This window comes from Schistocerca nitens, chromosome 4 (assembly GCF_023898315.1).
Source record: "Schistocerca nitens isolate TAMUIC-IGC-003100 chromosome 4, iqSchNite1.1, whole genome shotgun sequence".
Taxonomy (NCBI): domain Eukaryota; kingdom Metazoa; phylum Arthropoda; class Insecta; order Orthoptera; family Acrididae; genus Schistocerca; species Schistocerca nitens.
In genome coordinates this window covers 688,462,591-689,039,306 of record NC_064617.1, presented here as the reverse complement: position 1 = coordinate 689,039,306, position 576,716 = coordinate 688,462,591, and the positions used below count along the sequence as shown (strand labels likewise).

At 41.9% G+C, this 576,716-nt stretch overlaps 3 protein-coding genes across 3 annotated transcripts; 2 read left to right on the top strand and 1 right to left on the bottom strand.

Annotated features, from left to right (window-relative positions):
• The first annotated feature begins 179,638 nt into the window (after positions 1 to 179,638).
• On the top strand, positions 179,639 to 362,044 carry LOC126252503 (multidrug resistance protein homolog 49-like). Its single transcript, XM_049953398.1, has 12 exons — positions 179,639 to 179,644; positions 183,537 to 183,701; positions 191,745 to 191,945; positions 208,719 to 208,880; positions 232,075 to 232,294; positions 235,974 to 236,110; positions 267,813 to 267,959; positions 288,136 to 288,240; positions 293,990 to 294,151; positions 304,457 to 304,660; positions 354,731 to 354,972; positions 361,969 to 362,044. The coding sequence occupies exons 1-12, from the start codon at positions 179,639 to 179,641 to the stop codon at positions 362,042 to 362,044; spliced, it is 1,827 nt and encodes a 608-aa protein (XP_049809355.1).
• Positions 362,045 to 371,495: 9,451 nt separating this feature from the next.
• LOC126252502 (ATP-dependent lipid A-core flippase-like) lies at positions 371,496 to 486,745 on the top strand. The gene is made up of 4 exons (XM_049953397.1): positions 371,496 to 371,641; positions 428,229 to 428,429; positions 444,457 to 444,600; positions 486,542 to 486,745. The coding sequence occupies exons 1-4, from the start codon at positions 371,510 to 371,512 to the stop codon at positions 486,743 to 486,745; spliced, it is 681 nt and encodes a 226-aa protein (XP_049809354.1). The 5' UTR covers positions 371,496 to 371,509.
• Positions 486,746 to 515,479: 28,734 nt separating this feature from the next.
• Positions 515,480 to 560,188, bottom strand: LOC126251891 (BTB/POZ domain-containing protein KCTD9). The gene is made up of 8 exons (XM_049952602.1): positions 559,996 to 560,188; positions 559,800 to 559,921; positions 559,348 to 559,569; positions 552,227 to 552,384; positions 551,802 to 552,025; positions 533,758 to 533,953; positions 533,479 to 533,612; positions 515,480 to 517,753 (listed from the first exon to the last, which is right to left on the bottom strand). Exons 1-8 carry the CDS (start codon positions 560,041 to 560,043, stop codon positions 517,637 to 517,639), a joined length of 1,221 nt encoding a protein of 406 aa, XP_049808559.1. The 5' UTR covers positions 560,044 to 560,188; the 3' UTR covers positions 515,480 to 517,636.
• Between the last annotated feature and the right edge of the window lie 16,528 nt (positions 560,189 to 576,716).

Below are 576,716 nucleotides of genomic sequence, written 5' to 3'. Positions count from 1 at the left end.
TCACTTCCATACATGGCTACACTCCATACAAATACTTTCAGAAAAGACTTCCTGACACTTAAATCTATACTCGATGTTAACAAATTTCTCTTCTTCAGAAACGCTTTCCTTGCCATTGCCAGTCTACATTTTATATCCTCTCTACTTCTACCATCATCAGTTATTTTGCTCCCCAAATAGCAAAACTCCTGTACTACTTTAAGTGTCTCATTTCCTAATCTAATACCCTCAACATCACCCGACTTAATTCGACTACATTCCATTATCCTCGTTTTGCTTTTGTTGATGTTCATCTTACATCCTCCCTTCAAGACACCATCCATTCCGTTCAACTGCTCTTCCAAGTCCTTTGCTGTCTCTGACAGAATTACAATGTCATCGGCGAACCTCAAGGTTTTTATTTCTTCTCCATGGATTTTAATACCTATTCCGAATTTTTCTTTTGTTTCCTTTACTGCTTGCTCAATATACAGATTGTATAACATCGGGGAGAGGCTACAACCCTGTCTTACTCCCTTCCCAACCACTGCTTCCCTTTCATGTCCCTCGACTCTTATAACTGCCATCTGGTTTCTGTACAAATTGTAAATAGCCTTTCGCTCCCTGTATTTTACCCCTGCCACCTTTAGAATTTGAAAGAGAGTATTCCAGTCAACATTGTCAAAAGCTTTCTCTAAATCTACAAATGCTAGAAAAGTAGGTTTGCCTTTCCTTAATCTTTCTTCTAAGATACGTCGTAAGGTCAGTATTGGCCCACGTGTTCCAGTATTTCTACGGAATCCAAACTGACCTTCCCCGAGGTCGGCTTCTACTAGTTTTTCCATTCGTCTGTAAAGAATTCATGTTAGTATTTTGCAGCTGTGGCTTATTAAACTGATTGTTCGGTAATTCTCACATCTGTCAACACCTGCTTTCTTTGGGATTGGAATTATTATATTCTTCTTGAAGTCTGAGGGTATTTCGCCTGTTTCATACATCTTGCTCACCAGATGGTAGAGTTTTGTCAGGACTGTTGAAATATGTCTGCTTGTGTCTGTATATGTGTGGATGGATATGTGTGTGTGTGCGAGTGTATACCCGTCCTTTTTTCCCCCTAAGGTAAGTCTTTCCGCTCCCGGGATTGGAATGACTCCTTACCCTCTCCCTTAAAACCCACATCCTTTCGTCTTTCCCTCTCCTTCCCTCTTTCCTGATGAGGCAACAGTTTGTTGCGAAAGCTTGAATTTTGTGTGTATGTTTGTGTTTGTTTGTGTGTCTGTCGACCTGCCAGCACTTTCATTTGGTAAGTCACAACATCTTTGTTTTTAGATATATTTTTCCTACGTGGAATGTTTGGTTTCTACGAATATCATTACAGATTTTCAGTATTTCAGCTTCATCTTTTACACCCTTTAAGTACATAAGTTTGAACTCTTTCTCCTCTTTTCCATAAGTATTTTCAACATTTGCACCTACTGGAGTCTGGAAAGGGCATCTGCAATGACATTATGTTTACCCTGAATAAATTTGATCTCATAGTCAAACTGTTGAAGGAATAAAACCCACCTTGTTATATGGTCATGATAGAGTCTGCATTCCTGAATGTAAGATAGAGCTTTATGGTCAGAGAAAACAATTACCTTGTGCCTTAACAGATAACTTTTAAACTTATTAAATGCCCAGTGGATGGCAAGTAGTTCCTTCTCTGTGACTGTATATGATTTTTCATACTTTTGTAAATCTCGGCTAGCAAAAGCAATAGAATGGTGTTCTAATTTTCCTTCTACTTCTATGTTTTGAAACAAGTGTGCCCCTAAACCTGTCTCACTACTATCTGTCATTATACAGAATGGTAACGACATAACAGGTCTATACAACATCTACTTTGGGACAGTTGTTGTTTTATTTCCACGAATGCATCCTGACATTCTTGTGTCCAATCCCAAACAGTATTCTTTTTTAGTAAGTTACATAAGCAGTTTGCTTTTAAAGCTTGGGTACTAAGAAATTTTCTATAGAATCCAGTGAGACCAAAAAAGGACTTGAGTTGTTTTTTGTTCTTGGGAGTAGGGAAGTTTACAATGGCCTCAAGTTTATCCTTATCAGGTAAGATTCCCTTTCCTGAAATATTATGCCCCAAAAATTTCAGTTCATTAACTCCAAAACAACATTTTTCCAATTTTACAGTCATTCCCCCTTCCCTCAATTTTGAACAGACTTGTCTCAGAAGGTTTAGATTATCTTCCCAGGTTTTTCCAGTTACAAGAATGTCATCTACATATACTATTAATTTTGAAGGCAATTCATCACCTAATACAAAATCCAGTGCTCTGATAAATTCAGCCACAGATACATTAAATTCAAAAGAGACAACACAATATTGGTAAATTTTGCCACCATACAAAAAGGCAGTATACTTCCTAGAATAAAGTTCAAGTGGTATTTGGTGAAAACCAGATGTCAAGTCTAGGCCACTCATAAATTTTACATCCATATTGTCAGGATGGTCATTTTCTCTAATCAAAACTTATTAAGGTGCCTAGAGTCAAGTACAAGTCTAAACCCACCATTTCTCTTAGACACAACTACTAATGGGTTGTTGTAAGCACTTCTACTTCTTTCTATAATCCCCCAAGTTTCCATTTTTTGGATTTGCCTTTCTACATCTTTTTTCCTGGAGAATGGAATGCCATGTGGTTTTAGGAAGAAAGGATGATGATCTCTGAGTTGAAGTCTGCACTGATAGTCTTTTACCTTCCCTGGTCTCTCACTAAATGTATTCTGAAATTCCCATAACACTTCTCTTAACTGATTTTTCTGACTTCCACTTAGATTTACAGCTTCCTTCAATTTGACTTCGTCTAATTCTTTGAAATTTTGTTCATTTATAAGGTCAAAGGATGTGTTATCACTTATGGCTTGATTATCTGCCTCGCTTACAACAGCTTTGATTTGGTTGCAAGAATTACTACAGTTAAGGATGAACATTTCTGTTTTCAGAATACTATTTTTCTCAGGTTCAGTAATTATAACACTCTTATCTTCCCAAGAGAAGCTTACACCCACTTTTAAGACCCAATCAATGCCAAAAATGATATTTTCTTCTAACCTTGGGACCACAAGGCAACCCTGCTCAAATTCCACATTTTCAATTTCAAACTTTAACAATACTTGACTCTTAACTACCTTACTTTGCCTACCAGTGGCACCTCTGATTTTTACCCCTACAACCGGCAGTTCTACAAAGTTCTTACCATCTCTAATTTTATCTCTAAATTTTTCTGATATTGCACATATGGGGCTTCCTGTATCAATAAGACAGTGCCCTTCCCACTGATTTACTCTTATTTTAATGTATGGACAGCATAATTCCTTTTCATCTGCCTTCCCCTCAGGGACTTCATATAATAAATCTTTTTCAATTTCTTTATAATTTCCATCAACTTCTTCCCTTTCAGTCTTCATCAGGCTTACCTGAGTTTCAGATTCTAAGTTACTAGTATCAAGTTTACACTTAGGCTGCATACAAAATATCTCCCTACTGTTTATGTACCTTTTACTCAGACTCTTTCTTTTACTCTCCCACCAGCATGGGCATAAAACTCTACTAATTATACTTAGATGATACCAAAACACTTTGCTACTACAACTCTCATTATACTGGTTCCACAGGATTTCTAAAAATTGGCTTCCTTTACTTTCAATAATATCACGCAAATCTAATTCTTTCACAATATTTTCACTTTTGTTATCACCACTTTGATTAACCATGAAATCATCAGGACAGACATGTAGCAATTGATTTTCAGCTATCACTTAATTATTCTTATCATATGCCTTTGCTTTGTCACCACAACTATCATCAAGTTTCAACACTTCATTATTTATTTCAATAAAAACATTGTACTCACCTTCTGGTTTGCTTACCATACTTTTCACATCAATAATACTAACATCATCACTACTATGTTATACTTTACTGCCAGTTTCATCTATTTCTCTCTGTTTCTCACTTTCTATGGTTGATTCTTTTTCCTGTTGCTTAGGTTTATCATCAGCTGATTCACTATTACCTTCTTGTGTGAACAACCCCCCTCCCCTCCCCTCCCCTCCCCTCCCCTCCCCCAATTCTGAACTAAAACATTTATTACTCTCTTCATTATTAGCTTGCTCTCCCCTTTTTGCCCAGCTGTAAAAATTATTTAACATCTCCTCATCCAGAATTGAGTCAGAACTTTGATCTCTCCTATGTTTATTTTGTGGTGGTCTACTGTGCCACATAGCATCCCAAAATTCTTTATCAAAATTTATATAATTCACTAGGTATTCCTGGTTTTTAACCTGTTTGTTAATGGTACAGTTATTTACACTATTGGGTTTTGTGTGAAAGTTAGTGGTCCTATTATGTTTAAATCTGTTCGCCCCAAAGCTGTGGACCCTCATGGAGGCGGTCCGGAGTTTTCCGGATGTCTACCTCTATTGTCACTCGTCCAATTTGTATTAGATTAGATTAGATTAGATTAGATTAGATTTACTTTCATTCCAATTGATCCGTAGTGAGGAGGTCCTCCAGGATGTGGAACATGTCAGAAAAACAACAATACATGACAAATATTTACAACTAAAACAAATAAGCTAATGTACCATTCCACAGGTCCCAAGTGGAATGATCGTCATTTTTAATGAACACTAAGAGTCATTTACAAATACTAATGCACTGAATTTAAAATAAAAAAGTTTTTAGAATGAGATTTTCACTCTGCAGCGGAGTGTGCGCTGATATGAAACTTCCTGGCAGATTAAAACTGTCTCTCACAGCTTTACTTCTGCCAGTATCTCCTCTCCTACCTTCCAAACTTTACAGAAGCTCTCCTGCGAAACTTGCAGAACTAGCACTCCTGAAAGAAAGGATAATGCGGAGACATGGCTTAGCCGCAGCCTGGGGGATGTTTCCAGAATGAGATTTTCACTCTGCAGCAGGAGAGCTTCTGTAAAGTTTGGAAGGTAGGAGAGGAGATACTGGCAGAAGTAAAGCTGTGAGGACCGCGCGTGAGTCGTGCTTCGGTAGCTCAGTTGGTAGAGCACTTGCCCGCGAAAGGCAAAGGTCCCGAGTTCGAGTCTCGGTCGGGCACACAGTTTTAATCTGCCAGGAAGTTTCAAAAAAGTTTTTATTTATAAGGTAATACAACTACTGTAATACTTATTTACAATGAACACATTACTGCACTGAAATGGTGCAGAAGTTAGATTATACTAGCACACACACACACACACACACACACACACACACACACACACACACACACACACACACACACAAATTTTCAATGAACACATTACTGCACTGAAATTGTGCAGAAGTTATGTTGTACTTATATACAAATCAGTTGGTTTTACTAAGAAATTCATCAATGGAGTAGAAGGAGTTGGCCACCAATAAATCCTTTAGGCTTCTCTTAAACTGAATTTCATTGGTTGTTAAGCTTTTTATGGCTGCTGGCAAGTTATTGAAAATGTGTGTTCCTGAATAATGCACACCTTTTTGTACAAGACTAAGTGACTTTAAATCCTTGTGAAGATTATTCTTATTTCTAGTATTGATTCCATGAATTGAGCTGTTGGTTTGAAAAAGTGATATATTTTTAATGACAAATTTCATTAAGGAATAAATATATTGGGAAGCAGTAGTTAGTATCCCTAGTTCCCTAAACAGGCTTCTGCAGGATGTTCTTGAGTTCACACCACATATAACTCTCACTGCACGTTTTTGTGCCCGGAAAACTTTAGCTTGGCTTGATGAATTACCCCAAAAATAATCCCATATGACATTATGGAATGAAAGTAAGCATAGTATGCCAGCTTTTTCATTTTTATATCCCCTATGTCTGACAAAATTCGCATTGCAAACAGAGATTTGTTAAGACGCTTCAGCAGTTCTGTGGTGTGCTCCTCCCAGTTGAATTTACTATCAAGCTGTAATCCCAAGAATTTAACACTGTCCACTTCTTCTATCTTCTTGTCATCGTATGTTAGACATATACTCTTGGGACACCCCTTACAAGTTCTGAACTGCATGTAGTGTGTTTTTTCAAAGTTTAGTGACAAAGAATTGGCTAGGAACCAGTGATTAATGTCCACAAATATTTTATTGGCTGATCTTTCTAAGACTACATTTGACTTGCTATTTATTGCAATGTTTGTATCATCGGCAAACAAAACAAACTTGGCATCTGGTAATGTTACTGATGAAAGGTCATTGATATACACAAGAAAAAGTAAGGGCCCCAAAATGGAACCTTGTGGGACCCCACATGTAATTAGTTCCCAGTTGGATGATGCCTGATAGCTTGATACGTGTCTCTTTCCTAATAACACCCTTTGTTTCCTGCCAGAGATATAAGATTTGAACCATTTTGCAGCATTTACTGTTATACTATAATATTCTATACTATAATATTCATTCTGTTGTTACCTTCCCATCTGTTGTTCCTAGTTACACCATTGTTTTCCCAGTTACTCCCTCTCCCATTAGCATTGTACTCTCTTGTTCTATCATATTGGTGTTCATTCCGAAAATCTCTATCGTCCCTTCTAGGGTTCTCCCCATGGTAATCAGAATTCCACCTCCCACTGTAATGGTTTCCATTACTAAACTGTTGCACATTTCTCTCCATTGCCCTGTCTAATTTGTCTATATATTTTAGAAATTGGTCTAAACAGTCGTCAGGTCCATGCACTAATTCCCACTGTATTCTTTCAGGTAACCTTCTTTTAAGGGCATCAATTTGCGTCATTTCGTTGAAGGGTTTATCTAGATGCACCAATTTCCTAAGTTGATCCCTGCAAAAGTCTTTCATTGAGTGGTGTCTGTTCCTGAAACTAGGTCCATTTAAAAATTCACTTTTTATTCTACCCTGTTCAGTCTCAGACCAAAACTTATTTAAGAAACTCTTCTTAAAATCATCAAATGTTTTCCACTCATCAAAATGTTGGTTTGCCCAAGACAAAGCTTCTCCCCCAAAAAATTTTTTGACAAATTTAATCTTTAGATTATCAGACATACCAGGAACAAGGTTGTCAGAGCAGTATTGTAAAAAGTCTACGGGGTGTAAATTATCACAAGGAAAACTTTTTACAGGTGAATTACTCCAAACACTTCCACCATTCATACATAAATTTCTAGACACAAAATTATCTTGCATTTCAGTGAATCTCTTGTCTATTACACTTAAATTACATGTTACAGACTCTTGTATCTTATTTAATTCAGCATCTAAGGAATTAACTTTTGATTCTGTATCTAGACTTAATTTGTCTACCCTCTCCCCCACAGTTCTTTGAGCTGCAGTTAACCTTTCAATCTCTTTCCCTTGACTTGAGCTAACTGTGGCCAATTTATTTTCTAAGGTCACAAACTTATTTTCTATAGCCTCAATTTTGGAGTTCTCGCCCTTCAAACTTTCTCCTAATTGAAGTTTTAAATTTGAGATCTCTTCTTTCAGTACATCACCGTTGCTTTTCATTTTTGCTTCCAGCGATTCACTAGTTAAGTTTAATTTCACTTCTAGTGATTCACTGGATGCATTTATTTTCAATTCTAGGAATTCACTATTTGAATTCATTGCCATTGTTAATTCGGACTGCATTTGTCCCATTCTGCCAAAGAGTAAACTTACCCAATCCTGTTGATCCGGTTTTCTTTTGGTTTGTGAGTCATCTGAATTGTCACTTACACTACACACGTTCGAGTCTAACATTTCTTCCACTTCCTTTTTAATTTCTTCTGATAGCGTTATTATGACACCACTTGTTTGGACACAGTTTTGACGAAAAGTTTAAAACAAAGCAGAATTGTACTTACCTTTTCACACCATGACGTCGATCACAGGTCCACCTCTCCAATAAGCCAGCACTTTGTTGGTTTTCACACTACTTTTTCTGGTCCATGAAATGTGTACAATGTTATTCATGTTTTATGAATTATAAAGTTTATAATGTTCTGCAAACGAAGCACAAATAGACTCATCGCATTTAACTGTAATATCCCGGATGAGCCCCCAAATTTAACAGACCTCTTCCTAAGATTTCCACAGTCTATAAGTTATCTTACTCCTTTGTCCACATGATGACTTCAGGCACTAGAGGAGATTCAAATTTATAGTCCGAGGTTGTTAACAAGTACGAACAGTTTGGTACTTAACTCATATCTATGGCTGCATTGTTGTCTTCGTGAAGTCTAGAGGTGATTCCACTGCGATGTTCCCACAGTTTTCTTTGTGTTTGGATGAGATTAACTGGTTTGTAGGGCGACGTGAAATTTTGATTTTTAGAGAGCAAACGTTACATTAGTTTTGCACATCACTATTTAATTCACTTATTCACATTTAACACTTTATCAGGAGAAAGAAAACTGGCATTCTACGGATCGGAGCGTGGAATGTCAGATCCCTTAAAATTCTTAGGTTAGAAAATTTAAAAAGGGAAAAGGATAGGTTAAAGTTAGATATAGTGGGAATTAGTGAAGTTCGGTGGCAGGAGGAACAAGACTTTTGGTCAGGTGATTACAGATTTATAAATACAAAATCAAATAGTGGTAATGCAGGAGTAGGTTTAATAATGAATAAAAAAATAGGAGTGCGGGTTAGCTACTACAAACAGCATAGTGAACGCATTATTGTTGCCAAGATAGACACAAAGCCCATGCCTACTACAGTAGTACAAGTTTATATGCCAACTAGCTCTGCAGATGATGAAGAAATTGATGAAATGTATGACGAGATAAAAGAAATTATTCAGGTAGTGAAGGCAGACGAAAATTTAATAGTCATGGGTGACTGGAATTCGTCAGTAGGAAAAGGGAGAGAAGGAAACATAGTAGGTGAATATGGATTGGGGGGAAGAAATAAAAGAGGAAGCCGCCTTGTAGAATTTTGCACAGAGCATAACTTAATCATAGCTAACACTTGGTTCAAGAATCATAAAAGAAGGTTGTATACCTGGAAGAATCCTGGAGATACTAAAAGGTATCAGATAGATTATATAATGGTAAGACAGAGATTTAGGAACCAGGTTTTAAATTGTAACACATTTCCAGGGGCAGATGTGGATTCTGACCACAATCTATTGGTTACGAACTGCAGATTGAAACTGAAGAAACTGCAAAAAGGTGGGAATTTAAGGAGATGGGACCTGGATAAACTGAAAGAACCAGAGGTTGTAGAGAGTTTCAGGGAGAGCATAAGGGAACAATTGACAGGAATGGGGGAAAGAAATACAGTTGAAGAAGAATGGGTAGCTTTGAGGGATGAAGTAGTGAAGGCAGCAGAAGATCAAGTAGGTAAAAAGACGAGGGCTAATAGAAATCCTTGGGTAACAGAAGAAATATTGAATTTAATTGATGAAAGGAGAAAATATAAAAATGCAGTAAATGAAGCAGGCAAAAAGGAATACAAACGTCTCAAAAATGAGATCGACAGGAAGTGCAAAATGGCTAAGCAGGGATGGCTAGAGGACAAATGTAAGGATGTAGAGGCTTATCTCACTAGGGGTAAGATAGATACTGCCTACAGGAAAATTAAAGAGACCTTTGGAGAGAAGAGAACCACTTGTATGAATATCAAGAGCTCAGATGGCAACCCAGTTCTAAGCAAAGAAGGGAAGGCAGAAAGGTGGAAGGAGTATATAGAGGGTTTATACAAGGGCGATGTACTTGAGGACAATATTATGGAAATGGAAGAGGATGTAGATGAAGATGAAATGGGAGATAAGATACTGCGTGAAGAGTTTGACAGAGCACTGAAAGACCTGAGTCGAAACAAGGCCCCGGGAGTAGACAACATTCCATTAGAACTACTGATGGCCTTGGGAGAACCAGTCCTGACAAAACCCTACCATCTGGTGAGCAAGATGTATGAGACAGGCGAAATACCCACAGACTTCAAGAAGAATATAATAATTCCAATCCCAAAGAAAGCAGGTGTTGACAGATGTGAAAATTAGCGAACTATCAGTTTAATAAGTCACAGCTGCAAAATGCTAACGCAAATTCTTTACAGACGAATAGAAAAACTGGTAGAAGCGGACCTCGGGGAAGATCAGTTTGGATTCCGTAGAAATGTTGGAACACGTGAGGCAATACTAACCTTACGACTTATCTTAGAAGAAAGATTAAGAAAAGGCAAACCTACGTTTCTAGCATTTGTAGACTTAGAGAAAGCTTTTGACAATGTTAACTGGAATACTCTCTTTCAAATTCTGAAGGTGGCAGGGGAAAATACAAGGAGCGAAAGGCTATTTACAATTTGTACAGAAACCAGATGGCAGTTATAAGAGTCGAGGAGCATGAAAGGGAAGCAGTGGTTGGGAAAGGAGTGAGACAGGGTTGTAGCCTCTCCCCGATGTTATTCAATCTGTATATTGAGTAAGCAGTAAAGGAAACAAAAGAAAAATTCGGAGTAGGTATTAAAATTCATGGAGAAAAAGTAAAAACTTTGAGGTTCGCCGATGACATTGTAATTCTGTCAGAGACAGCAAAGGACTTGGAAGAGCAGTTGAACGGAATGGACAGTGTCTTGAAAGGAGGATATAAGATGAACATCAACAAAAGCAAAACGAGGATAATGGAATGTAGTCAAATTAAATCGGGTGATGCTGAGGGGATTAGATTAGGAAATGAGACACTTAAAGTAGTAAAGGAGTTTTGCTATTTAGGGAGTAAAATAACTGATGATGGTCAAAGTAGAGAGGATATAAAATGTAGACTGGCAATGGCAAGGAAAGCGTTTCTGAAGAAGAGAAATTTGTTAACATCGAGTATTGATTTAAGTGTCAGGAAGTCGTTTCTGAAAGTATTTGTATGGAGTGTAGCCATGTATGGAAGTGAAACATGGACGATAAATAGTTTGGACAAGAAGAGAATAGAAGCTTTTGAAATGTGGTGCTACAGAAGGATGCTGAAGATAAGGTGGGTAGATCACGTAACTAATGAGGAGGTATTGAATAGGATTGGGGAGAAGAGAAGTTTGTGGCACAACTTGACTAGAAGAAGGGATCGGTTGGTAGGACATGTTTTGAGGCATCGAGGGATCACAAATTTAGCATTGGAGGGCAGCATGTAGGGTAAAAATCGTAGAGGGAGACCAAGAGATGAATACACTAAGCAGATTCGGAAGGATGTAGGTTGCAGTAGGTACTGGGAGATGAAGAAGCTTGCACAGGATAGAGTAGCATGGAGAGCTGCATCAAACCAGTCTCAGGACTGAAGACCACAACAACAACAACAACAACACTTCTACAATAATATGAAATAAGACATTGTTTTACACTACATCTGTATCACCACCTCCTCCAACCCACACTCCTGATCCAAAGACTATCAACCTCCTCTTCCAAAGATCCACCTCCTTCCCGCATGATCTCTTAGTTGTTAAACTCGCAGTCAAAGGCTATATTTACATAAAACATTACACGTAAAGAAATTACTGACATACATGATTTTACGTTCTATTATAGTATGTATCTCAATGTATTATTATTATTATTATTATATCTAAAAACAAAGATGATGTGACTTACCAAATGAAAGTGCTGGCAGGTCGACAGACACACAAACAAACACAAACATACACACAAAATTCAAGCTTTCGCAACAAACTGTTGCCTCATCAGGAAAGAGGGAAGGAGAGGGAAAGACGAAAGGATGTGGGTTTTAAGGGAGAGGGTAAGGAGTCATTCCAATCCCGGGAGCGGAAAGACTTATCTTAGGGGGAAAAAGGAGTATACAGAGGGTCTATACAAGGGCGATGTACTTGAGGACAATATTATGGAAATGGAAGAGGATGTAGATGAAGATGAAATGGGAGATACGATACTGTGTGAAGAGTTTGACAGAGCACTGAAAGAACTGAGTTGAAACAAGGCCCCCGGAGTAGACAACATTTCATTGGAACTACTGACGGCCTTGGGAGAGCCAGTCCATTTTCGTGTATCTTCTGTATACATTTTGTTGCTCCGCAGTGTACGAAGCTTTCATGTATGTAACTGATTAACGTGTCAATACATTGCTCAGGCCAGCATAGTTTCCAATTGTCTAAGTCAGGTCTAGGTCTCCTAAACAAAATCCCTTTTTGTACTTTATAATACTGATCTACCTTTTCTCCTCCCTTTCTCCCTATATAACTTTTAACCAACTTCCAATTTTCATCATGGTTTGGAATGTTTCCCTCTATTATAACCATATTATTATTATTATTATTATTATTATTATTATTATTCTATCAATGGGATTGTGGAAAAATCATGTCTATCACCATTAAGGAAACAGTGCCAGGATGAATCATGCAGAGCAATATTTGTCAAAGGTGTAATGCATGTTAGGTCGAACAGCACGCAGGACTGACGGAGTGTTTATATTGTATGTGCTGTCAGTCAGACAGGGACTAGTTGCAAGCGAAGTAATGTGCCTGTGACAGACTCCAATGTACATGTATAGACATATAGAACACCATAATATGGTTGGATGAAGTGGCATTCACTCGGAGGGTGTCATCAATCTGCATAATGCCCACCATTGGTGTGAGGTTAACCCGTAAGTCACCTGCGATCATGGATATCTCATGAATCCCTGTCTCTGGGAATTTCCCAGTCTATACATGGAAAGTTGGAGTCATTCCCCGTTATGACAGCATAGCCAGGAAAATTATTAATGATATTCTGTAAATTCTCTCTGAGGCACTCTACCACTACAGCTCCTGACCCAGGTGGTGTATAAAAGGATCTGATTACCATTTTTGACTGACCTTTGATACTTAACTCCCACACCAATCTTGCAATGTGACATCCCAGAGGCCACTACATATCATGCTGCTGCCTCTCCATCACCAGCAGACACGGCCCCATTGACAATGCATTACCACTGACAGTAGTGATATGTGATAAGTGATTTATTCATCTCATCATGTACAATTTTCAAATCATTTGATTTGATGTACAGGAGATATGTCAAGGTTAACAAAAAGAAACTTTTTTTCTCTTCTTTAATAGAAATACAAAATTTTACATTATATTTTACATTTCTAAGTTACAGCTACACAAGTACATAAAATAATATATGTAATACAATCCCTGTGTTCATACTGTGAAGCTGTTCTCAATGAATTCTTCAACAGAATAATAACACTTTCCCACCACAAGAGTAAAGAGCAATCTTTTCAGTGAACAAAGCTCCATCTTAAATATATTACTGCCTTTTATTTTATTGAAAATTTTTAACCTCATATACTCTGGCATTTTGGCATAAAGCTTTAAACGATGTGTTGGAAGTTTGAAATTATCCCTGTGGTGAGTGCTGTAGTTGTGGTCAAAATGGAAAGTGTCTAGTGTATGTTGATTTTTATATAAGAACACCACCACCTCATATATGTAAAGTGAGGGAATAGATAGTATTTTAAAAATTTTTAACACTGGTCGACAAGATTCTCTTTTTTTTTGCAACACACATGTGTCTAGTTACTTTCTTTTGTAATACTAGGAGCCTAGTGACATTTGCTGAATTTCCCCAGAAGATTATACCATAATGAATAACTGACTCAAAGTAGCAGTGATAAACTATCTTTCTGGTATCAATGTTTGTGGCACCTGACAAAATACCCATTGCAAATGCCAAACTGTGCAGTTTATTTACCAAGTATCCTAGGTGTACCTTGCAATTTAAATTTTTATCAAGATTTAGGCCTAAGAACTTCATGTGGTTTGCTTATGTGATATCCTGGTCATTGCAAGTTATCTTTATTTCAGTCCTTTCTACTGATTTAGCTTCAAATTGCATCATTTTGGTTTTAGTTACATTTAGTTTTAGTCCATTTTGAGGGAACTAAGATTCAAGTTTTTCTAAAGTATTTTTGGCTTTTTCTGGAATACTTTTAGATACCTCATTTTCAATTGGAACTGATGTATCATCAGCAAATAAGACTGAATGAACATCAATAGCAAGTGGTAGGTCATTTACGTAAAAAGAAACAGATAGGGACCCAATATCAAACCTTGTGGGACTCCTTGGGGAACTGCTTTCCAGTCTGAGCAATAATTGGTTCCATTTGAAGTTAAAATTACTCTTTGTTTCCCATCTGACATGTAAGAGCTAAACCATTTTAAAGCAGTGTCCTGGTTCCATAAATCTGCTGACTGATGCCAGGAGTGACCACTGCATCCTGGAACATGCTCTCTCCTTCTTGCAAAGTGCATGTGTGTGTGTGTGTGGGGGGGGGGGGGGCTGTATGATGATGAAGTACTATGTGTTCAAGCCCACCACCACTCTGCTCTAGCAGGTGATATTGCACTGTAGCAGACAACATGTCACCTGGAAAAAAACCGGAACATGAACTGTATGCGTTTGAGAACAATAGTTTTCAATAGTTAAGCCAACTGCCTCTTTGCCTCAGCACATGGGGCTTTCCTCTAAAGCATGCTATGGGAAGTGTCCCCAACTCCTGGCACTTCCTGCGCCAATGCCAAACTGTCCACAGACAAGTTCATCAATTTTATGTTCCTTTGGTGTTAATTTTATTTTCAAGTTATTTCATTATCAGAACTTTATAGCTTGCTGTAGTGCTAATAGATAAGTGTGCAGGCCATGAAGACATCACTGATGAGTCAGTTTTGTGTGCCTATAAAGCAAACAGCATTGCTGGCTTCTGAAATGTCTATGGAGAACTACCCTTGCAGTCTCATATCCTGAGCATGGAATATCTGCTTAATAGAACCTGTTAAATTATAGTGCATGAAGCAGTCTCCCACCTCGTTTCGTGAACTATATGCAAACTACTGTGGTGTAAAGCATGTAGCTGTTGGAAACTGAAATCCTCAACTGTGTTCATCTACAGTACTTCAAGTTAGTATATTTCTATTTTGCATTGGCCTTAGTCATTGTGTTAGTGTAGCTTCACTCATTGTACCTCAAGTTCATTTATTTGTATACTGTATTTTGCTTTGATCACTGTGTTAGATTATCTTCACCCATGAACTTTAAATTCTTTTATTTATATTCTGTATTTTGCTAGATACACTCACAGTACCTGCAAGTTCTTTTGTTTGTGTTTGCACATTTACTTGATCACTGTGTTAGGGAGCTGTGTTTACCGTCCCTCAAGAACATTAATGATGTTTCTCATGTTGTCTTAAAAGGTGTGTAAACTGATTCCACAACACACAGATGGTGGGTGGCCCTTGTGTGTAGTTGTTATGCCTTCATGAGGGTGGGGATTACCAGACCAACTCGACCAAGAATTTTTGTTGATAGATATTTTTGTGGTGACTTACCCTTGTAAATGCATTCTGCAATTAATTGCACCTGTTAATATTCCAATAATAGAATGGTTTTGTATTTGGATGTATTTTTGTTACATTGCTGTCATGATTTACACATCTGCTTTATCCCTCCATGCCTAGCAAGTGCATGGTATCTGCATGTGATATTCAGTGAGGAACCCAATCCCCACAATATCAGTATGATTATGTAGATATTAAATAAGCAGTAATAGGTAAACAACCTATAGTTAATATCACTGAGGAGACAGCTGCAATTTTCAAAGCAGTGACTGCTAATTTTACTATGTTAAATTTAGTATGAGTAACCATTATTTGTTTACAGTTGTTTAATGATAGTTAACTGTAAATACTGCTCCTGATAACTGCTTCTTTTTGTTAGTAGCTATGGTGGCTTGTTCCACATCCATAAAGGTCCTCCTCACAGATGGAATTTGTGAAACACACTGAATGAATATATGGATTAATTAATTAATTTCTTCCAAGGAATCAATTTGCAGCATTTCCTATGACATTGTAATGTTGTACTTCACTTAACTGACGATGTGGTACACACAATCAAGCATCTTTGAAAATAACAGAAAATGCCCATAACCTGCAATTCACAAAACTAAGGAAAGGTAGGAAAAGGGGATAATGGAGAGAAAGGTGGAGACAGAGAGGGAGAAATGGAGGGCAAGACAAGGGAGACAGGTTGAAAAGGGGGGAGAGGAGAGGTGGGAGGGAGAGAGCAGAGGAAGAGTTCCCACATGCGGGGAGACTAAGGGGAAGAGTGGTGGGAGAAGGCAGTGCATGACTTGGACAGAGAAGGAGTCATGTGGACAGAAGAAAGGAGGGAAAAGGCAAGGTGGGAACAGATTGGTGGAGGTTTTAAGTCAGGGGTTTAGTGAGAGGACAGGATGTGTTGAAGAGACAAATCCCATCTGCATAGTTCAGAGAAACTTGTGCTTGAAAGAGGTATCAAAATGGCCTGTGTTGCACAGTGAAGCAGCTGTTGAAGTCTTTTGTGATGTGGTGTGCAGCACGTTCAGAAACTGGATGTTCAAGTTGTGGTTTACCACAGTTTGGCGGGGACATTCGTGTGAGTAGACAATTGGTCATTTGTCATTCCTACATAGAATGCTGTACAGTAATTTCAGCATAGCTGATGTATAACATGGCTGCTCTCACACATGGTCCTATCTTTCACTGGGTGGGAAATGCCTGTGACTGGTCTGTGGTAGGATGAGGTCGGTGGATGTGCAGACAGGTCTTGCCCTGGGCTAACCACAAGGGAACAACCCATGGAGTGCAAGATCCTACTCCAAGGTGGAAAAGTCTAAGAAAATGTCTTAATACAGCCTCTTTATCAAGAAAATCAAGTGTCACTTTTGTGAGCTCTGTAATGGCTTATAATGTCCTTCTTCCACTTCAGAAACCAAACTCTGCTTTGTGGGAAAGTTTGTATTTACTCATGTAATTTAATAGTCTCTCTTTTGTGATTGATTCAGCTATTTTTGAGAATGATGACATTAGTGAAACTGGCCCCTGGTTTTCAGTTATTTCTGTATTATCTTTCTGTAGTAAGGACACCACTTGTGCATGCCTTAGGCACTCTGGGAAAATAACTGAACTAAAGGACACTTTCACACAAGTACAATTCGCACACACATGGCCACTGTCGCAGGCTGTAGCACCCTGAGACATCTTAGAGCTCTCACCGTTTACCTCTAGCTCTGTTGTAGGAAACAACATCTATGTGCTTGCTGTGTAAGTCATTGTGGGTGCGGAAGATTTTGCTGAAGCTTCTCCACAATACCAGAGAAATAATCATTTACAAAATTGCTAATTCCTGAGGACATGTTATTTTCTATCCCCATTTTTGATTTCTATATTGTAATAGCTGTGGCTGTCTTTCCCAGTTTCTTGTTTTATAATGTCCCCAATTACTTTGCTTTCATTTTCTGTGTTATATATTATTTTTGTCAGCGATTTTTTATTTTTTCTTCTCCCTGTACCCTGCTGCCTATTTTTATGCTTGTGATAGTACACTGGGAGTCAGGGATTACTGAGTGCTTTTGCAAAGAACTGAGAAATTTAACTGTCTGTTAAGATAATAAGTGAAAAACAACCAGTTTGCTTTTGTTCTACAATATTACTTTTATTGTATAATTGTGCTGTTGTGGCACATTTTATCATGTTAACAGAATCTTCCATAGGTTCTTGGTAGAACAACATTATAACAAATGAAAAGCACCAGTTTGCTTATTGTATAACAAAAGCAAACTGGTGCTTTTCATTTATTATAATGTTCATCTACCAAGAACCAATGGAAGATTCTGTTAACAAGTCTGTTAAGACTTACCCACAGTTATCCACCTATCTTCCTCGAAATGGGTACTTTTGGAAATGTTACCTCAAAATTAATTTCAACAATGTGCAGAATTTAGGATCTGCATTGTTTTTCAGGTACACTTCATCCTGTATTTGATTTACCAGTACCCTTGCAAAAGTGCAGTATGTGTCTTATGTTCCGAGTAAATTCTTTTGTAAGCATGAAGTTTTACAGGTTTTACCAAGCATGTCTTCAGCTTTGTTATCTGAAAGGCTCAGATCTCTTATAAATATTTTACAATTTCCCCTGTCAATATCTGTAATACATGATCTAAAACTGAAGTTGAAATTTTTGAAACCCTCACAGCAATGTTTAGCATTTGTGCTACACCAAAAATGTTTAAAATGTTTAGGAAGTTGTGACTAATTTTACCCTCAACACCTGTGTTAATAATCATGTCTCCACATATTATTATGTTACTTTAGGGATCTGAGACTCTTCCCAGGACTTCAGTTAATATGTTGAAGGAAGTTCCGCATTACCACTAGGTGAGCAGTAAAGAATGATTAACTTCTTATAAATATCTGCAAATTCAAATTGTTTATGTGCATTAATTGTGATCAGATAGTAAAATGGTTTCCACCCCTAATATAAATACATGATCCCCACCCTTTAAGGTAATTACACAGTAGGAACTTCCACTTTCATATAATGATAGCACTATATGCTGCAATTCATCTTCTCCACATTAGCACCCTGTAATGAATACTGAGGTACTGTTCAAAGACTATAATTCAACTTCAAGCTAGTGCACTTTATTTTTCATGGTTTGCACATTTTGATGAATAATAGACAAGTCTGAGAAAGTTTCCATGGTGCTTGTGCACTCCAGTGTGGTACATGCTACTTTCCACATTTATGTTGCCAGCTCAAAGCTGGTTGAGCAACTTTTAAGAGGGGAGCCTGTTGTCAGGGTTTATTCTAAAAAAAGGCCTAGTTCTTCTACCCACAACAACAGTTATTTGACCATGTGTGGTCCAGTACCCACCTGCTATACTCTCGCTAATGAACTCCACCAGACCTCCCTTTCTCAAACCTGTTGAGGTGCAGACCACACCTAGCCCCATCTTCCAGTAGTCCCCACTGGCACCAGCACAGTGTGTGCCTGATCAACAGTCATCAGCACCATGTCTAGCTCCACATTGACTCACCATACAGCATTCCCAACATGAGGCCGATCATGTCACCAGCACCACTCTACCATGCTTACATTCATGTCACCAGTTCGGGAAGTTATTTTATTCAGGTCACCACCTATGTTGTATACTCTGCCCCTATCCAAGCTGTGCCCTACCTCTACCTGATCATCTTTTGTGAAACCCTAAACCCTCAATCACTTTATGCAGCCCACCAATCGGTTTGAAAATGTGGGTGACCTGATACTTCTCCCCTTGCTTCTCCTGTAATAAAAGGTCTACACCTCTGCCATGACCACTACTAGCATATGTACATTTCCTGTCCTTCCTGTTTACCAGGCAGAATCTGCAGCACATTTCCTACTCTTACACCCTCTTGAGGCACTTCTTCTATCAACTATGGCAGCGTCCGCAGCTCGTGGTCGTACAGTAGCGTTCTCGCTTCCCACGCCAGGGTTCCCGGGTTCGATTCCCAGCGGGACAGGGATTTTCTCTGCCTCATGATGACTGGGTGTTGTGTGATGTCCTTAGATTAGTTAGGTTTAAGTAGTTCTAAGTTCTAGGGGACTGATGACCATAGATGTTAAGTCCCATAGTGCTCAGAGCCATTTGAACCATTTTTGAACTATGGAAGCTGGAACCTGTTTTTAGTAGACTCAACGAATCTGTCTGGCCATGTCCTCCCTCTTCTAGCTCTTCTACCAACAGCCACTATCCCCTCCCCTCACCATCACCATCCCTAGCCCTCATTGGCTCTCTTCCAACTTGATACATCTGTGCCTGAAGGGCACAGATCTTCCCTTCATGCTCCTCTGTTATCCTACTGCTATAGCTTCAGGAGAGGACCTCAGTGAGCTCCCAAGAGTCCTTCTCATAGCTCCCAAAATGCATCCCACTACTTTAGTTTTCATGTTACTGAAATTATTTGTATAAAATTGTTTAACAATGTATCATTTACTCATGAAGCACCATTGACCATACCAATGATCTCAGTCACTATATTAAAAAAAATTCTACTTTTGCTTACATATCTGGATTTCTTTCTTCCATGTTTTTTTTTTAAATATGCCTTGTGAAGAGCTGTTGTTGTAGTGATCTTCAGTCTGAAGACTGGTTTGGTGCAGCTCTCCATGTTAATCTATATTGTGTGAGCCTGTTCATCTCTGGATAACTGCAACCTATATCCTTTTTAATCTGCTTACTGTATTCATCCCTTGGTCTCCCTCTATGAGTTTTACCCCCACACTTCCCTCCAATACTAAATTGGTGATCCCTTGTTATCACAGAATGTGTCCTGTCAATTGATCCCTTCTTTTGCCCAAGTTGTGCCACACGTTTCTTGTCTCTCCAATTCTTTTCAGTAATCCTCATTAGTTACCTGATCTACCCACCTAATCTTAAACATTCTTCTGTAGCACCACATTAATGAAAGCTTCTGTTTTCTTTTTGTCTAAACTTTTTATCATCCATGTTTCATTTTCATAGATGACTACACTCCAGACAAATACTTTCAGAAAAGGCCTCCTAACACTTAACTCCATATTCGATGTTAACACATTTCTCTTCTTCCGAAACTCTTTCCTTGCAATTGCCTGTCTACATTTTATATCCTCCATACTTCAGCTATCATCATTATTTTGCTGCCCAAATAGCAAAAATCATCTACTACTTTAAGTGCCTCATTTCATAATGTAATTCCCTGAGCATCACCTGATTTAATTTGACTACATTCCATTACCCTTGTTTTGCTTTTGTTAGCATTCATCTTATATCCTCCTTTCAAGACAATGTCCATTCTGTTAACTGCTCTTCCATATCTTTTCCTGTCCTTGACAGAATTCCAATGTCACTGGCAGACCTCAAAGTTTTCATTTATTTCCCTTGAACTTTAATTCCTACCACAAATTTTTATTTCTTATTCAGTGTACAGATTGATTAACATCATGGGTAGGCTACAACCCTATCTCACTCCCTCCTCAGCCACTGCTTCCCTTTCCTGCCCTTCATCTCTCATTACTGCTGTCTAGTTTCTGTACAAGTTGTAAATAGCCTTTTGCTCCCTGTATTTTACTCCTGCTACCTTTAGAATTTCAAAGAGAGAATTCCAGTTAACAAAAGCTTGCTCTAAGTCTACAGGTGCTATAAACATAGGTTTGTCTTTCCTTAACCTATCTTCTAACAAGGGAACCTCCCCATCGCACCCCCCTCAGATTTAGTTATAAGTTGGCACAGTGGATAGGCCTTGAAAAACTGAACACAGATCAATCGAGAAAACAGGAAGAAGTTGTGTGGAACTATGAAAAAAATAAGCAAAATATACAAACTGAGTTGTCCATGCGCAAGATAGGCAACATCAAGGGCAGTGTGAGCTCCCGAGTGCCGTGGTCCCGTGGTTAGCGTGAGTAGCTGTGGCACGAGAGGTCCTTGGTTCAAGTCTTCCCTCGAGTGAAAAGTTTAATTTCTTTATTTTTGCAAAGTTATGATCTGTCCGTTCATTCATTGATGTCTCTGTTCACTGTAATAAATTTAGTGTCTGTGTTTTGCGAGCGCACCGCAAAACCATGCGATTAGTAGACGAAAGGACGTTCCTCTCCAACGGGAACTGAAAACATTTGATCGCAAGGTCATAGGTCAACCGATTGCTCCACAGGAAAACATGTCTGATATATTCTATATGACACTGGTGACGGCATGTGCGTCACATGACAGGAATATGTTGTCGACCCTCCTAACTTGTACACCAAGCAAATGGGTAAAAAGATTCTTGTACATTGCCTGATTTAGGTTTTCTTGTGGATGTGATAATCACTCCCAAAAAAGTGATGAAAACATAAGAGTTTGTCACATAAACTGCAACAAATGAATGCAACAGTTTCACAGCTGCACAGTTTTCCCTGTGCTCTGTCAAAACATATGTTTTTAACGTTTTCAAATTTTTCCGTGTGTAGACCGTCAAATCCTGCATATTTCCAAGCAAATCTGAACATGTCCTGGAATTTTGCAAAGCGAAGTTGATTGTGTGTGAGTGCCTGAACTTTGATAATTGTCTGAAAATACAAAATTAAACTTTTCACTCCAGGGAAGACTTGAACCAAGGACTTCTCGTTCCGCAGCTGCTCACACAAACCACGGGACCACGGCACTCCGGAGCTCACACTGCCCTTGATGTTGCCTATCTTGCGCATGGACTACTCAGTTTGTATATTTTGCTTATTTTTTTCATAGTTCCACAAAACTTCTTCCTGTTTTCTTGATTGATCTGTGTTCAGTTTTTCAAGGCCTATCCATTGTGCCAACTTATAACTAAATCTGAGGGGGGTGCGATGGGGAGGTTCCCTTGTAAGATAAGATGGAGAGTCAGTACTGCCTCACATGTTTCCACATTTCTCTGGAATCAAAATTGATCTTTCCTGAGGTTGGCTTCTACCAGTTTTTTCGTTCTTCTGTAAAGAATTCATGTTAGCATTTTGCAACTGTGACTTATTAAACTGATAGTTTGGTAATTTTCACAACTTTCAGCAACTGCTTTCTTTAGAATTGTAATTATTCCATTCTTCTTGAAGACTGAGAGTATTTTGCCTGTCTCATACATCTTGAGTACCAGGTGGAAGAGTTTTGTCGTAGCTGGCACTCCCAAGGCTATCAGTAGTTCTGACAGAATATCATCTACTCCCAGGGCCTTGTTTTGACTTGGTTCTTTCAGAGTTCTGTTAAATTCTTTTGCCCATCTCTTGTTCATTTACATCCACTTTCCTAGCTGTAATAATGCCTTTGAGTTTATCTCTCTGGTACAGACACTCTAATACTCCTTCCACCTTTCCACTTTCCCTTCTTTGCTTAGGACAGGTTTCCCATCTGAGGCCTTGATATTTGTACAGCTGCTTCTCTTTTCTCTGAAGGCCTCTTTAATTTTTGTGTAGCTGGCATCTATCTTTCTGTCTTTCCCCTAATGAAATGTGCTTCTAAGTCCTTGAATTTGATCTGCATCCATTCTTGCTTAGCCATTTTGCACTTTCTGTCAGCCTAATTTTTTAGATGTTTGTATTGCCTTTTACCTGCTTCATTTACTACATTTTTATATTCTCTCCTTTCATTAGTTAAAATCAATATATCTTGTGTTATCCAAGGATTTCTGCTAGCCCTAATCTTTTTACTTACTTGATCATCTGCTGCCTTCACTATTCCATCTCTCAAAAAAAGCTACCCATTCTTCTTCTACTATATTCCTTTCCCCTGTTCTTGTCAATCATTCTCCATTAGCGGCTCTCAAACGCAATACAACCTCTGGTTATTTCAGTTTATCCAGGTCCCATTTTCTTTAAATTCCCACATTTTTGCAGTTTCTTCAGTTTTAATCTACATTTCATAAGCAATAAATGGTGGTCAGAGTCCGCATCTGCCCCTGGAAATGTCTTACAATTCAAAATCTGGTTCCTCTTTCATTCCTTTTATATTCATCTAATATTTTTTCTTTTCTCTATCAAATTCCAGTACCCCATGAGTACTAAATTTTTGTCTCCCTTAACTATCTGAATAAGATCTTTTATCTCTGATACATTTATTCAATCTCTTCATCACCTGCAGAGCTAGTTGGCCTATGAACTTGTACTACTGTTGTGGGTGTCAGCTTCATATCTATTTTGGCTACAATGCTGTTCATAGTAACTTACCCACATTCCTATTTTCTTATTCATTATGAAACCTGGTCCTGCATTACCCGTATTTGATTTTGTCTGACCAGAAGTCATGTTCCTCCTGCCACAGATCTTCACTAATTCCCACTAAATGTAACTTAAACCTATCCATTTACCTTTTAAAATTTTCTAATCTATCTGTTCTATTAAGGGATCTAACATTCCACACTCTGCTCTCTAGAATGCCAGTTTTATTTCTCCTGATGATGATGTCCTCCTGAGTAGCCCCACCCAGAAATCCTATTGGGGGACTATTTTACCTCTGGAATATTTTACCCAAAAGGATGCAATCATGTCAACCATACAGTACAGCTGCATTCCCTCAGGAATAATTGTGGCTGTAGTTTCCCCTTTGTTTCAGTCATTCGCAATACCAGCACAGCAAGGCTGTTTTGGAATTGTTACAAAGCCAGATCAGTCTATCATCCAGACTGTTGCCTCTGCAACAGGAACCACACATTTGTGTGATCTCTCAAGAGATGTGCCTCCATTGTGGTTGCACCTACGGTACAGCTGTCCATATCGCTGAAGAATACAGGTCACCCCACTGATGGCAAAGTCCTTTTTTTTTTTTTTTGTGGTTAGGGAGGGGTGGACGGGGACGGGGACGGGGGGGGGGGGGGGGGGTAAGTTTTCAGAGAATTGCAAACTTCAGTAATGAATGTACTGTGTTTTACATTAATGTCAATACTATTTTTAACATCTTCCCTGTTCACATATGTGACAGATATCCTAAAATACCCATTGATTGGTACATTATAACTGTACTGCATGCTGATTTTATGGTTTTAAGACTTAACATAATAAACTGCATGTCACGATCTGGAAAACCATTACTTCACTTTGCGATCTGACTGCATTACCAAGCACAATGGTTCACTGTTAAGACAAGGGGATGGCATTTCATACCACAGCCCAGCCACACAGATCTAGGTTTGCTGCGGTTCCCTGGTCACTTTAGGTAAATGCTGGGATGGTTCCTCGGAAAAGGACATGCCCAAATTCCTTCCCCATTCTAACATGTACTCTGCTTTACCTTATCAACAAAGAGACTTTAACACCTAATCTCTCTTACTGATGATATCAAAAGGAAAACTCACTTGAGAAAACAAGGAGACGGAGTGGATGGCCATGAATTACTTCCAGGAAACAGAAGTCCTGTACTGTTGAAGTCACTCACTCACTCACTCACTCACTCACACACACACACACACACACACACACACACACACACACACACACAACCACAACCACAACCACAACTAAACAGCTTTCAGAAATATTTCTTCTTTGGGGAACGAAGAGCAATAGGCCAGGAATGGGAGAAAGAAGGGGAAGGTCACTCAGATCTCAAGATGAGAATGAACCAGCTGTTGCAAGGAGAAGGGAAAACAAAGATGAAGGGGAAGCAAGTTTTGCCCATACAGTATTTGAATGTCACCAAATCACAATACAAGGTCTAAGAACTTCCTATGTGTATGGCAGGCCAAACTACTGCTTTCAGCATGGCAACAGGAGCTATTCTCCTCCTTCCCCCCTCCCCTCCCTTTTCTCTCACTCTCTGTCCAATACAGGAGCTATCTCTATTTACTTATGAGTGAACTTCTATGTTTTAACTCCAGGTTAATGCACTAATCCTTCAGAATACAGGTCTTATGAATTTTGTTTATTGGAAATAGCTAACTAAAACTATTGGAGAGTATACTCAGATTTGTAGCTTGCAATCATGTTTTATTTTTCACTTCAGCTTCAGCTGTTCTTTTAAATAAAGAAATTGATGTTTTAAAAGTTATTATTGTAAGTTAGTTTCTCCATCCCTTTTAATGAACTAAAAAGAAAATACTGCATTTAGCTATTGTTAAATAATATTTATGAATGTGTTTGTATGAATTTATAATGTTTCTAACTGTTTTCACATGCTAATGCTAATCTCTTGTTTTTAGATTCACAAATGACATCTATGAGGGCTTGGCAGAAAAACTTGGAATGATGGTTTACACTTCTGTATCAGCTTTGGCAGGATTTGTTGTTGCTTTTATGCATGGCTGGTTCTTATCTCTCCTTCTGGTTGCAGTCGTGCCTATCATATTATTCATTGCTATAGCAGGTGCAAAGGTAAAAAATAAAATAAAAAATATACAAGGAATAGTTTCTAAGAGGAAAGGAATACAGTGAGCATAAAAATGCAAGTGACAACCCACTGGACACATTAAAATACCTTCTTTCATTTACAGTGGGCAATGTCAGAGTATCTCTTTATGTTAAATTATGACTTGAGGATGACCAGACAGAAAGGGTAAATTGAAGCTACAGATCAAGCTACTCTGAATCCAAAGACTGGCATCAATATTATAGTGCTTTACTTACTTGGTGCTACTGGAGACATTATGCTTTTGCCTTCCTCCAGCTTTTGAACTGATTTATCAAATAAATTTTATTGTTGTTGTTTATTTTCTGCTAATTTATTTCTATATTATTGAAGGTAATTCACATATTTGAGCAGCCTAGTTCAGTTACAGCTTCATGTAATGAAATCGTAGATGAAAACTTCAAGCATTATGGGGTTTCTACCATTATTAAAAGTAATGTTCCTTCATTGTCCACTGTTCCACTTAACCTCAAGGTCATACATTGATGACTTCTTTGTACATATATAGTTATCATAGGCCAGTAACAAGCAGGACAAGCAGAATAAAGTTGTAAAATCCTATGGCTGTTTTCTTGTGACTAGGATGTAAGAAGATGAATCAATGAGCAGTTTATAAGAGAAGCATATTTACACAAATATGAAGCTCTGAAATCAACCTAGATGGTTCAGTGGTGAGACAATGGAGGAAACAGTTCAGATCACCATCCACCCACCGTGTTTTATGTTTTTTGCGATTTCCCTACATCACTTAAGACAAATTCTGGGATGATTCCTATGAAAGGGCATGGCTGATTTCCTTTTCCAACCTGAGCTTGTGCTCTTTCTTGAATTACTTCATCATCGATGTGTTGCCAAACTGTAATCTTCCTTCTTCCTTACTTGTAGCACTGAAGGTTCCAAAGGCTTTGGACAACAATTTAAGTGCGAAGTAAATATACTAACTTCCACTTCTTTTACGAAGTGAATTACTTGACATGCTTGGCCAACTTTCCTCATTGGTTAGCCTGTTGCTGCAAACTCTCTTTCACTTTCTTCTATGAAGTATGCTGCTAGGTACAGGAATTTCTTAAGACTCTCTCTACTTATAAAAATAAGTAGACATACCAATTTCATCTGCTTCAACTAATGACGTATATTTGAGCTTCAGACATATTACAAGTCTCACTCTTCATATCAATATATACTACTTTATAAGCCTTCCATGTCTCCAAACATTAGGAACAAACTAATTTACATATAATAGAAAGTTGACGTAAACACCATGTCCAGTCTCAACATGAACCATAATACACATCTTCCCTTCACAAGGCTAAGACAAAAGCATTTTTTATTTTTTTTTCAAGAGTATCTTCTCAATTTGTTCTTTTTTCACTAACAATAGTCACTGACACTATTATCACAAAGTTACATAAATACTCCATGGTCCTCTCGTACGCACTTTCACTAAAACTTCCACGGATCGCCTGACAGGTACTTGTTGGTGCCGTTCGGTTGCGGCATCTACATTCTTCCTGCAACTGAATTTAAAACTGCACACACAGACATGTGACACGCAGTAGGTAGGATTCTATCATCCCGCACTCACATCTAAAATATCGTGTGTTCAAGACAGAAGAAGGCGGAGTGGTTCTAGAATTTACACCGAAATTCTCAAATCACTACATATCCCCCCCTCAGATCAGACACACGATATTTTATACATAATCATTATGTTAATAACATCACTAATAGCAATATACTTTTCTTATACATGTTTGTACATACATCTTTCATTCAACAACAATCTTTTTTTTCTTTTTAGAACAATTTTTAGCTGAGCGTTTCTTTATTCTGTTCTTACTTTACTTTGATATTAAGATATGAGCAGTCACTTGAGTTTATAATCAGCTCTTCTAATGTTTAAGAATTGTGTAGGCTCTTTTTTTTTTCTATACTTCAATTCGTAAACTCCAGGTGTTCATGACACACGAGTAATTTACTTTCTGTTCCCATTTTTTGTACTACTTTTCCTTAGTATATACTATTTTTACTGCTTTAACAGTTTGGAGGAACTCTGGGCAAAATGAACGTGTTCTTTTTGACACTCATAAACTTACATGAAACATAATAATGCTAGTTGTGCATGGAATTCAAACTTTCCAGAATAATCCCTATAAAATTTGTGACTTTTGTCACAATACTGTCCCCTTCTCCTAGTATCAGTACCTATATCTTGCTTGAGGGTTGACCTTATGAGAGCACTTCCTCTTTCCATTGTGGTAGGTATGCCTCTTTATAAAACATTCCTATGATTTAGGCCACAGGTTGCCCTATTTCCATGTAGGTACCCCTGCCCTATATTCTTAGCAAATGCCGGGTATGCCCCCCTTATCCTTTCTGAATAGGCCTCATGGTTCATTACCCTAGTATGCATTCCTACATATACTGTAATTAAGTATTCTCTGTTAAAAATAAAAATCTATTCCACACTTTGCATTCCATTTTTACTACATCATTTACTCTCAACTTCCATACTCTTAGTAGATACTATGTCTATATACTATCCTACAATTCGTCAGAGTATTTATTAAACTGACATTTCCTAATGATCAGCATGGCTAATGCCACTCCTGCTTTCTTTTTCTTTCTTTGCTCACATCTCTTCCTTGTCTATCTCCTGCTCATTACTGCTTTGTAGTTATCTCACAACTCACATGCTTTTGTCTCCCTCTTTGGACATGAGTACCTTTCCACTATTCTTTCTTTATTTACATCTCTTGATATATATATATATATATATATATATATATATATATATATATATATATATATATATATATATATATATATATATATATATATATATATATATATAAACAGAGGGAAACATTCCACGTGGAAAAATATATCTAAAAAGAAAGATGATGAGACTCACCAAACAAAAGCGCTGGCAGGTCGATAGACACACAAACAAACACAAATATACACACAAAATTCAAGCTTTCGCAACAAACTGTTGCCTCATCAGGAAAGAGGGAAGGAGAGGGAAAGACGAAAGGATATGGGTTTTAAGGGAGAGGGTAAGGAGTCATTCCAATCCCAGGAGCGGAAAGACTTACCTTAGGGGGAAAAAAGGAAAAAAGGACAGGTATACACTCGCACACACACACATATCCATCCACACATACAGACACAAGCAGACAACTCCCCAAGACACTATCCAAATTGAACCCTGCCTGGAACAGTTCCGTCCTCCGTCACAGCGGGACCCACCTCCTCTTCCTCAAAATCACCCTCTCCAAACTTTCCAGGAATTTCTGACTTCCAGCCTTGCCTCTCAATCCTTCTCAAAAAATCTTAATCCTACTCCCAACATCGCCACTGCTGAAGCCCAGGCTATCCGTGATCTGAAGGCTGACTGACCCATCGTCATTCTTCCGGCGGACAAGGGTTCCACGACCGTGGTACTTGATCGTCGGGAGTATGTGGCTGAGGGACTGCGTCAGCTTTCAGACAACACTACATACAAAGTTTGCCAAGGTAATCCCATTCCTGATGTCCAGGTGGAGCTTCAAGGAATCCTCAGAATCTTAGGCCCCCTACAAAACCTTTCACCTGACTCCATCAACCTCCTGACCTCACCAACACCCCGCAGCCCTACCTTCTACCTAAAATTCACAAACCCAATCATCCCATTGTAGCTGGCTACCAAGCCCCCACAGAACGTATCTCTGCCTACGTAGATCAACACCTTCAACCCATTACGAGCAGTCTCCCATCCTTCATCAAAGACACCAACTACTTTCTCGAACGCCTGGAATCCCTACCCAGTCTGTTACCCCCGGAAACCATCCTTGTAACCATTGATGCCACTTCCTTATACACAAATATTCCGCACATCCAGGGCCTCGCTGCGATGGAGCACTTCCTTTCATGTTGATCACCTGCCACCCTACCGAAAACCTCTTTCCTCATTACTTTAGCCAGCTTCATCCTGACCCACAACTTCATCACTTTTGAAGGCCAGACATACCAACAATTAAAGGGAACAGCCATGGGTACCAGGATGGCCCCCTCGTACGCCAACCTATTCATGGGTCACTTAGAGGAAGCCTTCTTGGTTACCCAGGCCTGCCAACCCAAAGTTTGGTACAGATTTATTGATGACATCTTCATGATCTGGACTGACAGTGAAGAAGAACTCCAGAATTTCCTCTCCAACCTCAACTCCTTTGGTTCCATCAGATTCACCTGGTCCTACTCCAAATCCCATGCCACTTTCCTTGACGTTGACCTCCACCTGTCCAATGGCCAGCTTCACACGTCCGTCCACATCAAACCCACCAACAAGCAACAGTACCTCCATTATGACAGCTGCCACCCATTCCACATCAAACGGTCCCTTCACTACAGCCTAGGTCTTCGTGGCAAACGAATCTGCTCCAGTCCGGAATCCCTGAACCATTACACCAACAACCTGAAAACAGCTTTCGCATCTCGCAACTACCCTCCCGACCTGGTACAGAAGCAAATAACCAGAGCCACTTCCTCATCTCCTCAAACCCAGAACCTCCCACAGTAGAACCCCAAAAGTGCCCCACTTGTGACAGAATACTTTCCGGGACTGGATCAGACTCTGAATGTGGCTCTCCAGCAGGGATATGACTTCCTCAAATCCTGCCCTGAAATGAGATCCATCCTTCATGAAATCCTCCCCACTCCACCAAGAGTGTCTTTGCGCCGTCCACCTAACCTTCGTAACCTCTTAGTTCATCCCTATGAAATCCCCAAATCACCTTCCCTACCCTCTGGCTCCTACCCTTGTAACCGCCCCCGGTGTAAAACCTGTCCCATGCATCCTCCCACCACCACCTACTCCAGTCCTGTAACCCGGAAGGTGTACACGATCAAAGGCAGAGCAAGCCACGTGTGAAAGCACCCACGTGATTTACCAACTGACCTGCCTACACTGTGAAGCTTTCTATGTGGGAATGACCAGCAACAAACTGTCCATTCGCGTGAATGGACACAGGCAGACAGTGTTTGTTGGTAATGAGGATCACCCTGTGGCTAAACATGCCTTGGTGCACGGCCAGCACATCTTGGCACAGTGTTACACCGTCCGGGTTATCTGGATACTTCCCACTAACACCAACCTGTCAGAACTCCAGAGATGGGAACTTGCCCTTCAGTATATCCTCTCTTCTCGTTATCCACCAGGCCTCAATCTCCGCTAATTTCAATTTGCCGCCGCTCATACCTCACCTGTCTTTCAACAACATCTTTGCCTCTGTACTTCCGCCTCGACTGACATCTCTGCCCAAACTCTTTGCCTTTACAAATGTCTGCTTGTGTCTGTGTATGTGCGGATGGATATGTGTGTGTATGTGCAAGTGTGTACCCGTCCTTTTTTCCCCCTAAGGTAAGTCTTTCCACTCCCAGGATTGGAATGACTCCTTACCCTCTCCCTTAAAACCCACATTCTTTCGTCTTTCCCTCTCCTTCCCTCTTTCCTGACGAAGCAACCGCTGGTTGCGAAAGCTAGAATTTCATGTGTATGTTTGTGTTTGTTTGTGTTTCTATCAACCTGCCAGCACTTTCGTCCGGTAAGCCACATCATATTTGTTTTTAGATACATTTTTCCCATGTGGAATGTTTCCCTCTATTATATTCATATCATTAGTCAGCATAGACAGTGAGATGGGATCCACATAATGCATATTGTCTACAGATGTATAAATAAAGAAATTTTGTACATTCTCAATCAGTAATAAGAAGTGTGTGTCCCTTAGAAAGCTTCAACTGGTTAAGAGACAATGAAAAGCTTTGCCTCTAATTTTTATTTTTTTTTATTTTATTTTTTTATTTTTATATTAGTTGGAAATTATAGAAACTGTTCATTGCTTTAGTAGTGCTGAGCAGTTACAGAAGAACATATTCCACTTAAATAATTTTTGTTTAAGTGTTGTGTGGTTAAAGCTAGATAAATACCTGTAAAAAAATAGAACCTTATTAATAAGGGTGATGAAATCGATAGAGAGAAATTAGTTTTACCTATATGGAATGAAGGCACTTTAGAAGATGAATTCTCTCTCTCTCTCTCTCTCTCTGTCTTTCACATTCAAATTGAACTGCATAACAGAATAGCCATCCCATTAGCTTATATGTAAATCACTGTTCACAGATGAGATGCACAAGATGCATGATAAGGCCCATGCATCACAAATGAAGTGTCCAAAATGGAAGTACATGCATGCAGTAACTCATTCCCAGGTAGTAGAAATAAAAAATACTTTATTCCAAACACAGAAAATGGTAGTAATCCACAATCAAATGCCCACAGGGAGACAGTTCCAAGAAAGTCTGGATATACAAATACATATCCTTCCTGGATAGGATTCACAAGAGAACTTACGTTAGTTTTATGTGGAGATTGACCACTCTTGGATTATTCTAAGTCCCATCAGACATCCAGCACTGATGATAATTACCTGACACAGTCACAAAGTATAATTTCAACCAGATTATACCATCTGAGTACACAGTGTCTGCCTCCGCTGAGGTTGTTGGAGGCAATGGATGTGGTAGTCATGTCTGGCTGATAACGGTAGTGCCACTTTGGTGATTCTCCATGGTTGATGCTGCAGTTGGAACTGTTGAGAAAGCTATGAGGATTAGATTCAGTTGTGGCTCAGGAAACTGAACTCATCTTTATGACAGGGCAGCTGTTAAGTATGGTCTCAGCAGACTGATACTTGTGCTGTATTCCAGTGGAATTTGATTGGCAGAGGCAAGTAATTTTGTGAAAGTAGCACCGATTGTGGTGACTGGGGATCTAAGAGATGACAACCAACCAGTTGCATTGTAGTGCAGATAGTTGTAGTCACATGTGATGGCCTGGGGGCCACTGCAGTTTGATATACATTAGTAGCAGGGTACACTAAGAAAAAGCTCACTGTCAAGAGTCACCTTGAATTGCAAAGACCACAAAGTGCTGTACCAGCCTTGTTATGATGACTAAAACCATGAATCTAAGACTTCATTTAGTTCTTGAAATTGCAGAGGTGGTTTCATCCATTTCTGCAACAGTGGCCAAAACTTTCAGAAGATGCTCTTGTTCATGCTGAAGTTGCTGGAAGGAAAGCAGTAGCTGTATCAATATGTTCACTTCCTGCATTGCTGTACTGGAACAAGAAAATCTGATAGTATAATTGGAAAATTCTGTGGGAAAACTGCACAAAAGTTTTGAAAATGTCTTTGTATGAACTAACTATGTTAGGAATATATGTACATACTAAGAGTAGTAACAAATTTGTCACCATAATTGAAGTGTCAAAGAGGAAGTACAGACACGTAATAAGTGATTCCAAGGTAGTAAAAATAAAAAACACAAAACTTTTCTGAAGTGAAGAGTATTCCATGAAGTTTCAGGACTGCAGCCAGATGATGGTGACTCCTTGCCACAATATTTTGGCTGACAACCATTCAGCAATTTTCCGGTGTGTGTTTTGCATTGGAGATTGATAGTTCAATCATTAATTTTGTACCAAAAAATGGCACAGAGATGCATGTGCATAGGCAGCCACTACATGACTACCCTCTGTTTAGTTTAGCACAATATTAGAATATTGCTCTATCTGTGGTTTGCAGGGGGTTGGGTTTTTTGGGGAAGGAGACGAGACAGTGAGGTCATCGGTCTCATTGGATTAGGGAAGGACGGGGAAGGAAGTCGGCTGTGTCCTTTCAAAGGTACCAGCCTGGCATTTGCCTGGAGCGATTTAGGTAAATCATGGAAAACCTAAATCAGGATGGCCGGATGCAGGATTGAACCATCGTCCTCCTGAATGTGAGTCCAGTGTACTACCCAATGCGCTACCTTGCTCGGTCTGGTTTGCAGGCATATGGATAATGGTGATACTACATGCATGCTCCCTGTTGGAATGCTGGATCACTGAGTTAATATTCAAAATCAGATTAATAAAAATTACTTGTCTCTAGGTGTGTCATGAGTCATAAAATGTTTCCTTTCTGAAAATATTAAAGAAAACACCAAGTCCCATGCCTCATCCATTTGAAAGCCTCCACCATAATTAATGAGATCTTCCACCAAACATATTTCAACTGACTTCTTAATGACTGAATCTCAGAATGATCTCCCTGAGTCCAAGATTTCTGTGGCAGAATCATCCATAGAAGTATTAAAATGGAATCTGTTCCCGATAGAACAGATACCATTGACAACCGTGCAGCTTCTCTAGAATTAAATGATAACTAAACTGAAACCCTTAGCTGCCAACAGGTGTTGTTGAAATACATCAATGGAGACAGCTGAAATTGTGTTCCCTGACCTGGATTCGAACCCGGGATCTCCTGCTTACATGGCAGATGCTCTATCCATTTGAGCCACTGAGGGCACAGAGGACAGTGCGACTGCAGGGACTTATCCCCTTCATGCTTTCCGTGCGATCCACATTCCCAACTGTCCACAACCTACAGTCATAGTGTTTCTAACAGATATTTGCCCATTCACTCATTACTCGCACCAGACTAAGCTGACGAGTCCCGTAAGAGTTCAGGCAAAGTGTGCGCATTCGCACAGAAGAAGGTCAGTGGCCAGGTAGCCTTTAACTATATGAAGATGGTATCTGTTCCTGAGAGAACAGATACCATTGAAGACCATTCAGCTTCTCTAGAATGAAATGATAATTAAATCGAAACCCTTGGTTTCACCACACTGGCAAAGTATTGTATAGAATTCTGCCCTCCACAATCTCACATTTTCCCTTACTGAACTGAGAAGAGCACAAATTTTTGCAGGTGGCTGGAAGATTACTTTCATATAATGCTTCCTTAGAATTTTCCCTAATTTAAATGAAATATTGCTGACATATGAGAGAAATGTCCTGGATTTGAACTACTCCTTCTTCTTTTGATCTTGTGGGTAGTCATGTTTCTCTCTCCTTAAAGTTGTGCTGATATGATATATAGAATATCCATTATCTTTGAACATAGTTTGTAGGTGTTCCAGCTCCTTTGCAAGGCTGTCTGTATCAGACACTTTACTGTTGCCACTGGAGACTTATTACCAGTAGATTTATAGCTTGTTGAGTGAAACAACATGCCAAAAGACTGGTAAGGACCCCACACAAAGAGGTAAAAGCAAAACATCAAAATTATTGAATACTTCTTCTCTTTGTTAAGAAGTTGCATAAAGATTAAGACTCACAGCTCTGTTCTGCCAATGCTATATGGTCTTCCAAAGATTCACAGAGGAGGCCTTCCATTACAACCTATTGCACACAATATTGATTCTTCATGAATGACATAGCTAGACATCTTGCTGCTTTAATGAGACATTTTGTGGGAAAGTGGTTGCATCATATTTGGCACTCCATTGATATTATTTAATACACTGAAGTCACTTTGACTCAATGAATTAGACTTATTAGTACACTTCAATGACATCTCTGTCTGTACTAGGGTCCCTCTCATAGTTTCATTGTCACTTATCAGCAGTAAGTTCAAAGCCAATATAACAGTGCTATTTCATCACGCCATTTTCTCAACGTAGTTTTTGTTTAACAGTAAATGTTTTGAGCAAATTGGCAATGTTGCCTAGGGTAGTCTTATCTCCCCTCTGTTAGCAAACTTTTGTGTGGAAGACTTTGATGAGAGCACAATTGATTCAGCAGAACTTAAACCAAAAGTCTTCAGTCAATATATAGATGGTACTTTTGTAGTGTGACTCCATGATGAAGAACTGTCATGCTTTTTGCTACATCTGAATTTAATCCTTGAGAATTTCCAGTTTATGACAGAAATGGAGAACAGTGACTGTCAGCTGTTTCTGGACAGCTTGGTCAGTTAGAATGTGGATTGTTTTTTGGGGCTTTCCACTCACCATATGTTCACATATACTGACTTTTATTTGCAGCCATCTAGCTGCCACCACCCTCCAAAACTTTGGGCATCCTTCAAATGCTGGCGCAGGGGGCATGTGTTGTGTTTAATAAAGACAGTCTCGCAAAGGAGCTTGAACACCTACAACCTATGTTCAAAGGTAATTGATATTTCCAGAATGAGATTTTCACTCTGCAGTGGAGAGTGCGCTGCTATGAAACTTCCTGGCAGATTAAAACTGTGTGCCAGACCGAGACTCGAACGCGGGACCTTTGCCTTTCGAGGGCAAATGCTGTACCAACTGGGCTACCCAAGCACAGGTCCCGAGTTCGAGTCTCGGTCCGGCACACAGTTTTAATCTGCCAGGAAGTTTCGTAATGGATATTCTTCATATCAGATCAGCACAGATTTAAGGAGGAAGAAACATGACTATCCACAAGACTAAGAGAAGGAGTGGTTCAAATCCAAGGTGTTCCTTCCATATATCAGCAATATTCACCAAAATTTGGCAGAATCCTAAGGAAACATTGTGTCTAAGTAATCTACCGGCCACCTGCAAAGACTTGTATTCTTCTTGGTATGGGACTGTTGAGGGCTAGAATCTACAGAATATCTTTCCAGTATTGCAAAGACTACATTGGTCAGACAACATGCTCAGTACATGAAAGGTGGACTGAACAAGGTCGTCACACTCGCCTTTCAAATTGCAGAAAGTCAGCCATAGCCTAGCACTGGCTCTCCACAGAACATTCTGTGGCTTATTCTGCCGCAAAAATCTTGGCCTCAGTGACATTGTTCTGGGATTCAGTTATTAAGGAATTGGTGAAAATATGTTTGGTGGAAGATCTTACTAAGCGTGATGGCGGCTTTCAAGTGGATAAGGCATGGGATCTAGTATTTTCCTTAATTCCTTCAAAAAGAAAACATTTTATGACTAATGACATGTCTAGAGACAGTTAATTTTTATTAATTTAACATCTAAATTTTAACTCCATGATCCCAGATTCCAACAGAGAGCTTGCTTGTAGTATAACCATTACACATGTGCCGGAGTGTCATAGATGGAGCAATATTCAAAGAGGGCACTAGACTCAACAGAGGGCAGTCGTGTTGTGGCTGCCTTTGTGTATGAGTTTCTGCATTGTTTTTGATATCAAGTTAGCAATTTGAACTAGGAATCTCCAGTGTAAAACAAAGACGTGAAGTTGGCTGAATGGTTGTCATGTGAAATAACATGGCAAGAAGTCAAGTCATCCATCTGCACTCACAAAACTTCATGGAACAAATGCTTTACTTCAAACACAGACAATGGAATTAATCCACAATAAAATTTTGACATCACATGCAAACCGAGAAAGTCTGAAGGACACATAAATATACAATCTTCCTGGGTAGGATTCAAAAGAGAACTTTTAAGTCACTGGATCTACAATAGTTTGTATGGGGAGTTTGACCACACTTGGATTATTATAAGTCCTGTCCAATGTCCAGCACTGATGATAATTACTTGACATGGTCACAAATTATAAATTCAAACAGCATATACTATCTTAGCAGTACAGTATCTGCTTAGGGTGAGGTTGGCAGAGGCAATGTATTCAGTAGTGATGGCTGACTGCTTGTTGTGGTGCTGCTATGGTGACTGTCCATGGTTGGTGCAACTGATGGAACTGTTGGGGCACTTCAAGAATTAAATCTAGTTGTGGCTCAGCAAACTGAAGTCATCTTTCAGTGACTGTGAGACGCATAAGTACAGGCTCAGCAGATTGATAGTTGTGCTGTGTTCCAGTGGACATGTGATTAACAGAGGCAAATACTGTTGTGAATGTGGTACCATCAGCAGTGATGCAAGTGCACTGGTTGGTGGAGCTGGCAGTGCATGTTTCTGTAGAGTCTGCTGGAACTGAAATACAGACAAACATGTTTTGGTCAGCCACTGTGTTGGTATATAGCTCATTGTGTCTCGTGAAGCTGACAGAGGGCCTAAGAGATGGCAGCCTGCCAGTTGCATCTATAGTGCAGCCACAGGCAATATGCTGGAGGATACAGCAGCAAACAATTCCCAAACAGAATATTGTTGCCTCAGGTTTTGTTTTCAGTTACCTCATTAGATGAGACATATTGAGGATTATGATGAAAACCTGATCACACTCACTTTGTGTTGACATACTGTTTTTGGTTCCTGCAGACACTTCTGGCATGACCAAATGTTTCACCATATGTACAACCACTCAGAAACTTACACATAAAGTAGTAACATGCTCATTCCAGTTTCAGTAATTGTCACGTCAATCTAATGACAATTACTCCCATCACTTTTAATCTGTTCAATGTTTCCTGCAGTAAACATTATCTATTCTATGTGCCATGGTTTGATTGTTTTGCTGTAATGTGTGTCCAGAGAGGAATAAGAGAAAGGGTAGAACTATTGAAATGCAAGAAATCTAAATCTGGGTGAACACAGGTGAATGATTGAAAGAAAATGTATTATCAATGAAATTCCTTACAGGTGTGCATATCCACTGCTTTATGTTACTAGTAGTGAGAAGAGTATGTGAACTTGTTATACATAGAGCAGAATCCTGTGACAATGATTTTTAAATGAAAATTGCTTGGTTGTCTCCCTACTGCTCAGAGTTGCACACATACAAGCAACACATGTAATGGGCATTTTATACTGGTGCTCTCTCTCTCTCTGTCTGTGTCTCTCTACACAAGCATAATGTGGTACATGTAAACTTTTTTTACACCAGTTGATTATTAGTAACATAGCACTCACTTTTTGAAAGAAGCCACCACGATCATAAGTTGTGTACAATGATGCAGATCAGTCTGAGCAATTGTTTTCCATTTGTGTGGCAATCATTGTCTGATTTAACTGCTCTTTACTTATTTTTAGGTCACCAAATACTTAAGGAATGCACAGATAAAATCATATAGTAAATCCGAGTCGTTTGCCTTGGACAGTTTGATGAATATAAGATCAGTAGCTGCTTATGAGGGCTACAGTGAGGAAAGTAAAATGTATGTAATAATTGTATGTTTACAATACACATTTTTCATTTTCTAACCACCTGTTCAAATTGCTACAATAAAATATATATTAGGGTGCAGTTGATTATAGTTTTGAAGTAAATTTCCATAAATCTTGAGGAATACATTTTATTGTCACTGGTATACAGAATGATTGTAGTGTATTAGATTAATTAATTTTTCACAGTACTGAATATATAAATATATGATGTTACTACACTCTCAGAGAGAGAAGTTTGAAGTTTTAACAACAGTTTCAGAGACACTAGATGAGAACCACATGTATAATATAACAGGAATTTAGTTTGTACATCTTTCATCATAAAGCTCTCTCACACAGATCTTCTATGATGTTCTGTTAAGGCATGATCTATATAGTGACTTACCAAAGGTCACCACCCCTTTAAGATATAATTTTGGTAACTGTATGGGCAAAAATGCTGTTCCTTGCATGAGCCAAAGATATTTGTTGTAGTATCTACAGTTCTGTATTGACAACAAACAACACACAAAAATACAATGGTGGTAAACAGGCCACCAAAATTGCATGGCACATGAGAGCATTAACGCAAGTATTGCAGTCCAAACTGAGTCCAGTAATGTGCAATGTTCATCATACAGTATCACAGAACTTGTCCTAGTCAGTAAGTTGAACCTCCACTGAGCATGGCTAATTTGAGAGAGAGTGTGGACACTCTGATGGCCTGCAGCCAGGACCACTGGTGGTGGTGTACATGGGCATACTGCCAATCCCACTGCTCCTCTGGCGAGCTGGAACCACAAGCATCTGTGGACGAAGGCAGAGTGTCAACTGCTTGGGACCACTGGGGATGGGCCAGTGCAGCAAAGGAAGTCATGGGGTCCACCTGGTGGCAGCGGCAAAGGCAGAAGCATGATGGCAGCTGTTGGATGGTGATGTTGCCTCCATTGGCAGCAGCCATGCAGAAGCCACCTTGTCAGCAGAGAAGGATGGTGGCAGTGTTGACAGAAAAGGGGCTGCCCAGTGCTGCTGCAGAAAGGTGATGTCCAGGCAGCCACTGTCAGACATCATCAAGGGTCTCATATGGCCAGAAGCTGCCTCTTGACATCAGCATTGCTTAACAGCACATCAAACTGAGGTGCCCCTGTGGTGCTCCACCCCTGGAGTGGAGTGGCACTTGCAAGACAGCTCCCTAGCAGAGGCTGCTGCGGCTGCAATCAGAGTGAGTAGATGTCCCACTAAGAGTGCAGATACTTCAAAGGCAGGAAAGCAGCACCTGACCAGTACCCATGGTGAACATTCACCAAATGTGCATCACCTGCACCATCACCAACACCCATGCCAGCTGCCAACCGAAGGTGTGCACCCATACAGGGTCACCCGGTGTATATTGTGAAAGATGCGAGTACACGTCATGCCACAGTGCAGTACAAAGCAGCTGCGGCAGCTTCTGAGCTGTTAGCAATGGAAAATCTCTGTCGGGCTCTGACCATTCAGTGGGGTGGTTCTGTAGGTGCTGAGAAACAGAGGCAGCACTGATTCTGCAGACAAATATGCCAAACAGTATATTGCCTGTGTCTTAAAAGGTACAGACGTATGCTCCACCTCCTCATTCATTTGTGAGTGAAATGGGCAGGTATGTGGTGGGTGATAACATTGTGGCTGCAGAAATCATGAAACAATGCCGAAGTGAATTATGGGCCATATCAGGGACAATTGTCCACACCAAGCCTTCAATCACAGGGGGGGGGGGGGGGGGGGGGGGGAGTCCACACAGTAGATTCTAGCCAGTTATCGATAGGTCATGGTCATGACATATGAATAGCTGGACAATGCATCAACCAACCACCAACCACATAGAATTACAGAAGGCATCTGCAAAATTGATGTGGACATTGTCCCATAAGCAAATGCAATCCATGTCTTGTATGATTGATCATTCTTAAAACAAATTACATGACAGCAATGGGTGGCACTTTCCATCAAGTTTGTTTATTTTGTACATCCTGTTATCCAGTCTGTCCTTTCAAATCTGTGGGATGCTGTGACAGAAAAACTATGGTGTTAGTTGTTTTCAAAAATAGCTCTGCAATCTGCAATCTGTTGCTATGCCATTTGCTCAGCCACAACAATCAAAAATTCACATTTACTAAAGTCTGTTACCTTTTCTTCAGTGTAGCTAACAACACATTTCAATCAAAAACAATATTCATAATAACTGCATGAATAACTGTAACCGTGGAACAAAGAAAGAATGAACACAACACTCAAAACAGCTTTTTCTACGTATAAATAATATTGCACAATATATTGTGTAAGAGGCTTAAAGGGATTAGTAGAGAACATGCAGTTAAAAAAGGCCTGTAAAATATCTGTTAAGCAATACATTCTATACAATCAAGGATTAGTTTAATAACATGGTGCAGGGGTTTGGTAAAAATGTAATGGAAGTAAATAATAATAAAACACCTCTGTCATTTCACAACACTCTTTCAGACAACTTTTTATTTTTCTGGCAAACATTAACCAAAACTCTGCACTGGTTGACACTGACATCTTATCCTTTTTCTGAAGTCAATGTCTCATTCATTTTGGAGGGATGATGACTTAATTTTTTAGGTAAACAAATGGGAAGTTATTGTACACAAAATGTAAACTAAACATTTTCATCATAGTCTTGATGTCGGATGATAATGTGTGTAGTGCTATATTATGAAATAATTTTATATTATGAAATAATGTGCATGTAGTATGTGTGATAATTGCTGTGGAGAGATGAATGAACAATGTAGCACTAGCTTTTTAAATTATTAACTAAAAGCATGCAGCTTTACTGCATGATGATGGCGTCCTCTTGGGTAAAATATTCTGGAGGTAAAATAGTCCCCCATTCAGATCTCTGGGCGGGGACTACTCAGGAGGACGTTGTTATCAGGAGAAAGAAAACTGGCATTCTACGGATCAGAGCATGGCATGTCAAATCCCTAAATCGGGCTGGTAGGCTAGAATATTTAATAAGGGAAATGGATAGGTTAAAGTTACATATACTGGGAATTAGTGCTATTCGGTGGCAGGAGGAACAAGACTTTTGGTCAGGTGAATACAGGGTTATAAATACAAAATCAAATAGGGGTAATGCAGGAGTAGGTTTAATAATGAATAAAAAATAGGAATGTGGGTAAGCTACTACAAACAGCATAGTGAACGCATTATTGTGGCCAAGATAGACACGAAGCCTACGCCTATTACAGTAGTACAAGTTTATATGCCAACTAGCTCTGCAGATGATGAAGAAATTGATGAAATGTATGACGAGATAAAAGAAATTATTCATATAGTGAAAGGAGACGAAAATTTAATAGTCATGGGTTACTGGAATTCGATAGTAGGAAAAGGAAGAGAGGGAAACGTAGTAAGTGAATATGGATTGGGGGTAATAAATGAAAGAGGAAGCCGCCTGGTAGCATTTTGCACAGAGCATAAGTTAATCATAGCTAACACTTGGTTCAAGAATCATGAAAGAAGGCTGTATACATGGATGAAGCCTGGAGATACCAGAAGGTATCAGATAGATTATATAATGGTAAGACAGAGATTTAGAAACCAGGTTTTAAATTGTAAGACATTTCCAGGGGCAGATGTGGACTCTGACCACAATCTATTGGTTATGAAATATAGATTAAAACTGAAGAAACTGCAAAAAGGTGGGAATTTAAGGAGATGGGACCTGGATAAACTGACTAAACCAGAGGTTGTAGAGAGTTTCAGGGAGAGCATAAGGGAACAATTGAAAGGAATGGGGGAAAGAAATGCAGTAGAAGAAGAATGGGTATCTTTTGTGGGATGAAGTAGTGAAGGCAGCAGAGGATCAACTAGGTAAAAAGACAAGGGCTAGTAGAAATCCTTGGGTAACAGAAGAAGTACTGAATTTAATTGATGAAAGGGGAAAATATAAAAATGCAGTAAATGAAGCAGGCAAAAAGGAATACAAACGTCTCAAAAATGAGATCGACAGGAAGTGCAAAATGGCTAAGCAGGGATGGCTAGAGGATAAATGTAAGGATGTAGGGGCTTATCTCACTAGGCTTAAGATAGGTACTGCCCACAGGAAAATTAAAGAGACCTTTGAGAAAAGAGAACCACTTGTATGAATATCAAGAGCTCAGATGGAAACCCAGTTCTAAGCAAAGAAGGGAAAGCAGAAAGGTGGAAGGAGTATATAGAGGGTATATACAAGGGCGATGTACTTGAGGACAATATTATGGAAATGGAATAGGATGTAGATGAAGATGAAATGGGAGATACGATACTGTGTGAAGAGTTTGACAGAGCACTGAAAGACCTAAGTCAAAACAAGGCCCCGGGAGTAGACAACATTCCATTAGAACTACTGATAGCCTTGGGAGAACCAGTCCTGACAAAACTCTACCATCTGTTGAGCAAGATGTATGAGACAGGTGAAATACCCTCAAACTTCAAGAAGAATATAATTATTCTAATCCCAAAGAAAGCAGGTGTTGACAGATGTGAAAATTACCAAACTATCAGTTTAATAAGTCAGAGCTGCAAAATACTAACGTGAATTCTTTACAGATGAATGGAGAAACTGGTAGAAGCTGACCTCGGGGAAGATCAATTTGAATTCAGTAGAAATATTGGAACACGTTAGGCAATACTGACCCTACGACTTATCTTAGAAGCTAGATTAAGGAAAGGTAAACCTACATTTCTAGCATTTGTAGACTTAGAGAAAGCTTTTGAAAATGTTGACTGGAATACTCTCTTTCAAATTCTGAAGGTGGTAGGGGTCAAATACAGGGAGCGAAAGACTATTTACAATTTGTACAGAAACCAGATGGCAGTTATAAGATTCGAGGGACTTGAAAGGGAAGCAGTGGTTGGGAAGGGAGTGAGACAGGGTTGTAGACTCTCCCTGATGTTATTCAATCTGTATATTGAGCAAGTAGTAAAGGAAACAAAAGAAAAATTTGGAGTAGGTGTTAAAATCCATGGAGAAGAAATAAAAACTTTGAGGTTCACCGATGACATTGTAATTCTGTCAGAGACACCAAAGGACTTGGAAGAGCAGTTGAACAGAATGGACAGTGTCTTGAAAGGAGGATATAAGGTGAACATCAACAAAAGCAAAATGAGGATAATGGAATGTAGTCGAATTAAGTTGGGTGATGTTGAGGGAACCAGATTAGGAAATGAGACACTTAAAGTAGTAAAGGAGTTTTGGTATTTGGGGAGCAAAACAACTGATGATGGTCAAAGTAGAGAGGATATAAAATGTAGACTGGAAATGGCAAGGAAAGTGTTTCTGAAGAAGAGAAATTTGTTAACATCGAGTATAAATTTAAGTGTCAGGAAGTCGTTTCTGAAAGTATTTGTATGGAGTGTAGCCATGTATGGAAGTGAAACATGGATGATAAATAGTTTGGACAAGAAGAGAATAGAAGCTTTCGAAATGTGGTGCTACAGAAGAATGCTGAAGATTAGATGGGTAGATCACATAACTAATGAGGAAGTATTGAACAGAATTGGGAAGAAGAGGAGTTTGTGGCACAACTTGACTAGAAGAAGGGATCGGTTGGTAGGACATGTTTTGAGGCATCGAGGGATCACAAATTTAGTATTGGAGGGCAGCGTGGAGGGTAAAAATTGTAGAGGGAGACCAAGAGATGAATACACTAAGCAGATTCAGAAGTATGTAGGTTGCAGTAGGTGCTGGGAAATGAAGAAGCTTGCACAGGATAGATTAGCATGGAGAGCTACATCAGACCAGTCTCAGGACTGAAAACCACAACAACAACAACAACAACAACAAGAACAAAAATGATTATAATTGTGTATAAACACAACAGTATTATGCATTATGTACAGACTCACAAGGGGAGGCCACAACGTTGGGACCACAGATTTACTTGAAATTTTGTACACCTTTAATAGTCCATTGAAACAACATATCATGCAAATAGTAAGGTGCACTACTCGGGCAATATTGAGAAAATTGCAAGAGAAGTTTTACGTGTGTATTATGTAATGGATGTGTCTGAGCATAGATGCTGGATGTTAGAGTTCATGGTGGTTAGATGGTTATCTTTTGTGCTTTATAATCTATATTTTTTCATCATTGGTCAGATTATTTAATTTATATGACATTTGTGAGATAATAATTTTAGTGAAGTTCATGTTGTTTGACTAATTACTATTTTTAATTAAATTTAATTGTTAGAACAAACATATTTATAACTATCGACACATAAATGAAGAAACGCATAAAGTTTTCCTGAAAATGTATGCTTGTCATGATTTGCGAAATCCCTTATACATGCAGTCTGGTAAGGTACCCGGAATTACTTTGCATCTTGACACTTCGAGCAACAGACACAGAGGCAGGCCCCATTTGGCAGTTAACCTGCGTAGCTGTGAGATGTTGCTAATGCAAGAACGAATAGTGTAGGTACAAATTTTTTGAGTATCACAGAATTTACATTTATACTACAAAAATGAAGGTTTGAGCAGGAGTCGAACTGTTGTCTCATACACATTTGTCCTATGGAGCTTGAACACTAACCACTTGACGACAATGAACTCTAACATCTGGCACCTTTGCACATGTACATCAGTTACATAACAGACTTCTCTTGTGATTTTGTCAGAATTTTCAGAGTAGTGCACCTTACTACTTGCACATTATGTTATTTTAATGGCCTACTAAAGGTATTCAAAGTTTGAAGTAAATCCATGATCCCAACATCTTGGCCTCCCCTTGTCAGTGAAGTCATGCCGCTTCCAACAAACTGGCCTCCAGTCTGGTTTTTCCATTATTTGTTTTTACTGCTACTTTCATTCACTCATTCAAGCCACTTCCAACAAAATGGCCTTGTATTCAGGACAATGGAGGCTCTATCTCCATACAGCCATCCTGATTTAGGTCTTTCATGATTTACCTAAACTATTTTAGGCAAATTCCAAGATGGTTCCTGCTGCAAGATCATGGCCAACCACTTGTCCCATCCTCATCAAACTAGATCTGACAGTGTGTGAGTGAGTGTCCAAATGTTTTTTAACTGTAGCACAATGACATATCATTTTATTTGTCTTAAACTATAATACTAGACTTGCTCAGTACCCTAGTATATGTGTTACATGGATGGATAAAACTACTATTGCATTCAGTATCATGAAAAGGATAGACTGCTACTCACCTATATTCACTCAAAGACAGCCAGAGACAGTTGTCATGTGTATGTGAGCTGTGTTTGTGTGAATGTGTGTGTGAGTATGTGTGTGTGTTTTGCCTATTTTGGTACAAGGCCTTCTGATTGAAAGCTTACATATTTAGTAGTCTTTTTTGTTGCGCATGTCTGCGACTCAGTATCTCCACTATATGGTGAGTAGCAATCTGTCCTTTTCATAATATTGTCATTATTCCAGTCTGGTTTTTCCATTATTTGTTTTTACCGCTACTTTCATTCACTCATTCATTCATTCATTCATTCAATCATTGTTGTGTTCCATAGATCCCACTAAAAAGAAGAACTTTGAGGGATGTAGAAAGAGTCAAAAGTATACATTAGCAAAAGATCAGAAAAACATAGAAACATATTATGTATACTGTATCAACAATAAACTATCACTTTATTACTCAGTACTTTTCATGCTTATGCCATCAAAATTGCAAAGAACATATTACTTTGAAAAAGTCTGCTGCCTCCTAATTTTTACTATATTGCTTTATTTATTTGTTGTTAGTTACTTAATACACTGAAGAGCCAAAGAAACTGGTACACCTGCCTAATATAATGTAGGGTTCCTGTGGGCATGCAGAAGTCCCACAACATGATGCTGGATGGGCTTGATAATGTCTGGAGGGAACTGGCACCATAAACCCTGCAGGGATGTCCATGCATCTGTAAGAATACAAGGGGATGGAAATATCTTCTGAACAGCATGTTGAAAGGCAGATATGCTCAATAATGTTCATATCTGGGGAGTTTGGTGGCCAGCAGAGGTGTTTAAACTCATTCTGTAGCAATTCTGGATGTGTGGGGTTGTGGGGTGTCACATTGTCCTGCTGGAATTGCCCAAGTCCATTGGAATGCACAATGGACATGAACGGACGCAGGTGACCAGGCAGGTTGCTTACGTATCTCTCACCTGTCAGAGATATATCTAGACATATGCAGACATATCAGGGATCCCACATCACTCCAACTGTACATGCCCCAATCCATTACAGAGCCTCTACCAGTTTGAACAGTCCCCTGCTGACATGCAAGGTCCATGGATTCATAAGGTGTCTCCATACCTGTACAAATCCATCCGCTCGATACAATTTGAAAAGAGACTCATCCAACCAGGCAATATGTTTCCAGTCATCAACAGTCCAATGTCAGTGCTGATGGGCCCAGGCGAGGTGTAAAGCTTTGTGCCATGCAGTCATCAAGGGTAAACGAGTGGGTCTTTGGCTCCGAAAGCCCATATCAATGATGTTTCATTGAATGGTTCGCACACTGACACTTGTTGATGGCCCAACACTGAAATCTCAGCAACCTGCAAAAGGGTTGCACTTCTGTCACATTGAATGATTCTCTTTAGTTGTCATTGGGCCCATTCTTGGAGCATCATTTTCTGGCCATAGTGATGTTGGAGATTTGATGTTTTACTGGATTCCTGATATTCACAGTACATTCATGAAATGGTCATACAGGAAAATCCTCACTTCATCGCTACCTCGGAGATGCTGTTCCCATCGCTCGTGCTCCGACTATAACACCACATTAAAAACTCACTTAAATCTTGATAACCCGCCATTTTAGCAGCAGTAGCCAATCTAACAACGGCACCAGACACTTGTTGTTTTGTACAGACATTGCTGACAGCAGCACCGTATTCTGCCTGTTTACATATCTCTGAATTTAAATACGTATGCCTATACCAGTTTTTTTGGTGCTTCAGCGTGTTTATGTGATTAGAATTGTATTTTTCAAAGATAGTATTTAACTACATCTGTAAATACAGTACATCATTACTTTTCATGTAACTTTATAATGAACACTGCTCCTTGTCACATGGCTAACAGAACATTTCAGCCCCTGATATTCAAATAATTTGTAAAAAAAAAAAAAAAAAAAAAAGTGGCCAATGAGGTACATTTTTAATTTTCTTTTGACGTGGAAGGGATTCCTGATTTCTTGCTTTATGTGAGGTGAGAGCTTGTTTGTACTTTCCACCAGAGTTCATAAAACTGTTCTGAACCATAGATGAGGGAACAAGATCTACATGAATATCATTTTTGTGTCTTGTATTGTGACTATGTAAACCATAGTTCAGCTGAAACTGATTTTTAATATCCCCACAGTAAAAACCATGAAGAAGTAAATGTGTTGAAACTTGAGTGTTCCTATTCAACTTTTGGTTTATCTGTTCATCAAACTGTTAATAGTACTCAGCCCCCAGGGCTGTATGAAGAACTTTACAGTTTACATTCCAAATTTACTCCACATTATTCTGAAGCCTTTGGCACTGCTGTGTTCTTTTTTAAAACCCACTAGATTCTGCTGGTATTGTGGGATGAATGGAATTTGAATTAGACTGGTTGGAACAATAGCAAGTTCTTAATTATTTCACAGAAGCTCAAAATTTAGCATGATCCTCGGTGCAGGATGCTTTTAAGTTTCCGCAGAAAAACTGTATCTCGAATTCTGGTATAAAACACAAAGACATTCTGCTCATATCTGAAGTACACTAGTGGCAAGCTCAAGCAATACCTTTCCTGTGCAATAGGAATGGAATGTTATTCATGACAATGCCACTAAAGCAGAATTACTATCATCGTTTTCCAAAATTCCTTCAGCAAAGAAGGCAAAGTAAATATTTCAGAATCTGAATCAAGAACAACTGTCAACGTGAGTAACTTAGAAGTAGATATTCTTGGCGTAGTGAAGCAGCTTTTAAATCACTTAATAAAGGCAAGGCCTACAGTCCAGATTGAATACCAATAAGGTTCCTTTCAGAGTATGTTGATACAATAGCTCCATATTGAGCAATCATATAGAACCACTGACTTGTTGAATTATCTATACCTAAAGACTTGAAAGTTGCACATGTCACACCAGTACTCAAGAAAGGAAATAGGAGTAATCTACTGAATTACAAACCCATATCACTAATGCTGATTTTCAGTAGTGTTTTGAACATATACTTCATTCTAACACTATGAATTACCTTGAAGAACATAGATTATTAACAAATACCCAACACGGATTTAGAAAATATCATGAAAAGTGTGAAGTCATCCACAAGAACACTAGAAAGAATCCGTTAACTTTCAGTACATGATAAATCATACAAATCTAAAAAGTGCAAACTCAAATAAATACTTAGGGATTACAGCTATGAATAAGTTAAATTGGAATGATCACATAGATAACGTTGTGGGGAAAGCAAACCAAAGACTGTGATTTATTGGCAGAATACTTAGAAAATGCAGCAGGTGTACTGAAGAGACTGCTTATACTATGCTTGTTGGCACTCTTCTGGAGTATTGCTGTGCAGCATGAGATCTGCATCACATAGGATTGACGGAGGACATTAAAATTTCTCCTCAGAAAAATATTTTGCTGGTGCCCTCCTACATGGCAAGAAATGATCATTGTACACTGATGAAACAGCTTGAAGAGGGTTCAGTGAATCCTCTGTCAGGCACTTAATTGTGAATTGCAGGCTAAGCAAGTAGATGTAGATGTAAATGTAGATGTAGATGTAGCTGCTCTTCTCTTTCCTCTAGTCAGTGGGCCCTCTCACTTAATGGTTTTCTTTAAACCTGGTGGGACTTTACCCCTGTGTGGCAACTTTAACTGACTAGCAGTGCCAAAGTGAAAGCAGTTCCTACCCCTTATGCCATCTCAACAGTCTCTTTTCCAAAGTAGATGGAGACCAGTTCTTTTCAAAAATGGATCTGGCAGTGACTTATTTCCAGCTCCCATTGGCTGAGGAAAAAGAAAATCTTGGCATTAAATTGTCTTTCAATCTTTACCAGTATAATTGGTGCCATTTTGAGTCACAAGTGTACCTGCTACTTTCCAAAGGTTTTTCCCCAAACTGTCAACTATCTTGTGGATATCCTGGTTACAAGTCATATGAACAAGGAACATCTTTGCATTTGTAGTAGGTTTGTCACTGCTCGGTCCAAGAAAGGTGTTAACTGCAATTTTATTGTCCACACTAGACTGTGTCATGGCATGCAAAAATATGTCAGTTCCCGAATTTGTGAAGGATCTCTAGATGTTCACAGGTGAGATTATCTATTACACCTGGTTTATTCCTCAGGCAGCTTCCTTGTCTTGTCCTTGGAACCAGACATGGCACAAGGGTGTTCCTTACAATGGTGCACAGTTTGTCAGCAGCCATTTCAAACTTGGAAAATTTGCATGCAGTCAGCTCCTTGTTTAATAATATGTTGCCATTGGTTTTGGCAATGGATGCCTTTCCTCATGGCCTCTGGGCTGTGTTCCTTAAGTTTTTGAATGGTTCTGAACCTGAAACCCTATAGTGTCCAGTTCCCAACATTTAAATCAGGTTCTGGGCATTATATGCAGGTACAGAAGGAAGTGCTGTCTATAATTTTTGGAGTGCATAAATTATGCATTTTCCTTTATGCAAGTAAGTTCCATTTAGTTACCAGCCACATGCATTTGTTGTTTGGGACCAAGGCTGAACTGTCAGAATGAAAGGATCACCGTTCTCATCATGGGGGCTTTTACTTATCCTATTACCAGTTCTCCATGCATTATCACTCACCCTATCAAAGTTCTAATGAAAATTTCCTATGAGCCTGGATTTAGAATCTGACAAATAGGAAACTGTCTACAAGCCTAAAGTTGGAAATGCTCCACCGTTTTGTCTGGAAGATGAGAACATGGCCCAAAAGGAGAGCTGAGGGGTCTTGGTGTGTAAATTGTAACTTATTCCAGGTAAGGAAAACGTGGAATTTCTTAACTCCACAGACAATGGACAGTGCCTCCTTCTTAGTTTGTGAATAACATTGCTGATCCTGTGAGAACATCTTAGAAGCAAAAGCAACTGGTTGCTCCATACCATTGTCATTCTTATTTGAGAGAATAGCCCCAGTTTCATATAGTGATGTGACGTTTGCAAGCTGGCCGCTGTGGCCGAGCAGTTCTAGGCACTTCAGTCTGGAAACGTGCTGCTGCTACGGTCACAGTGGATGTGTGTGATGTCTTTAGGTTAGTTAGGTTTAAGTAGTTTTAAGTTGAGGGGACTGATGACCTCAGATGTCAAGTCCCATAGTGCTTAGAGCCATTTGAACCATTTGACGTTTGCAAGGATCAGGAGCTTGCCCAGAGTGAACATTGCCAAGAATGGTGTGTCTTCAACTACATTATGCTTCTCCTCCTCAAATGGTTTGATGGATGTGTAAGGTGAGATGCCTGGGAAATCAATTTTGTGTGATAAATCAGTTTCTCCAGAAAAGACTGTGATTCCTTTAAATTTTTCAGGAACCCAGTCGTTCTTGATTGCATGATTTCTTTGTTGCTTAATGTATGCCCCTGTGGCAGTTTGACACTTCAATCCGTGGGATCTCTCTTTATGATGATCTTTGAACTCACTTGATGTCGACTTTTGTTCGGTGCTCTCACATTTTGTGATCACGAAGTGAACAAAGTATATCATTATGATAAATAGGTGTTAATAGTTATTATTTCACTCTAATATCATTACATGCCACAATGGTGACCCTGTGTTTCACATTTTCTGTGAATCCAGTGATCTGGACAATTTCTGTGATCAAAATACCACAGGACAATGTGGCCTACAATAGCAACGACTCTTATAATCCAGCAAGTGACTCTGTCCACCAGTTCTATGCCTACACATATGTCTTCTGCTTCAATTTGCCACCATTGTTTTCCAAATCATATGAAAATAGAAAACTGTGACCAATTTTCGTCAGTATCATCACAGCTTGCTCAACAAAGTGCACAGACAATTGACATCATTAGAGATGTGCCTATGGCTAGCAGATGACATCTATAAAATCATTGGATGTCAACAAATCACCACAATGCAGAGTTCTTTGCCAACAGTTGGCAATACTGCACACATCCCAGCATGTACTTTCGCGCGAGGCCGTGCGAAGTCACTCCAGTCAACAACCTTGTTCGAGGTGCTACCTGGGGCTGTGGCAGTAAACCGGCCACCTCCTCCATGCCTCCTAACACAGGCACCCTCTCCGCCTTACCTGATTCTGGTGCTGCAACTACATATGTTGCTCACAATCTGCATTCTATTATGCCCTGTGAACATTTTACATGGCGATTTACTCATTACACCACTCCGACAACATGTTTCTTTGTGTACGATAATGGAGCTGTGTCACAAACTCCATTTGTTACCCTTTCTAATTCTAACCTACAAACGATGCTGTCAGCTCTGCTTGATGGTGCCATATTGCCTGCACAGTCACATAATCTTGTTGAATTTGACAATGAACCACAAGTTTTCAGTTCAGTGCAACAGCAACAGTGACCTTTTATTAATGAACAAGGTGACATTTGCTGCTGCCCCATCCAGTGTTCCTAGACTGAGTGTTCCCAGTGACCAGAACTAGTAAACAAACCTCCACAGTGTACTGTGTCATGCGTACCGAAACTCTTGGCAGCTATGGCCATTTCTTCTGTGCTGGCCACTCCCAGCAACTGCATCTGCTGCATTGGGTTGTATGTACAAACATCAAGAGCAGTGTAAAGTTGAGCATCCAGATAATCTGCAGGCTGCAGCAACATCGTCTGTGTTCACCACTTCACTCCTGCCTGTTCTTTCAGGACACCTACCACAGCTGCCTCCAGTTAACAAGGATGGCCTGAAGACATGGTTTGCTCTTGTGGACAGCATCCTCAAAATCCACGGTGTCTTATCCGATGAAGTGCGGTTCGTACCTTTGATTGCAGCTCTGCACGAGCACATGGATTTGATGTCTGATCTCATCCTTGCGGCACCAACGAGGGACCGTTATGAACATGCAAAATCTATTATTCTCTAGTGCTTGTTGAGAATTTCACAAGAAGCAGTTACTCACATAGTGCACGACATATTGCTTGCTGGTTTGTGGTTGGTACGGATAGTGAAAGTAACAGAAGCTCTCCAGCTGCAACTTTTATCAAACACCACCGACCCGTTAGAGATGTGCCTATGGCTAGCAGATGACATCTATAAAATCATTGGATGTCAACAAATCACCACAATGCAGAGTTCTTTGCCGACAGTTGGCAATACTACACACATCCCATCCCAGACTACACTCGCTCTACAGTTATCAAACCAACAAGCTACGCAGCCACTACAATCAATGCCGTCCTGCATGTTCACATTGAGCCAGCACACCCTCATACCACCTACCCACCACTGACGCAGACCGTGTCTCTCTCGCCACACTGACACTGCATACAACACCTGGCCCAGACTCCATAGCTGCAGCTGCTGACACAGTACCTCATGGCAGAGAATCTACATCACCTTCACCACCTATCCTACACTGGTTCATCTCGTACCCATAAAGGACTCAACCTTTGCACTTTGTGGAGACTTCCATAGTCTCAATACTATTTTAGACAACTACCCCATCCCCCACACTCAAGATTTTTCGTTGCAGTTACATGGTGCTCGGCATTTTAATGTTATTGACTATCATAAGGCATATCATCAGATTCCAATGCACAAAGAAGACATTCCTAAGACAGCTGTTTAACCCTCTTTGGCTTGTTTGAATATTCCTATATGCCTTATAGACTTAAAAATGCAGCTCAGACATGGCAATGTTTTGTAGACTCATTATTTCTCCAGTTCCCATTTTATTATGCTTATCTTAATAGCATTTTCATTTTCTCTACCTCTCTTAATGAACACGAGCAACATCTTTCTCAAATACTCCATGATAACAAAGACAAATCTCAGCTGCACAAGCTAGAATTTACGTTTCTGGGCCACACAGTGAACTCTGAAGGCATATGCCCCACGTCTGAATGTGATCTCAATCATTACAGATGCTAGTGACTCTGCAATCAGTGCCGTGCTGTAGCAACACATTCAAAATGACTCTCCATCACTATGTTTCTTTTCAAGAAACTATCCACCTTCAACGTAAGTGGTCAGTGTTTGACCGGAAGCTGTTGGTCATATATGATGCCATACGCTATTTCTGAGAGGATATTGAGGCACGTGACGCCATTGTTTACAAGGATCACCAACCCCTGGTTGAAGCACTGCATAACCTTGCTAGTGATCTCCCTCCACATCACTCCAGGCTTATTGATTTCATTAGTCAATATACAATGGACATAAGTTTTATCAGAGGTGCAGATAACATCATAGCAGTCTACGTGTCATGCATTAATACTATTATGAGCCTTTTTGATCCCACAGAGCTCACGCCACTACAAACTACTGATCCAGAGGTACAGTTGCTAGCTACTGACAACTCCACCTCTCTCCATATTCGACCACACCCTTCACCTGGTGTCACACAACTAATTCTTTGTGATAATTCGACTAACATACCACAATCACTCGTACCCTGGCCCCTTCAACAGGCCATTTCTCTTCACTGCCTGGTCTAGATCATCCAAGCATCAGAGCGACAGTACACCTAGTAACTGAATATTTCATTTGGCCGCATATCAAGAAAGACTGTCGTGAGTGGGCACAATCTTGCTTGTCCTGTCAAAGTGCCAAAGTTGGTTGACATGCACACCCCCTTCTGGGACACTTGGAAATACCAAAGGGATGCTTCAAACACGTTCATATGGACCTTGTCAGCCCCTTACCCCCTTCTAACAGCCTCCTTTACATTTTGTCAGTCATTGACTGCATAACACAGTGGGTAGAGGCAGTTTTTTTTTTAACAATATCTCAGCAGATACCATGGCTCAAGCATTCTTTACTTGCTAGCTCTCCCTTTTTTCCTGCCCTGCACCCAGCACCACAGATCAGGGTAGGCAATCCAAATCTCTACTCTTCAAATGACTGTGTGTCCTGCGCAGTGCCAAGCATTTCCAAACAACAGCCTACCACATCCAAAGTAACAGGTTAATGGAGCGCTGGCATTACACACTAATGGCAGCATTAATGTGCCACTCTGACTCTTGGTCAGATGCACTTCCGTGGGTACTGCTAAGCATTAGCATGGTTTATAAAGACGATTTAAAGGCCTCTCTGGCAGAGATCCTTTATGGCAAACCCCTGGTACTCCCAGCAGATGAGCACATACTCGCCCACCAGTCATTCTACACAAGGAACTTCCAGACTGTGACTTTGATATGTTGCAAGATGACACCATTTGTCCAGCTCTTACTCCACCCTATTCAGAACCTCACCTGATTCTCAACCATGCTGCAAACACTATGACCATCCTGGCAAATGGCGTACCACAAACAATCTCTCTACATAGAGTTAAACTGGCATGGGTCCTCACTGAATATGTCTCGAATGATGAGGCCTCAGAGCTGCCTGCAACTGTCAACGCAGCAAGTGAACTGGTTTCCAGTGAGAGCTAAGCAGGCACTTCCCTCCCACCCTCCTTAACATCTTGTGAAGCCAATGTTAGTGATTGTGCCTTCCCCCTGTGACAGTGATGTGTGTAACGAACTCCCCATATGCTTCTTCTCACTGCCAACACCACACTTACCTATGATCACGTTTACTGTCGACGTCTCAGTTTTCCCAGCAGATGACGTCTGTGTGCAACATCATAATGACTATCTGTTTATTTCTTTTGCACCTTCTCATATATTAAATCTAAGGATGTTAACCTCACACTCATCCCAAAGATTTTGTCAATGGCTCCCTTCAAGCTTTTTTCAATGAGGATGGGGATGGCATACTGTCAATTGTCATTCTACGCAAACGTCCACAGTCCCTCCCTTCCCCTCCTATTCAGATCCTGCTGTCCCACACCATTTGCCCCTATGCCAACCAACATGGAGGAAAGATTATGTTATGTCTTCCCTGATCACCTCCCCAATACAATTCCCTTCTCCTTTTGCTCCTACACCATGCTCCACACTCCCCAAGGGGAGGAACTCTGTGACGGTTCAATACATTGATTGTTATCTCTGTTTGTGATGATCTTTGAACTCACTTGATGTCGAGTTTTGTTCAGTGTTGTTACATTACAAACCACACCCCAAATATGATGCAAAAAACTTGCACCTGTCTAGGTTACAATGGAACCCCTTTTCCAGCAGCCACTGAAATAATGTTTGGAAGTTTTTCATGTGCTCTTCCCTAATAGTACCCATCATCCAGATACACTCCTGGAAATTGAAATAAGAACACCGTGAATTCATTGTCCCAGGAAGGGGAAACTTTATTGACACATTCCTGGGGTCAGATACATCACATGATCACACTGACAGAACCACAGGCACATAGACACAGGCAACAGAGCATGCACAATGTCGGCACTAGTACAGTGTATATCCACCTTTCGCAGCAATGCAGGCTGCTATTCTCCCATGGAGACGATCGTAGAGATGCTGGATGTAGTCCTGTGGAACGGCTTGCCATGCCATTTCCACCTGGCGCCTCAGTTGGACCAGCGTTCGTGCTGGACGTGCAGACCGCGTGAGACGACGCTTCATCCAGTCCCAAACATGCTCAATGGGGGACAGATCCGGAGATCTTGCTGGCCAGGGTAGTTGACTTACACCTTCTAGAGCACGTTGGGTGGCACGGGATACATGCGGACGTGCATTTTCCTGTTGGAACAGCAAGTTCCCTTGCCGGTCTAGGAATGGTAGAACGATGGGTTCGATGACGGTTTGGATGTACCGTGCACTATTCAGTGTCCCCTCGACGATCACCAGTGGTGTACGGCCAGTGTAGGAGATCGCTCCCCACACCATGATGCCGTGTGTTGGCCCTGTGTGCCTCGGTCGTATGCAGTCCTGATTGTGGCGCTCACCTGCACGGCGCCAAACACGCATACGACCATCATTGGCACCAAGGCAGAAGCGACTCTCATCGCTGAAGACGACACGTCTCCATTCGTCCCTCCATTCACGCCTGTCGCGACACCACTGGAGGCGGGCTGCACGATGTTGGGGCGTGAGCGGAAGACGGCTTAACGGTGTGCGGGACCGTAGCCCAGCTTCATGGAGACGGTTGCGAATGGTCCTCGCCAATACCCCAGGAGCAACAGTGTCCCTAATTTGCTGGGAAGTGGCGGTGCGGTCCCCTACGGCACTGCGTAGGATCCTACGGTCTTGGCGTGCATCCGTGCGTCGCTGCGGTCCGGTCCCAGGTCGACGGGCACGTGCACCTTCCGCCGACCACTGGCGACAACATCGATGTACTGTGGAGACCTCACGCCCCACGTGTTGAGCAATTCGGCGGTACGTCCACCCGGCCTCCCGCATGCCCACTATACGCCCTCGCTCAAAGTCCGTCAACTGCACATACGGTTCACGTCCACGCTGTCGCGGCATGCTACCAGTGTTAAAGACTGCGATGGACTCTGTATGCCACGGCAAACTGGCTGACACTGATGGCGGCGGTGCACAAATGCTGCGCAGCTAGCGCCATTCGACGGCCAACACCGCGGTTCCTGGTGTGTCCGCTGTGCCGTGCGTGTGATCATTGCTTGTACAGCCCTCTCGCAGTGTCCGGAGCAAGTATGGTGGGTCTGACACATCGGTGTCAATGTGTTCTTTTTTCCATTTCCAGGAGTGTAGTTTATGCATTTCAAAATACCATGAGTTAGCTGCTCTACTTACCTATGGAAATTTCTTGGTGCTGAGGCCAATAAGAGTCAACCCCTTGTATTTATACATTCCAAAAGGTGACTTTAGTACCAGGATTTTCCATGTGTCTGCGTCTAGAGGTAACTACAAGTATGCATCTTTCAAATCAATCTTTGAAAAACACTGTCACCTCCAAACTTTGCTAAAAGCTCCTATGGCCAAGGGATTGGGTAAATGTCAAATACAATCTGCGCATTAATTGTGGACTCAACATCATCACAAATTCTGATGGATTTGTTTACTTTCTTCACGACAACCCTGAGAGTTGTTACTGTGTAGCTGAGATCAGTGCAATGACTCCCAATTTCTGTAACCTGTTCTTGTAGGAATTGGACTGGGATGAGTGGGGAGGGGGGGGGAGGGGGGATGGGGGGAGGGGAGTATGGCATGCATGTACACTGCTGCTATGTTTAAACTGATCTGAGAATTGGTGCCAGAACCCGTGCACCAGGGAATCTGTAATTCAATAAGAGCTGTATGAGGAAGTGACAAAGAAAAGATTCAGGGCACTATTGCGCCATGATTCTGTAAAGTTTTGCATACATTTTGGCTGCAGAACAGAGCCAAAATTGCCACCACATCTAAGAATAGGCACAATTTCCCACGAACAGCATGACAACCAAAATAATCCAAGATACACAGTGAATGCTAAAGTCATTTTCCCATTGAACATCCTGTAGTTCAGTAGAGCTGCTGATTATCATTGCTAGAAATCAGAGAGGATTCTGTAATTAATAAAAAGCCTGTACTCAGATTCTAGGAGGGAACAAGTGTCCCTCTTGCTCCCCTTGCAGCTGCCTATGAGCAGACTGTGTGAGTGAAATATGCACTTCAAACTCTTTGGCCCATCCCAGTACTGTTTGGAACAACTGCTTATATAAGGGCGAGCTGAAAAGTAATGCCTCTGAATTCTTTATGTGAAAACTCTCAAGGCTTTTTAAATAAAACAGACTTTATTTACATTCTATATCTTATTCTTCATGTCTACATATTTATTACCCAACATAGTCACCCTGGCAGTGAACACATTTCTCCCACCAAAAGATCAGTTTGTTGAAACCATGAATGTGCAGTCCTCTAGCGGCAGAGGGCTGCAAATACAAGTACACAGAAATGAAGAATAAGATGTATAATATTAAAAAGCTTTAAGAATTTTCACATAAAAACTTCAAAGGCATTACTTGTCAGGACACCCTCATAATTCTCTAATAACAATTCTAAATACTGGAATGGTACTGGACTGGTTTCCAAGTTCACATCATCCAATATTTAGTAATTAAATATAGTGGACACATTTAAACCAAAAATATTTAGAGTCAACTGGGAACTTGTGAATAACAAAGTGATCCACTCTTCCATGTTCTTGCATTTAGCCCGTACACTTATAAGCCCTCACACAGGGATTTTCTGCCAGCTATTTTAAATTATTTGCCACTGGAGCAACTGCAGACAGTGAACACCCAACCTCTGACAGGTTTCCTGGTTAATCATGGAAACTACAGATGCTGTATCCACATGGAATTGATATCAAATCCAATCAGGAGTTTATTAGGCACTTGGCCAGTTTCTGTTGAGACTGGACTCCATGAAAACACTAATACTTGGTCTGGTTCTGCTGCTCACAGTATATTGGCAAAAACCTATGCGTCAGCCTGCAGCACCATTTTCCTGCCGAGGCACAATGCTGCTAAGTGCCCTCACTTGCGATAGGCATAACATGTGTCGAAAAAATATGGACACTGGTGACACTCACAGTGCATCGTCCAGCAACCCGGACAAGACTTAAGGTAGAATGGAGACAAATCCGATACTGGGGGAGAACTTTTCTTATTACCTAAGGAAAGTGATCCATAGTGAGATGCCTGTCTAGACTGCATCTGTTTCCTATGTCTATTGAAATGTACTTGGCAATGAGAAATATTTCCTTGTGCAAGACTCACACCCTGGGTGTCATCCAAGGGACTAGCTTGTCAGTGTGCTACAGAGAGCTGAACTACTTTCCAGCTATCTGAAAATGCATTTTGAGCTGCTACCAGAATCTCAGACATTTTGCCAATATTTTCAGTTGTGCTTAATTTGCGGTCTGACAGTTCCAAAGCTCTTAACTGGAACTCCAAGTCCAATGCTAATTTGACAACTGCATCTCTGATTAAAGAATCAGCATATGTACCTTCAGACTTGCTTCTATGAGTGAGGCCTCGCAAATCCACTATCCGGGATGCAGAAGACACATCACTACGTTTCCCATATTGGTTAAACTGCAGTCATGCTGCTACAATATGCATTTGATGGCAGAAATGCTCGCTCAACAGACTGCACACTTCAGTAAATTCTAATGTGTCAGGGTGCATGTGCAGGGACAGCTTTTGCACAATTTCGTAAGGACTACTGCTACTGTTAAGTAACAGAGCACTCTGGACTACAGCATTTCATATGCCTCTTACCTTGCAATATAGCCTAAATCTGCACAGGTAGTTCTCCCAACTCTTTACTGTGCCATCACAAACAGGAAATTGTGAGAGCAGGCTCAAAAGTTGCCCCACAGGAGCTCAACCAGCAGGCTGCATGCCCACCATTTGGGTGAGCTCTTCCTGAACTCGCATCTGTTTCTGCTGTTGTACCTGCAACATCATTTGACACTGCCAGAGCGCCAGAAACTTTTGATCCATCTTAATGAGCTACTTAGCAAGATTTAGCCTCATTTACACTTTAGCAATGCACTACCCAAGTGGGGAGTGCCACTAGATGATTTCAGAGAAAACAGTAATTGGCTGAAAAGAACCGGATGGATGATGGCAAGCTGTACGCCAATCCAAGAAGGTGAACTGGGAGGAAAAGCAAATGCAAAGCCAAAAGAAATCTCAATAACATGCAAAAGAAAACTGAATTGCAGACCGAGATGGTAACCTAGAATGAGCATGTCACTCTGTGTGCAATAGTAACATCAGTGAGTGGAAAGCTTATGATACATAAATGCAACTGGCTGAGAAACAGGCATTCACTTTCATCCTAGTCTGCACTGCCAGAGGTCGTTTCCAATCCACATGGCATCTGTGGTGTGGCCCTGAAACCAAACAACTCTGGGAGGCCAATGCCAATACGTTTATCTCAGATTCATTGAATGCAGTGATGATACTAAAAACATCCTTGCACCAAGTTAATAACATTCCTGGCAGTACTGGGAATTGAATCCAGGTCCCCTGCATGGCAGTCAGCTGTGCTGACCTCTCAGCTGTGGAAGTGGACATGTTTATTAAGTACTTCAACCATTTTTACTTCTATTTCATATTTGTATGGCAATATATTCACCTAACTTAATAACTTGTATTGTTTTGGGTTTTCTGATATTTTTCTTATGGTCAGAGGTACTGTCATTATTAACAGAAATAATTGCACCATTTGTTTTTCATTTATAGAGTTAATTTAAATAATCTTTTAACCTGTATGCAGTTCATGACCTAACTTCTTTATCTACAATTTCATATTTATATTCAATGTGTCAAATGGCACATTGACTGCATTCATCAGCTTAGTTACCAGTGTTACTACTAACTCATAGTATCTCTTCACATGCTTTTGGAATCAATTAAACTCTAGAATTAATTTTCTGTGTATGGGCATTGATGTTTTGCTTTTACTAATTAAGTTTGGAGTTTCTAAAATTGCTTAATCATTCACATGATGTAACTGACTGAAGATTACAGCTGTAGCAACCTCTCATATGGGACACCGTATTCCTGTTTATTTTGAGAAATTAAAATGCATCTGCACGCCATACATAGACACTCATTTGAGCTCCTGACACAGCTGCACTATAGTACTATAGTTTAATAAAAATCAAGACCTGTTGTTCTTGGGGTAAGAGTGGTACAGCTGTGTCAATAGCAAATCATTCCTGTCCTCAGTTATGACTTGCACGTTATAGTAATAGAATGTATTCAGAGAGATGAGAATATAGATATGAAAATTCTTTAAGATACTTTTATTATGTAGGTAAAGGTAAAGTTCTGCATTATGAGACGAGACAGGCCAAGCAGGCCTGACCAACCTGATGTGCCATCCTCTGCCAGTGGTGTCTTTGGATGCAGGATGGGCATGTGGTTAGCACACTGCTCTCCTGGTTGTTGTCGGGTTTCTTGACCTTGGAACCACTACTAATCTGTCCTGTAACATCTGTCCTGTATCTCCTTAGTTGATGTCATGAGAGTGAGTGCACCCTGTTCCAGTCATCCCACCAAGTAAATATTCCTGGAAGTACTGGGAATTGAACCCGGGTCCCCTGCATGGCAGCCAGCTGCACTAACCACACAGCTATGGAAGTGGACATGTTTATTAAGTACCTCAACCACTTTTACTTCTATTTTAATACTTGCATGACAATCTGTTCACTTAACTCGATCACTTAAATCATACAATCAAAACAACATTCTCTCAGTAATGGTTTTATAACACATTTTATTAATGGTCCTTTGGTTATTTTTCATCACTGTTTGCCATTCCTGTTTGCTATCTCTGTAAATGCTGTTCAATTGGAAGCTGATAATAATCTGCTCTTGAGGACTTTATCTGAGGCAGCACAATACAGAAAATTATTCCTTTCAGGTAATAGTTTTTTGTCTGAATCCATTTGTCCAATAAGTGAGCATTGAGAAGTACATGAGTCTGTGGAGTTCGACCTCATGTCATTGCTGCCAACTGTCTGTGAAATTGAACTCCTTTAGTAGTCTGTGAGCAATGAAAACATTAATAATACACACACAGCACACAACACAGTGGAAACAAATATTGCACAATTCATACTTTATGGGTTAAGGAAAAACTGTTGTTCAGACTTGTTTAGAGCAATTCCAACATATGTGAAGGGCGATGAACATATTGACTGAACAGGCATACTTCACATTTGTGCATGATGTCTTAGAGTCCCTGAACTAGAACCATTCACCTGTGGATATCTTCTGTGATTTGAATAAAGTTTTTGACTGTGTTGATCACAAACCATGATTGAGAGAGTCTTGCAGTGTGGCATGAGGATCCCATTAGGTAACTGGACAATGATCTATTTACATATACAGTTACACCCCACAAACCACCTTACAGTGCATGGGCATGCACCACTGTCATTTCTCTCCTTTTGTGTTTCTGTTAGGGATGGTACTTAAGTAGAATGGCAGCTGGGAAGCCACCATATAGGAATGCGCATTCCCAGAATTTTGAAAGCAAACCACACTCTAGTGCAAACTCCTCTCTTGTAGCACCTGGCACAAGAGTTGGAGTTGGATGAATATTTCCATGAAGTTTTCACACTCACTAAATAAACTCACAATGAAACACACCACTCTTTTTTTTAAATTTTCACTATTTTATCTATCAGTCCTACCTGGAATGGATAACTGACTGAGGAGAAATTCTCAAATATCGCATCAACAGGAAGCAGAAAACAGTTTTCATGGAGCTCAGAAGCAGCTGTTGCATCAAATTGTGGAATTATTCACCACAAGGTCTATCAGGGTTTTTTATCATATTTTATTATTTATAATTTATGCTAATGATATGCTTACATCTGGGAATAATGAATACAGTTACTACGCTTACATATAACTTCAGCATTGTAAATGAAAAGTTTGTCAGCCCTGGGCACCAACAATATCCTATCCAAAGCCTTCACCTAGTTGCTATTATGTACTTTTCAGTCATTCTAGACGAGGCAAATTTGGTGCACTTTCTCACAAATTTAAAAAATCTAGAGGATTGTTCAGTGTCATTTGACAACCACTGTTTGTGGAGAGTTGATAGTGCCTGTGTCTTCATTTATATTGAAAAATAAACAGGGAACATTACATACTTCAAACTATGAGACTGAACAAAACAGGTTCAATGTTATAAAACATTCTTGTATCTGAGACTAGCCAGCCTTAAGGCAGTTTATTTAGCTTATGTACTCTCTGTTATATCATACTGAATTATTTAATGGGATGACTCTTCGCTTACATAAAAAAAATCTTCATTTCTCATGAATGAATGATCAGCATCATTTGCAGATATAATCCCAGAACCTCCTACTGCAAATTATTTAGGCTGCCAGGAATACTTACTACTGTTACCTGTGAAAGAAACTCAATATTCTACAGGCATGTCAGCAGACATGAGAATGGTACACAAACTATGAATAAAAACATTGTATTCATGTACAGTGGTGCAAGTAGGCTGATGCTTAAAGTTTCACTTTCCTCAGCCAGCCGGGGTGGCCGAGCGATTCTAGGCGCGTCAGTCTGGAACTGCGCGACCGCTACAATCGTAGGTTTGAATCCTGCTTTGGGCATGGATGTGTGTGATGTCCTTAGGTTAGTTAGGTTTAAGTAGTTCTGAGTTCTAGGGGACTGATGACCTCAGAAGTTGAGTCCCATAGTGCTCAGAGCCATTTGAACCATTTGAACTTTCCCCAGAGCTTAAAAACTGAAGGTGCAAAGAATTTCTTTTGAAAGCTACAATATGTCCATTTCTGTTGGATCACTCTTTCTACTCTGTTGAGGTATTTGTGCATGAGATTGTACTAACTAGGTCACTTCATAAACAGTTTCATGACTGTCAAATGTTATTCAAGTGTTATTTGGATAAGGTTACTTTTATTTGCATGATGTATTGCTGGCATATTGCAGGACTGTTGTCTCTTCTTGCCACAATATTTTGACAATGTAACTCATTCTCAACATCAGGTGCTCCCTGATGTCTTGAAATGTTGGAGGGATGCCTCTTCCTTTAATACATGTTTCTTATGCCCTCCTTTCTCATTTCCATGGTACTGGTGTTCTGTATTCTGTTTGCACCAAAGTGCTCCTTGCTTGTCCATGTTCCAGATGTGACTGACAATTAAGTAGTGTGTCTGTGTTTGATTTCCCTGTTTTTGTCCTGAAATGGGCTTTGTGGTGCTGTTTTATTGATTTTAAGGGGGGATCCTGTGCCTTACTCAAATTGTAGCAAGCATCTATGTTGATAAGATTTTCTTCCAACTTTATCTCAGTTGCTTCTCTAATAATACTGCTGTAGAATCTCACTGTCTATGCCAGAATTTTTGTAGTACTGTATTGCGTAGAGAAGTTAAGTTCTAGGTAGTGTCCAATGACAGTTGACTCACTTAATTCCATCAGACATGTATGGCAGTAGCACTCCCAGTATTGCATCCACACTTTTCTAGTTGTTTGGCTGGTATATGACATACCACACTGCGATGGTATGCTGTAAAATTCCTGGCTTGCATACACCTAAATCATCTTTAGTGCCACTGAGTTGGTTACTTGTCTTATACTGTTGGTCCTCCCCACACTTGATGCCAAATTTATTAATGATCCTGATGTTTTGGAAAAGATCACTCTGACTTATTATTTTCAAAAAGGAAAGTTTTCTCTATTTTGTATGGCAATCTTTAGTGGTAATTGAAAAATAAATTTTGTTAAGAGGAAATTAACTGGAGTGCTGTTAATTAGAAGAAGCAGCCAAATAAAAATAAATGGTAAGTTTAAACTATTACATGGCACATATAAGTTTACCACTAAGAGAGACAGAAAATTAATAGTTAAAGATTTGGTTTAACCAGCTTCGATACCGTGGAGTGGACTGACCACACACATTTTTTGTTGCTGTATACCGATCATTAATATTACGTGTTATGCACAGAAGTGCTGCTAGGAAACTGTGTTTACAGATTGGCTTGACAGATCTCAGGGATGCACGAGTGGCTGCTATAAATTTGAACATCAATTATGTTCGGCAGTAGCCAGTAAACGATATGTTGGCAGTCTTGCAATTCTTCTAGCTGAAACATAGAAAAGTTGGCAGGCAAGGTTAATGTTGCTGAAATGAAACATTGGTAAACAATAACAATTATTCATATACTGATGATACTGTTATATAGATAAATACTTTCCATATCTTGAAAATATCTTTCAAGTACAGCTGCCTGTTACAATATGATTTGAGAGAGTGATCATTAAGAGAGAGAGATCAATAAGAGCGGAGACATAAATAGAGAACAGGCCTCTGGAGAGAGTGAGCCAGACCCTGCTCATGTTTATATACAAGTAGACAACTGAAGGCAACTTTACTGTCACTTTTCCTCAGTCTCTCCCTGTTCTGGAACTCTCTTGGATGGAAAAATGTTTGAGAGACTTCACTGTGCTCCTTTCCAGTGCAGCTGACATCACAAAATTTGATTGTTGATGCCGCTTGTACTGTGTCTGAGGCATTATTTGCCAATCAAAAAATACAACTGCTCTCTCACATTTAAGAATTAATTATGATTTTACATTATAAAACAATTTAAAGGCAATACATTGAATTAATATAGAAATACAGCATTTCATACATAGGTTTACATAAATCATTTTAGTTTTGGGGCTCAAATTTATTTACACATAAAAAGAAACATTTCATTGTCCCACTGAATGATAGTTTTATAACATAGAAAATAAAAAGTAGAATTCAATTGAATGTAGAAGTCAGGTAGCAGGGAAACTTTTACATAGAAACTTCACTTTTTAATTACAGTTTTGTTAATGTTCATGTTTATGAAAATTGTCTTTAATTTTTAAGTCCAACTGATCAATCATCTCATTAAAAGTTCCACATGTTATTGTACAAGTCATAAAAGTTACATAAGTGTCATTTTGTCTGTAAACATCTTTTACAAATGAGAAGACATACAGAATGTATTCTTTACTATGCTCTTGGCATGTATTTGTCCATGTTTAAACAAAAAATTCAGTCTGTTAGTTCAAAGGCTGCTGGTCAAACATATTGGCTCAGCGTACAGTGGCAATGTGGTGAGGCTACCAGCCTCCTGAGGTGATGAAGGCAGGTACCCTCCACACATGTGATTTGAGCTAGGTTGCTGCATGGATGCATGTGGTGCCAATCCACACAATGCTTATTTCATTCATGAAATACATAACACATGGCAGAATCAGTCCTTTATATATCACTACACACTGTAGCGTCCAAGGAAAAAGGTTCTGATTAGCATATGTGTTGTGATGTGTGGTAAGTGTCCCTCTAGCATGAATGTAAATTGTCACTGTTTATTCACTAGAGCATTAACAATTCACACAACTGAAGTTTGTCACACTGTTTTAAAATGGTTCCTGGTTTGAATAAAATGTTTCAACAATTTCATATGGTTATAAGCATGTTTATAAGCAGACATTTATTGAATACCTCTGCTAACACAGCTTATTCGTCACACTGTAGAGTCACATCATGTGTAATTGCACTGTTTATGTGTTGTCAATAATACATCGTCCCAACACTGTGTCTTTAGCAAAATTAGTAATAGTTTGTGCCTTAAAAGTTGTGTGTCACTATGCTGCACTTCACTATAATGCTTTGTGTGTATGTAGAAGTATATCACTCATTGGATTAGGCAACAAGAAGATGCAGAAGACATCAGTTCATCTCCATTCAGCTGCTACACACAGTCCACAAATGGTGAGTTTGAACCTGGCCATTGTTCATCATCTCTTTCGTGTGATTATAAGTTTTATAAACACTTCAAAGTCCACATTTTGCACTAGCTTGCATGTCCCATGTTCGCTTAATAGTGCACTTTATTGTCCACCTATCCTTGTGGCACTATTTGCATCACATGTAAACAGTCACATTTACAAGTTTACATCTTATTTACAAGTGAGTCCCTGCTACCTGAATACCAGAAAACAATATTCAAAATACCTAACTGTTTATGAACTATATGCATACAAAACTTGTTTATATTGAAACCCTGCCTGTATAGAAATATCGTGCTACCATAGAATTTACTCCAGTGGTCTGGTTTAACATTCCTATTGAGTGGCTCATATATGCAAAACCCAAAATTCACTTTTTCAAAATTAAACATGCCTCAAAAACCACATGTATCAAGTCTGTGCCTCGCTTAGCACAATCGATTCATCTCATGGTCTTACAAAATTACACTTACAGCAAGCCACATAAATGGCTCTTAATACTGCTTTACTACAGTGTTATCTGCGCCATGAATGGTGTTCACAGAAAAATGCATATAGATATATACAATAAACAAACATTAGTAAAAACAAAAGTCCATCAAAGTTAACTAAATGCTTGCTAACTCCCCACCATTCATGTCAAATATACTGTCACCTGGTGAAAGTGGTAGTTAAAATTTTAAAAGGGTGCAAAAGAAGATGGAAGAGTCCATTGTGCTAACTGCACAATGGACTCTTCCATCTTATTTTGTGAAGAATTACAATTTTACATTATAAGACAATTTAAAGACAATGCATGGAATTAATACAAAAGTACAGAATTTCTTATGTAGGCTTACATAAATTATTTTAGTTTTGGGCCTTAAATTTATTTATGCATAAAAAGAAACATCCAGCTCCTGCATAGAGGAGGTCTGCCACTGCCTTTGGCTTTTCCCCTTCAGCTTCCTTTTTGGTGACTTCATGCTGCAGCACTTATTCTGTCTGACAAGTAGAGTATCTATTCATATAGAAAACAGTTTGTAGATATTTTAATTCAGAATTGAGGCTCTTATTGTCTTTGTTCTTTACAGACAAATGTCATTGTGTGACAGCATCCTTCTGTGCTAATTGATGACAGCTCTGTGCCAGGATGTATGTGCAGGCTTCTGTTATACACTGTGGCTAACTGAACCATTTGACTTCAGATTCACAATAAGACATCTAGGATTGGCAGGTATCCATACTTCTCCAGCCCCACTGTAAACCTGATCTGGTGGTGGTGCAAGTTTGAGGTGTTGTAGGAAGTCATTAGGCTTTTCTATAAGTGCCCACATAACAAATGTGTCCACCTCTTTTGCTGAGTGGTCAGTGTGGCTGACTGCCTTATCGAGGACCCAGGTTCAATTCCCAATATTGCTGGGAATTTTTCCTTGGTAGAAGACTGGAACTGGGTGCTCTTGGCCTTGTGTTGTCAATTAATGAGCTACTTGATCAAATATTAGGTGGTCTAGGTCACAAAAACTGATAACAGCTGGGAGAGAGCAGTGTGTTGCCCCTGAACTCCTCCATGCCACATCCAATGGCATCATTGGCAGAGTATGATATGGTGGTCAGTCAGTACTGCATGGTCTGCAATGGCCTGTTGACGTTTATGACAAATGTTGTACCCACATACCAGAAGAAACAGGTGGATTTATCTGTGGGTAATGAACAAGTTAGCCACTGCTGGGGAAAGTTAACTACTCATGGCTTCACCTTCAGTTCATTCATAATAATGGTCTCTGTACATAAATTCATTGAGGTTAATACGTGCTTGAACATGTCTGTCATGACAGAATTAGACCTTTTACCAATAATTTATAATGAATCATTTAATTGAATTCTAATTAATAATGGTTCTACATCAAAACTGACTGTAATGTCAGTGTCTGTGGTCCATAGTTATTTGAGACATTTGGTGAAATCCTGTAAGATGGTTATGTAGTGACCATTTCTTTCCCATTACTAGGCTTAGCAATTGAAGAATTCAGTAAGTTGAGGTCTGTACTGTGCTCAATGTGGGGTGTCTTGGGGTCTCTTCATTAGGCATGTTCGGTAATGCATAGAGCCTTGGTGGAGCTAGCATCTGAACAAGGCACTAAGTTGTGCTACTGTCTTTTTGTCACTGTTCATAGGGTTACTGCTGAGATTCTGTATGCAGAATTGTCCATACCTCCTCTACACATAAGCATTTCTTTAAAAATCAGAGGGAACCTTAATAACTATTGCATAAGGTGTGATCGCATGGCCACAGAACAAGACAGACAATTAATTCTGAAGCATTAAAGATTATTTAGGCTTAAGGAAGTGAGAAATTTACAGTATTTTGTATCAGTGTGGTGTGCCATATATCAACCAAAAACCTAAAAGAATGAATATCAGATGCCAGAAGTACAAATGTCACACATCTGGTACAACTGAGCAAGTCACAGTAGCTGAATACAGTTTAGAACTTGACCATTCCATGGATAGTGATGATACAAAAATTGTGGCACAGAACTGAGGTTCTAAGGCGGTATTGTTAGAAAGACAATTGAAATTAGGTAGGAAGAAAATAGCAACAACAAAGACCAGAATGAGATTTTCACTCTGCAGCGGAGTGTGCGCTGATATGAAACTTCCTGGCAGATTAAAACTGTGTGCCCAACCGAGACTCGAACTCAGGACCTTTGCCTTTCGCGGGCAAGTGCTCTACCAGGTAGAGCACTTGCCCGCGAAAGGCAAAGGTCCCGAGTTTGAGTCTCGGTCGGGCACACAGTTTTAATCTGCCAGGAAGTTTTTAACAACAAAGACGATCGCTATAATTTAACCAAGTCGTGGGATACTGCTTTAAAGTCAATGAAAGAGCACCATGAAGCTAAATTCAGGCCAGAAGGAATCAGCTGCTGACACACCCTGTGGATTCCAGACATCGCTGATAGGATTGGATCGTGTATAAAATGCCTTGGACAGGCTTGGAGGAGTCTGGCACATTCAGAACATGGAACACTGAAACAACGATTACAGAAAAATAAAGGAATAGAGTAATAGGTATGTATAAATGGAAGCACCATCCTCCTGATGTGTCAGTACATCAGGGAATACCTTACAATGTAAATGTAACAACAAAATAAATCAATTATTGATAATATAATGTAAATGGACAGACAAAAATCCTACTCATTAAGCAATGGCAGGCGAACTTACACTCAAAGGAGTTTAACATTTACAAGCTTTTGGAGCCAGTGGTTCCTTCTTATGGAAGAAGAGTTGAAGGGAAAGGGGTACAGTCCAGAAAAGACAGAATCTTTCCTTCTCACCCTGTCTGGTAAGTCTCCCCTGACCCTGGGTTCTGAGTGACTTTTCCAAAATGTATGCCTTTCCCTAAACCTCTCCAGTCCTTTTCCTTCACCCCTCTTCTTTCCCCTTCAACTCCTCTGCCAGAAGAAGGAACCACTGGTTCCAAAAGCTTATAAAAGTTAATCCCCTTTGTGTGTGTATTTCCCTGCTGCTGCTTGGTGAGTAGATTTTTTATCTAGCCATTTACATTATATTGTCAATAATTGACTATTTTCATTGTTACATTGGGGAATACCTTATGTTCACTATGGGCTACAATGTCAACACAGTGTGCCAAAACTGACTGCCAAGTAGATTTTCAACAACTGAGCCTGTCAAACTTTTTCTGAAATGACACCATATAAATGTGAATGTAATAGTCATTTATTGTTTGTAAAATTCTTGTAACCTTGATGCACACAAATGGTATCATGACTGATTTACTTTTAGAAAATCATCATTTGAATTTTATTTTGTCACATAGTAACTCATCAAAGTATAAATTAACAAGCTAAAAGAGTAACCTACATTGTGAGCATAACTTTCTAAAGATGATGATCCCATTTATGTGAGCCAAGACTGGAAAAATACAATAAACAAATTTTGTTTACAAGATGATCTATGTGTTTCCCTTTTGCAATATGGCTAGTCAGTCCATATTTAAAAATTGTATTTATAATATTATATTTGTTGTATGTGTGTTTATACTTAGTTGTTATATAATGTACATATAACTGTATATAAACATAATATGAATATAACAGAGGGAAACATTCAAAGCGTTGGTATGTTGATAGAGACACAAACACACACACACACAAAATTCTAGCTTTCGCAACCCATGGTTGCTTCATCAGGAAAGAGGGAAGCTTCCTGATGAAGCAACCATGGGTTGCGAAAGCTTGAATTTTGTGTGTGTGTTTGTGTTTGTTTGTGTCTCTATCAACATACCAATGCTTTTGTTTGGTAAGTTACATCATCTTTGTTTTTAGATGTATATAATCATAAATTTGATATGCTTGATATCCAGGATGAGCTTATTGAAGTATGGCTCCAAGGAATATTACATTCCATAAATAAATAAAAAAACATAATCTGTTACATTCATACTAAAAGTGGCTAAGAAAATTATTGAATTGCAGAAAATCTGAACCAATTCTATGCTAGATGAAACTCTTTAGTCCCCTTCTCAGAATACAGATGTGGCTTGTGGCAATGTTTATGACAGACTTGAGATCTCAACAAAGCATCAAGCAAGATGGTGCCATGCTTGAAGTACCATACAAGACTTATATGCAAGAAAAATATGGTACAAAGTTCTTTCTGTCTGTCTTAATTTACGTTAAGCATGATTTGCCTAATTCACTTAAGACAAATGAGAGGATATTTCTTTTGAGAAGGCTATAGGTGATTTTGTACACCATATTCCAAAAGCTCAGTCTCTAATGACATATATGTCAATAAAGCATTAGATTCTTAGCTTTATTTCATCTCCAGAGTGACAAATTACATGTTTAGCCTGTCCTGTGTTTTACAAGTAGCACATTTCTTAGATTATAGAAGGGTAGCAAGTTGTGTATCTATGTTTCTGTCTAATTTTATAATTTACTTCTTCAGTTAGTCTTCCTAGGGTGGTTGGGTTGTGATCATGCTGTGTGCAGACACATGCGGAGCTGGTTGCAGTTTGTGAACATCTGAATGCACTTTTGGCTATGATCAGTTGCCTTGGGGTGTAGTGGTGGCAGAGAATCTGGCGTGCTGCATGGGACACCCCAGGTGTTGCTGTTTTGCCCATGGGCTCTGTTGCCAAGGCACCTCCGAGTGTAGTGGATCTGCCCTCACGCCAGGGTGAGTGGACAGGTGACCATTCCTACAGCAGGGTCTGAGCAGGTGCACATGGGCAGTATTTGCTAGTTATGGGGAGGTCATACATTAGGCCCCTTAGGTAGATAGCACTCAGGACTGGTAAGAAAGCTGATGTGCACTTGGTATATCTGCCAAGGGGCCTATCTGAGATGTGGAAGCAGCCTTGCCTGCAGCTATCAAGCCTGTGGGTTGCAGCCATCTGCAAGTTGTGGTTCATGTTGGCACCAACAATGGCTATTGCATGAGTTCTGAGGCAATCCTTAGCTCATATAGGCAGCTGACAGAGGTGGTGAGGGCTGCACACATGGAGTGAAGCAGAGCTCACAATTTGTAGCACTGTTACTAAGATTGATTGGGGTCCATTAGTTTGGAACTTAGTGGAGGGTCTCAACCAAAGGCCTTATTGACTATGTGACAGTCTTGGCTCCAGATTTCTAGACCTGTGTTATCTGGTGGGAATTTGCAAGACTCTCCTTGCTAGATCAGGAGTGCGCTACACAAAGGAAGCAGCTACTCAGGTAGCAGAGAATTTGTGGAGTGCACATGGTTTTCTTTTAGGCTAGGCGGTAGTTTGAGGTACACTGATGAACACTTGCCAGCCAATAAAAAGAAAGGGATGTCAGACCATATTCAGAGTAATGACACTTCAACTGTAAAAATTATCTCAGTAAAATGACAAAGTATTTGAAAAAGTTTCCAGCTTTGCAGCCCTCCAGGAGAGTTCTCAGGCTCACATTATTCTTGGAACTGAGAGCTGGCTAAAAACTGAATTACAGAGCTCTGAGTTATTAAGCGAGTCATGGAATGTATATTGGAAATACAGGTTAGATGCCACAGGAGGAGTGTTCATTGCATTTGACAAAAATATTGTCTTTATTGAGGCTGGACTTGACTGTGACAGTGAAGTTATCTGGTCACGTATAACAGGTCCAGAGAAAGAGCAGATAGGTGTTATTAACATTTCACCTAGACACTGAGTTTAACAATGAAATTCGGAAAATGCTGAGGAAGCGAGTAATGACAGGCAAAGGTTAGGAGATTCATGTATCTGTGAAAAAAATCTATGACTGAAGCATACAACAAGATCAGTCCGAGAACCTGAGAAAATTTTGGTCCTATGTAAAATTGTGAAGCTGTCTAAAGCTTCCGTCCAGTCACTTGTTGACCAGTCTGTTGTGGCAGTTGGAGATAGTGAAATGAAATTCAAATTTTTAAATGTTGTGTTTAAGAAATCATCCATGCAGGAGAATTGTACAAACATACCATCACTTGACCGACATGGAAGACATAATAATAAGCATCCCTGGCAACAAAAAGAGTTGTAAACAGATAAGTCACCAGGTCTGGATTGAATCCTACTTCAGTTTCACAAAAAGTGCTCTGTGGCACTAGTTTGCATTTATCACAAAACTCTCATCAAGAACAAAGTCCCAAATGACTGGAAAAAACTGCAGGTGACAGCTGTATATAAGAAGGATAAAAGAATGGACCCACAAAATTACAGACCAATATCCCATATGTTGGTATGCTGTACAATCCTTCAACACATTTTCAGTTCAAATATGATAAATTTTCTTGAGACTGAGAAGCTTATGTTCATGAAAGTACTGTTCATGAAAAAACAGCTTGCCCTTTTCTCACATGGTATACTGTGGACTATGGATGAGGAGCAACAGGCATATTCTACATTTCTGGAAAGCATTTGACATGGTGCCCCACTGCAGATTTTTAAGTAAGGTATTAGCATATGGAACAGTTTCTCAGGTATGTGAGGGGCTTGAAGACTTCTTAAGTTATAGAATGCAGAAGCTGTCCTTGATGGTGAGTGTTCACCAGGGACAATAGTGTTGACAGGAGTGCACAAGTGAAGTGTGATAGGACCACTTTTATCTTGTATATACATAAATGATGTGGTGGACAGGGTGAGCAGCAATCTACAGTTGTTTGCAGATGATGCTGTCCTGTGCGGGAAGGTGCCGAAGTTGAGTGGCTGCAGGAGGATACAAGATGACTTAGATAAAATTTCTAGTTGCTGTGATGAATGGCAGCTAGGTCTAAATGTAGAAAAATAAAAGTGAATGCAGATGATTAGGAAAAACAAACCCATAGTGTTCAGATATAACATTTTTAGTAGTGTCCTAATTGACACAGTCACATTGTTTAAATATCTGGGCACAACATGGCCAAGTCATATTGGAATGAGCATATGAGGATTGTGGTAGGGAATGGTCATCTTTGCTTTGTTGCAAAAATTTTGGGAAAGTGTGGTCCAACTGTAAAGGAGACCATATATGGTACACTAGTGTGACCTATTTTTGAGTACTGCTCAAGTGTTTTTTAAAGAAATACACTGAAGCAATTCAGAGGTGGGCTGCTAGATTTGTTACTGGTAGGTTCAAACAACATGCAGGTTTTACAAAGATGCTTTGGGAACTCAAATGAGAATTGCTGAAGGGAAGGCAACTTTTTTTTTTTTTTTTTGAGGAACACTACTGAAAAAATTTAGAGAACTGGCATTTGAAGATGGCTGCAGAATGATTCTACTGCCACAGACATACATTTAGCATAAGGACCATGAAGATAATATAAGAGAAAGTAAGGCTCATATGGAGCACATAGACAGTAGTGTTTCCTCACTCTACTTGTGAGTGGAACAGGAAAGGAAACGACTAGTAGTGGTAAAGGGTACCCTCCTCCATGCACCATATAGTGGCTTGCAGAATATATATGTAGATGTAGAACAACCACCATGAATGCAGTTTGGTCTATGGCTTTAATTGTATATATCTCTGGGGAAACAGACACAAATGGCTAGATGTTTACAGAAGGCAATTGATAAATTATTTACAAATTTAGAAAAAGTAAATCAGGTTGTCTCTGTGACTACCCAAGGGGAGATTATATTTTCCCACAGCACTGGGAGAATATTCCATTCCATTTACCTGCATAAAAGTATATTTTAAGTTGATATAACTAACAGCACAAAATAAAATTAAGTTAGAGGTATCAAAAGAAAATCTGCTGTTATTGGATATGCATGAGTATGGCAACAATTTTAACGAAAAAGGAAGACAATCTGAAAATAAATACTACTTTTATGATTTCATTGCATTGAACCTTTGTAATAGGGTTACAGTAAATTCAAACAGAGCAAAAATGAACAACACACATCTACATTTGTATAATGCCCATATGTTGCCACAGCATTAACACTGTAACATAAGCTACTGGCTACCAAAGCCTACCAGAATGTGAACATAATACAGAGAGAGGTATTTGAAATTGATTACCAACTAGCCCCACTAGAATTTTTTCCATGTTGTTTCTACGTCAACTTAGTATCCTCTGAAGCAGGTTTTGAAAAACTTCAAACTCTCTCCACATTTCCTTAAAATGCTTAAAGAATATCAGATACTTCATTTATGTACCAATACACTGCAGTAGGTAATAAGAGGCATGTTTTTTAAGTAAGTACAATTTTGAAATTAAAAAAATGATGTACTAAGATATCTCTATAATTTTATTTTTACATGAAAGCCTGTACCTTAATCTACGCACTGATGCCATTACAGTCTGATTCTTCCTTGTCTACATTGTGTACTTAGTGTTTAAGATGCCTCTGATAATTGTGAGTCCCGCTGACTGTGAAGTATGGGCTGTTATAAGATTTCTTAGAGCTAAAGGCCTAAAAGCGATCGATATTCATCGTGAGATCTGTACAGTTTACGGAGAAAACATTATGAGTGATGGAATGGTAAGAAAGTGGGTGAGAGCATTTAAAGATGGCCGCACAAATGTGCATGATGAACAACGGAGTGGGTGTCCTTCAGTCGTTAATGAAAGTTTGGTGCAGGAAGTGGACAATAAGGTGAGAGAAAACAGACGCTTTATGATTTCCTCCTTGCGGGATGACTTTCCTAATGTTTCTCATAGTGTTTTGTATGGCATTGTGACTGAGCAATTGAATTACCGAAAATTGTGCGCACATTGGGTACCGAAAATGTCGACGGATGTGCACAAAACCAAACATTTAGACAGTGCATTGACTTTCCTTGAGCGGTACCACAACAACGGTGATGATTTTTTAAGCCAAATTGTTACGGGTGATGAAATATGGGTGGCCTTCGTCACACCAGAATCAAAGCAACAGTCCATGGAATGGTGGCATTCAGATTCACCCAGAAAAGTGAAGTTTAAGCAAACAATTTCTGCCCGGAAAATCGTGCACAGTTTTTTGGGACAGAAAAGGAGTATTGCTTGTGGAATTTCTGCCTTGTAATGAGGCAATCAATGCAGCAGCTTACTGTAAGACATTGCACAATCTGCACTGTTCAATTCAGAACAAAAGATGTGGCAAGCCGAGCAAGGGCATCGTTTTGCTGCAAGACAATGCCCGTCTGCATGTGGCACATCAGACCAAAGATCTCATCACATCTTTTCGATGGGAAACTCTAGATCATCCTCCATACAGCCCCGATCTTGTGCCCAGTGACTACCATCTGTTCCTGCACTTGAAGAAACACTTGGGCGGTCAGCATCTTCAAGACGATGATGAAGTCAAAACAGTGGTGATGCAGTGGTTAACAAGTCAGGTGGCGGACTTCTATGAGGAGGGTATTCAAAAACTGGTACAACGTTATGACAAGTGCCTCAATATTGACAGAAATTATGTAGAAAAGTAGATTAAGGTACAGAATTTCATGTAAAAATAAAATTATTGAGATATATTAGCACGCCTTGTATCATGTTTGTTGCAATATATTTCTATAAAACAAAATGGTAATGAATCTTAGCTGGCTAAACAATGCCTTGTTTCACCGTTTGAGATCTCATCATGAGACATATTTTAATTATTTCTGCATGTTTGATCAATTTTTGGATACTCTTTCTTTCATTCCCTTTCTTATCTCACAATGCCACTGTATCAACTTTCTTTTAATGCCAAAATTATCTCATGATATCTGTTTGACATCACCAAAAATTTTAAATGTGTAAATTATTCATTCATTCATCCATTCTGTTCAACCATTCATTTCCCAAATTCCATATATCCCATCATTAAGGGGATACTCCAGGGATGTTGAATGAAAAATAGCTCTTATAAATAATATCAATAATGAACTTTTGAGCCTTGTGGTCTAGTGGTATAGTGCTTACCCAGAAACCAAGAGGTTGCAGGATCCAAGCCTGGTCAAACCATGGAAATATTTCACTCTCTCTTTAATCTAGCCTTCACCTCTCAATGATGTGCATATACACCAACAACAATATATGGTTCAGATTTCATATTGAAGTGCAGGGCCACTTTTCCCAGTACGATTACTGTGATAGGTTATGTAACAATAGTCCCTGAACTGGTGCCCAATTGAAAGACTTGCACTAGGCCATTGAGCCATGAGAAATTATTATTACTATTGTAATTAGCTCGTATTTAACTGATACAAACTTCTTATTGTTACTCAGTCTAGTTTCTCTTTGTCTCTTGTTGCTAGCTTAGCATCTTCACGATTATACTGATATTTATTACAGAACAAAAGTTAATTACATTCTGTTGCTAGATTACTATCTGTATGATCATATTGACATTTATTAAAGGAGAAAAGTTATTTACATTCTGTAAGAAATATATTATTCACAGTGAACATTGATACGTGTCATACAACTGACAGGGATCTTGAATTCCTTATTCCAGTAGTCAGAAAACTTATCCAAGGAGTGACTAGGTATGTTTTTGATTTTATTTTGAGTTTATAACAATGTGAATTAATAGAATGAATGAATGAGAGCTTATTGAAAACTTTTAGAACAGATTACAGAAGACTTTTAGATCAGATCACAGAACTCCAATTTGAAACTTAGACTAGGAAGCAAAATCTACCCTTTTTTTGTCAGTCACTACTGTTCTTAGGTTAAAATGTTTTTTTGCGAACAGGTATGGCTGCAGTCTGAATGTGAACCAGACTTTAACTACTGGTCTACATAGCTTCAAGGGTCTGGTGGCTGGTGTATTATGGTTTTTTGTCTACTGCACCTATGCAGTAGGTCTTTACTATGGAATGAAACTGGCAATGAACAATGTTCATTCATATTCTCCTCCAACACTAATAATAGTAAGAGAGGAAAACCTATATTTCTGTAATTAAAAGAATATATTAAGTAATGGGTGGGTAAGAACTGTGTGTTGGTCCTTATGTTAGTAGTTGTACAGTATCATTATAGCATATGATCTTCCTTTGGCAATTTAAAACATAATTTAACTGGTCACATCACTGAGACTATTGGGCTTCAGAATGGTGGTGAAGCCAGTGGTGGTTGTGGTGGTGTTGGTAGTGAATGTTTGAGTTAGTTAAGTAGACAAGAGTTTGCTGTTTCACTGTTTTCACTGCATCAGTATATAAACATCTTCATGTGGCAACAAATATAACTCCAGGTCTCTTTCAGCAAATTGAATGTTACACTTTTATGAATAATACTGTTTACATAACATAATTAATTCTTAATTACTAAATTAATGCATAACATGTTTTAGGTACTGCCAACATCAGATTTTGCAGTTAAATACAAAAGTAATATCTTTAAGTCTTATGTGACTATATGGGTTGAAAAATCTTTGACTCATTTGAAATTATGTACTGAATGGAATTGTAATGTTTATATTGCTGTACTATGTACTCACAACAGATTGACTGGAACACATATAATAAGCAAGTATTCATAAAATTATGTTAATTTATAAAATATATGTCCACTTCTCATAGCCTTGGTCAAAATGTAAATGAATGTATGTCTTTAAGGACTGATGAACAAATTAATAATCACAACAAACCATTTCAAAATAGAACGTATAAGGTAAAATGGTTGTTTGCACAATTAGTACATATGCAGAGATCTTAAGATAAAGCCTAATTATTGAAAATTTGTTTTTGACTTATATGTAATGCATTGGTATAATTTTATGTTTTTTCACTTGTATCTCTGGAAGTGTTTTGAGTTAATAAAATGTCTGTGACTCTTCTTATGTCGTGAAGATCTGCAATCTTACTGAAACTACAGACTCAGTTATGAGCCATCAATACAGCTTTGACTATTGTGGTGTTGTGTAGATGTGCAGTCTTGTTGAACCTTACAATTCACCAAAATTATCTACATTGTTGGCTGTTTAACATTTCTTCAAACAATGACCCATCTAAAAGCAATTTTATGGTGACTTTCCTCCACACATTATTCACTTTTGAATTCCTCAATACTTACAATACCTTTGAGTTGCAAACTTGTAAACAAATGAGAAATGTAGCTATAGCAACCAGCATGATTGATTTTTGCTCCAGCCTTTCCATCAAAATTGTCAGAAATGGCCTACACAAATTTTCAGGTTTTCAGTCTCTCATCTGGTTCTGACACTTTGATAGTATTTCACCATCTGGATTCTATTAAAGCTGAAATGTTGTACTTCTTGAAAAATATTCACATAATGATTCACCTGATTATTTTCTTAATCTTTTGTCACCTATTCCATTATCACATCAGCCTCACCAGCTGTCAACTCTGTTTATCTGTAAATGTCAAACTAATTATCAAACAGCTGTAGCTCTACCATAAAACTCTCCTTCCTGTGCAGTTATTGCAAAAATCTGTTCAGATCCCAATTCACTAAATGACTATCATACACCATTAGTCTCACCACTGTCTTCACTTCTCAAGTTAATCCACCTGTCAGTTCACAACCAGATTTCCCATGCCACCTCAACTAGCCTCAAGCTACTGACTCATCTACACAACAAACCAGTATAACCTTCTGACAAGCTGCACTACTTTGGCTTAGGTCTACTCACTTAGGTCTACAATTTTACAATTTCTTTTCTCATGGTCTGAAACGACACACACACACACACACACACACACACACACACACACACGCACACACACACGCACACACACGCACACACATGCACACATCATAGTGGAACACAGACTAGTCTATTGCAGAGTAGCTCTGCAATCAATTACCAAGTGGCAGCAGAACACACACATAAAAGAATATTATAATTAGGCAAGCTTTTGGAGCGAGTGGCTCCTTCTTTCAGCAGAAGGGTTGAAGGGAAAGGAAGAGGAGCAAAGGAAAAGCAGTGGAGAGGTCTAGGAAAAGTGATAGATTTCGGAAAAGTCGCCCTGAACCAAGGGTCAGGGGAGACTTACTAGGTAGGGTAAGAAGGACAGCACTTGCTAGGTAGGGTAAGAAGGACAGCATGGAAAAAATAAAAAAATAAAAAGGTAGTTTTACCAATAGTTAGCACTGGAAATGACTTAACCTAAATGATGTCAGCTACAAATTACTATTAAATGATGTCAGCTACAAATTACAGATGAATTGCAATAAGATGACCATGATTCGAATTGCACATTACACCATCCTACTGTTCAGTGTGCATGACAGCATAAGTTTGGCAGTCAACAGTTGTGATACTATTAGTCAGTTAAACCCATCCACTGTGGTGAGGTTGAGCCATATTGGATGGGAAAAATTGATGTTTAGTTATCCTGGGACCAAAAACTGCATAAAAAGCGAGATGACATTGATTTTTAACTTTCCTGAGTCCAAGAACCACATAGAAAACGAAATGACATTGTTTTCTAATTGTTGTAAGACTGGTGCAAGATGTGTTCAATATGCTGCTGTCGACCATTTCTTTTCACAAGTTGAAATCAAGAAACAGCATGTTCCAAAGTAGATCGGATTGTCTTGGGGCTATGTTCAGAATGTGTTGTGCAATATATGCCTTCAGTTCAGCTACTTTTGTAATTGGAGCACTGAACACAACATCTTTCAGGTAACCCCATGGCCAGAAGTGATACGGATTAAGATTAGATGATCTGGACAGCCAGGCTGTAGGGAAATGATTGCTCATAACTCTAGCATTTCTGAAATGCCTCTGCAGCAGGTGCTTCACTAGCTGTGCAATGTTCAGAGGAATGCCATCTTGCATAAAAATGATCCTACCCACACATCTATGCTGTTGAAGGGTTGGAATGATGTTGGTATGCAAAAGACTGTAATAATATTTACTAGTGACAGTACGGGCCATGGGACCCACAGGCCTCACCTCCTCAGAAAAATACTGTCCTACAATAAATGATGCTGTCAACCTCCACTACACGGTCACCCTTTCAGAAGGAAAGGGGAAGTGATTGATGCACGTATGGATTTTCTGTTGCCTAAGATTTGCAGTTCTTGTCCTTGGAGAAGGAAATGGGCTTTGTCTGTCCATATAATGCTCCATGACCACTCATTGTCCACTTCCAAGTGAGCAAGAAATTCAAGAATAAATGTTTGTGCTGCTGGCAGATCAGCAGGAAGCAGCTCCTGAACATGGATAGCAATGCAGAGTGTTTCATAGGATTTTATGCACCATGCTAGCAGGGACGTCCAATGTTCGGGCAATTCCACATGCACTGCATGTTTTCATACCACTGCACTTCAAAAGAACCTGACTTTTAGAATTCTGTAATCATTTTCTCGATACCCTTAGCAGACATTGGACCAATATCTTTTTTCATACACTTGAGCTTTCAGAACTTCTGAAGGGCTACTTGTGCACAGTCACCATTTTTGTAAAAGAGCTTTACCTGTGGCATAAGATCCTTCATGGAGACAGTCATGTTGGGCATCTCGAGTGCAAATTGAAGAACAGCCAAATGCCATGTCTCTGGTGTACATATTCTTACACTTATAGCACCATATGTTTTTTTTTTCTTTGTGACATATCTCCCTACATCAATAGTATGCAGTTCAAATTTGATGTCATCCTGAGCAATGGTTCTCTTTCTACAGAGTTTTGAAACTTTCATTATGGGCACCCTGTGTATATACACTGTACAGAATGGAACATAGTTCCTCTCACCCATCTTAACTCAGTTTACACTATATCATTATGAACTGTTAGTATTAGTAGAAGGAACAGCAACCTGTTAATCCTTTGATAAAACTTGACAAGAGGATGCAGTTATTCCTCCTTGAGTGTTAACATATCACCCAGACCTAAATCTTAGAGAAATGCCTGGGAATATCGCAAAGAATAATACCCAGTGTCAAAATATGTCAAGCACCTCACTCTCACAGCTGAAAAAATAAAGTTTGTTGCATCTGTTGCCACAAATCTAAAAGATAGGAGTGAAGCTGTATGTCACATTCAAATGTGTGATAACTCTAGGAAGAGAAATGGTTCAAATGGCTCTGAGCACTATGGGACTCAACTTCGGAGGTCATTAGTCCCCTAGGACTTAGAACTAGTTAAACCTAACTAACCTAAGGACATCACAAACATCCAAGCCCGAGGCAGGATTCGAACCTGCGACCATAGCGGTCTTGCAGTTCAGGAAGAGAAATGCTTTGCTGGATGAGGAAATTGGAAATCTAGTAATTGCATGAATTCAAATGAAGAATTAGTATTGATATACGCTCTAAACAGGGATGCAAGGGAACACACAGTCTTAAATAACTACGTTTTATTGAGTCACAGAGTGACAATGAGAATATGAGTGCACAGTGAGTAATCACAAGATTAGAATGAATTTGACAGCTGAGAGCTTGGAGGCCTGAATATGCACATATAAAGATGCAATCTCCAGCAGTTGCTGCTGGTGTCATGCTGCATGCACATATCAGATCAGGTGACTACTGTTGGTGATCAGGCTGCTCCTGGTGGCCACATCAGTCATTGTGCAGTGTGTTGTTCAAATTCTGGCACACACTACACATACCGTAGGTATAGTAACTGGCAGGTTTCTGCTCTCCTCCTCCCTTGCAGGAGGCATAACCAGGTGTCACCATCCCCAATGCTGCGACTGCCTTGATGCCTTGAGACATCCATGGTGTCTGTGGTGGTGTCTGTGTAGGCAGCCAAAGACATGAGGAGTTTCCAATCCTCTGTGACTGGTGTGTATGGACAAAAGTGATTGGGGTGAGGGCACCCTTGCCATGCTGTATGCCCAGTAGACAGGACCAGTGACGGAAGGGAGGCAGTCTTGACATCAGGTTCCACAATGAAGGGTGCAAGCTCAGACAGTGGCAATGGCACTACCAAGGAGAGGCAATAGAGACAGCAACCCGCCTGCAGTCATTACTACTGGCAGTGCAGGCTCAGTGCAGAGGGAGGGCTGGCCACCAGCTGTAGGAAGCAGTGGCAGATAATGGGAAACCAGCTGCGCCAGATGAGAATGTGGGGCCAGATTAACAGGTGACGCTGGATGAACAGGTGAAGCTGAGCAAGCAGCCCCAGATGAACAGTCACCGTCAGGTCCCCAGATGGTGAAGGAGTCCTGGCGCCCCTCCTGGTATGCAGCAAGTTCTGGTCATATACCATGATCTGATTGTTGGTGCAAACCATGAAGATGTAGTGGCCATGGTGGTTGTGGATGACAGCTGGGATCCAGCCCACACCCCTGCCCAAACAGGTGTGCCAGATGGGAACCCAGAGCCACTGGGGTACCTGCTTGGTGGCAAGAGTATCCGTGCATCGTCCATGGTTGACAGTCATGCAGGAACACAGTGGGACTCTTGGCCCCAATTGGTATCATTCTGTATAGGCTTAAGAAAATTATAAGAGCCTTCTCACTGGGAAAAATCTGCCATGTGCATTCCGTGACATGGCATTTTGGGTACAAAAGTCATTTAAATATTGAACCACAAACTAAAGACCCTTGCCAAAAGCCAAAGTGCAAGGTAAGCTTTCAGTGGAGAATATCTTTGACCGGGCCTTGACTGCTGCGTCTGCTGTCACACATGGACAGCAAATGACAAAAGAAAAATTAGAAAAAAGCATCAGTCGCCAACAACCAGAATGTGTCTAAAAAGGTCCAGCAAAATAAATGTAGACCCTTTCCCAAGGATGTGTAGGTACCTGCCAGAACAAGAAAACAGTACATGCCACCATCTGCTGACCTGAACACTTGTGGCAACATATGCCAAAAGGATTCCCCCTCATGACTGAAGCCTGGTCAAAACACTTGGTGATGTGCCAACAGTTTCATGAGAGATCCTCCAGTGATCCTGATGTAACAAATGGAGGATCTGGAATCAAGACGCAGAGAGCAAATTTGTCTGTTGACAAGAGAAGAATGCCATACAAGAGGGAGAGACAATGGCGCAATGCATAACAAATCCAAAACGGGTTTGACACCTGGCTCGTCAGATGGTCGGGCCACCCTTGTTGTACCTTGCATGCTGCCAGAACACTGGCTCTTCTACCTCAGCAGAGACAATATGGGAACTGGTGATGGGAAAATCATTCAAGGTGTGCCTCACCTCCATATCCAATTAAAAACAAAGCAGTACCTCTTGGTTGAATGAGGGGTCGGGGCTGATAAGGGACAGCATAGAGAATCTTTTTATTTATTTACATTTTCTTTGCATGGAGCCATCGTAATGATGGCTTTTGCAAACGTCAGACTTAATACTATGGTTATATTTACACTTATAAAATACACTATATTATGTAGCTATTGCTTCTTATGTCTATTATTTACATTTATCACATTACAATTGATATGCTAATGCCTCATGTTACAGTCACTATCTTAAAATTCGTTGAAAGAATGTAAACATTTTTCTATTAGAAAAGATTTTAATTTTATTTTAAAAACATTTCCAGTGTATATTCTTAGAGCATTTGGTAGCTTGTTATACCAAATAAAACCACCGATATATGGACTTCTATCAGTCATTTTTAATGCTGTTCTGTTACAGAAATAGTTACACTTTGTTCTAGTGTTGTGATAATGTACATCACTGCCCTTGTAAAAAATACAACTATTTTGAAGATCTACAGAGAATATATTGTCAGATATTTGTGCTGCACAAACACTCCATGACATGAATCTCTATGTTCCATCCCATGTATATGTCTTACCACTCTTTTCTGTAGAAGTAGTATTCTTTTTAAATGTACATCAGCTGCCCCATAGTTCAATTCCGTAATTGAGAAAGGGGTAAAGTGTTCCATAATATACTAATTTCAGTGCTTGGCTAGGAACTATCTTTGCAAGCTGGCTGAGGAGATGTATGGCACTACTGACTTTTCCGCATACGAAATTAATGTGGTATGTCCACCGCAAATTCTCATCAACATACACACCCAGCAATTTACAGTTACCATTTTCTGTTGTAGAGATATTACACTATTCATATTGTTGTGGTGAGAACTGCCTGTTTTAAATGTCAGTAGTTGAGATTTGGTGACATTCACCTTGCGTCCCTGATCATTGAAGTATTTTGTTACTTCTGTTACACCACTAGTAGCAAGAGATTCTAGCTCATTAGATTCACTCCAATAGAATAAGATTGACGTGTCTCTGCATAGTTTCAATATGGGGGTTAATGGGTTGTGCAATGTCGTTAATATATATATAAGGAAGAGAAAGGGTCAAAGGATTGAGCCCTGTCGTACACCTTGTAATACAGGTTCACTGGTGGACTGGGAGTTCATGATTTTATTATCTAGTTTGTATGACAATTTAGTGCTTTGCTTGCAATTCAGCAGGTATGTGGTTAGAAGATTCATGGCTTGATCCCCAATACTATAAGATTTTGGCTTTTTAAGAAGTACCCTATGGTTTACCATATCAAATGCTCTTGTCAGGTCCAAAAATATACCTGCAGTCTGCATCTTCTGGTCCAACAGACAGTAAACTTCATGGATGAACTGTGTAAGTGCTGTGGTTGTACTTAGCTCTTTTCTGAAGCCATACTGTGAATCTACAAGCAGTTTATGTTTTGTGAAAAAGGCACTTAGCTGAGAAAGGATAATGCTTTCGAATATCTTGCTAAAAGTGGGAATTAATGGTATTGGTCTATAGTTGAGACAACTTACTTCCCTTTTTATACACTGGTTTCACTACACTCATTTTTAGAACTGTTGGATATATGTTTTCTCTAATGCTGCAATTAATAAGGTGAGTAAGAGGTTTAGAGATTTCTTTTAAGCACACTTTAGTAATAGCACTGTATACGCCATCCCATCCAGATGAAAATTTTTTCTTCTGCTCATTCACTTCCACAAATTCAAATTCGGTACACTGGGTGAGATGGCATCGGGTCTCTACCTGTGAATCTATAATATGGGTTGATTGTTCACCAGGAATGTAGTACTTATTAAACATATCTGGGTTTTTTATAATGTTACCATGATGTCTTATGCTGAGTGGTTCCATGTTCATCTTGTTGAGATCTTTTCGGTATTTGTCAATCAGCTTCCAAGATGCTTTGCTTATGTTGTCAGACTGTTCTATTGTATTGCTGTTAATCTGCTTCCTTAGGTTAACAGTTTCAGTTTTAAAAGTTCGCTAGGCCCTATTATATTTTTCCTTGAAAACCTGCATAGTAGTAGCTTTATAAAGCTGGTTTAGATCATGTACTTGCTGCCTGAGCCTAATCAGGTTTGGTGGGAGTTTTAGTCTAGAATTACTTCCATTTTGACAGTGTTTAACTACCTTCTGGATTTCTCTGACTGGGCAACTATATTCATAATGATGCAGTAGGGTGGAGTAGAATTCATTCCATTTCTCATCCGACCCTTTTCTTTAAGAGCATTAATATTTGAGGCATTCAGCATTCATTTCTGTAGCACAATTTTTGTTATTTTTGGCACAACTGAATTTATGTATACATCTTTGTTTCCAGAATGAGATTTTCACTCTGCAATGGAGTGTGCACTGATATGAAACTTCCTGTTAGATTAAAGCTGTGTGCCAGACCGAGACTCGAACTCGGGACCTTTGCCTTTCGCGGGCAAGTGCTCTACCAACTGAGCTACCCAAGCACAACTCGCGCCCCATCCTCACAGCTTTACTTCTGCCAGTAGAAGCACTTGCCCGCAAAAGGCAAAGGTCCCGAGTTCGAGTCTCGGTCCGGCACACAGTTTTAATCTGCCAGGAAGTTTAACATCTTTGTTGATTATAGCATAACCTATTCTAGTGGAACATGTGTCCATTACTCTGGTGTCAGAGTCCACTACATTTACAAGATTGTATGAGGTCAGTACATCACTGAGTTTCAAGTTTACTGTACTATTTGAGTTTGCATCTATATTAAAGTCACCTAATATAGTAAGGTCATTGAACCAGCCTGACCAACAACACTACTAAGTTTATCCAAAAACAGCATTACATCAGCATTTGGTGGCCTATATACTCCAGTCACTTTATGCTTTAGTGACTTAAGATCATTACTGTGGAGTACAGTACCTGTAATTTCAATTGATACTTCGCATGTTGCGATGTGGGATGAAAATGGACCTCATAATTGTCCTGAGACGAGAATAGAGCCCAGTGCTGAAGACAATGATTGCCTTTGTCCAATAAGGATGCGGACGGGCTAAACAGGGAAACCAAGGGCTTATGGATGGTAATTAAAAATAAGGGAAACTGATGTTGTCTGTAGGGGTTGACAAATCAAAATTCTCTTCTCTATATAAAAATCGTGAAAGTAATCGAAATGTAGAAGCTTCTCAAGGATTTTTGGAGCCTCATCTGGACACGGAACAGGACATGACACAGAATATGACTAAAAAACTTTCTCATATTAACAAAACATTAACTGTGATGCAAGTGAATTTATGTAGCATTAGGAATAAATTGTTGGAACTGGAGCATTTCTGCATTGATAAGAAAGTAGATGATGTTTGTGTATCAGAGCACTGGCTGAGGAGTAATGAAGTAGATTGCTTTATTCCTCAAGGATATGTTGCTGCAGATGTAATGTGTCGGGAAGTAAAAAAAAAAAATGGGGGGGGGGGGGGAGGGGCAGGCATTTTTGTTAAAGAGGGGACATTATTCAGAAAAATTGATATTAGCTCATACTGTTCCGAAATGGATGGGGAATTCACCTGTGTAAATCTTGTGGATCATAACCTAATTATTGTAAGTCTCTACAGATCACCAAGTAGTGACATGTGTGTTTTCTTTGAGAAATTTGAATTAATAATGGAAAAGTTGTTAAAATCTAAATCAAAAATTGCTATCTGTGGGGACTTCAATATAGAAATGGGAAATGATTGTGAGCAAGACACAAAGGATTTTTTCAACCTCCTCAGAATGTTCAATCTATATTGTAGAATGGAAATGCCACACGTGATGGAACATGTATAGATAACATCATTATTAACTTTGATAGGGATTTGTACAATGTCAGTATTGTAGGTGGGGGATTTGCAGACCATGACCCAGTACTCCTCACTCTCAACCAAAACAAAACTGAAGGACTCCCCTCAACACAGGTGCCAATCCTAAGGAAAAGGTAATGTGAGTTAGAGGGCAGAAGGAAGAAGTAGTAAACCAGTTCATTCAGAAACTCAGAGATATTAAGTGGGACTGTATATATAACTGTCAAGTGAGAATAAATAAAACTGAAACTGCTTTTGAGAACTTCATTAAAATTTATTTAGTTTTGTGGTATTCTTGTTCTCCTCTTATAAAAATCAATCATAAAAGCCAACCTATAAAGAAAAACATTAACTGGTGCACAGATGAACTTACCAATATGAGGGAAAATATGTTATCGTTGACCCACATGTATAAAAATTCTCTTAAAGATGGAACGGAGCAGAAAGATGAATTGTACAAAGCATATCTTGAATGTAAGAGAACCTACAGAACTAAGCTTAGAATTGCAAAAATAACAGCATACGAAAGATACATTGAAGGGGCTGCTAATAAGTGCAAAGCTGCATGGAATGTTGTTGCACAAGAGCATTGCAGGAATGATGAACATAGCATAGCTCTTGACCCAGATAAAGTTAATCATTTTTTCATGGACTCTGTAAGCGATATTAGGAACAAAATTGAAACAACAACCACTAATGCAAGTGATCTACTTACGCAACAACAACATGTAAACAATACCTTTAAATGGAGGACAATCGCACCCACTGAGATTACAAAGGTAGTGGCAAAATTCTCAAACTCCAAGAGCATGGACTACTCTTGGTTGTCCAATTACATAATTAAAAAAACAGTGCATACAATTAGTGAACCATTGGCCTTTCTGTTTAATAGGTGTCTAGAGTTTGGAGTCTATCCTACAACTCTAAAAATATCAAAAGTTATCCCAGTGTATAAAAAAGGGGACAAACATGATCTCAAAAATTACTGACCAGTTTCAATAGTTCCCATTTTCTCGAAAATATTTGAATCTCTTATTTATAACCAACTAAACTACTACTTTGAGTCGCATAACTTACTCTCTAATAGTCAATTTGGCTTCCGCAAGTGAAGAAATACCACTGCTGCTGTTCTTTCAATTGTGAATGAAGAATAACAGCCTTCGAGAATAAAAATAAAGCCTCACTTCTTTTATGTGATTTAAGTAAGGCATTTGACTGCAACCGAGCGAGGTGGCGCAGTGGTTAGACACTGGACTCGCATTCGGGAGGACGACGGTTCAATCCTGCGTCCGGCCATCCTGATTTAGGTTTTCCGTGATTTCCCTAAATCACTCCAGGCAAATGCCGGGATGGTTCCTCTGAAAGGGCACGGCCGACTTCCTTCCCCATCCTTCCCTAATCCGATGAGACCAATGACCACGCTGTCTGGTCTCCTTCCCCAAAACCAACGAACATTTGACTGCATTTCTCATGATATCTTACTTGCTAAACTCAAATTCTATGGTGTACAAGACTCTGCATTGGCAGTAATTGAATCATACCTAAACAACAGGAAGCAGTTTGCCTCTGTCAGAAACAGAGACTCACAATTGCTAGAAGTTAAGACAGGAGTCCCACAAGGTTCTGTCCTTGGGCCTCCTTTTTTATAATTTGCAGTCAATGATTTACCCCATTGTATCCCCAATACTGTTATTTGTTATGCTGATGACAAAACTTTGCTTGCTCAGCACGAGAACATATCAGTTCTTCAAGATATGATGCAAGATGGCCTCGAAGCAGCACTAAATCGGTTCTCATCAAATACACTGCTTTGCAATCGTGATAAAAACCAACAGATTATACTAGGATTGTCAAAAGAGGTAGAGGTGAAAGCAGTTAAAATTCTAGGAATTCATGTAAACTCTAAGTTAACATGGGAAGCACACATCAACCATACCTGCACAAAATTGTCACGAGTTACGTATTTAATGTGGAAACTGAGGAGCCTGGTGACAAAAGAATATTTAAGAGTTATTTATTTTGGACTGTTTCAGTCACATATAGAGTATGGACTGCTGATATGGGCACACTCTCTTCACATCACTGAAGTTTTTTAATAAAAAAAAAAAAGTGACATGTTCCACATCCATGAGGATCTCCTCAACACAGATCTATGGAACGAAAAACTAATCTAATCTAATCTAAAAATTCAGAAGAAAGTGATAAGGGCAATGACCAATTCTGGTAGATCAGAGCACTGCCGGCCACTGTTCATTCAGCTGAAAATATTAACAGTTATTAATCTTTATATGTACGCCTCAGCATTGTATGCAAAAAACAATATAGCAGATTTTGAAATGAGGGAAAACATACACCACACCACCATAATACCAGAGGCAAAACAAAATTAGACATACCTAGGCACAGCCTGACAAGAACAGGGAATTCCCATCTAATCAATAGTCTAAAAATATTTAATAAACTTCCATCTTCCTCTCGGTCGGCTCACATAAGTAGCTTCAGGAGCAAGCTACTAAATTGGTTACTAATCAATCCTTTTTACAATATAGCAGAATTTATGAATATAAAATCAATCAACATTAATTTTTAAGGATTTCATTATGTGATGTCACTGAATGTATTTAGCTTATGTTATGGTGTATGTTATCATCTATGGGCACTATTTGCAATGCTCATTTAGCTTTAAGGTACTATTCAAGGAAAATGTTATATGATATCCATGTAAATTGCCTATTCCACCTCAGGTGGTCAATGGTGAATAAAGAATCTGAATCTGAAAAAGAATTAAAAATTTTGCATCACTTGAGAACTCATGAAATTTTTTTACAGCATAGGTTATACCAAGGGCTCCCTTTCCCTCCTGAGAATAATGTTGAGCCAAGTTGAGTGTTTACATTGCAAAGGCAATAGGCCATTCAGAGCCATTAGAAAGGCAATGGACCAAGACCACCACCACCCCATGCTCAGAAATGTCTGCATTGAGGACCAGATGCTTGCAGGGTTGAAACGTTGTAAGCCCAGCTGGAGTGAAGACTATGTTTGAGCTGCACAAAAGCATGATTACATGCTTTGCACCAAACAAAAGTAGTATTTTTCTGAGGTAAAAGGTGCAAGGGCTGGGCAACAGTAGCCACTCTGGAAACAAACTCATGATAGTATGCTACTTTGCTGAGAAATGCCCAAAGTTCTCATAGATCAGATGGACAGAGCAAAGCCGTAATGATGGCAACATCATGCTCCATGGGGTGCAGGCCCTGCCAGGAAATTTTGTCACCCAAGTAAACAATGGAAGGCTGGAAATATGAGACTTGGTGAGGTCACATTTGAGGCACACGGCCTGTAGAACAATAAACAAAGAATGAATGTTCTTCATTTGATCCTCTGTGGTAGTGCCTGTCATGGTGATATTATCAAGCTAATGCTCTGGGGAACACCCATAGTGACCGGTTCTATAATAATAATAAAAAAACTGAAAGGCTGAAAAGCAAATTGACCACAAGCAGCTCTTTTGATGGCTCATCCAATCATCCAATGGAATCTTTAGGTAGGCTTCAGCCAAGTATATTTTCAAAAAGAAACTTACTGAGAAACTCTTTTGGATCAGGTAGGGAGTAAGTGTCTATGACTGCCTGCACATTTATAGTGACTTTGAAGTTGCCACAGAGCCAAAGTTGACTGGACAGTGTCCTTACAATCACTAGTGGCATAGTCCATTCCCTTCAGAAAATTTGTCAGCTCATTCCCAATGATGTTAAGTGATCCAGCTATGCCTTGACCTAGTCATATAAAGCAAATGGCACCGGCTGTGCTAAAAAAAACTGGGGTTGGTGGAGGGCATGAAGGTGATGTGTGCTGTGAAATTGTTTGTGTGCTTTGAAACTGTTTGCACAACCTTACCCTGGAACAAACAAATCTGAAAGATCAGAACACAAGGAATCCAATTCATGATAAAGCACTTCATCTGACATAAGATGCGCTGCGTCCATGACAGAAAAAGCAAAAATAGCAAAGGCATGCTACCCAAAAAAAAAATTTCAGTACTTGCATCATTGACCACCAAGTGTGTAACAGAACGGACAACTGACTTGTAAACTGTGTCAGGTGTGAAGTGGCCAAGAATACAAATCTGCTGTTTGTTATAGCTTACCAGCCAATGCTCAATGCATGCCAACTAGAGATGGGAAAAACCACTGATTAAAACTGATACCGGAATTTTAGTTCTGAATAACCAGTATTTTTCAGTATTTGTTTGGCCCAGGTTATAACAAGCATTTTTTTATTTTTTCTGATAGCTGGATAAAAAACCAGAATATCAGTTAGCCATAGTAGCAGTGCTTAAATTTGGTTTTTAAATAAACCTTTTTTAAAAATTGAGTAATTTTTATACATAAAATTTCCATTGCTTTGGAATATTGCATTATAATAGAAATGGAAAAAGCAATCAGTGCTACTTTAGTAACAATGCCAATAGAAACCAGAAACAAAAAATGGGAAGAGTCACAACAAACTTGCAATGTCATAAGAGGAAAACACTTAACAATTCATTCATGGTTTAAAATAAAAATATAGTAGGTGATCTGCTGCCTGTGTCTACATAATGTGCCTTTATCTGCTTGCAGCCCTTGAAAACAGACAAATGAACATGAAAAACAGAGCTTGCCCTTTAGCGCTGACAATTTGTAATGCCCAAATAGTGCTATGATCCTTGATTACAACGTGGTTTTTGAGCAGAGATTCAAAAAAATTTGAATAAATGTGAAAATACTTGAGGTTTTTTGCAGTATTCAGCTCCTTATCACCCATTGAGAAAAGCAGCAAATAATAAGTTTCTTTTATTTGTCAATTTAATTTAATATTTTGATTCTACATACCTTGAAACTGAGAGGGACAAAATTTTTCAACCTATGTTTGATTTCTATATTTATTACAGGTAGTTTTGTCTGTCGTTCTGTTTCACTGTGATGTGGGGCAGGAATTCTTCATTCGGTCTGCCGCCAGTTGTGTTAGTTCATTTAGCGTTACCCAGGGTGCACCACGTGGAGGCGAACTAACTTTACACCCCTTTATTACAGGAAATAATAGGAATTAAAAAAATGAAAATTAGCTATATGAGAAACCAGTTGTTTTGAATGATTTTAATAGTCAGTTTAAACTGCCATTTTAAAAACCTGATATACCCAAAAACCAGTTGTTTCAGCTGTAACAGACATCCCTAATGCCAACAGGTCAAGGTGGCAAGGTGGCTCCCGTGTTGACCTGTAGGCATAGTAGTTGGTTCATCACCCACACTTCAATGAAAACTTTGTTCTGACCTTCCAACAAGGGTGAACAGAATGATAAAACGGCATGAATATCCACCTTCACTAGTACCTGCAAGGACTCCTGAGGGATTAGAACTTGACATTCGACTGCTATGTCACCTTTATTCTTTCATTTACGGCAAGTGGCCCACATCACCCATATGTGCTGTATGAAACAGGAGTGGCATGAAGGAAGGAAGTTCCTGCTGCTGACAGTGTCCAGCCCAGAGAGTATGTTCGCACTGTGGCTATCTTCTCCTCCTCTTCTAGTATGCTAGGCTCCATGCACCAGTTTTGTACATGGTCAACAATCATGATATCACTCCAAGCCTCTGTCAACCCATGGCATGGGAAACCTCTTCAAACTGAATGGCATGTTCACACACTTCCTTATCAGGGGCAAAATGAATGACTGTGACTCAGACCATAGATCCAACGTATTATTCCTGAGACTTAGCCATGACAAAGCAACAAGCTGTGAAACTCAGCCAGCTCAATATGATTGCTGCAGCTGTTTGAAACATTGGTAGAATTCAACACATGCAGTTCCCATGCGCATATGCCTTTGGTGACAGGATGATAGCAAATGATACATAATGTCAAAGGAAAATGATGCTGGTTCCTATGGAAGAGCTAACTGGAACAGTAAGTGGTATATGTGAAGGAGTATCCAGGATAAGGAAAAGGTTTATAGACCTCCTTGCACAAATCCACATGGAATGCCATGAAATGTTGGTGAAACCACATCTCGTAAGCATCCCAGTCTTCTGGGGATTCATCAAAAAGAGAGGATGGAGGGGGGGGGGGGGGCAGTGTTGGGCGAGCAAACAAATGAGAACCAGTGTTAGAGCCTGGTTCAGTGTATTCAACAACTGTTCCAACATGGGCACAATACATTTCTGTTGCTGGGTGAGTAAGTGAAGTAGAGCCTCCATGGTAGATCCAAATGGCAATAATCCTCAGGATCCAGAATACACAAAAATCCTACCATCACTTTTCATTATTTGTGTTCTAATTAGGAATACAAGAAAACACAGTCATAAATAACTAAGCTTTATTGGGTCACAGAATGATAATGAGACTATGAATACACAGAGAGTAATCACATGACTGGAATACATTTGATAATTGAGAGTTTGAAGGCCCGAGTATGCACAAATAAAGATAAAATTCCTGGCAGGTCCTACTGATGTTATGCTGCGTGCTCACATCGGATCAGGTGACTGCCGTTAGCATTCAGGCTGCCCCTGGTGGCCACCTTGGTCATTGTGCAATGCATTGCTTGAATGCTGGCACGCACAATGCTTACCATTGTGGTCTGACTTACAATTGCTTTAGGTGTGGTAACTGGTGGGTTACTACAATACCCACGAGTTGAATAGCAGATCAGTAGATATAGTTGACAAAGATAGTAACAACACTGTGTAATGTAGATATGTAGATACTGTCAAGGAAGTGTCACAAGGAGCTAAGGTAAAATTATATGTGCATCCTGTTTCTATTCTCATAGGAAATGTGTGTTTAATTCAGGGAGCATCTAGACTCATAGCATGTAACAGCACACCACTTGCAAGAATACTGACAGGTATGCTGTTGCTGTTTGTGTCTCTCCCTCATTCTCCATTGTAAATATGGCAAAGCTGCCACCCTGGTGGGGTCCCCACTTTGCTTTTCCAGATAATAAATTTATTTCATGCCTGTTTTCATAAAATATTGTGATATTTTTTCTAGTATGACACGAACATATACTGAAACACGGTTGCATGTATCGTATAAAATATAATGGTGATGCATCCACTAATGGTGCACTATTAATTTTTCCACTGACTAATTTTTGTAATTGTAACATTATTCTGTGTCTCTATACTCATTATGCATTAAACAATTATATCAATGCTTTTCAGATATTCTTCAGTGTGCAGGTAGGACTAATGAATCTCCTGCAAATTCCTTCATATGCGAAAATAATGCGCAGAGCAAAGAGGTCAGCAGATAAAGTAAGTTTACAGAGCTTTCTCCTAAGTGATCTTGATACTGTGGTCTGCTGTTGTTAATGCTTCAAAAGGAAATATCAGATATCTAGATAAATTTTTAAGTAGTGCAGATGTATCAGACACTAAGAGGAAAACAGCATCCATTGTGGTTCATTAACTAATACTCCATATTTTCTAGGGTAGTAACAAAGAACTGTTTCAGATCTAATGTGGATAACTACATTAAAGTAAAACAAATATAATTTGTTACTGACACTGAAACAAATATTGATAGGAGACTGATAGTTTATTAGTAAGTTTCAGGTTCCATGGATCATTTGAATGATACTGGTATGGGACAAATCACTTTGTATTCACATCACAATTATTTTCTCAATACACCTACACTCCGGTAATTTACAAGTTTTTTGTGTTAAATAAACAAATGTGAATTAGTAATTCCTACCCACCACCTTTTACACATTACAGTAATAGAAATTCTTCCATGGATAACAAAAGGCTGCCAAGGAGAAACTCTTTTAATTTATTTTCAAGCATTACTTTGCTGACTGTCAGACATTTTATATCACTAGGTAAGTGATCAAAAATTTTGATTGCAGGCTTTGTGCACCCCTTTCCTTAATGTGGTGTGACAAACATCATTTTTTCTTCTGGTATTGTAATTATATACATCATTGTTTCTTTCAACAGCAGTGGATTATTTACAACAAACTTCATAAGGGAATAAATATACTTTGAAGCTGTAGTCAAAATGTCTAACTCCTCAATCAGATGTCTACGATGGCTGTGGGTGAGCACTACATTCTTACACAATTTTTTGAGCAATGAAGACTTCCAGAATGAGATTTTCACTCTGCAGCGGAGTGTGCGCTGATATGAAACTTCCTGGCATATTAAAACTGTGTGCCCGACCGAGACTCGAACTCGGGACCCTTGCCTTTCGTGGGCAAGTGCTCTACCAACTGAGCTACCGAAGCACGACTCACGCCTGGTACTCACAGCTTTACTTCTGCCAGTACCTCGTCTCCTACCTTCCAAACTTTACAGAAGCTCTCCTGCCAACCTTGCAGAACTAGCACTCCTGAAAGAAAGGATATTGTGGAGACATGCCTTAGCCACAGCCTGGGGGATGTTTCCAGAATGAGATTTTCACTCTGCAGTGGAGTGTGCGCTGATATGAAACTTCCTGGCAGATTAAAACTGCGTGCCCGACCGAGACTCGAACTCGGGACCCTTGCCTTTCGCGGGCAAGTGCTCTACCAACTGAGCTACCGAAGCACGACTCACGCCCGGTACTCACAGCTTTACTTCTGCCAGTACCTCGTCTCCTACCTTCCAAACTTTACAGAAGCTCTCCTGCGAACCTTGCAGAACTAGCACTCCTGAAAGAAAGGATATTGTGGAGACATGGCTTAGCCACAGCCTGGGGGATGTTTCCAGAACACATCCCCCAGGCTGTGGCTAAGCCATGTCTCCACAATATCCTTTCTTTCAGGAGTGCTAGTTCTGCAAGGTTCGCAGGAGAGCTTCTGTAAAGTTTGGAAGGTAGGAGACGAGGTACTGGCAGAAGTAAAGCTGTGAGTACCGGGCGTGAGTCATGCTTCGGTAGCTCAGTTGGTAGAGCACTTGCCCGCGAAAGGCAAGGGTCCCGAGTTCGAGTCTCGGTCGGGCACACAGTTTTAATCTGCCAGGAAGTTTCAATGAAGACTTCCTTTCTCAAAGATGTGTTACTGCATAACATGATTCCATATGACATTACTGAATGAAAATATCTCAACTTATTGACTTGTCTTTCCCCAATATTTGCAACGATTCTAAGTGCAAATGTTGTAAACTAAGTTGTTTTAAGCATTCCGAAATGTGCTTTTTCCAGTTTTCATGTTTCTGCCCTAGTTATTATTTCCTCATCTTGTGTTACACGTACCATTGGTGTAGAATACCTAGATGTGCAGAACTGGATATGTTGTCTTTTTAAAACTGAGAGTGAGAACATTTGCAAAGAACAGTCAATGATGCTTTTAAGAACATTGTTTAACATTTCTTCTGTTTCTGTAAGTATCTTTGTCTACTTCTTCTCATGGCATTACAACCCTGTGTGGGTTTTAGCCCCATCAACAAGTTTCCACCATTCTGCCCTATCCAGTGTGGTTCTCTGCCTCCCTCGGACTCTGAGAGATTTTATAAGTTCTTCCACATCATCTATCCACCATTTTCATGGTTACCCTCTCTGTCTTCTTCCAGTTGGCCTCCATTCAAACATTTTTTTAGTTGTTTTTCCACTATCCATCCCTAGGACATGTCCAACCCAGGCTATTCTTCTCCTTTTTATAATTCTTACAATGTCAGCTCATTGTATGAGTTGGTCCAGCTCAGTATTTGTCCTAGATCTTCAGAAAACATTATCATCCTGAACTGCCCCATAGATCTTGTGCAGCACTCTATGTTCAAATATCTTGAGCTGCTGCTCATCAACACTCGTTAGCGTGCATGTTTCGCATCCGTAGGTTACAAGTGGCCTGATCATAGTTGCAGCTTCAGCTGCCTTTTTAATAACCTAAAGGCCAACAATTTCTTAAATATATGGAAGCATCTATCACCACTTAGGATGCATAGTTTTATTTCAGTTGATGTGGAATTTGTGCTATTAATATTAGAGCCCAAATAGTTAATGTTCTGCACATGTTCAAAATTGAAACCATCTGCTGATAGTGTATCCAAGTCATTATTTTCCTTCCTAGTGAAATTATGTATTTAGTCTTTGTTTCATTTATAGAAAGGCCTCTAGGTTCTGTGGCTTCTTTCATCTTGCATATTGTCCTCTCTAGTGATACTCTTCTTCTACTAATAACTGCTACATCATGAGTGTATGTGCATATCTGAGTCAACTTTGTGCCTATGTAACCAGATATCTGAAGCATCGATGTGGCTGCTTAGAGAGTCAGATTGAAAAGCATTGTAGAGAGGGCATCCCCTTGTCTGACTCCTTTACTAATGCTAAACCAATTGCCCAGTTCTCCATCCACTTGCACTGCAGCCTTGGAACCAGCCAATTATGCTTGAATAAGTAAGCAAATCATGTAGCATTTATGCTATCAAAGGCCAGCTTGAAGTCTACGTAGAGGTTATGAAGCTCAATGTTATACTCCTATGCCTTTTTGTGTATTTGTCTCAACACGAATATCTAGTTTGCTGTTGAACTATTAGGCTGAAATCCACACTGATACTTCTCCAGAAGATCTTCTGCATATGGTGCTAACTGGCTGTAGATAATACTAGAGAAGATCTTATAGGTTACATTCAGCAGGGTAATTCCTCAGTAATTTGAACAGCAGGTCTTGTCTCCTTTCATGTATATTGGTTGAATTACACCTAAGGTCCATTCTTCTCGGATTCTTTCCTGATTCCATATCAACTAAATAAGTTTGTGGATCTGCTTATGAAGATCAGCAGTTTTGAGTTATTTCATCAGTTCCTGGTGCTTTGTAATTTTTTAGACAATACACTGCCTTCCGTACTTCCTCTAATGTTGGTTCCTCTATTTCTTTATCTATGGTATAGTACAGTGGCTGCTCATTCCTGGTATGATTGCCCTCCAAAATTCTCTTGAATTATTCCTGCCATCTATCTAGAACATCTTGTTTATCAGTCATCAAATTTTCCTCTTTGTCCTTACAAGCTGTTATTTTCAGTTTATATTCTTGGGTTCATCTTTTAATTTTCTTGTGGAATTTTCTGCTTTCATTCCTTTGTTAGTGCTCTTCCATCTCCTCTATCTTTCTCTAGATGGCTTCCCCTTTTTTCCTCTTACATACCATTGCTGCCTCTATTCTCTTTTCATTACATAATGCCTGATTTGATCCAGTATTCCGCTGCAAGCACTTCAGCCTTGCTTCCTTTTTCTGTTCCACTGCCTGTCTACATTCATCATCATAGCAGTCTTCATTCCTAAGTCTCCTTCTTTCCCCCAGTATTTCATGTGACGTTGTCCTAATGGCATCTTTATTAGAGTTCCATTCTTTGTCTACATCTTCTCCATCATCTTTTGTTTGTATCTCCTGTCTCAATATGTTCTGATACTCAGGAACTGTTGTACACCTATCTTTTAGTAATTGTATATTCCATTTCTTTACTCTGATGTTAGCAAAAAAGACAAAATAAATAGTACCAGACAAGATATCACGCACAGCAAAGTTAGGCAAAAAATTGGTATGCTCCGAACAGCAAGTACATGTAAAATTGAACTATATGCAGAAAGCCAAGATCAAAATATAGCCACTGAATTTTGGCAGACAATCAGTCAGAATTTCAATTGCATAATAAAGCCAGTAGTGAAATTCAATGCCACTACATCAGTGAGTAAGGAAAAAGTTTCCTCATTGAGAAAAAGGACTTTTCTGTCTTCCTGGTGGGATCTAACGATGTCACAAGGAATGAAAAGATGTATCTCTTAATCTCATTAAAAAGAATATTGTATGAGCTGAGAGGAACAACTGTTATTGTTTTTTCAGTGCCACATCATTACGACTTGAGAGGACGATCCTGTGTAAACAAAGAAATTGAAAGTACAAATACAGAGATGCAAAATATTTGTAGGTGGTTTGAAAATGTAACATTTCTGAAGATAAGCAATCTGGGGAAAAGATTCCACACAACACATGGTTTTCATCTAAATAAACATGGGAAAAATGCTATAGTAACAAAAATTTGGATGCAGTAAATAAAATCTCAAATGTGCAGTGTGATGATACAGGAGTCATACCTCTCATGGACAAGAAGTGTGTGTTACCTGGAGACTCAAATTGGAAATCTGCTGTCAGCAAAGCTACAACCCTCCAAGACAACTGTGAGATTCTGTTAACACAAGTGAACACACCAAATGCAAGCAGCTCATAGAACAACCCAGTAGTTGTGGAAGAGCAAACAACAGCAATAAGTGAAACATCAGCAACACCATCATCAGAAGCAGTAGCAGAAACAGCAGCAGTAGCACCAGCAACAACAACAACAACAACAACTGTAGCAGTAGCAGAACCAAAAACAACTGGAACAACAGTACAGCACAACTTGAGGAGGAGCCAGTTATTAAATCTGTTGAGACTGCTGTTTTTGCATTCCTAAATGAATCTTAAATGCGATAGACAGCGAAGTGCGTATCTCAGCCATATATCTAGACCTCTCTAAAGCACCTGATGTCATCAATCACATCTTCCTTAAGTAACTTGAATATGTAAGTATTAGGGGCCCAGTCTATGACTGGATCAAATAATATCTCCAAAACAGAGAGCAAGTAATTGAGCCTGCTATACAAGAAGGGAAAAAGATAAAGTCCTACTGCTCAGAAAAGCAGATCTTAAGTAAGGTGTATCACAAGGCTTCATTCTAGGACCAATTCTGTTTCTACTCTTTGTAAATGACTTGGAACTGACCAGTCCACAACATAATTACATAAAATTTGCAGATGGCACAAATGTGATAATAAACCAGAGAACAATAACTGCATGAGATTAAAAACTGTACCACCCACATTACAGACTGGTTTTCTGGAAACAATTTAATAATGAACACAGAAAAAACAGTTACAATACACTTACACTCAGTGCAAAATAAATGCCCACTAACAACAGACATAGAGTTGTTTACCAGAACCCTTTGAAAAGTAAGCTCTACAAAAGTTCTTGGAATATAGATCCAAGAAGGTCTAAGATGGATCCAACATGCAAAATACATTACAAATAAATTGAATACCATTTGTTATACTATGAAAAGTCTTTCTGATTTCATATCAAAAGAGACACTAAAACATGTATACTTCGCCCAGGCAGAATCTCTACTGTGATATGGCATAATCTTTTGGGGAAATGCACCTGCCAGCAAAAATTGTTTTATATGCCAAAAGAGAACTGTAAGAGCCATAGAAAATGCTGCTGCAAGAAGCTCATGGAAGACCTTATTTGAGAAATTTCATATCCTTCCACTACGATGTCTATATATATTACAGGTAATAATATTTGTTAGGAAAAGTTAGAAAATAGCAACAGTTTTGTATTGACTAACCAGAATATCCATTTGTATAACACAAGGAGAAAGCAGGATATACATGTTCAGCATGCATACATGACACTAAAACAGAATGGGCCACTGCAAACAGGAAACAGACAGTACAATAAGCTATCTAATAAAATTAAAGCAATAAAAGACACTTCAAAATTTAAAACTGCTGTCTGTAAATATTTATTGCAGAAGTGTTGTTATTGTCTAGATGATATCTTGAAACATAAAAAATTCTTCTGTCCATGTTCTGTACTTTGTATGTGAGCCCAAACACCCTAATACATGAACATGTCACCTTTACTATTTTACATTAGTAATGGATTTTTAAATGTACACTCCTGGAAATGGAAAAAAGAACACATTGACACCGGTGTGTCAGACCCACCATACTTGCTCCGGACACTGCGAGAGGGCTGTACAAGCAATGATCACACGCACGGCACAGCGGACACACCAGGAACCGCGGTGTTGGCCGTCGAATGGTGCTAGCTGCGCAGCATTTGTGCACCGCCGCCGTCAGTGTCAGCCAGTTTGCCGTGGCATACGGAGCTCCATCGCAGTCTTTAATACTGGTAGCATGCCGCGACAGCGTGGACGTGAACCGTATGTGCAGTTGATGGACTTTGAGCGAGGGCGTATAGTGGGCATGCAGGAGGCCGGGTGGACGTACCGCCGAATTGCTCAACACGTGGGGCGTGAGGTCTCCACAGTACATCGATGTTGTTGCCAGTGGTCGGCGGAAGGTGCACGTGCCCGTCGACCTGGGACCAGACCGCAGTGACGCACGGATGCACGCCAAGACCGTAGGATCCTACGCAGTGCCGTAGGGGACCGCACCGTCACTTCCCAGCAAATTAGGGACACTGTTGCTCCTGGGGTATCGGCGAGGACCATTCGCAACCGTCTCCATGAAGCTGGGCTACGGTCCCGCACACCGTTAAGCCGTCTTCCGCTCACGCCCCAACATCGTGCAGCCCGCCTCCAGTAGTGTCGCGACAGGCGTGAATGGAGGGACGAATGGAGACGTGTCGTCTTCAGCGATGAGAGTCGCTTCTGCCTTGGTGCCAATGATGGTCGTATGCGTGTTTGGCGCCGTGCAGGTGAGCGCCACAATCAGGACTGCATACGACCGAGGCACACAGGGCCAACACCCGGCATCATGGTGTGGGGAGCGATCTCCTACACTGGCCGTACACCACTGGTGATCATCGAGGGGACACTGAATAGTGCACGGTACATCCAAACCGTCATCGAACCCATCGTTCTACCATTCCTAGACCGGCAAGGGAACTTGCTGTTCCAACAGGACAATGCACGTCCGCATGTATCCCGTGCCACCCAACGTGCTCTAGAAGGTGTAAGTCAACTACCCTGGCCAGCAAGATCTCCGGATCTGTCCCCCATTGAGCATGTTTGGGACTGGATGAAGCGTCGTCTCACGCGGTCTGCACGTCCAGCACGAACGCTGGTCCAACTGAGGCACCAGGTGGAAATGGCATGGCAAGCCGTTCCACAGGACTACATCCAGCATCTCTGCGATCGTCTCCATGGGAGAATAGCAGCCTGCATTGCTGCGAAAGGTGGATATTCACTGTACTAGTGCCGACATTGTGCATGCTCTGTTGCCTGTGTCTATGTGCCTGTGGTTCTGTCAGTGTGATCATGTGATGTATCTAACCCCAGGAATGTGTCAATAAAGTTTCCCCTTCCTGGGACAATGAATTCACGGTGTTCTTATTTCAATTTCCAGGAGTGTATATGGTACTTTTGAATTTACATGTTATTTGCTTATATGTTTCTTTCCCTTAATAATGTGAACTTATCTAGAAGTAGTGTGCAATTCTGATTTTTTCACAACATATCCACCTATACACTTTTCTGTTTCTTGGCATTACACATGTATTATTTGGACATTTGTATCATTATAAGATCACAGTTCAAAATGGCTCTAAGCACTATGGGACTTAACAGCTGAGGTTACCAGTCCCCCCAGACTTAGAACTACTTAAACCTAACTAACCTAAGGACATCACACACAGTCATGCCCGAGGCAGGATTCGAACCTGCGACCGTAGCAGCGGCGCGGTTCCATACTGAAGCGTCTAGAACCGCTTGGCCACAGCGGCCGGCAAGATCACTGTCGTAGTCATTTTAGCTATGTATCATCTCATCTCCATTTTTGACTTATCCTATATCGTAATGTGCTTCTCTGCACACAATGTAGGATCTGCAGAATAAATAAAATTAAAATTACGATTACATATTCCTATTTCCTAACACAGTTTGTCTTCATAGTGACAGTCCGGCATTCCTTGTTGAATTATTTGCAGTAATATACTTTTTAAAAGGCGGGGGTATCAACCCTGCATTCAGCCTCCAACCTGGAGGACCAAGCTTTCATTTCAGGGTTAGCTCCCTCTAGAGAGGTTGATGACCTAGCCTATAGAATCCCCAATGCCCTATGGTGTGGGATAAAGGCAGTGTTCCCTGAGAGGGTTTCTGTATGTATGCTTGGATTGATTGCAATACTAATGTCATCTGCATAAAGAACTTGTTCTTCTTGTTGTGTACTAGACAGAAGAATGTATACATATGAGGAACAGCAGGGACATAAGACTGAGCCTTGGGGAGTCTCATATGTGTTTTCTCCCCAGTCAGAATTACATCTCCGCACTGTATTGGTTGAATTAGCAAATACAACTTTCTGCATTCTTTTGCTTTAGTAAGACATTATCCACTGGTTGGCTGTACCAAGGATCCCATAAAACCTCAATTTATTTAAGAAAATACTGTGAGCCATAGGGTGACCTTAGATAGGTCATAGAAAATACCAGCTACTGCTATTTTATTATGTAATACTTGTAAAATTTGGTGAATGAAAATGTAAATGGCCTTCTCAGTGAAATAAACTGAAATCTGGTGAGGGTATTATTGTTGCTCAAGTGAGATACTATTCTAGAATCATCTCCAAAACGCCAGAAAATGATGTCAGTAGTGAAACAGGTCGGCAGCTCTTGACATCTCTCTTATCATCTCTCTTAAAGAGGGGTTTAACAATGGCATATTCCTGTCTCTCTGGCAAAATACCTTGAGTTAATAATGCATTACATATTTAAGATAAAACAGGACTTATTACATAGGAATAAATCTTTAGTACTGTATTAGAAGCACAATCAACTTCAGATGAGCTTTTATTTTTGAGAGAATCTACATAGTTCCAGATGGAAAAGTTGGTGATACATTTGTGGGTGTTTGGGTCCTGTTAAAACAATGAACTCATTTATTGTCACACTTCAGATATACATCATTACACATCTAAAAACCGCCGAGCAGGGTGTAAGTGAATTCGACAGAAATAAAGTGTACACAGTGACCGAAGATTCCGTCGCCATTTCTAGTTTTCCAACACATTCTGGGTGTACCGGTAACGCTAACCATAGCACAATCATTTCGTCATCTTTAGTAATAAATTCTCCTGCTGTGCTCCAAAAAGCAGTAGGCCTATCTACAAAAGATCAAATTGTGCACCATCTGAAAGAAAAGCCTGTTATTAAGCAAAATGTGGAACCTCGCCAGCCAAAACAGTCACTCGTAAACAGAAGCAAGGTAAATTCGACATTCAAGATGACAGTTAATTTAACTAACACCACAAATGCAGCAAGAAGAATAAACGTATGTTTAATGGGTGATAGTCATCTTAGAGGCCTTGCACATGAAATAAAAAGCGTAAACAGTGAAGTAAATGCTTCAGGTTTTATTAAACCTGGCGCTCGTCTTGACCAAGTGCTTTCAACTGTAAACGATATCTCTCGAAAGAAAATGAAGGAAGACTTCATTGTAATATGTGGTGGTGCAAATGACGTCACACACAATGATGGTTTGCATGCTGTTAATGCCCTAAAATCTGCTCTAAACCATCTAAATGACTCAAACGTCATTGTTCTCGATATTCCACACAGGTATGACTTGCCTCAATTCTCGTGTGTAAACAGGGCAGTGGCATATACAAACAGTCAATATGCAGAAATTTCCAACCGTTACGCAAATGTACAAATGGTTAACGAGCAACATTTTAGTAGGGATCTTTACACCACTCACGGCCTTCACCTAAATTGGCGTGGAAAAAGTCACTTAGCGTCCATTATTTGTGAAATCGTTGTAAATGCTAGGAACAACGTATACTCAAAACACACGCATTTGAAGAATGAGTGCTCCACAACACAAGAAGACTGCAGGAATGGATATAGACAGATGACATTGGACAAATGGCTGCTGAAAACACCAGTTAAAGCTGATTCTTCCCAGGCTCCCAGTACATGGAAACAGACAAACTTGAATAAATGGATAGTGAAAAATGCCAAACCCACTCTGTCAACTGATATTTCTTTTTTAGGGATAAATGTATAAGTGGTTCTGGTAACCCCGATTTACAAGAAAGGTGATAAATCTGAAATTGAAAACTACCGCCCCATCTCAATCTTACCTGCATTTTCTAAGGTAGTTGAGAAAGTTATTTATACTAGACTAATGACATTCCTGAGTCAACACAATTTAATATTTGAAAATCAGAATGGCTTTATGAAAAACAAGTCAACATCAGTAGCAGCAGCACAATGAATAGACAAAATAATAACGGCCATAGAGAACAAGGAGTATGTAACTGGAGTGTTCCTTGATCTAGAAATAGCTTTCGATTGTGTCAACATCACCATATTACTTGACAAGCTATGGAATCTGGGTATCAGAGGAACTGGCTATGAGCTAATAAAATCGTATATGAGCAATAGAAAACAATTTGTCTTGCTTAAAACAAACAGTGGGTCTTACAAATCTAAAATTACTGATATCAAATATGGAGTGCCTCAAGGTTCTGTCTTGGGACCCCTTCTTTTCTTGATTTATGTTAATGATTTACAGTATTGTTCTCCTAACTGTACAAAAATATTGTATGCAGATACCACATCAATAGTGTGTAAACACAAAGACTATGAGTGTCTGTAGGTACTGTGCAACAGTGTAATGAATGAAATAGTGAAGTATTTTAATGAAAGCCATCTAAATGTAGGTGCTTCAAAGACTGCAATGATGGAATTTAACACAAGGAAACAAATGAAATTTGACTTGAAATTATCCATAGGAAATGACATTGTAAAAAAGGAAAAATGGACAAAGTTCTTGGGAATTACAATCCAGGACAGCCTCAAATGGAACATGCATATTGATTCCTTAGCATGTAAGCTGTTGAAGAATGTGTTTGCTTTAAATATGATTAGCAAATATTGTAAGGACATGTGTGTACTAAAAACTGCTTATCATGCCCTGTCCTCATCAAACTTAAACTATGCTGTAGAAATATGGGGTGCAACAACTCAAGCCAACCTAAGTACATTATTATATCTAAAAACAAAGATGATGTGACTTACCGAACGAAAGCGCTGGCAGGTCGATAGACACACAAACAAACACAAACACACACACAAAATTCAAGCTTTCGCAACAAACTGTTGCCTCATCAGGAAAGAGGGGAAGGAGAGGGAAAGACGAAAGGATGTGGGTTTTAAGGGAGAGGGTAAGGAGTCATTCCAATCCCGGGAGCGGAAAGACTTACCTTAGGGGGAAAAAAGGACAGGTATACACTCGCACACACACACATATCCATCCACACATATATAGACCAAGCAGACATATTTAAAGACAAAGAGTTTGGGCAGAGATGTCAGTCGAGGCGGAAGTGAAGAGGCAAAGATGATGTTGAATGACAGGTGAGGTATGAGTGGCGGCAACTTGAAATTAGCGGAGATTGAGGCCTGGTGGGTAACGGGAAGAGAGGATATATTGAAGAGCGGACAAGGGTTCCACGACCGTGGTACTTGATCGTCGGGAGTATGTGGCTGAGGGACTGCGTCAGCTTTCAGACAACACCACATACAAAGTTTTCCAAGGTAACCCCATTCCCGATGTCCAGGCGGAGCTTCAAGGAATCCTCAGAACCTTAGGCCCCCTGCAAAACCTTTCACCTGACTCCATCAACCTCCTGACCCCACTGACACCCCGCACCCCTACCTTCTACCTTCTTCCTAAAATCCACAAACCCAATCATCCCAGCCGCCCCATTGTAGCTGGTTACCAAGCCCCCACAGAACGGATCTCTGCCTATGTAGATCAACACCTTCAACCCATTACATGCAGTCTCCCATCCTTCATCAAAGACACCAACCACTTTCTCGAATGCCTGGAATCCTTACCCAATCTGTTACCCCTGGAAACCATCCTTGTAACCATTGATGCCACTTCCTTATACACAAATATTCCGCACGTACAGTGCCTCGCTGCGATGGAGCACTTCCTTTCACGCCGATCACCTGCCACCCTACCTAAAACCTCTGTCCTCATCACCTTAGCCAACTTCATCCTGACCCACAACTTCTTCACTTTTGAAGGCCAGACATACCAACAATTAAAGGGAACAGCCATGGGTACCAGGATGGCCCCCTCGTACGCCAACCTATTCATGGGTCGCTTAGAGGAAGCCTTCTTGGTTACCCAGGCCTGCCAACCCAAAGTTTGGTACAGATTTATTGATGACATCTTCATGATCTGGACTCACAGTGAAGAAGAACTTCAGAATTTCCTCTCCAACCTCAACTCCTTTGGTTCCATCAGATTCACCTGGTCCTACTCCAAATCCCATGCCACTTTCCTTGATGTTGACCTCCACCTGTCCAATGGCCAGCTTCACACGTCCGTCCACATCAAACCCACCAACAAGCAACAGTACCTGCATTATGACAGCTGCCACCCATTCCACATCAAACGGTCCCTTCCCTACAGCCTAGGTCTTCGTGGCAAACGAATCTGCTCCAGTCCGGAATCCCTGAACCATTACACCAACAACCTGACAACAGCTTTCGCATCTCGCAAGTACCCTCCCGACCTGGTACAGAAGCAAATAACCAGAGCCACTTCCTCATCCCCTCGAACCCAGAATCCCCCACAGAAGAACCACAAAAGTGCCCCACTTGTGACAGGATACTTTCCGGGACTGGACCAGACTCTGAATGTGGCTCTCCAGCAGGATACGACTTCCTCAAATCCTGCGCTGAAATGAGATCCATCCTTCATGAAATCCTCCCCACTCCACCAAGAGTGTCTTTCCGCCGTCCACCTAACCTTCGTAACCTGTTAGTTCATCCCTATGAAATCCCCAAACCACCTTCCCTACCCTCTGGCTCCTATCCTTGTAACCGCCCCCGGTGTAAAACCTGTCCCATGCACCCTCCCACCACCACCTACTCCAGTCCTGTAACCCGGAAGGTGTACACGATCAAAGGCAGAGCCACATGTGAAAGCACCCACGTGATTTACCAACTGACCTGCCTACACTGTGATGCATTCTATGTGGGAATGACCAGCAACAAACTGTCCATTCGCATGAATGGACACAGGCAGACAGTGTTTGTTGGTAATGAGGATCACCCTGTGGCTAAACATGCCTTGGTGCACGGCCAGCACATCTTGGCACAGTGTTACACCATCCGGGTTATCTGGATACTTCCCACCAACACCAACCCATCCGAACTCCGGAGATGGGAACTTGCTCTTCAATATATCCTCTCTTCCCATTACCCACCAGGCCTCAATCTCCGCTAATTTCAAGTTGCCGCCACTCATACCTCACCTGTCATTCAACATCATCTTTGCCTCTTCACTTCCGCCTCGACTGACATCTCTGCCCAAACTCTTTGTCTTTAAATATGTCTGCTTGGTCTATATATGTGTGGATGGATATGTGTGTGTGTGCGAGTGTATACCTGTCCTTTTTTCCCCCTAAGGTAAGTCTTTCCGCTCCCGGGATTGGAATGACTCCTTACCCTCTCCCTTAAAACTCACATCCTTTCGTCTTTCCCTCTCCTTCCCCTCTTTCCTGATGAGGCAACAGTTTGTTGTGAAAGCTTGAATTTTGTGTGTGTGTTTGTGTTTGTTTGTGTGTCTATCGACCTGCCAGCGCTTTCGTTTGGTAAGTCACATCATCTTTGTTTTTAGATATATTTTTCCCACGTGGAATGTTTCCCTCTATTATATTGATATAAGTACATTATTAATACTACAGAAAGTTATCAGAATTATTTGTGGTGCCAAACCTCGAGAATCATGTCAGAATCTGTTCCCAAAATTAGGTGTGCTTACCATTATAGGTGTATACATATTGAAAGTTATATTGCTTGTGAAAACATTAAATCGAAATTTCAACTGTAACCTGCACCAGTAAGATACAAGGCAAAAGTTCAGATACCATCTAAATAGCCACAGAACAGCTTTATATGAAAAAAGTGCACTTCCTGCTGGGCTGAAGCTAGCCAATGCCCTACCAAAAAGTCTCACAACCCTTCCTACTAACAAATTAAAAGATCAGCTAAAAAGAAATCTAATTGAAAACCCTTTTTATTCCCTAGACGAGTATTATATCTGTATAAAAAGTGCTTCATAAGTATGTCAAGCTCATAGTTTTAAGTAACCTACAACTAATATAATGTTGATAAAAACAATATTTGTAATATTGTGATTGTATACTACCAAATGTAAAATTTATTAATACAAACAAATCTTTAGTTTGTAATTTATAAACTGACGTATTCAGAAGAATAATCTGTATGATGTCCTGAAACTGTATTATTTCTAGGGATTGTATTTGATTATTCGATGTTGAATAAATATTATTATTATTATTATTATTAAGTATCACATAGACAGAACATAATGGCCGCCTTGGCCTTAAGAGTTTTTGCACGCCAGAGATGTTATGGCACATCAGTGTTGCCACAGAGCCCCCCCCCCCCCCCCCTGCAGTGCGGAGCATGAGGCTCTGGCTGTTGTGGGGGGAGGGTGCAGGTGTCGCGCCATCTTCATCCGCTGGAGGGAGAACTGGGCGGGGCGGGACCGGTGTTAGAGCCCTTTTGGATGGAAAAATGTAATCACGGTGCCCCACCGGTGGGAGTATGCAGCGACCGGTTCGTCAGGTGACAGAGGGGGTGGGGGGAATAGACAGAGACATGGGGTACAACACGTGCAGTGTCCCCGTGGCGTCAATGAAAGATTGAATAAGATTGAATGAGGGAAGGATCTAAGGAATTGGGGATTGGTAAGGAGTGGAGAACGGAAAGTGGAAGGTGTCATCGTCGGCGGAGCAGGGAGGAGAGTGGATGACTAAGAGAGAATCATTTGTGGTAGTTATACAGATGTCAGACGGTGAAAAGTGTGAGACCTCGATGGAGACGGTAGTAGGTTGTTTAATGTCAGGTGAGAAGTGTGTGACTGGCGTAGCAGGAGAGGGTGGGGTGAAGGGCGGACGCCAGACTCTGCCCAGTGAGGGTTCCCGGCATTGGGGGAAGGGGGCATGGCCGGCGTGTCATCCCTTGAGGAGGCAGTGGTGTGGAGGTCATCGTCCGTCGTGGTCGGTGGCGTCGGGTCGCTGGAGGTGTTGTCGTCTGCAGTGACCCACGCCGCTTGAGTCGAGACACTGACACTGTCGAGGGTTTGCCTTTGATACAGATGTCGAATGTATTCAACAAGCGCCTAAGTACCCTGTAAGGGCCTGTGTATGGGGGTTGCAGGGCAGTGCGCACTGTATCATCCCTAAGCATCACAGCTTCACATGTGTCTAACCACTGGTGCACGAATTTTTTAGGCGGAGTGTGTGCTTTCGGAGCGGGTGCTCTCTGCACTCATATCATCTGTCATATGTTCTCGATTAGCACGGTGTATTCGATGGTATCTTGGAGCGGTGAAGGCTCGCCAAACTCGGCTGGTAGGGTCAACAGCTCGCCATAGAGCAGTTCAGCCACTGAGCACTGCAGGTCATCTTCATATACAGAATGGAGGCCCAGCAGTACCCATGGGAGGGCGTTTAACCACCGTTCCTCGTGGCACATAGCGCTCTCTTTAATATGCGGTGCCATCATTCCACTAAACCGTTTGATTGGGGGTGGTAGGCTGTTGTGCGAATGCAGCCGACACCAAAGAGCTCGCACATTTTTGTGAAGAGGACAGCCTCAAATTGACAGCCTTGGTCTGTAGTAATGGTTTCGGGGCAGCCGAAACGTGCGACCCATTTGGAGAGGACAGCATTGGCGACTGTTTTGGCCGAAATATTGGCTAGAGGGGTTGCCTCGACCCATCTAGTTGTTCTGTCAATAAAAGTAAGCAAGTATCGGTAACCATCCACCTGGGGAATGGGGCCGACAATGTCAATGTGGATGTGGTGGAGTCTGCCAGAAGGAGAGCGGAAGACACCTGATGGGGGCACGAAATACAAGTGCGACACCAGTTGTGACAGTCTTTGTGAAGCGAAGGCCATATGAAACGCTCAGCGATGATGCACGTAGTTGCGCGAATGCTCGGGTAGGCGAGACTGTGCAGTGTGTCAAACACCGAGCGACGCAAAGAGAAGGGGACGAGGGGGCGTGGCATGCCAGTGGAAGTGTCACACCATAGCTCCGAGCGTGTGCCAGGGATCGTCTTGCGTGCCAGGCACAGAGAGTGATTATTGTCAGATAAAAGGCTCGCCAAGGAGTCATCATTTGTTTGCGCTCGAGCAAGAGCATCGAAGTCGATTGAGGAAGATATGCCCGAGATCTGGGAGAAATAATCAGCAGCTATGTTGTCGGTACCTCGAACGTATTGTACATTAGTTGTGTATTGTGAAATGAGGTCGAAATAGCGGAACCTCCTAGGAGGTGGGTCGGCTGGAGGGTTTGTGAGTGCTTGGGCGAAAGGTTTGTGTTCTGTAAAGATCGTGAGGGGGCGTCCATCGACGTCTTCGCGGAAATATCTAATGTCTTTGTAGACAGCTAAGAGCTCTCTGTCGAAAGCAGACCATTTGCACTGAGAGGGAGAAAGTGTTTTTGAAAAGAGCTTAAGAGGTTGCACCACCTCTCCTCTGTGTTGTTGAAGTAATGTGCCGGGTGTGGATGGGCAAGTGTGATGGCTTCCGTGAGTGCGGTTTTGAGTTTTTGAAAGATGCACACATGACCTCTGTCCACGGCACATGCCTGTCGCCTGACGTTTGTGGCCTGCGCAGTGCGTCTGTGAGGGGAACCTGTAGTTCAGCGGCTCTTGGAATGTGGCGACGGAAAAAAATGATCATTCCGAAGAACCGGCGGAGTTCATGGTATGTTTCTGGTATTGGCAGCTGTTTGATAATGTCTATTTTCTCTCGTGTGGGCTGGATACCATCGGCTGAAACTGTGTGTCCCAGAAAAACAACAGAACCCTGTCTAAGTTTGCATTTGTCTTTGTTGACAGTCACACCGTGGGATTGTAATGTGTCAAACAGTGCCCGGATGTGAAGCTTGTGTTCCTCCTGAGAGGAAGAAAAGATCAAAATGTCGTCCAGGTACGTGTAGCAGAAAGGTAGGGGTCGTAACACTGTATCTAGGAACCTCTGCCATGTTTGGGTGGCGTTTTTCAATCCTTAAGGCGTCAGTGTCTGACTGGAGGGCCCTCAGTCATATTGAGTTTGTGATATGCGCTGCTCGTGATTGATAACATGCTACATGCGCGGGGTGCGTCGTTAGCGTTCGAACACTTGTGCAATGAGTCAATGATTTGAGCGCACGCCGGTTTGTGCAAAGAGCGAATACCTTGAAGTGAGGTGAGTTCGGATTTCATGCTCTGTAATGTCTGTTCGGTACGCTCGATAAGGGAGGTGGGCTTGGCCTGTGTTTGCTTGAGTTCACTGATTTGTTGTCATTGTAGTAGCACATCACAACTTTTACTAGTTAACTTGGCCGCAAGAAGAGTACATTTGGTCTGCAATAGTGAAATGTCAATGTTTGTTGACCGAATGATTGATACAGACGCAGTGGCCATAAGGGCGATAGTCTTTTGCGAAGGTTGGTGGACTAAAGTACTTGGTGGTATGTCTAGCAAAAATTTGTGGTGTCGCAGAAAGTCAATGCCTAAGACTGGACAAGTCACCTGTGCCACATGAAAAGTCCAGGAAAACTTCAAGTCTTTTGACAGTTTGAGCGTTAAAGGCACCGTGCCTAACACTTTGATATGAGAATCATTAGCCGCGCGTAACAGTCTGGGTGAAGAAGTTAACACGGTAGGTGCGAGAGCTGGGGGTATTACACTCATATCAGCACCACTGTCAATGAGGAATTTAGTTCCTGAGGCGAGGTCAAGAACGAATAGACAACCGTCGGTGCTTACCTTGTTAGATGCTGTTGCTGCTGTAAGGTGTCTTTTTTCCTGTGCGCGAGGCACTACGCCTATGGCGCCTCGTGAGCTGCGTTTCCCGCCGCGCAAGGGCTGCGACATTTCCTGGCCGCGTCGCTGAAGCTGGCGTGGAATCAACACAGCGGCCAGGCTGTGTTAGGCGAGGGGTGAAGTGAGCTCCTGGTGTCGGCTGTGTCCATTGTGGAGCGTTGCAGTGCAGTGTCGGTTGTCATGGTGGATGTCGTGAAGGCTGTATCTGGTTCCCCGTGACGGCGGGCAGATGTCACCACTGTCGTAGTGTGAGCACTGAGGAAGCGAGCTCGCCCGAATCCTGGAGGGGGAAGGGGGGGGGTGCTGTTGAGATCACTACCCTCACTCTTCATGCTGTGCGCTCGCCTGTTAATAATCCTGAAAGCTCGATTCGTGACCAAAAGCTTCTCGTCCAAGGTGCTGTTGGTGAGCGGTAGGAGCTGTAGTTGTATTGCTTCCGGCATTTTGACGAGCCACATCGACCATAATGCTGTATTGGGTAGCAAATCCACAGGTGCGAGGGCGCGGAGTCATCATCATAGTCCCGATGGGGTGAGGTCGTGCAGGTGTTCCTCGTGAATGATATGATGAATAATCTTGTCTGGAGCTCGAGAAAGTCTTTCACAAATGAGTCTTTTGGCGTTCGTATATTTCGGTGAAGGCGGCGGGCTGATCACAATGTCGCTAATCAAATCCAAATAGTCATGCAAATGTCCCACCAAACACACAAAGCGTAATTCTTCTGAGTCAATTTCTGTGGCGGCGGAAATAAGAGTCGACTAAAGCGAACCATGTGTTGGGCTGCGTTTTTGCAAAAGTCGGCAGTTTAGGCAACTTAGTTGGTTTGGAATCCAAGACCACTGGGTGTGTAAGAGCCACAGGTGTGGGAGCAGTCAATATGGCGTGTGCCGGGGGGGGGGGGGGGGGGCGGGGGGGAGTTGTAGGTACGGGGGCCCGTAAACTGTTACACCCCTCAGATCAGTTGTTGTTGCTGTCTGATGCCTAGCAAAAGTGGGTGAGGTACTAGGAGAGGTCACATTCACTATACACTGTTCAGTTCGATCATAAAATTAAGGCTGTGCGTAGCGAGGTGTGGAACTGATTCGCAGCGTGGATGATGTAGCAACCGTGTAGCGGCACTGCTCCGAAAATTGGTGCAAAGTTCTGAGGGACATTGCGCACCCCTGAGCGTGCGACGTTAGCGGTGGAATGTCCGGATCTCTTTTCACACTTTGTCCTGTATGTTCGAAAGAACGATCTTGAGGCAAGATGGCGGGCAGTATGTATGCGTTGTCTGTGAGGAGGGCCTCAAAATGTTTCATGTATAGAGTCCATGCGTAGTGCAGGTGGGTGGCATGGTCGGATTCTGACTGTAGAAATCGTACGGCAATACACCTCGTTGCGTAGGCCACATGATGATACAGGCGGTTCACTCGTACACACACGATTGTTATTGTTATTGAACTCACGTAGAACACGGGAAGAGCGTCACAAACTGTCATCAAGGTCACCAATGTGGGTGTTTGGGTCCATCTCGTTATAAATAACAACCCGTTGATCCACTTGTTAAAACAATGAGCACATTTATTGTCACACTTCAGATATACATCATTACACATCGAAAGTATCACATAGACAGAACATAATGGCCGCCTTGGCCTTTAAGAGTTTTTGCATGCCAGATATGTTATGGCACGTCAGTGTTGCCACACATTCATATGACTGGATTTTATGAGAGTTGCTTTCCAACATACTGTTGTGATTTTCCTCTTGAACTGCTTGTATCTATACTTTTTACTACATTTAAGACATGAATATTAAATATATTTGCTGCTTGTGACTCATCATTTATGGCCCTTGAATTTAGTTCAGTAGCAATGTTATCCTGTTCTGTGGCTGGTTTTACTGCCTCTCGTTCACTTCATTCCATATAACTTTAAGTCTGTAGTCAGAATTATTGATTTCTGACATTACAAGCATGTTCCTCGATTTTTTAATAATTTTTCTTAGTAATTTTCTATAGCAAAATTGCTATATATCTTTTTTTCCCTTTATTCCTCAGTAATATACTAAAATAATAAAGTAATGTTCATGGAGTTGTGTGGGAGACAAGAAATGATTACTAGACAACACAGGTGTGTACAGTATTTTTGGTGTAAGAAATACAGAGATAAGTGCACATAGATATTGCATGACTTCTTGACCTTGGAATCATTTCTTTAACATTATGTCAGGGGTATGCTTCTGTAGACAATCATCTTGGCTTTCACAGAAACAATTTAACTTGACACAATCATACAGAAACCCTCTCAGGGGACGCTGCCTTTATCCCACACCGTAGGGCATTGGGGATTCTATAGGCTAGGTCATCAACCACTCTAGGGGGAGCTAACCCTGAAATGAAAGCTTGGTCCTCCAGGTTGGGGGTTGAGTGCAGGGTTGATACCCCTGCCTTTTAAAAAATATATTACTGCTAATAATTCAACAAGGAATGCTGGACTGTCACTATGAAGACAAACTGTGTTAGTAAATAGGAATACGTAATTGTAATTCACAGTAGTGAAATATGCAGCTAAATTTTAAAAAACTGGAACATGGACGTGAAAATAGTAACAAATGTGCAACTGAGTGGAAAAACTATCACCACAGCATAATTATAATAAGGATACTTCATCTTTATTGATCTCCAGCAATATAAACATGTACAACAATGTATAAACACCTGAGGATGGGCACAAGCCTGAAACCGGTTGTGTGACGAATAATTAATCTTTTATTGTGACTGGTAGTGGAAATTTATCTATTTTCTATAAAGGAACAGTCATGGAGTTCAACAGCATCCACTATGGATAAAATTCACTTGATTTAGTATTTACTGTTATAAGTTTACTGGCGGGGATTTGAGCTATAAAGCACACTATCACTTTGTTCCATTATCCTGGATTTTTAATACTCCACTGGAAAGAGGAGGGGAGTGAACTTATAATGCACACAACTGGTCTGTATGTAAATAATGTAGCTTGACACCATTGTTTCCCTGAAACAATGGATATCTTTGGCTTTCAAGGAAATAATGAAGCTTTTAAGTTGAACGTCTTTGACTTTCAAGGAAATAATGAATGCCTTTGTCCTTAGAGTGGATAGTTGTGTAATATTTTACTACGTATATGGCACATCATTTAAATGCTATGCTATGATTTGTTATAAAAAGATGAGATGTCACACACAATTGATCTGTTTCCAAATAAGGAAGCCAGAATTGACATAGATATACTACTCGCCCAGTATTCTTAAGTGTCAGCCAGTGAGTGCCTATCACCGTCCTTTGGTTTTAATGTTTAACATTTTATCACCACGCATTATTAGTTTTTAAAAAATAAACAAATACACTCTTGCTATAAAATGGAACTTGTAGACATTAATATGAGAGTTGAAAAAGCAGTGCAAAGACTTTTCAGGCATTGCCTACAACACACTGCACTGAGTAAGCTGTGTTTGCCATGTAGGGTCTAATGCAAATTATTATATGGCTGACTACAGTTTTAATTATTAAACATAGAAATCAATTACACAGACTTAAAGTGTTGGTGTACTTGTATAAAATAATGTATTATGAGGCACTGACTACAGAGAATGCATAAGCATACTGAGAGCCAGAATTTAGATTGCCTGCTAAAGTCACTGACTCACTCATCTCGGCATGTTGTGAGTGGTCAACACATAGGCCAACAGCGTCTAAGGCATGGACAATGGTTGCAGATAATCGTAGAGGTACGCTGTAATCCACCAAGTGTTGGAAGAATATTATTGCCTTTCAATTTCACAAAAAATCCTTCATAATATTAAGTGTATATCGAGCACCTGCAGGTAACTTTAATCTGTTTGTCAACCACCTTGAAGCTGTACTGGCCCATTTAACAACCAAAAACAAAGAAATAGTGGTTGCTGGTGATTTCAATGTAGATTTCCTTAAAGACTCTCCCAATAAGAACTTGTTTGAGTTAGTAACACTATCATTCAACTTAATTCCCACAGTAAAGTTCCCCACTAGGATAGCCACTTGTTCACAAACAGCCATTGATAATATCTTTATAGAAAAGTCCAATGAACACAATTATATTACAAAACCAATAGTCAATGGCCTCTCAGACCATGACATGCAGTTCCTTCTGTTAAATGTTAATACTGAACAGGATATAAAATCTGTTAAATCTGAGCTCAAAAGGGTAATCAGTAAGCCAAAAATTGATTATTTTAGGACACTCCTCAGAGACATTCACTGGACTGATGTTTACAGCGTTCATGGCATGAATGAAAAATATAACATTTTTGCTAATAAAGTGCTTACCTTATTCGAACACTGCTTTCCCCCAAAACTTACCAGGGTTAGAGCAAAGTCTACAAAGAAGCCATGGATTACTCGAGGAATAGGGGTATCTTGTAAAACAAAAAGAAAACTGTATCTGTCACTCCGAAACATTTCCAATGTCGATGCTATAGCACATTATAAGAAATACTGCAAAATATTAAAGACTGTAATACGGATGTCAAAGCAAATATATTACAAGGAAAAGATAGTCATATCAGATAACAAAATAAAGACAATATGGGATATAGTGAAGGAGGAGACCGGTAGAACCAGACATGAAGAGGAACAAATAAGATTAAGAGTAAATGATACATTGGTGACAGATGTGTATAGTGTTGCAGAACTTTTTAACAAACATTTTATAACTGTTACTGAAAAGATGGGGTTGTCAGGTTCGGTAGATGCTGCTATGGATTACCTTAGACCAGACATTTCAAGTAACTTCCTTAATATGAATTTGACCCTCACTACCCCAACAGAAATAATGTCCATCATAAAATCTTTAAAATCAAAAACATCTAGTGGGTATGATGAAATATCAACAAAGTTAATTAAAGAATGTGATTCTGAGCTAAGTAACATATTAAGCTATCTGTGTAACCAGTCGTTTATTAGTGGAATATTTCCTGAATGGCTGAAATATGCTGAAGTTAAGCCACTGTTTAAGAAGGGAGATAAAGAAATAGCATCAAATTTCCGTCCAATTTCACTGTTGCCAGCATTCTCAAAAATTTTCGAAAAAGTAATGTACAGTCGTCTTTATAACCATCTTATCTCAAATAACATACTGTCAAAGTCACAGTTTGGATTTCTAAATGGTTCTGATATTGAGAAGGCTATATACACTTACAGTGAAAATGTGCTTAATTCATTAGACAAAAAATTGCAGGCAACTGGTATATTTTGTGATCTGTCAAGGGCATTTGACTGTGTAAATCACAATATTCTTTTAAGTAAACTAGAATATTATAGTATAACAGGAAATGCTGCAAAATGGTTCAAATCTTATATCTCTGGCAGGAAACAAAGGGTGTTATTAGGAAAGAGACATGTATCAAGCTATCAGGCCTCATCCAACTGGGAACTAATTACATGTGGGGTCCCACAAGGTTCCATTTTGGGGCCCTTACTTTTTCTTGTGTATATCAATGACCTTTCATCAGTAACATTACCAGATGCCAAGTTTGTTTTGTTTGCCGATGATACAAACATTGCAATAAATAGCAAGTCAAATGTAGTCTTAGAAAGATCAGCCAATAAAATATTTGTGGACATTAATCACTGGTTCCTAGCCAATTCTTTGTCACTAAACTTTGAAAAAACACACTACATGCAGTTCAGAACTTGTAAGGGGTGTCCCAAGAGTATATGTCTAACATACGATGACAAGAAGATAGAAGAAGTGGACAGTGTTAAATTCTTGGGATTACAGCTTGATAATAAATTCAACTGGGAGGAGCACACCACAGAACTGCTGAAGCGTCTTAACAAATCTCTGTTTGCAGTGCGAATTTTGTCAGACATAGGGGATATAAAAATGAAAAAGCTGGCATACTATGCTTACTTTCATTCCATAATGTCATATGGGATTATTTTTTGGGGTAATTCATCAAGCCAAGCTAAAGTTTTCCGGGCACAAAAACGTGCAGTGAGAGTTATATGTGGTGTGAACTCAAGAACATCCTGCAGAAGCCTGTTTAGGGAACTAGGGATACTAACTACTGCTTCCCAATATATTTATTCCTTAATGAAATTTGTCATTAAAAATATATCACTTTTTCAAACCAACAGCTCAATTCATGGAATCAATACTAGAAATAAGAATAATCTTCACAAGGATTTAAAGTCACTTAGTCTTGTACAAAAAGGTGTGCATTATTCAGGAACACACATTTTCAATAACTTGCCAGCAGCCATAAAAAGCTTAACAACCAATGAAATTCAGTTTAAGAGAAGCCTAAAGGATTTATTGGTGGCCAACTCCTTCTACTCCATTGATGAATTTCTTAGTAAAACCAACTGATTTGTATATAAGTACAACATAACTTCTGCACAATTTCAGTGCAGTAATGTGTTCATTGAAAATTTGTGTGTGTGTGTGTGTGTTAGTATAATCTAACTTCTGCACCATTTCAGTGCAGTAATGTGTTCATTGTAAATAAGTATTACAGTAGTTGTATTACTTTATAAATAAATAAAAAACTTTTTTATTTTAAATTCAGTGCATTAGTATTTGTAAAATGACTCTTAGTGTTCATTAAAAAATGACGATCATTCCACTTGGGACCTGTGGAATGGTACATTAGCTTATTTGTTTTAGTTGTAAATATTTGTCATGTATTGTTGTTTTTCTGACATGTTCCACATCCTGGAGGACCTCCTCACTACGGATCAATTGGAATGAAAGTAAATCTAATCTAATCTAATCACTTGATGTCTGTTGAGTCCCATCACCACTCTCGTGATGAACCAGTATGCACACATATTAAGAACACCAGTGGAAGCTGTTAACGTAGCGTCACCTATGGACAGCTGCGAGTTGGTACCATCCCACCCAAAAACCAAAAGGAAACATATTCAGTTCCTATAGGCTGAAATAAGCAAAGAATGCAGTTTTCTGCTATCAGTACTGGAAGTTTTGGCAATAAAATTTATTCCAGTCTGAACTCTGATAGCAGCAACATCATCAACTGTACAGACAGTATCAGTACAAATTAAATGGTATAGTGGAAATGGTGATGATGATGAATATTCACCAGTGACTATTAAGCATTTCTGATCTGACTCTAGTGATTCTACAGGTATGTATTTAAGATTAATGTTTTACCATGTTTGTGTGTGTACGTTATAGCTGCAATCTGATTTAATTTCTTCTTATTCTTAATCACATAGAGGTGATATGCTTGAGAAATATTGAGTATTGCTTTCATTTACAATAATGATGTAGGCTGAAGCAATGAATTAAAATCTGTACCAATGCCTTTTCTCACGATGGGCTGAGACATGAATCGGAACTTGTATTGGTGAGGGAGACATACTAGGGTATTCTGTGCAGCTGTGATAGCTGTAGTGCCAATGTTGTGTGCATCTGCATGGTAAGCAGGAGACTCGGGTTTGAATCCCACCACTGGTACAAATTTTAATTCATTGTTTCAGCCTACTTCATTATCTTCTTCTGCTGCAGATGTAATGGATGTGTGCGGACTCAGTCATGCATCTGCAACAACTACACAATGACCTTCCAAGATGATGATACATACATCAACCCCACCTAGTTTCTCAACACTGTTCACTGCATCTCCAGACACCATCATAGCCTGGTCTGTCATCATCACTGTGGTAGAGGCAGATGACAGCAGCTCATTTGCTGAAGCAGCCGTGCTCTCCATGCTCTGGAACATCTTGCAGTCATGGTTTCTAGGTGCTCACAGTGATGAATGGTGATCCAAAGGATCATGGCAAATAATGATGTGATGAGAGGCTCGAGGACTTATACAGATGCCACCAATTTTGAAAATAAGTAGATCATCTATAGATTTCTGCATATATCTTTCATGCATGATATTTTCTCTCTCTTTGCAGATGAGGTGGAGGTTATATGTGGATACAAGCTTGTGCCTGCAACTAATCCGCCACATTTGTGGGGACTTCAATGTAGATTCTCTGAAAGAGGGTAATAGGAAAAATGACCTTGAAGTATTACTCGGTTCTTTCAATTTGACACCTGTTATTGATTTTCCTACTCGGGTGGTAAAGTATAGCAGCTCACTGATAGATAACTTCTTTATAGACCAAGATAAGTTTAGCCAGATAAATGCTCAGCCTGTTGAGAATGGTCTTTCTGATCATGGTGCACAGCTAGTTACAATATATGACATAGCTCCATTCAGCAATACTAAACAGTCCTCCAAAGTAGTACGTCCAGTCAACGATTTAACAATTGCAAATTTCAGGGAAAGCCTACAGCAGTTAGACTGGGATGAGGTGTACCGTGAACCTGATGCCAATTTAATATATAATTTATTTCATGACATTTTTGTAAATGCATTTGAAAACTGCTTCCCCAAGAAAATAGTTAAATATACTCGTAAGAAACCTTGTAACAAACCATGGCTTACTAAGGGTATAAAAATATCTTGTAACTGGAAAAGGGAAATGTATCTGACAGCAAGAAAGAGTAGTGACCCAGAAACTATCAAAAATTATAAAAACTACTGTGTTATATTAAGAAAAGTTATTAAAAAATCCAGGAGTATGTGTATCATGTCTGAAATCAGCAACTCTGATAATAAAATTAAAACAATTTGGAATATTATTAAAAGAGAAACAGGTCAACCAAGAGCAGAGGAAGACAGTATTACCATCAAATTGAATGAAAACTTTACGAACAAAAAGTCAGAAGTTGAAAATATTTTTAATAATCTTTTTCTAAATGTTGTGGATATAGTAGGATCCAGGTGTTCATTAGAAGATGCTAGGCTGTTAATGGAAGAGGCCATACCTATGCAATTTGATACAATTGAAATCTCACCCACTTCTCCCTCTGAAATTAGGAAAATAATAAACTTGCTTAAAAGCAAAAACTCACATGGAATTGATGGCATTTCCAGCAAAATACTAAAAGCTTGTTCTCAACAGATAAGTAAGATTCTCAGCCACCTGTGTAATAGCTCTCTGGAACAGGGCATTTTCCCTGATAGACTGAAATATGCTATTGTTATACCTTTGCATAAAAAGGGGGATAGATCTGATGTCAACAATTACCGTCCAATCTCCCTTCTAACAGCTTTATCCAAAATTTTTGAGAAAGTAATGTATTCAAGAGTAGCTTCACATATCTGTAAAAATTAAGTACTAACAAAATGTCAGTTTGGTTTCCAGAAAGGTTTTTCAACAGAAAATGCCATATATGCTTTCACCAGTCAAATTTTGAATGATCTGAATAACCGAACAACACCCATTGGGATTTTTTGTGATCTCTCAAAGGCTTTTGATTGTGTAAATCATGAAATTCTGCTAGACAAGCTCAAGTATTGTGGCATGAGTGGGACAGTGCACAAATGGTTTAATTCATACCTAACTGGAAGAGTGCAGAAAGTTGAAATAAGTAGTTCTCGTAACATGCAAAGATCAGCACATCCCTCAAACAGGGGAACTATCAAGAATGGGGTTCCACAAGGGGCAGTCTTGGGTCCTTTGTTGTTCTTATTATATATTAATGACTTGCCATTCTATATTCATGAAGAGGCAAAGTTAGTTCTCTTTGCTGATGATACAAGTATAGTAATCACACCTGACAAACAAGAATTAACTGATGAAATTGTCAATACTGTCTTTCAGAAAATTACTAAGTGGTTCCTTGTAAACGGACTCTCACTGAATTTTGATAAGACACAGTACATACAGTTCCGTACAGTGAATGGTATGACGCCATTAATAAATATAGACCTTAATCAGAAGCATATAGCTAAGGTAGAATATTGCAAATTTTTTGGTGTGTCCATTGATGAGAGATTAAATTGGAAGAAACACATTGATGATCTGCTGAAACGTTTGAGTTCAGCTACTTATGCAATAAGGGTCATTGCAAATTTTGGTGATAAACATCTTAGTAAATTAGCTTACTACGCCTATTTTCACTCATTGCTTTCATATGGCATCATATTTTGGGGTAATTCATCACTGAGGAATAAAGTATTTATTGCACAAAAGCGTGTAATCAGAATAATAGCTGGAGTCCACCCAAGACCATCCTGCAGACATTTATTTAAGGATCTAGGGATATTCACAGTAGCTTCTCAGTATATATACTCTCTTATGAAATTTGTTATTAACAACCAAACCCAATTCAAAAGTAATAGCAGTGTGCATAACTACAATACTAGGAGAAAGGATGATCTTCACTATTCAAGATTAAATCCAACTTTGGCACAGAAAGGGGTGAATTATACTGGCACTAAAGTCTTTGGTCACTTACCAAATAGTATCAAAAGTCTGACAGATAACCAACAAGTATTTAAGAAGAAATTAAAAGAATTTCTGAATGACAACTCCTTCTACTCCATAGAGGAATTTTTAGATATAAATTAAGAAAAAAAAAATATTAAAAAAATAAAAAAAACAAAGAAAAACAAAAAAAACACAATAAAATAAAGTTGTTATATTAACTTAAGTATGTTGTTAAATTAACCTAATTATGTCATGTATTGGAAAATTCGACTCGTTCCACATCATTACGAAATATCGTATTCATGATCCATGGAACTAGTATTAATCTAATCTAATCTAAATCTAATCTAATCTGACTCAACAATGATGAGTATGCTGCTTCACCTGCAATCACCACCGTAGCCTGATCCCTTGTCATCGGTGTGGTACAGGCAGATACGGTTACCAGACACTGTTTTTGTCAAATTCTTCCATGTTTTGGCCAGATTTTCTTCCTCTGTTTATTTTTCACCTAGAATAATTATCTTTTTTATATCCAGTCTACTATGAATTATATTTTAAGGGATAAACATACTAATCTTAAAACTTATCTTCTTGAAAAATTTATAATTTCTATGGTTATGTTGAATTCCTCAAATTTTGGCAATGCTGGACCTTCCAAATCAAAGCAACAACCAATGATACAGATTTACATTGCTTTCTGCAGGCTTCCCATCTGACAAGATGTCACTCCTGTTTTTATTTTACAAAATCTGGCAGTCCTACTGGCTGATAACTCCAGCTCATTTGCTGATGCAGCCATGTTCCCTGTGCCCTGTAACATTTCGCAATTGTCATACACTTTCTTGGCATAGGACGTCATTTCACTGTCATTCTGCACCTAGAAGCAGTATTACTCATGTCTGCTCTGTTACAGATCATCAGGTAAATCCTGCAGCTGCATTGGATTACTCTGTGATTGCTAACACTTTTGGAGACAAGATCTCCCAAGCTCACATTGACAACATTAATGTAAGTTATCAAGAATCTAAGACTTTCCTTAATGTTTGTCAAGCCTTTTTGAAAAGGGGCTCCCCATATTTGTTTGTGACCCATAGTATCTTGACATTAAATACAAAGCAGTTCTGTTCTGTGAACTCATGCAACCCCCCCACCCCCCCACCCTGGGGCAGTGATGCTGGTGAGGAGAAGAGCTTTGTTCAAATTCAGGAAACTAATGATGTGATATCATGGAGCAAGTCAATTGCAGAGTGGTTTGAAACTTTACCCAAGAGCATCATCTGGGCCATTTTTATGAAATGCAAGAAAGATGGTCTGGTAAGGCACTCAGCCAAATATTCTATTTTGATATACAGTGTGATTCTTTCCACCATGTACAAACTGGGGAAATACATGGTTTCGATGCTGGAGACCATTTATTCAATCACACATTCTTACAGAGCCATAGTGACAGTATGTAATGAAAATGGTTTCCACATTCCTCAACGAATGCATGTATGCACTGTGGCATGTTCTGTCTCACACACTCACATCAGCCAGGCTGCATCTGAACAGTGTCAAAGGCAGCATGAATGCGCTGTTGCAGTGTCTTCACATCTGAAATGGGCTCTGCATAAACAGTACTTATGAGATGGCCTCATAACCAGCAATTGCATGTGTTGAGATCCAGTGAATACAATGCAACTGGACACCCTCATCTGATCCATCGACCAGGGAAGACATGATTGAGATGTGTCCAGACATTAATGGCGATGTGGGCTGGAGCACCATTATGTAGCAGCCACCCTTTGAATCATCAATGGCACTTCTTCCAGTAGGGAAGGGCAAAGTTACCCACAAGACACTCCAATAGTTCCAGCCTGTCAGGTGATATGAAAGGAAGACTAGTCCCAAAATACTATCGCCAATTATCTCGGCCCACACATTCCAGCTACACCGATGCTTATGATTCACTGTCCCCATACTATGGGGGTTCTGCACACTAGTCCACAAATGACTGTTATGTAAGTTGAAGATACCCCTCCACATAAAGGTGACTTCATCTGTTAATAGGATGGATGACACAAATCCCGGAATCATGGTTGCCTGATGAAGAAACCAGTGACAAAACTGCTCCGAGTGTGGAAAGTCTGTAGCTAGTAAGCCCTGCATACACTGCAAGTGACAAAGATAGTAACAATTGTCATGGAGAATAAGAAAACGCCATGTTGGCAAGCTCTCAATTTGACTACAGAATCATACAACTGTATCACATCAACTACAATGTGAGTCAACAAGAGATGTGAATCGGACACAACATTACCAATTATTAAGGCAGGAGAGGGCACTAGGGCATGACGTATGAGGAACAGTACCACTCTCTACGAGGAAACCTTGCATACTGTAACTGTGGCTGCATGCTTCAGCATGTATGAGACTGCAGTCTCTGTAACAATGTACACTCCTGGAAATTGAAATAAGAACACCGTGAATTCATTGTCCCAGGAAGGGGAAACTTTATTGACACATTCCTGGGGTCAGATACATCACATGATCACACTGACAGAACCACAGGCACATAGACACAGGCAACAGAGCATGCACAATGTCGGCACTAGTACAGTGTATATCCACCTTTCGCAGCAATGCAGGCTGCTATTCTCCCATGGAGACAATCGTAGAGATGCTGGATGTAGTCCTGTGGAACGGCTTGCCATGCCATTTCCACCTGGCGCCTCAGTTGGACCAGCGTTCGTGCTGGACGTGCAGACCGCGTGAGACGACGCTTCATCCAGTCCCAAACATGCTCAATTGGGGACAGATCCGGAGATCTTGCTGGCCAGGGTAGTTGACTTACACCTTCTAGAGCACGTTGGGTGGCACGGGATACATGCGGACGTGCATTGCCCTGTTGGAACAGCAAGTTCCCTTGCCGGTCTAGGAATGGTAGAACGATGGGTTCGATGACGGTTTGGATGTACCGTGCACTATTCTGTGTCCCCTCGACGATCACCAGTGGTGTACGGCCAGTGTAGGAGATCGCTCCCCACACCATGATGCCAGGTGTTGGCCCTGTGTGCCTCGGTCGTATGCAGTCCTGATTGTGGCGCTCACCTGCACGGCGCCAAAACACGCATACGACCATCATTGGCACCAAGGCAGAAGCGACTCTCATCACTGAAGACGACACGTCTCCATTCGTCCCTCCATTCACGCCTGTCGCATCACCACTGGAGGCGGGCTGCACGATGTTGGGGCGTGAGCGGAAGACGGCCTAACGGTGTGCGGGACCGTAGCCCAGCTTCATGGAGATGGTTGCGAATGGTCCTCGCCGATACCCCAGGAGCAACAGTGTCCCTAATTTGCTGGGAAGTGGCGGTGCAGTCCCCTACGGCACTGCGTAGGATCCTACGGTCTTGGCGTGCATCCGTGCGTCGCTGCGGTCCGGTCCCAGGTCGACGGGCACGTGCACCTTCCGCCGACCACTGGCAACAACATCGATGTACTGTGGAGACCTCACGCCCCACGTGTTGAGCAATTCGGCGGTACGTCCACCCGGCCTCCCACATGCCCACTATACACCCTCGCTCAGAGTCCGTCAACTGCACATACGGTTCACGTCCACGCTGTCGCGGCATGCTACCAGTGTTAAAGACTGCGATGGAGCTCCGTATGCCACGGCAAACTGGCTGACACTGACGGCGGTGGTGCACAAATGCTGCGCAGCTAGCGCCATTCGACGGCCAACACCGCAGTTCCTGGTGTGTCCGCTGTGCCGTGCGTGTGATCATTGCTTGTACAGCCCTCTCGCAGTGTCCGGAGCAAGTATGGTGGGTCTGACACACCGGTGTCAATGTGTTCTTTTTTCCATTTCCGGGAGTATATGATTGAATAAATGGTCTCTAGCATGAAACCATGCATTTCTGGACATAAATTCAATAGAGATTTCTTGTTCCATATCCTCTCATTGATCAGTACCTAAAGTTTGTACACAGTGTAAAAAATCACCCTGTATACTCATATGTCTTTGATCCACTTATTGGTGGGTGGGGGTTTGTTGCATCCCCATCCAAAAAGAGACTGCTGCTGAAAAGCATTTATTAATGTCCAGAATACTTCCAATGGGATGGATTTTGCTTTGTATAGTAGCTTCTGCCTTGTGATAGGAATTACCCGATAAATGCAGTGCTTCCGGATACATACCTAACATCTAATGTCTGTGGGCTTTATAACTTTAAAAACATGTCATTCCCCTAAAGCTCATAGACCAACCAAAATTTGAGAAGCAGAATCAAGTTTACAGTCTGGATGTGGATAATAGCAAGCTAGAAGATGACAGAGCACACTGTGCAGAAATAGGTAAAGCATAAAGTAGTTGGATTCCTCTACTTTTCAAAATTAGGTGGTCAGCAAATGAAACACATAGATTAGCTCTGAGGGCAAGAAGCAGCATTGCTTGTGGATGAAAGGCATGTACCACCTACTTTCTTTCCAGTGAGTACAAAAAAATGTGCATGATTTTTTTGTAGTACATGCCTCAACTCTTTTATATAGAGTGAGATTCAAGAAATACATCTCATTGACTGGTCCAGACAGCAACCATTACTTGTGGAAATGACAATTTAGGATAAAAAGATCTTAAAGTTTGAGAATGCTCACCACCACATGCGATGCCCCTGTGTGCTGACTGTGATTGTTTCCTGGCTCCTGTGGGTCACTGTGAAGGTGACCTCAATGCCTCTCATACTACATTCACAGCACTGAAAGTACCATATGCAGCAGTGATCACTCTGTATGCTTGTATGATTCTTACCTCAACAAATTTGAATCATATGTTGGGGATATTCCAACAAGATGATTGCTCTCTGAGCTCAAAAACGGTACATGGGTAGTTGCAGGATTTATGACAACTATTTTCCAATGTTCGATTTGCGAGAGACTGTACTCACAATGCATGCATTTTGAAATACCAACAGCCACAACACAGACCCATATTCTTTCATTTGAGTGGGTATGATGCTCACTTCCTTTTTGAGCATTTGGGTGATACAGGTGGCTCCCAAAGGTGGGCTGAGTGTGTGATCATGCGGATTCCAAAGCTCTTACGATAAAGGATTGCAATAGGTACCTGCTTAAGGGTGTTGGTGCCACTCCACATACGGTGTACCAGGTAGTCTTTCGATCACAAGGCCGTGAGTTACAATTGCACTGCAGCTGAAAGTCAGACTGTCATGTCTTGACGACAAATGGTTCATCTTTAGGAACAGGATACAGACCCCCCTATAATCACACTGTTTATTTAGTGTTTGATTGTGTGGCTTTGTATTTACCTGTAAATAGTGAACAAGTATATCTGTATGTGTGTGGGTAATAGCTGGAAGAACTGCTTGGCATAGTTTTGTGCGAGTATGTGTGAAAAGGAAAATTAAAGAGACCTTTGGAGAGAAGAGAACCACTTGTACGAATATCAAGAGCTCAGATGGCAACCCAGTTCTAAGCAAAGAAGGGAAGGCAGAAAGGTGGAAGGAGTATATAGAGGGTTAATACAAGGGCGATGTACTTGAGGACAATATTATGGATATGGAATAGGATGTAGATGAAGATGAAATGGGAGATAAGATACTGCGTGAAGAGTTTGACAGAGCACTGAAAGACCTGAGTCGAAACAAGGCCCCGGGAGTAGACAACATTCCATTAGAACTACTGATGGCCTTGGGAGAGCCAGTCATGACAAAACTCTACCATCTGGTGAGCAAGATGTATGAGACAGGCGAAATACCCTCAGACTTCAAGAAGAATATAATAATTCCAATCCCAAAGAAAGCAGGTGTTGACAGATGTGAAAATTAGCGAACTATCAGTTTAATAAGTCACAGCTGCAAAATACTAACACGAATTCTTTACAGACGAATGGAAAAACTGGTAGAAGCGGACCTCGGGGAAGATCAGTTTGGATTCCGTAGAAATGTTGGAACACGTGAGGCAATACTAACCTTACGACTTATCTTAGAAGAAAGATTAAGAAAAGGCAAACCTACGTTTCTAGCATTTGTAGACTTAGAGAAAGCTTTTGACAACGTTAACTGGAATACCCTCTTTCAAATTCTGAAGGTGGCAGGGGTAAAATACAAGGAGCGAAAGGCTATTTACAATTTGTACAGAAACCAGATGGCAGTTATAAGAGTCGAGGGGCATGAAAGGGAAGCAGTGGTTGGGAAAGGAGTGAGACAGGGTTGTAGCCTCTCCCCGATGTTATTCAATCTGTATATTGAGCAAGCAGTAAAGGAAACGAGAAAAATTCGGAGTAGGTATTAAAATTCATGGAGAAGAAGTAAAAACTTTGAGGTTCGCCGATGACATTGTAATTCTGTCAGAGACAGCAAAGGACTTGGAAGAGCAGTTGAACGGAATGGACAGTGTCTTGAAAGGAGGATATAAGATGAACATCAACAAAAGCAAAACGAGGATAATGGAATGTAGTCAAATTAAATCGGGTGATGCTGAGGGGATTGGATTAGGAAATGAGACACTTAAAGTAGTAAAGGAGTTTTGCTATTTAGGGAGTAAAATAACTGATGATGGTCGAAGTAGAGAGGATATAAAATGTAGACTGGCAATGGCAAGGAAATCGTTTTTGAAGAAGAGAAATTTGTTAACATCTAGTATAGATTTAAGTGTCAGGAAGTCGTTTCTGAAAGTATTTGTATGGAGTGTAGCCATGTATGGGAGTGAAACATGGACGATAACCAGTTTGGACAAGAAGAGAATAGAAGCTTTCGAAATTTGGTGCTACAGAAGAATGCTGAAGATAAGGTGGGTAGATCACGTAACTAATGAGGAGGTATTGAATAGGATTGGGGAGAAGAGAAGTTTGTGGCACAACTTGACTAGAAGAAGGGATCGGTTGGTAGGACATGTTTTGAGGCATCAAGGGATCACAAATTTAGCATTGGAGGGCAGTGTGGAGGGTAAAAATCGTAGAGGGAGACCAAGAGATGAATACACTAAGCAGATTCAGAAGGATATAGATTGCAGTAGGTACTGGGAGATGAAGTAGCTTGCACAGGATAGAGTAGCATGGAGAGCTGCATCAAACCAGTCTCAGGACTGAAGACCACAACAACAACAACAACAACAACAACAACAACAACAACATGTGTGAATGACTGCACACTATGTGTACTTGTAAACATGTGTATAGTTGTGTGTGTGAGTTTTTGTTACCATCTGCTACTATTTCCATTTCCAATATTTTGTATATAGAAAAAAATGATCAGAAAAATTGATTAAAATGAAAATATTGTATATAGGGACTGAAAAGTATTGTAAAAATGTTATTGTTAACAAATTGTATGACAAGTTGTTAATAAATCACAAATTATTTTGCTAAAACATTGTTATTCTTTCCTTACCCTTTCCCTAAAATGAGCAAATTATTGTTTATAACAAACTGCATCCTCTCTCTATGGTGTCTAGCTCAAGAATGAAGCTACTCACTCAAGTGCTCTGGTTATGAAAGCAAGAGAGGAAGAGGAGGAGGAGAAGGGTGATGGGGAGGGGAGGGTGAGGGGATTTTGACACCCATTGGTCCAGAGGATGACCTTCATTTTCCCATCCAGAGATGACTTGACCTTTTCTGGAAGTCCTTATCAGGGTATTGAACTGGTTCAATGTAATACATCAGGTGATTGGGGTGTGACATTGAATATAACTAGTGGAATTGCCTCCTATACAACTTGATATCCCCTCTCAAGGTCAAATGTAACTCTACACTGGAAGTCCTGATCAGGTATATGGACAGGCTTTGGTGGTAGGGGGTTGGGGTGACCATGAATCTGCGCTAGTATGGCCACGGTTAAGTGTAAAATGAAGCCAGAAGTCCTTATAAAGTGTGTGGACAGGCCTAGGGGGGAAGGGGAGGGATATGTGGGCAGAATGTGTAGCCTGATACCCATGGTGAAGACCATCTAGTATGCCCAATTGCCTCATGTGTAACCTAACAACCCTCTCAAGGTCATCTGTAGCTAGTACTCCCAAGGTATAAGTCTAACATGACACCGAAGTGTCATGACCCCACACATATCTGCCGAGTATGGCCATGCAAGCATATAAATAGGGGGTTTGCCGTTCATTTCAGTTGTTTTGGCTAACATTGTCTTTTTAGTGAGGAGTTTTTCAGTCTTGCCTTACTCAACTTCCTGTGCTTTTCTGGTTTTCTCTGTGGACTCACAAACTGTGTTGGACTTGAGGTGGGCAGAAGGTAATCTCAGCCTATGGAGGGGGGGGGGGGGCACTTTTACTTGTCTGATATGATTTCTCCAACCGTCAGGCTGCAAGCCCATCCATTTGTTAAGTCTTCAGACAAGTGATTGAAAAGTATCATATGTTAAACACAGTTTGCTGTTTTCCAGAATTTTTTCCCATTAACAAGACTATTTTCATGCTACTTTACACTCAGATAGTTAGCTGATAAGTTTGGAAATTGTCATATGTAAAATATAAACACTTTTAGTTAAATATTCTTTGGGATGCGGGGAGTCATGACCACATGATTGCCACTCCCCCCCCCCCCACCGCCCCCCTTTTGGATCTGTGCCTAGCACTGTCAGTTAATTAACACCATGAAGAAAACCGAAATAAAAAAAATCTATGTTGCTCAACAGTTCAGTTCTGTCCTTTCCAAATGTGATATAGTTCTAAAGACTAATTTCAGCTGTTCTGTTAAATGAAGGCACTTTTCATTCTGTTGCAATGCTTACTTGATCTTGGTGACACCTATGACACTGCCTACTACTTCAGTACAAGGCCAATCAGAAATGGATAGTCACACCATAATTTTGTGTTAGGTCACTCTTAAAACAAGCATTAAGACTTATGAAGAAATATATGAAGTAATAGAACAGCAACTAAGACTTACTCTTTACAGTTGACAATGTATATGTGTATATTGTGATGTAATTACAGAATATTTCTGAACAACTGAATTAGATGCATGCATGTAGAAGCCTTCTGCCACTTGTGGTCTCGCAGTAGCATTCTCGCTTCCCGAGCACGGGGTCCCGGGTTCAATTCCTGGCGGGGTCAGGGATTTTCACCAGCCCCGAGATGAGTGGGTGTTGTTGTGTCATCTTCATCATCATCATTCATTCCCATTATGGTCAGAGGAAGGCAACGGCAAACCACCTCCATAAGGACCTTGCGTATGGCAGCATGGGTCTCCTGCATTATTCCCCTATGTTCTGTCAAGAAGCATGGGACTCCATTTCCATGTAGAAGCCTGTTGCATCACCTCCTGTCCTGATGGTGGTGGTGGTAAGTCTTCACATTGCCTCTGCAATACACTGACAGTGCTTTGGTTGCCACCCTGATCCATGATCATTCAAGCACTGATGGCAAATCAGGAAATCTGGTAGGATCTGTGTCCTAGATGGCCACATCTGGTATCATGATGCCATATATGAGTATATGCTTAATAGGTGTGAGGTCCATTGGTGGATGGGTAGGAGGCAGAGCAAACACAAGAACCTTCATGTACATTGAACGAATATTACACATACTATACTGACACAATTCAAGAGCAATGGAGTGGTGCATTGCCTTGCGTAAGTCAGAGTTCAGGGTGCTGTAGGTGAAGAAGTGGATGCATTTAGTTCCTATATCTTTGACATCAGTCACACGTGCTGATGGCAGAGACATCATAGGTTTAGTGGCACCAACACAAGCTGCAGAGCTGAACAATGTGGTCGTTGAATGTGCAAATCACCTGCCTGGGGATCTACAAAGATGGCAGTATTACTGACCACAGATAGAGCAGATGTCAGATCTCTTCAGAGACTTTTGGGCCACCTCAACAGACTGATTTTTCCATCTCATCCTGTTGTACTACCACAGGATTGTGACTCAGTCAGTGATGCTCGATGATAGATTCAGAAACATTCTCTCAGGATATCTGTGCCAGCATGGCCTACACCATGTGGACAACTCTGAACTTGCTCACACTCTTATTTGTGGTCACTGACTACATCCTGTGATAGACACTGAAATTTTGGAACTCAAGTGTCATGTTTTCCCACTTCACTTACTTTCTTGTGAAGTTTAACTTTTGCCAACCACAAGGATACAGCAATTCAAGTTTAAGGGATGCCTGATGTCCTATAAATACTGCAACCATAGACGTGTTTGCTTATTTTTTGTAGGTCACAACAATGATTGGACATTAGATTCTTGTATGAGAGGTATCAGGCCTAGTTCATACCATGTAAACATCCCTCCTTGAAAATTCTTACACCAATTGCTTAAATGGTGTGCTGTCTCAGTATGCAGGATACTTTGCCTCATGTAGTTTTTGATATCCGCCACTCATCAGTCTAGGTGGCTGGTGGTCTTCCTGTATCTGTTGTAGTCTTTGTTGTACACTGTGATGTGTTGTGAGCAGAGGTACACACTGCAGCAATAGTGACTTCTGTTATTGACAGGGAGAAGATGGCACTGGAGAGTATACTTGCTCACTGGTAGGCGTAGGTGTTCTCCAGCACTGGATTTGCTTCCCATCTATCAGCTGTTATAGCCTTCGACACTGAACAGCGACTCTCAACATCAACATATTGTTGCCTCTGACACTGTAGGCAGCTATTTTCCTTGAACTGGTGTACTCATGCTACAAGAAGACTTTTTAATTAGGAACTTGCTGTACATGCAGGGTAAAAGAATAGCTTACAATTTGTAAACTTATTTTTTAGCACTAATTGGGAGTATGAAGGAGCCAGAGGAGTTTGGACCACTAGTGTTTCATGGCAGCCCACTTGGTTCAGGGGTTCAGTGCTTAAGCTTGAGACTACAGGTCAAAAGGTTTCAGGTCTGATCCCATTAGTCCCAGGATTTTTATCCATCACTTCTTTTCTCTCTGGCAATGTTTGTTAATGAGGAAAATTCTGTATTGCACTGTAACAGTTTTACTATAGCTTGACATATTTTTTCCCCGCGTTTACCAAATATGGCACAATACTGTTCAAGACAACAGAAATATGCACCTTTACCTTTTACACAGAAAGCATAGACAAAGTGGGGTGAGTATGAGGAACATCAGACCTGAAGCCTGTCATTGGTGGGAAACCTGATAGGCAGTGTCAAAGAGATATGCTGCTTGCATGGAAAAATGTTCTCAAACTACCTCTGGATTCCACCTTTATGTGGTGCAATGAATGGCAGCCACCTTTACTTTCGAGACTAGTATCCATCTAATAAGTGCAGCCTTGGCATAGCTGAACTAACCTGTGTTCTAGAGAGAATCTTCAAAACAGCGGCAGATGGTGGTGGTGTGCATTGAAGGCAGGTGCAACGTCCTTCTTGTCAGAGAATCCCTGCTGGCTGCAATGATTGTCCTGTCTCTCATCCATACACCATGATGAGCCTTCATGTCTGGCAACCTGCTGCCTTGTCAGACAAAGGACCCACCTCTCACCTCTCTTCCATCACTCCCTGCCCCATCAAGAAACAATGTCACTGGTTGTGTTTCACCCTACTTATTTTCATTAATACTTATTTGCTTGTGTGGTTTGGAATAGCACAAAAATTTAGTATTTAATTTCTTTACTTTAAATAAAAAAATATAGTCTTTTTTAGTAATAAATCTTATGTAGTAATAAATAATAATAATACCATTACATATTGTATACAAATTTTGCACTGGGGCCCTCTGGAGCACCCCTCTCAGATCAACACCCCAAGTGGCCATTTGTGTAGCTCGTGCTTAAACTGATCCTGTTGGGACCACCACCATCTCATAAAATGACCCCTGTAGCTTCTGACTTGCTGGAGGCACATTTTTATTAACTGATCCTAATGCTGTACTATGGTTCAGGACTGTATTTATCGTGTCTTTTTTTAAATACAGAATTAATAAAAGATATTTGAATCTGTGATTTATCCCAGGGAATGATATCAGAGCAGGTAGGGAGCTGCCTGACATCATCTTATTGAAATCAGTGAAGACATTACAAGTAAGTGAACTTTCTGAGTACATAGGACTGTCACCAGTATAATTTCAAACAATAGACTTAACTGGCTCGGTCACCTCCCATTTGTTTGAACCTGTAACTATTGTAGCTTGGTGCCAAAACATTAATTATTTCTTTCTTCCATTAATATCTCTGTACTAAAGTTAATCAGAAACTTTTATTTTTAGTCTTGTTCATGTATACGTGGACTCAGATTTTTCCATGAAGTCAAGTGTCATCTTTGTGTTGTTGACCCAAGCATTGTCTTCAGAGCTCACAGTAGTGTGGAGTAGTGGTATGAATGTAGGAAGCTATACTTCATGAAAAGTCACTTTCATCTGCTATGATCAAATGTGCGGAAGAGTGAGGGAGGCTAAAAAGAGTGGAAGTCAAGGCGGTTGTGGCCCAGCCTGTTGCCAGAGGCAGAAAGCTTTTTGTTCGTCTTTTAAAACCCCAGCTTAGTTGGAACCGAGACATCTAACTGCCTACACAAAATGTGCTTTTCTGTTGTCAATAACTTTTGCTTTTACTCTGAAAATGTTATAATATTTAATCTGACTCAGTACTATAACCAAAATAAAGTCAAATAGTTGCAAAATTGTTTTGATCAGATGGAAAACACAGTTTTTGTGACAACTAGTGTTTGGTGTATTGTAGACCCGATTTAAATATCCAAAATATAGGCAAATGTTACTGTGCTATGGATCAAAGTCCATGTTAAACCATAGATCCCTTAACAAATGGCTGGGTAACTCAGTTCAAAGGCCAAAAGAAGGCATGGGGATACCACCTCCACTAGGACCATGTCTGGCCACGCAGTGTGTTGTTCAAACCAACTTCTGCATTGATAGTGCCAACATAGATGATTAAACACTACTGCAGTAACACAATATTAACCACTACTAAATGCACTATTTCATTTCACTGTGACATGTCCAGGTTGGCTGCACTACAAGAAGTGATAAAGCTCTTTTTGATCTTGACCTATTGTGGGTGCTAACTATGAAGTGTTTTTGAAAATAGTAGCTCACAATCCCCAGAGAAGACAGTTGCTTGTTACAAATCACAAAACACATGTATAGTCTCCATGGTACATAATGTTGACTGCGCCTGACCTGCCCCCCCCCCTCCCCGCTCCCCCTTACTAGCCAATAATTTTTAACCTACACTGGTCTGTAAATCTGTACAATGGACGAGGCCTCTCTTTTTCCAATTCTATTCTCTCATCTCTTTATTAGAGCTCAAACAAGTTTACGGACTGTACTTATACCAGTTATTAAACTGTTTTTACTAATTTTACATAGTTATAGTACATTTTGCAACTGTAGGAGACATACATTCAACAATGCATGCTCAGAAAACTGAAAATGAAATTTATATCAAAACAGAAATCAGCATTGTGTATGGATACAGCTGATATGTTGTAACTGTAGAAGCTGAAAGTTGCTTTAGAAGTCAAGTTAGCCTCACTGCTATATTTGCTGTGAATAGTTACTCTTATGATGCAGGTGTTCGCCATTATCGACAGGAAACCGGTGATGGACAGGTGCCCAGAAGATGTGAAAGAACCACTCGATTTTTTACCATCGGTCTCTTTCAGCAATGTTCGCTTCAGCTACCCTTCAAAACCAGAAGTTGAGGTTAGTATTAATCCACTACATTTTATGTTTAAGTTTTCTCAGTCATATCTTCTAGAAACAACACCCAATTTTACACCATTGCTTAATAAGGATAAAGCAAATGTAAAAATTAAAGATACAGTTTTGACGTCCTGTTATGTTGCAATTTGTTAAAGATTCTTTCTTCTACTCTGTTCATGTTCGGGTAATCCATGTTTTATGGAAGCCTTCATTGAATTCCCCCCCCCCCCCCCCCGCAGTGTTCCCGCTTAATGAGAACATCATGTCACTCAAATAAACTTGTAAATGCCGGCCGCGGTGGTCTAGCGGTTCTGGCGCTGCAGTCCGGAACCGCGGGACTGCTACGGTCGCAGGTTCGAATCCTGCCTCGGGCATGGGTGTGTGTGTTGTCCTTAGGTTAGTTAGGTTTAAGTAGTTCTAAGTTCTAGGGGACTTATGACCTAAGATGTTGAGTCCCATAGTGCTCAGAGCCATTTGAGCCATTTAAACTTGTAAATATTTTAGCATTATTGTAATAAAGACTTAGCACAATCAGTAGTACAGACCAATCAGATTATCTGTCGAGCACTTTAGTACCCGCCACTTTCGTAAAAAAGAAAGTGAGGTATATTACGAAATAATGTGGCAAGATGGCGTCAGGCTAAATTTACACTGCCCACGATGCAATGCGATGCTGAGCCGAGCGGAGCGATGATGCGCTGAAACCGCATGACAATGGGCAGGCTTGGTTTATCAGGGGCAACAGAGCGGTGCCCGTTTAGACTGCAGGCAGGGCCGAGCGACGTGATGCGGTGCGATGCGATGACTCCGCTGTAGTCGCAACCGAGTTTGTGTTTCGCGCGAGTGTTTGGAGCGATTGCTTGTTTGCGCTTGCGTCTGGAGTAATTGCTTGCTTGCGATGGACGTCGAAAGACTAATTAACAATGTGCGTGAATGCCCCGTGTTGTGGGATTTTGTTCGTCAAGCATGGAATGAAATAGCTGAAGATTGTGGAACAGACAGTAAGTAAAAAAAGTAAAATAAATAGCTACAACACTCCAAGAAATAAGTAACACAAACAACTTCGTTTATTTTCTAATTTTAATTGTGTATAGATACTATTACAGTATTTTGATAATGAAATGACGTTCACAATAGTTACAGTATTTGATAATTTCGACATGAAATATATTTGCATTAATGACTGTTGACATAGTGTTTGAAGGCCTCTCTGACACTCCTGGCTCTTCTTGAAGCACTGCCGTTTGCTCTGTCATTTTGGAAGCATGCTGCTAAAGCACTGTGTTCTGTTATGTCCTGCCCAATAGCCAATTGAAGGGAAATGTCAGGCCCATCTTTATCGATTATTATATTGTGCAAGACGAAGATGCACTGAATAATAATGTCTGCTTGTTCTACAGAAGTTTCAATTTCCTTTCGGAGAAGACGCCGCTTGCTGGCCATTATTCTGAAAGTGCGTTCCACCACTGTTCTAGCCCTCGATAGCCTCCTGTTAAATAACCTCTCTTCCTCAGTCAGTGACAGTCCAGGGAAAGGGCGCATTAAGTTTTCCAGTAGTGGAAAGGCTTCATCTCCAACCAACACTAATGGGACTTTTACTGAAGTACCTGGTAGTTCTTTCGGAGGAGGCCAGTTTTCAGTTTCGTGCAAAATATTATTGTACAAGTTACTTGCTCTAAATGTGCCACCATCTGATTGCTTGCCATAGCCTCCAATGTCAACTGCTATTAATCTGCAGTTAGCGTGGGCTACCGCTAGTAAAGCAAGCGAAAAATATTTTTTGTAATTGTAATACATTGTCCCAGAATGAGGGGGACATTTAACCCGAACATGCTTACCATCAATGGCCCCCCACACAATTTTAAAAATTCCAGTTGGCATACATGTGTTTTGCAGCGGTTTGAAGCAGTGGTATAGTAGGAGAAGGCAGGTGTACAGGGCTCAGAATTTCACATATTGCGGCGCACGTTTCATGCACACATTGTGCGACTGTAGTTAGACCCATCCGAAACGACTGTGACAGTGCATGGAAAGACATCCCAAACGACAAATATCTGAAAGAGAATGAAATGAGCGTAATTGAAGGATGTGTAGGATCTCCGTAGGATTTGCAGTTAATGTGCTAAGGACAAAAAATGTATTAAGTATACAGTGTACTTAATTATTTACGCATATTTTCACGTCTATATATATTCAGGCGAGGTACTGAAGGATAAATGCAGGAACCTACGTGACACTTTCCGCTCTGAACCAAAAAAACTCGCGCTGAATGTTCAGGAGACGAAGGTGGCATGCCACCTTTCCAATCCAATTGGCCGTGGTACGAGCTAATGACCTTCCTGACTGACATAATGACGCCACGGAAGAGGAAGACTAATGTTCATCACCATAAAAGAACAGCATCGCAACACGACGACGCACACGACGACGTACCATTCTCACCAGCTCTTACAGAGACAGAGAGTGTTTCACCTGATGAAACCAACCAAGCCAGCTCTTCAAGACTGTCTGTAAGTTCAGAGGATAGCGTTTCGATGCCTCCTCCCTCACCCACCCTACACACAAACCAAAACAAGAGATCCAAGAAATCGACAAACTCTGAGTTGTTAAATATAGAGAAGCAAAAGTTGAAGCTAATTGAGCAGCAAATGTTGAAATCAGAAACGCAAGATGACAGCTATTATTTTGTAGTGAGTTTGCTGCCAGCAATACGAAAACTATCACCAGCGGCTCGGTTGAGAGCCAGGAAAATTCAGCTGGTTCTTTTGGAAGAATTGGAACAATCAAACACTTCCACTGCACATTCGTTGATGTCACCCTATGCACCTGAAAATCCAGTTGAAATCGTAATTGCTGGAAATCCGCAAAATGAAATAGTCATTTCTGAAATTCAACATTGTTATTTCAAGCCACCAAGATTCTGAAAACTTTGATACTTAATTGAGTGAACTGTGATGTATTTTACTTCTCATTGTCAACTACGTCAAAATTTATCAAAAGAAAGTTTGAATCTATCACACTTTGTAAATTTTTCATAATAAAACGATTGCTGTATACTTAATATTTTGTACTTACCTGATGGTGACCATAACTTTCTCTTCAGGGTAATAACCATTCTGAAATTTGTGTTTTGCTTCAGTAATCTATTTGAAACAGACGACACTATATAATCAAATGTCTCTGTACTCATTCTGAAATAATTCCAAAATTTATCCTCATCTTTCCTCAAGTCACTGTACAAATGATGAAATTCTCCTAAAGCCCTCCTCTCCTTGTTGGTTTCATGCACCCATTCACGACTGCGTTGAATTCTCAGAGCACTGTTTTCTAATAAAAACGAATTTACTGGGTCGAGGAAAAACGACATCGTGGCGAGACTGCTCAATAACTGCTGGCCAGATAGCGCGCGCGCGCTGTATCGTGTGCAATGTGAACGCTCCATCGCATTGCATCGCTTTGGCCATTTGCCTCGCATCGCATCGCGTCGCGTCGCATCGCATCACAGGCAGTGTAAACGTACACTTTAGTGTACACTTTAGTGTACGTTTACACTGCCTGTGATGCGATGCGATGCGATGCGACGCGACGCGATGCGAGGCATAACGGCCAAAGCGATTCAATGCGATGGAGCGTTCACATTGCACAGAAAACAGTGCTCTGAGAATTCAACGCAGTCGTGAATGGGTGCATGAAATCAACAAGGAGAGGAGTGGTTTAGGAGAATTTCATCATTTGTACAGTGACTTGAGAAAAGACGAAGATAAATGAGGATAAATTTTGGAATTATTTCAGAATGAGTACAGAGACATTTGATTATATAGTGTTGTATGTTTCAAATATATTACAGAAGCAAAACACAAATTTCAGAATGGCTATTACCCCTGAAGAGAAAGTTATGGTCACCATCAGGTAAGTACACAATATTAAGTTTACAGCAATCATTTTATTATGAAACATTTACAAATTGTGATAGATTCAAACTTTCTTTTAATAAATTTTGACGTAGTTGACAATGAGAAGTAAAATACATCACAGTTCACTCAATTAAGTATCAAAGTTTTCAGAATCTTGGTGGCTTGAAATAACAATGTCATCAGGTTGAATTTCAGAAATGACTATTTCATTTTGCAGATTTCCAGCAATTACAATTTCAACTGGATTTTCAGGTGCATAGGGTGACATCAACGAATGTGCAGTGGAAGTGTTTGATTGTTCCAATTCTTCCAAAAGAACCAGCTGAATTTTCCTGGCTCTCAACCGAGCCGCTGGTGATAGTTTTCGTATTCCAGAATGAGATTTTCACTCTGCAGCGGAGTGTGCGCTGATATGAAACTTCCTGGCAGATTAAAACTGTGTGCCCGACCGAGATTCGAACTCGGGACCGAGAGTTCGAATCTCGGTCGGGCACACAGTTTTAATCTGCCAGGAAGTTTCAGTTTTCGTATTGCTGGCAGCAAACTCACTACAAAATAATAGCTGTCATCTTGCGTTTCTGATTTCAACATTTGCAGCTCAATTAGCTTCAACTTTTGCTTCTCTATATTTAACAACTCAGAGTTTGTCGATTTCTTGGATCTCTTGTTTTGGTTTGTGTGTAGGGTGGGTGAGGGAGGAGGCATCGAAACGCTATCCTCTGAACTTACAGACAGTCTTGAAGAGCTGGCTTGGTTGGTTTCATCAGGTGAAACACTCTGGTGAGAATGGTACGTCGTCGTGTGCGTCGTCGTGTTGCGATGCTGTTCTTTTATGGTGATGAACATTAGTCTTCCTCTTCCGTGGCGTCATTATGTCAGTCAGGAAGGTCATTAGCTCGTACCACGGCCAATTGGATTGGAAAGGTGGCATGCCACCTTCGTCTCCTGAACATTCAGCGCGAGTTTTTTTGGTTCAGAGCGGAAAGTGTCACGTAGGTTCCTGCATTTATCCTTCAGTACCTCGCCTGAATATATATAGACGTGAAAATATGCGTAAATAATTAAGTACACTGTATACTTAATACATTTTTTGTCCTTAGCACATTAACTGCAAATCCTACGGAGATCCTACACATCCTTCAATTACGCTCATTTCATTCTCTTTCAGATATTTGTCGTTTGGGATGTCTTTCCATGCACTGTCACAGTCGTTTCGGATGGGTCTAACTACAGTCGCACAATGTGTGCATGAAACGTGCGCCGCAATATGTGAAATTCTGAGCCCTGTACACCTGCCTTCTCCTACTATACCACTGCTTCAAACCGCTGCAAAACACATGTATGCCAACTGGAATTTTTAAAATTGTGTGGGGGGCCATTGATGGTAAGCATGTTCGGGTTAAATGTCCCCCTCATTCTGGGACAATGTATTACAATTACAAAAAATATTTTTCGCTTGCTTTACTAGCGGTAGCCCACGCTAACTGCAGATTAATAGCAGTTGACATTGGAGGCTATGGCAAGCAATCAGATGGTGGCACATTTAGAGCAAGTAACTTGTACAATAATATTTTGCACGAAACTGAAAACTGGCCTCCTCCGAAAGAACTACCAGGTACTTCAGTAAAAGTCCCATTAGTGTTGGTTGGAGATGAAGCCTTTCCACTACTGGAAAACTTACTGCGCTCTTTCCTAGGACTGTCACTGACTGAGGAAGAGAGGTTATTTAACAGGAGGCTCTCAAGGGCTAGAACGGTGGTGGAACGCACTTTCGGAATTATGGCCAGCAAGCGGCGTCTTCTCCGAAAGGAAATTGAAACTTCTGTAGAACAAGCAGACATTATTATTCAGTGCATCTGCGTCTTGCACAATATAATAATCGATAAAGATGGGCCTGACATTTCCCTTCAATTGTCTATTGACCAGGACATAACAGAACACAGTGCTTTAGCAGCATGCTTCCAAAATGACAGAGCAAACGGCAGTGCTTCAAGAAGAGCGAGGAGTGTCAGAGAGGCCTTCAAACACAATGTCAACAGTCATTAATGCAAATATATTTCATGTCGAGATTATCAAATACTTTAACTATTGTGAACGTCATTTCATTACCAAAATACTGTAGTAGTATCTATACACAATTAAAATTAGAAAATAAACGAAGTTGTTTGTGTTACTTATTTCTTGGAGTGTTGTAGCTATTTATTTTACTTTTTTTACTTACTGTCTGTTCCACAATCTTCAGCTATTTCATTCCATGCTTGACGAACAAAATCCTTATTGTGGTAATATTTATTTTTCTGGTCCCACAACACGGGGCATTCATGCACATTGTTAATTAGTCTTTCGACGTCCATCGCAAGCAAGCAATTACTCCAGACGCAAGCGCAAACAAGCAATCGCTCCAAACACTCGCGCGAAACACAAACTCGGTTGCGACTACAGCGGAGTCATCGCATCGCACCGCATCACGTCGCTCGGCCCTGCCTGCAGTCTAAATGGGCACCGCTCTGTTGCCTCTGTTAAACCAAGACTGCCCATTGTCACACGATTTCAGCGCTTCATCGCTCCGCTCGGCTCGGCATCGCATCGCATCGCGGGCAGTGTAAATTTAGCCTAAACGTACACTCGGCTGCGGAGGTTTTGAATGTGGAGGTCCACGAAAACAAAGCTATGAAGTGTCAATATTGCAAAAAGTGCGCGAAAATTGTGAAAAGTGGCTTCGTCTGTTCAGTGCAATAAAAAATATCATTTTCGCTGCGGAAAGATTGACCCCTCAGTGAGAAGTGACGATAACTACGCGACCATTGTGTAACTGTGTACACTGTAAACAAAAAGCAGCGTCCTTTAATGGTCAAGAAACGTGTACTTGTGAGGCAACAAGGACGATTGACGGTATAAAAATGGAAAACATTTCGTATATTACAATTATTGGACTCTTGCAGGATGAAGTGAAAAAACTACAAGCGAAATACGAAATACATCCGCGTAAGTCGGACACCCGTTATTCTCGTATCGTGCAAGCAGAAAATTTAGTCGTCTTTAACAGAACTGGTAATTCTGGATGGTATGCACAGCAATGGCGAGGTAAGACAATGTGTGAAGATGTGTAAACCGGTGCTTCCACTTCAGTACCAGTGCACATGAACAAATCCGCCGACCTATGTAATAACTACGTCTAAAATGGCAAACAAACTCACTGTGCAAGTAACCAAATTGCTGCCAAGCCAAATGCACAGTCTCGTTTAAGAAACGTAAGTGAGTTGCCTAGTGAAGTGATTGTAAGTTAAATAAAGGAACAGAAGGACAATAGAAATCTTTGATGATAGTCACAGTAAGATACTAGCCCAAGAATTACTGAAAATAAATCCGACACAATGTAACGTAAAACCTGGTGCACATTTCAAGGACGTTACTGGACCTGTCGTAAGTAAGAAACACGTTAAAAATGATTCAGTTGTGATTTGTGGAGGATCTAACGATATATACTGCAACAGTGCAGTCACAATGTTAAAGAATTATCCAAGACTACTACTTTTCTAATCAGCGCAAATGTTATTGTAATTAATTATAGCAAGAGACACGGTTTACCTGAGTGGCCGTGTGTGAATAAGGAAATTGATAAAATTAATAATAAGCTTAAAAGATTTTGTACGAAGTTCTCTAATGTTAAATTAGTTGATGTAAGCATATTTGATAGGTCATGTTTTACAACTCACAGTCTTCACATGAACAAAAGGGGAAGATCCAAATTAGCACACCCAGTAAATGAACAAATTAGTCCTCAGTCTTACACCCCAGCCAAAGAACTAGAATGGAACGAAAGGAATAATGTGCTTGTTACTGAAGACAAGGTTTTTCGCGAGAACCAAGCTGGTCGGAACAATATAATAGTGCAGCAGGTAGGAAACAAGTCCTGAAACTAATGCACATAAATATTCAGTACCTCAGAAATAAACTAGACGTTTTACACGTTTTTGTGACAGAACATGCCCCTTGTGTCATTGTGATTACTGAACATGGTCTTAAAGCTGAGGAATTAAAATTTTGTAAATTAGAGGGCTATATTCTCGCTAACAGCTACTGTAGACAGCTACATAAAGGTGGTGGGTTGGCTATTTTTGTCCAAGAAACACTAATTACTACTAAAATGCCATTCATGGATAAACACAGTAGTGAAAGAAGCCTAGAAATTACTGGAATCACTCTTAAATTGAAAGGAGAGGGTATTAATTATACGAAGCACAAAGTAATAGGAATTTATCACCCATCAAATGCAGATGTGTCTCACTTTTTTAATAGTTTCAGATCAGTAATTAGTTAAAGTGGCCCTAGTAATCTTACTATACTTGGGGATTTGAATATTAATGCAAACTCTCACAACATGCCTAGCTTGAGTCTGACAGATATACTGAATTCATATAACCTTGTCAACATAATAGACAGTGATACAAGAGTGACAAACTACACCTCCAACAGGATAGATTATGCGATAATCAATAAACTTGCTGCTAACAGTGTTAGTCACAAAAATATAGAATTTCACTACTCTGACCACTATTGTCAGTGTGTTGAGCACATGAGTGTAAATACAGCAGAACTAACAAATGTCACTGAACAGAAACAAATCTTGAACAATCACAATACAAGTCGCCTTAAACATAAACTAGGCTGGGAGGAATGGAACTGTGTTTATAAGGTAAAAGGCTCAAACAAGAAATGGGATCAATTCTATGAAACAATTTTGAGACATTTTAATTACTCTTGCCTAGTTAAAGATTTAAAAAGGGCTCTAATACATAGAAAGAAACCAAAGCTGAAACTACTAAGTAGTTTGATTAAACTCAAGCAGAACGTTCATCACCTTTTCTTTCTTCATAAACCAAAAGAGGATATCATTCTAAAGGAAAAGTATTGTAAAGCCAAGAAAGTGTTTAAGGCAGAGCTTTCGAATTTCAGGAGAAAGGTGCACAGTGATACAGTCATTAAATCTGACAATGTGAGTAAAGCATCTTAGAAGCTCGTCAGTCATTACCATAAAGCACCATCAAATGTGAATACAAAAGAAATAAGCATATTGGATGAGGAAAAATTAATAGAAGATCCGAGAACAATCTGTGACATTTTTAATAAATATTTCTTCATTCTATGTAGCATTCTAACTTAACCTGTTGACCAAAACAGCAAGATAAACATTTGCTCACCCCAATGTACAAACTTTGAATTCAGAACTGTGAGTGAACATGAAATAAGTCAAATAATCTGCACAGTAAAGACCAAGCACTCAGCTGGATGGGATGAGATATCTAGTTACAAATTGCCACAAAGAATTAGTTAAACCTATTACCCATCTCATTAACTGCTGTATTAGGGAAAACACCTACCCAGACTCATTAAAAATGAGTGTAGTACAACCAGTATATAAGAAAGAATCTAAAAAGCAGGTTGGAAACCTTAGGTCAACATCATTAATCCCCATATTTAGCAAAATCCTTGAATATGTTTTGCTTTCACAACTCAGTGACTAATTCACAACAAATAACCTACTCACTGAAACACAACATGGTTTCAGGAAAATCCACAGCACCATCACAGCAATCTCTGAATTCTTATGTAAAGTACATAGTGCACTAGATGAAGGAAATTTGGCAACAGCCATATTCCTTGATCTTACCAAGGCATTTGATTCAGTTAAACATAAACTATTAATAAAGAAACTTCAGGCATTTGGCTTAAAAGATTCAGCACTACTACTGCTAACCAACTACTTGACAAACTGGAAGCAGTGCACGAAGCCAACATACCAAATTAAAGACCGAATTGCAATCGCCCAATCTTCTAATGAAACTGGCAAACAAGGAGTCCCCCAGGGATCTATTCTTGGCCCCTTTCTCTTTTTAGTCTATGTGAATGATGTCAACCAGCCACAAAATTCCATAATAGTGAGCTACGAAGATGACACATCTCTGTTGTTTTTTGGCAAAAGTACCTGTGAACTTAAATCTTCTGCAAAATATCTTCTGCAACAGATGGAGTAGTAACTATAATTAAGTATTTTCAAAAACAAGAGCTAAAGGTCAATGTTAATAAATCACAATTATTATCATTCAAGACTGTTAACTCTCATCATACCTCTGTAAATAATATATATGGAATTGAGGCAGCAGCCACTAACCGCTGCAAATTCTTGGGCCTATACTTAGATGAAAACTTGCGATGGTCAAAGCATATTAACTTTGTGTGTGGAAAGATTAGTAGTGGATTATATCTACTCAGTCATGTTGCAAAAATAGTTACAAACCCTACTATTCAAACTGTTTACTATGGAACAAATATCCTTTACTAAATTATGGTATTGAACTTTCAGGCTGTGCTGCTGATACACACCTCAATAGATTAATGTCGTTGCAGAAGAAGGCAATTAGAATAATGTATGATCTGGGTCGTAATGATTCTGTTAAAGAGATATGTGTGCAACATAAGTACCTTACGGTGTATTCCCTGTATTTATTTAAGGTATTTTATTTTTTGTAAATAATCTAAAAGAGTTAAGAAGATGCAGTGACATAAACGACCACAGCACTAGAAATAAAAATAGTTACTTTAGGCAAAGAATAAAGTTACAAATAACAGATCACAACCCAGACGTCAGTGGTCAAATTTGGTTTAACAAATTGCCAAAAGACTTACGTGCCTATGATGGAAATATCTTTAAAACGAATCAAATTATTCCTGGCAAAGAAATGTTTGTACTCTCTGTCTGAATTTTAAGTTGAAAACACGTGATCTTGTAGTGTGTATTAGAAATATTTTAGTTATAAACCTACTTATGAGACACTACATTTCCTTTGTGTGCTTGTATTACAGTCTTGCTAATTTATATCAACTATTTGTTTTATTTGTATTTTAAGAACACCTTCATAATTATGTAAACAACACTGGCGTTTGTTATAGTCATCATTTTTGTTGATTGTATGCAAAAAATTAAATAAATAAAAAATAAATAAAAGAAAAAACTTATAATGATAACAAAGGAAGTACAAATCAATAAGGATAAAATGAGTAACATATTTAACACTATTAACTGTGCATTACATCGTAAATATATATTATATGTAAACTACTCTTGCAGTAGGTATTTTTGTATTTTTGAATCGGTTGTAAAGAAACTATTTGGTAACAAAAGAAGTAAAAATTGATTCTCACACATTATAGATTCATTCGTCAACTTCATGACAAACGAACTGCCTATCATTTCATTAATGGTCATATTTACTATAACATTTTAGGATTAAGTGAACTACTGCAAGAATTTTGGAAAGTTTGAAGTGAAAAACAGAGGTCGCTATGAACTTGAGTTGGGTGCATGTTAGGTTATTTGTTGTCACATATGAAATGTAGCTAACACATTGAACTTTTCTTTAAATTTTGAAGGATATTGCTTTCTGTCACCAATATAGAGAAAATCGATCATACGTAAAGCGCTGATTCCCAAGCTCGCATGCCAGCAAAAGGCCAGATTGAAATATTCACAAAATTCCTCTATCTCGTAAACGGCTTCAGATACTGAGACAAAATTTTGGCAAATGCCAGTACACAAAGAGGGAGAGTATTTCACCATATTGTTAATATGTGAAATTTCTATATACACCCCGATATTCGAGCGACTTAACATTTTTTTTTCTTTTCAATGAAATGATGTAATTTTTAAGCTTCATCGATACCTGGTGAAACAAGAATTATTGTGTGTTTGTAACAATATTTGTGAAGAAATTACATCATAAACTACTGACATGTCTATACATCAGCTGCTGTTTATTATTCTGCCGCAATTTCTATTAAAGTAAATAAATCAGAACTGTGTTTCCTCTCCTCTCCTACGGTGATGCCTGGTTCTGTGTTGTGAATTTCTTTGCTCCTAAGAGTTCTTTTATTTTTCATGCTTTTACTCTATGAAGTTTTCGTTGTTGCTATGAGTCATCTTTTAGATATATATTCCTAAAAGTGTTGTGTTCTTGCTATAAAATTATATCATACGTTCATCCACAACAGGTTATGGGCCCAGGTTTGAATGCTTCAGGCTCTGAGAATTATAATATTCGTTCATGAGACTATTTTTCCATTTACTAGGATATTCGTGAGACAGCAAAATTTTTGGAATGGCAGACACAGCACTTCAGTTGGGTGATGATATTAGTCGTATAAACATTCACAAACTGTCAAGTGAAGATCAGTGGGAAACATGGAAATGGCAGATTCAACTTTGTTTAAAGGAACATTTTCTTTATTCGATTATAGATGGTACACATCAGTGTCTGTCGTTAGCGGAAGGGGAAGAACCATCCGAAGCATATCGGCGCTGGCAATGGGACAATGCTTGGACAGCTCGTATCATTGGAACGGTGCTTGATGAAAAACCTGCTATTCGTGTAAGAAAGAAGACTGACGCAAAGAAATTTGGGATACCCTTACGTCAGTCAGTATATGAACAATTTTCATTGCAGCAACTATATATATTGTTCGATTGTTGCTTTGAAATGTCAAAAGATGACGTCACATGTATAACAAAACACACTTCGCTATTTGGGAACATTTTCCATGACTCGTGCAGTGAACTGAACAAAATTAATCCAAATGCAACTTTGCCCTTGCGCTGCTCCACCATCGTCTTTTCAGAATATTAGGACCCAAACATCAGTTTTACAGGTCGACCTGGTATCGTGTTCCGGAACCTGAGCAGATGAAAGCTTCTTATTGAGAATTTGCGTTTGATTGAGAATTCGATAGCTACACGGGCAGCTGGTGCTTGCTACACAAAATCAAAATCGAGTGAGCATCACCAAAAACAGAAGAAAATTGCAACAGAGAGAAGTAAATCAAAGAAGAAAGGAAGTTGTATGTGTCATTATTGCAAGTAAGCCGGACATGTTATTGCAAACTGCAGAAAGCGCATGGTTGCATAAAAAGCAAAAGCAACAGCTAATAACTATAATATTCTTTGAGTTCCAGTTTAAAAGTGAGCAACAAACCAAATACATTTCTAGCCACTGGCTTGTTGTCTCATGCTAATTTTGATTCTGGACTCTGGCACGACACATCATATTTCACCAAATAAACGGCATTTCGCTTCATTCGAAAAGTTTCCAGTTCCACAGTGTGTATAGACACCTGGCAAAGAAGTTATTGTTGCACATGGGACTGGCAGTATTCATATCGAAATATTCATAAACAAAAGGTGGACACCTGTTTTGCTTGAAAATGAATGGTAGGTACATGATATCAGACACCAAGTTTTCTCTGTCTGTCAAGCTACACAGCATGGATATAATGTGACTTGTGATAATAAAGGTGTTATCATTCAGCGATGCAGCGAAATAGTCTCAACAGGAAGATTAGTTGGTTCAGTATACATTATAAACATGCGAGTTTGTCCTTCGGATTCAGAAGTAATGATTAACTTAGCAACTTCAGAAGAACTACTACAGTGTTGGCACGAGAGACTGTGTCATCAAGATAAACATCATGTACGAGATGTGCTCTCTCGTTTCGGTATAACAATTAAGTGTCCTGCTACCACATCATTTTGCAGATGGTAATGGACCCATGTTCATTGACTCTATAAATTGTTTTCCTTACTTCGTGATTTTCAAAGATGATTATTCTCGTTTCTTTCAGATATATTTCATGCGAAATAAATCTCAAGTGGTTAATAGTTCGAAAACACTTTTGAAGGTGTAAAGGAGTTAGTATGGTTCAACAGACTTCTGTTGGAGATCAGTGGAAAAAGAAACACAACCATATTCTTAATTGACAATGCAAGTGCCACTAAATTAGTGAAAAACGCAGAGTTCCACAAACGTTCTATGTGCATCGAAGTACGGTATTATTTTGTTTGGGAACTCTATCAATATGGGGATATCAATGTAGAATAGGTGTGTTCTGAAAATCAACTTGGTGACATGTTTACAAAACCTATAAAATCAAAAAAATTAAAGCAATGTGTACCAAGATAGGGCTTCTAACTAATGTGTTTTGACTTCTTATTTTTTATTTAAAAGTTGTTCAGTGCACCACAGTATGATTTAGGGGAAGTGTCTAAGGAAATAAATCAGAACTGTGTTTCCTCTCCTCTCCTACGATGGTGCTTGGTTCTGTGTTGTGAATTCTTTGCTCCCAAGAGTTTCTTTTATTTTCCATGCTTTTATTCTATGAAGTTTTTGTTTTGGTGAAAGAAGCAGATTACAACGTGGCAATGAGTGAACTGAATGCATTAGTCAAAACTCAACATTGTTAAACGTCTCTCTGCAGAAAATTCAAGGATATTTTAAATCTGGCGAAAATAAAAATTTCAACAGGAGTATCGATTTTGAGTTTTGAGTAATACATTCAGTTCACTCGTTGTCACGTTTAAATCTGCTTCTTTCGCCAAAATAATTCTGAGTTTATAAATATTCGTCACACTGACATTCTAATGCAGTTGAAATTCCGACAGAATCATAAAACAGCAACTGATGTAAAGACCTGTCATAGTTTATGGAAATGTCCATTCTCGGTATAAAAATAAAGTGAAATTTTCGCATATATGTTGTTCCAAACCCACAGTAATTCTCGTTTCACAATTTATCGCTGGGGCTTAAATATTACATCATTTCATTGAAAAAATCTGTAGCTGCTTGAATACCATGATAGATATGGAGATTTTGCATGTTGATCATATGGCGAAGTACTCTTCTCTCTGCATACTATCATTCGCCAAAATCTTGTTTCAAAACCTGAAACCGTTTACGAGATACGAGGAGTTTCGTGAATATTTCATTCTGGGTTTTTCACTGGCGCACGAGTTCGGGATGAAGCGCTTAATGTACAATTCCTTTCTTCGAGACTGGTGAAAGGTTTAACGAAGAATTCGATATTTTAGCTATATTTTAAACACAGCAACATATGACCTCACCAAATGCAAATTCATAGCGACCTCTATTTTCCATGGCAAACTTCCCAAAATTCTTGCACTAGTTTACTTAGTCCTAAAATACCGTATATAGGCAGTTCGTCATGAAGCTGACGAATGAAGCTACAAGATGTTTGAGAATCAAATCTTTCTATCCAATAATTTCTTTACAACTGTGTGAGAAAAACTACAGTTTGGCCAGCTCGTGCGCCCTTCAGTTCACGGGCTCAAGCCAGCGAGCTAGCTTCTGCGCCGAATCACACACTGTGTGAGAGGTTCAACATGCGAGGTAGCTGTCACCCCTACCAGCTAGCTGACAGCAATGCGCACCGTCTATAAAACTTGCACAGAACCTTACTCTGCGTGAAACAGGCTTGAAGTACTACGCTAAGCTGGCAGTCGCACAAACAAATAGGCAGTCTGAGTTACTATCAGGTACTGGCAGAATGAAATTAATGTGGTCCTAGGTCTACATGAGAGTATGAACGAAAACAAACTTGAACAAGCACAGTTTTGACAAGAAGATGATAACAACACAGATAACACACATAATGACTCTTTAAAGTGTCAAAAAGTTATTTCCATGTTTAACATTTCCATCAGGAGGTGTATTTTATTTCATTCTATCTGGCCTTTCGCGAAATTATGTACAAAACCTTACTATCGAGAAAACGTTTACCAATTGGAATTATGGCGTCTCAGCTCTCTAAAACGTTTATGTGTTGTATATAAATAAGTAACTACCGACAGCTAGTTGTAATGCTCCAAAATATGCGATATAAATCTAGTCAACAATCGAACACACTTTTGGATGGCATCTCTCCTGAGTTGTATTTAGTTTTGTAATAGGCAAATATAAGTTTGTAATGTTACAAATATGAGATAAAAAGATGGCCAAAGATAATCGTGCCCAAGCTTCCACACACGGAGGTAAAACTTCGATATTTCTTTGCAACATAGATATCTGATTGTGAACGATATAGGTGGATTCACACTCCACGGAACGTCACTGTCACGTCCGTCGCGGAAAAAGACTCTCCTCTGTAGTTAAAATGGCGGCATTTACACACGCCGTCACGGGAACGTCTACAGCACGCCATGTCACATCACCGTCATATCAAGGTTTCTCGGGAAAAATGTTTCGACGGGCTATCGACGAAGTCACGTGATATTTCCCTGTTGCAGCCGGAAAGTAGCTCCTCCATATTTGTTTCGTTTAGTTCAACCAAACGGCCCATGTAGGTGTACTTTAAGCAGACCATCAGCTTCTACCATGTTGATATTGAACGTCTAAATATTGAATTTCTCTTCATAGTTTTTATTTGTATCCTGCTTAAAAACTGTTGTTTAGACATTCTGAAACAGTTATAGAACGATGAGTCCTCCTCTTCAGCTCCTTGTAAAGAGTGTGGAACTCTCCATAAGAGTCTCGATTTTTTAACATTTTTTTGTAACACAGACTCGTTTGGCTCACTGCTCTTGTTCCTCATCATGAAGTGCAACAGCATCATTGCAAGCTGCTTTAAATTAAATTTCAGCATTTTATAACAATCTACCATAAACTATGAAATAACGCCACTGGTGAGTATTTTCTTAACGAGCTGTAACATCAAGACATTCTTTCGACGTTGACATGCCGTGTAGTGTGAATGCTCAGGAATTCCTCTGACTGTCGACGCTAAACAACATGACAGTGACATTCCAACAAGTGTGAATCCACCTTAAACCAATCTTTGCAAGACAATAAAATTATTTGTCAAACTAAGTAAAGGTTTCTACTGCAGAAACACACAGTGTGCTTATCATAAAATGCAAATGTAATTAATGATCTCAGTCCGCTACTGAAAATTCAAACTTTACACCTCAACAATATTATTTCTCAAAATAAGTAAAACTTTCAGCTCAATGCACATGTGACATTTCTACTGTATCTTAATTGGTGTCTAACATACTGGCACTACTGATAAAACATCCATGTTAAGCTGCACTTGCTCATGTCCAAATTTCGGTATAAATAATACTTTGGAAGCATAATGGAACCTCATATTAAAACTCTCTGCATCTAAATTTTCTGTTTCACTTGTAAAAAGACGTGTGGCTCACTTATTGGCACTACCAAAATAAATTAAATGTTGGTCAATGAGCTAAAATTGACCTTTGTACCACACACTGAATTTACCAAAATACATGAAAATTTAATTTGTGACAATACATAACACACACAGTAACTACTGCTGATATCACTTACAGCCTAAAGTGAACGTGTCAATGAGAATTCCCAACAAAACTATGTTATTCTCATGATGTTGGCACTGACAATATCTTCTACTTTCAAAATCAGTTTCCTTTAATTCATCATCATCCCTTATCTTCCAAGGCTTGATTAATGTAGAACAGCATATGATCAGAATGGCTCCCAGCAGCAAATTCTTTGTTGACATGTCAAATGACAGGTGTCTGTACCAGTAACAAAAACTTCTGGGAAAGGGCAGTTGTTGGCACTGATGGTTGCTAACAAATCGCCACAAAAAGCATGTTTCACAGTATCATCTTCTAACCCAGTCTAGGTTCAAATGACAATTTAGTAAGGATCTGACCCTATGGAGTAAGTTCATAATTTTTTATCTAAGAGCTTCAGCTCCCTGAGTAAGATTTCAGCTTCAGTTAGAGTATCATTAGGTGAAACTTGAATTTCCCAGTTGAGAAACTGTGCTATTGTTCCCACATCTCAGTTTGGCTAAAAGCGCTGTGAATATAAGAAAACATTATAGTAACCCTATGATGGGGCATTAATTTTATCTTTCAGGAAAAAATAATTGTTATCTGTAACTGTACAGTGGAGACTACATGACACTTCTCCCCTTGCATCACCATGTTACAGTAAAACTGTAACAGACTGCCCCACATAACAGCCAAATGTGACAGACCATATTACAACAAAAATGTAACAAAATGTTACAACAAAAATTTAGCATATCCATTGTACACCCACATGTTATAGCAAAATTGTTACAAACTGCTCCATGTCACAGCAAAAATGTAACAGATTTACCCTATTTTACATAAAATTGTTACAAAATGCTTCACACATTACAATGTTGCACCAAAACTATAAAAATTTGGCCCATACATCAGTATGTTAGAAAAAAATAACAAATTTCCTTACATTTTATGAAAAGCGTAACAAATTGCTCCATCCATCACTGTCATACAAGAAAATTGTAATACATTACCCCAAACTACTGGAAAGACATAGCGAAATCTTACATCAAAATTGTAACAAATTTCCTCATGTTACCCCAAAAGTTTGCAACAAATTACCCATGTTACAGCAAAAATGTAACAAACTGCCCCTGCTACAGCAAAAATGTAACAAATTTCCCTATGTTACAGCAAAAAAGTAAAAAATTATTCTACATTACTGAAGAAAATGTAACACGATTCACCATAATAAATCAAAAAAGTATAAAATCTTCTATACACTGCTACTTTATAACATAATTTTAACAAATTGCCCCATGTTATATCGAAAGTGTGTAAAAAGTTGCTCCCAGTTACATAAAAATTCTAATAAAATGCTCCATATTACAGCAAAATTGTAAGAAACTGCCCTATACATCACAATATTACAGCAAAAACGTACATAATTTACTTATGTTGTAGCAAAAATGTAACAAAATGCTCCATTCACTACCATTTTCAAGTAAAATTGTAACAAATAACCCAGTGCTACTGTAAAAATACAACAAATTTCCCTGTGTTACAGCAAAAATGCAGCAAAGTGCCCCATCATATAGTAAAATTGTTACAGACTCCCCGTGTTTCAGAAAAATTGTAACAAATGTTCCCATTTGCAGTAAAAGTATAAGAAATTTAACCTTGTTACAATGAAAAGTAATGAAATGCTGCTGCTACAGCAAAAAAAAAAAAAAAAAAAAAAAAAATATAACACATACTCCATACCTATATTTACAGAAAAACTGTGACAAATTGCACTGGCTATTGTTGTGTCACAGCAAAATCGTAACAAATTATTGCACATATCACCAAGTTATAGCAAAATTGTCAGTTTACAAGATGGGGCAATGACTATCAGTTTACAGCGTAGGGAAGTGCTGGCCAGCCTAGAGGGTGGGGCAAACAGGATCTTAAAACTGTATTGTAACACCAGCAGCTGACAGTGTGTGTGAGGTCTGTTCAGAAAATTCCCTAGCTTTGTCCACAAAATTTTTCTATGCTTACTTTTTACTTATTGAACGTGGTTTCCTTCGAAATACTCTCCTTCACAACAGATACACTGCTCCCAACCCCGTTTACACTTCTGGAAGCAGTCTTGGTATGCCTCTTGCTGGATAGCATGAATTGCTGTCTGCAAATTTCCTTTTATGTCGTCTATCGTTGCCAATCTTAGTCCTTTCAACGGGGTTATCAAACAGAAATTTAAAAAAAGTCCACAGGGGTCAATACCGAAGAGTACAAAGGATGAGGCAGCAAAGTGCTTTCGTATTTTGTGTAGTAGTCATGCACCAACAAGGATGAACGTGTGGGTACATTATCTAGATGCAAGAGCCATGAATTGTCTCGCCACATTGTAGGTCCTTTCCTTCTCACATTTTCTCGCTGGCATCGCAACATGTCCCGATAATACCATCGATTAACACTTTGTTACTGTGGCACGAATTCATGATGAACTAATCCTTCAAACTCAAAGAAAACTATCAACATGGCTTTGACATTTGACATGACCTGACCTGACATGACGAGCTTTATTTCGTCTTGTAGAACCTTTCCTAGCCGATTGTGAATACTGAACTTTCGTCTCAACATTATAAACATAGACCCACGTCTCATCACCAATTATGATTCTCTTAAGGGACATCTCGTTGTCATTTGGGCGATCCAAAATCTCTTCACAGATTGCGAGGCGAAGGTCTTTCTGTCTTGACTCACGAGCTGTGGGTGAACTTGGCGGCAACATAATGCATTCCACGATGCTGTGTCAGGATTCCATGACATGATCCAACTGAAATGTTACATTCTTCTGCAATCTCTTGGATAGTCAGTCTTTGATTGGCATCCGCAATTTCGGTAACATTCCTGAGATGACCGTCGTCGGTGGACGTCGAAAGGCGTCCTGTATGAGGATTATTTTTAACTTCTGTCTGGCCAATTTTAAACCCTGTAAACCATTCGTAACACCGAGTAAAGTGTAAGCACTCATCACCGTAGACTTTCTATATCATTTGTTGTGTCTCTGTAAAGTTTTTCTTTAGTTTCATGTAAAGTTTAATGCAGACGTAGTGCTCCTCTAAATCTGCGTCTCGAAAATCCCAAACAGTGCGTCACAACGTTCTGCTCAATACAGCACTGAACATTAATTGAGAGACATACAACAATGAAACTGCCGGCAGTTACACATTAAACAAAAGTGTGTGAAGGGATAGCAACCGCATTTCGCTCCAACACAATTTTGGCGCGAAATTACGAACGTTCCAGAATTTTTTGAGTAGATCTCATATGTGCTGTTATGCATTTATACGCTTGGTTAGGTTTGCTTTGGTACATAGCCTCATTTAGGCCTAAAATGGAATACCAACTACCTGCTTAGGATGTTATTTTTTAGCCACAAGTGTTTTGTAATAATTTAGGTGTGGAAATAGCATAATGACAGTAATAAATTCAAATCGTAATAAATTCTGTCAACTCAACAATAAACTCATTTAGTAAGGGCATACCACAGAATTGCTGAAGCGCCTAAACAAGTCTGTATTTGCAGTGAGGATGATGATAGATACAGGAGATATAAATATAAAAAACTCTGTCTCAACACCATCAACATTTGTTTTCAAATAACAGCCACTGTCTCCAACCATGTTATCATATGACAAAATTGCATTAAACTTGCATACTTCGCTTACTTTCATTGTATTATGTCATATGGGAACGCATTCTGGTGTAAATTTTCAAACTGAGCAAAGGTTATTGTTGTGAAAAAGCATGTAATAAGACTCTTTGGTGGTGTAAATTCAAGAACATCATGTAGAAACGTGTTCAAGTAACTTTATATTCTAACTTCTGTTTCTCAGTGTATTTATTCCTTAATGAAATTTGTTGCAAGTAGTGTATCTCTGTTTGCAACCAGTAGCTCATAACATGCTATCAATACTAGGAATAAGAACGATTTGCATAAAGACCTAAAATCACTTACCTTGGTCCAAAAAGGGGTCCAATATTCAGGAACACACATTTTCAGTCAATTGCCAGCAACCATTAAAACCTTTTTAAAATAACGCACTGTTTAAACAGAGTCGATAGGCAAATCCTTGTAGTCTATAGATGAATATCTTAACAGGGACTGTTATACCAGCTTAAATAAAAATGTCTATTAGATTTCAGTTCTGACAGCACTAGGCCACAACATTCAATATTAGGTATTTTGTGTATGATAAAATTATTAAAAGTACGTAACTATGTTTCATTCTGACAGTGTATTAATTCTGTAAATATTAGCAGTTCCAGTTTATTGTAATGTACTAACCTATTTTTACAATCGCATGACAAATTACCAGGGTAGAGAGTATTATATTCAACTATTTTATAGCTTTTAATGTTATACCTTGTGACTTTTTCACACTCACGAAAATCATCTCATATTTGGATGTGTGGAACGAAAGCTGAACCTTATCTAATATAATCTAAACTAATCTGAGGCAATTAATTTGAGTGCCCATAATCACATTTTAGGCATCAATATTGATGGATATGTGTATATTGATTTTTTGGAGTTTGTGTTCAAGTAAGTTTATGACACTTGGCATAAACATTGCATTTTTATGTGACTGACGCATTTTAAGACATTTTAGATGTCGAATTAACGTTGCAACATTTGACAAGCATCATAGAACAATTTAGATGTGAAAATATTTAATTTGAGAGTCTATTCTTTACACTATATAGTGTACAGATATTAACTATAGACATTGACAAGTGCTTCTTAACCTGCAAGTTCATGCTGTAAACAATATGTGCACGTGCATGTGTGTGTGTGTGTGTGTGTGTGTGTGTGTGTGACCACTAACTTGCTAGGCTGTGATTGGTTGTTTTGTTTTAATGGTGGATAAAATATAGGGCTCCAGTTGAAGGAGAGGGGAGGGTGGAATATATTTGCATAACAGAAAGAGGGTGTGATGTGTCATGGATTGATGAAGATGTCACAGATAATATCGAATGCAGCCAATCCACACTGGAATTTGCGTGTTTAAAGGTCATTTATGTGAAAAGTGAGCTGGAGTCACGATAGGCATTTTGATACTGTGGAATTGTCCTATGCACATTACCCTTATATTGCCACGTGACATCACACCATTACTTTCCAGTCCTAGATGAGAGGATGTGGCCTTCCTAGATGTGGACTGGTTGCATATCTGCCGATATCCTCTTTCTAGTAATGAATATTGCCTGGCTCCTGGTATTGGTAAATGCTGGCCTCCATTTCGTGATATGCTTCCCAGCCATTTAGGAAGCACGCTGTAGTGTGCGCCATTGTTGTTCAGTATTCATGTACGAGCTGTGGCAATAAAGAAACTGGACTGGTGGTTGTGCATATTTCGGGCTGTGGCGATGAAAAAAGAGACGAGTGGGGGGAATAACCTTGGGACCCTCCCTGACATGCAAAAAAAATTTCATGCCACTGCAGTGGTTAGTCTGGCTGTGAAACGTTTTAGAAACGGGTTGTGTGTCTGAGCTACACTCTAAAGTGTAACAAAGAGTTAACATCAAATTCCTCAAAATCTTGGAAAATCCGCCACAAAAGCACGACTTGTCGGAAGAAGGTAATGGTGATCAGTGTCTATCTAGAATGAGATTTTCACTCTGCAGCGGAGTGTGCGCTGATATGAAACTTCCTGGCAGATTAAAACTGTGTGCCCGACCGAGACTCGAACTCGGGACCTTTGCCTTTCGCGGGCAAGTGCTCTACCAACTGAGCTACCGAAGGTAGGAGACAAGATACTGGCAGAAGTAAAGCTGTGAGACCGGGCGTGAGTCGTGCTTCGGTAGCTCAGTTGGTAGAGCACTTGCCCGCGAAAGGCAAAGGTCCCGAGTTCGAGTCTCGGTCGGGCACACAGTTTTAATCTGCCAGGAAGTTTCAGTGTCTATCTAGTACGCAAGTTTCTGACTGGGTTAAGAGATTCAAGGATGGTACTGAAGACGGCGAAGTCGATCCGAAATCGGGGGAGGGGGGGGTCCTTCCACTTCGAAAACTGAAGATAATGTGGAGAAGGTCAGTAGAATTATTTGAGAAGACCGCCCCCTGAGATTTCGAGCAATTTCAGAACTTGCCTGTCTCAGTAAGAAAAATTGGCAGACAGATTTTGCAGAATGAGCTGGGCATGACAAAGGTTTGTGCTTAACCGGTGCCAAGAATCCTCTCAAACGAGTAAATCCAACATCGAATGGATTGCTGTGCTGACAGTCTTGAAAACAATGAAAATGAAGCTGATTACCTCAGCAAAATAATTACGTGTGATGAAGCATGGATCTTCCAATATGATCCAGAGACTAAGCGGCAATTCATGCATTGGAAGATACGTGTGATGAAACATGGATATTCCAATATGATCCAGAGACTAAGCAACAATCCTTGTATTTGAAGAACTCTCAGTCCCCTAGGAAGAAGAAAGCATGAGTAAACAATTCAAAATTCAAAGCAATGATAATTGTTTTCTATGATATCCGAGGAGTTATCTACATTGATTGGGTGCCCAAAGATCAGAGCAATCGAGCTTATTATGCAACTGTTGTGAAGACCCTGCATGAACGTGTGCAGCAAAGGCGACCAGATGTGTGGAAGAAACACTTTTGACTTCTTCATCAGGATATCGTGCCGGCCCACAATGCGATGCCTGTGGAGAGGATTTTGGCGAGAAACAACATTCCAGTGATGGAATATCCACATTATTCGCCTGATGTAACACCATGCAACTTCTTTCTCTCCCCAAAACTGAGGTTTGCGCTCCAAGGAACCAGGTTCGAGTCCGTGGGTGCAGTAAAGGAAAAGGGACGAGCCTCCTCAACAGTATAACAGAAAAATACCTGCAACACTGCTTCCAACAGCGGAAAATTCGTATGGAGCGGTGCAGGGATCAGAGAAGGGACTATATTGAAGGAAACAATATTTAATTTGTGTAAGCTTTTTCAATAAAGAGTTTGAGCCTTAGTCCAGTTTCTTTACTGCTACACCTCATACCATGCAAACTGGCCAAACAGACCATGGTAATCCATGTTTGACGGTCTGCTCAGTGGTATGGAGAGTCATTATGCTTTGCAAGAATGTCACTTTTTGTAGTGTCACTGTTGGAGTACACTATGTGTTAGCATCACTATGTCATGTATCACAATATTGCCTTGTCATTTTTTAGCATCATCATTGACGCCATGCCTCATGCTATCTTATGAGTGTCAAAGATCCCTAAGTTATTATCATTAGTATACTTTGAGATTTTTTTTCAGTGTTACAATCACAAAACAAAATACAGATATGGTTAATATTATGGGTGCCTGACTCAGCACAGTGTATCCAGATATTTCCCAGATAACTCTTAATTCTGCCATACAAATATCTTTTGTGAAATGACATTTCCAATAAATGAAACCATGCTTTGTTAATAATAAAATAGAATGGTCAGGGTAATTCGACCATCTCTACATTACTAAAAGGCCAATGGTAAACATTTACTTGTAAACGAGCAGTTCTCAATCTGTGGGGCACGGCACCCCTAGTGTGGGCATGGTATTACTAATTGGGAGGTTTGAGTTTATTGCATAGAAAAAATATTAATTTCAATAAGTGATTAATTTATCGAAAGTAAAGTAAAGCGAAATACATTTTGACATAATAAAAAATTAAAATTCACTTTTACGCTGATATAACACACTTATAAACAGGTCTGTATCAGTAATGCACAAAGAATTTAATAATTAACTTTTCAATACTGGAAAACAAGCTTAGGAATTGCTACTGACTCCCTTAGCCCTGACTCATGAGCAAAGTTTTACAAAGGGGGGTTTAATATTAGAAGCAGTCACTCAGAGTTCTTTTTCTACATTTAGCTGAGATTTATACTTTGTCTTCAAAACTGCCATAACACAAAATCCGATCTCGCAAAGATAGGAGGTTGAAATTGGTTATAGTATGCGAAAAGCTCTTATTTTCAGTGAAGAAAACTCATCAATCACTCCTGCCCACAACTCAAAGAGCGAATTATTACGAAATTAGCTTTTGATTTCGCCGCTTACCATGAAGTGTATGAATATTTTTTCTTCTGCAGTAGAAAGACCTTTGAAATTGCAACCAAGTTTTTGTTAGAAGGAAAATAGTTTTTACAGTTATCTTTCAACATGATTAAATGAGTTTCAATGGGAAGAAAAACAATTTTTACATTTTTTTTATCCTTGTAAGTTCTACAAAATTCATCCACATTTGCGAACATTTCTAAGTTTTTTGCTTATAATTTCTTCTTCACAATTCCAGTTTCTACAGAAAGCCTTAACTTCATCACTTGTCTCCAGCATATGCGTATTTTCTCCTAAGGGCTAAAGATTTAAGGTGTTTAATTCATCGAAAATGTCGACCGTATAGCCCAATTTCTCACAAATAAATTGTTTGGGAATTACTCAGCTTCCAGTCGGTTTTCCTTTTGTAGAAAAATGGCGATTTCCTTTGCTCGCAATAAAACGGTAATGCTGGATGTGCTGCACCGATGCCTTTACAGCCTGCAGAAAAAGTTCTTGATTCGAGAAGGTCTCATCTTTATATAATTTACTGTGTCTACAACTGTCGTTATTACGGTATTCAGACTAGGACTCATTCATTTGGAAGCCACAGCTCTGTGGATCACGCCATGTTCTCAGGCGCACTGTGGAGATTTTTGTTTCACAAGTGATTGAATATTATAGAATCTTCTGCATATTGACCGAGCACCATCTGCGATTATTCTGACGCAATTTTTCCGATTTTATGTTTGCCTCGTTTATAAAATTATTTAAGATAGTAAATGATGCAGGTGCTGTTGCTTTTAGTTTATTGGTTTGCAGAAAACTATTTCTTCTACAGGTGGTGTACCATCACAAAACCGAACATAGGCAATGAAATGAGCATCTTCGTTGCTATCTGTTTCTTCACAATACTTAATTGGAAAAAAATTTGTCACACAACATCAGGAAAAGCTGAAGCAGTACATTATCAGCCGTATCACCAATTCTTCAGGAATCAGTATCATTTAATAGATGTATTTACTTTAATTGTTTGGCGAACTTATTCCCTAATATAGTTTCTACAGTCTCAGTTGCAACTGGAAAAACAAGCTCTTCACTAGTGGTGTGAGGCTCTTTATATCAGGCTATTTTATACGAAACTTTCCAAGAGGCAAACTACCAGATTTAAGTGGAGAAGGGCCTCAGGTAGAACGAGTAGCAGAAAATGTACAGCACACTTCAACGAGGGCAACAAGCCTAGGAGTGAACAAAGTGTTAGGAAGAAGAAAGTGCTGCTGCTAGGTAGTAGACATGGGCAAGGTGTAGGCCCTCAATTATAGGAAAATTTAGGGGCAGCGTACCAGGCCACCAGTATTTCAAGCCAAATACAAGGCTAAGTCATGTGACAGAGGACTTAGTGTCTTTCTGTAAGGATTTTACAAAAGAGGACCATGTAGTGATATTGGGTGGGGCAGGAAACAGTTTGGACAGGGATGGAGCATATGACATAGGTGGTGACCTGGACAAGATAGCTTACCTAACTCATGGCACCAACATACACTGTGTTGAGCTGTTCTGGCGTCATGATCAGCCACACCTTGATTGAGCTGTGTGGCGAATCTGTGGGGATAGGGATGGCTCTGAGGGCAGCCAACTTCGCTCATGTTTCTCTTGTGCATGTGGGGTTTCACTAGGCATGGCCTACATCTAACCAAGACTGAGAAGAGAAGATTGGTACTGATGATTCATGCAAGTATAGGGGCGGATCTCGGGCCACACATGGTCAAATACCTGTTGTCATGGGTAGGAAAAGTAAGTCTTTTTAGGACAAATCCAGACAACAGGTTCGCCTGCCGAAAGGGTATCTCCAGCAGTTTAAAAAATACTGAAACAATTACTCACAAAACAGACTTTAACACTCAAAATATCACACATACCAGATGTCACACAGAAAAACAAACAACTGGAAAGAGTAACATTGGGCATTTCAAAGACTTAACAATCCTCCATCAAAACATACAATCAATAAAACATAAAATACAACTATTAGAAGTTGAGCTTCAATCTTTCAACTGCACAGTAGTCTGTGTTACTGAGCACTGGTGTAGCGAGACAGAAATTCAACTTGTAGTGTTATCATCGTGTGAAAGGGCAGACTCTTATTGCAGAACTGCTTCAGGGGGTGGACGATCATGCATTTATATCAGAAAAGGAACACAGTTCAAATCAAGACATGATCTCAGTATAGCAAGTGAAGACAAACACTTCGAAATATCAGCTACTGAATTAACAGGGCTTGATATCACCAAGAAACTAATCATTTTATGTGTATATAGATCTTCCAGTGATAGTGTGAACAGTTTTTCAATAAATTAACAGAAGTTCTAGGTAAAGTCTCAAGCACAAAGGTCAAAATAATTCCGTGTGGGGACATTAACATCAACACTAATATCATAAATGAATCCAGCTGCTCCCTCATAAACATCCTTCAATGATTTGGCATATCCATATTGGTCAATAGTGCAACAAGGGTTACTACAATGACTGCATCAGTAGTTGATCATGTGACCACAAATATGGACAGGAAAAATGTGATGTAGCTGTAAAAGATCTCAGACTATCAGAACCATCTCTGTCAAATAACAACAGTAAAATCAGGCATCGAATCATTGGCTAAACTACAAGCCTACAAAAGGCATCTGCCAGAAATCAAAGATTTTTCAAAGGAACTAGCAAAACAAAGCTGGGATGAAGTATATAAGGAAACCAATGTGAATATGAAATTCTCAAAATTCTCCACATTATTTAAATTGAACTTTGAAAAGGCCGGTATTACACTATCAAATTTCTTTGTCCAATATCTTTGTCCAATATCTTTGTCAAAGATATTTGATAGTGTAATAGGGATCCTTGACAAATGTCGTCCAATATTTGATCAAATCTAGGCCGAGGCCGTATATTTGATCAAAGAAATCGCTTGTCTTCTGTTCACTGCAATGCGATATGTTACCACGTGGAGCGCTAGCATCGCTGCAGCGTTCTGTCTGTAGTGTTTTTATAACCATTGCCGGTAAATACAATTGGTGTGTGCCGACAACTACAGAATTAATAGAGATGTCTGAAGCTGATGAGGCGCTTTACAACGTGAGGCACCCTGAATACAAAAATAGATTAAGAAGATTGGAGACCTAACCTGACCTAACCTGACCTAACCTAACCTAACCTAACGTAACCCTCTCCTGTAGGAAGGAACCGGAGTGTTATAGTGAGCCTGTCTTCTGAAGATGTAGCAGTTCTTAAGTGAAAATTGTGCTTTGTGATATGAGGATACACTTCATTGAGCACATACAGAAATGTATGCTCATCCATTCTTAAGTAATTGATGTACGACTTGACGTCTTCCACTGTAAGCTCACGTAACAAGTTTTGTTGAATGCTTTTATCGTGTCGTCGTAAAACCCACGGCTTCACCCAGATTAGATTAATTTTTCGCTCCATAGATCCGTGCTGAGGAGATCCTCGTGGATGTGGAACATGTCGATTTTTTTTAAGCTGAAATAAAAATACTAATAGTATGAATAAATACAATACATCATTTGTTTCTATTAAAAATTTCGCCAAGTGCAGATCATTTTTGTTCCTGGTATTGTATGTATGAACTGAGTTGTTTGTTGGAAAAAGAGATATATTATTTACGACAAATTTTATTAAGAAGTAAATATACTGAGAGGCAGTAGTTAGTATACCCAGTTCTTTGAAGAGGTTTCTGCAGGAGGTCCGTGAATTTACTCCACAAATAATACGTATTACACGCTTTTGGACCTTGAAAACTTTTGTTTGACTTCAAGATTTACCCCAAAATATTATCCCATATGACATTATGGAATGAAAGTATGCAAGCTTTTTCATTTTTATGTTGCCTATGTCTGCTAACACTCGAATTGCAAATACAGATTTGTTAAGGCGTTTCTGCAGTTCTGTGGTGTGCTCCTACCAACTGAATTTATTATCAAGTTGTAATCCCAGGACTTTTAAGACTGTCAACCTTGTATGTATGGTTCCATTTTTTCCCCCCACTTCTTTTCTGCATGTGCAATGCAATTGGAGTACGTAGAACTGCTGCGGTTAATAACAAGTTGTTGTCAGCCATCTTGAACTTTGACGAAAAATTTGATGACAGTGTAATACCCCTTGTAGCGCTACGTCAAAGATCTTTGCCAAATATATTGGACGGAATATTGGATCACATCTTTGATCAAATCTTTGACAAAGAAATTTGGTAGTGTAATACCGGCCAAAGGCATTTCCAAAAGTATACATATCTGTATCAACATCTCGCATAAACAGATGGATAACAGCAGGTATTAATAAGTCCTCTCTAACAATGAAATACCTCAGTTCCATGAAAATGAGTCGCAATGATCCAGAATTCTTAAACTTCTATCATAGATACAAAAATATCTATAGGAAGGTGCTGATTGCTGCAAAAAAGTCATTTTATGACAAAATAATATATAATGCAGAGAATGAAAGCAAAGCAATCTGGTATGTTATAAAAAAGGAAACGGGGAGAGGTAAAGAAACACAGAATGATCTACTGCTAAGGGAAGGAGATAAGGTAATAAATGATCCACAACATTTAGCAAACTATGCAAATGAGCATTTTTCAAGTATTGCAGAGAATTTATAGCAAAAACTCCCCAAAACAAATATAACACGTGTAAATAATGTTGCACTAAATACAATGATGTTACTTTCAACCACAGAGAATGAAGTCAATAAAACTGTTCAAAAACTAAAACTTAAAAGTCAGTATGCTTAGATGAAGTACCAATTTGTGTACTGAAACAATACATAGAGATTATACAAGACCCCTTAGCAAATATAATAAATGAATCCTTCATATCAGGGACATTTCCAGACCATTTAAAACAGGCAAGAGTTGTACCTTTGCTTAAGAAAGGTAATGTGAAGACATAGAAAATTACCAGCCCATTTCCCTGCTGTCACCATTCTCAAAAATAATAGAAGCAATTATGAAAGACACGTTAATGAATTACCTGAATAAATACAATCTTTTAAGCAAATCACAGTTTGGTATCCAAAGTGGCAAAAGTACGGAGTCAGCCATAGTAGAATTCACAAAGGTTGTACTTGATGCTCTTGACAAAGATGAGTGTGTCACAGTCCTGTTTTTGGATCATTCTAAGGCCTTTGATACAGTTGACCTCAAGATTCTATTGAATAAATTAGAAGCATTAGGAATAAGAGGGGTAGCCAATGACTGGTTTCGATCATACTTAGCAGATAGGGTACAAAGAGTAGAGATAACACATACTTAAATAGATCTAAACATTTAGTAAAACACTTATTAGAACCAAAATACATTAATATAAGGATTCCGCAAGGTAGCCTATTAGGACCAATACTATTCCTGATATACATCAATGACTTTCCCAGCAGTGTTACCCATGGTGAAAAAATTCTCTTCACTGATATTATAGTCACTGAGGAAACAAGAGAACTCCTTGTAGAGAAAGCAAATGAAGCTCTCAAGGAAGTTTACAATCGGTCAGTAAGCAAGAAAGTGACATTGAACACAATGAAAACTAATGCCATGAATTTCAGTTCGAAGAGGGAAAATGACAATGTTAAGTTAAATGTAGATGGCATCTCTATAGACTGTGTAACAAATGCAAAATTTCTAGGAATGAGTATTGACTCTCAGTTGAAATGGTGTGAACACACAAACAGAATGTCATCAGCATGTTATGCCCTTCGAATCCTATCATCAGTGTGTAACATGCAGTGTCTTTTAGTTGCATACTATTCACATGTACACTCAATTCTTAGCTATGGCGTTCTTTTTGGGGAACAAATGCATAAAATATGAACACAATTTTCAATCTCCAGAAAAGAACCATAAGAATCATAAACAAAAATGGTAGTTGAGCTCATTGTAAAGATCTGTTAAAAATACTGGAGGTTTTAACTGCTCTGTGTGAATATATTTACCAGTCAGTTGTACGCATAAAAAATAACATTGATAATTATTGCACAAACAGTTCTGTCCATGACCATGAAACGAGAGCTAGCCTCAACTTACATTTGCCAAGAAAAAATAAACATAAAACTTAAACCAGCATTTTCTACCAAGGAATGAAACTGTACAATAAATTACCAAAAGAGATAAAAGAAATTGCAAAAATGCTCATATTTCAAAAGGCAGCTAAAAAGTACCTGTTATGCAATACATTTTATACATTGAAGGATTACTTAGATGAAACAGAGTATGGGTTTGGCAAAAAAATGCTATTACAAAAATGTTATTACAAATAAATAATAATAATGATTATAAAACATCCAACATTCCACATAACACCTTCACACTATGTTTTTTTGCCTTCTTTTCCCTTTCTAGAAAAACTTAGCCCCAAGCTATGCATTGCACAATACTAATGCCACTTCCTCTCTCTGAGCTCAACATCTCACTCATTATAGAGGGCTGCTGACTCAGTTTTTCAGGATAGCAAATGGGAAGTTGCAGTACAGAAAATGGCCCAGAGATCATCAGTGTCTGTGTTTGTGTGTGTAGTGAGTGAAGTGTTATTTAACAACGTGTGTCTAGTGTGTGCAGTGACTGATAGTGAGATATGAGTGAACAGTTGGGCATTACATTAGTTAATAAGTTATTTATAAAAAAGTTATTGTATACCAGCAGTAAATCTGACGATTTGTCTCTAACTAGAAATCTGTAAATGTATGTGTAAACTAATTAGCTTATTTTAAATTTGTCTAAACTTGTAAATGTCCTATATCCTTGTATAAAGCGATCTACAGATGAATAAATCTACTGCTATTACTACTACTAGTAGTAGTAGTAATAAAACTTTTTCATTCACACATTAAGATTTTTAAAAAATGATTTTTTCTTTTCAAATGATTTTAATTTCAATTTGAAGAGTTCTCGGGGTTTGTTGAGAAGCGTTTCCAAATGTTGTTTAACTTTGTTACATTTCATGCTATCTGCTGCTAAAAGTTTTGTGCAAAGGACACACACGCGACTTTCTTCTTCATTTACTTTGGGTCTCCTAAACCCAAAATTAATGTATTCTTGAGAATATTTTCTTGATTTTACTTTCATAACCATACTCATTTGTGCACTTATTTATACTTTATTAACGTCTAATGCTCGTTTACATCCACATGAAAAAGTTTATCCATGGTTCTGTGTAAAACCACCCCATGAAGATTTAATATTGTGAACTACACCTAAGGCTGCATTTCACAGTGGCACCGACAACGGTCGTCTGACGCCGTCGCCAAAAGTTGCCCAATAACATCGGTTACAGTGTGTCCGATCTCATTCGTCAGCTTTTGATGGGACCTAGGACTTAAGGTTAGGTTAGATAATTATCTATCTTATGTATGAAGTAGGTTATAGTTTAACCTCTAAGGACTGGAAGGATACCACGATGCCTCTGTGCTTAGAGATGGGTGCTACGGTGCGACTTTTGCTATATAAAAGATTCATGTAAAAGAGCTGTACCTATCTCGAAAAGAACGTGGCGAATATTGTACACTCTGTCCTCAGTGACTGGAACTATCAGACAAGTTCTACGAATATATGAGGTGAAGGGAAAAACACCATGCCACAGAAGTTAAAAACGCATTAACTTTGTGACGCCACTTTCCTTCTCTCACCAGCGATTAACGTCAGAAGGGACTACCGCCTTAGAAACTAACAAACCGTAATTGATGTTCTTCATAACCGTAAAGGTTACATAGAATTTTGAAAAGTGCAGACTCGAAGTGTCGATCCTGGTCGGTGGTGATGGTGGATGGGCAACCGAACCTAGTGATCCATGATGAGACGAATCCCGTGGCCAAGGTTTCTTCTGTGATGTTGGGGAAAGGAACAGCTTCCACCCAACGAGACATGCGGTCGATTGTGGAGAGGATATATCTGTGGTCATTGGTCGGTGGCAGAGGGCCAATAAGATCGATATGTACATGATAAAAACGTCCTTGCAGAATGTCAAACTTGCCAAGGGGGATAGAGGTGTGGCCTCTGATTTTGTTGCGTTGGTAGGAAATGCAGCTGTGTGCCCAGGTTTGACAGTCCTGCTTAACATTTTCCCAAACAAAACGCTCGTTGACGAGGCATGTGGTGGCATGGACGCCAGGATGGGCTAGTTTATGAAAGGCGTCGAAGGCTTATTGGCGCAATGTGGAAGGGAGCTACAGCCACAGAGTGCCGGTAGAAGAGTCACACCACATTTTGTCTAAAACGCTGGGGAGCTTGGCTTTGTTAAACACAAGCGATGTCTGACGATCCGTGAAGAGTTCTTGAGATTCCTCATCAGACACCTGGAGAGTGGTGAGGTCAGATAAATCGACGATGCATTAGACAGTATTGATCCGCGAAAAGAAACCAGTGGGGATGCTTTGCGTGCCTTTGATGTAGCGTACGTCCGTAGTAAATTGAGAGACCAGGTCGAAGTGGCGGAAACGCCGAGGGGGTGGGTCCTCAGGAGGGTTGCAGAAGGCGTTCGCCAGTGGTTTGTGGTCAGTAAGGACGAAGAAAGAATGGCACTCAATGTCAGGGCGAAAGTGTTTGACGGCTTCATAGATCGCCAGAAGTTCTCTATCAAAAGCGCAGTATTTCTTGTGTGCTGTAAACAGTTTTTTAGAGAAGAAATGAAGGGATGAAACCATGTCGCCTTAGTGTTGCTGTAACACTGCCCCAACCGCGGTGTCGCTGGCGTCCGTAGTGATGAACAACTCAGCAGACGTATCAGGGTGGGCGAGTACGATGGCGTGAGTTAACGCTGTCTTTAGAGCCCTGAAGGCCCCTAGCATAGGTTCAGTCCTACGGACTGGCTTAAGGCCCGACGTCTGTCTGCCAGATAGCAAGTCCGTCAGCGGGGCCTGCACGGCGGCAGCAGAAAGTAGATGTTGGTGGTAGTAATTGATAGCACGCAGGAAATGTTGCAGTTCTTTGTACTTAGTCGGGGGTGGCAATGACGTGATAGCGTGCACGCAGGATTTTGGAGGCTGTATTCCGTCTGCGGAGACAGTGTAACCCAAAAATGTCACAGAATATTGGCGCAATTTGAATTTATCTTTGTTGACCTCGACACTGTTGGCGTTCAAGGTCTGGAGGACGTGGGATAAATGATCTTCATGGTCCTCAGTCGACTTGCTGAAAATGAGGATGTCATCCAGGTATACAAAGCAGAACTCAAACTGTCATAAGATTGAGTCAATGAAACGTTGCCACGTTTATGCTGCATTCTTTAAGCTGAATGGCATGAAGTTGTATTGGAACAAACCGAGCGTCGTGATGATAGCAGTCTTTGGAATGTCTTCTGGAGCTACGGGAATCTGGTGATAGGCATGTTGACAGTTAATCACACTGAAGATTGTGGCGCCCGATTACATATGGGTGAAATCGTTTATGTTCGAGACTGCATAATTGTCCATTAGGGTATGATCGTTTAAGCATCTGTAGTCATCACACATTCGAAAAGAACCGTCGTGTTTGGTGACGAGGTGAATCAGTGAAGACCAATTGCTGTCCGATGGCTGTAGAATGCCCGCCTACAGAAGTTCGTTAATTTGCTGCCAGGCCATGCACAACTCAGTGGGGTTGAGGCGTCTAACCTTGTGCTTAATAGGAGGGCCAGCAATGGTAATTATCTTGTTTGTCGTTCCATCAGTGACGGAAGAGACTGAGAACTGCACACAAGGCTGAGTAATGTCCTGACGTGAAGTTTTGGGACAAGTGGGGCGTGATGAGGCATAGCCGTTAGCGAGAGTAGGAAAAGGCAGCACGAAAGTCACATACCTATTACGTGAACGCAGCGTGCACTTGTTTGGAGAAGTCGGCTGCTCTCGCAGCACGGAGTGGATCGGGGCACGCAGCGACTGTCTGTTGTTAGCTTTGCCTTGAGTAACCGGCGTGGGCGAGAGAGGCGTTGGTGTCGCGCAGGGAATTGCGATGGCCGCCGAATCACGTGGTTGGCACATGAGAGAGAGGGAATGTTTACCAACACGTGGGGCGGCTGCCTGTGCAGTGGGTGTGTCCACATCGCGCGTGCGACTGTCATTAGAATTACTGTTTGAAACACATGGCACTGCACGTTGCTGGCATGTGGTGGGTGCAGAGATCACTGAACGTGAATCGTCACACACAATGAGTGTCCGTGCTGGTGTCTGCTGATGAAGGTCGATCAGGTGTAGGAACTGTGGGTTGCAGTTGCAGCAGTGAGGTATGAGCTGCAGTGAGCTCGTCGAAAGTGTGAGCAATGTGTTGTTTCAACTCGTCGTTTTGCCTATGGAGTAGCGCCACTGCGTTGTACTCTGACAGTAGATTAGTGACGGAGGTCACAATTTTGTCTGCTAGGGTAGAACACTCGCGAACCATATCATATGTCGTGACGGAAATGGAACGACGAGCATAAGTGCCTGAGCACGGTATCTGAGTGTCAGAAGGGTGGTGAAACACTGAACCTTGGACTGTGTTTGGAGAGAGTTTGTAATGGGACAAGAAATCCATACCGAGAATTGGTTCGTCAACGTCGGCGATGTAAAATGTCTACGGGAAACGTAGAGAAGGAGATATGTGCACCATAACTTCAGCAAAGCCGACAGTTTGTTGACAGTGCGTAGAAGCGACTTCGTCGGTGAAAAAACGGGAAGAGCCATCGTTGAAGGTTTGATGGACACATCAGCACCTGTGTCGACGAAATGTTGGTCACGTATAAACGACCGCTCGGCCGAGAGAACGAGTGGATATTACTATTTGGGTATTTGATGTAGGATAAGTTTTCTTATTTTTTTATCTTTTAAAGTTGTCTATGTAAGTTGTTAACTCAGAACATATTATGGCCTTAGTAAGTGAACAGAATTATAGGGACATTGGGATACCCTGGGTAAATGTGGGTGATGTAAGCCCAAAGCTATTTAAGTCATTACTGCAGTATTAAGATAAGAATGGACGTGACATACAAAATTTCTAACTAAAAAACATTTTTTTTTGCACTTGGATGCTCTGCCTAAAGAGGCATTCCACTCTGTTTATTTATGGATCTGAAACTTGTAGTGATTTGATGTGATATTTGTGTACCTTATTTCTATATTTTCATGTTTATGTACTAATTATGTTTGAGCTGCAACAGATATCAGAGGAACACAGTAATTCTATACCTCACTTTAGTTTTTCCACGTTTATGCATCAGTTATGTCACAAGTTTCCATATTTTCATGTATATGTAATTAATTATGTTTGATCTAAACCAGATATTAAAGGAACTGCTTGTAAGTCAGCTGGTTGTATCTAGCATTTGTTACTTGAATTGAGCAACATAGTGTTAAATATGTCGACTACTCTGTCTTGCAGAATGCTAATTGTTTACCCTTCATCCATCAGTCAATAGGGAGTGGTGGGGTTAATTTTCGGTGACGGGGAAGGTGAAGCTGTGGCAAGTCCATTCTGCAGGTAATGCCGAACACACTTCTCCCTCTGGTGTCACAGTGAAGCACTGGAACAGTGGGGGTCCTGGGTAGGGGGGTTTCCAGTCTTTGGGGTATGTCATCTTTTCTTCTTCAGCTCCAACACTCTGAATCTTCAATTTCATTTCTTACTTCTCACCAGAGTACCAAGCTATCCTTCCTTCTGTCAACATGCATACGTCTCTATTGAATGTCACATATATATATATATATATATATATATATATATATATATATATATATATATATTGGAAAGAAACATTCCACATGGGAAAAATATATTAAAAAGGATGCTGTGACTTACCAAACAGGAAAGCACTGGTAGATAGACACAATAAAAAACACACAAACACACGCACAAATATCAAGCTTTCGCAACCCACGGTTGCTTCATCAGGAAAGAGGGAAGGAGAGGGAAAGACGAAAGAATGTGAGTTTTAAGGGAGAGTGTAAGGAGTCATTCCAATCCCAGGAGCAGAAAGACTTGTGGGTGCTTTCACACGTGGTTCTGCCTTTGATCGTGTACACCTTCCGGGTTACAGGACTAGAGTAGGTGGTGGTGGGAGGGTGCATGGGACATGTTTTACACCGGAGGCAGTTACAAGAGTAGGAGCCAGAGGGTAGGGAAGGTTGTTTGGGGATTTCATAGGGATGAACCAAGAGGCTACGAAGGTTAGGTGGACGCGGAAAGACACTCTTGGTGGAGTGGGGGGATTTCATGAAGGATGGATCTCATTTCAATGAGATCCACGTTTCAACCCCCACTCTATGAATAGACAAAAATATAGGCAAATATGCAAATGTTCACCCAGAAAAATGTAAATGTAAACTACAAAAAAATATTTTACTGTATTAGCTTCAAATGTGTTAAGTTATCCGATTTTTCACTTCTCAGTGTTTGAATTTACAGAAAGCAGTGGACATTAATTGCACTTCTTGAGTTGTAATTTTCTTTCAATTGGTATTTTCTTTACTACTGGGTCAAAATATTCATTGCGGAGTGGCATGACAAGGTGTACAACACGGATTTGTCTATGTGGCCTAGAGTATAAATTATTCAGCACAAGTTTACTATTTGCTGGTTGTTCATTTAGTTTCGTAGTACTTTCACTAACTGTGTAATTACTTCTGCAAATATCCCTCAAATCTGTCTGAAAGCTACTAATTTCAACACACACACAACCTTCCTCCACTACTTGTACACATTCATTGATGATTGAATTACTATTAAATGCCTGTTCCAAATTTCCAAAATAACTTTCCTTCCCTAAATACACATTTTGACAAATTTCATTCATGATTTGGTCACTATGGTTACATCTGTTACTATAGTCACTGCATTCACACACAATATCACCAACATCTACTGGCAAGGTTAAACTATCATGTACTTTTCTACTTGTTTCAAAATCATCACTCAAGCTTGCATCAGAATTTCCAGAATCATTCAGTATACAATCGTCAACCTTAACTTCTGCATATACCATTCCATCCAATTCTCTGAGAAATACATTTATCATCATTATCAGAAACATTATCATCACACTTAATATCATTCTCGACACTAAATTCATTACCGTCTTCACACACTTCTTCAAATACACCAACAACTTCGACACTATGATGATTCTGTTCTACCACATCATCTTTTTCCTGTTTATTGCTTACTGAAATTTTATCTGGAATAACACTGTCATCTTCACTTTCATTTCTAAGTACATCAGCATCCATGCATACAACACCAGTATCAGTTCTTTCACTCATTTCACCACACTCAACATCTTCACTAAACCATACTCATCAGATTTGTTTTCATCACTATCAGTAACAACTATTACATTACCACTATCAAAGAAATTTGTCAAAATGTTTTCCTCTATTTTAAATTCAGATTTTCTTTTCCTTTTTTGTGTATCTTTGTTCTCAGATAAAAAATTCTCCCAAAATTCCCTATCAAAATTCATTCTGTTCACTTCAGGTTGTCTCCTGGATAGATAGTTCTGATATGTCTTGTTTGTTCTAACCCCTTCCCCTTCTGAAATCACCACAATGTGCCTGATTATAAATACCATTTCTATTTGCCTCACTCCATCAGGCTCTGAAGGAGGCAGGCCTTAGCTTTCTGGATCATTCAGAATTGTTACCATTATTGCTTTGGCCTTGTCCCCACTGCCTACTTCTTGGTTCAAAATTTCTGTTCTTTGGTCTCTGTCTGTCATTTCTTTCCCCATTTCTTCTGTCATCATTACTGAATCTACTCTTCCCTTGGTACTCTCCCCCATAATTTTCGTTTATAAAGTCTCCGCTACTATCCCTATGTTCAAAATGAGCATGGAAAACTCTGTTATTTCTATTTCTACTGTCATCTTGCCTATCATTATACCTTTCATTTCTTTCCCAGACTAAGTCTAATTTGTCAAAAAACTTAAAAATTCCTCACAATGTTGTCATACCCGTAGACCAGACTCCATTGTCCTATTTGTGGCAGACGTCTCTTCAAGGTGTCAATTTGTATCATCTCATCTAATGACTTATCTAAGTGCACTAATGTTTTTAACTACTGTTCACAAAATGTTTTCATTCAACCACTACCTTGCCTGAAATTTGGACCATCTAAGAACTCGGACTTGATTCTGGCTTGTCTAGTTTCTGACCAAAATGTATTCATAAAGGCACGTTCAACTTCAGAAAAAGAATTTAATTTTTAAATTGTCACTCATATTACATTCAAAATTGTCTTTAATTTGAAATATCAAGTCAACAGGATGTATATTCCCTTCCCCTGAAAAGATTTTGATATTGATATTATTCCAAAATTGATTGTTGTTGCTGAAAGATTTCATAGTAACAGTGTCCTCAATTTCCTGAATTCTTGAACTGAAATGCGCCCTAAACAGGTACCTTTGTCTTCTTTTAGTTCAATAAAATTGTCATTTGCAATTTTGACAAAGTTTTGTATGCTTTTATCAGTTTCGGTAAATTTTTTCACTATGTCTTTGCTAAACTTTTTTAATTGTTGAAATTCTGAGGTTGCAAATTCTTCGAAACTCTCGTCTTCTCCTTCTACAAAATCTAACATTCCTTCAAAGTTCTGCTGTTCTTGTTTTAAGGTAGTCATTTCCCCCTATAACTGACACGTTTTTGGTAGATTTGTCTACTTGTACCCAGCATTTTTCTAAGCTATCTTTTGTTTCACGAATTTGGTTCTCATGTCCATCTAATTTCTTTTCAATAGAGTCGAGCGACTTTTTCAGTTCCTCCATCGAATTTTTCTGTTCCTCCATTATTTAAACTAATCTGTCCAAAACAGACACACTTGATTCGAACTCATGAAAAGGTGAACATACCCTTATATTATTGTGTTAATTGTTAAGATCATCATTGATTGGTGTGCAAAATACCTTATTATCTTTCATTTCCTCCCCACTAACATTTGTATAATTCTGATTGTTAATTTCAACTTCCCTATTGTCCTCCATTTCAACAAAAAAAAGCACTCTGTCTTCAGGCCACAAGTGGCCCATCGGGACCATCCGACCGCCGTGTCAGCCTCAGTTGAGGATGCAGATAGGAGGGGCGTGTGGTCAGCACACCGCTCTACCGGTCATTAGGATGTTTTTCTCTGACCGGAGCCGCTCCTATTCGGTCGAGTAGCTCCTCAATTGGCATCACGAGGCTGAGTGCACCCCGAAAAATGGCAACAGCGTATGGCGGCTGGATGGTCACCCATCCAAGTGCCAGCCACGCCCGACAGCGCTTAACTTCGGTGATCTCACGGGAACCGGTGTATCCACTGCGGCAAGGCCGTTGCCCCCATTTCAACAAAGCCAGCAAAAAAAATTTAAAAGAAGTAATAAAAATGAAATAAAATTCGGAACTTACAGCACTTTTTCTCCTCTCGGTCCACCTTGCCTTTGTCGTTGGTCCCTACATCCTTCGTATTGTAATCCAGCCGTTTACCATCTCGATATTCTTTGCATAACATTCAAATATGATATGGGTTTTCTGAAACAAAAATGTAAGATTATATACAGACTTATGACACATCACTGCTCCATACACCACTTGAATCGTTTCTATCATGAAAAAAGCTACTATTAATTTATATTGTTATAAATTATAACCGGTTGTACTCATCTTCAGTTTCTTTATCCGCCGCTGCAAATCGTCCTGTGGTACATGTTGTCGACTGTACTTGACGGTTAAGTCAAAACAAGCAATACTTACAATTTTTGTTTCAGATAACTTTATTTTAACTAAAAAAAAGACGTACATGTTACGTGTATAAACTCCTCTCATGCCATGCCCCCCTCTGCTAACATGGTTGCCCCTGTATATAAGATTCCAAACAATCCTCATCCTCGGTATTGTTAAAAAAGGGCTTTTAACAAAATTACAATTAAAGCTCTCATTTTAAAATCAATGACGCATTTCAACAACTACAATAGCTCTTTCAGAGTAAATACAAAATTGAATGTTTCAAGTATTTAATAATTTAACCATGTATAAATGCTCAGATGTGTGATGTTAACAATCCTCTTACTATTTTCATTAATTAAAAAAAGTTCATAGTTCGGGGAATGTTCCTACTAATTACAGGACCCACACTCTTCAATACAATTATAATATAGTAACTGTTTTCTTGTATCCATTCCACAAGTACATGTTTACCTACATCCCTACGTCAGTAATTACTGTTTATGGTCGAAAAATACGTGTTTTTTTAATTGGGTTCGATGGACTGTTACGTTTCGAGTGTCATATGCAAGGTTATTTTTTCAGTACATGGTACTGGCGAAAAACAATTTATTATTGTACGTCATGAGAACGTTTGTTTTTGTACAGACTAGGGGAACATCTTTTAAGTTTTAGTGCTTTTGGATAAACTGCCCTTCGCCCAGTTTACAGTACAACACATAGCTAAATGACCTGTTTTATCCGCATTCGCTGGACACTAACAGAACTTACCATTATTCTTTCATGTGCATTGCATCAACCACCAATTTTCAGAAAATAATCAAAAGTTTTTATACGGTCCCGAAAAAAATATCAGATGGTTTGAGTTCTGGTCTTTGCGGTGACCAAGCAGTAGACGCTATTCTACTGTTTGTCATTGTGATAGTTGATCGTTAATGACTTCTCTAGCTTTCCCGTTAAAATGTGGGGATACGCCTTTCTGTTAATATAAGGGCGATCAAAAAATTCCCGTTTAAGGGCGCTACTGCAGCGTGTATGCCACGTAGCGCAACCTCGATGCAGGTATATTAGCACTGACATGTGAGCAAGGGGTTAGTGTTGCATTTGCATCTTTCCGACGTGAATGCAGCGAATGCGGAAACGTGAACTGTGGCGAAGTTGTTACCAAATGCGTCCAAACAGGATCAGTGTGCTGCTAATTTTTTTTTGGATGCTGAAGCACCGGTTGACATCCATCAGAAAACGAAGCATGTGTTTTGGGCTGCATGTCTGTCGAAAACCATCTTTGAGAAATGGTGCGCCAAGGGGTGCTTCTACTTCATTATAAGGCACGTCCCCATAGCGCTAATGTCGTAACGTAAAAGTTACTGAGCCGTGGTAAAAATTGCTGTTTTGAAGAGCGTGCCGCAGCGCGTAGTGTGAAGCAGTCGCCCTCCGTTTCTGGCGGTGGCGCCGCTTTGGTGTCTCCCTCTGGTGGGAAAGGGGAAAGGTTGCCTGTTCACTTGCATTTAAGGGGCGCTATGAGCTCGCCAGTCGGTCAGTCTGGGTCAGTCCCTCGTCCCCAGCTTGCTAGTCTGTCTCTTGTCCGCATTTGTTAGGCAGTTAGTGTCTGTCTGTCATTCGGAGTGCTAGTATGTCTGAGTCTTTCCACTCCGCCAGTAAGAGAACTGAGCGAGTGGTCGCCCGGTCAGGGCTTAGTTCCTGCATCTGAGTCTGCGCGTTAGGCCGCCAGTCTGCTCGAGTTTGCTCAGGCAATGGTCATTGGCGGTTGGATCGATCGGTTAGTCGGTCGCGCACTAAGACATAAGATGACTTGTCCGTCTTGAGCGTCGGCGCATGTGAGGTCGCCACGTGAGTCCAGTGGGACGCGGCGTATAGCGAGGGGCAACAGGAGTCAACCCACGACATCTGTGAGACGGGAGATCGGCGCCCCTTCCTGCGTCCGTTGAAGCGGCTGGCAGCGGTCGGTTCGGGAGAGCGATTTGGGGGTGCTGCGCCAGGTCTTCTCGAGAAATCGTAGTTTATTAGAAGTTAGGTGATTGGTGATATGTTGCTTGATTTACTCTTGTTAAATTCTACTTGTTTTCTTGGTGAGGTCACCAGCCGTTTTGCTTTGGGGTCGTCCCACCATTCTTCTCCGTTTGCCCACCCGCGGGAAGGTGGTTGTTTATAAATTGGGTGGTCCGTTTTTCCCTTGTGGAGTAGGGGTGGGTTAGAGCAACCTGTGGTTCGGATTGTTCGGTAATCTCCCAATCAATCTACCGTACGTAATCTCCCTATCAATCTACTGTACGTTAGTAGCTGCCTCTGTCATGTTTGTCGGATTTGGTGTGTTAACGAATTTATTGCTTGGAGTGTAACGGCCTAGTACGTGAAATATGTTTTGATCTTTGGAAACTTTGATATTATTGCCTATGATCTTGAGAGACGGTATTTGTGTACTGCAGAGCATCTTAACTATTAAACTTCCTGGCAGATTAAAACTGTGTGCTCAGATGGTAGAGCACTTGCCCGCGAAAGGCAAAGGTCCCGAGTTCGAGTCTCGGTCGGGCACACAGTTTTAATCTGCCAGGAAGTTTCATATCAGCGCACACTCCGCTGCAGAGTGAAAATCTCAATCTTAACTATTGTTTGGCCAACCTTGTAGAATTTTATATAAGATGGCATTTCATGGACTTTTATTTAAATGATCATTTTAGTATATAAAGTTGCCACCCTTTCACCGTAAGACTTTTCTTAGAAGTTAAAATCAAGTTGCACCTTCGGTGGCAAGGTTAATACTTTAATTGTTAGTGTTTTGGTACCATATCCATCCCTCCTACGGGGCGGGGGAGGGGGGGTGCATAGTTTATGTGCTTGCGTAAATTGTTAAAATTCTTAGATTAAAGTTATCTGGTGTGTTGCAGATTTGCACCAGTGTAGTCTTTCAGAGGCTGTTGTGAGCAGTCGTAACTACGGCCGTGTCAAAAGGGAGTGTCAAGGTTCTCTTCCCAAAAGCTCATACAGTCAAAACTTGTTTCATTCTGCCTCTGAATAAATTGTAACTTTGATATTTAGAGGGTGCTTTCTGATTATAATTTTAAATCTGTTTCTTTTAAAAAATGCTTTTAGGCACTATTAAAGTGAATAAAATTCCCATTTGTTAAAAGGAATTTGGTTATGATTTCATCAGTTACTCCCTGGCAACTACTTCCATGCTTACGTAGTGTGATTAAATGTGTTGATGTTCTTGATGAATCTCTAGTAAATAAAATAAATTCTTAAGAATATTCTTTGAAAATAAATCACGGTTCGGTTACGCCAGCCGAAGAGGGAGACGCAGGAGCAATCACCCTATAGTTTCTATCTATCTCCATACGATTATCACGCCTTTGGTCACTTAAAAGAGGTCTTGAAGGGTCGACGATTCCTGTCGAGCGAGGATGTGCAGCAGGCAATTACGGACTTCTTCACGCACCAAAACACGGTGTTTTACCAAACGGGGAACTTCAGCATGGTGCGTCGGTGGGATGATTGCCTCAGAGCTCATGGCGAATTTCCCTGGCATTCCGATTCTGTAGTGTACAGCCTTTGACGGAAACATTTTGATCGCCCCTTGTAAAAGCAGCCTGACCGCTGCAGGCAGCTGCAGTAGGGCCTACACTCACATAACTAGCATTCGTATCGATTTTCTTCTGCACAATCGCACTTCTTAAGATTGTTTTGTATTATTATTTCTTTCCTAACATATTCTTCGCAAACCTAATATATTAGGTAATTTTGAGACAAAGTTTCGTGGCATACAGTCATAGAACTCTGATTTTGCGTATCAAGTTCCAAACTATGGCAGCTGATCTCTTCACTAGTATGTAACTGTCCCAAGTATTTGCAGCACAAGTTCCCTTTTTTTCTTTTTTATATAAACATAGGCTGAGCTAAGAAACCGGGTCTAAATTAGGCATACCGTAGGACAGATTCAGCTTTTTCTTGCAGAGATGCCATGACCTTGTTGCCCTAGCTAACTTCCGTCGCTGTGTTTCATTGCTAACTAATTGTGATCGTTAGTCATTGAAGCTCCACAGTTGGGTGAAGCAGTCTCCCAGGTGCTTCCACTGGTGTCTATTTCACGCCGACGTTGGCTAACAAAGTTCTGCTTACGTTGGCAGCTCATTTTCCCATTTTCTATGTCTTCTATCCCTTCTCAGATACGTTTGCCTCATTTGCAATATATTCTTCTCATTACATATCCAGTCCATAGGCATTCCAATGCTGTAACATAGGTCAACGCTTTTTTTCTTGTTTTACAGCCCCAATTTTCTCTCTATTTCTAACTCTGCTGTTTATCAGGATTCTTACCAGTGCGCTCTATGTCGCTACGATTTTATTTTCCGATCCGTGCACTGATGTGTAGGGAAGGAATTTAAGATTTTTCTCTTTAGGTAGAGAGGTAGATCGTGTCTTAGTCAAACTCTTATATACAACATCTATTCTAGGTGTTCTTCAAATGGTCAACAAGTTCCAATTGCTGACAGTAAGAATGACTGACAAAGCAGATTCTGCCTTATTCACTGATGACGCAAACACACACATACACACACAGTCATTCGCATATCGAGCAAAATGGTATTACATGAGTAAATTTTTTACCACTATTTTTTATTCAGTCCATACAGTACATAACTAAGACACAACAGGCTGAAAGTTGAAATGAAACAAAATATTTCTAACCATATACAACAGTGCAGATAATAAAAAAAATTCTCTTTTCCTTGAAATGAAGGCTACTATGTCTCACTTGCTATACAATAAGGACCTTTATTTTTTATCATTTTTCCTCTCCTCCCCTTAGGCATTTTGTTTTCGAGTTTTGTTTTCCTGAATTTCTCCTGTCTTTTTACGCACCTCTTACCTACACATATGAAAATTTTTTAATTTGCTTATTTTGTTTTCCTTTATCGTGGTCCTTGTTCTGCAGGTGCTGCGGGGCGTGACTTTTACCATTCCCGCCGGGCAGCTGGTGGCCATTGTGGGCCCCTCTGGCTCGGGCAAGACAACCTGTTTGCGCCTCATGAACGGCTTCTACGACCCACCACAGGGAACAGTTGAGTTTTGTTGTCACCAGGGACTGCTCGTTCTTAAGGTCCCGAGGGGCCTAGCCCCACAAGAAATTTTGTGATGTAATTTTATTCTGTGTATTTTTTCAGTATTATATCAAACAGCTCTATAGTCATTTGATTTTAATGTAATATGAGTGACAGGGATAAGAGGTAATCAGTTCCAGTTTCCACTGCTCCGGTGCAGAGATACACGAAGTTAACTCTGAGCTGTCAATAGGCAGGCCAGTTCTTCCTGCCACGCCTCCCTGACCCCTCTCCTCAGCGTGTCCTTCTAAAGTGGCGCCCTGTTTTCCTTTTCCCACCCATTTAGCCAATGCCTAGGACGAGCATCAGGTGGCTGTTACTCTCCGCTGGCTCCAACTGCAGTTGAAGTGATGCGACCAAGCTGTTTTCCTTTCTGCACCTCACCTGTCACCATTACATAGCTTAGGGCCACCTTGGGTGGACCCAGTGGGCAGACCAACTTACGCACACCCCTCTTCCCCTGGACCCCAGTGATGTCGTGGGCCAGCGTCCAGTGGTCTGTACACTCTCAGCACCCGTCGCTCCGAAAACGGCAATCGCAGTGACCTCACGAAGCTGTTTCCTCTGTCCACCCGACCCCTCGCCATAGCACAACCTAGGGCCCCTCCGGCAGATCCAGTGGACAGACCAGTTCACGAAAACCCTCATTTCCCCACACCCCAGTGAACCCTCTTATCTCTGTCACGTTACCACTCTTCTGCTCTTTCCACCTGTCCCAAGTCTATACCATGTTTGGGGCCAGTCGGCTTGGATCCACAGTCCAAATTTTCACCCCCACCAAATTACGCACCTACATATAGTCCCTACCACGTGTCTTACCGTATTCCTTACCCCATCCGCCCCTCTCCCACTTCCTCCCCCGTCTCTCCATTCCATTCGTCAAGGGGAAATGTCGCAAACAGAAAACGGAGGGGGAACCTCCCAGTAGCGTTCCATATTCTGGAGCTCTGCAGTTGAAACTCGAGTATTATTTTTAAAATGAATGAAGTAGATTGTTTGCTAAAAATTCCTTTTAATTTATCAATACCTAGAAATCAAGCGGCCAGGTGCACATCAACCAACCGGTTTCTTAATGTCTCAACTTGGTCGAAAGAACAACAGAGCTTTCTGCAGTACGCAGTTCTGAAAAAAGTGGACAACAGTCAGCTGTAAATATCTAAAGCGTTTAAGTAGTCGAATTAAGAAACATGAGGATAGTGGATACACTTAGAAAATGCTTGTAAATACAAAATGCTTGGCACCGTTAACATTGCTGCTCAAACTGATACAACGTATAAAATGTCAATACAGAAACATGATGAATTAGTTATGAAGAATAAACAAATATTAAACAGAGTGTGTTAACGTTTTGCGGAATTTGTGAGTTCGCACTAAGGGCTCCCACTGAAAAAGGGGGTGAGGTAACCGTGGCAATTTCTAATATTCCTTCTAGGAAACTTTGGCAGTGTGTTAGATGATTACTTATATAGCTCTAGTACTTTCGCTGTAAATATACATAACACATCATACAAAATGAACTTAGAGACTTCAGGTATCAAGTTTACATTGAAGAACTTATTAAAGATATTAGTGCTGCCACTTTTCATTCCATGCAAGCAAATGAAACAACAGATATTACGTGCAAAATTCAGTTTGACATTATACTGCGGCATATTAAGAGGAAGAAATCTGTTGAGAGATTCTTTTTCGTTGACATAAATGACAAAAACGAAGGTTATATAACAACAATTTGGAACAATTCCGTCATAGAGTTTATTGATTTTTTTTATCTGGGTCCCATCAACTAAAATCAGCACCAGCTGCCACTGACTGTCGCACAACTTACTCCGTCCATTAAACCGTTAGAATGCTGCTAACGCAGGCTAGACGATAATTTCGATCATCACCAGCAGCACAAGTACGCCTTCTCAGTTCTCCTTCAGTTTCAGCAGCGGAGCGCGAATGGCAGGGATGCGCTATGCTCGAGATAAACTAACAGAATCAACTGTTAGAACAGTTCAGAGATATGGTCGTTCTCATCAGATTCTACAGAAAACTAGTGTTGACAATGATAGTTCAGCTATAAACGCCAACGTCACAAGCAGAATATGAAGAGACAGAAAAAGTATATGAGGATGTTGAACAGGTAATTCAGTATGTAAAGAGAGATGAAAGTCTAGCAATCATGGGGAATTGGAATCCAGTTGCAGGGGAAGGAACAGAAGGAGGTGTTACTGGAGAATATGAGATTGGCAGAAGGAATGAGAGAGGTGAAAGACTAATTGAGTTCTGTAATAAATTTCAGATGGTAATATCGAATATTCTATTCAAGAATCCCAAAAGGAGGACGTGTACTTGGAAAACATCCAGAGACACGGGAAGATCTAGTGAGATTACATCATGGCCAGACAGCGACTCTGAAATAATATATTGGATTGTAAGGCATTGCCAGGTGCAGACATAGATTCAGATCACTATTTAGTAATGATGAAGAGTAGACTGAGATTTAAGAGAATCATCTGAAAGCCTCAGATGGGAAGGTAGTGGGACACTGAAATACTGGGGAATGATGAGACGCATTTGGAGTTCGCTAATGATATGGACACTGCGATAAGGAATACCACAGTAGGCCGTTCAGTTGAAAAAGAGTGAACATCTCTAAAAAGAGCAGTAACAGATGTTGCGCAGACAAACTTAGGTACAATGAAGGTAACTGCGAAGAAACTGATCAACTGATCGACGACAGAAAAAAGTACAAAAATGTTTAGGGGAAGACGGGAATACAGCAATGTAAATCCTGGAATGAAAGAACTAGGAAGTGGCGAAATGGCTGCAGAAAAGATGTGAAGAAATGGAAAAAGAAATGATCGTCGGAAGGACTGACTCAGCATACAGAAAAATCAAAACACTCTTCGGTGACGTTAAAAGCAAGTTGGTAACATTAAAAGTGCAATGGGAATCCCACTGTTATACGCAGAAGAGAGAGCGGCCAGATGGAAAGAGTACACTGAAGGCCACTATGAGGGGGCGAGGGGGGGGGGATGACATTGTCTGATGATGTTATAGAAGTAGGCACTGGCGTCGATAAGGAAGACATAGGGGATCTAGTATTAAAGTCGGAATTTAAAAGAGCTTTGGAAGACTTGACATTAAATAAGGCAGGAGGGATTGATAACATTACATCGCATTTCCTAAAAGTTTGTGGGAAGTGGTAAGCGAAGGACTATTGAAGTTGGTGTGTACAGTCTATGAGACTGGGGATTTACCATCAGAAATCGGAAAAATGTCATCGATTCAATTCCGAAGACAGCAGGAGCAGACAAATACAGGAACTATCGCACAATCAGCTTCACAGATCATCCTTCCAAGTTGTTCAAAAGTATAATATACAGAAGAATGGAAAAGAAAAAACAATTTGTCTTTAGGAAAGGTAAAGGCATCAGAGAGGCAGGTCTGACTTTGCGCTTGATATTGGAAGCAAGACTGAACAAAACTCAAGACGCGCTCGTAGGATTTGTCGAACTAGAAAAAGATTTCGAAAATGTAAAGTGGGGCAAGACATTCGAAATTCTGAGAAAAATGGGAGTAAGTATAAGGAAAGACGAGTAATATACAATATGTACAAGAATCAGGAGGGTATAATAATACTGGGAGATCAAGAACCAAGTGCTCGGATTATGACGAGTGTAAGACAGGGATGCAGTCTTTCACCCCTACTGTTGCATATCTACATCGTAGAAGCAGTGACGGAATTAAAAGAAAGATTCAAGTCAGGGGTTAACACTCAGAGTGAAAGGAAATCATTGATAAGCTCTACTGATGACATTGCTATCCTCAGTGAAAGTGAAGAAGGTTTACAGGATCTGTTGAATGGAATGAACGGTCAGATAAGTACAGAATGAGGAAGAAATTTCTTCGAATGTACCTTTGGGGCAAAGCATTGTATGGTAATGAATTACGGATAATGGACAAACCGGAACAGAAGAGAATCAAAGCGTTTGAGATGCGTTGTTACAGAAGAATGTTGAAAATTAGGTGGACTGATAAACTATGGAATGAGGAGGTTCTCCACAGAATCAGCAAAGAAATGAACATATGAAAACCCTGAGAAGCAGAAGGGCAGGATGATAGGACATGTGTTACCACATCAGGGGCTAACTTCCATGGTAGTAGAGGGAAATGTAGGGGGAGACAGAAATTTGAATGCATCCGACAAATAACAGAGGACGTGGGGTGCAAGTGCTACTCTTAGACAATGAGGTTAGTGCAGGAGAGGGATTCGTGGCAGTCCGCATCACACCAGTCATAATACTGATGACTCAAAAACACATCATGGAGAACTCGAAGATAGGGTCACAGTTGACAGTTCATGTCACTTCACACGTCGTCGCAGCTATCTGTGTGAATACTTGTCTTGCTTTAAACAGACCCAGTTCCTGACCTAAGGTCATGTGTCGTGGCTGTTCAGTCCAGCACGACCGGGTGAACGATGTCTGCTGTCTCCCACTAGTTGCGCATGGCCGCTGAGATCCTGCGTGGTGTTGAGTATGGCCGTGTTGAACCCATCGATGCCAAATATGGCCCTGCTGGACATGTTGCTGTTGTTGTGGTCTTCAGTTCTGAGACTGGTTTGATGCAGCTCTCCATGCGACTCTATCCTGTGCAAGATTCTTCATCTCCCAGTACCTACTGCAGCCTACATCCTTCTGAATCTGCTTAGTGTATTCATCTCTTGGTCGCCCTCTATGATTTTTACCCTCCACGCTGCCCTCCAGTACCAAACTGGTGATCCATTGATGCCTCAGAACATGTACTACCAACCGATCCCTTCTTCTAGTCAAGTTGTGCCACTTACTCCTCTTAACCCCAATTCTATTCAATACCTCCTCATTAGTTATGTGATCTACCCATCTAATCTTCAGCATTCTTCTGTAGCACCACATTTCGAAAGCTTATATTCTCTTCTTGTCTAAACTATTTATCGTCCATGTTTCACTTCCATACATGGCTACACTCCATACAAATACTTTCAGAAACGACTTCCTGACACTTAGATCAGTACTCGATGTTAACAAATTTCTCTTCTTCAGGAACGTTTTCCTTGCCATTGCCAGTCTACATTTTATATCCTCTCTACTTCGACCATCATCAATTATTTTGCTCCCCAAATAGCAAAACTCCTTTACTACTTTAAGTGTCTCATTTCCTAATCTAATTCCCTCAGCACTACCCGATTTAATTCGACTACATTCCATTATCCTCGTTTTACTTTTGTTGATGTTCATATTATACCCTCCTTTCAAGATACTGTCCATTCCGTTCAACTGCTCTTCCAAGTCCTTTGCTGTCTCTGACAGAATTACAATGTCATCGGCAAACCTCAAAGTTTTTATTTCTTCTCCATGGATTTTAATCCCTACTCCGAACTTTTCTTTTGTTTCCTTTAATGCTTACATGCTGGACATGTCGATTCCAAAATTCGCGTAACTAACTGCGATCGCGACCAATGCGAGCAACAATACCGCGTGGCAATAACCCATTGTCTCGATATGTCACGATCATGTTACTGTCAAATTGCGACATATGCTGCAGGTATTTCTCCTTGTAACACGAGGATTAACACTATCTCCTCACAAACCAAAAACATTCGAATGCAATTTCTGAATGAGAAGCCTGCTGTGTGATGTTTTCTTGTTTACAAAACGTAGACCTCCTTGTGTAATTCCAATGGAATTCTAATCATTTGGATACTGAAGCACGTACTGGTAGTACACTTCATGACAATTAGACGTTTGTTGGATCTACATCTACATCTACATCCATACTCCGCAAGCCACCTGACGGTGTGTGGCGGAGGGTACCTTGAGTACCTCTATCGGTTCTCCCTTCTATTCCAGTCTCGTATTGTTCGTGGAAAGAAGGTTAGTCGGTATGCCTCTGTGTGGGCTCTAATCTCTCTGATTTTATCCTCATGGTCTCTTCGCGAAATATACGTAGGAGGGAGCAATATACTGCTTGACTCCTCGGTGAAGGTATGTTCTCGAAACTTCAACAAAAGCCCGTACCGAGCTACTGAGCGTCTCTCCTGCAGAGTCTTCCACTGGAGTTTATCTATCATCTCCGTAACGCTTTCGCGATTACTAAATGATCCTGTAACGAAGCGCGCTGCTCTCCGTTGGATCTTCTCTATCTCTTCTATCAACCCTATCTGGTACGGATCCCACACTGCTGAGCAGTATTCAAGCAGTGGGCGAACAAGCGTACTGTAACCTACTTCCTTTGTTTACGGATTGCATTTCCTTAGGATTCTTCCAATGAATCTCAGCCTGGTATCTGCTTTACCGACGATCAATTTTATATGATCATTCCATTTTAAACTACTCCTAATGCGTACTCCCGGATAATTTATGGAATTAACACTTTGGCTGCGGCATCGGTGCAGGCGCGCTACTCTCCAGTCCGGTCGGGCAACGTGCGAGTGGGGGCCGGTAACACCCCGAAACGGCAGGTACCGCTCGTAACCGACGCTCGTAAGCACACCTAAGCTACAGGATGACGTGAAGACCTTGTAAGATCTGTAGGATCATGTTCTATACCGACTTAATGATGACATCTTACAAGGGAACCTCCCCATCGCACCCCCTCAGATTTAGTTATAAGTTGGCACAGTGGATAGACCTTGAAAAACTGAACACAGATCAATCGAGAAAACAGGAACAAGTTGTGTGGAACTATGAAAATAATAAGCAAAATATAGAAACTGAGTAGTCCATGCGGAAGATAGTCAACATCAAGGAGAGTGTGAGCACGGGAACGCCGTGGTCCCGTGGTTAGCGTGAGCAGCTATGGAACGAGAGGTCCTTGGTTCGAGTCTTCCCTCGAGTGAAAAGATTAATTTTTTATTTTCAGACAATTATTATCTGTCCGTCCGTCCGTCCGATGCGAGGTAACTGCACCGTAGTATGGGGACGCTACACCTAAACAAACATCGAACCACACTACGTCAGTCGCCTACAGCGCACGGAAGAGAGAGTATTCCTGCTAACGAGGCTTCCTGGCTGGCAGTTGACTGTTCGCTACTTTGGACGAGAGTGCATTAAATACTTAAATACGTGAGATGTATTCCGTGGGCAATATGAATCCGGCAAATATAGCTCGCGACTTCAATAACAAGGTCAATGAATATTTTCCGAAGTTTGCGGTGCGGTCGCAAAACACAGACACTTAACTTATTACAGTGAACAGAGACGTCAATGAACGAACGGACAGATCATAAACTTCGCCAAAATAAAGAAAGTAAACTTTTCACTCGAGGGAAGACTTGAACCAAGGACCCCTCGTTCCGCAGCTGCTCACGCTAACCACGGGACCACGGCGCTCCTGAGCTCACACTTTCCTTGATGTTGCATATCTTGCGCATGGACTACTCAGTTTGTATATTTTGCTTACTTCATAGTTTGCTTACTTTCATAGTTCCACAAAAATTCTTCCTGTTTTCTCGATTGATCTGTGTTCAGTTTTTCAAGGCCTATCCACTGTGCCAACTTATAACTAAATCTGAGGGGGGTGCGATGGAGAGGTTCCCTTGTTAGATGCATTACTTCAAATAAGCTTCGACTGTATTGTGGTCATGTTTTGAAGCCTGTTTGCTGTCTGACACAAAGGCGTCATTCAAATGTTCATTAGCCGCCGTTACGAATGATATACGTTCGATAACTGACCACACAAAACAAAAGTTTACACGCTATGATGCTAGCTTAGACACTGCAACTAGACTGAGTAATCCGATAGTGAGCGTGGACGCTTATAAGCGTCAGCCGCACTGGCTCATGGCTTGTTGTGATGCTTATAAGCGTCTGCCGCAGCGAAAGTGTTAACTGCTTCCAGTTGCTGACCTGTTATATTGTAGCTAAATGATAAGGGATCTTTCTTTCTATGTATTCGCAGCACATTACACTTATCTACATTGAGATTCAATTTCCATTGGATGCGGCCTTCATGGTGTTGGCACTGTAATGGCCACAAGTGTAAATGAAATAGTGTGGACACCGTGGCATTGGCAGGTCCGCGTGAGTGGCGTGGACATCCGACACGTGACGGGGGCCTGGCTTCGAGCGCGCATCGCCTTCGTGCAGCAACAGACGACGCTGCTGGGTGCCACAGTGGCCGACGCCATCCGCTTCGGCGTCGCCGGCAGTGACGCCGACGTCACGGACGTAGCCAAGATCGCTGGTGTCCACGACGTTATTGATCAGATGCCAAAGGTCAGAGATTCTAAGTATAACTTGTAATCTAATTAGTCGACAACAGGTGTACGAGAGCAGTCTGTAAAGTTCTCGAGCTTATAGTGAAAACGACAATTTATGCTTTCAAAGAACTTTTACTTTTCAACACAGTGTCCTCTAGTATCAATACATTTCATCCAGCGGCGTTACAATGCCATAGTTTCCTCTCTGTTGTGTCCCTCCAGAAGTGGTGCAAAGTACTCATCTAAGGCCACAATGGTTTCTCGAGTGGACGAAAAGCGCTGACCAGCGAGGAATTTCTTCTGTTTTGAGAATAGATGGAAGTTCGAGGTAGCCAAATCTGGGGAATAGGGTGGATGTTCCAGCGCTTCATAGTGCAAATCCTCATATATTTTACTGGTACACAGTAGCAAATCACTACATGATGAATCTTAATAAGAAAAAATTGAATATCATTTTGAAAATGCTGGTTACTAAAGAAAATTGAAATTGGTGTCGTTTTGGGCTAAAGTAATCCCCGTAGGGTTTGCTAAAGTATACAGTATGATCCTAACAGTGTATAGTTAGATACATTTCAAATAAATTCCCGATGGTGTGTCAAGTATCAAAGAACTATACAGAGTGGTCCACTGATAGTGACCGGGCCAAATATCTCACGAAATAAGCATCAAACGAAACGACTACAAAGAACGAAACTCATCTAGCCTTAAGGGGGAAACCAGATGGCGCTATGGTTGGCCCACTAGACGGCGCTGCCATAGGTCAAACGGATATCAATTGCGTTCTTCTAAATAGGAACCCCCATTTTTTATTACATATTCGTGTAGTACGTAAAGAAATATGAATGTTTTAGTTGGACCACTTTTTTCGCTTTGTGACAGATGGTGCTGTAATAGTCACAAACATATGGCTCACAATTTTAGATGAACTGTTGGTAACAGGTAGGTTTTTTAAATTAATTTTCCCATTGCTCAAGACACTTTACTGGACAGGTGCCTTGTCCTGATGGAAAGTGACTTTTTCTTCTTTAAGCTGAGTCTCTTTTCACGAATGCTTGCTTCCAATTTCGTTAGAAGCTGTGAGTAGTATTGTTTAGTTATGGTTTTACCTTTTACGAGATAGTCAATCAACAGAAATCCTTTCGCATTCCAAAACACTGACGCCTTGATCAGTTCCTCTGATGGTACGTCCCTGCCTTCTTTGGAGCTGAAGAACTGGCTTCTTTCCACTGCATTGGCTGCTGTATGGATTCGGGCGTGTAGAGGTGAATCCATGTTTCATCCATTGTCTGCTACGGTCGCAGGTTCGAATCCTGCCTCAGGCATGGATGTGTGTGATGTCCTTAGGTTAGTTAGGTTTAAGTAGTTCTAAGTTCTAGGGGACTGATAACCACAGCAGTTGAGTCCCATAGTGCTCAGAGCCATTTGAACCATCCATTGTCACATACCGACGCAAAAAGTCACTTCTGTTCTTCTTATAAAGCACCAAGCAGTTTTAGGAAAGTGTCTTGTGAATGCGCTTAGGATCCGAAGTGAGCTCAAGCAGCACCCAATCTTGCACAAAGCTTTCTCATGTTCAGTTCCTGGTGCAAGATGTGACCAACACGTTCCTTTGATATCCCTAGAGCATTAGCAGTTTCACGCACCTTTTATACGCTAATGTTCCAAGATCATATCAAGCCTTTTGCCCATGTTATCCGGTGTGCTTGCACTGTTTGGATGTCCTTCGCGTGGTTCATCCTAGACACTTTCACGGCCACGCCCATTTCTTCACGGTGGAAATTGAATAACCGCCATACACATTTACAAGCCACAAGTGAATTTCGGTCGGTGTTAAACCTTCTTTTACGAAGAATTTAATCACTGCAAGATGCTCGACTTTTTTTCCATTTTCAACACCACGCGCTTCAGAACTGCTTCACACGACTGCCCTACAGTCAAGTGCTATCTGGAACGACTTGAAGTTTTACGTGGAGCTTACTATACTGTGTTCATCATAAGAATAAAACTTATGTTAACATTACACCATATATTCTTCCACGTTTCCGTAAATGTAACTGGACCATTCCGCTTGGAGCAGAAGGGAAGCTGTGTCCAGTACAGTCAAGTACCATCATAAGGATACGTTTTACGCTGTGTTAGACGCATATAGACTGATCGATAATGTGGGACAAGAGTTTTACCGACGCATTTAACTTGGACAGCACTGGCCAACCAGCTGGTCCAACTAACCTGCAAGGATGTGAGCAGCTGCAGTTCAGAGGTAAAAAGAGAAGAGCAGAGAAACAATATAGTTTCGAATGTAATTTTAGTTTTTAAAGAGAATGAAATAATATTCGGCAAAATTCCAGCATTACAGCAGGCTTATTAGGTGATCAGACGGAAAGCTTAAATCGCTCTCTTTCTCATCTAACATAGTATTCTAATTAGAAACAAGAATGATGAAAATTCTTAACTTAAGCACAGGGTAATTTTTCTGAGCTAACTACGTGTGATGCAGAAGCATACTGTTAGGATTTCACCGTGTTGTTGAATACTGAAGCCAAATTTCATTTGGGAGACAATAATCTATGTTTGTCTCGTCAATTGGAAGGTCGTGCAGTTCGTACATGCTTATCTCTTTCGGATCTTTTTACTCGTCCAGCCGGATTTTAATAAATATTGTCTGACAGAATGTAACCGTCCTATTCAGATACATTAAGCTGAATGGTTGATCTTGTTTTTCCCAGTGCATTTGCAGTTTTACTTCTAGATAAAAATATATGAGGTCAACGTCGAACATTTATTCTTTCATACCCAATTTCGTCTTCATAATTTTTTCTGCTGTATCTGCTTTCCCGTTCTGTTTGCTACTTCTGTGATCAGTTTTATGCATACAGACCAAACTTTCTCTTCAGCGACTTAATTTCTACCTAACAGTTTTCGAAGAGTGATAGTGAATTTTATGTTCTCGAATAAAAGGGTAAAGGGTGTGCTGTTGAGATTGGCTCTTACATATGAGTGCGTAATTTGAAGAAAAAAATGTGTATGATTACCAGTTTCATTCGTGCCAAAGAACTGAATAATTACTCGCTTAGCTACTCCATCCTACATTTGAAATACGAGCTTTGTAATATAAAATTTTGCTAGAAGTCTGACAGATCTAAAATCAGTTGCTCTTCAAAATAATATGAGAGGTGCTCAATAAGTAATGCAAGACATTTATTTTCTCGACCAATTTCACTTGAAAAACGCGCAATTTATTGTGGGGCATCGTGGAATATTCCCGATGTTTACTATATGTGTGGTATCTGTATAGAGGGTGATCCATTGATCGTAACCGGGCCAAATATCTCACGAAATAAGCGCCAAACGAAAAAACTACAAAGAACGAAGTCTAGCTTGAAGGGGGAAACCACATGGTTCTATGGTTGGCCCGCTAGATGGCGCTGTCATAGGTCAAACGGATATCAACTGCGTTTTTTTTAAATAGTAACCCCCATTTTTATTACATATTCGTGTAGTACGTAAAGAAATATGAATGTTTTAGTTGGACCACTTTTTTCGCTTTGTGATAGATGGCGCTGTAATAGTCACAAACGTATAAGTACGTGGTATACATAACAGTCCGCCAGTACGAACGGTATTTGCTTCGTCATACATTAACCATGTTAAAATGTACCGTTTACCAATTGAGGAAAAGGTCGATATCGTGGTGATGTATGGCTATTGTGATCAAAATGCCCAACGGGCGTGTGCTATATATGCTGCTCGGTATCCTGGACGACATCATCCAAGTGTCCGGACGAGTTTCGTTCTTTGTAGTTTTTTCGTTTGCTGCTTATTTCGTGAGATATTTGGCCCGGTCACTATCAATGGAGCTCCCTGTATACAGGGTGTTACAAAAAGGTACGGCTAAACTTTCAGGAAACATTCCGCACACACAAAGAAAGAAAATATGTTATGTGGACATGTGTCCGGAAACGCTTATTTTCCATGTTAGACCTCATTTTATTACTTCTCTTCAAATCACACTGGTAACGGCCTTGCCACAATGGATACACCGGTTCCCGTGAGATCACCGAAGTTAAGCGCTGTCGGGCGTGGCCGGCACTTAGATGGGTGACCATCCAGCCGCCATGAGCTGTTGCCATTTTTCGGGGTGCACTCAGCCTCGTGATGCCAATTGAGGAGCTACTCGACCGAATAGTAGCGGCTCCGGTCAAAGAAAACCATCATAACGACCGGGAGAGCGATGTGCTGACCACACGCCCCTCCTATCCGCATCCTCACTGATGATGACACGGCGGTCGGATGGTCCCGGTAGGTCACTCGTGGCCTGAAGACGGAGTGCTTTGCTTCAAATCACATTAATCATGGAATGGAAACACACAGCAACAGAATGTACCAGCGTGACTTCAAACGCTTTGTTACGGGAAATGTTCAAAATGTCCTCCGTTAGCGACGATACATGCATCCACCCTCCGTCGCATGGAATCCCTGATGCGCTGATGCAGTCCTGGAGAATGGCGTATTGTATCACAGCAGTCCACAATACGAGCACGAAGAGTCTCTACATTTGGTACCGGGATTGCGTAGACAAGAGCTTTCAAAAGCCCCCATAAATGAAAGGTTGAGGTCAGGAGAGCGTGGAGGCCATGGAATTGGTCCACCTCTACCAATCTATCGGTCACCGAATCTGTTGTTGCGAAGCGTACGAACACTTCGACTGAAATGTGCAGGAGCTCAATCGTGCATGAACCACATGTTGTGTCGTTCTTGTAAAGGCACATGTTCTACCAGCACAGGTAGAGTATCCCGTATGAAATCATGATCCATTGAGCGTAGGTGGAAGAAAATGTGACCCAATCAAGACATCACCAACAATGCCTGCCCAAACGTTCACAGAAAATCTGTGTTGATGACGTGTTTGCACAATTGCGTGCGGATTCTCTCAGCCCACACATGTTGATTGTGAAAATTTACAATTTGATCACGTTGGAATGAAGCCTCATCCGTAAAGAGAACATTTGCACTGAAATGAGGATTGACACATTGTCGGATGAACCATTCGCAGAAGTGTACCCGTGGAGGCCTATCAGCTGCTGATAGTGCCTGCACACGCTGTACATGGTACGGAAACAACTGGTTCTCCTGTAGCACTCTCCATACAGTGACGTGGTCAACGTTACCTTGTACAGCAGCAACATCTCTAACGCTGACATTAGGGTTATCGTCAACTGCACGAAGAATTGCCTCGTCCATTGCAGGTGTCCTCGTCGTTCTAGGTCTTCCCCAGTCGCGAGCCATAGGCTGGAATGTTCCGTGCTCCCTAAGATGCCGATCAATTGCTTCGAGCGTCTTCCTGTCGGGACACCTTCTTACGGAAATCTGTCTCGATACAAACGTACCGCGCCACGGCTATTGCCCCGTGCTAATCCATACATCAAATGGGCATCTGCCAACTCCGCATTTGTAAACGTTGCACTGACTGCAAAACCACATTCGTGATGATCACTAACCTGTAACCTGTTGATGCTACGTACTGATGTGCTTGATGCTAGTACTATAGAGCAATGAGTCGCATCTCAACACAAGCACCGAAGTCAACATTACCTTCCTTCAACTGGGCCAACTGGCGGTGAATCGAGGAAGTACAGTACATACTGACGAAACTAAAGTGAGTTCTAACATGGAAAGTAAGCGTTTCCGGACACACGTCCACATAACATCTTTTCTTTATTTGTGTGTGAGGAATGTTTCCTGAAAGTTTGGCTGTACCTTTTTGTAACACCCTGTATATATCTATCTGATATAGATAAAAGGTGTTGTGTATATTACTTTTGTCTCAGTTGGTGTTCTCAAAAGTGTTCTTCGCGCCTAACAAATGACCATAAAGAGCACCTGCACGTGACAACACTGCAGGAAAACAGCTGTTTCCGGCCCGCGGGAGATCTGGCACCTTTGCGTGACCTGTTTGGAACGCACCTCCGTCACAGACGCTATTTTGAATGCAACGCATAGCGCCGCCACGTACCAGAACTTGTGAATTCCGATGCTCAAGTCCAGTAAAAACGCGCTTGATGTGTATAGCTACTGGCCCATCAGCTTCACCAACTCTCCTTGTGAGCTGCTGGAACATATGGTGTGTCGGCAGTTGGGTTCGGTCCTGGAGTCACGTGACCTATTGGCTCCAAGTCAGGGCGGCTTCCGCCAGGGTCGCTCTACCATTGATAATCTTGTGTCCCTCGAGTCTGCCATCCGAACAGCCTTTTCCAGACACCAACACCTGGTTGCCGTCTACACTCCTGGAAATTGAAATAAGAACACCGTGAATTCATTGTCCCAGGAAGGGGAAACTTTATTGACACATTCCTGAGGTCAGATACATCACATGATCACACTGACAGAACCACAGGCACATAGACACAGGCAACAGAGCATGCACAATGTCGGCACTAGTACAGTGTATATCCACCTTTCGCAGCAATGCAGGCTGCTATTCTCCCATGGAGACGATCGTAGAGATGCTGGATGTAGTCCTGTGGAACGGCTTGCCATGCCATTTCCACCTGGCGCCTCAGTTGGACCAGCGTTCGTGCTGGACGTGCAGACCGCGTGAGACGACGCTTCATCCAGTCCCAAACATCCTCAATGGGGGACAGATCCGGAGATCTTGCTGGCCAGGGTAGTTGACTTACACCTTCTAGAGCACGTTGGGTGGCACGGGATACATGCGGACGTGCATTGTCCTGTTGGAACAGCAAGTTCCCTTGCCGGTCTAGGAATGGTAGAACGATGGGTTCGATGACGGTTTGGATGTACCGTGCACTATTCAGTGTCCCCTCGACGATCACCAGTGGTGTACGGCCAGTGTAGGAGATCGCTCCCCACACTATGATGCCGGGTGTTGGCCCTGTGTGCCTCGGTCGTATGCAGTCCTGATTGTGGCGCTCACCTGCACGGCGCCAACCACGCATACGACCATCATTGGCACCAACGCAGAAGCGACTCACATGGCTGAAGACGACACGTCTCCATTCGTCCCTCCATTCACGCCTGTCGCGACACCACTGGAGGCGGGCTGCACGATGTTGGGGCGTGAGCGGAAGACGGCCTAACGGTGTGCGGGACCGTAGCCCAGCTTCATGGAGACGGTTGCGAATGGTCCTCGCCGATACCCCAGGAGCAACAGTGTCCCTAATTTGCTGGGAAGTGGCGGTGCGGTCCCCTACGGCACTGCGTAGGATCCTACGGTCTTGGCGTGCATCCGTGCGTCGCTGCGGTCCGGTCCCAGGTCGACGGGCACGTGCACCTTCCGCCGACCACTTGCGACAACATCGATGTACTGTGGAGACCTCACGCCCCACGTGTTGAGCAATTCGGCGGTACGTCCACCCGGCCTCCCGCATGCCCACTATACGCCCTCGCTCAAAGTCCGTCAACTGCACATACGGTTCACGTCCACGCTGTCGCGGCATGCTTCCAGTGTTAAAGACTGCGATGGAGCTCCGTATGCCACGGCAAACTGGTTGACACTGACGGCGGCGGTGCACAAATGCTGCGCAGCTAGCGCCATTCGACGGCCAACACCGCGGTTCCTGGTGTGTCCGCTGTGCCGTGCGTGTGATCATTGCTTGTACAGCCCTCTCGCAGTGTCCGGAGCAAGTATGGTGGGTCTGACACACCGGTGTCAATGTGTTCTTTTTTCCATTTCCAGGAGTGTATTTTGACTTATGTAAAGCATACGACACGACTTGGCGACACCATATCCTTGCCACATTGTATGAGTGGGGTCTCTGGGACCCACTCCCGTTTTTTATCCAAAACTCCCTGTCGCTCCATACTTTCTGTGCCTACTATAGTTCACCCCCGTATTCAGGTGCATCGTATATTGGAATATTCAGGAGACTGGCGTTCTGTAGGGCTCCGTATTGAGTGTCTCTCTATTTTTAGTTGCTATTAATGGTCTTGCAGCAGCTGTAGGTTCGTCGGTCCCACCTTCTCTGTATGTGGATGACTTCTGCATTTCGTACTGCTCCTCCAGTACTGGTGTTGCTGAGCGGCGCCTACAGGGAGCCATTCACAAGGTACAGTCATGGGCTGTAGCCCACAGCTTCCAGTTTTCAGCCACGAATTCATGTGTCATGCATTTCTGTCGGCGTCGCATCGTTCATCCAGAACCAGAACTGTAGTGGAGACATGTCGATTCTTAGGACTGGTTTTCGACGCCCAGTTGACTTGGCTACCTCACCTTCGTAGCTTAAGTGGAAGTGCTGGCAGCATCTCAATGCCGTCCACTGCCTGAGCAACACCAACTGGAGTGCAGACTTCTCTACGCTGCTGCAGCTCTACAGTGCCCTTGTTCAATTCCGCCTTGACTATGGTAGTCTGGTTTACGATTCGGCGGCGCCCTCAGTGTTGCGTTTACTCGACACAGTGCAGCACTGTGGCGTTTGCCTAGCGACAGGAGCTTTTAGGACGAGTCCAGGGACCAGCGTCCTGGTGGAGGCCTGAGTCCCTCCATTGAAGTTTAGGTGTGCACAACTGCTCTCCAGTTACGTTGCACACGTTCATAGTTCTCCTGTGCATCCGAATTACCATCTCCTTTTCCCAACCATGGTGGTTCATCTCACGCATTGGTGGTCCAGGTCAGGGCTTATGATTGCGGTTCGCATCCGGTGCCTTCTGTCTGAACTGAAGTCCTTCCCGTTACCACCTCTCCTTGAGGTCCATTCACATACACCTCCTCGGTGTATACCTAGGGCTGCAGATTCTTCTGGACCTAAGGACTCCATTAACCTGGCTTCTCTCCGCTATCACTTCCACTCGATTCTCGGCGTGTACCGGGGCTCGATGGCTAATGGCTGATGGTCATGTAGACTTTGCGTATGTTCATGGAGGGCATATTGAACAACATTCCTTGCCACATGGCTGCAGCGTTTTCCCTGCAGAGCTGGCGGCAATATCTCATGCTCTTGAGCACATCTGCTCATGCCCCGCTGAGTCATTTCTCCTGTGCACTAACTCCTTGAGCGGCCTACAAAACTGTCGACCAGTACTACCCTCGCCATCCTTTGGTAACGTCCATTTAGGAGTCCATCTATGCCGTGGAACGAATGTGTGGAAGCCTTCCATGCGGTCCTCTCGCATGGAATCCGTTGTCCTGTGCCGGCTCAGCATTTGCCGTATGTGGCTAACACATGGTTACCTCCTCCGACGCGAGGACCCACCTCAGTGTCGCTGTGGCTCACAAATGACAGTCGTCCACCTCTTGCTGGACTGCCCACTTTTAGGCGCTCTGCCGCGGACTTTTAACTTTCCCAGCACCCTAGATTCAGTGTTGGGCGACAGTGCCTCAACAGCAGCTTTAGTTTTACGCTTTAATCGTGAGGGTGGGTTTTATCATTTGATCTAAGTTTTAGAGCATATCCTTTGTCCCTCTGTGTCCTCCACCCTCGTGCTTTTAGGGCGGAGGTTTTAATGTGTTGGAGCGTGGCTGGTTTCTCCTTTTTATTCTCATGGTCAGCCAGCCATGCTAACCTGCTCTCGTTTTGATCTCTTCTACATGTTTCTTGCGTCTCTCTGCTTTTCTTGTCCGATTTTGTCCATTTTAGTGTTTGTTTCCCTTCTATCATTATTGTAGTCTTCTTCTTCCTTCCACCTGTGTTTCGTATATCTCGATTATTTTACTCCCACCCTTGTGGAATTATTTTAACCGGAACGAGGGACCGATGACCTAGCAGTTTGGTCCGTTCCCCTCTCTTTCAAACCAACCAACCAACCAATCAACGTGATCCAATCGACCACAGATGGGTACGCAAACCTACTCGAGCAGTATCCATCACTCACACGGTCCCCTAAGAGCCACAGATGGTACGCCATAACGCAGTAAATTATATTAATACTACTGCTGGCCCACTTATTTCCTGCCGACCTAGGCGACTTGCACTGGACAGTTAGGCCACAGTTAGAGTTTGAGACGATGCTGAAGAAAGATGTCACCCATCCCTAAAGTGAGCCATGGTTGTGACCATTACATCTGGTGCCAAAAAGGAGCTGTGCGTGGCGACTATGCGGGGATTTTACAGCACACTGAATGCACTTACAATTCCTTACAAGTATCCTGTCCCGCTGCTAAAAGATTATAACCATGCCCTGTCTGGGAAAAAGGTTTTCAGAGTATTAGAGAGTGCTAAAGCATATACACAGATCCCAGTTGCCGAGGAAGATATTCCAAACACAGCCATAATTAACTCCTTTGACTTATTCGAAAGTTTTTATGTGACTTTTAGACTTAGAAATTTGAGCCACTCCAGAAGAGCATGAACGTCTCCTGTTAGAAGTGTTTACACGACTCAACGAATGTGGAATCATTTTGAATACAGCCAAATGCATGTTCATCAAGGCGGAAATTGAGATACATTATTTCGTCCAAGGTATCACGCCCACTGTCAGAAACAGCCAAGGACTTGTATCAGTTCTTTTATCATTGCTACTTGCAATGTGCAGCAGAGTTCCCAAGGACCTCTAACGCCAGAACTAGCAGGACCTAAAACTAAGGGCAAAGCGCCCGTGCGGTGGACTCAAGCAATGTTAGACGCTTTTGAGGTGGCCAATCGAAACATAGCTGAGGTGATAATACCAGCACATTCTGCACAGGACCCCCCGTTCGTGCTTGTTGTTGACGCGAGCCAATCAGCCATTGGCGTCGCACTTCAACAATCTACATATACATTTACATGGATACTCTGCAAATCACATTTAAGTGCCTGACAGAGGGTTCATCGAACCACCTTCACAATAATTCTCTATTGCTCCAACCTCGTACAGCTCGCGGAAAAAACGAACTCCTATAGGTTCCCGTGCGAGTTCTCATTTCCCTTATTTTATTATGGTGATCATTTCTTCTTATGTAGGTCGGCGTCAACAAAATATTTTCGCATTCGGAGGAGAAAGTAGGTCATTGAAATTAGGTTAGAAGATTCCGCTGCAAAGAAAAATCCCTTTGTTTTAGTGATGTCCACCCCAAATCCCGTATCATTTCAGTGATACTCTCTCTCCTATTTCGCGATAATACAAAGCGTGCTACCCCTCTTTGAACTTTCTCGACGTACTCCATCAATCCTGTCTGGTAAGAATACCACACCGCGCAGCAGTATTTTAAAAGAGGACTGACAAACGTAGTGTAGGCAGTCTCTTTAGTAGATCTGCTTCATTTTCTTAGTGTCCTGTCAGTAAACCTCTGTCTTTGGTTAGCCTTCCCCACAACATTTTCTATGTGTTCCTTCCGATTTAAGTTGTTCATAATTATAATTCCTAGATATTCAGTTGAATTTACGGCCTTTAGATTTGACTGATTTATCGTGTAACCGAAGTTTAACGGATTCCTCTTAGCACTCACCTGGACGACCTCACACATTTCTTTATTTAGGGTAATTGCCAATTTTCGCACCATACAGATAACTCTTCTAAATCTTTTGCAATTTGTTTTGGCCTTCTATTGACTTTACTAGTCGATAAACAACAGCGTCATCTGCAAACAACCTAAGGAGGCTGCTCACATTGTCTCCTATATCGTTTATATAGATGAGGAACAGCAAATCGCCTATAACACTACCTTGGAGAACTCCAGAAATCACTTCTGTTTTTCTCGATTACTACGAACTGTGACCTCTCTGACAGGAAATCACGAATCCAGTCACATGATTGAGACGATATTCTATAATCAAGAAATTTCACTACAAGCCGCCTGTGTGATACAGTGTCAAAAGCCTTTTGGAAATGTATAAATACGGAATCAATTTGAAATCCCTTGTCAAAAGCACTCAACACTTCGTTTGAGTAAAGAGCTAGTTATGTCTCACGAGAACGACGTTTTCTAAATCCGTGTTGACTGTGTGTCAATAGACCACTTTCTTCGAGGTAATTCATAACGTTCGAACACGATATACACACCTCAAAAAAGGTTTTGCATCACCTCGGTTTCGAGAGTTCCGACACCTGTATAAAAAATTTGAATAGAGATCAACATGAACATCATTTCCGCCCTTTTCATTGCTCATGAAAACCACACATTGCATGTTGTGCCACCATATAGCTAGACCATCAGAGGTGGTGGTCCAGACTGTTGTACACACCGATACCTCTAATACCCAGTAGCACGTCCTCGCCGGCCGAAGTGGCCGTGCGGTTAAAGGCGCTGCAGTCTGGAACCGCAAGACCGCTACGGTCGCAGGTTCGAATCCTGCCTCGGGCATGGATGTTTGTGATGTCCTTAGGTTGGTTAGGTTTAACTAGTTCTAAGTTCTAGGGGACTAATGACCTCAGCAGTTGAGTCCCATAGTGCTCAGAGCCATTTGAACCATTTGAGCACGTCCTCTTGCATTGATGCTTGCCTGTTTAGTGAGATCTCTGAACAGTTAAAGGGACTGCGTCTCTGATACAATATCCACAGTCAACGTTTATCTTCAGGAGTTCTGGGAACCGTAGTGATGGAAAACTTTTTTTGATGTGTGTATCTTCCAAAATCCTGCTCCATATCGACGTTAACGATATGTGCCTGTAATTTAGTGGATTACTCCTACTGCCTTTCTTGAATAATGGTGTGACCTGTGCAACTTTCCAGGCGTTGGGTACGGATCTTTCGTCGAGGAAACGGTTGTATATGATTGTCAAGTATGAAGCTATTGTATCAGCATACTCTGAAAGGAACCTAATTGGTATACGGTCTGGACCGGAAGACTTGCTTTTGTTAAGCGATTTAAGTTGCTTCACTACTCCAAGGATATCTGCGTTACTCATGCCGGCAGCTTTATTCGAATTCTGGAATATTTACTTCGTCTTCTTTGACAAAGAAATTTCGAAATGCTGTGTTTAGTAACTCTGCCTTGGCAGCACCGTCGTCGATAGTTTTAGCATACGCCACATACGACCAGAATATCTTCGGATTTTCTGCCAGGTTTCGAGACAAGTATTTCGCATCGAAGTCCGCGTTAAATTTCGAGCTTCTGTAAAAGATCACTAATCTTGAAGATTTTGCGTCCGTTTAAATTTGCCATGTTTTTAGTTGTTGCTACAATAGTGTTCTGACCCGTTTTGTGTAGTGAGGAGGACAGCCCCGTCGTTTGATAATTTATTTAGTATAAATCTCTCAATTGCTGCCGCTAATATTTCTTTGAATTTAAACTTCATCTGGTCTACACTTACTGGCACATTGTTAATTTGGTAGGAGTGGAGATTGTCTCTCAGGAAGGCGTCAAGTGAATATTTATCTGCTTTTTTGAATAGGCATATCATTAGCTTATGTTTGGAATATTTGGGGGTTGCAATATTCAATCTCGCTACGACAACATGTGTTCACTAATATCTGTATCCGCTTTGATGCTCGTTATTAACTCAGGATTATTTGTTGCTAAGAGGTCAGGTGTGTTTTCACAACCGTTTACTATTCTCGTGGGCTCATGAACTAACTACTCGAAATAATTTTCAGAGAATGCGTTTAGCACAATTTCGGATGATGTTTTATGCGTACCTCCGGAATTAAACATGGATTTTCGCCAACATGTCGAGGGTTCATTATAGTCAGCACCAACTATAACTGTATGAGTCGAGTACGTGTTTGAAATCAATCTCAAGTTTTCATTGAACCCTTCAGCAGTTGTATCATCTGAATTTTGAGGTCGGTAAAAGGATCCAGTTATTATTTTATTCCGGCTAACAAGAATGACCTCTGCCCATACTAATTCACCGGAAGTATCTACTTCAATTTCGCGACAAGTTAAACTACTTATAACAGCACCAAACACGCCACCGCCAACTGTGCTTAGCCTATCCTAAGCCAGCGTTAAGGCCTCCATATTCAGGCCCACACTGAGATGTCACTACAGGCAACAAAACATTCGAGATCATGGTCAATGGAACACGAAATGACGTTTGGCAGCCGCTCGCCTATATCTCCTGGAAGCTGACGCCAATGCAGCAACAATACAGTGCGTTTGGTACAGAATTGTTAGCTCTCTACACCACTATAAAATACTTTCACACGCAGCTTGAGGTCGCAATTTGCAATATATACACCCATAAACTTCTAACATTTGCATTCCGGCAGAATAACGATAAGTGTTCTCCACCACAATATAACCAGCTAGAGGTTATCTCACAGTTTTCTACGAACACCCTGCACATTTTTAGTCCGAATAATTTGTTGCGGACTGTTTATCACGCATAAGCGCTGTTACATAGACGGTTGACTTTACGGACCTGGTCAAGCCCAAGAATGTGACACAGAGCTTCATGATTGGCTGGGTGATGTTAAGTCGGACTTACAGTTCAAGCTTCTTTGAAGGTCCCGCCTCAGATACTCGGATAGACCCAGCCGTTTGAGTTAGCACCACTCTGCAGACAAATGTTTTAAATTGTGCATAGTCTGTGCCACCCGGGAGTTAAGGCGTTGGTAAAACTATTCTGCAGTCTCTGGCAAGGAGTGGAGACGGATTGCCAACAGTGGGTCCACACATGTAAGCAACGTCAGTGTAGTAAAACAGAATTGCATGCGCACAACACCAACAAACAGCTTCCCTGATAGCGACGGGGAGATTTGCACATATACAAACACTGATGTCAGGCCACTGCCCCCCTCTGACGGGCAACGTTACTTACTAACCGTTGAGCACAGATTTACATGTTGGCAGAGACGATTACAGTTGATAACATCTCCACCGAGACTCTAGCGGCTGCATTTATTTTTCATGGCTCTAAGCACTATGGGACTTAACATCTGAGGTCATCAGTCCCCTAGACTTAGAACTACTTAAACCTAACTAACCTAAGGACATCACACACACCCATGCCCGAAGCAGGATTCGAACCTGCGACCGTAGCAACAGCGCGGTTCCGGACTGTAGCGCCTAGAACCTCTCGGCCACCATGGCCAGCCTGCATTTATTATTGGGATCTCACTGCATTTACTATTGGAATCTGACAGTATGGAAACTTGTTTAAAAGTGCTGCAGTATGCCAACCGCTAACACCTATTAGTCATCTTCTTCGTCTGCCAAAAAGTTCTTCAGTCTTGCAATAGTATTCAGTTCTTTGTTACCTTGCTATGTGCTGACGCTGTAATACGTTGTGTCGATATTTTCTTGAGACGATTTTGTTGGTAAATGATTATTATTTCGACTGATATTTTACGACACCAACTGTTATCTTACAACGATATTACCATATTGCACCAAATGCGCTCGTTACATGGCACTTTTTCAAACTTAAATGTGATTGAGCACTTGGAGTCAATATTCATATTTTTTCCTCTTAGAATTTTGTCTTTACACTGTGAATTATCTCCCTATTCATGAACATACCTCTACATCACTCATATCGTCTCCACTCTGTAAGCGTTTGCTGTGTCAACGACATCTGACTGTCTCTCACTATTTCTCACTGTGCTTGACTTCATATCTACAAGTATATTTTCCCAGGTGAAGCTCTGGGTAGCACCTATCACGGTATAAGTGTATATTTTTATTTTTATAATAATATATTTTATGATTTTGGTTCGGGTGGCTTTAAATATTGTTGGCTAGCATGAGACTTTTAATTAACTTATACCGCGATAACACTCGTACGGACATCGGCTGCCCCGAAGTACGTACGATATAATATTTTTTAAACACAGCGCGCGACTCACCGCCTTCTAATAAATAGTTTACGTGAGCGCAGCAATTTAGAAAAGAAAATATGCGTATTCTTACGCAAACTGTAATTATTAATTGGGTCTTAGGGGATACTGGTTATTTATGTACCAAATTACATAAAGATTAACTGAGATATTGCGGAATGTAATGATTTTCAATATTTCTTGTTTATTATTTGCAAGGCAAAACTGGAGAGAATCTCATCTGCCGTTAGGCGGCCAAAATGAAATATACTGAACTCATTCAGTGCTGTGGATTTTAGTAAATGAAATTTATCACTACTGTCTTTAACTTTGAAATTAATGAAACGTCAAAATTGAGAAGTCTCTCGCATTTACATTTAATATTATGATATGAAATTTTAATTAAATAATACAGTCAGCGTAGTGGCCGACTAAATCCTACAAGGGGAGATGAGCTCCCTGCACTACGAAGTTCTGTAAAAACTTTGTTAATCATAATTAATGGTTGCGATCATGAGAGCTGACAACTAAGTCAATAATACACACTTTCTAATAACAATTTCTATTATATTTTTCAAAAATACAGATAAAACTTACGTTAATTATCAGACAGCACTACAATGGCGGCCTACCGCTAGACGAAACAAAACAGGAGAGCTAGTTCAATCAAAGCATTGTCTCTGATCTTCATGGCCTATGTTACACAGAGATTATACCAAAAAAACTGAGTTTTGTTAATTACATCGATATTTGTGTTTTGATAATAATAACTTACGTTCTTTACTATTTGTTATACATCGCGCGCACGTACACAGTCTGGAAATAATTTATAATTCACACGTCTCATAGCAAAAACTTCTTTTTCCTTTCTCCAAATGTCCATTTATGTGACGTACCGTCAGACATCCATAGATCATTTGCGCCACTTGCCACGTGTTATACTGTGTTTCTACACACAGAACAAAAATAAATGCATTATTCTTTCAATGATTTTGATTAGTGAAGGGTGCTTTCTTCTAATCATTCTACTACATACTCTGTTGTTTGACGTCAGGGTCACTTTATCTGTTATCTTAGTGCTACAACGTTTACTTGTTTGTCACTGAATCACTTGGAAGCTGTGAATAATACTGCTGCCTCTTCTCTTTCGTCCAGAGGTACGCCACCCCGTTGTCGGGCAACATCAGCGACGACGTGCGGAAGCGGCTGGCCATCGCGCGGGCGTTGCTCACCAACCCAGACATCCTGCTGCTGGACAGCTGCTTCTCCTCCATGGCGCCAGAAGTCGAGGGCGCCCTGCTTAGCGCCATAACTGAGGTGCGTCTGCGCTCACCGACTTGCTATTAACCAGCAGATCAGATATGTATATGGGCCAGAGTCACGATTAAGACGAAATCATAGAGTGTACGTACGAATGCGTGGTATCGTGGAGACATGACTGAATAAAATCGTCTCTGGCTTCCAGCCACGTCAAGTGGTTGTAGCTACGTCAACGAGCTTTCGGCCGAGTGTTCCTCAGCCATTGTCAAGTGGTAAGTGATTGACAGTGGCCGACGAGCACTCGACCCGATATGTAATCACTTGATGTGGCTGGAAGTCTGCTACAATTTTATTTACAAATTATGGGTTGTTCCTGTATTCACTCCACTTTATACTTGCACCGGCATACAACGAAAATTTACAGTTTGCAGTGACAGTGTTCATTAATGGCAGCGATACCCCCCACGGTGGTCACCAATTTGAATAACATAGGGGAAGTAACTACTTTCAGCTTCAGTTTTCGATACTTATCCATTTCCGATTTAGTTAATTTCAACCGCAAGGAATGCTACCTCGTCTAAATCACAAACTTAAACTTCTGTTTCAGTCAACGATGAGAAATATATTAAAAAAAAAAAAACTTAGACAGAGCCAAACAGTATCCAGTGTTGGCTAAAACTAAGTCAAATCGCTTATTATACACAGTTTGATCTCATTGTTATCACTACCTTCTATCCGTGATGTCTACTTCGCGTAGTACCGAGTGAGATGGCGCAGTGGTTAACACACTAGACTCGCTTTCGGGAGGGCGACGGTTCAAATCCGCGACTGGTAATACCGATTTAAGTTCTCCGTGGGTTCCCTAAATCGCTCAGGCGAAAACGAGGATGGTTCTCACGAAAGTGCAAGACCAGTTTCCTTTCCCAACTTTCCCTAATTCGAGCTTGTGCCCCGTCTCTAAAGACCTCGTTGTGGACGTGACGTTAAACACTAATCTTCCTTCCTTCCTTCCTTTAATGTCATATGGCTGATAATGAACATTGCGCGATGTGCCATGTTGAAGGAGGTACATAGTCTTAAGTGGGCTGACAATTGCTCAATTTTGTCATGACTAAAGGAAGGTACTTTGTTGAGTTGATAAAAAGAAGCATCATCGAGCAAAGGATTAATATTTCGGAAACGGCATTCTTATATTAACTATTCGTGTTCCACTGAGATGAAAGTCTGTAATGGGTGGAGTAATGGTACAGCTGCGAAAAAATGTCATGGTACTTTCAGAACAGATCATATCTGTGACAATTGTTTCGCTAGTTATTTACATGTTCTGTGGACAACTTGCTGCAACATACAACGTGTCAGTACGTCTACAATTCAGATGCATTTTCTCTGTGGACGTGCTGATCATTACACAACTGAATTTTTACTTGATTCTTAAAATTCAGTAAAATTTAATAAATGGAATTCAGCCACAGACTGGTAATTATCTATTCGGAAGTTCCTCTAGGTAAAAGGAGTTGTCAAACCAAGGATTCGAATTTCTTCAGAAACAGTTTTAATTTTCTGCTAACAGTTTCAGTTCTCGACGAAGGCGGTCAGATACTTTTCTGGTTGCATATTTTTCTGAATTAGAGGTGACGCGTAAAGAAAATTTAAAAAAATAAGGGAAATGAAGCAAGCAGAAGGGAATTCAGATGTTTAAAAAATAATATCGACAGAATGTACAAAATGACTAAGCAGGTGTGATTAGATGACAGATGTAGGTATATGGAAGTATATTTTACTAGGGGAAAGATAGATACTGCCTATACGAAAATTTAAGAGGCCTTTGGAGAAAACAAAAGTAGTAGTACCAGTAACAAGAGCTCAAATGGGAAGCTATTATTAAGCAAACATAGGAAAGCTGAAAGATGGAAGGAACGTGTAGAAGAGTCATACAAGGGATATAAACTGGTAGGTAATATTATGGAAAGACTAGAGAAAGTAAGTGAAGAAAATTAGAGGAAAAGTGGGCAGAGCACTGAAAGACCTAGATATAAACAAGGCCCCTAGAGTAGATGTCATTCACTCAGAACTACTGAGATTCTTGGGAGAGACAGCGATTACAAATCTCTTCCATCTGGTGTACAAGATGTATGAGACAGGCAAAATTCCCTCAGTCTTCAAGGAGAATTAAATAATGCCAATTCCAAAGAAAGCAGTTGCTGACAGGTTACCGAACTATCAGTTTAATGCCATGATTGCAAAATACTGACATGAATTCTTTACAGAAGAGTTGAAAAACTGGTAGAAGCCGACCTCGAGAAAGATCAATTTGGATTCCGGAGAAATTTGGGAACAAGCGAGGCAATATTGACCCTACGACTTATCTTAGAAGGTAGGTCAAAGAAAGGCAAACCTACAGTTATAGCATTTGTAGACTTAGAAAACGCTTTTGACAATGTTGACTGGAATACTCTCTTTGAAATTCTGAAGATAGTACAGGTAAAACACAGGGAGCGAAGGTCAATTTACAGCTTGTACAGAAACCAGATAGCAGTAAAGAGAGTCAAAGGGAAGCAGCCTTTGAGAAGGGAGTGAGACAGGGTCTTAACCTATCCATGTTGTTATTCAACCTGAACATTGAACAAGCAATAAAGGAATCCAAAGAAAAATCTGGAGTAGGAATTAAAGTTCAGGAAGAAGAAATAAAAATTTTGAGCGTTCCCGGTGACATTGTAATTATGTCAGAGCCAGCAAAGGACTTGGAAGAGCAGTCGAAGGGAACCGACATTGTCTTGAAAGAAGGATGTAAGACGAACATCAACAAAATTAAAACAAGGAGAATGGGATGCAGTCGAATTCAATCAAGCGATGCCGAGAGAATTAGATTGGGAAATAACATGCTACAAGTAGCAGATTGAGACGAAGAAATTGAAGAAATGTATGATGAAATAAAAGAAATTATTCAGATAGTGAAGGGAGACGAAAATTTAATAGTCATGGGTGACTGGAATTCGAGTGTAGGAAAAGGGAGAGAAGGAAACGTAGTAGGTGAATATGGATTGGGGCTAAGAAATGAAAGAGGAAGCCGCCTGGTAGAATTTTGCACAGAGCACAACTTAATCATAGCTAACACTTGGTTTAAGAATCATGATAGAAGGTTGTATACATGGAAGAACCCTGGAGATACTAAAAGGTATCAGATAGATTATATAATGGTAAGACAGAGATTTAGGAACCAGGTTTTAAATTGTAAGACATTTCCAGGGGCAGATGTGGACTCTGACCACAATCTATTGGTTATGACCTGTAGATTAAAACTGAAGAAACTGCAAAGAGGTGGGAATTTAAGGAGATGGGACCTGGATAAACTGAAAGAACCAGAGGTTGTACAGAGTTTCAGGGAGAGCATAAGGGAACAATTGACAGGAATGGGGGAAAGAAATACAGTAGAAGAAGAATGGGTAGCTTTGAGGGATGAAGTAGTGAAGGCAGCAGAGGATAAAGTAGGTAAAAAGATGAGGGCTAGTAGAAATCCTTGGGTAACAGAAGAAATATTGAGTTTAATTGATGAAAGGAGAAAATATAAAAATGCAGTAAATGAAGCAGGCAAAAAGGAATACAAACGTCTCAAAAATGAGATTGACAGGAAGTGCAAAATGGCTAAGCAGGGATGGCTAGAGGACAAATGTAAGGATGTAGAGGCTTGTCTCACTAGGGGTAAGATAGATACTGCCTACAGGAAAATTAAAGAGACCTTTGGAGATAAGAGAACCACTTCTATGAACATCAAGAGCTCAGATGGAAACCCAGTTCTAAGCAAAGAAGGGAAAGCAGAAAGGTGGAAGGAGTATATAGAGGGTCTATACAAGGGCGATGTACTTGAGGACAATATTTTGGAAATAGAAGAGGATGTAGATGCAGATCAAATGGGAGATACTATACTGCGTGAAGAGTTTGACAGAGCACTGAAAGACCTGAGTCGAAACAAGGCCCCCGGAGTAGACAACATTCCATTGGAACTACTGACGGCCTTGGGAGAGCCAGTCCTGACAAAACTCTACCATCTGGTGAGCAAGATGTATGAAACAGGTGAAATACCCTCAGACTTCAAGAAGAATATAATAATTCCAATCCCAAAGAAAGCAGGTGTTGACAGATGTGAGAATTACCGAACAATCAGTTTAATAAGCCACAGCTGCAAAATACTAACACGAATTCTTTACAGACGAATGGAAAAACTGGTAGAAGCCGACCTCGGGGAAGATCAGTTTGGATTCCGTAGAAATACTGGAACACGTGAGGCAATACTGACCTTACGACTTATCTTAGAAGAAAGATTAAGGAAAGGCAAACCTACGTTTCTAGCATTTGTAGACTTAGAGAAAGCTTTTGACAATGTTGACTGGAATACTCTCTTTCAAATTCTAAAGGTGGCAGGGGTAAAATACAGGGAGCGAAAGGCTATTTACAATTTGTACAGAAACCAGATGGCAGTTATAAGAGTCGAGGGACACGAAAGGGAAGCAGTGGTTGGGAAGGGAGTAAGACAGGGTTGTAGCCTCTCCCCGATTTTATTCAATCTGTATATTGAGCAAGCGGTGAAGGAAACAAAAGAAAAATTCGGAGTAGGTATTAAAATCCATGGAGAAGAAATAAAAACTTTGAGGTTCGCCGATGACATTGTAATTCTGTCAGAGACAGCAAAGGACTTGGAAGAGCAGTTGAACGGAATGGATGGTGTCTTGAAGGGAGGATATAAGATGAACATCAACAAAAGCAAAACGAGGATAATGGAATGTAGTCGAAGTAAGTCGGGTGATGTTGAGGGTATTAGATTAGGAAATGAGACACTTAAAGTAGTAAAGGAGTTTTGCTATTTGGGGAGCAAAATAACCGATGATGGTCGAAGTAGAGAGGATATAAAATGTAGACTGGCAATGGCAAGGAAAGCGTTTCTGAAGAAGAGAAATTTGTTAACATCGAGTATAGATTTAAGTGTCAGGAAGTCATTTGTGAAAGTATTTGTATGGAGTGTAGCCATGTATGGAAGTGAAACATGGACGATAAATAGTTTGGACAAGAAGAGAATAGAAGCTTTCGAAATGTGGTGCTACAGAAGAATGCTGAAGATTAGATGGGTAGATCACATAACTAATGAGGAGGTACTGAATCGGATTGGGGAGAAGAGGAGTTTGTGGCACAACTTGACCAGAAGAAGGGATCGGTTGGTAGGACATATTTTGAGGCATCAAGGGATCACCAATTTAGTATTGGAGGGCAGCGTGGAGGGTAAAAATCGTAGGGGGAGACCAAGAGATGCATACACTAAGCAGATTCAGAAGGATGTAGGTTGCAGTAGGTACTGGGAGATGAAGAAACTTGCACAGGATAGAGTAGCATGGAGAGCTGCATCAAACCAGTCTCAGGACTGAAGACAACAACAACAACAACAAGTAGCAGATGGGTTTTGCTATTGGGTAGCAAAATAAGTACATGCGAATGCAGGAGTTATTGAAGAATTTAATTTATGGTTAGCAGTGGAATAAAGCCATCGTGTTGTCGCAATATTTCTTCAGGAAATTAGTCGCAATATTGCGACAGCGTGACATCACGGCTGAGCTCATGACGTCAGAAGGTTCCATGAAAGCAAAATAACTGTGGCTGAAATAGCCTGGATATTAAATACAGATTGGCAACAAGAAGAAAATCATTTCTGAAAAAGAAGAATTTATCAATATGTAATATAAAGTCTTCTCTCAAGGTATTTGTCTGAAATTTCGCCTTGTACGAAAGTGAACCATTGGCAATAAACAGTTCAGAATAGAAGAGAAGCTTTTAAAATCTATATATTCAAAAGAATGCTGAAGATTAGGTGGGTAGATATAACAACTAATGAGAAGGTTCTGAATCAGGCTAGGGTAATTAGAATTTTATGGCGCAATTTGAATAAAAGAAGACACGGGGTGTGACACCGATGCACGGTGGAATGATTTAGCAGCAGCATAATTTGCTTGATTTTGCGCACGCAATGGGCTAATTGCCTAACTTCAGTGCTGCTTATCTCGGAAACGGCGCAGTGTATCTAATGTTTGCTGATCAACAACAACAACAACAACAACGTTAGCTGAGAAAAGCCTCGCAGGTAATGATGGACGATACTTAACATAACTATTAAAATGACACACCGAGCGTGGTGGCGCAGTGGTTGGCACACTGGACTCGCATCCGGAGAACAACGGTTCAAATCCGCTCCCGGCCACCCTGGTTTAGGTTTTCTGTGACTTGCCTAAATCGAGTTAGGCAAATGCCGGGATGGTTCCTTTGAAAGGGCACGGCGGACTTCTTTCCCCATCCTCCCCTAATCCGATGGGACCGATGACCTCGCTGTTTGGTGCCCGCGCCCAAATCAACCAACTTATTAAAATAACACTGTTACTGAGTTGTATCTATTAAAGATGTAATACTTGCTGTTGTGCCAGACGAAAGTACACTCGCTTCTATAACGGTGGATTCTTTGGTTTGCTCAGGGACGAAACTGGCTCTGAGCACTATGGGACTTAACAGCTGTGGTCATCAGTCCCCTAGAACTTAGAACTACTTAAACCTAACTAACCTAAGGACATCACACACATCCATGCCCGAGGCAGGATTCGAACCTGCGACCGCAGCAGTCGCGCGGTTCCGGACTGAGCGCCTAGAACCGCTAGACCACCGCGGCCGGCGACGAAACTGTGTGGAACTATAACACATAAATATTAGTTCAGTTTATTACGATGTAGATGTCATGATTTACTTAACTTGTAAAAAGTATTTCCACAGGAATATTCTGAGTATTTACAACTGTCTCAGTAATAAAGTATCACTTGATTCAGAAATTTACAAGACTCTTCACTTGAAGTATAATTGACATAATGTGGTCTTGATCAGCGATGTGAACTGGTCCGAGAATTCCTCAGCTCAGCCGTAACTAGACGATCTATTGCGGTGGCGCAACGAAGCTCTAGGAGGCATGGCTATGCCGGCGTTTCACATTCGTCAGTGTGGCATGCTGCGACCATTCTCTTCTGTGGTTTCATTGTGAGGTGCGAAACTTACTTTGCACCACGTTCTGCAGACGACATCACACCACATTACATTCCCCTCTCCCTCCTCCCCATCCAAAATCCACACCGTCGTCAGGTATGGCGGATGCACGTGACGACGCTGAGGGGCGGGGGGAGGGGGGGGATAGGGACGGGAAAACCAACTGGATAAACCGATACCTGGATTTTATTGTAGTTCTGAATAACTGGTATTTTTCGGTATTTTTTTGTTCTCTGTCATAACAGGTGTGGACCCGTATTTGTTTGTTCTCTGTTCAAAATGTTCAAATGTGTGTGAAATCTTATGGGACTTAACTGCTAAGGTCATCAGTCCCTAAGCTTACACACTACTTAACCTAATTTATCCTAAGGACAAACACACACACCCATTCCCGAGGGAGGACTCGAACCTCCGGCGGGACCAGCCGCACAGTCCATGACTGCAGCGCCTTAAACCGCTCGGCTAATTCCGTGCGGCTTTTCTCTGTTACAACAGGTGTTTTTCTATTGTTAATAATTGAATAAGAAACCAAAGCCACAGCTGCAGTGCTAAAATTTTTCGTTTTAAATAAATGTTTTTGAAAACTGAGTGATTTTTATTTGTAAAATGTGAATTGGTTTAAAATATTGCGTTATTACAGAAAATGGGAAAAACTATCAGTGTTTTTAAAATAATAATGCCAACAGAAATGAGAAACAAACACTTGGTATAAGAATTAGAACAGCATTGCTGAGGCAATAATGTCTCTGTTGCTGTGTGTTGTGGCCTAAGATATGCATGTACATGCAGTGGTCAAGACTTGCCCCCACTTGGTCTATACGATAGTTTCTCGCAGCCGTCGCCATACAGCCATTGTGTTGCAGAATGGCACCAACCCTAGGATGGAAATGTAACTGATCTGCTGCCTGTGTCTACACAACATATAATGCGTGCAGAATACTGTGGCTGGTAGATGCACAGATGACAGGGCACACATGGGGAGAGCGGTTGTGATGGGGGCCATGGGCAGGCGCTGCAGGGGAAATGCCGAGCGCTGGAGGGGAAGTTCCACTCTAAACTGAAGCCTACACTCACATATTTCGCAAATATTAAGTGGGGCCCCTTCACGCCCACACTTACATGGGGACCATTCAAAAAGATATGTCACCTCTTCTTTGGTTAGTATCTAGAAAGAACTCTGCCGAAAATGTAGTGGTTGTAACTTTCAGAGAAGTATCACGATTGGGGAATTTTGAGTAAGCCCTACACATTTCTTTTATTGTTAAAATTTGCTTCTTTTGCCAAAACTCAGCGGAGTTTACGTCACACCTAACTAACATGTCGTGCAGACGCAATTGCGAGAGAATTCTGAAACAGTACTTTATTAAGTGAGAAACTTAGGAAAAGTAAGGAAAGCATTTTATGAAAAAGCACATCCTGGTGCAAAATAAACGTCATAACTTCACTTATGTTGTATTAGAACCCGTAACATTTCTCGTTTCACCAGCTATCGATGGCCCTTAAAAATTACATTCTTTCATAGGAAAAGTCTGTAGTTAGTTGAATAATATGATAGATAATTTAGTTTTGCATAATAACCATATTTTAAAATTCTCTCCTCTATGTTTGCTATCATTTGTCAAAACGTCATTTCGATATCTCAAACCTTTTGTGAAACATGAGGAATGTTGTAGATATTTCACTCTGCATTTACCGCTGACTCGGCGCGATCGCAAATGAGTGTGCTAGGTCAGATCAAATTTCTCGAGATTGGTGACAGCTAGAGACAACCACCCAAGTCTGACGACAAATTTAATATGTTACCTAAATTTGCATGTAATATGCACCAAACGCAAAATCATAGCGATCTCTATTTTTGATTACAAACTTTTTCGAAAATTCCACAGAGTCTTACTTCCACGTAAATATCACAATAACTATTAACGACATAATGGGCACATCGTAATGAACCTAACATACACTGAAGAGCCAAAGAAACTGGTACACTTGCCTAATATCGTGTAGGGCCCCTTCGAGCACGCAGAAGTTCTGCAACACAACGTGGCATGGACTCGACTAATGTCTGAAATAGTGTTGGAGGGAACTGACACCATGAATCCCACAGGACTGTCCATAAACACGTAAGAGTACGAGGCGTTTGTGGTCTCTTCTGAACAGCACGTTGCAAGGTTTCCCAGATATGCTAAATAAAGTTCATGTCTGGGGAGTTTGGTGGCCAGCAGAAGCGTTTAAACTCAGAAGAGTGTTCCTGGAGCCACTCTGTAGCAACTTTGGACATGTGGGGTGTCATATTGTCCTACTGGAATGCACAATGTACATGAATGGATGCAGGTGATCAGACAGGGTGTTTACATATGTGTCACCTGTCAGAGTCGTATCTAGACGTATCAGGGTGAGGCGTGACGCCTATCTAGAGTCTGTGTATCAGGAGAATCATTGATGCATGCACAGTGACAGATGGTCTGGAGCGCGTTCAGTCGAGTACCTAGCTTTAATTTTCATCTGGTAGAGTACAGTAGGGCTAGGAGTCATTCAAGAAACAGGTCAATAGATTGTTTTTCTTAATTATTCTGTTTATTTCGTGAAGGCTTTTTTTGTTTATTTATGTTTGAAAGGTTTTGTATATGCTTTTAGCAGTGTGAATGATGTTTGAGTGTGGTCTAAAGTAAATATGTAGATCATTGTTCTACTGATAAACGCTGTACAAATTAGCGTGAGAAAGTTTTAAGTCAGTGTGAATGCAGACAACGGGGAATTTTGTATCATAATGTTAGTAAGTTTATGGTAAAAGGAAAGTTAGTTCGAGTGCAAATGAAAATAGTTAATAACGTAAAGTATAAACAAAGTATCAGAATGTTAAATATTTATTTTGGGGAAAAGTACAGTTCGAAAGTGAGTTGTTGATTGGTTAGTCATGAAAAGCGCGGACTAAAGAGAGAGAATAATGTTTTTCTATTGGCCTTAAAGAAAACTGATCAATCAGAACGGAGTATTCTACGCGCGTCTTTTCTCTTGGAGATATAGAATGCTTATAGCAGTCTATAGTAGTCGGAGCCCAGCCTTTCAATGGTACGGTTGCGTATAGGATGAGCTCCGAAGGAAGTTATAATTTGCCGGTTTTAGTTGTACTACATACTTCAAAAGTATTTTAAAGTGAGGGCATATTAATTCCGGTGTGTATTTTAAAGTGCGGACTTTTTTAAGTAATTTTCTGTTTGAGAAAAGACAGTAATTCTGCGTGCCATATTGAGCAGATCGGTGACTAGAAACTTGAGTGCATTAGACAGCCGGCCGCGGTGGTCTCGCGGTTCTAGGCGCGCAGTCCGGAACCGTGGGACTGCTACGGTCGCAGGTTCGAATCCTGCCTCCGGCATGGATGTGTGTGATGTCCTTAGGTTAGTTAGGTTTAAGTAGTTCTAAGTTCTAGGGGACTGATAACCACAGCAGTTGAGTCCCATAGTGCTCAGAGCCATTTGAACCATTTTTTTGCATTAGACACCGATAAACTTAATAGTATGGCGAGCATTTTCATTTAAGAACAATTTATGCTTAATAGCTGTTCAGTTTTCGGGAAATGCGTTACCATAAACTTCCTAACGTGAATGAAAGGGTTTGTGCATGACTGTGTTAAGATTAGCACGGGCTTGCCAGTGAACGTGCACGGTACATTATTAAGGTTCACGATATATCCAAGTTTTTCCAGTATTTCCACCTTTCATTCAAAATTAAGACCTTTCCCGATTCTTGGAATAGTTACGTTGTATGCAGCCTGGTGCGCGTTGCAGTACGGTAAGTTTCTGCTCGGCTTTCCTACCGGCGATTCGCTGCAACGAGTTCACAGGTAGGTGCAGGTAAAGGACATAAGGAACCGCGTCGCCGCAAGGTGTCCCATATCACTGCACGCCCCACAGCGTTGCAGAGCCTCCACCAGCTCGAACACTCCCCTGCTGACATGCAGGGTCCAAGGATTTATAAGGTTGTCCCCATACCCGTATATGTACATCTGCTCGATACAATATGAAACGAGACTCCTCCGGCCAGACAACATGTTTCCAGTCATCAACAGTCCAATGTCAGTGTTGACCGGCCTAGGTGAGGCGTAAAGTTTCGTGTCATCAAAGATAAACGAGTGGGCCTTCGGCTTCGAAAGCTCATATCGATGATGTTTCGTTGAATGGTTCGGATACTGACACTTGTTGTTGGCCCAGCACTGAAAACTGCAGCAATTTGCGGAAGGTGTGCACTTCTGTTATGCTGAACGAGTCTCCTCTGTCATCGTTGGTCCCGTTCTTGCAGGATCTTTTTTCGGCCACATTTTGATGTTTTATCGGAATCCTGATATTCACGGTACACTCGTGAAATGGTCGTACGGGAAAATCCCCACTTCATTGCTACGTTGGAGATGCTATGTCCCAGCGGTCGTGCGCCGACTATAACACCACGTTCAAAATCACTTAAATGTTGATAATCTGCCATTGTAGCTGCAGTAACCGATCTAACTACTGCGGCGAACACGTGTTGTCTTCTATAGTCGTTGCCTTCCGCAGCGCCGTATTCTGCCTGTTTACATACCTCTGTATTTGAATATGCTTGCCTATACCAGTTTCTTTGGCGTTTCCGTGTATAAAGCTACAAATAAAGCAAAAATGATTTTTTTTACTGAGTATATTCTGTAAAATCGTTTGAGGAAGACTGCAGGGCGTGCGCGTCGATTCTGTCATCGCCGACTGGCCGATAGGTGGCAAACGCTTGTCGGCCTCCCCTACTGAACAAATGAATGAACTCATTCAGCGCTTTCGACGAAAACTGGTTACTGTGCATCGGTCACCGTATCATGCATGGCCTTACGCCTTTATCAGTTTGTAGCCCTTAAAAAAGGACAAATTAGCGCTATTACCAGTGTCCTTAAACCTCAGTTTTTACCCTTTAGGACTGACTATTCGTAATGCCCAAACAGTGAATGATCTCCTATTACAACATGATTTTTGAACAGAATTTCAAAAAATTAGAATCAATAGGAGAATACTTGTAATTTTTTGTAGTATTGAAGCACTTATCACTTTTCGAGGAACGCAGAGAGTGGTGGATAGACTAAGTTTCCTTTTATTTGCCTGTTTAATTTAATATTTTGATTCTGTGTAAACTATGTGATCAAAATTATCCGGACTCTCCAAAAAACGTACGCTTTTCATATTAGGTGCATTGTGCTGCTGCCTCCTGCCAGGTACTCCATATCAGCGACCTCAGTAGTCATTAAACATCGTGAGAGAGCAGAATGGGGCGCTCTGTGGAACTCACGGACATCGAACGTGGTCAGGTGATTGGGTGCCACTTGTGTCATACGTCTGTATGCGAGATTTCCACATTCCTAAATATCCCTAGGTCCACTGTATCCGATGTGATAGTGAAGTGGACACTTGAAGGGAGACTACAGAACAAAAGCGTACAGGCCGACCTCGTCTGTTGACTGATAAGAGACCGCCGACAGTTGAAGAGGGTCGTGATGTGTAATAGGCAGACATCTATCCGGACCATCACACAGGAATTCCAAACTGCATCAGGAGCCACTGCAAGTACTATGACGGTTAGGCGGGAGGTGAGAAAATTTGGATTTCATGGTCGAGCGGTTGCTCATAAGCCACACATCACTCCGGTAAATGCCAAACAACGCCTCGCTTGGTGTAAGAGCGTACACATTGGACGATTGAACAGTGGAAAAACGTTGTGTGGAGTGACGAACCACGGTACACAATGTGTCGACCCGATGGCAGGCCGTGGGTGTGGTGAATGCCCAGTGGATGTCGTCTGCCAGCGTGTGTAGTACGAACAGTAAAATTCAGAGGCGGTGGTGTTATGGTATGGTCTTGTTTTCCATGTTGTTTTGCGTGGCACTATCGCAGCACAGGCCTACACTGATGTTTTAAGCACCTTCGAGATTCCCACTGTTGAAGAGCAATTCGTGGATGGCGATTGCATCTTTCAACATGATCGAGCACCTTTTCATAATGCACGGCCTGTGGCAGAGTGTTTACACGACAATAACATCCCTGTAATGGACAGACCTGCACAGAGTCCTCACCTGAATCCTATACAACACCTTTGGGATGTTTCTGAACGCCGACTTCGTGCCAGGCCTCACCGAAGGACATCGAAACCTCTCCTCAGTGTAGCACTCCGTGAAGATCGGGCTGCCATTCCTCAAGAAACTTTCCAGCACCTGATTCAACGTATGCCTGCGAGAGTGGAAGCCGTCATCAAGGGATTACCGATGGAGGGCGCCACGAACTTGTAAGTCATTTTCAGCCAGGTGTCCGGATACTTTTGAACACATAGTGTATCTTTGAACTGGGAGAGGCAAAATTTTTCGATCTTTGATCGATTTCCCCGTTTACTACAGGAAATAAAACAAAAAAAAGAAAACGAAAATGTGTTATTTCAGGAACCAGTTATTCTGAGCTGTTTTAACAGTCAGGAAAAAAAGATATAATCGAAAAGCGGTTATTTCAGTGGTAGTCGCCATCCTAGTGTGTGTGGGGGGGGGGAGGGGAGGGGGGAGGAGCAGGACGGAATGCAGAAGACGCAGATGATGAGGCAAGCAGTGTAACAGCGGACGATTGCAGTCCCTGCCTGCACACCGGTACTCGCGCCTCGAATGACCGGGAGCACCGACCGAAAAGCCTGTCACAGGGTGCACACCAGCATTCAGAGACGCAGACACAACTTGATCTTCTGGGGTGTAGCGACGACCTTCCGAGGGCGGCGCGGCTGCGGACGTCGGTTCAGGCAGCTGATGGGCGCCAGTGTTGGCGACGTCAGGGGCAGCAGGGAGTCGACCTTCATGTGCGCCACAGTGGACGGTGCAGGCCATGACTGGCGGAAAGATGTGAACGACATCTGGTGTGAACCCCAGCGACGTGCTGGGTCTGTGCGCGAACATTCTGCGCCATAGACGATTTTGGTGGCGCCACTGTACTGGCTGGTCCAAAAGCAAAAGGCAAAGCAGTCATGCAATGGACACCACTGATGATCGACGTGTTCGAAGCTGCCTAAAAGAGCACTGCCGACGCTGCATCCTCGCTCATCCAACGGCAGATGTACCCCTGGCAGTAGTAGTGGATACTAGCCAGACAGCCTTTGGGGCTGCTCTCCAGCAGTATGTAAATGACACATGGCAAACCCTCGCCTTTTTCTCACACAAGCACACGCCCGCGCAACAACTATGGATTTCGTACGACAGAGAATTGTTTGCCATTTACGCAGCGGTGAGATATTTCCGTGTACAGTTGTAATCAAGAGTATTTACAATATATACAGACCATAAATCCCTCATGTACGCCTTCCACCAAAGCAATGACAAATGGTCGCCGAGACAATTCTACCAACTTGAGTTTGCACCACAGTTTTCGACGGATATCCAACATGCCTCAGGGCTGAATAACATACCAGCTGACTGATTGTCACTAGTCGGTGTCCAGTGTGCAATAATCTGATCAGGAACTCTGCGACTTACTCAAAGATACTAAGACAGCCTTCAGTTCAGACTCGTAAACGTGACACATTTAGCGGTTGCCCTGATTCCTGGCTGACAGAGGTAGTGAGCGCCGAGAAAAATGCGCTTGCGAAGTTCTGCTGGCACGTATGGGCGAGGAGAATTTGTCGATATACGCTCCTCGCCCGGGGACGATTCACATTGCCAGATTTTATAGCGCAGCTGAGGGAGCATATCTCTCAAATCTGGCCGCGGCCAGCATCACGTCTTGACTCAAAGCCAACATTTGTGCACAAGGAGTTGATGGGCATCAGACCAGCACTTACTACTCCTTATACTGAACAGGTCCTGGCCCATCATGACAAGACGTTGGACATTTTAATCACCCGCAAACGTCACACCATTTCCATCGGCTGCGTGAAGCCTGCACTCTTGTTAGAAGACTCACTCACTACTCTCCATAGATGTCACCCGCCTATCTGCCTCCACTGTCTTCGGAAAGCGATTGGCCGCCTCCCAGTCTCCTGTGCCACATCCAATAAGACAAATGCACTCTGGCCGTCATGTACATTTTCCTTCAAGATTCCGAGACAATGCCGAGCCTTTTGAACGCTGATGATCTTCTCTTCTCTTTGGCGGACTGGTGTGGCGATTATGTGAGAGCGCACGTTTGGCTGATCGCCACCGAATGTGAAGGAATCGCGCACCTGCTGCTTCGAGCGCTGCCTTGCTACAGCGCGGTCGCTCTGTGGTCTGTAATTTAGTAATTAACTATTCTGTTGTTGTTGAAGGAGGTAAATGTTCATATTCTCTCTCCTATTCGAGTTTATTGTACAGAGTAGCTGGAAGCAACTATGTTAAGTCAGAGCAGCGAATTGCTGAATGCAACAACTGCCGTCCGTAGTTCACACGTCGAGTACGTAAAAATAAACTGCGGCCTCGTATCCCTACGAGATTAGCGACAACTCCTTATCGAGCTCCAGAAATGAACCACGTACAATTCGAATCAAGTGTATTTACAATATATACAGTTGGCACACGTGAATTCTGGCGCATGTTCCTAGCATTAACATGGCTGCAGTGTACCTACCCCACATTCGTCCCAAATTCCCACAAGGACACACTCTCCTCCTATTGCTGAACAACTTAATCGCAATAGTAGTTTACCATTTGCCTCTGATCAAGGAAGACCTATCACGTATTGATGAAACAACATTTAGTTTTACAATGGCGGAGTGATTGTAGTGGACTCTAAAGGAAGCAATCTGTACTTCATCTATGGAACCAAAAGCATCAAGTGAAACAAGAAAATATCGGAAAATACCATTTTTTGTTTTACAAGGGAGGAAAAAGGCCTGAAAAATCAAGGTGGAGATCTCCAATCCAAGAAACTGGATCATCTCAAATTCCATGGGGTGCAACGCAGCACAATATGCTGACTTCTGGGTTCAGTGTTAGGCCGTGAAGATTCGATCGTGCCAGGCGGTTTGTGATTGTTTTGCAAGGTTTCCCACATTAATATCGTAGAATGCTGATCTAGGCTACAGTTGAACCGAACACACCAATAATGCAATTTAAAAGCACATATTATTAAACTTTAATTAAGGCAGTCAACTTTACAACATAGAAAGCATATGCAATAAAGCCACCAATTTGAGGAAATGTGAAGTCTTGGAAGTAAACAGTGCTATACATGGCATAAGTTCAATAAACGTTTTTAAAAATTTATTTCCTGTTTGTTCTCTGTGAGGAGTATTAATGCATAGCATACACTTCCCCCATGAACCATGGACCTTGCCGTTGGTGGGGAGGCTTGCGTGCCTCAGCGATACAGATGGCCGTACCATAGGTGCAACCACAACGGAGGGGTATCTGTTGAGAGGCCAGACAAACACGTGGTTCCTGAAGAGGGGCAGCAGCCTTTTCAGTAGTTGCAGGGGCAACAGTCTGGATGATTGACTGATCTGGCCTTGTAACATTAACCAAAACGGCCTTGCTGTGCTGGTACTGCGAACGGCTGAAAGCAAGGGGAAACTACGGCCGTAATTTTTCCCGAGGACATGCAGCTTTACTGTATGATTAAATGATGATGGCGTCCTCTTGGGTAAAATATTCCGGAGGTAAAATAGTCCCCCATTCGGATCTCCGGGCGGGGACTACTCAAGAGGACGTCGTTATCAGGAGAAAGAAAACTGGCATTCTACGGATCGGAGCGTGGAATGTCAGATCCCTTAATCGGGCAGGTAGGTTAGAAAATTTAAAAAGGGAAATGGATAGGTTAAAGTTAGATATAGTGGGAATTAGTGAAGTTCGGTGGCAGGAGGAACAAGACTTTTGGTCAGGTGATTACAGGGTTATAAATACAAAATCAAATAGGGGTAATGCAGGAGTAGGTTTAATAATGAATAAAAAAATAGGACTGCGGGTTAGCTACTACAAACAGCATAGTGAACGCATTATTGTGGCCAAGATAGACACAAAGCCCATGCCTACTACAGTAGTACAAGTTTATATGCCAACTAGCTCTGCAGATGATGAAGAAATTGATGAAATGTATGACGAGATAAAAGAAATTATTCAGGTATGAAGGGAGACGAAAATTTAATAGTCATGGGTGACTGGAATTCGTCAGTAGGAAAAGGGAGAGAAGGAAACATAATAGGTGAATATGGATTGGGGGGAAGAAATGAAAGAGGAAGCCGCCTTGTAGAATTTTGCACAGAGCATAACTTAATCATAGCTAACACTTGGTTCAAGAATCATAAAAGAAGGTTGTATACCTGGAAGAATCCTGGAGATACTAATAGGTATCAGATAGATTATATAATGGTAAGACAGAGATTTAGGAACCAGGTTTTAAATTGTAAGACATTTCCAGGGGCAGATGTGGATTCTGACCACAATCTATTGGTTATGAACTGCAGATTGAAACTGAAGAAACTGCAAAAAGGTGGGAATTTAAGGAGATGGGACCTGGATAAACTGAAAGAACCAGAGGTTGTAGAGAGTTTCAGGGAGAGCATAAGGGAACAATTGACAGGAATGTGGGAAAGAAATACAGTAGAAGAAGAATGGGTAGCTCTGAGGGATGAAGTAGTGAAGGCAGCAGAGGATCAAGTAGGTAAAAAGACGAGGGCTAATAGAAATCCTTGGGTAACAGAAGAAATATTGAATTTAATTGATGAAAGGAGAAAATATAAAAATGCAGTAAATGAAGCAGGCAAAAGGGAATACAAACGTCTCAAAAATGAGATCGACAGAAAGTGCAAAATGGCTAAGCAGGGATGGCTAGAGGACAAATGTAAGGATGTAGAGGCTTGTGTCACTAGGGGTAAGATAGATACTGCCTACAGGAAAATTAAAGAGACCTTTGGAGAGAAGAGAACCACTTGTATGAATATCAAGAGCTCAGATGGCAACCCAGTTCTAAGCAAAGAAGGGAAGGCAGAAAGGTGGAAGGAGTATATAGAGGGTTTATACAAGGGCGATGTACTTGAGGACAGTATTATGGAAATGGAAGAGGATGTAGATGAAGATGAAATGGGAGATAAGATACTGCGTGAAGAGTTTGACAGAGCACTGAAAGACCTGAGTCGAAACAAGGCCCCGGGAGTAGACAACATTCCATTAGAACTACTGATGGCCTTGGGAGAGCCAGTCATGACAAAACTCTACCATCTGGTGTGCAAGATGTATGAGACAGGCGAAATACCCACAGACTTCAAGAAGAATATAATAATTCCAATACCAAAGAAAGCAGGTGTTGACAGATGTGAAAATTACCGAACTATCAGTTTAATAAGTCACAGCTGCAAAATACTAACGCGAATTCTTTACAGACGAATGGAAAAACTGGTAGAAGCGGACCTCGGGGGAGATCAGTTTGGATTCCGTAGAAATGTTGGAACACGTGAGGCAATACTAACCTTACGACTTATCTTAGAAGAAAGATTAAGAAAAGGCAAACCTACGTTTCTAGCATTTGTAGACTTAGAGAAAGCTTTTGACAACGTTAACTGGAATACTCTCTTTCAAATTCTGAAGGTGGCAGGGGTAAAATACAGGGAGCGAAAGGCTATTTACAATTTGTACAGAAACCAGATGGCAGTTATAAGAGTCGAGGGGCATGAAAGGGAAGCAGTGGTTGGGAAAGGAGTGAGACAGGGTTGTAGCCTCTCCCCGATGTTATTCAATCTGTATATTGAGCAAGCAGTAAAGGAAACAAAATAAAAATTCGGAGTAGGTATTAAAATTCATGGAGAAGGAGTAAAAACTTTGAGGTTCGCCGATGACATTGTAATTCTGTCAGAGACAGCAAAGGACTTGGAAGAGCAGTTGAACGGAATGGACAGTGTCTTGAAAGGAGGATATAAGATGAACATCAACAAAAGCAAAACGAGGATAATGGAATGTAGTCAAATTAAATCGGGTGATGCTGAGGAGATTAGATTAGGAAATGAGACACTTAAAGTAGTAAAGGAGTTTTGCTATTTAGGGAGTAAAATAACTGATGATGGTCGAAGTAGAGAGGATATAAAATGTAGACTGGCAATGGCAAGGAAATCGTTTCTGAAGAAGAGAAATTTGTTAACATCGAGTATAGATTTAAGTGTCAGGAAGTCGTTTCTGAAAGTATTTGTATGGAGTGTAGCGATGTATGGAAGTGAAACATGGACGATAACCAGTTTGGACAAGAAGAGAATAGAAGCTTTCGAAATGTGGTGCTACAGAAGAATGCTGAAGATAAGGTGGGTAGATCACGTAACTAATGAGGAGGTATTGAATAGGATTGGGGAGAAGAGAAGTTTGTGGCACAACTTGACTAGGAGAAGGGATCGGTTGGTAGGACATGTTTTGAGGCATCAAGGGATCACAAATTTAGCATTGGAGGGCAGCGTGGAGGGTAAAAATCGTAGAGGGAGACCAAGAGATCAATACACTAAGCAGATTCAGAAGGATGTAGGTTGCAGTAGGTACTGGGAGATGAAGAAGCTTGCACAGGATAGAGTAGCATGGAGAGCTGCATCAAACCAGTCTCAGGACTGAAGACCACAACAACAACAACACTCATCAGCAAGAACATTTTGACCACCGACTTACTATCGAAATAAAACTGTCCAGGCAATAGAAGCATCACACGTCGAGGAATGACTGCTAGTCACAAACGCGCGCGCGACACACACACACACACACACACACACACACACACACACACACAGTGCGTGTAGTACCAGTGAGTGTGCTGTCTGCGTGTAGAATGGGCAAGGCACACAGCCAGCGACCCATGCAAGTGTCAATGTTAACACAATGACATCGGCATTTAACAGCGGAAGAGCTTTGCATCGTCTATGAATCCCGATACCTTCTTCATCATGCCGATGGGAGGGAGCGAATCCGCTGTCTTCCAAGGGAACAGCTCCTCGACACCTGTACTGTGGGATGGAGACAAGCTGGTAATGGCTCCATTGTGCTCTGGGGAACATTCACGTGTCTAGTGGAGTTCGTCCAAGGCACCATGACGGCCAAGTCGTATCGTACACTGATCGTAGACCGTGTACAACCCTTCATGACGATCGCCTCTCCCAACGGCAGTGGCATTTTGCGACAACATAATGCACCATGTCATAAGGCCAGGAATGTGATGGAATGGTTCGAGGAGCACAGTGGCGAGTTCCAGTTGATGTGCTGGCCCCCCAACTCTCCATATCTGAACCCGACTGAACACATGTGGGATGTGACTGAGCGTGGCGTCAGAGCTCATGACTCCCTTGCCCGGAATGTACAGGAATTAGGTGACTTGGGTATGCAGACGTTGTGCCAACTCCCTCCCAAGACTTACCAAGGCCTTATTGCTTCCATGCCTCGACGCGTCACCCCTGTTATCGGTGCCAAAGATGGATATACCGACTGTTAGGCGGGTTGTCGTAATGCTCTGGCTGATCAGTGTATTTGCTGGTTATTTTTGTTAGTAATCAACAGGAATTTCTCAAGTTTCCTGGTGTCAGAAACGGCTATTTTACTATCTTGCCCCCTTTGCATAACTTTCTGTGGACACCTGTGTTGTTGTTGTCTTCAGTCCAGAGACTGGTTTGATGCAGCTCTCCATGCTACTCTATCCTGTGCAAGCTTCTTCATCTCCCAGTACCTACTGCAGCCTACATCCTTCTGAATCTGCTTAGTGTATTCATCTTTTGGTCTCCCTCTACGCTTTTTACCCTCCACGCTGCCCTCTAATACTAAATTGATACCTCAGAACATGTCCTACCAACCGAACCCTTTTTCTAGTCAAGTTGTGCCACAAATTTCTCTTCTCCCAAATTCCATTCAATACCTCCTCAGTAGTTATGCGATCTACCCATCTAATCTTCAGCATTCTTCTATAGCACCACATTTCGAAACCTTCTATTCTCTTCTTGTCTAAACTATTTATCGTCCACGTTCCTCTTCCATACAAATACTTTCCGAAAAAACTTCCTGACAAATCTATTCTCGATGTTAACAAATTTCTCTTCTTCAGGAACGCTTTCCTTGCCATTGCTAGACTATATTTTATATCCTCTCTACTTCGACCATCATCAGTTATTTTGCTCCCTCAATAGCAGAACACAAATTCCACTTTCAGTGTCTCATTTGGTAATCTAATTCCCTTAGCATCATCTGATTTAATTCAATGACATTCCATTATCCTCGTTTTGCTTTCGTTGATGTTCATCTTATACCCTCCTTTCAAGACACTGTCCAATCCCTTCAACTGCTCTTCCAGGTCCTTTGCTGTCTCTGATAGAATTACAATGTCATCGACAAACCTCAAAGTTTTTTATTTCTTCTCCATGGATTTTAATTCCTACTCCGAATTTTTCTTTTGTTTCCTTTACTGCTTGATCAATATATAGATTGAATAACATCGGGGATAGGCTACTACCATGTCTCACTCCCTTCCCAACCACTGCTTCCCTTTCATGTTCCTCCACTCTTACAACTGCCTTTTTGTTTCTGTACAAATTGTAAATAGCCTTTCGCTCCCTGTATTTTACCCCTGCCACCTTCATAACTTGAAAGAGACTATTCCAGTCAACATTGTCAAAAGCTTTCTCTAAGTCTACAAATGCTAGAAACGTAGGTTTGCCTTTCCTTAATCTTTCTTCTAAGATAAGTCGTAGGGTCAGTATTGCCTCATGTGTTCCTACATTTCTGCGGAATCCAAACTGATCTTCCCCGAGGTCGGCTTTTACCAGTTTTTCCATTCGTCTGTAAGGAATTCGTGTTAGTTTTTTTGCAGCCGTGGCTTATTAAACTTATAGTTCGGTAATTTTCACATCTGTCAACACCTGCTTTCTTTGGAATTGGAATTATTATATTCTTCTTGAAGTCTGAGGGTATTTCGCCTGTTTCATACATATTTCGCCTGTCTCATACATCTTTCTCACTAAATAGTAGAGTTTTGTTAGGCCTGGTTCTCCCAAGGCTGTCATTAGTTCTAATGGGATTTTGTCTACTCCCGGGGCCTTGTTTCGACTTAGATCTTTCAGTGCTCTGTCAAACTCTTCACACAGTATCATATCTCCCATTTCATCTTCATCTACATTCTCTTCCATTTCCATAATATTGTCCTCAAGTGCATCGCCCTTGTATAGACACTCTGTATACTCCTTCCACCTTTCTGCTTTCCCTTCTTTGCTTAGAACTGGTTTTCCTTTTGACCTCTTGATATTCATACAAGTGGTTCTCTTTTCTCCAAAGGTCTCTTTAATTTTCCTGTATGCAGTATCTATCTTACCCCTAGAGATATATGCCTCTACATCCTTACAGTTTTCCTCTAGCCATCCCTGCTTAGCCATTTTGCACTTCCTGTCGATTTTATTTTTGAGACGTTTGTATTCCTTTTTGCCTGCTTCATTTACTGCATTTTTATATTTTCTCCTTACTTCAATTAAATTCAATATTTCTTCTGTTACCCAAGGATTTCTATTAGCCCTCGTCTTTTTAACTACTTGATCCTCTGCTACCTTTACTATTTCATCCCTTAAAGCTACCCATTCTTCTTCTACAGTATTTCTTTCCCCCATTCCTGTCAATTGTTCCCTTATGCTCTCCCTGAAACTCTCTACAACCTCTTGTTCTGTCAATTTATCCAGGTCCTATCTTCTTATATTCCCACCTTTCTGCAGTTTCTTCAGTTTTAATCTACAGTTCATAACCAATGGACTGTGGTCAGAGTCCACATCTGCCCCTGGAAATGTCTTACAATTTAAAACCTGGTTCCTAAATCTCTGTCTTGCCATTATATAATCTATCTGAAACCTTCTAGTGTCTCCAGATCTCTTCCGTGTATACAACCTTCTTTCATGATTCTTGAACCAAGTGTTAGCTATGAATAAGTTATGCTCTGTGCAAAATTCTACCAGGCGGCTTCGTCTTTCGCCTCGACGCCTGTGTATAGCATACTAAATAATAGGTTTTGGGAGACATTAGCTGAATGGAACTCGAACACGGTAATCTATAACTCATAGTTAGTCGTTAGTGCTCATGTACTGTCAGGGAACGGACGCTTCCTTTTTAAATTCGAAGTGAAATAAGCACGACAGAGTAAACGAGTGGCTAGACCTGCAGCTCTGCTGTTGATTAAGGCATGTAAACGGGTCAGCACTCGTTGGCTTACTTGTGATTGGTACCTTTCACACGTGCTTGTAACTACAGGCACGGCCGGAGTGTACGGTGGTGGTGGTGACGTCGCGCCAGAAGACGCTGGAGTCGGCGTCGCACATCGTTGTGCTGGAGTCCGGCGTGGCGGTGGAGGAGGGCTCGCTGGTGGAACTGCTCAGGCAGCGCCAGTGGCTCTTCCAGGCTCTACGCCGCGCCGCCGAGGCGCGAAGCGTCGACGCCGTTGATGCTGAAGAGGACGACACCATTGACGAATGTGGGTGCCTCCCTAGTCGCTAGGGGTGGGACAAACACTAACATACGGCTGATTGTACGCCCTACTAAACCTTCAATGAACAGGTTTTCCACAAAGAATACCCTCCTTTTGGATTATACAGGGTGTTACAAAAAGGTACGGCCAAACTTTCAGGAAACATTTCTCACACACAAATAAAGAAAAGATGTTATGTGAACATGTGTATGGAAACGCTTACTTTCCATGTCAGAGCTCATTTTATTACTTCTCTTCAAATCACATTAATCATGGAATGGAAACACACAGCAACAGAACGTACCAGCGTGACTTCAAACACTTTGTTACAGGAAATGTTCAAAATGTCCTCCGTTAGCGAGGATACATGCATCCACCCTCTGTCGCATGGAACCCCTGATGCGCTGATGCAGCCCTGGAGAATGGCGTATTGTATCACAGCCGTCCACAATACGAGCACGAAGAGTCTCTACATTTGGTACCGGGGTTGTGTAGACAAGAGATTTCAAATGTCCCCATAAATGAAAGTCGAGAGGGTTGAGGTCAGGAGAGCGTGGAGGCCATGGAATTGGTCCGCCTCTACCAATCCATCGGTCACCGAATCTGTTGTTGAGAAGCGTACGAACACTTCGACTGAAATGTGCAGGAGCTCCATCGTGCATGAACCACATGTTGTGTCGTTCTTGTAAAGGCACATGTTCTACCAGCACAGGTAGAGTATCCCGTATGAAATCATGATCCATTGAGCGTAGGTGGAAGAAAATGGGACCCAATCAAGACATCACCAACAATGCCTGCCCAAACGTTCACAGAAAATCTGTGTTGATGACGTGATTGCACAATTGCGTGCGGATTCTCGTCAGCCCACACATGTTGATTGTGAAAATTTACAATTTGATCACGTTGGAATGATGCCTCCTCCGTTAAGAGAACATTTGCACTGAAATGAGGATTGACACATTTTTGGATGAACCATTCGCAGAAGTGTACCTGTGGAGGCCAATCAGCTGCTGATAGTGCCTGCACACGCTGTACATGGTACGGAAACATCTGGTTCTCCCGTAGCACTCTCCATACAGTGACGTGGTCAACGTTACCTTGTACAGCAGCAACATCTCTAACACTGACATTAGGGTTATCGTCAACTGCACGAAGAATTGCCTCGTCCATTGCAGGTGTTCTCGTCGTTCTAGGTCTTCCCCAGTCGCGAGTCATTGCTACGAACGTCTTCCTGTCGGGACACCTTCGTTCTGGAAATCTGTCTCGATACATACGTGCCGCGCCGCGGCTATTGCCCCGTGCTAATCCATACATCAAATGGGCATCTGCCAACTCCGCATTTGTAAACATTGCACTGACTGTAAAACCACGTTCGTGATGAACACTAACCTGTTGATGCTACGTACTGATGTGCTTGATGCTAGTACTGTAGAGCAATGAGTCGCATGTCAACACAAGCACCGAAGTCAACATTACCTTCCTTCAATTGGGCCAACTGGCGGTGAATCGAGGAAGTACAGTACATACTGACGAAACTAAAATGAGCTCTAACATGGAAATTAAGGGTTTCCGGACACACGTCCACGTAACATCTTTTCTTTATTTGTGTGTGAGGAATGTTTCCTGAAAGTTTGGCCGTACCTTTTTGTAACACTCTGTATATCTAGGGGTGGATGTAGGAACACAGTCGAGATTCGTAACAGTTACTTTACGTATTACATTTTCCGATTGTCCTCGTTATTTGCTCCCAATTCATGGAAGTCGGTGTATTTACTTATTGTTATTGTAAGGTTTTTTGGCACTTTAGAATGTACTTTTAAATAAGGGAATTTGCTGTTCGCTCATTTATTTATTTATTTATTTATGCATTTATTTTACCTGGCAAGATCAGGGCCTTCAGGCCCTCTCTTACACCTAACCAGGCATACTCAAATTGAATGAATTTCAGTTTGTACAGAACATTAAGGACACATAACGTGTTATACAGTATTAATATTAAAGAAAAAAATAGAGATTATAACAGTAGCACAATGATAATTATAACAATAAAAAATAATTGTAACAATCAATAGTAGTAATAATAATAGTAATGACTATGTAAATCGAAGTAAACATATTTTTCTTTTATGAATGTCAGTCCTATTGCTAGTTGGGTATTTTCTCGTTATGTTCTTGCAGCTTGTGAGTTATTCTCATCGAGCAGAGATATAAGACGATAGAATGGGGTGAAAGAGATATAGAAGAGGTAGCTAGGTTAGAGGAAGAGAAATAGAATGGTGAAATTCGAAGGTATGATGGAGAGGAGAAAGAAAGAAATGAGAGGGGCACAACAATGGTGGCTATACCGTCCCTAATATGTAAGTTTTGAGTTCCCTCTTGAATGTTGAGTGGTTCTGGATAAGACGCAGATCACAGGGTTGCGCGTTCCATAGTCGTATAGCTGAGATGGAGAATGACAAGGAGAAAGATTTTGTGTTATGTAAAGGTACAGCCAAGATGCTAGACGTATCCGATCTGGTATTCTGGTTGTGGAATGATGATAGGTGTTTAATGTGAGAAGGTAAGTATTGGGGGCACCAGAGGCTAAGAAATCGATGAAGTAAGCATATCGTGTGGAGATCGCGTGCCTTATGTGGGCGTATCCAACCTAGCTGGGAGTATGAAGGACTGATATGATCATACAACCATATATTGCACACGTATCTAACGCAAGCATTCATCACTAGCTCGAGGCATCTCGAATTTTCACTATTTGTGCCTTGTTGAACTACATCACAGTAGTAAAGATTAGGCAAGACTAGTTTTTGGACTAATTTTTGTTTAACATGAGCTGGAAATATTTTTCTAAATTTTTGGACTGCATGTAGGGAGGAAAGCGATTTCCGGCAAGCTGTGAGTTTGTTCTTCCCCGTTTAGGTGTTCATCCAAGATTATTCCAAGGTCTTTTACTGTTTTTTGGTATGGTAGTTGGGTATCATTGAGGAGTAATTGAGGGACTGTTTCGCGAAAGTACCGGGTGATTAACTTTGGATGAGATATAAGAATGACCTGGGATTTCTTGGGGTTTAGTTTCAGACCTAGGTTCTGTGCCCATCGAGAAACAGAGCAAAGATCTGCGTTCATACTCGCTACTGCGTCAGCAATGTTCTTGGGGCTTGCATTTATGTACAGTTGGATGTCGTCGGCATATAGATGGTAGTTGCAGGAGTGAATCACTGAAGAAATATCATTAATCTACAGTGAGAAGAGTAATGGACCACGGACAGAGCCTTGGGGATCTCCAGAGCACACGTTTTTCCATGATGACTTCTCCGACCCACAAATGACTTGTTGACTTCTGTTTCTGAGGTAGCTGTCGAACCAGCGTATTGCGCTGTTTGAGAAATTCAGTTGTTTCATTTTAATTAGTAATATATCAAAGTCAACTGTATCAGAAGCCTTGCTAAAGTCAAGCAGTGTTAGGATGGTAGCTTCACGTCTGTCCATAGCATGTTTAATGTCATCAGTTACTTTGATTAATGCAGCTGCTGTACTATGGTGCTTTCGCAAGCCTGACTGATATTTATCACGGATGTTATGAGTCTTGAGGTAATCCGTCAGCTGTTCATACCATGCATTCATTCGCAGTGTGATCGAACAGCAAGTTGAGGTTGAGCGATCACAGTTTGCTTCTGATTGTACACAGTTGAGCCTGCAGCGTCAGAACTGGGCCCCTGCTCCCTCCAAGCTGAGCAGGAGCCCCACCGGCGACGTGCAAGCAGCGACCTGGGCGTCGAGGAGGTCGGTGTTCTTGCAGCACTAGGGCGCAGTGTCCGCCTCGAAGTGAGTACCGGAGTACTCAACTGTCGTCCTCATTCGACGCTGACACACAGTCCACACTCAGTGCATAACATACAGATAGACATTTATACAAAATTTCAATTTTTGTATGGGACAGCAGACAGCAATGGCTCAGAAGTAGATTAAAATACACCGACGGAAAAAAATCGCAACACCAAAAAAATAAGTAATGGATTTTCGGGAATACAATTGTCTAGCTAAGTGATTAACGTAGCAAGATCACAGGTTAATGTAAGCACGAGATAAGCCGTAGCAAATGAGAAATGAGCCGCGCGCGGTAGCCGCGCGGTTTCGGACGTCTTGCCACGGTTCGCGCGTCTTTCACTGCCGGAGGTTCGAGTTGTGTATGTTGTCCTTAGCATAAGTTATTTTAAGTTAGATTAAATAGTGTGTTAGCCTAGGGACCGATGACCTCAGTAATTTGCTGGCCGGGGTGGCCAAGCGGTTCTAGGAGAAACCGTCTGGAACCGCGCAACCGCTACGGTCGCAGATTCGAATCCTGCATCGGACATGGATGAGTGTGATGTCCTTAGGTTAGTTAGGTTTAAGTAGTTCTAAGTTCTAGGGGACTGATGACCTCAGATGTTAAGTCCCATTGTGCTTCAATGGTTCAAATTGCTCCGAGCACTATGCGACTTAACTTCTGAGGTCATCAGTCGCCTAGAACATAGTACTAATTAAACCTAACTAAACTAAGGACATCACACACATCCATGCCCGAGGCAGGATTCGAACCTGCGACCGTTGCGGTCGCTCGGTTCCAAACTGTAGCGCCTAGAACCGCACGGCCACTCCGGCCGGCCCATAGTGCTCAGAGCCATTTGAATTTTGAACCTCAGTAATTTGGACCCATAGGAACTTACCACCACTGCCTGATATGGGAAATGTTAGTACATTAACAACCGCTATAACCGCCAGAATGTTAAATGCAAGCGTGCAAATGTCCAATCATTGTGCCGTACAGATGCCGGATGTCAGTTTGTGGAATGGAGTCACATGCTTGTTGCACTTGATCGGTCAATACAGGGTCGGTTAATGCTGTTTGCGGATGACGCTGGAGTTGTCGTCCGATTATGTCCCATATGCGCTCGATTGGAAATGGTTCTAATGGCTCTGAGCACTATGGGACTTAACTTCTGAGGCCATCAGTCCCCTAGAACTTAGAATACTTAAACCTAACTAAACTAAGGATATCACACACATCCATGCCCGAGGCAGGATTCGAACCTGCGACCGTAGCGGTCGCGCGGCTCCAGACTGCAGCGCCCAGAACCGCTCGGCCACTCCGGCCGGCCTCGATTGGAGACAGATCTGGTGATCAAGTGGGCCAAGCAACATGTCGGCATTCGTAGAACATGTTTGGCTACAAAGCGGTATGTGGGCAAGCGTTACCCGTTGGAAAAACAGGTCGAACCATCAGATTGACCTACAAATTTGCAGTCAGCGTGCGCGGGATAACAACAAGAGTGCTCTTGCACGAGAGTGCAGCCCAGTATATAACTCCAGGTGTAGGTCCAATGTGTCTAGCACACGGGCAGGATGGATGCAAGCCCTCAACGGACTTCCTTCTAACCGGCACATGGCCATCACTGGCACCGAGGCAGAACCAGCTTTCATCAGAAAATACAATAGACTTCCATCCTGCCCTCCAATGAGCTCTCGCTTGAAGCCATTGAGGCTGCAAACGGCGGTGGTTTGGAGTCAGTGAAATGCACACTACAGGGCGTCTGTCTCGGAGCTGTCTTTGAAGTAACCGATTTGTAACAGTTCGTTGCGTCACTGCTCAAATTGCTGCTGCACGTGCTCTGTGATTCGCCAGAGCCATACGCAGAAGATGATGGTCTTCCCTCTCGGTAGCGTCACGTTGGCATCCGGAGCCCTGTCTTCTAGCGACCGTATCTTCTCGTGACCACCGCTGTCAGCAATCATGTACAGTGGCTAAATTCCTGCCAAGTCTTTCTGGAGTATCGCAGAAGTAACATCCAACTTCTCGTAACCCTATTACACGATCTCGTTGAAATTCAATGAGGTGTTGATAAACGCGTCTTTGTCGCCCTATAGTCATAGTATCGACGAAAAAGACCTGCAGAAGACCATCCATTTTAAGTAGCTAGGGTCTGTCGTCACCTCGGACTGCAACACAATTCTTGATACTCGGATGAAGGTGAATGCATCTTGGCTCAATTGGAGACAGGTCACTGGAGTCCTCTGCGATAAAAAGATACCTCAGTATCTGAAGGCAAAAGTATATAAGACCATGATATGGGACTGAGTGTCGCTCTATGACGAAACAACAGGAGCAAATGTTACACACCATGGAGATGAAGATGCTTCGATGGTCCATGGGGTTGACACGATGTGACCACGTAAAAACTACAGACGTCCGGCAAAGGTCTGGCGTCGCGCCGATCACCGACAAAGTGAGGGCAGCCCGTCTCCCCTGGTACGGCCACGTCATGAGAAACCACACAACTCAGTTGCAAAAACAGCACTTCACATCAACCCAGGAGGAACAAGAGCCATCAGGAAGACCGGCAAAGAGATGGACTGCCAACGTCAGGAGAGACATGCACGTTGTTGGCTTAAGACCAGATGAGATGGATTGAGATGGGCATGAGCTTCCTTAAAATTTTCACCAGCATTCGGCACCACCATCGGTCCATTCTTTTGTATCCCGCTGGGAACAAACAGAAATTGTTCCTTATGTACAGGGTAGTCGAGTCCCGCTACAAGGTGCTCCTAGTAACCTTCAAACTGGTACGGAAAATGTTCACAACGACGGGGAGAAATGGAGGAGATGTAGCAAAACAGCAGACCCTGCAAGTCGGGATTAATGCTTGGATAGAGAGAGAGTCATTCTTGATTGGCATCAACGGACCATATCCTATCTCAAAGGTAACTAACGCCCATGACTGTTACAGCATGTATTTAAAACAAACCTGATCTGAATCCTCATAGCGGCGCTATTAACGCCTCTCGTATGCAACTGGCGCGAAATTTGAATGGACACATCTTGCAGGTTTAGAAACATGCCTACCAACTTTCGTTTTATTTCGCACAACTCGTTCTTGGCGTTGACATTCTCTCTCCCTCCCTCTCTCTCTCTCTCTCTTTGCCGGCCATAAGTATAGTTCCAGCACCCTGCTTACGGCCAAGATTTCTGGCATGTTTTCCTCAGTCATCAGGAGAATTCCCGAAGTGGATATCCCCTCCCAAATATTCCTAGTTGGGGCTCCTTGTTCCCCACTGCCAGCCTACTGAGATATCTGCCTGGAAACAACAAAAGTTTACAACTCTCCGCCATCTGTCGTGAATAGGAAATCAACATTGACAAAAAGAAAACCGCTGATATAGCAATTTCGGCCTACTAAGGCCACGGGATTGAGATGGGCATGAGCTTCCTTAAAATTTTCTCCATCATTCGGCACCACCATTGGTCTGTTCTTTTGTATTCCACTGAGAACAACACAAATTGTTCCTTATGTACACGGTAGTCGAGTCCCGCTACAAGGTGCTCCTAGTAAACTTCAAACTGGCACGGAAAATGTTCACAAACGGTGCAAGTTGGGAGGTGGCGACGCGAGACTCCTTCAAGCAAATAGCAAGCCGATAAGTTCCAGAACCGATGCCAAGTCCGTCGTAAGCAACGAGCAAATAGTCCCATTTGCATCTAAACTGAAATACATGTTCAAATCAAAATAGTTAACACGATACTTGAACGGTGGATAAAGGAGGGCATCATGCGAACTGCTTTCTGGGCGGCCGGGAAACGAAGGATTTACCTATCTGAGGCGCGTCTTTCGGCGGCCTCTGTTGCTGCGCGGCTCAGTGATAACGTTCTGTATCGTATCGAGACGACTAATAGATTTCACCTCCATACCGCTGCCCACTGTTGGAATATCATTGTCGCCAGTTGACAAACTTACAAAACCCTTGTACAAAAGAATACGACAGCTGTTTTTAACCTTAAAGCCAAGTTATGTTTTGGTTTCTTCTGTCCCTGCTTGGGCAAATTTTCTGTTCTGCTGAACTATGAGATGAAGGCGTTGGACAATGTTATTACGAATATCTCGTGAATAGTGAAAGTCTGTGCCAGACCTGGACTCTGGAACACTACTGCCAGAGGTTTTCCCACCAGAGACGGGGAAACGGCACCACTGGGGATAGGGAATCGACGGAAAAGTGGCCACAAGGGATCTATATCAACTGAATTAAATTAATCGAAATGAAATGAATGGATGATACGACTGAAATGAATGGGGAAGCTGTGAAATTATGGGTTCAACAATGCTGACAGGCATTGCTGGGTGTTGAAACTATACTGACGACAAAAAGAGAGAGAGAGAGAATGTCAACGCTAAGAACGAGTTGTGCGAAACAAAACGAAAGTTGGTAGGCATGTTTCTACACCTGCAATATGTGTCCATTCAAATTTCGCGCCAGTTGCACACGAGAGGCGCTAATAGCGCCGCTATGAGGATTCAGATCAGGTTTGCTTTAAATACATGCTGTAACAGTCATGGGCGTTAGTTACCTTTGAGATAGGATATGGTCCGTTGATGTCAGTCAAGAATGACTCTCTCTCTTTCCGAGCATTAATCCCGACTAGCCGGGTCTGCTGTATTGCTACATCTCCTCCATATAAATCACTTCATGTCATTATGTCTTCATTGATTTAGTCTCCTTCATTCATTCATTTCAGCGAATCTAATTGAACTGATCGAATCTCTTTATTTCTACATACTCGAGTTGTTGTTGTTGTGGTCTTCAGTCCTGAGACTGGTTTGATGCAGCTCTCCATGCTACTCTATCCTGTGCAAGCTTTTTCATCTCCCAGTACCTACTGCAACCTACATACTTCTGAATCTGCTTAGTGTATTCATCTCTTGGTCTCCCTCTACGATTTTTACCCTCCACGCTGCCCTCCAATACTAAATTGGTGATCCCTTGATGCCTCAGAACATGTCCTACCAACCGACCCCTTCTTCTGGTCAAGTTGTGCCACAAACTTCTATTCTCCTATTCAATACTTCCTCATTAGTTATGTGATCTACCCATCTAATCTTCAGCATTCTTCTGTAGCACCACATTTCGAAAGCTTCTATTCTCTTCTTGTCCAAACTATTTATCGTCCATGTTTCACTTCCATACATTGCTAGCTACACTCCATACAAATACTTTCAGAAATGACTTCCTGACACTTAAATCTGTACTCGATGTTAACAAATTTCTCTTCTTCAGAAACGCTTTCCTTGCCATTGCCAGTCTACATTTTATATCCTCTCTACTTCGACCATCATCAGTTATTCTGCTCCCCAAATAGCAAAGCTCCTTTACTACTTTAAGTGTCTCATTTGCTAATCTAATTCCCTCAGCATCACCCGACTTAATTAGACTACATTCCATTATCCTTGTTTTGCTTTTGTTGATGTTCATCTTATATCCTCCTTTCAAGACACTGTCCATTCCATTCAACTGCTCTTCCAAGTCCTTTGCTGTCTCTGACAGAATTACTACATACTCGAGAGGGGTCTGTAACGCCCCAGCTGCAAACATTTTGGAATAGTTGATCCTGAAACTACTCGGCAGCTCGTGATAAAGTCCAACTGATAGATAAGGGCCTCAATAACCAACAATAATCACACATTAACAGTTGAAAATGTACATTTTTAATACTGCAAAGATAATCATAATGACGGGTATATTTTCGTCGTGTAGAGCTACCCGTACTTAATAAATATTCAAACACCCGCTGAGAATATACTTGAACGGTTTATTACTTGGTATTACAGAAAAAGAAGTACAGTTGCCATATGTAACTTGTAAACAACAAAACAGTAACCAAGGAACAGAATAAACATAAAAACAAAAGTTATAATCCAAGGAGTAGGCAACATTACTCAAGGAAACGTTAGCGACAGCCCCCGACATTTGCACAAGCCCCGCCCATTTACCCCCCTCCACACCTAACCCCTCCACACCAACCAAGAGCGCGTGTTTTTATTCGTCGTTTTTTGTTTTACCGCCGTTGTTCATACTAGCAGTGTTGTGCTGTTAGTACTTCTTAGCAATTTGTGTGATACTGTCAAAATGAAACATAGATATGCACACTCAATAAAGTTATCATACACAAGGTACCTAATTTTGACTGTTGTGGCCAACTGCTGTCAAAACTGATATCTAACAGACATTAACGTACGATAAGATGTGTTGGAATGACACTGACGAAATTATGTACATATGTTTGACAATAGGCAGCTCTAAAGCTCTCAAACACTGAAGAAGAAGTCAAAAAGTAATCTCGTGTCTGCTATAAGCGAGTAGTCATAAGAGTTCACAAGGAAAAATTCACCCATTACACAGGCAAATATTAATGAAGAATGTCACTGTATAAATATCTGACTGCTTGCATTACGCATTTCTATATTATCCCACTCTTATATTCTTTAGTCTTCATGAGGTAATCAGAAACAAACTAAGACATCGACTTTGCCTTGTTTATGCACAACATTGACTTCAGACAATCGAGATAATGGACAGCATCCTTGGCGATACTACCAGTTAATATTTCCCAACAGAATTTCTTACACTACGCGAGGTGACGGAAATTTGCGCTCACTGCAGTTAACAAATAGCAGACTTTCTGATATAGTGCAGATGAAAGCTCATGAAATAAAAAAGACAGTGTGGATACCATTTTTATTTTTCATTCTTATTGATGATTTTTCAACTCGCATATTCAATGAACATACACTCCTGGAAATGGAAAAAAGAACACATTGACACCGGTGTGTCAGACCCACCATACTTGCTCCGGACACTGCGAGAGGGCTGTACAAGCAATGATCACACGCACGGCACAGCGGACACACCAGGAACCGCGGTGTTGGCCGTCGAATGGCGCTAGCTGCGCAGCATTTGTGCACCGCCGCCGTCAGTGTCAGCCAGTTTGACGTGGCATACGGAGCTCCATCGCAGTCTTTAACACTGGTAGCATGCCGCGACAGCGTGGACGTGAACCGTATGTGCAGTTGACGGACTTTGAGCGAGGGCGTATAGTGGGCATGCGGGAGGCCGGGTGGACGTACCGCCGAATTGCTCAACACGTGGGGCGTGAGGTCTCCACAGTACATCGATGTTGTCGCCAGTGGTCGGCGGAAGGTGCACGTGCCCGTCGACCTGGGACCGGACCGCAGCGACGCACGGATGCACGCCAAGACCGTAGGATCCTACGCAGTGCCGTAGGGGACCGCACCGCCACTTCCCAGCAAATTAGGGACACTGTTGCTCCTGGGGTATCGGCGAGGACCATTCGCAACCGTCTCCATGAAGCTGGGCTACGGTCCCGCACACCGTTAGGCCGTCTTCCGCTCACGCCCCAACATCGTGCAGCCCGCCTCCAGTGGTGTCGCGACAGGCGTGAATGGAGGGACGAATGGAGACGTGTCGTCTTCAGCGATGAGAGTCGCTTCTGCCTTGGTGCCAATGATGGTCGTATGCGTGTTTGGCGCCGTGCAGGTGAGCGCCACAATCAGGACTGCATACGACCGAGGCACACAGGGCCAACACCCGGCATCATGGTGTGGGGAGCGATCTCCTACACTGGCCGTACACCACTGGTGATCGTCGAGGGGACACTGAATAGTGCACGGTACATCCAAACCGTCATCGAACCCATCGTTCTACCATTCCTAGACCGGCAAGGGAACTTGCTGTTCCAACAGGACAATGCACGTCCGCACGTATCCCGTGCCACCCAACGTGCTCTAGAAGGTGTAAGTCAACTACCCTGGCCAGCAAGATCTCCGGATCTGTCCCCCATTGAGCATGTTTGGGACTGGATGAAGCGTCGTCTCACGCGGTCTGCACGTCCAGCACGAACGCTGGTCCAACTGAGGCGCCAGGTGGAAATGGCATGGCAAGCCGTTCCACAGGACTACATCCAACATCTCTACGATCGTCTCCATGGGAGAATAGCAGCCCGCATTGCTGCGAAAGATGGATATACACTGTACTAGTGCCGACATTGTGCATGCTCTGTTGCCTGTGTCTATGTGCCTGTGGTTCTGTCAGTGTGATCATGTGATGTATCTTGAAAGGTCTCTGTTGGATTCCTTTCATGTTTAATTTCTCAAATTTGTTGTCTTTTAAGGAATAAATTCCTCTTCTAAATTTACTGTGGCGTTTCTGACTATCTGGGAGGAGACTGAGTAGTGGAACGTGTTACTTTTACATGTAAACAAGAACGATCTCTCACACTACTACACTTTAAAGCACAGTTTATATGTAATTCTTATATGTAATTCATGTCACACAGTCTCATACGGAACCTACATCCGCTTTCTTTTATATACTGTGTATGATAAGATACTGTCATCCCCCTTCCCTTCTGTGTGAGAGGATGAATGATCAAATGTGTTTGTAGCTGCATGCTTGAGGGTAGCAGACAAGGCTGTCTGCTAGAGAACAGTAGGACCAACGTTGAAACAGGTAGCTACGGTTCCTAAAAGCAGAGAGGTTTCCATTCTTAGTATGGTCTGGTCCGTCCCCTGTCATGTTGGTATAGGAAGCTGCCCCTCTGGCGCCTTCCGTTGGTCTTTGTGAGCGACTCTCGGGAGCACGCTGGGTAGTTCAGTGGGAGTCGGGCAGTTGGAGAGTTGCAGCCGAGTAGTCGGCAGTTGGAGTCCAGTAGTAGCGCAGGGCAGTCCAGCAGTAGCAGTCTGGCGGTAGCGAGCGTCTGAAGTGGTAAGATCTCCGGCTAAGCGCGTGTCTGTTAAGTCCATAGGACAATGGATTTGTTAAGTTCAGCTTAACTGAGAATCTAATCATTTTATTTCGGGTTAGCTTTAAAATAGCTAAGGTTATCTTTAATTGCAGCGGAGTGTGATTCTCATGTCCAGTTCAGATTATTTGGCGGTAGTTGCTTTGTTACTACTTTGTGAGTAAAGTGGAACCACGTGTTGGTCAGTAACTCTAAGTAAGATCAATCTTAAATGCAAATGCTTGTGTGATTATAACGTATCGTCTTGAAAAGATTTTGAATATACCAACTTTTCTTTATGTTCAACCACGTGGCGTGTACTTTGTGAGACCAGTACCACGTGCTTATATAACTGTTTGACCCATCAGGTTAATAGTAAGACGTTAGTAACCAGTTCGAGGTTTTTGTTTTGTAATTTGCTTTTTGATCTAATTTATTTTTATTATCTAAATTATTGTGGAGTTATACACTTTCTGTAAACCAAGTTGACCACGTGAAGGGTAATTACAAGACGGACAGGATTGTGCTATGAAAGTAATTTGTTTAACTGAAAATTTAAATCTGTTTGTAGTGATTAACTTTCTGTTGCATGTGTTTCAATGTTCTTTGTGTGTTGTTTTATGAATGCAGTGCTATATCCAGTCTCCCAATCTTGGGTCCATATTTTATGTGTTCAGTAATATTCCAATCTCACAGTCTCACAATCGTAAATAAGGCACCAGCTCAGTTATAACTCACGTATAATATGCTGAAATTTCAATGAACAATCTTTAAAATAAATTTGCAAATATAAACTGATTTCTTTCTTTTTATTTAAATTCTCCTTTTTATATAGATATATTACCGGTTGTTGTATGACTGTAAAAGATTATAATCAATGTTAGTCTGATTGGTAAGGTGGTAAACCTAGACTAGTTACCTGCTGAAACAGTGGCTCAGTAAACGCTCGGTTAACCTCCCAAGACAGCTCACAGTTTTAAACCGCTTTCATGGTCTAATTAGCACCCGATTTCAGCATCCCAAATTCAAGTCACAATCTTACGCTATTCAGCAAAGCAAATTAGAGTTACAATCCTTCACATGGCGACCCTGTTCTGTGATTCCGCTAGACTCTGGAATCTCTGAGACGTTAGATTGCAAGCGTTGTATAATCTTAATTTTTTTTCCCTACAGCGCTCAAACAACTTTTGCGTTGTTTCTGAGCAGACGTTCAAAAGATTCACGGCGTTGTTGAGCGGCGTTGTGTTGTTTGTCTTGTTTTGTTTTCTATATTTGTTTGTTCTATATATGTGTGTTTTTTTTCTCGCTTGTAAATTCCACTGTTTCGAACAAAGATAAAAATTTGTTTTACGGATGAAAAATTGCGTACTAGGTTGAGTATCTTTCTTGTGACTGTCGTAATTTTTGGGGGACACATTTATTGTGATTAGTGTGTTACGTACTGGGTGTAAATTGCACTAATGCTGACACGTAACCAAGCTAAAAGTAAGGGGTCCGACAACTTAAGCAACATGGACCAAGGCGATAATTTGATTTCCAATATTAACGCGTCGGGCGGTTCCGAAAATGCAATGGGGAATACTTCAGACGAAATGCAAAACAGCACGAACGGGCTCACATCAGAGCCAGAAATTAATTCGCCTCCAACTAACCAAATTGATTTGGCAGAATTCATGAAAGCCTTATTGCAACAAAATAAAGAAAACGCAGAGAAATCTGAAAAATCGATCCGCGAGCTAGGCGAACAAATGACGCAAAAATCAGAAAAATCGTTCCGAGAACAAAAAGAATTATCAGAAAAATTGTTCCGAGAACAAAAAGAATCCGAAAAATCGATCCGCGAGCTAGGCGAACAAATAGACAAAAAATTAATCCAGCAGACAAATAAAGTTGACAAGTCGATGCAGAGAGTGTCCGATGATATCTCACAAAGAATAAACAATCTGGCAAGTGAAATAAAAAGTGACATTATGAAAGAATTAGGCCGTACATTTGAACAAATCGACGACCGTCTGCAAGCCCTAGAACAGAGCAAGCGGTGTGGCGAGGCCGAATCTAAAGAAAGCGAAGAACGGCTACTTAGGAATTTCCAAGAGCTGAGAGAACAATGCCAAAGAGATCGTCAGCAGGTACTCTCGAGGGTCCAAGAGGCTGAAACGCATTGTCCCACGGCCGTTAGCAACACAATAGCGGACAACAGTTTAGCGATCCGCGCGTTGGAACAGCAGGTCGAACAATTGAAGCAGACTGGGGCGGAGGACAAAAGACAAATAGATGAGAAGATCGCGGCATTAGCGGACATTGTAGGCACGATGAAGCTGACGGAAAGCGAGAACAATATCACACAGGTAGCGGCCGCAGAGACCGAAGAAGTGCGTTCGCTTCTTAAATTCCAGAAGGGACAGTTTGAAGTGAACAGACAGCACAAAGCTGTAACAGGCGATTTACAAGAACGCGTGGCGCATCTGGAAAACCACATGGCGTGTGATTCCGAACTCGCCAATAGCAATAAAAATAGCCGTACGAACAGTGCAGAGAGGGACTCCGGCCACGAGGGAGATTTTGACGACAGGGAAGAATGTAATTTAAGGGGCAGACATGAGACAAATAGAAACATTCAAGGGCCTCGCCAGGAGGAAATGCGGGGATTTGATTTCAAACATTTCCTTACGGTAAGAAAATTTGAGATATTCCGTAATTCTCAAAAAGGCATACATCCACGAGCATGGCTCGAGCAATTTGAGTTCTGTCTTCCTCCCGACTGGGCAAGTTCACATAAAATAGAGTATATGTGTGGCTATTTGGAAGGCGAACCGGCGAGTCGTATGAGGTCGGCAGCGCGTCACTGCAACTCCACTCGGGAGTTTCGACAAGCCTTTCTCTCCGCCTATTGGTCGGAAGCGGCACAAGATAGGGTCAAACATGGCATAATTATGCTGCCAAATTTGAACCAGTCTGGTTTCGGCAGCCCTGCACGCCTATTCGACCACATGCTGCAGGCAAATCAATTTTTATACGACCCATACGGACCTGCGGAACTAATTAGGATATGCATCACCAAATTGCCGATGCACTTGCGGCACGTCATTCTTGCGGGACGATGCAAAGAGGACGTGGAAACATTTAAAACGCTTCTCCAAGAGATGGAATACAATACAGCAGAATGTCCGCCTAATCAGGCACAAAGTTATTACGGGGCACAGCAGCGCGATCGCAGTCGTGGCCGTATTACTAATCAACGGCGTGACTGGTCGTCGCGACGCGAACGAAACAATAATCGGGACAGGCCGTATAGAAACTGGGGTAACAGTCGCGAACACAGGTGGAGCAACAGAAATGATCGAGGACGTGGACAGAATCGTGAACGCAACAGGTACGGCAACCAGCATCGTTACTACGATGAACACGGTGGGAGTAGAATTGTAGGCGGAGCCCCACATGATGTCGAAATTCGGCCGGCCAACCCTAGACATAATCCAGCAAATGGGAATGAACGAAACCGGCAATGACAAATGATCAGCCCAGAAGGCGTCATTCGGAACAAATGAGCGACATGGCAAATGAGTAGAGAGGACAGTGAGGAATAGAGAGGACGGTGAAGAGAAACAGTTGATTAGTTTAAATTTGTGACGTATGCATTTTGAATAATATGTTAGTAAAAATTAATGATAAAGATGTTTCTATGTGATGTTTCTAGCTTTTTTTTTTCTTCCTTGTGCAATTAGGATTTAGTTTGATTCAAACGTAAAGATAAAAGGTTTCCTTGTGAACGAGTGAAATGATGTTTTTTTTTGTGTCAATTGAAAAGAGTCGCTCCTGAGAGAAGCAAGATCGTTGCTGAATTAGTGCAAGAACTCAGGGGAATATCCGATCTGTGGGTATTATGGGTCTGGCAAACCCAGGTCCCCAGCTGTTAGTAGCCTTGTTTCCGATTTTCTGCTTTCAGTGCTACTATCTATCTATTACTATTCTATATCTGTCAGTATAAATGAGGATCTCTTACTATAGTATGCGTGCTGTATGAATATTTTAAGATAGGAGAACTCTGAGAAAGGAATGAGTAAGTTTGGAATCTTGAAAACAGGATGTGATAATACGATTGTTTAACCAATGGCTTCCCAATATGCGATGATATGTTAATATTGATGATATATGTTTTTTTTGTTCTTTATAGCTGAGTACGTAAAGTGCTGTCTGTGGATTTCGTAAGTATATTGATTCCCTTCAACGTGAAAGAAGAATTGTGGTTTGTGTAATTTACGTGGTTCTAAAATATTATTGTGGTAGTCAAATATGAGAAGTTTTTTTTCAGCAAATGGAGAATGGAACGGAAATATGGATCCTTTTTGTAATCTTGATTGATGTTGAGCCAAAGCCTGAAAAATTATTCTGCGTTAATACTTGTCCTAGAAAAGCGACGTTTATGTGTTTTGCTGATGCTGTGAGCATTGCAGCTTATTGTTTTCGCTGGTGCGGGATGCACTGCAGCCTATAGGATTTGTACTGAGGAAATTTCCCTCCTGAAGGTAGAGGATGATTAAATAATTTTGATTATGGAAACGAAGGAAAGCTTGGTTTAAGGTAATAAGGATGAAGCAAAACATTTGTCATTTAAACCACAGGAGGATTCGGATCTTTTGTGTCTGTTGTAAGTTCAAATATGTAAAAGATGAAACTGTTTTACAGAATAGAGGTGACCACAATTTTGCCATTCATGAGAAATGAATCCAGAATAACCACCACAGGCGAAATAACTGATTTGAAGGCGAAAGGTAACGTAAAGAAGGAACGAAATCGAAGCAAAATGGGTAAGAAAATGTAATATAACCTGTATAATTAAAATATTTTACCTTCTCAGAGCCATCTGTGTGATTAATTCTTATAATAACGTAATTTTAGATGAAATTTTCTTACTGTGTTATGTGTGAAGATATAAGTATGATAAATGTATAATTGCGAGTCTCTTTTCAGGTGTGCGAACTGGTATAAATGTTTTTGCATGTAAATAACCATTGTTCTTTTTACTGTGTATGTTTAAGGAAAGTTCTCCATTTATCATGTGACAAGACGTATGCCGCGAGCGTCAAGAAGAGGGGGAATTAGAACATTGCTGTAGTGGTGTAAACACTTTGTTGAAGTAGCATTGAAGTGGCTTGTGGGATTAATTAGTAGTGGATAGAAGTAGAATTTTGAGTAATGCATGTTTATGGGTAGTTAGTTTGTAGAATAGACAACAGGTGTGCATGTGTGTGTGTAAATAACATGTGAACCCCATGCTCTCCTAACCTATACTTGCGCAAGGCATAACCCTATTCATTTTAGTGAATTAATAAGTGGCATTTGATTTATTAAAACACAAGTGAACCACATTAGTGATGTGGATTTAAATATGATATTGTCAGTTCATTTAATTTTAATTTTTTTACATTGTCAAGTCATTTCACTTTTATCTTTTTTATATTGTCAAGTCATTTAACTTTTAATTTTATATTGTCGATTCATATAACTTTGTTCTTAAAAATTGTGAAAGACAATACTAAGTGATATTATGTATGACATTGTGTAATCACATAAGGATGATGAAAAATTTCTGTGAATGCAGTTGAGAACGTGAAAGCGAACCGGCAAAACTCTTAAGAGACAGCGGGAGCAGCCAGCTAGTTGTAAACTGGCGGGTTTCCCAGCGGGACACGCTGTCAGCCAGGCCACTTCGGGAGCGCGGCCGACAACAAAAGGACGCGGGAAACACTTTCCCTTGCACCTGTAGCTAATGGGCGGCCGCCCCGCGCGACCCTTCCTGAAGGGAATGACCTGAGATGGGCGAGCGGTCCACTGCGCGGAAATCCATCTCCTGGCAACGCACCTCACGCACGCGACCGTGACGAGACGGCCGCGGTGTAACAACACAAAGGGCGTGGAGCCTTTTGACAGGTACTGTCCAAAGAAACTTGCAGACGTCAACGACGCCTATCGACATTTCCTGACGGATGCCTACTGTCAAGCGACAGTAATTCATGGTTAGATGTTCTCTGGTCGCTAAGGGTGACACGAAGAAGAGCCATTGAAGTGTCATCCTTGCCCAGGAATATCAACCTGGCATGTCAATCGAGGATACTGCACGAATTTGACAATACAAACATGGAACAAAATCGAGATGTACGTGACACAAGAGAAACTTCATGAGAGGGCAGAGACGGCGGGATCGCACGCAACAGATGGACAAAAATCCCTACTGACAGCTGCGGCGACGAACCCCCTCCCCCTCCCCTTATATTGTGCCACGGAACAGTGGAACTAGTGAGTGTATAAGTGAACAGTGATTATACGGTTCTTAGTTCAATGCATATACGTGTGTTTCTGTCACAGAAACTTTGACTCGTGTGTTTTGCAGGGACTCGATTTATTGATGTTTATTAAACTCTGACTCTTGTATTTTGCAGGTGTTCTATATTTTTGTTTTGTTTTGAAACTTTGACTCTTGTATTTTGCAGGTGTTTTATTTATTAGTGTTTTGTTTTAGATGTTGACTATTGTACTGTTTTATTGATCAATGTTTGTTCTTGTGTTAGGTATTGGATCTGTGATATTTTGTTTCGAAAATTCATTGCTGTGGCACTGCTTCCTTTATGAGTCAGATAGCTATTCATTCTCATTGGACTGTGATCGATTAGCCTTTGCATGGGGCATATTTATTGTGAGGAACCCCTTAAGGGTAACAATCACACAATTATTGTACTTTCAGTATAATGACACAGTGCTCATTGTTTGCTAACTAACTGAAATATTGTAGAGTGATTAAATTAGTGCCACATAGTTAGGTTAATCCTACAGATTATTAGTTTTATAAGATATAGAATTTTTTTGCGATAACCACTTAGTAAAACATGTTTTTTTTGTCGATTTTTTGCTTTTGCGAATTGTGCATTGTAATGTTCTACTTTATGATACTGATGTTATTTGATGTTCTTTTTTTAATTGCTGTGGCACCTTTGCTATTTTCATAAATTTTGCCTGTTAATAAACAGTCATAAATTTGCCTGTGATCAGTTGGCTCTTGCAATGAGCAAATACTGGTGAACTCCATAAGGGTAACAACCAGAAATTGTTTTCATATTAATGACACAGGAACCATTGTTTTTACTTGCTGACCGATTTAGGTCTACATGATCTTTTAAATAGGTGTCACAGATTGTGTGTTTTTATTTTTCTCTCTTTGAAATTGGTAGATTGTAAAGATGTTTGAAATTATTGTGTTTTAGCAAGTAGCTGGTGACCTTTTGCCTTTTTCTTTACACTTTTGGTTTAAGTAGGGTGTGAGAAGCCTGCTTGGGAATGTCCTAGCATGGCCAGAAAATTCCCTGCACAGTCTTTTCCCGGAGCGTTGGGGTTATGAAAGGTCTCTGTTGGATTCCTTTCATGTTTAATTTCTCAAATTTGTTGTCTTTTAAGGAATAAATTCCTCTTCTAAATTTACTGTGGCGTTTCTGACTATCTGGGAGGAGACTGAGTAGTGGAACGTGTTACTTTTACATGTAAACAAGAACGATCTCTCACACTACTACACTTTAAAGCACAGTTTATATGTAATTCTTATATGTAATTCATGTCACACAGTCTCATACGGAACCTACATCCGCTTTCTTTTATATACTGTGTATGATAAGATACTGTCATCCCCCTTCCCTTCTGTGTGAGAGGATGAATGATCAAATGTGTTTGTAGCTGCATGCTTGAGGGTAGCAGACAAGGCTGTCTGCTAGAGAACAGTAGGACCAACGTTGAAACAGGTAGCTACGGTTCCTAAAAGCAGAGAGGTTTCCATTCTTAGTATGGTCCGGTCCGTCCCCTGTCATGTTGGTATAGGAAGCTGCCCCTCTGGCGCCTTCCGTTGGTCTTTGTGAGCGACTCTCGGGAGCACGCTGGGTAGTTCAGTGGGAGTCGGGCAGTTGGAGAGTTGCAGCCGAGTAGTCGGCAGTTGGAGTCCAGTAGTAGCGCAGGGCAGTCCAGCAGTAGCAGTCTGGCGGTAGCGAGCGTCTGAAGTGGTAAGATCTCCGGCTAAGCGCGTGTCTGTTAAGTCCATAGGACAATGGATTTGTTAAGTTCAGCTTAACTGAGAATCTAATCATTTTATTTCGGGTTAGCTTTAAAATAGCTAAGGTTATCTTTAATTGCAGCGGAGTGTGATTCTCGTGTCCAGTTCAGATTATTTGGCGGTAGTTGCTTTGTTACTACTTTGTGAGTAAAGTGGAACCACGTGTTGGTCAGTAACTCTAAGTAAGATCAATCTTAAATGCAAATGCTTGTGTGATTATAACGTATCGTCTTGAAAAGATTTTGAATATACCAACTTTTCTTTATGTTCAACCCACGTGGCGTGTACTTTGTGAGACCAGTACCACGTGCTTATATAACTGTTTGACCCATCAGGTTAATAGTAAGACGTTAGTAACCAGTTCGAGGTTTTTGTTTTGTAATTTGCTTTTTGATCTAATTTATTTTTATTATCTAAATTATTGTGGAGTTATACGCTTTCTGTAAACCAAGTTGACCACGTGAAGGGTAATTACAAGACGGACAGGATTGTGCTATGAAAGTAATTTGTTTAACTGAAAATTTAAATCTGTTTGTAGTGATTAACTTTCTGTTGCATGTGTTTCAATGTTCTTTGTGTGTTGTTTTATGAATGCAGTGCTATATCCAGTCTCCCAATCTTGGGTCCATATTTTATGTGTTCAGTAATATTCCAATCTCACAGTCTCACAATCGTAAATAAGGCACCAGCTCAGTTATAACTCACGTATAATATGCTGAAATTTCAATGAACAATCTTTAAAATAAATTTGCAAATATAAACTGATTTCTTTCTTTTTATTTAAATTCTCCTTTTTATATAGATATATTACCGGTTGTTGTATGACTGTAAAAGATTATAATCAATGTTAGTCTGATTGGTAAGGTGGTAAACCTAGACTAGTTACCTGCTGAAACAGTGGCTCAGTAAACGCTCGGTTAACCTCCCAAGACAGCTCACAGTTTTAAACCGCTTTCATGGTCTAATTAGCACCCGATTTCAGCATACCAAATTCAAGTCACAATCTTACGCTATTCAGCAAAGCAAATTAGAGTTACAATCCTTCAATCTGACCCCAGGAATGTGTCAATAAAGTTTCCCCTTCCTGGGACAATGAATTCACGGTGTTCTTATTTCAATTTCCAGGAGTGTATTTCTCATTCTTTTCACAATGGTACCGGAAAAACTGTATTTCGTACTAACTACTGATTACTCCCTTGTTATGACTGGCATATCTGTGATACGAACAACTTTGATGTTGGAACATGCGGCAGACCATGCGCGGAGCTTAGGATATGGATTGGTGTGGAGGGGGGTGATTGGGCGGGACTTGTGCACCGTCCGGGGCTGTCGCTAACGTTACGTCATTATTCAGCGCTCCAAGCGGCGGATTCAAACTTGGGCGGTTTACACCATTCATTTGTTGCCGTGCAGTCACTGAATTCGCGACACAACTGTATCTATGTATGGCGCGAAGGGAACTAACGTGTGCGGATACAGCAGTCGACGAGAGTAGCGGTCGCTACAGGAGCCCCCTGGTGAAAGCGGAGCGTGGTGCGTCTTCCTTGAACCTGGCCGGGAAGTGGACATGAAGTCCGGAACGGGTGGTGCGTGTAGTTTCTGCATCGACCTGCTGTGGTGGCGGTACATCTGTCAGGCGTTGACCTCTTGACCATAGGATGGGTGATGCATCCTTGAAAATGTAAGCCTGCTTCACTCTGCTAAGAGACACGGTGGCCTGTTTGCCATTTACTATGATGACCACCGTGTGTGTGTGTGTGTCTGCGCAGGACTCAATGGGGTCCAGTATAAGTGGCTGCAGTGGTGGCTTGTGGCAGTCTGTACGTAACATAACGTGCGAACAGCTTGCGGGGTTGTTATGCCCAAAAGTTGTTGGACAACCATGCCTGGAGGCCTTTGTGGGTTTGATTTGGCGTACATGTTCCCGTAACTTGCGAAGCAACTCTGGTTGGTCGTCCGTTTCTGACGGTAGGCTCGTGTTGACAAACTCCCCTGGTAGGCGCAGAGTGTCGCCATAAACCAATTCAGCTGCCGAGGACTCTATATCTGTTTTGTATGTGGCTCGTAGACCCAGCAGGACTATGGGTAGTGAAGACGTTCGATGCCAACGTTCAAGCATGCCATTGCTGGCCGGATGATAACTGGTCGTTTTGTGATGGACGTAGCCACAGAACTTCGCCAACTGTGTGAAAAAATCTGACTCGAACTGCCATCCTGTGTCGGTGGTGATATGGAGCGGACAGCCGAATCTCGCCAGCCAGGTTCATGTGAAAGCGGTGACTAGTGTTTCCGCGGAGATGTTGTCCGTAGATACTGTTTCAGGCCATCGCTTATATCTGTCAGTCATTATGAATATGTACCGCTGGCCATCCGATGGAGGAAGTGGTCCTACCACATCAAGAAAAACATGAGCGAAGTGTGAAGAAGTGTCTGGGAACTCTCCTATTGGGGGATGAATGTGGCGACTGATTTTGCAAAGTTGGCAATTCTGGCAAGTTCCCGTCCATTCGCGGCAGTTTCTTTCAATCCTTGGCCACACGAACCTTTGAGACACTAGCTTGAATGTCGACCAGACTCCTGGTTGGCAAAGATTATGTAAGGACTCGAACACTGGCCTGCGAAATGCAATGCGAACAAAAGGACGTGATCTGCCATGTGACAATTCACAGTACAATTTCATGTCCTCGCCAGGAATGTCGATTTGCTGTAACTTGAGTGCTGCGGTGTCGTCATGCAATACGGTGTGTAGCTCGGAATCTTCTTGTTGCGGCCCTGTCGAGCGCCATCATGTCCACAGGCTATGAGACACTGGTCACTCTAGAGAGGCAGTCCGCAACCACATTAGTGATGCCTGATATATGGCAGATGTCCGTACTAAACTGGCTAATAAATTCCAATTAGTTGTCCTGCCGTGGAGAGCAAGTGTTGCTGTTTTTCTTGAAGGCATATGTTAAAGGCTTATGGTTGGTGTATATCACAAACTCTCGGCCCGCATCTCGTGGTCGTGCGGTAGCGTTCTCGCTTCCCACGCCCGGGTTCCCGGGTTCGATTCCCGGCGGGGTCAGGGATTTTCTCTGCTTCGTGATGGCTGGGTGTTGTGTGCTGTCCTTAGGTTAGTTAGGTTTAAGTAGTCTAAGTTCTAGGGGACCGATGACCATAGATGTTAAGTCCCATAGTGCTCAGAGCCATTTTGATCAAACTCTCGTCTCTCGTGCCTCAACCTGTGGTCGAAATACTTGATTGCTTGATATATGGCTAAAAGTTCCCGATCATATGTGCTCCATCTTTTTTGTGCGGGTGACGACAGCTTGTGCGAGAAATAAGCCAGCGGCTGCCAGGCATCGTCCACCAATGGCTAACTGACTGGCATCCACCGCTAATGCCAGTGGAGCTTCGAGGTTGGGGTGCGCCAGCAGTGCTGCTTGTGCTAGGCTCCTTTTGGGTATTTCGAAAGCCGCATTCATCTCCTCGGTCCACTGCACAGGAGAACTGCTCTTAACCTTGGAACCAGCCAGTGCTGCGTTCTATGGCGCCTGTTGTTCGGCAGTGTGTGGTAAATGACGGCGATAAAAATTGAGCATTCCTAAGCAAAAATTGAGCATTCCTAAGCATCTTTTCGTCATGTAGAGCTACCGTACTTAATAAATATTCAAACACGCGCTGAGGATATACTTGATCGGTTTATTACTTGGTATTACAGTTTCTATATGTAACTTGTAAACAACAAAACAGTAACCAAGGAACTGAATAAACATAAAAACAAAAGTTATAACTCCAAGGAGTAGGCAACAACATTATTCAGCCCTCCAAGCGGTGTGAATCCGGTTTACGCCATTCATTTGCTGCCGTGCAGTCACTGAATTCGCGACTCAACTGTATCTATGGATGGCGCGAACGGAACTAACGTGTGCGGACACTGCAGTCGACGTGAGTATCGGTCGCTACAATAATACACACAAGGCGAAAATGAATACTGAACACCTCGAAAGACATGGCATAAAAATATCATTAGCATGGAACGCTTACGGAGTTCAGTAAAAGCAATGATTCAAGGTGTTGTGCTTCAAATGGGACAAATAACATTTACTGAACATGGAAACGTTGAACCTATAACAGCTGTTGTCTGTGGTTTTGAGCACCTTTGTGGGTGAAGAATTGTTTTATCATACCTTGAGACCACAGTTGGTGGCAATGATTGAACTTGAATGAGGTCGTATTGCGTGGTTGTGGGACTCTGGGTGGTCCTACCGAAAAACTGCCCAGTACACTGGGCCTGAGGCTCATTTGTGTATCAGTCGTTGTAGTCCAAGGAAAATTCACCTGCTACTCGGCTTGTCCCTCTATTGTATTCAGACGTAGGTCGTCCTGGCTTCCTCTCGCACATGAGCATCCTGCAGCTCGCCTCTAATGATGTAGGGTAAGAAATGACTGCGACGGCGAATGGAAAAAAATGGCGTTTAGAGATGAGAGCACATTCTGCTATGAAATCAGGACTGACCCCAGATAGCCATAGTCTACTATGACTGCACACGTCTGGAGTTGTTTCAGGAAACGCTGAACACTACAAATACGCCTAGAGCATCTACGCCATTAGATAGGCTCCTCCAGGAAATCGATGTGCGTCCTCGCACTTCTCACATTATGGAACGTCTTCTCAAAGATGTTCATCAACTACTCTCGCCCTCAATAAAACCAGATCCACTCTCGTTAGGAATGTTGGAGGTGTGATACGATGGTAGCTAACTTGTATTGGTTTACTGGTAAATCACTTGACTAAAATGGTGCATTACTTCTTAATAGCCGTCTCTGTGTGCGTTACAGAACTGTGTTGGAGATAAAGGATGCTAACAAGATTTGTTGTCCTATACGATCTGTTCGATAGGTGTATAATTGTGTAAATATGATTTTAGAGAGTACAAGGTGCATAACGTTAACAAAACTTCATTCATATGGTACCATCGCTTCAGGGAGTTAATTCTTCATTTTACATTAATGCATTCCAGTATGGCGACTTACTGCCGTTTCTGCAGAAACAGTCTTTAAGATTATGTGTTTTCAATTTTTAGAGGTTCGTGCTGCCGGTATGCTTTGATATTCCATCGTATACACCTTGAAATTTTTGGTGGCCCTGGATTTGTAGATAAATGTAAGATCCTGAAAACATGGTCAGTAGCGGCTCAACTGGAGTGTATCAGAAAAACACTGACAACACTTTTTTAAACTGGAAGCCCCTCTCCGGGAATGCACGCCTTGGGTGCCTTCGAGTGTCGAAGTTTGAGGGCGATAGTGTCAGTGTGAAGCTGGATTTTGTTTAGCAGCCTAATTAGTAATTATGCAACCTACTGGCAAGGTATATAAAGGGGATTCACAAACTGCACCTAATAGTATTCCTGAGCATGCACTGCATCTTCTCGTAATCCTTTGTTCGCGTTGTAACTGGATAGTAGTGATGTGCACCAGCGCAGTAACGTTATTGACAGCATTACAAAATGGATTAACATAGAAGTAATGAAATGACCGGTAAGCCGCTTGCATACGGCAAATATGGTGGTGACCTTCGAGCAGCTGCACGTTTGTATATGGTAAGGTTTCTCAACAGAAATATCTCTCATTATTCAACGATCACTGACCGCGAAGTTGCAAGTAAGTAACGTGTTTCCCGCTGGCGTTATCTAAAATTGTGACGTGTATGTCCAGGAAAGCATGTTTTCTGTTTTTGTTACACATTCCTGTACGTCCAATAGTACCGTGTAATACTGAAAAATTTAATGTACGTACCTATGGTAAGCTTTCTGAATACTATATCAATTATTCTGCATTTTCTTCCGGAATTAGCTACCGAAAGCGAATGCTGGCCTTTCACTTTCGATTCGAATGATTGCCTCGGAAGAGCACATTTCATTTTGGAACACTTCTAAGATGGGAAAAACGCCTAATACGCTTTGTGCAATGGTGTTTACGACACTGCGTACCGTAGTCAACGTTCGCTACGATGGTGCTATTTACCTAGAAATGCACGTTCACTCGAAACGGCATCGTGAACTTATGCAACTCTTGTATTTAAGCACACGAAAACCCGCGTTCTTAAGGGGTTAGAAGTAACCAACACAGGTTCAGTATGAACGCCTAGGCAGAATGATCACTGGACAATATCTAAGGCCTACCAAAGTAACAGGATCAACTTACCTTATTGTTCTCATAGATGTTTTTCCTACTCTGTCGGTTGAGTTCCCAGTGGAGTTTGTCAGATAGTGTGGCTGCAAACGACGGATCTCCAGTTAATTTTAGTACAAGTACAAACTGTTTGCAGCACTTGAAGACCACGTACCTTAATCGATGGATTGGTCGAGGGGGACCTGTTTCATAGCCACCATCTTACACCTCTTGATTACTTTCTGTAAGGAAGTACGTAGACTGTGGTGTATGGTGCTCCTGTTAACATCAGAGGAGGAACTCTTCACACGAATCCATGCTGCAACTGAAATACCGAATGCATAACCACATTTTTTCACTACATGCGTCAGGAAACTCTGCAATCAAGTGAGAGGTCCAAATGTTTAGCCCCTTTTGTACTGTATTACTCGTCGTGACGCTTTATTGGGTTTCTTAGCCAAATGTGGAACATCAAGTCATTACTATATCCGAATAATTCTCTGACTTCGATGCCCCACGGACAACAAACCATTAAACCATTAATATCAACTAAATGCATATTGCAACTGAATGTTACTTTTAATTCAGCTCAAACAAGCCTGGTAGCAGAAAAGTTAATTCCTACTATGGTCCTATAAATTAAACGCTTGCTTGACAGAGCGGCACTAGAACATAAATGTGGCAACGCAATAAGAAATACATAACATTTATTAAGAGTCATGAAGAAAAGTTGCAAGACATCTGGCATGTTCCTTTTCAATAACACTCTACTCAGAGAACGATGAGGGGGCATAATATGATAATAATAACTATAAGAGCGAATTGGACTGCAGCGGCCATACATACGGACTTGCAACTAACTGAAATATTAACTAAATTTAACTTGGTGTGTGTCTTCTTTTCTATTTTACTTTTGAGCGTGTGTGGGAACATGGCAGAACGCTTGATTTGGGAACCGCGCGACTGCTACGGTCGCAGGTTCGAATCCTGCCTCGGGCATGGATGTGTGTGATGTCCTTAGGTTAGTTAGGTTTAAGTAGTTCTAAGTTCTAGGGGACTGATGACCACAGATGTTAAGTCCCATAGTGCTCAGAACCATTTGAACCATTTTTTTTCGCTGGATCTGGGACAGGCACAATAGTGTCCGATGTAACGAAAAAGCGTCTTCTTACATACGAACAGGCGTACAGTCTCAGGTGTTGTCTCTGTGAAAGCCGAAGGGTTCAGAGCTATTATGCTGCCTTCCTCCCACTCCCCCCCACCACCATCCCTGCGGCCTAACGGATGCCACGGTAGGAACTTCCTTTGTGGTAGGCGGGAAACTGGCACTTTCCCATGCTCTGAAGATAGCCTTCAGCAGATATCAGACTTATGCTTTCCTAAAGAAACACGGCTTGCAGAAAAATAAAAGCCTCGGACGCGAGAGTAGTCGCTGGGTGCAGAAATGCGTGATTAGTGAAAATGTTTGTGGCTTCAGAAGAAAGAAGGGCGAATCGGATAGTCGTTGGCACTTCAGCATGACACACTTCCTTGAAGGGATTTCTGTGCAAGAAGGAATAATATCATTGGCTGGCTGAATGTTCATATTCAGCGATTGGCTGTCATGTCCTGCTTTCCGGGAACAAGAGAGAACGCTGTACGATTCAAATAGAATATAGGGCGTTGGTTGTAGGACAGAGACGCAGATGGTTCGAATAGATTGTCCAGAGGTAGGGAGATGGGGATATGGCGTGCATACTAGCAGCCAATCAAGGTCCAGAGTTAGTGTTGAAAGGATCACGGCCTTCAGCCTGCAGTGCAAAGACACAGGCACAATGATCTTTCTGCACGTCTCATGCTGAATATTTATGGTGAGCATAATTAGCAGCACTGGCGTTGCGAGACAACCCTTGGGCCGCATCAGTGGCAGTTTGAGACAACCCTTGCTCCGCGTTTGCTCAGATCATTATGGTTATCTGTCTCAGGTCGAGCATTGCTTTAGTAGACGCGTGTGTTCCTCAATCTAACTGTCAGGCTAACAGTCGCTTGTATTCTTCGGAATGGAAGCTCGTAAGTAATTTTAGAACGTCAGTTGCCTTTAACGGACACGTTCCCATTTGCCTTCAAGTAACGCCGAAAACCAGCGCGTTTACTTGGTATAATTCATCCAGGGCACATTTCGTAAACACGTTTGAAGTTCTTTAATAGTCAGATGCGTTTAATGTGTGTGTTTAATTGAATAAATTAATGTGTCCATTTAAAATTTCTTTCTGTTAACACCTCTCATTAATATCATGTACAATACTATGCAATTCTCCACTTTAGGATCCACAGCTAGGACCATAATTTCTTCACAATACTCATTCATTGTGCACAAAAATTTCAGCTTGGGCCTTAAAGGTTTTCTGCGCCTCTTGATTAACTTCCTGGATCAGGGTAAACAATTTAAACCTGTACGGGGTTTCCAATGACATAACATGATACTTTGGTACAGTAGCATAACTTTGAAAATGTCACTATGACTGAATGTAATCATAATGATACTCAAGACTGTCCTATTGCTCTGTAAATAGCGATTATTAAGTTGGAATGTTGTCCTCTCAAAGGAACTGTGCTTTTACCGCAAATGCGGGCTCTGTACTGAACTGCCTGACTGCAGGATCGGAACTGTCTGAATGAACGCGGCGCATTGCGTTTTTTCCTGTCAGCGAAAGGATTTGCATCTTCACCAGTACAAGGCGGAAGCAATGCAGTCCACGTTTGGCAGTGCTCTCTTTGCGCGCTGGCAATACTATTGACAGGCGAGTACGACGCGCAGATGGACGATGGACGGAAATACAAAGTGGTCCGCATTTGTGAGTGCCATCTAGAGGCTGCTGTTCGAAACTGAGATGCGCCAAGGTAGTGGCTGTACCTGTGTGGTGGCAGCCTCTCATGGTGTTTGTTGTGCACCCTTAAGCCTGGTATACGGCAATCTGGACATGGTTTCCCTCTTGAAAAATGACCATTTTACCACACTTCACCACATGCTGAAATGTTCTGCAAGACCAATATGAATAGCAATGATCCCAGCACTAGGGCATTACAACCTCTTCTCAAGACGCTGTCCAATACTTTCAACTAATTTTTTAAGTCGTTTCCTGTCGCTGACTGAATCAGAGAGTTTTTGCCAAAGATTGATGTTTTTATCTCTTCTCCATGAACTTCATTCCGTTACCGTCAGGAGCTCATGGTCTAGTGGTTACCATCACTACCTCTAGATCGTGGGGCCTCAGATTCAACTCTCAGAAGGCAAGAGATGTTTTTCTCTCGGGACTGGGTGACTATGTTGTGCTAATCATTTCATCTCATCTTCATGACTAATATAAAAACTTTGACCTAGCGGCTGAACAACCCTTGGTTGCCCGATAACGCAGTACGATGATTTCCATTTCTTTCCATTCCCTTACCAAATGTGCCACAGATTCCTCTGTGTCCTCAATGCATAGATCGTATATTATCAAGGATAGGCTGCAAACTAGACTTCCTACTTTTCCCAATTACAGATTCCCTTTCATTAGTTTGATTATTATAACAGCACTCTACAGTCTGTACAAGTTCCAGATAACATTTTGCTCGCTGCATTTTATCCTTGATAGTTTCAGAATTTCAAAGAGTGTATTATAGGCGAAATATGAAAAGATTTTCTAAATCTACAAATTCCACAGGTGTAGATTTGCGTTTGTTCAGTCTGTGCTCTAAGATAAGTCGTAGCATCAGTATCGTTAAGTGGTCCCCGCATTTCTCCAGAACGAAAGCTGATGTTCCTCGTTCTTCTGTAAATAGTAAGTGTCAGAATTAACGACCATGCAATATTACGCTGATGGTTCGGTAACATACACGCCTATCAGCATCTGTGTTCTTTAAAATTGGTGTTACGACATTAGTCGCAAAATTTGAAGTTATTTCGTATGTTTCATATATCTTGCACATTAGGTGGAACTGTTTCGTTGTGGTATGTTCCTCAAGGACCACTAATTCTGAGACAACGTCGTGTATTCCAGGTGCCTTGCTTCGACTAGGGTCTTTTAGTGCTATGTCTCTTTTCGTAATATCATATACGCCTTTTCATCTTCATCTACTTCATCTTCACGTTCCATAATATTGTCTTCAGGTTCATTTCCACGTCTAGCGTCTTCTGTATATTCATTCCATCTTTCAGCTTCCCTTTCTTTGCTTAGTACTGAGCTCTTGATACAACTACGTCTGTTTTCTCCCAAGCCACTGCCCTGCATGCAGTATGTACCTTTTCCATAGTAAAGAACGCTTCTACAGCTTTGAATTTCTTCTCTAGCCGTTCTTGGTTCACGATTTTGCACGACCTATCCCTGTTAATTTTACAGTCGTCTGTATTTCCTTTTGGCTGCTTCATTTGATCCATTTTTATATATCCACCGTTCGTCAGTTAAATCCAATATGTAGCGTGTTATCCGACGATTTACTTTTTGCCTATTTGACACACTGCTGTCTTCATCATTTCGTCACTCAGAGCTACACACTCATCTTCTATCGTGTTCCTGTCTCCTGTTTGAATCAATTAGCCATAATACACTGACGGGAAAAAATCAGAACACCAAGAAAGAGTTGTATGACATAAACGAAAGTTGGTAGGGTTGTTACTAAATCTGAGAGATATGTCTATTCAAATTTCAGGCCAGTCGCTTAAGAGTGGCCCTATAATAGCGCCGCTAAGAGAATGTATATCAGGTTTGCTTTAAGTACACTCTGTAACTGTCGTGGGCGTTAGTTATCTTTGAGATTGGACGTGGTGAATTGGTGTTAGTCAAGAATGCCTTTTAACGCGACAAAGATGCCGTTATCAACATCTCACTGAGTTTGATGGAGGTCGTGTAACAGGGCTACTAGAAGCTGGATGTTCCTTCTGCAATACTGCAGAAAGACGTGGCAGAAACGTGGCCACTGTACATGATTACTGTCAGTGATGGTCACTAGAATGTTCCGGGCGCTGGATGGCCATCTGACACTATCGAGAGGGAAGACCATCGTGTTCGGCGAATGGCTCTGGCACATCGTACTACATCTGCAGCTACAATCTGAGCAGCAGTTGGCACCACAGTGACACAATGCGCTATTAAAAATCGCTTACTTCAATCACATCTCTGACCTGTAGCGTGCTTTCCACTGAGTCCAAACCACTGCTATTTGCGACTTCAATGGCTTAAGCGAGAGCTCGTTGGAAAACAGGAAGGTTCTAATGAAACCTGGCAACCTGTCTGCGTGCTAGACACACTGGACCTATACGTGGAGGTACGGTCTGGTGTGCGATTTTGTCTGACAGCACGAGCACTCTCGTGGCTATCCCATGTACAGGGTGACACACAGGAGACAGACGGTTTTGAACTGCGTAGTACTGAGGGCGCGGTGGTTGGAGGTGGTCGTGATGGGGATAGTTCTGATCCACACAAGACGCCATTTTATTTACTCAGTCACTATGGAGCAGTGGGACTTGCAACGGCGAGTGTTTGTCTATGACAGTTTCGTGAAAAGTGGTGAGTCTATTATTGCTACTCAGCGATTGTTTCGTGCGCGGTTTAATGTGGGTCGACATGGAGCTGTTCCGAGCCGTAACACAACCCTCAGATGGGTGGAAAACTTCAGATCAACTGGAAACATACTGGATAAGAAGTATCCTGGCCCGAGACACAGAGTAACGACACCAGAAAATGTTGAAAGGGTAAAGCAAGCGGCAGTCAGAAGCCCAGGACGATCAGCAAGACGTCATGCTACAATCAATGGTGAATCGGTTATATGAATTTTGCATAAAGAATTAAAATTCCATCCCTACAAAGTGCTCATTGTCCAACAACTTAAGGAAACTGATTTTGCTGTACGAGAAGACTTCGCTTACAGAATGCAAGTGATTTTGGGATCGTATGAAAATGAAATTGTGTTGATGAGCGATGAAGCTCATTTTCATTTAAACGGGACTGTGAATAAGTAAAACCTACGTTACTGGGCTCCAGAGCATCCACACCTTATCCACCAGCGTCCTCTACACTCAGAAAAAGTAACAGTCTGGTGTGCTCTTGGCTCTGTTGGCATTATTGGACCTTATTATTACTATTATTATTATTATTGAAGATAACGGGGCCACAGTTACTGTTAATTCGGTTCGTTACATTCGTATGCTTGAAACATTCTTGAAACCAGAACTAAGAAGACGACGAATCCCTTTAAATCGCGTTTGGTTCCAGCAGGATGGGGCAACATCGCACACCGCAAACACTTCAATGACAGTTCTTAGATGCATGTTTCCTGGCCGGATTATCTCACAGTTTGGCAATGTTCCTTGGCCTCCCAGGTCTCCCGACTTGTCAGTATGTGATTTTTTTCTCTGGGGGTCCTTAAGAACTGTGTTTATAACCACAAACCACGAAATTTGGACGAGTTGAAGAATGCAATCATTCAAGAAATTGCTGCCAGCCCTGCAGAGATTTTAGTCTGTGTGATGGAGGATTTTGAGAACAGACTTGAGTCCTGCGTTCGAAATGATGGACATCACCTTGACGACATTATTTTTCACAAATAACTTTGTTAACTAAAATGGCAAATAATGAGCTTTGATTTTGTGTAAACAAACATGCATTAAATTTAAAGTTGGCTGAGTATTATTTCATTAAAAACCGTCCGTCTCCTGCGTGTCACCCTGTACCTTGACTGCAGAACTGTACGTCAATCTGATGGTTCCACCTGTTGTGTTGATTCCAGGGTTTTTTCCAACAGGATAACGCTTGCCCACATACCGATGCAGTAACGTACCATGTTCTACAGAGTGTCGAGATGTTACCTTGGCCCGCTCGATCACCAGATCTGACTCCAACCGCGCAGATACGTGATATAATCGGACAACTCCAGCGTCATTTACAAACAGCATCCGCCGTCCCTGTATTGACCGACCGAGTCCAACGGGCACGGCTTATCTCGCGCGTACATTAACTTATGATAGTGCAGTGATTATCACTTAAATATGTTACGTTGTTGTTGTTGTTGTGGTCTTCAGTCCTGAGACTGGTTTGATGCAGCTCTCCATGCTACTCTACTCTGTGCAAGCTTCTTCATCTCCCAGTACCTACTGCAGCCTACATCCTTCTGAATCTGCTTAGTGTATTCATCTCTTGGTCTCCCTCTACAATTTTTACCCTCCACGCTGCCCTCCAGTACTAAATTTGTGATCCCTTGATGCCTCAGGACATGTCCTACCAACCGATCCCTTCTTCTAATAAAGTTGTGCCAAAAGCTCCTCTTCTCCCCAATTCTATTCAATACCTCCTCATTAGTTATGTGATGTACCCATCTAATCTTCAGTATTCTTCTGTAGCACCACATTTCGAAAGCTTCTATTCTCTTCTTGTCCAAACCATTTGTCGTCCACGTTTCACTTCCATACATGGCTACACTCCATACAAATACTTTCAGAAACGACTTCCTGACACTTAAATCTATACTCGATGTTAACAAATTTTTCTTCTTCAGAAACGCTTCCGTTACCATTGCCATTCTACATTTTACATCCTCTCTACTTCGACCATCATCAGTTATGTTGCTCCCCAAATACCAAAACTCCTTTACTACTTTAAGCGTCTCATTTACTAATCTATTTCCCTCAGCATCACCCGATTTAGTTCGACTACATTCCATTACCCTCGTGTTGCTTTTGTTGATGTTCTTCTTATATCCTCCTTTCCAGACACTGTCCATTCCGTTCAGCAGCTCTTCCAAGTCCTTTGCTGTCTCTGACAGAATTGCAATGTCATCGGCGAACCTCAAAGTTTTTATTTCTTCTGCATGGATTTTAATACCTACTCCGAACTTTTTTTTTTCTTTTACTGCTTGCTCAATATACAGATTGAATAGCATCGGGGAGAGACTACAACCCTGTCTCACTCCCTTCCCAACCACTGCTTCCCTTTCATGCCCCTTAACTGCCATCTGCTTTCTGTACAAATTGTAAATAGCCTTTCGCTCCCTGTATTTTAAAAAATGGTTCAAATGGCTCTGAGCACTATGGGACTTAACATCTGTGGTCATCAGTCCCCTGGAACTTAGAACTACTTAAATCTAACTAACCTAAGGACATCACACACACCCATGTCCGAGGCAGGATTCGAACCTGCGACCGTAGCGGTCACGCGGTTCCAGACTGAAGCGCCTAGAACCGCACGGCCACAGAGGCCGGCCCTGTATTTTGCCCCTGCCAGCTTCAGAATTTGGAAGAGAGTATTCCAGTCAACATAGTCAAGAGCTTTCTCTAAGTCCACAAATGCTAGAAACGTAGGTTTGCCTTTCCTTAATCTTTCTTCTAAGATAAGTCGTTGAGTCAGTACTGCCTTACGTGTTCCAACATTTCTACGGAATCCAAACTGATCTTCCCCGAGGTCGGCTTCTACCAGTTTTTCCATTCGACTGTAAAGAATTCGCGTTAGTATTTTGTTACGTAGACAAACGTATTCCCGAAACTTCATTATCCTACATCAATTATTTTTTTTTTTTTTTTTTTTTTTTTTTTTTTGATGCTGTGATTTTTTCCCGTCAGTGTTTACGAAGTCTAATGGAGTATCAAACCAACTGCGTGAGAGAACCTGATTTAGAAGTTGGGTAGCGCGACGTGTGGAAGCGGCCGCGAGGTGGGTGTGTTGCAGCACAAGGATGGCGAGCGGCCGCAGTGGGGCAGCGTGCTGCGGCTGAGCGCGCGCGAGTGGCCGCTGCTGGCCACGGGCGCCGTCGCCGCCGCACTCTGCGGCCTCAGCCTGCCCGTCTACGCCGCGCTCTTCGGCGAGTGCCTCGCGGTGCGTACGCGCCCGGCCTTACAAATTTTTACAAAAAAAAAAAAAAATCAATTTGCCTTTTTTTTCTTTTTTGCCGTTTCACGATGTATTCGACTTCTTACACACTTCTGCAAGCGCTCCAAACGATACAGGAAATCATTTTTTTTCCACTTTTAAGCCGCTTGCGCCAATATAATGTGATTTCATGTACAGCGTTAACCCTGTAATACTGTAGCTAAACGTAGTATCCACGAACACTTGAGATATAATTTCATAATCGATTGCCAGTTGCTGAACCAAAGTCCATCGCCCCTCCTAGCAACAGACTTTTTGCTGCTAACTAAATTGATACTGTCAAGCAGGGTAACATTTTACCAGTCAGGGTATCTTTGTATTTTACTACTGTGTTTCATATGACTGGTACTCCGCCTACTTCATTATTTTGTATTGAAAGTAACCGTTTTATTACCTCTGTGATTTCAGTTTAGTATTTAAGTTGTCTTTCCAACTTCCTACATCTACATCTACATGGTTACTCTGCAATTCACACTCAAGTGCCTGGCAGAGGGTTCATCGAACCATTTTCATACTACTTCTCTACCATTCAACTCTCGAATGGCGCGTGGGAAAAAGGAACAGGTAAATCTTTCCGTTTGAGCTCTGATTTCTCTTATTTTATTATGATGATCATTTCTCCCTACGTAGGTGGGTGTCAACAAAATATTTACGCATTCGGAAGAGAAAGTTGATGATTGAAATTTCGTAAATAGATTTCGCCGCAAAGAAAACCGCCTTTGTTTCAGTGATTGCCACCCCAACTCGCGTATCATATCAGTGACACTCTCACCTTTATTGGTCGATAACACGAAACGGGCTGCCCTTCTTTGCACTTTTTCTATGTCCTCCGTCAATCCTACCTGGTAAGGATCCCACATCGCATAGCAATATTCCAGCAGAGGACGGGCAAGTGTAGTGTAAGCTGTCTCTTTAGTGGGTTTCTCGCATCTTCTAAGTGTTCTGCCAACAAAGCACAGTCTTTGTTTCGCCTTCCCCACAATATTATCTATGTGGTCTTTCCAATTTAAGTTGCTCGTAATTGTAATTCCTAGGTATTTAGTCGAATTGACAGACCTTAGATTTGTGCGATTTATCGTATACCCAAAATTTATCGGATTTCTTTTGGTACCCATGTGGATGACCTCGCACTTTTCTTTGTTTTGTGCCAATTTCCACTTTTCGCACCATACAGAAATTCTCTCTAGATCATTTTGTAACTGGTATTGATCGTCTGATGATTTTACTAGACGGTAAATTACAGCGTCATCTGCAAACAATCTAAGGTGGCTGCTCAGATTTATCACCTAGATCATTTATGTAAATCAGGAAGAGCAGAGGGCCTATGACACTACCTTGAGGAAGGCCAGATATCACTTCTGTGATAGGCTTGCGATTATTCTTTAATTGCCTTGACTATGAAGAGAGCTTTTGTCGGCAGTGATTTAGGTTGAAAAATGACAGGTCCGTATTAATATCTTGATATTTCAAACTAAATCCGCAGTACTAAATTAACGTTGTGTGTTTTTACTTCTTACTAACAGCTGATTTCCTTCTGGCACGATCTAAATTTACCCAAACAACTGGATGTAAGAAAAATTCTTTGTTTTTTGAGACTGGTCTAAAGTTGTCCTGAATGGCAATGTTACCTTGTACCAGCATCAAAACTGAAATTTTACTCTGATAGGGCACCGTTGGTATACATTTTCACTTTTCCAAACAATCACTAGCTGTAGATGTAAAATTTTACAGTGGCTGTTGCGATGTGTAACTTATTTTGTTCTCATTATTTTTAGAAAAATGGTAAAAAGTGTTACAAAGATACCCCGATTGATTGTATCACATGCTTCCATTTTTTATACATAACACACGTCTGTGACAACAGCACAACATTGCTTAATACCTGTTCATGATATAGATACTATGCAAACCTTCTGAAATTGTACAGGGTGATTCAGAGCAACAGGAAACTTTGAAAATTAAGTAATTTCATGAGAACAAGTTAAAAAATTATGTATGTCATTTAATAGCAAAAATAACGCCATCCTAGAATTCATACAGTACAATTTGCGTTTTGAAGGTGACGTCTTGCATTTGAAGTTCTTTTCTGCGCAAACATTCCTGCAGTTTCTTCATTTCACTGTTCATGGATGGACGTAACATCTCAACTGGAATTTTGGCAGTTGTTTCGCTGGTCTTGGTTTTAGTTCTTACGTTGAAGCAGGTTGACTAAGGAACCCTTTGCTTTTAAGGTGACCCCTCGAAAAGAAATTACAAGCTGACAGATCAGGGAATCTGGGAGGCTATTAATGTCACCATTTCTCGAAATTACATTTTCCCCAAACAATTTGTGTACAGCAGTCACTGATATTCGAGCTGTGTGTGGCGCTGATCCATAGTGTTGAAACCAGGCTGTGTCATAATGTGTTAAAATCTCTGTAATTGTTGCACAACAAAGGTTTCAAGCACGGCTACGTAACTATTTGCTGTGACTAATCGCAAGGCCATTCTCGTCCACAAAATGATTAAGGGCCTATCACACCGTATGATGAGACATAACACATCACACAGTAACATTCTTGTTGTGCAGTGGACCCTGGTGTAGCTCTGTAGGATTATCTTGTGCCCAGTATCTAAAATTTTGTTTGTTAACAAATCCACTGAGATGTAAGTGGGCTTTGTGTGACAGCCACAGTTTGTTAATAGACTCCTCGCCCTCGTTTATCTTATGAAGTTTAATTCACAGCATTGTCGTCGCATAGCATTATTATTGGATTTCAGTTTGTGGACGATCTGCGACTTGTATGGATGGCACTAATATTCGTCGAACACTTGAAATATGCAGCTATAAAGATAGTAAGTGACGACAGACTGACCGACGTGGTCTTCTTATGAAGCATCTCGCACAGGTTGGATATTGTATGGTTCGCACACAGCCTTGAGGTTTCTTTTCCATTGCTGAACCAGTTTCCTCGAAAGTATTTGCAGATCGCACGCTTTTACTTTGCCCCTGAGCGGAGGATGCTGGAAGCAGAAGCTCGCTACCGGCTCGTAGCATATTGACTGCTGAGACAAGCCGCGCGTCCTTGTTCCAGAGCAGCCAGCTTATACGCTGGAGAGACAAAGAAACTGATACACCTGTAAGGTCCCCACGAGCACGCAGAAGTACCGCAGCATGACGTGGCGTGGACTCGACTAATGTCTGAAAAAGTGCTGGAGGGAACTGACACCATGAAATCTGCAGGGCTGTCCATAAATCCATAAGAGTACGAGGGAATGGAGATATCTTCTGAACAGCATGTTGCAAGGCATCCCAGATATGCTCAATAATGTTCATGTCAGAGGAGCTTGATGGCCAGCGGAAGTGTTTAAACTCAGAAGAATGTGCCTGGAGACACTCTGTAACAATTCTGGACATGGTGGGGTGTGGCATTGCCCTCCTGGAATTTTACAAGTCCGTCGGAATGCACAATGGACATGAATGGACGCAGATGAGCAGACAGGATGCTTACGTACGTGGCACCTGGCAGAGTCGTATCTGTAAGTATCAGGCGTCCCGTATCGCTCCAACTGCAGACGCCCAAACCATCCCTCCACCAGCTTGAACAGTCCGCTGATGACATGCAGGGGCCATGGATTCATGAGGTTGTCTCCACACCAGTACACGTCCACCCGCTCGATACAATTTGAAACGAGACTCGTGCGACCGGGCAACATGTTTCCAGTCATCAACAGTCCAATGTTGGTGCTGAGGGGCCCAGGCGAGGCGTAAGGGTTTGTGTCGTGCAGTCGTCAAGAGTACAGGAGTGGGCCTTTGGCTCCGAAAGCCCATATCGATGATGTTTCGTTGAATGGTTCGCACGCTGACACTTGTTGACGGCCCAGCAGTGAAATCTGCAGCAGTTTGTGGAAGGGGTGCACTTCTGTCGCGTTGAAAGAAAAAACGAACATGTAACGAAGTAATGTGTGCCATAAGTGTCACAAAGTCGCTACAAGGACCAAGTACAGCCTCTTCATTCAGTTCTGTATATAATATTAACAATCACTATGCGCAAAACCGCACATGGATCGACACAGTATTCGCAACGGTTACTTATTGTTACGGCGCGCAGTACTGTTACATAGATAACGTTGCCAGAGAGAATAAACATTTCGAAGACATACGAAGTCAACCGTCTTCCGCCGATCACAGAGGGGCAGGGTAGAAGTGCGCAACCAGTATCCTTGTTTTAATTGCATGTGCTGATAGTACAAGGTCGTGGCGTCCTAAATTAAAATGACGGCGGAATTAATTATCTACATGCCGCCTCCACGATGTCATCGCTCTTGCAAAACGCTTTCATCGCAAATGCACGCTGCACACCACTCCAAGCATCCGTGATAACTAAATGTAAGGTGTCTCTGACAGGCTAACGTACGTGCTACCAATCGCCCACGGTTACCAACTCAACTTTCAAATTTACCATTTCTCTGAATCAACCTGTATTTTAGGGTTCCTGTAAGATATCCATATTTTGAATGTCTAAATCAGTTTAATTCATCGTCCCATATTTTGCTACTGTGAACTGAGGATCTATAACAACTAAATATCATAATAGGATTCATAAGAGACCTACTCATTTGGCTAATTACGAAATTGTATCATGTATTAAAGAAGGAAGTTGTGGCGCTATATTAAAATTCAGTTAAATAGCTGTTTTCAAAACGTTCGTTCAACTTATTCCAGAGGACAAAAGATCATGTTTGACAAAAACAACTATAACGTAAATGCATTAGCTGAATTATTATTACTAGCGACGCTGGGGCTGCTTTGCATTTGTTAAATATGAAAGAGGATTGGATATACGTCCTAATCGCCTCCTCCCCCCTATCTTTGTCCATATTCTTCGTCCCCTCCCCTCTGCCCATCTCCTCCTCCTCCCCCTGTCTCTGTCCATACATTACTTCCTCCCCCCGGTCACTGTCCATCGCCCCCTTCCCCTGTCTCACTCCATCCTCTCCTTCTCTCTGTCCAACTCCACCTTCACCCTCTGTATGTCCATTTACTCACCCCCTCCCCTCTTTGTCCAGCTACTCTTCCTTCCTCTCTCTGATCTTGACTCTTGTTTAATGGTATTGCAAACGAAACCTTGATTGGGAATTGAAGTCGTTTAGAATGAGTGGACGAATCGTTTGGAATCATTGGTTACAGGATATGAGAGAAAACTCTCCGGTTCCTGGATCTCCGAGGAAAGAGTCTTCGGTGACAGTATTTCGCATAATTTTAATCTACGAACGCGTAGGATTACAAAGTTTAGCACGATTTCAATTCCGTAGTAGTATTCTAATGAAATGCCTATAAGCTGTAAAGACGACGTTCGTGTATTCTGTTAAAACTGACGTAAGGAAAAAAACAAAACCAACACAAAATTATGTATACATTTTAAACTTATATACGAATACATCTGGAAGAAACAATTTGTCTAATTGATTATTTAAATGACCTGCTAACATAATTAAAACTGACTGCTGGAAGGAAACGAAACCGCACATTTTCGTAGCTCAGAATAACATTTTGTTTCTCTACACTGTTGCATAAAAAGCATATAGCCTATGTTCGTATGCTTGTTTTCTTGTATATTATCGTGTAAAAATTTGAAGTAAATCGGCCATTAAGATTTTTACTAACAAGGTATCCATATTATATATTTTGTAGGTATTTACATGTTATGTTGTTGTTGTTGTCTTCAGTCCAGAGACTGGTCTGATGCAGCTCTCCATGCTACTCAATCATGCGCAAGCGTCTCCGTCTCCGAATAACTATTGCAACCTACATGCTTCTGAATCTGCTGAGTCTATTCATCTCTTGGTCTCCCTGTACGACTTTTACCCTCCACGCTTCCTTCCAGTACTACACTGATGATCCCGTGATGCCTCAGAACATGTACTACCAACCGATCGCTTCTTCTAGTCAAGTTGTGCCACAAATTCCTCTTCTCCCCAATCCTATTCAGTACCTCCTCATTAGTTATATGATCTACCCATCTAATCTTCAGCATTCTTCTGTAGCACCACATTTCGAAACCTTCTATTCTCTTCTCGTCTAAACTATTTATCGTCCACGTTTCGCTTCCATACAAATACTTTCAGAAAAGACTTCCTGACAAATCTATACTCGATGTTAACAAATTTCTCTTCTTCAGGAACGCTTTCCTTGCCATTGCTCGTCTATATTTTATATCCTATCTACTTCGACCATCATCAGTTATTTTGCTCGCTAAATAGCAAAACTCATCTTCTACTTTAAGTGTCTCATTTGGTAATCTAATTCCCTCAGCATCATCTGATTTAATTCGGCTACATTCCATTATCTTCGTTTTGCTTTTGTTGATGTCCATCTTATATCCTCCTTTCAAAACACTGTCCATTCCGTTCAACTGCTTTTCCAGGTCTTTTGCTGTCTCTGACAGAATTACAATGTCATCGGCGAACCTCAGAGTTTTTATTTCTTCTCCATGGACTTTAATTCCTACTCTATATTTGTCTTTTGTTTCCTTTATTGCTTGCTCAATATACAGATTGAATAACATCGGGGAGAGGCTACAACCCTGTCTCACTCCCTTCTCAACCACTGCTTCCCTTTCATGTCCCTCGATTCTTATAACTGCCATCTGGTTTCTGCACAAACTGTAAATAGCCTTTCACTCCCTGTATTTCACCGCTGCCACCTTTAGAATTTGAAAGAGAGTATTCCAGCCAACATTATCAAAAGCTTTCTCTAAGTCTACAATAGTAGAAACGTAGGTTTTTTTCCTTAATCTACCTTCTAAGATAAGTCGTAGGGCCAGTATTGCCTCACGTGTTCCAACATTTCTACGGAATCCAAACTGATCTTCCCCGAGGTCGGTATCTACCAGGTTTTGGAGGGACTAGGTAACTTCTAGGAAAAGAACACCTCCCCCCCCCCCCCCACCCAAACATCGGAAATGTGATTGAGCGTAAACTCGTTTCAATTTTAAAAGACATATAAAATCCGTCAATTTCCTAAGAGAGAGAACAGTAGCTTTCTGACTTCATTCTAGTTAGTTTATAAGCAGTTAGAGAGCGGATGTACATTGACGATACCTTCATAGTGAGGAACAGAATAGTCTCTACATCAACATAAAATTCATGGTGGAGATAAAAAAGGACCGAGAACTAACCTTTCTAGTGATGGCTACAGGAAAGGGGGAAGAACCTAGTACACATATCAACCAACATCTGCATGGAGCTATACATGCAAAAACAGTCGTATCACCAAAAACAGGAATGATGAATACACTCAAGACGAATATGTGAGATGCAACACCTAGAGAATTTTCTGATGAGTCTACATCTACATCTACATCTACATTTATACTCCGCAAGCCACCCAACGGTTTGTGGAGGAGGGCACTTTACGTGCCACTGTCATTTCCTTCCCTTTCCTGTTCCAGTCGCGTATGGTTCGCGGGAAGAACGACTGTCTGAAAGCCTCCGTGCGCGCTCTAATCTCTCTATTTTTACATTCGTGTTCTCCTCGGGAGGTATAAGTAGAGGGAAGCAATATATTCGCTACCTCATCCAGAAACGCACCCTCTCGAAGCCTGGCGAGCAAGCTACACCGAGATGCAGAGCGCTTCTCTTGCAGAGTCTGCCTCTTGAGTTTATTAAACATCTCCGTAACGCTATCACGGTTACCAAATAACCCTGTGACGAAACGCGCCGCTCTTCTTTGGATCTTCTCTCTCTCCTCCGTCAACCCGATCTGGTACGGATCCCAACTGATGAGCAATACTCAAGTATAGGTCGAACGAGTGTTTTGTAAGCCACCTCCTTTGTTGATGGATTACATTTTCTAAGCACTCTCCCAATGAATCTCAACCTGGTACCCGCCTTACCAACAATTAATTTTATATGATCATTCCACTTCAAATCGTTCCGCACGCATACTCCCAGATATTTTACAGAAGTAACTGCTACCAGTGTTTGTTCCGCTATCATATAATCATACAATAAAGGATCCTTCTTTCTATGTATTCGCAATACATTACATTTGTCTATGTTAAGGGACAGTTGCCACTCCCTGCACCAAGTGCCTATCCGCTGCAGATCTTCCTGCATTTCGCTACAATTTTCTAATGCTGCAACTTATCTGTATACTACAGCATCATCCGCGAAAAGCCGCATGGAACTTCCGACACTATCTACTAGGTCATTTATATATATTGTGAAAAGCAAAGGTCCCATAACACTCCCCTGTGAGTGCTCCACCCATTTCATAAGAAGGGCCACGTCAGAGGAGGAAAATATTGGGTGCAGACTTTCTATGATATACCCCGATCATAACTGCCGGTTGTCGTGTGTAGTGGAAGGTAGTTTATAATCAGCACCATTCCTGTTCCGCCCACAACTATATATGTGAAGTGTCTTCTACCTGCAGGATGGAAAGCCCCCCTCAGTTGTGGAGGTACTGGGTAACACTGAAAACAAAAAAATCTTCTAGTATGATGGGTGTCTTAGATAGGTTGTAGGAGTGATGGTTGGAGTGTAATGCTTCCGTGTTATCGGTTGTGACGGCATTCTCATGTCCAAACTGAGAGGTGGAAGTTAGGATCTTGCGTGTCCATTGTCAGAAAAATTGAAGGAGACTTAGATTTTTAGGACAAGTATTCAACGACAATTCACAATAAATGTCAGAATACACAATATGACTTGTCAAAACGGGCTGGCACACTACTTGCGAGCACGGAAATTCTCTACTGTGATCGATGTTTTGGAATGTATATACAGTTTAACTGCACAAGCATAGGAGGCTGTCTGGTATACTTTGGCGCATAGGTCCGAGAATTAATCCGAATGGACGTGCAGCACAGTCATTTGACTATCAACGTTCATACTCTAGTATATAGCAAAGGTGCGTTGGTCGACAAATTCGTATGCTTTAGGCGTTAAGTCTTATGCGTGTAGACATACATCGGAAAGATGTAGCATAATGCTTGAATATACTAACAGAAACTCAGCTGATGAGCCCAACTTCACCATCCGAACATAAGATGCCACTGTTTAGGCTGGATTTATATTTTAAAAAAAACACCGTGGAAGTATCAAAAATACGAAAACAATTGCCCGCTTCAGTCATTAAGTGTGGTAGGATTGTTAAATAGCAGTCTGTCCTCGATTCTGATTGGCTGGAAGATCTGTATGTTAAATCATTTCGTGAAAGCGGCGAAGTGGAGAAACCTCACGGGGGTGAGATGTTTGGGGGGGAGGGGAGGTGTTTTCCTAGAAGTTAGCTAGTCCCTCCAAAGTTATTCTTTCTACAATAAGTGTCAGTTCCTCCTCCTCTGGCATGCGCCGACTGTCGTGCAGGAGCGTACGTAGCATAAATAAAAGAGGCGAAGCTGTTTTAATTGTAACTGCACCCTTAATTCCTCAACAGAAATGCAACAAAGACGATGTGGCGGGAGGGTATTGCTGCTGGACAATGTGAAGCGATACTCAGCTCTTGTGAGTAAGGACATACCATAATTTTTAGGACGCTATACACCTACAATGAAAATCGGAAAAGTTATGCTGTTGGAATGTAATGTTACTGTGGTTAGCGTTCCGGCATGTGCAAAGAAAATGACGTGGGTGGGACTATGTCCGATTATAAGGGATGGGATTGCGATTTATAACAAAAAGTCGCTTATAAGGGGTAAGTTGTTAAATACAACAGCTCCAATGAATTTTCTATCGCAGAACAGCAAACGATAGTGGAGGTATCTTGGTTGGTAGGGGATGCAGCATTCACAGATGCACATTTTAGGGGAAAAAGAACACGTGTGTGTCTTCTTTGTTCTGTAGAGTGACAAGGGTCTCGCTTTGTTTTGTGGTCCACTGGCCTGCCATATTCTACTGGTGATGGATCAGGACCTTCAGCTGGTAGGTGGCTGGGACACCTACTTTGTTATGGCAGGAGCCAGTTCTTCCAGCTAGATTTCTTCCGTTTCGTAAACACCAGCACGATAAACATTGCATTGGTAATGTGAGACCTGAAATAGCCTAAGAAAACAGACTCTTGAATTTTAGCTTGTTGTGGAACCTGAAAATGACAGCATTTTTTCCACCATGTGAGTAGAGTGCGTGAAACATGCTGTCCTGTGATGACCAAACTGCTTAAGAAACTACAACACAAGAATCTGTTCTCATTACCAGTGATGGTCTGCTGAGTGTGGTCTTATTCAAGTGCAGGTGACAAAAACTTTACACAAGGCTGGCAGAGGAGAGTTATGGGGCAAATATGTTGACGTCAGCAGGCAGATGGCATTTGTTTTCGATGTATCGGTAAAATCTTATCATGTTTCTTACTAAATAAAATAGGTGATGTTAGGTGGTCCTATTACGAGGCATGGTCTGATGACTTGCGTTTTATGTTTCGTAAACACCAGTGCGATATCCCATTACATTCGTAAAACAGGACCTGCCATAGTGTGTAAACAATGTACTCTTGAATTATAGCTCATTGTTGCTGAACGTAGTATGATTGTGTTTTTTCCGAGATTTGAACAGATGGCGCGAAAGCCTGTATTCTGTTATTTCACGTGTCTGAAATGTTTTTAATACCCATGTGCATGACAGTTTATTTACAGACTCTGATTTGAATGCCAGAGTCGCTCTAAAACCATGTAATTTTGTCTATCAAACAGAAAGAAGTCGGTTAACATAGAAGTTCTGCTAGATTGAATATTTTTTCCTTCAGAGTTTGAAGTTCTTATTTTGTCTTTCCTCTGGTGAATGTTCCGAAATAACGAGGACATTCTGCAGTGATCGGTAGTTTTCATAGCAAAATAGTGGAAGTTCTTTCGATTTTACGCTGGGTTTACGTGTATAGGAGATGTGGGATACGTAACTACATCCATCAGCTGTATCACTATAGAGCTCCGACCTTTGCAGTTTGCTCTACTGTAAGCTATGTACATTACATTGTTTTTCATTATTTGCGAATGGGAGAGGTTGGGTGGTGGCTTTTCAAGTTAATTTCGAAGTCTTTTTTCGGAGAACAGTGAAGCATGAGTGTGTGCGTCTGTGTATATTTGAAGCATCAAGGCTGTTTGGTTTCGAGTGGTGTTCAGTTGTTGGATTATATGGTTTTTTTAAACTAATGATATTTTCAATTACTATTCATCTAGTTGGTCTGTTAAGGTTTCTTTTCTCAGTTTTTAAATGTCTGGTATATCTGCTCCTGAAACTATGAGTGCTAACTTTTATGTGTTACTGTAGTACGTCTGTTAGGGTTTCTTTTCTCAGTGGCATGTAGACAAGCAAGTGCATAGCTCTGGTGCTTCTGCTGCTGAAAATATGACTGAAAACTTTTATCTGACTGAGCTTTCTTCTAAGTGAGGGTTTCAGTAGGACAGTTTCCAGTCAATTGCTATCCCTTCCTTTCATGAACAATGTGTTCATTCCTAGTGCTCTCAACGATGTATGAGTGTATTGGCATGTATGAAATTATGAATATGACTCACCCCCAGTAGCTGTTCATATGTAGGTTGGCGGGAGGCAACTCTTTTTGTACTTCTGTGGTAGTTTGCTCTTCCATTGTTTCAAACTAAGCGGCTTCAGCAATGTATGAGTGTGTTGATATATGTGAACTTATAAATAAATCCCATCCCTAACAGCTATTCATACATAGATTGGTAGGAGGGAACTCTTCCTGTATTTCTGTGATAGTTTGCTGTCCCATCCTTTCATACGAAGTGACTTGAACGATGTATGAGTGCAAGGGGTGTGATACGGTACCGCAAATGAATGAAATAAGCACGAAAATTTTGGAGGTGAATCTCAGGCGAGCTCATACATAGCGTTTTCTACCGATATATAGTTCTGCAATTACGTATTTAGGACATGTAGTAATACTTGCACCAACACCTGAGCTTTTTTCCTCAGTGGGATGGCTGTAGAACAGTTTCGAGTGGTATTGCTGCGTAAGTCACACACACGATCGGCCAAAAGTGAATGTTGGGGTGGCTGTAGAACGGTTTCAACTTCCTTTGGTGGCTGTATTCTCAATGAGGGCAGTCAGTCTTCGAACTTCAAGTGAATATATACACATGCAGTAGAAAAAAACTGGAGGCAGCTGATGGCAGAAAGTGGGGGTAGGGGGGTGGTTGAGTTGGACGCAGTCTACATCACCCTTTTTAGTCTTTAGTGTGGAGTAGAGCAGTCAGTCCTCAAACTTTGAGATGAAAACATACATAGACTTGGTCGGAAAAGTGGGGCGACGGGGTGGCAGAAAGTAGGGGTGGGGGCAGTGGAAAATGGGGGTGGAAGTCCAGCCAAATTGACCTATTTTTAATTTCTTACCATGATGTCAGTGTGATGTTTCCATGTCTATGGCCGCTATCTGGGATACCGCCTTCTTGATTACATTTTGCAGCAATGCAAGCTGTTTCAGAAACCACCTACCCACACTGCTGATACTCCTGTCTGACACTCTGTTGCTTCAGATTTCCCCAGGAACAATTGTACCTAACGTCCATGCATGTTAGTTCGGACCACTGTGATTGGACAGTTCATACTCTTCTGCTGGCAATCCCATAACTCTTCCCCGTTTATTTGCAATTCCCTCAAAGTATCTTGTAATCTGCACACCTCGTTTGTCGTGTTCCATACATTCCGAATTCAGCCAAGTGCCCACTGATGATTGTTCAACAGGATGTCGGGTTGTCTTGAGAACACAACTGCAGATTCAAGAGATTGGCTCCATTGTTCAACCCCTATTCCTCTCTGTATGAGATATCGGAGCAGCAAAATTACAATATTATTCCTGGCTGCTCATGCTGACACGTCTCCTGAGAGAAACGGATTTCTCATCATTTTCCCTCCCTCCTTCCAAAATCTTTGGTGCTTAACAAGATACTACTGAATGCTACACAATACGAACTCATTAAACTACCTATCATACACAAGAACAAAATCCCCATAAATACAATATGAACCCTAATGGCAGAAACAAGAAAATGTATACAGTTAACAAAAGGAAACTAAATACGTGGTCTTAAAAAATATGGCGTGCTGTGTGAATCACGAACAGTTTGAACTGCTGGCTTCTTCGCCTTGCTAGAGTTTTTATTCCATACCTTCTGTAGTATTGGAATCTGCAGCGGCTTACATGAGTAACCGATGTAAGAGCCAACATCGTACTGTTCATAGCAATTTTTGGCAGTGTTTTGCTGGTAATGGTGTTGATTTTCAGTGATGGAGGTAAGTTCCGTTGCGTTCGTGGTGCAGCTGCCTCAGGATCATCTGCCACACGGAGGAAGTTATCGTCCTTGTTGTTCAGCCGTGGGTCCTCGCACTGTTGACGTTGCGTCGGTGGATTGGTGACAGGCGTCTCTTGGTTGCGGCTGAGTAGACTTCACTGGTAGGTTCATCCATGTGGTCTTCATCAATATTCAGGAGCTGAAGAACACTACGAATAGCATTGCAAACCCCTCATGGTGCTACTGACAAACTACTACGAGTAGTTGGCAGTTCCCCGCCTTCACCGAACTGGACATCATCAATTCCACACCCGTGACAGGATGCACGAGAGAAAAACACATTGCTAAGTTGTCACCAGGAAAGCTATATCGTGGAGTGAAGTTTACGACGACCGGCTGCAATCCCGAAATCTCTTCGAACATCTTAAAATCAGTTAACCCTCTATTGCCCAAATTATTATTTCCTGTAGAAAAAAATATTTATATGCACAGAATGTTAGAGAATAATGTATTTAACACATATCAGGTGAATTTTTGTTTTTGAAAAAAATTATTTTTTAAAAATAGTTCTGTGACTCTGAGGTCACAGTGGGCAGTTACATTGTTTGTGTATAAAGCAGCCATATTGTAACACTCAAGTCACACTGGTCAAGAAAGAAATAACGATCCTAATGCGAAATATAACGATAAAATTTGACGTGACTTCAGAGTCACGGTGGGCAGTAGAGGGTTAAAACCCGAAGAGCGAATCTCGTCCGAGGAACGGCCGGTGTTAGGCCTACTAAATTGAGTTAATAACAGATATTTTTACTTACAAAGTACTCCTTATTGCCTATGACTTATCTACTACAGTGGATTAAAACTGAGGAATTATGAAGACAGTGTCATTCTGTGATGCTCGTGATTTGCTCGAATAAGCTTACAGGCAACGTCTAATGTTTTAGGGTAAATCCGGTATAGACGGCCATACAGGAGAGATGGCCAGTGCCTGTAGATTTTCCATGATCCGCTGTACAGCAGTGCCGATCAATTGGTAATTATTTAGTAACGTGAGTGAACTTTGCTGTTACGGATAACTCTTTATTTTAACTAAAAGTAAATAATTTCCATGAATTTAGTTTTCGGTTTACCATGAAATTATGTAGTATATCGTAAGCTTCCGATTTAAACATAACTTAGGCTGTGAGTAGCGACGGAAACTTTTATATTAGAGTTGTTTAGGTGTAACTGCATACCTTTACGCTGGTTTCCGTCCACCATGCTTGATGATGCGTTATGGCCGTTCGTCCCGGATGATTGTGGAAGATAGCCATCTACATCTACATCTACATGGGTATTCTACAAGTCACATTTAAGTGCCTGGCAGAGGCTTCATCGAACCACCTTCACAATTCTCTTTTATTCCAGTCTCGTAAAGCGCGCGGAAAGAATGAACACCTATATCTTTCCGTACGAACTCTGATTTCCCTTATTTTATCGTGGTGATCGTTGCTCCCTATGTAGGTCGGTGTCAACAAAATATTTTCGCATTCGGAGGAGAAAGTTGGCGATTGGAATTTCGTGAGTAGGTTCCGTCGCAACGAAAAACGCCTTTCTTTTAATGATGTCCACTCCAAATCCTGTATCATTTCTGTGACACTCTCTCCCATATTTCGCAATAATACAAAACATGCTGCCTTTCTTTGAACTTTTTCGATGTACTCCGTCAGTCCTATGTGGTAAGGATCCCACACCGCGCAGCAGTATTCTAAAAGAGGACGGACAAGCGTAGTGTTGGCAGTCTCCTTAGTAGGTCTGTTACATTTTCTTAGTGGCCTGCCAAAAAAACCATCATCTGGATAGATTACCATCCCATAAACATGTCATATATTGAATTTTAATGGCATCGTTACTTTTTGTTATAGATGCCAAATAAATACATTCAAAAGGCCGGCTCTTCTAGCGGCTCATGGCAAGAAGAAACTCTTAAAAATTCGATTAGTACAGAAAACGACGACTGTTATTTTGAGAGAAATTCTTCCAAGGACTTTAATATTTCTAGGAAAACTCTCGAGAGAAAATTAAAGATAGACTGTGATTCCCGAATTCCAATAGACACTAGTTCTCGTTTTGGTTCAGCTAATGAATTACGACTTGTCCACGACATAAAAAAAATGAAGGTTCATGGTTTTCCCTTAACGAGTGACTTTGTACGTAGTATAGCTTATGATTTTGCAGATTGGCCTAAAACATAAATTTTATAATGAAGAAGGAAAAAAATGTGACCGCAAATCCTCTGAAAGAAGAGCAACGTCACGTCGACCAGGACGTTCTACAAGACCAGACGATAGACATACCTGGTCTGTGATTTCAAATGAAACGAACTAAATCACCCTCACAAAAATTCTGAACAATATTTCACCGTTGCCAGTTAGATCCAAACCTCAAACACACGCAGGCCTATAACAATTAAAGCTACAAACATGACTTGAAAAGAAAATGTTAAAAATTTAAACTGAAACTTAATTCAAAAGGAAACACGTCTAGGCCTATAGAAAGAAAACTAGTGAAAAAGCCTTGGATCAGGAAAGGTACTTGAGACAGTTCAGACTCGTCAGATGACGTTCACTACAAGGAAGAGTCAAGTGACGAACTTCTTGAAAAAGACGACGAGTGTGCAGGATGTGGTGTACACTACTCAAAAACAGATAAAACCTGTGACTGGATTCAGCGTGTCAGGTGTAAGCGATGGTTACATGAGTCCTGCACGTCACATGTTGATGTGTGCCATCGATGTGATATTGCAATTTTTAAAAGAATAAACCTAAGCGTATAAAGTAAACATTCCTTTTCATAAATTAGGCTTAGTTCTAGATTCAGCTAACTGCATAATTGAGACAATTTTTCATAACTTTCCATATAACACTAGTATGTTCCTACGAGATAACAGAAATGTTAAAAAATGCAAGAATTCTAAAGTGCTTTTTGCACGAGAGGTTCAGTTTAAGTTACAATGTACCTACAATTAATATCTTTATAAAATATTTTTTACATGAGGAGATTCAATAAAACGTTTTCAAAGTGTTAAAAGTTTTTTATAATTTTCTCTCTAATTTTAAAGTGTTTTGTCCGATGGCTGTCTATCCCTTGCATGTTCGGTCATCTAACCCTGATACTCAGGTAATATGGCCAAGTGTTACATACTTTTTAAGAATTTTTAGCTAGTATGAAATTTGGTATATCTCTGTAAAAGAAGTAGACTTTTGGTTTTTATGAACTGAAAAAGCGCAAGTTATGGAAAGTTTCTGGTTGTTCTTGTGTATTAGATTACGAAACTAGCTTTTGAAAAAATCGTAAATCCGGATTTACCCTAGATATTCAGTTCTTGCTGCTCCTCTTGCACGGTTTCTAGATCGTTTGCAAGTTCCATTGAGGCTCGTCTTCCTATCCTTGGGCGTCTTGATGCCATCTCACTTGCGTGGTTGTGGTGCCTGGTATCTTCTTCTCGCTGTCTTGTTGCCAAAAACAATTCCAATTCACGTTGCGACATATTTTCAGATTATCTGTTTAAGCTTCATATGAGCCACTTTCTTTAAATGTATTATAAACCCTACTGTTTCTCAATAATTCTCCCCTTTCTCTCTCCATCTGTGACAATTTAAAGTAAATTACACAATTATACTCGATGACAACTTGCTCAGGAGTCAATGTCAGCCCACAAACGTACAAACGTCACTATCCCTTTTAAGTACCTTCTTCAGGTGATGGGACATCGATCAAATTCAGTTATAAAGTAAACCAAACCTACGGACTGGTATATGTCGCCTGTCAACAACCTTTCCTCAACGTTATTTCATACACTCAGGTTCCCAATAGTGCTGCTTTATAAGATCCATAGCCACTCTATTGATAAATTATTCATTATTTCCAACTTGCTGACTGCATAATCTCCTGCAGTGGTTTTACTTCCTCTCTCCCTTTTTCTTAGAAAATACACCTTTCCTCTGTAGGGAATGACATAATCCATTGACCAGATCACAAGAATAATGAAAAGACCATCCATTTGAGTTGTTCGGTATGCTCTACCTAATGTGCTCGAGACTTGTATGTGCCCTTCGTATTAGCAGGGCCAATATTGTTGCCCTCAGTGTATGAGCCAATTTGCTTGATTCATATCCCATGATGCCTGGTAAGGTGTATTCATAGTATATTCTTATTAACTGATTTGCAGAGGTACTCTAAATTTATTTTGTGCTACATTGATAATCTTTTGACCGCTGTACTACGGGGTAGTATTGCATAGGCTAGAGAGCTTTGCTTTTCATCAAGAACTATCCTTAGACACTTACTGGTAACTGCTCTACGTATTGGTTTTTACTGTTGGATTTCTTGTAAGATGTAAGTTTCCTTTTAACAATAAATGAACTGTAATCCTTACACATTCCCGGTGATTATTTGTCATCTCAATGAGAATGGGTGTTCTGCCTTTGGTCCCTGTCTTCTCAATGTGATATAGAGAAAGGGAGACGCAGACCACCGGCGGAACACTCGATGTCAACGAGATGATAATAAAACCAACTATATTTTTATAGCTACTTCTAGTGCATTTAGCTAACACCAATCCTATAAAACTTGCATTACATTTGTTCCTCCTGCTTCAATTTGTGCCCTACTGTCTCACACATATTTAATTGGATGTGGTAAGCATATGATACAAAGCCGCTGACTTATGCTGTGGCGGGCGCTTTCTTCAGTAAGAGTTGCATACCGAAGTGCATACCGATTTCTGCAGTAATCCTTCAGGCTCCTGAACATGTCTGTAAGACATTACAATTCACGCAACCACGAGAACAAGGCCGTCGAATGGCTGCGATGTCGACAATGGTCCTCACAGCATACGCTTTATTTGATTCCTGAATGAGGCTAATTGCCTGCTTAATTACGTCATTTACTGATTGTCTGCATGAAGCAATAGAAAGTCGGAAAAGTAGTAATGTATGCCTCTGTTCTACCACTGGAACTGACATACATTCCATACGTTTCTGCGTATCTCTACAAGTTTTCTACATTTCGCAACCCTCCAGTGATTGAAGAAACTTTCTCACGGACATAATGAGAAACGCGTTTTACGAAAATCTCCCAAAACGTTCTAGTACCAAGTTGTACAACAGACAGACAGACAGACAGACACACACACACACACACACACACACACACACACATTACAAATGCAAGGCCACGTATATAGTTTCATCATAATTTATATTCTTCCGTAATGTCCCCCTTACCATTTGTCCCCACAGCCGAGGCACTCGGGATCAGCGGCGCCAACTGAAGCAGTTTTACGAAATTTCAGTGTCTCACAAAAAAAAAAAGCCACAGAACGCCGACAGTCAATTTGTGTGAATAAGCTGAAACCTTTTTGGCACCTACTCGAGGCATACACTGATGACGCAAAACATTTTGACCTCCTACCTAAAAGCATGTTGGTCCACTTCTGGAACGCAATTCAGCAGTGATTCTGCGTGCCATGGATTCGACAAGTACTTGACAGGTTTCCAGATGTTTCTGTCACCAGACGCCTCCACGTGCGTTACAAACTTCCTGTAATTTATGATTGGCTGGTTTTTAGGTTCGGAGCTGGCGCCCAGTAGCGTCCCAGTTGGGTTTCATTGGATTCAGATAAGCCGAATCTGATGGCCAATACATCAACGTGAGTTCACTATCATGCTCTTCAAACCATTGCAGCACGATCCTGGCCTTATGACAAGGACAGTTAGCCTGCTGGAAGATACCATCGCTGTTAGGGAAGACATCAAGCATAAAGGGTTACAGGTGGTCCCTAATAATGTTCACGTGGTCCACAGCTGTCATGGTGCCTACGATTACTACCGCACGTCCCATGGAAGCCCAGGTGTATGCCTCCTATAGCATAATACTGCTCCCACCGGCCTGCGTCCATGGCGGTCTGTATGTTTCGAGCAGCCGTTCGTCTGTATGACAGCGTATCAGGACACGACCATCGACTGGTTTAACAATAAACGGGATTCATCCGACTGGACGACACGATTCCATTGATCCGCGGTCCAGCCCACTGTAAACGTAATCGACCATGTTGTTGGATCAACATGGGAACACGTAGGGGTCCTCTGCTACAGGAAACCATGTTGAACACTGTGTGCCGAACGGCGTGCTCCAGAACGCTTGTGCCTGAGCCAGCACTGTACTCTCGCCAGATCTGCCAAAGACCCCCACCTATCCTGCTTTATAGAGCGGGCATACCTCCAAGCCCTAGGTATTGTAATGAGATACGGGCGTCCAACTTCTTGTCGCCCACTCGTGGTTTCAACATTCTTCAACCACTTTCCAAAGATGCTCACGACATCAGCACGCGAACACCCGACCAGCTTCGCCGTTTTCTGACGCTCGCTCCCAGTCACTGGGCCATACCAATCTGGTTTTCAAAGTCGCCTAAATCGGCGGATTTCCGGAATTGCGCCACTTATCGTCCCTAGCATAATTCCCCATTAGTCTCTGCTCCGCTCACATACTTCTCTTACCGCGTCACGTGCCCTCAGCGCCACAAGGCACCATACAACCTCGCAGTGGGCAGTGGTCCTAATGTTCTGGCTCATCAGTGTAATGTAGGGGAAGGTGGCAGCCTGATACCCACAATTGTCCATATTAGCGCACCTTTAAGAAATTCTGGCACACACAGAAAACCTGAGCGAAATGCCAATGCACCACTGGAAATGGCTTGACATATTACGGAGTAGTAAGCTACTATGTCTATGTTGCACCAAAGATTGTTTTAGCATTGCTGTTACGACGTCAAAGAGCACTCTAGTATACACATAATTAACGTGATTTGCCTCAATAATGGAGTCACACACTCATTTTGCTTTCTTGTTGCTTTTCAGCTAATATCAGTTAATCCAGTGGGAGATATCTATAAGAGACTGGACTTCTATACCAAGATATTCCTCATAGCTGGCTGTTTGTCTGGGACATCACTAATTGTACAGGTATGCCAATAATTCTAGGATTAACGTAAAAGAGAAGTTAGTTACATAATACGAAGAAGTAGCAAGCAAAGGCATGATTTCACGGCATCGAAATGCAGGTACAGTGTGCACTATAGCATGCTTCGTCCTGTGAAGTAGACTGAGTTAGTAATGCACTTAGCCTCTCCTTATTGATGGTGCCCATACACATGCTAATGGAACTCCAGTTAAACAAATTTACATTTGCATTGCGTATCACCCATCTGACAGAAGGGCTGGAGTCCTGCAACACCTATCTGCCTGCCGGTTTCAAAAGAACGAGCACCCGTGCACTCTCCCCAGAACACAATTAAGAAACGGAAAAATACTTGCTTTCGTTAGGGAAAGGTTCTGACCGATGGACCAACCAGTACGAACTTATTTTTAGACCGGAAGTCATTTATTTTGAAGCGCAGTGACTTTTTTAAACAACACGAAGAACATAATATTTCCCCAAATACAATTGGGCCTAGCACCAAAGCAGAGAGAACCAAACCTTAGTCCTACCACTGGGGTTTAGAAGTTATTTCGCGACTCGATAAATTTCACCAAATGTTTAATTATTGTAGAACAAAATATTATTCATCGCGACCCAGAGACCGACAGCAATTTTCATTACTGTCAGGAAAACGTAATCACGAGGCGCTAGCGCGTCGTAAGCTTAGGTGAGACGTGAAGCAAATTGTGCACTGGCGTCGCCTTCTCTAACACGGAGGGATGGCGTTACAGCTACTGCTGGCACGATTCCCCAACGCTGAAGCTGCTCTCGGCATGATACAGCATGCTGGAGCACAGAAGAGTCTTGTAGCTTCTCTGTAGGTCTTACAGGTCTTATAGAGAGTAGCTCCGCAATATCTCCCTCAGCTACGTCGTTGTTTTTATCGAGCACTCACACAGGCTTCCAAGGAGTGCCCAATCAGAATGCCTCTCTCCCTGAAAGCCAGAAGGCGACCCTACTTGTAGCCTTGGTTCAAGGAGGAGTAACCACTATTTTGACTAGATAGTTTTGTATAGGGACAGTTGGATGCTTTGGAAGAAACTGAGAGACAGTATGGGATGAAATTTAATGTAAACAAATGTGAGATCCTCTTCACAACTATAAAGAAAGATAGACCAACTAGCGGAATAAGGATTGGAGGTGAACAACTGAAAAAGGTGGAAAGTGTCAAATACTTTGGTAGTGTCATAGAGGAAATGGAAGAGATGAGAAAAAGATTAATGAACTTGGGAGACAAGCAGAAGCATTTCTCCTAAGTGTTAGTAGCCTGGTTTGGAACAAAGATGTCCCACAAAAAGGTAAAGAAATAATATATAGACATTAATATACCCAAAACTAACCTATGCATCTGAAACACGAGTAATGAAGAAAAGAGATGTAAGCAGATTACAGGCGTGTGAATTGAAGTTCCTGAGAAGTAGGATAGGAGTAACAAGGAGAGATAGCATGAGGCATGAAAGGGTAAAGGTAATAGTGAAAGAGCAACCCTTGCAGAGCAGGATAGGAACATCAAGGCTAAGACGGTATGGGCACTTAAAGAGAATAGGAAACTAGAGCATTCCCAGGAAGATACATGAAATGGAGACGCTAAGGAAACGACCAAGAGGAAAACCAATGGACAGATGGCTGAAAGATGTGGAGGAGTGTGTTAAAAAAGAAAAGAGGCGTGGACTGGATCAGAGTGAACACATCAAGATGGTGGGAAAACAGGAGTAGATGGCGAGCCTTATGTTGCAAACAGACCCTGTCGTGGGCCGGAAACTGTTCAAGATGATAATGATGATGATGACTACGAGTTTTCTGTAAGACCTAGAGAGCTTAATAAAGTTAATTAGTTCACCTTGCCTCAAGACCTTCTCTCCAGCCTTTAGAAGAGTGTCCATAAGATTTAAAAACGCTTCACACTACTTCGCGTCTTTCCCCCTTTCGGGTAAGCCGAATTCTAGCACAGAAGGGATGTCCTCACAGGAAATTTGCATCTTAACTTGAGGAACGAGAGGCTTTATTACTCCGCAAACGGGTCTGGAAGCTTCCCGATGGCCAATGCTCCTTTTCGGAGAGAATACACCATAAAGCAAGCCAAGTTGACTCAGTGCTTTCGCGCATACTCCCTTCATCGATACATGATTCGTGCCGCACTGCAACCGTTACACTGCTCAAAACATTAGGAGACAATATGTAATGTCATACGCTATGCAGATGAACTTTTTGTTTGCTTTTAGTAATATTAGCCTTTAATTCTAGAGCATTTGTTTCAGACGTTTTATAATACCCACGCATTTAGTGTAGCTCTTTTTTTCTGTGCTGTTCAAGATATTAGATGACAGGTTTTCGACAAGTGGATTAGCATAGAAGTAGCCATATTACAATGCCCTAGCACACCTTGTCGAAATTTTGAACAGTCAGTTCCAGTCAAACTTCATGACAATGACTCAGTGAGATAACCCACGTGTTCCCGAGGGACGCCACGGTAAGGGAAGACAGGACAGCCAGGTTAAAATGTGCAGTTGTCAAACCGCTTCTTAAGAAAGATAACAGGACAGACTTAAAACAATTATCGTCCAGTTTCCTTACTGACATCTTTTTCCAAAATATTCGAATAAGTAAAGTACTGAAGAGTAATCTCACACTTCATTGGAAACAACTTAGTTAGCATATCACAGTTTGGATACAAGAAGGGTTACTCGATTGAAAATACTATTTATAGATTTATTCAACAAATAGCACAAGCCTCAGAAAATAATATATCGCCAACGGGCATTTATTGTGATCTTTCCGAAGTGTTGATTGTGTAGATCATGTTACTCTCTTAGAAAAACTAAACTTTTTTGGGACTGATGGCTTTATGCGCAGGAGGTTTGAATGATACATAACAAACATAATGCAACAAAGCTGTGCTCAATAATTCAAACAATGTCGAAAAAGTAGAAAATTTTAGTGACTGAGGAACAATCAGAAAGGGAGTCCCACAGGGTTCAATTTTTGGTCCACTCCTATTCCTTATATCTGCAAGTGACCTACCACTCAACAACATTCATCAAGCCAAATTGGTACTTTCTGCAGACAGTACTACTGTTATACACTGAAGTGCCAGAGAAACTGGTATAGGCATGTGTATTCAAATGCAGAGATATCTTAACAGGCAGAATACAGCACAGCGGTTGGCAAAGCCTATATAAGACAACAAGTGTCTGGCACAATTGTTAGATCAGTTGCTGCTGCAACAGTGACAGGTTATCAATATTTAAGTGAGTTTGAACGTGGTGTTGTAGTGGGCTCACGAGCGACGGGATACAGCATCAAAAAATGGTTCAAATGGATCTAAGCACTATGGGACTTAACATATGACGTCATCAGGCCCCTAGACTTACAACTACTTAGACCTAACTAATCTAAGGACATCACACACAGCCATGCCCGAGGCAGGATTCGAAACTGTGACCGTAGCAGCAGCACTGTTCCGGACTGAAGTGACTAGAACCACTCGGCCACAGCGGCCAGCGGCACATCTCCGAGGTAGCAAAGAAGAGGGGATTTTCCCATACGACCATTTCACAAGTGTACCATGAATATCAGGAATCCGGTAAAATATCAAATCTCCGACATAGCTGTGGCAGGGAAAAGACCCTGCAAGAACAGGGACGACGGCTCAGGAGATTCTCTCTACATGACAGAAGTGGAACCCTTTCTCAAATTGCTGCAGATTACACTGCTGCGACATCAACGAGTGTCAGTGTGCAAACCATTGAGCAAAGCATTATCGATGTGGGCTTTCCGCGCCAAGGCCCACTCGTGTATCCTTAATGACTACACGACACAAAGCTTTGCACTTCACCTGGACCCGTCAACACCGAGATTGGATTGTTGATGACTGGAAACATGTTGCCTTGTCCCTTGTCAGATGAGTCTCGTTTCATATTGTATCCAGCGGATGGACATGTACGGGTATGGAGACAACATCGTGAGATCGTGAACCCTGCATGTCAGCAGGGGACTGTTCAAGCTGTTGGAGGCTCTGTAATGCTGTGGGGCGCGTACAGTTGGAGTGATATGGTACCCCTGATACGCACAGGTATGACTCTGACAAGTGACACGTACGTAAGCATCCTGTCTGATCACCTGCATCCATTCATGTCCATTGTGCAATCCGAGGGACTTGGGCAATTCCAGCAGGACAATGCGACACTTCACACGTTCAGAACTGCTACAGAGTGACTCCAGGAACACTCTTCTGAGTTTAAACACTTCCGCTGGTCATCCAAATTCCCAGACTTGATCGTTATTGAGCTTATCTGGGATGTCTTGCAACATGCTGTTCAGAAGAGATCTCCACCGCTTTGTACTCTTGAGGATTCATCGACAGCCCTGCAGGATTCATGGTGTCAGTTCCCTCTAGCACTACTTCAGACATTAGTCGAGTTCACGCCACGTCGTGCTGAGGCACATCTGCGTGCTCGTGCGGGCCCTACACGATATTACACATGTGTACCAGTTTCTTTGGCTCTTCAGTGTAATAAAAACCATTAAGAGAAAGCAACAGAAGAGTTGGTAAATAATACTTTCCAAAGAATTAGTAAGTAGTTCTCTGAAAATGGACTATGCCTAAATTTTGAAAAAAAAAAACACGCTATTTTTAGTTCTGTACAACAAATAGAGTCGTACCAACAACTGGTGTAGCACACGAGCAGAATTCAGTAAATAGGGTAGAATCCTCCAAATTTTTGGGTGTACACGTTGATGAAAACTTGAATTCGAAGAAGCATCCTACTGAGCTTCTCAAAAAATTAAGTTCAGGAACTTTTGCTCTTGATATAATTGCTAATTTTGGAAAGAAACGTATCAACCTCCTGACATATTTTGCATATGCCTGCCCGTTCCACCAACTTAAATCCCATTGAGCACGTTTGGGATACATTGGGGAGACGTCTTGCACCAACGACCTTTCAACAGTTGCCAATCGCGGTGGTGGAGAAATGGAACGCCCTACCACAAGAACTGCTTACAACCTTGTGGCCAGCCTGGGAGCACGTTGCAGTGCATGCACTGCCGTCCGTGGTGATCACGTATCATATTAATGTGCCGCTTTTTGTGAGTCACAACTCATGTTGACTCGATTGTAATTGTTGCCTTTGAATAGAAGTGTCATTTCTGTTTGTCTCGTTGCGCATTTCTTTCAGTTATCTTTTGTACTATACTATAGCAGTTTTTTTCTGTTTGGTGCAAGTTTCATTGAGCTATGTTACTTGGGAGTGACACATCACATGAAAGTTACTTACGTCCTTACGTTTTGCACGTCAGCGTAGCACGTCTGCACATAACTGCATTGCGTATAGTGAAATAGTATAAGGCATGAACACTTTTTTGATGAAACTACATTTACATTTAAAATTAAAAGAAATACTAACTTGACTTAAATAAGGCATATCCTACCTGCTAATTAATCTACATCAAGTCATTTAGCTTTATGAAGGGAGCAACAGAAGGATGACTTGGTGATAAAATTTCGATAACCACATTGTGATGTAAGTCATTTGATCCTAGCTAAATGTTTTACTGAGAATGTTGAGAAACAACGCACTATAATTTTTTTGTAATTTAGAAGTATGTTTCAGTTCGAACGTAACATTTTTTGATGTATAGCGAAAATGTCGAAACTCAAATAGATTTTTCAACTGCCGACGAAGAAGATAATACATAAGCTTCATTACAACACCGCCCTCTCTGCCCGTGCAGGGCTATACAATGGCGGCAGCTGGTTCACGGCTGACCAAGAGGTTGCGCCAGAGTCTGTTTGACGCGATGCTGCACCAGGAGCTGACGTGGTTCGAGAAAGAGGAGAACGACATCGAGAACCTGCTGCACCTGCTCAGGGTTGACGCTGCCAACGTCCAGAAGGTGAGCTCCTTTGTGTTACATGTAGGCTCCACTTGTGTTTGAGGGCCATTTACAGCCACTTCTAGCCAAGTATCAAAACGCATTATCACATTATCTTTCTTAAGATTCCCATCAAGGTAAACAATCATCATGTAACAGTGATTACAATGTCTGATGATGGATTTGTAACCGAATGAATCAAGAGTGATTTCCATGTGTATAATGAAATTAAGGAATACCAAGGAATTACACTACTGGCCATTAAAATTGCTACATCACGAAGATGAAGTGCTACAGACGCGAAATTTAACCGACAGGAAGAAGATGCTGTGATACGCAAATGATTAGCTTTTCAGAGCATTCACACAAGGTTGGCGCCGGTGGCGACACCTACAACGTGCTGACATGAGGAAACTTTCCAACCGATTTCTCATACACAAACACCAGTTGACCGGCGTTGCCTGGTGAAACGTTGTTGTGAGGCCACGTGTAAGGAGGAGAAATGCGTACCATCACGTTTCCGACTTTGATAAATGTCGGATTGTAGCCTATCGCGATTGCGGTTTATCGTATCGCGACATTGCTGCTCGCGTTGGTCGAGATCCAATGACTGTTAGCAGAATATGGAATTGGTGGGTTCAGGGGGGTAATACGGAACGCCGTGCTCGATTCCAACGGCCTCGTATCACTAGCAGTCGAGATGACAGGCATCTTATCCGCATGGCTGTAACGGATCGTGCAGCCACGTCTCGATCCCTGAGTCAACAGATAGGGACGTTTGCAAGACAACAACCATCTGCACGAACAGTTGGACGTCGTTGGCATCAGCATGGACTATCAGCTCGGAGACCATGGCTGCGGTTACCCTTGACGCTGCATCACAGACAGGAGCGCCTGCGATGGTGTAGTCAACGACGAACCTGGGTGCACATATGGCAAAACGTCATCTTTTCGGATGAATCCAGGTTCTGTTTACAGCATCATGATGATCGCATCCGTGTTTGTTGACATCGCGGTGAACGCACATTGGAAGCAGGTATTCGTCATCGCCATACTGGCGTATCACCCGGCGTGATGGTATGGGGTGCCATTGGTTACACGTCTCAGTCACCTCTTGTTCGCATTGACGGCACTTTGAACAGTGGACGTTACATTTCAGATGGGTGACGACCCTTGGCTCTACCCTTCATTCGATCCCTACCGAGCGAGGTTGCGCAGTGGTTAGCACACTGGACTCGCATTCGGGAGGACGACGGTTCAATCCCGCCTCCGGCCATCCTGATTTAGGTTTTCCGTGATTTCCCTAACTCGTTTCAGGCAAATGCCTGGATGGTTCCTTTGAAAGGGCACGACCGATTTCCTTCCCAATCCTTCCCTAACCCGAGCTTGCGCTCCGTCTCTAATGACCTCGTTGTCGACGGGACGTTAAACACTAACCACCACCACCACCATCATTCGATCCCTGCGGAACCCTACATTTCAGCAGGATAATGCACGTCCGCATGTTGCAGGTCCTGTCCGGGCCTTTCTGGATACAGAAAATGTTCGACTTTTGCCCTGGTCAGCACATTCTCCATATTTCTCACCAATTGAAAACGTCTGGTCAATGGTAGCCGAGCAACTGGCTCGTCACAATACGCTAGTCACTACTCTTGATGAACTGTGGTATCGTGTTGAAGCTGCATGGGCAGCTGTACCTACACACGCCATCCAAGCTCTGTTTGACTCAATGCCCAGGCGCATCAAGGCCGTCATTACAGCCAGAGTTGGTTGTTCTAGGTACAGATTTCTCAGGATCTATGCACACAAATTGCGTGAAAATGTAATCACATGTCAGTTCTAGTATAATATATTTGTCCAATGAATACCCGTTTATCATCTGCATTTCTTCTTGGTGTAGCAATTTTAATGGCCAGTAGTGTATTATTCAAATCATAATACTGTCTCGTGTTTTCCTAGCAGTGGTTGCAGAGTACCTGTTTTCATCGGTTTATCGTCGCATTCACTGACGTCTGTTCATATTATGAGACAGAAAACGCAGTACAGTGGAGAAGGTTACGATTCGATTGGCAAGAGCAGGCCAACTGAGATGCTGCAGAGAAATTCTAATTTTGTCCGTCGGTGCACAACCGTAAGCTTGAGTACAAATGACATTTGTATACACCACTGTCCCACACACAGAACACTTCGCCAAACAATTGGATTCCACGAAGTCTGTCCGCAACTCGTGGTCGTGCGGTAGCGTTCTCGCTTCCCACGCCCGGGCTCCCGGGTTCGATTCCCGGCGGGGTCGGGGGTTTTCTCTGCCTCGTGATGACTGGGTGTTGTGTGCTGTCTTTAGGTTAGTTAGGTTTAAGTAGTTCTAAGTCCTAGGGGACTGATGACCATAGATGTTAAATCCCATAGTGCTCAGAGCCAGTCCACGAAGTCTAGATGCTACTGGTTTATCTGTATACTCAACCTTTCCACTCCAACATGAGCTGGCCTTCAATACGTTCACTTCACAAAATATACAGCTTGTTATTGTTGTTGCTGCTGCTGTTGTTGTTGTCAGGAATCCGGAGACTAGTTTGATGCAGCTCTCCACTCTGCCCTATCTTGTTCAAGTCGTTTCGTCTCTGCATGACTACTGTTCCCCATACCTCTAATATGGTCTGGTTAACTATATAAATTTGAACATGCTTACCGCAGCCAAGATTTGGTGTCCTTCTTACAGTATCCATCTCCCACGCTTCCTCCCACTACCAAATCAACTGTGCCTTTATTCCTAAGAATGTATTCCAATAACCTCGTTTTTATTTTATAAAGGTTTTTCCTCCACATTTAAACGGGATTCGCATTCGGGAAGAGGACGGTTCAAATTCGCATCCGGTCACCCCGATTTAGGTTTTCTGCAATTTTCCTAAATCGCTTCAGGCAAAACCGGGAACGTTCCTTTGAAAGGGCATGGTTGAATCCTTCCCCATCCTTCACTAATCCAATTGGACCGATGACGTTGCTGTTTGGTTGCCTCCACCCACATTGTGTTTCTATCATTTGTAGTTTGGAAGTAATAAATGTCTGAAATCTGCTCCTCCTACTTGAACGACCCTGTATATTCTATTTACTACTTCCGTTATCAGTCATTTTGCTATCCAAATATTAAAATTCGACTATTTCTTTGATACTCTCGTTTCCTAATCTAATTCCATAACACTGTCTGACTTAATTTGAGAACCCCACCATTACCCTTGTTTTACTTTTATTTATGTTTACCATATAATCTTTTTACAAGACACTATCCAATCCGTTCAAATGTATTTCCAAGTCCTTTCCAGCATCTGACACAATTACATTGTCGTCAGAAATCCTTGACGGTTTTAATTCTTATCCCTGAACTTAAATTCCCTTCTCAAATTTCTAATTACGTTCCTTTATTGCTTCTTCATTGTACAGCTGAATAACATGGGGGTAGACTACAACCGTGTCTGATTCCATTCTCAACTATTGCCTCTATTTCATTACTTAAGAGTTCTAGAATTAAGTTCTGCTTCCTGGGCAAGTTGTAGATAAACTTTTGCAGCTCTAATAACTCCAGAATTTCAAATACTGAATTCCAGTCAACACTGTCAAGCGTTTTCTAAATCTACAAATGCTGCAAATGTTAGACAATAATAGCAACAAGTTTCTTAAGTATTGCGCCTCTGTGGCAAAAGGAGTTTATGAGCGCTCAACGCCGAGGTTATCAGCTTCGGGAAAAGTACCGTGTGAGTGGATGGACGTCGCCACTGTGAATAACTCTTGTGGAAATTTCTGGTTCCATGTGCAATAATTATCTGAAAATGACTTATGAAACTCACAGTTTTCACAACTGTTATTTACTGCAGTAAAATCAGTCTAATCACGCTTTTATTTCATTGAAGAGGCACACTAATATATCACAAACTTACGAGGGTGAGTCAAATGAAAACCTTAAATTTTTTTTAAATATTATTTATTGTGCAGAAGTGGTACAAAGCTGTATCACCTTTCAACCTAATCTCCCCCACGCTCAATGCAAGTCCTCCAGCTCTTACAAAGTGCATAAATTCCTTTAGGAAAAAAATCCTTTTGGTAGTCCGCACAACCACTCATGTACCGCGTGGCGTATCTCTTCATAAGAACGGAATGTCTTTCCTCCCATAGCGCCTTTGAGTGGTCCAAACATATGGAAATAACTTGGGGCAAGGTCTGGTGAGTACGATGGATGAGGAAGAGACTCAAAATGCAGGTTTGTTATTGTTGCAACTGTTGTACAGGCAGTGTGGGGCCTTGCATTGTCATGTTGCAAACAGCAATCCACGTCGCTTTGATTTGATTTCAGGCTGCAGATGATTTTTTAGGAGATCTGTCTATGATGCACTGGTGACAGTGGTCCCTCTAGGCATGTAATGCTCCAAAATGACGCCTTTTTCGTCCCAAAAAAGAGTCAGCATAACCTTCCCTGCTGATGGTTCTGTTCGAAACTTCTTTAGTTTTGGTGATGAGGAATGGCGCCATTCCTTGCTCCCTCTCTTCGTTTCCGGATGATGGAAGTGAACCCAGGTTTCGTCCCCAGTAACGATTCTTGGAAGGAAGCCATCACCTTCTCGATCAAAGAGCCAAAAAAGTTCTTCACAAGCATCAACACGTCGTTCTCTCATTTCAGGAGTCAGCTGCTGTGGCACCCATCTTGCGGACACTTTGTGAAACTGGAGCACATCATACACAATATGGTGTGCTGACTCATGACTAATCTGTAAACATGCTGCAATGTCATTCAGTGTCACTCGGCTGTTTTCATTCACTGTGGCTTCAACTGCTGCAATGTTCTGTGGAGTCACGACTCGTTGTGCCTGACCTGGACGAGGAGCATCTTCCACTGAAGTCACACCATTTGCGAAATTCCTACTCCATTCGTAGGCTTGCTGCTGTGACGAACATGCATCACCGTACTGAACCTTCATTCGTCGATGAATTTCAATAGCTTTCACACCTTCACTACGCAAAAACCGAATAACAAAACTCTGTTCTTCCCTGGTGCAAGTCGCAAGTGGGACGGCCATCTTTATACTGATACTGCGACGGTATGTGTGCATCTGCACTATGCTGCCACCTACAGGCCATTCTGCACGCTGTTTGTAGCAAGCTTACCAACTTCCAGGATAACTGCGCGAAATTTTGATCTGTTATTACAAATTTAAGGTTTTCATTTGACTCAGCCTCGTACACATACATAATGTTAGATGATCCTTTGATTGTCACCCATGGAGAATGAAATGAGATGTCAGGACGACAGTAGAACAATTAACTTCTTTTTCTAGTCCTCGGCCGTAGTACATACGGAACGGATTGGTGCAGTTGTCCAGTTGCCTCTCATGCAAAATAAAAGACGTCTGGCATTGCTGACAGCTCAGAGACGTCACTCGAATGCTGCTGCCAGCGACGACGTCTCTGGCTGCAACCATGTTGACAGTGTGGCAGCGCAGCTGGCGACACCGAGGAGGTGGCTGTAACCTCCCTCCAACGAGTGGGCATGTCTCTGTTCTGGCGGCGGCTGCTTCGATTACTCAGAGTAGGCTGTTGTGGTCGAACAGCAGACCCTGTACTGCGTTCCAAGATGTTGCTCCGTATGTCTCAGGCTCATGGTTAGGTTGTGATACTGAAACAAGAATATTTTAGTACACAAATGGCTGAGTACTTATACGCTCCAGACTATATTCATTTAGTGCTAACGCACGTACTCTAACCTCTTCCATGGTGGCAAGGGGGGAAAGACTTCGTCCTTCCACTAGCATACTGCAGCTCAAAAATGGTTCAAATGGCTCTGAGCACTATGGGACTTAACATCTGAGGTCATCACTCCACTAAAACTTAGAACTACTTAAACCTGACTAACCTAAGGACATCACAGACATCGACGCCCGAGGCAGGATTCGAACCTGCGACCGTAGCGGTCGCACGGATCCAGACTGAAGCGCCTAGAACTGCTCGGTCACATAGGCCGGCCGTACCTGCAGCGTCAGCTATTGCTGTACCACAAGCAGCTGGCTCTGTTGAGCAATGCCTGTCGTCCACGTTTCACTTCGCAACACGTAACACTCTTGCCTACCTGCATCTGGCTTTGTTGCCAGTCACTTCCAGTCTGGCGTACTTTTTGAGCGAATACGATCAGTACGCTACAAAAAGAACTTGACCATGGTCCAGCAAGAATTGGTCATACCCTTTCCCAATTCTGACAAATCGGTTCTGTTTCCATTGCAGTTGTTAGCCGAACCCGTGCAAACACCCTACATCTACATCTACATCTACATCAGCATCCATACTCCGCAAGCCACCTGACGGTGTGTGGCGGAGGGTACTTTGAGTACCTCTATCGGTTCTCCCTTCTATTCCAGTCTCGTATCGTTCGTGGAAAGAAAGATTGTCGGTATGCCTCTGTGTGGGCCCTAATCTCTCTGATTTTATCCTCATGGTCTCTTCGCGAGATATATGTAGGAGGGAGCAATATACTGCTTGACTCCTCGGTGAAGGTATGTTCTCGAAACTTCAACAAAACCCCTTACCGAGCTACTGAGCATCTCTCCTGCAGAGTCTTCCACTGGAGTTTATCTATCATCTCCGTAACGCTTTCGCGATTACTAAATGATCCTGTAATGAAGCGCGCTGCTCTCCGTTGGATCTTCTCTATCTCTTCTATCAACCCTATCTGGTACGGATCCCACACTGCTGAGCAGTATTCAAGCAGTGGGCGAACAAGTGTACTGTAACCTACTTCCTTTGTTTTCGGATTGCATTTCCTTAGGATTCTTCCAATGAATCTCAGTCCGGCATCTGCTTTACCGACGATCAACTTTAAATGATCATTCCATTTTAAATCACTCCTAATGCTTACTCCCATATAATTTATAGAATTAACTGCTTCCAGTTGCTGACCTGCTATATTGTAGTTAAATGATAAAGGATCTTTCTATGTATTCGCAGCACATTACACTTGTCTATATTGAGATTCAATTGCCATTCCCTGTACCATGCGTCAATTCGTTGCAGATCCTCCTGCATTTCAGTACAATTTTCCATTGTTACAACCTCTCGATATACTACAGCATCACCTGCAAAAAGCCCCAGTGAACTTCCGATGTTATCCACAAGGTCATTTATGTATATTGTGAATAGCAAATGTCCTACGAATCTCCCCTGCGGCACACCTGAAATCACTCTTACTTCGGAAGACTTCTCTCCATTGAGAATGACATGCTGCGTTCTGTTATCTAGGAACGCTTCAATCCAATCACACAATTGGTCTGATAGTCCATATGCTCTTACTTTGTTCATTAAACGACTGTGGGGAACTGCACCAGTCGTCTTAAACAGGTAGAAGCCGAATAGTACTGACAAAATGTTGGTGGTTTTTCAGGGACATTTTCTGAATATGAAGCAAAAAGGAAGATCAGGGTTTAATGTCCCATCGACAGCGAGGTCGTTAGAGATGGAGCACAAGTTTGGACTGTTTCAAGTATAGGAAAGGAAATCCAGCCAAAGGAGCTATTCCAGCATTTGCCTAGAGCGATTTAGAGTAATCACAGAAAACCAAAATCAGGATGGCCAGACATGGGTTAGAAACATTATCCTCCCCAATTCGAGTCCAGTGTCCTAAGCTCCGCGCCATCTCGTTCAGTTTTTTGCATTTATGGGGATATTTTCTAAAACTAACAGATTTGCTGACGTCTAGTCCAGTTCTTGCGTATCCAGACTAGCAGAAACAGTCCATACTGTCTTGTGGCTCCAGCAGTTTTGCCTTAGGTTGGGTTTTGAGTCTGCAAATAGATGGACAGGAGCACCCAATAGCATATGTATCCAGACAGCTTAGCGGGGCAGAAACTGAGATAAAAACGCTGATATTAATACTCAGAATAGCTTATTCCAGATATTATTTATACGGACGTCATATTAAAGTAATTATTAACCATACAGTACTCAAATGATTATTAGAACATGCAGATGCAACTAGTACGTTAAACGGAAAGGCGTTGTGTCTCATTTTGATTCGGAGTAATATAGTATTTTGGTGTGAGTGAGCAGTGGTCTCCGATGGCTTATTCCAGAGTAATTGCATTTCGTTTGACTTCTTATCTCCGTTTCTGTTAATTCCTGGATTGCACTGAAAATATCTGCACTACAGCGGAAATGTCGACGGTATGCGCGTGTGGCTTGGTTGGAAACAAACTTGTTCTTTTCAACGGTGCTTGCTGTTGACAACAGTAATGCACAATTTACTCTTCTACTTCAAGCTTGCATTCAGTACTGCTTGGCTCTGTCTCGGATGTGTTTCTCTGGTAGTGTTAGTGGTACATTGACAGTGAATCACAGTATCGTGGGTTGGATTACTGATGACGAGTTGGCTTATATGCACTTCATTTATGGTTTAGCCAAATGCAGTGGAAGTGCAATATGACGCCGTGCTGAACAGTTCATGCAGTGATTACACCCACATCACAGTATCTTCTCCTTTGTCTAAGGATTGGTGTGTCACACTGCGTTTTGTATTCAATGTTGTGAAGCAGTTTTCACAGAAAAAAAACCAGTTGGTATAACAAACGCAAAAAATCACAGCTGCATTATTACTCTATAATGACACAGTAGAAGCCACAAGTGCCTTCTACTGAAATACTCAGAAAATGTTCCTGAAAGCCTCCGAAATTTTGTTTGTACACTTCAAGTTAACCCTTTATACCTACATCAGTACACATCACATCATATGCATCACTGCAGATATCACATCTAAGATGGTCGTAATAATGTCACTTCATATGTAATGGGTAGAAACGTGGACATCCAGCTTTCACTAACACTTCGAGACGACACTAAAATTCCACACTTTCAAAGAGGGCACACTACTGTCACTGAAATGCAACTGGCAGCAATCAACACGAACTGTTGGTTACATCTAAGCTCTACATCTACATATACATTTATACTCCGCAAGCCACCCAACGGTGTGTGGCGGAGGGCACTTTACGTGTCACTGTCATTACGTCCCTTTCCTGTTCCAGTCGCGTATAGTTCGCGGGAAGAACGACTACCGGAAAGCCTCCGTGCGCGCTTGAATCTCTCTAATGTTATATTCGATACCTCATCCAGAAACGCACCCTCTCGAAACCTGGACAGCAAGCTACACCGCGATGCAGAGTGCCTTTCTTGCAGAGTCTGACACTTGAGTTTGCTAAACATCTCCGTAACGCTATCACGCTTACCAAATAACCCTGTGACGAAACGCGCCGCTCTTCTTTGGATTTTCTCTATCTCCTCCGTCAACCCGATCTGGTACGGATCCCACACTGGTGAGCAATACTCAAGTATAGGTCGAACGAGTGTTTTGTAAGCCACCTCCTTTGTTGATGGACTACATTTTCTGGGGACTCTCCCAATGAATCTCAACCTGCACTCGCCTTACCAACAATTAATTTTATATGATCGTTCCACTTCAAATCGTTCCGCACGCATACTCCCAGATATTTTACAGAAGTAACTGCTACCAGTGTTTGTTCCGCTGTCATATAATCACACAATAAAGGATCCTTCTTTCTATGTATTCGCAATACATTACATTCGTCTATGTTAAGGGTCAGTTGCCACTACCTGCACCAAGTGCCTATCCGCTGCAGATCTTCCTGCATTTCGGTGCAATTTTCTAATGCTGCAACTTCTCTGTATACTACAACGTCATCCGCGAAAAGCCGCATGGAACTTCCGCCACTATCTACTAGGTCATTTATACATATTGTGAAAAGCAATGGCCCCATAACACTCCCCTGTGGCACGCCATAGGTTACTTTAACGTCTGTAGACGTCTCTCCATTGAGAACAACATGCTGTGTTCTTCTTCAGTCCAGCCCACAGCTGGTCTGATATTTCGTAGGCTCTTACTTTGTTTATCAGGCGACAGTGCGGAACTGTATCGAACGCCTTCCGGAAGTCAAGGAAAATAGCATCTACCTGGGAGCCTGTATCTAATATTTTCTGGGTCTCATGAACAAATAAAGCGAGTTGGGTCTGACACGATCGCTGTTTCCGGAATCCATGTTGATTCCTACAGAGTAGATTCTGGGTTTCCAGAAACGACATGATACACGAGCAAAAAACATGTTCTAAAATTCTACGACAGATCGACGTCAGAGATATAGGTGCTCTGAGCACCCTTGTACGCCCCAGGACAGAGGCTGGCCTCTTTGTGGTACAGGAGTGGGGAATAGCAGTATACTACAACTGGCAGCTGGGGCTCTGTCTACATAGACTGTTGGTAATATACGAGCTGCACTTTCACTGTAGGCTTCAGGAGAGCAGCTGGCGCTGGTGGTGCAGCTGTGCAGCGTGGTGTGGGCGAGCGCGCTGCTGTCGCTGTACTACAACTGGCAGCTGGGGGCACTCACCTTGGGACTGGCTCCGCTACTGATCTACGCACTGCTCTACCTGTCCAAAACTGTCTCCAGGAGACCCTTCGACGAGCTCGAGGAACTCAACAAGGCAGAGGCTGTGAGTACACAAGCTATTTCTTGATAGAATCACTAAACTAGTGTTAACTCACTCATATATCTCTGAGAGCAAACAAAATTCATTCCTTGCTACAGTATCTTACCAGTTACGGAAGATAAATTCTCCATCATCAAGCATCAAATACCTCAGCATCAAGATCCCATACTCTGAGTGTGTATTCCACATTGGTGTGTAGACTTCCCAAAACTAATAATTCTGCTCATAATCAGCCAACAGTGTTGTTCTCCATCAGCCGAAAGCAGGTAGCGTTACTGGTTTAGGGATCGTGCTATTCATAACTGGCCAATGGCGGATAGTTATTAAGTTCACTGTGGAAAATATTAGTCACCACCTCAAAAGAACGCAATAAAGCTGTGTAGGTGACGTAGAACTGGTACCAGGAAGTCATCTACATCTACATCTACATGATTACTCTGCAATTCACATTTAAGTGCTTGGCAGAGGGTTCATCGAACCACAATCATACTATCTCTCTACCATTCCACCCCGGAAAAGCGCGCGGGAAAAACGAACACCTAAACCTTTCTGTTCGAGCTCTGATTTCTCTTATTTTATTTTGATGATCATTCCTACCTATGTATGTTGGGCTCAACAAAATATTTTCGCATTCGGAAGAGAAAGTTGTTGACTGAAATTTCGTAAATAGATCTCACCGCGACGAAAAACGTCTTTGCTTTAATGACTTCCATCCCAACTCGCGTATCATATCTGCCACACTCTCTCCCCTATTACGTGATAATACAAAACGAGCTGCCCTTTTTTGCACCCTTTCGATGTTCTCCGTCAACCCCACCTCGTAAGGATCCCACACCGCGCAGCAATATTCTAACAGAGGACGAACGAGTGTAGGGTAAACTGCCTCTTTAGTGGACTTGTTGCATCTTCTAAGTGTCCTGCCAATGAAGCGCAACCTTTGGCTCGCCTTCCCCACAATATTATCTCTGTGGTCTTTCCAACTGAAGTTGTTCGTAATTTTAACACCCAGGTACTTCCAGAATGAGATTTTCACTCTGCAGCGGAGTGTGCGCTGATATGAAACTTCCTGGCAGATTAAAACTGTGTGCCCGACCGAGACTCGAACTCGGGACTTTTGCCTTTCGCGGGCAAATGCTCTACCAACTGAGCTACCGAAGCACGACTCACCACCGGTACTCACAGCTCTACTTCTGCCAGTATCTCGCCTCCTACCTTCCAAACTTTTCAGAAGCTCTCCTGCGAACCTTGCAGAACTAGCACTCCTGAAAGAAAGGATACTACGGAGACATGGCTTAGCCACAGCCTGGGGGATGTTTCCAGAATGAGATTTGCAGTCTGCAGCGGAGTGTGCGCTGATATGAAACTTCCTGGCAGATTAAAACTGTGTGCCCGACCGAGACTCGAACTCGGTACCTTTGCCTTTCGCGGGCAAGTGCTCTACCAACTGAGCTACCGAAGCACGACTCACGACCGGTACTCACAGCTCTACTTCTGCCAGTATCTCGTCTCCTACCTTCCAAACTTTTCAGAAGCTCTCCTGCGAACCTTGCAGAACTAGCACTCCTGAAAGAAAGGATACTGCGGAGACATGGCTTAGCCACAGCCTGGGGGATGTTTCCAGAATGATATTTTCACTCTGCAGCGGAGTGTGCGCTGATATGAAACTTCCTGGCAGATTAAAACTGTGTGCCCGACCGAGACTCGAACTCGGGACCTTTGCCTTTCGCGGGCAAGTGCTCTACCAACTGAGCTACCGAAGCACGACTCACCACCGGTACTCACAGCTCTACTTCTGCCAGTATCTCGTCTCCTACCTTTCAAACTTTTCAGAAGCTCTCCTGCGAACCTTGCAGAACTAGCACTCCTGAAAGAAAGGATACTGCGGAGACATGGCTTAGCCACAGCCTGGGGGATGTTTCCAGAATGATATTTTCACTCTGCATCGGAGTGTGCGCTGATATGAAACTTCCTGGCAGATTAAAACTGTGTGCCCGACCGAGACTCGAACTCGGGACCTTTGCCTTTCGCGGGCAAGTGCTCTACCAACTGAGCTACCGAAGCACGACTCACGACCGGTACTCACAGCTCTACTTCTGCCAGTATCTCGTCTCCTACCTTCCAAACTTTTCAGAAGCTCTCCTGCGAACCTTGCAGAACTAGCACTCCTGAAAGAAAGGATACTGCGGAGACTTAGTTGAATTGACAGCCTTGAGAATTGTACTATTTATCGAGTAATCGAATTCCAACGGATTTCTTTTGGATCACCTCACTTTTCGTTATTTAGCGTCATCTGCCACCTGCCACACCATACAGCAATCTTTTCTAAATCGCTTTGCAACTGATACTGATCTTCGGATGACCTTACTAGACGGTAAATTACAGCATCATCTGCGAACAACCTAAGAGAACTGCTCAGATTGTCACCCAGGTCATTTATATAGATCAGTAACAGCAGAGGTCCCAGGACGCTTCCCTGGGGAATACCTGATATCACTTCCGTTTTACTCGATGATTTGCCGTCTGTTTCTACGAACTGCGACCTTCCTGACAGGAAATCACGAATCCAGTCGCACAACTGAGACGATACCCCATAGGCCCACAGCTTGATTAGAAGTCGCTTGTGAGGAACGGTGTCAAAAGCTTTCCGGAAATCTAGAAATACGGAATCAACTTGAGATCCCCTGTCGATAGCGGCCATTACTTCGTGCGAATAAAGAGCTAGGCTGCGTTGCACAAGAACGATGTTTTCTGAAACCATGCTGATTACGTATCAATAGATCGTTCCCTTCGAGGTGATTCACAATGTTTCAATACAGTATATGCTCCAAAACCCCACTGCAAACCGACGTCAATGATGTAGGCCTGTAGTTCGATGGATTACTCCTACTGCCATTCTTAAACACTGGTGCGACCTGCGCAATTTTCCAATCTGTAGGTACAGATTTATCGGTGAGCGAGCGGTTGTATATGATTGCTAAGTAGGGAGCTATTGTATCAGCGTAATCTGAAAGGAACCTAATCGGTATACAATCTGGACCTGAAGACTTGTCCGTATCAAGTGATTTGAGTTGCTTCGCAACCGCTAAGGTATCTACTTCTAAGAAACTCATGCTAGCAGCTGTTCGTGTTTCAAATTTTGGAATATTCCATTCGTCTTCCCTGGTGAAGGAATTTCGGAAAACTATGTTCAATAACTCCGCTTTAGCGGCACAGTCGTCGGTAACAGTACCATCGGCACTGCGCAGCGAAGGTATTGACTGCGTCTTGCCGCTTGTGACCACTACATAAGTCATGGCACTGAAATGGTGTTTATGTGACAATAGGTTATACACTGAAGAGCCAAATAAACTGGTACACCTGCCTAATATCGTGTAGGGCCCCCACGGGCACGCAGAAGTGCCGCAACACGACGTGGCATGGGCTCGAGTAATGTCTGAAGAAGTGCTGCAGGAACTGACGACATGAATCCTACAGGGCTGTCCATAAATCCGTAAGAGAAGTGTGGTAGGTCCATTGTTGTTTTCTGTCCATATAAATGATCTTTTGGGTAGGGTGGATAGCAATGTGTGGCTGTTTGCTGATGATGCTGTGGCGTACGGGAAGGTGTCGTCGTTGAGTGACTGTAGGAGGATACAAGATGACTTGGACAGGATTTGTGATTGGTGTAAAGAATGGCAGCTAACTCTAAATATAGATAAATGTAAATTAATTCAGATGAATAGGAAAAAGAATCCCGTAATGTTTCAATACTCCACTAGTAGTGTAGCGCTTGACACAGTCACGTCGATTAAATATTTGGGCGTAACACTGCAGAGCGATATGAAGTGGGACAAGCATGTAATGGCAGTTGTGGGGAAGGCGGATAGTCGTCTTCGGTTCATTGGTAGAATTTTGGGAAGATGTGATTCATCTGTAAAGGAGACTGCTTATAAAACACTAATGCGACCTATTCTTGAGTACTGCTCGAGCGTTTGGGATCCCTATCAGGTCGGATTGAAGGAGGACATAGAAGCAATTCAGAGTCGGGCTGCTAGATTTGTTACTGGTAGGTTTGATCATCACGCGAGTGTTACGGAAATGCTTCAGAAACCGGGGTGGGAGTCTCTAGAGGAAAGGAGGCGTTCTTTTCGTGAATCGCTACTGAGGAAATTTAGAGAACCAGCATTTGAGGCTGACTGCAGTACAATTTTACTGCCGCCAACTTATATTTCGCGGAAAGACCACAAAGATAAGAGAGATTAGGGTTCGTACAGAGGCATATAGGCAGTCATTTTTCCCTCGTTCTGTTTTGGAGTGGAACAGGGAGAGAAGATGCTAGTTATGGTACGAGGTACCATCCGCCACGCACCGTATGGTGGATTGCGGAGTCTGTATGTAGATGTAGATGTAGATGTAGAAGAGTACGAACTGGTGGAGATCTCTTCTGAACAGGACGATGCAAGGTATCCCAGATATGCTCAATAAAGATCATGTCTGGGGAGTTTGGTAGTCAGCAGAACTGTTTAAACTCAGAAGAGTGTTCCTGGAGTAACTATGTAGCAATTCTGCAAGTGCGGTGTGTAGCATTGTCCTGCTGGAATCGCCCAAGTCCCTCGGAATGCGCAATGGACATGAATGGATGCAGGTCATGAAACAGGATGCTTACGTACGTGGCACCTGTCAGAATCGTAACTAGACGTATCAGGGGTGCCATATCACTCCACCTTCACACGCCCCACACCATTACAGAGCCTCCACTAGCTTGAACAGTACCCTGATGACGTGCAGTGACCATGGATTCATGAGGTTGTTTCCGTATCTGTATACGTCTATCCAGTCAATACAATTTGAAACCACACTCGTCTGACCAGGCAACATGTTTCCAGTCATCAACAGTCCAATGTCGCTCTTGACGGGACCAGGCGAGGCGTAAAACTTTGTGTCGTGCAGTCGCTCCGAAAGCCCATATCGATGATGTTTCGTTGAATGCTTCGCCGTTAGCACTTGTTGGACGCCCAGCATTAAAATCTGCAGCAGTTTGTGGAAGGGTTGCACTTGTTTCACGTTGAACGATCCTCTTCAGGCGTCTTTGGTCCCGTTCTTGCAGGATCTTTTTCCGGCCGCAGCAGTGTCGGAGATTAGATGCTTCACCGGATCCCTGATATTCGCGGTACACTAGTGGAATGATAGTACGGGAAAATCTCCACTTCCTCGCTACCTCGGAGGTGCTGGGTCCCGTCGCTCGTTGGCTGACTGTGACATTATGTTCAAACTCACTTAAATCTTGAGAACTTGTCATTGTTGCAGCAGCAACCGATCTAACAACTGCGCCAGACACTCGTTCTCCTATATAGGCGTTGCCGACCGCCGTGCCGTATTCTGCCTGTTTACGTACCTCTGTACTTGAATTCTCATGCTTATACCAGTTTATTTGGCGCTTCAGTGTATAAACAGCTCAGTAAAAGGGGATGATGTGGAGACATAACAGAATAATAGAAATGAGCTGTGTTTTCATGTGTCCATGACCACACTGTGAATGAAGTTGTCCTACTTATTGGTATATCAACGTATAGAGCCAGTCTGAGTCCCAAGTGGCCGTTAGGGTCCCTAAGCTGATAGAGTCGCCAGCATCACCTATGCGCAAACTTTCTGCAAAGGATGTGTCACAATTAGTAGCGGAGAATGTTATGGGTCAAAGTACAGGACAACAGAAGCGAAGTGTTCATTAAATACGTATTTGCCATTTGTGACATAATTGATAATTAGTTAATAGTGCCATTCAGTTCATTTGCCGATCCATGTTTACTGGAATATTTTTGCTTCTATTCTCGTACAGTTCTCCCATTTTGTTGTAGCCATTAATTATGGTCGATCATTGTACATATAATGTTTACGGATAAATAAATAATAAACTTGGGTGGCTCACACATTTCTGCAAGTATTTTGATCTGACGCTATTGCAGTAACAGGTCTGTCAGTTTAAATTGGTGTCGTCATCCGTAATCGAGCCCTGGGCCACCGCGTGGAAAGCAATGTCATAATGCAGCTACAGGAGAGGATTATTATGGCTTGGGTAAAATGCTTCTGATGGTACATTAACCTCAGGATTTTACGGTCAATAAATCGTGACCACTCTTCACAGCAAAATACCGAGCGCTTCGTCATGCTCAGTGATGAGGAATAAATAGTTTGCGAATACAGAATCATGCGCCCCAGCAAAGTGTGACTCCCCCCTATTCTCCTTCCCCACAGCATAGTCGACAGTGATATCCAAACAATGTGGTAGTAACTACTAACACTCAATTCCAGACCACAGTATTTAATAAGTCTCCCTGACTGCTCTTGCTCCATGCTAGTACACTGTTATTTTTCTGCCTTTTCAGCACTTTTGTGATATAGGCTGCACTGCATATTTACTATTTTCATAACGACGAACCAGCTGACGAAAGTATGCATGAAAAAAAAAAGACATTGGCGTTCGTTATCGAGAAAGAAAAGCACAGGAAAGGGAACGGAAAAACAATCTAAGACCACGAAAGTTTTTTTGTGAGTTTGTGCAAGCAGCGAAAAATCTTGTAAAGAAGTTATTTTTCTAAATAGAAATAGTGTGAACTATGGTGAGACCCTCCTACAACTACAACTCGCTCTTCGGGAGTTGATCTGTAGCTGGTTCAGGTAACAGCTTACTTTATTTTCTTATAGCCAAATTTATTTTGTTTCTACAAAATTAGGAATTTTTAATGAATAAATTAATTTTATTAGTGTAATTCTTTTTATTACAATCAGCAAAGATGCATGAAATGTATTTGCAGGTGCGAATAGAGTCTACCATCGACTGTATAATGGAATGACGACAATGAACGTTTGTGCTGGACCGGGACTCGAACCCGGTTTTCCCGCTTATCGTGAGCGGTCGCCTTGCCATTTGGCTAACGGTGCACGACTCACCGTCAGAACCAAGCTTCCATATGTCGTCAACCATGTCTACATTCTGTACTCGTACATTCATTATGTACATTCCCGTACTGGTAAGACATTTTACTTGAAAGTCGCTTGCCCCGTGTCGGCGGATAAATACGATATTGCAACGCCTGTGTCATTCCGAATGACGGTGCAGAGTCCGTTTGGACATGCATCCATGAATTACGGCAGTGTCCACTATCTGGCTCGTGACGATCCAGCCGCCTGTATGTCCGCGGTTTCGACCTTCACAAGAACGCCTTACTAATTCATTGCAGACTGGCGTCTACATCGACTTCCCTAAGCACCACGCGCAAATTTCTGTAGCGTCAAAAAAGTCGGATTTCCTTCTGTATATCATTACGCATTTCATGTAAGTGAGTTAAACGTAGTCACATTGACATTAAAGTGGTCTCACCAAGTCTCCAACGGAAGTCAACTAATGACTGGTGTCTGGGAGGGGTTGCGGGGGCGCAGGGAGAGGGGGGAGGGAATAGTGCCAAATGATTTTTCGCTTTATGAAAAATGTTCTCGAACCGCATCTGTCAACGCGGAATGTCCAGCGTGTCTACGGGGAATGGCGTACCACTCGCAATCATGTAACATTGTGTAGGAATAGTGGTTGTGAAAGTATTTTTTACCGACAGGGACCGTTGACAAGCGTCACATCTTGTCAGTGACAACCGTTTCAAACCGGACAGTAATTGATGTTAGTGAATGTAGGTCCTTCTCAATCAAATTTCGAGCGAACACTGCGAAAGAAACCACATACAGTGAACATTTGGCGCCCTCACGAGATGGCGTTGCTTCCAGCGGCAGCTAAAGCTACTTGGCATCGATAGCCCAAAAAATACAGAAACTTCACAGTAGCTGACTGCAGGTGTGTGGTGTGGATCGAGAGTTGCGATTTTGTCTCTCCTCAAATGATGCAAGGCTTTGAGTGCACTGACAACCCAATGACGAGTTTAACTTGCAGTGTATGGAGGATATAATTAAGGCCAGAAGTGATTCGGTGCTGGTTTGTAAGTGTTTTTCGTACCACTACTTGTTCACACTCATTTAGGTTATCGTGAAAATTAACCGCTTCTTATTTTAACATTCCCGGTGACCTAGTGTTTTCCTTTCTGTCGACTCTCCCGTCTTCCACGGTGACAACAACCGCGTGCACACGATTTCACACTTACTACATTCCTGGTTTGTCGAACACTCCAGCACGCTACTACACCTCAACTAGTGCGCTAATACATCGGATCTTAATCCCATAGAAAATATCTGTGCCTAATCTGAACACCAGGTGAAACGTAGCAATCAACATAACCGCAGTTAAGTAGTTGTACGCGATCTAATCACGAATGAGTGGCGTCAGCTGGTTATGGCATACTTGAAGAAACTTCCGAGATATCTTCCTCGTCGAATTCAGGCCATTACGAGGACTAGAGGGACTCTTGCAGGTATAAGCCTGATGTCTCCTGGGGGCCACAAATTTTTTCCAATGCTATTTGTTCAGGGAAGATGGTAATCACCATTGGACGACGGTGGATGGAGTTATTAGTTTAAAGAAGAGTAAATACGTCTTCGCTTCTTCTTGCACTAGTCTTAGCCACTGCATATAATGCTACTATGCGGCCTTGATGTTTGGCTCTTATTTGTTGTTTAACACTTAACCTACATGGACGAGCCGAGAAGTTGAATTAGGTTATGAACACGCTAACAATGGATAGAAGCATATGTATTATAGGTAAGCTTAACACATAACCCATTTGGTCGCAACAGAAAAAAATGAAGTCGTAAAATTATATGTTGAAGTGATCAGCATCTGAGTGTTAGAAATTTACTAGTACTGATTATAAAACTGAACAGATAGTGGCTAACCCAAGCCCAGGAAGCCACATACTTCATCTGCTTGAAGAAACAGGTTGCCAAACGCACCCACCCGACCACACACACACACACACACACACACACACACACACACACACACACACACACACACCGAAGTGCCCTGAGGCGCCAGCATTTGTTTAACAAAATCACCAGGCCAGAGTAAGAAAAGATTAATCTGTAGCACATTTCGATACCCATGGATTTCTCCCTCACACTGTGTGCCCCTAATTATCCCCCAGCTAGACTTACATGGCTCTTGCGATTAATTGGAAACAATAAGTTCAGCTATTAGCTCTGCGCGCGATGCTTTACAGATCGCTAAAACTTGACGCCTGCGCAAGTCAGACGATGCTGTAACGGGCCACAAGGGCAATATGGGTCTTCTGTTCGCTTTGAATGGTTTGTACGTAGATGGTTTGGAAGACTTGTGTGACCTGTGGGGAAGCTGCAGACAGACCACCGGTGATACAAAAATTCTTTATTAATTTATTCAGTTTAGATAATCTTTTGAGTGCCCTCTAATCTCTGGCACGGCCTTGTGTTCTCTGGTAATATTCCGGCGCTTTGGCTACAGGTGAGGTAGGACGGTGTACAGTGGATAGGCGCTGCCCGAGAGACAGCCCACCGAGCTGGCGTCTCCGGTATGCCCGGAGCTGAATTGTCAGTGGCGGACAAGCACCTCTCGTAGCTATATGCGGTACGGGGCAGTAAGGGTTGCCCCGTGGACGTCAGACTGCGTCACGCTTCAGTGCGCCCGAAGCATGTTTTTTTTCTGTTGTACTTTAGGGACGGCGGCAAAGTACGAGGCTGTCCTGGCGCCCAGATTATCAGGCAGCGGTTCGTGTCCCGGCGCTGGCAGAAGCGTCTGCGTCATCAGCGCAGTGCTGAACAGCACTGGCACGACGTCACATGTCTGTCCAGAACTGCTCAGCTGGTCGATTCCTGGCGAGCTGATTTGGTTGTGTATAAATAGTGCATCACCATGCTGATTTCACGCGAAAGTCGGAGTTTGTGCGTCAGGTCGAACGTTCTGGGACAGGACGACGACCCAGTTGTCGCACTCGGGGTGTAATACTTCCTGAAGGGTGGCCTGGCGTCAGCCATGCAGCGTGTCTTCACAGAGACGGTTGCGAAGCTGCTGACCGTGCAGTCCACTTCCCAGCGCCTGACTTCTGGCTGTAGTCTGATTCCGCCCTGGCCCTGCACTGCTGATTTAAAGTCTCATATATAACTTAACCCTTTACAACGCAAACTCAGCCAAGCCCCAACAGCCTAATGACAAAACACCATGCTTCTCGAAGAAGCGACCGACCACCGGAGATATCTTAATCACCACGTAACTCTCGCCTCAAAGAAGACAGTGTGAGCAAGCGACCAACGATGCATTTATCATAGAGTTTATCAAGGAGAAAAACAGTCGAGCATAAATACAAGCATACTGTTGAGGCCTGAGCCTAAGACAGGTCTCCGCAATCGACCAAGCGATATGCATGCCCGATATAATTCTGCAGTTCAGGTACAGCACCGTGCAGTGCGGGCTCCTGCTGGTAGTGGTTGACTGAGATGCTCCATGGTGTCCCACAAGCAGAGTTCCACAGCCAGTTACATAACGGGATCATAACACCCGTCATAGCCCACCCATCCAGAGCAAGTATAAACGCTCTCAGCTTATCTGGTAGCAGCATTCCTTCAGCATACATTTGACCGGCACAGCCTCCGCGCCAGTTATCAGTCGAATGTACGACTAAGATACTCCATTCCCATCGAGCAGTGTCAATAGCTGACCAAAGTTTCGGATCTGTGATCTGTCAGCAAGTTCTGATGATTCTGGGCTTTGAATGGCGCCCCCTGGAGCGAAGACACTCAATGGTCACCACAACCTGATACTCGAGTCAGCCTCAGAGGTTCCTGATTTCAACTCGGTGCGCCTTCACTCCTCTGCCACTCGTCAAGGGCCTTGGGCAGCAATCAGCAACCACTGACCTTGTCAAACCAAGTAGCTGACGCACTACTGGGTTAGCAAGGATGCTGTCACTGTCAGCTGCTGTTTGTCTCAGCATTTCGTTGGGAGGCACATCCCCTACCTACTAGCCACTAAGGCTCCTGGGCAGCTTTCGTTGAAGTACTGTATGAAATGCATCAAATAATAAAGAATGTCCCTTCTGAGTAAGCACTCTTGACTCCGCTCTCGCTATGTTACTGAGAACCCATACTTTAACTTACCGCTCATATCTGCATCCAGAACCGCCCAGCCTGTAACAATACTTTAGGGATGTGAAAGGAATGAAATATGGACTAGACCATATCAAAGTTTCTATTCGCTATTGCCCAGGAAATTGTTGTTCACCCTTCGCTGATTGTAGGTAGGATCACTACGTTTGGGAAGGCGATATGGAAAGTTGTAATGCACGCTTACTGTATGCAGCCTTCTTGTTAAGTTTCATGATGCCTTAAGATAGAAGAATACGCCTCCGAAACTGGTATCGTTATTAATAAACAACATAGTGTTAGAGGTGGAATTTTATTTAGTGTAAATAATAACTATTATGCCTGACTCACTAAAGGATAAGCTCACAAAAATTCTCACGTAATATGAATGTCGCAAGAAATCTCCATATCAACTACTGAACTCTGGGGCATTACCCAGAGCTGTTCAAAGGTGGATTATATTTACCTTTCATCTTCCTATTTTTTTTTCATTTCAGAGGTCGTTCAAATGGGCAGGAGGTGCAACTTGGTACAGAATCGTTCAATAGAGTTGAGTATGTACGTCAAAATAAAAGTTTTTCCACAGAATTTTTGTTGTTGGACGGCCTCTCGTCAGCCACCCCACCCAAAGGTTCAGATGCAGCCTTATGATGCTCTCTAGGCGAGGAGCAGGCTATGTGCAACACACACATTAGACACTCTCTTCCCTCATTTCCATCGACAGCACAAACACACATCCACCTACTATTAAGACAAGTTATCTACACTACTGGCCATTAAAATTGCTACACCAAGAAGAAATGCAGATGATAAACAGTGTATTCATTGGACAAATATATTATACTAGAATTGACATGTGATTACACTTTCACGCAATTTAAGTGCATAGATCCTGAGAAATCAGTACCCAGAACAACCACCTCTTACGCCTGGGCGTTGAGTCAAACAGAGCTTGGGTGGCGTGTACAGGTAACAGCTGCCCATGCAGCTTGAACACGATACTACAGTTCATCAAGAGTAGTGACTGGCGTATTGTAACGAGACAGTTTGTCGGCCACCATTGACCAGACGTTTTCAATTGGTGAGAGATCTGGAGAATGTGCTGGCCAGAAAGGCCCGTACAGGACCTGCAACATGCGGTCGTGCATTATCCTGCTGAAATGTAGGGTTGCGCAGGGATCGAATGAAGGGTAGATCTACGGGTCGTAACACATCTGAAATGTAACGTCCACTGTTCAAAGTGCAGTCAATGCGAACAAGAGGTGACTGAGACGTGTAACCAATGGCACCCCATACCATCACGCCGGGTGATACGCCAGTATGGCGATGACGAATACACGCTTCCAATGTGCGTTCACCGCGATGTCAACAAACACGGATGCGACCATGATGATGCTGTAAACAGAACCTGGATTCATCCGAAAAGATGACGTTTTGCTATATGTGCACCCAGGTTCGTCGTTGACTACACCATCGCAGGCGCTCCTGTCTGTGATGCAGCGTCAAGGGTAATCGCAGCCATGGTCTCCGAGCTGATAGTCCATGCTGCTGTAAACGTCGTCGAACTGTTCGTGCAGATGGTTGTTGTCTTGCAAACGTCCCCATCTGTTGACTCAGGGATCAAGACGTGGCTGCACGATCCATTACAGCCATGCGGATAAGATGCCTGTCATCTCGACTGCTAGTGATACGAGGCCGTTGGGATCCAGCACGGCGTTCCGTATTACCCTCCTGAAACCAACGATTCCATATTCTGCTAACAGTCATTGGATCTCGATCAACGCGAGCAGCAATGTGACGATACGATAAACCGCAATCGCGATAGACTACAATCCGACATTTATCAAAGTCGGAAACGTGATGGTACGCATTTCTCCCCCTTACACGAGGCATCACAGCAACGTTTCACCAGGCAACGCTGCTCAACTGCTGTTTGTGTATGAGAAATCGGTTGGAAACCATCCTCATGTCAGCACGTTGTAGGTGTCGCCACCGGCGCCAACCTTGTGTGAATGCTCTGAAAAACTAATCTTTTGCATATCACAGCATCTTCTTCCTGTCGGTTGAATTTCGCGTCTGTAGCACATCATCTTCGTGGTGTAACAATTTTAATGACCAGTAGTGTACGTTTTGCAGTTAAACATTTGACATGACAATTTGTCATTGACATGCAAATCATTGGTGAGTGGACAGCCAAAATTACTTTACAAGAAGGGCAACGATGCTATTTTTTTCCTTCTATAGCAATATTTTTTCCTCTGCTAACATCGATATTCTTGAACTTCTAACTTTTCCTTGACACAGCCTTTTGTCGATTGTTGTATAGAATTGATATGTTCGTTTGTCTATTTTTCTCTGCCTAAAATTTCTTCATTCTGTCACTAAGGTTTTGTTCTGACTGAATGGCTAGATTTCTGCCTCGAGTTGCAGATCAGAAAGTGTGTGTTAGTCAAAGGTGTCTAGAAAGAAAAAAGGAATTTATGACGATTAATATAAGGAAGTAAACTCTTGAGGAGGTGTACAGTTTGAATGAGGAGTGCGAACGTGAGGCCTTTTTAGTGTTCAAGTTTTATAGGACAAACAATTTTTTTTCAGAAAAATTATCTGTATTATGTACACTTCTGCGATTTTATGCCACGTAATATTTTTCAGTTTTTGCATTATAATTTTTATCCCACTTTGCTCTCGGGCATTACCCTTTTGAATGTTCATTTGTGAACCATCTGTATTCACAGTCTCATCTTACTTTAACATTACACTGGTCGTCTTTGTTTCAATCTCATTTTCCAGAACTTACAAAATAGTTGCATACAACGTTATCAAAGGAGGTGTACGATTTTTGTGTTCATACATCTCACCTGACGCAAGTATCCATCGTTACAGATACTGAGGAAAGAAAGTTTCATAACATGAAATCGCGATAAGTCTACATACCTACGTTTAGCTGCGACTCTGACAAGTTTGCTAGGATGTGTCTAATGGTCTACTGGAAATGTTATGGACAGGAAGGAGCATTCATTTTTACTCTGCTACTGCAATCCGTTCATCACGAGAGAACTACTGAGTACATCATTTTATTACTGCCTTCTCGTGTTAACAACTTACTTCGTCTACAATATCTATGATAAATTCTGACAGTACAAATATTGTGTTATACAAGTGTCATCATCGACTGTAAACAATATACTTCAGTGTCCGTGACTTATACTTCCTTTTGATACATGATATCACTCTTGTGTATTCTGTTGTGCATGAATATGTCTCTACGAGAATTGTGTCAATGAACAAGTGTAAAACAATGTTGAGACACATTGTGTTCGTGAGCAAATGTACTGTAATAACTCTTGCTTGGCGCTCTTCTCAGTCACATGGACTTGTAATGCTCAGTCTGATGCCTTTTCATTTGGTAGGACAAGACCTAAGATCGACCTTTTTACACATCTGGCGTACTGTAACTTTTTATTTATTTATTTGCACGTCAAGTTTCATAGGACCAAATTGAGGAGCAAATCTCCAAGCTCTTGGAACGTGACAGTACATGAAATTACAACATAAAAGTAATAACAGGTAAAAATAAAATGTTTATGAACCCAAAGAAAGTCAAGCCATAAGCTTAAGTAAACATAATCAACAATATAACATAAGAATCAACTTAAGTTTCCAAGGAACTCCTCAACAGAACAGAAGGAGTGACTCATGAGGAAACTCTTCAGTTACGATTTGAAAGCGCGTGGATTACTAGTAAGATTTTTGAATTCTTGTGGTAGCTTATTGAAAATGGATGCAAAGTATACTGCACTCCTTTCTGCACAAGAGTTAAGGAAGTCCGATCCAAATGCACGTTGGATTTCTGCCGAGTATTAACAGAGTGAAAGCTGTCTTGGGAATAAGCTGATATTGTTAACAAGGAACGACAGTAAGTAATATATATATTGAGAGAACAATGTCAAAATATGCAAATTTGTGAACAGGAGTCGATACACACACCACATATGCACATTCACACCATCACACTCACACATATTTCTATACATACTGTGTAATTATTTATTTTCGGTGCTGCCCTAATGCTTTGGTACCAAACATCTAAATATTGTGTTCCCTATTTTACTCAGAACGTGACTCTGCATCGTTCGCTGAAACGAAACTTAAATACTAACTTAAAACTAAGTGCATACTTGCTCGCTGGCTACTAATGCATCACACTAGGCAATAGTCATATGTTCAATTTCTGTCAGTACGCAGTCCATTCTTTATCAATATTCTTATGAGCTGTAAGAGCGCACATGTTCGTACTGCAGTTGTCGCTTTGACTTACCTTTTGGTACCTGGAAAGAAAAGTGCTGTCGTAGGTGAGACACAATCCTATGTCTCGTAGTATTTTCAAGACTTAGTTTATATTCCTTCAATCCTCATCTAGGTATCCCTTTTGGGTAGTGTAAAATAGCCACTTGTATAAATGTAAATAACTTGTACATACTATCATAGGGTGTAGCTAGTTTTCTGTAGGTAGTGTTTATTTCGTCCTTTGTATATAAGTTCCTTAGCTTAGTTATTTGTAATTTCTTCATCTTAGTTTAGTTCTGTGGTGTAGACGTTTTATTTCCTTAGTAGTCAACTCATATTGTAAAGTTTTCTCTAAGCATAGATTTCTCACGTTTCTTTACTAAGCTACGATCGTCGTTTGGTGACGATCCGTCATCTTACGCTGTGCTGCGCGTATGCACGGGGGTAGTCAACCTAAAGTTAGCTACAGTGCGTGCACAGTTCTGTCTTCACTCCACTTCACCAATTCCATGCGCTGCAATTCAGTCGCACGTCTACTGTGTTTTTAAATAGTATAGTGACACATTAAATAATTTTCCGCACTCGGCGAGGGTAATGTTTTCAGAACTTCTGTTGCTCGTAAACATACCATGAAAATTTTGCATAACTAAATCTTACGTTTTCGTAAGGGAACACACATGAAGGACGCTAAATGAAAAAATAATAAACATCAGTCGTAGTAAGTATATTGAAGTGGACAATATGCACTTATCGCATTGCTCCAAGCCGTGCCTATCAGTGTCAAAATCTGTTTAGCGCACAAATTCCCGTAAATGTTTGTGCGAGTAGAGCCCTTTCTCCTTACCACTGTTTAAGTATACTAACTTATATTCTCCTGGTTGACGAATTTTTGATATAACAAATGGTCCTGTGTACAGTAGGTGTCACTTGCAATTCAGTTTACCAAACTTTGTCGATTTTGGGTGAGTCCTGAGGAGTACTTATTTTGATACATGATACTCTACGGTGCGTCCTAATTTATCGTACAATTGTTTTCTGTATTCTGCCTATTCTTCAGTGCTAACCAGTGCCCGACGTACTTTCTCCTCATGCGATATTTCCTTCCTAAAGACCTTAGGAAGAGGTTTTTCCCAGTCGTCTACTTGTCTTTTGTCAAACAGCATTTCTGTAGATGTAAAGCCAGTTGAGCTATGTGGGAGATTGTTAACAACTTCCTGGAGTGGGCTAACGCATCCGATACACCTTACCTGTTTGTGATGAGTGTAACTCCGGATAAATCTGTTAAACTCCTTAAATGTCCGCTCTATAGGACTTGCTTCTGAATGAAACCAGCATACAAGTATATATTTAATGTTGTGAGTGTTCATGAACTCTTTCCAACAGTTGCCTGTAAAGTATGACACATGGTCCAACATCAGTATTTCTGGCTTGCCTCCTGTGTGTAGATAATCCCTTGTAGTCATTCTGGTGATGGTGCTCACACGTCACTGACTGCACAGCCCATAATATGACATACTTGGAGAAAACATCGTATAGAGTAACAACATACCTTACACCTCCTTTCCCTTGTGAATATGATCCAGTGGCATCCAACGAAACTATCTCAAAGGGTCTTTTAGGCAGTATCAGGTGTAGTTCAATTAGTTTGCCTTATTTGTATGCCTAGCCATCCATATTACCTGCAGAACTTTTCGTCCGAAATTTGGATAGTAACAATAAGTGAGTAGTAGGACAAGGGCTCTGTCACCCTGCTCTGCATTGCTGCTAAATTTACTCAAGATTGCGGATCCAAGATGGCGGCGATAGAAGTGGGAACATCGCAATGACGTCATGGTGGGAAGTTAAAATTTTGGTGGGAAAATTGGTCAGTGGGGCTACCTCCACTAACCTAAGAAAGTGGCAGTGAAATAGATATGTTGGCTCTTAAATAGTGGCTGCTGTGGAGGCACTATGCAATGAAAACTTCTATTGGCGCTGATAGTACACGTTTCTAACTTACCTCCAAGCAAATTGACTTGTCTGTCCCACAACACCGGCGTGCGCACAATCAAGGGAAAGACAGTCACTTGTGAGAGAGAGGTCTAACGTAACTGTGTCACTATGTTTTTGAAACAGGAACAATGGAGTTGGATCAAGTTTGAATGTGCTAGAGGTCATACAGCATGACAGTGTGATCAAGGTCTTCGAGAGGCGAGTGGGGAATCGGCATTGCTTTACAGAACAGTGGCACGTTGTGTAAAAGCCTTCAATGAAGGTTGGCAAACTGTGGCAGACATGTATCAGGCAGGTCGTCCTAGCGTCTCTGAAGAAGAAGTGCATGCTGTTGCCATGTTAGTGGACAGTGATCGACGCCATACGATTCGTGAGCTCGCCCACGAAACCGGATTAGCACATACAACTGTGTTTCGCATCCTAAAGGAATGCCTGGGCATGTGAAAAATTGCATCACAATGGGTTCCACATGACTTAATGGAAATGCAGAAATGGATGCGTTACAATGCTGCACAGATGCACATGGAGCACTATGAGCACTGTATCGTAACACTGGATAAGACATTGGCCACATCGTACGAGCCAAAACTGAAACGCCAATCCAATGATGGCGCCATTATGAGTCGCCACGAAAGTCGACAATGCGTGAGACCCCAGTACGGTGAACATTATGGTGATACTCGTGTACAACTGTGATGGTGTTATCCCAATGCATTACGTTCCTCCATGGCAGACTGTCAATGCGCAGTATTACTGTTCATTCCTGGAGCATCACGTGTGATCAGCTTTGTGAAAGAAGCGGCGACACTTTCTGTGCAACTCACCCATCATTTTGCATGACAATGCGCGGGAGCATACAGCGCAAGCTGTGGCTGCTCTGTTTGGTTGATGGGACTGGGAAGTACTGTACCATCCGCCATACTCCCCAGACTTAAGTCCTTGTGACTTTGATTTGATTCCGAAGATGAAGGAACCACTTCATGGCATTCACTTCAGAACTGTTCCAGAGATTCGACAGACAGTGGACCAGTCCATTCGCACCATCAACAGAATAGGCTCTGCTAATGGTATACTACACCTTCCACATCACTGGCAACAGGTTCTACACAACGCTGGTGACTACTTTAAAAGACAGTAACAGATGCAAACATGTAACTCTTATGTATCGGTTGTGAATAAATAGTTGTCACTATTTAAGTTCCAACCCTCGTAAGTCAATTGGGCTACCTCCACTAACCTAAGAAAATGGCGGGAAAATTTTGATGGGAAAATAGGTCACTTGGGCTACCTCCACTAACCTAAGTCATCCGACCGCCACCTCTTCCTTGAAATTGGCGGGAAAAGGACTCAGCCCGTGCTGGACTGCTGGATAGGATGGACGTAAGTCTTTATTTTGCAGGCAGTCTTTACTTTAACAATTTGAGTTGTCATAGGCATTAGCTCCATCCATTGTGTTCACCATGAGGTCTGAAGTCCAACTGACCTAGTACACAGTACTGCAACCAGAGGGCACTGTTGTCCCATAGCAGTCTGATGGAAAAATGGCGGGAAAAGGATTCAGCCTGTGCTAGGCGCCAGATAGGAAGGACTGTACTTTATTTATTTTGGAACAATTTCTTTAGGGATGGATTTCATGTATTTTATTTATTACATTGACACAAAACACATGCCCTGATGTGCTTGGGGTCACAATAAATAGCCTACAGAGCTGCAAACTACTCGTAAATCATCGAAATAATGCAGTACACTGATGTAGAGACACGCAAACAACTTGTAAATTGTCAAAATAATGCATGTAAAACACTCTGCAAAGACGCTCGCTGATTGTAAACTATCGAAATAATGCATTGCACAGCGTACAACCTGCAAGCTACTAATAAATCACCGATATGATGCATTTGTAATGCTCTGCAAAACATGCTCGCAAATTATAAACCTTAGAAATAACACATTGCACAGCCTACAGACTTGTTCACAAAATAATGTAACAGACACGATCACTTGCGTAAAATTGACGAAATTGTGCGTATATAATGCTCTGCATACATTCTCACAACGCTTAAACAGCTGAAATAATGCACTGCACAAACATTCATCACATGTAAAAAATTGTCTCGAACTATTGTTAAGACATTCGACCAAAACGTATCAGAGAACTACCCCTTACAGAGCTCCAAGGCATGCACGATGGATAGCGCACTCACGCTTGTCCCATACGCAAGAGGCCTCTGTTCTGCACACACATGTTTATCGTTGCTGGCTCGATGGCTTTCTACCTGCAGTCCAGCGAAGACCTAATTGCCAAGCGACTCACCCACGTAGATGCAGATAAAAGGCTGTCAGTGTTATACTAATGTCATAGGTCTATGTAAATACAAGCCAAGTCTCCCTCTGAACAAGCTATAGAAATCTGTTGCAATGCATCCCAGAACAGCAGAGGTGCATTCTCTCTAGCGATCCTAATGGGAGATGTGAGATGCCTCTGGCCTTGTTTGTGTTTACCCAGTCACTATGCATACCTGCCAGTCCATTGCAGGCCTAATTGCCAAATGAGAGATGTTTGCATAGCGACTCACCCTCACAGGTGCAGCTAAAGGGCTGTCATTGTTATACCAATGTCTCATGTCTATGTAAATAACAGCCAATTCTCCCTTTGGATGTGCTATAGAATTCTTCTGCAATGATTTCAGAAACTGTTAACGAAAATAGTCCAGAATAACATCGAATGCATTCTTCCTCATGCACCTGACGGCAGAGCCCATCCATCACATATCAGTCCCTTCACAGAAATTGTAAAGTGTTGCAAACATAGTTGATTGTCACTTTTATTGTTGTTATAGGAGCTTTCGTGACGTCTCAGCTTGTCTGCATGGAATTTCTTGTCCTAACAGGAGCTGTTTACGAAAATAGCTCATAATAACACCGAATGTATTCTTCCTGGTGATGCTAACGAGACATCCCGTGCTACCCTTCCTGTAAATCGTAATGACCTGCTTTCAATGTACACTCTCCTATGTCCCAGCACAAAGGATGCCTTGTGAATGAATGGAGCATTCTAATTGGCTCTTACTGAATTTACCCACCAAACTGCTGCTGCTGCTGGTGCGGGAGCTCTGCCCACCAATTTTTTCTGCGGATGGGACTTTCAGCAGCAAAACTATTTTGTACAGATAGCCATATTGCACTGACAGTTAAATCCTGCAAATGTGGTCTACAGATTGTCAAATATGGAAATACACTTTCTCAAATATACTGCTCTGCGACTGAGGATGGAAGCTTGAATATTATATCGTGAAACTGATCTCCAACCTGGCAATATATCGCTGCGTATTATGTTGATGTAGTAAACATACAGTTTGTATCCTGCGCCATAGAAAATCGCCGCTTTAGCATCATACATATAGCTATCGACCGCCAGACACTCGTACATATACCATGAAGACAGACAGCATAAGCACATGTACCATAGGTATATTCCTCACAGCACTAGATATTTCCCATAAGGTCGGGCAGTCATCCACTGCAGCTGACAGTCACAAGTCATCCGCCCCCAGAGTGTGACCAGAGTGCCCTCACCAGACTGAAGTCACTCTCTGAACTTTCATACAAGGTTTTGGTCAGTTACCCTCGGTACAAAGGCATTACTACTTCTGGCCCTGACCTGCTTGCTTGCTTGCTTTCTACACCTGTCTCCAGACCCTGGGTTTACAAGAGCGTATGTGATTTCAATGGTTTGCCAGAATATCATACAATTTTCGCGATACTTCTCGACATCAAGCACATAGCAATATCGCTTGCATAGCAGTATCGCTTGCGCAGTATAATTCCAAAGCTACAGACAGAAATTATTTCTCTAGAAACTCGAAACTTTAGCGAGGTGGAGCGTGCTGTAATCCACTGAGTAACTAGATAATGACCTCTTCTGCAAATACCTTTACATGAAAAATAGAGGAAACTCATATTTCCACTCATGAATACCGATGTCAGTGATATAACATATTCCACATCATCTTTATAATTTACAAATTCAACTAAGGTGTTTCTCATGTCTATAGAATCAGCAAACGTGTCTTCCATCCATCCTTCATGTGCTAGATGCACACAACGCACACCACAGTCGACGTTCTCTCGAGGACGAGACGGTTAAGTCAGCTACATTCCTGCATCCCAACAAGCCTTTCCATTTGGACAGCTCCTGCTGTTAGCGGGAAACGTGAATAATTCCCGCCACAGGCCATCACTGCCGCAAGCCACGCACCCTAAGACAGACTCGTCCTAAGAAACCAGCCACATACGTATTTGATCACTATACTTACAATTAAATACACTCCTGGAAATGGAAAAAAGAACACATTGACACCGGTGTGTCAGACCCACCATACTTGCTCCGGACACTGCGAGAGGGCTGTACAAGCAATGATCACACGCACGGCACAGCGGACACACCAGGAACCGCGGTGTTGGCCGTCGAATGGCGCTAGCTGCGCAGCATTTGTGCACCGCCGCCGTCAGTGTCAGCCAGTTTGCCATGGCATACGGAGCTCCATCGCAGTCTTTAACACTGGTAGCATGCCGCGACAGCGTGGACGTGAACCGTATGTGCAGTTGACGGACTTTGAGCGAGGGCGTATAGTGGGCATGCGGGAGGCCGGGTGGACGTACCGCCGAATTGCTCAACACGTGGGGCGTGAGGTCTCCACAGTACATCGATGTTGTCGCCAGTGGTCGGCGGAAGGTGCACGTGCCCGTCGACCTGGGACCGGACCGCAGCGACGCACGGATGCACGCCAAGACCGTAGGATCCTACGCAGTGCCGTAGGGGACCGACCCGCAACTTCCCAGCAAATTAGGGACACTGTTGCTCCTGGGGTATCGGCGAGGACCATTCGAAACCGTCTCCATGAAGCTGGGCTACGGTCCCGCACACCGTTAGGTCGTCTTCCGCTCACGCCCCAACATCGTGCAGCCCGCCTCCAGTGGTGTCGCGACAGGCGTGAATGGAGGGACGAATGGAGACGTGTCGTCTTCAGCGATGAGAGTCGCTTCTGCCTTGGTGCCAATGATGGTCGTATGCGTGTTTGGCGCCGTGCAGGTGAGCGCCACAATCAGGACTGCATACGACCGAGGCACACAGGGCCAACACCCGGCATCATGGTGTGGGGAGCGATCTCCTACACTGGCCGTACACCACTGGTGATCGTCGAGGGGACACTGAATAGTGCACGGTACATCCAAACCGTCATCGAACCCATCGTTCTACCATTCCTAGACCGGCAAGGGAACTTGCTGTTCCAACAGGACAATGCACGTCCACATGTATCCCGTGCCACCCAACGTGCTCTAGAAGGTGTAAGTCAACTACCCTGGCTAGCAAGATCTCCGGATCTGTCCCCCATTGAGCATGTTTGGGACTGGATGAAGCGTCGTCTCACGCGGTCTGCACGTCCAGCACGAACGCTGGTCCAACTGAGGCGCCAGGTGGAAATGGCATGGCAAGCCGTTCCACAGGACTACATCCAGAATCTCTACGATCGTCTCCATGGGAAAATAGCAGCCTGCATTGCTGCGAAAGGTGGATATACACTGTACTAGTGCCGACATTGTGCATGCTCTGTTGCCTGTGTCTATGTGCCTGTGGTTCTGTCAGTGTGATCATGTGATGTATCTGACCCCAGGAATGTGTCAATAAAGTTTCCCCTTCCTGGGAACAATGAATTCATGGTGTTCTTATTTCAATTTCCTGGAGTGTATTACGATCATGGTCTCAATTGGACAACATTCCACAATGAGCGAAGTATCAGAAATACACCTTGCTGACGGCTGTGGCCCTGGAAATAGAAATATCTGTACCATTCTTATGACATGACATACTTTTCCCTTTGCTATCACAGTATTCCACGTCATATCTATACCTTGCTTACAACTGGACATCGTCATTTCCTTAGCACAAGTCAGAACACAAACACAGTCTTTATAAGCCTGATGCTCTAGGTGAACCTATCACGCATCCACTACTATTAAGTATAATACTTCGTCGATAACTGATTGCTGACAATACGAAATAATACTGACCGAAAATCAAACGATGGGTGGACATGTCTCATATATTTTTCTTGCGAGTGGTACCATTGTGTCTTAGAAAGAGAAACGTAATCGTCTTACAAACCGCCAGATGAAAAAAAAACACGATCGCAATAACTACTGTATGTTACTGTCACAATCGGTCTTGGTTCTACAGGTGCTCACAAGTATCCATAAGATATACTGGCTTCATAAATCGAGGTATTGCATTACCTCCAAATGAAGTGGTTTTCCCAGACAAGTATCGCGACACTGAATATAGACGGAGATCAATGGAGTGTATATTATCAGATCAAGAGTGTGGTTACACGTCGCTGACGGTGCAACCGAATTTAGAAAGTGATTCGGCTAAGGAATGTGGTATGAAACTGGTATTTGCAACTCCCTCATGATGTCGCTAGATATTTCTCCATATTTGTAATGCATTGTGTCTTGATGTCACATCAGAGATTCAGTGAAATATCCACTGGGTTATAGGTGATGGTTGATGGGGAAGGATCACAAACAGTAGATGGTGTGCTGATTGAGGTCGTAAGAAATGTACACTAGGTTTTCAGATCTCTAGTGCTACACTTTCCAGTTGAAATGATGTCAATGATTTGGAATCAAGCCTTTCCATTCAACCACATACCTGTGTTGTATCTGATGGAGAAGTCTTTTAATGATTACAGCCACTAGTGAATCTAGTGAATCATATTTCTGGCACTCTCATGTCTCGGAACGAGTCACCTTTTTCAAACCTATGTGCTACAGTAAAATTTTAGATAGTCCCTATACCTCTTGCAACTGCTGCCATTTCTGCAGCTTTGTACATGTTATCATTCCAATTTAAACCGGAACTGAGCAGAAGTCGGAGAGAGCTATATCTACCAATTTCTGCAACCCGTGTAGAAAAAGAGTGACCTGCGTTAGTGCGACAGGACCTTGTTTTCACTATCTGATGGAGATCGGAACATGTTGATGTAGCTCCATCAACTGTGCAGAATGTGTACGGACAGCGCCAAATTAACCCTACTCCTGCAACACGAGGTACTATAAAAGACAGTACAGGAACTGGGTGAAGGACGAGGATTTTGCTCCTGCATTGTGGTGTGTCCCCAAACTACATACAGGTATTGCAATCCAAAGCAGATCCACGTCCCTCAGGGCCCATTAACATCTATCATCCCAACATGCTATCACTGTTATTCTGTAACACCCAACAGAGAAAAATTATGAACTATAGAAGCCCCACTAACTTTATCTGATAGAGAACTTGATAAGATTTTTACCACATCTCTCTCCTCCCTTATATCGAAAACAAATACTGTCTGGGTGCCGGCATCGAGCACATGTGGCGGTCTTATTAAATATACAGGTATTGATCCATTAGATTAGATTAGATTAGTTTTCGTTCCATAGATCCGTGCTGAGGGGATCCTCGTGGATGTGGAACATCTCAATTTTTTTTTAAGCTGAAATAACAATACTAATAGTATGAATATAAACAATACATCATTTGTTTCTATTAAAAAATTCGTCAATGGAGTAGAAGGAGTTGGCCACTAGTAAGTCTTTCAGGCTCCTCTTAAACTGATCTTTATTTGTAACTAAATTTTTTATGTTTACTGGCAAATTATTGAAGATGAGTGTTCCTGAGTAGTGGACCCCTTTTTGAACTAAAGTAAGTGCTTTTAAGTCCTTGTGCAGATCATTTTTGTTCCTGGTATTGTATGTATGAACTGAGCTGATTGTTGGAAAAAGAGATATATTATTTAGGACAAATTTCATTAATGAGTAAATATACTGAGAGGCAGTAGTTAGTATACCCAGTTCTTTGAAGAGGTTTCTACAGGACGTCCGTGAATTTACTCCACAAATAATACGTATTACACGCTTTTGGACTCTGAAAACTTTTGTTTGACTTGAAGAGTTACCCCAAAATATTATACCATATACATTATGGAATGGAAGTAGGCAAAGTATGCAAGCTTTTTCATTTTTATGTCGCCTATGTCTGCTAACACTCGAATTGGAAATACAGATTTGTTAAGGCGTTTCTGCAGTTCTGTGGTGTGCTCTTCCCAACTGAATTTATTATCAAGTTGTAATCCCAGGAATTTAAGACTGTCAACCTCTTCTATCTGCTCTTCTTCGTATTTTATGCATATGCTGGGTGGAAACCTCTTACAGGTTCTGAATTGCATATAGTGAGTCTTTTCGAAGTTTAATGTCAGTGAGTTGGCTTTAAACCATTTATTAATATCCATGAAAATATCATTAGTAGATCTTTCTAGAACTACACTTGACATACTATTTATTGCAATACTTGTGTCATCTGCAAACGAAACGAACTCTGCTTCTGGCAGTGTAACTGATGAGAGATCATTAATGTACACAAGAAAAAGCAATGGCCCTAAGATGGATCCTTGTGGGACACAACATGTAATTTCTTCCCATTCTGATGATGACTGATGACTTAATTCACTAGTCCCTTGCACTGACACCCTTTGTTTCCTGTTAGTGAGGTATGACTTGAACCATTTTGCAGCACTGCCCGTGACACCATAGAATTCTAATTTACTTAAAAGGATGTTGTGGTTCACACAATCAAATGCCTTTGACAAATCACAGAAAATACCTGCTGCTTGTAATTTGTTATTTAATGAATTAAGTACATTTTCACTGTAGGTGTAAATAGCCTTCTCGATATCAGAACCCTTCAGAAATCCAAACTGTGTTCTTGATAATATGTTATTTGTGGTCAGATGGTTGAGCAGCTGCCTGTACATTACTTTTTAAAATTTTTGAGAATGCTGGCAAAAGTGAAATCGGTCTGTAATTTGATGGTATCTCTTTATCCCCTTTCTTGAATATAGGCTTAACATCTGCATATTTTAGCCAGTCAGGAAATGTCCCAGTTATAACTGACTGGTTACACAAGTAACTTTGAATTGTACTAAACTTACAAGAACATGCCTTAATTAACTTTGTTGATATTTCATTGTACCCACTAGAATGCTTTGTTTTTAAAGATTTTATTATGGACGTTATTTCTTTTGGTGAAGTGAGTGATATATTCATGTACTTGAAGCTATTTGTGAAGGCTAGTTTCAGATATTCAAGGGCATTATTTACTGATCCTGAAAGTCCCATTCTATCAGTAACGGATATAAAGTACTTGTTAAATAGATTTGCCACACTATGCCCATCAGTTACTAATGTGTCATCTACCCTTAGTGCTATTTCCTCCTGTTCCTTTCTGGTTCTACCAGTCTGCTCTTTCACTATATCCCATATTGTTTTTATTTTGTTCCCTGACATTGCTATCTTCTTCTCGTAGTGCATTTGTTTAGACATCTGAATTACTTTTTTTAATGTTTTACAGTATTCCTTGTATTTAGCTAAATCATCAGCATTGGAGCTATTCTTGGTCGACAGATACATTTTCCTTTTTGTCTTACAGGAAATATTTATTCCTTGTGTAATCCATGGTTTTATTATAGACTTCTGTTTAATTTGAGTAACTTTTAGAGGAAAACAGTTTTCAAACATGGTACTGACATTGTTCATGAATGTGTTATATTTTTCATTCATGTCATGAGCACTATAAACATCTTTCCAGTTTATATCTTTGAGCAGTTTTCTAAAACACTCAATTTTTGGTTGATTGACTACTCTCCGGTACTCAGATTTAGCAGTCTTGATAATCTGCACAGACCAGTGTAAAGTTGCATTGCCTGTACTATAGGAGGATGACCGTATCTCACAAATTATACTATAAGTCACAAGAGACGCTCCCCATGACGCTGTGTCGTTGGTTGTTTGAAACATTAATTTCTCTGCTGTAACACGCTTTGTACACTGCCATACATTTTGTTTTTCTCCCGCCACGACTTCAAGGTCTGTGTCAGGTTCTAAACTGACATTAACATATTCTGATCCACTGCTTCTCGCAAAAAACTAGACGTCGCATGCTGTAAATCATGTTGTTACTGCTGCTAAAATAACACACCACACGCACCGGATGAATTTAAATAAAAGACAGATACAACGTAAAGAAACTGGATGAGTTTGGCGGCGATGTGGAAAGTTTCCAAACTGCTGTCTGAAGGTGACTGACAACCTCTACATTTAAACTTATATGTCACAGTGACAGAATAGGTGATGGCTCTGCATTCAATTTCAACTGATTCCTTATATAGCACTCATGTACATGATCACTGTTTTGGTGCTAGCCATCCCCAGAAAGTGTTGCCCCTCCACTAAAACTCTTTCTCGATCTCAAACAAGTGATGTCAGTCAGTCATTATGTGGTATCCAACAGCATACCAGTGGACAGGTGTGATGGAAAAGACACCATTGATGTACTGTAATAATAAGCATCACAGTTGATAGTGTGAACAGTTTTAGCAATTTTACAATAATTTCAACACTGACCAATGATGTGACAACATGTTTCCCAATTTCAGTATTATCGCTAGACCACCCCTTCTCTACTTTGCGAGTATCATTGCAAATGTAGATAGATGACTGTGCAGTACTTCCATTCATTGTTAATTCTTGAACATATACATCATCAAAGTATACCAGACAACAATCTACATATTTCTAGCATCGCAAGCATAGTTCATAATTTACGATCTATCTCTATGTGGATGGGAGTCACAGGGCATTCTCGTCTTAGGATAAAATTAGAGACTGAAAGACCCATCGCACTGTCTTTGGCAAACTCGCCCTGTAGCACCATTACCGATTCGATCTGCAGCTGATGAAAAGTAGACCGCTACATTCCACGTCTCCTGAATTAATGGAGCTTGCCAAGTCCTCGCCCATCCAAGTGTACAAGATTTCTCCAGATGCACCCATGTCATGGAGGTTAGCACCCCTTATCGTTGTATAGTAACAGATTTGAAAGTGTGATGTAATAGCAGAAGGTTAAGAAGAACAAGAAACGGGTGAATTTTTATGCATGATGGAGCTCCAGACGGGTGGAAATCCAAGCATTTTATGTAAATTAACTACGCTATCAATTTTAAAATATTGTTCTACTGTCTCGGATCAGTACCAGGCTTTAATGTTAGATCGCTTCAGTGTCTGACCTATTAGTCATGTGGGATGCAGCGTTGTTAATATTTCAATGTAATAAATATATTTCCAGCGCATTACATACACCCTTCTTGCAGGTTTCTCTACGATAAATTACGGTAACGAAAAAGCTACTTCCTTAAAATATCGACTCTGTGTGATAAGTGCAGTGTAGCTTTCCAGAGATGTATATGTCCACTTTTAACATCCGATCACGGTTCAGAAATTATGCTATGCCCGTATCAGTCCTATATAAAATGATCGTTAGTAATGGAGAATACCTCTTACAAAGAAACAGATAAATGCATAGCAGCGGCCTCTGACATGTGAAATTACACCTCATGCCGCCACTAACTCTGTAAACAACACATCTGTCAAGCAGATGTATACACAGGGATTGCAGTACGTTACAAACACTTATCGCTAACTTAGAATCATCTTAGTTATGAAACTGAAGTCTCGACTTTTATACCCAAGATGCGACAGGGGAATGGAGTACATTGCATAAATCTTCGTCTGTTTAGAGGAATGTGTCGAAACAGAATGTTCGCGTTCCATCACACGAGAGATGGAAATCCTTTGATGACGAAAAGGTTTGCTGTTAATGATAGCAAGTAGACAATGCTTCTAAGTCACATACAGAAAACGTGGTTCTATATGAGTCGAACGCGGGCTATGTCACATGACTGACGCATCCCCACAGAACAGCGGAAAAAATGGTCAAATGACCTGCAGCAACATCTCCCTCCCCTCCATCTAGAATGAATCATCAGTCTGCCATTAAATCATGCCTTGTTACAGCTCCATCTTAACCAATCACCCTGTCCACTCTCTGTTATCCTTTAATGCAGATGCATGTAAGTTAAGAGGCAGTTGGTTCTCTGTTTTCCTGTAAAGCGTCCAATACAGTAGTCAACTCCCGTGTATCACTGTTACCTCAATAGACATACAGTAGAATGCTGCCTCAATGGACAAAAGTGACTGTTTCTCTGATTCCATTCTCTTCCATATCGACGTTTTCTTTGATTCCTCTTGCTGTCACATTCTTGTTCTCATGTTTAAGAATTTTTGTGCGCCAACCAGAAGACATGCAATTACATCCTCAATTTCCCTGCGTTTTGGTGTCTTTTCCCTCAATTTATACGTATTTCCCGTCATTTTTCGCAATTCTATCGATTTTATGTTACTTTTACCCATGAGATCGATACATCACCTCTCGTTATGTGTTTAAAATTGCTTGTAAATGTAGTACAGCTGCCAACACCTAGCACGAATGCACTATTTTTCTGATTGGGCGGCTTAGTATAGCACCGTACTCGATTGCATTCAGTCGCCTTCACCCACGTACTTTACATTAGCACTGCGTTTGCTCCGTTTTCTGTATGTCTGTGTATGTGCATATTTCGCAGACGTCTCCCAGGACCCGGTCCTCCCGCTGGTGGATCTAACTACGAACATAGAACACATCTTTGGACATAACGTGTAGTTGGTCCACCTGCAAGCCTTGTCCCAGATGTGATGTGTTGTGGATCCATTTCTGAACAATGGTCTGGATATATAACACTCGGCAGATCCATACTCGAATGCTTACTCAGATGTGGTACATTATGGATCTGCATCCCAACATTACTCCGGACATTGTGCATGGAGGATGCACCTTCAAACTCTATCCTGGCCATGGCATATTTTGGATCCACATCCCAACATTGCCCAGGATATAGTGCGTGGCGGATCCACACTCGAACGCTAACTTGGGTCTACTATGGGTTTTTCTTGTAGAATGAATGTTTTTGCAGTGCATTATTTCTGCTGTTTAAGCATTGTGAGCGTGTTTGCAGAGCATTATAATGCAGTATTTCGACAGTTTTGCATGAGTGAACCTGTCTGTTGCATTATTTTGTGATCAGGTCTGTAGGCTATGCAATACATTATTTCTACAGTTTATAATTTGTGAGCGCGTTTTGCGGAGTGTTATACATGCATTATTTCGGTAATTTACGAGTAGTTAGTGTGTCTGATGCATTATCTCGTGAACATATCTGTGGGCTGTGCAATGCATTATTTCGACAGTTTACAATTAGTGAGCGTGTTTGCAGAGTGTTATGCATGCATTATTTCGGTGATTTATGAGTAGTTTGCAGGTTGTAGGCTGTGCAATGCATTATTTCGATAGTTTACAATTTGTGAGCGTCTCTGCAGAGTGTTTTACATGCATTATTTTGACAATTTACAAGATACTAGAATGAAATTTTCACTCTACAGCGGAGTGTGCGCTGATTAGAAACTTCCTGTACAGATTAAAACTGTGTGCCGGACCGAGACTCGAACTCGGGACCTTGGCCTTTCGCGAGCAAGTGCTCTACCAACTGAGCTACCCAAGCACGACTCACGCCCCATCCTCACAGCTTTACTTCTGCCAGTACCTCGTCTCCTACCTTCCAAACTTTACAGAAGCTCTCCTGCGAGTTCGAGTCTCGGTCCAGCACACAGTTTTAATCTGCCAGGAAGTTTCAGTTTACAAGTTCTTTGCATGTCTGTATATCAGTGTACTGCATTATTTCGGTGATTTACGAGTAGTTTGCGGCTCTGCAGGCTGTTTACTGTGACCCCAAGCACGTCGGAGCACGTGTTTTGTGTCAAGGTTATAAATAAACTACATGAAATCCATCTCTAAATAAACTGCTCCAAAATAAATAAAGTACAGTCCTTCCTATCTGGCAGCTTAGCACAGGCTGAGTCCTTTTCCCGCCATTTTCCCCCCAGACTGCCTTGGGACAACAGCGCCCTCTGGCTTCAGTACTGTGTACTAGGTCAGTTGGACTCCAGACCTCATGGTCCAGCAGCCCAGCACAAGCTGAGTCATTTTCCCCCCAATTCCAATGAACAGGTAGTGGTCGGGTGAATTAGGTCAGTGGAAGTAGCGCAATTAACCTATTTTCCCACCAAAATTTGAAATTCCCACCATGACGTCATTGCGGCGTTGCCATTTCTGTCGCCACCATCTTGGATCTGCCATCTTGAATAAATTTGGCAACAATGCAGAGTGGGGTGACGCCACCCTTGTCTCACTATCTCATCTTACTAAGGCATTAGGAGATGCCATAGTACCCGCAGACATTGTGAGTATGTAACATAAAGTCGCTAACGTGATCCTCTGGTAAACAAAACACACACTGGCTTCGCTCTGGGTGGTGTCAGTGAAACGATATTCCTTGGTAAAGCATAAAAAAATTTTCAACATGTCATTATTGTTCTGCAGCAGTTTTAGCCGTACCTTTTGCCATATGGGATCCTTCTGCTGTAGTTCTCCATACTCTCACACTTCCTAACGCAGTATGGCTGTTGTGTTTTATGTTCCAACTACAAAGTCCTGATTTCTGAATTGCTCTCTACGAATTCCATGAATTCATCTAGTCTAGGCCCTGTAGAAGCCTCGATAAAGCATTAGCAATTGCGTTTTGAATAGTTTTGGTGTAGGAATTCCCGTAAATCGAATTCCTATAAATACAAACACCATCTAACGATCCCCCTGTGTAAAAGTTTACAAGTGATAAAGAAGGACAAAAACCGATGGTCGCAATATACCTTGGTATGCTTTCCTCACAGGTAATATTCGAACCTTTTGAACGCCCATATTACAGGGAGAACTTCCAATTCCGTCACGGAATACGTTCGTTCAGATTCAGACAAGGTCCTACTAGCAAAACTACTTGGGGTAAGTTCCCCATTCGTGTCAGTGATTTGGAATTAAAAAAGCGCCCAACCCTTGCGAGGACGCGTCTGTACACCGTCAAAAATCTTTGGTCATGTCAGGATGATGCGAGACGTTGGCATTCAAAAGAGCTGCTTTAATGTTGTCAAAATCAATTTGGCATTGCTTGGTCCATAACCAGTGGTGGTTCTTCTACATCTACATCTACATCCATACTCCTCAAGCCACCTGACGGTGTGTGGCGCAGAGTACCCTGAATACCTCTATCGGTTCTCCCTTCTATTCCAGTCTCGTATTGTTCGCGGAAAGAAGGATTTCGGTATGCTTCTGTGTGGGCTCTAATCTCTCTGATTTTATCCTCATGGTCTCTTCGCGAGATATACGTAGGAGGGAGCAATATACTGCTTGACTCCTCGGTGAAGTTATGTTCTCGAAACTTTAACAAAAGCCCGTACCGAGCTACTGAGCGTCTCTCCTGCAGAGTCTTCCACTGGAGTTTATCTATCATCTCCGTGACGCTTTCGCGATTACTAAATGATCCTGTAACGACGCGCGCTGCTCTCCGTTGGATCTTCTCTATCTCTTCTATCAACCCTATCTGGTACGGATCCCACACTGCTGAGCAGTATTCAAGCAGTGGGCGAACAAGCGTACTGTAACTTACTTCCTTTGTTTTCGGATTGCATTTCCTTAGGATTCTTCCAATGAATCTCACTCTGGCATCAGCTTTACCGACGATCAACTTTATATAATCATTCCATTTTAAATCACTCCTAATACGTACTCCCAGATAATTTATGGAATTAACTGCTTCCAGTTGCTGACCTGCTATATTGTAGCTAAATGATAAGGGATCTATCTTTCTACATATTCGCAGCACATTACACTTGTCTACATTGAGATTCAATTGCCATTCCCTGCACCATGCGTCAATTCGCTACAGATCCTCCTGCATTTCAGTACAATTTTCCATTGTTACAACCTCTCGATACACCACAGCATCATCTGCAAAAAGCCTCAGTGAACTTCCGATGTCATCCACCAGGTCATTTATGTATATTGTGAATAGCAACGGTCCTATGACACTCCCCTGCGGCACACCTGAAATCACTCGTACTTCGGAAGACTTCTCTCCATTGAGAATGACATGCTGCGTTCTGTTATCTAGGAACTCCTCAATCCAATCACACAATTGGTCTGATAGTCCATATGCTCTTGCTTTGTTCATTAAACGACTGTGGGGAACTGTATCGAACGCCTTGCGGAAGTCAAGAAACACAGCATCTACCTGTGAACACGTGTCTATGGCCCTCTGAGTCTCGTGGACGAATAGCGCGAGCTGGGTTTCACACGACCGTCTTTTTCGAAACCCATGCTGATTCCTACATAGTACATTTCTAGTCTCCAGAAAAGTCATTATACTCGAACATAATACGTGTTCCAAAATTCTACAACTGATCGACGTTAGAGATATAGGTCTATAGTTCTGCACATCTGTTCGACGTCCCTTCTTGAAAACTGGGCTGACCTGTGCCATTTTCCAATCCTTTGGAACGCTACGCTCTTCTAGAGACCTACGGTACACCGCTGCAAGAAGGGGGGCAAGTTCCTTCGCGTACTCTGTGTAAAATCGAACTGGTATCCCATCAGGTCCAGCGGCCTTTCCTCTTTTGAGCGATTTTAATTGTTTCTCTATCCCTCTATCGTCTATTTCGATATCTACCATTTTGTCATCTGTGCGACAATCTAGAGAAGGAACTACAGTGTAGTCTTCCTCTTTGAAACAGCTTTGGAAAGAGACATTTAGTATTTCGGCCTTTAGACTGTCATCCTCTGTTTCAGTACCATTTTGGTCACAGAGTGTCTGGACATTTTGTTTTGATCCACCTACCACTTTGACATAAGACCAAAATTTCTTAGGATTTTCTGCCAAGTCAGTACATAGAACTTTACTTTCGAATTCATTGAACGCCTCTCGCATAGCCCTCCTCACACTAGATTTCGCTTCGCGTAATTTTTGTTTGTCTGCAAGGCTTTGGCTATGTTTATGTTTGCTGTGAAGTTCCCTTTGCTTCCGAAGCAGTTTTCTAACTCGGTTGTTGTACCACGGTGGCTCTTTTCCATCTCTTACGATCTTGTTTGGAGAGGATTCTTCCGTAGAGGATTCAATAGAGCATCACTATTTAAAAGAGGTACATTGCAGCATCTGACAGCATCGAGCTTCTTCGGGTCTAGAAGCACGCCTTGTGATAATACACGGTGACTAAAAAAGAATACCACAACTTTAGGAATTTAAAACTGTGCAACGACAAAAGGCAGAGCTAAGCACTATCTGTCGGCGAATTAAGGGAGCTATAAAGTTTCATTTAGTTGTAAATTTGTTCGCTTGAGACGCTGTTGACTAGGCGTCAGCGTCAGTTGATGCTAAGATGGCGACCGCTCAACAGAAAACTTTTTGTGTTATTGAGTACGGCAGAAGTGAATCGACGACAGTTGTTCAGCGTGCATTTCGAACGAAGTATGGTGTTAAACCTCCTGATAGGTGTTGTATTAAACGTTGGTATAAACAGTTTACAGAGGATGGGTGTTTGTGCAAAGGGAAAAGTTCTGGACGGCCGAGAACGAGTGATGAAAATGTAGCACGCATCCAGCAAGCATTTGTTCGCAGCCCAGGAAAATCGACTCGCAGAGCTAGCAGTGAGCTGCAAATTCCACTATCAACTGTATGAAGAGTCCTACGAAAAAGGTTAGTTATGAAATCTTATCGTCTGAAATTGGTTCAAGCACTGTCTGCAGCTGATAAGATTAAAAGAATCGATTTCTGTGATTTTATCCTTGCTCAAATGGAAACAGATGAATCTTTCGTTTCAAAGATTGTGTTTAGTGATGAAGCAACTTTCCACACTAACGGGAAAGTCAACCGTCATAATGTCTGTATAGGGGGCACTGAGAATCCGCGGGAAACAACTCAGTATGAACGTGACTCGCCTAAGGTGAACGTTTTCTGTGCCATTTCAGCCAATAAAGTTTTTGGTCCCTTTTTCTTCGAAGGTGCTACTGTAACTGGACTACAGTATCTGGAGATGTTAGAGAATTGGCTGTTCCCTCAGCTCGAACAAGAAGCACAACAATTCATATTTCAGCAGGATGGAGCGCCACCACATTGGCACTTATCTGTCCGTAACTACCTGAACGTCAACTACCCGAGGCGATGGATCGGCCGCCAGGCAGCCCGTGACAGAGCACTTCATCACTGGCGTCCAAGAAGCCCTGATCTTACCCCCTGCGATTTTTTTTTATGGGGGTATGTTAAGGATATGGTGTTTCGGCCACCTCTCCCAGCCACCATTGATGATTTGAAACGAGAAATAACAGCTGCTATCCAAATGGTTACGCCTGATATGCTACAGAGAGTGTGGAACGAGTTGGAGTATCGGGTTGATATTGCTCGAGTGTCTGGAGGGGGCCATATTGAACATCTCTGAACTTGTTTTTGAGTGAAAAAAAACCTTTTTAAATACTCTTTGTAATGATGTATAACAGAAGGTTATAGTATGTTTCTTTCATTAAATACGCATTTTTAAAGTTGTGGTATTCTTTTTGAATCACCCTGTATTATGTCCCTAAGGAATTTAACCGTTTCGTTACCGAAACGTGACTTCGTTAGGCTGGCTGTGACTTCGTAGTCTGAAAAACCTTGCAATACTTGAACCAAGAGCCTCAAGTGTTCTGACGACGTGGGGTTAGCAGTCAGTAAATCATCAACATACACAGTAACTCTGCTTAACAATTCAAGTCATAAGACTCGATCTACAACAGAAATAAATAAGTTTGCACTGACGTTTAAACCAAAAGGGAGAACACAGAACTAATAACTTCTGCCTCCACATACAAGGGCAGTGTACTTACCGCCATCTTCATGAAGTGCAATTTAAAAACCTTACGGGACTTAACTGCTAAGGTCATCAGTCCCTAAGCTTACACACTATTTAACCTAAATTATCCTAAGGACAAACACACACGCCCATGCCTGAGGGAGGACTCGACCCTCCACCGGGACCAGCCGCCCAGTCCATGACTGCAGCGCCTGAGACCACTCGGCTAATCCCGCGCGGCTTTTATCGTTGATATAGGTCAACGGGGACAGTTGAAAATGTGTCCCATGACCAGGACTCAAACCCGGGATCTCCTGCTTACATGGCAGACGCTCTATCCATCTGAGCCACTCAGGACACAGAGGAATAGTGCGACTGCAGGGACTTATCTCTGGCACGCCTCCCGTGAGACCCACATTCGCAACTGTCCACAATCTACATATGTAATGTACCTAATAGATATTTGCCCAACCCTCGTGCATAGATAGAATAGCGGAAGGATGTTGCGAAATTTCAAGCTCGAGAAGTTGCCCTCTACAGGGTATTCAGTCCTTCTCAAACTCTACAGGGTGGAACGCTGCCACAAACGCAGTCGCCGAGCTACTAATTCTGCACTTCGGATAGCATGGCTGTACAATGATGTGACAAATGACAGAGGCGAATACTGCCTTGGTTCAGTCCTAGGCTGTTAAAAGCCGCTTCTACCTGGCAATGTAAGGGCCGTTTTGAGATATTTCTCACATTCATCTAGTCGAATACTGTCACTGAGTTACATTTTTCCCAAAGAACCCAAAAAATACATTTTATTGAACATAAGTTATGCCGTAGAAAGCTTGGAAATTATACAATAAATCCAGTAACGTGGTCGGATGTGAAATTGCGTAGGCAAACAACAAATAATTTATGCCATGAAAGTTGAATAAATGTTTTTTTTAACTTTTTCCTAGTTCTTCACTTTGTGCAACATTAAAGTAAAAATTTTGTTGATATATGACACGACTTTCTCAGTCGTTCTGAATTTTTGAATTTAGAATTTTTTTATTTCTGTGTTAATAGTAGAAGAATGTAATACATTTTGTAGATTTTTTTGCCAATATTTCATTCGTCATTGGTTAGCCTGGAAGTAACTACAGTATATGATGATATAATCTGAGATTGTTGAGTAATAATGGTATCATCCATATTTATACAAACTATATCAAAACATCGTGTGCGCTATTGAAATGTGCCAGTCGTTTAAGTGTCCACGTAACCTATCTTAAAAGTACTAAGTGGATAATTATCAGTCACATGAAATAATTCTTACCAAAATTAGTTCTTGGGGCACGACACGTTCTCATAATCACCCATTCAGCTTTATCAGATATGACCATTTTAGAATTTTGCCGCCTTTTGGATTCATTTCTACGGACGTTCTTCTGTCCTGCGTACTTCAACTTTGGAATACTTTTCCAGCTGCCGTGCCGTTTCAATCGCACATACTCTCTTCTGACAATGGGCCACTCACACTGCGCAATGGTCTTAGCGAGGGAAGACATGCGTAACTTACCTTCTGAAGGTCTACATCTACATCTATATCTACATAAATACTCGGCAAGTAACCGTACGGTGCGTGGCGGAGGGTACCCTGTACCACTACTAGTCATTTTCTTTCCTGTTCCATTCGCAAATAGAGCGAGGGAACAACGACTGTCTATTTGAATCCGTATGAGCCCTCATTTTTCGAAACTAATCTTCATGGTCCTTACGCGCAGTGAATGTAGGCGCCAGTATAATCGTTCCGTACTCTCTGCTTCACATGACGGTTCTCTACATTTTCTCAATAATGTTCCTCTAAAAGAACGTCTCCTTCCCTACAAGAATTTCCATTTGAGTTCCTGAAGTATCTCCGTAACACTTAGGTGTTGTTCGAACCTACTGGTAACAAATCTAGCAAAAAAATGGTTCAAATGGCTCTGAGCACTATGGGACTTAACATCTAAGGTCATCAGTCCCCTAGAACTTAGAACTACTTAAACCTAACTAACCTAAGGACAGCACACACATCCATGCCCGAGGCAGGATTCGAACCTGCGACCGTAGCGGTCAACAAATCTAGCAGCCCGCCTCTGTCTTACTTGAGGTCTGCCTTCAATCCGACCTGGTACGGATCCCAAACACTCGACCAGTATTCAAGAATAGGTCGCAACAACGTCCTATATGCAGTCTCCTGTACAGGTGAAACACTCTTTCCTAAAATTCTCCCAATAAACCTAACTAGATCATTCTCCTTGCCCACCACAATTTTCACATGCTCGTTCCATTTCATATCGCTTTGCAACGTTAAGCCCAGATATTTAAACGATTTGACTGTGTCAAGCAGGACACTAGTAATTCTGCAATCGAACATGACAGCTTTGTTCTTCTCGCTCATCCGCATCAACTTACATTTCTCCACATTTAGAGCTGGCTGCCATTGCACCAACTACAAATTTTGTTTAAGCCATCCTGTTTCTTCCTACAGTCACTCAACTTCGACACATTACCGTACACCAGAGTATCATCAGCAAACAGTCGCAGGCTGCTGCCCACCCTGTCAGTCAAATCATTTATGTACATATAGCAGGGATGGCCAAAGGACAAATGTAAGTATGTAGAGGCTTATCTCACTAGGGGTAAGATAGATACTGCCTACAGGAAAATTAAAGAGACCTTTGGAGAAAAGAGAGCCACTTGTATGAATATCAAGAGCTCAGATGGAAACCGAGTTCTAAGCAAAGAAGGAAAAGCAGAAAGGTGGAAGGAATATATAGAGGGTCTATACAAGGGCGATGTACTTGAGGACAATATTATGGAAATGGAAGAGGTTCAAAATGGTTCAAATGGCTCTGAGCACTATGGGACTTAACATCTGTGGTCATCAGTCCCCTAGAACTTAGAACTACTTAAACCTAACTAACCTAAGGACATCACACACATCCATGCCCGAGGCAGGATTCGAACCTGCGACCGTAGCAGTCACGCGGTTCCAGACTGCGCGCCTAGAACCGCTAGACCACCGCGGCCGGCGAAATGGAAGAGGATGTAGATGCAGATGAAATGGGAGATACGATATTGCGTGAAGAGTTTGACAGAGCACTGAAAGACCTGAGTCGACACAAGGTCCCGGGAGTAGACAAAACTCCATTGGAACTACTGACGGCCTTGGGAGAGACAGTCCTGACAAAACTCTACCATCTGGTGAGCAAGATGTATGAGACAGGCTAAATACCCTCAGACGTCAAGAAGAATATAATAATTCCAATCCCAAAGAAAGCAGGTGTTGACAAATGCGAAAATTACCGAACTATCACCTCAATAAGTCACAGCTGCAAAATACTAACGCGAATTCTTTACAGACGAATGGAGAAACTGGCAGAAGCCGACGTCGGGGAAGATCAGTTTGGATTCCGTAGAAATGTTGGAACACGTGAGGCAATACTGACCCTACGTTTCTAGCATTTGTAGACTTAGAGAAAGCTTTTGACAAAGTTGACTGGAATACTCTCTTTCAAATTCTAAAGGTGGCAGGGGTAAAATACAGGGAGCGAAAGGCTATTTACAATTTGTACAGATAGCAGATGGCAGTTATAAGAGTCGAGGGACATGAAAGGGAAGCAGCGGTTGTGAAGGGAGTGAGACAGGGTTGTAGCCCCTCCCCGATGTTACTCAATCCGTATATTGAGCAAGCAGTAGAGAGGATATAAAATGTAGAATGGCAATGGCAAGGAAAGCGTTTCTGGAGAAGAGAAATTTGTTAACACCGAGTATAGATTGAAGTGTCAGGAAGTCGTTTCTGAAAGTATTTGTATGGAGTGTAGCCATGTATGGAAGTGAAACATGGACGATAAATAGTTTGGACAAGAAGAGAATAGAAGCTTTCGAAATGTGGTGCTACAGAAGAATGCTGAAAATTATATGGGTAGATCACGTAACTAAAGAGGAGATATTGAATAGAATTGGGGGGAAGAGAAGTTTGTGGCACAACTTGACAAGAAGAAGGGACCGGTTGGTAGGACATGTTCGGAGGCATCAAGGGATCACAAATTTAGCATTGAAGGGCAGCGTGGAGGGTAAAAATCGTAGAGCGAGACCAAGAGATGAATACAATAAGCAGATTCAGAAGGATGTAGGTTGCAGTAAGTACTGGGAGATCAAGAAGCTTGCACAGGATAGAGTAGCATGGAGAGCGGCATCAAACCAGTCTCAGGACTGAAGACCACAACAACAACACAGAACAACAGCGGTCCTAGCACACTTCTCTGGGGGCACTCCTGGCGACACCCTTATCTCTGATGAACATGCGCCGTCGAGGACATCTTACTGGATTCTATTATTTAAGAAGTCTTTGACCAGTCACATATCTGTGAACTTATTCCATATGCTTGTACCTTCGTTAACAGCCTGGAACGGGGCACCGTGTCAAATGCTTTCCGGAAATCTAGAAAAATGGAATCTGCTTGTGGCCTTTCATCCATAGTTCTCAGTATGTCGTGTGAAAAAAGGGCAATCTGAGTTTCACACGAGCGATGCTTTCTAAAACTATGCTGATTCGTGGACATAAGCTTCTGAGTCTCAAGAAGGTCTGTTATATTAGAATTGAGAATATGTTCAAGTATTCTGCAGCAAACCGAAGTTAGAGATATTTCTCTGTAATTTTGAGGGTCCGTTCTTTTACCCTTTTTGTATACTGGAGTCATCTGCTGCTTCTTCCAGTCGCTTGGGACTTTGTGCTGGGCGAGAGAGATCCGCGATAAATGCAAGTTAGGAAAGGAGCCAACGCCGTAAATTAAGCCCACATTTTGTAAAACCGAATTGGGATTCCATTCGGACCTGGTGATTTATTTGCCTTTAGATCTTTCAGTTGTTTCTCTTCGCCAGGGAAGGTTATTACTATGTCGTCCATACGGGAGTCTGTCCGATGGTCAAATGACGGTATGCTTGTACGGCTCTCAAAAAATGGTTCAAATGGCTCTAAGCACTATGGCACTTAACATCTGAGGTTATCAGTCCCCTAGACTTGGAACTACTTAAACCTAACTAACCTAAGGACATCATACACATCCATGCCCGAGGCAGGATTCGAACCTGCGACCGTAGCAGCAGCGCGGTTCCGAACTGAAGCGCCTAGAACCGCTCGGCCACATCAGCCTGTTGGCTCTCATGTGTGAACGATTTCTTGAACGTGAAATTTAAAACTTCGGTTTTTCGTTTTGCTGTCTTCAACTACCACGTCAGGCTGGTAAACAAGGGAGTGAATGGAAGCCTTAGATCAGCTTAGCGATTTATGTATGACCAGAATTTTCTCTGGCTTTCAGCCAGATCTTTGTTAAAATGTGACGGTGGTAGCCGTAGGCTTCGCACAAAGATCCTTTAACAGATGCACGAATCTCTACCAATATTTGTTTTTCGTCATTTGTGCGTTCTCTTTTGATCCGAGAGTGGAACACCCTCTGCTTCCTCAGAATCGTTCGAATTTCGTTATTAAACCATGGGGGATCTTTTCCATCCATTTATTAGGCACATAACTCTTCAGACCACGATTTACAATCTGTTTAAACTTTGCCCACAATTCCTCTAAGTCCATTTTACTGGAACTAAGTGATGTCAGTTCAACTGCTTATCTACTCAATCTATCACAAACACTCTTCTAGCCTTCTTGACTGATTTACGAACTTTCGTAACCATAGTTGCTATAATGACATCGTGATCGCTAATCCCCGTTTCTATACTCACATTGTCGGTAAGGTCCGGTCTATAAGTGGCCACAAGACCTAGGATATTTCCATTGCGTATGGGCTGCCGAGCTAGCTACTCAAGAGAGTTTTCAGAACACGTCCGTCTGTACCCGTCGCAATGAATCCAGAGACATCCCATGTTATACTCGGTAAGTAGTACAACTATTATTGCATGATCTGTCTATTTCCGCGCTACTGACCTTAGATTTTCTCTGAATGACTCTAGAATTGTCACCGCGGAATCGGGTGGCCGGTTTCTTGGTTTCACCTACACCTGTTATACGCGACCAGATAACTTCATTGTCACGCTCAACTTCGACCTCAATAGAGACAATGTTTTTGTCAACTGCAACGAACACTCGTTCTCCTATGGCCACTAAACTGTCTTTCCGATATACGTCCCAAGAGTCGCTAAATATCTCAGAGCTTTCCACGTCGGGTTTCAGCCAGTTCTCGGTCCCAAGAATAATCTGAGCGCAAGAACTTACGAGGGTAATCCCAAAAGTAAGGTCTCTTATTTTTTTATAAGTACATAGACGTGTTTATTTCTACAATGGTTTACATGAGTTTACGGCTTGAACATTTAGCTACTTTTGACATAATCACCATTTCTGTCGATGCATTTTTGTAGACGCTGTGGCAGTTTGTGTATGCTCATGTCATACCAGCTCGCCGCCATGCAGTTCACAAAGTTATGAGCCTCTTCTTTCACCTCGTCGTCGGAGCTGAATCGCTGGGACCACTATTAACGCTGACAGGTACTGTGAGACTTTGGAAAAACTCAAACGGGCAATTCAGAACTGGAGAAGAAGAATGATGAACAAGGGCGTACACATTCTCCATGACAACGCTCGCCCACACATCGTTCGGCAAACCGTTGCTCTCCTGCAACAGTTTCAGTGGAACATAATCACCCACCAACCCTATAGTCCTGACTTGACGCCCACTGACTATCACCTGTTCCCCAGGTTAAAAGAACATTTGGCGGAAAGCGATTCAGCTCCGACGACTAGGTTAAAGAAGAGGTTCATAACTTTCTGAACAGCATGGCGGCGAGCTGGTATGACATGGGCACACAAAAACTGCCACAGCGTCTACAAAAATGCATCGGCAGAAATGGTGATTATGTAGAAAAATAGCTAAATGTTCAAGCTGTAAACTGATGTAAACCATAGTAGTAATAAACAAATCTATGTACTTATAAAAAAATAGGAGACCTTACTTTTGGGATTACCCTCGTACTTGTAGGGCAGTAAATTCGGGATTTTTATTACGAATACTTCGACAGCTTACTGATAAAGTTTTGACAGTCGAAGTGTCTTTACTCTGGATGCCGTCTGACTTCCCTGTGTGCTGTAGACCCGTTGTTTATGGACTCATAGATTATCCTTCACAGACCAAGGCTCTACACTCGGCGGCAGGCGAGAGGCACGCCTGACATAAAGTTTCCACAGTATTCTCCCAATATTCACCTGCGTGTTACCGACGTACGAGAGAAATGCCGCCGCAACACGTTTCTCTACTTGCTCTGGGCGTGGTAGCCTATGCTCCTTTGGTTTTATGGTGCTCTTGATCTGGTGGTGATTGTTCTTGCGCAAGGCAGTCTGTAGGTGCTGGACTCTACTGCTAAAATCCCTTTGGTCAGAAATTTCACAAGCCCTGTGCACTAGAGTACTGAGGAGCTTTCTTGTTGTCAGTGGTATGGCAGCTGGAGAGTGCAAGTATAAATCTGTGTACTATGGTTTGCCGTAAACGCTGTTTAGAAATTGAAAATGCTTATTTTCTTCTATCTTCATTGTGAATCTGATATTTCAGTGCAGTGAGTTCAAATTAATCATCTGAATCGTGATCAAAATTAGGTGATTGAGGAGGTGGTATACAAGACAGCGCCCAGCGGAAGACAGTCACCAGGACCGCGTGAAGATGGGCAACGAGTCAGTTTCCACAAATATCGCACCATCTGGACGACGCCACCCGGCTAAATACTCAACAACATTTCCTCTGCTAACACGAATAACTTCCTGGTGTATCGAAGCAGCTTAAATCACTTAATAAAGGCAAGTCTTCGGCCTAGATTGTATATCAGTTAGGTTAGTTTCAGATTATGGAAATACAATAACTCCATATTTAGCACTCATGTACAGCCACTCGCTCGACGAAAGGTCTGTGCGTAAAGACTATAAAGTTGCACAGATCACACCAATACTCAAGAATGGAAATAAGAGTCGTCGTCGGCTGCAACTCGATTCCGAGTATGTCGAGCACTTTCCTGAATATTATGAGCGCTTCAGTTCAACTTGGAGCTTTTTTGCTTGTCGCTTGGCCTCTTCGTGTTTGCGGCGTTCTTATTCAGACAATTTGACAGGGTTGGATATAGTGTTCCTCCACAGTAAGTGGTCCATAGCACATGCTTCCCATGTTTGTATGTTTGTGCCAGTCGTCTTCATGATGTGTTTTATCTTGAGGGGGGTGGGGCTCCAGGAGGTCTACTGCCAGAGCAGAGTTCACCATAAGGGATTGGATTACTCTTGCGATGAACATGGCCTAGCCATCTCAGTTCATGGGCGATGATGGTGGGGTGGCCTCACTGCTGTTTAGACGCACTTTCTTGAGATCCGCAATGTAGGTCACATGGTCGCTCTACTTATTGTTCGAGATACATCTGACTTATCATTGGTGCAAGCGTTCATGATTCTTGATAATACAGTGATAGAGTGTCCAAGTTTCACAGCCGTACAGAAGCATAGAAATAATAACAGCTCTGTACACCATGAGTTTGGTGGGCACCTTTAGGTCTTCATTCATGGAGACTCTGTGTATTAACCGTCTAAATGCAGCATCGACAGCCCCATTTTTTTAACATATTGTTCGCAGGTACACTGTATACACAAAATGCTTCCGAGATATGAAAAGCGCTCGACCTGCTCCTGTTTTATGTCTAGGATAGAGATACTGAACTCAGGGAGAGTTAATCCTGTGACAGGTTGTGCAAGTACCTTCGTTTTTCCAGCATTGATGGTAAGCCCAAAGCGATCACAAGCAGTTTTAAAGCAGTTGACTGACGTTTGTAACTCTGCCGGTGTTAGAGCAGGAGATGCAGTGTCATCGGCAAACTGTAGTTCTGTCGCCTGGGTAACCTGGGCATGTCTTTGCGAAGGAAGTCTCGCTACATTGAAGAGATCTCCATCAAAACGAAATTAAATCTCGATGCTTTGGTTGTTTGCAGATGTTTCATACAGCATGGCTTTCATGTACAGAGCAAAGATCTTTGGAGCAAGTACATAGCCTCGTTTCAAATTCTGAGTGATCGGAAACGAACCCGATCCAGAGCTACCTCGAAGAACCTGCCCGGACATGTCATCATGTACAGCTTGAACCATATCTACAAAGTGTCTTAGTACCTTCCACATGGCAGATCTAGTTATTGAATCAAAGGCTTGTTCTATGTCATAGAAAACTAAGGATGGTGGAGGCCGGTTTTAGGGTGAAACTAGGAGCCTCTAGTTCGGACCTGCACGTTGGCTGTAGATGTGTGTGGTCGTCTTTCTGAGACCCAGTGACTACTCAGGAATTCGGTCCTGTATCTGTGTCTGGAAATAGGTTTAATCCGCTGAATTATAGATCCATATCACTGACATCAATAGCAGTAAGATTTTTGAACATATACTATGTTCTAACATTAAATCATTAAGAAATAAGTAGAGGAAAACAGTCTATTAACATACAGTAAGCACGGATTCAGAAAACGTCGTTGTTGTGGAACAGAACTGACTTTTTATTCACACGAAGTGATGAGTGCTACCGACAGGGGGTCTGAAGTGATTCCATATTTCTAGATTTCCAGAAGGCTTTCCACAACGTTGCTCACAAGCGACTTCTAATCAGATTGCATACCTATGGAGTATACTCTCAGTTGTGCGACTGGATTCGTGGTTTCCTGTCAGAAAGGTCATAGTTCGTAGTAACTGACAGAAAATCATCGTGTAAAACAGAAGTGATATCTGGCGTGCCACAATAAAATATAAGAGGTCCTCTGCTGTTCTTAATCTATATAAACGATTCGGGGGACAGCCTCTTACATTTCTGCAGGTGATGCTGTCATTTACCGCCTAGTAAAGTCATCAGAAGATCAAAACCAGTGGCAAAATGATTTTTGCAAGATATCTTTCTGGAGGGTAAAGTGGCGAAATTTCGGTTACACTACAAATCTTACGGTTGTCACTTCAGCTAAATACTTACGGATTGCAATTACGAACAACTCGAATTGGAACGTTCGTACAGATAATGTTATAAGGCAAACCAAAGACTGAGTTTTACTGCTGGCAGAACACTTAGATGATGCAGCAGGTCTACTAAAGAGATCCCTTCACTACGCGCTCTTTCGGTCTCTGCTAAAGTGTTCCTGTGCGATGTGGGATCCACATCAGATAAGATTGATAGAGGACATCGAAAAAGTTCGAAGAGAGGCACCTAGTTTTACACCATCGCGAAATAGAAGAATGAGTGGCACAGATATGATACGCGAGTTTAGAGTAGGAGTCATTTCATTGCAGCAGGATCGTGTGGCATCAATGGCCGGAAGGACCTGTTCAGGAAAGTTCGGCTGCCGAGTTGCTCGTCTTATTTCACGTGACTCCACATTGGGTGACTTGCGTGTTGGTGGTGATGAAGTTATGATGAGGACATCACAACACCCAGCGCGCGATTGGAGAAAATCTCCAACCTGGCCGGAGATCGAACCCGGGCCCACTGCATTGTAGGCAAACACGGTACCACTTAGTTAAGCTGGCTGGCCATGAAGTAATGAGTGCTATCGACAGTGGGCGTCAAATTGATCCATCTTTTCAGATTTCCTGAAGGTTTTTGACACCGATACTCACAAGCTACTTCTAATCAGATTACGTGCCTAAGGCGTATCGTCTCAGTTGTGTGACTGGAATCGTGATTTCCTTTCAGAAAGGTCACAGTTCGTAATGATTAACGGAAAGCCATCGAGTTAGACAGAAATAATATCTGGCATTCCCCAAGGAAGTGTTATAGAGCCTCTATTGTTCCTGATGTATATAAACGATTTAGGAGACAATGTGAGCAGTCCCCTTAGATTGTTTTCTACATCTACATCTATATCTACGTGATTCCTCTCCTACTCACAGTAAAGTGCCTGACAGAGGGTTCAATGAACCGTCTTTAAGCTGTCTTTCTACATTTCCACTCACGAGCGGCGCGCAGGGAAAACGAGCACTTAAATTTTTCTGTGCGAGCCCTGATTTCTCTTATTTTATCGTGATGAAAATTTCTCTCCACGTAGGGGGGTGCCAACAGAAGGTTTCCGCGACCGGAGGAGAACACTGGTGATTCAAATTTCATGAGTAAATTCCGTCGCAACGAAAAAGGCCTTTGTTTTAATGATTGCCATTCCAATTCACGTATCATGTTTGTGGCTCTATCTCCCCTATTTCGCGATAATACAAAACGAGTCGCCCTTCTTTGAACTTTTTCGATGTCATCCGTCAGTCCCACCTGATGCGGATCCCACATTGCACAGCAATACTCTAGAATATGGCGGACAAGCATGGTGTAATCAGTCTCATTAGTAGACCTGTTGCACCTTCTAAGTGTTCTGGCAATGAATCGCAGTCTTTGGTTTGCTCTACCCACAACATTATCTATGTGATCGTTCCAATTTAAGCAATACTCTAGAATATGGCGGACAAGCATGGTGTAATCAGTCTCATTAGTAGACCTGTTGCACCTTCTAAGTGTTCTGCCAATGAATCGCAGTCTTTGGTTTGCTCTACCCACAACATTATCTATGTGATCGTTCCAATTTAAGGTATTTGTAATTGCAATCCATAAGTATTTAGATTAATTTACATTCTTCAGATTTGTGTGACTTATCGGTAATAGACATCGATTTTCAGATGATGTTGCCATTTACCGTCTTGTAAAGTCATAAGGTGTTCAAAACGAATTGCAAAATGATTTAGACAAGGTATCTTTATGGTGTAAAAGTGTCAATTGACTCTAAATCATGAAAATTTTTAAGTCATCGACGTGAGCACTAGAAAGAATCCGCTAAATTTCTGTTACACAGTGAATATTATAAATCTAAAGTTTGTAAAGTCAGTAATACACGTAGGGATTACAATTACCAGTAACTTAAATTGGAACGATCACATCGATTGTGTTGTGGGGAAAGAAAACCAAAGAGTGCGATTTATTGGCAGAACACTTAGAAAATGTAACGGGTCTACTAAACACTACGCTTGTCCGCCCTCTTTTGGAGTACTGCTGTGCGGTTTGGGGTCCGCATCAAATATGACTGACGAAGGACACGGAAAGTGTTCAAAGAAGGGCAGTTCGTTTAGTGTTATAGCGAAATAGGGGAGAGTGTGCCACGGATATGATACGTGAATTAGGCTGGCAACCATTAGAACAAAGGCGATTTTCGCTGCGGCAGGGTCTTTTTGTGAAAATTCAGTCACCAACTTTGTGCTCTGACTGTGAAAATATTTTGTTGACGCCCAGCTACATAGTGAGGAATGATCTTCACAATAAAATAACAGAAATCAGAGATCGCGCTGAGAGATTTAAGTGTTCATGTTGCCCGCGCGCTGTTCGAGAGTGGAGCGGTAAAGAAGTAGCATAAAGGTGGTTCGATGAACTCTCTGCCAGGCACTTAACTGTGAAATGCAGATTGAGCATGTAGATACAGATGTAGATGTACACGTACAAAGAACTACCTAGGCAGATCAGCAGAATCACAGATATATAACACAGAATTGACTGACCGTTACCCGACTGTTGTTAATTTTGTTGTTGCACTCGTCATACAGATGTGTTGTTGTTGTGGTCTTCAGTCCTGAGACTGGTTTGATGCAGCTCTCCATGCTACTCTATCCTGTGCAAGCTTCTTCATCTCCCAGTACCTACTGCAGCCTACATCCTTCTGAATCTGCTTAGTGTATTCATCTCTTGGTCTCCCTCTACGATTTTTACCCTCCACGCTGCCCTCCAATGCTAAATTTGTGATCCCTTGATGCCTGAAAACATGTCCTACCAACCGATCCCTTTCTCTTGTCAAGTTGTGCCACAAACTTCTCTTCTCCACAGTTCTATTCAATACCTCCTCATTAGTTACGCGATCTACCCATATAATTTTCAGCATTCTTCTGTAGCACCACATTTCGAAAGCTTCTATTCTCTTCTTGTCCAAACTATTTATCGTCCATGTTTCATTTCCATACATGGCTCCACTCCTTACAAATACTTTCAGAAACGACTTCCTGACACTTAAATCTATACTCGATGTTAACAAATTTCCCTTCTTCAGAAACGCTTTCCTTGCCATTGCCAGCCTACATTTTATATTCTCTCTACTTCAACCATCATCAGTTAATTTGCTCCCCAAATAGCAAAACTCCTTTACTACTTTAAGTGTCTCATTTCCTAATCTAATTCCCTCAGCATCACCCGACTTAATTCGACTACATTCCATTGTCCTCGTTTTGCTTTTGTTGATGTTCATCTTATACCCTCCTTTCAAGACACTGTCCATTCCGTTCAACTGCTCTTCCAAGTCCTTTGCTGTTTCTGACAGTATTACAATATCATAGGCGAACCTCAAAGTTTTTATTTCTTCTCCGTGGATTTTAATACCTACTTCGAACTTTTCTTTTGTTTCCTTTACTGCTTGCTCAATATACAGATTCAAAATCATCGGGGAGAGGCTGCAACCCTGTCTCACTCCCTTCTGAATCATTGCTTCCTTTACATGCCCCTCGACTCTTATAACTGCCTTCTGGTTACTGTACAAATTGTAAATAGCCATTCGCTCCCTGTATTTTAACCCTGCCACCTTCGGAATTTGAAAGAGAGTATTCCAATCAACATTGTCAAAATCTTTCTCTAAGTCCACAAATGCTAGAAATGTAGGTTTGCCTTTCCTTAATCTATTTTCTAAGATAAGACGTAGAGTCAGTATTGCCTCACGTGTTCCAACATTTCTACGGAATCCAAACTGCACTTCCCCGAGGTCGGCTTCTACCAGTTTTTCCATTCGTCTGTAAAGAATTCGCGTTAGTATTTTGCAGCTGTGACTTATTAAACTGATAGTTCGGTAATTTTCACATCTGTCAACACCTGCTTTCTTTGGGAGATGCAGAAAATACTCATAAGCCGGGACAGCCTGAAACTATACGAACACAAAATTAAAAACACACTTCTTACTTGTTCGAGGTGATGGGTGAAAGCTTATGAGAACGGCTGGCAGATGCTGCGCGAGGCGCTGGGTGCGGTGCGCGTGGTGGTGAGCGACTGCGCGCAGCCGCTGGTGGGGGCGCAGCTGTCTGCAGAGCTTCGGCGGGCGCACGCCGCCGTGGCCGAGGCGCTGGGGTCGCGGCCGCTAGTCTTCGGGCTGGCGCTCGCCACGCCCACCTTCAGCTACGCCGCCTGCGCCGCCCTGGGCGCCCACCTCTTCACCAACGGGCTCGTCTCCTACGAAGACGTCTTCCGGTCAGTCACTGTACTGCACCCTACCACTACTATCCTAATAAGCCTTCCGTCGTACGCGGAACATGTTCTTTTCTCACACATCTGGAGAGCGAAAATCTCCTCTACAGAAGACCAACGGGGATTCCGTAAAGCCGTCGGCACACGGACCGCGCATCCGAACGTTGAGCGTTGTGAGTGCTGAGTTTCTGACGTCATTACGTGGAATAGCACGTTCGGGAGTCTTTCCGAACGTGCAGAGCAACATCTAGCATGTCAGATATTCTGAGCGTGCGTATGAGCGTTGACCAATGAGATGGCACAACGCCAACTACGTCACATGTACGCCATCTCCCTTCAACACAAAGTTGTGAGGCGCCTAATTGGCATTCATTTCAAGCCTACACGTATATATGCCGTTTCTGAGCACCAGCAAAATTGAGAATCACTGGAAAACCCGTTGTTAACTGTGTGATCCGTCACAATAAAATAATGAGAAACATCATATCCGTGGCAAAAGAATTATTGGCTCAAATGGCTCTGAGCACTATGCGACTTAACTTCTGAGGTCATCAGTCGCCCAAAAGAATTATTGTAACTTGCGTATTTGAAGGCAGCAATAGACTCAGGATGCATCCAAAACGCATTGTTCTTGGTACAATTTGTTATAATTAGATTTAAGTTAGTAACATAGTTACGATTAAAGCTTTCAGCAAGTGCTAAGATTGGTAAGATTCTAAGATTGACCGTTACCTGCAAAACGTTTGGTTAGCGTGGTGAGTAGCGTCACTGAAACGTGAAATTTTTATTTTTGGGCGGTGGTTCGCGACTCGCCAGTACGTAAATTTTTTTCCTAACATAGGCGTTTTTATTAGGTTCTGTTCCTCTATTATTAGTTTAATATAAGTATGTATTATAATATTTGATGTTATGTAAATATAAGTTCACCTTTTTTTGAGGGGCGACTTTGTTCGATTGGCTTCATCTACAGGACAGCTTGCGCTACTTGTATAAAGATATTTTGGTCCTTTTTCTTTTACGCTTCGTAATTCACATGTTGCAAAGATTCTGTTACTGGATAGGAACAGTGATCAAGTAAGACTGACCTCAGAGTTTTACTAAAATGTGGAAATGATGAAATAATGTTTATCTTATGTGGAGAAGTATTCCAAATTTGTATCACACTGTTTGTAATGCAACTTTTATAAGCCTGTGCCCTTATAGATTGCACATGGTACATTCCTTTTCGTGGGCAATGGAGGAAATGTGCGTTTTAATAGAGCAAACGTGGGAATTTTACCCGCACCCGTTTAGTAAACAGTGTGATTTACGAACTAGAAATTTCCCGCAACTGCTGCCGGAGTGCGTTGCGATCGCGTGTACCACGTTGTGGCCCACGTACCGTATGCACAAGTCGCATCGTTTCTGACAAGGGAACCTCCCCATCGTTCCCCCCTCAGATTTAGTTATAAGTTGGCACAGTAGATAGGCCTTGAAAAACTGAACACAGATCAATCGAGAAAACAGGAAGAAGTTGTGTGGAACTAAGAAAAAATAAGCAAAATAAGCAAAATAAACAAACTGAGTAGTCCATATGCAACATATATAACACCAAGGAGATAGCGAACTCTGGAGAGCGGTGGTCCCGTGGTTAGCGTGAGCAACTGCAGAATGAGAGGTTTTTGGTTCAAGTCTTCCATGGAGTGAAAATTTTATTTTCCCATAGTTATGATCTGTCCGTTCGTTCATTGACGTCTCTGTTCAGTGTAATAAGTTTAGTGTCTATGTTTTGCGACCGCACCGCAAAACCATGCGATTAGTAGACGAAAGGACGTGCCTCTTCAATGGGAACCGAAAACATTTGATCGCAAGGTCATAGGTCAACCGATTCCTCCACAGGAAAACACGTCTGATATATTCTATACGACACAGGTGACGGCATGTGCGTCACATGACAGGAATATGTTGTCGACCCACCTAACCTGTACACTTGGCGAATGGGTAAAAAGATTCTTCTACCTTGCCCGATTTAGGTTTTCTTGTGGATGTGATAACCACTCCCAAAAAGTGATGAAAACATAAAGAGTTTGTGACATAAACTTTAAATAAAAAATTAAAATTTTCACTCGAGGGAAGACTAGAACCAACGACCTCTCGATCCGCAGTTGCTCACGCTAACCACGAGACCACCGCTCTCCAGAGCTCGCTATCTCCTTGATGTTATATATGTTGCGCATGGACTACTCAGTTTGTATATTTTGCTTATTTTTTCATAGTTCCACACAACTTCTTCCTGTTTTCTCGATTGATCTGTGTTCAGTTTTCAAGGCCTATCCACTGTGCCAACTTATATATAAATCTGAGGGGGGTGCGATGGGGAGTTCCCTTGTGAGCGTTCAGCAGCACGTTGAACTTAGCACGCTCAACGTTGACGTTCGACAGCACGGTTCGTGTGCCGAAGGCTTTAGCGTGCTAAGTTCAACGTGCTGCTGAACGCTCAGAAATGATGCGACTTGTGCATACGGTACGTGGGCCCCAGCGTAGTATACGCGATCACAAAGCACTCCAGCGGCAGTTGCGGGATGATTGTAGTTCGTAAATCACACTGTTTACTGGCGTCAAATCGAAAGACTTGCTCCCGGCGAACGGTCTACCCGACGGGAGGCCCTAGTCACAAGACATTTTTTATTTCTTTTTTAAACGGGCGCGTAAAATTCCCACGTTACCTCTATTAAAACGCACATTTCCTCCATCGTCCACGAAAAGGAAGTACCATGTCCAATCATTAAGGGCACAGGCTTATAAAAGTTCCATTACAAACAGTGCGATACAAATTTGGAATACTTCTCCACATAAGATAAACATTATTTCATCATTCCCACATTTTAGTAAAACCCCAAGGTCAGTCTTACTTGATCACTGTTCCTACCGAAGAGCAGAACCTTTGCAACATGTGAATTACGAAGCGTAAAAGAAAAAGGAGCAAAATATAGTTATACAGTAGCGCAAGCTGTCCTGTAGATTAGGCCAATCGAACAAAGTCACCCCTCAAAAAAAGGTGAACTTATATTTACATAACATCAAATATTATAGTATATACATATATTAAACTAATAATAAAGTATCAGAACCTAATAAAAACGCGAATGTCAGGAAAAATTTTTATAAGTGGCTAGACGCGAACCACCACCTTGAGAAATACGTTTCACGGATCAATGACTACTCACTATGTTTTTTTTTTTTTTTTTCATTTTGTTCGTTATTGATCGTTGTGTTTGGTCATTGCGGACGTCGCAAGACATTCTGTTAAAGTTCAGTGTTTGATCCTTCCACTCAGTTTTTTTATTACAGAAGCCAACCGGCTCTCTGACCGAACACGCTGAGCTACCGTGCCGGCCCTATGCTAAACCAACAGCACGTTGTTTGTATCCAATCACAGAATCTTACCAATTGCTGAAAACCTACATCGTAGATATGTTACTAATTGAAATTTAATTATAACAAATTGTACCAAGAACAAGGCGTTTTGGGTGGATCTTCAGTGTGTCGCTGCCTTCAAATAGCATACTCTCATAAAAATGCAAGTTACAATAATTCTTTTGCCACGAATATGATGTTTCTCATTATTTTATTGGAACGAATCACACAGTTACCAACGGGTTTTCCAGTGATTCTCAATTTGCTCGTGCTCAGAAACGGCATATATACGTATAGGCTTGAAATGGATGCCAATATGGCGCCTCACAACTCTTTACTGAAGGGAGACGGCGTGCATGTGACGTTGGTGGCGTTGTGCCATCTCATTGGTCAACACTCAGACGCACGCTCAGAATATCTGACATGCTAGATATTGCTCTATGACGTCAGAAACTCGGCACGCTCTACGCTCAACGTTCGGATGCACGGTCCGTGTGCCGACGGCTTAACGAACGACCTTGAGAAACACTCCTCGTTTCAGTTTGTCTGTGAAGTCCAGAGCACCGTGGAGAAAGCTGTTCGGGTTGAGGCCTTGTTCCTTGACTCGGCATTCGATGCATTCCCACACTGCAGTTTCATGAACAAAGGATGCAGCCACTAAGTATCCTGGATTCAGAACTCTCTAAGACACAGAACACAATATGTTAGTCTTAACGGGACGAAATCGAAAAATGTAAAGGTATTTCCTGGAGTACCCCAAAGGAGTGTTATAGTAAATACACTGCTGGGAAAAATTAGTACAATGGGACAGACGACGTTGATCTTGATCCGATGACGACTGCATGTGCCATCTGTGCTATATTAGATATAATGATAATGGTTTCAACGTCGTCTGACAATAAATAGTGTAGTGGCATAGCTATCAGAGCGCCATCTGTGTCTATCCTTTAATAGGGACTGCTTACAGCTAGAAGGTTAAGTGTGGTGCAGGCGTGTGAAGCAAGAGGGCAACCGTGCCACAGAGACCCAGTCGTGCTTCCTGCAGCCAAACGGGCGAGTTTGAAAGGAGACCTTCCGAGTGGCGGGTTGGCCCTTTCAGAGACTTGCCGCACAAGTTGGACGTGCTGCGTCAGTTGTGCAATGATGCCGGTAACAGAGGCAACGTCAACATTCTCACACCCTTAGACGAGTATCTGGACGTCCACGCTTCACAGACACCCGCTAGGATCATCGCATTGCAAGGACAGATGTGGCAGATCGTACAGCTACCACAGAACAGATAAGATGGCCCTTGGGCCTGGACGTGTCAACATGAACTCTTGTGAACCGATTATGAGCACTAGAACAACGGGCAAACACACCCCTAGCCCGCCTCCCACTAACGCCATAACATCGACGTATGCGATTCGACTGTTGCCGTCAGAATATCACTGTAGTCTTCAAAGATGGAAACAGATTCCGCCTTAACGCAAATAATGGGCGTAATGGTGGGCGTTTTCGCATACGACGTAGACATGGTCAGCACTGTCTCGTACAGTGCATTCGTCCAAGAAACACTGGCCCCATCCCAGTCCTGATGGTCTAGCGTGCAATAAGCTACAACTCTCGTTCACCTTTCGTGTTTCTGAAGGGGACGCTAAACACCACTCGGTACATGCAGAATTTGTTAGATCCATTCTTTTGGTGTTTTTGCAACAGGAAGGTGACGTGTTATTCCACACTGCCAGTGAAACTCAATGTGCTCTGCGAGATGTGCACCGACTTCCCTGGACTTGTCTCCACGTGTGGGAGGAGAAATGACTCGTGCGACACCGTCAGCTAACAGCTATTACAGAACTACGTGAACACATCGAACAGGCGTGGCATAACGTATCCCAGGACAGTATTCACTATCTGTACGATCGACTGGATGCCAGAGTCAGCACCTGCATTGCCACCTGTGGAGGGTACGCCACGTACTGATGTGGGTGTTCCAGCATGGATAGATACCTGGTACCCTAGAACCCCTGGTGCTGTTGATCTGAAAATGAAATCATTTCATCTATTCCATCTGTACTGCTGCAACAATAAATCTTGAATAAATTGGAAACCTCTTTTTTCCGGCAGCGTATAAAAACAAGGCATTAAACATAAATGATCTGGTGTATAACTTCGAAAGCCCCGTGAGACTTCTTCCAAACTATGCTACTGTCTGCAGAACGTAGTGGAATATAGGAAAACTTGCGGAGACTTCATGACTGCCGAGAACCTAAGTAAATGTAACGTATTGTGCATAAGTGGGCAAAGACATCCATTAGTATTCGACTATGCCGTTTCCGATATGTCACTGGAAACAGTACCAACTGTAATATACCTAGGAGCGAGGTGAGGTGAAAAGAGCACATAAAAGTACTTGCAGGGAAATCGGAAGCAAGGCTAACATTCTTTGGAAGAAAGTAAAGAAAATGTAATACATCCACGAAAAAAGTGGTTTACAAAAAATTTGTTCTACCGATTGCTGAGTATTGTTCAGAACTCTGCGACCCTTACAAATAGGATTACAGAAGAGAGAGAGTGTAGACTTACAACAGTATTCCGAGACGCTAACAATAAATTTCATCTGCAAATTAATGGTGGAGAAGAAATTGTGGAAACAGAACATCGGTGCATATGCCACTGACGATTTAAACGAAGTTTTAAAACGGTCTGAAAAAGGGATTCACTACAAGCAATTATCAATACACTTAAATCTGAAATAAAGACAACAAGTGTAACGATCGGCTATAACCAGAAAGTATCAATAGGGTACCTAACGTCCCACTGGGTTTCACAAAACGACAGGTTTTAAAGAAAGATCCTATTAAATTCTACAGGCCTGACCAAATCAGTGGATATACTCCCTGTCGGTACAATCCATGTAGAGTGTGACATTGCAACAAACTCTCCTCTCAAGCCGGCCGGAGTGGCCGAGCGGTTCTAGGCGCTTCAGTCTGGAACCGCGCGACCGCTACGTTGCAGGTTCGAATCCTGCCTCGGGCATGGATGTGTGTGATGTCCTTAGGTTAGTTAGCTTTTTAGTAGTTCTAAGTTCTAAGGGACTAATGACCTCAGATGTTAAGTCCCATTTGAACCATTTTTTCTTCTCTCAACAACAGATTGATTAATACAATTTACGGATTCTTCCTATCAATTGGAACAGGGTACAAGGTCTTTGAGACCGCTACCAATGCTATTTACTCCCAGTAACAGTTCAGGCTTTGGACTATCTGGAGCTGTGTACCAGGATAATCAGCCTGTCGATTTTCGCAGCGAGGAAATCAAACTACGGCTACATCTAAAGTGGAACCAGCAGTGACCTTGAACGTGCAGAAACCAAGAAGCAGTGCCGGCGACCAGCCAGCCAGGCCTGTTGGAGGTAGAATAGACGACCTTTAACTTGCTGGACCAGAAGAGTCAACAGCGAGTTTCCACCACATCAACACTACCAGTACAGACATGCACCGTGTGGTGTAGAGGCCCTAGCATAGTTCTTCTGAGTCGCGGGCTTGCTGGGTGTCTACTACACAAATCAGTGAGCGCGATGGATAACAGCACCTCGTTGTCCTGTTCCAACATTCTGCTCAGGTGTGCTACAGGATCCATGGAGCTGGGGGCATGCTTGTTCCAGATGCGTGAAGAAGGAGGTAAAGTTTATCTGTAATATTGACGTTTAAAAAGTTTGAATATTTTTTGTGGTGCAGGAATACCAAAGTTCACTGTGACCATCAGTGACTGTCATTTCTTTTAACATGTAAACTATTGCACCGTAGATTAGCTAGATGGTGTCTACATTTACAAGAATTTAATTTCGAGATCATTTATATTAAAGGAAGTCTGAATGTTAATGCCGATGCCTTGTCTAGGTTACCACAAGGTTCAGAGGATTTTGGTGAATTAACAGAGCAAGATGCAGAAACCAAAACGTTATTAATGCAAGGTACAACACAACAGTCTGATTACCAAAAGCTTTTTAAGCAAATGAAAATTACACAACAGTAAGATCGCAGATGGGGTAAAGTCAAGCAAAACCTTAAGCAACATGAAGGTGGGAAGATAAGTAAATGGTATCAGAAGTACAAGGACGTTTTGTTTCATAGGAAACATGAAAAATCTGATCAATGGTGTATGTGTATTCCTGAAGATTATATCGACGAATTTATAATGTACACACATGAAGTATGAGGACATTATGCAGTAGGCAAATGTACTGAAAAAGTCGCAACACTTTGTTATTTCCCAATTTTGAGAAGGCGAGTCCTACAGGTGTTAAGAAAATGTGCAATATGTCAAAAACCAAAACAGTCCAATGTGTCAAAAATATGCAGAGCTACACGAAATACTCACAAAAAACCCTCTAGATATAGTATCCCTGAACATGGCTGGTCGTTATCCAAAAAGCATGAGAGGAATAAGGTACGAAGTAGCACTAAACGATATTTTCTCGAAACATATCAAAATGTATGCCACTAAAAAGGCAACAGCCACAAATATCAGAAAAAGAATTGAGGGAGACTATTTGAGAAGAGTAGGTAAACCAAAGGTACCACTAACTGATAATGCTTCATATTTCGTTGGGCAAAAGTGGAAACATTTTATGACCTAACATGGCATAAAGCACATATTAGTAAGCGTTTTTCACCCAGAAGCAAGCCCAGTACAACGAGTCTTTAAAGAATTTAACCGGTTTATGAGGACATATACCCCTCACAAACACACCCGAAGGGTAGAATACGTAACTCATTTTATGAAAGTTGTCAATAACCTTCGACATTCTTCAACAGGTTTCGCACCTAACGATTTGATGTTCCGGACAAAACTAATGAATGAGTGGGAGTCGCCCATACCAAAGGTACCTACTACCGAAATGACATTACAAGAGAAAATCAAACAAGCCATGGCTACACTATAATACAGGGCCGAGTATAGAAAAAAATTTATAATAAGAAACTGAAACGTGTTACACAATTTTTTGAAGGCAAAAGACCATATATAATTTCCAAAATACCATACCCTGGGACGTACAGGTGAGCCCATGAGAAAACAGGGAGAGACAAGGGTCTCCACCCTCACAAAGATATAAAAGATTTTATAGAATGATGAGGCTAGGTAGCAATTTTTCTTTCTATCACAAGATAATTGTACGTAGTGTACATAACTCTAAGTGTAATTTTTCTTCTGGAGTGTATTTTAGGATAAAGTAATGTGCATAGGCATAAATAATTCTTTTGATTTGTACATGAGCCATAAAATTAACAGTAATGAGAAGTAACACACCTCTTCATGCGAAGCGAAAAGTATAAACAACATTAGCTTATGGCTCAACTCTGCGCTCAACAATACGCGCTGACGTCAGCCAAGGAGAGGAGGCATTGACCTGTGCGCATGTGCGACAGTGTGGCAAAAAGCGCAATCAAATAGGAACGCCGTATGTACAAGTACTTAAATTAAATACAAAGTAAATGGAAATACTAAGCAATTGCATCTATATCTAAGAACTAAGGAACCTGTTGATATATTTACACAGAGATTTAATTAAGTACTAAGCTATATACAACATATTTACAAGCAAAAGGAAGCATTACGAAAAAATATACGAGACGTGTAAGCTAAGGAGAAACGACAAAATACCGTAAGAAATCTCAAATAATTTTCTTTGCAGGGTAAATAATCATAAAGGGTAACAGAATAAACGAATGTCTATGAATTTAAACAAAGTATGGAAATATATACGGACGGATGCAATGACCAAATGTATCAGTGGTCACCGAGCTACGTAATGCAGTTAGTTTTAAGTTTTTTTTTTTTTCTTTCAGCGACCAGTGTATCGTCACGGCGCAGAAAAGGGAGAATTACGTCGAGAGTAGCAGGTACCAAATGAAGAAACGGCCCGCACCTCGAGTAAACAATTTAGTTATAAGGATTTTCATACAAAGGTCATAAGGCAAATGAAAAATGAAATATGCATCGTCGCAGTATACCTGCGTGACATTTATCAGTACCTATTCGCTGCAGAGTGCACATTAACATTTAAGCATGTGATTTTACAAAAACTAATTAATTTTTATCGTGTCACGTGAAAGCTTGAATAATGACATTTCCAGGTATTCGAGAAAGATAAGTGTACGATGTTCAAAACTTCTTCATATTTCACACTAAGCTACACGTGAACTGAAGTACGAGTACACAGCACTAACGCGTGAAGAAACAACATGATACTACGTGAATGATTAGTCAATACACATTATTTCCATGAAATAAAAGTTCCTTGGCAACTAGTCCATTACTGTACGAGTAACATTTCCTCATAAATCCTTGAACCAATAGATGAGTATTTCCTTCCTTCTGTCCCAAACAAAGGAGGCGGCGCCAAGCGTAGTTAGGCCAGCAATGCGTTATGTTTTAGTCCTATTTCCAATGTTTTTCCCCCTCTTCTACCTAAGGAAGAAATGAGCTCCCATAAGTAATAAAAGCCTGTCTATAAAATGAAGCATAAATGTGTCATATGCTTGTATTGTATCATCATAATGTGTTATGTAATTAATTTGTACATGTGATGTGAACGAAGATAAATTAAAACTAACAAACAAACTGTGGTAACACAACCCAGTTTACCTAAGGAAGAAATGAGCTCCCATAAGTGAGAACAGCCTGGTTATAAAATGAAGTATTAATGTATCATATGCTGGTATTGTATCGTAATAATGTGTTATGTAATTAATTTGTATATGTAAAGTGGACGAGGATAAGTTAAAACTAACAAACAAACTCAAACTGTAGTAATAGAACCCAGTTAATGAAAATTTTATGACTTTTAAAACTTAAGACATTTATGTTCGTTGTATAAGCAATGGATGGAATGTCAGCCATAGGTATTGTGAGTGTGTGGGTTTTATTTTGTCAAGTTGCGCAATGGTTTGATCCAACAAGTACCCTTTGGCTCCTGCAAGAAGCAATTTCCACCTCACACTACTACAGAAGTCAGACAGACGCTCCTAATGAACCAACAAGAACTGCTTGAAAAACATTCATCAACAAATATCTTCTGGAGTCGTCCGCTGCAAGGAAAAGACACAAAAATATTCTATATTCTTACGTAACTAGTGGAATACTTGGGTACTGGAGTATTGCTAGTTAGTGTAAGAAAAACATTAAACGAGCGAAAAAATTATTTATTGCAAAAAAATTCTAAGAAATCAAGTGAAACTTTTTCTTATAAATTAGTAAATTTCCGGGTTCTTTTCGGAACAGTAGATTGCCTCTTATAGATAGGAATGCTATTATTTTACAAAGTATGGAAAAGTTCTTTTCTCCCTTTTCTTTAAGAATGTTATTTACTCGGCAGAATGGCTGAGAGCCGCCCCTACACAACTTGAATAACTTTTCTAGGTACGGTCAAGGCTGTCGCGTGAGAAATGTAATGGAGTGTACTGTTAGGGAGGAAAGATGGGGCTCGCATACGCTGTAGCGCACGATACCGTAAGCTGCGATGACTGCTGCCAGCGTCGCTCGCTGCTGACAAATAACACAACTATCTCTTTCTATACAGCAGAACCCCAGATACCTGAGCCAACGTTAAAGGAAGTAAGAGATGCAATCAACAAATTGAAAAACCATAAAGCACCAGGATCAGATTGCATAACTGCAGAATTAGTTAAAAATGGGGGACAGAAATTGGTGTAAGTAGTTCACAAAGTGATAACTAAAGTATGGAACTCAGAGATGATACCTGAAGAGTGGCAGGAGTCGATTCTGATCCCAATTTTTAAGAAGGGCGACAAAATGTATTGTAGTAATTATAGAGGGATGTCGCTATTACGAGTATGTTCCAAATTTTTCTCGAATATTCTGCTAAGCAGTCTTACACCAAATGCAGATGAAATTGTGGGGGATTACCAAGCTGGCTTTCGGAGGAACAGATCAACTATAGACCAAATATTCACCCTGCGTCAAATTTTGGAAAAGAAATGGGAGTACAATAAACCAGTTCATAATCTTTTCATAGATTTTACAACAGCATATGATCAGTATTGCAATCAAAATTGTACAGAATTCTTTTGGAACCTGGAATACCAAGGAAGTATGTTAGACTTACAGAAGCGAGTTTGAAAAACACAAAAGGTAGAGTATGCGTGGGGAAATTGGAGTCAAAAGAATTTGTAATAAAGAACGGACTTAAGCAGGGAGATGCCCTGTCTCCTCTACTTTTTAATTTAGTCCTAGAATACATCGTACGAATGGCAGCAGATAATTCAGAGGGTGTGGAGTTAAATGGAAATATTAAGATATTAGGGTATGCATATGATCTAAACATCACTAGCGATAGGAAAGAATCTGTAACAGCAAATGCAAATGTGTTAATCAAGGCTAGTGAAGATGTAGGTCTAAGGATAAGTGAAGACAAAACTAAAGACCTGGTTACTACTAGAATGCCAACAGCAGTAGATCAGCAAATGTTAAGAGTTGGGGACACGCAGTTTGAAAAAGAGAACACATTTACGTATCTAGGCGTGGACATCACTTCAAGAAATGAGATTGAATCCGACCTGAAGAAGAGATTACGGGCGGGAAACGCATGCTACTTCTCACTGAATAGATTACTTTCATTACGGATATTGTCTAGGAATTTAAAGATTAGAATATATAAAACTATTATTCTACCAGTTATGCTGTATGTGTGTGAGACTTGGTCTCTCACTGTGCAAAATGAAAAGCCGTTTCAAGTATTTGAAAACAAAATTTTGAGGTAAATTTTCGGAGCAAAATGGGAGAGTGGCGGAGAGCGGAGAGGAGCGAAAACTGCATAACGAAGAGGTTCACGAACTCCATGCAAGCCCTGACATAATCAGTATTATTAAATCACGTAGGCTGCGATGGGCGGGTCACGTAGCTCGAATGGATGAGGGCAGGGCAGCGTGAAGATTACTGGTAGGGCACTTAGAGGGAAAACGTCCTGTGGGGAGACCGAGGCATAGATGAGAGGACAATGTGAAAGCTGATTTGAGGAGCCTAGGTATTGAAGGTTAATGGAAGGAAATAGCCCAAGACAGGGACAGATGGCGAAAATACGTTGCTGCAGTAATGGACTCTCGAGTCCGGTATGACCAGTGAGTGTGGGTGTGTGTGTGTATGTGTGTGTCTCTTTCTATCTGGATTGACCTTCGCCAGTCAAACTCTCCCTGCTCCTTGATGAAGTCAAGGACTCCTATCTGCCCCTAGTCTAACTATTGGCGTGGTACACTGGTCAGATAATCAGTCCACCGCGATGATGCCACTCAATATTCGCTCGCAGGTGTTTAACTAGTACTCTGTCCGTGTTCACACTGCACAATAAGTGTGGCGGCCAACACAGCGAGCGACTCAATATAGAGTATCACTCCGATTTGCTAGCGACAGAGGTGCTCTCCCAGTGAAGTACTGAGGAGAGACTTTGTTCTTCGCTCTTTGCGTACACGTACGAGTGCACTCGCTCTCGTTACGTGTTCCTGCTCCAAGAGCGACAACGGAATGGCTCCTTTTTCTGGAAAAATTGCAAGGGTGTATCATTTGCTGTCTTCCCTCACTCCTCTGGCTCTTTGCGTCAGAAATATTCCACCAATCAGCGTTGCTCTTTTAAATGGGAGAATGACATTGCGTTTAAGTCGACCAATGCAGAAACATGTAGCATCTTTGTTAGGCGTATACTGTCCTTCTGTGAGAACTCCGTAACTACACAGTCAGTCCATCAAAAAATGCGTCTTCTGGGCGCTCCCACACAATGTAGAGGAATCTGCTTTTAAGTCTAACACGGGGGTCGTTATCGCTTCACTCTGGCAAAAGCTGTCCTCTCTCTGGGCGGTCGCTCCACCCGGAGTAGGTATGTTGACTCACCCCTCTGAAGGGTCGGGCCTCCCAGTGGACTGGTTGCCTCTTTAGAACGAAAATTCCTGTGTCCGTCATGTTGTGTACGCCAGCCTTGACATTTTCAACCTCAGTGCATACTTGCGGTTTACTTATTAGATTTGCATATCGCTTACATGAATTCATACAAAATTGACTCTACCTTGTCGAGCTTGGATTCGAATGAAGCGTCTTGATGTGCAAATTACGATTGTGAGGACGGAATATGTAAGAAATGAAGGTTAGGAGACCACACCACCTTTCAGTATAAGCTATCATGTTATGTATATTGTTGTAACTCAATAATTGTATGAATCTGCATTGGAAACCAAACTCTATGTGAAGAAATGAACTTCAAAGGAAAGCAATTTGTTCAATGTTTTGGATTGCTATATGTGTGTTTCAACAGGTGGATGGTCAAGTGTGGTGACATTAACATGTGTATCCAACGAAATAATTTCTGAGTGTCGTGGCTCACAATTTTTGATACATTAATAAGTGAACTATAGTTGTTTGAACCAGTACTGACCTCGTCGACGGATGCTATTGGCCATGGTCTCCACACTGAAAACGCCAGTACGACGGGTAATAACGACGCCTGGGCCGTAAAAATGGGGCTCTTCGGACACAGCATCGGACTTTGAACAATAAGCATGCACCAACTGCACCCAAAATGAATACAGCCACCACAGCAATTCTTTAATATGTGGTACTCAGGTGAAAATGTGACACTCAATGTGAAATCAACACTAAGAAAACGAGTGCATGCACATGTGACGGTAGCACTTAACACGTTGACCATTAGCGACTAGTTCTTAGGCATCAGACCTACCAGTGCGCAAGCGTGGAACCCGGCAGAGTGGCCGAAGCAAATTGAACATTATTGTCAGCGTGCTAAATTCCAATATGTAATGGACAATTATATTATGTATATAACCTTTTAATTTTTTGTAAAACTCTCACACAAACAGGACAAGCTGACATAACCATTCCATTAAATAAAAGAGAAGGTCACAAATAAAGGGCATCGACCCCTAGCGGCAAATGTAAATAGGTATATGCAAAAAAAAAAAAAAAACACTGTACGTTTCCATACCATGTCAACGTACAGTGTGCGGGCAATTGTGTAGGTACTTGGTGAAAGACCTCCAGGATGTCGTAAAGTTAAAATTTATTAAAAATAAAAAAATGAAGCACCTATCTACCATAAGCGTTGGCGGAGACGTTAATTATGAATGCGCGGTAAGGCACAGACAAATGAAAATCAAATCTACCATAAAAAAAAAAAACACTGTACGTTTCCATACCATGTCAACGTACAGTGTGCGGGCAATTGTGTAGGTACTTGGTGAAAGACCTCCAGGATGTCGTAAAGTTAAAATTTATTAAAAATAAAAAAATGAAGCACCTATCTACCATAAGCGTTGGCGGAGACGTTAATTATGAATGCGCGGTAAGGCACAGACAAATGAAAATCAAATCTACCATAAAAAAAAAAAACACTGTACGTTTCCATACCATGTCAACGTACAGTGTGCGGGCAATTGTGTAGGTACTTGGTGAAAGACCTCCAGGATGTCGTAAAGTTAAAATTTATTAAAAATAAAAAAATGAAGCACCTATCTACCATAAGCGTTGGCGCAGACGTTAATTATGAATGCGCGGTAAGGCACAGACAAATGAAAAAAAAAACATCTTTCATTTTTCCTTGTACATGATTTTGTTTCTCACTCTCTGTATGTAGAAGGTTCTGTTAAGAAGTGCGGTTTGGAGTATGACGGGCTACGAGTGTTTTGTATCATATATGTTGCGAAATAACAGAAAATTTGATATCAGTATTCAGTATTTTTTATTGAACTGAAGTGGAACCAAGTAAGGAGGATTTTCTTTTTTTATATATGCACTGGTGTCCTTGATGTCTGCTGCCTGCATCTGCAATTGAAATGTAAGAGAGGAAGTCCGATTAACCAAACATCGTACAAGCACAGCATTTCTAATAATGCAACTGTAATATATTTTAAATTTTTTCTTTCCAGTCATATATGTATTATTATTATTTTTATTATTATAACACAGATGACAATGCATAATGTCAACAGCCCCATGCCACTATTGTCCAAGATGACCTGATCCACCGTGCATAATCGTACAGCCACAACACATTCTTTGAGCCAGGGAATGGGCTTGTTTGCAGTAAGATAAGTATCCAGACAGACAGACTAAAAACAATAACAGAGAGGGCATGCTCGCATGGTACATCTAATCAAACATTAGGAGTGTCCCTAAGAGATCTTTTCAGATGAATACAAGATCTGCAAACAGCACCATAATGGACATTTTGGTGTGTAGAGACTCCGAGGAGAATGAATGTTGCCAGATCATTTGTCACTGTCGTACAGACTCAGCATCTGTAATGATGGTATGAGGTGCCATTGGGTGCACAACACGATCGCCTCTGGTACAAACAGTTAGTATTATTGACAACATTCGTAACATTGCTGACATGCTAAGGTCGGTGGCAGTTCCCTGCCTTTTTTCAACAAGGTAACGCAAGACTATGTATTGCATGTGCTTTCCTGACCTACATCAAAACAGAAGGTAGTCGACTGTTGGTCTGGTCAACAAGTTCTCCAAATCTCTCACCCATCGAAAACATCTGGTCATGGGCCGTCGAGAAACTGTTATGCCACCACTTGCCAGCCACTGCAATTGATGAATTCTGGCACAGAGGTCGATCACCGTGGACTGAGGCACCTGTGTTTATTATCCAAGCTCATTTCGACTCGATATCCAGCTGTGTAGATCCATTAATGCTGCCACATGTGGCGACGGCCACGGTGGCCGAGCGGTTCTAGGCGCTTCAGTCCGGAACCACGCGGCTGCTATGGTCACAGGTTTGAATCCTGCCTCGGGCATGGATGTGTGTGATGTTCTTAGGTTAGTTAGGTTTAAGTAGTTCTAAATCCAGGAGACTGATGACCTCAGATGTTAAGTCCCATAGTGCTCAGAGCCATTTGAACCATTTGCACCAGATGTGGCAGCTCTGTGTACTAAATTTCATCCCCTTGAACACCCTAAAATAATCTACAGATTTAATTCATGTGTCCTTCCTGCTATATTGTATACTCATGATAAGTAAAATTTCGTCATTTTCTGCCCTTTCTAGTGAATCCGCTTTTGTAGACAGCAGCGTATGTGAAGAACTACAATTCTCGCCTACAGGGTGCTACAGTCGTTGATTTTGGGCACGATGCTGGCATCGCAATTGGCCGCTCTGGCGCCTAACGTGCTGCGTGGGGAGCTGGCTGCAGCTCGAGTGATGGGCCTCATCTCCAAGCGCTCTCTCGCCTACAACGTCAACGCCGAGTTCCACACCAAATGGGTCAGTACTTGCGGGCTCGCTGAAACAGGAAGAAACCCTAACACAATGTACAACAAAAAATACCCTCAGCTACCCTGTTCAAGAGAATTCGCGATGTATAAATGTAGTTGTAGCTACTGTGGCTGAGAGGATATTACAATATGGGCAGGTTCATCCCACCGACAGCAGACATCTTCTTTGATCTGTGACTTGACGACGTTGTGCTGTGTGACATCATAAATGCACTAACAGAGATAGAACAGGGAACTTAAAATATTTATTTTGTTTGTATATTGTTTTTACGAAATTAATCGTGGTGGCAGACAGATCTGTAGCGTAGTTTCAGGTTTATACTGGGTTGAAAACGGCAGTTTGGCTGGTTGATGGTGAAGCTAATGAATGTGAATGCAAAGTCTTACTACGTGTAGTTGTGGTGCACTGATCGGTAACGAAGTTCAAGGTTTAGGTTAGGTTGAAAGGGGCAGTCTGGTTGTGACTTGGCGAAGCCAACGAATGTGAAATCCTGAGAGCAGCTACAACTCTTGTTTCAGCGCCTTTGTTACGAATACCGGATGCCGATTTAATAAATGAAATACAGGAAGGAAGATTAGGGGCTTAATATCTGTCGGCGAGGAGTTCAAGTGTAAGATGTTTTCTTGAAGGTGCAAAGTTAAACCTGTACATTCCTAGATTGCTGCTATCAAAGTATGAGAATACCTAAATACTTCAAGTGGTTTCAGTAGGAGGGCAGAGGACGTTTGGGATACAATTTGACTTTGAATGCAGTCATTGACCTTTGACTTTGACCTTGACCTTTAATGCATGAAGTCATCAATTACCTTGAGCATTTTATGTAATCAAACACCCCTCTGGCTCCCTTCTCTTTCCTTCTCCTCCCCTGTCCTCCAATCACTGCCAATTATTTTACCAACCATTAAAGCGAAACAGCCAGTCATTATGTGCCCTACTTGGTGCCATTTTCCCACTTCTTATTATATCACACCTCTTAGTGAATTAGAGAGCTTTTAAGCTAACTCACACTCACTCATTTAAATCTCCCAACCACAGCGAAGCATTTGACTGCTCATTACAAACGAAACACCTTATCAATATGGCAGTTTGTATCCCAGAGCCGCCTTCTTCTTTTTTGGTCATCTAAACACATTTCTTAACTCCATACTAAACCGTACCGTCTCCATCATCTTGATCTCTCTACCCCATATAGGCCAGTCAGGAACTATGTATACTCTCACACATTCACACAGACACATATTTTACATCTCCCACTTATGGCCCAGTATCTCACCAATCATTAAAATGAAGCAGCCAATCACAGCCCATTATTTCACTGACCAGTAAAACGAAACAGCCGTCAGCATGTACCTATCTGTTCACTGAACCCCCCACTCAGCAGCGAGTAAAGTTCGATATTTGCAACTCACTTAGTGGCAGACACAATGGACCCTCAAATTACGCATTTCCAGGTTTACAAAATGTCTGTATTATGTATCAAAAGATCTACTTGTGTAACTTACTTGTTAAGATATACTTGATGCTTAAAACATGATTGTTAACTCTTATTATCCCCACATTCACAAAATAGCTGCATTATGTATCAAAAATTCGTAAGCTTCATCATCGACACAATGTTTGTGTCAAGCGCCGCCAATAATATTTCTATACCTAAAATGTCTGTCAGCTTTACGCAAACATATTGACAATACTGGTTTAATTTACAGTACTTCAATATCTAAAATGTCTATCGAAGTACACTTCGTACTACTGACTAGTTTACTCATTAAGCTGCACTTGGCAACAAGCAAACTGCGAGCATTGTACCATATTTGATGCAAGGCACAATGGAGCTCCCAAATTAAATGTTTCCATATCTAAATTAATCTTGTTCTATAACTGCACAAAATATATTTTAGCTAAAATAACGTGTCAGCTACTGGAAGAGTTTAATTATTGCGTAGCTTACAGGTTAAGATACACGTTACGTCTAAAGCACGACTGTGGACTCTCAAATTAAGTGACACAATGCTATTTCCCCGCCTAAAATGGTCTGTAATATTGTTCTGTAACAGTACAAAACACATGTGGCTAGAATAACATGCTAAGCAGACAATGTGGTGACAGTTGACACTCCCTCTTATGCCTAAATGAGGCTATGTTACAAAAACGAACTTTCACCATTTGACCAAGCAACATTTGGGGGGGGGGGAGGAAAGAAGATAATTAATCACTAAGAAATATAATTAACTTTAATAATTAACTTTTTTATTGACTGACTAATATCGCTTTTTTAAATTACTTTTGATTTCAGACGTATCTGTTGTTTTGTTCCACTTACATGTTTATCTACCATTTTTACACTTTCCTACAGTTTAACACAACAAACTGTACTAAAAATGGTGTGTTTTCTTGAGATCTTTAATACATTGTATCACTTAGACTGCATATTTTCATAATACGCAATTGTGACTTCGAAGGTGACCAAATACGATATGCAATCACTGCTTGGTCAAATACAGTGATGAACAAGGCTCCGTGGAGATTTCTGACTCAACAAAAATTTAGTTTTGCACCTAAATAAAATTGCATTATTTACCCAACTACGTAAAGATTTCTTCTGTAACATTACTGAACATAGGCGGCATTACTGTTGTAACTTAACTGTTTTATAACAGTAAAAAATACACATGGCTCGCATATAGGCACTACTGATCTAACTTACACGTTGAGCTGCACTTGGCAATGAACAAAGTTTGAACATTGATCCACACATTAAAGAAACCAAAAATTGTTTGTATGATTTGTTAAAATATGTAAGGTTTGTTTTATAACATGACAAAACACACATGGCACTACTGATCTAAATTCAAGATTGAGGTACGCTTAGCAAGGACAGACTTAAGCTGTAACACAGTCGAAACTACAATACACTTTGACAAAATAGTGTACTGAACAGCAGTTTTAACACTTGAATTTAAAACACCTTTGAACAGTAGTCTCAATGTCTGAACTTAATACACGTTCATTTAGGTAAGGAACAAGGGCTCCAATGCTTTCAGCTACTCACCTTCAACTACTTTTCAAATCAACCAGACATTATAACAACTGCTTGATTTTGTACAGTTTCTATAGCTTCAACATCTTAGAAAAATTCCCCCTCACATAATAAGTATCTCACTTTCTGTTACACCTTCTAACTGCGACACAAGTTATGACTTGGCTGAGAACTTACTGGCTAAGCTAAAATGTACTGCTTAGTATAGTCCCCTTGGAGTCACACACATGCAGTCTTTCCTACCATCTCTCCCCCTCCCTCATCACTGCATGTATGTGATATCAGGGCACTACGCTAAAATTGTTTGTATGCTTAGTCCACAAGCTCTTACATGAGTTGAGACTTGTTCTGAGTTTAGGAGGCATAACTGAAAGTGATGTCATGATTATGTAAGAGAAGAGTGAACTAAGATGAATATGTATACTTAGTCAAGAAGGCCTCAGGCAATGTATGAGACAGTTTGTCACAGTTTTGTCTGATGCCTCTAACTGAATGAAAAATGGTGATTGGGCAATTTGTTACAGTTCAGTTTGATGTTTACCAGTAACTGCATATGAAATGGGACAATATCTTGTAATTTCATTGATGCTTATCTATAAGTGAATGTGTAATGGGGAAGAATTTCATGAAATTTTATTTGATGCATATCTGTAACCAAACGATGTGTTCAGGCTAATGTCAGTCACCAAGATCATTGTATTTGAAGTCAACATATCAGCTGACCCTCATTATCCCCCAATAGTATCTCCACCAAGCATTTACTTTAACGGTAATCTTTATGACTGGAGTAATGGCACATGATAGTCGCTAAGGCGTTGTACAATGTACTTTTTTACGGTTTATTATGATGTAACATCCAGCCCCATGTACTTGAATGTCTGTTAAATTCTGATTTAAACTTCTGTTCAATGTGTTATTTCACTGAAGTGTCATGTAGCTTCCAATGAGCAACGTCATAAGTTAGGATTACTGGCTGAAAATGACCATTATATTGCAAGATAAAGTTTTTACCTAAGGATGGAGTCGTATATGTTTGTCTAATTTAAAAAGTAGTCGAAAGTGGGTAGCTGAAAACATAGAAACTGTACAAAATCACGGAATTGCTATAATGTTTGTGTGACTTGAAAAAGTAATTGAAGGTGGTTGATGAAAGCCTTGCAACCCTCACCTTTTACCTGTATGAATGTACCTTAAATTCAGATATTAAAATTGCTGTTCAGTATATTATTCCACAGAAGTGTCATGTAATTTCCACTGTGTGACAGGCACGTCAGTCCTTGGCAAGTGTGTTTTATCACATTATATATCAAATCATTTGTATTTTAAGAAATAATACAGAACGTTCTTGACTCCTTTAAAGTGTGGTACAAAAAGTGAACACTGACTATGGTCAAGTGCAGCTAAACCTGTAAGTTAGATCAGTAGTGCCATGTGTATTTTGTCATAATGTACAACAAACGTTATGTAGTTTTGTACACAATACAGAACAAAATGGTTCAAATGGCTCTGTGCACTATGGGACTTAACATCTGAGGTCATTAGTCCCCTAGAACGTAGAACTACTTAAACCTGTCGCCTGATAAACAAAGTAAGAGCCTACGGAATATCAGACCAGCTGTGTGGCTGGATTGAAGATTTTTTAGCAAACAGAACACAGCATGTTGTTATCAATGGAGAGACGTCTACAGACGTTAAGGTAACCTCTGGCGTGCCACAGGGAAGTGTTATGGGACCATTGCTTTTCACAATATATATAAATGACCTAGTAGATAGTGTCGGAAGTTCCATGCGGCTTTTCGCGGATGATGCTGTAGTATACAGAGAAGTTGCAGCATTAGAAAATTGTAGCGAAATGCAGGAAGATCTGCAGCGGATAGGCACTTGGTGCAGGGAGTGGCAACTGTCCCTTAACACAGACAAATGTAATGTATTGCGAATACATAGAAAGAAGGATCCTTTATTGTATGATTATATGATAGCGGAACAAACACTGGTAGCAGTTACTTCTGTAAAATATCTGGGAGTATGCGTGCGGAACGATTTGAAGTGGAATGATCATATAAAATTAATTGTTGGTAAGGCGGGTACCAGGTTGAGATTCATTGGGAGAGTGCTTAGAAAATGTAGTCCATCAACAAAGGAGGTGGCTTACAAAACACTCGTTCGACCTATACTTGAGTATTGCTCATCAGTGTGGGATCCGTACCAGATCGGGTTGACGGAGGAGATAGAGAAGATCCAAAGAAGAGTGGCGCGTTTCGTCACAGGGTTATTTGGTAACCGTGATAGCGTTACGGAGATGTTTAATAAACTCAAGTGGCAGACTCTGCAAGAGAGGCGCTGTGCATCGCGATGTAGCTTGCTCGCCAGGTTTCGAGAGGGTGCGTTTCTGGATGAGGTGTCGAATATATTGCTTCCCTCTACTTATACCTCCCGAGGAGATCACGAATGTAAAATTAGAGATATTAGAGCGCGCACGGAGTCTTTCAGACAGTCGTTCTTCCCGCGAACCATACGCGACTGGAACAGGAAAGGGAGGTAATGACAGTGGCACGTAAAGTGCCCTCCGCCACACACCGTTGGGTGGCTTGCGGAGTATGAATGTAGATGTAGATGTAGATGAAACCTAACTAACCTAAAGACATCACACACATCCATGCTCGAGGCACGATTCGAACCTGTGACCATAGCAGTAGTGCGGTTCCGGAATGAAGCGCCTAGAACAGCTTGGCCACAGCAGCTGGCTCCCATACAGAACATTTTTGATTTGTTGAACATTTGGTACAATGATCGAACTTTGTGCATTGTGAAGTCCAGCTTAACCTGTAAGTTGTGCCAGTATGCAAGCCATATGTGTTCTTTAGTATTATAGAAAAATTAAGTTACAACCCATCACTGAGCAGTGTTTGCATGTTGTATTTGGTCACTTTCAAAGTTACAATTGTTTATTTTGAAAATATACAATCCAAATGATACAATGCATCAAAGATTTTTTGGTGTGGTTTGTTGAGTTAAAGTGTAGGAAATTGTGAAATAGGTAGATAAACATGCCAGTGGAACAAAGCAACACACAGATCTGAGATCAAACGTAATTTTAAAAAAGCCATATTGGTAATATTGTTAATTATATTTTTTATTGATTTATTATCTTCTTCCCCCCATAAAATGGTGCTGGGCCAGATGGTGAAAGATTGTTATTGTTACATAGCCTCATTTAAGCCTAATAGGGAGTGTCAACTGTTACCAATTTGTCTGTTTAACATATTATTTTAGCCACAAGTGTTTAGTACTGTTACAGAACCATAATACTAACAGTTTAGTTGTGGAAATACAATTGTGCCACTTAGTTTGAGAGTATACAGCCATGTTATGACATCAAGTGTATCTTAACCTGCAAGTTACACAATAAATGAACTCTTTAAATGGATTCGCAATTGCAAATCAGGACAACCATCAGCCTTAGAATGGAATGACACGATGAAATGTTGTGACGGACTGGGTCCCGAACTCGGATTTCCCACTTATTGTGAGTGGTCGCATTACAATTTGGCTATTCTTGCATGACTCACAGCCAGACCCAAACTTCCATATGTCGTCAACCATGCATCTATGACCTGTTCTCGTACATCCATTATGTATATTCCTGTACTTGCCAGACATTGTATTTCAAAGTTGCTTGTCTGGTATTGGCAGATAGATATTATATTGAAGCGCCTGTGTTTTCTGATTATGATGCAAAGTTCCTTTGGACATGCATGCAATCAAAATAACACAGGCACTGCAATATCATATCATACAATTGAACTCTCCAGTAGCTGGCAAATTATTGTAGTCAACAAGTGTTTTTTATAGTTGTAAAACCATAAGACAAACAGGTTAGATATGGATATATTTAATTTGTGAGCTTCACTGTAGATATTGCATCTGGTGTGGTACCATACTCGAAGTGCCCTTCTTCCTAATTGCAGCTTAAGGGGACATTGTATGTCCTATGTCGCCAATGTTAAATTATCGAATTTTGTGACCAATTATCTTGGAAACTTTTTACGACACCAACTTACAATTTTCTATAATTATTGATTGCACCTTTCTAGATACACTGAACTAGAATTATTACTAAAATTGTATTGTGGGTCGTGTTACCTTTTTTTCAAACACTCAATTTTTTGACAGAATTTTGTAAATAAATGAACATAAAAGCAAAACAACTCAGGATATTTTAATTATTCTAGTTTCATATGTGTTGAATCTCACACTTGGCATGCTGTGATAAATTCATGTCTCTATCACCAGTACTTTTCTAGAAGAAGGGTCGTTTATTGCAAAAAATGTAGTTCAGAGATATTGAGGTTTAAATTTTTTTTTTACAAATTCTTATACAGACTTACATTTCTGCATCTTTTATGCAGTAGCATTGCTCTACCCCATAGTCTGTATCTTCTTCAGTGTCACAACAACCCAGTGCTTGCCTCCTCCTTTTCTTTGTTGCTTCTTTTGTCATTTGCTGAGCAGTTAACTCTGCTTCACGAACAGGAAGCTCATCCAGTTCCCGCAGTCCTTTAGCTGTGCTCTGTCCAAATCTCACCCCTAACTTCTCCAGAATCTTAAGTCTTTCATAGTTCCCACCATTAAAAGTTATTACAGTATCAAACACTGCTAACTTTAGAGTTATAAGGCCAACAAATACATTTTTAGGCACACAGCACCACACAACATTATTGACATTCTAAGTGTTCCCCTGTAAACACTTCTTTAGTAGCTCAGGATTTGCCAGATCTCTGTAAATAGGTTTGACTGCCCCCATTAATGCCAAAGGAAGAGAATGTTTATGTGTAAATTCATGCAGGGTGCCAGAAAATTCAACTTGCCTATATTTACACCAAGTGTTTGGTGGAGGTGGACATAAAGCATGACATGGCTTTTTATCAATTGATATTCGATGAAAGAAAGCGCTGCACACAGCTCTTTTCATCTTCTCTAAATTGTCACAGTTATCTCTAATGGTCTACACTTAGTCATTTTATTTATGTATAAAAAGCAATAGAAGTTAGCTTACTACAAAAATAGCTAATAATCACACTACTCTCAACGAAAACTAGTATCAGAAACAAAGAACTGATTTATTTATTCGTAATGCCAACTTCTCAGACGTAGCAGTAGGCACAAAACAAAGCAATTCAGAGCCTTCTAGACTGTGTAGTTCTCCATATATGACTGCACAACTGTGGCAGTATATGTGTAGCAACGAAATTTGACAGTCACACATAAACATTCAAAATATTATTTGAAGGTCTCACAATTGTCTGATTTTTATGTATTATATACCAATATGTTCAGGAAAGTCGAAAGTACATTATGGAGTAGAAACCAGAAAATGTCAAATTTCAACGAATTTCACGTACAATGTCCCCTTAACCAGTAAGTTAGATCAGTACTGTCACACATATTTTGACAGACATTTTAGATTTGGAAAATTGTAAGTTATATCAGTGTTGTCAATATCTTTACATATTTTTATATATAATTCAGAAATTCTTTAAATGTTAAAATATTTAATTTGAGGAGTAATTGTGCCTTGCACCTAGTGGGATACAAATATCAAACATTGCTCACTGCCAGTGAGGAGGTACAGAGGACAAGATGGGACACATACTGATTAACTGTTTGTTTTTAATGGCCAATAAAATACTTGGATGAGATTGGCTGATTTGTTTTAATGACTGACAACGTTCTTGACTATTTTTGGAATATATATATATATCAAGTCTGGATTTGTGTGAAAGAGAAACCTGACTCACAAACCGACACACACACACACACACACACACACACACACACACACACACACACACACACACACACACACACACACATATATATATATATATATATATATATGTGTGTGTGTGTGTGTGTGTGTGTGTGTGTGTGTGTGTGTGTGTGTGTGTGTGTGTCAGGTTTCTCTTTCACACAAATCCAGACTTGACAAGGCTCTGATTCTACTGACAAAGCATGCTGATGCACTTCCACCTCCATATGCCATAGTTCACTGTTGACAATCACATGCAGATGTTACTTTAGGGTAGATACTGATTGGGTGTTCCATTAATGCAGTTCAGGTTGTTCAGGTACTTTTGAACATGGCCAAGATAGCAGCTTTGGGGCCATATATTGATTGGCTATTTTGTTTATGCATTTCAGGTTTTCAGATAGTTTTGATTAAGGCAGCGATACAACTTGTCAGCTCTGTAGCTACATACCGATTGACTGTTTCGTTTAAAATACCAGGCTGTGACTGGAAGACCTAAATATGTGTAGTGGCTTAAGAACTCTCTGATTGGCAAAGGGCCATAGCTTGAAAAGATGTTGAAAAATGGTGCCAAATGGGGTACATAATGATTGATTGTTTTGCTTCAGTGAGCAGTAAAATAGTGAGCTGTGAATGGAGGATAGGGAAGGAGAGAGCACGATGGCTTAATGCACACAAGGTTAAGGCCAAGTTCAAATGTCAATCACCACGTCCCAAATGCCCATTTCCCTCATACTAGTTTGAGTACATAGCTTACAAGGATGAGGAATATGCAAGCATATTAGTGTGTTTTTATGATGTGAAATTCAAACTTAACTCTTTTGTGAATGGCTATAATTCTAGTGGGCCCCTGAAAATTCTGATGTTCATATGAGCAAGACAGTGAATCTACGAGGGCTTAATGTACAGCTGATCTGTCATAGTGTGGTTTGATTGGTCTCTTCTTGAATGAGATTTTTCACTCTGCAGCGGAGTGTGCGCTGATATGAAACTTCCTGGCAGATTAAAACTGTGTGCCCGACCGAGACTCGAACTCTGGACCTTTGCCTTTCGCGGGCAAGTGCTCTACCAACTGAGCTACCGAAGCACGACTCACGCCCGGTACTCACAGCTTTACTTCTGCCAGTACCTCGTCTCCTACCTTCCAAACTTTACAGAAGCTCTCCTGCGAACCTTGCAGAACTAGCACTCCTGAAAGAAAGGATATTGCGGAGACATGGCTTAGCCACAGCCTGGGGAATGTTTCCAGAATGAGATTTTTCACTCTGCAGCGGAGTGTGTGCTGATATGAAACTTCCTGGCAGATTAAAACTGTGTGCCCGACCGAGACTCGAACTCGGGACCTTTGCCTTTCGCGGGCAAGTGCTCTACCAACTGAGCTACCGAAGCACGACTCACGCCCGGTACTCACAGCTTTACTTCTGCCAGTACCTCGTCTCCTACCTTCCAAACTTTACAGAAGCTCTCCTGCGAACCTTGCAGAACTAGCACTCCTGAAAGAAAGGATATTGCGGAGACATGGCTTAGCCACAGCCTGGGGGATGTTTCCAGAATGAGATTTTTCACTCTGCAGCAGGAGAGCTTCTGTAAAGTTTGGAAGGTAGGAGACGAGGTACTGGCAGAAGTAAAGCTGTGAGTACCGGGCGTGAGTCGTGCTTCGGTAGCTCAGTTGGTAGAGCACTTGCCCGCGAAAGGCAAAGGTCCCGAGTTCGAGTCTCGGTTGGTCTCTTCTTCTTCAAAAGTATCGTAAGTAGTCAGGAGTATCTAGATATTCGGAAAAAAATTACATACTGTCCATGGAGATTAAGCGGCTGGTTGTTCTTCATGTTTTACAACATAATTTCATGAGCTTTTCATATTGTAGAAACTAGCCATCCATGGCCTTCAGACTGTGAAAAGATAAAAACAGATGGCAAAGAATCATTATATAACCTAAAAAGTCTGTCAAGTAACAATTTAAGCCATGATAAAAGAGAATGAAATGTTTTTTATTCCAATCTTTGATCACAATAGCAATTCTTTTGACGATGACCAGTTTCAGTCCATAATGACCACCCTCAGATCTTTTCTACACCATGTCCTAAAGTGATAAGGCCATTATGGCATCGTCATACCATATAAATATAATCAGCACAGCATCATCACATAGATCTAAAATAAGGTGTGGAATAGGCCACATCGTCCACACAGTCATTATTGCAACTAGCTGCTGAAGTACCAGTACTTGTGCCTATGTTTCATACCAAAGCTGTGGCATGAATTCTTACAAACTAAACTCCTGAGCATTCGTTCCAGTTCTCTTCATTCAGACATTCATGTTGTATTTGTTTTAGTGTTGTCATTCAGAAAGAGATTTTTACAGGGTCCAGTCATATTAATGCGGCCACCTGTCAAAAGCCTGAATAACCACCTTTTGCAGGGTGAACGTGCAGGAAGAGAGTCAGTGAGATTCTGGATAATAACTAACAGGAATACGGAGTCACGCTGACTCCGTGCCATGGCCAGCTCTGATAGGTTTCTCGGTTGAGGATCTGTGGGGCGATCAGGCCAGCTGAGGTGATTTCACTGATTCTCGAATGGGTATAGATCTGGGGAGTTTAATGGTGGTAGCCAGGGGAGTACAGTAAACTCATTCTGCTGCTCTCTGAGCCGTGCACGTACACTATGAGCTGTGGGACATGTTGCATTGTCATTTTGGTAGAGGCCATATCCAGAGGAAAAAACTAACTGCGTGCAGTGAAGGACATTGTCCCCAAGGGCAGATGCATATATACAGCTTGCTGGCAATGACGATTTTCAGGAAGTTTTCGACATAAATGTGAATGAAGTTGCGAATTTGATAGATGTACTCAACGTCTGTGAAATCAATATAACCATATTCTGTATAAGACTGTGTTTGTGACCAGAGATATTGGTCAGAGTAAGCCAGAGAGTAAGAATAGTGGTATGTGTTGGACAGTCTAGCAATGTACCATGTGGTTATAATTAAACTTCCCTTATTTAACACATCATACCATAGAAACTAACTGCCGTATGAGGACCAAACTTGGTAGCATTAATGACAAGGGCATGGGGAAAAGAAGTAATGCAGAATCAGTTCAACTGAAACTCTTTTAATGTGCTGCAATGGTACATCATACCAATTACATACTGGCAACATGACTGCTACAAAACAGGCTCAATATGGTGCCCATCAGTGTCCAGAAGAGTCTGAAAGTGCAGGTTTGCATTTTGCTCAACAGAATAAAGCAAGTTCATAGATATGCTGGCTACCTTATGCTGTGCTTCAGATCAGCACATGTGTGCGTGTTTCCCCGATAAACCCTATCCTTCAGGTAGCCCCACAACCAGAAATCACAGAGAGTAAGATCACGTGATCGTACCGGCCAAGTATTTGGAAATAATCGGCTGATAATTTGATCATTTCCAGGCGAACTTCAAGAGCAATGTGTGGTGGAGCTCCATCTAGCATGAAAACTGTTGAGTTCAATGCGTCTCTCTCCTGTAGGGCGGGTATGACATACTGGCAAAGCATATCGCAGTAACGCTGGCCAGTCACACTGTATGTCTTTGGTCCTTAAGCGCCAACCTGTTCAAAAAACATCATAGACATGAAGCCAAAAGCTCACGGTCGAAGGCTGACCAAATTTTCTGGGAGTCGGTAAGTTTCCGCGAGAAAAACCATAAGAGTTGGGTTGCACTGGGGACTTCCTGTTGTAGCACTGCCCCAATCGCCCTGTCGCTGGCATCGGCTGTCATAACAATATGGGCGTCTGATGATGAGCGTGATCTGAGCGTGCTCAGTTTTGATGTTCTCAAAAGCTGCTTGCATGTCAGGAGTCCAAGTGAACTTACATTTGCCAGACGTGGTCTTGCTGCAGAGTGACTCTGTGAGTGGCAGAAGTGTTTCTGAAGAATGTGGGACGTGTTGTCAATAAAGATTAATTACTCCTAAAATGGCGTAACTCTTGATAGTCCATTGGGGGTGGTCGGTTACAGATTTGGCCTATCTTTTATGGGTGGGGCAGCTGCACTAAGCATCAATGAGGTGGCCTACGAATGTAAAACATTTTTGCTGGAGTTGGCATTTGTCCTAGTTGACCACAACACCATGCTCTGCTAATTTGTTGTATAGTGTTTGGAGGTGTTTCTCATGATCTTGAGCTGTTTGTCGAAGATAATTACATGGCGCAAGTAACATCAGCAAAAGCGCATGGTAAAGAACAAGCAGTCAATGAACCATTGCCAAGTCTGGGCTGCGTTCTTTAGTCTGAAGGGCATAAAGAGGATTTCAAATAGAGCAAACAGTGCACTTATTGCCATCTTTTGATTGTCCTCTGTAGCCATTGGGATATGTGAATAAGCTCTTTTGCAGTCGATCATGCTAAAGATGACTGCACCAGCCAGTTCCTAGGAGAAGTCCTTAATATAGGGCACAGGGTAACTATCAATGATGGTGTATGTGTTCAAATGTCTATAGTCCTTGCACAGGCACCATGTTTTATTTTTTTCTCATAGTGATCGGTGAGATCACACACTGTCTGATGACCTGATGGTGCCCTCGTGTGACAGTTACTCGATAGTGGCCTTGGCCGCCTTTGGTTTGTGAGGGGCGAGGCAATGGGGCCAGCATCGGACTGGTGGACTGGGGTGGTATTAACTCTGTGTACAGTACCATCATGTACGATGTTAATCTTTCCACGGGGCTGATTTGGAGTAGCATGCGAGGCACACAATCTCCTCTTGGAGACGATATCAATGTTTACAGCTGACCCGCTCATGAGAGCAATATCACTGTTTTCATGTGACCCACTCACAAGTAAGAGGCACTGGACTGACATGTGGTTCTGAAAGCCTGGCGGAGTCTTGGGCGGGCGGCTCTCGTTGTTGCTGGTGTGACGACAGCTGTTGCTGTGTGATGTGCAGCAGTAGTGGGGGTGTTCATTAGCTGCTCATGAGCTGTCACTGGTGTGGCAGAGATCGGTGTACGCAGTAGTCACGTTTTTAAGCTCCTTGAACAATGCCTGGCACTTTAGCGTGAGGTCCAGTGCTGTTTCAGAGGTAGGAGTAGCAGGCAGTGGAGTCTCGTCCGTCGGTAGGTGGTCACTGTTTAATCCACTGATCGGCATGCAACCGTCGCGATGTAGTAGTAAGGCCCTGCCCAGGTCTGGCAGAAGGTTATAATGCCTCAAAAAATCTGCACCCAAAACTGGCTCTACAGTGTCGCCCACGAAAAACGTTTGTGGGCGAGGGGTGTAGTTGTCCACTTGAACTGTGATAGAGGCTGTGCCTATCACGGGAATCACTGAATCATTTGCAGCACGTTGTTGTATAGCGGATGGTATACGTTTTCCAGGTGGCAGCTGACGTGCCAGCATGCTGACTTTGGCACTTGTGTGGACAAGGAAGTATGCTCAAAGATGGTTGCCGTAGACAAAGAGCCATACGCCGTTAGAATGTAGACATGGGATATGAGTGTTGTCGGCTTGAAGCAGGGAGAGATCTGATACGCCTGTGTCAGGCTGCTATAACAGTTTGCATAGCTGCAGGAGAGACGACAGCAGCATGCATCGGCACTGAAGCGTGCATTGAACCAGCAGGGATGGTGCGGCCAGGTAGGTACAGCACCCTGGCCGGGCGAGTTGTTGTGACAGTTAGGTGTGGGTCGAAGACCGGGCACGAATGCAGCAGGTGGTTGTTTACATTCCTCAACAAACACGGCATCTGGGTCCATCATAGTATCTGATTGTTGGTGACTCGCTGCAGCAGAGTCTTGCGAGGCTGAGGCTGCCGCGTGAGTGGCGTGGAAGGGCTTGGCTGAGGTCAGAGTGGCTCAGCGACTGTCGGTTAACTGGGCGCTGCGCAGTGAGCACTGTGTGGTGGTCTCCACGGGTGCGGCCGGTGTGCAGGCTGGCATGGGCTGGTCGTAGATGCGAGCAGTGTTGGCGTTAGTGCCGGAGCCAATACGAGTGTTTATTAAGACGTGATGTTGCGCAAGGGCAAGCACCCAGTTGTCAAGGTGCGTCGGTAATGTGGATGTCATGACCGATTGTCACAGGACGCATCGTGGGTGTCACGGCTGGTGCGTCGGTGTCGTGGAGGACGGTGTTGTAGTGGGGTACCGAGGAACGTGGCGCGATGGATGGATCTTGGTTGGTGGCAATCGTGACAGATGGTGCATCAAGGTTGGTCCCACAATGTGGCAGCCATTATAGGTACTCCTTGTGTTCCTGCAGTGCGTGGGTTGTAGTTGCGGTCAGGCTCACCATATTAATACGCTGTGGTCGTGAGGTATGAAAACCTTGCACGGTTGGAGGTAGACACAGAGTGCCTACTTGTTGAATGACGCCACGTGGCAGGCGTGGCCTGGAGCGCGGCGCGGCTGTTGTCAATGTGACGTCGTCGCGATAATGTGACGCAGGTCGCGGCGCGGCAGTAACAAGTGTGACTTCAGCCGTGTGACGTACGGTATCGCGCTGATCGTAAAGTTCTGGCGTAGGCCGTGGAAAAACATGATCTGGTACAGGAAGGTCACTTGTAGGACGGATTTGTCAGCAAAAACCCGTAAATATCGGTTCTCCGCAGTGGAAGGCGGTCGTATATGCTGGCGAGTGTTTGTCAAGAATTGCGATACTCTGGAGGGTATTCGTAATTTGTCATGTTGCACATTGAATGTCGGTACGTGCTGAATAATTAGAATGAAAGTGAGTGCAGTGTAGTTCATTAACAATGTCTCTGATAGGTATGTAACTAGCACTGGTTGGGTGGGAGGTGGGCACGGTGGCATACAACTACTGTTTACTGTGTATGGTCACTATTGATATAGCACAGTTAGTTAAGGGAGTCGCAGGCTTCGTCTCACCACCTTCTCTGACAACATCGTACGTGATTTGCGGTTTAGTGTTCGTCTGTTTGGTGAGAGGTAGCCATGCCCTCGTTTGAATGTTGTTGAAACAATTGCAACTTTATCAACTGTTCGAGAACCACAGTTGCAGTGTTTATATCGTTTGGGAATCGGCGACAACACCACATAGATGCACAAATAAATCGCCTGTAGTGATGCCAGGTGATGAAGCACCGTTGTGGGGCGTATTCTTCCCGGCGTTAAGTTTGTATCCTATGGTGATCGGCAGCGTGCCGGCGCGAGTATAACTCGGTATTTCTCGGCGCGGTTGAAAAGAAAATAACGGAGTGTAGGTAGTGGCAGTGGTAATTACTATGAATACTTTTATTCTCGTAGCGTATAAGCAATGCGTGTAGCATAGAGCACATACTACAGAGGACTGATCTGGCAAAGATGCAGTTCGTCTTGCTGCGGTAGGGCAGCACTATTATTGGAGGGTAGAGCCAGCGGTTCTACGTCCGCACAGGTGTATTGTTGTATGAATAGTTAATTAATAGTTAAATTTAGATCCTTTTTCTCATTTATCAGTTGTTAAGATTAGTTCCCCATTTTCATCTTTACTTTCATGATTCTGTTTGCATGCCCTGTACTGAGAACCATTTAATGAAAATTGTGACATACCATCTTGCATTGCACATTCCAAATATGCAAATTATATGTGAAGTTTTGACAGCTACATCATTATTCCTAATAGCAACAAGTTGCAGAGCAGGTGAGCGTTCCGTGGGTAGGCCAACAAATTTAATTACCACCAAAGTTCATGTCCACTGTAAGGCCTAGAGGTTGTCAGAGTGGGTACGTGAAAATCATATGATATCATTTGCTGTTGTTGTTGTTGTTGTGGTCTTCAGTCCTGAGAATGGTTTGATGCAGCTCTCCATGCTACTCTACTCTGTGCAAGCCTCTTCATCTCCCAGTACCTACCGCAACCTACATCCCTCTGAATCTGCTTAGTGTATTCTCTCTTCGTCTCCCTCTACGATTTTTACCCTCCACGCTGCCCTCCAATACTAAATTGGTGATCCCTTGATGCCTCAGAACATGTCCTACAAACCGATCCCTTCTTCTAGTCAAGTTGTGCCACAAACTTCTCTTCTCCCCAGTCCTATTCAATACTTCCTCATTAGTTATGTGATCTACCCATCTAATCTTCAGCATTCTTCTGTAGCACCACATTTCGAAAGCTTCTATTCTCTTCTTGTCCAAACTATTTATCGTCCATGTTTCACTTACATACATGGCTACACTCCGTACAAATACTTTTAGGAATGACTTCCTGACACTTAAATATATACTCGATGCTAACAAATTTCTCTTCTTCAGAAACGCTTTCCTTCCCATTGCCAGTCTACATTTTATATCCTCTCTACTTCGACCATCATCAGTTATTTTCCTCCCCAAATAGCAAAACTCCTTTACTACTTTAAGTGTCTCATTTCCTAATCTATTTCCCTCAGCATCACCCGACTTAATTCGACTACATTCCATTATCCTCGTTTTGCTTTTGTTGATGTTCATCTTATATCCTACTTTCAAGACACTATCCATTCCGTTCAACTGCTCTTCCAAGTCCTTTGCTGTCTCTGACAGAATTACAATGTCATCGGCGAACCTCAGAGTTTTTATTTCTTCTCCATGGATTTTAATACCTACTCCGAATTTTTCTTTTGTTTCCTTCACTGCTTGGTCAATGAACAGATTGATTAACATTGGGGAGAGGCTACAGCCCTGTCTCACTCCCTTCCCAACCACTGCTTCCTTTTCATGCCCCTCGACACTTATACCTGCCATCTGGTTTCTGTACAAATTGTAAATAGCCTTTCGCTCCCTGTATTTTACCCCTGCCACCTTCGGAATTTGAAAGAGAGTATTCCAGTCAAAATTTTCAAAAGCTTTCTCTAAGTCTACAAATGCTAGAAACGTAGGTTTGCCTTTTCTTAATCTTTCTTCTAAGATAAGTCGTAAGGTTAGTATTGCCTCACGTGTTCAAACATTTCTACGGAATCCAAACTGATCTTCCCCGAGGTCCGCTTCTACCAGTTTTTCCATTCGTCTGTAAAGAATTCGCGTTAGTATTTTGCAGCTGTGACTTATTAAACTGATAGTTCGGTAATTTTCACATCTGTCAACACCTGCTTTCTTTGGGATTGGAATTATTATATTCTTCTTGAAGTCTGTGGGTATTTCGCCTGTTTCATACATCTTGCTCACCAGATGGTAGAGTTTTGTCATGACTGGCTCTCCCAAGGCCATCAGTATTTCTAATGGAATGTTTCGACTCAGGTCTTTCAGTGCTCTGTCAAACTCTTCACGCAGTATCTTATCTCCCATTTCATCTTCACCTACATCCTCTTCCATTTCCACAATATTGTCCTCAAGTACATCGCCCTTGTATAAACCCTCTATATACTCCTTCCACCTTTCTGCCTTCCCTTCCTTGCTTAGAACTGGGTTGCCATCTGAGCTCTTGATATTCATACAAGTGGTTCTCTTCTCTCCAAAGGTCTCTTTAATTTTCCTGTAGGCAGTATCTATCTTACACCTAGTGAGACAAGCCTCTACATCCTTACATTTTTCCTCTAGCCATCCCTGCTTAGCCATTTTGCACTTCCTGTCGATGTCATTTTTGAGACGTTTGTATTCCTTTTTGCCTGCTTCATTTACTGCATTTTTATATTTTCTCCTTTCATCAATTAAATTCAATATTTCTTCTGTTACCCAAGGATTTCTATTAGCCCTCGTCTTTTTACCTACTTGATCCTCTGCTGCCTTCACTACTTCATCCCTCAAAGCTACCCATTCTTCTTCTACTGTATTTCTTTCCCCCCATTCCTGTCAATTGTTCCATTATGCTCTCCCTGAAACTCTCTACAACCTCTCGTTCTTTCAGTTTATCCAGGTCCCATCTCCTTAAATTCCCACCTTTTGCAGTTTCTTCAGTTTTAATCTGCAGTTCATAACCAATAGATTGTGGTCAGAATCCACATCTGCCCCTGGAAATGTCTTACAATTTAAAACCTGGTTCCTAAATCTCTGTCTTACCATTATATAATCCGTCTGATACCTATTAGTATCTCCAGGATTCTTCCAGGTATACAACCTTCTTTTATGATTCTTGAACCAAGTGTTAGCTATGATTAAGTTATGCTCTGTGCCAAATTCTACAAGGCAGCTTCCTCTTTCATTTCTTCCCCCCAATCCATATTCACCTACTATGTTTCCTTCTCTCCCTTTTCCTACTGACGAATTCCAGTCACCCATGACTATTAAATTTTCGTCTCCCTTCACTACCTGAATAATTTCTTTTATCTCGTCATACATTTCATCAATTTCTTCATCATCTGCAGAGCTAGTTGGCATATAAACTTGTACTACTGTAGTAGGCATGGGCTTTGTGTCTATCTTGGCCACAATAATGCGTTCACTATGCTTTGTAGTAGCTAACCCGCACTCTTATTTTTTTATTCATTATTAAACCTACTCCTGCATTACCCCTATTTGATTTTGTATTTATAACCCTGTAATCACCTGACCAAAAGTCTTGTTCCTCCTGCCACCGAACTTCACTAATTCCCACTATATCTAACTTTAACCTATCCATTTCCCTTTTTAAATTTTCTAACCTACCTGCCCGATTAAGGGATCTGACATTCCACGCTCCGATCCGTAGAATGCCAGTTCCCTTTCTCCTGATAACAACGTCCTCTTGAGTAGTCCCCGCCCGGAGATCCGAATGGGGGACTATTTTACCTCTGGAATATTTTACCCAAGAGGACGCCATCATCATTTAATCATACAGTAAAGCTGCATGTCCTCGGGAAAAATTACGGCTGTAGTTTCCCCTTGCTTTCAGCCGTTCGCAGTACCAGCACAGCAAGGCCGTTTTGGTTAATGTTACAAGGCCAGATCAGTCAATCATCCAGACTGTTGCCCCTGCAACTACTGAAAAGGCTGCTGCCCCTCTTCAGGAACCACATGTTTGTCTGGCTTCTCAACAGATACCCCTCCATTGTGGTTGCACCTACGGTACGGCCATCTGTATCGCTGAGGCACGAAAGCCTCCCCACCAACGGCAAGGTCCATGGTTCATGGGGGGAAACTGCACTTATAGTAACTTAATTCACGTCCTTTGATTTTGCAGGGACTGAAGACATTATTTCAAGCAGTACGGTCATCACTTGTTCTCCAACACAGTCAGCACACACATCTTTGATATTGCAGTGCAGTCACCACGATGTCCGAGCTCCAACTTAATTAGTTCAAATCCTCGCCACCCCCTGGCCAGCGCACGGAGACACTGCCTACGCCTGTCATGTGAGGCGGCCGGCCACTAGCGCGGGGGGGGGGGGGGGTGGGCGAGCCCAGCAATCACTCCCATGTCGTAAACATGTTTTCGCTGGACACGCTGCAACTTGTCGAGTTTGACGGCACAGCGGCATCTTGTCCGCTCACCACGTGCATTCGTCGCCTCCGCACGTTTCCCGCCAAAATTGTCTGCCTCAGAGCTGAATCACACAACATTAGGCCGTTTCCCTGCAACACTTTCAGCGCTATGGTCAAACATGTCGAGGCCGACCGCTCACCGTCCACCACGTGTCACTGTGAGAGTGAGAACGCAAGCTACACTTTGGGCTGCAAAGTTTGTTCCACAGTGGAATCCTCCATGACTATATAACAGCACGTTTCGACCGCAATTTGAACGCCCACTAATTGACTCGCACTCACGCGCGCGTAATAACTGTACAATCGCTGTGCCGACGGCCCGCTTACGTCACACACTCCCCATACATGCGACAGACATAGCCTTCTGCAAATACCTGGAAAATGACTCTTTATTTCATACATTACGGTCATGCAGGTGTGTCCCAACTGACTTCTCCATGCTCACACAGCGAAACTCCAGAGCGCAGCTGACGTATGCGCGGCCGGCTGAGCCCGCTCCATCGACAGCTCCCTGGCCGGCTGACGTCAAGCGACCAGCGCTGCCTGCACACCCCTTACAACCAGCGCACCAGGTAGGCAGCAAGCGGCGCCTCAGAGTCCGACTACGTAAACATCTTTCGGCGCCTGTGAGCACTTAACGCTGGACCCGATGGAACCTGTCGACCGCATGCTGGACAAAGGATACGTTTGGCGCTAGAGTTTGACCGACAGTGGAATCCACCATGACCGTGTAACAGCGCGTTTGCTCGTCGCGAGAACGCTCGCTAATTCACTCTCACCACCCCGCTATATTAAATAATTGAATTTACAATTTCATATATGTATGCAAACGTGTTCAACTCCCTAATTTCAACTACAATTCGAGGACCAGACCGCCACCTCCTCCTCCTAGGAACCAGCGCCAAGTTTGAAATCTGCCAGTAAACAACGCTCACATGCACTTCCGCCACCAACCTAAGAAAATTGTTTCAAACTAAGCCACCAGCACTCAACCTCTTCCTACACGTCTCTGGTAAACGGACTCACCCTGCACTAGGTCCATGGACCGAGGAACGAATTTACTTTATTTAGGAATGGAGTATATGTATCACACCGACATGTCCCACATCATACAGACCTGCAAAACACGCCTACATAACTCATTTATAATGTTCTAGACACATGCTTGCTAATTGTAAACAGTTAAAAATAACTCATAGCACAGCCTACAGACATGCGAACCGCTCGTAAATAATGCAAAACATTTACCTCCAATTAGCCAAACAACTGCTAATTTTCGGAAATAATGTCAGTGCATAGGCTGATGGAAGGAAGAACGAGTGTACTTTATTTATTTGCGACATATCTTTTTGAAACTTTTACTTCTCATAGGTTTCGATATGTAAGGCTGACATAAGGCAGTTTCTGAACTCCAGTAGTGCACTACACTTGGCAACACAACCACACCCATCAAGATATTCATTCCAATCCAGACCTGTAACTCCTCTACAGATAAATTTGGCCAGTTATTTGTCTACTCACTCACATTCTGACCAGATTGCCGTTATTGCGCAAAAACAGCTCAGACTGTGCTGTGCTGCTCGGGGAAGTAAGGAAGGGCTGCACTCTATTTATTTGGAGATCTTTTATTTAGTCGTGGAGTGTATTTGTCACAAAACACCCGCACTGATCCGACTGTGGTCATCTGACACAGGCCACAAACACGTAAACAACTCCTAATTTCACCACACAATAGCAAACAGCTCTTAAATAATGCAGTACACAATATCAGCAGACGAGCTCTGTACTCTTAAACTCTCCAAATAAAGCACCGCACAGTGCACAGACATGCTCGCAAAATAGTGCAACACACGCGCCCAAACACCACCAGCTGCCAATCCGACCAAAAGTCTCTGCTCAGCCTCCCCCAAACATGACCTCAACACAGTCGCATTAGCACCTATCACCGGAGAAATTGATATCGCCTATGCGCCTTAGATTACGCTCCAAGGCAGGCCGCGCGCGCGTGCGGTCGGCGGGGAAGGGGATTCCAGAGTCTCCAGCCAAGTTCAGCTTCCGAGCGCTCGTGACAGCCGACACATGTGAAAGCTGCATTGTTCTTCTCATGTATACCGCCGGCGTCTCAGGTCTGGACCTGCCTTCACGTCTATTCTCAGAATAGCTCATAGCTCGTTGACACACTCGATTAACGCAGCCGGGAAAACATTTACTACTCGCATGCAACCGAGATGGTGACGGAAAAACCAAATCACTCTGATCTGCGCTGCAGGCGCGTGTTATCATTGTGAACACTCTATTTATTTTTTTTCGAACAGCTTACTTAACCATACAGTGTATCTATCACGCTATCACAAAACACCAATCCCAGATGTGCCATGGGCCATGTTGCACAGCCCACAGACACGCACCCAATCATAATTTCAGTACACTCTATAGCAAACTGCTACTAAATAATACATCACACAGATGTGTAGATACGCCCAGTACTCGTAAACTATCCTAGTAACGCATAGCAGAACCTGCAGCTCTGCTCGCAAAATAACTCAGCAGACGTGCGCAGGTACCCCCACTCTGCACCCTGCCCACAGGATCGTGAAGTCACCCGTCCGTCTGATTTCAGACCTCGCACAGCCCCTACTCGGCTTCCGCAAGCGTGAGTTGGCGCGGTCAACGCGCTCGTCAGCGGTCAAAGCACCCCACAAACCATGCGTATCAATCAGTTTACCATTCTCATCCCCTCTTTTCGAATTACAAACGTAGCCTCTATCTAAACACCAATCAACTCATCTTTCTCGCAGTTTCAACAGTAAAATTAATTTTACACACACTCAGAAATACCAAACGCAGTTAAAGAGTCAAACTTTTATACAGACCCTCAAGCACATAAGACAATATTCAAAGCCTGGTCCATATTTACCACCTCCACCTTCAATTAAATATTATTACCGTTGCCGCAACATTCTGCCAGCGCTCGATTTGTACCTATTTTTCCGCTCTTAACTGTTGTCACTAGCGGTCGAATATCACTATCTACAGATTGCATAAATTTCCACAAAAAAAAAAATCTCGCCCCGCCGTTTAGAGACTCCTATATCCGAACACATAGCATTATTCAACTATCACTTGCTCTTATCTAATAACTCATCCATCAGGTCTGGGGGCAAGGTCATCCCTTTCTTTCTTTCTTTCTTTCTTTCAGCAGCAGACAGCTACTTTTTTTACAGTGGTAGCTAAACTGCGCCATCAACTTAACATCACCATTCGAGAAACATATCTTCAAATACGTAAACACACTTTCTCAATTACACAGTGGTCCCGCTGAGGACATGACCTTCAATATTACAGTTCTTAATCCAATAACCACCGAAAAAAGTACTAAATGTTCAAACTAATCCCATAGCGTCTTACAAAGCGAGTGTCCGAGCGCCGCCGGTGGCATGTCAAAGCCACATAGCTGTCCATCTAAACAGCCGTCCACTCAGCCCCAGGACCAGAATGCTGAAGTGGGCTCTCCCTATACCTGCTCTCCAGCTATTGTAGTTTGAGGTGTTGGATTTGGTGAGCTGTTAGGAATTTTTGGTTGGTTGCACTCTGAGTTATTCGGGGGGAGTATTGTGAATTCCGTTTGTCCGCGCTGGAGGTGGATCGCATTGGTGCCTTCGTGACTTTTTCACTGTTTGATGGTAGAGGATAAAGATGATAGGGCGTTGAGGATCTGTTGTACTTGTACCTAGTTCGAGGCGTACAGCATTGCGCGCATTTCCGGCGAATGGTCAAAACAAGGTCCTGTTGTAGTAACTGAGATCGTTCTGTTTATAGACAGGTTGCAGAAGGTAGTAGATACGTCTTTCTCTGACTTAAATTGCAGAGATCAGATGGGTGAAGATAAATTCATACTCATCTATGCTTAGAAAGGGAGAATCCTTTTTTAATATTAAATGAGTTTTGGCAGGAGTGAATATGGTTTTATATATGCGATTGGAAATTATCAGCGAAGGGTGAATGACGTCGGGTTCGCTGGCTGGGGGAGACACTGTTTACATGTCCTGTTGGAGATACAAGGGGGAGATAGATATCTGCGCTATTCAGGAATCCATTTGAGTAACTGTATGTCGTTAGACAATAGCTGGAGAGCAGGTATAGGGAGAGCCCACTTCAGCATTCTGGTCCTGGGGCTGAGTGGACGGCTGTTTAGATGGACAGCTATGTGGCTTTGACATGCCACCGGCGGCGCTCGGACACTCGCTTTGTAAGACGCTATGGGATTAGTTTGAACATTTAGTACTTTTTTCGGTGGGTATTGGATTAAGAACTGTAATATTGAAGGTCATGTCCTCAGCGGGACCACTGTGTAATTGAGAAAGTGTGTTTACGTATTTGAAGATATGTTTCTCGAATGGTGATGTTAAGTTGATGGCGCAGTTTAGCTACCACTGTAAAAAAAGTAGCTGTCTGCTGCTGAAAGAAAGAAAGAAAGAAAGAAAGGGATGACCTTGCCCCCAGACCTGATGGATGAGTTATTAGATAAGAGCAAGTGATAGTTGAATAATGCTATGTGTTCGGATATAGGAGTCTCTAAACGGCGGGGCGAGATTTTTTTTTTTTGTGGAAATTTATGCAATCTGTAGATAGTGATATTCGACCGCTAGTGACAACAGTTAAGAGCGGAAAAATAGGTACAAATCGAGCGCTGGCAGAATGTTGCGGCAACGGTAATAATATTTAATTGAAGGTGGAGGTGGTAAATATGGACCAGGCTTTGAATATTGTCTTATGTGCTTGAGGGTCTGTATAAAAGTTTGACTCTTTAACTGCGTTTGGTATTTCTGAGTGTGTGTAAAATTAATTTTACTGTTGAAACTGCGAGAAAGATGAGTTGATTGGTGTTTAGATAGAGGCTACGTTTGTAATTCGAAAAGAGGGGATGAGAATGGTAAACTGATTGATACGCATGGTTTGTGGGGTGCTTTGACCGCTGACGAGCGCGTTGACCGCGCCAACTCACGCTTGCGGAAGCCGAGTAGGGGCTGTGCGAGGTCTGAAATCAGACGGACGGGTGACTTCACGATCCTGTGGGCAGGGTGCAGAGTGGGGGTACCTGCGCACGTCTGCTGAGTTATTTTGCGAGCAGAGCTGCAGGTTCTGCTATGCGTTACTAGGATAGTTTACGAGTACTGGGCGTATCTACACATCTGTGTGATGTATTATTTAGTAGCAGTTTGCTATAGAGTGTACTGAAATTATGATTGGGTGCGTGTCTGTGGGCTGTGCAACATGGCCCATGGCACATCTGGGATTGGTGTTTTGTGATAGCGTGATAGATACACTGTATGGTTAAGTAAGCTGTTCGAAAAAAAATAAATAGAGTGTTCACAATGATAACACGCGCCTGCAGCGCAGATCAGAGTGATTTGGTTTTTCCGTCACCATCTCGGTTGCATGCGAGTAGTAAATGTTTTCCCGGCTGCGTTAATCGAGTGTGTCAACGAGCTATGAGCTATTCTGAGAATAGACGTGAAGGCAGGTCCAGACCTGAGACGCCGGCGGTATACATGAGAAGAACAATGCAGCTTTCACATGTGTCGGCTGTCACGAGCGCTCGGAAGCTGAACTTGGCTGGAGACTCTGGAATCCCCTTCCCCGCCGACCGCACGCGCGCGCGGCCTGCCTTGGAGCGTAATCTAAGGCGCATAGGCGATATCAATTTCTCCGGTGATAGGTGCTAATGCGACTGTGTTGAGGTCATGTTTGGGGGAGGCTGAGCAGAGACTTTTGGTCGGATTGGCAGCTGGTGGTGTTTGGGCGCGTGTGTTGCACTATTTTGCGAGCATGTCTGTGCACTGTGCGGTGCTTTATTTGGAGAGTTTAAGAGTACAGAGCTCGTCTGCTGATATTGTGTACTGCATTATTTAAGAGCTGTTTGCTATTGTGTGGTGAAATTAGGAGTTGTTTACGTGTTTGTGGCCTGTGTCAGATGACCACAGTCGGATCAGTGCGGGTGTTTTGTGACAAATACACTCCACGACTAAATAAAAGATCTCCAAATAAATAGAGTGCAGCCCTTCCTTACTTCCCCGAGCAGCACAGCACAGTCTGAGCTGTTTTTGCGCAATAACGGCAATCTGGTCAGAATGTGAGTGAGTAGACAAATAACTGGCCAAATTTATCTGTAGAGGAGTTACAGGTCTGGATTGGAATGAATATCTTGATGGGTGTGGTTGTGTTGCCAAGTGTAGTGCACTACTGGAGTTCAGAAACTGCCTTATGTCAGCCTTACATATCGAAACCTATGAGAAGTAAAAGTTTCAAAAAGATATGTCGCAAATAAATAAAGTACACTCGTTCTTCCTTCCATCAGCCTATGCACTGACATTATTTCCGAAAATTAGCAGTTGTTTGGCTAATTGGAGGTAAATGTTTTGCATTATTTACGAGCGGTTCGCATGTCTGTAGGCTGTGCTATGAGTTATTTTTAACTGTTTACAATTAGCAAGCATGTGTCTAGAACATTATAAATGAGTTATGTAGGCGTGTTTTGCAGGTCTGTATGATGTGGGACATGTCGGTGTGATACATATACTCCATTCCTAAATAAAGTAAATTCGTTCCTCGGTCCATGGACCTAGTGCAGGGTGAGTCCGTTTACCAGAGACGTGTAGGAAGAGGTTGAGTGCTGGTGGCTTAGTTTGAAACAATTTTCTTAGGTTGGTGGCGGAAGTGCATGTGAGCGTTGTTTACTGGCAGATTTCAAACTTGGCGCTGGTTCCTAGGAGGAGGAGGTGGCGGTCTGGTCCTCGAATTGTAGTTGAAATTAGGGAGTTGAACACGTTTGCATACATATATGAAATTGTAAATTCAATTATTTAATATAGCGGGGTGGTGAGAGTGAATTAGCGAGCGTTCTCGCGACGAGCAAACGCGCTGTTACACGGTCATGGTGGATTCCACTGTCGGTCAAACTCTAGCGCCAAACGTATCCTTTGTCCAGCATGCGGTCGACAGGTTCCATCGGGTCCAGCGTTAAGTGCTCACAGGCGCCGAAAGATGTTTACGTAGTCGGACTCTGAGGCGCCGCTTGCCGCCTACCTGGTGCGCTGGTTGTAAGGGGTGTGCAGGCAGCGCTGGTCGCTTGACGTCAGCCGGCCAGGGAGCTGTCGATGGAGCGGGCTCAGCCGGCCGCGCATATGTCAGCTGCGCTCTGGAGTTTCGCTGTGTGAGCATGGAGAAGTCAGTTGGGACACACCTGCATGACCGTAATGTATGAAATAAAGAGTCATTTTCCAGGTATTTGCAGAAGGCTATGTCTGTCGCATGTATGGGGAGTGTGTGACGTAAGCGGGCCGTCGGCACAGCGATTGTACAGTTATTACGCGGCGCGCGTGAGTGCGAGTCAATTAGTGGGCGTTCAAATTGCGGTCGAAACGTGCTGTTATATAGTCATGGAGGATTCCACTGTGGAGCAAACTTTGCCGCCCAAAGTGTAGCTTGCGTTCTCGCTCGCACAGGGACACGTGGTGGACGGTGAGCGGTCGGAATCGACAGGTTTGACCATGGCGCTGAAAGTGTTGCAGGGAAACGGCCTACTGTTGTGTGTTTCAGCTCTGAGGCAGACAATTTTGGCGGGAAACGTGCGGAGGCGACGAATGCACGTGGTGAGCGGACAAGATGCCGCTGTGCCGTCAAACTCGACAAGTTGCAGCGTGTCCAGCGAAAACATGTTTACGACATGGGAGTGATTGCTGGGCTCGCCCCCCCCCCCCCCCCCCCCCGCGCTAGTGGCCGGCCGCCTCACATGACAGGCGTAGGCAGTGTCTCCGTGCGCTGGCCAGGGGGTGGCGAGGATTTGAACTAATTAAGTTGGAGCTCGGACGTCGTGGTGACTGCACTGCGATATCAAAGATGTGTGTGCTGACTGTGTTGGAGAACAAGTGATGACCGTACTGCTTGAAATAATGTCTTCAATCCCTTCCCCCCTGCAAAATCAAATGATGTGAATTACGTTACTATAAGTGCAGTTTATTATTTGGCGCGATTATGATAGTCTACCATTGAAAAAATATAAGTGACGGAGAAAGCTCGTACATGTGATCAATTATGGTGTTGGGATTTGAACTTGTGATAGATTTTTGTTATTTATGTAAGGAGAATGGCTTTCTCTCTGAGAAAATCGGACATCTTGAATAAATAATAAATGATAATAATACACCGAAGTACAGTTTTCGAGAGAATATCGTGTTGGAATTTGAATTTGGCGCAATTTTCTAGTGGAGGTAGGCCTATAATAATAAATGATAATGAATGATAATAAATGATAAGGAATGATAATAAATGACAATGAATGATAAAGAATGTTAATAAATAATAATGAATAATAATAAACAAAAGTAAGGTTTTGCAGTCATTATCGTGTTGGAATTTGAATTTGGAGGGAATTTTCTAGTGGAGGCAGATCAATAATAATAAATGATAATAAATGATAATAAATAATAATAAATGATGATAAATAATAATAAATGATAATAAATAATAATAAATGATAATGAATGTTAATAAATGATAATCAATAATAATGAATAATAATAATAAGGAGAAGTACGGTTTTGCATGCATTATCTAGTTGGAATTCGAACTTCCCGCCATTTTTTCTTCTGGAGACTTAGGTTTGTGGACGTAGCACAATTGGGCTATTTTCCCGCCAAAATTCAAAATTCCCGCCATTTTTTCCTGAGGTTAGGTTAGTGGATGTAGCACCATTGTCCTATTTTCCCGCCAAAAGCCACCATCTTGAATGGCGTCATGCGCTGTTGCCAAGTCTACATGCCGCCATCTTGGATGACGTCATCGCTGCCATCTTGAATAAATTTGGGAACAATGCAGCGTGTCTTGACGCGAACCTTGTCCCTCTACTCCCTCAGAGTGGTTAGTGCATCAGGTCGTCCATAAACAGGTCTTTTCAATCTATCCCGGGCATATTCGATAGGGTTCATGTCTGGAGAACATCCTGGCCACTCTAGTCGAGCGATGTCATTATTCTGAAGAAAGTCATTCACAAGATGTGCATGATAGGGGCGCGAATTTTCATCCGTGAAGACGAATGCCTCGCCAGTTTGCTGCCGATATGGTTGCACCACTGGTCGAAGGATGGCATTCACGTATCGTACTGCTGTTACGGCGCCTTCTATAACCACCAGCGGTGTACGTCATCCCCATATAATGCCACCTCAAAACAGCAGGGAACCTCCACCTTGATGGACTCGCTGGACAGTGTGTCTAAGGCGTTCAGCCTGACCGGTTTGCCTCCAAACACGTCTGCAACGTGGCATATGGTTGAAGGCATATGCGACACTCATCGGTGAAGAGAACGTGGTGACAATCCAGGGCGGTGCATTCGGCATGTTGTTGGGCCCATCTGTACCGTGCTGCATGGTGACGTGGTTGCAAAGATGGACCTCGTCATGGACGTCGGGAGTGAAGTTGCGCATCATGCAACCTGTTGTGGACAGTTTGAGTCGTAATACGACGTCCTGTGGCTGCACGAAAAGCATCACTGAACATGGTGGCGTTGTTGTCAGGGTTCCTCCGAGCCATAATCCGTAGGCAGCAGTCATCCACTGCTGTAGTAGCCCTCTGGCGGCCTGAGCGAGGCATGTCATCGACAGTTCCTGTCTCTCCGTATCTCCTCCATGTCCTAACAACATCACTTTGGTTCACTCCCAGACGCCTGGACCCTTCACTTGTTGAGAGCCCGTCCTGTCACAAAGCAACAATGCGGACGTGATCGAACCGCAGTATTGACCGTCGAGGCATGGTTGAACTATAGACAACACGAGCCATGTACCTCCTCCCTGGTGGAATGACCGGAACTGATCGGCTGTCGTACCCCCTCCGTCTGATAGGCGTTGCTCATGTATGATTGTTTACATCTTTGGGCGGGTTTAGTGACATCTCTGAACAGTCAAGGGGACTGTGCCTTTGATACAATATCCACAGTCGCTGTTTGTCTTAGGAGTTCTGGGAACTGAGTTGATGCAAAACTTTTTTTGATGTGAGTATATCGTCGAGAAATTTCAACATTCCAACTATAATATCTGAAGAGAAAAAAATTATTGTACGTTACTTTCTGACCCTCGTTAATGTAAGTGAAATGTTTAAGAATGTTTGCACTACCAGTGGGTAAATTTTCTTAAGGAGTCCCACTGTATTTTAACACGTTACGAATTTCGACAAGACACTGCTTGCCGCTTTCGATGAGATGTGTGCAATGCTTGTTGTGCGGCAGAGTATGCGAGGCAACATCCGGTTCTACAAGGTGGGATTTCGGCCGGGCCCGCCGCAGCTGCGCGAGTTCTCCCTGCAGCTGCGTGAAGGGCAGAGCGTGGCGCTGGTGGGGCCCCCGGGCTGCGGCCGCTCGCTGCCCGTGCCGCTGCTGCTCGGCTTCTACCGGCCCACCTGCGGCACGCTGGTCAGTCACTCATCTCGCCCTAACTGAACACCAACACGAGTACACTTACCAATAGGTAAGGTAAGGCGACCCAATACCGTCCCCGCTCCTAATTTCGTCCCCCAAGGAAGCTGCGGTTTCCGCAGCTGATAACAGACGTTTAGCTGCGCGTATATGCGTATTGCGTGACCTCTGTCCATTGTACGTATTGTTGAGAGAGCTTGTTGTGTGGAGTATGTGTAGCTTGCGTGTACGAAGGAATTCATTGTTTTATCCTGAAGTGAGTTAATGTAGCAATCAAGTTAATAGCATGCAATTCCTAGTGAGAGCAATGAATTTTGTTCAAATATTGGGCTATATTTCAGTCGTGTGTTGTAGTTAATGGTGATTCATCGTTATACTCAAGGGTTTCGCATATGTTGCTGTAGCAGCCAATATAATACGTCTGGGCATGTTCGTAATTTCGTACCCCGTGCAGTTCTTATTTTCGTCCCGGGGACGAAATTCAGAACTGGTATTAGACACTAACTTTTCTGCTATTTATAAAGATTACTTTACTTTTCTGATATTGGAAAACACAAGAGTGGAGACATGGATTCGTTGCACGAAATGCTTAGTTTGTTATCACGATACATCTGTTTACCAACACAGACATACAAATTCCTATGGTACACATCTTTGGGAAGCTGAAAAATCTTGAAGAGATTGTTCACTCGGGACATTCAGGTGATTCATAGTAGTGAAACAGCCTGGCAATGTCAGAGAGGAAAAATAAATTTAAATTAATTGTACTTTAGAGTGCAGTGCTAATGTTTATGTTAAATATTTTTGGCTTTAGTATGTTATAACAATTTAATTATAACTTGCCTTCATGTGGAGCATAAATTCAGGAATACATTTATAACAATTTGTACCCTTTTCCGTAGTCTTTCGGAACTTATCCTCATCGCTTGCCACGTGTCGTATACGACAAGTGGAACTGGCGACATTTATCTGCATACAGAACCCACGCGACGCCAAAGATACACGAGCCAATACTTTGCTCACCTTCGCCAGATCTTATTACCTACTGCAACAGGCTACAGCGCTCTCTGTCGTCAGTCACGTGTACCACATGGAATATTTACATCAAGACACTATCATCATCCGAGCATCATTTGTCAATAAACTGTCTTTTTCTTCTCTTTCCAACAATTTTTGGGCTATCGGACTTGATTTTTAGGGTTCCGTACCTCAATCGCTAAAATTGGAATCCTTGTAGCAGGGATGGCCAGTCAGTCGATCGCGATCGACCGGTCGATCGCTGCTATTAGTCCAGTCGATCGTGGCTATCCAAAAAACATTTGAGTTTAATATACCTAATAATAATAGTTATATGTAAAAAATACATAGACCAAAGTGCGCATCGTGATGACCAACTGCTCTGCGCATAATCTTGTACCATTTATCAATCGCCGTTCCGTAAAGTTATTTATGCTCTCTTCCACACAGTAGCTCTCTTTTGTTTTCGGCCCGCGATCGAAGTGGGCGGGAAGCGTGTGGGACGTGGGAGTGGGGCTGGTGTCAGTCTGTCAGTTGACGACAGGGACTAGCAGAGTAACGACGTCAACGACAACCGATGTAAATCAGGATTTTACTCTGCATCCCGCCTCATATGCTATGGATACACGGTTGAAGAGAAACGCTGAACGAAGAAGGGAGTGTTTCTGAAAATTCATCAGATAAAGTAAGATAATATATTTAAATATTTTCAACATTTCGCGACCCTGTCAGCAACTGTATAAAAGATTAATTTTAATTTTAAAAACCAACAGCCTCAGTTACAATGTTTACCTAGATTTACCTAGGTTTCAGACGGGATAACCCAACATTCTTCAGTATAAAAGTAACTACCGTTTGTCCATAGTGGACATCGTCAAGCTAAAACTACAAATCCATAAATTGTCGTCAGACTGTAAAAACTTATCTGAAACGGCCTCAGCCCTACTTCGCGACCGCGATGCGGCAGCCACGAGTGCTGTACTGGAGTTGGGTTATCCCGACTGAAACCTAGGTAAATGTAGGTAAACATTGCGACGGAGGCTGTTGATTATTAAAATTAAAATTAATATTTCCCAGTACAGCACTCGTGGCTGCCGCATCGATGTGATGGTTAACGACGGCAAAACGTGGAACCCTCTTCTCATCACGGCAGCATAGTAGGAAGGCTAATTTAATAAGCTCGCTCGCCTTCTACCTCCACCATCACATCAACACCACGGCAGCCAGAAGAATTTTTCGCCTTGCTAGCTTCGCCCTGCTGCGGGAGAGGATACATTTCACCAGAAAACAGCTGGATATAAATGGTCGTGAGCTTTTGGCCGTTCACCTGCAATTGACGAGGTCACTTTCAGCTTTGGATTGGGACTGGATCGACGCACCAACAGTTGCACAGAAAACATCATCGAGACAGAGAGCAAGGGAGAAGCAGGAGAGGAAATACAGTAGGCTTTTGCTGCAACAACATGGAGTAGAACATAAAGTTACGGAACGTGCTGTGATCAACATGACAAAAGAAACATCAACGCAGGTACCAGCACAGCACTTACGAAAGGACTTAACTTTGGTCCTTCCCCACAAAGCGTCCCTATAGCTGACATATTGAGTGATGTTGAACAAGCGGTTCGAAAGTTTCCAAGTGATGTGGCTGAGGAAATTCGTAGAGAAACGAGCCGTATTCTTTTAAAATCCAAACAACCAGCTTCGAACATGACTAGAGCTGAACGCAGTGGCCTCATGCTCTCTGGAATGATCCTCTCACCGTCGTCCTACCACCTGACAAGGGCAATGCTGCCGTCTTAATAGAATGAGCCGACTATGACGCAAAAATCAGACGGGTGTTGGAGGAAGACACATACCAAAAATTACCTCGAGACCCAACATCCAGAATAGTGAGGAAGACTTCAGAGCTTCCCAAACGGTAATCGCTGAAAGTGTATACTATTAGGAACCTCCTCCCAGAGGCACCAAGACCACCCACGTCCTATGGTCTGCGAAAGGCGCATAAGAGGGACACACACTGTTGAGGCCGATAGTGAGTACCATCGGATCTCCGACCTATAAACCTACAAAACATCTGGCCAGCCTCCTCTCTACGCACGTTGGACACTGTGGACACCATATAAAGAATACGGCGGACTTCATCAATCGGATTAAAGGTCTGCGACTTGCTGAAGGGGATATTATGGTTAGCTTCGATGTGGTTTCTTTATTCACGTGTGTCCCCATCACAGACTCTATTGACTTGCTGTCCTATCTCTTTGACAACACCATCGTGGATTTATTTAAGCACTCTCTGACGTCATCGTAATTCTTACATGATGGAGAATATTTTAACCAAACTGACGGCGTGGCGATGGGAAGTCCATTAGCTCCAGTAGCAGCCAACCTCTTTATGGAGCATTTCGAAGACACCGCCTTGGACACGGCTGTTACAAAGCCGAGCTGTTTTCATCGCTACGTCGACGATACCTTCGTCATTTGGCCACATGGACAAGAAAGGTTAGAAGAGTTCCTGGAGCACCTCAACAGCATCCACGACCACATGAACTTCACAATGGAAGTAGAGAAGGAGGGTTCCGTGCCGTTCTTGGACGTGCTTGTCCGCCGTAAACCCAATGGGTCTCTAGGTCATAGCGTTTACCGCAAGCCCACCCACACGGATCGGTATCTGCACGCCACCAGCTTCCATCACCCAGCACAGAAACAGTCAGTTCTGAGAACGTTAGTACAACGAGCTGAAACCGTCTCAGACGCTGAAAACTTGCCGAGAGAATTGAGCCACTGACGCAAAGTTTTTACGGAAAAAGGTTACCACAACAAACAGATCTCACAAGCAGTGTCATCCAAGCCTCAAAAGAAGAAGACCTCTGAAAAAGACAGCAAGCAGGTTGCATTCTCCCCGTTTTGTGGTTCGACAACAGGGAAGATTAATCGGCTCCTGAAGAGGCATAAAATAGACACAATCTTAAGGCCTCTGGCAAAGATCCGGCAACTAATTAAATGTGCGAAACACTATGTAGGCTTCAGAACGCCAGGAATTTACGAGATACCGTGTGGATGTAGGCAGTTCTACATCGGCCAGACTGTTCTCGCTATTGAGCAGCGCCGCATAGAACATGAAAGGTGTTACCGTCTGCGCTATCCCGTAAGGGAGAACATGCTCTGGAAAACGGACACCGAACTGCATTCGATGAGACATCTATTAATTAACGGACTACTGGCTTCTGGGATAGCGTGATAAACGAGGCCAGAGATTAGAATTTCTGACAACACCTTCAATAGAGACGGTGGATTGCAGCTGAGTACAGCGTGGGATCTGGTGTTGAGGGAGTTGAAGCGGGCCCGGCGGTCGTGCGGTCAAAACATTACCATATATGGTGCGGGAACCGAGCACCAGTGACGTCACGAGCGACGTCACGACCGACGGCGCGGCTATATAAGCACTGCAATGACAACCACACGACAGTCATCCACTTGACAATGGCAGAGGAGATCTCTGGCGAAAGCTCGTGGGCAGTAAACAACTTGACGCGGCTTGAAACCCGAGAATGTTTTATTAACGGATATCGCCGAGAAAGCATGCATTCGTACAAGAACTGGAAACTTCAATAGCACACAGTCCTAAAAACAAATCGCCGAGCACTGATGCAATACGCTCAGAGTTTTATCAGATTCACCAAGAAAAAAGTAAGACTAAATTATTATACATATACAGTGAACTGATCCCTTATGTAGAAATCCCAAAGGACTCTGTGAAATTAAATGTTGTTTTGGCACACAATTCATCGGAAACCTCAGACTCATAGTTTTGTTAACTACGACTATAAGATTATGGCCCATATACTAACTCGAAGGCTCAGGACTGTTATTAATCGACCACCGTATTGTTGTACTTGGAGTCGTGAGTCAATGTGAAATCGATGTTGCGGAGGGAATGAAGGACGATACAACTGCAGTTATGCAATGAAAGTTGCACTAACCTTAGTGACTACAGTTACGAAGTGTATGGTCCATAAGTTGGCTGAAACCAGATGTAAACAGTAATGAAATTCTAAACTCAGATTGGAATGTATACCGCAGAGACAGGCTGGACAGTGAAGGGGGAGGCGTGTTTATAGCGATAAGAAGTGCAATAGTATCGAAGGAAACTGACGGAGATTCGAAATGTGAAATAATTTGGGTGAAGGTCACGGTTAAAGCAGGATCAGACATGGCAACTGGATGTCTCTATAGGCCCCCGGGCTCAGCAGCTGTTGTGGCTGAGCACCTGAAGGATAGTTTGGAAAATATTTCGAGTAGATTTCCCCACCATGTTATAATTTTGGGTGGAGATTTTAATTTGCCGGATATAGACTGAGAGACTCAAACGTTCATAACGGGTGGCAGGGACAAAGAATCCAGTGAAATTTTTTTGGGTGCTTTATCTGAAAACTACCTTGAGCAGTTAAACACAGACCCGAGTCGTGGCGATAACATTTAGACCTTCTGGTGACAAACAGACCCGAACTATTTGAAACAGTTAACGCAGAACAGGGAATCAGCGATCATAAAGCGGTTACTGCATCGATGATTTCAGCCGTAAATAGAAATATTAAAAAAGGTAGGAAGATTTTTCTGTTTAGCAAAAGTGACAAAAAGCAGATTTCAGAGTACCTGACGGCTCAACACAAAAGTTTTCTTTTAAGTACAGATAGTGTTGAGGATCAGTGGGCAAAGTTCAAAATCATCGTACAATATGCGTTACATGAGTATGTGCCAAGCAAGATTGTAAGAAATGGAAAAGAGCCACCGTGGTGCAACAACCGAGTTGGAAAATTGCTGCGGAAGCAAAGGGAACTTCACAGCAAACATAAACATAGCCAACGCCTTGCAGACAAACAAAAATTACGCGAAGCGAAATGTAATCTGAGGAGGGCCATGCGAGAGGCGTTCAATGAATTCGAAAGTAAAGTTCTATGTACTGACTTGGCAGAAAATCCTAAGCAATTTTGGTCTTATGTCAAAGCGGTAGGTGGATCAAAACAAAATGTCCAGACACTCTGTGACCAAAATGGTACTGAAACAGAGGATGACAGACTAAAGGCCGAAATACCAAATGTCTTTTTCCAAAGCTGTTTCACAGAGGAAGACTGCACTGTAGTTCCTTCTCTAGATTGTCGCACAGATGACAAAATGGTAGATATCGAAATGGAGGACAGAGGGATAGAGAAACAATTAAAATCGCTCAAAGAGGAAAGGCCGCTGGACCTGATGGGATACCAGTTCGATGTTACACAGAGTACGCGAAGGAACTTGCCCCCCTTCTTGCAGCGGTGTACCGTAGGTATCTAGAAGAGCGTCGCGTTCCAAAGGATTGGAAAAGGGCACAGGTCATCCCCGTTTTCAAGAAGGGACGTCGAACAGATGTGCAGAACTATAGACCTATATCACTAACGTCGATCAGTTGTAGAATTTTGGAACACGTATTATGTTCGAGTATAATGACTTTTCTGGAAACTAGAAATCTACTCTGTAGGAATCAGCATGGGTTTCGAAAAAGACGATCGTGTGAAACCCAGCTCGCGCTATTCGTCCACGAGACTCAGAGGGCCATAGACACGGGTTCCCAGGTAGATGCCGTGTTTCTTGACTTCCGCAAGGCGTTCGATACAGTTCCCCACAGTCGTTTAATGAACAAAGTAAGAGCATATGGACTATCAGACCAATTGTGTGATTGGATTGAAGAGTTCCTAGATAACAGAACGCAGCATGTCATTCTCAATGGAGAGAAGTCTTCCGAAGTAAGAGTGATTTCAGGTGTGCCGCAGGGGAGTGTCGTAGGACCGTTGCTATTCACAATATACATAAATGACCTTGTGGATGACATCGGAAGTTCACTGAGGCTTTTTGCGGATGATGCTGTGGTATATCGAGAGGTTGTAACAATGGAAAATTGTACTGAAATGCAGGAGGATCTGCAGCGAATTGACGCATGGTGCAGGGAATGGCAATTGAATCTCAGTGTAGACAAGTGTAATGTGCTGCGAATACAGAGAAAGAAAGATCCCATATTATTTAGCTACAATATAGCAGATCAGCAACTGGAAGCAGTTAATTCCATAAATTATCTAGGAGTACGCATTACGAGTGATTTAAAATGGAATGATCATGTAAAGTTGATCGTCGGTAAAGCAGATGCCAGACTGAGATTCATTGGAAGAATCCTAAGGAAATGCAATCCGAAAACAAAGGAAGTAGGTTACAATACACTTGTTCGCCCACTGTTTGAATATTGCTCACCGGTGTGGGATCCGTACCAGATAGGGTTGATAGAAGAGATAGAGAAGATCCAACTGAGAGCAGCGCGCTTCGTTACAGGATCATTTAGTAATCGCGAAAGCGTTACGGAGATGATAGATAAACTCCAGTGGAAGACTCTGCAGGAGAGACGCTCAGTAGCTCGGTACGGGCTTTTGTTGAAGTTTCGAGAACATACCTTGACCGAGGAGTCAAGCAGTATATTGCTCCCTCCTACGTATATCTCGCGAAGAGACCATGAGGATAAAATCAGAGAGATTAGAGCCCACACAGAGGCATACCGACAATCCTTCTTTCCACGAACAATACGAGACTGGAATAGAAGGGAGAACCGATGGAGGTACTCAAGGTACCCTCCGCCACACACCGTCAGGTGGCTTGCGGAGTATGGATGTAAATGTAGATGTAGATACAATGAGTTGACCCCAAATTCTTTATTTGCTGTATCTGTGTTATTTTTTCCAATTTCAGCTGCTGTGAGTTTGCTTATAGCTGCCGTCGTCATGTGCCGCGTATTCTTTTTCATTCCCCAGTCGACCAATATTGATTATTATATTATGTGTTCCTTTTTCTATTAACCCATCACTGCGCCAATAGCCATTTTCAATTCCTTTTAGATGTGTGCAAGCTTTTAACCAATCATGATAGGTGACCTTAGATACAGACTTATTTGTTTTTAGGGTTGTTCAGTTGATGGAAGAACCGTTTTTTCTACAATTTTTTGTTTGATTGAGGTCCAGATTAGCTCTATAGTGTTCAATGCACAGTGCATAGTAGGAGCTTCAGAACAATACATCCCTTTCACTTTAAAGCGTCATCTGCTTTAACAACATCTTTGGCGTATTATAACACACAGTTTTCTGGGTTAAAAACTGACTCTGTTCTGGAAGAGCCATTCGGTTGTGTCCCTTCTGAAAATTGCAGTAGTGGCGGCTTTATGTGTCTCTATAACACGGCACGTTACCAGAACAACATTGCTACCAGCTGGGACGTAAGGAATCAATTTCTCTTCTAACCATTTCTCTTTTTAACCCATTCATATCATCATGTTAAATCTGGGATTCAGATTTCGAATCATTAATTAACTCTGCTCTCTCTATGAAACCCATTGCTCCAACAATGCAGACAATAGCTAGACAACAGCTCTTTGGCCTTCACTGCTGCCAGCACTTTTTCATTATTTGTGATTGCACTGTAGTATTTTGCATGCTTTGCAACGATGTCAGAACGTTCTATGATGATAGTTTTCTTATTTACATGTTTTGAAACAAAATCCCATCTTTTTAAAAAGTTTCCGAAATGATTCCCTCCCCCTTCCCCCCCCCCTCCGCCCTGTGAAAATTTATCTCATTTTTCGAACATATAAGCAGCTCCCTCAGGGTTGCGATTTCCTTCTACTGCTAATAATACTCCAAAAATTTCTTTTGAATAAGTGCATTATCGAAGCTATCTAGAAAAAATTATTTTTCTATAATGCCTTTATTTTCTAGGTACATTTTCCCAGGTTCCTTCCACTTTCTTGAAGTCTTTCAAAACGTATTTCCTGTTCTTGTTAAATTCCCTAATATTTTGCTCTGTGCAGGATGGTTTATTGCAGAAGCATCATAGTAGTGGAATAAGGAGGGTATAAGCGCAAATTTATCCAAAATGGCGGATCTCCCTGGGAGATAGATGTGGCAATGTCGCATTAGTTCCATCATTGCTCCATTCCCCCCACTTACCCTCCTCTCCCCCACTTCCCCGCCCTCCCCCCACTTCTGAATTTGCAGGAAAGAGACCCAGCCTGTGGTGAGCTGCTGGGGAGGAAGAATGTAAGGTACTGTCTTTATTTATTTACTTTTTTTACCTTTAAGGGTGAAATCCTGCTGGAAGAATTTCGTAAATTTTATTGGGGAAAGCGAACTGATGATTACCTTACAGCCTTGCTGCTTGAAATTCAGATAAACACAACTGCTTAAAATTATCAGGATGATAGAAAAACGCTCTCATAAAAAATGGACCTCATTACACGAAATAGGTTGTAAATTCGAGTATTATGTTGTTTATTTATTTAAACATTAATTACACTAATTAAATAAATTATTGGGAAATGTGTTCAGTTGATGAGTTGTTGGTGTTGGTGTTGGACAGAAAGGAATTTTATCAGTGTATTGCTTTAAGTATACAGGTGAGGACTGTATCCATAGCCTCCTACATGAGGAATGGAAGGAGGTGATAATGGATGAGTGGAGGGGGAATACCTTTCGGCAAATAATGATGAGGCAACAGGATGGACTAAGGAAGCATTTCACAGCCAATAGATATTACAGCCTATGCTGGAGCTGTTCGTCTTTTTTGAAATAACCAGTCAGTCCACAGTGCAGGAGACAAGTTCATCGTATTCCAATACCTCAGACTGAATGAAGCAAGGTGCTCCTCTTGGTATATGGGGCTCAACTGAGGACGCTCGAAAAGGGTTTTGTTCCCCTTTCCAATCGTGTGTGTATATGTTCACCTTGCTTTGTGCCCTAGTCCACAACACCAGTCGAAATTGTGGGGAACTGTTCTACAGCCGCTGCTGGAAGAATTTCCTTCTATGATCTACAAGTGTATAATTGCTGAGGAACTTGTGCACAGATACATAGTAAGGAGGTATAGGACAGCGAACTACCACTGAAGTATAGGAAGAGTTGCCTCTTACCGATCTACAAGTGTACAGCTGCTGAGGAACTTGTACATAAGCATAGATACATAGTGAGAATGGATAGGCAGCAATCTCATACTACCACAACTGATGGAAAATGTTTCACTGCTCTAATTACATATTGAAACTGCTGTGAAAAAGTCACCACTTGCAAACAACGGATCATAAGGCAACACAAGTTCAGGGAATCTAGAAAAATCGTTGTAATAACACAACTACTCCTCCCCTCCTCCCTCACTCCCTTAGGCAGGTATACTGGTTTCGCAGTCTGTTCTATCCTGTCATTCATGGTACACAAAGAGATCCATCTGCTGGCAGAGATATAGTGTTCCCGGTCTGCAGAAATCAATCACAGATGGACAAAACACCTAACTTTTTCTCATGGATGAAGGACTGAACTGTCAACAGCGGTGTGCTTTCAAACGTTCTTGATATGCTGGCGCTTTCTGAAAGTGGTCCTCAGCAAAGTCTCACGGAGGAAGAACATTGAAATAATACTCTCCACATAAATAAGATGCACTTGGATCTTTATACCAGTTGTCTCACTATGCGCCGATCTGCTCGCTCTCTGCCAAACAGACGGAGAGAAATGCCCTGCAATCACTAGCTGCATGCGGTTATAGCATGCTGTCGGTGACGTTCATCTGTTTCTTCAGGCAAACTGCCCTAAGGCTGCCTGGTAGAGGTTTCAGGAGCTCCACTGTACTGAACAACCCATTTCGTGTAATGAGGTCCATTTTTCATGAGAGCGTTTCTCTATCATCCTACTAATTTTAAGCAGTTGTGTGTGTGTGTGTGTGTGTGTGTGTGTGTGTGTGTGTGTGTGTGGATGAGTGGGTGGATGAGTAGGTCGGTTATGCTTGTTCTCGTATGCTGTGTGGCCGAGCGGTTCTAGGCGCTACAGTCTGGAACCGCGAGACCGCTACGGTCGCAGGTTCGAATCCTGCCTCGGGAATGGATGTTTGTGATGTCCTTAGGTTAGTTAGGTTTACGTACTTCTAAGTTCTAGGGGACTGATGACCTCAGAAATTAAGTCCCATAGTGCTCAGAGCCATTTGAAGCATTTTTTTCGTATGCTGTGGAAGGATGAGATTTCTGTTGTACAGACCACAGAGGAACGGACGGTCGAGGAATTTTCCATAGAACACTTGCTCCTCGTGGAGCAACACATTGTGTTGTAGTATCGCCGTTCTTAGCATCTCAGCTGTTGTAATGTCAGCTCATTTATCTTAGAAAAAATGACTGATTAAATACGAACACTCATTTACTGCATGAAGTACTACCATTGTGTATTCTCCAGGAGTGATTCTTAGGCTTGCTATAACGAATATCGTACCGAAAGAATTTACCTCACAGCCGCACGGAGCGGCCGCGCGGTTAGAGGCGCCATGTCACGAATTGCGCTGTACCTCCTGCTGGAGGTTTCCTCCCTCGGGCATGGGTGTGTGTATGTGTGTGTGTGTGTGTGTGTGTGTGTGTGTGTGTGTGTGTGTGTGTTGATCTTAGCATAAGTTAGTTTCAGTAGTGTGTAAGTATAGGGACCGTTGACCTCAGCAGTTTTTTTCCCTTAGGAATTCACACACAACTGAACAGTTGAACTTCACATCGTGTAAAGGGCGTAGTCTTACTCTTTTAAAATGAATATTATAACAGTACACACAGTGAATATACTGCTAAATCAATTAAATCTCCAGCTAAATAGAAGTAAACTCACTCTCCAGATGTGATTCTTATGCTTGCCACAACGAAATGTTGTATCTACAGACCACATCTCACATCGTGTAAAGGGTATATAACTTCTATACTTTCGGAGATATAAATTTTTACTTGAAAAACATAATGGCATTGTGAAACAGAATTAGGGGCTGTAATGTATTCATCTATAGTATCAACTGAAACTACAGCAAAGAATGTAGGTTCACAAATCTAATGTTATAGAATTTTCTTTAGTTTCAATACTACAGATTTCTGATGTAATTAAAAGTAATTTGGGAAATTATTGTTTCATCCTATTTTGGTTAGTGTTTTGGAGAGATTCAGAGAGTGAATGGAGGACATACGTAAGGTGAGGATGTGATATTTCACTAAAATCATGTAAAAGTATGCGAGAGAAGGTTGTTGTGCAATAGGGGAATTTGTGACGTATGTCCAAGTGAGCTTGATTTTGCAAAAGGTAACCAGAAGGAGCGTTGAGTATAAAATTTATTGTTAATTTTTTGTGGAAAGGAATCGTATTTTGTTTTCATTAAATTTTATTTGATTTCGGAATTACTTGTGGTAATGTGATTGGCTGACATTAGAAATACCGCGAGTATAGACGTGCTCGAGATGATCTTTTTGGCTTTGTAACATACTAGCCAATATGAATTCAGCATTTCCCATGCATTTGAGAAGGGCTCTATGCCTCAGATCTATGAATTGATAGTGTCGCTTGGGAGCTGTCTTTTGGTAAACACCTATGCAAAACCACGCTGATCAGATTTGTACTAAAATGAAGAAATTCGCGCGTTTGATCTGTTCTCGTGCCGTTGTCGAAAAGTGAGGAGATATTCGCTTGAGAACATTTCATGTCCTACACAAACGCCGCGTGGCGTGTTTCGTGCAGATTACGAGACATTATGGGGAGCACTTCTTTACAAGAAGCGTACCAAACTACTGAATGCGTTTAACTCGCGAGTAGTAGTGGGTCAGTGACTGTTTAGGACGTTTAAAAAATGGTTCAAATTGCTCTGAGCACTATGGGACTCAACTTCTGAGGTCATTAGTCCCCTAGAACTTAGAACTAGTTAAACCTAACTAACCTAAGGACATCACAAACATCCATGCCCGAGGCAGGATTCGAACCTGCGACCGTAGCGGTCTCTCGGTTCCAGACTGCAGCTCCTAGAACTGCATGGCCACTACGGCCGGCTAGGACGTTTAAATCATCGGGTCGGACTAAATGTCTCCCGGCTGCTTTCGGGTGTGAACTTGTAACAGAGACTGTCAGTAATATTGCATAATTGACGTCGGGATATTAAATACGGATTTCATAGCCATTTTCTGTGTTTTAAAGACAATAAACCAATTTACATGAAATTTTAGATATTTTTCAAACGAGTCGTGCAAGAATCCCAAACGCCCGATAGTTTGAAACTTCCTGGCAGATTAAAACTATGTGCCGGACCGAGACTCGAACTCGGGACCTTTGCCTTTTGCGGGCAAGTGCTCTACCATCTGACTACCCAAGCAAGACTCACGCCCCCTCCTCAAAGCTTTACTTCTGCCAGTATCTCTCGTCGCACACTCCTCTGCAGAGTGAAAATCTCATTCTGGCCCGATAGTTTAACAAACTTTCATCTGCTGCTCATGGACTGGAGTTACGTGGCCTTTGCGTGGTAGGTATTTAGTCAAATTTTTCGTCAACGCTGTTTTTGTCGGCTAAACCAGTATCTGTCACTGCAGAGTGAAGGGGAAAATAACCTGAAACCTATCCAGGTAGGTGGACTGATTATTTATGGATAGTGAGAAAACGGCACGCCCCGCTGCCGACTGGAGGCGTGTAACAGAGTTGGATGGTATAAACAGAAACAGCAGGCCACATCTCGTAAGTGATAAGGGTGTATGCTTACGAAAAACTGAGGCAACAGCAGCAGGAGAAATCAGCTCCGTACACAGGCAGGTACTTGTTGCAGCTGCCTACACGTTGGAGAGGGTATCAAGTCAACATGCAGAACTGTTTCCAGACTTTGCGTTTCCATCAACTGCACCACTACAAGAGTCTACAGACACGCTCTGTGATGTATCGACTTAGGATACTGAATTGTTTCTAGACCTCGAATTCCCATTATATCCTTGGCATGCAGCACTCATCGGGTATCACATAGCTACAAAACGAGAGTTACTATACTTTCAACTATCTAGTTCGATCACTTTCATGCTTGTCCCATGCGAAAAGCATACATGTAGTTCATCGGAAAGAGTGAAGTTCTCGGGGTGTTTTAGCAGGTTGACGAATAATACCCGTATAAAATGAAGCCACATCTGCTTACGTTAGAAATATGAGTATACACGTGTCGAAACAATGTGGAAAAATGAAATAAAATCGTTAAAATTACAAAAATTGACGAAAAATAGGTATAATTTGAGGGAAAAATACAACATAATGCGGGGAAATTGAGGGAGGATGAGAGAGTACTTACATGTGTACTTTCTGCAGGAAAATTCTTGACACGGGATCGAGTGTGCGACAGCAAGAGGAATACGGGAAAAAGTCGTCATGGAAGCACTGGGAACAAAGGAAATAGCAATTGAGCGTGGACAGCGATAAGACGGCTGGATTAGAATGTCCAGCGTGGATGACAACTCAATGTAGAGTAATAAATTTTTGTATCTCGGATCACAAGCCCATGCGTGCCCCAAAGTTATCGGCAACCACCTTATAGATTTTTATAAAGTGTCCGGACGTCTGACTAACATGAACTTTACATTTTCCTTGGCTAAAGAGCAGTGTATTACTAGTTTGGGGACTGCAACATACAACTACAGAATGGATCGCGTGTTTGACCCTGTGCAACAATGTTTAAGTGTTTTAAACTCTAACAAACACTATTTACAGTGTCCGAACATGTGACTACGATAAACTTTAATTCCTTCTTAGCCAAAGAGCATTGTATGGCCACACTGGGGACTGCAAAATATTACTACAGAATGTGGATCGCTTGCTTGACACCGTGCAAGACTAAGTCTTTTAAACTCTAACAAACTGTGTTTACATTGTGCTTCTAATACTCTCTGCCAATCACAACTATGTCGTGTCAGCTAACGAATACCTTACAGAACACTTGCTTCATGGTTTTAACAACATTCTGCAATATGTCTACTTAGGTGATAGGAATACATGCAAGTTTCCTGCTGTCTTGGATGTATTCTAGAAAAGAGAACTATTTGCCTCTGAACTGACATAGATCTGCGTTAAAGTATGATAGGAAGTAGATGGAGCAAGCAGTTGGGAGGGCTTGTAACGAGGTAGACTGACGATGCATTCTAGAGAGAGGTCGAATCGTATAGGGCACACTTCCAGGTGATGTTAGGAGGTTCTACGACACGGTATGCTCTCAGAATTTGTTTTTTACGTTTCGCCAGCACGATATGTCATTACACTGGTAAAATGGGACCTGTCATACTGTACAAAACAACGTCCTCTTGAATCATAACTTGTTGCCGAACGTAAAATGATTGTGTTTCTTTCCACATGTAAGCATATAGCTTAAAGGACTGTCTTCTGTAATGTTATTTCAACTGTCTGAAATTTTTGTAATACTCATTTGCATGACAGTTTATTTACAGACACTAATTTGAACGCTAGGGACCTTCTCAAATCATGTAAATTTGCTTATCAAATTGAAAGAAATCACATAACATAGATTTTTTTCTTTGGGTTTTAAATTCCAGCTTCCTCTTTACCCTGATGAAAGTTTCGAAATAACGTGGACATTCTGTAGTGATCGGTAGTTTTTGCACCAAAATGTGTAAGTTATTTTATGGTGGACATGTATAGGAAATGTGAGATAAGTTAATACATCTGTCAGATGTAATGCTATATAGCTCCATCCTTTGCAATTTGCTCATATGCAAGTGGCGGCAGTGCTGTAGCTTTTTTTTTTTTTTTACGTCATGGATGTCACAAAATAGTGGGAGGCAGAGAGAGAGAGAGATGCGAACTGTATCCTGTAGTCAAACGTAAAAAACTATTCAAATTTTGCTTGTAACACTTAAAGAAAATGTATTATCGTCATAATTGTGTGTGTTCTTTTTCATAGATGTTCGCTTATAAGAGGTGCGTAGACGTTAAATACAACTTTTACAATGAACTGCTTCTCATAGAATGGTGGGCGCCAGCGGAAGCAGTATCTCACCGCAGGGGGTGTACGGTGCAGCTGCACTTTTAGACATACAACACACGGGCAGGTGTTTTGTGGTCTACTGGCGTCGCGGCCTATTGCGTATGTGCGGCTTTTGTCAGCATTGATAGTGCTCACTGTCCCCAGCTAGGTGTTCCCCCAGAGAGGCAAAGCCTCTGGCTGTGCCGGCCATGACTGCTTGCTGGATGGGTTGGGCAGTGGTGGGTGAACGACTGTGCTCCAGCTGAAGAGGTAGCAGCTGCCAATTTTCCAACCAGCGGACATTAGTAAAAGCAATCTGGGGAGTTTTCCAGAATTTCGTTGTTGTTCCAGAGGGGGCCAGTCTTGACAAACTTTCAATGGTGTGCAGGAAGTAGCATGTTCCCGAATCTTTTGTCTATCTGTGACCGATTTCTTCAGACTGGAGACATTGTATCACTATCACCAACTGGATCTCTTTGTGGACCACCAGTGACTGGATAGAATAGGCCTGTGTCCCAACCTACGGTGAGGAGAAGGAGGGATGAGGGGTGGTAGGGGGGGCGGGAGGAGGTAAGACTGGCTCTAAGCTGCTAAGTTCGTGACTGCACCTCGAGGAGAACGCATGTACAGCTGCCGCCCCTCTCTCCTGTTGTTGTTGTTGTTGTGGTCTTCAGTCCTGAGACTGGTTTGATGCAGCTCTCCATGCTACTCTATCCTGTGCAAGCTTTTTCATCTCCCAGTACCTACTGCAACCTACATCCTTCTGAATCTGCTTAGTGTATTCATCTCTTGGTCTCCCTCTACGATTTTTACCCTCCACGCTGCCCTCCAATACTAAATTGGTGATCCCTTGATGCCTCAGAACATGTCCTACCAACCGATCCCTTCTTCTGGTCAAGTTGTGCCACAAACTTCTCTTCTCCCCAATCCTATTCAATACTTCTTCATTAGTTATGTGATCTACCCATCTAATCTTCAGCATTCTTCTGTAGCACCACATTTCGAAAGCTTCTATTCTCTTCTTGTCCAAACTATTTATCGTCCATGTTTCACTTCCATACATGGCTACACTCCATACAAATACTTTCAGAAACGACTTCCTGACACTTAAATCTATACTCGATGTTAACAAATTTCTCTTCTTCAGTAACGCTTTCCTTGCCATTGCCAGTCTACATTTTATATCCTCTCTACTTCGACCATCATCAGTTATTTTGCTCCCCAAATAGCAAAACTCCTTTACTACTTTAAGTGTCTCATTTCCTAATCTAATTCCCTCAGCATCACCTGACTTAATTAGACTACATTCCATTATCCTTGTTTTGCTTTTGTTGATGTTCATCTTATATCCTCCTTTCAAGACACTGTCCATTCCATTCAACTGCTCTTCCAAGTCCTTTGCTGTCTCTGACAGAATTACAATGCCATCGGCGAACCTCAAAGTTTTTATTTCTTCTCCACGAATTTTAATACCTACTCCGAATTTTTCTTTTGTTTCCTTTACTGCTTGCTCAATATACAGATTGAATAACATCGGAGAGAGGCTACAACCCTGTCTTACTCCCTTCCCAACCACTGCTTCCCTTTCATGTCCCTCGACTCTTATAACTGCCATCTGGTTTCTGTACAAATTGTAAATAGCCTTTCGCTCCCTGTATTTTACCCCTGCCACCTTTAGAATTTGAAAGAGAGTATTCCAGTCAACATTGTCAAAAGCTTTCTCTAAGTCTACAAATGCTAGAAACGTAGGTTTGCCTTTCCTTAATATTTCTTCTAAGATAAGTCGTAAGGTCAGTATTGCCTCACGTGTTCCAGTGTTTCTACGGAATCCAAACTGATCTTCCCCGAGGTTGGCTTCTACTAGTTTTTCCATTCGTCTGTAAAGAATTCGTGTTAGTATTTTGCAGCTGTGACTTATTAAACTGATAGTTCGGTAATTTTCACATCTGTCAACACCCGCTTTCTTTGGGATTGGAATTATTATATTCTTCTTGAAGTCTGAGGGTATTTCGCCTGTTTCATACATCTTGCTCACCAGATGGTAGAGTTTTGTCAGGCCTGGCTCTCCCAAGGCCGTCAGTAGTTCCAATGGAATGTTGTCTACTCTGGGGGCCTTGTTTCGACTCAGGTCTTTCAGTGCTCTGTCAAACTCTTCACGCAGTATCATATCTCCCATTTCATCTTCATCTACATCCTCTTCCATTTCCATAATATTGTCCTCAAGTACATCGCCCTTGTATAGACCCTCTATATACTCCTTCCACCTTTCTGCTTTCCCTTCTTTGCTTAGAACTGGGTTTCCATCTGAGCTCTTGATATTCATACAAGTGGTTCTCTTCTCTCCAAAGGTCTCTTTAATTTTCCTGTAGGCAGTATCTATCTTACCCCTAGTGAGATAGGCCTCTACATCCTTACATTTGTCCTCTAGCCATCCCTGCTTAGCCATTTTGCGCTTCCTGTCGATGTCATTTTTGAGACGTTTGTATTCCTTTTTGCCTGCTTCATTTACTGCATTTTTATATTTTCTGCTTTCATCAATTAAATTCAATATTTCTTCTGTTACCCGAGGATTTCTACTAGCCCTCGTCTTTTTACCTACTTGATCCTCTGCTGCCTTCGCTACTTCATCCCTCAAAGCTACCCATTCTTCTTCTACTGTAGTTCTTTCTCCCATTCCTGTCAATTGTTCCTTTATGCTCTCCCTGAAACTCTGTACAACCTCTGGTTCTTTCAGTTTATCCAGGTCCCATCTCCTTAAATTCCCACCTTTTTGCAGTTTATTCAGTTTTAATCTACAGGTCATAACAAATAGATTGTGGTCAGAGTCCACATCTGCCCCTGGAAATGTCTTACAATTTAAAACCTGGTTCCTTATCTCTGTCTTACCATTATATAACCTATCTGATACCTTTTAGTATCTCCAGGGTTCTTCCATGTATACAACCTTCTTTTATGATTCTTAAACCAACTGTTAGCTATGATTATGTTGTGCTCTGTGCAAAATTCTACCAGGCGGCTTCCTCTTTCATTTCTTAGCCCCAATCCATATTCACCTACTATGTTTCCATCTCTCCCTTTTCCTACACTCGAATTCCAGTCACCCATGACTATTAAATTTTCGTCTCCCTTCACAATCTGAATAATTTCTTTTATTTCATCATACATTTCTTCAATTTCTTCGTCATCTGCAGAGCTAGTTGGCATATAAATTTGTAATACTGTAGTAGGTGTGGGCTTCGTATCTATCTTGGCCACAATAATGCGTTCACTATGCTGTTTGTAGTAGCTTACCCGCATTCCTATTTTCCTATTCATTATTAAACCTACTCCTGCATTACCCCTATTTGATTTTGTGTTTATAACCTTGTAGTCACCTGACCAGAAGTCTTGTTCCTCCTGCCACCGAACTTCACTAATTCCCACTATATCTAACTTCAACCTATCCATTTACCTTTTTAAATTTTCTAACCTACCTGCCCGATTAAGGGATCTTACATTCCACGCTCCGATCCGTAGAACGCCAGTTTTCTTTCTCCTCTCTCCTAGTGTGATCTTTTCGGGTCACATTATTGAGGTAGTTGTTGTGTTATGAAGATTTCCTCAACCCCGGTTCATGTGTCACATTATGACTCATTGTTTATAAGTACTGGTTTTTTCATGATAATTTCGACGTATAATTAGAGCAGTGAAGCGTTTTCCATCAGTTTGTCAGTTGTCGTACCATGTATTTCGAGCACCTGGGCTGCAGGGTGATTGTTAAGCAGTGCAGTGGGAGGTGTCTGTAGTGAACTCCGATGTCAAATGGCGAAAGACACAGTCCTCTGCTGTTTGCTTACAGGTAATACACTTGTTAAACTCCTCTGTGTCCAATACCAATATCTTGTCAATTGAATCCATTTCCCACCTAAAATAAAGACATTACCTTCCACTCCAGCCTTTTTCCTGGCACTTGTAAGTGAAGGGATCATCCTGTATAGAATTTATTTTGAGTACATCTGCCACTAGTTTCGAGTGGTATTGTGAATTTTTTGCTAGGGGCTAAAACCAGTTCAATGACATCAATTTTTTATGTATACTGTGATTTTAGTGGCTCCTGGTGTAGTGCTCTGCATATAGATGTGTAATTAGGCTGGTCTTTATGATTAATGACGTAATTAGGACCGATCTTTACTTCAGTTTCCCACCCAAAATAAATAAATTACACTAACCTAAATTTCCTCTCCTGCAGTTGGGCAGTCTCCCTATGTAGGACGGTGCACTTTCTGTCCAGGAGAACCATGGTTTGAGTTCCGGAAAGGGCACTGTCATTTTGGATTTCCTGCCATTTCCATGGTGGGGGATGGAGTAGATGTCATCAAAGCCTTGGGATAAGGAAATTCCCACAATTTTTGAAATTCCCATCATTTCTTCAACTTCCCACCAAAATTCGAAATTCCTGCCAATAGGGCTGGTAGGGAGGGAGAGGGCAGCTGAGGATGGAGGAGGGGTTGGTGATTCACATGGCAGCAGGGGAAAACCCATGACGTGATCTGATGGTGGGGTTGGGGGGTGAGGGGTAATTAATTCATCAATTTAATTAATTTACATGTCAATTAGTTATCAAAAGTGTCCTTGTAGCCCCATTTCCCCATTACTCAAGATCACCATCTATGTATATTGTTATGGTATTTGTGTGGAATACCACTTCATTCGGAAGCAATACCATACCTCGCTTTATAAACCATGAAAAGTATTTAATATGAATATCATTACCATTACTTGTGGGTGGCTGTAGAACCAAGACCGATTTTCATGCGGGTTGATAGTAACATGATCGTTGGAATCATGTTTTTAATATCAGATCACTTACAAGACAGTTACGTCTCTCTTCCTAAGACACACTGGTACCATTCGCAAGAAAAACAAATGAGACATGTCAATCTGTCGCAGAGTTTCGCTCAATATTCTTTGGTGCTACCGGCATTCAGTTATTGGCGAAGTATTATACTTAGTAGGGTATGTGCGATAGAATCACTGTGACTGGCAGGCTAATAATGTTTGTGTTAGGGTGTACAGTAACTGTGTTTATTGTTCTGACTTGTGCAAAGAAAATGACTATGTCCATTTGTAAGGGAAGTATGGATTCAACACGGGAGACTGCAATTTTAACAGACTAATAGCCGTAAGAGGGATAAGGGATTTACGTGGAAAATTATGTCCTGTCACATTTCCAGAGCCACAGCCTTCAGGAGGACGTATTCCCAATACTTCCCTCATTGCCGAATGTCATCAGATTGCGGCTGGAATCTAATATTTAATGATAATTACAGAGATAAATATATGGCTGGTTTCGTAGAATGACACCAATTGGAGTGCGGGGTACATGGCAGAGGTGGCCCATGACCAGAACAAATGGACATTTCTGGCTTAAGGCTCTCGCGAGTGCTGGATGCGCAGAAAAGTTCTGGCCAGCCAGCTAGTTGGTTCTTCCCCACAGCTGCAGGGGCAAGACCTGGTAGCAGTACCCTCTCTAGCTGAACAGCAAACTAATCATCAGTATGCATAAGGCCACCTCCATGATCATATGTGTTGCGATTATTCTCCTTGGAAAATTGAGAAGATTAAATCTGGCGAGTGTTGGTGCTAGACGTATTTATAACATCCGAATCCCAACCATTCCGGTCATCTTATACACCCACCACGACCAGGTGGTCCTCCCTGAGAGGCTGAGATGAGCGTGCTAGGGCGGTGACTAGCGGTTAGTGACATTTGGCCTGGAGTGCATCGTGTGGACATGGGGACATTATTGCACAGGATGTTTGAGTGTTTCAGCTAACTCCAACTCCCAGTCGTGACAACTGCTGTGGATTGTATCATGGTTTAAGTGTGTTGTTATAGTGCTTCTCACTACATCGCGGTGGACTCTGTCTTGCAGTGGTACTTGTTGTTATTGTCTCTATCCTATCAAGCAGTAGACTCTTCCCCTCATTCTGATTGTAATAGAGAGAACCAGTTTAGGAATTCTATAATGCTTTAAAAACTCAATCGCGACATCAAATTCCCGACTAATCAGTTTATTGCTTCCAGTAGTGGTAAAGCGGGTACGCATTTTTCCAGCCCATTCTGCAAACTGTTTAAGGACATAGCATGCAAATGAGCTGAAATTTGGAAGTTTCAGCTATGCCCAGCGTAATGGACTTATTACCAAACGACTTAACTCTGCCAGCATGCACCAATACGAGACAAGGGAAAAAAAATCCAGAAGGGGGAACAGTAGGGTTTGGAAACTGGCCAATTGCAGGATCGAATCCCATCAAATATACCAGTCCTAGTATCCACCAATAGGGTGCAAGGAAAAACTGGCTCCACATAAAGGATATAGATTTAATTAATTAGTCAATGAACCTGATCGAGTGAGGGAAGATTTTCAAGACATCTACAGCTGGGGGGGAGGAAGGTTTATCAGGTATCCACTACTTCGTTCAGGACAAAGGTGGGGTTAGTGTGGGACACAACAGAGGCTACCTACTTCTTATCGAAAGTCTTTGTTCCATCTGCTACAGGTTTCCATAGCAGTGAAAGTGTAAGAACAAAGGGATTTACTGACCACCAACGCCAGGTCTGCATGAGTGGCTAGGGGGACAGGGGAATAGGATGGAAGGGAGGAGGGCGGAGGGCCCATCTTGGTATGTGTGTGTTTTCATATATTGGTTCACACAAACAGGAAGCATCCACGTGAAAGTGTGTGTGTGTGTGTGTGAGAGAGAGAGCATGTATTTTGACAGGTATTTCTCAGGTACTAAATATCAAAGGTTTGCCACCACTTGAAGCTTTTCAGGCATTAGTGCAACTTCGGTCTGTGCACCACATGAGTCAGCTGGCTGTGTGGCAACTATCAGTGGTCACAGGACCCGTAGTCATGGGAATAAATGGTTCAAATGGCTCTGAGAACTATGGGTCTTAACATCTGTGGTCATCAGTCCCCTATAACTTAGTACTACTTAAACCTAACTAACTTAAGGACATCACACACATCCATGCCCAAGGCAGGATTCGAACCTGCGACCGGAGCAGTCGCGCGGTTCCGGACTGAGCGCCTAGAACCGCGAGACCACCGCGGCCGGCGTCATGGGAATACATGAAGCAGGTGACATGTGGTGTGGCCCAGCAGACGGTGTGTGCTTTGCAATCAGAATATTTTTAACAGTGTAATTGCGTGTTCCAGAATTTAAAAAAAGTGCTACAATTCCAAACAATGCCTTGTATCCCATAAATTGTTTAATCAGTATTCCACAGATTGCAGTCGATTTCCCGCCAATCAAATAACATTTTCAGTGTCCACCAAGAAAAACTGAAGGATATCGATTTAATTAATTAGTCAGTCTATTTGATAGAGTGGGAGGTCGGCAATTTGAACAATCTGAAGCAGCTCATGAGTAATGAAAGTGGCACAGTAGGCTATTTCCTGCCAATTTTTTGATCTGTTTAATTAATTACTTAATTAATTTGATATCAAAAGTGGCTCAGTATTTCCGGGATTTCTCAGAGGGGTGAGAGACAATGTATGTGGTCCAGAAACCCATTCAAATGTGCATGAAATTCAAAAAGTGGCGCAGAAACCGGTGGGGGAGGGTGAAAACAAATGAAATCATGAGGAGAAATGGGGGTGATTAATTAATTAATTTGGTATCAGTTTGTATTAAGTGGCGTATTACAATAGGTTAAGGATCTGTCAATCAAAAGGGAACAATAGGTTAAGAGCTGACATGGAGCAGATCAATTGGTTTGACCCTGAATGTAGGCCTGCCCCTGATGCAAGCAACCTGCACTAACATGACGCCCTGATGCCTTTTTTGTCCTACTACTCGGGTGGTTTCGAACCAACAGAAGGAGTCACAGGACGTTTTTCTATCTCCACACGGCACATGCAGAAATCTCAAGGTAATTTCTGCCATACTTTCACATTTACACATTGACTCATCTTACTTTGATGATTTCCACATAGCTGACTGGCACGTGCACACCATTTTACTACCATGATTTACATCAGTATTGAAGGGGGACGTGACCACCTGTTACCAGCTATAAACCATCGAAGTGCTCCAAAGTAACCAGTGTGCTCTTTCAAGGCAATGACTGCTATTTTGCTGAGTAAGCTTAGCCATACGATTAGATAAATAAATTATAATTATACAGTTGACAAGGTAGAAAAACACTTAGAAACAGAAAAAAGCAACATAACACGATTCTGAATGCTAAATTCAAATGGCTCTGAGCACTATGGGACTCAACATCTGAGTTCATCAATTCCCTAGAACTTAGAACTACTTAAACCTAATTAAACTAAGGACATCACACACATCCATGCCCGAGGCAGGATTCGAACCTGCGACCGTAGCGGTCGCGCGGTTCCAGACTGAAGCGCCTAGAACTGCTCGGCCACTCCGGCCGGCTCTGAGCGCTAAGCTACACATGTAAGGAGCGTTCAAAAAGAAACGAGCTGGAGGTATAATTACAGAAACCAGTACCTGTATGTTAGGAGCATTGACCCTGGCTGTAGAGACACTTGTCCCACTGTGACAAAATGGTTCAAATGGCTCTGAGCACTATGGGACTTAACATCTATGGTCATCAGTCCCCTAGAACTTAGAACTACTTAAACCTAACTAACCTAAGGACATCACACAACACCCAGTCATCACGAGGCAGAGAAAATCCCACTGTGACACAAGGCGGTGAATGACTGTCTTATAAAATTCCTGGGGCTGCGATGTTAACCAGTTCTGCATGTACAGCTGAACATCGTCGTTGCCTCTCAGAGCCTTTTTAAGGGGACCAAGATGGCCCCCTTCTGATTCACTCCCTGCTGCATGGGACAACAGTGAATGCCCAGCGTTACTCACAAACCTTGACCACCTTTTCCAAGCGATGAAATCAAAACGACCAGGCAATCTCACCCATGGGGTCATTCTGCTCCACGACAATTCAAAGCCTCATAAGGCCAACACAGTCGTGGCACACCTGCAGAAATTGAAACGGGAGGTTCTCGGCCACCCTCTATACAGTCCAGACGTCTGTCCCTGTGATTACGCCATTTTTGGTCTCCTTAAAAAGGCTCTGAGTGGCAAACATTTCACCTCGGACGACGACGTCCAGCTATGCATGCGGAACTGATTAACATCGCAGCCCCAGGAATTTTATGAGACAGCCATTCACCACCTTGTGTCACAGTGGGACAAGTGGCTCAACAGCCAGGGTCAGTACTTCTAACATACAGGTACTGGTTTATGTAATTATGCCTCAAACTTGTTTCTTTTTGAACAACCCTTATAAAAGCGTACAAAACTAAAGAACAGAAATGGAAGACAAAGAAAAGGCGAGGGTCGAGAAATGGCAAAAAATTGCGAAGAAGGAAGCAGGTCCTGCAAGGGCAAAACATACAAAGTATGAGATAAAACTTGGAATTTTTTCATCTGAATCACAAAAAAACTTGGCGAACTTGTGTGACGACAGTGAACTAGATGATATGGATGCTGATTCGAAACGAGAAGTTGTTAATGTTTGATGACGTTAAAAAATAAGAATTTTCGTGGAGACGCCTGTCCTGCTCGCACTAGAGCAACTTAGAGTACAGTGAATGGGACAGTCCACGTAATATAGTTCCTGTTGACATGTTATATTTTTCGATGAAGCCTAATTTGAATCATTTAGAACGCTAAAACAAGATTAAATTGTAAAAAGAACGACAAAAAGCAGAAACTTATAATGCGTTGTATAACACCATTTCAAGTGTAGTTTTTGCTGCCTTGTTCGAGAAAGATTGAGCAATGCAAGAATTCCGACAGATGTAGTGTCATATAAAAATCAGTCATCGAAAAATCGCGTTACATGAGCATTTAATTATGGATTTGTGTATGAATGTTTACAATGAAATTCCATGGTTTAAACAATATACTCTTACGATTAATAATAAACTTCCCTTAGGTGCTCCAAATCCTTCCATCGTCCCCTAGGGGAAACTGGCAATCGCGACCTCTCCCGTGTGGCTAAAGGTAATGCTTCCCGTGCTTGTGGCAGTTGCTGGACGGACGTGACGTCTCACAGACGAGCCTGGCCGTGGTGCGCAGACAGATGGCGCTGGCAGACGCCAACGCTACCTTCTTCCGGCGCACTGTGGCCAGCAACATCGCTTACGGTTGCTGGGACGCCCGCACTGATGACATCATTTCTGCCGCCAAGGAGGCCGGCGCCCACGACTTCATCACCGCACTGCCAGAGGCAAGCTGGTTGCCACTGGCGCATTTAAACGTTTATTTATTTGTATGTTATTGGTTGGTGATAAGTTCATAGTATTTTTCCTAAGTTTAATGAGCACAAAAGATACAATAATAGAGACTTTAGTCATCAATAATATATTCTACTTCACTATTTACTATAATCTGCCAACGCTGGGACAACTTTTCGATTCTGTGGCTGTAGAAATCGCACGGTTTTGAATCGAAGAACACTTCGAGCAACGTTTGGAGTGCATTTTCATTCGGAAATGAAGTTCCTTGAAAGCTGTTCGATAGAGAGCGGAAAAGGTGAAAATCTGAAGCGCGAGATCAAGTGAATAAGGTGGGTGGAGAATAATGTCGCAGCCAAACTTCTGTACACTGTTTTATGTCAGTCTAAAGTACGCTTCATTTACGACGGCGGCCGAGTTTAGGTTCGTTCTGCGCACCTGACGTCACAAAACACAGTCAGCCAATCAACAGAGAACGACGTTGCCAGAGCTCGACTGCAGTGCAGAGCACGGACGAGTGTCTTCAGTTTTAGAAACGTTCAGTCATAAATAAAGTAATTGAACAAAAGCAATGTCTTGATAGCAGACTTACTTTTATAGAAAGTTTGGAAAAAGCATTCTTTATACCAACTGCTTCATATTCTATTAATTAAACAAGCAATAAGCCGCCTAATTCAGGCGATAGCAAGGAAAGGTGTTTGTACCATTCTCACTAACCGCTTTTTCGCAATAAAGAACAGCGGTAATTGTTTATTTCCTATTGTACTTCGACGAAACGTGAGTAATTCATAGTCATACCAACAGTGTTTGTCGGTAAAAGTACTGCAGGATTTCTGTTGAATGATGCACTGCGTTATTGTAATGGGTAAGGTGTTTAGCTGCTATGCCAAAGGTTCTGAGTTCAAACCTTGCTCGATGCTTAATATTTTCTTTATTTAAAAACAATATCGAAGTGTCTTCATGTATTTTATTCGTTTGAATGTAATTTTTTGAAATTTCTAGTGGCAACTGAAATCGACCATACGGAATGTATACGCTGTGGACTTTTACCTCTGCAAACTCTTCAAAATTTCGTGCAATGGTTTACTACATTTAATGCTGCACAATAACTGCGTTGAACATCGAAACAAAATTAAGTCATTTATGGGGGGAAGGTCTCAGTCAAGAAGATGTGTAAAAATCAAATTTTTGGGCCAAATAGTTTTTGTGAAATCGAATGATAAGTGTGTCAAAGCAGTCGGAACACCATGTGTCTGCACAGGCGAGCAGTGCAGTAATGACAAAATCGCGCACAGCGCGTAATGCAGAGAGCACGTCTCTGTAGCAGCGAAAGGGTTAATGCGGCTGTGGTGGCTTTACTTCATAAACTGCGCGCTCCCCCCGAAACGAAAGTTTGCGAACTATAGTATACTATGGCGCTGCTTCTCTTGGCGCGAGCATCTGGCAACACAGCAGTTTCCCGCGTCTGGGCGGGCATGCGCAAGCCGCCAAGATAAAAGAATTGAACTATAGCAGAATGCAAACGGGCGTTATGGGGGAGCAGCACCACCTCACACAGTCTTCCTCGTCGTCGCTCTTGAACTGCGTCTCAGTTGTTGAAAATAAATGTCAACAGTGATGTTTACACCTCAGGGAATTCGTAGTACATAACACTGTTGCTGTTCCACCAGATACGTAACATTACCTTTTGTGGATGTGCACAGGTCTTCGTATAGGGAGTTGCAGATTTGTATAGGCTCACCCATTTCCTTCTTTTCCTCGTGTTGGCATAAAACCATTATTTCTCGTCACCAGCAATGATGCAGGATAGGAATGGTCAGTGTCATTCACTAGCCAATTGATGATGAGCAAATAGAAAAGCACATATGGTTCAAATGGTTCAAATGGCTCTGAGCACTATGGAACTTAACATCTGGGGTCGTCAATCCCCTAGAACTTAGAACTACTTAAAACTAACTAACCTAAGGACATCACACACATCCAAGCCCGAGGCAGGATTCAAACCAGCGACCGTAGCGGTCACACGGTTCCAGACTGAAGCGCCTAGAACCTCACGGCCACACCGGCCGGCAGAAAAGCACATGTGGTCACCACTGATTTTTGTGATTTTGGCTAAGAGAGTGTGGTATCAATACACTCGATTTTTGAACCTTCCCCATGCAATGCAAATGTCGCACGATGGTGGTTCGATCACAGTTCATCATATTTGCCAGTTTTCGACTACACTGACGTGGATCACTGGATTAATGCATGTAAACGATCTTCATCAAACCCCAAAGGTCTTCCTGAACGTGGGAGCCACTAATGTCAAAACGATCCTCATTAAAAGAGAGAACCATTTTCTTGCCGTGCTCTGTCTAATGGCATTACCGTCATATACGGCGCATATGTTTCTGGCTGTCCCGTTGCTGTCACTCTTCTATTGAACTCAAACAGAAGAACATGTCGGTAATATTCCGATTTCTCCACTTGGCACTCCATTTTCTAGCGTTTACAGCTCCACTCACTACCTCCAAACGGTAAAATGACAATGTGTAAACTCAAATAGCATCAGTGAACTAAAAATAAAAAAGTTACAGGTAGTAAATAAGCCCACATCAACCGGAATACCAGCATGAAGACAAAAACGCTACAAACTTATGCACTAATCTATTACTTTATATCTTGTTATCTGTAATTTAAACACATTCTGCATTCATTCTTATTGAAAGTTTAACTATCAACAGTCCTTTATTCCTACAGATCAGCAACTAATGACACAAAATGCCCTTTTACCGATAACGCTCTACTTCTTCCCCATCACCACGAGTACTTCTACAATTAATAAAGACTACATGTACTACCGTACCCAACAGTATCTACCAATACCACTGCCCTATAACTTGTTTCATTCCTATCTGTCACTGGTATACACTACAAACACTACAGCTAATTGAAACAGATTATGACCAGTTATAATACCATAATTTGTCTGCCAGATTCCACAAACGCATTCCATCGCTCCTCAGTTCGTAGGCACACCTTTGTCGGTTCGTCAGGTGCTGCGGGGGGCGTTGTAGTTGCACCTGCCTCTACCGTTGTCTGCAAGCTCCCTGGTTGCAAGAGATGACTCTCGTGTTCTGAGGGAGCATTGTAGTTGCTCGTGAGGAACGTAACAACTTGATGCCTCAAGTTACCCCTGTTCTAGTTTCTTGAGTGGGGAGTCCGATACATGGCTTCACTTCTACCCAGGTGTTGTTGTTGTGATCGCCATGATTGCACTGTTGGCTGCTCATTTGTAACAACAGTTAACCTCAGCTGTATTTGCTGAGTTGCTTCTCGATCTTCCATCGCAACCACACATAGAGTAGTGGACGGGACTCGATTGATAAGGTGTCGTGCAACCTGAAGCTTTCTCAAAATAGCGTCTGTGATATGGTCTCGCAATGCAGCATCTCAGTGACACTGACTCTTCTGTACCAATTCAGTCGTTTTGTAGTCAGTCATTAATCATAATCTGAGAGGAAACTTATTCGACCCCACACTCGAGATGAGGCTCTATAGTCCACCATTACCGTATAGATCCGGTGTCTGTCTTCTCCTTTTGAGGTCACGTTTCGTGCTTTAGTGTCGAATTTACAATTCCTGTATGTGTTCTGTCCACAGTTCGATACATGCACCTCTGGAGTACCGTTATGTTATTTACAGACTGAGTTTGTAAAATATGGCATACACTGCCTGACAAAAAGTGAAGTGTTCATAAAACATGATTGGATGTCACTGTGGCATCATACACGTCCACATAATTACGGGTATGTAAATAATTAGAGTTGCAATTCTTTGTGATAGGTAGAACGGCCGCCAGAGTGCATTGATACTGTTTGTGTTAAGTGTTGTTACCAGGCCTGGTAGTATAAATAAGGGGCATGAACAGCGTCAGATGTTCAGATGTTGAATGAACACTGTGAAGGAGACAGAGATGCCACATACTCGTGTGAGACAGCATTATCAACACCTGACAGAGTTTGAAAAGGGTGCTATTGTGGGTCTCGACTCAGCCAACTGGTAGAATTGTCTATTATCCAGATTTTTGGGGTATTTGGATCTGACAGTGTCCTGACTTTGGACTACAGAAGTTCGCCTGCCATCCGAGAAAAAGTAACGTACTCCTCAATACATTCCGTGTCATTCTACACAATTGGTCAGGAACTAGGAACTGCCAGTTTAGGTAATTACCGTCCTATGCGTAGGCTGCTGTTGACATCGCAACACAAACGTCTGCATTTGGAGTGGTGCAGTGACTAGATAGCACGGACAGCTGTTGAGTGGCGTCGCATTGTGTTTAATGATGAGTAGGCATTTTGCGGTACCACAGATGACCGTCGTTGGCGAATACGGTGCCAACCTGGGGAGATGTCCATTTCTAAGAGGCACAGCGATGTTACTCGTGGTCTCTAAGTGTGGGGAGCCACAGCGGATGCACTACAGGTCATGGCTGGTAGTGAGTTAGAAAACTGTGATGGCACAATAGCATGTCACGGACATCCTGCGTCCTCATGTGTTATCTCTCAAGTGGCGTTATCATTGGGCTATTTTTCTACAGAATAATGCTCGTCCACACTTGGCAGGTGTCTGTATTAACTGTCTGCGTCATGTTGAAATAATCCTGTTGCCAGCAAGATCCTCATGTATGTTCCTGAACATACACTCCTGGAAATTGAAATAAGAACACCGTGAATTCATTGTCCCAGGAAGGGGAAACTTTATTGACACATTCCTGGGGTCAGATACATCACATGATCACACTGACAGAACCACAGGCACATAGACACAGGCAACAGAGCATGCACAATGTCGGCACTAGTACAGTGTATATCCACCTTTCGCAGCAATGCAGGCTGCTATTCTCCCATGGAGACGATCGTAGAGATGCTGGATGTAGTCCTGTGGAACGGCTTGCCATGCCATTTCCACCTGGCGCCTCAGTTGGACCAGCGTTCGTGCTGGACGTGCAGACCGCGTGAGACGACGCTTCATCCCGTCCCAAACATGCTCAATGGGGGACAGATCCGGAGATCTTGCTGGCCAGGGTAGTTGACTTACACCTTCTAGAGCACGTTGGGTGGCACGGGATACATGCGGACGTGCATTGTCCTGTTGGAACAGCAAGTTCCCTTGCCGGTCTAGGAATGGTAGAACGATGGGTTCGATGACGGTTTGGATGTACCGTGCACTATTCAGTGTCCCCTCGACGATCACCAGTGGTGTACGGCCAGTGTAGGAGATCGCTCCCCACACCATGATGCCGGGTGTTGGCCCTGTGTGCCTCGGTCGTATGCAGTCCTGATTGTGGCGCTCACCTGCACGGCGCCAAACACGCATACGACCATCATTGGCACCAAGGCAGAAGCGACTCTCATCGCTGAAGACGACACATCTCCATTCGTCCCTCCATTCACGCCTGTCGCGACACCACTGGAGGCGGGCTGCACGATGTTGGGGCGTGAGCGGAAGACGGCCTAACGGTGTGCGGGACCGTAGCCCAGCTTCATGGAGACGGTTGCGAATGGTCCTCGCCGATACCCCAGGAGCAACAGTGTCCCTAATTTGCTGGGAAGTGGCGGTGCGGTCCCCTACGGCACTGCGTAGGATCCTACGGTCTTGGCGTGCATCCGTGCGTCGCTGCGGTCCGGTCCCAGGTCGACGGGCACGTGCACCTTCCGCCGACCACTGGCGACAACATCGATGTACTGTGGAGACCTCACGCCCCACGTGTTGAGCAATTCGGCGGTACGTCCACCCGGCCTCCCGCATGCCCACTATACGCCCTCGCTCAAAGTCCGTCAACTGCACATACGGTTCACGTCCACGCTGTCGCGGCATGCTACCAGTGTTAAAGACTGCGATGGAGCTCCGTATGCCACGGCAAACTGGCTGACACTGACGGCGCTGTGCACAAATGCTGCGCAGCTAGCGCCATTCGACGGCCAACACCGCGGTTCCTGGTGTGTCCGCTGTGCCGTGCGTGTGATCATTGCTTGTACAGCCCTCTCGCAGTGTCCGGAGCAAGTATGGTGGGTCTGACACACCGGTGTCAATGTGTTCTTTTTTCCATTTCCAGGAGTGTATGTGGGAACAGCTCAGACATCAGTTCCATCCCAGCGCCAATATCCAGAATATCAAGGACCAGGTACAACAGTTTTGAGCCAGTTTGCCTCAGGAGAGGATACAACAGCTTCATGGTACTCTTCACAACGGAATCAGTACATGCACCCAGGCAGGGGGTTTGCAATGACATACGGGCAGTTGAGCTCATACTGCGAAGCTCTTTGTAAATGTGACTCTATTTTGTAATCACTGAAACAACATTGCATACTCTCTCAACCTGCAGAGTTTCATTTCATTACTCCTACCCTTATGTATGCTTCAACTTTTTTTTTAGGCTGTGTATATTCATAAATTCTGTTTATCCATTTCGATTCGAATGTCTAAGTTGATCATATGCCGCCGTCTGTGGGTGAAAAGCTATCTCTCGTCTAATGCTGCAAATGAAACCCAGTGGTCATAACTATCTGGATAGCATAGCTATTGGTAAGCTAACAACCACGAGCAGATTCCTTGGGGTAAATAAATAGGGAAACATATATACAATATTAGTTTTAAAGAGTTTTTTGAATGAGCTAGGGGTCACATAAGGTCCAGTCTGGAAATATGTGTACGTTAACATCGACGAATTGGACGCCATTCGCGATAAACTATCAAAAATTGGCTTAAAGGCACACTTTCGCAGGGCACATCACCTTACAAACGGTGTTGTGGGTACTAAACCGCTTCCTGCATTAAACATGAGTTCATACCCTGAAATTGCTTAAAGCTTTATAATCTTGGACTTTAGCACGTTTACACGACCTGTTGGAAAACAGCATGCAAGAACAAAAGTCAGGTGCTAATCGTCGCTGTTGGCGCAATAACGACGTTTTCTAAGTGTTAAGAGAATAGGTAGCTGCCTGTGTGTTAGGCATACCACGCTACATTTTATGTGAACTGATATTCTGAGATAGTCAGTGCGGCTCAGGGACCTGGAGACGAAATCAACGGACGATGTTGTTCATGTTTCGGTTCAAAAGCATGTAATTGATCTCTTATTAATAGTTGGTAGTACAGGGTGTACAAAAAAAAAGAACTTATGACGTTTCCAACTTCAGCATTTTATTTACAGTGCAGCAATTCATTTCTCTCTCTCTCTCTCTCTCTCTCTCTCTCTCTCTCTCTCTCTGTGTGTGTGTGTGTGTGTGTGTGTGTGTGTGTGTGTGTGAGAGAGAGAGAGAGAGAGAGAGAGAGGAAAGGGAGGAAAGGAAGGGGAGAAGGACGGAGGTGAGTGCTTGTTGCCTGCAGTAATTTTCCAGGTCCCTGTGTCTGTTGCTTTTGTAAAAGGACATTAGCCATTTCAACTATCGTGCTCGGCTGTAGTGTGGGCTGCCTAACTCTGATGCGAAGAGTTATTCGTTTTCCATCTAAAAATGGTTACCACCTTGTGCGAACGCAATGTTTTTCACTGCTTAGCATAAAAAAGTGAAATACCCTCTTACACATAATTGGGTTCTGATCGGCTTGCAAATCCGCTATCATTTTGTCATCTTAATCACTTGAGTGTCGTACTCTACCTTAGTATAATAGGCTATCTCGATTCGAGCGTGTTCTCCGTGGTGCCGAAAACTGACGTCGAATATTTGAATAGCACACTCGAGGACAAAGATCTCCATTTACACTTTTCGAACTGGTACGTTTCGGCAGCATTCGAGACCAAAATGAGAACAGTTAATCATTGTTCTGAAAGTTCTCGATTCTCCTATGTGTATCTGTTTCCATTTGTTCCCACCCGCCTCTCACTACAGGAATTCGGGCAATGGCTTTCACTTGTTATACAAAACAGTATGTTGCACTGAAATAAGTATTTAAAAAGCAGGGTTATATAATGCTTATCGATATGCATGCGACAGCATGCGTACCTAACATTAATAGGTTCCAAAACGCCGCGCATAAAAACAGGACTTCCCGGTTCTCATATCTCGTTTCTATTGACGATAAAAAGGTAGGGACAAGTGTTTTGAATAGCCCTTGGGCGAGGGACCAGTTGCATACCCAACAGGATGGTCTTAGACTTACTACCTTACAGTGCAGGGTTAAAGTATGAATATTACACTCTTCCTCCTGCTTGTGCAAATGGTAAAAAATCGGTTGGTTATTTTTGCATTATATGTGGTCTACCGTGGGCTTGACTGAACTTATGGATACACCTTCAGTTCATTGGTGGTTCCTCGGAAAACCGCAAAAAAAATGGTTTTCTACTATAGTTTCGTTTGCAAATTTTCGTGATATCTTTATCCATTTCCAGGATACAGAGATTCAAAGACACGCAAGTTGTGCACGTAAAATCCGGCATGAAACGAAATCTAAATAGTAAATAACCACAGCAAAGTCCTCAAATTTTAACGATATATTCTCTAGGCATTTATCTAGAAGACCCATCTCCGCGTTTTCAAAAATCTTTATCCGTTTATCGAGAAACACTCCAAAAACTTGTTTTTTGGGTACTAAAACCCAGCTGCGTAATCCGAGGCGGCTATGTGCAACAAATGGCTGTAATTTTTATGGTGTTTTCCTAAGATCCCGATCTCGAACATCTTTGAAAATTGTCTTCATATATTTTTTTTCCATTTCCAAGATACAGAGATTCAATGTTATCCTACTTGTACACGTAAAATACGGTGTGAGGCGAAGACGTAGATTATAAAATGACGTAGCATGGAGAAATACGCTGCAACGTGTCTCCGTTATCATCTAGAATCTCATGTCATAATAATACTGAAGCACATGATTTTTTTTTTTTTTTTTTTGCTCGTTAAAGTCGGTCTGAGGTAAAAGTAGTTTTTTGCTATTTCAGTTTCGCATAAGTAAATTTTGAATATATATATGGGGGGATAATGGCGGTAATTGATTAATAATAGCTTGAATAATTGGAAAAAATTGATTGGAAAGAATAGCTGAAAGAAACTGAAGGGTAATTTATGAATCTGTACACGATCCTGGATGACTTTAATCGATACCAATATCAACAGAACTTCAATACCAATACATTCAACGTCAATATTCATAATTTGCATTACGTACTGCTTCACATTAATTCCATTGTGCATAGTCTTGACTGTAACAGTGCCGATGAAGGATCGCTCGTGTGCTGCTCGCGCAAATTCCTCTTGTCTGCTCTGAACCTCCCGATGCAGGATCTCGGCGGTGGGCGAAATGATGAACAGACAGGGATGGACGTCCCAAATGTGTGAATTAATTTTACCTTTCTAATAACTTTTTATAACACTGTTAATGTACGGTTCACATACACATTTTTTACAATGCTGGTACAACGGACCCAAGCATATGTCCATACCCTACCACCTTCCCAAACTAACAGGTGAAGAAACAGGAATTAATAAACTGAAGAGCGTATTTCTTATTTTGTTTGCTACAGATATTTAACTTTGTATCAAAACATTAGCCTTGCCACAAAACACCTCGTTAATTTATCTTTGTCAGGGTCTCTAACCCATTTAGTTTACATATATAAAAAGAAAAGAACGAAGAAATAATGTGGTTCAACACAACCTCTGTATCTAAATTTCACTGAATAATACATTTCTTTTCTTAAGAGTTACATGCCCTGCTGTAGAAGTGAAAGGAAGCGAACCAGCGGAGCACAAAAAATGCAGATATGTTCCTGTTTATTTTAAAGACTCTGATTGAAAAGTGGGGTACCAGTTGCCACATTCTACCTTCCTCAGCACCTTTAAAAATTTTCTCAAAAATTTTGGCATGAGGACATACTTGCGCTTTTTGACACTGAGAGAGAAGAAGACAGTGGCAGTGGCAAAGAGACAGAAAAGTAATTAATGCTGGAAGATATTCGATAGTGGTTGTGTCATAGAAAGAGCGGAGGAGACAATGGCAGTATGAGAGAAAGAGAGGTACAGAATGGCAGTGGATCATAGTTGACAGTTACAGAATAGTGCTAGGAAAAGAGTGAAAGGGACAATGCTAGGGGGTGGAGGGAGGAATGAAAGAGAAAGTGGAAGGCAAGAGGGAGTCAGTGACAGTGATTGAAGAGTGTAATAGTAGGACAGAATGAAAAGGACTGCGACTGTGACACAGTAGACAATGACATAGAGACACAAAGAGATAATGACAGTGAGTTGGACTGAATGAGTGAGGGAGAAAGGGCAATTGGGAGTGGATGGGTATGAGTGACTTACAGTGACAGACTAATGGTTTAACTTATAAATAAATTTTTTACTTTCTTTGAAATAACCGAGGAGGTGAAACTTCTATGTTTTTACTTAAATTGCTTAATGCGACTGAACACTTGTCTCTCTGCTCTTTTTTATCATTTCATTTCTGACCTACAGGATTATTCCCTAACAAATACAACTCAAACTTATCATTTATTAGCCACAATATACAAACACAACGCAATCTGACTATTAATTTACACAAGAGAATGGCCCTGAATTAGAAGAAATTCTAACAATAACGCATACATTTCATAAGTCACTTATCTCACAGAAAATCTTCATGACACGAACTACAGCAAATACCGCAAGTATACAGCCAGCTAAATAAAAAGATCCTAACTACTGTAGGTTCTAACTACTAACAGCCATGTGGTTAGCAAAGGAAAGATTTTGTTGCAGAGCAAATAATGTATTTTGCACATTTTACCTTAATCATTTGACATCCAGTTTCAAAAATTATATAATCGTCCATAATTCCATTATCATTTTACAGTCCATTTCCAAACAACACTAAATCTCCATGACGGACACGCGTCCAGACCATCCGCTCGTGCTAACACTGCTAATCTCCAACACTGCTATCTATAAACTTGTAACTGCGAAACCTTCCAACCACAGAGTCTCTTACAGAGGGCCCACAGCGCTGTCAGTGATATTAATGAAGTCTAACGTGCTGCCAAAATACAAACATACAAACAGGCTACTAACGATGGGTGTGTGCGAGTTACAGTTAGGGGAGCTATTGGGCCTTTGAGGTGAGCTGCATGTTAAAAAATACACGAAAATATACGAATGCCAAATTTTTTGGGAAAATTTTTAAAGGTTCCAAGGAAAATAGAATGAGGCAGCTGGTACCATGCTTTCAGCCAAGAGACTTTTAAATGAACAGGAACTTATTCACATTGTTTCTGCTCTGATAGGAGCATTTTTCCGCTGGTTTTGCGTACACTTTAACATGTTTCACTGAACAGTCTTCAAATTCCTTGTGGTGAGTTACTTATTTTCGAAGCATCATATAATGAAAAGATAGCCAATACATTATCAAGTGGTGTGTGAGACTATTATAAATAAATCAATTTGTATTTTACCTGAGAGTTTCCATAAAAACGCATAAGAAAGACTGCATAACAAAAGAACGCTAATCCGAAAAGATAATAATATATTACCCGAAAAATTTACTTAAAAAACTAATGTAGCTCAGGTGAAACAGATCACACCTGCCCGCCAATTCATAGAGTCCCAGGGCACAGTATCTCGGCGATCAAACGTGTCGCAATAGGCAGGTGCCCTGACGAGCTGACCTCCTGGGAGCGCACGGCCGACTTACATCCCTTCCTCCACCCCCAACCATTGGAATGACACCATTAATAAATATAGACTTCGATCAGAAATCGGTAGCTAAGGTAGAATATTCAAAATTTCTAGGTGTTTACATTGATGAGGGGTTGAACTGGAAAAAACACACTGAAGATCTGCTAAAACGTTTGAGTTCAGCTACTTATGCTATTAGGGTTGGGGTTGGGTTGTTTGGGGAAGAGCAGACAGCGAGGTCATCGGTCTCATCGGATTAGGGAAGGACGCGGAAGGAAGTCGGCCGCGCCCTTTCAAAGGAACCATCCCGGCATTTGCCTGGAGCGATTTAGGGAAATCACGGAAAACCTAAATCAGGATGGCCGGACGCGGGATTGAACCGTCGTCCTCCCGAATGCGAGTCCAGTGTGCTAACCACTGCGCCACCCCGCTCGGTATATGCTATTAGGGTAATTGCAAATTTTGGCGGTATACATCTCAGTAAATTAACTTACCATGCCTATTTTCATTCTCTGCTTTCGTATGTCATCATATTTTGGGTTAACTCATCATTGAGTAAAAGAGTGTTCATCGTACAAAAGCGTCTAATCAGAATAATTGCTGGAGCTCATCCAAGAGCTTATTTAAGAGCTATAGATCTTCACTGTAGTCTCACAATATATATATATATTCACTTACGAAATTTGTTATTAACAATCCGAACGAATTCAAAAGTAATAGCAGTGTACATGGCTACAACACTAGGAAAAAGGATGATCTTCACTACTCAAGGTTAAATTTAACTTTGTCTCAGAAGGGGGTAAATTATGCTGCCACACAAGTCTTTGATCACTTACCTAATAGCATCAAAAGTCTGACAGATAGCCATATAGCATTTAAAAGGAAATTAAAAGAATTTCTTAACGGCAACTCCTTCTACTCATTAGATGAATTTTTGGATATATTAAGTGGGTAATTTCCCCAACCACCACAAAAAAATTAAAGGTATTTCGTCATGTAATATTTTGTGTAAAGTAATATCTTGTATAGACACCTTTTATTAACCTGACACGTTCCACTCAGTACGAAGTGTCGTATTCATGATCTATGGAACAAGTACTAATCTAATCTAATGTAATCTAATTCTGCACGCTATCCGCGCTCGAGGGCGCGTGTCAGCGGCCGCGGAGGTGATCGCGTCGGCGCCAGTAGCCGGCGACGCTCGCCAGGGCTCTCTGGTTGTAGTGGCGTAGCTGTGATTCCTGCGGTCGCCCTGGCCGCCAGAACGCTGTGTTTGCTGCGTGTCTTCCTAATAGTGGTGCGACAAACCGCTGCTTCCGCAACTGCGGAAGTTCCGCACAATTTTTCACATCCGCTTTCGCATCTGGTTCCGCATTTTTATATCGGAAGTTTATCGGAACTTTCAAAAATGGCGAGATGGTCTGTACGCGCACTTACAAGCCCAACGCGCCGTCTGCTGCGCACACAGGAGTTCGTAGGGTGGTGCACCATACGAAGTCGACACATGCCCGCAGTGATTGTTGCGCTTATTTGATTATTGCGCAGTGATCTCTGTTCATCGCCGCGAAAGTTAGCATTTTCTCGTTCGTCAGTCTACTTTATGTTGCTGTATAATATTACTACATTGTTCAGTGTTTTTTAGACGACAGTTTTGTGGTGTAATATTAGTTAAGACTGTAAAAATGAAACCAAAATACGTCTTATTTGGAACTATTTCGTTGAGATTAATGATTTGAGTGCCAAATGCAAAATCTGTGACAAAGTATATTCTCGAAAATGGTGCACAACCACCACATTGAAGAGTGATCTTAAATCATTAAATGTCGTGAAATTTGCAGAGTTTGACAAGTTAGATGAAACTATCAAATTGTCAGTGGAGGCAAAAAAAAAGGTTAGTCAATATTTATATAATAATGTAGTCGGTACTATCAATATAGTTCGATTGTTATTGAGCGAGCTCTGTCCACTGCTGATGCAGAGCTGTTTTATCCAAATGATTCACAATACGATAGCATTTGAAAGAGCTCACCCCACCCTTGGTTCTGGTCAAGCCGTGTTGGTAAAAGTCGATAGATAACGTGCCTTTCCTTGTTGCTGCCAGCACTTCACGATATAAACACATTACAGTCGGTGGCACAGAATAACAATACTACTGTAGTATGTGAGCTACACACGAGTGTATGTTGGCAGCACTCCACAAAATTTAAACTAGTTTTATGTCCCTGTACCTCATCCAATCTGAGATGAGCACTTTAAAAAGTTATCACACTGTACAGGGTGATTTTCTCCACTGTGTACAAACTCTAGGGACTGATTGCTGAGAGCATACAGAGCAAAAGCGGCCTAACAAACGTATGTCTGGAAATGCATGGTTTCCACGCAGGACACCATTTATTCAATCATACATTGTTACAGAGACTGCGGTCTAATACACTTTGTACCATGCAGCCACAGTTACAGTATGTGTTGAAAATGGTTTCCATATGCCTCGACACATGCATGCAAGAGCCATAACGATTTTTTGCCTCACATGTTCACATCAGCCAGGCTGCATCCGAACAATGTCAAAAGCAGCATCAGTATGCTGCTCCAGTGTCTCCACATCTGGAATGGGCTGTGCATACGTGATACTTTCTAGATAGCCCCATAACCAGAAATCGCACGGGTTGAGATCCGGTGAATGAGCAGGCAATGCAACCAGATCCCCTCGTTTGATCCATGGCAAAGTGGGCTGAAGTATCATCACGTAGCAGCCACATAAACCTTTGAATCATCAATGGAACTTCTTCCAGCGGGGGAGGCAAAGTCACTCACAAGAAACACGATAGTTCCGGCCTTTTAAGCGATGTGGAAGGAAGACTAGTCCCAAAATACAGTCGCCAATTATCCCGACCCACACATTTTGGCTGCACCAATGTCGATGATTTGCTGCCACCATACCATGGAGGTTTTGCATACTATCCCACGGATGAATGTTATGGAAGTTGAAGATACCACTTCACATAAAGGTAGTCGCATCTGTGAATAGGATGGATAACACAAATCCTGGAATCTTGGTCGCCTGGTGAAGAAACCAGTGACAAAACTGCGCCCAGTGTGGACAGTCTGTCGCTACTAAGCCCTGCACACGATGCAGTCATAAGGGTAGCAACAATTGTCATGGAGAATGTTCCACACAGTCGTCTGGCTTACCTGGTACTGGCGTGCCAACTGCCTGGTACTGACACGGTGGTCGCCTTCCACAGTGTTATTCACATTTTCCTTCAAGTCCAGTGTTCAAACATTTTGGGTATGTTCTTCATGATTTCCTGCCTCCTGTAACGACCCTGTCTCAGGCAAACGGTGAAACACTGTTGCAGACATGTCCATGACATATGGTTGTGCCAAGAGAGTTCCCTCAATCACTACCCGCCATGGCCTGAAGTCATACCCAATGGCTGCCCACAGCACGATACCAGAACGCCATTATGCCTCTCCAAGACAATGGAGAAATGGAACCCCTACCTAGATCGCCAAAAACTCGCTGGCAATGGTCATCCGTGGTAGCGCACAACTACTATTCGTCGCTGATCACAATACGACGCCATTCATCAGAAATTTATGCTTTCTGGTCACAGCACCACTCCAGATGCAGCCATTTGTGTTGTGGTGTTAATGGCAACCTAAGTGTGGGGCAGTAACTGCCTAGTACGGCTGCTGCTAGTGACTGATCAGTGGTGTGGAATGACACAAAATGTTGCAGAGAGTACATTGTTTGTTCTTGGGTGGGAGGGACAGGTGTGAAGGGATTACAAGGTGCTTGGCGTAGAATATGGTGATCCTTCCTTCTGGTGGTTAGATGTGATCGGCTGGAATCGCAGTGACGAATCTGTCTGTCCTCACATTCTCCTGTAGTCCAACATCAGGCTACTGTCACGTTCAAGTGCCCTAAAAATCTGGATAATGGATGTTTCTGTCAGCTGGCCAAGTCGAGACTCACATTGGGGCCCCTCTCAAACACTGTCAGGTACCAATAACACTGTATCACATGAGCTGTGGTAGCTCTGTGTACTTCACAGCGACCATTCAACATCTGATACTGTTTTACACCCCTTATATACCCTACCAGGCCTGGTCCCAGCCGTAAACACAAACAACACTAATACACTCTGGTGGCCATTCTATTCATCATTTACAAATCCACAAATGCTCTGTAAATGTATGAAGTTACGTTGATATCACACCATGACTTCTGGGTGCTCTCCCTTTTTTTTTTTGTCAGGCAGTGTAGCTGAAATAATTTTTGCATTGAAATTTAATAGATAATAAAAAAAAATGGGTTAAAGTTAGAGATGAAGAAGAAATTTCTGCAGACTCTCACGCTTACAGAGTGTATGGTGTGGTGCAGGGCTACGCCACAGTGCTGGATGGGCGGGTGACGCTGACGCCATCGCAGCGGCTGCGGCTGTCGCTGGCAAGAGCAGTGCTGCGGGACGCGACAGTCCTGCTCGTTGAGAACCTGCGCAAGGTCGAGGACGATGACGCAGAGGCGGTATGCAGTGTTTACCTCACCGAAAAAAAAAAAAGTGTGTGAAATCTTACGGGACTTAACTGCTAAGGTCATCAGTCCCTAAGCTTACACACTACTTAACCGGAATTATCCTAAGGACAAACATACACACCCATGCCCGAGGGAGGACTCGAACCTCCGTCGGACCAGCCGCACAGTCCACGACTGCAGGCCATCGACCGCTTTTTTTTTTTTTTTTTTTTGTTTCATTGTTGAACGGTGTGTTAGGTCGTTGCGGACGTCGCAAGACATCCTGTTCAAGTTCGGTGGTTGATCCTCCCACTCAGTTTTTTATTACAGAGGCCAAGCGGCTCTCTGACCGAACACGCTGAGCTACCGTGCCGGCACTCGGCTAATCCCGCGCGGCTACCTCACCGACTTTCTTGTCTCAACCGACTAATCGCGACGAGGGAGTCTACTGCAGCGCCCCAGGCGTTTTATTCCTGTACGGTGTCTCACCTGTCATGAGTGATCGTTTTCGTTTACTCCCCAGCGCCAAAACAGCATGCTGTTTATATATACATATTATGTTGTGAGTGTGTCTGCTGTGCAATTTTGCGCCTTGGTAAAAGCAACGCTATACGTTACCAGCGCTTCTTTACTAAAAAATCGAAATATAGTAACAGAATGTAGGGGGCAAGCATTGATAATATTGTGTAGAGTGAATTAAAGATGTTTCTCCTTCACATCTCCTCCTGCACAGTGGAGGAATGCTTGAGTAGCGATAGTCAGTCATTTTAAAGAAAAAAAAACGCTGTAACTAGATAGCATGTAGCCATACAAACATTATTTTTAGTTGTGTATAACTTTCCTACCTTTTTCTGTTCATACGTTCCACATCATAATGTTTGTCGTGAATTTGATCTATGGAACAAGTAACTAACTAAATAACTTTAATAATTATGTAAGTAAAATTCATAGTGGATAATTTTCACAAAGGTCATATGGTAAATTTTTCACACTCTTGAGAGCAGAAAGAATAGGAAATGTTTCGCCCAAACATTTCAAAACATCTACATTAATCTTCTCGCAAAAATATACACTCACAAAAACCTACAAAAATATTTAGAAGCAGTAAATGGTGACTTTTCGCTTTATTCTATGTAATTTGTTTTCTTTCTAAGGAGCAAATATCAACGAAAATTATGTTTTTCATTAGACAGATATGCCTTTTTCACGTATGAAGCAGTTTTCATTGAAAAGCGTTCATCTATTGACATTCTTCTATATGAATTGTGTAGGCTTTTTGTTTGTAAAATGAAAGTACCTATTTGCTTTCAGGTATTTCATCTCTTTTGTGGGAGACCACTGTTAGGAAAATTACCATGCCCTCGTGAAACCTTTCCAAAGTACCACGAAAAAAAATAAAAAAATAAAGATTAAGAAGACATTAAAGCATTAAAGTACAAAATCCACGACCATAGCAGGAGTGCTCGCGGCGAAAATAAGTTAACTTCTGATGATGCTTCTGACGATGCTACAGTCCCATGTTTCTGCGCATGCGCAGTCAGGGAGATAGTCAAGATTTTCGAGTGGACACAATCAAGTAACCGTTGGCTGCACTGAACCAGTCGCAGTTTATTAGCGGTAGAGTTACTAACGAGAGCATGACGCGCATCCACCACAAGCAGTAGATTTTGACCAGAAAGTCACTTGTGTAAAATGGGCCTTGCGGTCCTTCCCAACACGTTGCAGCAAGCACACTCCATCACTCACGTTTACAACATTATAATTTTCCCTTGCCAAAGAAGGTAGTTGCTGACAGGTGCTGGGAGGATTTATGCACAGACCTATTAAGGCGGGTCTAGGGTGCTGAGAGACAGCGTGCCGTCAACAAAGACATGTTCATATAGGTCGTTGGGGCACCAAGAGCCTCAGGTGGCGTTTACATGGTTAAAGGCAGAATTATACCACTTTCGCTTGGGGCCAGAGACTATTACACAGTACAGGTACTCAATGCAGCGGATACTATATTCATTTTGGCATATTCATATTTTGTATTGTAATTTGCAGTATGCCATTTCTAGACAACAGCGCATTGAAGATTTATCACAAACACATCACGCTTATAATCAAATGTCAGTTAACGACGCATTAACGATATAAGCCATCAAGAAGTACTATGATAACCGAGTTGAACGGCGGAAATTGCATGTCTGCAACATAGCATAATGGATAATGTTGTGGATTACAGAGTTGAAGTAAATATAATAGCAATGAGCTGGTTGCTCCATTGACCACTCACATTTAGTGTGATGTAGGAAAAGTTTTATTTGTCCTTGGATCATATTTTATAATTACATTTTTTTATTTTTTGTATCTCATTTTGTTCGATATAGTTCCTTGAGTTTGGTCGGGGTGGACGTCACAAGACATCCATTCAAATAGATCGTTGGTTCCTTGACTCAGTTTTTTTTTTTTTTTTTATCATACAGAATAAAAAGAAACTTAGCAAGCTGCCAATTATCTGGATGCAGATTATTCACTTCACAGATTATGCGTGCATAGTTGTACGATTTTTGAAAAAATAAATCAAACCAGAAGTATCTATTACAATTAGCGTGAATATTATCGTTTAGAGTAACTGTGGTGGATGTGACTCATTTTTTACCATCGCGAGACGAAACGGTGCGTAATGTCAAAGTTGGACACTGCTGAAGTATTTTTCTGCTATTTTCCATTTCACCTTCTGGTAGATGTGGGGACTCTACATCTTCATGCATACCCTGTAAACTGCTGTGACGTACATGGCAGAGGGTACTTACCATTGCATACGAGGCTATCAAAAAGTTTCCTTTTGAAGGCTAGACAGTCCAGAATCACTATGCCACTCAGGCAAAATTGCCATTAGCATTGAGGCAATGGTACCACTGATGCTCAAGGTTGATGATGCCTGTTTGATAAAATGCCATGTCCATCTCCATGAAGAAGTCTTGTAACTGCCTGCTGCACATGCTCATCCACCAGGAATCGTAGACCCTTCAAAACACTTTTTAAGGGACCGAAGGCGTGATAATTGTATGGGGAGAGGTTGGAGATAGGGTGGGCGCTCGAGTGTCTACCATGTGATTTGGCGTAACTTCTGCATAACAACAGTTACAATATAGGGACATGCGTTATCATTAGGCAGCAGCACCCGCTGTCACAGTTTTTCCGGACAGTGGTTTTCGACAGACATGCTGTCCCATAAACATTCTTCATTCTCTGATGGATGTCTGTCTGTGTTTCCTTCAGTAGCCAAGGAAAGTATAAGGGAACGTTGGTCCTGTTTGGACACATTTGGTAATAACATCGCCATAGTTCACATTTCCTCATTTACCATATACGTCCCAGAAAGACACAAATGTGACATTAATCCCTTGCCTACATGTTAGTGCTTATGTACCCAGATCAGAGTCACGTTACGTTGCATATGCACTGCAGCAGCGCCCTCAAACAGAAACTTTTTGATTGCACCTTACATAATTTATTAGTGATACTTCCCATGCCATTCACTTATGAAGCAATGAAAGAATGACCATTTAAATGCCCAGTGCACACACTAATTATTCTAATCTTGTCATCATGCCCCTAAGTGTGAGATATTTAGCGGGTCGTAGTTTATTCTTAGTCATCATTTAAAGCTGGTTCTTGAAACTTTGTAAGGAGGTTTTCTCAGGATCGATTATGTCTATCTTCAAAAGTCATTGAAGCAAGGGAAAAATTAAAATAATTCCATAGTGCAATGTTGAATAATAGACAAAATCTCAAGCTAAAGGAGGCCTACAAAATTTATCAAGAATACCATAAAAATTTATTAATACAAGCCATGACCATCTATGTTGCAAACAAGGTTCAGGCTTCACACAATGTTACTACTGGTGTCTGGGGAGTGATAAACAGTTTTAGAACAGGCAGAGACAAATCTTATATGGATTTATTGACCACAGTGGGATGGAAGTAAAAGACCAACTTGAAATTGTTAATATATTCAATGAATATTTTTTTCTATGGGGGAAGCAGTCAGTGATAAACATAACTACCTGCAGAATAATTTTAAAGGCACTCCATCTGAGCATAGCATATATCTAGCCCCACAAATTGCAAAGAAATAATTCTACATCTACATCCACATTCCGCAAGCCACCTGATGGTGTGTGGCGGGGGGTACCTTGAGTACCTCTGTCGGTTCTCCCTTCTATTCCAGTCTCGTATTGTTTGTGGAAAGAAGGATTGTTGGTATGCCTCTGTGTGGGCTCTAATCTCTTTCATTTTATCCTCATGATCTCTTCGCGAGATATACGTAGGAGGGAGCAATATACTGCTTGACTCCTCGGTGAAGGTATGTTCTCGAAACTTCAACAAAAGCCCATACCGAGCTACTGAGTGTCTCTCCTGCAGAGTCTTCCACTGGAGTTTATCTATCATCTCCATAACGCTTTCGTGATTACTAAATGATCATGTAACGAAGCGCGCTGCTCTCCGTTGGATCTTCTCTCTCTCTTCTAGCAACCCTATCTGGTACCGATCCCACACTGCTGAACAGTATTCAAGCAGTGGGCGAACAAGCGTACTGTAACCTACTTCCTTTGTTTTCGGATTGCATTTCCTTAGGATTCTTCCAATGAATCTCAGCCTGGCATCTGCTTTACCGACGATCAACTTTATATGATCATTCCATTTTAAATCACTCCTAATGCGTACTCCCAGATAATTTATGGAATTAACTGCTTCCAGTTGCTGACCTGCTATATTGTAGCTAAATGATAAGGGATCTTTCTTTCTATGTATTCGCAGCACATTACCGTTGGCTACATTGAGACTCAATTGCCATTCCCTGCACCATGCGTCAATTCGCTGCAGATCCTCCTGCATTTTAGTACAATTTTCCATTGTTACAACCTCTCGATATACCACAGCATCATCTGCAAAAAGCCTCAGTGAACTTCCGATGTCATCCACAAGGTCATTTATGTATATTGTGAATAGCAACGGTCCTATGACACTTCCCTGCGGCACACCTGAAATAACTCTTACTTCGGAAGACTTCTCTCCATTGAGAATGACATGCTGCGTTCTGTTATCTAGGAACTCTTCAATCCAATCACACAATTGGTCTGATAGTCCATATGCTTTTAATTTGTTCATTAAATGACTGTGGGGAACTGTATCGAACGCCTTGCAGAAGTCAAGAAACATGGCATCTACCTGGGAACCCGTGTCCATGGCCCTCTGAGTCTCAATAGCTTTCTAAATTCTTCCAGTTCCACAGGGCATGATGGCCTCACTATTAATGAATTAAAAGTATGCAGACAAAATGTCTCTGTACCTCTATCTGTAGCAGCAATCAATATAATAGAATCAGGCACCTTTCCAGACAGACTAAAAATAGCTCAGGTAACACAGTCCTTACAAAAGGTGACTAACTCAAAACTACAGACCAATCTCATTATTTCCTGTCTTTTCCAAAATAGTTGAAAAGGTCATATACAACAGAATTATAAACTTTCTCCAGGTGCACAACCTGATGTTTCAAAATCAAAATGGGGTCTTAAAATGTCAATCAACTAGCACAGCAGCTGCTCAGTTAATTGAAGAGATAATAAATGGCATCAAGAACTTTTGGCTGTGTGAATGCCACTATCCTATTAGATAAGCTATCGGAGCATGGAATGTCAGATCCCTTAATCGGGCAGGTAGGTTAGAAAATTTAAAAAGGGAAATGGATAGGTTAAAGTTAGATATAGTGGGAATTAGTGAAGTTCGGTGGCAGGAGGAACAAGACTTTTGGTCAGGTGAATACCGGGTTATAAATACAAAATCAAATAGGGGTAATGCAGGAGTAGGTTTAATAATGAATAAACAAATAGGAGTGCGGGTAAGCTACTACAAACAGCATAGTGAACGCATTATTGTGGCCAAGATAGACACAAAGCCCACGCCTACTACAGTAGTACAAGTTTATATGCCAACTAGCTCTGCAGATGATGAAGAAATAGATGAAATATATGATGAGATAAAAGAAATTATTCAGGTAGTGAAGGGAGACGAAAATTTAATAGTCATAGGTGACTGGAATTCGTCAGTAGGAAAAGGGAGAGAAGGAAACATAGTAGGTGAATATGGATTGGGAGGAAGAAATGAAAGAGGAAGCCGTCTGGTAGAATTTTGCACAGAGCATAACTTAATCATAGCTAACACTTGGTTCAAGAATCATAAAAGAAAGTTGTATAGTTGGAAGAATCCTGGAGATACTAAAAGGTACCAGATAGATTATATAATGGTAAGACAGAGATTTAGGAACCAGGTCTTAAATTGTAAGACATTTCCAGGGGCAGATGTGGACTCTGACCACAATCTATTGATTATGAACTGTAGATTAAAACTGAAGAAACTACAAAAAGGTGCTAATTTAAGGAGATGGGACCTGGATAAACTGACTAAACCAGAGGTTGTACAGAGTTTCAGGGAGAGCATAAGGGAACAATTGACAGGAATGGGGGAAAGAAATACAGTAGAAGAAGAATGGGTAGCTCTGAGGGATGAAGTAGTGAAGGCAGCAGTCGATCAAGTAGGTAAAAAGACGAGGGCTAGTAGAAATCCTTGGGTAACAGAAGAAATATTGAATTTAATTGATGAAAGGAGGAAGTATAAAAATGTAGTAAATGAAGCAGGCAAAAAGGAATACAAACGTCTCAAAAATGACATCGACAGGAAGTGCAAAATGGCTAAGCAGGGATGGCTAGAAGACAAGTGTAAGGATGTAGAGGCTTATCTCACGAGGGGTAAGATAGATACTGCCTACAGGAAAATTAAAGAGACCTTTGGAGAGAAGAGAACCACTTGTATGAATATCAAGAGCTCAGATGGCAACCCAGTTCTAAGCAAAGAAGGGAAGGCAGAAAGGTGGAAGGAGTATATAGAGGGTTTATACAAGGGCGATGTACTTGAGGACAATATTATGGACATGGAAGAGGATGTAGATGAAGATGAAATGGGAGATAAGATACTGCGTGAAGAGTTTGACAGAGCACTGAAAGACCTGAGTCGAAACAAGACCCCAGGAGTAGAAAACATTCCATTAGAACTACTGACAGCCATGGGAGAGCCAGTCATGACAAAACTCTACCGTCTGGTGAGCAAGATGTATGAGACAGGCGAAATACCCTCAGACTTCAAGAAGAATATAATAATTCCAATCCCAAAGAAAGCAGGTGTTGACAGATGTGAAAATTACCGAACTATCAGTTTAACAAGTCACAGCTGCAAAATACTAACGTGAATTCTTTACAGACGAATGGAAAAACTGGTAGAAGCGGACCTCGGGGAAGATCAGTTTGGATTCCGTAGAAATGTTGGAACACGTGAGGCAATACTAACCTTACGACTTATCTTAGAAGAAAGATTAAGAAAAGGCAAACCTATGTTTCTAGCATTTGTAGACTTAGAGAAAGCTTTTGACAATGTTAACTGGAATACTCTCTTTCAAATTCTGAAGGTGGCAGGGGTAAAATACAGGGAGCAAAAGGCTATTTACAATTTGTACAGAAAACAGATGGCAATTATAAGAGGGGAGGGGCATGAAAGGGAAGCAGTGGTTGGGAAGGGAGTGAGACAGGGTTGTAGCCTCTCCCCGATGTTATTCAATCTGTATATTGAGCAAGCAGTAAAGAAAGCAAAGGAAAAATTCGGAGTAGGTATTACAATTCATGGAGAAGAAATAAAAACTTTGAGGTTCGCGGATGACATTGTAATTCTGTCAGAGACAGCAAAGGACTTGGAAGAGCAGTTGAACGGAATGGACAGTGTCTTGAAAGGAGGATATAAGATGAACATCAACAAAAGCATAACGAGGATGATGGAATGTAGTCAAATTAAATCGGGTGATGCTGAGGGAATTAGATTAGGAAATGAGACACTTAAAGTAGTAAAGGAGTTTTGCTATTTAGGGAGTAAAATAATTGATGATGGTCAAAGTAGAGAGGATATAAAATGTAGACTGGCAATGGGAAGGAAAGCGTTTCTGAAGAAGAGAAATTTGTTAACATCGAGTATAGATTTAAATGTCAGGAAGTCGTTTCTGAAAGTATTTGTATGGAGTGTAGCCATGTATGGAAGTGAAACATGGACAATAAATAGTTTGGACAAGAAGAGAATAGAAGCTTTCGAAATGTGGTGTTACAGAAGAATGCTGAAGATTAGATGGGTAGATCACATAACTAATGAGGAGGTATTGAATAGAATTGGGAAGAAGAGGAGTTTGTGGCACAACTTGACAAAAAGAAGGGACCGGTTGGTAGGACATGTTTTGAGGCATCAAGGGATCACAAATTTAGCATTGGAGGGCAGCGTGGAGGGTAAAAACCGTAGAGGGAGACCAAGAGATGAATACACTAAGCAGATTCAGAAGGATGTAGGTTGCAGTAAGTACTGGGAGATGAAGAAGCTTGCACAGGATAGAGTAGCATGGAGAGCTGCATCAAACCAGTCTCAGGACTGAAGACCACAACAACAACAACAACAACAACAAGCTATACCATGGACCTTGCCATTGGTGGGGAGGCTTGCATGCCTGAACGATACACATAGCCGTACCGTAGGTGCAACCACAACGGAATGGTATCTGTTGAGAGGCTAGGCAAACATGTGGTCCCTGAAGAGGGGCAACAGCCTTTTCAGTAGTTGCAGGGGCAACAGTCTGGATGATTCACTGATCTGGCCTTGTAACACTAACCAAAACGGCCTTGCTGTGCTGGTACTGTGAACGGCTGAAAACAAGGGGAAACTACAGCTGTAATTTTTCCCAAGGGCATGTAGGTTTACTGTATGGTTAAATGATGATGGCGTCCTCTTGGGTAAAATATTCCGGAGGTAAAATAGTCCCCCATTCAGATCTCTGGGCGGGGACTACTCAAGAGGACGTTGTTATCAGGAGAAAGAAAACTGGCATTCTACGAATCGGAGCGTGGAATGTCAGATCCCTTAACCGGGCAGGTAGGTTCAAAAAATACACTAAGCAGATTCAGAAGGATGTAGGTTGCAGTAAGTACTGGGATATGAAGAAGCTTGCACAGGATAGAGTAGCATGGAGAGCTTCATCAAACCAGTCTTAGGACTGAAGACCATAACAACAACATGGAACATTGGCATCAGAGGTACTGCTCATGGCCTAATAAAATTTTACATGAATAACTGAAAAGAGTTCGTACTGTTTAAAACTGAAAGTGGTCTTAACAAATCCAAAATCACTAACATAAAATATGAAGTGCCCCAGGGCTCAGTACATGGTCCACTTCTGTTTTTGATTTACATAAATGATGTAAGATATTGGATTCAAAGTTCAAAAATAGTTCTGAATATGGATGATACATCCATCATTTACAAAAAGGAATCATTTAACAAACTAGAGACCCACCATAATAATGTGACAAATCAAACTGTTCAGTATAATAATGAAAGCCACTTAAATGTAAGCAGTAGTGAAACATGTCTCATGGAGTTTAACGACAGTAGTTTTAATGATGAAATGAATTAGTAAAAGTGGAGTTTAGCGTAAAATTCCTCAGTTTAACAATTTAAAGCCATCTAAACTAGAATACACATGTTGTCACTGTAGCATGTAGGTGTCTAAGAATGCATTTGCAACTAACATTATTAGCAAGTTCTACAAAGACACTGTTGTCCTAAAAACTGCATGCCATGCTCTATTTTCCTCTCACCTGATTCACGGAATAGAAATTTGGGGAGCCGCGATCAAAGCAAATCTATGTAAGCTATTGCTACCCCAAAAAAGGGCTATAAGAATCATCTGTGGAACAAAATATAAGGAATCATGCTGTAGTTTGTTTCCAAAAACTGGTGTACCACCCGTAGTGAACATGTGGATTCTAAAAGCCATATTAAATGAAACGATGGAAAATCCAGGAAGGAATGTAACAATATTATGAAAAGGGTAGTTGCTACTAACCATATAATGGAAATGCTGAGTCGCACGCGCACGCAAATGCAACTCACACACATGACTGCAGTCTCTGGCAGCTGAAGCCACATTGTGAGCAGCAGCACCATTGCATGATGGGAGTGGGGGTAAGGAGCAGGCTGGGGTAGGGAGAGGGAGGTATAGCAAGGTGGCATGGGGGATTGTGAAGTGCTGCTGAGGAGCATGCAGGGACGAGGTGGAGAGAGGATAGGGCAGCTAGGTGCAGTCAGAAGTTTAAATGGAGGGAAAGGGAGCGGTGGGGTGTAGTAGAAAAGGAAAGAAGTAAAAAGACTGGGTGCGTTGGTGGAATGGGGAGCCGTGTAGTGCTGGAATGGGAACAAGAAAGGGGTCTGGAGGGTGAGGATAATGACTAATGAAGGTTGAGGCCAGGAGGGTTACAGGAACGTAGGAGAGTTCCCACCTGCACAATTCAGAAAAGCTGGTGTTGGTGGGAAGGATCTGTGTGGCATAGGCTGTGAAGCAGTCATATTAAAGCCATATTACTTGTTAAAAGAATGCAGCCCAACATTTGTTCTTATTTGTATCAGTCCAATACCAGAAATAAAGAAAAATTTTATACCAGCAGCCACTGAACAGCACTTTACGAAAAGGGTCCACAATATGGAGGTTTAAGGTTTGCTAATGCACTGTCCAATAAAGTTATGACCCTACCCACAATGTAGCTTAAATTTCAACTAAAGGAGTCCCTGTTACAAAATCGCTTTTACACATTAAACGAATATCAAACTTATATGCAGAACAAGAAGTGCTTCAAAAAATATGTAAATAATGTTAAGCACACCATTTTATTTGTAATTTAATCCTTATGTTAATCAATGACATATTCAGAAGAATGTATTACTGTGCTATGTATCAAGAATTGTAATTGTTTTTATACATATAGAATTAGACATGCGACACATATGTATATAAATTGCCAGTTCACTTCTTTCAACATCTCAGTGAAACTCTCCCATGGGTCAGACAAACCTGTGACCATCATGTTGCCGTTTTCCGTATATGTTCAGTATTCCCTGCTGGTCCTGTATGATACAGGTCCCACATACTTCAGCAATGTTCTAGGATGGACCACACAACTGATTTGTAAGTTATCTCCTTGGTAAACTGACTGCATTTCTTCAGTAGTCTAAGAATAAAATGAAGTCTGTCACTTGCAATACCAATGACTGAATCTATGTGACCATTCCATTCCATATCCCTACAAAGTGTTATATCCATGTATTTGTATGAGTTGACTGATTCCAATTGTAACACATGTATTATGTAATCTAGTTATGTTTGAACTTAAACATTATTTATCATTTAAGTTAATAGGTTTCAGTAAAATCAAAATACATTTCTATAAAGCCTGGATGTCAATCTTACTAGTGAGTGGTGACATCATTATCAAAGTTGTCTACTAGCTCAAAATGTTTCCGCCATTAGGCACAGTAGTAGAATTTTCAATTAACAGAGGAAGCCACAGCCAATTCTGGGAATAGTTCTGCAAATTATGAGCTTCACTGAAACCCATGTGTGAGGCTAGTCTTCTCAGCCTTCTCTAGTAGTTGCTGGTATGAAACAAATATGAACTTGGAGCCAGCTCCAGCGTGTGCCACAGTCTGCAGTTGTTTGCCCCCACGTTCCCTCAGTGTCTGCCAGAAATGCACCTTCAACATGTTGAATGAGGCCTCAAGGCATACACACTGGATGTGCCTGGTGTTCCTTCCCATCCGTTGCTGCCATTTCCCTAAAGGGTACCATTATTAATCACAAGTTCTAACTTCCGACAATTAATAGATCCTATTTGTCGGTATTTGATTTCTCTTGAAAAAGATACAGCAGGTTTCCCAACAGGTGAAGTGAGTCTCACCAGCTCACTTTCAGTTTCAGCTAGTTGGTTAGGAAGATCAAAATAAAACCCTGAGTTCTACCTGATCCTTGTCTCCCCTGTGCAGGGTGCTTAGCCCACCACCGACATGCCAATCACACTCAAGTGGACAAGTACTCTGTACTTGATATAGAGGAGATGGGATGTATTGCAATCTGCCATCTGCTTTACTTACAACTGACATTATATTGTCATTCCATTTCATATCCTTATAAATCATTACACCCTGGTATTTTTATGAGTTGATTGATTCTAACTATGATTTAGTGAAATTATAATCACAGGCCAACTGTTTTCACTTTGTGAAGTGCATAATTTCACATTTCTGAATATTCAAAGCAAGCTACTTACATTGCATCACTTTGAAGTATTTTCAAGATCTAGATAACATTTGTGCAGCTTCTTTATGACAGCACTTCATTATAGGCAAGTGCATCATCTGCAAAAAGTTTGATTTTTTATTAATATTGTTTGCAAGGTCATTAATATACAACATAAATGGCAAGGGGCCCGACACCCCTCCCTGGGGTACATCTGAAGTTACTTCTACATCTGATGATAACTTTCCATTCAAGATAACATGCTGTGTTCTCCCTACCAAAAAGTCCTCAATATAGTCACAAATTTCATTTGATACCCCATATGCTCATAGTTTTGACAATAAGTGTAGGTGTGGTACTGAGTCAAATGCTTTTCAGAAACCAAGAAATACTGCATCTACCTGGTTGCCTTGATCCAAAGCTTTCAGTATGTTATGTGAGAAAAGTGCGAGTTGCATTTCACATGATCAATGTTTTCAAAATCCATGCTGGTTGGCATTGAGGAGGTCATTCTGTTCAAGATACCTCATTATGTTTGAGCCCAGAATATGTTCTAAGATTGTACTATAAATCAATGTCAAAGATATTGGATGATAGTTTCGTGGATCACTTCTACTATCCTTCTTGTGGACGGGTGTGACCTGTGCCTTTTTCCAAGAACTGGACATGGTTTTATGTTCAAGGGATCTACAACAGATTACAGTTAGAAGAGAGGCTAACTCAGCCAAAAATTCAGTAAGAATCTCACAGAGAGCCTATCGGGGCCTGGAGCTTCGTTCAGTTTTAATGACTTCAGGCGTTTTTTCAATGTCACTGACAATACTATTTATTTCAGTCATCTTTTCAGTGGTATGAGAATTATGTTGGAACAATTTTCCTGCATTTTCCTTTGTAAATGAACTTTTGAAAATGGTTAGTGAGTGACTGGACACTAACTTTGGTGCCAATAGGAGCCTCTCAATATGACCAGAATTTCTTTGGATTTTATGAAATATCTTTTGGCAGCATTCTGCTGTGGTAGACATTGAAGGTTTCTTGCATTGTTCATGTGATAGCAAAACATGTTTCATTCACTCCTCTATCCATAGCCCTACACCTATTATACAGTAGTTCCTGTTTATTTAGAAGTTTTTTTACAGTCACTGTGAGGGCTACATCACGGATGGTTCCTACCATGTCTGTCAAGTGATAGTCAACTATTCTTTTAAATCTGAGTCTTACTTCCATTATATGTTCCTGCCCTGAGATAAAAGTTTCAAGTTCCTCATTGAGTCATAGCAATACTACATCAGTATCGAGTTTATTGGACATATAAATCTTTCTGCTTGTTTTACTTTCCTTTTGTACTTTCATAATCATTGTTGCTACAACTGACTCATGGTCACTGACACCAGTTTCAATGTGGACATCCTCAAAGAGGTCAGGTCTGTTTATTGCCATGAGATCTAATGTAAACTGCCAAGAGCTGATAATAAAAATTTCTTTATTATACAGCCTATTTCAGTTCATCATGTATTCTTTCTGGGGACAGTCCTGCAGGTAGCTGAGTATATATGTGTGTTTGGGAAGCAAAGGAGCACAAAAGTTTTTTAAATTAGGTGACTCTCCATCCAGTCCAGATAATGATAGTTATAGAGGCCTGGAAGTGTCAGTATAAGATGCAAAGAAATGCCCCCTACAGGCGAGAGTGTAATAACCCTAGTAATTAAATACCACACCATTCTAATAAAGTGCCAGGGTTTGAAGCACTTCTAAAAAGCTGTGGAGTTCACATAAACACTAGATACATAAAACTGCTTAAAACCTGAAACTTATAGCAGTGAGGTGTCTGGGGAAAATCTGGATATATATCAGAACGATAGTAGTTAAAACAGAGCAAGCTGGAATCTCTGATCTGCTCTTAATAAACACCTGCTCATAATTATTTTTTGTATTGTAATTAGTTTTGTTTAAAAACATGTTTATTAGAAATTATGACTAATTGAAAATTCTACTACAACATCTAATGGGGAAAACATTTTGGGCTAATAGCTTTGATACTGATGACACCACTCACTAGAGATCAACATCCACACTTTATAGAAATGTATTTTCATTTTACCAAAACCAGTTAACTTAAAAGATAATTAATGTTACAGTTCAAACATACCTGGACTACACCATTGATTTTACATCACCCTGTACATTGTTGTAAATATTTTAATATTTGCAACAGCTTACAAGACGATGTGTAATCAGTGGTCCAAAGAGTATAAAAATCTATGTGCCATTACTATTGCAAATAGTAATACAAATTACATTGTCAGTAGTAAAAACTTACCATACACTGCTTAAAATATTACAAGGCATAACAGTTAGCAAATCGTCATCTCTGTTTCTCAGTGATATATGATGCTGCAGTAGCTGTAAAAGAATTTTGCCAGTGTCTACTACTCCAAAATTTGCTGCAACTTGCTGAGTTCTTGACAGTGTAGCTAATGATTTGGTATTGCCAAGAGGAATTTCAAGAAATTCAATTTGACAAAATGAACTCTTTCAAAATTATGGTACGTATTTATTGTATAAGACTGTAACAGAATTGGCTGGCAAAAGTCTGTCAGGAAACTGAGGCTCTCTTGGCTGAATCTCCACTGCTTGTATATATTTCTAATAATCACTGCTTATGTCATCCATTATTGGAAATAGAAAATTTATCTTTTACAATCAAAACCTTGCTGGTGTTTTCCAACTGGCTACATCCAGTTGCACATTAATTTGTTCCTCTCACATTGAAACATAAATTTTTACACAGCTTTTAGCTTTTAGTATTGAAATTTATAAGATATATTTGATGGTAATGCATTTTATTTAGTTGCTTATATCATGTAGGTTATTAGCTGGAAAATGTTCCTAACATTTGCACGACCTTATTCCATAAATACTAACAAAAAGTTAGTTTCACTTCTTCTAAAAGGTATTCTGGAATTACAAAATGAGAGTTGGTTAAGTTTTTATGTTCAAATATTGATTAGTAACAGCCAATCAGTGCAGAGATATATGTATGCTTGCTAAGTTCAAAATGAAATTAATGTCAGAATATGAATCAGTATAATAAATTAAGTTCTAAAAAACCAGATAAATGTAATAAATTGTTACAAAATTTATAGAAGCCTATAAATAGGGCAACTTGATGTCTGAGGTCAAATTTCATCTCATATTTATCCTAATGGTCACATATTGGTATGTTTCATGCTCTCCTTCCATGAAGAAATGTTTCCTATTGACAAAGTAATTAATGTAATTATTTGGCAACTGTTATGACTTGTGGATTTCATATTACCCGCTGCCTTTGATTTTACATTGCTTTTTATACTGTTGTAAATATTTTATGATACCTGATGTTGGTTTGTGGGCCAAAATTGGTTGCATAACAAAGAAATTTTTATCAGTAGCTCTTGGCAGTTAATCAAGATGTTTTTCACGTCCTAGAATCATTGATAAAAATGCATGAGAACTTTCTAATAAATATAAAGCCTTTAATCCCAGATTTCAGGAGGAGGCAAACACCCCCTCTTGTCTCTGTCTCCCACCCCTATTGTAGACACCTATGTTTCCCAACATGAGAAGGGTTCTAAATCATCTTTTCTAGATAGTTTTCAGAGTAGTGTTTCACAGTACAGAGCAGGTGAGCAAAGAACCTCTTCATGAAGTCAGGATAGCTGTTTGGAACTTACGAAGATCTTCAGTGCTAATAAAATATTGTTAGAGTTCAATCAATTATTACAATGTTTACAAGATGCTGCTGTTCTGTACCACGCTTCGATCAGCTACATGTTGGATTCTAGCTGACATCTGTAGAATTATTTCAGCATCTGCAGGCCCAGGCGAAGTGTAGCAACCCTGGTGGTGTGGTGGGTTTCCAGCAAGGAAGCATGGCTGCTGCACAGTGTGAAATGGCTTCATGATGGCTGCTGGAATATACTTGGTCCCACTCTGAATTTTACAACGACCCTTGTGACCCATTAATGGTGTACCAGGTGTCAGTAGTCATGTGGTTGGTTGATCTCCTCCCTACTGGCCTGGTAGGTTTCTGCAACCTGAGGCAGCTGTGCCGTACAGGACTGGGGCCCAAAGAGGCCCTGTTGCTGGCTTCTGCATTGAAGTTTAGCACTGGCAGCACGCCACATTACGGTTTTGTCAGAAGACAATCAGTTTCTCCAGTAGTAGATGATATGCGGGAAGTTCATCAGGTCATGACTGTTATCTCTAGTACATCTTTGCCTAGTTTGTAGACTGCCCTGGAGCAGCTAGGACATAGATTAACTACAGTATCATAATTTTAGAATCAAGTGCTATTACTGTTAATGCCATCAGTCTTAATGATCAACTCTTGATGAGAGCTGAAATGCAGGAATATTTAAAGAGAGTTAGCATGAGGCTATGACACGAGGCTTTGTTCGTAATGACCACGTGTCCTCCTCATTCTGCTATATTCACTTAACAGGCTCTTAACTGTTATGTCAGTTCTTTGCTATGTGCTCTTGTGTAAGAGATGGAGTTTTTTGCACCATGTCTTACAAGCTAATGAATATGCTTGTCTTGCTTCCTTTGGTTTTCTGTCAGAGTCTTCTTTCTGCTGAATGCATATTCTCATTTGGCAAATAGTATCATTATGTGTCATGGTTCTGACCCGCTTGTGACTAACTGTCTTGCTTCCTGCTTCTGACTCTGTCTCTGGCATGACTTGATTTAACCTGTGGCAAAGTTAATGAGTTTTAATAAATATTTCTGATTTGCTACCCCTTACTATTCTTTACTGTAGTTATAAGGTTGTGTTGTCATGCTCACCACTATTAAACAAATCTATAATTAGCCCAATTGAAAGTCAGATAATTAAAACCTCCTCCAATTGTCGCAGTATGATTGGGGAGCTTAGGTATTAGTGAGCTGAGGTTTTCTCTCAAGTTTTCAGTTACATCTGAAGATGAGTCTGATGGTCGACAGAAGGATCCAGATATAATTTTATGCCCACTCCTCATATTGAGTCTTGCCCTAACAGCCTCACATGCAGCTTTAGTTTCTATCTTGGTAGAGCTGAGTTTCTTGTCTGCTGCAACAAATAGACCACCTCCATTTCCCATTAGCCTATCCTTCTAATGTACACTTAAATTTACCCCAAAAATCTCACAGCTGTCAACTTCAGGTTTCTACCAGCTTTCTGTACCTAGTATTGTGTGAGCTTCATTGGTTTTTAGGAGTGCTCCAAACTCTGGCACTTTGTAGTGAATGCTTTGGCAGTTAATCACAAGGATTTTAATACTGTCACCTGTTGGGGGGTATTTCCTTGGATCTGTCACTGATACATCAGGGTCAGCCACACCTAGTGGAGAGTGGCCTAATCTTAAAAAAATAAATAACTTGAGTGCAACCCAGACACAGCAAGCTAGGTGGACAGCAGCAGCTGACTTTTAGTGTGCGCCTGACCTGTTTAGGGAGTCCTACAATTTTCAACCCTCCTCCCATGTTTGAAAACAGCTTTCATACTGGGGCTGCATTGTAGCTGGTACAGTGTTTTACAAAACAGTAAACAAAACAACTGTTAACATTGGCCTGCTTTTATCTTTTAATTTCTGGCTCTGTAAAGCTAAAATAATTACAACTCTCTAAGAACTGAAACAGTTAGTACACAAAAAGAGATACCTATTAAAGCAACAAAAAAACCTAGGATAAAAGTTACTAATTTTCTGAAACTTTTCAAAAAATTTCAAATATGTACGTGTTTTTTTATATAATTATATAATGAGGTAAGGGAATGATTGTTTTTGAACAAGGATACTGTTGCCAGTTGTTTCTAAAAAAAATCGTGAATTCAGTTTACAATTGGCTATATAGTATAAGTTTTTTGTTGCAATTGCAAATATTCAAAAATACACAATATATCTGGATACATGCAAGTATTGACACAATTAATGCAGGCTGTGTAAAAACAACATGAACAGTAAGAGATAAGAATCCAGAATTCAAATCAGCACATGAATCTGGCACATGTGGTCTCATAGAAAGGAAAATTTAGAAGTTGGCTTATACACTGAAATGACAAAAGTCATGGGATTCCTCCTAATATTGTATCAGATCTCCTTTTGCCTATGTAGTGCAGTAACTCAATGTGGTATGGATTCAACAAGTTGTTGCAAGTCCCCTGCAGAAATACTAAGCCATGCTGTGCCTATAGCCATCCCCAATTGCAAAAGTGTTGCCAGTGCAGAATTTTGTGCATGAATTGATGTCTCAAATCATTCAGTCAAACTTTTTAAAATTTCCTTCAAAGAAACCACAAACTGTAATAACTTCAAGTTGAACAAATATATTTCAAGGAAGATGCAATACATGAAAGTCACAGATCAAGTAAATAGAGTACGACGTGTGTACACTTTAACAGTCGAATCATAACTGAGTCCAAGTCTAGCGGCCGCTGGCTGGCTGGCCGCTTAGGTGGTGCTGCTGCTGCATGGCTCGCAGACAGCACCACATGTAGAGGATGCGCCTAACTGCGCGGCAGCACTTTGAAAGATCGGCGAGATCCTTTGAATTTTTTGCACAGGTCTTGATGGAGGTGGCCTGTAGATTGCTAACATCCATAGGTGTTGTTTGATTGGCTGTAAAGTCTCGAGGAGGCGGCTTCCCGGACGGACAGAACTGTCCCCGATGATAACGAGTCGAGATGACAGGAGACGTGGGGGTCGAATCTGCTGGGGCCCCGTGCACCAATCTGCCCGTTGCGGCAAGTCCAGTTGTTATAACATTGTAACAGGAGACATGGGCGATGTGTCCGCGTCCGAAGGAGAAGGAGGCGAGTAGTGTTGCTCCAACAGATGATGGTCATCTGGTTCCTGCATGGGCACGTCTCCTGGTGGCATTAGTTCTTGTGGTGGCACCGATATGATGGTGAGAGGACTGCGTTGTGAGTAATGGAGATTCCAGTATCCTGAGCATCAGGTAGAGCCGAAGGTGGTGTAGTGGCATCCGGAACAGGCGTTGCTGGCACACGAGGCCGAAGCTATTCCAAATGACGCACTGCAACACCCGTGTCCATCTGAATTTCATACAGGCGTCGGCCATGGTGTCGTAAGATGCGACCAGGACTCCATTTTGGCCGCCTGCCATATCCCCGTACCCATACAAGGTTGTCGGCCGTGAACCGGCCAAGCGAAGGCACCCGCGGCCGTGAGGTGGAAGGCCACAGAAGATGAAGTGGTGTGCGGGGCTGTCGGCCATGTAAGAGCTCAGTCGGGCTGTGGTCGCCCATGGGGGTGAAATGGTAAGAAGCCAGAAATTGGAGAAGCACATCATCAGCAGCAGAAGATGTCAGGAGTTTCCTCATCTGAGCCTCAAATGTGCGGACCAGCTGTTCAGCCTCACCGTTTGACTGTGGATGGAACAGAGGGGGCGTGATATGCACGACGCCATGACGGGCACAAAAATCCGCAAAATCGGAAGAGGCAAATTGCGGACCATTATCAGTAACAAGAGTAGAGGGAAGGCCTTCCAAAGAGAAAATGCGAGCTAGAGCATTGGGGGTTGCCGCAGTGGTAGGCGACGTGCAACGGACAATGAAAGGAAAGTTAGAGTAGGCATCAATAACGAGAAGCCAATAAGTATCTAAAAAAGGTCCCGCGAAGTCAGCATGAATACACTCTCATGGCTTCTCAGGCGAAGGCCACAGTGACAAAGATGATTTCGGGGCGGCGGCCTGTGACGCACAAGGGCCTCAGGCAGCGACCATGTGTGCAATTTCAGAGTCGATGCCGGGCCAGTACACATGACAGTGCGCCAGAGATTTTGTGCAAGACACACCCCAGTGCCCTTGGTGAAGGAGGCGCAAGACCGAAGCACGCAAAGACGCAGGTACCACGACACGCGGCGAAGCATTGTCAGTGGAGAGGAGGATAACACCATCTCTAGCCGTAAGGCGGTAGCGGAAAGCGTAGTAGTTCTGCAGCGGATCAAAAGTCTTAGCGGATGGACGATCTGGCCAACCCTTCTGAATACAGCGTAAAACCCGGGAGAGGGTAGGGTCAGAACCCATAGCAGCCGCCAGCCGGTCCCCGGTGATGGGGAACCCATCCACAACCCGCTGCTCGGCAACATCCAGGTGGAAACACAAAAGTTTGTCCATATCGAATGCCAGATCAGGACCCATGCGAAGGTGAGACAGAGCATCAGCATTCGCATGTTGAGCCGTCGGCCGGAAATGAATTTCATAATTTAAACGAGACAAGTAAAGAGCCCAATGCTGGAGGCGGTGTGCAGCCTTGTCGGGAAGTGACGTTGATGGATGAAACAAGGAAACAAGTGGTTTGTGATCCATAACAAGATGAAATTTGGATCCATAGAGAAAAATACCAAACTTATGAACAGCATAAATAATTGCCAAAGCTTCTTTTTCAATTTGAAAATACTTTTGTTGGGCATGCGTCAGTGTTTTGGAGGCATAAGCAATGGGTTGTTCAGAACTGTCAGAAAAACGATGTGCAAGGACTGCACCGACCCCATATTGAGAGGCGTCCATGGCAAGAACAAGATGTTTGCCAGGTCGATAAGTAGCTAGCACAGGGTCTGTTTCAGCATAGCCTTCAATTTCTGGAAAGCCACATTGCATGACACGGACCAGTGAAAAGGCACGTTTTTATGCAACAGGGGATGCAACGGCTGAGCCACCGAAGCAGCAGATGGTAAAAACTTGTGATAGTATGCTATTTTCCCCAAGAAGGCCTGCAGTTCCTTAACAGATGTAGGGCGAGGAAGGGCATCGATCACAGTGACAGTTTGCTGAAGCAGACGAATACCATCCCGAGAGAGTTGAAACCCCAAGTACGTGATAGATGCCTGAAAAAATTTTGATTTCTGAAGATTACACTTAAGACCAGCAGTCTGTAAGACATGAAAAAGTGTGCGGAGATTCCGAAGATGTTCTTCAGTGGTGGAGCCAGTGACAACAATGTCGTCCTGGTAAGTTATACACCCAGGGACAGTGAGCAATAATTGTTCCAAGAATCGCTGAAAGAGAGCAGGGGCACTGGCAACCTGGAATGGCAATTGTTGGTATTGATAGAGGCTGAAAGGCGTGTTAAGGACCAGAAACTGCCAGGAAGCAGTGTCGAGAGGAAGTTGATGATAAGCTTCTGACAGGTCAAGTTTAGAAAAATACTGGCCTCCAGCAAATTTAGTGAACAATTCTTCAGGTCGAGGCATAGGGTAAGTGTCGATAAGGCATTGAGCATTTACAGTGGCTTTGAAATCACCACAGAGACGAATATCACCATTTGGCTTAGCAACGACAATGACAGGAGAGGACCATTCACTGAAAGTGACAGGAAGCAAGATCCCTGAAGCAGTGAGACGATCCAGCTCCCATTTGACCTGATCACGAAGGGCCACAGGAATGGGCCGAGCCCTAAAAAACTTAGGCTGAGCAGTGGGTTTGAGTGTGACATGAGCTTAAAAGTCGTTTGCATGGCCTAACGCCGGAGAAAAATGGGACAAAAATATCGTCGACAAGGAATCCAATTGAGCATAAGGAATAGCATCAGAGACGATATTGACAGAGTCATCTATGGAGAACCCAAAAACGTGAAAGGCATTGAAACCAAAAAGATTCTCTGTGTTACTATGGCCGACCACAAATATGGGAACAGTGTGAACGACAGAGTTTTAAGATACCTCAGAATCAAGTTGTCCCAAGAGAGAAATCTTCTGCCTAGTGACAGGTGACAAGTGACAGGATTGGAGAACACAACTGAAGATACGTCTGAGAATTGATGATAGTGGCAGCAGAACCAGTATCCACCTGCGAACATCTCGACCAAATATTTGGACAGTGAGGAATAACTTCCCTGAAAGGGAAGAAGTACAATTGACAGACAACACAGAATCAGAATCAGCATCATGTTCATGAACATCATGTATGCGGTCGGATTTGCAAACGGATGACACATGACCCTTTTTTTTGCATTTGTGACACACGGCCCAACATTGTGGACAATCTTCTCATGAATGTTTTGTAAAACACCGCGGCCATGAAGGAAGCTGCCGTGGGTTTTGCTGCAGTTTCGTAGAGGTTTGTTTACAGTTAGGCCAAGGCTGCACTTGGGAGCATACTGCGGCCACGTCGGCCAGCGGTGACACGCCACACGATTCGTCAACATTGCACAGAGGTTGTATTTCCCCGACGTAGCCCCATGCCTCTATTTGCGCTCCAGCGGCGCAAGAAATTTCAAAAGACTGAGCGATGGATAGGACTTCATCTAGAGTCAGATTTGCCAACTGAAGGGGACGTTGCTTAACTTCTTTGTCGGGTGCCGATCGGATAATAGCACCCCGTACCATGGAATCGGCGTAGGATTCTTTGTGAATTTCAGTAACAAATTGACACTTTTTACTGAGGCCGTGAAGTTCAGCAGCCCAAGCGCAATAGGATTGATTCAGTTTTTGACAATGATAAAAGGCAACACGAGAGGCTACCACATGCGTTTGCTTTTGAAAATAGACGGACAGAAGTGAGCACATTTCAGCAAAGGACAAAGACACAGGATCTTTCAAAGGAGCCAATTGCGACAAGAACCGATACATTTGAGGTGAAATCCATGAAAGGAAGAGAGGCTTATATGTTTGTTTGTCCGGGACATGAAATGCCAAGAAGTTCTGTCGAAGATGTTTTTCGTAATCAGACCAGTCTTCCGCCGTCTCGTCATTAGGAGAAAAGTAGGTAGAGACAACGACGAGAGACGCCCCGCATTTGATGCCGCGATGAAATCACGAATTGCATTTGTGAGAAGCGTTTGCTGTTCTATGAGACCTTGCAATAGTTGCTCTAAAGTAGCCATAGAAACATGTGGGTCAATGATGGAAAAGAAAAATCCCATCCTCTTCGCCAATTGTAATAACTTCAAGTTAAACAAATATATTTCAAGGAAGATGCAATACATGAAAGTCACAGATCAAGTAAACAGAGTAAGGCGTGTGTACACTTTAACAGTCAAATCATAACTGAGTCCAAGTCTAGCGGCCGCTGGCTGGCTGGCCGCTTAGGTGGCGCTGCTGCTGCATGGCTGGCAGACAGCGCCGCATGTAGAGGACACGCATAACTACACGGCGGCACTTTGGAAGATCGGCGAGTCACAACACAAACAATTTTGGCCAGGTGACATGGCCCATTGCTGTCCATAAAAATTCCATAATTGTTTGGGAACATGAAATCTATGAACAGCTGCAAGTGGTCTCCAAGAGATTCTGTTGGACCAGAGGACCCAGTCCACTCCATGTAAACACAGCCCACACTATTATGGAGCTACCACCAGCTTGCACAGTGCCTTGTTCACAACCTGGATCCATGGCTTCATGGGGTCTGTGCCACACTCAAACCCTACCCTCAGCTCTTGCCAACTGAAATTGGCACTCATATGACCAGGCCATAGTTTTCCAGTCATCTAACCTCCAGCCGATATGGTCACAAGCCTAGGAGAGCCACTGTTAGCAAAGGCACTCGCATTTGTCATCTGCTGCCATAGCCCACTAATGTCAAGTTTTGCTACACTGTCCTAATGGATACATTCATCGTACACCTCGCATTGATTACTTTGGTTCGTTCATGCACTGCTGCTTGTATGTTTGCACTGATGACTCTATGCAAATGACGCTGCTCTCGGTCCTTAAATGAAGGCTGTTGGCCACGGTGTTGCCCATGGTGAGAGGTAATTCCTGAAATTTTGTATTCACAGCACACTCTTGACACTATGGATCTGAGAATATTATATTCCTTAATGATTTCCAAAATGGAATGTCCCTTGTGTCTAGCTCTAACTACCATTCCACATTCAAAGTCTGTTAATTTCCATCATGTGGCCATAACCACATTGGAAACCTTTTCACATGAATCATCTGAGTACAAATGACAGCTCCACCAAAGCCTTACCCTTTTATACCTTGTGCACATGATACTACCACCATCTGTATATGTACATATCACTGAGGAGGAAGTTCGGGTCGGTTTCACCAAACAACACTCCCATTTTACAGTAGTTCATTTATTCACCTCTTTACACAAACAAGGCTTACAAAGAACTGAATGGCGGAACTGCAAAAAGATAATGTTTAGCTTAGTTCAAAGACGATACTTAGATCGATACTAGTGTCAACCTCATCGGCGCCACATAGCTCCCCCCCCCCACCCCCTCCGCCTGCAGTACAGAGTACTCTTGAAAGGCCGGAGGGGGGGGGGGGGGGGTAACTATAGCGTCGTCAGGGATGGTCCGCGGGAGCTGGACCACAGTCAGCTCGACAGCATCGTCGGGGAGGTGAGTGGGTAGGTGTCGTGACGGAAGGTCCGGCCAACGAACCTGGAAGTCGTTGAAGCGCGCTGGGCGTCGTACTGGGCGTGTGTGCTGGACGAGCGGGGACCGACAGGTAGGCCGGTGGTTTGCGGGAGGAACGGAGCGACGACGACGATGTCTCCGGTGGGCATGGCGAACACACGAAGCATGTCCAGGTAGACGTCGGGCAAGAGGGGAACACATTTCACCAGGTGGCAGGGAATGGCGGAGATTGTGTAATGAGCACCAGATGAAGGGAAACACCTGATGAACAGTGTATCATCGTGTAGTATTATAGAGATGTCATGGATTATGTCCGGGGGAACAGGCACAAACACCTCGAGCGAGGGCACGTTGAAGATGGGGTGGTGGTGGTGGGGGGGGGGGGGGGGGGGGATGAGAAACCTCGACAGGGTGAGGCAGGCAAAGGGGGAGAGGTCGAAAGCACCGGCGAAGGGCCCAGCAGTGAGGGAGTGATCATAGGTAAGCTCAATGTGGGGAGCATGTGATCACTTGATGGAGTGCGTGAGACCGGAGTAGAGGGCGATGTCGGAGAAGAGCTTGACGATTAGAGTTGGAAGTCCAACATGGAGCGAGTGGTCGGAGCGTTGTGAGCCACGACAGTGAGTGGCGTGGTCATGGCCTGAAGGGGGGGAGAAGCGGGCTCGACATGAGTAGGCTTTAAGTCTGTTGAGAGAGACTGTAACAGCTGAATCTTTTATCTGGATGTCATAGGTGTTGGCTGAGTGCCGGAGAACTCGGTACAGGCCGGTATATGGAGGTTGGAGGGGAGCACAGACAGTGTCATCTCGGAGCATGACATACTCACAATTGTCCAGAGATTTCGTGACGTGAACCTTAGGGCGGGAATGGCTGGCGGGCAGAGGGATGTGGACGTTGATGAAGTGGCGTCTGACGCGGTCCACGAAGGAAGGTAAGTCAGACTGAGGGAGAAAAGCGGAAGGGCTCACAAGTTCGCCAGGGAGAACAATGTTCTGGCCGTATACGAACTCGGCTATTGTGCCTTTGAGGTAGCACAAGGGGAAGGGCCTCCGTCCATAGAGAGTCGTGGCATCGAAGAGCCGCCTTGAAAGTGCGGTGCCAGCGCTCAACTAGCCCATTACTTTGCGGGTTATATGCTGTGGTATGGATGCGACGGATGCCGCAAATCTTACAAATCTCGTTGAACAGGGCTGACTCAAATTGTCTGCCCTGGTCAGTCATGATGATAGCTGGCCATCCAAAACGCGATACCCATGATTCGACGAAAGCTCGAGCAACAGTTTCTGCCATGATATTGGGGAGGGGGACAGCCTCGACCCAGTGAGTTGTTCGGTCGATAGACGACAGAACATAATGAAAGCTGTTAGAGGGGGGGAGAGGGCCGACAATGTCAATATGAATATGTTGGAAACACCCAGGAGGGATTGAAAAGGCACCAAGGGGGGTGAAGTGTGCTTGTGTACTTTGCAGCATTGGCACGCGACGCAGGAGTTGGCATGAGGGGGCGTAACGTGCCTGTACTGTCGTCGCACCAGATCTCACCAGAAATGCCAGGGAAGGTGGTGCGGACGAAGTATAGTGAAGAGGTAGAGTCTGAAACCAGGTTTTGCATGTCCTCGTCAGCGGGTTGAAGGTTAGGCAGGTCAGAGAGGTCTAACAGCGAATGAACGGCGTCGACTTGTGAAAGGAAATCAGCAACTATATTGTCAGCACCCTTTATGTGTCTGACATTGGTGGTGAACTGAGATATGAAGTCCATGAAGTGGCGAGGAGGCGGGTCAGCTGGCGGGTTTGTAATGGCCGCAGCCAGGGGTTTGTGGTCTGTTAAAACATAGAAAGGGCATCCCTCAACGTCAGTCTTAAAATGCTTGATCACTTAGTAGACCATGAGCAACTCCCTGTCAAACATGGAATATTTCCGTTGTGCATTGGTGAGCTTGCGCGAGAAGAATTGCAGAGGCAAAGTTTGGCCGTCGACTGTCTGGCTAAGGACAGTGTCGATGGCAGTATTGCTCGCGTCTGTGGTGATGAAAAGCTGCGCATTGGGATGAGGATGCGTGATGGTGCAGGCCTCAGCAAGATGATTTTTGAGGGCAGTGAAAGAGGCAGTCATAGCAGGGGCCGAGATCCAGAAGTCTTGGTGCCTGCCAAGACGTCCGTCAGTGGAGCCTGAATCTCCGCAGCCTGAGGTAGATGTCAGCAATAATAATTAACCGCCCCAGAAAGTGCCGGAGCTCTTTGAATGACGAAGGTCTGGGTAGGTTTAGTATTGTTTGTACTTTCTCAGGGGGTGGTGAAATGCCGCCGGCAGAGACCCGAAAACCAAGAAAAGTGGCAGCGGGTTGATGAAGCTGCAATTTGTCCTGGTTGGTCTCGATGCCTGCTGCCGTGAGAATGTTCATAACAGTTTGCACATGTCGCATGTTGTCCTCGAAAGAGGAGCTGAACACAAGAATGTCATCAAGACATGCAAAGCAGAATTTTAGTTCGAATAGCACTTCGTTGATGAAGCATTTCCAGGTCTGGGTTGCGTTTTTCAGACCGAAGGGCATGAATCGAAACTGAAATAACCCGATCGGGGTGGTGATTGCTGTCTTCTCGATGTCTTCAGGTGCCATGGGGATCTGGTGGTAGGCCCGTTTGCAATCAATGACAGAGAATGTGGTCGCACCTGCGAGGGAACTGGTAAAGTCGGCAATGTTGGGTATGGGGTAGGTGTCCATAATTGTTCATGCATTTAGTGGGCAGTAGTCTCCGCACATGCGCCATGACCTGTCTTTCTTGGGTGTCATATGTATGGGTGTAGACCAGCTACTGGCAGAGGGTTCAATGACGCTGGAGCTTAGTAGTTCAGAAATCTGTTTTTTAAGGTTGGAGAGGCGCTCGGGACAAAGTCGACGTGGTTTACTGGAGATCGGGGGGCCTGGTGTGAGGTGAAGCTTGTGAACCGTGCCATTGATGATGACGGAAATGTTGCCGGTGGCACAGGAGGCGGTTTGTTTATAATGTGTGGCGGGCGGGGCAGGCGAGGCGTGGTCATGGTGTTCGGCCCAAAGCAGTGGCACCGTGGTCGGGTAAGCTCGGTAGAGGTCGTGAAGTGTTAGTGAGTCCATTGTCCAAGGACACAGCCTGTGGCAGCACTGTCGCAGGTGAAGTGCTAGGCGCGAGTGCACTGTGTCGCTGTGGTGGTTGCACGGTGGCGCGCAGGAGCCAAAGTTGCATAGTTTGAGGTGCTGTCCACGAGGGGAGGGGTAGGAGCTGTCAATTCGGGAACACGTGACACTCGTCGCGCATGCGCCCTCGTGTCCGGCCGAGTGTCAAATGCTGCCATGTTAGAGGGGTGTGGTCCTGTGGAACTGTCAGTACACATTATGGTAGACTTGATCGCACAGTTGTGAGGGGTAGCGGGAGGTAAGCACATGGAGGCTCGATTGCTGGGACTGCAAGCAGATTCGGCACACTTACTGACCTTGCTTTGTACTTTCTGCAGTGTCTGTAATTCCTTTGCTGTGTCAGAGAGCTGGAGCTGAGTTTCGTGGAGCCAAAGGGAGAGCTCGAAGTTTTCGGTGCGTAGGTGAGCGATGTTTTTAAGCTCGGCAAGGCACTTATGCGTGGTTTCTTGTAACATCGTCAACAGAGATGAGCATGTACGGATGAGATGAGCCCGGATAGATTTATCACGGGGACGTTTGCTCGACAGAGCACAGTGGAAGTGAGTCTTGGACGGGTGATGAAACACGGTGTTTCGCACTAGGTCCGGTGAAAGTTTGTGGTGTCGCAAGAAGTCAATGCCTAGTATAGGTTCGTCAATTTCGCACACTAAAAAAGTCCACATGAGTTTGCAGTTTGCGGAGAGTGAGACGACATGTGAAGTTGAACCCGAGCATTGTAGTTTGGTTGAATTCATGGCTTGCAGTGAAGTATGGTGAGGGCGGATGTTCGATGACGCTTAGGACGTGGGCAGCAGTGAAACATCGGCGCCTGTGTCCACTAGGAAAAAGTATCCCGACAAAATGTCTTTAATGTAAAGTCATCCACAATTATCCGGTCGTTCCCAGACAGAATGTAGCACTGGGGGGTGCCTGTCATGTTGCGCGCAGGAGGTGTTTGGGAAGTAGCAGGGTGGTCTGCAGTTCCGTGGCGCCTCACCAAACCGTGTGTAGAAGTAACAGTACGGGTGGTGCGGTTGCATTTCCTTCGGAACATTTGATGCCAGTGGCGGTGGCCGAGGTTCGGTGGCCACAGCAGGCTCAGTTGCAGGATGGGGCATGACCGTGGGCGGAGCCAATGACGTCCCAGTAGCTTGTTTACTGCTTTCCGGAGCGAGCGGAACAGTTGGCACAGTGCGGCCCCACCGCGTCTGGCCACAGGACAATGAGCCTGAACCTGAGACTTGTCAGGTAGGCAGTGGCTGGCGAAATAGGGCAGTGATGCATCATGTAGCTTGTCAGCAATTGTCACTGTTTGCTCGACAGGTTCGGGAGGCCTCTGAGCCAGAGCAAAGCAGATGTGATGAGATAGTTTATCTGACCAGATGGCGAGGAGAGCTGTGTCAGAGAGCAGATCGGCACTGACCAGGGCGCGTAGCCGTCTCCAGAGTTGGGAAGGTCTGTCGTTGCCTAGTTGCTCGACATGGAGCACTTGCCGTATTGCTGCCTCAGTTGAGCATGCAAGCCGACGTAGAGCTGTCTCTTTGGCTAGAGTGTAGCGGGTAGATGAATCCGGGGCGTCGACCAGGTCAGCAATCAAGTCCTCCTGATCGTGCAGGTGGGTGATGAGGCACAGAAACCTGGCTGACTCGTCGAATTTGTAATGGTTGAACACTTTGTCCACAATTTTGAACCAGGTTGTTGCTCTGTCGGGATTAAATGGTGGCAGCATCAGTAAGCATTGTAGAATGTTTGGAAGAACAGGTTGAGTTGAATTCATCGGGGCACTGCCTGAAACAAGCTGTTGTTGCTGTAGTATTCCAGGAGAGTGTGCCTCCCAGGGAAGTGGCGACAACAGCTGGTCGGGTGGCAGTGTGAAGGTGACGCGTTGTGGTTGAGCGCGATCCGTCACGACACGGAAGGCCGACGCAGGTGAGACACCGTAATGTGTCGATTGCGGTTGCGGAAGCTCAACACATTGCGGTTGTGTTCGGATTGACGTGTCGCGGAAGACTGATGTGGATGAGGCACCGGGATGTGCCGAGAATGGTAGCGGAAGCTCGACTAATGCCGGTTGTCCATAAGCACAGTGTGGAGAATGATGTCGAACGTCGGACGGAATGTGTGAATGTTCACTGTTCATAGTCACTCCACTCAAAACAGTGCACGGATAAGGTGAATGTCGTGGGACAAAACACTGAGGTGTAGCAGTGGGACGGAGATGGAGGTCAGGCACAGATAACAAGTTATTGTTCCTGTTGCAGGCCGAGGTATCAAAGCAGGAAGGCACGTGCTGATGCTTAACTGAGGCAGGTGCGGGTGTGGTCAGATGCTGAGGAGGTTGACCTGTGAACAAAGCAGTTCCGGCCACGTGGCAGGAATCCGCGTGGTACTGCACGGATTGTGGTGTGGCAAATTGTTGTCCTGGCAGTGGTAGGTTGTCCAACGAAGCATTTGCAGAAATCGGCATTGGTGCCGCACTGCACGGAGATCCGTAAGAGGTAACTGCACCCTCGATGAGGGAGGGCACATGTGGTGGGAACAAAGGCGTCAGATAGCCAGTGTTGCAGTCCTGGCAGGTGTACATCACCCGCAGCACGATGCATGTTGATCACAAAATCCGGCGTTAGGCATTGGGCCGAAGTCATTGTTCGAATGCTGTGTCGAAGTAATACATGCAAACATAACCATCGTGGAGGCCGCGGACACAGTAAAACGGCGAAAACAGAAGACATTACAACTCGGGGTCACCAGTGAGGAGGAAGTTCAGGTCAGTTTCACCAAACAACACTCCCATTTGACAGTAGTTCATTTATTCACCTCTTTACACAAACAAGGCTTACACAGAACTGAATGGCAGAACTGCACAATGATAATGTTTAGCTTAGTTCAAAGACGATACTTAGGTTGATACTGGTGTCGACCTCATCAGCGCCATATCACTATCCCATGACTTCTGTCACCTCATTGTATATGTAAATGAAAGTGCAAAATTCCATGGATTTTTTTCTTAGCTGAATTTGTGACAACCTCTACACTGATGTGCCAAATATTAACACTGCAGCAACATTTTATCACAGTGAAAATTGTGGAGCAGCAACAAAGCACGTCTTCCAGTTGAGGCGGCTGACAATATTTTGTAAAATGGTTGTGGCTGATTTCATGACTATATGTGCCTATAGTCTGGGAGACAAGTCTTTGGTATTGACAACTCGGTAGCGTCTTTCCGTTGCCTAGCGACCGCAGGCAGGCAGCCAATGATGGCCTGACTTTGAGCGGGTAGCAAGGGCCACGTTGCCGCTCTGCAACCCGGTCGCGCGCGCTTATGAAACTTACCAGTGTCTAGCGTGCAGGTGGTGCGGTCGTTCGTCGTTTGTCTGAAGTTGAATTCGCAGTTTATTTCGTTTTTGTTGTTTTTAGTGTTTCTTTGTTTATGTTTTGTTGTAAACAATGTCTAGTGCGGCGGCTAGTACCAGCCCAACACAAGACGTGAAACGGAGGAAGAAAAGTGTGCTACACACCCAGGCCCGTGAATTCGTGTGCTCTGTGAGGGATTACTTTGAGAAAGAAAAGGACAAAGGTGGGCCCTTAATTCCTGTTGTTCAGGTTGTGAAGAGAACTGCAACAGCATTGAAAATAAGTAAGAACACTGTTGTAAAGATAGGGAAAGAACAGTATAGTGTAGATTGTGACGAGAGTGGCACAACAAAGCTGCACACACCAGGAAAGAAGCGACCGAGAAATAAGCAGGTGACAGCTTTGGACGATTTTCAGAAAGACGCTATTCGTCGTCATATATACAGCTATTATAAGAGAAGGGAACATCCCACTCTATCTAAATTACAGGTGTCGCTTCAGAAAGACGATCTCTTTAAAGGGAGCAAATTATCATTGCGTACAGTGTTGAAAGACATAGGCTTCAGCTATTCACTGTTTAACGGACGCAAAATATTAATGGAAAGGACAGATGTAGTTGGGTGGTGCAGATTTCTGCGCAGGATCATGGGTGTGGAATTCGAAAGTATAGTGTGGTTAGATGAAACTTGGGTCAATGCCAGCCATTCTTTACGTAGAGGCTGGAATGATGGAACGCCCGAGGGGACAGTGGCAGTGCCTGTTGGCAAAGGAGGGCGTATTATTGTCTTACATGCAGGAACATCGAAAGGTTTTGTGCCAAACTGCTTGAAAATGTTTCGGTCAAAAAAGACGGGAGATTACCATGAAGAAATGAACAGTGTAGTATTTCAAGAATGGTTCGAGACATCGCTTATGACGAATCTGACAAGTCCATCAATGATTGTTATGGACAATGCGCCTTATCATTCTGTTGTTCACGATAAGGCACCAACCTTGGCAACAAAAAAAGACGATATCATTCAGTGGTTGAAACGGCGAAAAGTAGATTTCAGAGAAGATTTAAGGAAGCCGGAACTGCTCGAAACTGTGGCACAAAAGAAACCCCAATTTCCAACGTATGTAATTGACGAGATTGCTAAAAGGCACGGGCATGAAATCGTTCGGCTTCCTCCATACCACTGTCACTTCAATGCAATTGAAGGAGTGTGGGCGCAGATAAAAAATTACATTGCTGCAAACAATAAAAAATTCACGATCTCTGAAGTGGAAACTCTCCTTCCAACAGCTATCAATAAAGTGACAAGCGAGACGTGGGCTAAAATTGTAAACAGCACTGCAAGTGCCATCAGAGAGGCGACCAAAACCGAAGGGGTTGTGGAAGAATGCATCGAAAATTTAATTATACATCTGGGAGAGAGCAGTGATAGTTCGAGTAGTGCTGAGGAAGACAATGTCAAATCAGATTCTGACAGTGATGTGAGTGGTGTTTTCCATTACAGTAACTACAACGTATTCAGGAATGTAAGGAAGGAGTTTGCTATCGATCTACAACCAGATCATCATATTGTACTTTCTTCAGATTATAACTCTTAATACACTGACCAATTATTCTGTAGCTTGTAGTAGAACAAATTAATAATGCTAATACTTAACAATGGAAACCAAAACTGCTAATGTTCAACAACTTGCGAAAATAGTTTTCATTTCAGTTGTGAAGTTTAACAAATAACTTTATTATGTTTCAGCATCTTAGATACTTGTACTAAATAGCTCTTATCAGTTTTCGGGTTAATATATTTCAAGCATCAACTTTAAATAAATTCACGCGTACCAATACGACTTGTATTTTGTCTCGCTTTTATTTCTGCTGCTAGAGAATGCGTGTAGCAGACAGGGCGCCGCGTGCTGTGAGCCACGTTCGGCAACAGCGCCGTCTGCCCGCCGGAACTGTCAGTACCAATCACTCATCTTACGGACTATAGTCCAGCACTTGTAGCCTGTGAGGCATGTCCCCCTAGGGGTGGATAATGACACTAAATTAATTATTGAAAAAGAAAAGAAAAATATGATTCAAAGATTAATTAATATACTGAAAGAGAAACAAAACAAAAAACAGTCTCACACAATAAAAAATTAAAATTTAAATTTAAATTTACATCCATATAATGCACTTATTAATAGGACCAAATCAGTACTGCACAATGCATTTAATAATTAACTTTCCAGTACCATTTTCAAAACAAGATTAGTAATTATTAATGACTCACTTGACCATAGCATGCAAAGCTCAGTTTTTTGAAAGGGGGTTTAATACCAAAAATAGACACTCTGAATTCTTTTTATGTTTAGCTGAGACCTATATTTTTTTCTTCTTCAAAGCAGCCAGTGTAGAAAATCTGGTTTTGTGTTTTCAGTGCAGAAAACTCATCATGCAAATCTGCCCAGAATTCAAAGAGTGATTTATTACTAAATTGCCTTTTCATTTCATCACCTCACTCATATTGTTTTGAGTTCATCACTTCACTCATGTTGTTATTGTGTGAAGAAGGGAGACAAGAGGCATGATGAAAATTCTGATTGAAAATTGGGTCACAAATGCTGAAAGGTTGAGAAATGTTGGTCTAGCCCCTTCCCTAGGGGCAAAAGATCAATAATTTTTGACTGAAATGCATTAATTCATGATGAAAATTATTTGGCTATACTAATACTTTGCCTCTCTGGATAATGAGAATGAAAACAATTGCAAGGAAAAAGTTAATGAAATACAGAAACAGTAAAATAAATGGTTATTTTTTCCAAAAGTGAACTGAAAGCAAGTAATATGAAATACTTTGTAATTTTTAGTGTAATTTTGCAAACAAATTATCAGTTTTCAGTGGTCAACACATAAGTAAAGCAATGAGTTTTCAAATGCAGTACATAACATATTTTGCAAATAGAGTAAATAGCTGTGGTAGCTCCTGTCCCTTTGTTGTATGATGAAGGAATAGAAACCATCAACACGGGATGCACTGTAAAATAATTTATTCATTAGCTGCAAGAATATACAATGAACAAACCTGAGAAAGCCTGTGCAATGTGAAGTTGGCAAAGAATGTAGAGCAAAGAGTCTACAAGCCAAAACTCAGAGTAGTTGTTTTTTTGTGGTTGGTAGTTGTCACAGAGCCCCTCCCCCCTCTCCAGGCAGTGTGGACCGCAGAGGAGGAACTGAATAGGAGATGCTTCCATGACAAAATCTTTAAGCCACATTGGTGGACAAAGACGACATCCCACATAGGATGGTCGACTGCAGTGAGAAACACAGTGCTGCAGGTAAAGAGGGATGGCAATTGAGAGGATGCTGTCACTTGAGATTTTGACTGCTATGTGTACCACTTGGTGTTTGGAAGGAACTCGAAGGAGTCCAATAGCTATATGTGAGTTTTTGTTGTGTCATGTTGTGCTTGTGGAAAGATGATGGAACCAAGGCCAGCGAATCTATAGAAACAGCCAGACATATGTCATCAGCTAATGGCCAGGCTTGCTTTACCCTATTCATCAAAATTGTTTTTTGTTTACCATTTAGTAGTATGTCTAATGTCTTCTGCCCATGGTTGAGAACCTTGTGAGGGCCCAGGTATGTGGGCTGGAGGGATGCATGAGCAGAGACATCACAAAGCATAACATAATCATAGAGGAAGAGTTCTTTGTGAATGAAGACTCACGGTACTGAATATGGTTTTCTCCGAGGAGTACAGATGTGTGTAATATGTTCATGTATTCTATCAACTAGAGCGGGGAGTTTGTCATCGTTTCGGAGGTGAGAGTATTCAGTGAATTTGGCAGGAAGGATGAGTAGTTCACCATAGAAGATGTCGACAAGCAATGCTTATAGCTCCTCTTTGTGCATTGGTGTATATTTCCAGGAAGATCCCTGATAGTGCGACCAACCAGGAACTGCCTAGGCACATGAGTGCTGGCTTAAGGGTGCGGTGCCAGCACTCTATGAGGCCATTGCTCTACAGCTGGCAGGCAGTGGTGTGGGCCTTGCCAACACCACACAGTTCACATAGTTTGGTGAACAGAGAGGATTTGATTGGCCGGCCTGATTATTGGTTATGGATGAGACACAACGGAAGCGAGAAATCCAGGAGTTGACGAAGGCATGGGTGGCTGAATCAGTCATAATATCAGGTAGAGGGAAGGCTCTGACTCACCTTATGACTCAGTTAATGACAGAGTATATATCAAAAGCCCTCAGAGGGAGGGAATGTGTCAATGCTGTCGATATATAAGAGACAAAGGTATCCTTTGCGGCTGTGCATCCTGCCCAACTTTACTCCTCTGGCAAGGGATACAGGCACACATCCAATTGCTCAGTTGTTCTTAATTACCAGCCAGACTAACTGTCTGGTAAGCAGTTTCAGAGTGGCCTTGATGCCTGGAGAGGGAAGCTCATCGGAGAGGGAAGCACAATTGTTTGGAGAGTTCTCTCTGAGGTGTTGCACATGGTGGGGCTGAATGAGCCTCGTGGTAGATGTGACTCAAAGAGTCGGTGCACGTTTTGTGTCCTTTAGCATGCATGCAACCTCAGTGTCATCAGTTTGCCATAGTCAGAACTGCACATTTAGTGTGTGAATACTGGCTGATTAGACCCATGTGCCACAGACATCAGGGAGGAACATCTTTGCCAGGATAGCAAACTGCACCTGCAAGCTGCCAGTGGTCAGCAAAGATAGTAAAATCATGAACTCCAGTATCGTTGTGGAAGTGTCTGATCACCTCATAGACTGTGAGGAGTTCAATGTTTGAACACTTGACAACTTGTGTTGGGCAGATGAAAGTTTTTTCGAGAAAAATCTGAGAGGCACTGTTGTATTGCCAATGTGGTGTTGCAACACCACACCATCTGTGATACCACTCACATCAACAGTCACCAAGATGCAGGTATCAGGCACCAGGTGTTCCAGTATGACAGTGTGACAGTGTGGGTGCAGTCAGATTTGAGAGTGTTAAATGCTTGATCAGAGCGTCAGTAAACAGTGACTGGGTAGAGGCAGCATAAGGGGGGTGATGATAGTGAAGTTTATAATGCCCATGAGTCTTCACAATTCATGGTAGTCCAGGGGTAGCGGAAGGTTATGAATAAACTGGATGTGGTTGAATGTTGGTCATGCCCTCTGCTGACACAATATAACATAGGAAAGTTACTCCATCAAGAGTTAGTTGTGACTTCTCGTGGTTGATTTCGACACTGTTGTTATGGAGTGTGGCCTGGACTTGAGTTGATGCTGTTCGTATTCCTTGATGATGATGATGATGATGATGATGATGATGATGATGATGATGATGATGATTGGTTTGTGGGGTGCTCAACTGTGCGGTCATCAGTGCCCATACAAAGTCCCAATTTTCTACACAGTCCAATATACCACTTTCACGAATGGTGATGACAGCACAAACACCCAGTCCTCGGGGAGAGAGAAATCCCCAATCTGGCCAGGAATTGAACCCAGGACCCCATGATCTAGAGGCAGCAATGTTAGTCAGTGTTCCTCAATAGTGGAGAAAAAGATTAGGATGTCATCTTAATGGGCATCCGTGAATTGGAAGTTGAACAATGAAGAATTAATAAACTGCTGCCATGTCTGGGCTACAGTTTTAAGATTGTATGGCATGAAACGGTACTCAAAAAGTCCAAAAGGAGTTATTAGAGCAGTCTTTGGGTTGTTAACCTTGAACATGGGAATTTGGGGTAAACTTTGTGGCAGCCAAGTACACTGAACACACACACACCATTGAATATTGGGATGAAGTCCTGAATATGTCAGATTTGATAATTGTCTATAATAGTGTGAGGGTTCAGAACACTATATTCCCCACACAGATTAAATGAACCATCTTTCTTCTATATGAGGTGCATGGAGCAAGACCAATTGCTGTGTGATAGTGTCTAATTCCTGCTTCAAGTATCTTGCTGACAGCTGTTTTAGTGTGGTGCAGTTTTCTGGGATTGATGCAGCAAGCCTTGTGTCATACAGGTGGTCCCCACATAGTACTGATTTTGTGACAAGTACCATTAGTAATCACAGCTATTAGTTCATCATTTGAGCCTGTGAAAGAAGTGTCACTGTTGTCTGGAAGGAAGCGTTGAGGAGCAAAGTGTCACTGGCCTTAGAGGAGGGAACACCAGAGGGAGGGAGCATGTAGCTGCCAGAATGTCATTGGAGTTCAACGAGTGCATGTTGGTGAACTGACATAGCATCTAATGAGCTTACTAGTTGTGCAGATGCTGCATCAATCAGTTGACAGAGTATAGCATTGTGAGGTCAGAGAGTGTTGGAAGCAGAGCACTTGAGCATAAGCTAGACCAATATGCAGTAAGTTGAGCTGTTAAAGTGCAGCTCTTTGAGAGAAAGCCAAGGAGGGGATACGTTACGATTAATAAAGGAGAAGAGCTGAACAAACCCAGGTGGAGCAAGGAGGAAGATTGAATATTGATAATAAACCGAAATGTTTAATACATTCTATGTCAAGCATTGGTTCATTGACGTTTGTGACATGGAAAGTCCAGATAAAATTTAGATCAGAAGTGAGATGCACCTGGAGATCTGCTGCACTGAGGACATTGACACTTGAGTTGTAGAAGGACATAAAGTTGGTTGGAAATGTTAAAGCGGGGGCTAATGTGATAGGTGTGTGCTAGGCTTTGCACCTATATCAAAATCATTCTTTTGTAAGGTGCAATGTGGCCACAGGGCAGACCAGGATGCCTAAACCAGTCTGCAAGCAGAGTTTGGTGGTGCACAGGAAGTTCAGCTGTTAGCTGTTCAGTGCTGCATCACTGAATATAATATGAAACCAGCAGAGGGGGTACATGGTATGTGGAGTACTCTGTGCCAGTTGTGCATTTTCTGTTGGCTTCCAAGTGGAGCTCGCTGTATGTTCAGATGAGCCTTTGGTGGTGATGAGAAATGGTTGTGGTCTTGGTGCAGATAGTGTGCAGAGTGGGTGGGGGGGGGGGGGGGGGTTCATCATCGGATATTACCAACCCTGTCCTCTGCACAACTGGCAGTGTTAGTAAGAAGATATCTACGCTGGAGAATGCTGTATGCCTGATCTGCAAAGCAGAGCTTAGTCTCCAAGGAATCTGAAGCATGTGAAAGTAGTAGTTGTTGCAGTTTGTATGGAAGCTTAACGAGCCACAAAGTCCATAATGTGATATCAGGTATGAATTATACATCAACCACTACCCACAGGTAGCACCAGAGTTGGGATAGTGTGTGCAATCCCAAGCTTTCATCATGTGTAATGTGATGAATAAGTTAGGATGGATGGTGCAACAAATGCTCAATTATCATATCTTTGGCAACAGAGTAGTTGCAGTAAGTAGGCAGGCGGAGAACTAGATCACTGATGATGCCCATCTGGTCATGCATGTGGTTGATGAGACAAATAAAATGTGAGTAATCACCTGCTATGCCATGGAGGTCAAAGGGGTTGTCAGCAAAGGTGAACCAGACCCGTGAGCCTCTAGCAGCAGGGGGGGAGGGGGAGCATTTTAGGAAGCCTGTCAGTCAGGACATGCTGTGTAGGGGAAATTGGGTTGGTAGACTCAGAGTTGAAGGTGGCATGGTGCTGAGAGTGGCAAAATCTTGTGAGGTTGAAGTGGTGGTCACACACAGTATATGATGCAGTAAGTAGGAGTGGGTGGTTGACCAAAGTTGCAGGAATGACCGTGATTATTGATTGCCGCAGCAATGTGCTTTGATGCGGAGTAAGAATGATTTGATGTGTTGCCTGAGGCCTCCATCAGAGTGGGGGGGATTTAGTTGAGCAAAACCACAGATGGACACCATTGGTGGCTGTGAAAGGTGATAGTGGAAGTTCTATAGTATACAAAATTGCAGAATTTACAGTACCTTGAGGATCATGTAGAGTGTAGTAGTTCACAGTTTGGTGGCCACTGAGTGCTGATGGCAATGATTGTAGCACATTATCACCACATTATGTGGTAATATCAAGTCTGAAACACATGTATTCATCAGGTTGTGGAACTTGAGGAGTGCGAAGATCAACATGACCTTGCATAATCACCGAAGACAATGTACTTTGTTCACTCTATTGTGAACTCATATAGGTTACAGAGCTCACTTGTGTTGCATGAGGAAGGAATCATTCCTGTTCCATTTTGAAAGTGGTATGTTGTGGGTGGTACAGCTGAGATTCACAATACAAAGATGAAATGTGATGAGAGAACAAGGAATTTGGTGCATTTTATAGTGAATGCCCCATAGCTCATAATGTTCTCACACCACACATTGAACAGTCACCACAAGAACGTGCAAAGAAACAAAAGCACGTCTGGGAGCACCATTGTGGTAGTTTATGTCCCTTCTGTGTATCATGTAGGAATAGAAATCACCAACACAAGATGTGCTGTAGAAAAATCTATTCACTGGCTGCAAGGACACACAGTAAACTAACATGAGAAACCCCACACAATTTGAAGTTGGCAAAGAATGTACAGCAAAGTGTCTGCAAGTGAAAACTCAGAGGTGCTGTTTTTGTTGTCAATAGCTACCATATAGCAGTTTCTGGTAAAAATGTGTAGTTTTGGTTATCCGTGTTTTCTGTTATATATGCGGTTTGGGTTCACATTAATCTAGATAACTGGGGGTTTGGTGTGTAGACATAGTTTTAATGATAAATGCTGATTCACCCTTGACAGAAAGTAATGGAATGAAATGTCAAAACTCTCCACAATGCATTTCAAATGGTATGGGAGAGGATGGGATGGTATTTGGCACCCAGTTTCTTGGAAAGAAAGTTCTGATATTACCATTGGTGGTGGCGGCGGCGGTGGTGGTGGTGGTGGTGGTGGTGGTGACACTGGTAACTTATTCTCATAGTGCACACTCATATTACAGTGTTGAAAATCATGTTTTTGTTCCCTCTTAACCTATATTTTATTGTTTGCTTTGTTTTTGTGACACTATGAAGTCTTGGATATTTTTCCATGAATGTTCTTCCACAAAAGAGACCAAATACTGGCTATCATAGAATGATTCACTTCTTGGAATATCTGGACAAAAAAGTATACCCTGTGCATAAATAATAGCATAACGCCAATATTCTGATATGTTTTATTTCTCAGCAGTTTACCATACTAACTTTGTTAAGAACATACACTCCTGGAAATGGAAAAAAGAACACATTGACACCGGTGTGTCAGACCCACCATACTTGCTCCGGACACTGCGAGAGGGCTGTACAAGCAATGATCACACGCACGGCACAGCGGACACACCAGGAACCGCGGTGTTGGCCGTCGAATGGCGCTAGCTGCGCAGCATTTGTGCACCGCCGCCGTCAGTGTCAGCCAGTTTGCCGTGGCATACGGAGCTCCATCGCAGTCTTTAACACTGGTAGCATGCCGCGACAGCATGGACGTGAACGGTATGTGCAGTTGACGGACTTTGAGCGAGGGCGTATAGTGGGCATGCGGGAGGCCGGGTGAACGTACCGCCGAATTGCTCAACACGTGGGGCGTGAGGTCTCCACAGTACATTGATGTTGTCGCCAGTGGTCGGCGGAAGGTGCACGTACCCGTCGACCTGGGACCGGACCGCAGCGACGCACGGATGCACGCCAAGACCGTAGGATCCTACGCAGTGCCGTAGGGGACCGCACCGCCACTTCCCAGCAAATTAGGGACACTGTTGCTCCTGGGGTATCGGCGAGGACCATTCGCAACCGTCTCCATGAAGCTGGGCTACGGTCCCGCACACCGTTAGGCCGTCTTCCGCTCACGCCCCAACATCGTGCAGCTCGCCTCCAGTGGTGTCGTGACAGGCGTGAATGGAGGGACGAATGGAGACGTGTCGTCTTCAGCGATGAGAGTCGCTTCTGCCTTGGTGCCAATGATGGTCGTATGCGTGTTTGGCGCCGTGCAGGTGAGCGCCACAATCAGGACTGCATACGACCGAGGCACACAGGGCCAACACCCGGCATCATGGTGTGAGGAGCGATCTCCTACACTGGCCGTACACCACTGGTGATCGTCGAGGGGACACTGAATAGTGCACGGTACATCCAAACCGTCATCGAACCCATCGTTCTACCATTCCTAGACCGGCAAGGGAACTTGCTGTTCCAACAGGACAATGCACGTCCGCATGTATCCCGTGCCACCCAACGTGCTCTAGAAGGTGTAAGTCAACTACCCTGGCCAGCAAGATCTCCGGATCTGTCCCCCAATGAGCATGTTTGGGACTGGATGAAGCGTCGTCTCACGCGGTCTGCACGTCCAGCACGAACGCTGGTCCAACTGAGGCGCCAGGTGGAAATGGCATGGCAAGCCGTTCCACAGGACTACATCCAGCATCTCTACGATCGTCTCCATGGGAGAATAGCAGCCTGCATTGCTGCGAAAGGTGGATATACACTGTACTAGTGCCGACATTGTGCATGCTCTGTTGCCTGTGTCTATGTGCCTGTGGTTCTGTCAGTGTGATCATGTGATGTATCTGACCCCAGGAATGTGTCAATAAAGTTTCCCCTTCCTGGGACAATGAATTCACGGTGTTCTTATTTCAATTTCCAGGAGTGTACATTATGAAGTTTGCTTTGGCAATATTAATAAAGTTTATCATTGCTAGTTCCTTAATTCTCATGCTATATTGCGACTTTTTGTATCACAGATGGTACCTCATAATCCCACATTCACAGTTTCATGATGGGCTAAATGAAGTGACATTGTTAAGTTCCATCTAGTGACTGGTGTCGATACACCAAGGGGGTTAAAAAATCTCTCTGGCAAATTTTGAATAACTGAAAAACACTATATTGCATTTTCAGCTACTGTTTTCAATCCACCTTTAAAGTACTGTTGCAGCATTTCTTGTCTTGCTCAGCAGCTAGTGGAGGCAGCACTGCGACGTGCCTGCTTGGGCCGCACCTGCATACTGGCATGCCAGCAGCCACAGTGTGCTGCAGTGCGTGCTGCACAGTGGGTGTGTGTGATGCGCACTGGCGCCATTGCTGAGCAGGGTCCTGTTGCCTTCTTAGCCGCCAGCCGTTCACTGTACCGGCGACTCTGCTACAGCTCTACTGTCGACTGACCACTTCCTTTGTAACTATTCCTACAATAATATGGTACTAATAAAGATATGAAGTTACACACAGTGTTTGAAAGGAATTGAAGATGATATGAGACACTGGCCAACTAATTAAAATTGCATGCAATTTAAGCGTTACTAGTCCACAGCAGATGTGGAACCAGGCTGTGGTTCTGGAAAGCTGGGGACAGGTTCACAGTTTAATTTAACTTTCAATTTGCCACAGATGTCTTCATTATGATAACAGCAACATTAAAATATGTAAAATATTTTAATAGAGTAATAATTCTCTTACATCAGGCCTTAATATATCACTTTAATATACCTTCGAAAAAATCACAGTTCCAACAAAGCATTTCAAAAGCAGTCTTATGAAAATTTGAGAAGTACATGTGTTTTGCAATTGATTTAAGAATGGTAATAGCTACAAACTCACAAAAATTTAATGACATCAAAATTTACACAAGATGAAACTGAATGGTGCACTCATTGCAATCAGTATTTCACTTAGCATTATGAACGTGAACAGAGATGTGCAAACTAAAGCTATGCGAGTGCCTAAATGAGAGAAATGATGTTTATTTCTGTCATTTGTACCTGAATTTGGGAAATAGGTCTTTCTGTTATATATTTCTTAGTTGAATATCTTTTCTTATCTGTTTTGCATTACTCTACTTCCTGTAGTTTGTCTGTTCTACCTGTGGAGTCACAAACTGTGTTAGATTTCTTGTCAGGAGCAAGAGAGTCCACCTGTGCATGTGCACCTTTATCTGGCTGGAATGTTCTGCAAAGGTGGTCAGGACACAAACCTGTCCACATGGAGAAGAAACAGTAACATATCTTATGTTACACGTTGATGCATTTTTGTAGACACTGTGGCAGTTTTTGTATGCCCATGTCATACTAGCTCACCGCCATGCTGTTCAGAAAGTTATGAACCTCTCCTTTCACCTCGTCACCAGAGCTGAATCGCTTTCCGGCCAAATTAGGGAACAGGTGATAGTCACTGGGCACCAATTCAGGACTATAGGGTGGGTGGGTGGGTGGGTGGGTGGGTGGGTGGGTGGGTGGGTGGGTGGGTGGGTGGGTGGGTGGGTGGGTGAGTGAGTGATTATGTTCCACTGAAACTGTTGCAGGAGAGCAACAGTTTGCCGAGCGTTGTGTGGGCGAGCGTTGTCATGGAGAGTGTGTATGCCCTTGCTCAACATTCCTCTTCAGTTCTGAACTGCCCGTTTGAGTTTTTTCAGTCTCTCACAGTACCTGTCAGCATTAATTGTGGTCCCAGTGGGCATAAAGTCAACCAACAATACCCCTTTCTGATCCCAAAAAACAGTTGTCATGACTTTACCGGCAGACTGTGTTTGTTTGAATTTCCGCGGCTTTGGCGAAGAAGGATGCCGCCAATGGTGTGATTGTTGCTTGGTCTCAGGTGTGAAGCCATATTCCCAGATTTCGTCACCCATGACAATTGAGTCCTGAAAGTTGCACTGTTCAGCTGCAAGGCGGTGAAGAAATGTGTGGGAAGTATCAACTCGTTGCCACATGTGCTCCTCAGCCAGCATGCGTGGCACGCATCTTGCACACACCTTCCGCTAGTTCAATGTTCCTGTTAAAATTCTATGAGCGGTGCTTTGGTAAACCTCTGGAACCAACGGGCAGAGATCATTCAGGGTGATCCGCCGATCTTCACGCATGCTTTGCTCAACCTTCAACACTGTCTCCTCAGAAATTGATGGTCTCCCGCTCCTTTGTTCGCTGTGAATCTCGATCTGACCAGCTGCAAAGTCTCTACACCACTTACGAACATTTTTGACATCCATGCACGACTCATCATACACTTAAATCAATTGGCGATGGATTTCACATGACGCAGTTCCCTTTGCGTTCAAAAACTAAATAACTGTGCGCAATTCGCACTTGGCGGTAACACCCAACAGGAGCTCCATTCTCAACAGCTGCCAAGCCAAGACTGAGCACCTCAGCATGGCGTGCACTTGTTTACACACAGTGTGTGAAGCACTCTTCATAACAAAGTGACCAACTGCCACACAAACAGAGTTCTGTACTTATAAAAAAACTGTGAATGTGGGTCTCACGGGAGGCATGCCAAAGACAAGTCCCTGCAGTCGCACTATCCTCTGTCCCCTCGGTGGTTCAGATGGATAGAGCATCTGCCATGTAAGCACGAGATCCTGGGTTCGAGTCCCGGTCAGGGCACACATTTTCAACTGTCCCCAGTGACTTATACCAATGCCTGTCTGCAGCTAAGGGTATTCATTTCATTGTAAAATCTGCTTTAATTGAAAAGTACCGATACAAACAAAATTTCATGTTTGAAAACTTTTTTTAATAATTTTGTTACACACTGTTCACAACGGAGTCAAAGGAAATGGCCATTGTTGAAAACTCATTAAAAAATGCAATATGCCACGATGTCAGAAATCTGAGCTTGGCAACAGTTGAATGTAACGTGCCGACTCGTGAACTGGCCGATGGCTACCGAAACAATGAGGTTGGAGTCCCACTATTAAATAATGATGACACTGGTAATATAACTAATCATGATGTCACTTTTATGATGATCGGTGAGACAATTTCTCGGTTCTCAGCAGGAAACATTTTTTCAAATAGTGAAACTGAAGTGCACGGCAGCGAAACTTCCTTTGATTATTTGCTCACATCGCGAACGCAAGAACAGGAAACAGTTCATAAAAGCGATGTAAATATTGGTGAGACATACAATTTGACACAACTTGTGCAACCAATAACACAACAATTTACACAGCAGTTCACAAAACATCAACAAAATACAGAACAACAGCTTACACAGCAAAATCAGAAACTTTATGATTTCACAAATGGTACCCTGGAGATACTAAAAGGTATCAGATAGATTATATAATGGTAAGACAGAGATTTAGGAACCAGGTTTTAAATTGTAAGACATTTCCAGGGGCAGATGTGGATTCTGACCGCAATCTATTGGTTATGAACTGTAGATTAAAACTGAAGAAACTGCAGAAAGGTGGGAATTTAAGGAGATGGGACCTGGATAAACTGACTACACCAGAGGTTGTACAGAGTTTCAGGGAGAGCATAAGGGAAAAATTGAAAGGAATGGGGGAAAGAAATGCAGTAGAAGAAGAATGGGTATCTTTTGAGGGATGAAGTAGTGAAGGCAGCAGAGGATCAACTAGGTAACAAGTCAAGGGCTAATAGAAATCCTTGGGTAATAGAAAAAATATTGAATTTAATTGATGAAAGGAGAAAATATAAAAATGTAATAAGTGAAGCAGGCAAAAAGGAATACAAACGTCTCAGAAATGAGATCGACAGGAAGTGCAAAATGGCTAAGCATGGATGGCTAGAAGACAAATGTAAGGATGTAGAGGCTTATCTCATGAGGGGTAAGATAGATACTGCCTACAGGAAAATTAAAGAGACCTTTGGAGAGAAGAGAACCACTTGTATGAATATCAAGAGCTCAGATGGAAACCCAGTTCTAAGCAAAGAAGGGAAAGCAGAAAGGTGGAAGGAGTATATAGAGGGTTTATACAAGGGCGATGTACTTGAGGACAATATTATTGAAATGGAAGAGGATGTAGATGAAGATGAAATGGGAGATAAGATACTGCGTGAAGAGTTTGACAGAGCACTGAAAGACCTGAGTCGAAACAAGGCTCCGGGAGTAGACAACATTCCATTAGAACTATTGACAGCCATGGGAGAGCCAGTCATGACAAAACTCTACCATCTGGTGAGCAAGATGTATGAGACAGGTGAAATACCCTCAGACTTCAAAAAGAATATAATAATTCCAATCCCAAAGAAAGCAGGCGTTGACAGATGTGAAAATTACCGAACTATCAGTTTAATAAGTCACAGCTGCTAAATACTAACGCAAATTCTTTACAGACGAATGGAAAAACTGGTATAAGTGGACCTCGGGGAAGATCAGTTTGGATTCCGTAGAAATGTTGGAACACGTGAGGCAATACTAACCTTACGACTTATCTTAGAAGAAAGATTAAGAAAAGGCAAACCTACATTTCTAGCATTTGTAGACTTAGAGAAAGCTTTTGACAACGTTAACTGGAATACTCTCTTTCAAATTCTGAAGGTGACAGGGGGAAAATACAGGGAGCGAAAGGCTATTTCCAATTTGTACAGAAACCAGGTGGCAGTTATAGGAGTGGTGGGGCATGAAAGGGAAGCAATGGTTGGGAAGGGAGTGAGACAGGGTTGTAGCCTCTCCCTGTTGTTATTCAATCTGTATATTGAGCAAGCAGTAAAGGAAACAAAAGAAAAATTCGGAGTAGGTATTAAAATTCATGGAGAAGAAATATAAACTTTGAGGTTCGCCGATGACAGTGTAATTCTGTCAGAGACAGCAAAGGACTTGGAAGAGCTGTTTAACGGAATGGACAGTGTCTTGAAAGGAGGATATAAGATGAACATCAACAAAAGCAAAAAAGGATAATGGAATGTAGTCGAATCAAGTCAGGTGATGCGGAGGGAATTAGATTAGGAAATGAGACACTTAAAGTAGTAAAGGAGTTTTGCTATTTGGGGAGCAAAATAACTGAGGATGGTCGAAGTAGAGAGGATATAAAATGTAGACTGGCAATGGCAAGGAAAGAGTTTCTGAAGGAGAGAAATTTGTTAACATCGAGTATAGATTTAAGTGTCAGGAAGTCGTTTCTGAAAAGTATTTGTATGGAGTGTAGCCATGTATGGAAGTTAAACATGGACGATAAATAGTTTGGACAAGAAGAAAATAGAAGCTTTCGAAATGTGGTGCTACAGAAGAATGCTGAAGATTAGATGGGTAGATCAAATAACTAATGAGAAAGTATTGAATAGGATTGGGGAGAAGAGAAGTTTGTGGCACAACTTGACTAGAAGAAGGGATCGGTTGGTAGGACATGTTTTGAGGCATCAAGGGATCACAAATTTAGCATTGGAGGGCAGCGTGGAGGGTAAAAATCGTAGAGGGAGACCAAGAGATGAATACACTAAGCAGATTCAGAAGGATGTAGGTTGCAGTAAGTACTGGGAGATGAAGAAGCTTGCACAGGATAGAGTAGCATGGAGAGCTGCATCAAACCAGTCTCAGGACTGAAGACAACAACCACAACAACAACAACAACAACATCGGTCAACAGTTCAGTGAGGTGAGGTGGGAAAAACTATATGTACTGAATTATCAGGCAAACTATCTGTGAAGTTGACAGAGCTCGGTAAACAACTGAAATAAAAAAAATAATTACCGACCTGTCCCACAATATAAATATGTTAACAGAAATGTAACATCCATAGATTATAAACAGGAACAACTTGCAGGCGAGTTACAAAACCTTAGTGAAGCATATTCTCAAATTCAGGAGACGCAATCCCAAGTGGATGCGTCGGGAAAATATGTGATGAACACAGTCAGCAAGCTGCAAGACGCATGCAAAAACCTGCCTACAGAAATACCCAAGTTGAGTCTAAGAGTAGACCAGTTAAGTTTAGAGTCAGAATTTGCCAAAAAACAGAGATATAAATTATGTGCAGATGTAAAGGAAATAACTCAAAAAGCTGAAGCCAGGATGTTGGATAAGGGCAGCACCCTTTCTGAAAAGGTAATATCTGAGTGCAAGATTTATGTAGATACAGTAGAAGCAGCTCTAAAAGAGGAAGAAAGTCAATTTCTAGCTAAAATAGATTCAGTTTTAAAGGAATCAGAAGAAAGGTTACGAGGTAGTATTGCTGCTAAAACTACTGAAATTCTAAAACATTTGGCAGAAAACAAACCCATGATTTTACAGAAGTTAGATCCTTTCACTGATTACTCTCAATACATGGCTAGCCCATCGAGGGAAAACAGCGAAGGTTGAATAATGCAACAACACTTGCTGGCAGCTGCACCTGTCGAGCAAGCACAGTTGCCATGCGCTACGCCACAAACGAACATAAACACGCCTGCCACTGACAGTGTGTCATGTTTGTCAGCATTACTTGCAGATGAAGGATCATTACTATGAACAGTGAGAGAGAACCTTTCTGGATAAATATTGGTCTGAGGCTGTACAAGAGAGGCTCAGAAGTGAAGTAATCAACCCAGTTCCGTTCAATAGCAAGTATGGAAGCTTAAGGGGATATTTTAAAAAATATTTCAATAAAACCATATACTGGACAAACCCGGTATCACAAGTAGACATTTTCCTGCCAACATCAGGGAAAAATGCATTACCATCCCAGAACACAACACCAAACACGTTTTATCTGTACTGGACGGATAGATTTGATAGGGGAGAGTCGGTTAAAACAGGGTACTTAATAAACCAAGTGGCATATGTAATAAACTGTGTGTACCAATCTGTTGAATTTTTAATGACTAATTGACCAATATGTCTACTTACAATTGGGCATGAAAAACACACATTTAAAAAGAAGCCTCATCACAGAAAATAATTTTTTACACTTGTGTCGACTACCCCATTTTATCAGACTAGCTGGACAAAACAGGGCACTATGTTATAATGAAAATTTAAAAAACTCCATTTACAAACCCTGACAATCACTTCATGTACAAAAATCACATTTATATGGTTCATCATCATCATCATCATCATCATCAATGCCAGCGTACTGTTCATGAGCCCATTCACTACACTTATAACCCTTCACCCAGCCTTCTTCAGACTTAGAATTGGAGAAAAGTTCATTACAATAAATGCAAGCTGTATTATCATCTTCTCCTTCCTCTTCTGATGATGTGTTACGCTCCTGCACTTTTCCAACTTTCTCTGCTTTCTTCTGTCCAACATTACTGACTTCAGTAGACCTAGAAATGTTAGAATGTGGCCCCATTTGAAGTTTCCTTTTGGGAGTCTTCCCCTTTTTCATGGAAGACTTTAATTCTTCCTTATAAGGTGAACTTGTAAGAACAGTTGTCTTTCCTCTTCTTATATCACATTTTTGTTCCTTTCTTTCAACTATCGGCACTGCTATTATGTCTTTTGGAGAGACATAGAAAGCTGAAGTTGGACTGGGAAGACTATCCAACTGGGAAGACCCTGGTGTGGTTGGAAAAGATGTTTATTTAATAACTCTGAAGTAGGTTCCAAAGGTGGGATATCACCTATCTGCAACAGTGGGTCAGTGACTTATTTCAGCAGGCTGATACATCCAATCAGGGAAAATATCTGCATCCAATAGGAAGATTCCAGCTTTCATGAATGCTGTCCCATACAGCTCTGCAACTTGATTGATGGTTATCACTCATCCAGGATGACACTGAAGCCATTTTTGAACCTCTTGAGAGTAATAATTACTCAGTGGGGCCATGAATGCAACATCCAGGGACTGCATTCGGTGGGTGCAGTGTGGTGGGGAGCGTAAGAGATGAACACGGTTTTCTCTAGCCATATCAATAAGTTCAGTACTCTTTGTGTGTGTTGAATGACCATCCAAGGGCAAAATAACAGGTTTCTCTGCAGTTGGATTAGAAAATTCAACAAATTGTTGAAACCACTTAAGGAAAATTTCTTTCTGCATCCATCCGCTAGGGTGATACTCCGCAGTAGATCCTGGTGGAGCATTATCCAGCAGCTCAGGCTTGGCTCTTTGTCTAGGGAACACAAACATTGTGGGCGTATAAATTCCAGAAGTGCTCATACAGGCTACAGCAGTCACTAAGATGCCTCTCACCACAGAAACCAAAACTCCAACTTGACGTTTTCCCCTCAACATGCACCTTTGATTGCTTATTAGGGACTGTTGTTATTCCTGTCTCATCCACTCTATCTGCTGTGAAGTTGTACCTATAATAAAGTTCTAACAGCAAACCAAAGAACTGCTTCACCACTGCACGCTTAAAGCCCATTGCTATGGCAAGAGATGTTGGCTCGGCAGAATTATTTCCGGATTTCTCTTCAAAAATGAATAGAACCAGCATATACCTGCCGTCTTCTTAGTCTTGCTGAAGTTATACGGCAAGTTATTTTTTCTCTGCCAGTTCGAAAGCAAGACTCTGCACCCCATCGATGGTCAATCCAAACAATCTGCTTTCCATTAATAGGATATATTCAGCCAGTTCATTTCCCTGCTCCTGATTAAATACAGGTTTGTAGCAGCCTAGACCTAAAACAACAACAACAATAATAACTACAACAGTTTAATTCATTTCTTCTAAAATAGTAAATAGACCTACCTTTCTTTGTAGCATCCTCTAAACACATTCTACTCCGGGCCCTTTTTACACGTGCTTCCAGAGTACTCTGAGGAACCCAAAGGACCTTGATGCTTTCAAATAGTCCATTGTTTGGCCCAAAACTGCTGCTACTGCTTCTTTCATACTCTCTTGACTCCATGACTGTGTCAGTCTTCCTTTTATAAGGTGCCATAATTATAGCATAATTTAAGTTAGATCCTGATAATAATAATAAATTTTCTAATTGAACAAACTAAATAAACAACTTGAAAATCGCAAATGGATATTTTTAAATTTGTTCGATAAAACGGGGTACTACCCTGTTTTGTCAAACTTAGTGGCACCCTGTTTTATCAGACAACGCAATGTTAACATTCTGCTGACCGGCGACACCACAGTGGTGTCATGAGCACAGCATCACGCAGTGGCCGGTGACAGCACTTTAGTATCTTTTTCATTCTGTTGGTGTTTTGTTTAGGTAACAATAAGTTATACATGTCAACAACTTTTTTATTTTTATAACTATTTGTGCACTTTCATCATGGTAGACGAAAGAGACGATACGATTATTTACGATGAATGCGCGGTCGTCTTGTCTGACGTTCCGGACGACTTGGCCGATTGGGAAGAAGACATTGGATATCGACAAAATGACAGTGAAGCAGAATCGTCGGAAGATAGTGAAATGCGTCCGAGAAGAATTTGACGAACGCTATGGTTGCCAACCGATTCGGATGAATCAGATGAAGAAGACAGACTACGATTTACTGAGGACTAATAATAAATTTGAAGGATATCCGGGTCCACACATATTTCACAAAGATACACAGAGTGTCGTGGATATCATAGAATTATATATTGGGAATGATTTATTTAAACATATTAGCAACGAAACCAACAAGTATTAGTCAAAATTGCAATAGAAGGAAACTGGATTTTAAAAAAATGCCAATTTTGTCGACGTTATGGGACCTGAACTTAGAAAATGGTTTGGGCTTGCTATCCTTAAGGGAATTGTAAAAAAAAAAAAAAAAAAAAAAAAAAAAAAAAAAAAGAGAGAGAGAGAGAGAGCAAGGATCGATGATGATTGCTGGTCAACAAATCCGTTGATAGACGCACCGATATTTTGCAAAATGATGTCCCACAACCGATTCAGACGAGTATTATAATTTTTACATTTTATGACAAAAACAATAAACTGGATAATACCGACCGGCTTTTCAAAGTGCAATTCATAATTGATTATTTTTCCAAAAAGTTTAAAAAAACGTTTAACCTAAGTCAAAATATCTTAGATGATGAAGGAATGACAATGTGGCATGGACAGTTAAATTTTAAAGTTTACAATCCGTTGAAAATTACAAAATATGGCATACTCATTCGGATGCTGTGCGATTCGAGTATGCGATACAGTTCCTCATTCAAGATATATTCTGGCGCTGGACAATCTTTAGCAAAAGCAGTGGTGAAACTATTGACACCTTATACAAGGTGGCATCACAGCTACATGGGTAATTATTATAACAGTGTAGAACTTGCAGAGAAGTTACTTGAAAAGAAAATTCGAGTTTGTGAAACGATACGGCAAAATACAGGATTTCCTGAAAAATTAAAGCGCGCAAAAGTCAATGTGTTTGAGACTTGTCATCAACGGAAAGGTGACAAGCAGCCGGCGACAAGCCAAGTAATCCAAATTAGCGCTGTCGGCGCCAAGCGAATAAATTTGTACGAGACATGTGGACAGCAAAGTGTCAAGAACAAGTTGATTTCAACAGCCCTTGAGCAGGACAAACATTTTGAAACACTCAACGATCTGTAGTGCAGACAATGTTTAACTTACATCATACTTACTTTACAGTCTTCAAAATAGTGTCTTGCAAATATAAACACACAATCCACAGTTGAATATTACAACACAGCACTGTAAAAATATATTTTTACACTGAGAGAACTCACGGTTGATTTCAACAGACTGCAGTTACTCTAAGAATGAAGGTCATAGAGTGGGAAAGATTGTACTATGTTTACCGGGAGATGGCAGCACATATCAGACAAGAAAAGTATAATACCATGGAGGTATAAGGAGGGGAGATGGCACTATGGCCGTCTGCTGTACGTCTGTTTGAAGCCGGTGGGCCGCCATGTTTGATTGGTCAAAACAGTGACAGAGCTCTTGTTAGAATTGCGTGTTCTTCATATTTAACGTTATGTCTGCGAAATAATTTCAGATTATGAGTGTTACAATGTTTACATGCATAACACAACGTCAGAATAGCTTTTTCAGGTGTTTTCGTTTTGTTTTTAATGCGTTTTTGCCCCAGCAATACAACTGATTTGGTCTCGTTAACTTAAGTGTTTCTTTTGGATACGAACTTCGAATGATGAAAAATAACAGTGTACAAAGCTCTTTTCAAACTCAAATCACCTTTTACTGTATTTGTGTCGATGTAAACTGAAAGCAGAACCCGAAAGCTATGCTAGTTTACATACCGGATGATATTTCTTACTCGTTTACACACTTATACAAAATTTCATTTGTAAATACAAACATCGTTTGTGCTTTGTCAAGAAAAATAAGCATATGAACCCACAGAGCCCTACGAGCTTCATTGATCGGAAATCTGAAATAAAATAAGAAGAAAACAGTTTCACAAAACGTAAGCAAGGCCGCACATCTCACGAATATAAACGACAATATTTTACGAACGGGGCCACTTACGCATGGAACGTGATTCCTTTTAACTTGGTAGCACTATTCCAACGGTTAGTACACCCGTAAACAACGCAAACCGGCATTTTAAAATGAAAAAACCTTCAGCAGCTCTAGACAGTAGCACAATCGGAAACGAGTCTTCTGACCAAACTGCAATGGCGGAGCTCGGTTTCTGTCGGCTTCAAGTTTGTGACGTCATGGCATCTCCCCTCCTTATACCTCCATGTATAATACCCTGTTTCATCAGACTCTCCCCTATACGAAGAGAGACCAGTACAACCCAAGCCTGTTACTACGCCAATTGCGCCACAGAGATTTACAGACGAACAAGTAAACAATGGGTTTGTAGTATAACACAGATGGCAACCTTACCCCACACATATCTATGGTAATGGTAAAGGTAATCACAACGGCAATGGAGAAAGCCGTAAATTCAAAGGTGGCTATAAAAGAAATGGGCAAAGATTTAGCAAAAACAACTACAACATGCCAGTAGCGTATGGCCAACCTGTACAATATGTACAGACACAAGCTACTGGCAATAATTAGTCGATCACTTGGCAAACGCAAAACAATAGACAACCGAATAACCCACAGATGGTGGAATTCAGCCAGCAAAGTAACACACATTTGCGCATAATGCACAGTGGCAAAGAGAATTTCAGTCGAGAGCCTCACAGGATACTAATTGGCGTAATCGAACACCAACAGTCCACATAGTGGAAGTTACGCCTAACCCAGAGACTGATGTCACCGCAACGCCGGAAAACTTGAACAGGTCACAGTACGTCCCCATTCTGTGACCTTGGAGGGGAGTGGGGGCACGAGCTTGATCATCACTTGCTTTATCAGATACGATCATGGTAATGATGTGGGAGATGATCTGTATCAAGGTAATGAGGGTACACAGAAAAGCTTGACAGAGAACAAGATACAAGCTACTATTAAAGCTAAAATATTTGACCTTGATGTACCCATTGTGCTTGACACAGGCGATACAACTAATTTGAAGTAACAGGGATTCTTTGAAGAACTGAAGAAACGTGGACATATACCCACACTGCCAGTGCAAAATTGCAAGGCACAAACTGCCAATAGTCAGAAATCGAAAGGAGTCACGATACAAGCCTTAATTTCTGTAAAATTAGGACAATTTTCTGTATGATGCAATTTTTTGATAGTAGAGAAATTAATAGTTGATTGTTTAATTGGTATGGATACATTTAGGACATACAAGTACAAAATGATATAGGAAAAGGCCAATATCATTTCACAGTAAATAACCAATTATTTATAATAGTCCAATCAGGGGCAGTACTAATAGATGTAAAACTGAAGTTACTCATGACTCTGAATTTCAGCTGGCAAATCCCATACTTATGTTTGTCAACACACACAATAATGAACAGTCGTCAGCAGAAGACATAAACATGGACACAATAAGCACAAAGGCAAGTGAATCAAAGTGCTTGTCTGAAGAACAATAAGTGGAACTTAGGGAACTGACACTTGCTTATATACACGTATTTGAAAAAAGACCAGGAATCATTAAGGATTTTATGTACAAAATTGAAGTTTATGCTCACAAAACTTTTTGTTCTATCTTTTACCCTATACCATGGACAAAAAGGGAAACAGTAAGAAAAGAGATTAACAGGATGCTTGAATGGAGCATAATACAGCCATCATTTTCTCGTTATGGTAGTCCTATTTTGGCCACGAGTAAGCCAGATGGTAAGTTGTGCTTGGTCCTCGACATATGTAACATTAATAAGATTATTGTACCAGTCTGAACATGTCCAACCAATTTAGAGGAACAGCTTATGAAATTCCATGATGCTAAGTTTATTACTATAATCGACCTCCGGTCTTCATAAGGGTAAATAAAACTACATGAAGAAAGTCTGAAGTATACCGACTTCGTATGTGTGGGCAGAAGCTTTGAATTTCAAGTATATTACCGTTTGGATTGAACATAAGTGCAGGTTTGTTTATTTTGCACTTGACAGAGTGCTTGGGCCTCAACTTTTGAGTAAGGTAACAGTATACTTGGATGACCTTTTATTTGTTACACCCACTTGGGTTCAACACTTAAGATTAATTGAACAAGTATTGAGCTGTTTTTCCAAATATGGAGTAACAGAAAACCTCAAGAAATCTAATTTTGGACAAGAAGAGGTGAAATTCTTAGGAGACACAATCTCTTCAGAAGGCATACTGCCAGATCCTAAAAAACTTTATGCCATTAGGAACTGCCCTGTTCCTCAGAACAAGAGACAATTAAAGACACACTTAGGCCTAGTGTCATTTTTCAGGAAATTCATCCATTATCAACGAACAGTGGTGGTTTGCTCAATCTTCTCCATAAAAACAGACCTTGGTTATCAAACCAACTTCGAAAAAATCAAGCAAGCCTTATTAAATGCTAGTATTTTATCTCAACCAGACATGAAGAATGATTTTTGTTTATGCACGGTCTGGGTGGTGCCTTTTTCTAATTGTAGAAAAAGGAAATCTCATCCCTAAAGTAATTAGCTTCGCCAATCACACCTTATACGAAGGTGAACATTCATGTTCAGTCACGGAGTGGGAGGGTTTGGCTGTAATTAGGTACTTTAAAAGTTTGAATATTTCCTTTGGGATAAACACACAAAAGTATACTGTGACTATCAGTCCCTATCGTTTTTGTTAATTTGTAAATTGCTACACCGGCGAATAGCCAGTTGGTGTATGTATCTTAAAGAATTCGACTTTGAAATAGTATACATAAAAGGAAATCAAAACATAATAGCTGATGCTCTTTCTCAACTATCACAAAGCTTAGAGGAATTCAACAATCTTTTGGAGCAGGAAGGTGAAAAGGACGACAAAACACTCCGACCATACTATCTCCACATGTGTAAACACATGAAGCAATTACATCAGGAAGAGACACACTGGAGTAAGGTAAGGGAAAAACTTACACATAATGGTGATGAAAAATTAAAAAGGTTTTTGAATATTCACAAAGGTGTTCTGTTCCGTAGGAACCATCCCAAACTAGAATAATGGCTCGGGGGCCAGAGGAATATGAGAGTGATTTTATCTTATACACACAACACTTTGTGTCACTATGAACAGCAAAATGCACAAATAAAAAAGGTAAATATTATAAAATTTAAAATTTTCCTGGCGAATCAACTGTTCAGAGAGATTTTGGGATTGCAGCCGGTCGTCGTAAACTTCATTCCACAATATTTCAGCTGGACAACTGCCAGTCACCTTCAGGTGAGCCGAACGAGGACTGCCGAAGACATTCTCCGCTCCATCTTACTCACTCATGGTACTGGCGCGTATGTGTTGAAGTCACGGAGACAGAAGGACCACACCACCCAGTGGCAGTGCTCTCGCTGGTGCAACTACAAGACTCAGTGGTTACCAACTGAATAACACATGGAATCCCATCATCTCTGAAATTTGCTCGAGACGAAGATGCCAGAAGACCGATAGCTGCGGCCAGCAACAATACCGAAGGCAGCCGAGTCTTGCAGTTCCACCAGCGAGGGAGCTGCCACTGTGCAGTGAGGTCTTTGTCTCTGCGACTTCAATGCATACACGGCAGTATTATCAGTGCACTATATAAGACGGGAAACGCCAACCCCCAAGACGACCCATCCAACTGCTGCAACTGTTAGGGGAAAATCTCCCCTGGAGAAACACTGCAAGATACCTCGGTGTGACACTGGACGAGAGATTAACTTGGAAGTGCCACATCGAGGAGTTCTGCAGGAAAGCCCTTGGCAGGATGCAGGTCCTTTATTCCATCCTGAACGCCTACAGTTCACTCGACCCCAGCACTGGAGCAGCGGGTCTATAGAAGCCTTATTAGGCCGAACTGGAATACACGTGCCCTGTATGAGGTTATGCTGCCAGATCGACAATAGATCGCCTCCAAAAAATCCAAAACAGAGCCCTCCGTCGGGCCCTACGTGTCCCTTCACGTTTTCCCCACGGCAAACCCCCACGCTGTTGCAGATATAGAAACCCTACAACTGGCAGAGCAGTTGCATGCCAAAGCCAGAACCTCACAAAATGAGCTAATAAACACTCTAGGTCAGTATGACCAAGAAACTGACAGATGCAAGACAATAGTAACTAATAGCTCTCAACAAAACAGAACAACAACACCCGCAGCAGCAGCAGACTTCAATGCATACACGGCAGTACCATCAGTGCACTATATAAGACGGACACACACACACACACACACACACACACACACACACACACACACACAGTTACAGCGAAGAAAATGTCCTAATGGGACAACAACCTTCACCACAACTACTTCCTATAGAAGAGGAAGATATTAGAGAGAAGAGGAGCCACGCAGTCTTCGTCAGTCCTTGTTCGGCTCACCTGAAGATGGCTGGCAGCTGCCCCCGGAATATCGTGGAATGAAGTTTATGACAACATCTGCAATCCCGAAATCTTTTCGAATAGGTAAATATTGTTATTTCTCCAACCTTAGATGAAGAGTGGTAAGAAGTGTATTGTTTGCCAGAAAGAAAAAACATTCTAATATCTCCAAACATATAGAACTACATCCCATTGCGGCTAAGAAACCTCTAGAAAAGGTATCGTTAGATGTGGCTGGACCCTATCCCAGAAGTAAAGGAGGACTAAATATATAGTATGCTTATATGATAATTTCACAAAATACGTAAAACTGTAAGTGGTACAGAAAGTTACAGCGAGTTCAATTATAAGGCGCATTAAAGAGGATTATTTTGCAAAAGTAGGAAAACCAGAAGTCATGTTAACAGATAATGCCTCATATTTTGTTGGATGTAAATGGAAAGAGTTTGTAGTTTCCAACCAAATCACATACATTTTAGTATCCAAATTTACTCCCAAAGCATCCCCCAAAGAAAGGGTGTTTGAAGGATTCAACAGGTTTGTGAGGACCTATGTACCTCGAAAACATACCAAGTGGATTGAATATGTCACTCCTGTCTTACAAGTTGTTAACAATCTTCCCCATACATCAACTGAATTTACACCGAATGAGCTGATGTTCAATTGAAAAAAGTAGACGATTGGCAAAAACCTTTGCCCATTACCGATACCGGAATCATCACTAGGTGATAAAATATGACAAGCAGTAACCAACCTTGAAACCTGCACTAAATGTAAGAAAGAAATTTATGACAAAGCTGCAACACACAACACAAAAAGTGTTACTTAGAACACATCCCAAATCCACAAAAATTGAAAAACTGAACCATAAGTGGCAACTACTATACACCGGACCATACATAATTACTAAAATCTTCTACCCAGGAGCATACAGACTGGCATAAACGAACACAGGTAAAGACAAGGGCCTTTACCCACACATGAGAACGTTTATACAGGATGGTCCATTGATAGTCACTGGGCCGAATCTCTCACGAAATAAGCATCAAATGAAAAAACTACAAAGAACGAAACTCGTCTAGCTTTAAGGGGGAAACCAGATGGTGCTATGGTTGGCCCGCTAGATGGTGCTGCCATAGGTCGAATGGGTATCAACTGCGTTTTTTTAAATAGGAACCCCCATTTTTATTACATATTCGTGTAGTACCTAAAGAAATATGAATGTTTTAGTTGGACCACTTTTTTCGTTTTACGATAGATGGCGCTGTAATAGTCGCAAACATATAAGTACGTGGCATCATGTAACATTCTGCCAGTGCGGACGGTATTTGCTTCGTGATACATTACCTGTGTTAAAATGGACCGTTTACCAACTGCGGAAAAGGTCGATATCGTATTGATGTATGGCTGTTGTGATCAAAATGCCCAACGGGCGTGTGCTATGTATGCTGCTCGGTATCCTGGACGACGACATCCAAGTGTCCGGACCACTCGGCGGATAGTTACGTCATTTAAGGAAACAGGAAGTGTTCAGCCACATGTGAAACGTCAACCATGACCTGCTACAAATCATGATGCCCAAGTAGGTGTTTTAGCAGCTGTCGCGGCTAATCCGCACGTCAGTAGCAGAAAAATTGCGCGAGAATCGGGAATCTCAAAAACGTCGGCACTGAGAATGCTACATCAACATCGATTGCACCCGTACCATATTTCTATGCACCAGGAATTGCATGGCAACGACTTTGAATGTCATGTACAGTTCTGCCACTGGGCACAAGAGAAATTACGGGACGATGACAGATTTTTTGCACGCATTCTATTTAGGACGAAGCGTCATTTACCAACAGCGGTAACGTAAACCAGTATAATATGCATTAGTGGGCAACGGGAAATCCACGATGGCTGTGACAAGTGGAACATCAGCTACCTTGGCGGGTTCACGTGTGGTGCGGCATTATGGGAGGAAGGATAATTGGCCCCCATTTTATCGATGGCAATCTAAATGGTGCAATGTATGCCGATTTCCTACGTAATGTTCTACCAATGTTACTATAAGATGTTTCACTGCAAGACAGAATGGTGATATACTTACAACATGATGGATGTCCGGCACATAGCTCGCGTACGGTTGAAGCGGTATTGAATAGCATATTTCATTTCAGGTGGATTGGTCGTCAAAGCACCCTACCATGGCCCGCACGTTCACCGGATCTGACGTCCCCAGATTTCTTTCTGTGGGGAAAGTTGAAGGATATTTGCTATCGTGATCCACCGACAACGCCTGACAACATGCGTCAGCGCCTTGTCAATGCATGTGCGAACATTACGGAAGGCAAACTACTCGCTGTTGAGAGGAATGTCATTACACATATTGCCTAAAGCATTGAGGTTGACGGACATCAAATGGCTCTGAGCACTATGGGACTTAACTACTGAGGTCATCAGTCCCCTAGAACTTAGAACTACTTAAACCTAACTAACCTAAGGACATCACACACATCCATGCCCGAGGCAGGATTCGAACCTGCGACCGTAGCGGTCACGTGGTTCCAAACTGACGCGCTTAGAACCGCACGGCCACACCGGCCGGCTGACGGACATCATTTTGAGCATTTATTGCATTAATGTGGTTGGTTGGTTGGTTTTGGGGTTTGATGGGGGCCAAATATCGAGGTCATCAGTCCCCTGTTCCAAACAGACATACTTGTAAAAGGCCTAAACAGCAAAAGCGTAACCTCTGCACCCAGAGGGCATTAATGTGGTATTTAAAGGTAATCACGCTGTAACAGCATGTGTTCTCAGAAATGATAAGTTCACAAAGGTACATGTATCACACTGGAACAACCGAAATAAAATGTTCAAACGTACCTACGTTCCGTATTTTAATTTAAAAAACCTACCTGTTACCAACTGTTCATCTAAAATTGTGAGCCATATGTTTGTGACTATTACAGCGCCATCTATCACAAAGCGAAAACAGTGGTCCAACTAAAACATTCATATTTCTTTACGTACTACATGAATATGAAATAAAAAATGGGGGTTCCTATTTTAAAAAATGCAGTTGATATCCGTTTGACCTATGGCTGCGCCATCTAGCGGGCCAACCATAGTGCCATCTGGTTTCCCCCTTCAAGCTCGACAAGTTTTGTTCTTTGTAGTTTTTTCGTTTGACACTTATTTCGTGAGTTATTTGGCCCGGTCACGATCAATGGACTACCCTGTATATTGCAGAATGGCTGGATACCCTTTAAGTTGTATAAATGTATAATAATATCAGATTTAGGATCCTGTAAAATCGCATTCCAGAAATTATGTTGTTAGTTGATAAGGAAAATTTTTGTTTGTGTTTTTTTTTTTTTTTTTTCTTATATGTCAAGTGTGTAAATGATAATGTGAATGGATGTAACAAGGTAGAGTTTTACTTTTGTGTGTCTAGAAATGACGATACTTTAAATACAATGCTTCAGCTTGCGTATAGCCGAGTTATAAACAAATTAACGAACTTATGAAAAACACGGTAGTGCGCAATGCACTACACAACTTGCCGCGACATTAGTGCAGAGCGACATAGCGCATGCACATTGGGGAGAAATCTAGTCAACAAACCGTAAGCGCGTGCGCACCAGATAGACAGCTGAAAGTGTTGGAGAACCCGAAGCAAACAAACTATGAGCTAAGGCCTGCACCAGCATTTTCAAAGCCCATTGCATAAACAGGGATATAGAAAATTAATGGAGAGTCTGTACTACAACTACGAGTATCTACACAATAAACACAAAGATAAGCTAACGTATTATATACATAGAAAGGGATCCCAAACTATGAGATATTTACTAAAGTTACACTACTATACACATTATATCTACATATTTACAAATTTGAGTATTGAAAGTACATGTACTAATTATAACTGAGGGACCAGAAAACTCTTGCTGCAGGTAAACAAACAAGTACACTATAAGTGGTAAACCGAATAAGAGGTCACATCACACCTATAATATGCTTTAACTTTCAGATTTATAAAGTATGCAAAGACGCACACATGACATTAAATGAGTTTGTGATAGCATGACTCCGCACGTAAATGAATACATGGTTGAATATATGAAAGAGGTATTAGTGACCATCAAGCCACTATACATTTTCTCATGGTTGAATATATGAAAAAGGTATTCGTGACCATCATCAATCCACTATACATTATCTATGAAGACTTAGTTTTAAGATAGTATTAAGTTTTTTCTTCTAAGGAACGATGCATCGACACGTCCTAAAGTGAATAAAGATAAATGCTTGTCGAGTGTTAGGTACCATACAAACATAAAAATGTCTGCACCCCAAGTAAATATAGTTGTAAGTTCATGATATGTATGAATGTGATAGAGTGAAAATGTGTGTGGAAGAAAACAGTTTCAGTACGTCACATATCACGATGCTGAACTAAGGTGGAGCACTACCAAATAATAAAGGGGTCGAAACCTAACTACTGTGAGCGTTAACTACCCATGAAAGTGTCAAATGCCTGATTCACATTGAACTTTTTTTTTTGCACATTTGTTAATTATGTAAACACTACTTTACGCTCTTTGTACATGATATATAGTACTGATGATACAACTCTGTATAACTCAGCATATTAAATTGTTATCCTTAATACAATGAACATAACAATATGATTGGTATCGTCAGGTTTGCAATGTGTTTATAAACAACAAACCATTTTGTTCTTGAGAACACAGTTAAGACCAACAGTAAGATGTAAATCAGCACATAAATCCTTTCCGTGAACTTTCCTCAACCATGTAGTGTGTACATCCTTCCTGGAGAATGCTAGAGAGGGGAGGCCACGCATAGTTGCGTGAGAAGTGCGTAGAATTTATTGTAGTAACTTGTTTACTTCATTAATTCTTTGAAACTGTTAAATATGCTCTGACAAGAAGTCTGTAAATTGAAATGAAATGTAAGACAATTTATGCCATAATGGAACACAGAATATATAGTTTTATGAATGTTGTGTAAAGAATGTAAAACCAGATGAGAGTAAAAAGTGTACTCATATAATTGGAATTTAACAATGTAATGAAATTATAATTTAACAAAATGTACTAAAACAAAACGTCAATCGGACTAACGTATATAAGCAACGATAATGGCATGCCAGCAAATGAATAGGGTAAGTTTATTTTTGTAGCTGTATGTTTTTGTTGTATGTGGAAAGGACACTACAGAAATTTTGTGTAGTGCAACGATATGAAAGACACTCAAAAACAAAGTGCAAAAACATATGAAACATGCCTGCAAAGTGTTAAGTGTGCGTTTGAGATATGTGGATCTGCGTGTGATGAACTAAAGATGACAATACTTTGTGTAACATGAATTTTCTGTGTTTGACAACGTCGTAAAAGTGGCAAGAAACTTTCCTTGTCGACAGATGTGTGACGTACGGCTGGTGTCCCCACTAAACAAGTGAGAGCGATGAGATGAAATACATTCCTCGGACCGCTGATATGGAAACCGGTTGTCACCACATCGAAAAGATTCACAAAGGATCACGCTGGTGAACAGGAGCTTCACGAATATGTGCAGTGAAGACTATTGTGAATGCACGACATGGGCACTCTTTGCATCAAATATTTGAAAGCGAGCTGGGACGGTAACAGACGTCAAGCTACACGCGCGTGCTTCACAAGCTAAACACTAGGTAGATACTGACTGACAGTGGGACTATGCGGTTACAGCAAGCACTCTGTTATGAAAGAAAACTTATGTATGTATATGTTAAGGGAAGCTGAAATGCCTATGTAAATTGATAACCATATAGGATAACTCCTATGGCCAAAAAATAGAGGCTATGCTCATACCAGCCAGAGTTATTAACCCATAAAAAGGGAAGTAAGCCCAAAAAATGGTTCAAATGGCTCTGAGCACTATGGGACTCAACTGCTGAGGTCATTAGTCCCCTAGAACTTAGAACTAGTTAAACCTAACTAACCTAAGGACATCACAAACATCCATGCCCGAGGCAGGATTCGAACCTGCGACCGTAGCGGTCTTGCGGTTCCAGACTGCAGCGCCTTTAACCGCACGGCCACTTCGGCCGGCTCGAAGTAAGCCCAGACACTATATAAAAAATTCTGCCACATTAATATTGTTCAGAAATGTGTATTCTAACCAGACATTAAATAAGTGTTACAAAAGTTATTAGCGAGACGAAGTTCATTTATAACCGCATATGTTCATCATTTCACCCGTGCCCAGAATCCTGTATCAAGCAGATCGAAACAAACAAGAAGAATTTGCGTGAGCAGAGGAGGGGAGATCCGGAATCAGTATTGTCGTACCAAGCTCTACACACAATGGCAGTAACAAAAAAAAGTACGTAAAGTTAAATGCTAAATATATGTATTTAATATTGAAGATCTGTTGATATTGATGACAGTTAAAGCTCACTCAGGATGTGTACCTTCCAATGTCTTTCAATTATTCTTTCCAATTTCTTTTAATTATTCAAGCAGCAATTTTTAATCCGTTTCCATTATATATTATATTTTATGCAACCCCGGGTCATGATTGTGCATGCTGTCCTATATTGGATTGCTGGCAGGCAGTGCATGCTTGGATACAAGATTTATAATCTTTCTCAACATTTGGCCAGATGAAGCTTTCTTCTTGGGCAAACCCCAGGTGTGACAGTCTGTGGAATGTTTCCCTATATATATATATATATATATATATATATATATATATATATATATATATATATATATATATATAAGTCGATACACACACAAACAAACACATGAAATTCAAGCTTTCGCAACAAACGGTTGCTTCATCAGGAAAGAGGGAAGGAGAGGGAAAGACAAAAGGATGTGGGTTTTAAGGGATAGGGTAAGGAGTCATTCCAATCCCGGGAGCGGAAAGACTTACCTTAGGGGGAAAAAAGGACAGGTATACACGCGCGCACACACACACACACACACACACACACACACACACACACACACACACACACACACATATCCATCCGCACATACACACACACAGACACAAGCAGACATTTGTAAAGGCAAAGAGTTTGAGCAGAGATGTCAGTCGAGGCGGAAGTACAGAGGCAAAGATGTTGTTCAAAGACAGGTGAGGTATGAGCGGCGGCAACTTGAAATTAGCGGAGGTTGAGGCCTGGCGGATAACGAGAAGAGAGGATATACTGAAGGGCAAGTTCCCATCTCCGGAGTTCTGACAGGTTGGTGTTAGTGGAAAGTGTCCAGATAACCCGGACGGTGTAACACTGTGCCAAGATGTGCTGGCTGTGCACCAAGGCATGTTTAGCCACAGGGTGATCCTCATTACCAACAAACACTGTCTGCCTGTGTAAAAAAAAAATTTCCCCTTTCAATACTACCGCTGCTATAAAATCCACCGTTTCCAGTTCACAAACAGTTCCTTTCACCTATTAAAAAGCCATTTCGGCTAGTTCTAATAACTTTCGCTTTTTTCCATTTCCGTTTTTCCCACATCACTGATCATTATTAGCCGCTTCCCACAGGTTTTAACGTCATTATTTCTTCGTCAGAATTGTTAGCCTCATTTTCACAATCTGCCACCACAAAACCATTCCTTTTAATACATTTACACTCAGTTTTTTCGAAATTTTCCCGAATTGTTCCACCTTTTAACGTGTTTTGGCGGCAACACAACCACCTAACCTTTGTGCACATCGTTGTCTACCAACCCAAGTTCACCACAGGATCAACATAGCCCAGCTTTAGCCAACACTTCTTCGCCTTTTTCACACCAGATCTCCAGTTGCTTTCTAGTTCACCTTTATCCCTCCCCATATATTTTTATTTTCATTTTCATTTCAGCCTCATGTTACACTTTCCACCTTCTAATACCATGTCACCCTCACAACATCCCCACAATGACCCCGTTAAGTTTTATTTACATTCACTCCGCAAACATGTCTTCACCCTAGCCAGATTACGCTCCCATATTTTATTTTCTCAGGCTTGTCTGACATTTGGCATTACCCCCAAAGGCCTCACACTTAAAGTTCCCACCTCTGGCTGTAGCCCTTCTTTCCATCAGTCCCTATACCAGTTCCAAACTGAACAATCCATTGCCCTCACCCACCTAATCCTTCACCTACACATCAACTCAGCCAATGAACACACCCGCCAACTCCTATCCTTAATAAAAGTCCTCAATCTTTCCTCTCCCACATCCACACCGGCTGTTCAGAGCATCCTCGTACAGGCCAACCGTAAATTAGAACAGCATGCCACCCTCCACCTCAAAAAACTATCCAATCTCCTGGTTTCCCACCTCCCGAAAGGCAACTCACTCACCCTTCACAACCTTTCCAGCAAACCTCAACCTCCTCTCATTGCACACAAACCCAGTCTCTCCCATCTACTCAATCTCCCACTTCCACCTCCACTCCCTCCAAAACCTCAAAATTCCAATCAACACAATCTGGAACCACAGCACCCTAATTCAGTAGTTAACCTTTCCTCCAAACCTCTCTACCAATCCGAAACCTCTGTCCTATCCAAAGGCCTCACCTTCAGCCCCACTCCCAGATTCAACCAAACAGCCCCTGTCAAAGATTTACTGTCCTACACCCGTACTCTCTGCTGGAAATATCACTTTGCCATGAAGAAAAATGATCCTGATCCTAATCCTAATCCTACTCCTAATGATCCAACTCCCCAAGACACTATCCAAATTGAACCCTGCCTGGAACAGTTCCGTCCTCCGACACAGCGGGACCCACCTCCTCTTCCTCAAAAATCACCCTCTCCAAACCTTCCAGGAATTTCTGACTTCCAGCCTTGCCTCTCAATCCTTCTTAAAAAAAACCTTAATCCTACTCCCAACATCACCACTGCTGAAGCCCAGGCTATCCGTGATCTGAAGGCTGACCGATCCATCGTAAGTCTTCCGGCGGACAAGGGTTCCACGACTGTGGTACTTGATCGTCAGGAGTATGTGGCTGAGGGACTGCGTCAGCTTTCAGACAACACTACATACAAAGTTTGCCAAGGTAATCCCATTCCTGATGTCCAGGCGGAGCTTCGAGGAATCCTCAGAAGCTTAGGCCCCCTACAAAACCTTTCACCTGACTCCATCAACCTCCTGACCCCACCGACACCCCGCACCACTACCTTCTACCTTCCTCCTAAAACTCACAAACCCAATCATCCCGGCCGCCCCATTGTAGCTGGTTACCAAGCCCCCACAGAACGTATCTCTGCCTACATAGATCAACACCTTCATCCCATTACATGCAGTCTCCCATCCTTCATCAAAGACACCAACCACTTTCTCAAATGCCTGGAATCCTTACCCAGTCTGTTACCCCTGGAAACCATCCTTGTAACCATTGATGCCACTTCCTTATACACAAATATTCCGCACGTCCAGGGCCTTGCTGCGATGGAGCACTTCCTTTCACGCCGATCACCTGCCACCCTACCTAAAACCTCTTTCCTCATTACCTTAGCCAGCTTCATCCTGACCCACAACTTCTTCACTTTCGAAGGTCAGACATACCAACAATTAAAGGAAACAGCCATCGGTATCAGGATTGCCCCCTCGTAAGCCAACCTATTCATGGGTCACTTAGAGGAAGCCTTCTTGGTTACCCAGCCCTGCCAACCCAAAGTTTGGTACAGATGTATTGATGACATCTTCATGATCTAGACTCACAGTGAAGAAGAACTCCAGAATTTCCTCTCCAACTTCAACTCCTTTGGTTCCATCAGATTCACCTGGTCCTACTCCAAATCCCATGCCACTTTCCTTGATGTTGACCTCCACCTGTCCAATGGCCAGCTTCACACGTCCGTCCACATCAAACCCACCTACAAGCAACAGTACCTCCATTATGACAGCTGCCACCCATTCCACACCAAACGGTCCCCTCCCTACAGCCTTAGTCTTCGTAGCAAACGAATCTGCTCCAGTCCGGAATCCCTGAACCATTACACCAACAACCTGAAAACAGCTTTCGCATCCCGCAATTACCCTCCCAACCTGGTACAGAAGCAAATAACCAGAGCCACTTCCTCATTCCCTCAAACCCAGAACCTCCCACAGAAGAACCCCAAAAGTGCCCCACTTGTGACAGGATACTTTCCAGGACTGGATCACACTCTGAATGTGGCTCTCCAGCAGGGATACGACTTCCTCAAATCCTGCCCTGAAATGTGATCCATCCTTCATGAAATCCTCCCCACTCCAACAAGAGTGTCTTTCCGCCGTCCACCTAACCTTCGTAACCTCTTAGTTCATCCCTATGAAATCCCCAAACCACCTTCCCTACCCTCTGGCTCCTACCCTTGTAACTGCCCCCGGTGTAAAACCTGTCCCATGCACCCTCCCACCACCACCTACTCCAGTCCTGTAACCCGGAAGGTGTACATGATCAAAGGCACAGCCATGTGTGAAAGCACCCACGTGATTTACCAACTGACCTGCCTACACTGTGAAGCTTTCTATGTGGGAATGACCAGCAACAGACTGTCCTACAGGCAGACAGTGTTTGTTGGTAATGAGGATCACCCTGTGGCTAAACATGCCTTGGTGCACAGCCAGCACATCTTGGCACAGTGTTACACCATCCGGGTTAGCTGGACACTTCCCACTAACACCAACCTGTCAGAAATCCGGAGATGGGAACTTGCCCTTCAGTATATCCTCTCTTCTCGTTATCCGCCAGGCCTCAACCTCCGCTAATTTCAAGTTGCCGCCGCTCATACCTCACCTGTCTTTCAACAACATCTTTGCCTCTGTACTTCCGCCTCGACTGACATCTCTGCCCAAACTCTTTGCCTTTACAAATGTCTGCTTGTGTCTGTGTATGTGCGGATGGATGTGTGTGCGCGCGCGTGTATACCTGTCCTTTTTTCCCCCCCTAAGGTAAGTCTTTCCGCTCCCGGGATTGGAATGACTCCTTACCCTATCCCTTAAAACCCACATCCTTTCATCTTCCCCTCTCCTTCCCTCTTTCCTGACGAAGCAACCGTTGGTTGCGAAAGCTTAAATTTTGTGTGTATGTTTGTGTGTCTATCAACCTGCCAGCACTTTCATTTGGTGAGTCACATCATCTTTGTGTGTATATATATATATATATATATATATATATATATAAAACAGAATTAAGGGTAATAATTTCTCTGTTCTTTACTTGCTGACGAGTGCAGGCACATGTAGCACTTTATCTTTACCTATAGTAGCTGTGTTTTGCCCGCTGAAACCGATAGGGGCAAGATTCTGTAAAAAGGTGTGTATCATAAGAAACTTACATTTTAGAATATAATGTGCACTATTAATTTTGTAGACAGCTTGCCCAACCATAATGTCTACTTTTTCAGCAAATTTAGTTTTTTTTGATGCAGAGCATGACAATGGTTAGTGGAAGCTGCAACCGCTATGAGCATGCAAATTAAATATTTCAGCAGCCTGCCTACACTGCAGAAGAAAGTGAAGTATTAACAGGAAATAACATTAATCCAGTTCTCTTTCAGTAAAATTAGCAGATGCGGGAGACGATATTTTATTTCATTGTGAATTTTTAGCTAGACAGTGGCAAAGATGAGCAAAGACTGCACTCCGAATTTCATATAAAATTTCAAAGCAAATAATTAATTTTCATAGGATTCCTGGTGGGTTAGGTCTGATCTGACTATAAAATATTCAAACAGTTACCTTTTGTGTGTCACATTCTAAGAGCAGCTTGGCAAAAATATTTTATCATGCCAAATAAACCCACTGCATATTTTTCATGTGTAGCGATATAAGGTATAACGTGTTTGTAACCGTTAGCAAAAGTTATAATAACCAAAATCAATTGGATATAATATAGCAAAGAATAGTGGACAGTTACAAACTAATTTACCATTTCTTTATGTAGTCACACCACAGAACGCAAATAATAAATTTTGTATAATTCACACTGATAGAAAATCACACCACAGGATTAACTTCATGTTATTATTCATCTCCCTCAGGCAATGTTACAGAGTATGATTTAAAATCAAACTTTTATTGTTATGTTGTTGGAAATTCAATGATATTCATCTGAAATTCTTATTATTTACCCCTGTAAGATGCAACATAATGTAATACACAAAATTAAAATAAAACAAAAGGAGAGACAGAATAATTTGGCACCACAACGTCCAGCAGGAATAGCAGTGGCCACATACCTGAGAATATAATATTTCATTGTAAATATAAAATATTTACATATATATATGTGAGAGCTTATATTGTGTATATGTGAATATATATGTAACAATGGAAACAATCAATTATTGATAAAATTATTTAATTGGATAGATACAAAATGTACTCATCAAGCGGTGGCGTAACACACACACATGAAAGACTGTTGTGATTGACAAGCTTTCATGGCTCCTTCAAGGGTTGAAGGGGAAGGGTGAAGGAAATGGACTGGAGAGGTCTAGGAAAAGAGGTAGAGTTTGGGAAAGTCACCCAGAACCGTGGGTGGGGAGACTTACCGTACATAAAAAGAAGGAAAGACTGGTTGTTGGGGACTGCATCAGGCGAGATTTGAAAACCTGAGAGCTTAAAGTGGAAGACAGGGTAATATTCAAAACAAAGATTACTACTAAGATTTCAAAAATGAGTTAATAACAGCGAGAAGCTTGAAGTGTTTTGTACATAACAGAGGTGAGAGGTGGGAGGGGGCAGTGAAAAAGACAGGAAAGACAATGAAAGATATATAAAACTAAAACAGAGTGAAGCAAAGAGTAGTTACAGTAAATAAAAGTTGAGACAGAAGAAATTAAGAAATTAACGTAAATTAAGGCCAGGTGGGTGTCAAGAACCAAGGACATGTTGTAGTGCTAGTTCCCACCTGCAGAGTTATGAGAAACTGATGTCTCGGGGAAGAAAGTATATGTTTTGCCAGTTACAGGGCTATTATAGGTGGTGGTAGGAGGGCAAATCTTGCAGAGGGGAAGGTCACAGGGGTAGCAGCCATAGCTTATGGAGATGGGTGCAGAAGCAGCATAGGGTCTGACAAGAAAACTGCAGAGATTGGGAGGGTGGCACAAAGCTATTCTAGTGTAGTGTGCAAAAAGCTTAACCTAGAAAGAGGTTTTTGAATTTATTTGACCTTAAAAATTTTCCAAAACATGTATAATACAAAAAATTGTAGCAGATTTCAGATGTTCATGGCTTAACCAAAAAAACTGTCATCCAAAATTACTTCCCCCCCTCTCCCCCTCCCCCAACCAGCAGTTTAGTTAAACAACGTTGTAATGTGGTGTACACCTAAATGGATCTACTTGTGGTGGTTCATTTTCTATTGTTGTATTTTCTGCAACTGTTAGGAATTATTCATTTAATTTAATACCCAATTATTTGAATTTAAGGCCACATGTCTCATCAGTCACCAGGGAGATGAATATAAGGTTTTTTTTTTTTCCCCCCCTCTCACAGACTGCATTTATATCATGTCTAATAATGCTCCAAACAGTATATGCTTTGCTCTTCAATTTTTTATAGGCGTAGTACACAATTTTTTTCCTTTTTTATAATTCAGAAGACTTTTGCAGCACTTTTAGCAGTGTGTCTAAGTCTTGATTAGAGCTAGTCTTCTCTCTTCCTGCCAAAAGATACTTTCAATCTGGACATTGGTAACCCTCTCTCAGTTTCAACTGTACAATATTTGAGTATCCACAGCACTTTTACCTCTTGCTATCTTACTTCTCTGTCTTTATCTTGTATCCCCTAATATCATAACAGATGGGTCCACCCCCTCATCCTGCAGTCCAAGTGACCTCCCTTCTACTCCAGCCTTTGCCAATTCATCACTCTTTCCTTTCTGAGGAAGGAGATAATTGTTTCAAAAGGTAGAAATTTTTTCCCCCTAGCTTTGTGTTTGGCCATCATCAGTACTCTATATTTTGCCCTTTAAAGTTAAGTTACTGGCGAACCATTTGTTTCATAACTTTAGTTTCCTCAAGAGAGTTTTCCTTTTTGTGATACAAACTTGAGTTATAGAAGAGAGTGTACCGACTAACAACTGACCGATGAAGAAAAGGGAGCACATGACCCACAGTCAAAAGGGGGCCTATTATTATACTATAAAAAAACTGAAAGCAGTGAAAGAATTCCTGTTCAATTACTTATGGTGAAGAATGTCAGGGAAAGTACTACCAATAAAGATTTGTCCACATGGCAAATGACATTTATTTGCTCTATCAAACATAACTACTTCACTTAAATTGCAGTCCTGATGTACTGAATCATGTATATATTAACTGTGGCATACGAACAGATATGTCAAGTACAAATGAGGGGCTCAGTCACGTAGATCCTCAGCAGTTAGCCTGACATTTTGACCAAATTCACTTGCAAACAAATTACTGAGTAAAATATAAACAAGAGGAACTCTTGTTTTTAAATATGCACCAAATTATACCGCTGCCACTTACGAAAAGTGTTTAACAAGGTTTGTGTTATTAAAAACAGCCTACTGAAAGAACAATCTCAGTTTTGTTATATTTGCAACAAAACATGTGCACAGAATTTTCTATTGACATTTTTGAAAAGGAGGCGTCAATCTTACATCAGGGATTTCAGATTAGTCTTCAAAGTCCTATTTTCGTTAACAGAATCTGGATGTCAACTGTTGAGGGATGCATATTCACACTCATTTAACACGCATACCTAATAAGATTCTGATATGCTACGAAGTATCTTTCAATATTTTTCCTACTTTTAAGCTGTTATTACAATAGTTATTTAGATGGCTTTGGCTTTTAAACACTAATAATTTAATCAAAATACAAAAATCAGATTCTGTAAGATATACACTGTATTGCACTGAACATATATAAGGAAGCATATACAAAACAGCATATTCAGAAGATGGAAACTGGAGTATTCAGTATGACAGCATTAAAAATAAGTGACTGGGGATTATTAAGATACCATAATTGTGTCACTTATTCACAGCCACCAGTATAATCAGACCCGCAAAACTATCACATTAGATAGGGAAGAACTAACAGTAAGTAACTGCATATTTGTATATGCTTCTTACATAATGAGATCATGCTCTTATTAGCATGATATATGAACACATGTTTCAGTATATAACAAGAAATCAAATTCCTTGTATATTCAGACTCTAAAAATAATATTATATATCAGCTTGTACTATTTAATAATGCATTTGCAGCTAGTTGTAAAAAATGGTAACAAAATTTGGTGACACTTCCTTCATAATGCATACTCTGCATTACAGTTACACTGTACAATTTTCTTTCACTCTGAGGCCACTAAATATTAAAATATTTACAAATAAATATCTCCAGTGATAACATTAAAATGTTTCTGCTGTACAAAGGTTGCAATTTCAAAAGTAAATACACACCCTCTATTAACATCTTTCAATAAATATACAATTATACAAAAAAAAAAAACTTAACAAAGATGCTCATGCCTCTGGAAAAGTAATCATATTATACAACTGACTGCACACTTGTTTCCACTGTTACACGTTAATATTTTTCCACTACAATAGCAGCACAGTGATGCTCTAGCGTATAGTTTGTGACATATGTAATGGTGTTAACATAAGCTCAAAGGCTGCATCCTTCAAATTTGCTCCCCGTAAATTAGCTTCATGGAGATCACTTCCAGAGAGGTCACAGTTCTGTATGGACAAAGAAGAACACAATGTTGACAACATTTTCATACCCTTGAGTACTCAAACTGCAAAAAGAATGTGTACTCAGTGTACACATTCATCAGGAACTCTCTACAATATGCACTGAGTGTCAGAAAATATGAACTTCCAAGAACCATTTATTGCAGTCCTTTCAAAGGGTTAAGATACATTGGACTGTCATGTTTTATTTGTAAGTAGTTGGCGGAAGGACTAAATGATCATCTGTTCACAATAAAAATCATTAAATTTTAACTGTTGGCAGCCACCTAAAGTGAAGTTTTAATTGTAACTGTCTGATGTTAGGGTGAGTGGGCTTATCACAGATGACTAAATGAACTTTTGTTCTTAACATTACAGTAATATTCAGCATTTGCAGTTACTCACCACGTTTGTTCACACTCTCTGGTAAACAAAAACAAACTGTTCTACATTTTCTACAATGCAACACTAGTTTTTTTCCCCTACTTCATACAAATGACCATGCCCTTTAACTTACTACTAGTCTATTTTCCCCCAAATAGTGACATACTGCTGAATGAGAATTTCCTCCTTGCTTTGTTTCTCTGTAATATGACAAATATCCTGATTTTTAATTCTATTTTCTCTTCATTTTTTCACCACATGATAAACTACTGATGTAACTCTTCTTCCAACTCCACTAACCTATCTTTGAATCTTAAATATTTGTAATTTACTATGTCCAAATAAGAAGTAGTGGAGGTAGTTGAGATTCTAAAAACAAATTACTTCACGTAGTAGGGAGGTGTAGGTTCAGAAACAACTGTGCACCACCACCGCCCTAATCCCAGCACCCAAATTACCCTAGCCCACAATTATCAATATTCTTTCACCTAAGCCTGATTAATGATTTTCAGGAACTCTCGTATGTCAGTAAGGACCCTGACCACCCTACTCACAATTTATTAGCCTGCCACAGTTCTATTGTTTCAAAAGAAAATTTCTAGTCTCATTAGAATGAATAAAAGCTACTTATTCTACTTCCAATAAACTGTATCTACTGATTACCAGGAGCCTGTGCAAAACTTTCACACTTTTATAGTTTTAAACGACAGTATTTGGAATAAGTGTGATAGTTGAGATAAGGGTAGTTGTGTGAATGAGAACATCTTTGAAAATGACCGTAGTATTCACACCAACCTGTTGTTGATAAACGTTAACAATTAATGAGCATATAAAAAAACAAAATGAAAGAATTAAAGAAATATAATTTATTACTTATGACAATATTTGACTGTCTTCAATTGTTTGTAATTTCTAACTTTCGACGATAACATTTACATTTACATGTTGCTGAAGAGAAGTTTAATGAGAAATAAAAATAAGTAAATAGATGCAAAATGTATTGGTTAGAACGTAGTGTTCAGTTTTTACATGGTGTATCACCACGACCACAATAACCTCTAATTATTTTGAGTTTTTAATTACACTTCGTATTTGTTATATGCACATTAGGCCTTAGTCGCAATAGGTAAATCATAATTCAAGGCAACAGTGATCAATGAGTTTGTCATTCTGGAAAACATATTCATTTAGGAAGGTTAACTTGTACAATGGGCAGAGATAATGGGCTACCGCAAGTGGTCAAGGTTATCTACGACAATGCTGTATACAAATTATCCATTTAATAAGTACTTTAAATATAAAAATGGTATATGTAATAAGATAATATGAAAAGGGAGCCTCTTATTCATGATTAATAAGTTAGTAACATACAGGTATGAAGTTGAGCATTTATGATGCCCTCTTGCCTATGACAGTTGAAAGTATCTTATGAAAAATTTTTCCACAAATAGTAAGTTTTAGCGCAAAGTCGGTATGCAATGTCAAAAGCCTGTTAAAAATCTTTCTAAAGATACATCACACATCCCCATATTAATAGCGTGTGTTGAGAAAAAGGTATGTTGACTTGAGAAATTACATATATAACTTTTGTGACTGATTTCAAAGTACAAAACTTCATCGTCAGGCAAATAGCTTGGTAACTGATATTTTATACATTTGTTTGTGTATTAAGTCATCAAAATGTAGCATAATCTGGTACAGCTAAAAATGTAGCATAATGTTGTACGGCCACACCACACATCAACACAGTCCTACCCCTGTGCAATATCAACTCTCATCCTACTTCTGCATTGAAATCTCTTAGATTTTAATATTTCACGCAGATGTTTGATATCATTTTGCTGAACAGTTTCCCAAGGTTTTCCATATCTTCTCTACCTTTTCAGTTTTTATCAATGCATATGCTTTGTTCTTTTTTTGTTTTATGAAGCCATCACACTAACAGTCTGAAGTGAAGTCCGCTACTGAATCTACTATGTTATTATGGACCAGGAATACCACTCTGAATTAAGAGATAATCTTCATTACTCTTTTTCCAGGAAGTATTTTGCAATGACAATGTCCTCCTAATTCAACTGGAACCAGATGAGTATTCTAAAGTTCTTGAAAAGCTGTTATTAAGATTTTATTTAAGGTTTTTCCTTAATCTGAAGTGGCTAAGGTATAAACTGAGGGTGGTAACTAATAAGCTGAAATTGATAGCTCAAGAAACTGCTCCTATTAAACAGAGAAGAAACATGCCTCGTGGCACCAAGATTGTGTGTCAAGGCAATTGAAACAATGCACAAAGCAGGGTTAAATAACGAACAGAGGAAAATGGAAAAATCCAGGGAATAACTAACAAATAGCAGCCAAACAAATAAGAATTAGATGGAATCAACAACATCATCAAATTCTCATATAAGCACCTGTATGGCACCATCCTATGCCAACCAATTCATGGGCCATCTATAAGAATCTTGCCGAAACACCCAGAACCCTAATACCCTCACCTGGTTCAGATTCATTGATGACACCTTTGCAATCTGCGTCGACGGTGAGGACACCCTATCTACAATCCTCCAGAACATCAACAACTTCTCCCCCATTTGCTTCACTTGTTCCTACTCAACCCAACAAGCCACCTTCCTAGATGTTGACCACCACGTCAAAGATGGCTACATCAGTACCTCTGTCCATATCAAACCTACTAACCACCAGCAATACCCCCACTTCGACAGCTGCCACCCATTCCATACCAAGAAGTCCTTTCCATACAGCATAGCCACCCATCATCATCGCATCTGCAGTGTTGAGTGTTCCCTCTTGAAATATACCTAGGGTCTCACTGAAGCCTTCACAGACCATAATTATCCTCCCAACCTTGTACAAAAACAAATCTCCTGTGTCTTATTTTTTCAGTTTCCCACCACCTCCCCAAGTCTCACCGTACAGCCACAGGAGCATCCCCTCTTAACTCAGTACCATCCAACTGGACCAACTGAATTACATTCTCCGCAGGGTTTCGACTACCTTTCCAGCCCACTACCCTTCCCATTCCTCCCACAGTGGAATTCTGCCATCCGCCAAACCTACACAATATACTTGTCCATCCTTACACAACCCCTGCTCCCAAACCCTTACCTCATGGCCGATACACATGTAATAGACCTAGATGCAAGACCTGTCCTATACATCCTCCCACCATCACCTACTCTAGTCCACTTACAAACATCACCTACCCCATCAAAGGCAGGGCTACCTGTGAAACCAGTCATGATCTAAAAGTTAAGGTGAAACCACTGTGCTGCATTCCTGTGGGCATGACAATCAGCAAGCTGTATAACCGCATAAATGGCCACCGACAAACTGTGCCCAAAAAAACAAGTAGAGCACCCTGTTGCTGAGCATACTGCCCAACAAGACATCGTTCATTTCAATAACTGTTTCACAGCTTGTACCATATGGATCCTTCCCACCAACACCAGCTTTTCTGAATTGTGCAGATGGGAACTTCGCCTGCAATATATGCTACATTTCCGTAACCCTCCTGGCTTCAACCTTCGTTAGTATTTGTCCTCACCCATCCAGCCCCTTCCCTGTTCTCATTCTAGCCCTACACAGCCCACATTCCACCATTGCACCAAGTCTTTAGTTCTTTCAACTAATTCACATCCCACCACCCCCTCCCCACCTCTCTCTTCCCCTCCATCTAACCTGCAGCACTTCACTGTCTGCCCCCCCCCCCTACCCTACTATCCCACCCCCTCCCTGCCCCATCCTCCTCCTTAACCACACCCAGTCGCCACTCCCAACGTGCACTAGTGCTGCAGATCACAGTGTGGCATAATTTTGACGAAGGTCTTATTTATTTGTGACAGCATCTCCGCTATATGCTGAGCAGCAATTTTCCTTTTCATAACTTTGTTACATTCCATCCTAGATTTTCCATTGTCAAATTCTCATAGTTTTAGACTAAGCACTGAATCAGCATAAAACAAGAGACTATCACAAAAATTTACATATTATAAGTCTCAAACTCCATCTATGCCTGTGATGAGAAGTGAAAATTTCTAAATGCTTCAAAATATTACTCAACTGCAAACAGTGTATCTACAGTCTGACCCTAAGCCAAGAAACAAAGACACCACTATACACTAGTCTCACTAATCCAGCCATTCCTTGTACATATGGGTGCCACATTATTAAGTGTCTGAATATGTTTTAAACACAGGGGATATACTTTATTAAATTGAAAGATACATGACTCCCATTTGTGTTACAACACACCAATAATGTTACTGCTGTTTCTGTTGCTTGTACCCACAAGCTCCCTTCTCATTTTGGCAGCTAGTGTTTCTGAAGGCAGCACCTTGTCTGGTTTCATCAGCATTGTACAAAACATCAGCAGTTCAATCTTGTGTCTGTATTATCTTCTGGACCTTGTTCACAAAATCACCTGCATCTTTTTCAGTAACTGGGTTACATTCCCCAGTAACTGTCAGTTGCTGAACATCATATTGTCTTTTCCATTTTGACAGCCAAGCCTTGCTCGTTGAAACACATTACTACTGCTAAATGCAGCTACTTTTTTTTTTCCTTTATGCCTGGGCCACTGATTGCAATTGCTTTACTGCTTTGTTGTATCAACCATCTCAAAACAACTATGTCTAGTTCTTCATCCTCACTCCTTCCCATAACCTTTCCATCATTATCCATTTGGGTTGCATTCTATCTAACATCGTCTTTCTTTCATGTGTCATAAATAGTTGCTTGTCCAACACTGTACTTGGCAGTAATGACTTTCTGTGAAGAACCTCTGTTCAATTTACCTAAAATTTTAAGTCTCTGCTTGAACTGTGACATAACATGTTTCCTTTTAGAAGACATGATACTGAACTGTAAAGAATTTCCACAATTTCAAATATGTATAGCATTGTTTAACCCTTTCCACTCCAATGTCGAGTGCTACTCCACATCGCAAAATTTGTTTTCCGCTCCGATGTCGAGCCTCATTCGACGCGACTTTTCGAAGGTCTCAGACATAATTTGAGTCTACTAGGCATTATTGCTGCACTGTGCTGCCATCTAGGAGAACCAGTGTTAACTCAGTGTCTAACAGTAGCAGCTGTGTTAAGTCAAAGATTGTAATTATTACATTCAAGTCCATGCGCTCGAAATGGCTAGTTCTTCACGTACAATCCTGTCTGAGGAAGAGATTTTAGATCTTTTAGAACAATCTCTAAGTGAAAACGAGAGTGAAAATGATTTTGATTATGATAGTGATTCAGTTCAAAACAATTCGAGTGACAATGACGAAGAAAACAGTGAGAATGTGCATGTTTCTAGTGATTCAGCAGAGGATTCGTGGCAAATGTGGAACGACACTGACACTGACTTCACAGATTTTCCTTTTGACGAATCAAAGTGTGGTTTTATAACAGAAAGTAGTTCTGTTCCATCATCGCCCGTCAGATTCTTTCAATTAATTTTTACAGATAACCTATTTCAACAAACAGCAGATGAAACGAATAGGTATGCTACATCAAAAATACGTAAAGTGACACCACTTCCACAACATTCTGCATGGTGGTACTGGAGAAATGTTACCATGGAAGAAATGAAACGCTTCCATGGTGTGCTACTGAATATGGCATAACAAAAGTGTAAGAACTTGCAGGACTATTTTTTCAAGAGAATGGTTACAATCATCCAACTTCTTTCCAGACTGTTTTAGTCGCCGACGATTTATGCAAATTTTCTGGGCACTTCATGTTTCTAATCCGACGAGTGCTACACATGTCAACAGTCATGTTCAGTCACGTCTGAGTAAAGTGACAAATGTACTGAATTACTTGTCTGGCACGTTTCTTGAAATTTATCGACCATATCAGTATTTAGCTGCTGATGACTCTGCAGTATCGTTCAAGGGTTGTATATTATTCAATGTACAATCCTCAAACACCAACAAAATGGAGACTCAGAGTTTATGTAATTTTGGATTCATCAAATGGTTATTCTGCAGTTTGATATCCTATTTTGGCGCTGTAACAACTGAGTCATTGATTTGTCCACACTTTAATTTTTCTGAGAGAATAGTTCTTCAGCTGCTAGCTAATATCATAAATGCGACAGGGCAATCAGGGTATCATTTGTACACTGACCGTTTTTATACAAGTGTTGCATTAGCTGATGAGCTGTTGAAGCAAAACATGCATCTCACAGGAACGATTCAGGCCAATCGCAAAAACCTTCCAGCTGCAATCAAGAAAGGAGCTCTGCGTCTAAGGAAGCATGAAATAAAATGCCTCCGCAACAACAAAATTATGGTTCTGGCATGGCAAGATAAACTAACAGTTCTCATGCTTTCTACAAAAGCCAATAACTCAGGAGAAACAGAAAGGAAAGGGAAGAAATAAAGAAACCAAATGTGATTATTGATTATACTTCAAAGATGGGTGGAGTTGAGCGATCTGACCATTTTATTCCCAGTTAAGGTTTTCTAATGAAAAGTCTCAAGTGGTGACAAAAACTATACTTCTGGCTGTTGGAGGTAGGACTTGTAAACAGCTATTTACTATACAAGAACCACTGTGAGAACAACAACTTGACAACACTGTCACACAAAGCATTCCGTGAAAGTGTTATAAGAGTATTAGTTGCCGAAGAAAGAACTCAAGGACAGAAACGAGGACGTCATTCAACTTCTGATGACGAGGTACGCTTGAATGGAAAGTTGCACATTATCAACAAGCTTCCTGAGAACAAGCATAAGGATTGAGCAGTGTGCTCAGACAGAAAAAAGAAAGGTGGCAAGCGTGAAACTGTGTATTACTGCGAAACATGCTAACGATACCCAGCTCTCCACCCTGAAGAGTGTTTCAAAAAATACCACACAATGGAATGTTTTTTACTGTAAAAGCTTACATAAATATATGAATGAAAGCACAAATTTTGTTTTAATGTATACCCCAATTGTTTCCACAAACAGATCCGCGCAAATCTCTGCGGTGCACTGCCGTCCAGGCGGCGGCAATTTGAATAAGAGCATGCAGAGCCGCCCTGTGTGTGCCTTACGGAGTGCAAAGGGTTAATACTGTAATTCTCTAAAAACATATTTGCACATGATAAATGCTCATTGAATGCCATTTCGGATGTAGGTCAGTTTTTTGAGAGGTCAGACTACCGAAGGCTGGAATGAATTTAGTGTATAAAATAACACTAACATCAATTTACAATAAAGTAATCAAAGCGGTTCACTTGCTCACTGATCGGATCCAAATAATTATCAGAGGCTATCCCTACATTCTATCTGATCCAATGTTATTCACAGAATTCAGGAACGAATTTATCTGGATCAATACTGTTTCAGAATAAAAAGAGTGGGTTTCATCAACTTGCATCAAATTTTCTGTCTTCACAATCACGAAATACCAGAGTTCAAAACAAGCACCTATTAATAAGTTTTGTTGATTTCTAAAAATCATTTGGCAGTACCAACGGGAATCATTACTGAAAGCCCTTCAGGAGTTTGGTGTGTACGAAAAACCTGTAAATCTCATTGGAATCACACCAAAGATTATTATACCAGGAATTAAATTTACAGATCAATTGTCAATCATTTCCTTTCCAAAGTGAACTTCATCCGGGCGATGGACTCTCAAATGGTTGTACTATGTATTGGAAAAAGACGTGGAAGAAGGGAAAAACTTGTCAACCAAACATCAAGATTAGTAGAAGTATAAAATATAAGCACCTTGCATTTGCAGATGATTTTGCATTACTTACAAGTAAAGTGGAAGATGCAAATCACTAGACTGAACAACTAGAAAACATAAAAGCACAACTAAGACCCACTTTCTTTCACAAAGATGTAAATGATGCCAATAATGAAGTTTGAAACTTCTGTCATCAGACTAAATAATAAAAAAATCAATGTTATAAGTAAGTTCATCTTTTTCCTTGCCTTGTTTCATATCATCTCTGAGTTGCCATGTTAATCCGCGTTTAGCAACGTTAGTGATAAGTGACTGAATACCCTTCCTTCAGCATGTAACTAAGTTTAAATACCTTGGGGAACTCTTGAGTGACCTCAAATGAGATAGCATCAATAAAATTAAGAACAATCAAATCAAAATAATCACAACAAATCATTTCACCAACATACACAAAGAAATCTCTTGATGCAATTTATGCTAGTGTAAAACTAAAGTGAATATCAAAGCAGTAACAGGTAAACTGCAGAAACTAGAGAGAAGAATTATCAATGACAATTATGAAACAGATGTACTCTACAATAGTTGCCTAACACAGTTAACTACTGAGTAAATGAATCATAACACACGGAATGTATTATCAGAATCCAGACTACTCAAATAGCAACTCCGTTACATTGTAAAAATAAAATCAAGAACAACTGGTTCAAAGTAGTCCATGAAGACTGAAAATAGTTAAACATGACAATGCAATAAATCAAAGACAAAAGGGGATTCCAAAGAGCAAAAATGAGAGACAAGTTAAAGTGGTTTTAACAAAATCAATGCTCCACTACAGATAAAGAAATGACAGCTAGGTAAGAAAGAATGAGAAAGTTTTGAGAACAGGGTACATGCAGACAAAATAAGCAAATCTAGAAGACAGGGTGTATCAAAAGGTATGTTACCAGGCATGGTAGCTGCTAGATAGATTGTTACCGTGTGGGCAGATTGTGCTAATGGACTTACATACTAAAAACATTTCATTTGCATGCTACCATCTCAAAGCAGAGGAGGCAATAGGTAGTTTGGACGACACAAGCTGTGCAAGGAGTAAAGGAGACAATGCTCATAAATTAAACTCTAATGGTGTCAATGTCCAGTGAGCAAGCAGGCCATGCTATTGGAACCCCACATCTGATCAATCTGTTGTCAAAGGTGTAACTGAAGTGGCCACATTTTCTAAGTTTATTGGAGCCATTTAAATTTCCTTCTTTATTCTTTGCCTAAATTGTTTTGTTAGGACTGCCTACATCCTCTTCCATATTTCAGATACGCTAGCACGCAAACTTAACATTTTCAAATATACGTATATTAGCAGAATATGCGCACACGGTTCTTATCTACCAGTCATCACACCTTGCAATGTACCTTTTGATATACTCTGTATGTAGAGATTAAAGTGCTCCACTGTAACTATACTATACAAATAGCAAGGCTAAAATAATTTATCAACAACACATTGAAAAGAAAATTAGCAGTATTAACAGCAAATACATAGCATCAGTTGGGTTTTTGTAAGTTAGTAGAATACATTGACTGGATGGACAGTATAATAAACAAAAGAATCAAAAGATCTAAAATGCTTTTGGGAAACTGGTATACCTGCCTAATATTGTGTAGGGCCCCTGTGAGCACCATTAGTGGCGCAACACAATATGACATGGACTCGACAAATGTATGGAGTAGTGCTGGAGGGAATTAACACCACAAATCCTGCAGGGCTGTCCATAAATCCCTAAGCATACGAGGGGGTGGTGATCCCTTCTGAACAGCACACTGCAAGGCATCCCAGATATGCTCAATTATGTTCATGTCTGGGGAGTTTGGTGGCCAAAGGAAGTGTTTAAACTCAGAATAGTGTTCTCGGAGCAACTCTGTAGCAATTCTGGATGTTTGGAGTGACGCATTGTCCTGCTGGAATTGCCGAAGTCCATCTAAATGCACAATGGACATGAATGGATGCAGGTGACCAGACAGGGTACTTATGCATGTGTCACCTGTCAGAGTCATTTCTAGATGTATCAGGGGTCCCATATCACTCCAACTGCACACCACTACACCATTACAGAGCCCCCACCAGCTAGAATGGTCCCATGCCAACATGTACGGTCCACTTTTCATAAGGTTGTGACTCCACACCCATACACATCCATCCGATTGATACAATCTGAAACGACACTCATCCAACCAGGCAACATGTTTCCAGTCATCAACAGTCCAATGTAAGTGTTGAAGGGCCCAGATGAGATGTGAAGCTTCATGCCGTGCAGTAATCACGGGTACACAAGTGGGCCTTAGGCTTCGAAAGCCCATATAGATGATGTACCATTAAATGGTTTGCATGCTGACACTTGTTGATGGCCCAGCACTGAAATTAGCAGCAATTTGCCGAAGGGTTGCACTTCTGTCTTGTTGAACTATTCTCTTCAGACGTCGTCAGTCCTGTTCTTGCAGGATCTTTTTCCGGCCACAGTGATTTCAGCGATTTGATGTTTTACCAGGCTCCTGATACCACTCATGCACCGACTTTAAAACCATGTTCAAACTCACTTAAATCTTGATAACCTGCCATTACAGCACCAGTAACTGATCTAACAAATGCGTCAGAAACTCTTATTCTTATATTGGCATTGCCGACCGCAGGGCTGTATTCTGCCTGTTTACATATCTTTGTATTTGAATATGCACACCTGTACCAGTTTCTTTGACACTTCAGTGTATAAGTTTGTTTTGCATGTAAGTTGCTTTGATTCCTTATGAAGATATAAAGAGTTTGAAGTGTCCCTGAACTACTGTATGTGTTAAGTGGGGTAAATCACTTTTTAATGTATTTTGTGAGCAGGGAAGCAGTCCTGGAAAGCAACAGTGCTTAATTAATACTAGCTACGGAAAGCTGCTTAAAGCCCAAAACACGGCAATTACATTTTCGCGGTAATCTAAGTGTATACCAAAATGATTGACTATGGGAAATGGTGGGAGATATTTGTCACAATAGGTAAGAAACACAAAATTACCAAGATATGTGAAATAAGGAAAAAGCAACCATTCGCTTAAAGCAGACATATGTGAAGCACAGAAACATGTAAAAGAAAACTGTATTCACTCTAGCTTTAGACTTCTTGCTCTCTTTCTATATAAGCACAAGGTGTGACAAAGTAATGAGACCGATGAGAAGAAAATGTTGCTTACCGTTTTATTTAAGTTTAGTGTTGTCTCCTTCAAAGTAGTTCCCTTCTGACTGCACACACTTTTTCCAGCACTTCTGCCACTGATGGAAACATTTCTGGAACTCATCTTCTGTAATATCCTCCAAGACCCTCGTCACAGTTTTTTGGACATCTTGTGTTGTTTGAAAATGGTGTCATTTGACTGCCGTTTTGACTCTTGGGAATAGAAAAACGTCTCACGAAGCGATATCTGATGAATAAGGTGCATGTGGTAGTACTGAAATTTGTTTTGATGTTAAAAATTGCTGTACTGACAGCAGTATGGGATGGTGCACTATCGTGATGCAGAATCCAATTATCAGCAATGTTGACACGAACCCGAAGAACTCTTTTACGAAGTCTTTCTAAAATTTCTTTGTAGTAATATTGGTTAACTGTTTGTCCATGAGGCACCCACTCTTTATGAACAATTCCCTTGGAGTCAAAGGAACACACAAGCATGCATTTCACTTTTGACTTTGACATCCGAGCTTTTTCTGGTCTGAGTGATCCCTTCAAGTGCCATTGTGAACTTTGGCGTTTTGTCTCTGGATTGTACTGAAAAAAAAAAAAAAAAAAGCTTTCATCACCAGTGATAACACAGCTCAACAACTCTGGAATGATTTCCGTTTGCTCTAGCAGATAAGCTGCCACATTTTTCCATGTTTCTCGCTGTTGTTGCGCGAGATTTTTGGGGACCATTTTTGCACAAATATTTCTCATACCAAGATCTTCAGTTTCTTGATTGATGTTCAGTTCTTCTGCAATCATTTTCACAGATAATCTTCGATCAGATCATACGAGTTCACGCACACTGTCCAAGTTGACATCCGTCCATGGGGTTAATGGTCGTCCACTACAGTCTTCATCTTCAACATTCGTTCTGCCTTCACTAAACATTTTATGCCAACGAAAAACTTGAGCTCTTGACATAACCTCCTCTCCAAAAGCCTTCTGAAGCTAACCATAAGTTGTCGTCGTGTTTTCACCCGATTTAATGCAAAAAGAAATGGCATACTTTTGTGCAATATTATGCAGTTCCATTTCCGTGACGAGAGACACAAACACATGTTAACTTATTACAGCATAACTCATGACTGAGCAGTTGCATCAATGTGCTGCTTGGACTAGAAGCAGCTTCTAGACCAAGGTCAAAGATATTGTGCCTACGCAAGCCTGCAGGGTTGCCACATCTTGCAAAGAAAATCAGTCTCATTACTTTATTGTTGCACCTCGTATACACAACACCACAGACACCTGAAAGCTCATTCCCACACTCCAGCTGATTTTCAATTATTGAAAGTGGTTGCTTGGGCTGATGATGATGGGGAGGGGGAGGGCAGGAGACACAAAGCAAGGTGGGGGTAGCTGAATAGGGTGAGGCTGATCTTTCAACAGATGCATAGCAAGACAAAAGGAGTTCAGACAATAGACCGTATAAAGGGTATACAGACAGGGGGAGAGAGAGGGAGGGGAGTGAGGGGGTAAAGAAGAGGAAGGGGAGATGATGGTGACTGGGAGGGGGAGAAAAAGAGTGAGTAGTGAAGAAATGGGAGGGGGGAGAGATTTGCCCACTTGGGAGGGGGGGGGGGTAGATGATGAGTGGTGGGAAAAGGAGGCATACAATTTGTACAGGGACATTGTACAAAAGAGGGAAGGGAACCGGCACGATAAGGCAGTGGGAAACAGGTTAGCGGAAGTTCAGGCCAGGGGGTTGTGAGAACACAGATTATACTGGAAAGTCAATGTCCACCTGTGTAGTTCAGAGAAACTATTGCTGGAGGGGAGTATCCAAATGACTAGCATAGTGAAAAAGCTGTTGCAGTCATCAATGCTGTTATGCAGAGCAGGTTCAGCAACTGGATGGTCAAGTTTGCGGTCTGCCACTGTTTGGCAGTGGCCAATCATGTGAGGAGACAGTTGTTTATCATGCCCACATAGGATGCTGCACAGTAACTTTAGTTAAATGGTATATAACATGGCTGCTTTCACACATGATCCTGCCTTTTGTACGGTAGGAAATGCCTGTCACTGGATGGTTGTAGGAGGTGGTGGGTGTGCATATGGGACAAGTACCTGGGCCAACTGCAAGAGTGAACGACTCGTGGAATGCATGATTGGAAAAGGGATGGACAAGGATACTCTGTAAGCTGGGTGGGAGGCGAGACACTACTTTAGGTGATGGGGGTCAGATTCTAGGTACAATTTCCCTCATCTCAGGTCACAACAAGAGGTAATTGAAGCTCTGATGGAGGATATGTTTGAGATTTTCAAGGCCAGGGTAATAATACTTTCTGATTGGAGAAGGTTTACTGGTATCAGAGGAGGAGATAGCATGGGTGATATGTTTATGAATGAGCTGAATATATAATGTCTGTCAAATAGGATGTTGTCAGTCAAATGCTTTGGTAAGGTTATTGGTATATTTCAACACCACCTGCTTTCCACTGCAGATGTGGCATCCACAAGTGGCAATCCAGTAAAGGTGAAACTTTTTGGCATGGAATGGGTGACAACTGTCAAAGTGAAAGTGCTGTCAGTGCCTGGTGTGTTTGATATCAACAATCTATCCACAAAACCACCTGTAAGGTGGAGATCAGAATCTAGGAAGTGCTGTTGATTGAGCTTGTTGAGTTGAGAAGGGCCAGATGAAGTGGATTTGGGATTAAGTGTTGAGATTATGGAGGAAAAAGCAAAGGTTGTCCTTGCCATGAATACAGATCTTGAAAATGTAAGCAATGAATCTGAACCCAACAAGAGGTTTTAGGTGTTGACTGGACAGGTAGGATTTCTCCAAATGGCTCGTAATTTAAGTTTGGCTAGGATGATGCCATGTGGGTACTCATATAGTGTTCTACCATCCATTCTATCTGATGTCCAACCATATTCTACTGTTCACTCACATGAACATCCATTGCCAAACTGCACAAACTGACAAACTACAATTTGACTATCATGCTGAGCACCACAACATTAATGAGTCCTAACAGCAGCTTCACTATGCGAGCCATTTGGATACTCCCTTCCAGCAATAGTTTCTCTGAACTACACAGGCAGGACTTTTCTTTCAACATATCCTGTGGTCCCACAATCTCCCTTGCCTAAACCTCTGTTAACCTGTTTCCCACTGCCCCAGTTGAGCTATTCCCTTTTCTCTTCTGTCCACAGTGCTCCTTTCTGCGAGATCGTGTGCTGCCTTCTCACAAAATTCTAACGCCCCCCCCCCTCCTCATGTGAGCGCTCTCTCTCTCTCTCTCTCTCTCTCTCTCTCTCTCTCTCTCTCTATACAACCCCCTTCTCTCTCCCACCCCCCATCTCCCTCTATCTCCTCCTGGTCTTCCCCTCGAGCCCTCTATTTCTCTTGTATGGTCTACCCTCTGAACTCCATTCATCTTGCTGTGCAGCTGCCGAGTCATCAGTTGAAAGACATGCCTCACTCTATCCAACTACTCCTTCCTTACCTCATGCAGCCATCAATATCCCCTTCACACCTCCATCAGCCCAACCAACAACTTTCAGTAATCAGTCAGTCTCACCATAGCCATCGGCGTGGAAGTTTGGGTGTATGTGAGTGTGTGTGTGTGAATGTGCATACTTTTACTAGAGAAAGAGCAAGAATTCGAAAGCTAGTGTGAATGTTTTCTGTGCTCCACATGTCAGTATGCTGTGAGGGTGGTTGCCTTTCACTTCCATTATGCATTATTATGGCCAGGAATTTTATTAATCTGCCAAGACACACACACACACACACACACACACACACACACACAAATCTTCTATTGACCACCTTATTGAATCCCTGTCATATCCTAGAGAAGTTCCACCTGATTTAGCCCCTCCCTTAACCATCATACACAAGAGATTTAAAAAAAATAAAAGGTGGCTAGTATATAGGGCACATACATCTCCAAAAGGTTAGTAAAAGTGAGTCACAAAACTACCATACCATATAAATGATATCTGTGGAATCTCAAAACATATTCTGCACTCAAATATAATGAGGCATTTTGGAAATAATTACCTCCAACATTACAATCACAATGGATTTCAAAAATCAGTTGTGCAAAGCCCAGCAAACTCATTTTTCTCACACAACATCCTGAAAACTTTGGTCCAATGCAATCACTTGAACTCAGTATTTCTTGCCATTTTTATTTTATATTAGCAACTCATTACAGCTTAACACAGGTAGCACTGCGTAGCTACAGCTGGGTGTCACTGCTTCCTCATGAATCAGTCTAGCTACCAGTGTAAACCACATCAAAATCCCTACAGTAGTTCCTTAAATTGGCCTGAACATACAGACAGGAACTGTGGGGTGGGCTTCGATTTATATGTGTATATTACTGTGTGTGCATACATGTGCCAAAATTACGGTGCATATCAATGTCTATTTTGTACCAACCTCAAGATCAGCTCCAGCAAGCACAGCAGCTCGTAAGTCACAGTTTTGTAGATTGGCATTTTTTAAGGTGGCCACTCTCAGGTTTACACCAGCCATATTACTACCCTCTAGGATGGCTCCTTTTAGATTGACTCCTGGAAAGATTGAAAAAATGAAGAAAACAAAATATATCAATTACCTCAGCAGAAAGATGGTGTGTCACTAATTGTCAATGTTACATTGCTGTGATTAAAGGAAACTGGAGTTTATATTCATAGGCAATATGTGAACATGACTTGCCCTCCATGTTGGCTCTGCTTCCAGCAGGGTCCTCAAAATTACATCCACGAAGACTTGCTCCCTCCAAATGGGCACACAGCATTTTGACACCAAGCAACTGAGCACCATCTAACTGAGCATGGCTGAGGTCTGCCCTCTCCATGCTACACCAGCTCAAATTTGCACCCAGCATCCGACAACCATGGAGGCATGCATACTATGGATGTAAAAACATTAAAATTACACTGATTACAAACATTTCTTTAAATAAGCTATAGGAACGATTAAAGTCTTTAGAAACACATTTCCTTTCCCAGACAAAGTATTTTAACTACGAAGCCATCGATCACACTTCGCAAATTTAGAAAGTCACATGCCAACAACATTTGGCATTGTGCTATTATAGACTTTCCCCACTCTCATTTACAACTTTTAAGTTTCTATTGATCTTATAGCTACATGCTATTCTCATAATACATATTCTAACAACAACCAAATAAATTAACTCATTTCTTAAAATTCTGTGAAGATATAATATTACAGCACAAAAATGTTCAGGATTATTTTATTATGACAATTACTATGTAAACATCTCTATTCATTACTATGTAAACATCTCTTTTCATTATGTAAGTCCATATTCTCACTCAGTTTCATGCACTGCTGCGATTGATCAATTGAAAGCATTAGATGTCCTTTTCCTAGCTCTTTTTTCAATTATCTCGTTAACAAAATTATTCAATTTGGGAACTGGTATATATGAATTTCATGCTTTCCTGTTGTTTCTTCCATAAAAAGTTAATTCCAACCGCAGCAAGGAAATATCAGTAATTTTAGTGCCCATCTGAACACGTACTAATCTAGTTTCATCATGCAAAGTCTCAGCTGGTGATAAACTCTGTTACAAAGATCACATCATCAGCTCAAATTTGCACACACAAATACACCTGAAAAAGTACCACTTCTAATGATAGTGGATGATGTTCACTTAATAGCTTGTATGGACCTACACTAACATGCCCAAAAGGCAACAACGCTGTAGTCACAAAACATGCATGCAGCACTTACATCACATCCCTGTAGTATTAGGGCGCAGTAATAATCTACACAGCAGAATCCAAAACTTACTCTCATTTGTTTTCTTTCTCTGTCATTTATGCTTCCTGTATATGCATTACTCACACAGTGCTGTACAATTTAAAGTTCTGCTGTCTCGACAACCAAACACGCTAAAGTCACTTATGTATGATGAATGAAAATGTCAATAGTTCGAAGTGCCATTCTTACACAAAATACATTTTCAGCGTTATTGTGTTCTCGGTGCTCTGTTTCATGTCTGTAGACTTGTTCCATATGTCAGATCACAAAGAACATTTTTAAAACATTCACTGCCAGAGTGCACATGCTCTTTGTGTCCAGTAGCAAGTTCCAAGAGTTATATGTTAAGGTCTCCTACGTTTAGTTTTGGGGTAATCAGAGAGCATGTATGCTTTTGTTTGTATCACCAAAACGTCTTTGAAATGGAAACAGAAAATTTGAGCAGCACAAACAATAAAGAAGTTGGAGAAGTTAACTGAGAAGACAACGTGAGTCTTGAAAATATTATAAAAGACAGTTCTTCCCCAACAGTATAGGGAGTCCTGCTGTAAATTTTTCAACATTTGATCCGAAGAATGGAATGACATCCACAATCCCAACAGGTGATGCCGGAAGTACAGCGGGACGATATATGGCTGAACTTCCAGCACTTATAGCACCACATCAGGGAAGGGATATGGCTTTACATCGCAGCAGTAGACCATCACCTTGACCTTCTCGGGTAATGTGTCACCCTCAAAGGCCAAGATGAAGGCACCGGTGGCAACCTGATTATCCCTCACAACATGGTGGACACGCCAAATGAAATGGACACCTCACCGCTCTAAATTGGCGCACAGCTCATCGTCAGACTGCAAAAGAAGGTCCCTGTGAATATGATACCCTGGATCATATTTAAGCTCTTATGGGGTGTGATGGAAACAGAAACATCCCCAGCTTGTCACAGCAAGTAGTGCCTGTGTCTGGGCAGAGGCTGCTGTTTCGATCAAGACTGACCCTGACAACATTTTGGACATGCCCTCCACCTCCTCAAACTTGTCCTCTGAATGCTTCACAAAAAACTGAGGTTTCATTGACAAGAAAGATTCCCCATCAACTCTTGTATATACGAGGTACCGAGGTGAATAGGCTTCGCTGCCATCCTTAGCCTGGCATTCCTCCCATGGTGTCGCCAGGGGGAGAATGATTTGGGGTCGCATTTCTTAGCATTGAAGTTAGACCTTGACTGCTTAGAGACTGCTGGAGTTTGACAACCAGTAAGAGATGACGTACTACGTTTCATGGCATGTCATCCACCCTGATGCCACCCACTCCGACCAGGGGCACTGCCCACAGGTGCTACCCTGCTGCAGCAAAGACCACCTGGCAGGATGACCATTGCCTGGAGTCCCGATGCCCGAGGGTGACAGTCATCTTCTCCTTGGCATACGTGGGGAGTTAACGGCACATCAGCAGAGCGATCTGTATGTGGTCATGGGGTACAACCAACAGGGTACATGGCGGCCCCACCACAATGGACTGGCTACCGTGCTGGATATCAGGTGCAAACAAGCTAAGAAGTCCATTATCATTGCCAGCGTGAAAGCGATACTGCACATGGGAAGGAGGAAAAGGCACCCAGGAGGGTGACATCGCCCAACAGCTGGAGAATAAGCAGAAGTGCAGATCCACGTCGACAAAGGATGCGAGAGGTCTCAGCGCATGATGGACACTATGCACCATGTAAGGCACCCTTCCCCAATTGCCTCGCTCTTCAGGAAAATTTTGAAAAATGGAGGACAAAACCTACAGGGGATCATCATCACATTAAGGCTGAAATGCTGAAATGTGTGAGACACCTTTTAGTGACCTCTTATGACAAGCGGGAATACCTCGGGCCTATTCTAACCCCCAGACCCAAAGGGGACAACTGTATAAGAAACAGAAGCAAATACTGAATATTTTTTCCTTGAATTAAATTTTATTTTCACTAGTAAAGATTTAGAAGAGATGAGAAACTGTTTTGCAGAAATAAAAATTAGTGTCTCAGTATTAATGGCACTTAAAATGAAAGTTCTCTTATTGGCATTAGAACCCGTCACTTCCTTGGTGAGGCACATAGAATGTTTTTAACAAATTATTTATTTTCTAGGTAGTCTCATTAAGAGTTATGAAATGACCAGTATAATTCTGTCATATCAGAATGCTTTCTCATTTTTTTTTTTTTTTTTTTTTTTTTGGAAACAAGTAAGTTATGTACAGACACACTGTTATCTTGATTCTCATGACATTTGTGAGATTTTAAGTACTTTAGGATTCAAGGAGACCACTCACTGAAATGCAGACCTGTTTTGGTCATCAATAGACACACAAGGAGGCGGCTTTCAGAGTTATCCATTAACAAGCTAGAGTAAAATGTGTGTGCAGTCATGCTCCTGCCCCAACGTGGTGCCTGCTAGACCAACAGCGCCATCGATATTTTACAGGAAGTGGACTGATTGTGGTGGGAGTAGTGTCAGACGGGGTGGATAGGGGGAGGGGGAGGCAGGGAGAGCGAACAGGGCTTGGGTGGCTCAGAGGGAGGGGAGGTGGTCGGTTTGCCTTCTACAAATACAGGAGGGAGCAGTGGCAGGTATGCAGGTTGATACAATTGTAGCAGCCAGTGGGACGTGGCACACGCTGAAAGCGATGAAAATTGGAAGGGGGTGACAGAACAAAGGAAGAGCAAATTGTTGGGTGGAGGATGCAGGACAGTGGGTTACCTGAGACTGAGGCAAGAACGACTATGGGAGCCGAGCGTACGTTGTAAGAACAACTTCAAATCTGCGTAGTTCAGAAGAGCTGGTGGTGGTCCTGGGTTGTGAAGCAGCCTTTGAAATTGAACATGTTGTGCTCAGCTGCATGTTGTGTCACCAAGTGGTCAACTTTGTTTTTGACAACAGTTTGGCAGTGGTCACGCCATCCTGGTGGACAGCTGATTGGTAACCTACGCCAACCAAAATAAAGGCTGTGCAGTGTTTGCAGCAGAGTTGGTATATTAGCTGCTTACGCAGGTGGCCTGGCCTCTGTTGGGGTAGGATAAACCTGTGATACGACTGGACTAGGAGGTACTGGGTTGGTGGATTGGGGGAGTCCTGCACCTTGGTCAACCACAGGGATCATATCCCTGTGGCAAGGGGTTGGTTGGTTGGTTGGTTTTGGGGTTTGATGGGAGCTAAACATTAAGGTCATCAGTCCCCAGTTCCAAACAGGCATACTTGTAAAAGGCCTATACAGTAAAAGCGTAGCCTCTGCACCCAGAGGGAGGGAACACCAAGGGGTACAGAGCTAAAATGAACACCGCAGTAACACAAAATAGAGGACACTTAAAAGGAGCAGAACAAATAGGTGACTTGAGTAAAACAGACTACAGTGGTTGATGGATCAGGAAAACGGTCAACCTCTCAACTACAAATGAAGAACCTCCAGCTGGAAAGCATTGATAGAGGTACCAACACAACTTGTTACCATAAAAGACACTATTTTGGTAGCCATGTCACAAAAGTCGCTGGAGTGGGTGTAGCCTGAGAAATCATGCGAGAGCACCCACACTAGAGCAAGTGATAAAACCCAGCTGCACGAATAAAACGTAAAACTGAGTCGGCTATAGAGGCATCGTCACCTAGAATTAAAGGAAGTGCAGCTGGTAAATTAAAGGACTGCTGCAAGGGGGCTAAAACAGGGCAGTCCATCAGAAGATGGACCACTGTCAGACCTGCATCACAGAGACACTGGGGCAGGTTCTCACTATGAAGGAGATAGCTGTGGGTCAACTGCGTATGTCCAATTTGGAGACGGCAGAGAACAACTGAGTCCCTATGCGTGCCCCTCAAGGATGAGTTCCATACGGTCGTGGACGACTTGACCATGCGGAGCCTATTTGGCATGTTCAAGACAGACCATTCAGAGCTCCAGACATCGCGGACCTTGCGATGTAGGGCTGACCGGAGGTCTCTTTCCACAAGATCAAGCTCCAGGGGTAGCGAAGTGGTGGCCTACTTGGCCAACCGATCGACACGTACGTTTCCTGGAATGCCGATGTGGCCCGGGGTCCACACAAACGTTGCTGAACGACCACACTCGGCGAGAGCAAACACAGCATCTTGAATGCTGTGCACCAAAGGGTCCCTAGAAAAACACTGGCCGAGTGCTTGCAATCCACTCAAGGAGTCACTGCGTATGACAAATGACTCCCCAGGGCAGGAGGAAAGGTGAGCGAGTGCACGATAAAGAGCAACCAGCTCCGCAGTGAAAACACTGCTCCCACAAGGCAGGGAATGCTGCTCAACGTAGTCGCCATGGATGAAAGCAAACCCAGTGCATCCATCGACCACAGAACCATCAGTGTAGACTACATCTGCATCGCAAAACGAGGCAAGAAGAGCCAGGAATTGTTGACTTGACGAAGACTGGCAGGTGGAACGGAGGACTTGGAGTTGCAGGACAAATCCAAGCAAAGTTGCAAGCGGGGGAGGGACCAAGGAGGTGTAGAAGAAGAAGGCCGGAAGGATGGAGGAATGGGAAAGGACTCAAGTGACGAGAGAAGGGAACGAACGCGGACTGCGATCGGGAGACCCGACCTAGGCCGCCGTCGTGGGGAGGTAAATGCAGAAGACGGAAAAAGGAGCCTGCGGTTTGGATGGTCGGGCGAGGCATGGACGCGGGCAATATAGGACGCAAGCAGCTGTTGTCTTTGGAATCTTAGGGGAGGGATTCCAGTTTCTACTAGAAGGCTAGTCACTGGACTAGTGCGGAAGGCACCTGTCGCCAGTCTGACACCACAGTGGAGAATCGGGTCGAGGATCTGCAACGTTGAAGGTGCTGCTGAGTCTTACACCACACTCCCATAGTCGAGACGGGACTGGACAAAGGTCTTATAGAGCTGTAGGAGGGTTGTTCGTGCAGCCCCCCAAACGGTGTGGCTGAGGCAGCGAAGGATGTTGAGGTGCCGCCTGCACCGTTGTTTAAGCTCGCGAAGATGAGGTGTCCAAGTGAGCTGAGCATCAAACAGCATACCAAGGAAGCGATGCGTCTCCGCAATACGAAGGAGTTCATTGGCAAGGTAGAGCTCTGGATGGAGGTGGACCGTGCGACAACAACAGAAATGCGTCACTCGAGTCTTGGAGGCTGAGAACTGAAAACCATGGTTGGATGCCCAAAAATGTGCCTTATGGATAGCTCCCTGCAGCTGCCATTCAGCGACACTGATGCTTGGGGAACTGTAATAAAGACAAAAGTCATTGGCATATAGAGAGGAACAGACCAAGCTGCAGCCGCAAGACCATTAATCGCCACCAAAAAGAGGTGAACACTGAGAACCGAGCCCTGCGGGACACTGTTCTCCTGAATATGAGCACAGCTAAAATATGTGCCAACTCGAAACCAAAAGTAGTGATTCGAGAGGAAATTCCGTAGAAAAATCGGAATTGGACCCCATAAGCCCCATTCGTGCAGCGTAGCAAGGATATGATGGTGCCAGGTGGTATCGTACACCTTCCAAAGATCAAAGAAAACAGCAACTAGACGTTCTCGCCGAGTGAAAGCTGTACGAATAACCGACTTTAGCGAGACTAAATTGTCGATCACTAAGCGGCCCTGACGGAAGCGCCCCTGTTGCTGAGCTAGGAGGCCCCAAGCTTCGAGGATCCACATGAGCCGCCGACTCACCATCCGTTCCAGGAGTTTGCGCATAACGTTGCTAAGGCTGATAGAGCGATAGCTATCAACCACCAGCAGATCTGCACCACGTTTCAGCACTGGAATGGTAACGCTATCCTGCCAACAAGTTAGGGAAACGCCCTCCGTCCAGATGCGGTTGAACAGGACGAGTAATGCACCCTGACAGTGCGCCGAGAGATGGTGAAGAAACTGGTTGTGAATTCAGTCTGGACCTGGAAAGGTATCAGGGCAAGCTGTATGGGCACTTTGGAACTCCTAATCACTAAACAGGGCGTTGTATTGTTCCCAACGGTGCGTGCGAAACGACAACTGCGTACGCTCAGTCTGCTGTTTAATGGCGCGGAATTCTGCGCTGTAGCCTGCTGTCGCTGAAATACGAACGAAGTACTCTGCCAGATGTTCGGCGATGGCGATTGGGTCAGTACGAAGTGTACCCCAAAGAGAAAGGCAAGGGACAGACGCATGAGGGCGAAAGCCAAAGATGCGCAGAACCCGCGACCACACCTGAGATGGGGAGGTGCGAGAACCTACGGTGGCAACATATCGTTCCCAGCAGTCCTGTTTGCTCCGCCGGATTAACCGTTGAGCCTGGGCCCGCAGCCGTTTAAAGGCAACCAGATTCTTTAGGGAAGGATGACGCCGGTGTCGTTGCAGGGCTCGCCGGTGGTCCCGGATAGCTTCTGCAATCTCTGGTGTCCACCAAGGGACTGACTTACTCCTTAGGGTACTTGAAGAGCAGGGGACAGTTGCCTCAGCAACAGAAACAATAGCCATAGTGATCTTGTTCACTGCCAAATCAATGTCACCAGGAAGCGAAGCAATGGCCATAGAAGCTGAGGTGTAGGCTGCCCAATCAGCTCCACAAAGAGACCATCGTGGCAGCTGGTCAGGGGGTTGGGATTGAAGAAGAGAAACCAGGATAGGAAAGTGGTCGCTACCACAGAGGTCGTCGTGGACCCTCCAACTGAGGTATGGAAGAAGACCTGGGCTACTAAGAGAGGTCAATAGCCGAGTATGTGCCATGAGTCAAGCTAAAATATGTGGGAGCACCAGTGTTAAGGAGGCAAATAACCTGCTGTGCCAAGAGAGCCTCAACGTTCCTACCCTGGCCAGAGATCTGGGGCCCACCCCATAAAGGGTGGTGGGCATTAAAGTTCCCAGAAGGAGAAATGGCAGGGGAGCTGGGTAAACAAGGCAGCTAGGTCAGCAGGAGGGGCAACCTCATCTGGGGGAAGGTAGAGGGAGCAGATGGTAAGCTCCATTCCTGCCCGGATTCTAACAGCCATAGCCTCGAGAGCTGTGTGAAGTGGCACCGGGGCACTAGGAACAGTAACATGAACATAAACACAGACACCGCCAGACACCCTATCGTATTCTATGCGGTTCTTATAGTAACCCTGGTAGTCACAGAGGGAGGGGGTCTGCCGATCAGGAAACCAGGTTTCCTGTAGGGCCAGACAAGTGGCAGGGAAGCGGCACAAAAGCTGTTTCAACTCAGTAAGGTGGTGGAAAAAACCACGGCAATTCCATTGAAGGATAATGGCATCTGGCTGTGAAGACATGAAAGAACTTGGGAGGGTGGGGATAGGTTACACCTTAGAAGCGCTCGCCGCCACCGATAGCGAAGTAGCCTGATTGACTTCCATAGGAGCTGCGGGTCGAGCAACATCTAGCTCCTGAGGGGACGCTTGATGCTCCACATCATCTTCAGGTGCAGTGGTGAACTCCTTTTCTGTCTCTATGTCCTTCTCCTTTTGCTTTTTCTTCTTTTTGGTAGGGTCCCATTTGCCCATCAGTTTATCAGGCTGGGTGGGCTTTTCCAACCCAGTCTCATGAACCGAGGAAGACCTGGAAGCTCTACGGCCCTCAGGTGATGGCTTTTTCAGCCACTGGCTGACACATGGAGGGGCAGTAACCATGGAAGGGAGGGCACCAAGCGATCCCTTCTGCACGAGGGAAGCTGGAGGAGGTGGGCACTTCTCCGGCGCAGAGGGGGGGGACTGAAGTCCCCAAAGAAGGAGGGGTTGTTACTCCCGATGTTGATAACAGGGGAGCAAAGGAAGAGGGTGTTCCCCCAACTACCTGGGGGGCAGGAATAGACGGCTGGGCTGGAGGGCCAACAAGAAGCGGCTGAGCTTGGGGGCTCATCGCCAGGGATGGCAACATCGAAGCTGCTGCAGCAAACATCAATGAAATGCGCACAGGGTGAAGTCGGACATACTTGCGTTTAGCCTCTGTGTAAGTGAGCCTGTCCAAGGTCTTATACTCCATAATCTTCCGTTCTTTTTGATAAACCGCACAGTCTGACGAGCAAGGTGAATGTATCTGTCCGCAGTTGACACAAACAGGGGGCGGCAAACATGGGATGTTGGGGTGGGAAGCACATCCGCAATCCCGACAGGTAGGGTTGGCGTCATATCTCTATGACATATGCCCAAACCTCCAGCACTTGAAGCAGCGTATGGGAGGAGGGACATACCGTATTTACTCGAATCTAAGCCGCACTCGAATCTAAGCCGTACCTGAAAAATGAGACTCGAAATCAAGGAAAAAAATTTTTCCCGAATCTAAGCCGCACCTGAAATTTGAGACTCGAAATTCAAGGGGAGAGAAAAGTTTTTGGTTGCACCTCCAAATCGAAACAAAGTTTGTCTAGTTGTAATATGAGACACAATTTAGGTCGAACGAATGACGATACAGCTGCAGTAGTTTGGTTCGAGTCATAAGCTTAGCAGTTACGGTTTACCAGGTAGCCATTGCTACGCGTCACGCGCTCCGTCCGTATTTATACGGATATCCTTCCTTTTTCACGTGCTACGTCTGGTTTGAATTGATTGCTTATTTTTCTTTGATCTGATAAGTGCCGTTCTCTTTGTTATAGGTGTTTACGTCACTCTAAGCTGAAAATGCATTACTGCACTGTGTCATGCATTGTTTGTCGCATTCTGATAGTGCGTGTTTACGGCCTGTCGCCGCTCGCGGCGTGGCTTGCTTTTGTGCGTGCTACCGCCGCTTACAAATAAAAAATAGAGAGGAGTCGTCTCATTAACGAAACATTTGTTGTTACTTACACTACTGCTTTCTTTGATAATGATCAACAAGAACCAAATAATAGACTGCGTATGATAGATGATGTTCTGAACGAAATTTTAGCGAAACTTTTTCTCCGTTCCAAAATCTTTGCAGGCGCCTCTTTAGTTCATTACATTCTGCACAGAAATTAGTCATCTTAGATTTAAAAATCTAGTCAGTTGCCGTGCTTCATTTCTGACTGTATCACTATCAGGCATAAGAATAATACGAATATAAACATGACATGATATGTATATTCTTCCGCATTTGCTGTTGTCTCACTCTAGTTTCGTAGTTTATTAGGCAGACACGATTTAAATGAGATAGTAGCAAACACGAAACAATACATGGCAAAATGTTTATATTCGTATTAATCTTATGGCGAAGAGAATACTACATGTGATTCACAATTCATAAAAGCTCCTATTAGCAACCATCTCTTCTCACAGGTAGGAAAAAATTCAGAACGTAGAGTTGGCCATATTGACAAACATCCCAAACAGTCTTGCCACTTGGATTTTCGTAGTACACTGAAATGCTGCTACATGCGAAGATCAACAATACAGAATTTGTATTTACTTCGTTGGATGATGTACCAAAATGCAGTGGTCGAAACTCCAGGCGGGGGAAAAAGGCTCGTCTGACGCAGAGATTTTGGTGCCAGTATCTATCTTTGTGCCTACAAAGCATGCCTGTGTGGCGCTACATATATTCGACGGCAGAAGTTAGTTGTGGCAGCACCTACCAACATTTTTCAGAACTCCCGCTTGCTTTGCACTCTATTCTAAGCCGCAGGCGGTTTTTTGGATTACAAAAACCGGAAAAAAAGCGCGGCTTAGATTCGAGTAAATACGGTAAGGCTTAACATCACATCGATATATCATCACCTTGACCTTCTCGGGCAGGGTGTCTCCCTCGAAGGCCATGTCGTACAAAGTGGACACTGCGGAGTTCCACATTTGCACGAACCTCGTCGTCAGACTGCAACAACAGGTCATGATAAAAAATAAGTCCCTGAACCATATTGAGGCTCTTATGAGGCGTAACGGAGACTGCAACATCACTGAGCTTGTCACAAGCAAGCAATGCCCGTGACTGTGCTGGGGATGCTGTCTGTATGAGGACTGCTCCAGACCTCATTTTACACAGGCCCTCAACTTCTCCGAACTTGTCCTCTAAACTTTCCACAAAAAACTGAGGCTTTGTGGTCAGAAATGAGTCCCCATCTGTTCGGCTGAAAACCAGAAATTGAGTAGGATACGTCTCACCAGTTAATTTAGACCGCCATTCCTCCCCTGGTGTGGACAGGGAAGGGAACAATTGGGGGTCATACTGTAAAGCATTGAACTTTCCTTTCTCAGAGACTCGTGCTTGCGCACTATTTGTATTTTGTTTCATGGTGGTCCCACGAGCAGCTAGGGGAAGGAATGTCCACCCAAACAGAGCCCCACTTGCCTGGGTAAGTCTAATACAACCGGGGGCAGCAGGTTCCCCAGAGGTCGCCCGCTGGCAACTGTTCTACCTCAACAGCCATGTGTCTCCTCAGCGCGCAGCACACCTTGAGATTGAGGTGTTTTTTACAGAGTTATAGAGGTTTATACCATCCTTGTAACCCAGGCAGTTAAGCCAAGATCCCTGGGCTCTGTACCGTACAATGTTCCACTGTCGCGCCTTACGGTGGTCGTTGAAGCACGCTCAGAGCTTATGGTATTGAGGACTGGTGGCACTTCCCAGTCCCCAGCTCAGGGACCCTGGGGTCGCCAAGCCCGTACCCAGCAACTAAATGCTGAGCCCCCTGAGGGGGACAAGGGGATGGGAGTGGTATACTGATCATACCTCTGTGGCTGCCCAATCCACCCACCCAGCAGCTCCTTCTCCAGTCCTGTCACAGACTTATCCTGCCCCATCAGAGACCAGGCCACCTGCTGCAAGCATTGCACAGCCTTTTTTGTTGGTATGACAAGCAATCAGCTGTTCAGCAGATTGAATTGCCACCATCAAACTGTTGTTGATAACAATGTTGACCACCTGGTGGCACAATATGCAGCTGAGCACAACATGCTCAATTTCAAAGTCTGCTTTACAACCCAAGCCTTCTAGATCCTTCCCCCACCACCAGCTTTTCTAAACTATCCAGGTGGGAGTTACTCTTACAATACAGAGATGTGAAAATTATTAGACTCAAGGTTTTTTTTTAACACATTTACAGTTTATAAGCATTTATTCATTAAATGAGAATACAATAGTACTCTGTGTGCATGCCTTTATTATTTATCAGAAATTCAACATGTCTTGGCATTGTTTCTATGAAACCTAAGCATGAATTTTTGACATCTTCAGCATTATGCCATATTTGGATTAGTTTCTCGATGAGTTGCAACCTTGTTGTAATGCTGATCTTCCTCAACTTCTGCCTAACAATTGCCCACAAATTCTCTACAAGATTCTTGTCTGGACTATTTCCAGGCCATGGCAAAGTTTTTACATTGCTTTCAGCTAAGCACTGTGCTCCTGACTTAGCTTTATGGCAAGTGCACCACTGTGCATGAACACAGTCACTATTGGAAAACCATTCCTTCATCTGAGGTAAAAGCCTTTTTTTCCAGGACTTTCCTATATCAAGTTTGATTCACAGTGCCTTCCACAATGTAACGGCAGCCAGTACCCTTTGCTGACATGACACAAAACACCATAACAAACAGAGCACGTTTTACGATTTGCGCTATACAGAACTCTTAGAACTCTTCAACTGTTCTTCGGACACACTTTTTTCTTCACATTTGGACAACACAGACTCATGAGAAAAGCAAATCTAAAAGGAAGCGTGGCAGGACAGTTTAATCATAAAAAGTCCATGATTTCCGATGTTATTTGCTGACTCGAAAAGAAAATAAAGAAGAAAATTTCTCCATATCTCTTTTCTATATTTTGTTGATAACAAATATTCATTTTTCAAAATAAATTTTCACATAAAGATTCTCATTTGGTTTATTTAAAGTTTATTTACCTTGCTCCAGTCCTCTCCAAACTGATTTCTCACTTCACAAGATTCTCATTTGGTTTATTTAAAGTTTATTTACCTTGCTCCAGTCCTCTCCAAACTGATTTCTCACTTCACAAGCCCTTTTAAGTCTCTCTGCTCTTATTGCAGGGGTAAGTTTTGCTTTCTTGTGTGGATGATGAGCTGCACTAATAAGCTTTCTGTGGACTGTAAAGGTACAATCAACAACCTCAAAGTTCTCCAGAGCCTTTTTCAACTACTGACTGGTTGCTATTTTTCGTCATCTGGACAAGTTTGTGTTGGTTTCTGGGGGATGTTTTGTTCTTGCATCCACAGTTCTCTCAACGTGCAGGACTGACAGTAGGGGGCATCTTTTGCTGTCTGGCAAATGCGGCTTACACATTTTTGTGAAATTTGTAACCTGTTTGCCATTTCTCACTGTAAATATTGTCCTCCTTCGAATAACAGCTTTATAGAAGCAAGTTTTGTTGGCAACGGATCACATTTCTAACCCACAATCAACATATATCTGACACCTAAAATAATTATTGATAATAATGAAAGTATTTATATTCTGACTACAATGTAAGTAGAGATACTCAAAAAATAACTGTTTAATGTTACATTAAACATAAAATGCACCTTAGGTATGTTCCAGCTGAATCAAACTGCCTCCAAAATAGCTGCAGCCGTGCAATCTCTGCCTCGATAATAACAATTGACTGCTTACGGAGAGCTGCCAACATTGCAATTGGCACTGTACTCCCAATAACAAAGGTAAATGTTGCGTATAGAGGTAACTGAGTGATATCACATGGCTGAATAATTCCAGAGCAAGAGAAACTAGAAAATATCAAACTTTTCATCTAAATTTTCACACTTTTTTACATCCCTTGCTCCCATAATCACCCTGGCCTCATTCTCAGGTAACCCACTGCCCTGCATCCTCCACTCAACAGTTTCTTCTCCCTCTGTCCTCACAATTCATGTCCTCTTTGGCTTGTGCCACTTCCCACTGGCTGCTACAATCATGGTAGCCCATATACCTGCCACACCTCCCTCCCACATTTGTAGCAGGCAAAACAGTGGCCTCCATCCGAGTGACCTACCCCCTGCTCTCTCTCTCTCTCTCTCTCTCTCTCTCTCTCTCTCTCTCTCTCTCTGTCTATCTATATCTACCCACCTACCTGACACTATTTTGTGTGTGTGTGTGTGTGTGTGTGTGTGTGTGTGTGTGTGTGTGTGTGTGTGTGTTACTCTAGCTCATCACTGAAAGCTAGCAAGCTTTTTCTTTCTTTTGTGTGTACCTATCGACAACTCAATGCTTCTGCTTTCTGGTGGTCGCCTTTAATCCCAAAGTATATTCTCGTTCTACAAGAACACACCTAAAACATTTAAATGTGAGACTGGGCATTTAGAATGTCTGACATTTTAAGGATTCATGTGTAATGTGTCCAATATGTAATTTAAAAAAAAAAAACACTTCTGTTCATAAAATCTATCTGAATTCATTAATCTTAGATTTATATGTCAAAGTGCAACCGCTTAGACTGAATCAAATCACTTCTTTTGAATGGCAAAATTATGAACATATTACTCTTGTTTGCATAGGACATTCTATCTCTGGGAAGTGGGTCACAGCAGCATACAAAGCAATGTACGTCATCCTCCTCCCATGAATTATGTGAACTGTCTCATGACATATGATGTCAAGCATAAACTGTCTTGCATTTAGGGATCAAAGGCAACTGGAAGCTGAAGGGTACGTTGCCCTGAAATACACAAAATGCAAAAATGCATAGAAACTAAGTTCCACATCATCTTTATACTCAACTGCGAAAAAGGCTGTACAAAAATCACTGTGTCCACGAACAGGCAAAGAACATCAATGCATCATCTCAAATATGCACATGTAGATACATGTAGTTAAGTACGTCTCACAAATCCCCCTCATTCCAAATCAATGGCAGCAGCTATTACAGTGACTTTAGTTTCTAAATAATGTAGAGATCTGGAGAAAACTGCATTCAAACTTTGTGTGTCACTGTGCAGAAGTACAATTCCTTACTCACTAAAGCAATACCCTATGAGAAATGTAACAAAGGAAAAATGTTCTTAAGCAAATACCGGGTGATCAAAAAGTCAGTATAAATTTGAAAACTGAATAAATCACGGAATAATGTAGATAGAGAGGTACAAATTGACACACATGCTTGGAATGACATGGGGTTTTATTAGAACAAAAAAAAAAAAAATGTTCAAAAAATGTCCGACAGATGGCGCTTCATCTGATCACAATAGCAATAATTATCATAACAAAGTAAGACAAAGCAAAGATGATGTTCTTTACAGGAAATGCTCAATATGTCCACCATCATTCCTCAACAATAGCTGTGGTCGAGGAATAATGTTGTGAACAGCACTGTAAAGCATGTCCAGAGTTATGGCGAGGCATTGGTGTCTGATGTTGTCTTTCAGCATCCCTAGAGATGTCGGTCGATCACGATACACTTGCGACTTCAGGTAACCCCAAAGCTAATAATCGCACGGACTGAGGTCTGGGCACCTGGGACGCCAAGCATGATGGAAGTGGCAGCTGAGCACACGATCATCACCAAACTACACGCGCAAGAGATCTTTCACGCGTCTAGCAATACTTTTTTTTTTGTTCTAATAAAACCCCATGTCTTCCAAGCATGTCTGTCAATTTTTTACCCCTCTATTTACATTATTCCATGGTTTATTAAGTGTTCAAATTTATACTGACTTTTTGATCACCCGGTAGATAGCAACTTTGTTTCTACCTGACTGGCAATGCAACCATGAATGTTTATTTCTGTCAAAAAATGAAACAGTCATTCACCAGCTTCCAAACTAGTGCAGGCTCCACAAATAATGATAGGAAGACAACTCATCATTAAATGGTTCCCTCACTGTAGTGGAATACAACGTGTGCAGGATGACTGGAGGTCTGAGAGACTTGCCCATTTGTCTGCAAAGAGAGTCATTTTAAAGAATGACATACGAGGGTCAGTCAAAAAGTAATGCCTCCTATTTTTTTTTCTACGTTTAATTGTCAGGAAATTTAAATGCAATTACATAGGTTGAAAACCACAACATTGAGGATCATTTTGTCATTTTTCAATGTAATCTCCGCCCATCTCTACAGTTTTGGTCCATCTTTGAACAAGGGCATGTATCCCAGCACGGTAAAAATCACAGCTCTGCTTCCTAAGCCATTGACGCACGGATGTTTTGACGGCCTCCTCATCTTCAAAATGAATCCCACGATGAGCTTCTTTTAGTGGCCCGAACAGATGGAAGTCTGATGGTGCCAGGTCAGGGCTGTATGGGGGATGAGGCAAAACTTCCCATCCAATTTTGACAATCTCGTCAGAGGTGTGACGACTGGTGTGTGGTCTTGCATTGTCATGCAAAAGAAGAACATCTGCCATTGATTTTGTTGGGCGAACTCGCTGAAGACGTGCTTTAAGTTTTTTGAGGGTTGTGACGTATTGAACAGAATTTATTGTGCATCCCTGCTCCAAAAAATCAACCAGAATCACACCCTCTGTATCCCAGAAAACTGTTGCCATAACTTTCCCTGCCGATCGCACAGTTTTGAATTTTTTCTTCCTCGGCGAGCTTGTGTGACGCCACTCCATTGACTGCCTCTTTGATTCGGGTTCCAAAAAATGCACCCATGTTTCGTCCCCGGTCACAATTTTTTTCAGAAACTCATCACCCTCCAAACGGAAGCGCTGCAAGTGTTGGGAGGCTATTGTTTTCCTTGCCTCTTTATTCTGATCGGTTAACATTCTTGGAACCCACCGTGCACAAACTTTTGAGTACCCCAATTGTTTAATAATCGTGATCACACTGCCTTTACTAAGAGAAATAATGCGACACACTTCATCTGCAGTCACCCGACGGTCACCACGAATGATGTCATCAACTTGCTGAATGTTGTGTGGAGTCACTGCACTCACCGGCCTGCCGCTCCGCTTTTCGTCAGTCAACGGTGTTTGCCCTTCAGCTTCCTTACAACGACGAACCCATCGTCTAACAGTGCTGACATCCACTGTCACAACACCATACACCTTCTTCAGTCTTTCATGAATGCGTATGGGCGTTTCACCTTCTGCATTCAAGAATTCAATCACACAACGCTGTCTCAAACGAACATCGATGTCGGCCATCTTACAAACCTCTGCTGTGCTGCCACCTGTTGACACAGAAAGTTACTACTGCAGTGGATTGCAGAAGAAGGTTTGAGGAATGGCGACAAATTCAAATTTTTCACTTAACTTAATTTCTTTAAGTAGAAAAAAAATGGGAGGCATTACTTTTTGACCGACCCTCGTATTATGGAAAAGGTAGTTTCTACTCACCATATAGTGAGGATGTTGAGTCAGACAGGTACAACAAAAAGACTGACATGCACACACGCACGCACGCGCGTTCGCACACACGTACGAACGCGCGCGCGCACGCACACACACACACGTACGAACGCGCGCGCGCACGCACACACACACACGTACGAACGCGCGCGCGCACGCACACACACACACGTACGAACGCGCGCGCGCACGCACACACACACGCGCGCGCGCGCGCGCGCCCACACACACACGCGCGCGCGCGCGCGCGCCCACACACACACGCGCGCGCGCGCGCGCGCCCACACACACACGCGCGCGCGCGCGCGCGCGCGCCCACACACACACACACACACACACACACACACACACACACACACACACATAAATAAATATGCTACTCATACATTCATGACCACAGTCTCTTGCTACTAAGGCCACTTTGGCCTTTTTGGTCAAAAACTTACTTGTTTGATAGTCTTTTGTTGTGCCTATTTGTGACTTAGCATCTCCACTATATGATGAGTGGCAACTATCCCTTTCATAATATTGTCATTATTCCGTCCTGGATTTCCCACTGTTTCACTTTAAAGAATGTTTGATCTATCAACACCAAATTATAGCCTCCACAAAAAACCATGACCATGAAGAGAGGTGAGACTAACAATTGGTCAATTGTCATTTACACCACTAAAATGTTTCGCATACTTACCAATAACACACTGTCTTTTTAAACAAGCCACTTCTGAACAATACGTAGATGTATAAAACTGAAATTATTGTATCTGGTATCTACACCAATAAACTCTCCATACCTTGAAATTGATGTAGCGTAAATCTAAGCGGGATAAGTCTGCACCAGCTAAATTAACCCCCTGGAAACGCAGTTCAGCGGTGAATGGTGTGACAATGATGGCATTAACAACATCACGCCGAGTAAGAGGAGCATTATCTCTAGAACGTTGACCAGCTTGTATTAATGATTCCAACTGAGGAATCAATGATTCAATGCCAAAGAAGCGTGCCTCCTCCAATATTCCTGAACAATCAGAAACACACATAAATGAGGCATACAAACAAATTACGTCATTGTGATATAAAATATTTACTACATTAGATTGATGCAAATCAACTTGTCAGATGACTAATTACATACACCATCATAAAATACCATGTGAACTAGCAGAAGAAGAAAAAGAAATAAAAAGATCAAAGAATAACTACAGGACTGGATAAATACCTTCTGGATTCACATTATTATCAAAAATTAGTTGTCCATTTCGCAGGTAGTTGAGAAGTGGTTCAAAGTATGTTGGACTTCTATCAATAAGATAAGCACCATTTTTGTCAACATTGCTAGGAGTCATTAAAAATCCATTGTCCCCCTCTGCAAACATTCTGTAATAGATCATATAACAAAACATCAAAAATGCTCTTAATATCTCAATAGAATAGAACTGGGGAGAAGAGGAGTTTGTGGCACAACTTGACAAGAAGAAGGGATCAGTTGGTAGGACATGTTCTGAGGCATCAAGGGATCACAAATTTAACATTGGAGGGCAGCGTGGAGAGTAAAAATCGTAGAGGGAGACCAAGAGATGAATACACTAAGCAGATTCAGAAGGATGTAGGTTGCAGTAAGTACTGGGAGATGAAGAAGCTTGCACAGGATAGAGTAGCATGGAGAGCTGCATTAAACCAGTCTCTGGACTGAAGACAACAACAACAACTTCTCAACTGATTTGCAATATTAAAGATGACAGAGTAAAAAATATACGTAATACTCGTATCTACAACATGCTTTTGTTCACAACTTTATTTCACTGGCAAATAATACAAAATCTCCAACATACAAAACTAATGCAACAGAACAGGCAAACCTTATTGATGTTCTGGGTGACCATGCCAGTAGCTACAGTACCGCCAGCATAGCTCTCAACTTCATCGAGGCATGCAAACCCTCCCGCCCGGCACTGAAGGTGCCTATGATAAAGTTGTGCCCCTGGGAGGGACTGCACAATCTGGAGGCCTCAAAAAGCCTGTCCTCTTAGAATCTGATCAGTTTCGTTCTTGCACTAGACGTTAAAAATAGACTGAATCGACTGAAGACTCAGTTTGCTGTAATTTCAGGTGGGCTAACTAGTTTACTTGAACCAATTGCCTTTATATATCAACAGACCACTTATGGGATTTATGAAGGAAGAGTTGAAAAATACAGATGCAATCTAAATATTTTGAAACAACATTGTCAGGAAATAGAAGATACCTAGCATTTCTCAAGTTTGCGAGTTAGTCATAGCTTCATGGGGCTCTATAAAAATTGAAACAGGTGATTCAATCATTTAAGTGTGAAATCAGGAATGCACTGGTTGGTACCAAGGATAGTTTATTGTATGGGAATTCAGATTCTGACACAGTTGCTTCAAATGTTTCTTCCTTCTCCTCCGAGGATGAAAATTAAAAGTTGAGCTCTCTTTCCTGCATCGTCTACATATTTGATGTATGAATGGCTCTGAGCACTATGGGACTTAACATCTATGGTCATCAGTCAAAAAATATATATATATATATATAACAGAGGGAAACATTCCACGTGGAAAAAATATATCTAAAAAGAAAGATGATGAGACTTACCAAACAAAAGCGCTGGCAGGTCGATAGACACACAAACAAACACAAATATACACACAAAATTCAAGCTTTCGCAACAAACTGTTGCCTCATCAGGAAAGAGGGAAGGAGAGGGAAAGACGAAAGGATGTGGGTTTTAAGGGAGAGGGTAAGGAGTCATTCCAATCCCGGGAGCGGAAAGACTTACCTTAGGGGGAAAAAAGGACAGGTATACACTCGCACACACACACGCATATCCATCCACACATACAGACACAAGCAGACATATATATATATATATATATATATATATATATATATATATATATATATATATATATATAATAACTGTTTTGTAGTAGATGTATTAAATGAGAAATTGTTTTTCTATAAACAAGTCTTAAGAAGTGGAGTGCCTCTTTTATACCAGTGCACCTTAACACCGCCAAATATGGTTAAGTGGAAGACACTCCCATCAGAAAGTACTACTGAGCTCATGATGTGACTGTTCTCTGAGCAGCATTAACAGTCTGGCAATCACTGCCCTCTCTTGATAGTGATTGCTGGTAGTTGCAAGCAAGAACATGCAAATGTAAAAATATTGTAGTGTTTCTGTAACCTTTGGAGAGTGTGTTGTTCAGGTCAGCTCATATTTCCACTAACAATAAGTACTGAAGTACAACATGAATCAATTTTGTTTGCATATGTGGAATGGTACATAGTAATACTCCTACCCAACATTCAGACAATAGCAAATTGGTGTTTCCTTCATTCTGGTTTCATATAGTTTCCCATGCTAGTTCAATTATTGCTTGGAGCCAATCTTGTATTTTGAAAATGGATGACATTAAGTGAAGACTTACAAAGAATTCACGGCCCTACAATGTCTGTCTGACACAGAAGATGGGTTATATTTTGAAGAATTGGATGAAGATCCCACTGTAACTTTAAGTGATATGGAATCTGCAAATAATGGTAGTGAGCCTGATGCTGTAGTGATAGTGGTGATAATGAACTTGATGCTGATATATCCAGCACAACAAGCTTCTGGAAACATCTAAAGAGACAGAGAAATCAAATCATTTGGAAAAATACAAAGTGCTCCATTTATATATAAAGTGACATTTTTAGAGCCACAGAATATAGTGCACTGCCACAACCAATACAACAGCTGACTACACCATATCAGTCTTCTAAGTATTTTATTACTGACAAATTAATTGTAAAAATTTTAGATGAAATTAATCTTTGCAGCACACACAAAAACCCAAACAAAACATTTAATTTCAATGTTACTGGAATTATGATATTCATGTTGAGCTAGTAAAACAGAATGTCTCAGAGATACTTTTAAAGTCTGATGACAACTTTGCATTTCAAAGACAATATGAAGCTATCAGACCCTGAGAGTCGAGATCATGACAAACTGTACAAGTGCTATAATTGATCACGTGAATAAAAAATGTCCTTCGGTGGCAATGATTGAGAAGCTGTCACTAACCAAAGCAAGGCACCACATGAGCTGTATATGAAAGAAACTGAATAAATGGGGGTACTTTTAATTCTGTATGGCGAAATGTGGTTTGCACACAAAACTGAAATATACGGCAATCAAGAAAATAAGTCAAAATTCACATTAAAAAATGAAACAGATATTGTACCTCCACAGATCTACTTTTCAATAGCACCACTAACTCTATTGTAACTGTTGTTCATTTGGTGTTTAAAACTATGTCTTTATACTTAACAAATGTTTATTAATGATGCAAATTTCACACAGTTTTGCATAAGTGCAAAGCATAAAAACATTTTTACCCATAATTAAGAATGCACTTTTTTTCCCTTCAACACTTTTCCTGACATCCTTGAACATGTATGTTCTACTATGTTTTGTACAGGCATATCTCCATTTATCAAGTATTTTGCTCGTTTGTCCAGTTTCTTTATAACGAGTGACCACCTGTCCTATCCTTACAGAGCATACCTAAGAATTTTGTGTACATCTATATTTTTAGCTATTAATGATCTCTGGATGAAATAAATAATAAGGGCAGTCTGGTCTAATATATAATGAGTCATCAATAAATTCCTGGAAGTGTGACATACGTTAAGGAGACAGCATCTCTCATGTTTCAGCTGTATATGTCAGTCACATGCTTTATCAAAAATGTGTCATTTATTGTGCGTGGTAGCTTACACTGTATTGTTTACTAGATTTACATAGCTCTAGTGGGGCTGTGGGAAAAAATGTTTTGTTCTGTGTATGTACTTTTTTTATATGATGTTGCAGCAACAAACTGCAGTGAAGTTTAACTCAAGATCTATGTTAAGTTGTAAAGTGACAGTTTCATTGCTAGTTGATGAAGCCAATGAATGTGCCATGACACTTTATTTTGTACTACATCCTGTTTTCCCATTGTGGTCAGATGTTTTCAACTTCTTAATATGCGTGAAGACATTAATAACAAGAACATTCCAGTCCACAATCCACTATTGCTGTGGAGGACCTGTTGGTTTGTCATACATCATTGTTTTGAAATGATGAAAACCGCAACATCTATATCAAAATGATTAACTATCACGACTAGTTTCATGACACTGTAGTCACATCTTCAAGTAACAAACTACTGACCTAATGAAGACACAAAAATTGTAATTAGACTGTAAAACAGGAATTACCGAATTATTATAATGTTGATTAGCAAGTGAGGTAAATAGACCTTTCAATACGTGACGTGTAAAAAAAACTTCGGTAAGAGTAAATACCAGAAGTGTCATACATTCCCTTTTTTTTAAACAAGCCACTTCTGAACAATACGTAGATGTATAAAACTGTCATAAAGCATGCAACCGTCAGAAACAAGATAACTAATGGAACTTGAGAGAAAGCTAACTCTAAAAACAAAAATTGTTGAGTAAGAAACAGCAGCATACAACATGGCAGAGAAACCCAAACCTAAATGGGCTCACTGAACATACTGAACCCCGACAAACAGTGACAACTGAAAAATATGATACTTGAAAAAACTTTACTTAAAGAATTAAGTCTATAAAATTTACATTGAAATAGTATAAGCTGCCCTTATATTTCAAGTAATTATTGTTGGCAGTAAATTCCACTATATTTTGCATGTGTGTTGGGGTACTTCACTCATCTTTTCCAGTGTCAATCTAAAGATGCCACTTTTTAACTTGTGTCACTTTTCTTGCCGGGATGCAATATGTAGTATATCTTCTCAGGTAGAGTGGTCAATACAACTAGTACAAATGAGACTGAATCAGTATGATCAATCTTAAGAATAATGCACAGCAGCACATGCACAGAACCTGGGGAATCAACATGGCAGACCAGAAGTTTAATTTAGATTATGGAGAATTTATGGATATTATATGCTGGAAGGTGCACATCCCTCTACATTTTAATAAGTTGGCACTTTAGATTCTGGTACTGTAGTTTCTGTTTTAAGATATAATTACAATTTGGTATCTTTAGGTCAACAGTTTGTTACCTGATGATCTCACCATGTCATGAACGTAGTCATGATTAATAAATCCCTGTAAGACAGACGATGTGCTTTCATAATTTGAAATTCATTGTCAGGGTTTAGTTGTCACTCATACTAAGTAACTTATATCTCATATTATTAATGTTTTTTTTTTGTTAGTGACAACAACTGTTTCTTATTTCATAAGACTTTCATATAAACTACTTTAATAACTGTACAAATGCATTATCACATTATCCCAGTTACTCTTACAGTTTTCTGTTATTTATGCTTCAGTCATTTCATTAATTTATCATCAAAATTATTAATAGGGCATAAAATGGTTCTTTTTCTGTCTTACCTTCTTAATAGCCACTACTACACTATAAAACTTTTCCTGCATCTGTCCAATTCCTAGTCATATCTTTGCCTTGAAAATCAATATTTTATAACGAAACACAGTTTCTCCGATACTTCACTTCATTATGCAGTCCTGGGAAACCACAAGAGCAGATAGGGATGTTTCACAACAGCTACAGATTTCAAGTTTTTACTGAAAAGAATAATGAGCACATGCCCCAAAAACACTACCCATTTCTCCTAAAATATCCTGGTTGTAGTGCACCAACAGAACAATTCTTTAATTACATCTAATAAAACAACAAAATATTTCCGAATAAAAGCATCTGAGTACTCATATAAAACACTGGAAACTCTGTGTACGAGTATCAACAATTCAGGGAAAGACATAAAGGCAATTACTGTAAAGAAGACATGCTAAGTTGTAGACAAGCACAATTAAAAGACACTCACACAAAACTTTCACTCACAGCCTTCAAAAGACAAATACAACAGTCATACATACAAGCACATGACCGCCACCTCCAGTAGCCTGAGCCACAATGCCCTTCTGTGTGCAACTTAAAGTGTCTTCGTTACAGTAGGTGGTCAATGGAAGTGTCTGATTCCACCAATCTGCTTTGACCTGTAATGTAATGGTGTTTTTGTGTGTGACATCAGTACAGTGCAGAATTTTGGGTTGGTCGTGTTTGCAGATGTCGTATTTGTTCATGCCCTCTGATGGTGGATGTGGACGTGCTGAGTTTAACATGTGGTATTGGCTTCATTTGAGTTTTGGTTGTCATTCTGCTAATGTGGTTTCAAATTGGGTAGTTCGTATAGTAACATGGGTTGTGGAAGGGTTTTCAATGAGTTATTAAGGCTGTTTTTTGTTGTTTATGTGCCTGGTGTTTTTGTCAGGTCCAATTAGTTTTGTTTTTGTTGAGCACAAAGAAATCTAATTTTTTAATTGCTTTTTTGTTAGGTATGTATATGACAGTGAAATTCACAAGAATTCTGAGATGAATGACGATATGATGTCTGACACAGTATGTGCAGATGTATTTTGAATATGTTGTGCATCATGTTTGTGGTGGCAGCACAAGGTTGGGTTTGGTGAACAACCTAGGTGGTGGTATTGATGGAGGCTTTTGTTGGTAAGCAACTTTTGTTTTGGTTTTATCCTATAGTAACTGTTGTGTTTTAACTGATGTAGTAAATATGGGATATTTGGATTTTGAGTTCTACTTTTCTGAGCTGTAGGTACTAGTCTTTTGGTATCGATAGCTGCGGCTGAGCTATATAGGTCAAAGGAAATTTCTGATTCCTGTGGTGGGTTTGTTGGTGTAGCAGAATGTTTTAACTTAATTTCTTTTTTATATTATATGTTTTGCGATGATATGGTGTTTTTTTTATTATTGTATATTCAGCTTTCCCCAAGCTAAACCCCCAACTTTCTGCAGTTGTCCTGTTAGTTTCATTTTATTTTAGGAGTGAGAAGTTATTGTCATTTTTATTTTTGTTCATGTCTGTTCGCATGTGTGGGTAGCGACATTGTTGTCATTTTGTATGCACTGGAAGTAGTCGTTTGTCATGTTGGTGATGTCATGGTTCAAAGCAGACATGTGGAATTGGACACTTCTGTAATGTCATGGTAAGTATTAACTCACATATTTCCTCAGCAATTCTGTGTGTTTAGAGTACTTACACTACCCCTGTTCAGGGAAAACTTTACTCCCATGCTTACTCTGGTTTTTTTTTAACTGTATGAAATTATTCTTTTAGAAGAAAAAAAAAGGTCACCTGTATGTGTTCACTATAAGATAATAAATTTGTTACCCTGATATTGGGGGCATGTTTCAATACATAACCAATTTCAATATGTCGCGTAATGACCATTATTGTACACATCTTAATAGATTCTTACCTTGCTAGCATGCTCATGGGTTCCTTTGTTACCAATGTGCTCCTTGACGTGGTGAAGTATTTTCCACCTACATTTAATGTCACCCACTCTGTGTTTGACTTGCTGCATGACGGCGTTTCAGTTCCAGAACTAACAGGTACGACCTGACTTGTTGCTGAAGTAGTGGCTGGTTTCACAGGAATAAAACCTTCCTCCTCAGAAACGTATAATATATCATCATCTCTGTAACAGAATAACATTATCCAGAAAAAAGATTAATCAGCATGTAGAGGTTTTCAAGTTTAAGCTAGTTGGCTTAATCGTACAAACTAGTCCACAACAAAAGTCACCCACGCTCCTTGCACAGATATTTGAACAGCATACATCTACAATGGTTAAGCTAGTGACATTTGTTTATTTTTCTGTGGGAACAAGACACAGGAAAATTCTCTGCACGTTATTCAGGCACTTACCTAATAAGCTTAAGATCATCAATTTCGCCACCCTGAGATGTGAACAATCGTTTAGCTGTAAATCCAAATTTCTGACTCGCTGCTGTCAGTAGTTCGTCCAGCGAATGTGTCACTAAAAAGACCTTAAAATAGAAAAAAATATTTTAAAACACTTTACGTAAGACAAAAATATACGCAAATACAACAATATGCTGACCTTTCCGTCTACATCTGTTCCGTTTTTGAACAATATTACTCTCTTCATGCTTTTCTATCGACAATTTTTTGTAACTGTACCTGTCAAATTTCTCGGCATAAAAGCTTGCAAAGATCATACATCTCGCGAGTACAGAGAGATCCGCCAAAACCATGGCCAGAACCTAGTCACGATAGTCTGTGATGCGAAATTTGTTATCGTTAGACAGCTGGAGCGACACTAGCGCTCCAAGCGGCGAGAAAGCGGATAGTAACATGTGTCGTAAGGACAGTGTTTGTCTTAACTACTCTCTAAATAGTTAACGAAATGGTTGTAATACTTTTGTGTTCCATGCGTTAGTAAATTACCAAGAGACATGAATTATTTTGAAAAACACGTAAACACAGCCGAATCGCACCGATTCAATGACATAAGCTACAACTTATTCGTGAAGAAATACTTTTGAATATATCTATATTTGCAGCTGACCCCTCTGAAAGCAAGAGAATTTAAACACATTTTTCAATAAAAACACATATTTCATGAGTGAGAGCATATATTTCTGCCGTCTGATGTTATTATCATAGGCACTTTCCTTGATAATTAAAGAAAATTTTAAGGAGTCTCATGACAATCTTGCACTTCACTGAGACTTTCTAATACATAGTATTTTTGTTAACGTAATTACTTTTTCTTTGAAAACAAATGTCTTGAATATTCTTGCTGTTTGCGGCTCAGATTTAGCAACAATTGTGGCATTGGTTTCCTCTGTGCTGGGAAAAAGTTTTATTGCTTTGGACGATTTATTATCATGCCTGTGCGATTTTGCGTTAAGCCAGAAGTGTAGTCGCTAATTTCGTACAGTGAGTAATGTGGGTAGTACATTCCATATAGGTTTCCTACGATCCACATTCACTGATTCGTATGAAAGTGTAGTGAACAAAACCCCGCTTTGTTGGGTAGATACACAATGCCTTTCTCCAAAATCTCAGGTCTTCTGCTATTTACTAGCAATTTTCTGTTATCAAAGAAAAACAGCGGTATTCAGTAGATACATGTACGCTACAAGAGAATAATAAATAAACTATCCTGTAATGTTAAACTTTTAAACATGGCTGCGTGGTCAGCGACCATTTGCAAAGTAAAATTAAAGTAGTAACAGCCCTCGGTCGCGAAGGGCTGTTATTGCTTTAATTTTATACTTTAATGTACTGTCTTATACCTTTGAGGATCCTTAGGAAACTAAAGAATGATAAATGTGGTCTCATTTTTTAGTTATTGTAGATTTTTATGGCACTACATACACTCCCTATTGTAAAAAACTATGTTAAAATCGATATAAACGTTAGCATTCACACTCATCCGATATCGTAGTCAGAAGTGTCGCTGCTTGGAATGCTGCTATCGCTGTGGATAACAAAAACGAGACGGAGTGTAGCGACTGTTATGTTAGACTGTGGATCCGCTCAGAATTAAAATGAAAAACGTTGATCTACGAGCAACAAATTTGAAAGCGATATGAGCAAAAAGTAATCGCTGTATCGTTGCATCGCCTCACAATCGGTAAATGAACCTGCAGACCTGGACATGACCGTGAACTAGGGATTCTTATCTACAGTTATTATTAAGACCAGTTCACACAATCCGTAACAGCACAGTAACGTCATGACACCATCACGTCAGGGGGTATTCACACTGTTTCTCACGTCATGGCGCGTCAAGTAAATTCAAGTCACGTGATCTCAACTAGCATGGCTGTAATTAGATGTTTTTTTTTCGCGAGAATTGCCGCATTCGCAAGATGATTTTCAACTGTTACTCGAAGTGCACATACACAGCGTGGTAGCTTTTATGTACATGGATATCTGAGTCCACGTTTGTATGAAAATCATGTTTATTGGACTCAAATGGTCTGCAGCATGAAGGAATAGCTTGAATATTACAGAAAGAAGATAGAAGTGCAAGACTACACAAAAAAGACCGTGGATCCGAAAAATAGGGTATTTCAGACACTATACAAGGAGTTCAAGGAAGAGGAATTTTCATTTTACATTTTAGAAAGCCGAAGCATCAGTTTTTTTTATTTGTTATATCAAACTGCACCCAAGATTACTAAAACAAACGCAGTGTTACGAGCTGCCATCACATCCCATGAAAAATTGGTTTCTTTAAGGTTTATATATATGGTGGTCCATTGATCGTGACTTGGCCAAATATCTCACGAAAAAAGCGTCAAACGAAAAAACTATAAAGAACAAAACTTGTCTAGCTTGAAGGAGGAAACCAGATGGCGCTATGGTTGGCCTGCTAGATGGCGCTGCCATAGGTCAAACGGATATCAACTGCGTTTTTTAAATAGGAACCCCTATTTTTTATTACATAAAGGAATATGAATGTTTTAGTTGGACCACTTTTTTTGCTTTGTGATAGATGGCGCTGTAATAGTCAAAAACTTATGGCTCACAATTGTAGACAAACAGTTGATAACAGGTAGGTTTTTTAAATTAAAAAACAAAATATAGGTACATTTGAACATTTTATTTCTGTTGTTCCAATGTGATACATTTACCTTTGTGAACTTATTATTTCTGAGAAGGCATATTGTTACAGTGTGATTACCAGTAAATACCACATTAACGCAATAAATGCTCAAAATGATGTCCATCAACCTCAATGTATTTGGCAATAGGTGTAACGACATTCCTCTCAACAGCGAGTAGTTCGCCTTTCTTAATGTTCGCACATGCATTGGCAATGCGCTGACGCATGTTGTCAGGTGTTGTCGGTGGATCATAATAGCAAATATCCTTCAACTTTCCCCACAGAAAGAAATCCTGGGACATCAGATCCGGTGAACACGCGGGCCATGGTATGGTACTTCGACAACCAATCCTCCTGTCATGAAATATGCTATTCAATACCGCTTCAATTGCACACAAGTTATGTGCCGGACATCCATCATGTTGGAGGTACATCGCCATTCTGCCTAGCAGTGAAACATCTTGTAGTAACATCGGTAGAACATTATGTAGGAAATCAGCGTATAGTGCACCATTTAGATAGCCATCGATTAAATGGGGGCCAATTATTCTTCCTCTGATAATGCTGCACCATACATTAATCCGCCAGGGTCGCTGATGTTCCACTTGTTGGAGCCATCGTGGATATTCCGATGCCAAGTAGTGCATATTATGCCGGTTTACGTTACCGCTGTTGGTGAATGACGCTTCGTTGCTAAATAGAACGCGTGAAAAAAGTCTGTTATTGTCCCATAATTTCTCTTGTGCCCAGTGGCAGAACTGTACACGACGTTCAAAGTCGTCGCCATGCATTTCCTGGTGCATAGAAATATGGTACGGGTGCAATCGATGTTGATGCAGCATTCTCAACACCGACATTTTTGAGATTCCCGAATCTCGCACAATTTGTCTGCTACTGATGTGCGGATTAGCCGCAACAGCAGCTAAAACACCTACTTGGGCATCATCATTTGTTGCAGGTCGTGATTGACGTTTCATACGTGGCTGAACACTTCCTATTTCTTTAAACAACGTAACTATCCGCCGAACGGTCCAAACACTTGGCTGATGTTATCCAGGATACCAAGCAGCATACATAGTACACGCCCGTTGGGCATTTTGATGACAATAGCCATACATCAACACGATATCGATCTTTTCTGCAATTGGTAAACGGTCCATTTTAACATGGGTAATAAATCACGAAGCAAATACCGTCCGCACTGGCGGAATGTTGCGTGATACCATGTACTTATACGTTTGCGACTATTACAGCGCCATCTATCACAAAGCGAAAAATGTGGTCCAACTAAAACATTCATATTTCTTTAGGTACTACAGGAGTATGTAATAAAAATGGGGGGTTCCTATTTTTAAAAAACGCAGTTGATATCCATTTGACCTATGGCAGCACCATCTAGCGTTTGATGCTTATTTCGAGAGATATTTGGCCTGGTCACTATCAATAGACCACCATATATATATATATATATATATATATATATATATATATATATATATATATATATATATATGACCGATGTGTATATATGTAATCTTGACACAGTCTGTGCAGTCATGACTGATAAAGACACAGATCTACTAATGAAGTAAAGGCCAACTCACACTGGCCGTCATTCCATGTCACATCCTGTCCCGTCAAAACATTCTGCAGTTCAATGCATTTCAAATGGTGACATCAGAACTGGCCGTCCCATTATATCTCGTTACGTCACAGCACTATGAAAGTATCTTGACAAGAAAGAAATTTCCAGTGGAGTCTAAAACCAATCCACACTGGCCATCGCGTTACATCCCGTCCTTTCAAAACATTCTGCAATGAATTTCAAATGGTGGCATCAACACTGGCATCCACACTGGCATCACGTCACAGCACCATCAAGGTTTCTCTGGAGGAAATTTCTGATGGCTGACATCATCCGTCACCTGACCCACAACCTAATTACCTCCCAATTCACGACAATGGGCAGATCTTCATACTTCGTTTTTTCGTGGTCTTGTGGTTGATCTCATTTGTTTATTGTTCATTATCCGTTATAACTTGTGTCGTTTCGTTATTTCATTTGCTAAAATTGATAATAAATGATGACAGATTAACTGAAGCAGTTTGAATTGTACAACATGAGCATGCCAAATTACATGCCCTCCACTATAAAGTGGATTTTTATAGATATCGGTACCGTATTTAATATTTTACAATGAAATTAATCGCAACATGCCTGCAAATTCAAGTAAAAAGGCTCTGTGGACAGAATCAGATTGATTGATTAACAGGTGGAATTTATTTGTATGTTGTTATGCATTTTTAGCGTTACATAAAGAAATGCACTGAAACCTTCATCAATCCAGCCACAATGCTCCCAAGTCTCCAAAGCGACGCACGTTGCACAACAGGTGCCGCTTTACAGTATAGATAGCTGACCCTCAGCCAGACGTGGCCCAGGAACGGAATCAAAGGACCGAAATGTGCGTTCGAAACGTCGACGTTCTTGTGTCCTGCAGTTCTATGCCTACGTGCAATTTACTGCATTCCTCATCGATCCCTGAACCAAGTGATCCACCGTCCTGAGTGATCTATTTTCGTTTGTTCTGTTTCTGCTGCAAAACACTTGCATGTGCGAGACTCGGGCGTTTGACGACACCTGTTTCAGTGTGTTGTCCAACGGCCTCGTGGCCGATGAGCATCGTACGGCTCCACATTAGTGCGGAGAGGCACCCCGCTGAAAGTCATTCAAAACCGACGCAGTGCGCCAGGTTCCACAGGCTTCCAGCTCCAGAGCTTCAGAGCTCTTACCAGTCTTACTACAACCACTGTGATAGTTTTGAGAAGTGCGCGTGATTCCACACGTGGCGCGCGGTTACTGCAAGCCATGCAGGTAGTGAGCTGTGCGACATGACATGCACATGGCAAGATATGCAGTCTAGTTGATAACGACCTTTTCGCAGGTTCACATAGGGAAACCTCATTACTACTTTCACTTCCTCTAAATGATAACGTTTTTGTCATCTTTCGGTAGCCTCGGCAATGACAGAGTGATGCCGCATACCAGTCCAAAGACCTCATCAAATCATTCAACCAGCTGTAGTGATGGGTAGTGTGTACAAATGGCAGGAATGTAATCAACGCGAGCTTATGACTCGCACTTACTGGGAATTCCTGGTTCATGGAGAACAACTGCAAGCCCCAATCCCTAGTGCAAAGGAGGTTCAGCAGGTTACCCCGACCTTTCGACCTGGGAAGACACACTGATTCCTTCAGGCTAACATGCGTATGGCCCAGAACATCTAAGAGCATTACAGACCTGTAATTGCTCGTACGCCTATAGTGCCCTGTCCCTCTAAGAAGAAAAGTAATCACTGACAGCACGAAGGATGTCACACGACTAGTTATCAGGCTAGAATCTCGTTCGTAATCAGAATTAACCTCACAAATCGCTCCACCAACTAAGAACGACCAAACACCAGCACCCATAGAATCAAGAAGAGCTATCAGTCTGTCAATCCTTCCACTGTCTGGGACGGGTGAGGTTTCACGTGTTGAGTCAAATTAAGCTGTGGGCTTCACTCCTGCTGGTGCCCTTCCATCAATTCCTTTAAATTTCCGCTTTGCAACCATGCTTCCCCTCAGAACCCAAAAACTTTGGTGTCCTGGAGGCTGCCTGCCAAGTGATCGGAGGAACTGTGGCGGATTGCTGGCTGGCATCGTTTATGGTTAGAACTTGGGCGGTACCTGATCGCCTTCAAACCTCTAACTTTCGTTCTTGATTAATGAAAACATACTTGGCAAATACTTTCGCTTCTGTTCACCTTGCAACAGTCCAAGAATTTCACCTCTAACGTTGCAATACGAATGCCACTGCCTGTCCCTGTTAATTATTACTCCGGGTTCTGAAAATATAACCGAAGTCCTATTCCATTACTCCATGCACATAGCATTCAGGCGGGCTTGCATGCGGTAAGCCCTCTAATTTGTTCAAAGTAAACGTGCTGGGCCACCTCGACACTCGGTAAAGAGCACCATAGTAGGATTTCAATGGGGTCTGTTCCAGGACGCACAGGCATCCACAAGGCAGCTGCATGGCTGCAGCTAGCCCCACTGACATGACATCCGATGATAAATGCCAGTTAAACACTGATGGTCGATGAACTAGCAACGTGGTAAATGGAATTACTACAGCTGCTGGCACTAGACTTACCCTCCAATAGATACTAGATATACTCATTCCCATTATGGGGCCTCGGATTAGTCCCATATCGTAATTTTTCGTCACTATCTTCCCGTACCGGGAGTGGGTAATTTTCACGCCTGCTGCCTTCCTTGGATGAGGTACCACTTTTCATGCTTCCACTCTGGAACTGAACCATGATTCCTCATTACCAGTTATAACTATGGTAGGTGCTAACCTACCATTGGCACTTGATGAGGCAGACATTTCAAAGGTGCTTTACTGGTACAAGGACCATTCAATCAGCCCAGAGTTATTCAGAATCACCAAGGCAAACAGACCAGATGAGCCGACTGATTGGTTTTGATCTAATAAAAGAGTTCTACCATCTCTGATGAGGAATCTGTTTTTTTTTTAATTCTTTATTCATAACAATGTTCATAGTAGTACATAAACTCACCACCTAAATGATTAGTGGGTGCTACAGTTTACTGCAATTTCACTTGCAGCTTAATATACAGCAGTGTTTCTTAATTCTGATGAGCGAGCTGACCACATCATTGCTCTACCAGAAACTACAAGTTATTCCTATTATTCTACTGTACTACACACTACTGCAGCGTCACAGATGTGCCAGCAGAGGTATAAACCTACTTTTGTGGCCGTGCCCATGGAGCTGGCCCCAGTGGGCATGCCCCTGGCGCTGGGCTGGCTCTAGAAGCTGTATTATCGCTCCAGGACCTTGAACTGTTACTTTCAAAATCGATATTTACTATAACTACAGCTATGACTAACTATCGTAACCTAATGCAATATCCTTTGGTGTGAGATGCACCACCCTCCTACTCTGCGACGTGGAGGATTCCGATCGTAATGACTGTCAGCCAGTCGTATTTTGGTGATCTTATGCTTTTATTGATTGTCCCTCACGTATTACCTTATTATCTTGGTGGAAACCTCATTCGCCAAGCTGTTAAGCATAACAAAGATGTTTTGCTGTCTGCAGTCACATGATAGGATTGATAGAAGAGATACAGAAGATCCAATGGAGAGCACCGCGCTTCATTACAGGATCACTTAGTAATCGCGAAAGCGTTACATAGATGATAGGTAAACTCCAGTGGAAGACTCTGCAGAAGAGACGCTCAGTAGCTCGGTATGGGCTTTTGTTGAAGTTTCGAGAACATACCTTCACCAAGGAGTCAAGCAGTATATTACTCCCTCCCATGTATATCTCGTGAAGAGACCATGAGGATAAAATCAGAGAATAGAGCCCACACAGAGGCATACCGACAATCTTTCTTTACACGAACAATAAGAGACTGAAATAGAAGGGAGAACCAATAGAGGTACTCAAAGTACCTTCCACCACACACCGTCAGGTGGCTTGCGGAGTATGGATGTAGATGTAGAGTGGTTGCAGGATGGAGCCCTGTGGACAGTTAATCGTTATTATTTTACTAACGCATCCACTAGGGACGATAGCGAGACCTGCCTTCCTTCGCAATAGCTCCTTAGACAGTCATTTAGCGGCCCTGGGCACTCCTTCTCGTGCAATCAGGAAAAAAGCGACGACCACCACAGGTTGTCAAAGGCGCCGCTTATTTCCACCATGATGCCAACAATATAGTTATGCTAAGATGAGCCACAGACTTCAGCTGCCAGGGCAATAGCGTCAGACACTGATAGACCCAGCCGAAAGCGAAACTGCCTGTCGATCATCCAGCATAGCACTCTGCGTGCAGCTAGTCTGTGAGCTAACAGCTTTTCAAAAAATTCCCGAGTACATCTAACAGGCAGATGGACCTGTACGATTTTGCCAGTGTTGGATCCTTGTTGGGACCTTTCTTTATTATTATTATACACTCCTGGAAATTGAAATAAGAACACCGTGAATTCATTGTCCCAGGAAGGGGAAACTTTATTGACACATTCCTGGGGTCAGATACATCACATGATCACACTGACAGAACCACAGGCACATAGACACAGGCAACAGAGCATGCACAATGTCGGCTCTAGTACAGTGTATATCCACCTTTCGCAGCAATGCAGGCTGCTATTCTCCCATGGAGACGATCGTAGAGATGCTGGATGTAGTCCTGTGGAACGGCTTGCCATGCCATTTCCACCTGGCGCCTCAGTTGGACCAGCGTTCGTGCTGGACGTGCAGACCGCGTGAGACGACGCTTCATCCAGTCCCAAACATGCTCAATGGGGGACAGATCCGGAGATCTTGCTGGCCAGGGTAGTTGACTTACACCTTCTAGAGCACGTTGGGTGGCACGGGATACATGCGGACGTGCATTGTCCTGTTGGAACAGCAAGTTCCCTTGCCGGTCTAGGAATGGTAGAACGATGGGTTCGATGACGGTTTGGATGTACCGTGCACTATTCAGTGTCCCCTCGACGATCACCAGTGGTGTACGGCCAGCGTAGGAGATCGCTCCCCACACCATGATGCCGGGTGTTGGCCCTGTGTGCCTCGGTCGTATGCAGTCCTGATTGTGGCGCTCACCTGCACGGCGCCAAACACGCATACGACCATCATTGGCACCAAGGCAGAAGCGACTCTCATCGCTGAAGACGACACGTCTCCATTCGTCCCTCCATTCACGCCTGTCGCGACACCACTGGAGGCGGGCTGCACGATGTTGGGGCGTGAGCGGAAGACGGCCTAACGGTGTGCGGGACCGTAGCCCAGCTTCATGGAGACGGTTGCGAATGGTCCTCGCCGATACCCCAGGAGCAACAGTGTCCCTAATTTGCTGGGAAGTGGCGGTGCGGTCCCCTACGGCACTGCGTAGGATCCTACGGTCTTGGCGTGCATCCGTGCGTCGCTGCGGTCCGGTCCTAGGTCGACGGGCACGTGCACCTTCCGCCGACCACTGGCGACAACATCGATGTACTGTGGAGACCTCACGCCCCACGTGTTGAGCAATTCGGCGGTACGTCCACCCGGCCTCCCGCATGCCCACTATACGCCCTCGCTCAAAGTCCGTCAACTGCACATACGGTTCACGTCCACGCTGTCGCGGCATGCTACCAGTGTTAAAGACTGCGATGGAGCTCCGTATGCCACGGCAAACTGGCTGACACTGACGGCGGCGGTGCACAAATGCTGCGCAGCTAGCGCCATTCGACGGCCAACACCGCGGTTCCTGGTGTGTCCGCTGTGCCGTGCGTGTGATCATTGCTTGTACAGCCCTCTCGCAGTGTCCGGAGCAAGTATGGTGGGTCTGACACACCGGTGTCAATGTGTTCTTTTTTCCATTTCCAGGAGTGTATTTGCCCTCTTCGAAATGGTCAGGAATGTATGTAGTCTCAGGCATTCGCTGGACAGCCTTGTTAAGGGCATGACTAGTTGTGGGGTGAGGATCTGCACTACCTCTGCTGTGATGCCCTCTGACCCTGGGGTTTTACCTTTCTTTAAGGATGTAATTTGCACAGCCATTTCCTCTTCAGAGAATAGGTACACCACGCTGTTGTTGACATATTCTGTTTGATTTTCTTCTTTGATCCGACAACACTCTTCAGTGTCTACTTCTGCATCTTCGTCATGCAACAGAGACCAGAGCAGAACCTTAGCAGTTTCCTGCCAAGACTCCATCATCCGATCCCATCCCTGATGGTGGACAACACTATGGGTGACTTGATTTTATCCCTCATTAATTTGTACAGGATACCCCAGGGGTCGGTTGCCAGGAGATTCAGCACATACCACTCCCAGCACCGGAGTCTAAGAGCTCTTAGTCCCTTCTGAAGAAGCTCCTTAGCTTCCCGGTATTGCTGAAGCCAGTACTGTTTGTCTTCTCAAAATTCACTTCGCTGGTAGTACCTCCTCATCCTTCTGGCAGACTGACGCATGTGTCCCAACTCGACAGACAATGGCGATGGGGAGGCCACCAAGACCCCTCTCTTGGTTGACACAGCTGTTTTAACTGCTGTGGTAAGCTTTCTAACCCAGTTCTTTGGCGCACTGCTCCACATTTTCGTCACTCTCCGTCAACATCGGAATGTCGCATGCCCTTGCCAGACTCTCCCAATCAGTTCGGTTATAAATGAGTCAAACTTCCCACCCAAGGTCCCAGTGGCACTCTTTATCAGATAATGTAAACATTATTAGCTTGTGATTACTTGTGGTAGCTCCATTATGCATTGGGCAGTTCTTAACATTGTCCACTTTACCAGGTGACGCCAAAGTGATGTCAATGTTAGAGCCTTCACCATCTCGACATTTGTAGGTGGGGGTATTACCTGGTCTGTTGACCACCAAAAGTTGCAGGGCCATGGTTGCTTGTTCCACCCTGCCTCCATCGGCATCTCGAGTGCCACTGAACCAAAGTGGGAACTTCACATTGATGCCCGCCGCCACAGTGACTTTCCGCACACACAATGCTATGGTCACGCAAGTAAGATGGTCTAGGTACTCCTCAAAAGTGCCTCCATATTGAAAGTAAATGTTAGCTATGCAGAGCGTTACTAGTGTACACTGAAGCTCTGCACTGGCTATTTGACAACTGTGAAATAATTGTAGTTGTTTGCGCTTTGTTGGTGGCACGTAGCGCAACTTTTAGTTCATCACCAAAGCTTATAACCTGCCATATGGCGGCTGCGAAAGCGATCTGTCCAGCAAGGGAGTACGGCTCCTGCAGACAAAGCAAATTCAGTCTCGTCTCCTCCACCACCGTACACAGCTCTTGCATTACGAGTTTACTGTTGTGTGTGTTTAGTTGCCTTACACTTACGTCCATCTTGGGGAAAGTAAGTGTGGACATTACAGTCAGGGCACACCTTCTTCTAATCGAGCGCTATGCGCCCATTGGCTAGTGTTCACTGTGCGTAGATCTCATCCAGGTCGAAGGTTTCTTTTCGTCTTTCAAATACTTTCTTAACAAGATCTCTCAAGGCACCAAAGTCAGTGGGGAGATTCGTTGACTTCAACTGTATTCCCTCAACTGACAGCGTGGGACTGAGGATGGTCAGGCCAGATGCACTGCTATGCTGAGTCAAGGGGGTTTGGCGTAGGTCAGGGCAGAGTATGCAAATGGCAGATTAGGTTAAGGAGGGTGTTAGGTTATGAGTAATATGTAAGCACTTTGATTGACTACAAGATTATTTACCGATCAATCCCACTTCACTTACAACAATAAAATATAAAAATCAAACCAATAAAAATGACTATAAAAATTTACGTGTATTTGAAGACAGCGATTTTAAATCGCTATTTTGAAAACCCCATTAAATTTTTAATCTACATAAATATGACTAATATGTGGGAAGAATTTAAACTTGACTTTTGTGTTGATAGAAATAATAAACCAAGAGAGAAACAATTTGTATATAATATTTTCAAAGGATATTTTAAACCATCTTTAATTATAGAATGTTTCAGAAGTTAGGACCGTACTGACAGTATTAATGTATTAAAGCACATTTATAAAGAAGAAGAATACAAAATGAGATTTAATAGTTATGATGAAACTGATATACAAAACTGGTCATTAAAATTGCTATGCCAAGAAGAAATGCAGATGATAAATGGGTATTCATTGGACAAATATATTTTACTAGAACTGACATGTGATTACATTTTCACGCAATTTGGGTGCATAGATCCTGAGAAATCAGTACCCAGAACAACCACCTCTGGCCGTAATAACGGCCTTTATACGCCTGGGCATTGAGTCAAACAGAGCTTGGATGGCGTCTACAGGTACAGCTGCCCATGCAACTTCAACACGATACCGCAGTTCATCAAGAGCAGTGACTGGCGTCTTGTGACGAGCCAGTTCCTCAGCCACCATTCGCCAGATGTTTTCAATTGGTGAGAGATCTGGAGAATGTGCTGGCCAGGGCAGCAGTCGAACATTTTCTGTATCCAGAAAGGCCCGTACAGGACCTGCAACATGCGGTCGTGCATTATCCTGCTTAAATGTAGGGTTTCGCATGAATCGAATGAAGGCTAGAGCCACAAGTCGTAACACATCTGAAATGTAATGTCCAGTGTTCAAAGTGTCGTCAATGCGAACAAGAGGTGATCGAGACGTGTAATCAGTGGCACCCCATACCACATGCCGGGTCATACGCCAGTATGGCGATGACGAATACACACTTCCAATGTGCGTTCACTGCGATGTCGCCAAACACAGATGTGACCATCATGATGCTGTAAACAGAACCTGGACTCATCCGAAAAAATTACGTTTTGCCATTCGTGCACCCAAGTTCGTCGTTGAGTACACCATCGCAGGCGCTCCTGTCTGTGACGCAGCGTCAAGGGTAATCGCACCCACGGTCTCCGAGTTGATACTCCATGCTGCTGCAAACGTCGTCGAACTGTTCGTGCAGATGGTTTTTGTCTTGCAAACGTACCCATCTGTTGACTCAGGGATCGAGACGTGGCTGCACGATCCATTACAGCCATTCGGATAAGATGCCAGTCATCTCGATTGCTAGTGATACGAGGCCATTGGGATCCAGCACGGCGTTCTGTAATACCCTCCTGAACCCACCGATTCCATATTCTGCTAACAGTCATTGGATCTCGACTAACGCGAGCAGCAATGTCGCGATACGATAAACCGCAATCGCGATAGGCTACAATCCGACCTTTATCAAAGTCGGAAACGTGATGGTACGCATTTCTCCTCCTTACACGAGGCATCACAACAACGTTTCACCAGACAACGCCGGTCAACTGCTGTTTGTGTATGAGAAATCGGATGGAAACGTTCATCTTGTCAGCACGTTGTAGGTGTCGCCACCGGCGCCAACCTTCTGTGAATGCTCTGATAATCATTTGCATATCATAGCATCTTCTTCCTGTCGGTTAAATTTCGCGTCTGTAGCACGTCATCTTCGTGGTGTAGCAATTTTAATGGTCAGTAGTGTAGAAATATGGGAAGTAATACAAAACTCAGATTCTCTTTTCTTATGACTGTAAAAAACGTAACGAATTATAGTTTACCATTAAATAATTTACCAAAATTAATACATAATTATATTAAAGCCTATTCATTATTTTTAATAATTTCTCTCTCTATAATTGGAGATTTAGAAGATAGGGAATGCAATAAAAATCAACTAATAAATTTATATCATTGGTACAACAAATGTGGTATGAATCTTATTCCTACATCAGAAAAGATAGAACAATTGTTTTAATCTTATTAAATTTATTAAATAATAAATAATTTTTAATATTCATAAGGCCCGTAACACAATTTTATAGAACTACTCTTTTATCATACTGATATCAGAATTCTTACTTCGACTGCTTGTTGACTAGATTTTTAGTATCAACATCTCCTGTTATCTGATTAACTGTACCTTTTCTTTCACTTCACTCTCAATTAATCTTGTCACAGTTTCGCCATTCAGATTTTGAATACTTTTGTAGTTTAAAGTGAAGATGTTTACCTTCATCAATGTGCTTTTATCATTTTTCTCAGTATAACTTTTAGGTCCAGTCGAAGCCTAACTTGTTATCCATTTACTATCTCCTAACTCATATGTCCATTCACCCACATACAACCTTTTTTTAATTGACTTTGCCATCATCAACATATACTATAGAATCGGTATCAAAAAGTATAACATTTTTCATAGTTTATCTCATCTATCATACAACGTAAGCTTAGCTTTCAATGTAGTGAAAGCTGCTTTAAAAATATTTGTAACTGTATTATTTTCCACACAATAATCGTTGAAATTGAACTTCATCTGAAACATATTGTCATTAATAAAATTGATATCTGTATCATCTAATCGAGCATCCAACAATGTCTCATAAAATCGCTGTAAATCTGTTACATATTCTATTTGACTCATATTTTGCCGGTGCCCAAATTTCCCCCATAATGAATGAAGACATATCTTAGAAACAGCTTGTTTCCCTGGATTTTCCATTATTCTGTCAGGATCTAAGTCAATATCTAATTTCTCTTTAACTGTTTGGTACATTCTTCATCAGTTACAAAATCATGTGGACTGATTTCTAATTTTATTTTAATAAAATCTTTCACATAATTTTTAAACATCTTGCTGTTTTTATTTCTAAAATCCCTTACTTCTTAGACATCTATTATTTTATATCCCATTTCTACAGCCACCTTTACTTCATCAGCTACTAAAGTTCCAATAAATCGTCTTTCTTCGTCATTGTTATTTTATGTACTTATTCTTTTCTTCTGCCACTACTTTACATTTTATTAAACCATACAAATTTTTAGAATAATACCTTGGTCTATATATTTTTCTGTGGTGTTGCTCAGCATAATAATAGTAATATTGTAAAACTGGATAACAACTGCATACATCATTATATCTTATTTTTGTACAAACTCCATCTGCTTTAGCTCTTACTTTTATTGCATTTGTTTGACTATCATATAAAGCATCTCTTTTGAATTCAGTGGTTCAACAATTTCAAGTAACTGTTCTAATTTCTTAAGCTTTTTATACTCTGCTGAGTTAAGCCAATCACATTCCCACATCTCCACTGAATTATATTCCGCATTTCGTATATCTGAACTTCCAGTTAAAGTCTTTTGTTAAAGGTCATCCATTGTTTATTTCTATTGTTGATTGTCTCAGTTTTAAAACATTTTTTACACCCATGCCAAAAACAACAGTGGTATTGATGAACAGCATTAGTTTCTTTATCAAATTCATCTACTTTTTCCCCAGCTATTTTTACTTCTTCGCCGTTAAGGGTGTGCATGATATTATGATTGTTTAAACTGTTTAACCAGTCTATGGATTTCTTACTGTAATTTACTTTTTGTTCTTTATCCAATACAGCGATTGCATTTTCCGGTAAATGTTTAGATCTCTAAATTGATATACAAACACCTGCAACAGTTAATGACATAATGGATCAATATTAGCTATCTCTAGAAATTATTTTCTTAATTCCAAAGAACCTCCTTTGGTCACTACTTTGCGTACAGATTCTGCAACAGTCTTTAGTCTCATAGAGCTTTCTAACTAGCGCCTGTTGCCCTCAGACAAGTGCTTTATTCTCCTCATCGAACTTCTTATTAGTCTCATTAAGTTTTTCATGTAGTTCCCCATTGTCCTGCACTAAGAACCTGACTCTACTAATCGGATTTCTTATACTGCTCATCGTATTTCCGCAACTATAACCGCCCCATGCACCTGTTGGGATAGCATCTTCCGGCACTATCTATTCTCACTTCACTCTCTCGTAGATAAACACACCCCAGCTTCTCACTTCTCCGGTGGTCTCGGTTGTGAAGAATCTGGCGTTTCTACTATCTCCCTGGAATGCAGACCAATCTTTCCCTTAACGTTCTCACACTTCTCAATCTCAGCATGCCCCAGAGGCAACTGTTTTGGCGCCATCACCGTCGCAGGCTGCAACACTTCCATGGACTATGGCTGATTGCGACTCGTTCATGTTCAACATCCTTGGTTTTGCTGTAGTAATAATTACACAGCTGCTACAGTCTTTGTCACGACCTGCAATTATTCAAGTTCAGCGAACCAGAGATGGAAAGGGAACATTCATAATGCGAGGGCCGTTCAATAAAGAGTAATCATAATTTTTTGTTGACAACATACCGTTACTCATCCTCATAATTTTCATGATCCTTCTCAAAGTAGTCTCCTATGAATATGATGCACCTGTTGCAGCGTTTCTGCCAGTCTTCAAATACATGCTGGAAATAAATTTTTGAGAGGTCCTTCAAAATCGCCTCTGTTGCCTTCATCAATGCTTATGATGAGTGATAATGCTTCTCACGAAGGCTTTTCTTAATGTTAGAGAATAGAAAAAAAGTCACATGGGGCTAAATCCGGACTATAGGGAGGGTGAGGGATGCACTTCACGTTGATTTTTGCACGATATTCAGCAACAACATTCGCAATAGGCGGCCGCACGTTATCGTGATGCAGCATCCAGCCTGCTTCACGGAAATATGGACTTGCAATGTTTTCAGGACACCCTGTAGTATTGTCCAGTTACTGATGTGTGTGCAGGTACAACATGCTGATAAACCATTCCATGAAT

Coding starts and splice junctions, on each gene's coding strand:
- LOC126252503 (XM_049953398.1), top strand. Junction 208,881..232,074: donor TGCTTAGCGCCATAACTGAG/GTGCGTCTGCGC, acceptor TTGTAACTACAG/GCACGGCCGGAGTGTACGGT. Junction 354,973..361,968: donor TCCTACGAAGACGTCTTCCG/GTCAGTCACTGT, acceptor CATTCTGCTCAG/GTGTGCTACAGGATCCATGG.
- LOC126252502 (XM_049953397.1), top strand. CDS start 371,510: ATGCTGGCATCGCAATTGGCCGCTCTGGCGCCTAACGTGCTGCGTGGG. Junction 371,642..428,228: donor CCGAGTTCCACACCAAATGG/GTCAGTACTTGC, acceptor TGCTTGTGGCAG/TTGCTGGACGGACGTGACGT. Junction 428,430..444,456: donor TCATCACCGCACTGCCAGAG/GCAAGCTGGTTG, acceptor GGTGTGGTGCAG/GGCTACGCCACAGTGCTGGA.
- LOC126251891 (XM_049952602.1), bottom strand. CDS start 560,043: ATGAAGAGAGTAATATTGTTCAAAAACGGAACAGATGTAGACGGAAAG. Junction 559,570..559,799: donor GATGATCTTAAGCTTATTAG/GTAAGTGCCTGA, acceptor ATTCTGTTACAG/AGATGATGATATATTATACG. Junction 552,385..559,347: donor CCCATGAGCATGCTAGCAAG/GTAAGAATCTAT, acceptor GATCTATTACAG/AATGTTTGCAGAGGGGGACA.